Source organism: Scyliorhinus torazame, chromosome 13, assembly GCF_047496885.1.
Source record: "Scyliorhinus torazame isolate Kashiwa2021f chromosome 13, sScyTor2.1, whole genome shotgun sequence".
In the NCBI taxonomy this organism is placed as follows: Eukaryota; Metazoa; Chordata; class Chondrichthyes; order Carcharhiniformes; family Scyliorhinidae; genus Scyliorhinus; species Scyliorhinus torazame.
In genome coordinates this window covers 141,967,755-142,544,470 of record NC_092719.1, presented here as the reverse complement: position 1 = coordinate 142,544,470, position 576,716 = coordinate 141,967,755, and the positions used below count along the sequence as shown (strand labels likewise).

Genomic DNA, 576,716 nt, shown 5'->3' with positions numbered 1-576,716 from the left:
TGCATGTTCTCCCTGTGTCTGTGTGGGTTTCCTCCGGGTGCTCCGGTTTCCTCCCACAAGTCCCGAAAGACGTGCTGTTAGATAATTTGGACATTCTGAATTCTCCCTCTGTGTACCTGAATAGGTGCCGGAATGTGGCGACTAGGGGCTTTTCACAGTAATGTCATTGAAGTGTTAATGTAAGCCTACTTGTGACAATAAGGACTATTAAAAAGAAAATCAGAGCAACAACGTGTGACCATTCCAGGCAACAATTGCTCAAAGGATATTATTTCTTCTGCACCGTGGTAGAACACATGCCAGTGCAGCTACACAACTTTGGTGAAGCTTTAGACAGTTTGGAGGGTTTTTAACCTAATGAGCCATAAGCCACAAGACTGAGCTCACTTGGGATCAGTAGGGACAGCTGTGGAACCTCTGTGATGGAGGGCACGTGTCTCTCTGGACACTTCTCTGTTGGACATAGATGCACAATGGCTGCTTACGATAGCAGAGAGGAGAGAGGAATCCAGCTCAAGAATTTAGGGATCGATGTCTTCCATGGATAGACTGGAGAGTAGGGATAATTGAAACTACATTAATTGGCAGAAGTGACTACGTATCCAAGTTTGTCGATGACATGAACATAAGCGGCAGTGTAAGAAGTTCAGATAGAACATAGAACATAGAACATTACAGCGCAGTACAGGCCCTTCGGCCCTCGATGTTGCGCCGGCCTGTGAAACCACTCTAAAGCCCATCTACACTATTCCCTTATTGTCCATATGTCTATCCAATGACCATTTGAATGTCCTTAGTGGTGGCGAGTCCACGACTGTTGCAGGCAGGGCATTCCACGCCCTTACTATTCTCTGAGTAAAGAACCTACCTCTGACATCTGTCTTATATCTATCTCCCCTCAATTTAAAGGTATGTCCCCTCGTGCTAGACATCACTGGACCACTGGGAGCTCTTCCGGGGCAGGTGTGACCTATATAAGAAGGACGGGTTGCGTCTAAACAGGAGAGGCATAAATATCCTGGCCGCGAGGTTTGCTAGTGTCACACGGGAGGGTTTAAACTAGTAGGGCAGGGGGGTGGGCACGGGAGCAATAGGTCAGAAGGTGAGAGCATTGAGGGAGAACTAGGGAATAGGGACAGTGGGGCTCTGAGGCAGAGCAGACAGGGAGAAGTTGCTGAACACAGCGGGTCTGGTGGCCTGAAGTTCATATGTTTTAATGCAAGAAGTATTACGGGTAAGGCAGATGAACTTAGAGCTTGGATTAGAACGTGGAACTATGATGTTGTTGCCATTACAGAGACCTGGTTGAGGGAAGGGCAGGATTGGCAGCTAAACGTTCCAGGATTTAGATGTTTCAGGCGGGATAGAGGGGGATGTAAAAGGGGAGGCAGAGTTGCGCTACTGGTTCGGGAGAATATCACAGCTGTACTGCAGGAGGACACCTCAGAGGGCAGTGAGGCTATATGGGTAGAGATCAGGAATAAGAAGGGTGCAGTCACAATGTTGGGGGTTTACTACAGGCCTCCCAACAGCCAGCGGGTGATAGAGGAGCAGATAGGTCGACAGATTTTGTAAAAGAGTAAAAACAACAGGGTTGTGGTGATGGGAGACTTCAACTTCCCCAATATTGACTGGGACTCACTTAGTGCCAGGGGCTTAGACGGGGCGGAGTTTGTAAGGAGCATCCAGGAGGGCTTCTTAAAACAATATGTAGACAGTCCAACTAGGGAAGGGGTGGTACTGGACCTGGTATTGGGGAATGAGCCCGGCCAGGTGGTAGATGTTTCAGTAGGGGAGCATTTCGGTAACAGTGACCACAATTCAGTAAGTTTTAAAGTACTGGTGGACAAGGATAAGAGTGGTCCTAGGATGAATGTGCTAAATTGGGGGAAGGCTAATTATAACAATATTAGGCGGGAACTGAAGAACATAGATTGGGGGCGGATGTTTGAGGGCAAATCAACATCTGACATGTGGGAGGCTTTCAAGTGTCAGTTGAAAGGAATTCAGGACCGGCATGTTCCTGTCAGGAAGAAGGATAAATACGGCAATTTTCGGGAACCTTGGATAACGAGAGATATTGTAGGCCTCGTCAAAAAGAAAAAGGAGGCATTTGTCAGGGCTAAAAGGCTGGGAACAGACGAAGCCTGCGTGGAATATAAGGAAAGTAGGAAGGAACTTAAGCAAGGAGTCAGGAGGGCTAGAAGGGGTCACGAAAAGTCATTGGCAAATAGGGTTAAGGAAAATCCCAAGGCTTTTTACACGTACATAAAAAGCAAGAGGGTAGCCAGGGAAAGGGTTGGCCCACTGAAGGATAGGCAAGGGAATCTATGTGTGGAGCCAGAGGAAATGGGCGAGGTACTAAATGAATACTTTGCATCAGTATTCACCAAAGATAAGGAATTGGTAGATGTTGAGTGTGGAGAAGGGTGTGTAGATAGCCTGGGTCACATTGAGATCCAAAAAGACGAGGTGTTGGGTGTCTTAAAAAATATTAAGGTAGATAAGTCCCCAGGGCCTGATGGGATCTACCCCAGAATACTGAAGGAGGCTAGAGAGGAAATTGCTGAGGCCTTGACAGAAATCTTTGGATCCTCAATGTCTTCAGGGGATGTCCCGGAGGACTGGAGAATAGCCAATGTTGTTCCTCTGTTTAAGAAGGGTAGCAAGGATAATCCAAGGAACTACAGGCCGGTGAGCCTTACTTCAGTGGTAGGGAAATTACTGGAGAGAATTCTTCGAGACAGGATCTACTCCCATTTGGAAGCAAATGGACGTATTAGTGAGAGGCAGCATGGTTTTGTAAAGGGGAGGTCGTGTCTCACTAACTTGATAGAGTTTTTCGAGAAGGTCACTAAGATGATTGATGCAGGTAGGGCAGTGGATGTTGTCTATATGGACTTCAGTAAGGCCTTTGACAAGGTCCCTCATGGTAGACTAGTACAAAAGGTGAAGTCACACGGGATCAGGGGTGAGCTGGCAAGGTGGATACAGAACTGGCTAGGTCATAGAAGGCAGAGAGTAGCAATGGAAGGATGCTTTTCTAATTGGAGGGCTGTGACCAGTGGTGTTCCACAGGGATCAGTGCTGGGACCTTTGCTCTTTGTAGTATATATAAATGATTTGGAGGAAAATGTAACTGGTCTGATTAGTAAGTTTGCAGACGACACAAAGGTTGGTGGAATTGCGGATAGCGATGAGGACTGTCAGAGGATACAGCAGGATTTAGATTGTTTGGAGACTTGGGTGGAGAGATGGCAGATGGAGTTTAATCCGGACAAATGTGAGGTAATGCATTTTGGAAGGTCTAATGCAGGTAGGGAATATACAGTGAATGGTAGAACCCTCAAGAGTATTGAAAGTCAAAGAGATCTAGGAGTACAGATCCACAGGTCATTGAAAGGGGCAACACAGGTGGAGAAGGTACTCAAGAAGGCATACGGCATGCTTGTCTTCATTGGCCGGGGCATTGAGTATAAGAATTGGCAAGTCATGTTGCAGCTGTATAGAACCTTAGTTAGGCCACACTTGGAGTATAGTGTTCAATTCTGGTCGCCACACTACCAGAAGGATGTGGAGGCTTTAGAGCGGGTGCAGAAGAGATTTACCAGAATGTTGCCTGGTATGGAGGGCATTAGCTATGAGGAGCGGTTGAATAAACACGGTTTGTTCTCACTGGAACGAAGGAGGTTGAGGGGAGACCTGATAGAGGTCTACAAAATTATGAGGGGCATAGACAGAGTGGATAGTCAGAGGCTTTTCCCCAGGGTAGAGGGGTCAATTACTAGGGGGCATAGGTTTAAGGTGAGAGGGGCAAGGTTTAGAGTAGATGTACGAGGCAAGTTTTTTACGCAGAGGGTAGTGGGTGCCTGGAACTCGCTACCGGAGGAGGTGGTGGAAGCAGGGACGATAGTGACATTTAAGGGGCATCTTGACAAATACATGAATAGGATGGGAATAGAGGGATACAGACCCAGGAAGTGTAGAAGATTGTAGTTTAGTCGAGCAGCATGGTCGGCACTGGTTTGGAGGGCCGAAGGGCCTATTCCTGTGTTGTACATTTCTTTGTTCTTTGTTTTTTATCACCATCCGAGGAAAAAGGGTCTCACTGTGCACCCTATCCAATCCTCTGATCATCTTGTATGCCTCAATTAAGTCATCTCTTAACCTTCTTCTCTCTAACGAAAACAGCCTCAAGTCCCTCAGCCTTTCCTCATAAGATCTCCCCTCCATACCATGCAACATTCTGGTAAATCTCCTCTGCACCCTTTCCAATGCTTCCACATCCTTCCTATAATGCGGCGACCAGAATTGCACTCAATACTCCAAATGCGGCCACACCAGAATGTTGTATAGCTGCAACATGACCTCATAGCTCCTAAACTCAATCCCTCTACCAATAAAAGCTAACACACCGTACGCCTTCTAAACAACCCTCTCAACCTGGGTGGCAATTTTCAGGGATCTATGTACATGGACACCGAGATCTCTCTGCTCATCCACACTGCCAAGAATCTTACCATTAGCCCAGTACTCTGTCTTCCTGTTATTCCTTCCAAAATGAATCACCTCACACTTTTCTGCATTAAACTCCATTTGCCACCTCTCAGCCCAGCCCTGCAGCTTATCTATGTCCCTTTGTAACTTGGAACATCCTTCCGCACTGTCCACAACTCCACCGACTTTAGTGTCATCTGCAAATTTACTCATCCATCCTTCTACGCCCTCCTCCAGGTCATTTATAAAAATGACAAACAGCAGTGGCCCCAAAACAGATCCTTGTGGTACACCACTAGTAACTGGACTCCAGTCTGAACATTTCCCCTCAACCACCACCCTTTGTCTTCTTCCAGCTAGCCAATATCTGATCCAAACTGCTAAATCACCCTGAATCCCATGCCTCCGTATTTTCTGCAGTAGCCTACCATGGGGAACCTTATCAAACGCTTTACTGAAATCCATATACACCACATCAACTGCTTCACCCTCATCCACTTGTTTGGTCACCTTCTCAAAGAACTCTATAAGGTTTGAGAGGCATGACCGACCCTTCACAAAACCGTGTTGACTATCTCTAATCAAATTATTCCTTTCCAGATGATTATACATCCTATCTCTTATAAACCTTTCCAAGATTTGTCCCACAACAGAAGTAAGGCTCACTAGTCTATAGTTATCGGGGTTATCTCTACTCCCCTTCTTGAACAAGGGGACAACATTTGCTATCCTCCAGTCTTCTGGCATTATTCCTGTAGGTAAAGATGACTTAAAGATCAAAGCCAAAGGCTCAGCAATCTCCTCCCTAGCTTCCCAGAGAATCCTAGGATAAAACCCATCCGGCCCAGGTGACTTATCTATTTTCACACTTTCCAGAATTGCTAACACCTCCTCCTTATGAACCTCAAGTCCTTCTAGTCTAGTAGCCTGAATCTCAGTATTCTCCTCAACAACATTGTCTTTTCCTGTGTGAATACTGACAAAAAATATTCATTTAGCACCTCTCCTATCTCTTTGGACTCCAAGCACAACTTCCCACTACTGTCCTTGACTGGCTCTACTCTTACCCTAGTCATTCTTTTATTCCTGACATATCTATAGAAAGCTTTAGGGTTATCCTTGATCCTACCTGCCAAAGACTTCTCATGTCCCCTCCTGGCTCTTCTTAGCTCTCTCTTTAGGTCCTTCCTAGCTAACTTGTAACTCTCGAGCACCCTAACTGAACCTTCATGTCTCATCTTTACATAAGTCTCCTTCTTCCTCTTGACAAGTGTTTTGACTGCTTTAGTAAATCACGGTTCCCTTGCTCGACCACTTCCTCCCTGCCTGACAGGTACATACTGATCAAGGACACGCAGTAGCTGTTCCTTGAGCAAGCTCCACATTTCCATTGTGCCCATCCCCTGCTGTTTTCCTCTCCATCCGATGCATCCTAAGTTTTGCCTCATTGCATCATAATTGCCTTTCCCCCAGATATAACTCTTGCCCTGCGGTATATACCTATCCCTTTCCATCACTAAAGTAAACGTAATCGAATTGTGGTCACTATCACCAAAGTGCTCACCAACCTCCAAATCTAACACCTGTCCTGGTTCATTACCCAGTACCAAATTCAATATGGCCTCGCCTCTCGTTGGTCTATCTACGTACTGTGTCAGGAAACCCTCCTGCACACATTGGACAAAAACGGACCAATATAATGTACTCGAACTATAGCGTCTCCAGTCAATATTTGGAAAGTTAAAGTCCCCCATAACAACTACCCTGTTGCTTTCGCTCCTATCCAGAATCATCTTTGCAATTCTCTCCTCTACATCTCTGGAACTTTTCGGAGGCCTCTAGAAAACCCCTAACAGGGTGACCTCTCCTTTCCTGTTTCTAACATAAAATTACGAAGAGAAGTCAATAGATTAAATGAATGGACAAAGCCACCGCAAATGGATTTCAGTGCAGGCAAATGTGAGGTTATGAACTCCGGCCCTTCAAACAGAGAGAACAGGATACTTTATAAATGGTGAAAATCTAGAAACAGTGGAGGTTTTAAAAAGTTCTTTCATGGGATGTGAGCTTCACTCGCAAAGTCAGCATTTGTTGCCCCTTCCGAATTGCCTTTGAACAAAATGGCTGCTTTGGCCATTTCAAAGGGCAGTTGAGAATGTTTCTGTGGGTTTGGAGTCACATGTAAGAGAGCAGATTTCCTTCCCTAAAGAGACAATAGTGAACCAGATGTGTATTTTACAACAATCAATGCTTGTTGTCATGATCAGCATCACTAAAATTGTTTCATTATATTCCAAATTGATTCGTTGAATTCAAATTTCACTAGCTACTGTGGTGGGATTTGAACCTGCCCCCAGAGCATTAAATTGGCCTCTGAATTACTAGCCCAATGACATTATCACAATACCACCATCTCCTCTAAAGGGATTTGAGGCATCGGGGGTAGGTGGTGCGGTGTCCAGGTGCATAGATCATTAATATGTTGTGAACAGGTACAGAAAATTGTCAAACACTGGCTGAACTTTCTTAACTTCTCGGAACATTAGTGCTTAAGGAGTGCTTAAGGAGGCTATCACTGACCGCCTGATATGTTAATGTTCGCCTCCTTAAGCACTAATTTTCTGAGAAGTGAAGAAAGTTCAGCCACTGTTTGTACATACACCCTGTTAGTTGGCAGTGCCACCTCCTCCCACCCCCCCCACCCCCATTATTCCACCCTCTCTGTTGTCCACAACATGTCTTTGCTCATGCTGATCCTCTTCCATATGTCTGAGGTCCAATCTAACGCAGCCATGATGCTCTCTATTTTAATTCACTCTGTGCATGAAGATCTCCAAATTATACAAATAAGTCTCACAACAAAACGCTCATCAAACTGTTTCCCTGTGGGGACTGAACACGCAGATGTGAGCACTGTACTTTGATTATACTCAGTGTTTCTGGCAGTTAACTAGCCTCATGAAGTGCCTCTCAATTTCCCCTCCCTTAATACCATGCTTGGCCAATCCTGGAAACCTCATACTGTAGGCACAAGGTTCAGGTGACAGTGAATATCTCATGAAATCACACTGCCCGCCTCTCCAAGAGATGGTTTCTTGCTCATCCCCAAATCCACTTCAGTTTAACAAGACGTTTGTGGCGGGTTGTGTTAGATTTTGCAAATGTAATCCCTGCTCTCCTCTGACTCTCTCCCACTTGTTAAAATTCCTCCCACATGCTCTCTCCCCTTGGAAACCTTTCAAAAATGCAATTGAAATTTATTTAAAACTACTGGAGAGATTAATTCAGTAAGCATTTGTTTACCAATGGGCAGGATATTGTCCATCTCAGTCTTATGAAACATTTGATTCTCACCATAGCTGTTCATTACTGCAAAGCATTAAGAAGATGATGCCAAATGCAAAATCCATCTGTTTTACCTTCCGATAAAATGTTGCTGAGCTGTTGTTGAATGTACTGGATGTGACTGCTCACCAGGACTATGGAAAGCAAGCTCTCCCTTTGAGAAACAAAGGAGAATTAATTTCCTGTACATGCAGGAAATCCTTTTGCGTTTGAAGGCAATTGTATGGATGAATTTAAAAAATATACTCCGAACTCACAGCTGCAGAACTGTGGTTAAATGCTTCTTATTCTAGGTAAAGTTTTGTGGCTTTCTACCTTCCTGTCTCTCCTTGTTATCTGAGTCCAATGTTAATTGTGCAGCATGGTAGCATAGTGGTTAGCACTGTGGCTTCACAGCGCCAGGGCCCTAGGTTCAATTCCCAGCTTGGGTCACTGTCTGTGTCTACATGGGTTTCCTCGAGGTGCTCCGGTTTCCTCCACTAAGTCCCGAAAGACGTGCTCTTAGGTAATTTGGACATTCTGAATTCTCTCTGTACACGAACAGGTACCGGAATGTGGCAACTAGGGGCTTTTCACAGGAACTTCATTGCAGTGTTAATGTAAGCCTATTTGTGACAATAAAGATTCTTATTATTTTAATTATGTGGCTTTAGATTCATAACGTGGCCGAGCAGGCTGATTAGCAACCTGCAAATCCTTCCCTCGGCAGGCAGTAAAAGTGGGAGAGCCAGAACTATATGGTAGCTACAGCACAATAGCCTCCCAATGTTAAACAATTCCACATGCAGACCACCACGGGCTCCAAGCAGGGGTGGATCTACTATGAAACTAATGAAGCTTAAGCTTCAGGGCCCCTAATCCCGGAGGGGCCCCAGTCGCGACTTTAGTCCACATTGCTTAAAAATTTTGGGTCTACTGTATGAGAAGGGGTTTTTAAAAAATAATAATATTAATAATATAGTGTAATTCAACACAAAATAATAGTTAAAATAAAAATTTAAAGGTTATTAAAGTATCATGTAGGCTAGCTGTAAATGAAAAAATGTTCAAATTAAGGATGTTTCATTCTAAATATATTTAATATAAAATAATTATAAATAATTTAAAACACTATTAACATTTATGACAGAAATACAAACAGTAGATGACGTTGAAAAGGCAATCAGAATGCTAACGTGAATTTTCAACGTGATAGCACTCGTGATAGCGATCTAGACAATAATTTTTTTCAATAAAGTGTTCATAAGGATACAATATTTGAATTACCCCTACTCAAAAATAAATGTCATATTTAGAAAAATAAGGTAAGTAATAAAGGTGAAATAGTGTTAGATTAGCCTAAGCCTATTGTTTTTATGAAGAGGTGAACAGAAGATAGGCTACGACCGCATAGCCTAGGCTAATACTATATTACAAGTATTAATGAAAAAGTAATAAAAGGGTGAATTTGTGTTAAATTACAGGTGTTTATTATGAAAAGTGTTCAAATAATGGTAAAATTGTGTTACATTACCTTAGCCTATGAGTTTTGGTGGCCTAGTCTTGCCTAACTTAGTCTAGCCCAGCGTAGGCTAGTTTGAACATAGCCTAGTTTAGCCTATTTAGCTTATTTATTCTAAATCTTAAAAAATGGCACTTTACTTTCTGAGAAGGGGTTTTTAAAAAAAACCTTTCTCAGAAAGTAGACCTAATTTTTTTCCCTTTCAAAGCATGGGACAATAGTCGCACGACTCAAATTGATTAATTTTTTGTTGTATATATTTCAACAGAGGGCGATTTTGTACCATTTTGCAGTACTGAAAAGAGTTGTAGCTGTTATAAAGTTTTTAAGTGAAAGAGGTTTGGCATTTAGAGTTCATGAGGAGAAGTGCGGCTCACCAAATAATGGAAACTTCATGGGGGCCATTGAACTTGTTGCAGAGTTGGACCCATTTTTACATGAACACCTCAAGAAATGTAAAAATGAAAAAGTAAATGCTACTTACCTTACCAAACCCGTGTATGAAGAATTGATAGAAATCATGGGAAAACATGTGCAAGATGAAATTGTGAATCAAATCAACAACCTAGACATCAAATACTATTCTATTTTTGTTGACTCTACGCCTGACCTGACACATGTTGACCAGCTGGTAATTGTGGTTCGATACTGCTATAATGGAAAACCCTGTGAGAGATTTTTAACATTTTTACCGATAGAAAACCATTCACCCACGACCTTGTTCAACAAAATACAACAAGTCCTGGGTGAACATAAGCTATTACTTGAAAATATCCGTGGTCAGTCCTACGATAATGCATCTAACATGAAGGGTTCGGAGAAAGGGCTGCAAGCCCCCTTTAAAAACATTAACAGGTACGCAGACTATGTACCATGTGCAGCCGATTCACTTAACCTTGTTGGAGAAAAGGCAGTGTCTACTGTACCTGAAGTTGGTGACTATTTTGGCAGTTTGCAGGAGCTGTATGTTTTCTTTTCTGGATCTCCACGAAAATGGGGGATTTTAAACACACAGGGCAATCTATATTTTTCTCTAAAGAGCTTAAGTGTAACTAGATGGTCTGCACACTATGAAGCAGTTCGGGCAATTAAAAATGGATACATGGGTATTTTACAAACACTCAAACATATTTTGGAAGACTCAGAAGTGAAGCCTGAATATAAACGCGATACAAGGAATTTATACCACAAGTTGGTAAAGCTGGAATATGCTATTTTAGCAGTCGTTTGGGAAGAAGTGCTGGAGCGTTTCAACAAAACAAGTAAGAAACTCCAAACCCCGGGTTTTGATGTATTTGAAGGTTATCTTCTGCTGTCATCTTTACTTTTGTTTGTTAAAGAACTCAGAGAAAATTCAGCCGATAGGATTGCACAATATGAATCAGAAGCAAAAGGTTTGTGTGAAGCTATCACCTCAAGTTATTCTGATGCTTCCAAAAGCATTGTTACAAGAAATTTTCAGATGGAACAAGTGGTATTGCTTCTTTGAGTGGAGCTGACAAATTTAGGATAGAAGTTCTATACCAACTCTATAACTGCTTGATAATCCAGTTACGCAAGAGGATTGACCCAATTGAGCAGATTGCGAAAATGTTCAAGTTCCTCTCAGAATTGGTGAACAATTCTGAAATTGATGAGTGCAGTATTAAACTTATAATATCGTATTACAAAGATGATAGTGACCACAAATTAGTAAACGAGTGTTATCAGTTCAAAGAATATTTGCACCTTAGGAAATCCCAGAACACAGAAGAAAACATGCCATCTAAAATGCATTGCGCAGAAGTTCTTCAGCTTATTTGTGAGCAACACCTCATTGAAGTGTTCCCCAATATTACTACTGCGCTTAAGCTGTACTTGACAATGCCTATCATGAGCTGTGAAGCAGAAAGGAATTTTTCAAAGTTATCCTTTATAAAGAATAAATTTTGGTCTACCAAGACTGAAGAGCGCTTAAATTCTTTACGCATATTGTCTCTAGAAAATGACATTGCAAGGAAGCTCTCATATGACAAAAAATGTACGTGAATATGTTGCTAGAAAAAACAGAAAAATGAGTATTTTGTAAAATGTGCTTCATGTAGTATGTATTTTCATAGGTGTCTAAAATAAAAGATGATATTGACTGTGGTCTTTTCTATGTCTTATTTCATCATTCTATGATGCATCATGCATGTATATAACATTTCCCTAATTTTCATCCCCCATAACTCGAAAACTAGAAGGCATAGAAAGTTTTTATTCACACCAGTGCCTTTGACATGTGAGATAATCCAGTACAGCAATTTTAATCAAAATCTGAGATGTAGTGGTTAAATTTTTTAAAAATTGTGGTGATCTGTCGTGGAACAACCCCATTGAAGAAGATAACAGTGGTTACCCAGAACTCGTTGCTGGTTGCGAAGGGGCCCCCATAACAGTTCAAGCTTCAGGGCCCCAAAAATGTAGGTCCGCCACTGGCTCCGGGGCAATTGACCTTGCTTCAAGGGGCTGCTAGAGATTGAGAAGCATGAGACTGAGAATCAATCTTTGAGGGCGACACAGGTGCTGGTACATCAGGGCTGGGATTCTCCGAACCCGCGGCGGGTCAGAGAATCGCTGGGGGCGTGGGAAATTCCCGCCACGACGCTCCGACGGCAGGACGCCGATTCTCCGCTAACCGAAGAAGCGGCGCCAATGGCGCCCGCGCATTCACTGCGGCACCAATCGAGGGCCGATGAAATAGGCCCCGTGGCGATTCTGCATGGGCGACCAGATGAACTCCCGCCGCCGTGGTTTACATCTGGTCACCCAGCGGGAGCTTGGACCTGCGGACGTGGTGGCGGTCCTGGTGGGGGGCGGGGGGAATCTGACTCTGGGAGGGCCTTAGCGGTGGTCAGGCCATCGCGATCTGGGGGGGACCTACCTTACTCGGCGCGGGCCCACTGTGTGGCTCCGCCATGTCGGCAGCACTCGTGCCGAAATGGGCCGCCGCACGCATGCGCGGACCTGCTTGCGACCGCCGTGCACATGCGCGGCCACGCGGTCTTGACAGCAGGCCCCGCCAGCAGCCAGAGCTGCGGGACGCACACCAGGCCCTGCTAGCCCCCTGGAAAATGGAGGATCACCGCGGACATTTGAAGAAAAAGTCCGGAGTGATTCTCGCCCGTTTTCCGGCGGGCGTGGGGAATTAGTCCCCAATAGCGAGAATCCCGGCCCAGATCCTTGCGTGAAAGACCATAAGACATAGGAGCAGAAGAAGGCCATTCGGACCAATGAATCTGCTCCGTCACTCAATGAGAGTGAAACAAGCCCAGCCTACTCAACCTCTCCTCATAAGAAAACCCTTTCACACTCAGGATTAACCTGGTGAACCTTCTCTGAACAGCCTCCGATGCCAGAATATCTTTCCTTAGATAAGGGGACTAAAACTGTTCACAGTATTCCAGGTGTTGTCTAACTGCTGCCTTGTATTTTTTCAGCAAGGTTTCCCGATTTTTATACTCCATTCCGTTTGAAATGAACGGCAACATTTGTTTTGCCTTCCCTATAACCTGCTGAAATTGCATGCTAGCTTTTCGTGATTTATGCACGAGAACACTCAATTCCCTCTCTGCTGCAGCTTTCTGAAGTCTTTTTTAATTTAAATAATATTCAGCTGCTTTATTCTTCCTACCAAAGTGCATAACTTCATATTTACCTACATTGTATTCCATTGCCCACTTACATCCCTCTGTAGATTCTTTGTGACATCCTCACCACTTGCCTTCCCACCCGCAAACTTGGCAATATATATTCACTTCCCTTGTCCAAGTCCATGAATATATATTGTAAATAATTGTGGCCCCAGCACGGATCTCTGTGACACTCCATTAGTTACAGGTTACCATCCAGAAAATGCTCCTCTTATGCCAACTCTCTATTTTCAATTAGCGAACCAATCCCCTATCCATGCTACTTGAGAATCCCACCCTTGGCTTGCTGGGGAAAGCCATATTGTTTCTGGGGCTTAGGATCGGGACCTGTAATGTTAACCACTCCTGGAATTTTGCCGCAGTCGTGCTTGTGCTGGGCAAACGATGCTTTATGTCTTTTCAAGACTTCTCTAACCGTTTTGCCTGTGGTAATGGTTTATGGATCAAACCAATACTCTCCTACTGAGCTAATCCTGTGTGCGTAGTCACCTACTGTGAGCATGGCGAGGGCTCGTGCTGCTCTGGCCATTTTCCACACACATTTATTTACGGGGTCGAAAGAAAGGTTGTGTGCACTCATAAAATCTATGCCCACGATGGGTTCTGCTGTCTGTGTTAAATCTACCAAAACGACTGAGTGTTGTTTCAATGTTGCTGATCTGGACATCCACAGGAACTGTAATGTGTCCCTGCTGGAGGTGACCTGTAAAGCCACAAAGCATAATGGTGTCTGTAGTGGGCCATATCCCTCGCTGGCATATCGTGGAGGAGTTTAACGTGGTTCGGGACCCTCCTGTGCCCCAAAGGAACTCTATTGGGTGTCCCCGGACTGTGCCTGCAACTACCGGTCTTCCGGACTTATCCCAAACAGCATCGCAGACCCAAGTTGGGTCGCCCGAACACCGTCAATCGGTGCCATTTATGGCCAAATTATCTGCTCGGGCCTAACGCTGTGGATGGGTCTGGCATTGTTTCTAGGGGGGCATTTGTGGGCTGATTCCGTTCCTGTTTCGGGGCGCATTGCATTCTCGGGCATAGTGTCCCTCGTGCCCACAATTGTAGCATCCCTGCGCTTTAGGGTGCTGCATGTTACCTCTACCTTCATTTACCCATGCATCTTGGTGTGCCCTCACTGGAGTCATGTTGGTGTCTACTCTTTCTTGGTCTGTGTTTCTCTGTAGGGACTGTTCCCAAGCTCTGGATAAGCACTTCAATACCCACACTTCATTGTGTGCCGGGTCTGAGTGGTCGTAGTTGGCACAAGCCTTTTGTCCTGCCTCTGTGGCATGGGAGACTAGAGTGCGGGTCCATTTGGCCGTATTGTCTACCGATAACTGGGCGCGGGCTAAATCACCGAATACTGTGGTAAAGTGGATCCAGGGGCATCCAGCAAATGCTGTTGGATGCTCTCCCTTTTTCTGTCTGCACCGGTTGAGTCCTTCTACCGGATCTCCTCTATTGTAGCCAATGGCATCTAAAATGGCTGTTTTCATATCTTGGAGGCTACCTCCTCCTACATTTTGTGATGTTGTGGAGATGCCGGCGTTGGACTGGGGTGAGCTTGGTAAGAAGTCTTACAACACCAGGTTAAAGTCCAACAGGTTTGTTTCGATGTCACTAGCTTTCGGAGCGCTGCTCCTTCCTCAGGTGAATGAAGAGGTATGTCCTCTGTAGCAAAATGCTACATTTTGTGGGTCGGGAAGAGCTGAACTAACCGACGGTTCAAGGCTCATCACTATGAGCTTTACTTCTTCCTGCTCGTCCAGACCGTACATGAGGGTCTGTTGCCGAATTCGTTCGAAAAAGTGGTGTGGGTCTGATGTGGGGTGAAAAGTCTCAATTCTATCGCGGGCATCTCTTAACTGGGTGATGGTTAGTGGGGTGGTGTACACAAAATCGGGTTGGTCTTCTGTTGTTACTCTACGCTGCATGGTGATGGGATTCATTGGGTTGGGTGCTGCCTGTGCAGTCGGAGGTGCGGGTGCTTTTCTTTTCGGGGCCTTGGGGGCTCTACTCGGGGCCATCTTCCTGATCTAACTGTGGGCCAGAGGTATCTCTGAACCCATTCTGAATGGATAGCAGGGATTGCAATCTTGCAATTTGCTGCCTGCACTTGGCATGATCCACCGAACTCTGCCTCTGTTCCATGGAACTGTGGAGTGCTCGGAGGGCTGCCTTCAAATCATCGCATTGTTACCTCAATTGTTCTACTTGGTTCTCTGTTTCCTCACTTACCAACACCGCGTTGCGTGTCCTGGTAGGCCTTATCGTATTGAATCTGAAAGCTGCTGAGGTGCGCGAGACAAGATTGATGTGTCCTCTTGACATGATCCATCTCCTTGTCCTTCGCCGCTAGCTGCTCCCGGAGTTTATCTCTCACATTCGCTAACATTTCTCTCTCTACTCCTTTCTTTCTCCTCAAGCTGTCTACGGAGCGTCTTCACGACCTCCTCTGTGGCTTGCAATTGTACCAAGCAGGACACGATTGCCATCGGCTTACGAACTTTACTCAAATTCTTTTTGTGGATCTCGGTCAGGCTGTCCCACCAAGTTTGTCCTATGCTGCCAGGACCTGTTTCCTCATTCGCACAAAATTCCGACCATCCTTTCCCCTTTAGGCATTTCCTAATCTCTTCTTCCATATGGGACACTGTTCTGCTCTGTTGGTAGCTGCGATCTCGGGCTCTTGTGGATGCATAAGGCGTTCCATTGCCTTCATTGCCATCTCTGTCTTTACCGGGAATTTAGGACAGGGGCGAATAAACCGGTGGTGCAAACATGGGTACGGCTCAAGCTATTTTCTGGTTTACGCAACTCCCGAAAGATTCACGCAACAAAATCTATCGAGGTTACCTTATATCCCTTGTCAGTACGCATGCAAATTACACACTTCCGAATTTTGGAGGTTTGATCGATACTGGTTTTACTTGTGGTTTCTTTTACTTTGCAAATTTGGATTTCCAATTCAAACGTATTGTGGGTTCTCTCGGAGTGATACGGTCACTTCTGGGTCGAATCCCATCAGATGTCGCCAATAACTTGCCTTTTTTACCTACTGTAAATATGGCAGTCAGTGAGGTTGCCCTCCTTTCTTTGGATATCTATATTATATTGCTCAGAGATGCCAGGTATCAAATGATACTACCACAAGGTTCAACCGGCTATCGATCAAAGAGCCAAACACCAGTTAGTTAGTTCAAGGTCAAGGGTACTTTATTTACACGCTCAATTAATCATGCAGCATAAACACTACTAGTTAATCTACACCTATCAACTATGACAACCTGTACTTAACTTCAGGCACCCGGCTTAGGTCAGAGGAACAGTGGCCGTTGTTCGCTTCTCGGTCTATCGGTAGAAGTAACTGCTGCTCAGCTGGGCTCATCCATCTGGTAGCGAGCGTTGAACTTGAACTTGTTTCTGGTGGTGCTGCAATTGGAGGTAGACATTGCCGGAGCGCCAGGTCCAAGAGAGGCTGAACACATAGTGATCTCTCTTTTTATCCTTCGGGGTTTTCGTGCTTTTTTGGGCGGTCCTTCAGATTGGACCCCACTAATTGGGTATTTCTTGATCACTGTGTTTGATTCGAACCAATAAAGGGGCGGGTGCCTTGATGGCTGGGCGTGTCCTAAGCGGTCATTGACTCTGTTGTTTACGCTTCCCGAGTACTGGAAGTGGCGCCGAAATGTCTGGGGTTGTATCGATCGCTCAAGTATCAGTCCTTTCTCTGGCGGAGATGGGCCATCAAATGCTAATCGGTTGGGGGTTTCGATACCGTCTGGATTCCTCACTCGCAAATATACATTCAGGCTCTGAGCCTGCCTGAATCTCGCATTGTCCATTTTCCCCCAATGAACAAAGAACAAAGAACAAAATTACAGCACAGGAACAGACCCTTCGGCCCTCCCAGCCTGCGCCGATCCAGATCCTTTATCTAAACCTGTCTTCTATTTTCCAAGGACCTACTCCCCCCTGTTACCCACCCGTTTATATATCTGTCTAGATGCATCTTAAATGATGCTATCATGCACGCCTCTACCACCTCCGTTGGCAAAGCGTTCCAGGCACCCACCACCCTCTGCGTAAAAAACTTTCCACGCACATCTCCCTAAAACTTTCCCCTCTCACCTTGAAATCGTGACCCCTTGTAATTGACACCCCCACTCTTGTAAAAAGCTTGTTGCTATCCACCCTGTCCATACCTCTCATAATTTTGTAGACCTCAATCAGGTCCCCCTCAACCTCTGTCTTTCCAACGAAAACAATCCTAATCTACTCAACCTTTCTTCATAGCTAGCACCCTCCATACCAGGCAACATCCTGGTGAACCTCCTCTGCACCCTCTCTAAAGCATCCACATCCTTCTGGTAATGTGGCGGCCAGAACTGCACGCAGTATTCCAAATGTGGCCTAACCAAAGCCCTATACAACTGTAATATGACCTGCCGACTCTTGTACTCAATACCCCGTCCGATGAAGGCAAGGATGCTGTATGCCTTCTTGACCACTCTATCGACCTGCGTTGCCACCTTCAGGGTACAATGGACCTGAACTCCCAGATCTCTCTGTACATCAATTTTCCCCAGGACTCTTCCATTGACCGTATAGTCCGCTCTTGAATTAGATCTTCGAAAATGCATCACCTCGCATTTGCCTGGATTGAACTCCATCTGCCATTTCTCTGCCCAACCCTCCAATCTATCTATATTTTGCTGTATTCTCTGACAGTCCTCCTCGCTATCTGCAACTCCACCAATCTTAGTATGATCTGCAAACTTGCTAACCAGACCACCTATACCTTCGTCCAGATCATTTATGTACATCACAAACAACAGTGGTCCGTGCATGGATCCCTGTGGAACACCACTAGTCACCTTTCTCCATTTTGAGACACTACCTTCCATCACTACTCTCTGTCTCCTGTTGCCCAGCCAGTTCTTTATCCAGCTAGCTAGTACACCCTGAACCCCATACGACTTCACTTTTTCCAGCAGCCTGCCATGGGAAACTTTATCAAACGCCTTACTGTAGTCCATGTATATGACATCTACAGCCCTTCCCTCAACAATTAACTTTGTCACTTCCTCAAAGAATTCTATTAGGTTTGTAAGACATGACCTTCCCTGCACAAAACCATGCTGCCTATCACTGATAAGTCTATTTTCTTCCAAATGTGAATAGATCCTATCCCTCAGTATCTTCTCCAACAGTTTGCCTACCACTGACGTCAAGATCACAGGTCTATAATTCCCTGGATTATCCCTGCTACCCTTCTTAAACAAAGGGACAACATTAGCAATTCTCCAGTCCTCTGGGACTTCACCCATGCTCAAGGATGCTGCAAAGGTATCTGGAAAGGCCCCAGCTATTTTGTCCCTCTATTGCGTCAGTAACCTGGGATAGATCCCATCCGGACCTGGGGACTTGTCCGCCTTAATGCCTTTTAGAATACCCAAAACCTCCCCCTTCCTTATGCCGACTTGACCTAGAGTATTTAAACATCCATCCCTAGCCTCAACATCCGTCATGTTGGGCAGCACGGTAGCATAGTGGATAGCACAATTGCTTCACAGCTCCAGGGTCCCAGGTTCGATTCCGGCTTGGGTGACTATCTGTGCGGAGTCTGCACATCCTCCCCGTGTGTGCGTGGGTTTCCTCCGGGTGCTCCGGTTTCCTCCCACAGTCCAAAGATGTGCAGGTTAGGTCCATTGGCCATGCTAAATTGCCCTTCGTGTCCAAAATTGCCCTTAGTGTTGGGTGAGGATGCTGGGTTATGGGGATAGGGTGGAGGTATTGACCTTGGGTAAGGTGCTCTTTCCAAGAGCCGGTGCAGACTCGATGGGCCGAATGGCCTCCTTCTGCACTGTAAATTCTATGATGTGCCTCTCCTTGGTGAATACCGATGCAAAGTACTCATTAAGAATCTCACCCATTTCCTCTGACTCCTCACATAAATTCCTTCTTTTGTCTTTGAGTGGGCCAATCCTTTCTCTCGTTACCCTCTTGCTCCTTATATATGAATAAAAGGCTTTGGGATTTTCCTTAACCCTGGTAGCCAAAGATATTTCATGACCCCTTTTAGCCCTCTTTGTTCCGCGTTTGAGATTTGTCCTACTTTCCCGATATTTCTCCAAAGTTTCATCAGTTTTAAGTCGCCTAGTTCTATGCTTTGCTACCTTCCCTGTTCCTGGTTGTAACTGGCCACCCCAGATGGCTACAGAAGCAGTGCTAACCATTGTGCCATTGTACTGCCCACAATGGCGCCCAACGTGGAACCCGAAACACAACCTTCTGGGCATCAAGGCATTACCATCCCCTCCCCTCCCCCGTCCGAGCATACCCCACTGTGGGGTCACTGAGGAGCCCCCACCTTTATGGCCAGCCATTTCAGTGCTCCCTCTCAGGACACTCCCCTCCCTTTCAGGACCCAACCTGCCATATCCCCTAACCTTCATGAACCCCTTTATATCCCCTTCACCCCCCCCCCACCCTTCATACAACTCCTTCCCCCCTACCTTTTATGGGCATGGCCCACCTCAGGCCCCACCCCTTGGCAGTGCCAACCTGGCACCCTGGAAGTACCAACCTGCCGCCCAGACATGCGCCTGACACCCTCGTAGTGCCATCCTGACAAGGTTAGCACTGCCAGGGTGTCTGGGTACAAGTGGCAGTGCCAAGGCACTGCCCGACCTGGTATCCGCCCACCCTGGGGTGGCCCCAATGTCTATCACGCCTGGTCTCTGCTTGTGGAGACCAGTACTAATTGACGCCCAAGTGAGACCTCAGGGAGGAGGGAGATGCGGCCTCGAACCGACCATGTACATTAAGAGGAGCCTAATAGCTCATTTAAACATTACCATCTGGATCACCAGTCGATTTCGGCGTGAGAACAGCTGGTGAGTCAGTTTCAGCGGGAGCATTGCGGAAGTGGTTGCTGGAAGGTAAGTCTGTCCTTTAAAAGCACTTGTCTTTGCAGGGGCAGGCCAGTCGATTTCGGCGGGAGTGGAGCTGGCTGGTTAGTCCATTTCAGCAGGAGCTGAGAATTTTTCTTTTTTTTAAATTAGTTTTTTAGGCGGGAACAGGAAGTCGACCTGCGGACGTCTGGGAAGACCCTCACCAATAAATTCTGGTGGAGAGGAAACCCGAGACACTACACGTGTAGTGACATCCACCTGCCCTCCTCCTCTAACCTAATAATAAAACCCATTGGTCTGAGGTAAGTACCATATTTTATTATATTATTATTAATTTTTATAAAAATTTAATTTAGTTGTTAGCCAGATCTTGGTAGAAAGTTAGAGGAATGGCAGGGAAGGGAGTGCAATGTTCCTCCTGCAGGATGTTTGAGGTGAGGGATGCAGTTAGTGTCCCTGCTGATTTTACCTGCAGGAAGTGCTGCCATCTCCAGCTCCTCCAAGACCGAGTTTGGGAACTGGAGCTGGAGTTGGAAGAACTTCGGATCATTCGGGAGGCAGAAGGGGTCATAGATAGCAGCTTCAGGGAATTAGTTACACCAAAGATTGGAGATAGGTGGGTAACTGTAAGAGGGACTGGGAAAAAGCAGTCAGTGCAGGGATCCCCTGCGGTCGTTCCCCTGAGAAACAAGTATACCGCTTTGGATACTTGTGGGGGGGACGACTTACCAGGGGTAAGCCATGGGGTACGGGCCTCTGGCACGGAGTCTGTCCCTGTTGCTCAGAAGGGAAGGGGGGAGAGGAGCAGAGCATTAGTAATTGGGGACTCTATAGTCAGGGGCACAGATAGGAGATTTTGTGGGAGCGTGAGAGACTCACGTTTGGTATGTTGCCTCCCAGGTGCAAGGGTACGTGATGTCTCGGATCGTGTTTTCCGGGTCCTTAGGGGGGAGGGGGAGCAGCCCCAAGTCGTGGTCCACATTGGCACTAACGACATAGGTAGGAAAGGGGACAAGGATGTCAGGCAGGCTTTCAGGGAGCTAGGATGGAAGCTCAGAACTAGAACAAACAGAGTTGTTATCTCTGGGTTGTTGCCCGTGCCACGTGATAGTGAGATGAGGAATAGGGAGAGAGAGCATTTAAACACGTGGCTACAGGGATGGTGCAGGCGGGAGGGATTCAGATTTCTGGATAACTGGGGCTCTTTCTGGGGAAGGTGGGACCTCTACAGACAGGATGGTCTACATCTGAACCTGAGGGGCACAAATATCCTGGGGGGGAGATTTGTTAGTGCTCTTTGGGGGGGTTTAAACTAATGCAGCAGGGGCATGGGAACCTGGATTGTAGTTTTAGGGTAAGGGAGAATGAGAGTATAGAGGTCAGGAGCACAGATTTGACGTCGCAGGAGGGGGCCAGTGTTCAGGTAGGTGGTTTGAAGTGTGTCTACTTCAATGCCAGGAGTATACGAAACAAGGTAGGGGAACTGGCAGCATGGGTTGGTACCTGGGACTTCGATGTTGTGGCCATTTCGGAGACATGGATAGAGCAGGGACAGGAATGGATGTTGCAGGTTCCGGGGTTTAGGTGTTTTAGTAAGCTCAGAGAAGGAGGCAAAAGAGGGGGAGGTGTGGCGCTGCTAGTCAAGAGCAGTATTACGGTGGCGGAGAGGATGCTAGATGGGGACTCTTCTTCCGAGGTAGTATGGGCTGAAGTTAGAAACAGGAAAGGAGAGGTCACCCTGTTGGGAGTTTTTTATAGGCCTCCTAATAGTTCTAGGGATGTAGAGGAAAGGATGGCGAAGATGATTCTGGATAAGAGCGAAAGTAACAGGGTAGTTATTATGGGAGACTTTAACTTTCCAAATATTGACTGGAAAAGATATAGTTTGAGTACAATAGATGGGTCGTTTTTTGTACAGTGTGTGCAGGAGGGTTTCCTGACACAGTTTGTTGACAGGCCAACAAGAGGCGAGGCCACGTTGGATTTGGTTTTGGGTAATGAACCAGGCCAGGTGTTGGATTTGGAGGTAGGAGAGCACTTTGGGGACAGTGACCACAATTCGGTGACGTTTACGTTAATGATGGAAAGGGATAAGTATACACCGCAGGGCAAGAGTTATAGCTGGGGGAAGGGCAATTATGATGCCATTAGACGTGACTTGGGGGGGATAAGGTGGAGAAGTAGGCTGCAAGTGTTGGGCACACTGGATAAGTGGGGCTTGTTCAAGGATCAGCTACTGCGTGTTCTTGATAAGTATGTACCAGTCAGACAGGGAGGAAGGCGTCGAGCGAGGGAACCGTGGTTTACCAAGGAAGTGGAATCTCTTGTTAAGAGGAAGAAGGAGGCCTATGTGAAGATGAAGTGTGAAGTTTCGGTTGGGGCGATGGATAGTTACAAGGTAGCGAGGAAGGATCTAAAGAGAGAGCTAAGACGAGCAAGGAGGGGACATGAGAAGTATTTGGCAGGAAGGATCAAGGAAAACCCAAAAGCTTTCTATAGGTATGTCAGGAATAAGCGAATGACTAGGGAAAGAGTAGGACCAGTCAAGGACAGGGATGGGAAATTGTGTGTGGAGTCTGAAGAGATAGGCGAGATACTAAATGAATATTTTTCGTCAGTATTCACTCAGGAAAAAGATAATGTTGTGGAGGAGAATGCTGAGCCCCAGGCTAATAGAATAGATGACATTGAGGTACGTAGGGAAGAGGTGTTGGCAATTCTGGACAGGCTGAAAATAGATAAGTCCCCGGGACCTGATGGGATTTATCATAGGATTCTCTGGGAGGCCAGGGAAGAGATTGCTGGACCTTTGGCTTTGATTTTTATGTCATCATTGGCTACAGGAATAGTGTTCAAAAAGGGGAGCAGAGACAACCCCGGCAACTATAGACCGGTGAGCCTCACGTCTGTAGTGGGTAAAGTCTTGGAGGGGATTATAAGAGACAAGATTTATAATCATCTAGATAGGAATAATATGATCAGGGATAGTCAGCATGGCTTTGTGAAGGGTAGGTCATGCCTCACAAACCTTATTGAGTTCTTTGAGAAGGTGACTGAACAGGTAGACGAGGGTAGAGCAGTTGATGTGGTGTATATGGATTTCAGCAAAGCGTTTGATAAGGTTCCCCACGGTAGGCTATTACAAAAAATACGGAGGCTGGGGATTGAGGGTGATTTAGAGATGTGGATCAGAAATTGGCTAGCTGAAAGAAGACAGAGGGTGGTGGTTGATGGGAAATGTTGAGAATGGAGTACAGTCACAAGTGGAGTACCACAAGGATCTGTTCTGGGGCCGTTGCTGTTTGTCATTTTTATCAATGACCTAGAGGAAGGCGCAGAAGGGTGGGTGAGTAAATTTGCAGACGATACTAAAGTCGGTGGTGTTGTCGATAGTGTGGAAGGATGTAGCAGGTTACAGAGGGATATAGATAAGCTGCAGAGCTGGGCTGAGAGGTGGCAAATGGAGTTTAATGTAGAGAAGTGTGAGGTGATTCACTTTTGTAGGAATAACAGGAATGCGGAATATTTGGCTAATGGTAAAGTTCTTGAAAGTGTGGCTGAGCAGAGGGATCTAGGTGTCCATGTACATAGATCCCTGAAAGTTGCCACCCAGGTTGATAGGGTTGTGAAGAAGGCCTATGGAGTGTTGGCCTTTATTGGTAGAGGGATTGAGTTCCGGAGTCGGGAGGTCATGTTGCAGCTGTACAGAACTCTGGTACGGCCGCATTTGGAGTATTGCGTACAGTTCTGGTCACCGCATTATAGGAAGGATGTGGAGGCTTTGGAGCGGGTGCAGAGGAGATTTACCAGGATGTTGCCTGGTTATGGAGGGAAAATCTTATGAGGAAAGGCTGATGGACTTGAGGTTGTTTTCGTTGGAGAGAAGAAGGTTAAGAGGAGACTTAATAGAGGCATACAAAATGATCAGGGGGTTGGATAGGGTGGACAGTGAGAGCCTTCTCCCGCGGATGGATATGGCTGGCACGAGGGGACATAACTTTAAACTGAGGGGTAATAGATATAGGACAGAGGTCAGAGGTAGGTTCTTTACACAAAGAGTAGTGAGGCCGTGGAATGCCCTACCTGCTACAGTAGTGAACTCGCCAACATTGAGGGCATTTAAAAGTTTATTGGATAAACATATGGATGATAATGGCATAGTGTAGGTTAGATGGCTTTGGTTTCGGTGCAACATCGTGGGCCGAAGGGCCTGTACTGCGCTGTATTGTTCTATGTTCTATGTTCTATCACGGCCAGCAATGGCGTGATACAGATCCTGCCGAGGGCTGCAGATCGGGTGATACGCACAGGGATCAGCACCCAGTACAAAGCCCATTTTGGGCCTCTCAAGCGATGTAGTGGGTGGAACGGGATGCGCACCAGGCGCAATGAGGTGGAAAAACCATGCCCATAGAGTCATAATGTCAGTCATTGCAACACTGACGGAGGCCAGTTGGCTCATCAAGTCCATGTTGGGTGGGCCTCTGTGGCGAATGCAGTCAGTTCCATATCCCGTTACATTCCCATAGCCCTCCATGTTTATTTTCCTCAAGTATTTATCCAAATTCCTGTTGAAATCGCTTCCACTTGCTTCATTGGTAGAGATCTCCAGGTCATTACTACTCACTATTGGACTTCTGGTGGTGGTGATGTGCTGAGCGGTCTCATGAAAAGTAGCTCACCCTTGGGAACTTCAATTTAAGCCCTTTTAACCCGTAAATCGGATCCAAGATAACAAAAAAAAAGACACGGTTAGGGTTTGGGCCAGTGTTCATCTCATGGGTGAAAGTATTGTACAGCGCTCCCATGGCGAGCATACGGAAAAACATCACCAGCTCTTGCTATTTCTGGCTGCACAGGGGCATGAAGCAGGGATGCCTATTATTCCTGCTGTTATTCGCTCTGGCAATCGTGCCACTGGCCATTGTTCTCAGATCAGCAAAGTGGTGGAGAGGCATTCGGAGGGGAGATAGGGAGCATAGACTCTCACTCTATGTGGATGACCTGCTCCTCTACGCCTCAAGCCCTTAGCCAGCATGGGAGGGATAACGGAACTCTGAAGGGAATTTGGCGCCTTCTCGGTTTGCCTTCTCAAGAGCAAAATCTTCCACGTGGGGGGTGGCAGGATCCAGGAATAGGAGAAGGATCCAGGAACAGGTGGAGGATCCAGGAGTAGGTGGAAGACCCAGGATTAGGCGCAGGATCCAGGAATATGTGAAGGATCCAGGCGTTGGTGAAGGATCCAGAACCAGATGGAGGATCCAGAACCAGATGGAGGATTAGGATTAGATGGAGGATCACGGAACAGATTAAGATCCGGGAGGAAGTGCAGGATCCAGGAACTGGTGGAGGATCCAGGAGTGGGTGGAGGATTCAGGAATAGGTGAGAGGTCCAGGAGTAGGTGGGAGATCCAGGAGTAGGTAGAGGATCCAGGGGTAGGTGGAGGATCCAGGAGTAGGTGGAGGATTCAGGAGTAGGTGGAGGATTCAGGAGTAGGTGGAGGCTTCAGGAGTAGGTGGAGGATCCAGGATTAGGTGGGGGATTCAGGAGTAAGTGGAGGATCCAGGAGTAGGAGAAGGATCCAGGAACAGGTGGAGGATCCAGGAGTAGGTGGAAGATCCAGGAACTGCTGGAAGATCCAGGAGTAGGTGTAAGATCCAGGAACTGCTGGAAGATCCAGGAGTAGGTGGAAGATCCAGGAGTAGGTGGAAGATTCCAGGATGCGTGGAGGATCGAGGAGTAGGTGGAAGATCTAAGAGTCGACCCTCTCTGTCCAAATCTTTCAGCCATGTGGTAGAAGGTCAATTACTTGGGAGGGTAGGTTTAAGGTGCAAGGGGAAAGGTTTCGAGGAGATGTACGAGGCACGTTTTTTTACACAGAGGGTAGTGGGTGCCTGGTACTCGCTGCCGGAGGAGGTAGTGGAAGCAGGGACGATAGTGACGTTTAAGGGGTATCTTGACAAATACATGAATAGGATGGGAATAGAGGGATACGGACCCTGGAAGTGTAGAAGGTTTTAGTTTAGACCTACTCCTGCAGCATGGTCGGCGCAGGCTTGGAGTGCCGAAGGGCCTGTTTCTGTGTTGTACTTTTCTATGTTCTTTGTTCTTTAAAGACAAGAAAAACGTTTTCTAGCCTCAGATGTTCAGATACGGCACTTTCCCAGGCAAAGTAGATGGCATAATATGCATATTAAAATGATTTTCTCTGAACTAGTTTCCAATTTACGAAAGCTGCATACAAAGCACTCAGATAACATTATGGTTCTTTTTAAGCTTCTGCCGTCGGCTCTTGCTGCAAAATATTGAGCATTCTAAACTTCAACTTAAAACTGGAGCTTCTGTATCAGCTGCATTTGCAAAGGTGTACCCATAAAGAAAGCTTCAAACAAAACCTAATCACAAGAACGTATATTTGTACACTGGACTGCACCTGTTACCTTTATAGGTAAACGTTCGCTTCCATCTGCCATTTAATGTGCCGTATGGGGTGTTCGCTCACAGTTTGCCTGTTAATTTATATTTACCTTATGTTAATTCTGAATGTTAGACTATATAAGGTAGATGTTGTAAATCATTTTTCTTTTCTGACTATGTAATAAAGTTTATTTTGTTTGCTTGGTGTCTTTATTCTCCTCGGGGAACTGGGATAAACATTGTCTACTTTGACAAAACTGATCCCTAACTCGACTGTAACACTCTGCAGTCCTTATGCTGATAGCGCACCCACAGCGGTACTTTGATCCCTTTGAGATTACTTAAAAAAACATCAAATACTACTGTAATTCAGCTCATCATTTGCATGTGTAGTCGCGGGTTTTAACCTGGACAAAGGGAGTTTGTTTGAAACACGAATTTCTTAAGATCTGTGATGTAATTATGTCGGTGTTTCCCTTTATTGTAATTTCATCCCTTCAGATGTATAAAGGAAGTAATACCAGAGCATTACCCCACAGAATTCAGATTAGAAACATGAATGTGATACCCTTCATTGGTTCAACAGGGGCAAAGTACACAGCATTCAAAACTAGGATTCTCCGTTTCTGAGGCGAAGCGTTGACGCCAGCGGAGGATGTGTGGCGTTTTACGACAAACAAATCGGCGCAACACCTGCACCGATTCAGCTACTTTAAATGGGCTAGCACTGGTGCTACGCGGAACGCAATCAATTCCACAAAAGACGGTGCCGGATTCGTTGGGTCCATGATTGGCACTCATGAGGCTCACATGCCGCAGCTGCACTTAAACGGTCCTTCTCACCACAAATACCGCCCAGCTGGAGGCAGAGCAGCGCCACGGTTCAGGACACTGAGCTGGAGACCCTCCTGGACGCGGCAGAGGAGAGGCGGATGACCCTATACCCCGGCCCTGGACGAAGGTGCCAGGCGCCGCCGTTCGCCGAGCCTGGGTGCAGGGAGAGGCAACTCCACAACCTTCTCAGGGTGACCAGGGTGAGCTCGCTTCTACATACACCTGGCACTAAGCCCCCCCCCCCCCGCCCTCCACATACACACCCATACCTGGCCCATCCCCACCCTCCCCCACATGCCAGCACTCATGTCATCTGCCATGGTCAGGTGCCTGGCCGCTGAGGCCACCATCTCCCCAACCCCTGGGGTGCAGGCGTCGGACCGTCTAAAGGTTTTGTTGTATGTGTTTCCAGCCTTTAAAAGCGAGCAGAGGACAACTAAAAAAGCAATAAGGGGGAGAAGATGAAGTATGAGAACAAGCTAGCTAGTAATAAAAAGGAAGATAGGAAGAGTTTTTTTCAATATATAAAAGTTAAGAGAGAGGCAAAAATAGACATTGGACCACTGGATAATATGGCTGGAGAAGTAATAATAGGAAACAAAGAAATGGCAGACGAACTGAATAATTACTTTGCATCAGTCTTCACGGTGGAAGACACCAGTGGGATGCCAGAGCTCCAGAAGAACCAGAGGGCAGAGGTGAGTGCAGTGACCATTACTAAGGAGAAGGTTCTGGGGAAACTGAAAGGTCTGAAGGTGGATAAGTCACCTGGACCGGATGGGCTACACCCCAGGGTCCTAATAGGTATAGCTGAGGAAATTGTGGAGGCATTGGCGATGATCTTTCAGGAATCACTGGAGGCAGGAAGGGTCCCAGAGGACTGGAAAGTGGCTAATGTAACACCACTGTTTAAGTAGGGAGGGAGGCAGAAGACGGGAAATTATAGGCCGGTTTGCCTGACTTCGGTCATTGGTAAGATTTTAGAGTCTGTTATTAAAGATGAGATAGCAAAGTACTTGGAAGTGCAAGGTAAAATAGGACTGAGTCAGCACGGCTTTGTCAAAGGGAGTCGTGTCTGACAAATCTGTTAGAGTTCTTTGAGGAAGTAACAAGGAACTTAGACAAAGGAGAACCAGTGGACGTGATTTATTTAGATTTCCAGGAGGCCTTTGACAAGGTGCCACATAGGAGACTGTTAAATAAGTTAAAAGCCCATGGTGTTAAGGGTAGGATCCTGGCATGGATAGAGGATTGGCTGACTGGCAGAAGGCAGAGAGTGGGGATAAAGGGGTCTTTTTCAGGCTGGCAGCCGGTGACAAGTGGTGTGCCTCAGAGGTCTGTTCTGGGACCACAACTTCTCACAATATACATTAATGATCTGGAAGAAGGAACTGAAGGCACTGCTGCTACATTTGCAGATGATAAAAAAATCTGTAGAGGTACAGGTCGTATTGAGGAAGCAAGGGGGCTGCAGAAGGATTTGAACAAGCTAGGAGAGTGGGCAATGAAGTGGCAAATTAAATACAATGTGGAAAAGTGTGAGGTTATGCACTTTGGAAGGAGGAATGTAGGCATAGACTATTTTCTAAATGGGGAAATGCTTAGGAAATCAGAAGTACAAAGGGACTTGGGAGTCCTTGTTCACGATTCTCTTAAGGTTAATGTCAGCAGTTAAGAAGGCAAATGCAGTGTCAGCATTCATGTCAAGAGAGCTAGAATACAAGATCAGTGATGTACATCTGAGGCTGTATAAGGCTCTGCTCAGACCCCATTTGGAGTATTGAGAGAAGTTTTGGGCCCCGTATCGAAGGAAGGATGTGTTGGCCTTGGAAAGGGTCCAGAGGAGGTTCACAAGAATGATCCCTGGAATGACGAACTTGTCGTATGAGGAACGGTTGAGGACTCTGGGCCTGTACTCATTAGAGTTTAGAAGGATGAGGGGGGATCTTATTGAAACTTACAGAATACTGAGTGGACGTGGAGAGGATGTTTCCACTTGTAGGAAAAACTAGAACCAGAGGACACAATCTCAGACTAAATGGACAATCCTTTAAAACAGAGATGAGGAGGAATTTCGTCAGACACTGGGTGGTGAATCTGTGGAACTCTTTGCCGCAGAAGGCTGTGGAGGCCAAATCACTGAGTGTCTTTAAGACAGAGATAGATAGGTTCTTGATTAATAAGGGTATCAGGGGTTCTGGGAAGAAGGCAGGAGAATGGAGATGAGAAAATGTCAGCCATGATTGAATGTTAGAGCAGACTCGTTGAGCCGAGTAGCCTAATTCAGCTCCTATGTCTTATGGTCTTATGGTTGAATTCCAATATCCAATGGCTGCAGGGGGTGAAAGGCTGACATGTTAGCTGGTGCAAAATCCCATGCCCAACCAGATCCACTGGGCTAAATGGTGGCCCCAGTTGGCACTGCTATCTCTGTCCCCGCATGCCTCCCATCTCCGCACCCCGGCCCTGTCGGTGCCTGGCACCATGGGGGCCTCTGGCGCTGGCACCAGGGGTACCATCAACTGGCACTGCCCTTGCCAGCAGTATGCTCCCCGCTCTATACCCAGCGCCACTGTTAGGACTACTGTGGGCATTGCCTTCGAGTGATGCCCTGCCAGCGGGAGGCGGCTGGGTGGAGGGGTTATGGCGGAAGGTGGGGGCAACCATAAGTCCCCTGTCACTCTGCAAAACCAAGGCCAAGGTGGTGGTTAATGGAGTGAGCAGCGAGTTGGCTCTTTGCAGGCCGCGGCAATGGGGATGGGACACCACAGCCATGTGGCCCATTCACCTGTCACCCAACAGCCCCCCAGCCCTGGCAGGGCCCACCCCACCCCAGCCAGCCCAGCTAGTGTCTGGCCCAGCAGCCGGCAGTCGCGCCTCTCCTTGTCCTATCTCCTCTCTCTCCCTCATTAGCCGCCACGCCGGTTTCATGATTTTTGAAAGCACAAGTGAACCACACCATCGGGAACTCGGCCAACCGGAGGCGGAGTATTGCGGAGGCCTCGGAGAATAGCGGGTCAGTCCCGCTAATGATCTGCAAACGGTGTTTACTGTATGAGCGTTCTGGACCACATTGATGCTGATGTTGAGGTGACGGAGAATTGTAAATTGGCGTCAAATCGGAGTCGGAACTGATTCTCCACCCAATCGCGTTTCCCAATTCCAGCGTCAGCCAGTGGAGAATCCTACCCCCATGTTCTGAGAAATAACTATTCTGTCCAATTCCTCATTCCAGCTCTTTGCCTCTAGCCCTGTAGGTAACAGCACCTCAAGCACAAACCTGGTGCTCTTTATTAATATGGGGATTTATTGATTAATAAGGGGATCAGGGGTTATGCGGAGAAGGCAGGAGAATGGGGATGAGGAACATATCAGCCATGATTGAATGGCGGAGCAGACTCGACGTACTGAATGGCCTAATTCTGTTCCTAGATCTTATGGTGTGTGGGCTCTGGGGAAAGATGGGGACTGGGTTGTACCGGTTTCATGGAGAGAGGGAAACTAGAAAATGCAAAGTTGATGGGGAAAAGAGGGAAACAGTGGTTTGGTATGTGTTCAAGGCAAGATGAGAGGGAATGGAAATATGGGGCGAAATTCTCCCGAAACGGCGCAATGTCTGCCGACTGGCGCCCAAAACGGCGCCAATCAGACGGGCATCGCGCCGCCCCAAAGGTGCGGAATGCTCCGCATTTTTGGGGGCCGAGCCCCAACATGAGGGGCTAGGCCGGCGCCGGAGGAATTTCCGCCCCGCCAGCTGGCGGAAACGGCCTTTGTTGCCCCGCCAGCTGGCGCGGAAATGACATCTCCGGGCGGCGCATGCGCGGGAGCGTCAGCGGCTGCTGACAGTTTCCCGCGCATGCGCAGTGGAGGGAGTCTCTTCCGCCTCCGCCATGTTGGAGACCGTGGCGGAGGCGGAAGGGAAAGAGTGCCCCCACGGCACAGGCCCGCCCGCGGATCGGTGGGCCCCAATCGCGGGCCAGGCCACCGTGGGGGCACCCCCCCAGGACCCCGGAGCCCGCCCACGCCGCCTTGTCCCGCCGTTCAAAAGGTGGTTTAATCCACGCCGACAGGACAGGCAATTTATCAGCGGGACTTCGGCTCATCCGGGCCGGAGAATCGAGCGGGGGGGCCCGCCAACCGGCGCGGCCCGATTCCCGCCCCCGCCAAATCTCCGGTGCCGGAGACTTCGGCAACCAGCGGGGGCGGGATTCACGCCAACCCCCGGCGATTCTCCAACCCGGCGGGGGGTCGGAGAATGACGCCCATGGGCTCCGACAAGAGGGAGAAGGAAATGGGGATGGGGGCTCAAGAGTCAGTGGACTGCTTAGAGTCAGTCGACTGGTCAGTATTTAAAAACTCTGCGACCAGCCTGAACGAGTGCACCACTACAGTAACTGGCTTCATTAAGTGTGAAGAAGACTGTGTGCCAAAGAAGTAAATCCGTTTGTTTCCCAACCGGAAACCCTGGATGAACAGGGATATCCACTGCTTGCTGAAGTCTAGGTCTGAGACGTTCAAATCAGGCGACCCTGACCTATACAAGAAAGCCAGATATGGGGCTGGTTTGGCATACTGGGCTGAATAGCTGGCTTGTAATGCAGAACAAGGCCAGCAGCGCAGGTTCAATTCCCGTACTGGCCTCCCCGAACAGGCGCCAGCATGTGGCAATTAGGGACTTTTCACAGTAACTTCATTGAAGCCTATTTGTGACAATAAGCGATTATTATTATCTAAGGAGATCCATCCATAATGTCAAAAGACAGTACCTGACCAAGCTCGAGTCCCAGGCTAGCCACACGGACCCCGCCGACTATGGCAAGGTCTGCAAAACATAATAAGGAACATGAAGGCATGTCAAATCACTGGCTCCAATGCACCCCTCCCTGATGAGCTCAACACATTCTATGCCCGCTTTGAGCAAGAGGTCAGCGAGACCAGGCCCTCCACCCCAGAAGCCTCGGAAGAACTTGCATCTGAGGTCACCATTGCAGATGACAGAGCAGCCTTCTCAAAGGTCAACCCACAAAATGCCATTGGCCCAGATGGGGTACCTAGACGAGCACTCGGGTCTTGCGCGGATCACCTGGCAGGGGTATTCGCAGACATCTTCAACCTCTCTTTACAACAATCTGAGGTCCCTATCTGCTTCAAGAAGGTGACCATCATCCCTGTACCAAAGAAAAGCCTAGCAGCGTGCCTTAATGACTATCATCCAGTGATTCTGACATCCATCATTATGAAGTGCTTCAAAAGGTTAGTCATGCCTGAATCAACTCCAGCCTCCTGGATAGCCTTGATCCACTACAGTTCGCCTACTGCTGCAACAGGTCCACAGTAGAAGCCATTTCCCTGGCCCTGCACTGAACCCTGGAACACCTAGATAACAAAGACACCTATGTCAGACTCCTATTTATTGACTACAGCTCAGCCTTCAACACCATTATTCCTACGAAACCCATCTCCAAACTCAGTGGCCTGGGCCTCGACTCCTCTCTCTGCGACTGGATCCTGAACTTCCTAACTCAACAATCAGTAAGGATAGGCAACAACGCCTCCTCCACAATCATCTTCAACACCGGTGCCCCACAAGGCTGTGTCCTCAGCCCCCTACTATACTCCGTACACACCTATGACTGTGTGGCCAAATTCACCTCCAACTTGATTTTTAAATTTGCTGATGCCACCACCGTCGTGGGTCGGATCTCAAACAATGACGAGACAGAGTACAGGAATGAAATAGAGAATCTGGTGAACTGGTGCGATGACAATAATCTCTCCCTCAATGTCAACAAAATGAAGGAGATTGTCATGGACTTCAGGAAGCGTAGTGGAGAACATGCCCCTGTCTACATCAATGGGAACGAAGTAGAAAGGGTCAAGAGCTTCAGGTTTTTAGGTTTCCAGATTACCAACAACCTGTCTTGGTCTCCCCATGCCAACACTCTCGTTAAGAAAGCCCACCAACGACTCTACTTTCTCAGAAAACTAAGGACATTTGGTCTGTCAGCTACGACTTTCACCAACTTTTCCAGATACACCATAGAAAGCATTCTTTCTGACTCTATCACAGGTTGGTATGGAACCTGCTCTGCCCAAAACTGTAGGAAACTACAAAAGGTCGTGAATGTAGCCCAATCCATCACGCAAACCAGCCTCCCATCTATCGACTCTGTCTACAATTCCCGCTGCCTCGGAAAGGCAGCCAACATAGTTAAGGACCACACGCACCCCGGACATACTCCCTTCCACCTTCTTCCATCAGGTAAAAGATACAAAGATTTGAGGTTACGTACCAACCGACTCAAGAACAGCTTCTTCCCTGCTGCCATCAGACTTTTGAATGGACCTACTTCATAATAATTTGATCTTTTCTCTACACCTATGACTGCTTCTGCAGTCTCTCCTTCCTCCCCTGTGTACGGTATGCGTTGTCTGTATAGCTTGCAAGAAACAATACTTTTCATTGTACGCTAATACATGTGACAATAATAAATCAAATCAAAAAAAAAGGAAGGAAGTCAGGAAATTGCAGAATGAGGTTGAGAATAAATTGGAATTGGAGTTAGATGGAGAGAGGGAGAGTAGGACTGGTGGGGAAGGGAAATGGGAATGAGCGGGATGCAAGAGAGAGTGGGACTGGGAAATAGGGTGGGTCACCGACTGTAATCAAACCTGTACAAAATCTGGAGATGTCAGGTGATCTGAGTGCTTGTGGCTGAGAGCACATCTAAAAACTGCTTCCATGGTTCTGTGAAGCAAATCCTGCTATGGTTTACGAAGCGGGGTAAGCAGGACTTCCCGTCTGATGTATTAAATTCACATGGACTTCATAATGTCATCATGAGACCAGTTCATGAGGTCTGTTTCAGGTGAGCAGGTGGTGGATGATGACTGTGAATGGGCCAGTAATGTGTCCCTCAATTCAGAGGGTGCATGCACAATCTAGCCCTGGAAGATACTGAAGAACATTCCCTTTTAAAACTGTGGTATCTTGAGTTTTTAAAAACTTGGATTGGTTTCTGTCACAACGTGTCGCTTTATTTTTATTTTTCACTCTTACGAATCTGTAGCCTACTTGTGTTCAAGCACCAAATTCAGGTTATTGAGATCAGTGGAAAATCGATTCTCATCTACTTTAATCCCCATGCACCGAACCAGTTTGAGTTTCTGCAGATTAAAAGATCAAAGGAGGCTGGAGGAAGTGGGAAACTTTGCTATTCTTTGATATCACAATGATTTCTAATAGACTCTATGGACTAAACCGGAACCCTGCAATTGTGGGTGCGTTTGTAAATGTGTGGCAGATTAAAAGTGCTGAAATTACTGGTGTGTCAGGAAAACTGGCAGGAACCCTCCAACCTCCACCGTTAACCTCAGCACGACCTGCAGTAAGCTGGAAACAGTACCACCCCCACCCTCCCACTCCCTCCACCAATCTGTGGGTCAGGCGTTTAAACATGTTTGGTGTTCCTTATCAGTTTCTTTAACCCGAGATTCTGAATCAACACTGTGTACCTGAGTTCCTCAGCCTTCCTGGAACTTGCCAGGGACATCAAAGTGAGATGACAGCAGGATCTGAGAGGCCTGAACATGTGACAGTCAAGAAATGCTTTAAGTACTAAGATCTCACATCTGCTTCTTTGCCCATGTGAAAGGCTTTTGCTCACTGGACTTGTTCAGCGAATGTGCTTTCCCTGCTTTGGATGGGATTTCCATTACTTTGGGAGTTTATGGCCTTTGAGCCACGTCATCCAGCTGCTAACCTGCAGTCAGTTTGGGAATTGCTAATGCCGCTTTACCTTAGATCTCAACTGAGGAACATAATGTACAGCAGCAGCTACATCAGCAAAAGCAGGAGTAGGACTAATAGGATAAGCAGCTGTATTCTCCTCAACCAACTCCACAGGTCAGAGAGAATGAGTCCAAGGCTCCAGCTCACAGGAGGTGATCGCCCTAGTACAGAGGCAAAGGATGAGCTTTCTGAACATGACGGAGCATCAGTGCCTCTACAGGCCCAGAGCTTCCCATCAGCTGGTCGCTGATATTTGCTAACTCTTGGACGTGGACCAGCTGGGCACACTGAGCCAACAGCTGTCAAAGTCACCACAGCCCTTCATTTCCCTGCCTTTTGCACTTTGCAAGATCAGCAGATGATATGTGCGTAATCTCACAACCTGATGCCCATAAGTGCATCTCACAGGATGTCCTGTTGGTCAGGGTTGACACTCTTGTAGACTTTGCAACTGATGAGGTCATTTAGATTGAACATGCGAAGATGCGTGTTTTACTGCTGTTGTTGGCCACTGATAGGCCCAGGGAGTCATTCGCTGCAAACACGTAGTATTCAAGGCCCCCATAACATCCAGCAGTCTTCATCGAGCATCAGGGCTTCCACTCCATCAATGTTCAGGTGGCAGAAAAAGAAAATCGCGCATGTCTGTACAAGATTCCTCAGGAGCTCCCATGATGCTTTCATCCTGTGCCAGTTAAGTTTCCCACGGTCAATGGATGGCTCGTTGGAGTCAGAGAGTGACCCTCTGAAGGCATGGCTGATATGAGGAGTCCATGGTGATAATGATTGTAAAAACGATACAATAGAATCGATCTGTCCACATAGAAATTGGTACTGTCAAAGGGCAAGCAGTCAGTATGCTGCAGATGTGCTTCTGGTGCCTGGATAGACATGAAGGCACCTTTCAGCATGCATCTGCCATGGTATCTAGAATGCTAATGGTCTGCTGCACTTTGCTCAACATTACACGGCAAAGAGGAAGAAGATGCTGAGCATTCTACCACTGCAAAGGAGGAGGAAGAGGAGCAGGCAGAGCAGCAACATAATGTGCAGGGGGCAACAGTAGCCGCACACACATTGCTGCCTGGAATTCTGTGGAGGGACTGATTCAGTCAGGGTGCACTTAAAATCTGGCAGTGCAGCCAGACTAAACCAGCTTCACTAATTCTGAACCCATTAGCCCAGTCTAAACCCCATCACAAAGCAGTCCTCCAGGCAAAAATGCACTCCTTTCACAGACACTCATTGCTTGTCTTTAACTCTTCTCCTACAAATCTTTACAAGACAAAAGACCACTTGGCAGACAGCTGGCAAAAATGGGCAAGCCGAGCCATAGAACATAGAATTCACAGTGCAGAAGGAGACCAATCGGCCCATCAAGTATGTACCGGCCCTTGAAAGAGCACCCCATTTAAGCCCCACACCTCCACCCTATCCCCGTAACTCAATAACCCCACCTCACCTTTTTAAACACTATGGGCAATTCATCATGGCCAATCCACCTAATCTGCACACCTTTGGACTGAGGGAGGAAACCGGAGCACCCGAGGAAACCCACACAGACACAGGTAGAACATGCAGACTCCGCACAGACGGTGACCCAAGCCAGGAATCGAACCTGGGATTCTGGCGCTGTGAAGAAACTGTGCTAACCACTGTGCTACCGTGCAATCAATTTCATGGTCCTATCTCACTGCTGCCCCATTCATACTGACAAATAGGGCAATAGATAGATGGAAACTGCCGTGTATTGTTTCGGGTCTGGCAGTTAATTTTTGGTTTTAATTTTAGTGCCATCTCTTTATCTTATACTTCAAACATATTTTACTTTTGTCTTCATACAAAGATTTGTTGAAGCTTTATTTTAGTTGAAAAATGTAATAATTTCAATCAGTGCATGAGCATTGTTCTTTTCGATCATTTTACACTTAACCTGTTAGAGTGGGGCAGGGGTTGCACGTCTAACTTGAGAAGCTGAAAATGAAGACATTTCTACTCCGAAGGCAATAAAACTTGTGCTGCATTGTAACCTACACATCTTTCTGAAAAGATCATTTTTACAAGCTATTTTAAATTCAGTAATCAACATGGATAATGATAATGCAGTAGACTCTGAGTTAAAACATACATTTCTGGGTCTGGATCAGCCACAGTAAATTGAATATTTAGGAGGAAACAGACCTTGACCTATCTCTCGACAGGGAGGTTATTTTAACTTCTATCGCTGCACAACTGATGATAATGAATCGGCAACCCTTTTCCATCTCACCAATTTTCATATCCATTGGTGAGCTGTTAAGCAGGCTACTGGATCAGCCTTTTCTCACCAGGTAATAGTTCGAATTGCTCCCAATGAATTTGTCTGGGCCAGGAAGGGAGCTGTGCATTTACTGGGGCATTTTGTCCAGGCTTTCAATCTTTGTGGCTGCGTGGGCCAAGTTGTGGGGAGGGTTGGTGTGTGAGGGGGTCATCGTTAATGTTTATGTACCCATTAATTCACAGATATCTCAAAATGCCGATAATAATAAATTTTGCAGTTCTATTTTGGTACTTATCCGCCCAATAACACTAACAGCATCTCCACCAAAACCTCCAGGCACATGAAAACCTAAGTACAGAATAAGATTGAATTGCCAGCTGAGATTCGAATGCTGGATTGCCAGAGCTCACGGGTCACATATTGGACAGTTTGCAAGAAAGGACTCAACAGGATACAGATGAGCATTGGCTAAATAGAGCTAATAAATAGTGAGATATTCTGATCTGCTGGAAAAATCTTAACAGTAAACCTGTGTTTCATATATAAATGCTATTCATTTTTCAAAGTAATTTGATAACAGATCTCTGGGTTGCTGAACTGGTTCATGATGACATGTGTTTAAAGGATGATCCAGTTTTTTTTCCTCTCCAGCCTCATGATCTCTGTTCTTTCTTTTCCCACTTATCCAATGGATAGTTTTATTACCGCCCAAGTAACTGATGGAAAGTTCTGTTGTGTGTCATACATCAAAATCTCCTTCTCAGATTTACACTTGAAGCTTTGGTGCAATTATTAAATCGCATTTATTAGTTGAAGATTTTTTATGGTCTATTAATTTAATTACCTTTTTTCTATCAGATTCAACAAATTCCTCTCTGAAGGCCCTCAAGGCATTGTGATAAATACACTCCCACTTGGCATGTGTCTTAGAATATTGCAATAGAATGTGATGTATTTCCAGATATTCTAACACATTATGACACTGTCTTACTGAAGTCATGCACTGCGATGGCTGGCTTGTCTTCAAATTCAATTCAATATCTTTTCACTGCATTCCATTTTAAAGTCAACCAAACTCCTTCGGAAGGTGATTGATATGTGAACTTAACTTGTCAAATGTTTGTTTTTAATTTTTTCAATTAGCGCGGCCAATCCACCTACCCTGCACATCTTTGGGGTGTGGCGGTGAGACCCACGCGGACACTGGGAAAATGTACAAACAACACATAGACAGTGACCCTGGGCTGGGATCAAACCCGTGTCCTTGGCGGCATAAGGCAGTGCTAACCATTGTGCCACCGTGCCACCCAACCTGTCAAATTTTAACGAGAAATCTGTTGCTTTCGTGGCGGTTTATAAGACGCAAAACTGCAAATGGAACAGCAAAATTGAAACTTTCTACATTTAATATAGATGAAAGAATTATCCTTCCAGTGACTTTAATTTAAAATGTATTCCTCTCCAGATTGTTTTTCAATTTATTAAAGAAAATCAGCCACTGGTATAGAAGTTCAGTGGGACCCATTTTGAAGTGCACAAGTGTGTGCCTGAAACAGGAGGCCTGAGACTGGCCTGTTGTGGTAGCGTGGCCCCTTTAAGGGGCGATTGTTCGCATGTCATGTGATCTGACCGGGGCCTATTGCTTAAAAGGGCGCGAACATCGGCCAACGGCAAGAAAGTGCTTGGTTCAGGGGGCTAGCGGGACCCTCAGTGTGAGCCCAGGAGTGAAAGATTAAAAACCTGTGCTGTAGTTGCTGTGCCTGTGTATAATTTTACCTTGTTGTTTGAATGAATCGCTTTGTGATTTAAGCAACCTCTCGCTATACCGTAGAATCCTTACAGTGCAGAAGGAGGCCACTCGGCCCATCGAATCTGCACCGACCCTCTGAAAGAGCACCCTATCTAGACGCACTCCACTGCCCTATCCCACCTATCCTGTCTTTGGACACTAAGGGGCAATTTAGGATGGCCAATCCACCTAACATGTACATCTTTTGACTGTGGAAGGAAACCGGAGCACCCAGAGCAAACTCACGTAGACACGGGGAGAAAGTGCAAACTGTACACAGTCACCCAAGGCCGCAATCAAACCCGGGTCCATGGCGCCAAGAGGGATCAGTACTGACCACTGTACCACCATGACTGTAAATGGGACTCAAGCGTCACTTTAATAATAGGGCACAATTTAAGCGGAAAAAAAATCTATGACTGGTTTTGGGCAAGTTAAGAGGGATTTTTCCCGGCATCTGCAGTGCCGAGAAACTCCTCACCATTCAAAGGCACTTTACCATTTAGTTTGGCCTCAGGATGTTTTACTCTGCCAAGGCTGCACTCAGTGTCATTTCCTGTTAGTGGACCCAGCAGGAAAGGCTCCTCGCAGTCAGGGGTGCCACTTTGTCTGGCTGCCCTGATCGTCCCCTCCCACCCCCCCACCCCCACCCCGCTGCCTTTCAGCCCCACTCCATTTTTGACACCCCCTCATCTCCACCCCCCCCCCCCCCAACCTCGGGGTGTCGCACCGGAAGTCCCCATACCTCCCGTCCAACTGGTAAGGCCCACTGGACCCGATCCCTGGTAGTGCCAACCTGGCACCCAGGCACTATGACACTGCCAACCTGGCAATGTGGCAGTGCCTCTGCCAGCATAGTGGTGCCACCTAGGCACCCTGGCAGTGCCAGGGTGGCACAGCCAGTGTGCCAGGCTGGCAGTGCCAAGGTGTCCAGGTGCCAGAGGGAGTGCCAGGGTACCATCCTGCCCTGTCCCTGACCACCCGGGGGATTCCAATGGCCTGGATGACCATCCCACAGGTGCCATTATAAGTGGTCCATGTTTGTGGAAACCAGTACTAAACGGCACCCTGGCGAGGTCTCTCAGGCAAGGCCATTAAATATGCTGATCTGGATCACGTCCAGTGAGGGTGAGATGCAGATCACGGCATCTCGCGGGACTCCGTTAAATCGCGAGAGGCTTATCAAACGTCGCAAATCTTGCGAGAGGCCTCTCTTGAGATTCAACAGCCTCGTCCTGACACCCCGTCGGACACGACGAGGCTGTTACATCGCACCAATAATCAAGACGAGCTGTCAGTGCCTCAAGAGGTAACTTTGGGCTGCTTCCTTTGCTAGTAGCAGGTTTAAGGTAAGGCCTGGAAAGGGGGAGAGGTGCAAGGAATAGCAGGAAACTTGGGGTGGTAGGGGAATCACAGATCGACAGTTGTCCTTGGGTACTGTGGAATTAGAAGGAACTCGTCTTTTTCCCGGCTTCATGCGAAAGTAAAAAAATGATATTGTACTCAGAGGTATATATCCATTAGGCTTCGACAATCCCACCAAAACCTGAGCAGAGTAGACACCTCTCCTCTCCACACAGACAAATATTGTGAATGGACCCTTAAATAGGTGTCAGACCTTCATTAGTACATGCAAGGGCATTAGTGTATGCAATGCCTTTTTAACGTGCATGATCAGGCTGGTTGAAAATCATCCGAAGCCAATATTTTAAAAATAAATAAATACAATTCTTTCAATACTGTGTCAGGCGTGTTTCATGTGTTATTGAGGTGCAAGGCATAACTCTCCAAATTTGGGTATTATTACCCTTGTCTGCACCCAGAATATAGGCACAACAATGATCAACTTTATTGCATTCTATTCCAAAATCTGAGATGAACTGACAAGAAACAGTACTGATTTCAAACAAATCCAATTGTTCATTAATTTGGAAAAGGTAAGTTTTACTTATTTGTTTGTTTATTTATTTGTTTATAAATTTGGAGTACCTAATTATTTTTTTCCAATTAAGGGGCAATTTAGCGTGGCCAATCCACCAAGCCTGCACATCTTTGGGATCTGGGGGTGAAACCCACGCAGACACGGGGAGAATGTGCAAACTCCACACGGACCGTGACCCAGGGCCGGGATCGAACCTGGGACCTCGGCGCCGTGAGGCAGCAGTGCTAACCACTGCGCCACTGTGCTGCCTGTAACTTTGCTATTTATTTCATAATTGTTTGATGTGGGACTATTCATTGGCTTAAAAAAAATAACTGTTGTGGTATGAAAGAAGTATTTTGAATTTCACCCTGGTTGCACAAAGAGAGAGAGATTATTCGAGTTTATCTTGGTGACAGTGCATTGCTATTGAATAGGTAGGAGATAAACTAATAAGTGAAAGGTGAATTGTCTTTCTCAGGAATAATGATTTACAAATAAAGGTGCCAGATGGCAGTGGGAGCACATGAGGTATCAGTGTGTCAAGAGAGACTAAAGAAGAGTTTGTACTTTTGATGGCTACAATCAATATTTGGCAGAGGTAAACAAGCTCTTGTGCAGCTGAATAATGAGGAAAATGCTTCCATCTGTTAGAACTAAGTTTACTTTCTGCTGATGCTGGATGACTTTAAGAAAATGATAGTGAGCCGATTTTAGCTCAGCAATTTTTACAATATGTGATTTTTCAAGATTTTATTTCTTTTTTTAGATGAAGAGGCCTTATTATTGCATTTAACTGTCTTGTAAACTCCCTAACCTACTTAATTGTCCATGTCATCATGTGATTGACATTGACCATCCTTGGAAATGCGTTGGAGGATACATCAATACAATAAAGGATATTTTTGTCCAATGAACTATGTCCCTTTTCAGGCTGGTTTCAATTCTCTAAATTCCCTACAATCATTCATTTGAATTTTGTGAAAATAGGAACAGTTTCTTTATTAAAGGAGTCATTTGGATAGAAAGCAGTGGTAACTCCTGCACATACTACAATAGAAACTTTTGTTTAAAAGGTATTTTATTACACATGTAACATCAACAAAGTACAAAATACACAGTCCATCAAACCATTATCCAGTTTGTACAATTTTCCCCTTTCATCCCCACCCCTCCCCCTCACAATGAACAACCCGTCAAATGGCTCCATGAAAACCTCCACTGCACCTCAAAGCCCTCCGCTGACCCCCCCCCCCCAACTCAAAATTAATCTTTTCCAACCGGAGAAAGTCGTACCAATCCCCCCAGCCAAGCCGTCACCCCCGGTGGCGTATCCAACCTCCAATTTAACAGGATCCTGCACCGAGTAATCAGAGAGGCGGGGGCCACAACATCGGCCCCCTTCCCCTCAAAAAGCTCCAGCACTGCCGAGACCCCAAAAACCGCCACCATAGGGCCTGGCTTGACCTCCACCCCCAGTATCTTGGATAGCGTTCCAAACACAGCCTCCCACTATCTCCAGCTTCTCGCAGACCCAGAATATATTCCCATGATTCGTTGGCCCCGCCCACACTTCTCGCACTCATCTTCCACCCCCGAACGAACCCACTCACCCTCGCCCGAGTCATGTGTACCCTGTGCACCACCTTGAACTGAATCAAGCACATCCTTGCGCAGGAGGAAGTTGGGTTCACCCGCCTCATCGCCTCACACCACAGCCTCCAACCTATTTCCCTCCCCAATTCTTCCTCCTATTTACTCTTGATCCTCACCACCTGCTGCCCTGCTCCCCCAACCACCCATATATATCTCCGATCCTGCCCTCCCCCAGGTCATCAGCAAGCAGTAGTTGCTCCAACAGTGTGTACTGCAGTAGCTTGGGGTATACTCTCACTCATTTCGCACGAAATACTGCACCTGCAAATACCTAAACTCACTGCCCCTCAGCAGCTACAAACTCCATCCTCTTGTTCAGTAAAATGGCCACCCCCCTTGACTTTGAATCAAACCCCGAGTAAAATACTTGACCCACCCATCCCTTCCTCAACGTAACCTGATCCTTCACCAAGAGAGACGTCTCCTGCAGAAAAAGTACGTCCTCTCTCAAACCCCTCAGGTGTGCAAAAACCCGGGACCACTTGACCAGCCTATTTAGTCCCCAGTCGTTCCACGTCACAACTCATACTGAAGGCTCATGCCTCCATTCCCCATTACCATCCTCCATCACCCCCACCAGCTCTGCCTCACTTATTCCTGGCCTGAACCGGGCACATCCACTCATCACCACCTTCAACTCCAATCCTGCCACGTCACATTCCCCCTGCCCCCCTCACCGTCCCTTCCCCTCTCCCCCCCAACCTGGCCACACTTCGCGATCTCCTCCCCCACCACACCTCTGTTTACCAGCATTGCTTGCTAGCGTGGCAGCTCCTGCCCAAAGGCCCCCCTTGCACACACTCCCGCCCCTACCCTACCAGCCCCTCCTTAACCTGCGCCATCGGCCTCTAACCCCCTGAATACCGACAAGACTATCAACCTCACCCAAAGGGCCCCGTCATAACCACCCCTTACATGAAAAAGAAAACACCCAAACTCACAGGTAACCTCCTCCCCCAAAAAAGGCAAAGGCAGGAGGAGGGAAGTGATCACCCCCCTTACAAACTTACACCCCTGATGCATGATCAATTACACTCAAGACAAAGTGATTTCATAACTGAAGGCTTTAATCGACTAGAACTTGTTCTTCCCCAGCAGCTTCGGTACAGAAAGTGAGGGCTGCTGGGACGGCACCGGTTCTTATACTCCGCCTGTCAGGGCGGAGCTACATATCAACAGCCAATGGTAAACTCCTAGGTTTAACCAATGGTCATCAGCCTCTTAGGTACGACAGTTCTGGTCGCCTCATTTTAGGAAGGATGTGGAAGCTCTGGAAAAGGTGCAAAGAAGATTTACCAGGATGTTGCCTGGAATGGAGAGTAGGTCTTACGAGGAAAGGTTGAGGGTGCTAGGCCTTTTCTCATTAGAGCGGAGAAGGATGAGGGGCGACTTGATAGAGGTTTATAAGATGATCAGGGGAATAGATAGAGTAGACAGTCAGAGACTTTTTCCCCAGGTGGAACACACCATTACAAGGGGACATAAATTTAAGGTGAAAGGTGGAAGATATAGGAGGGATATCAGAGGTAGGTTCTTTACCCAGAGAGTAGTGGGGGCATGGAATGCACTGCCTGTGGAAGTAGTTGAGTCGGAAACATTAGGGACCTTCAAGCAGCTATTGGATAGGTACATGGATGACGGTAAAATGATATAGTGTAGATTTATTTGTTCTTAAGGGCAGCACGGTAGCATTGTGGATAGCGCAATTGCTTCACAGCTCCATGGTCCCAGGTTCGATTCCGGCTTGGGTCATTGTCTGTGCGGAGTCTGCACGTCCTCCCCGTGTCTGCGTGGGTTTCCTCCGGGTGCTCCGGTTTCCTCCCACAGTCCAAAGATGTGCGGGTTAGGTGAATTGGCCAATGATAAATTGCCCTTAATGTCCAAATTGCCCTTGGTGTTGGGTGGAGGTGTTGAGTTTGGGTGTGGTGCTCTTTCCAAGAGCCGGTGCAGACTCAAAGGGCCGAATGGCCTCCTTCTGCACTGTAAATTCAATGATAATCTATGATTAATCTAGGACAAAGGTTCGGCACAACATCGTGGGCCGAAGCGCCTGTTCTGTGCTGTATTTTCTATGTTCTATGTACCGCAATACCTGATAATACCACATTCACACCCTGTTAAAAAAGAGTCCGGCGGGGGTGGTGGCCAGTGGTAACAGTCGCCTTTAACATGCTATGATCAGATATGGAGGTACCGTGATACCTCCTTACAGGGTTGTCGAGAATATTTACAAAGTGTTCGTTCACGCTTAAAGTCACAGCGAAGCAATCAGTCGATCGGGTGGCCTGGTCATCCATCTGGATCGTCTGGGCTTCGGTGGTGATTCTGGTGGGGTCCAGGTGGTTGCGACTCCGGGAGCGTGGTTTCGGCCTCCCTGGCAGCTTCGTCACCCCTAGGCGGTGCTGTTGGGGCAAACGGTTGATACCGGGGTGGGGGGGGGCGCCTGTAGGGGGCGTCGGTGGGTGGATGGGCCTAGGCAGGAGTGGCGGGTGTACTGATCCTCCAGTGAGGTGCTGTGGGGGGAGTGGGGGTGGGGATAATGGTTCGGGTGCGCGTGAGGCTCCGGCGGGCGCCAGGTCCCGTAGGGAGACCGTATCTTGCCGGCCATCAGGGAACGCCACGTAGGCGTACTGGGGGTTAGCGTGCAGTAGGTGGACCCTCTCGACCAACGGGTCCGACTTGTGCGCCCGCACGTGCTTCCGAAACAGGATGGGTCCGGGTGTCGCTAGCCAGGTTGGGAACGAGGTCCCGGAGGAGGACTTCCTGGGGAAAACAAGGAGACGTTCATGAGGTGTCTGATTGGTAGTTGTACAGAGCAGCGACCGGTTGGCATGGAGGGCCACCGGGAGGACTTCTTGCCAGCGGGAGACTGGGAGGTTCCTGGACCGTAGGGCCAGTAGAACAGTCTTCCAGACCGTTCCGTTCTCCCTCTCCACCTGTCCGTTTCCCTGGTTGTAACTGGTCATCCTGCTTGAGGCAATGCCCCTGCTGAGCAGGAATTGACGCAGTTCGTCGCTCATAAAGGAGGACCCCCTATCACTGTGTATGTACGCGGGGAAACCGAACAGTGTAAAGATACCCTGGAGGGCCTTGATGACGGTGGTTGCGGTCATGTCTGGGCAGGGGATGGCGAATGGAAACCGGGAGTACTCGTGAATCACGTTCAGGAAATACGTGTTGCGGTCGGTGGAGGGGAGGGGGACTTTGAAATCCATGCTGAGACGTTCAAAGGCATGGGAAGCCTTTATCAGGTGCGCCCTCTCTGGCCGGTAGAAGCACGGTTTGCACTCCGCGCAGATTTGACCGTCCCTGGTAACTGTCCTGACCTCCTCGATGGAGTAGGGCAGGTTGCGGGTCTTGATGAAGTGGAAGAAACGAGTGACCCCCGGGTGGCAGAGGTCCTCGTGGAGGGCTCGGAGGCGATCCACTTGTGCAGTGGCACAAGTGCCGTGGGGCAGGACATCAGGAGGCTCGTTTAGCTTCCCCGGACAGTACAAGATCTCGTAGTTGAAGATGGAGAGTTCTATCCTCCACCGCAAGATCTTGTCGTTTTTAATCTTGCTCCACTGTGCATTATCGAACATGAAAGCAACCGACCGTTGTTCCATGAGGAGAGGGAATCTCCTGCTGGCCAGGTAATGCCTCCAATGTCTCACAGCTTGTGCCTCTTTTTCGACCGAGGAATGGCGAATTTCGGAAGCATGGAGGGTACGGGAGAAGAAGGCCACAGGCCTGCCCGCTTGGTTGAGGGTGGCCGCCAGAGCTACGTCGGACGCATCGCTCTCGACCTGGAAGGGGAGGGACTCGTCGATGGCGCGCATCATGGCCTTTGCAATGTCTGCTTTGATGCGGCTGAAGGCCTGGCGGGCCTCCGTCGACAGGGGGAAGGTTGTGGACTGGATTAGGGGTTGGGCTCTGTCTGCGTAGTTGGGGACCCACTGTGCGTAATAATTGAAAAACCCTTGGGGCAGTGAGGGAGGGGGAACTCCATAAGGGGGCGCATGCGCTCAGGGTTGGGGCCTATAACTCCATTTCGCACTACGTAGCCTAGAATGGCTAGACGGTCAGGGCTAAATACGCATTCATCCTTATTGTACATTAAGTTAAGGATTTTCGCGGTCTGGAGAAATTTGCGGAGGTTGGTGTTGTAGTCCTGCTGGTCATGGCTGCAGATTACCAAAACCTGATGCTGTGACGGCTATCTTAGACCTCAAACCTAAAGATACTGAAGAGCCAGAGGAATTTCTGGAACGTTTTAATGAAATCTACCGTGGGCAGTCAGGTGACTTGCCATATCAAAATGATAAGAATTCCCCTCAATATTGTGCTATGTTAATGCATTGCCTACCACCTTCCGTGGCTACTGCCGTGAAATGTAATAACATGAATTGGACAGAGAACGACCCTTCTCAGATGGCCAGGGCAGTCAGATTTTACTGGAAGGAGGGTGTAGGCCAGGGAGGAGGCTCAGTTACAAAGATTAAGACTGAGTATGTAATGAAAAAGGATGATCTGAGACCCCAACCAGCGGCAGAAACGGTGGCTTACCAGCTGGAACCCCAATATTGTGACCTTGGGTGGGTGGATCAACATGGGGTAGGATATCAAACCCACCCAAATGGACCCTCAGCTCCTCTTTATGGCCCACCGTATGTACCAACAGCTTTACAATCGCCACCCCCTCTGAGGGGCCATTGGTCTACTGGGAAAAGAGGACGGGGCAGAAAAAGAGGGAACAATGCATGTTTTAATTGTGACCATGCAGATCACTGGCAACAGGAATGCCCCTTTAAAAGATGGGCAGCAGAAGGAGACAACCCGACCCAAAGGAGGGGGTACCCACCAAGGGGAGGACAGACGAGATACACTGACTTCTCCCAAGCAAACCCTTTCCCAACACAGGATTGACTAGCTAATTTAGTCATAAGGACTCTCCAATCGGACAGGGAACCTATTATTTCTCTGCAGATAGGAGATCAACACTGCCCATTTGTAATCGGCACTGAAGCAGCCATGTCTTTGGTGCAATCAGAACTTCGACTACCACTATCCGACCACACCCAGCATTTGTCAGGGTTCCAAGGACAGGTGTGTGAGTATCCTATTTCTGAACCTGTGACAGTCACTTCCGAGAATAAGTCTGCAGATCATCCGTTTGTAGTGACTACTGGATTGGACTGTAACTTGTTGGCCCGAGATTTACTGTGTATCTTCCAGCTACAGCTAGAGTGCGGAGACGAAGGAGTAACGGTTCAATCATGGAGGATGAGACAACAGTGCTATATTTCTATCACCCCCAGTGGTGGACGTTAGACATTGAACATTCACTGCATCACGTTACCCTGGCCTATGACAGAACCGGAAAAAACAGGGAATTGGAGGGCAAATACCGGCTGTTAATTGGGACCGAATGGCCAGTCAAGGTTACAGCCACAGTCATGGGAAAAGAATGTACAGCCGATTTTGTTACAATACCACCACATTTATGGCCACAGTCAGCTTCTGTAGGCCCTCATATTACACGTCAGGTCCACGACCAGTACCATGCCAAGGATCTGGGGCCTATGGTAAGGAGGGCAGTGGATCATTCAGATCCAACAGAGTACGCACTTCAAGTCACGCCAGACGGCACTTCCATAAAATATTTTGAGGTCCCTGAAACAATTAACACTCGACTTCAGCATCACCGGGGACGTGACGTTTTGGAATACGTCAATCCACAGGTCTGGGCGGAATACCCATCACAAGTGGGAAAGACAAATGCTACACCTATTAAGGTAACGATTAAGGACCATGTAAAGCTGCCTTCCATTCGGCAATACCCCCTGAAACCCCAAGCTGCCCCGTTGTTATAACCTGCCTACTTACCATTGGCTGGGGACTAATGACAATCCCACAATCCTGTGGGAGTATGAGCTTCCCCAATGAGGGGGGGCGGAGAAACCATTAGTAAACTCCTAGTATAAATAAAGCTGGCCAGTTCAGGAACGGGCAGGAAGGAGTGTGCAGCAAGGGAAGTTGCTGCTGCTGTTATATATATGTTATTGTAAATAAATGTTATTACTTTGTATCCTTAAAACTCGTGCTGGATTCTTCGTGGCCCTCACAAAACCCGTCTATAGTCAAATTAATCCGAGAGCTGTTGCAACAGGGTATTTTGGCCCCTTGCCAATCAGAATGTAACACCCCCATTGTTACTTGCTGTGCCTAAACCAGCCAGACCAGACCAGTACCGATTAGTACAGGATTTACGTTCAATCAATGCCATCGCACAGCCATTACATGCTCTCGTCCCTAATCTTGCTCACATACTGGCTCAAATTCCAGCTCAAGCCTGGGTCTTCGCCATAATTGACCTTCAGCATGCCTTCTTTGCCCTTCCACTGGCATCTGAAAGCCAATAACACTGGGCTAAATCGCTGGCTTTGAAAGCAGACTAAGGCAGGCCAGCAGCACGGTTCAATTCCCGTAATAGCCTCCCTGAACAGGTGTCGGAATGTGGCGACTAGGGGCTTTTCACAGTAACTTCATTTGAAGCCTACTTGTGACAATAAGCAATTTTCATTTCATTTCATTTCATATTTGTTTGCCTTCACTTACAATGGACAGCAGTATACCTGGACCCGACTGCCACAGGGGTTCGTCAACTCACCTACGCTCTTCTCCAGATGTCTGCAGACCCAACTCCAGGCCTTGACATTGGAGCATGGTTCCACTCTAGTGCAGTAGGTAGAGGACATATTGGTAGCGAGTCCTGACGAGCCCAGTAACAGGGATGATGTGATCCAGTTATTAAACCACCTATCCTCGTTGGGTTATGTTGTTTCACAATCAAAGGTCCTGGTGGCTCAGAGAAAAGTTAAGTTCTTAGGAGTTTTACTTACAGCCACAGAAAGAAGTCTCAAACCCAGTAGGATTGAACCAATATGCCAATTCCCCGCCCCTACCATACCCAAGGAGGTCCGTCATTGGCTGGGTATGGTGAATTATTGTCGGCAGTGGATACCAAACATCGCTGTCTATACAAAGCTGCTGACGCCTTACACTAGTGAAGGGGGGAATTTTACTCTCACCACCGAGGCAATCAAAGCCGTCCGTTGCCTGAAGCAGGCCTTGTTACAAGCACCGGCCCTCGGTAGGCCCTTGTACGACCGACCGTTCCAGATATACTGTACTGTTCTGGAAGGATGTTCAACAGCGGTACTCACCCAGCAACATGGGGACAAGCACCAGCCCGTAACATATTACTCTTCCAAACTCGACCCAGTGGCGTTGGGCCACCCTGTTTGCACCCAGATCTTGGCAGCAATATACAATAGTTTGCAGGCTGCTGCCAATATCACTCTCCAACAGGATATTACGGTGTATAGCTCCCACTCGGTAATCGCACTACTGGGGCAACTGCAGACTCAGCATCTTACTGCAGCTCGTCAGAATAGGTATGAAATATACCTTTTGAACAATCCACGTCTGACATTTAAACACTGTACCACTATCAATCCAGCCTGTTTTTTTAGCGGTCCCCCTGTCCATGAGGACGCACCTGGTCACGACTGTTTAGCCTTGATTCAGGAAACTACCACAATAAGGGACGATCTGAGTGATATTCCGTAAGAACAACCTGACATGATTATGTATGTTGATGGCAGTGCATTAGTAAGCCCCACTGGCCCCACTAAATGAATATTTTTCGTCAGTATTCACTCAGGAAAAAGATAATGTTGTGGAGGAGAATGCTGAGCTCCAGGTAAATAGATTAGATGGCATTGAGGTAAGTAGGGAAGAGGTGTTGGCAATTCTGGACAGGCTGAAAATAGATAAGTCCCCGGGGCCTGATGGGATTTATCCTAGGATTCTCTGGGAGGCCAGGGAAGAGATTGCTGGACCATTGGCTTTGATTTTTATGTCATCATTGGATACAGGAATAGTGCCAGAGGACTGGAGGATAGCAAATGTGGTCCCTTTGTTCAAAAAGGGGAGCAGAGACAACCCCGGCAACTATAGACCGGTGAGCCTCACGTCTGTAGTGGGTAAAGTCTTGGAGGGCATTATAAGAGACAAGATTTATAATCATCTAGATAGGAATAATATGATCAGGGATAGTCAGCATGGCTTTGTGAAGGGTAGGTCATGCCTCACAAACCTTATCGAGTTCTTTGAAAAGGTGACTGAACAGGTAGACGAGGGTAGAGCAGTTGATGTGGTGTATATGGATTTCAGCAAAGCGTTTGATAAGGTTCCCCACGGTAGGCTATTGCAGAAAATACGGAGGCTGGGGATTGAGGGTGATTTAGAGATGTGGATCAGAAATTGGCTAGCTGAAAGAAGACAGAGGGTGGTGGTTGATGGGAAATGTTCAGAATGGAGTTCTGTCACAAGTGGAGTACCACAAGGATCTGTTCTGGGGCCGTTGCTGTTTGTCATTTTTATCAATGACCTAGAGGAAGGCGCAGAAGGGTGGGTGAGTAAATTTGCAGACGATACTAAAGTCGGTGGTGTTGTCGATAGTGAGGAAGGAAGTAGCAGGTTACAGAGGGATATAGATAAGCTGCAGTGCTGGGCTGAGAGGTGGCAAATGGAGTTTAATGTAGAGAAGTGTGAGGTGATTCACTTTGGAAGGAAAAACAGGAATGTGGAATATGTGGCTAATGGAAAAGTTCTTGAAAGTGTGGATGAGCAGAGGGATCTAGGTGTCCATGTACATAGATCCCTGAAAGTTGCCACCCAGGTTGATAGGGTGGTGAAGAAGGCCTATGGAGTGTTGGCCTTTATTGGTAGAGGGATTGAGTTCCGGAGTCAGGAGGTCATGTTGCAGCTGTACAGAACTCTGGTACGGCCGCATTTGGAGTATTGCGTACAGTTCTGGTCACCGCATTATAGGAAGGACGTGGAGGCTTTGGAACGGGTGCAGAGGAGATTTACCAGGATGTTGCCTGGAATGGAGGGAAAATCTTATGAGGAAAGGCTGATGGACTTGAGGTTGTTTTCGTTAGAGAGAAGAAGGTTAAGAGGAGACTTGATAGAGGCATACAAAATGATCAGAGGGTTAGATAGGGTGGACAGTGAGAGCCTTCTCCCGCGGATGGAAATGGCTAGCACGAGGGGACATAGCCTTAAACTGAGGGGTAATAGATATAGGACAGAGGTCAGGGGTAGGTTCTTTACGCAAAGAGTAGTGAGGCCGTGGAATGCCCTACCTGCTACAGTAGTGAACTCGCCAACATTAAGGGCATTTAAAAGTTTATTGGATAAACATATGGATGATAATGGTATAGTGTAGGTTAGATGGCTTTTGTTTCGGTGCAACATCGTGGGCCGAAGGGCCTGTACTGCGCTGTATTGTTCTATGTTCTATGTTCTATGTTCTATGGCCGGAGACTGTCCGGTTACGCAATCGTAGATCAGGATGGTCTGATCCTGGAAGCGGTCGCTTTTCAGACCCCTTATTCAGCCCAACAAGCTGAACTTTTTGCCCTTACCCGTTCATGTATACTTGGGGTAGATCGTCAGGTAAATATTTACACTGACTCCCAATACGCCTTCGGGGTAGTTCATGACTTCGGACAGCTCTGGAAGAATAGGGGATTCCATACCTCAGCCGGCACGGAAATATCCCACCGGGGTTTAGTTAATGACCTACTACAGGCCCTCCTTATGCCCGCGCAGATTTCCGTCATTAAATGCGCTGCCCATACAAACGGTAAGACCCCAGTTGACGTTGGTAATGAACAAGCAGATTGTGCAGCGCGGACAGCCGCGCAAATTCAGCAAGTGATGGTGCGTAAAATGTTAAGTCAGACTAAACGACCTGCTATAAATAGGTCTGCTTCTGACAAGCCAATGCCAACCATCCAAGACATCATAAGGTTACAGGAGGACGCTCCTGAGAGTGATAAACAAATGTGGAAACGGTTAGGTTGTACATATGATTCTGTTTCCTCTTTCTGGACCACGCCAGCACATCAGACTTGTATGTCTGATGTACTGGCTTTATGGGTCATCGAATGTGTACACTTTGCAACTCATTGTGGGGCTCGGGGGACTAGTGATTTGTTGCTGGACACTTGGTGGCACCCTAAAATGCAGGGGTTGGCCAAGAGTATCAGTAATCGGTGTTTGATCTGTCAGCAATATAACACCGGCAAAGGTATCCCTTGTGGTATGGGGCAAACCCCATTGCCCAATGGTCCCTTTGAGACGCTCCAAATCGATTATATTGAGTTGGAAAGGTGTCAATGTTATAAATATGTTTTGGTCATTGTGGATGTGTTCAGCAGATGGGTCGAGGCGTATCCGACTACCGATAATAAAGCTGCTACTGTGGTTAAAGTTCTGATGCGGGAAATCATTCCTCGGTACGGTATACCAGCTCAGTTAAGTTCTGATAACGGGCCTCATTTTATTGGACAGATTAACAAGGAGTTCTGCTCCCAGTTGGGCATACGGCAGCAGTTACAGACCGCAGGCGGCTGGGTTGGTTGAGAGACACAATCAGACCCTCAAAACTAAATTGGCTAAATTAAGAGCAGACACGGGACTGACATTGCTTAAGTTGCTCCCCGTTGCCCTCTTCCAGCTGCGGATTACACCTGCGGGACCGGCCTGGCTCTCTCCTGCCGAGATCATTTATGGTAGGCCCCTCAGAACTCCCTGGAGCCTGCATGTTCCCAGACTGGTTCAGTTTCACCATATGACTGAAGAAATGACCACCTATGTTCTAGCCCTCACTAAGGTCCTCAAAGAGCTCCATGGCCAGGTCCGCGTGGCTCACCAGCCACCGCCCCCATTACCTAGCTCACTTTCAGTGCAGCCCGGTAGTTATGTCATGGTCAAAAATTGGACTCGGAAAGGGTCGGAGCCGCGATGGGAGGGGCCCTTCCAAGTTCTCCTTACCCACGGCAGTTAAAGTGGAGGGGCGGAGTGCTTGGGTCCACCTCCACCACTGTAAATTGGGTCCACCTCTACCACTGTAAAAAGGCCCACCTTCCCCAGCGCTGTTTTACAGGTGTGAAGCATGATGGGGTGGCTACTCACCGCCTGTGTGATCTTCGGCCTCACCTCGCTTGGAGTGACATCGGCGACAGACATGGAAAAGCAAAATATTATCTACATCTGTAACCCCAACCAAACTACAAGGACATTTTGTTTATGCAGAGGTGATGTTCTTCGCTGTCCCCATATACGAGGGCATGATATCGACTCATGGAAGGTCATCGGGTTAACGGACAATGCAGGACTCATGAAGCAATTGCCCCGGTCCCGGCGATGGGAAGGGAACATTACATGGACATTGCCTTGTTTTTGGAGTACATGTAAATTTTATTTTGGATGTGTTAAGATTGCTGCCATAAAGGTAAAATCAGACCGTCAGGAGAGGGTAGGAAGAGGTTGTGAGAGAGAGAGGACGGGGCGTGTAAGTAGGGGAGTACAACTAGAACGCAGGTTATCAGGAGATACTCTTAATTCATTTAGGGCCCAGACTGAGGAAAACCCGGGTAGTATGAATCTCTTCTACCAGATCTACCACCGCTTGTATGGCCAGGGACGGGTTGTCTGCTACCCGAACCCCGCAGCGGGTGTCTAGGTTATTTTCTGTTTCACCGCTTTGGGGCACTCCCCAAACGATGGTTCATTGTCAGCGTTCCGAGCCACCGCCCGAGCAAGTCACTCTTCCTTACGATCCGGTTTCAGCACCACCGGCTATTTGCCTTCCCCTTCCTCGGGATAATCCCCACTCACAGTATGATCGGCTGCAACGGTGGAGGGCGTACATACCTAGCCACTTCACTCCCAATAGGGACTCCTGGTCGTACGAGAATTGTTTCAGCAGTGACGGGTATGGCTGTTTGCTGGTAGAGGTGGAAACGAATATAACATGTCTGTTCTCCACCTGTACGGACAGGAGGTGTCATATCACTCAGGCATCCGGCCACTGTGTCTGTTACAACACCACCTGCGTTCCATTGAACGCCGGCCTCCAGCTCCTTTGTGGCTGGGCGAATGTCTCTCATATCACTAGGGCTTTCCGCGTTACTGGGAGGCCCGAATGGGCGTTCCAAAGCTGGATATGCTGATTGTGATGCAAGCCTGTACACGGAGCAAGGATACTACTTTTTTTTTAATGGCACAGCGACCAATGTTTTGTCACCCCCATTTCCCCGCCAAATTGCTATCGGGACTCAAGTCCCTACCACAGTCCCCTGCCCCTCGGCGTGGATGCTGCATAATCAGGTAGCACGCCGGGCAGTCTCAACTGAATTCTGCGAGAACTGGAAAAAACCTCAGGTTCTCGCACCCAACCGGGGCCACTCAGCCGGATGGGGAATTCTGAGCGTCTTGACACTGGGAGATGTGGGGGGTTCCTTGGCGGTCAGCGATAGGAATTATTTTATTTGTGGCCTTACCATCCTGGGAAACGAAACCTTGGGAGCCCTCGGGGCAATAACCAAGGAATTGTCTCAGCTGCGGTTGTTTGCAATGCAGAACCGGTATGCTCTTGACTATCTTTTGGCCCGTGAGGGTGGGGTATGCGCCATAGTGCAGGGCAAGTGTATCATGGGAGTTCAAGACCTAACCGCTAACATCACTAAATTTATGGATCGCACACGGGATCATCTGGACGGAATGCAGGATCCTGGCTCTTGGGGTAACTGGGGATTTGGAGGTTGGAAGGACTGGTTGATAAATATGGCCATGTATTTAGCAGTGGCACTCGGCTGCATCTTTGTGGGCCTGGCCATCCTTAAATGCGTGATGGGTAGGATGCGGGGTGCACTAGAACAGATAGGCGCCCCTAGATAATGTACCACTGTCTGCCCAGTGGATCCTGCATGTGTGCCGGCATTTCCTTCTCAGGGGGCCCAAGTTTTTTGGAGGGGTGGTGGTGAATGGTTAGGGCTCACTCACTGGGGATGCTGTCATACAAGGAGGGCTCACTCTGCTGCCCTCATGCCCCCACCCCAACCCCCACGAACTCACCTCCCTCTGCAGGAGATGCAGGCATGGGTCCCATCACACCACCCTCACTCGAGGAGCTCTCTGGTCCCCGTGCTACTCCATGGGCAGAGATGAGACTGGACTGACCTCTGGAAGCTCCACCATCACCTACTGCTGCCAGTCCTGGACACCTGCCCTCATCTGGACTATGGTGTTGATGCCTTCAGCCATGTCGCACTGAGACTGGAACATGTTGCTCAGCAAGTGAGACATGTCAGTCACTGCCTCTGTCATGTCCCTCACTGCCTTGGTCATGTCCCTCTGTGCCTGTGACATGTCCCTCTGTGACTGGCTAAGGTTAGTCAGCGCCCGACCATTGCCCCAGATCCCCTCAACCATGGCCCTTTGTGAATGAGCCAAGCTCTGGAGCACTGCAGCAATATCCATGTGCATCTGGGACATCTTTGCCTGTGACTGAGCTCTCCAGTACTGCGTCTGAGCCATGGCCAGTACAGTGTGCCCCAAGCCTTGGACATCCTAACACATAGCCCTGACGTCTTGTTTCAGGCCTTTCACGGTGGACACCACCCTTTCAGTGTTGGCCTGGATGCCACGCATTGTCGGCACCATCTCCTGCACCTGATGGTGGCTGGACTCCCATAATTGGATTTGCAAGTGCTGGAACTTCCCCCTGTAGATTCTGGCTCTGCTTCTGCATCTGCAGCAGTAATGGAATCACCTTTTCCTGAAGCTCAGCTGTTTCCCCGAATCGGGCAGCCCTCCGACCGTTCACTCCCTCAGGAGCCCCTGCCGCCACCTGATGTGATACAGCATGTGTGTGGTAGTTCACCAGAGGGTAACCCAGGAGCTAATATTACCCACCGAGGGGATAGTCTCTGTGATGGTGGATAGTGCAGGTGAAAACAGTGGCGAGACGTCATTGGCTTCCTGGGGTGCTCCAGGGTGTGCTGAGGATCTGGCTGGGGGGCAGCCACCCCGGACGGACGGCCTCATCCGATGATGATCCAGCAAGCCAAAAGATGGGATGAGATCCTGGGAAGGACTTGTCTGTGGGAGAGGGGTGTCTTGCTGCAGGGACATCTGCATTGCATTGGACTCTCACTTGCTTGCCACCTGCCAACATCCATCACGGTCACTGCCCTCTCATTGGCCTCCCCTGTGAATTGCAGGGCTCTCTCCTCTAAGGGGCTGTGGACCTGAATATCTGGGATTCCCCTCCTGTGTTTTGTTACTCCTGTCGATTATGGGCCACCTTATCCTTTGGGACACAGAAAGGCTGCTGGAAGGTGAGTTTTATGGGGGTTCTGTAGCTGGTTGCATGTGAATGCAAGGCTCCTTTCCAAAGAGGACAATGCATGTGTTGGGGTTTGGTGGAGGGTGGATTGTAAAGGAGATACAACAGTTGGTGTGTTTCTGTCCTCTAGGCAATTCGAGGCTGAAGAGAGGAGTGAGGGACGGGAGTGACGCCAAGGACACAAAGGTGGTGACTCACCCAAGCTGCCCTAAGGAGATCATTGATCTCCTTTATGCATTGTGTGCCGGCCTTCTTGGTGAGGCTGCCAGCACTGACGGCCACTACCACCTCATGCCAGTCGCTGCTGAGGATGGTGGGCTTCAGTCTCCGTCCCACCCTGGCAAAAAAGGGTGTCCCTCATCTCCTCAGTGATATCCAGCATTCTGTCGACCTCTAACTCCCTGAGCCTTGGAGCAGGTCCTCGTGCAGCCATCTTCTCGGCTGCAATGGCAGTCTGTGGTGAGTGGAGCATTTAAAAGCTGCTCAAGCTTGTTAGACTTTTAATGCAAATCCTACCTCTAGCGATTCAGACGCCAGCTGGTGCGGGAATTACTCCAGCTGTACGTGGGTAACGTGCATGACATGAATTACTCCTGGCCTGTGCTCCTAGGGAGCACGAAGTTCCCACGACTCAACTCCAACGACAGCACTTCATCTCTCAAACAGAGAATCTAGCCCAGAAATTCAACTCAGGCAGGTGCAGAAACAGGCGGTATTGGATTGGCCGCCTGTTTACCCTCCGTTGCAGTGAGTGGAATGAAACATCAATTTGCTGAGTGCATGAGCAGATGATTCAATACCTCCTGTTATGCTGCACTGCCTGAGGCAAATATCTGCTCCTTAGCTTGTCTTTGTTTGGCTACCCAATCCTCAATTCCAGCACAGTGCATTGACATGTAGAATTATTGTTTAAATCACATTGTACTTCTGGTTTATGTTTCCTTTGATTCGATAACCTACCTCTGAATCATGATTTATTTTCATATGTTCCAAATTCTCAGTAGATTAATATAACCGTGGTTTGTGCCAGCCCATGACTATAACACCATGTGAACTGATTTGATGTTGAATTTATATATCTCTATTTATGACTCTATCACCATCAATAGAAAATGACTAACAGCGTTGCCGAAATGTTAGGAATTTAATACTCTCGTGCAATGTAGCCAGATGGTGCCACATCTGTACAGTATTTGTGGCATGGGGATGCTGGTCTTGCCACATTCATACTTCGTTTTTTGCCTTCATGAGCAATTTGGATATTTTCATAACAAAAAACTGTTGCACCCAAAAATCCCACATTAGGTTTCGGTGCAATAGAAAGCGCAAAAAAATAACTGCAATATGAGTAAATGTATTTATTAACAAAAGCAAAATTAACCGTTGCATTAACTTCAAGAAGGCTCATTACATTTTACTCATACTTGAACATAGGGGGAAATGTTCATGTTAGTTATCTGTGTATCAGACCAAAAAAGAAGGATCTGGACTCCTGAGACTATTCCTTATCATACAACATACATATGTAATCCTGCTAGATGTTAGGGTAGCAACTTCGTTTAAAATTGTCAAATGACTAAGAAATCATTTATTTTCCTTGCCTTTTCTCCCCAAGACCACCACCTTCATGTCACATTCTTGTGTAATGGATATCTGAGGGATTGGATGCAAGTTAATTTTTTTTAACAATTACAAGTAGGCTTACATTAACACTGCAATGAAGTTACTGTGAAAAGCCCCTAGTCGTCACATTCCGGCACCTGTTCAGGTAAACAAAGGGAGAATTCAGAATTCTCAGCTGATACAGGAATTGAACCCACGCTGCTGGCCTTGTTCTGCATCACAAACCAGCTGTATAGCCCACTGAGCTAAATCAGCCCACAATTATACCTGCAAATGTTTGAGGGGCTGATTTCTCCTGAAACCATACAAGAAGACACATTGAACAATTTCAAAGCTATTTCTGAATTGATTTTGTCTAATTTGTTTTGCTTGCTTTTTTGCTGTCACGAAGGGTTTTGCCTTTTTTTTTGCGTTTATTACTTGTTTTTCCAGTTCCAGTAATAACGCCAATAGATTTCCCAGTTGGAATACCCAGATATCTGGACTTTTTGGAAGAGGAATAGAGGGATTCCATTCAGGCCAGGCTGTATCAGCACTGTCCTGCTGATAGGTTCACATCAACCTCTGTGGACAGAGAAGCACATAGCTCACTTTGGCAGAGCATCATTGCGCACAGAAGCTGCAAATAGCAGGCTTGATAATACATAAAGGCCCAACTAACTGCTGGATGGCTCTTCAGAGGCACCACAATCACAATATGTCGGGTCTTCAGTGTTGTCGCATGAAAGAAGACATGACACAGTGATCATTAACAGGCAAAACCAGATTGGCTGCACCCACCGCGATTCCACCAACCATATTTGCAGGCTCTGTCACATCTGTCTGGCAATGACCGCTGGGAGCTGTCTTCACAGTTTCCACGTCAGCAAAGAACCAGATTCAGATTGGAACCATCTGCTGTCAGGGAACATTCTGCTAAAATGCACAAGCAGTAACACTCTCTAATCTGGTTCCATCTCCTCCTAAGGACTAACTGCAGATCTATATGAATGATGCCATGAAGTGTCAACCTAGCTACTTCCTCCTCCCAATCACAAGGCAGCATCTCTACTTCAGCAGTCATCAGATGTACTGTTGGACTATTCTATCACTTTCTGCAGTATGGGTTTCTTCCATTTCAGTATGCCTGTTGATTCTTGACCCCTCTCCATTCAGCTTTGGGAAATGACTTCAAATGCCTTTGAAGCTTTTCAAAAATCCAACCTCGATGCTTGTTTCTGAGATGATTTCCTCAGAGCTGCTCAGGTCTGTGATGTCCAGAGGACATGAGGATGGTCCATGCTGGGCGACTGATTGACCTGCAAGGAATTAGAGATGGCATTCGTGCATCACGGAGGGTGACTGCTGGGAGAAAGTTCACTCACTTGAGACTTGAGCTATGATTATGTGTCTTGAAGGTTCTCACATTGTCTGCTGTCCACACTTCACTCTCTGTGCAGGTGCGGTCCTGCTCCTCACTGGCCAACTCAAGGGCTCTTTCCTCAAAGGGCATGAGGCATCTGAATTCGGACATTGTGGTGATATGCATCACTGTAAATACACAAGGGGTTAATGTAAATACACTGGGACTAAATAAACACTAGAGGGAGCACCAGAGACATCATGACACACAGACATTCAACCAATAGGTCAGTAAGATAGGACACGACCAATGGGCAGTCAAGACACACCCAGAGGTGACACTACCACTAGGGGGCTACCAATATAAAAGGACAGGGCACACATGCTCTTTCTCTTTCCATAGGCAACACTCAGAGATACAGGGGCAGATCAGGAAGCATCACACCCACCGCATGGATGAGAGCAGACTGGTTAGTTAGACTGAATTACTATAGCAAGATTAGCAGGAGAGTCGAACTCAAGTAGGAGAATTGTTAACTGTTCAATAAATGTATTAAACCTATGTCCAAGTCTGAACCTTCCTTTGTCAGAGTATACATCAAGGAAGCAGCTTATGCTATGTGAAGAAGCATAACACAACATGGTACCAGTTAGTGACCTGTTGAATCCCTATAGTTCAACTCAACATATCCGTGATTACCAGCAACAGCACCCAGGCAAGATGTTTGAGATTCCGGTTCCACAGCAGCTCAGGTACAACGGCAATCTCAATGCAAACTGGCGTGCGTTCAGGCAGAGATTCGAAATCTACCTGGTAGCGTCTGACCTAGATGGCGTGGCGGATGCAGAAAAAATAAAGCTGTTGCTCACCATTGCGGGTGAAAAAGCAGCAGAAATCTTCGAGACCGTCAAGTACTCCAAAGGGTAAGACAAGAGAGACTTCCAGGCAGTCCTGGACAAGTTTCAAGACTACTGCGAGAAACACACAAGACAGAACGGTAAAAGAGGCGCCAATACTTACCACGAGGCGAAGGTAGGTCTGCAAATGCAGAAAACGGCAGTTTTATTTGGCACCCATCTTGGGAAAGGAGCCACACATGCGCAGTTTCCCCAAAGAAGCGAACCGGCAAAACAGTGTTTTGTTGCGAAAAGAGCGCAACGTAAAGGAGAAGCGATCCGCGCATGCGCGATCCGTTCCTATGCTCTACGTCATCAGCATCATGACGTCAGAGGCCCCGGGCCACGCCCACTAAAAGGGGAAATGTCCTAAAACAGTAAAAAAAAAAATTTACGTCGAAAAACACAATTCTTTCACCTGGAACGACAGCACAATGCCTGAAATTCGACCAGTCGCTGAAAGTAACCTCCACAGAACACAGCAACAAGCAGTTAGCACCACCCTAAGAGATGATTTAGTCCTTGATGACTACGACTCAGACATTTATTACTTCTTTGGACATCGCGAGCACAGTGAAAGCTCCGACAGAAAAAGTGATGATATGGTCCTTGAAGACTACGACTCAGACGAAGATTTCATCTTTGGAGATGGAGACCCCAGTACCAAATCCGAACCGCAACGAGATGTGTTGTACAGTGCAGAATCCGACACAGGTATGGACGATTTCTTCGGATTTGAGGATCTTCAGCCCAGCATATATGACATCCCCACTCGTGATGCAGGATTATGCTGCGCCCTGATGCCAGGAGACAGAGAGCGGTACATGCCCACAGAGAGCGGCCTGCTGCTGCACAGAGAGTGGTCCACGCACCACAAAGGGTCCCAGCCTGCACACACAAAGCGATGACAGTCTCCACAGCGGGACCAATGCACGATTATAGAATTTACAGTGCAGAAGGAAGCCATTCGGCCCATCGAGTCTGCACCGGCCCTTACAAAGAGCACCCTATTCAAGCCTACATATCTACCCTATCCCCGTAACCCAGTAACCCCCACTTACACTTTTTGGACACTAAGGGCAATTTAGCATGGCCAATCCACCAAACCTGCACATCTTTGGACTGTGGGAGGAAACCGGAGCACCCGGAGGAAACTCACGCACACACGGGGAGAAGGTGCAGACTCCGCACAGACAGTGACCCATCAGAGAATCGAACCTGGGGCCCTGGAGCTGTGAAGCAACTGTGCTAACCACTATGCTACCGTGCTGCCATTCCACACAGGTAACGCTGCAAGACTCTACAGAGAGAGTGACACAAGCCTCCACAGCGAGCTCGTGGACAGACTCCACGATGGAAGCAGCGCAAGACTCCAGAGCGCAGTCCTTGCATGAACAAGATCATGGTGGTCTAGCAACCTCATCTGAGCAACCAGCAGCAGATGATGCAAGTCTGCCATGCTCAAGTGAACAGCAAGAAGACTATGACAGTCCACCCAGATTATTTGAGCCACCAGAAGAAGACTCTGACAGGCTACCCAGCTCAAGTAACCGACAAGAAGACAGTGAGGCTCTACCCACTGTTTGTGCGACAAGTGACGACGGCATCCCACTTCCCATACCAGATGTGCAACGTGACAGACCTCAGCTAGTGTGTCCAGAGGTGCTCGACAATCACAGTGAGACTACTGGTTACTCCAGTGACACCACGTTACTTCAAACCTCATCCACTCGAGCCTCTCCACAAGCAAATGCATTCCTGAATGTTTTGACTCCGGACAGGGAGCATCACGAAACATCAGCTGACTCAAGTGAACCTGAAATGACTCCGGACGGGGAGCATCAAGGAACCTCAGCTGACACAGGTGAACCAGAAAGGGTTCCAGACGGGGAGAATCGACATGCCAAAGCTGATTCAAGTAAGCCGGACATGACTCCAGGCGGGGTGCGCTGCGGACTCAGTGACGGCACGCTCAAGGAAATAGCAGATGCCACAAAGGACGCTGACACGAGTAATTGTGTGAAGGACTCGTATTATCCACAGAGAGTGGTCCTTGAGCGCAACAAACACAACAACAAAACCTACAAATCCAACAATGAAGACAACAACAAGAAGCGTACCAAAGGCAACAACGTCGACAACAAAAACAACAACAATGGAACTACGACTGGTACGACATGGTACAACTCTGCAAATGCGGGACACTGTTACTGCTCAGCTCGGTACAATGACATACCATAGCAGGACAACACAGATTACATACATTGCAACCACAAGCATCAAAAGAAAAAAAGAGCCCACACCAGACAACAAAGTGATTTGACCACTTCTTGGTTCCTTAAGCACAGGGACACTGACGGTGTTCACAAGGACATGCCGCCATCAACATCACCACCTCACCAACAAAACAAGAAAGCCACTCGACCATATTAATTAATGAACTTTGGACTCATACATATTATTTGGACTTATTATATGATAATCACTGTCATCATGATTTGTACATGTCATCACTGATCTATCTATTTTGTTCAATTTTCTTTAACCATGTACAGAAAATATGTAACACGAGAAAAGGGGGATGTGGTGACATGCAGCACTTTAAAACACAAGGGGTTAATGTAGATACACTAGGACACTGTAAATACACAAGGGGTTAATGTAAATACACTGGGACTAAATAAACACTAGAGGGAGCACCAGAGACATCATGACACACAGACATTCAACCAATAGGTCAGTAAGATAGGACACGACCAATGGGCAGTCAAGACACACCCAGAGGTGCCACTGCCACTAGGGGGCTTCCCATATAAAAGGACAGGGCACACATGCTCTTTCCCTTTCCACAGGCGACACTCAGAGACACAGGGGCAGATCAAGAAGCATCACACCCACCGCATGGATCAGAGCAGATTGGTTAGTTAGACTGAGCTACTATAGCAAGATTAGCAGGAGAGTCGAACTCAAGTAGGAGAATTGTTAACTGTTCAATAAATGTATTAAACCTATCTCCAAGTCTGAACCTTCCTTTGTCAGAGTATACATCAAGGAAGCAGCTTATGCTACGTGAAGAAGCATAACACAACAGGCATGACTCCGGCTGGCTCTTCCCATTCATGCCAATTATGCTCCAGTTTATCCTGCAATGAGATAGATGGGGAGAGTGTGGGCAGGAGTCCTGCCAGTCCAGATGGTGATGAAGTCAGGCATTCATGGGACTTCAGTGGGAGCGGGAATGTTAGGAGCAGACTAGATACTGGCAGGGGACCATGTGGAGTGGGTTGGAAAGAGGACCGCATGAAAGGTGTTGGGAACCCGTGGGGTGGCTGGGTGTGAGGTCACCATGGACATGTGAAGGGGTGCAGTGGGAGACCCGAAGTGTCAGACTTACTCTGGCCACACAAAGAAAATCATCCACCTTCTTGCATCACTTTTGCCCCGTCCTCTTCTGCAGCAAGCTGGCACTCACTAAGGCTGCCATTGCCTCTCTGGTGGGGGTGGTGACCTTAGTGGAAGGACATCAGCAGGAATGTAAGTATAGGAGGTCCTGCCTCTGCTGTACACCATCCAAGAGTTTGATCAGGGCTCCCTCTGAGAATCTTGGCGCTGGCTCCCTGACAACCATCCCCTTGACTGGACATTGAACAAATGCTGGGCAGTGCTGGGGAGGAGTTTTTGTGGATCTCCCCAGTGATTACAGAGACTAAGTTGCCATGGTGCGAGTGAATCAGCGGCAGGCCGGCAAGAGCATGGCGTGATTCACATGGTTAAAAAAAAATTGTTTACCAGGTTCAATATTCCGGGCAATTTCCTGGCGGCAGCAGGATTTGCACCGGTTGTCTGACCGAAACCAACCAAAATATGGTAAGATATTGCCTATAACCTCGCTATTTAAAACGGCCTTATGCCAGTAGCTGAAAATCAGTATAGCTTCCCAAGTTTCAAAACATCTTGGATTTTATTTGCACTCGTTTATTGTTTGAAATTTAATAATGGAATAATGATCATTTACATCAAAATGATGGCTGCAAAGGGATGTAAATGGGTTTTTCGCTCGACTTTTGACGGCGTTGGAGATGTGGAGTGGGAACTGCTTCAAGGAATTTCCTGGCTGATGGTCCATTTTTATGTTCATCATCCATTTATGGAGGTGAAGAGATTTTGGTTTTCGTTTGGAAGCAAGTCAGTCATAAATTGTGGAAGGTGCAGACCAAATGTATAATGTGTGGAGTTATAATGATGGCTTGTTGCTTCTGCAAGTTTATAATATCTACTTTAAAGTGCTTTATGTAATTTCCCTGATGGTTAATTATTTTTCAGATCTGTGCCTGTGCCAAACCGTTAGGATTTACTACTTTTGCAGCATTGTTACAAGTCTTTTGATCTGCAAAATGCTAAACGATGAAATTCATGTGTTTAAGCTGATATTATTGTATAACACACATGGGACTCATTTGTGTCTACCACTGGAGGAGTCTGTACAAAGTAAAATATAAGTGGCCCAATAACATGCTTCCTTTATATTATGTCTCTGTGATTTAATAGATTTATTTTTATTCAACGTATCCATCGTCACCAGCTGTAGATAAATGATTGAAGAGATGAAAACTGAGGAAAGTCCTGATAGTTGTGGCAAATATTCCTTTTCTATCTCTAGCTGCACAAAACAAAATGCCTCATTACGTAAAGTCCAGTAGAAATGTGAAATACTTGTATTGCAGAAAGCAAAAAAAATAAAGTTTTCTTTGGATCTTGCACCTTATATCTTATGTGTCTTACAGTGCTTCACATACAAGGAATTAGTCCTTGAGGAGAAAATGTTGCTATGAATGTTATCACGAGTTACAGAAAAGGCAATGAGGTGAAGGACAGGCAAATCTGTTTTGATAGTGTTGACTCAAGCAAAAATGAAGAGTAATTATTCCCTATGAATCGATATGATACATGGCCAATCGCTTAAAAAGACCTCCTTCTAAAGAACTCAGTGACCAAAGTTGTGTCAGTACTTTTTAAAATTCATTCACAGGATGTGGGCTTCGCTGGCTCAGCCAGCATTCATGGCCCATCCCTAATTGCCCTTGAGAAGGTGGTTGTTGTGTTCTTTGTTTTTGTTTTTTCAGGATAGTGAAGGTTATAGTGTTGACAAAGAACAACAAGCAGTGTTTAACAAACAAAGCTAATTTATTATACTACACTAAATTAGATTCAAACATATTACTACGGAATTAGTTAAGTAAAGATTACACTACACATCTACAATACTAAACGATGCTATCAGTTAAGCGATCTAACACCGACTCTGTCTCTATTTCTCTTGCTCTCTCCTGATCTCTCCCAGAAGTCAAGGAGGCATGTGATATTTATATGGATGCTCTATAGCACCATCTAGTGACTAAAGTAGTAACATTACATTAACCCTTTATGTACTCTACAATATCCACATACTGTGACAGTGGTGAACCACTTTCTTGAACTGCTGTAGTCCATGTGGTGTAGTTACACCCACAGTGCTGACATGGAGGAATTTCCAGGATTTACGATAGCCAAATCAAGTATGGATCCAGTCTCAAGTTCATTTACATTTTCTTATATTATACGTTTTACAAAGATTGTCCTGTCTTTCTTTCCGTAGCTCTCTCTGTATCAAAGTAAAGGATTTATGTTTGAATTGTGTTCATTTCTTACTAATTTATTAATTTCCCCCTCAATTTTAAAAAATTTTACTCACAACTTTAGCTGTTATTTTTCTGATTTATTTTGTTTCGCTGTTTCTCATTTTTACTCATTCATCTCCATGCCCATGGTGCAGAATCTGTAGCCCTGAAAAACTGGACTTGCCCTTGACAGGGAACAAGCAGAACCCAATAGATAATGGCAATGATCCTGTTGTAAAATAAAAACAGAAAATTCTAGAAATAATAATTAATAATAATCTTTATTGTCACAAGTAGGCTTACATTCACACAGCAATGAAGTTACTATGAAAAGCCTCTAGTCACCGCATTCTGGCGCCTGTTTGGGTACACAGAGGGAGAATTCAGAATGTCCAAATTACCTAACAGCACGACTTTCGGAACTTGTGGGAGGAAACCGGAACACCTGGAGGAAACCCACCCAGACACAGGGAGAACGTGCAGACGCCACACAGACAGTGACCCAAGCCGGGAAATGAACCTGGGAGCCTGGAGCTGTGAAGCAACAGTGCTACCCACTGTGCTACCGTGTTGCTGATACTCAGCAGGTCAGGCAGCATCCAAGCGGCTAAATGTTCCAGGTTCCGTAGGCTTAGACGTGCAAGTTGAATAATGTGAGAGAGCTACATTGGGACGGCATATCCCTGCTCACAGAGAACTTCCCAGGTACGGGCTGGGAATCAGATCAGCTTCCCCCTACTGGTTAAATACCAGTGAGGCAGGCTGTAAAATTGCTGCTAATTGGATCCGTAACCATGCACACCTGGCTTCCGGTGGCAGCTATGAAGGAGTAAGTCGCACATTTGGTGGCTCCCGCTCGGGTGGGACTTTTGGACCTTTTCCCCTGATTTTCTACCAGACGTGAATTGAAAAATTGATGACAGAGGCAATTGTGTACCGAATTTCAACATTGGTGCATGGAGAGGAGGACTAGAAGTGCTCGTAAAGGCAGGAATAGAAAGACAGAGAAGGCTTGGGCTGAAGCTGCAGCGGGAGTTAGCATGGCGGAGGACCGGACCTCTGGCTTGTCGACCCAGCGGTCAACGGAGCAGCTGATGCAAGTTATTCAGGAAGGCTTCACTAAGCAGAAACGAGACTGCTTGGACCCGATAAAAGAGTCAATTGAGCGGCTGGAGCTTTGATTGTATGCCCAAGATCGGGCGATCCAGAAGGTAGGGAAGGCGCTGGCTGAGCAGGAGGGACATCAAACTGCGGTGGAGTTGGAGGTGGGGATGCTGAGAGACCAGCAGAAGCAACGCCTGGAGAAGGTGGAGGACCTAGAGAATAGGTCCCGCCGGCAGAACTTGAGAATCGTTCGGCTCCCAGAGGGGTCCGAAGGAGTGGTTGCTGGGGCATACATGGCGGACATGTTTGGAAGCTGCTGGGGGATGGGGCATTCTCCCGACACTTGGAGGTGGACAGAGCTCACAGAGCACTCATGAGGAAGCCGCGAGTGGGAGACCCGCCCAAGGGCAATGGTGGTGAGATTCACCAGGTACTTGGATAAGGAGCGCATTCTACAGTGGGCCAAGCAGACACGGAGCTGTAAATGGGACAACAATATCCTGCGGGTCTACCAAGACCTGAGTGCGGAGGTGGCCAGGAGAAGAGTGGGCTTTAACCAAATCAGGTCGACTCTTTTTAAGAAAAGGGTGAAGTTCGGACTGTTGTATCTGGCCCGTCTCTGGGTCACGTACGAGGAACAGCACTTTTATTTTGAGTCGCCTGAGGACACGCTGTACTTCGCGAAAAGGAAAGGACTGGTGGTGGACTGAGAACTTTTGAACTTTGCTGCAATGTTCATGTTTTTTTTTAAAGTTTCTAATTTTTCATTTTGTGGAAGCTGTCGTTAAGGCCTTCTGTATTGATTTGGGACCAGTGGCAGAGCTGAGTGAGTTAAGGTTTACGCACTGTTGGGGGATGGAGGTGTGCTTGTTTAGATTTTGGATCTCTTACTTGATCTTTGTTAGCGTTTTTTTTCTTCTTGTTTTTTCTGTCGGGCAATTGTGTTGGGATTGTTTGTCATTGGAATATGTCTGTATGAGCGGGGGGAGGGTGGGGAGGGAACAATAGGTGGGAGACTTTTCGGCGCCAGGGGTGGGGGCCACCAAGCTAGCTGGGCGGGCTAGCTCACGGAAGCGCAGTGGGGTGTGTGCATATGTTAGCTTTATCAAAGGGGTTGAGTTATATTGTGTTGTTACTAGGGCGGGGGATGGGATGGGGGGGAAAATGTTCTGCTGACGAGGGAGGGACTTGTGCTAAGGGACAGAGAGGAGGTTGGGGGCGGAGGCTGCCTGGGGGCGGGCCGGTGGAGGCACGGAGCACGGGCTGGAGGCTGGCCCAAAATAGGGGATGGCTGATCAGCGAAGGGGGGTGCAGTGAGCACCCCCCCCAACTAGGCTGATCACATGGAATGTGCGAGGGCTAAATGGGCCGGTCAAGAGGGCATAAGTGTTCGCACATCTGAGGGGACTGAAGGCAGACGTGGTAATGTTGCAGGAGATGCACCTTAGGGTAGCTGACCAGATTAGATTGAGGATTGGTTGGGTCAGTCAGGTCTTTCATTCAGGACTAGATTCAAAGACTAGAGGTGTCGCGATCCGGATAAATAAGCGGTGGTGTTTGAGGCGGGTAGAATAGTCTCGGATGTGGGAGGTCGGTACATTATGGTCAGTGGGAAACTGAAGGGGGTGCAGGTGGTATTAGTAAATGTGTATGCACCAAATTGGGATGATGTGGAGTTTATAAAGAGGATGCTGGGTAGATACCGGACCTGGACTCGCACAGGTTGGTCATGGGAGGGGACTTTAACACAGTTATTGACCCTGGCTTAGATGGGTCAAGCACAAAAACGGGCAGGGTGCCAGCAATGGCAAGGGAACTAAAACGGTTCATGGAACAGATGGGGGGGTGGGGGGGGAACCCATGGAGATTTGGGCAGTCTAGGGTGAAGGAGTTCTCCTTCTACTCACACGTGCATAACGTGTACTCCCGGATCGATTTCTTTATTTTGAGCAGGGCCTTACTGACAGGGGTGGTGGACACAGGGTACTCGGCGATCACAAGCTCAGACCATGCTCCGTACTGGGTTGCCCTGCAGGTTAGTAAAGACAGTAACCAGCGCCCGCATTGGAGGTACGATGTGGGACTTTTGGCTGACGAAGGGGTGTGCGAGCGGCTGAGGAAATGTATTCAGACCTAGCTGCAGGTCAATGACACGGGGGAAATGTCAGCAGTGGTGGTCTGGGAAGCACTGAAGGCGGTGGTTAGAGGGGAGCTGATCCCGATACAGGCCCACAGGGAGAAGGTAGACAGGGCAGAGACAGACTGACTGGTAAAGGAGATACTCCAGATCGATAGGAGGTATGCGGAGACGCCAGAGGCAGGGCTTTTAAGGGAACGGCGGAGGCTACAGGCGGAGTTCGGCTTGTTAACCACAGGGAGGGCGGTGGAGCAGCTGAGAAAGGCCCAGGGGGGCGATCTATGAGTATGGAGAGAAGGCCAGCAGAATGCTTGCACAGCATCTTAGAAAGAGGGAGGCAGCCAGAGAGATAGGGAAAGTGAATGACGGAGCTGGGAACCTGGTTGGAGATTCAACAGGGGTGAATAAGGCGTTTGGGGATTTTTACAGGAGGCTGTATGGGTCGGAACCCCCACCTGGGCCGGTGGGAATGAGGCACTTCTTAGGGGGACCGAATTTCCCAAATGTGGATGGGGAGCTGGTAGAAGGGCTGGGGGCCCCGATCGGGTTGGAAGAGATAGTGCAGGGTCTGAAGGCCATGCAGTCGGGTAAAGCCCTGGGGCCAGACGGGTACCCAGTGGAGTTCTATAAAAAGTTCTATGGGATATTGGGACCGTTGTTGATGAGGATGTTCAATGAGGCAAGGGAGAGAGGGGTGTTGCTCCCGACGATGTCACAGGCCACGATTTCGCTGATCCTGAAGCGGGACAAGAACCCGGAGCTGTGTGGGTCCTACAGGCCGATATCCTTGTCGAATGTGGACGACAAACTGCTGGCTAAAATTTTGTCCTCCAGGATTGAGGATTGTGTTCCGGACGTTATTGGGTTTGTTAAGGGTAGGCAGTTGGTGGCCAATATAAGGCTATTAAATGTGATCATGATGCCCCCGGAAGGTAGGGAGGTGGAGGTAGTGGTCGCAATGGACGCAGAGAAGGCTTTTGATCGGGTAGAATGGGAATACCTGTGGGATGTACTGGGATGGTTCGGATTTGGGCAGGGCTTTATTGACTGGGGCACGTTGCTGTATCAGGCTCCTGTGGCAAGCGTACAGACAAATAGGACAACATCAGACTACTTTAGACTGCACCAGGGGACGAGACAGGGTTGCCCCCTTTCCCCACTGTTGTTCGCACTAGCTATAGAGCCGCTGGCAATTGCTCTGAGAGCCTCAAGGGGCTGGAAGGGGCTGGTCCAGGGTGGAGTGGAACACAGAGTCTCGCTTTATGCAGACAATCTGCTTCTGTATGTATCGGACCCAATAGAGTGGATTGAAGAAATCATGAGGATTCTGGGGGAATTTGGCCGGTTTCCGGAGTATAAGCTAAATACGGGGAAAAGTGAGATGTTTGCGATCCAGGCGAGGGGACAGGAGAGGCGATTGGGGGAGCTGCTGTTTAGATTAGTAGGGGGAAGCTTCAGGTATCTAGGCATCCAAGTGGCGCGGGAATGGGACCATAAATTAAATCTGGCCCCACGAGTAGACCAAATGAAGGACGATTTTCGGAGATGGGACGCACTTACATTGTCACTAGCTGGGAGGGTGCAGACGGTGAAGATGACAGTCCTCCCGAGATTCCTGTTTGTATTTCAGTATCTCCCCATTTTTATTCCGCGGTCCTTTTTTAAACGGGTCAACAAAGTGATCACTGCCTTTGTTTGGGCGGGCAAGACCCCGCGGGTAAGGAAGGTAATGCTTGAGCGGAGTCGTGGAGAGGGCGGGCTGGCGCTGCCAAATTTTAGTAACTATTACCGGGCGGCTAATATAGCCATGATCAGGAAGTGGGTGGTGGGGGACGGGTCGGCATGGGAGCATATGGAGGCGGCTTCATGCAAGGGCACCAGTCTGGGGGCGTTGATAACGGCACCTCTGCGGTTCCCGCTGGCACGGTACTCCACCAGCCCTGTGGTGGTGGCGGCCCTGAGAGTCTGGGGGCAATGGAGGAGACATGTGGGAGCAGAGGGAGCATCGGTCTTGTCATGATATACATCAGCATATCATGGTGCAATCACACACACACTGACACACTGATGGACATACAGTAGGACCAACCAGCATACACAACATCGCAGCCAATCACCAGTGAGAGCACACGCACTATAAAGACAGGGGACACCAGAGTTCCCGCTCATTCTAGCAGCAGCCAGCTCAGAGCACAGAGCTCACAGCCTGCCTCTCAGACATTCACCATGTGCTGAGTGCCTCACCTAGATAGTGATAGGACAGGGTCCACAGATAAGCTGGTAATGCATGTACCCAAGCTTACAGTATGTTATTACAGTTGAGTTGTTAATAAAATAGAGTTACACCATCTCCAGCCGTGTTGACCTGTTTGTAGACAAGAACACTCAACACGACATGGTTCCAGGAGTGGACGCATCCTGGCCCCTGTGAGACCTACCTGCAACTTATCAGCAATCCGCCATCCTGCAGCATGGAGAACATCAACCCGCCGCCACCGCTACGCATCGCTGGCAATCTCGGGGTGAATTGGAAGCTTTTTAAACAGCGCTTCCAGCTCTTCCTAGAGGCCACAGACAGGGAGAATGCATTGGACACCAGGAAGATTTCCCTTCTTCTCTCCACGGCAGGGCAACATGCCATCCACATCTTTAACCCCCTTACATTCACGGACGGCGAGGACAAAACCAAATACAAGACGGTGCTCCTAAAATTTGATGAACACTTTAGCGTTGAAGTGAACGAAAGCTTCGAAAGGTACCTGTTCCAGCAGTGCCTGCAGGGTAAGGATGAGCCTTTCCAGTCTTATTTAACGCACCTCCGCATCCTCGCGCAGTCCTGCGACTATGGGCCCACCTCTGACTCCATGATACGCGACCAGATAGTTTTCGAGGTCATGTCGGACACCCTGCGCCAGCAGCTCCTTAAAATCAAGCAACTCACCCTAGTGACGGCCATCGAGACCTGCGTCCTCCATGAGAACGCCACCAGCCGGTACTCACACATCCAGGCGGCTGAAACGGCGCGGCAGGGGCTCCACGAGGCGGAGCGGGTCCAGACGATCGTGTACCTCCCGGCCCGCGGCCCGGAGGAGGGCGGCCATTTTGCACGCTTTCCGAGGCCTCCCATGCTTGTACGCGCCAAAAGAGGGGACGTTGACGCGGAGGAACGCGATGCGCAGGCGCGCACTACGGAAGACCGCACCGCGCATGCGCGATGGCGCAACGAACGCACTGACATCATGACGTGCGGCAACTGTGGCTCCGCCCATTTAAAGCGGCAATGTCCAGCCAAAGCGCGACAATGCCTACGCTGTGGCAGGCTTGGCTACTATGCTGCCTGCTGTCGAGCACCTCAGCCTCCCAACTCGCAACAGTTTAACCAGCCTCGCTGAAATGTTCGGGCAATTCTATCCACGTTCACCGAGTCTGATCCTGACATCATACAGACCAGTGGCACCGAGGACAGGGAGCCTTTCCGCGTTGCTGTCATCAACAAGAACAAGCTGTCCCCGAGTCGAACGCACCAGCCGCTGTCAGTGCACAGCATTGATCCGGACGACGAGTGGTGTGCCACCCTGAATGTCAACCGATCCCAGATCACATTCCGCCTGGACACGGGTGCTTCCGCAAATCTCCTCGCATGGTCAGCACTTCAAACCCTGAGGGTCAAGCCAGCAATTCTTCCATCCATCTGTCAACTGGTCGACTATAATGGCAACGTCATCCCCGCCACGGGGTTGTGCCAACTCGAAGTGATGCACAACTCGTGTAAAGCCATCCTACCCTTCGAGATCGTGGGCTCTTCAAAGGACTCTCTGCTAGGCGCACAGGCGTGCAAACCCCTCCACCTCATTCAGCCAGTACACTCTCTCTCTCCAGAAGGCACGTCTGACTTCCAAGATGCGGAATTCAGGGCGCAACTAAACTCAATCCTCTCTCACATCCAGGATGTTTTCGAGGGCATGGGTACGCTGCCCTACACATACAAAATCCTGCTCAAACAGGATGCCACCCCAGTAGTTCATGCACTTCGCAGAGTCCCAGCACCCCTCAAGGACCGCCTCAAGCATCAGCTGCAGGACCTTCAGGACAAAGGAGTGCTTTCCTGGGTGATGGAGCCAACTGCATGGGTCAGCTCCATCGTGTGCTTCAAGAAGCCTTCCGGTGAGCTCCAGATCTGTATTGACCCGAAAGACTTAAATCTCAATATAATGAGGGAACATTACCCTATACCCAAACGTGAGGAGATCACGTGCGAGATGGCTCGGGCAAAAATATTCACCAGGCTTGGTGCCTCAAACGGCTTCTGGCAGATTCAATTGGATCAGTCCAGCAGGAAGCTGTGTACCTTCAACACTCCATTTGGCAGATACTGCTACAATAGGATGCCATTTGGAATCATATCAGCCTCTGAAGTTTTCCATCGCATCATGGAACAGATGATGGAGGGCATCGAAGGCGTGCGCATCTATGTGGACGATATCATTATTTGGTCTACCACACCGCAGGAGCATATCAGTCGCCTTTCAACGGATATGGGACCAGGGCCTGGGCCTTAACAGAGCCAAATGTTCTTTTGGCCAAACCGAGCTCAAGTTCTTGGGGGACCACACCTCCCGGTTGGGTGTGCGACCGGATGCCGACAAGGTGGCAGCCATCACGGCTATGCAGAAGCCGACAGACAAGAAGGCGGTGCTACGCTTCCTAGGAATGGTCAACTTCCTGGGAAAATTCATCCCTAACCTCGCTTCACACATCACAGCTCTCTGGCACTTTGTCAGGAAGACAACCGAATTCCAGTGGCTTCCCACTGAAAGGGAGGAGCTCAAGGTCAAGCTTACCACCGCCCCGGTACTGGCGTTCTTCGATCCTGCAAGGGAGACGAAGATCTCGACTGACGCCAGCCAATCCGGCATTGGGGCGATCCTCCTGCAACGAGATGACGCCTCATCATTGGCCCCTGTCGCCTATGCGTCACGTGTCATGACCCCCACAGAGCAGCACTATGCGCAAATTGAGAAGGAGTGCCTAGGCCTGTTGACTGGCGTTGACAAGCTCCACGACTATGTGTATGGCCTTCCCCAGTTCACTGTGGAGACCAACCATCGCCCGCTGGTCGGCATCATCCAAAAGGACCTTAATGACATGACCCCTCGCCTCCAGCGCATTCTGCTCAAACTCCGGAGGTACGACTTCCAACTTGTATACACCCCGGTAAGGACCTGATCATAGCAGACGCTCTGTCCAAGGCAGTCGACACTCCGTCCGACCCAGAGGGGTTCGTTGGCCAAGTCGACGCACATGTAGCCTTCACTTCTGTCAATCTGCCAGCCACTGACGAACGCCTTGCCCACATTCGCCGTGAGACTGCGGCTGACCTCCTTCTGCAACGTGTGATGCGCCACATGACGGACGGGTGGCTCAAGGGACAATGCCCACAGTTTTACAACGTTCGGGACGACTTGGCAGTCGTGGATGGTGTCATCCTGAAGCTGGACCGCATTGTGATCCCACACAGCAAGCACCGGCTTGTCTTAGAACAGCCGCACGAAGGCCATCTCGGCATTGAGAAGTGCCGACGGAGGGCCCGAGAGGCTGTATACTGGCCGGGAATAAATGAGGACATTGCCCCACCTGTCAGCGGTTTCAGCCGGCATAATCCCGTGAGACCCTTCAGCCCCATGAGTTGGTCACGTCCCCCTGGTCGAAATTGGGCGTGGACCTGTTCCATGCGCTCGGCAGGGACGACATCATCATCATCGACTACTTTTCCAGCTATCCTGAGGTCATACGCCTGCACGGCACCACGTTATCGGCTGTTATCCGGGCCTGGAAGGAGACCTTTGCTCACCGTGATGTCAGACAATGGCCCCTGCTTCGCGAGTCAGGAATGGTCTTCCTTCGCTAGTGCATACAACTTTGCACAGGTGATGTCCAGTTCCCTGCACCCTCAGTCAAATGGCAAAGCAGAGAAGTGCGTCCACATTGTAAAAAGGCTCCTCTGAAAGGCTGCTGATGCAGGATCTGACTTCTGCCTCGCCTTGCTGGCCTATCGCTCGGCCCCACTGTCCACGGGCCTATCGCCGGCCCAATTGCTTATGGGTCGCACCCTCAGGACCACTGTGCCGTCCATTCACGTCCCTGACCTCGACCATGCTCCGGTACTTCTGCGGATGCAACAAGAGCGTGAGCAACACAAGGCGGCTCTTGATGCTCGGGCGACTGATCTTCCTGCCCTGGTGCCTGGAGATCATGTCTGCATACATCTTCCGGAGGATGGCTGGTCAGCAACCGCTGAGGTTCTTAGACAGGTGGCTTCCTGCTCGTTTCTGGTTAATTTGCCTGATGGCTCCATTCGTAGCCGCAATCGGCATGCCTTTCGTCTGGTTCCACGCTTGCTATGAAGTTCTGCACCGGTGCCACGCCCTCCTGTTGTCCCTGACATGGACTTTGTTGAGCTTCCGGATACCCTGCCTCCTCCTCACTCGACCGTGGCCCGGCCCATTCCTCAGCAGATGGATCCTGACCCACCCTTGAGACGGTCAACCCGAATTCGTCGCCCACCCCAAAGACTTGATTTATAAACCTTGCACTATTGGACTCACTGACTTAATCTGCCGTACTGTTTAAGAGTTTTTCATCGTTTGTTAATAGCATTTGTTTCGTTCTTGGTGTAACATAGTTTTCCTCTGCACCTGGCTCCTTCCCGTGTATACAGCATAGCCACATGTACATATTGATGTAAATAATGCACACACATGATCAGACACACTCACTATACTTTATTTATTCTCATGTAGGCACATATTCTTTGCGAAAAGGGAGGCTGTCATGATATACATCAGCATATCATGGTGCAATCACACACACACTGACACACTAATGGACATACAGTAGGACCAGCCAGCATACACAACATCGCAGCCAATCACCAGTGAGAGCACACGCACTATAAAGACAGGGGACACCAGAGTTCCCGCTCACCCTAGCAGCAGCCAGCTCAGAGCACAGAGCTCACAGCCTGCAACACAGACATTCACCATGTGCTGAGTGCCTCACCTAGATAGTGATAGGACAGCGTCCACAGATAAGCTGGTAATACACGTACCCAAACTTACAGTATGTTATTACAGTTGAGTTGTTAATAAAATAGAGTTATACCATCTCCAGCCGTGTTGACCTGTTTGTAGACCAGAACACCCAACACAACAGGTCTGGTCCCCAATCTGTAATAATCACCGGTTTGCTCCGGGAAGTATGGATGGGGGCTTCCAGATATGGCGGAGAGCAGGGGTTGAGAGGATGGGGGATATGTTTATAGACGGGAGCTTTCCGAGTATGAGGGCTCTGGAGGAGAGGTTTGGGTTGACGAGGGGAAACAAATTCAGGTACCTGCAGGGGTGGGACTTCCTACGTAGACAGGTGTCAACCTTCCCGCTCCTACCACCAAGGGGGATTCAGGACAGGGTAGTTTTCAGAGGGTGGGTGGGAGAGGGGAGCATTTCTGACATTTACAAGGAACTTATGGGGTCAGAGGAGACGCAGACCGAGGAGCTGAAGCGCAAGTGGGAGGAGGAGCTGGGAGAACATGTGCCAGGCTCAGCCTGATAAAATTCAAGGTCGTTCATCGGGCTCACATGACAGTGGCCCGGATGACCAGATTCTTTGGGGTGGAAAACAGGTGTGCCAAGTGTGCGGGAGGACCAGCGAACCATGTCCACATGTTCTGGACATGTCTGACGCTTAGGGGTTTTTGGCAGGGGTTTGCAGATGTCATGTCCACGGTGTTAAAAACAAGGGTGGTACCGAGTCCAGAAGTGGCGATTTTTGGAGTGTCGGAAGATCCGGGAATCCAGGAGGAGAAAGAGGCAGACGTTCTGGCCTTTGCTTCCCTGGTAGCCCGGAGACGGATATTAATAGCTTGGAGGGACTCAATGCACCCGAAGTCGGAGACCTGGCTATCGGACATAACTAGCTTTCTCTGTTTGGAGAAAATCAAGTTCGCCATGAGAGTGTCAATGTTAGGGTTCGCCCGGAGGTGGCAACCGTTCGTCGACTTCTTTGCAGAAAGTTAACCGTCAGCAGAAGGCGGGGGGGGGGGGAGTTAGTTTAGCTTAGGGTAGGGGGTTAATTAAGGTGAGACCTGTAAGGGAGGGAGACGACTTTTGCACTAAGTTTATAGATTCATGTACATTGTTTATTGTGTTGTTGTAATACCAAAAATACCTCAATAAAATGTTTATTAAAAAAAAAACCTGCACACCTGCACAGAGTAGGCAGCCGATTCTATTCCAAGCCCACCCATGGGAAAGCTCCAAGGCGTGAATCCCTATAGAGGGGATGTGCAGGCCCCTTAGAATGCGAGTGTCCCCAAAGAGCAGGCGGCAGTGTCTCCCTCCACTGGCTGCGCATTCAACGGTTGGTGGAGTTCAACAACTCCTGTGAACAGTCGGAGGAAGTGTCCTGGTCTCAGCTTTGTAGAAACAGTCCACAACCTGCAGGCTGGTCCTGGGCTGGTGAACTAGCTTTCAAAAGTTTCTTGATTAGCTTGCATGAAAAGGAGCAGAGGGGGTGGATCATGGCCAAAGACAGATGACCTAGGCAACACATCCCCTTCCAGTGGCAGGCACGTTCCAGATTTCTGGCTGTATGATGCAATCGGTCTGCCCTATGCAGATTAAACACCCTGCACGCTCAAACAGGCTCAGTACTTGAGGTTACCGGTGGGTGCAATCCAATATAATTACTCCGAGTGTACTGTGTATTGTTGGGGCCTTTGTTTTTTTTTAACCTTTTCTTCCTTTATAGATTAGCATGGCAATGACAAATGAAAATAGTTTAGGTTTTATACCTTTAGTGAAAGAAAAATACATTGCTAAAATAAAATGATTATTTACAATGTATTCTTCATCTGTCTGTGACACCATCTGAATCATGAATAGGTCCTCAGCTTGATGTTCAATACAAGTACTGCATTGGCTGAGGGGGTCCTTCATCTCATTGCTCCTGATTTGCAAGTAGAGCAGTCCTCTTCACCTTCCTCAGACTTGACTCAATTTTTGTTGGCTTGCATGGATGGGCTTCAGTATCTCCTGACAGATAATGACCTTAGTTCCTTTGTATAAGATGCCATTTTGTGTGACCACTTCATCCCTGAATGCTCAGTACTCTCTTTCAGGTTTTGATGGTTTCAGGCGATCCTTACATCACAACTTCCTGTAACACTTGAAGAGTTGCATCTTGTTGTTTGATTTGCTTGATCTAAGGAAGGTTTGTCAAATTCAGTGTCTCTGCTGGGTAGATGACTTCTAATCATGTTGTGCTGCTGCTTCTCGTTCAATCAGGAAGATTTCACGCTCTGTGCAAGCATAATCAACTTCCTTCAAAGGGAGTGTAGCTTTTGACAGCATGTCAGCAATGTATATCTGCTTTCCCTGTTGTCCTTCACTTCCAAATGTTATCTCTGCAAATGAAGTAATATTCTTTGCAGCACCGTGGAGCAGCCAGAAGTGATTTGAGAAAGATGTTTTGAAGTGGCTTGTGGTCAGACACAAATTTCACTTTGGGCATGAATAAACAGAAATTAAACAGACTCCCGTGTCGAGCACATTTAGCCAATTGTTTTACAGCGCTGGCAGCACTGAGCATGACCTGCTATTAAATAGGCCACTAATTCATTTCTAGGCCTTGGTGAGGAACGCCCCGTCGAGGCCGCACTTAGTCCCATTTCCTGCACTGGCGGGCAGAGCACGCTCCATTTTCAAATGGCGCCTCGATCTCTAGACCCCTCAGTTTGGCCTCCGGACCCCCCAATGCCCCAACTCACCAATAAGGGGGTCATCACGCACTCCCTCTCACACCCCAACTCATAAGGGCAGGGAACCCTGTAGCCCAATCCCCAACACGGGCATGATGCCACATGGTCACCTTGGCACTGCCATACTAATATCCTGGCAGTGCTCCTGCCAGCCTGGCAATGCCCCCTAGGCACTCTGACACGGCCAGGGCAGCACCGAGGTGGCACTGCCAGGGTCCCACACTGGCACTTCCATGCTTCCTGGGTGGCATCAGGGGTGTCAGGGTACCACTTTGCCCAGAGCCCGACCACTCAGGGCCCCCTGATCGCCTGGGAGACCGCTCCAAGTGCCGGTACACCTGGTCCACGTTTGTGTAAACCAGTGCTAATCGACGCTCACTCGGGGTCTCGGCTACAAGGCAATTATGTCCCGGACACTGGATAGTTCCGCCGCAGGCATATTCAAGTGAGACTAACTGCTCACCTGGATATGCAAATCTGGGTCCGACCTCAATGGGCAGGATTCAGATTGCAATGACTCGTGAGATCTTAAGCGGCCAGTAAAACTCGGGAGAGACCTCTTGCAAGATTTGCCGGCCTCGTCAAGTCCAGAGTAGGACATTGCAAGGCCGATAGATCACACCCTATGTCTTTCTCAACCAGCTACTGATTAAAATATTCACAAGCAAAGACAACAGCTAGGCCCTCTTTCTCAGTCTGAGCGTAACATTGTTCAGTTTGCGTAATGCTGTGGATGTAACACAGCTGGTGGACCTTGCCGCATAATGGTTGCTCTGAGTCCGGTTTTGCTGGTATCACGCTACAGGGCAATTTAGTTGTGACAGCGTAGCACTTCAGCACTGTTATTTTGGTATGATGCAAAATCCCATGCAGTGAGTTTGCGTGGAGTTTCACATCCTGACAACAAATCGGGCATGAACTTATAGGTAGTTCACAAACTCAATATATCATTGGGTTTATCCAACCAGTTCCCTTCCCTAAAGGACATTAATAAGTGATAATCTAATTGGCTAATTACTGTTACCAACTTTTTAGAGAACTGAATTGAACTACTAATATTGACGTGGTGAGAACTGGGCTTATTCTTTCTGTGTGCTTGGGATAGGCTTCGAGATTACAAGTCTATTATCATCATCTTGCTGTATTCTATTAACTATCTGCCATTTTGCATTAACAGCCTTTTACTTGTTGAATTCAGGTCCTGGGGCGTCATTCTCCGACCCCCCGCCGGGTCGGAGAATGGCCGTTGGCCGCCGTGAATCCCGCCCCCGCCGAAGTCTCCGAAGGGAGAAAAGTCGGCGGGGCGTTAATGGCGCCGCTGCCGCGGAGAATGTCACGGGTCTGCGCAAGGCAGCCGATTTTCGGCCTGCCGATATTCTCCCTTCCGGATGGGCCGAAGTCCCGTCGACGTGATGACCGTTCACGTCGACGTCAATCAAACCTCCTTTTCATCGGCGTGACCCGGTGCTCCAGGCTCACGCCGACCAGCGAGGAGGTGAGTGACGGCCTGGGGGGTTGGCTCTGGGCAGGAAATGGCGTGGCCGCAGACTGATTGCCTGAGGAGAGGTGTGTCTCGGCTTGTGTGTGTGTGCGGCGGGGGGGGGGGGGGGTGGTTAGAGTAGGCTGGGCTCCGGGGGAGTGCCGGGAGGGGGTCCGTGCCGGGGTGGAGGTTGGGGGTTGGGGAGGGGGTCCGTGCCGGGGTGGAGGTTGGGGGTTGGGGAGGGGGTCCGTGCCGGGGTGGAGGTTGGGGGGGGGTCCGTGCCGGGGTGGAGGTTGGGGAGGGGGTCCGTGCCGGGGTGGAGGTTGGGGAGGGTGTCCGTGCCGGGGTGGAGGTTGGGGGTTGTGGAGGGGGTCCGTGCCGGGGTGGAGGTTGGGGGGGGGGTCCGTGCCGGGGTGGAGGTTGGGGGTTGGGGAGGGGTTCCGTGCCGGGGTGGAGGTTGGGGGGGGGTCCGTGCCGGGGTGGAGGTTGGGGAGGGGGTCCGTGCCGGGGTGGAGGTTGGGGAGGGGGTCCGTGCCGGGGTGGAGGTTGGGGGTTGTGGAGGGGGTCCGTGCCGGGGTGGAGGTTGGGGGGGGGGGTCCGTGCCGGGGTGGAGGTTGGGGAGGGGGTCCGTGCCGGGGTGGAGGTTGGGGAGGGGGTCCGTGCCGGGGTGGAGGTTGGGGGTTGGGGAGGGGTTCCGTGCCGGGGTGGAGGTTGGGGGGGGGTCCGTGCTGGGGTGGAGGTTGGGGGGGGGGGGTCCGTGCCGGGGTGGAGGTTGGGGAGGGGGTCCGTGCCGGGGTGGAGGTTGGGGAGGGGGTCCGTGCCGGGGTGGAGGTTGGGGGTTGTGGAGGGGGTCCGTGCCGGGGTGGAGGTTGGGGGGGGGGTCCGTGCCGGGGTGGAGGTTGGGGAGGGGGTCCGTGCCGGGGTGGAGGTTGGGGGTTGTGGAGGGGGTCCGTGCCGGGGTGGAGGTTGGGGGGGGGGGTCCGTGCCGGGGTGGAGGTTGGGGAGAGGGTCCGTGCCGGGGTGGAGGTTGGGGAGGGGGTCCGTGCCGGGGTGGAGGTTGGGGGTTGGGGAGGGGTTCCGTGCCGGGGTGGAGGTTGGGGGGGGGTCCGTGCTGGGGTGGAGGTTGGGGGTTGGGGAGGGGTTCCGTGCCGGGGTGGAGGTTGGGGAGGGGGTCCGTGCCGGGGTGGAGGTTGGGGAGGGGGTCCGTGCCGGGGTGGAGGTTGGGGGTTGTGGAGGGGGTCCGTGCCGGGGTGGAGGTTGGGGAGGGGGTCCGTGCCGGGGTGGAGGTTGGGGAGGGGGTCCGTGCCGGGGTGGAGGTTGGGGGTTGGGGAGGGGTTCCGTGCCGGGGTGGAGGTTGGGGGGGGGTCCGTGCTGGGGTGGAGGTTGGGGGTTGGGGAGGGGGTCCGTGCCGGGGTGGAGGTTGGGGGGGGGGGTCCGTGCCGGGGTGGAGGTTGGGGAGGGGGTCCGTGCCGGGGTGGGTGATGGGAGGGCAAATGAGTTGGTCCACCTGGCCAGGTGCCAGCCTCCAACAGTTGGACCCATGCGGTCCATGCCACCTGGCTGGGGGGAGGAGGGGATATGGGCAATGATGACATGTCGTCGTTCCCCTCCCCCCCACCAGGTCGTCATGTTTTCAGATCATCCAGCGATGTTGGCCGCCGTGGTGGCAGCCGCTCATGTCTATGTTGCCCTGGATGAGGAGGAGGAGGAGGAGGAGGAGGAGCGTGCCAGAGAGGCGGCGCAGGCTGCCGCAGAGGGGCAGGCGGCAGCCGCCCAGGCTGGAGGGACACCTGACCGACAGGACGAGGAGGGGGAGGAGGACGTCGCGGCCCCACGGCAACGGAGGCACCCGAGGGCGCCCCGTGTGTACCGGCCCCGGCAGTCATACCAGGACCTCACGGACCGGGAATGCAGGAGGAGACTCCGGATGAGCCGGGAAACCGTGGCACACATCTGCCACCTGCTGGCACACCTGTCACCGCGTGGCACTGGCGGGGGACACCCTCTCCCCGTGTCCGTCAAGGTTACGGTGGCCCTGAACTTTTATGCAACGGGGTCATTCCAGACACCGAGTGGGGACCTGTCCGGCATATCGCAGACATCGGTGCATCGGTGCATCCGGGCAGTGACAGATGCCCTTTATGCCATGGCGCACCGCTACATCCGCTTCCCCGTGGACCGGGCCAGCCAAGATGCCCGGGCCGTGGGCTTCTCTGCCATTGCCGGGTTCCCCATGGTCCAGGGCGCGATCGATGGGATGCACGTCGCCGTGCGGCCACCTGCAGATAACAGGGCCGTGTTCACTAATAGGAAGGGGACCTATTCGATGAACGTACAGGTGGTCTGCGACCACCGCATGATGATCCTGCACGTCTGCGCCCGTTACCCAGGCAGTGTACACGACTCATTCGTGTTGTCGCGGTCATCCATCCCCGGCATGTACGAGGGACGCCATCCCCGGCTGAGGGGCTGGTTGCTGGGCGACAGGGGCTACCCATTGCGATCGTGGCTGATGACGCCTATACGGAGGCCACGCAATGAGGCGGAGAACCGCTACAATGATGCCCATGTAGCGACAAGGGGAGTGATCGAGAGGTGCTTTGGCGTGCTGAAGATGCGTTTCAGGTGCCTGGACCTCTCTGGGGGCGCCCTCCAGTATCGGTCAGATAGGGTCGGCCGCATCATTGTGGTGTGCTGCGTCCTGCACAACATAGCCCAGCAGAGGGGCGATGTGCCGCAGGCAGAGGAGGGCGGAGTGGAGGAGCAGCAGGAAGAGGCCCAGTCCTCCCCAGATGAGGGGGATGGGGGCAATGGTCAGGGCAGACGGGGTAGACACAGACGGGTGGCTGTCCACCGTTACCGGCTGGCCCAGCGGGCACGGGACAGACTGATAGACGCCCGCTTCACTGACTAGATGGGCGTGGGAATCGGGTAGTATGGCCACAGACCGCACACCATGACAACAGCCGACCACCCACACCCCCCACCCATCCATCCACCCAGCACCATCACCCCCCTCCCCAACCCCACACACCCCACCCGCATGCACACCACCCCCCCACTCCCAATTGCCGATCCACCGGCGGCACAACGGGCCGGGCTCACCCAGTTGCGGGTGGACGCGTGTCTATCGCAGGCCATGGAGAATGATGACAACCCGCCTCCGATGAGCTCCTGGCTCTACATCGTTGGACTATGTCTGACCCATGGCCACAGTACCACCATCCACCCGGACCATCCCTGCATGCGGCTGTGACACTGCAGCGCACGGTCCCGTCCTCTGCCCGGGGGATGTTGATGGCGGCCCAGGGGGAAGGGGGCAGACTCACCTGGGGCTGAGGTAAGACCACCCCTCACACACACACTTGCGCTCAACGTACATGACACCCCCGCACACTTTGGACAGAGAACAAAGGCAGCTTCGGTAGGTGTAACATTGACTTTAATAACCAAAGGAGTTCATGCACGTGCCCTAGCGCCTAAAACTCATCTGTGCCCTGCACCCGTGCCAACTTACTCAGTGTCTAATTGTTTGGCCTTACGGGCCCTTTGACTACGTCTACGTGGTTCCCCAGACGGTACAGCAGAACTGGAGGTGGACTCCTGTGATTCCTGCCCTCTGACACTGGATCCCTTTGGCGGCCGTTTCCTGGGGCGTCCTGGCCTAGATGGGCCAGGCTGCGGCCCGGGCGACTGGGATGGCGAGCTGCCAGCCTGTCCTGCCCGTTGCCCACCCGATGCACCTGGGACGGAAGGGGGGGAGTCCGAGGTGTCGCGGTGTACCGGGACCTCCCCTACAGAGGGAGCCGGGACGGACCACACCACCTCCTCCTCCCTCGGGGTGCCCGATGGCCCCCAGGCCTCTACATGGGTGGGGGATGCGAACGGACTGGCCATCCGACGCGCCCCCGACATCTGGCGCTGCCAGTCCTGGAGGCCTGTGCTGGTATCGACAGGGGTCTGCAGGTTTGCAGCCATGGAGCCCAGGGGGTTGTCGAACCCTGTCTGCGACAGTGCGACGCCAGCTCGCACATGGCCACTGGCGCCGATGCCCTCAGCGATAGCCTGCTGAGACTGGGCCATGGCCTGCAGAGACTGGGCCATGGCCTGCAGAGACTGGGCTATGGCCTGCTGAGACTGGGCCATGGCCTGCTGAGACTGGGCTATGGCGTTGAGCGCCTCTGCCATCTGGCGCTGGCACTGGCTCATGGCCTCCTGTGAGAGGGCAGCCATTTCCTGGGCCACAGACGCCGCCTGCACGGAAGGCCCCAGGCCTCGCAAACCGTTCCCCATGTCTGACACCGTCGCACCCATTGCCTCCACCGCGGACGCCACCCGTGCGGTGTCAGCCTGGGTGGCACGCATGACCGGGACCACTCCCAGCTCCTGGACGCGGGTGGACTCCTCCACCTGCGACCGCAGCCGCCGCAAGCCACCCGTCACCCTATTCGCTCGTCTCCGTGTCGGTGGTTGCATCGGATCTCTGTGTGGGTGTGGTAACTGCAGGAACCCGGGATCCATCTGGGCGGCAGATGTTCGCTTGGCCTGGGCTGCCCTCCGACCGCCCGGTCCCTCTGCTGCTCCTACCTCCACCTGCTGTACCGGGACGGCTGTGTTGTGCGCACCAGTGAGTGTACCAGACGCCTCATCACTAAAGTGCCCAACCGTGGTGAGTGTTTCTGCGATGGTGGAGGGTGTTGGTGACAGCAGTGGCGTTGTGTCGTGCTCTTCGTCCCACTCTGAGTCCATGGCACTTTGGGGTGGGGGTTCGTCTCCACCCATCCACTCTGAGTCACTGTCCGGTATTTCGTCTTCCCGGGTAGGGGTGTCCTGGGTAGTGCTGTCCCGGGTAGTGCTGTCCCGGGTAGTGCTGTCCCGGGTAGGGGTGTCCTGGGTAGTGGTGTCCCGGGTAGGGGTGTCCTGGATAGTGGTGTCCTGGGTAGTGGTGTCCTGGCTCGGATGTGACGGGGGCCTGTGGCTGCCCCCCTCATCGCTGGGTGGTCGCTCCCGCACGTGACGGGGGTGTCGTCTCCCTGTTGCTCCAGGTCTCTCCGTCTCCCGTGGTCTCCGAGGGGCATCCTGCGGGCGTCGCATGCTGGAGGGTTCGGGTCTCTCCGTCTCCCGTGGTCTCCGAGGGGCTTCCTGCGGGCGTCGCATGCTGGAGGGTGCGGGTCTCTCCGTCTCCTGTGGTCTCCGAGGGGCATCCTGCGGGCGTCGCATGCTGGAGGGTCCGGGTCTCTCCGTCTCCCGTGGTCTCCGAGGGGCATCCTGCGTGCGTCGCATGCTGGAGGGTGCGGGTCTCTCCGTCTCCCGTGGTCTCGGAGGGGCATCCTGCAGGCGTCGCATGCTGGAGGGTGCGGGTCTCTCCGTCTCCCGTGGTCTCCGAGGGGCATCCTGCGGGCGGTCTGCATCTGCGGGGATGGGTGCCTGGACGTTTGGTCCTGCGATACACAATGAAGCATGCATGGTTAGACATCAGGCAGTGATCAGGTGATACGGGAGAGGGGGATATAGGGGAGGGGGGATATGGGGACGGGCTGTTGGTGGCTCACTTGCTCGTGGGGCCCCGACCTCTGCATCAGCAACCTCCCGGTCCTCAGGTCCGCCAGCCAGTTCCAGGGCCCTTTCCTCGTGTACGGTCAGTGGCCTCTCATCAGCGGGCCCTCCTCCAGTCCTCACATGCTCCCTATTGTTGTGTGCGCGCTTCTCCTGGGGGGGGGGGGGTGGTGGCAGGGGTAAAAGGCAACAGTGTTACGCAGGTATATGAATGCACGCCATCGGTTGCGCGTGCATTGCAGAGGTTAAGGTTAGGGCTGGATTCACTTGGGGATATGGGGGATATGGGGGAGGGGGGATATGGGGGAGGGGGGATATGGGGGATATGGGGGATGGGGGATATGGGGGAGGGGGGATATGGGGGATATGGGGGAGGGGGGATATGGGGGATATGGGGGAGGGGGGAATATGGGGGATATGGGGGAGGGGGAATATGGGGGATATGGGGGAGGGGGGATATGGGGGAGGGGGGATATGGGGGATATGGGGGAGGGGGGAATATGGGGGATATGGGGGAGGGGGGAATATGGGGGATATGGGGGAGGGGGGATATGGGGGATATGGGGGAGGGGGGATATGGGGGAGGGGGGATATGGGGGATATGGGGGAGGGGGGATATGGGGGAGGGGGGATATGGGAGAGGGGGGGATATGGGGGAGGGGGGATATGGGGGATATGGGGGATATGGGGGAGGGGGGATATGGGGGAGGGGGGGATATGGGGAGGGGGGATATGGGGGATATGGGGGAGGGTGGATATGGGGGAGGGGGGATATGGGGGAGGGGGGATATGGGGGAGGGGGGATATGGGGGATATGGGGGAGGGGGGAATATGGGGGATATGGGGGATATGGGGGAGGGGGGATATGGGGGAGGGGGGGATATGGGGGAGGGGGGATATGGGGGATATGGGGAGGGGGGATATGGGGGAGGGGGGATATGGGGGATATGGGGGAGGGGGGATATGGGGGAGGGGGGGATATGGGGGAGGGGGATATGGGGGATATGGGGGATATGGGGGAGGGGGGAATATGGGGGATATGGGGGAGGGGGGATATGGGGGATATGGGGAGGGGGGATATGGGGGAGGGGGGATATGGGGGATATGGGGAGGGGGGATATGGGGGAGGGGGATATGGGGGAGGGGGGATATGGGGGAGGGGGGATATGGGGGATATGGGGGAGGGGGGGATATGGGGGAGGGGGGATATGGGGGAGGGGGGATATGGGGGATATGGGGGAGGGGGGATATGGGGGAGGGGGGATATGGGGGAGGGGGGATATGGGGGAGGGGGGATATGGGGGATATGGGGATATGGGGGAGGGGGGATATGGGGGAGGGGGGATATGGGGGATATGGGGGATATGGGGGACGCTCACCCTGCCTGCTCTGACGAGGTCGTTCACCTTCTTGTGGCACTGGGTGCCTGTCCGTGGTGTTAGGGCCACAGCGGTGACGGCCTCTGCCACCTCCCTCCACAGACGCCGGCTGTGGCGTGGGGCAACTCTGCGGCCGTGCCCGGGATACAGGGCGTCCCTCCTCTGCTCCACCGCATCCAGGAGCGCCTCCACATCGCGTGACTCGAACCTCGGGGCTGAGCGACGGCCAGCCATCAAGTCGGGTGTTGCGGTCGGCTGTTCCGGTCGGGTGGGGGGGAGCTGCGCGGCCTTATGAGCCGTCACGCCGTGCAGCGCGTATGACGCTGCACGGCGTGAACCACTGCGCAAGCGCGGATCCCGTTACGTCGCTGCTAGCCCATTTCGGGCCGCAGACTATCGGCCCATTTTTATGACGTGACGCAAGTGGGATTTGCGCCGTTTTTTGCGCCGATCGGCGGAGTTTCCGCCGATAACGGAGAATTTCGCCCCTGATTACCATCTCTGTCATCTGGAATTACTCGTGGGCTGTTCACTGGAAGATAAATGTCTGAAATAGTCAATGCTGTTTGTAATGCCCAGCATCGTCAACAACCCACTTCAAAATGAACCTTAGAGTTTAAAGGTTGAGAATATGAAAATTGGGTCTCTAGGAATTTGCTTGTATTAGCATTTCTTATCAAAGTAATGCACTGATTTGCTCACCTGAGCTGGCATGCCAAGCATCCATACCATATTGAATCTGCCATAAATGAGTTGTGCTGGTTTTGTAGCCAATCTGCCGGACACTGGCTTCTGAAAGCAAATCTTCTGTGGAGAGCTTGAGCCTGGAATGTGCCTGCTGGTGGTCAAGGAAAGTACTGCAAGAACAGAATGAAGGCTTCACTTAGCAGGTTTGACATTGACCCCGAGTCCTGGGAGAAGATTGCTGCACCTGGCACAATCAAATGGGCAGCACGGTAGCATTGTGGATAGCACAATTGCTTCACAGCTCCAGGGTCCCAGGTTCGATTCCGGCTTGGGTCACTGTCTGTGCGTAGTCTGCATGTCCTCCCCGTGTCTGCGTGGGTTTCCTCCGGGTGCTCCGGTTTCCTCCCACAGTCCAAAGATGTGCAGGTTAGGTGGATTGGCCATGATAAAATTGCCCTTAGTATCCAAAATTGCCCTCAGTGTTGGGTGGGGTTACTGGGTTATGGGGATAGGGTGGAGGTGTGGACCTTGGGTAGGGTGCTCTTTCCAAGAGCTGGTGCAGATTCGATGGGCCGAATGGCCTCCTTCTGCACTGTAAATTCTATGAAATAAAAAAAGGTACGCCCTCCTGCGTGAGCAAGCACATGTCGGAGACTGAGAGAAAACACAAGGGGAGGAAATTCCAAGCCAGCAGCTCAACCGAAACTCAGAGGTCTGCAGCAGAACCTTCCGGCCTCAGGTGAGCCTTAACCATGTACCAACTGGAACTCTACCAAATGCTTAGGGTGATGGACATGGTCATTTTTGTAAGGGCCACGAAGAATCCAGCACGAGTTTTAAGGATACAAAGTAATAACATTTATTTACCATAACATACGGTGCAGACTCGATGGGCCGAATGGCCTCCTACTGCACTGTAAATTCTATGATTCTATGATATATACATAACAGTAGCAGTAACTTCCCTTGCTACATACTCCTTCCTCCTGGTTCCTGAACTGGCCAGCTTATTTATACTAGGAGTTTCTCCGCCCCCCTCATTGGGGAAGTTCATATTCTCATAGGACTGTGGGATAGTCATTAGTCCCCAGCCAATGGTAAGTAGGCAGGTTATAACATCCCTACCCCCCCAAAGTCCAAGGAATCCACCGAAGACCCTGGCGAAGGAAGGCGTCGGACTCGTTTGGCCGCAGGCCGGACGCCATTTGCACGCGGCGCTGGATCAGGCGGCGTGTAACGAGACGGAGACCGGCGCTTCCGTGATGAACGGCGCGGTTGTACATCCACGGCCCGTGGACCCCAGGATTCCCCCTCTGATGCATCCTGTGTCTCCATCTCGGAGTCAGAGTCTGCTGCCTCCGTCATGTCAGCGTCTCTATCTCCATTCGGTCCCGTAACGACCTGCGCAGGCTTCGAGTGAGGCACCAGTGGAAGATTGTGAGGACTACCTTCCCTTGTCTCTGGTCTCTGCGGCTGTTGAAATGAGCTCCGGGGGCGGGGAATCTTTTGAGGGGATGATCTTCTGGACCGGACGTGGTCTACATGTTTTCGCTGGAGACGACCCTGGGCTTGCACTTGGTAAGATATAGGGCCCGTTTGGCGAAAGATTACACCAGGAACCCATTGGGCACCACCAGCAAAATTCCGAACGAATACTGGGTCACCGGGCGCAAACTGCCGAATCGGACGATGCCGAGAAAATCCCTGTCCCTGCCGTTCTTGTGTGCGGCGTACTTTTGCGCCAATGTCCGGGAAAACCATACTAAGGCGGGTGCGAAGTCTCCGGCCCATTAGGAGTTCTGCGGGAGCTACCCCAGTCACTGCATGGGGGGTGGTCCTGTACGTAAACAAAAAGCGAGCCAGTCTCGTGTCCGTTGATCCAGAAGACTGCTTCTTTAGGCCTCTTTTGAATGTCTGCACTGCGTGCTCTGCCAACCCATTTGAAGCCGGGTGGTAAGGGGCAGTGCGGATATGGCGGATGCCGTTCATCTTTGTGAACCTAGTAAACTCCTCACTCGTGAATGGAGTGCCATTATCCGTGACCAGCACCTCGGGGAGGCCATGCGTACTAAACGATAAACGCATCTTTTCAATTGTTGCGCAGGACGTTGTCCCCTGCATCTTATGCACCTCTAGCCATTTGGACTGGGCGTCAATTAGTAGAAGGAACATGGATCCTTGAAAAGGGCCTGCGAAATCTGCATGCAAGCGTGCCCAAGGCCGCCCTGGCCATTCCCAGTGATGTAGGGGCGCGGCCGGCGGCAGCTTCTGATGCTCCTGGCAAATGGAGCAGTTTTGGGCCACCTTCTCAATGTCGGTGTCGAGGCCTGGCCACCAGACATAACTCCGGGCCAACATTTTCATTTTGGTCATGCCTGGATGCCCATTGTGCAAGTCTAGTAGTATCAGCTCCTGGCCTTTTTCCGGGACAATCACACGCATCCCCCACAAGAGGATGCCGTCTTCCACGCTGAATTCTGACAGCTTGGAGGAAAATGCCCGCAACTCGCCTGGGAGCTGTCTATGCTGCCCACCATACAGGACTATGTGCCGAACCTTTGACAGGACTGGCTCCGTCTGGGTCCACTCACGGATCTGTGATGCCGTGACAGGCAAGGTGTCCATAAAATGTAGGGTTGCAACCACCTCACCGGTCGTGGGGGTCAGCATGGGGCCGGTCGATAAAGGCAATCGGCTCAGTGCGTCGGCATTTGCTATCTGCGTACCTGGTTTGTGCTCCAGAGAATACTCGTATGCAGCAAGCAACAAAGCCCAGCGCTGGATCCGTGCAGAAGCAATGGGCGGTATTGGCTTATCCTCTCTGAAAAGTCCCAGCAGGGGCTTATGATCAGTCACGATAGTGAAATGGCGGCCGTACACGTACTGGTGGAAGCGTTTCACCGCAAAAACCACTGCCAGGCCCTCCTTCTCGATCTGCGCGTACTTTTTCTCTGCTGCAGTCAATGTGCGGGAGGCGAAAGCTATCGGTCGCTCGGCCCCGTTCTCCATCTTGTGGGACAGGACGGCCCCAATACCATACGGGGATGCATCACATGTGACGAGCAAAGGCTTTCCAGGATCATAGTGGGTTAGTAACCCAGACAACGACAATTGTTGCTTTACCCGCCGGAAAGCGGTTTCTTGCGGCTGACCCCAAACCCAGGTGTGATTTTTCTTTAGCAGAAGGTGCAAAGGGGCCAGCGGAGTTGCCAGATTGGGGAGGAACTTCCCGTAATAGTTTACGAGACCGAGAAAAGAACGAAGATGCGAAGTGTCAGTCGGGGTGGGGGCATGTTGAATTGCACGCACCTTCTCTGCGATGGGGTGCAGACCCTCGCGGTCCACCCGATAACCTAGGTAGACTACTTCCTTTGCCTGAAATACGCACTTTGTGCGACGTAAACGGACTCCAGCCTCCGAAAGGCGTCTAAGGACAGCCTCCAGATTTTCCAAATTTTCTTGCTCCGACGTCCCTGTAATCAAAACGTCATCTAGGTAGACAGCCACACGTGGTAAACTTCTCAAAATGCCCTCCATAACACGTTGAAAAATTGCGCAGGCAGAGGATACTCCAAAGGTCAACCGTGTATATTCATACAGGCCCCGGTGTGTATTAATCGTTACATATGGTCGGGAGGCAGGGTCCAGCTCCAACTGCAGGTAGGCGTGACTCATATCTAATTTTGTGAACGAGAGTCCACCTGCAAGTTTCGCATAGAGATCCTCCGTGGGAAGACGGGGCAGTTGGATTGAACCCCGCCTGCACCTGCATCATCTGGCTCTGCCAGCCCTGGTGGCTCCCCACTGTCAACAACGAGGAGTCAATGCTCGCTGATTGGGCCACGCTCTGCAGTGACTCGCAATGCCCACCTGCGACTGGGACAAGCTCCGCAGCATCTCGGCCATTCCCATCTGAGACTGGGACATGTCCCGCAGAACGTCATCGAGGTCAGCCTGGTACTGGGTCATGTCTCCCATCGAGTCGGGCAGTTTGCCGAGGCCCTCAGCCATGGTCATCACCGGCTGCACCATGCCTTGGACACCTTTACTAATGCTACTGACGTATGCACCAGGCTCTCCACTGCGATCGCCACTGTTGTCCTTGGTGCCATGCATTGCCTGCGACATCACCTGTGGCAGTAGCCTCTGGGAACTGCTGGAGATTTTCTGACATCTCCCTCTGGATGTCCCGGCCGCTCCCTAACATCTCCATGAGCTCCGGGTAGACCTGTTCCAGAGGCTCAGCATCTGGCTGGGACCCAGCTGGGTCCTAGGATCCAGCAGTCCTCTGGCTGCTGTCTCGCCTGGGCATCAGCGAATGTGTGGTGCTCAACAGATTGTGCCCCAGAAGCTTGACCACTAACGTTATGCACGGAGGTCCATGTCTCTGCGCTAGTGGAGGGTGGGGATGACAGCTGTGACGCATCGACTGTAAACAGCGTCTTCCCCGCTGCTACCAGACTCCTAAACGACCCTCTTATGGACTGACCTCATTAACACTACACCCCTGTATGCTTCACTCGATGCCGGTGTTATGTAGTAACATTGTGTACCTTGTGTTGCCCTATTATGTATTTTCTTTTATTTCTTTTTCCTTTCATGTACTTAATGGTCTGTTGAGCTGCTCGCAGAAAAATACTTTTCACTGTACTTCGGTACACGTGACAACAAACAAATACATCCATCCATCCATCACGGGAGGTGTCATAATATACATCTATGCAGACAGGCAGTGATTGACACACAGGATGACCAGTAAGCACACAACACAGTGCATCCAATCACCAGACTGGACATTTGATCTAAAAGCAGGTGGGGGGGGGGGGTCAACTCAGGCCAATTTAAAAGAGCAATTTGTAACTCACTCCCAGTGAGTTCTCCCAGTGAGCCAGAGAAGACACAGCCAGAGTGAGACAGCAAAGAGTGAGTTTGGGAATTTGAATCTTGGTGGGAATTCGAAGCTGGGTGGGGAGGAAGTGTTTTTTTATCCCTGGTAAGTGACTGGTAAGCAGTGTTTCTGTTTTCTTTTTCTTTTCATTGGTATATTTATTTATTTTTTCTTTGTTGTTTTTTTTGGGGGGGAAATTGTAATTGTTGAAGTTAACCGAAGGTTTCAGACATGGCAGGAGATCTCAGACCCGTGTCATGGTCCTCGTGTGTGATGTGGGAGTTCAGGGACACACCCACTGTCCCTGGCTCCTTCACGTGCAAGAGGTGTGTCCAGTTGCAGCTCCTGTTAGACCACTTGACGGCTCTGGAACTGCGGATGGACTCACTTTGGAGCGTCCGCCATGCTGAGGACGTCGTGGATAGCACGTTTAGCGAGTTGGTCACACCGCAGGTGAAAGGTACTGAGGGAGATAGAAAATAGGTGACCAAAAGACAGAGTAAGAGTAGAAGGCAGTGCAGGTGTCCCCTGCGGTCATCTCCCTGCAGAACAGATATACCGCTTTGGCTACTGTTGAGGGAGATGGCTCACCAGGGGAAGGCAACAGCAGCCAGGTTCATGGCACGTGGCTGGCTCTGCTGCACAGTTGGGCAGGAAGAAGGATGGCAGGGCTATAGTGATAGGGGACTCAATCGTAAGGGGAATAGACAGGCGGTTCTGCGGACGCAATCGAGACTCCAGGATGGCATGTTGCCTCCTTGGTGCTAGGGTCAATGATGTCTCCGAGCAGCTGCAGGACATTCTGGGGGGGGGAGGGTGAACAGCCAGCTGTCGTGGTGCACATAGGCACCAACGATATAGGTAAAAAACAGGAAGAGGTCCTACAAGCTGAATTCAGGGAGTTCGGAGTTAAACTAAAAAGTAGGACCTCAAAGGTAGTAATCTCAGGATTGCTACAAGCTAGTCAGAGTTGGAATGTCAGGATAGATAGGATGAATGCGTGGCTCGAGAGATGGTGCAAGAGGGAGGGATTCAAATTCCTGGGGATTTGGAACCGGTTCTGGGGGAGGTGGGACCAGTACAAACCGGACGGTCTGCACCTGGGCAGGACTGGAACCGATGTCCTGGGGGGTGGGGGGGGGGGGGGGGTTTGCTAGAGCTGTTGGGGAGAGTTTAAACTAATGTGGCAGGGGGATAGGAACCGATGCAGGAAGTTGGAAGGTAGTAAAACAGGGACAGAAACAAAAGGCAGTAAGGGGGAAAGTGTAAGGCAGAGAAGCCAGAGTAAAAAATCAAAAAGGGCGACAGTACAAGGTACAGTGACTGAGGGGAGCTCAGGGAATAGGACCAGGAATACTAAAAGGATAAAACGGGAAGTAAAAACATTAATGGTAAGCGACCCGGCAGGTTGTTACATGAAGATATGGGTTCAACGACAAGGAAAATTAGGAGAAAAGTTAAGAGGAAATATAACTTAGGAGAGGTTACTGATCGAGATGTTATGATTCAGAACAGAGGTAAAAAAAAGCCAACGTAAGTGTACTTTACCTGAATGCTCGTAGTATTCGGAATAAGGTAAATGTGTTGATGGCGCAAATCATTGTGAATGACTATGATTTAGTGGCCATTATTGAAAGATGGTTAAAGGATGGTCACGTCTGGGAGTTAAATATCTGAGGGTATCAAACTATTCGGAAGGACAGAGTGGATGGTAAGGGAGGTGGTGTAGCTCTGGTTTTAAGGATGACATCCGGGCAATAGTAAGGGATGACATCGGTGCTATAGAGGATAAGGTTGAATCCATTTGGGTGGAAATCAGGAAAGTAAGGTGAAAAAGTCATTGATTGGAGTAGTCTATAGGCCACCAAATAATAACATTATGGTGGGGCAGGCAATAAACAAAGAAATAACTGATGCATGTAGAAATGGTACAGCAGTTATCATGGGGGATTTTAATCTACATGTCGATTGGTTTAACCCGGTCGGTCAAGGCAGCCTTGAGGAGGAGTTTATAGAATGTATCCGCGATAGTTTCTGAGAACAGTATGTAATGGAACCTACGAGGGAACAAGCGGTCCTAGATCTGGTCCTGTGTAATGAGACTGGATTGATTCAGGATCTCATAGTTAGGGATCCTCTTGGAAGGAGCGATCACAACATGGCGGAATTGAAAATACAGATGGAGAGTGAGAAGGTAAAATCAAACACTAGTGTTTTGTGCTTAAATAAAGGAGATTACAATGGGATAAAAGAAGAACTAGTTAAGGTAGACTGGGAGCAAAGATTTATGGTGAAACAGTTGAGGAACAGTGGAGAACCTTCCAAGCGATTTTTCACAGTGCTCAGCAAAGGTTTATACCAACAAAAAGGAAGGACGGTAGAAAGAGGGAAAATCGACTGTGGCTATCTAAGGAAATAAGTGAGAGTATCAAATTGAAGGAAAAAGCATACAAAGTAGCAAAGATTAGTGGGAGACTAGAGGACTGGGAAATCTTTAGGGGGCAACAGAAAGCTACTAAAAAAGCTATAAAGAAGAGTAAGATAGATTATGAGAGTAAACTTGCTCAGAATATGAAAACAGATCGTAAAAGTTTCTACAAATATATAAAACAAAAAGGTGTGGCTAAGGTAAATATTGGTCCTTTAGAGGATGAGAAGGGAGATTTAATAATGGGGGATGAGGAAATGGCTGAGGAACTGAACAGGTTTTTTGGGTCGGTCTTCACAGTGGAAGACACAAATAACATGCCAGTGACTGATGGAAATGAGGCTATGGTAGGTGAGGACCTTGAGAGGATTATTATCACCAAGGAGGTAGTGATGGGCACGCTCATGGGGCTAAAGGTAGACAAGTCTCCTGGACCTGATGGAATGCATCCCAGAGTGCTAAAAGAGATGGCTAAGGAAATTGCAAATGCACGAGTGATAATTTACCAAAATTCACGAGACTCTGGAGTGGTCCCGGCAGATTGGAAATGAGCAAAAGTGACACCACTGTTTAAAAAAGGAGGTAGGCAGAAAGCGGGTAATTATAGGCCAGTGAGCTTAACTTCGGTAGTAGGGAAGATGCTGGAATCTATCATCAAGGAAGAAATAGCGAGGCATCTGGATGGAAATTGTCCCATTGGGCAGATGCAGCATGGGTTCATAAAGGGCAGGTCATGCCTAACTGATTTAGTGGAATCTTTTGAGGACATTACCAGTGCGGTAGATAACGGGGAGCCAATGGATGTGGTATATCTGGATTTCCAGAAAGCCTTTGACAAGGTGCCACACAAAAGGTTGCTGCATAAGATAAAGATGCATGGCATTAAGGGGAAAGTAGTAGCATGGATAGAGGCTTGGTTAATTAATAGAAAGCAAAGAGTGGGGATTAATGGGTGTTTCTCTGGTTGGCAATCAGTAGCTAGTGGTGTCCCTCAGGTATCAGTGTTGGGTCCACAATTGTTCACAATTTACATAGATGATTTGGAGTTGGGGACCAAGGGCAATGTGTCCAAGTTTGCAGATGACACTAAGATAAGTGGTAAAGCAAAAAGTGCAGAGGATACTGGAAGTCTGCAGAGGGTTTTGGATATGCTAAGTGAATGGGCTAGGGTCTGGCAGATGGGATACAGTGTTGACAAATGTATGGTTATCCATTTTTGTAGGAATAACAGCAAAAGGGATTATTATTTAAATGATAAAATATTAAAACATGCTGCTGTGCAGAGAGACCTGGGTGTGCTAGTGCATGAGTTGCAAAAAGTTGGTTCACAGGTGCAACAGGTAATTAAGAAGGCAAATTGAATTTTGTCCTTCATTGCTAGAGGGATGGAGTTTAAGACTAGGGAGGTTATGCTGCAATTGTATAAGGTGTTAGTGAGGCCACACCTGGAATATTGTGTTCAGTTTTGGTCTCCTTACTTGAGAAAGGACGTACTGGCACTGGAGGGTGTGCAGAGGAGATTCACAAGGTTAATCCCAGAGCTGAAGGGGTTGGATTATGAGGAGAGGTTGAGTAAACTGGGACTGTACTCATTGGAATTTAGAAGGATGAGGGGGGATCTGATAGAAACATATAAAATTATGAAGGGAATAGATAGGATAGATGCGGGCAGGTTGTTTCCACTGGCAGGTGAAAGCAGAACGATGGAGCATAGCGTCAAAATAAGGGGAAGTAGATTTAGGACTGAGTTTAGGAGGAACTTCTTGACCCAAAGGGTTGTGAATCTATGGAATTCCTTGCCCAGTGAAGCAGTAGAGACTCCTTCATTAAATGTTTTTAAGATAAAGAAAAATAGTCTTTGAAGAATAAAGGGATTAAGGGTTATGGTGTTCAGGCCGGAAAGTGTAGCTGAGTCCACAAAAGAGCCATTGAATGGTGGAGCAGGTTCGAGGGGCCAGATGGCCTACTCCTGCTCCTAGTTTTTATGTTCTTATGTTCTTATGACACGACCACTATAAAGCCAGAGGGCACCAGTTTTCCAGCCTCTGAGACAGTCAGAGCTCGTGAGCTAGCCTGTGGCTACACCATGTGGTAGCTAGGTTAGTCTGGTCAGGCTAGTGTCAGGTCTCCAGTCAAGTCAGCATAGTGTCAACCCACAGTTGAACATGTATAACAGTTTGGATGTTGAATAAAATCGTGTTGCATTTTATCAAGTGTTGGAGGTCTGTCTCTCACTACACTGCATCAAGTGCAGTTCACCTTGACCCAGCCTACCCAACACATCAGGAGTCAGGAGAGGGGGCCACCCTAGATGGACCGGTGCTGTCGGCTGGAGGACCTGCCGGGTATGAACATGTGGTCAGTAGGAGGGATGGGACAGTCTGTATGGTAATAACAAATCATGTGTGACAGTCCATCCGGGTAGGGCCCGATGGATCCTCACCTCTGTGCCGTACGCTGATCCACATTGGTGACTGTTCTGTCCTCGGCCACCCCATAACCTTCAGGGCCCGTTCCTTAAAGGTGTTGAGGATCTAATGTCCCGCATCCCTCTGCCAGTCTGGGCCCTCTCCCGATGATTGTGGGAGATGTTCTCCTGCGGAGTCACAGAGAGGGCATCGTTAGCCGCACGTGCGGTTCACATTGGTGGAGGGGGGGGTGATGTGAAGGAGGGTTGGGGTGAAGGGAGGAGGTGGAGGGTGGGGTGGGGTGCAAATAGAAGATTGGGGAGCTGGTTGTGTTGGGTGCAGTAGATTTCGGCAGGAGGTGGGGGGGTGGTATCAACTCATCAATGCTGCCCGATGTAGGTCGTTGACCTTCTAGTGGCACTCGAGGCCAGTCCTCCTGATCACGCTTCCCGAGATGACGGCCACTAGCACTTCATCCCAGGTGGCAGTAGTTGCCCTGTGGCTTACCGTCCGGGAAACAGGACATCTCTCCTGGCCCTGACCGCATCTAGGAGCCTCCCCAGTCCATGTCTCCAAACCTTGGGGCTGGTCATCTCAGGGCCATAGCTGCGAGCTGATTGGGGTTGACTGTGCAAGTGCTATTTAAGTGCTGCTCGACCTTGTTAGCGAGGGGGCTGGTGAGTGCAGTCCCGGAGAATTGGCTGGCGAACCTTCATTCACGGCGTGAAGCCGTAGTACATTGCAAATGTGCTCGGTTCCTTAGTGCATTGCAAATGTGCTCGATTAACGTGGACGGCATGTTAGTGATGCAGAACGGTGCCAACAGCGCGGGTTCAGTTCCTGTTCCGGCAGAGGTTACCATGAAGACCCACCTTCTCAACCTTGCCCCTCGCCTGAGATGTGGTGACCCTCAGGTTAAATCACCACCAGTCAGCTCTCTATTTCAATGGGATTTGGCAACATTTACTGCAGGAATAAATCAGGAAATTTGGGACTGCAGAGATAATGGCCCAAATTTACAGGTATTTAAATCAGTTGTAAAGACAATCAATGGGCAAATGAGAGGAAGGCCAAGTCACATTTGGAACAATTCTATGTTGGGGTGTGTTTGGGGCCGAGTGGAGGAGGGGAACTGCAGTAAACAGCTCTTCAACCTTAGTCTGTTGGGCAAAGTAGGTTCCAGAAATACTGAAAATGACATGAAATTTTCCATCCCTATCATATTAAGGTTCTTGCTTTTAACATTAATACATGAAAAGTTAAACATCATTTTTTGCATGTTATCTTTTATTCTTTTTCACCTATTGACATTTTTTCCTTTGATCAAAACAAAATTGATATATTTCTTCAAGATGCCTCTCCAACTCTGAATCTTTATAAGCCCCAAGCCTATGTATAATTTGAATGCTCGCTTCATATCTGATGAGATTTCTCCACTCAATCATTTGCACATGATAGATGAAAAACCTTGTTTTATGTTGTATGGTGTTTTCCATCATTGGAGTGGCCAACTGCGGGGCTACAATCTTTGAAGCTGACAGTGTTTTCATGTTTATTCTTTCTTCTCACATCCTATCTCGCCCTTGTCCCACAGTTGCCTTCGATTTTCAAGCTTCATTTGGTGTAAACATACAGGACACCCCCCCCCCCCCACCCCCCACCCCCACCCCCACCCCCTCACCCCCTCACCACAATTCTACCCTTCTCCTTTCAGATGCCCAACAACTACAAACTGGTCAAGAATATCTGATGCAGAAGAATCACGGTTACTCCACTTTATACACAAACTCAGCAGTTCAGATATTGTTATTGTGTATTCTTGAGAGAGTAACCTTGAATTGGGATCAATTCCGGACCACAGACATAGGCAGCCTGATGTGGGGCAGCTTACAGAAAATGATTGATGGATATCTGAGCAAGTGGTTGTGAGTGTGAAATGGAGTAACAGTGAGCCAGATATTCCAATATCCTTATCATCGGAGACTGACGTATGACTCAAGATGCATGTTGGGTCCCAGCAGAAGTCCCGATGCATTGATTTCCTGGGAATAGCCTGGAGAGATTCAACTTCTGATGAGCAATTCCACTGCTCGCTGGGACCCTCCAAAACGTTTCTTGATTCTGAGTTAGCATTGGAAACATCGGAGACTTCTAATTTACTTACCTGGATAGTTAGGCAGAAAAATCTTGGTCTAAGTCCTGGGTAACTGTACAACCGACACCCCGATTCCCCCCTTGATCCCAACCTACCATTCATGTCCATCCAAATACCCTCCTGACCACTCTCCTCAAGTGTCTGACTCTCCAACCTGGCTGGACCTGATCACCTAACTATCCATCTGATCCCTTGACTCCACCCTGATTCAACCTGTCTAGCCCCTGATCGGGCAACCCCACCCAACTAAACTATCTCTGTCCATGCTGCACACTTCCCACTCCAACCCATTTCACCAACCCGTCACCCTACTCAATTCCTATGCTATCCATCAGCCTCCCTGCTATCCTACCCACTTACTCAATTACCTCACCCACCTGGCAGTGCTAAACTGGCAGTGCCTACCTGTTATGGGGGCAGTCCCAGGGCAGGGCCCTAGTGGGAATCCCGTAGGCATGTGATGCATATAAGTGTTGTGGGTAATGAGGGGGAGTGGGAAGCGGACATTGAGGGGGGAGGCTCTACTGGCGATGACTATAGAGGCTGGGTGGGGAGCCCTGCTGCCAGCTATGACTGTCGGGGGGGGGGGGGGGGGGGGGAAGAGCCCTGAGACCACCAAGATATGGCCTGGGTGCCGTTTGGCTGCAGTGCCTGCGACCTGTTCTGTTTGAAACAGTTTCCCAGCTCTAAGATTCCCCGCCTCGCCAGAGTGACGCCGTTAACTACGCCCGCTCACTTTTTTTTGAAGAGGATCAAAATTCCATGAGACAGAGTCTGCGGAATTTACTCTGTTTTTCTCCCAGGACTGACACATTGCCATTTATTTATTTAATTTTATGAACATATATTGAATTATCAAATATAAACAGTAATACAAGCATAGACATAGATATACACACAATATAAATTTCATAAACGACAAAAAAAAACAAATCAAAAGTAGGAAGGCAATTAATGAGTACAATGAAACAAGGAACCCCTATTACTAAACTAACCCCTATTAACTCAACTACCCCCTTATCCTCTAACATGTCCATACCCTTAAAGAAGTAAGTGAATGGCAGCCATCTCTGGTAAAATCTCCCAACCGAGCCTCTGATACTTGACCTTTTCCAGATGCAAGACCAATATCAGATCGTCCACCCATGCGGGTGCCTTGGGTCCTGAGGGCGATCTCCAGTTGAGTAACATTTGCCTCCTGGCTATTAAGGATGCAAAGGGAAGAACATCCATCTTCACTCGCGAGTAGAAAGACGGGGAGTCCGTAAACCCTAAATATTGCAACAAGCAGGCAAGTTTCCAGGGTTATCTGCAAAATCTCTGGTATTGTGTCGAAAAAGGAAACCCAGTGTCCAGCAAGCTTAGGACAAGACCAAAATGCATGTGTGTTGTTAGCCGTTGTAAGTGAGCAACGGTCACACTTGTTCGCCACGTCTCAAAGGAATCCACTCATGGGCATTTGTCCAATGTGTTCTGTGTAGCACTTTGAACTGAATCAAACTCAGTCTGGCACAGGATGAGGTGGAGTTCACATTGTAGAGAACTTCCCTCCAATCTTCTCAGTAAGCACAGAGCCTAGCTCCTCCACTCATTTCTCATATGCTCTATTCAAAGGGATAGGATCCTAAGATAGGATGAGGTTATACAGAATTGAAATTGACCCTCTCTCCTGCTGTGCCAATGCCTTTTCCAGCAGCGAAGAAGGGAGAGCCAGGGAGAAGGAGGGAAAGAACTTACCTGGGAAAACCCAAATTTGAAAGAAACAAAAAAGGTTGGGACCAATCACATTGTATCTGTGAGTTTTTCAGGGCTGGCAAAACCTCCATCTAGAAATAAATCCCAAAGTGCACCAGACCTCCCATTCTCCAGCACCTGATCAATGGGTCCAAGCTCGAAGGCACAAAGTGGTGGCAAGTGAGGACAGAGAAAGAAGATTGAAGTGCTGCCGAAACTGCACCCAAATCCTGAGGGAGGAAATCACCACAGGGCTCGAAGGAAGACCTTCAGGGAAAAGGGCAGTGGTCCAGTACTTATGCCGATAGGAAGGAGGCTGCAGTGCAAGACCATGCCTCCAATCTACTCCAGTTCGATTCGGGTCACTGAGCCATTGTAGGATTTTCTGTATGTTGGCAGCCCAGTAATAAAACAAGAGATTCGGGAGGGCTAAGCATCTTGATCCATTGTCTCTCTGAAGCAGGGCGCTGTGGACTCTGGGACGCTTATCTGCGCAGACAAATGCCAATGTTAATTTTTTGACTGCGTTGGGTAAAAAAATGGGGATACATTGAAATAAGAATAAAAACATTGGTAGCACATTCACCTTGACAGTTTGGATCCTGCCCGCCAGAATCAGAGGGAGATTATTCCACCTACGTAACCACATTTTAATCTTACCGATGAGGCTTGAAAAGTTCAGTTTGTGGAGTAAGGCCCAGTTATGGGCTACGCAGGTCCCCAGATATCGGAAATTAGAGGGTGAGAGGCGAAGCGGCAGCGAACCAAGCTGAGCCCCTCTGGTCGACGGGTTCACTGGAAAACATTCACTTTTACTCACATTTAATGAAAACCTGAAAATGTGGCAAATCTCGTATCTTCATGATGTTTTCTATTGAGGAGGTTAATAATATATAAGAGTAGGTCATCTGCTTATAGCAAGACCCAGTGCTCCCTCCCCCTCCCAGTGTATTCCCCCCACTCTCCGATGACCTTAACGCTATCGTCAGAGGTTCAATGTCCATCGCAAAGAGCAATGGAGAAAGGGTGCAACCCTGACTCGCGCCCCTGCCTAGCGGAAAATATTCAGAGTAGATTTGTGCGAATATTGGCTTTCGGTGCATTAACCCAGGAGGGGAATTTGGGGCCAAATCCGAATCTATCCAAAAGCGGCACGGTGGCACAGTAGTTATGCATGTTGCCTCAAAACACCAGAGTTCTGGGTTCAATTCTGGCCTTGGGTGCCTGTGTGGAGTTTGCACAGTCTCCCCATGTCTGTGTGGGTTTCCTCCGGGTGCTCCGGTTTCCTCCCTCAGTCAAAAGATATGCAGGTTAGGTGGATTGGTCATGCTAAATCACCCCTAGGTGGGGTTACGTGGTAGGGTGGTGGATTGGGCCTTGGTAGAGTGTTCTTTCAGAGGGTCGGTGCAGACTCAATGGGCCCAATAGCCTCCTTCTGCACTGTAGGGATTCCATGATTCTATTCTATGATCTCAAACAGGTAGTTACACTCCACCCTGTCAAATTCTTTTTCCGCATCCAAAGATATTATAACTTCAAGTTCTTGAGCAGATGAGGGGGAAAGAAAAATGTTCAAGAGATGTTGGCTGCAAACTGTTTACCTTTGATAAAATCTGTCTGATCCTCCCATATTATAGTTGGGAGACAGGGTTCCATCTGGGTTGCCAGAACACTTTAGCCAGTAGCTTAACATCAGTGTTAGGAGTGAAAAGGTCTTCCGGTGGCAGCTATGAGGGAGTAGGTCGCACATTTGGTGGCTCCCGTTTCGGTCAGACTTTTGGACCTTTTCTCCTGACTTTTTTGCGCTTTTGAGCACGGAACTGGAAAGCAATAGTACTCAGGCACTGGGCCCATACAGAATTGTATGGACCCAAGAAGCTGGAGGGATTGTAAATAGCAAATGAAATGGTCGATTAAGGGCACAGTGGAGGCTGTGAGAGAGACCAGCATGGCTGGTGTTCAGAGCAAGGCGCCGACAGCCCAGCCCACAATGGAGCAGCTGCTGCAGACTATGCAGGAGGGCTTTTTGGCTTTGAAGCGTGACAACTTGGAGCCACTTCAGAAGTCGATTGATCGGATGGGAAAAAGGCTGGATGATCAGGCTGAGAAGCTCCAGCAGTTGGAGAAGTCAGTGGAGGAGCCGGCTGACTTTCAAACGGTGGCGGATGTGGAAACTCAGAGGCTGAGGGACCAGCAAAAAGTGCTTCTGGAAAGGCTGGAGGACCTGGACAACAGATCTCGCCCGCAGAACGTGAGAATCGTGGGCCTCCCGGAGGGGGCAGAGGGGCTAGATGCGCCGCATATGTAGAGGGTATGTTTCAGAAGTTGTTGGGGAACAAGGTGTTCGCGCGCCCACCGGTGGTGGACAGGGCACACAGAGTGCAGGTGAGGCAGCTGCGACAAGGGAGTCCCCCACGAGCGATGGTGGTACGCTTTCACAGGTACCTGGACAAGGAACGGATGTTGCAATGGGCAAAGAGCACACAAATCTGTATTTGGGACAATACCACCCTCCGTGTGTACCAGGATTTGAGCGCTGTGGTGGCCAGGAGGAGGGGAGGCTATAGGCAGGTGAAGGAGATACTGTATAAAAACAAGATGAAATTCGGGCTGCTTTTTCCGGCGCGACTCTGGGTTACGTATAAGGGTCAGCACCACTATTTTGAGGAACCCAAAGAGGCGATGGACTTCGTTAAGAAGCAAGGGCTGGCCCTGAGCTGAGGACGTTTGGACTCATTTTAGAGCTTTTAAGTATATGTGGTGTCTCTCCCGTTTTGGGATGTATCTTTTTTTTTGTTGTGGTTGTTTTTTGCGTGCTCTTTGCGTGGTTTACCTGAATATTTCCTGTTTGGGCTCTTTGCTTAGTTGGAGTTTGGCTGGGGGGGGGGGGTAATTAATAAAGAAAACAGTTAAAAGGGTTGGGTTAAAATGGATGCTTCAGGGGAACTTTGTGCAATTGTTTTTCTGTGTCTGTATGGGAAGGACTGAAGAGTGTCTGTTATTTCTATCTCTTTTTTTCTTGTTTAATTTGAATGGTGCTATTGTGGGGGTTGTTTATGACTTGTATGGAGTGTTTGCTTAAGTAGGGCTGATCTGGGGAAGTGGTGTGGACGGGTTGGGGGTCGAGGTGACTGGGAACAATCGGTGAGAGACGGGCTGGAGCCGAGGCTGGGAGCCCAGGCTAGCTGAGTGCAGCTAGTCAACGGGAGCCGAGGTGGGGGGTGTCCATATAGTTAGATTAGGGCAGGGGTTAGGTGACAGGATGGTGTTGCTGGGGGGGGGGAGGGGGGGGCGCGGGGGGAGTTGTTCTGCTGACAGGGAGGGGAACTGGGCATGGTAACAGTGAGGAGGTCATGGGTAGAGCCGGCCAGGGGGCGGGCCAGAGGAAGCGCGACACATGGCTGGGGGGCTGGCCAAGGAAAGGGGATGGCTGATCGGCAAAGGGGGAGGGCGAAGTGCCCCCCAACCAGGCTGATCACCTGGAATGTTAGAGGGTCAAGCGGGCCAGTGAAGAGGGCGCATGTGTTTGCGCATCTGCAGGTTCTGAAGGCAGACATAGTCTTGTTGCAGGAGACGCACCTGAAAGTGGCAGACCAGGTTAGGTTAAGGAAGGGCTGGGTCAGTCAGGTCTTTCATTCGAGGCTTGATTTTAAGACGAGGGGGGTTGCGATTCTGATTAATAAAAGGGTACAATTTGAGGCGGAGGGCACAGTCGTGGATGGGGATGTTCGTTATGGTGTGGGGTAAGCTCAAAGGGGTGAGTAGTAGTCCTGGTCAGTGTTTATGCCCCTAATTGGGATGATGTAGATTTTATGAGGAGGATGCTAGGGAAGATCCCCGACTTGGACTCGCATAAGTTGATCATGGGCGGGGACTTTAATACGGTCCTGAACCCGAACCTGGACTGGCCATGCTCAAGAACGGGCAGGTTGCCAGCGATGGCAAAGGAACTGAGAGGGTTCATGGAGCAATTCCGTGGAGATTTAGCCAGCCGACGCGAGGGAGTTCTCGTACTACTCCCACGTCCACAAGGTGTATTCCCGAATTGACTACTTTGTTGTGAGTAGGGACCTGCTAGACGGAATGGTGGGGGCAGAATATTCGGCAATTGCCATATCGGATAGACCTGGGTAGACCTGCAGTTTTGTAAGGGCAGCTTTCAGCGCCCACCATGGAGGCTGGAAGTTGGGACGACTCGCAGACGAGGCGGTGTGCAAGAGGCTGAGGAAATGCATGCAGAATTACCCGCAGGTGAACGATACTGGAGAAGTCTCGGCAGCGGTGCTCTGGGAGGCACAGAAGGCAGTGGTGAGAGGGGAGCTGATTTCAATCCGGGCATACAGGGACAGGACAGACAGGGCAGGGACGGACTGACTGATTAAGGAAATACTACGGACGGACAGGAGTTACACGAAATCCCCGAGGCCAGAGTTACTCAGGAAACGACAGGGGCTGCAGGCCGAATTTGGGGTGCTGACTACAGGCAAGGCTGTAGAGCAGCTTAGAAAGGTAAAAGGCGCGATTTATGAGCATGGGGAGAAGGCCAGTAGAATGCTTGCGCAGCAACTGAGGAAGAGGGAAGCGGCTAGGGAAATAGGGAGGGTAGTGGGTGGGGAAGGTAATCCAGTGGGTGATCCAGCAGGGCTGAACAAGTTCTTTAGGGACTTTTATAGGAAACTGTACACTTCAGAACCACCTGGGGGACCGGGGGGGGGGGGGGGGGGGGGGGGATGAGGCAATTCTTGGCAGACTGACCTTCTCAAGAGTGGGGAGGGGGTGGGTGGACGGACTGGGGGCCCTGGTCAGGATCGAAGGGGTGTTGGAAGGTCTGAAGGTCATGCAGTCGGGTAAAGCCCCGGGCCGGATGGGACAAAACATTTGCCGGGATAGTGGGGCCAGTGCTGGTCAGGGGCTTTAACGAGGCAAGAGACAGAGGGAGTTTACCCCCGACGATGTCGCAGGCCACCATCTCGCTCATTCTGAAACGGGATAAGGACCCGGAGGCCTGTGGGTCATACAGGCCGATCTCTTTGATTAACGTTACTGTTAAGTTACTGGCCAAGATTTTGGCGAGTAGAATTGAGGACTGTGTACTGGATGTAATTGTGGAGGACCAAGCCGGGTTTGAAAAACGGGAGGCAGCTGGTGGCCCGAAGAGTAGGGAGGTAGAGATAGTGGTAGCCATGGATGCTGAAAAGGCTTTTGACTGGGTTGAGTGGGATTATCTGTGGGAGGTACTAGGACAGGGGGAGGGGGGGGTTCATCGACTGGGTTAGGCTATTGCATCAGGCCCCAGAGGCGAGTGTAAGGATGAACTGGATGACATCGGACTACTTTAGACTGCACCATGGGACAAGACAGGGCTGCCCTCTCTCCCCACTGCTCTTTGTGCTGGCCATAGAGCCGCTGGCAATTGTACTGAGAGCGTCTAGGGGCTGGAAAGGGCTGGTCCGGGGGGGAGTGGAACATAGAGTCTCGCTATACGCAGATGATCTGCTGTTATATGTATCGGACCCAATGGTGGGGATGGACGGTATTATGGCAACCCTGAGGGAATTTGGCCGGTTCTCCGGATACAAACTGAACATGGCTAAGAGCAAGTTGTTTGTAATTCAGGCGAGGGGGCAGGAGAGTAGGCTCAAGGGGTTGCCATTCAGGCTAGTGGGGGAGAGTTTCTGATATTTGGGGATTCAGGTGGCACGCGACTGGGGCAGGTTGCACAAGCTCAACCTGGCCCGATTGGTGGAACGAGTGAGGGAGGAGGTCTGGAGGTGGGATGCGCTCCCGCTGTCATTGGCGGGGAGGGTGCAGACTGTTAAGATGACGATTCTCCCGCGGTTATTGTTTGTTTTTCAGTGTCTCTCCATCTTTATCCCGCGGTCCTTCTTTAAGAGGCTGAATAAAATTATTCTGGGATTTGTATGGGCAGGGAAGTCCCCGTGGGTGAAGAGGGTGATGCTTGAAAGGAACAGAGGAGAAGGGGGGCTGGCGTTGCCGAACTTCAGCAACTATTACTGGGCAGCCAACATAGCGATGATAAGGAAATGGATGGTGGGTGCGGGGTCGGTTTGGGAGTGGATGAGGCTGCTTCGTGCAGGGGCACTAGCTTAGCAGCCCTGGTCACGGCGCCTCTGCAGCTTTCGCTGGCACGGTACTCCACCAGCCCGACAGTGGTGGCAGCTCTCCGGATCTGGGGCCAGTGGTGGAGGCATGTAGGGGAGGTAGAGCATCAGTGTGGACCCCAATCTGCGGCAACCACCGATTTGCCCCAGGGAACATGGACGGGGGGGTATCGACTGTGGAAGAGGGCGGGGATTGTGAGGATGGGGGATCTGTTCCTGGAAATGAGCTTTCCGAGCATGAGGTCGCTGGAGGAGAAGTTTGGGCTGATGCGAGGGAACGACTTTAGATACTTGCAGGTGAGGGATTTTGTATGCAGACTGGTGCCATCCTTCCCAAGTCGCACGCCGAAGGGGAGGCAGGACAGGGTAGTTTCTAGGGGAGAGGTGGGAGAGGGTAGAGTTTCAGACATCTACAAGGAGCTAATGAGAGCTGAGGATTCGCAGACCGAGGACCTGAAGCTTAAGTGGGAGGAGGAGCTTGCGGGGGGGGGGGGGGGGGGGGGGGGAGCTGGAGGACGGTATTTGGGCAGAAGCCCTGAGCAGAGTAAACATGACCGCAACATGCGCCAGGCTCAGCCGAATCCAGTTTAAGGTCGTGCACCGGGCCCACATGACGGTGGCCCGGATGAGTAAATTCTTTGGGCTGGAGGACAAGTGTGTTAGATGCGCTGGAGGGCCGGCTAACCATGTACACATGTTCTGGTCGTGCCCTAAACTCGGGGGGGTATTGGCAGGGATTCGCAGATGTCATGTCCCGGGTGTTGAAAACTGGGGTGGTAATGAGCCCGGAGGTGGCAATCTTTGGGGTTCCGGAGGACCCGGGAGTCCAGGATGAGAGGGAGGCCGATGTTCTGGCCTTTGCTTCCCTGGTAGCCCGGCGACGAATACTATTAGCATGGAGGGACTCAAAGCCTCCAAGTGCTGAGGTATGGCTATCGGACATGGCGTGCTTTCTTGGCCTAGAGAAAGTCAAGTTCGCCTTGAGAGGTTCGCTACTAGGGTTCGCCCGAAGGTGGCAGCCATTTATTTTACTTCTTCGCAGAGGAGTAAGCATCAGCGGGGGGGGGGGGGGCCGGGGCGGGGGGGGGGGCGGGGCGGGGGGGTGGGGCGGGGGGGGCGGGGCGGGGGGGGCTGTGCTAGAGTAGAGTAGAGGAGGGTAGGGGGATATTGAGGCAGGTAGCTCATATAGCTCATGGTAAAACGTACTGAATCCGCATTTACCTGGAGAGGGGCTGACACTAGGTTACCTTCTTTGCTCAGAATCTGAGGAATTTCTCGGGAGGCACCCTGCTGCTTGAGTTTATGTGCAAGAACACAATCCCGTCTTTTCCCAATGTTCACAGAAGGTGCCCTAGAACATCATTGTCATGATATTCAAACACACACATCATGATAGACAGACCAACAGACAAATTAGCACACATAACACGACAGCCAATCACAGACAAGGACAGAGACAGTATAAGACAAGAAACACGACACCTGGTGGCCAGTCCATCTAGAGACCAGGACAAGGACAGGACCTGATTAACAACACACTCAGGGAGTCAGCACGTGCAGAGTATCAAGACAAATCTGTAAATAGCAAGTTGGAATAAAACAGCGTTGTACCAATTGCAACCGTGTTGGTTCATCTGTACCTCAGAGCACCCAACACCACATGGTACCAAGTGAGTGGATCGATACCTGCCGGCAAATCTGCCATCCTGAGCCATGGACATCAACAACAAACCGCAGCAGTTGCAAGTCGCTGGGAACCTGGGCACCAACTGGAAGCTCTTCAAGCAGCGATTTGAACTGTACATGCGAGCCAACGAAAAACAGGGTGCCTCGGACGAAACAAAGATTGCCAGGCTCCTCACTACCACAGGTCAGCACGCCATCAATGTATACAACTCCTTGGTGTTCGCGGAAGGCGAGAACCAATCCAAATATGACACGGTCCTCCTCAAGCTCGACCAGCACTTCAACGTTGAGGTAAATGAAAGCTTTGAGAGGTAGCACGGTAGCATGGTGGTTAGCACAATTGCTTCACAGCTCCAGGGTTCCAGGTTCGATTCCGGCTTGGGTCACTGTCTGTGCGGAGTCTGCACATCCTCCCCGTGTGTGCGTGGGTTTCCTCCGGGTGCTCCGGTTTCCACCCACAGTCCAAAGATGTGCGGGTTAGGTAGATTGGCCATGATAAATTGCCCTTAGTGTCCAAAACTGCCCTTAGTGTTGGGTGGGGTTATTGGGTTATGGGGATTGGGTGGCGGTGTTGACCTTGGGTAGGGTGCTCTTTCCAAGAGCCGGTGCAGACTCGATGGGCCGAATGGCCTCCTTGTGCACTGTAAATTCTATGAAATAAGTCTATGAAATATCTTTCAGCAACGCCTGCAAGGTAAGGATGAGCTCTTTCAACCCTTTCTGACGCACCTCCGCATACTCGCACAGTCCTGCGGTTACGGCAACACCTCAGAGTCCATATTCCGGGACCAGATCGTTTTTGGCGTTGCCTCCAGTGGCCTACGCCAGCAGCTTCTTAAAATTAAAGGCCTGACCTGAACATCTGCGGTGGAAGCCTGTGTCCTCCATGAAAATGCGACCAGCCGCTTTGCCCAATTTCAGGCGACCGAATCGGCACGGAGGGGGTCCCTAGCGATCGAATCGGCAACCAGGCCGCCCACGAGGCCGAACGCATCCAGGCAATCGAGTACCTCCCGGCCCGTGGCCCGGATGAGGGCGGCCGTTTTGCTCGCTTTTTGAGGTCTCCCGCGCTTGTGCGCGCCAAAACCAACGGCAACATCAAGGGACGCACTGCGCAGGCGCGCCCGATGCAAGACCGAACTGCGCATGCGCAGTGGCGTAATGAACGCCGTGACGTCATGACGTGTGGCAACTGTGGAGCTGCACATTTAAAAGGGCAATGTCCTGCAAAAAAACGACAATGCCTACGCTGTGGCAAGATGGGCCACTACGCTGCCTACTGTCGAGCGGTTCAACCGATGGATCCTACACATCTCCGACAACCTTGCAGACACGTCAGGACGACCAGCCCACACATCAGGACATCCAACCCAATGACACAGATGACCAAGATGCCTTCCGGGTTGCGGTCATTGATGTGAACCGCGTCAACACCATCAATCCGGCCGATGAATGGAGTGCCACCCTGACGGTCAACCGATCGCCGATCACTTTCCGCCTGGACACTGGCGCCTCCGCCAACCTCATAGTGTATTCAGCATTCCATGCCATGAAGGTCAAACCACCTCTCCAGCCATCCCGGTGCAACATGGTCGACTACAACGGGAACGTTATCCCGGCCATGGGATCCTGCCAGCTCCAGGTGACACACAAAACGCACACGGCCACACTCTCGTTTGAAATAGTTGGCTCATCGAAGGATTCCTTGCTGGGCGCACAGGCATGTAAGGCTCTTCACCTTGTACAGCGAATTCAGTCTCTCTCTCCAGACGACACATCTGACTTCCCGGATGCTGAGTTCAACGCAAATCTACAATCGCTCCTCGCTCACAACCAGGAGGCATTTGAAGGCATGGGAACACTGCCATACACATACAAAATTTGCCTCAAACCGGACGCCATCCCGGTCGTTCACGCACCTCGCAGGGTTCCTGCGCCACTTAAAGACCGCCTCAAGCTGCAGCTGCAGGATCTCCAGGACCAAGGGGTCCTATCCAGGGTCACGGAGCCCACGCCATGGGTCAGCTCCATGGTGTGTGTCAAGAAGCCCTCTGGCGAGCTCCGCATCTTTATAGACCCTAAAGACCTAAATAATAACATTATGCGGGAACATTATCCCATACCTAAACGGGAGGAAATAGAACATAGAACAATACAGCGCAGTACAGGCCCTTCGCCCACGATGTTGCACCGAAACATAAAGCCATCTAACCTACACTATAGAAATCACCAGTGAAATGGCCCAAGCCAAGATATTCACCAAACTGGATGCTTCTAAAGGATTTTGGCAGATCCAACAGGACCCATCCAGCCGAAAGCTATGCACCTTTAACACCCCTTTCGGCAGATTCTGCTATAACCGGATGCCATTTGGCATCATCTCGGCAACCGAGGTCTTCCACAGAATCATGGAGCAGATGATGGAAGGCATCAAAGGGGTGCGCGTATATGTGGACGATGTCATCATCTGGTCCACTACACCGCAGGAGCACATACATCGTCTCCAACGCGTTTTTGCCCGCATACGGGAAAATGGCCTGCGCCTCAACCGAGCCAACTGTGCTTTTGGTCAGACCGAATTGAAGTTCCTGGGGGACCACATCTCCCGGTCAGGAGTCCGTCCGGATGCAGAAAAGGTGAGCACCATCACAGCCATGCCGCGGCCGGCCGACAAGAAGGCTGTATGTACTACGATTCCTGGGCATGGTCAACTTCCTCAGGAAATTCATTCCCAACCTTGCCTCCCACACAACGGCTCTGCGTCATCTCGTAAAAAATTCCACAGACTTCCATTGGCAACATACACACCAGCTGGAATGGGAGAAGCTCAAACACAAACTTGCCACGGCACCAGTGTTGGCGTTCTTCGACACGTCTCGTCCCACCAAAATCTCAACTGATGCCAGCCAATCGGCAGTGGAGCACTGTTCCTGCAGAGGGATGACACGTCGTCATGGGCCCCGGTTGCCTATGCATCACGGGCTATGACCCCCACAGAGCAGCGCTACGCGCAAATCGAAAAAGAATGCCTGGGCTTGCTAACTGGTTTGGACAAGTTCCACGATTATGTATATGGTCTTCCACGATTCACGGTCGAAACTGACCACCGCCCCCTGGTCAACATAATAAACAAGGACCTGAACGACATGACCCCTCGCCTCCTGCGCATCCTACTTAAACTCAGGGGGTATGATTTCCAACTGATCTACACTCCAGGGAAAGACCTCATCGTGGCGGATGCCCTATCCCGAGCAGTGAGTACACCGCCAGATGCGAAGGGGTTCGTACGTCAAGTCGAGGCACAAGTGGCCTTGACAGCGGCAAATCTGCCGGCTAACGACTCCAGTCTGGCCCGCATACGCAGAGAGACAGCGGCCGACCCCCTTTTACAGCGAGTGATGCGCCACATGACAGAAGGTTGGCTCAAAGGGCAGTGCCCGCAGTTCTATAATGTACGGGACGACCTAGCCACCATTGATGGGATCCTTCTGAAGCTAGACAGGATCGTCATTCCGCACAGTATGCGCCAGCTGGTTCTCCATCAAATACACGAAGGCCACTTGGGGGTCGAGAAGTGCAGACGGAGGGCCCAAGAGGCGGTATACTGGCCGGGCATCAGTGACGATATTGCCAACATGGTGCTCAACTGCACAACCTGCCAAAGTTTTCAGCTGGCGCAACCTCCTGAGGAACTTCTGCCCCATGAGCTGGTGACGTCCCCCTGGGCGAAGGTGGGTGTCGACCTATTTCATGCGCTTGGCATGGACTATGTTGTCATCATGGACTACTTCTCCAATTACCCAGAAGTCATACGCCTACACGATCTGACGTCGTCTGCGGTCATCAGGGCCTGCAAAGACACCTTTGCTCGCCACGGCATTCCGATGACTGTCATGTCGGACAATGGGCCCTGTTTTGCCAGCCATGAATGGTCGTCCTTTGCTGCCTCATATGGCTTCACACACGTGACGTCCAGCCCTCTGCATCCCCAGTCCAATGGAAAGGCGGAGAAGGGCGTTCACATTGCCAAGCGGCTCCTCTGCAAGGCTGCTGCTGCCGGATCGGACTTTCCCCTCGCCCTGCTGGCCTATCGCTCGGCCCCGCTAGCCATGGGTCTCTCACCAGCACAGCTGCTGATAGGTCGCACCCTCAGAACAACTGTGCCTTCCATCCTGGCACCAACAACAGACCATGCTACGGTACTGCAAAAGGTGCAACTGCAGCGTGATCGCCAGAAGAGTTCGTACGACACAAGGGCAACTGATCTTCCCCCCCTGGCCCCTGGAGACAAAGTCCGCATTCATCTACCTGATGGTGGCTGGTCAGCACCTGCCGAAGTTCTCCAACGTGTGGCTCCCCGCTCATTCCTAGTATGCATGCCGGATGAATCCGTGCGTAGGCGCAATCGACGAGCCCTTCGCCTCCTTCCACGCTCGCAACGGAACAGTACACAGACGCCGGGTCCTCCACTGGTTCCTGATAGTGACTTCGTGGAGCTGCCACAGACCATGCTCCTTCCATCGCCACCCGTGGCCAGGCTCACACCTCAGCCGGTGGTTCTCGACCCACCCTTGAGGCGGTCAACCCGAATTCGTCGCCCACCTACTAGACTGGACTTATGAGACTGTTCACACGTCAAAGTTTAGCAACTATTGTATTGTAACATGTTACTGTTTTATCATTCCAGATCTCGTTTGACCGGACCACACTTCAAAGTTTTTTTCTTGTTTTGTTATGGTACAACCTCGTTAGCATGACACACCCGACAACGCCCCATGTATATAGTTACGACACATGTACATGCTGTAAATATCACACACACACACTTTTAGCTGCACTCAGGACACATTCATATTTATAACCACTTAGGCACATAATCTTGTAAAAAAGGGGAGATGTCATGATATTCAAACACACACATCATGATAGACAGACCAACAGACAAATTAGCACACATAACACGACAGCCAATCACAGACAAGGACAGAGACAGTATAAGACAAGAAACACGACACCTGGTGGCCAGTCCATCTAGAGACCAGGACAAGGACAGGACCTGATTAACAACACACTCAGGGAGTCACCACCTGCAGAGTATCAAGACAAATCTGTAAATAGCAGGTTGGAATAAAACAGCGTTGTACCAATTGCAACCGTGTTGGTTCATCTGTACCTCAGAGCACCCAACACCACAATCATAACTGATGCACTGCTTTATTCGTGGAGATCAAGTCTAATTGAAGTAGCAAGTTTTTTCTATGCATTAGTAATTCCGGCTTCGGGGCAAATGAATATTGGCTCCTGAGGGGACGGCTGTGGGGTGCGCCGGTGGGAGGGAGGGGGTGTGTGGAGCTCCGGTGGGTGCCAGGTCCCGCAGGGAGACCGTGTCCTGTCGGCCGTTGGGGTACGTCACGTAGGCGTATTGAGGGTTCGCGTGGAGGAGATGAACCATCTCGTCCAACGGGTCCGATTTGTGCGTCCGCACATGTTTTCGGAGCAGGATGGGTCCCGGGGCTGCCAGCCAGGTCGGAAGTGACGTTCCGGAGGAGGACTTCCTAGGGAAGACCAGCAGGCGTTCATGAGGTGCTTGATTCGTTCTTGTACAGAGTAGCGACCGGATGGAGTGGATGGTGTCCGGGATGACTTCCTGCCAGCGGGAAACTGGGAGACCTCTGGACCGTAGGGCCAGCAGGACAGTCTTCCAGACCGTTCTGTTCTCCCTCTCTACCTGACCGTTCCCACGGGGGTTGTAACTGGTCGTCCTGCTCGAGGCAATGCCTTTGCTGAGCAGGAATTGACGCAGTTCATCGCTCATGAAGGAGAACTCTCTATCGCTATGTATGTAGGCGGGGCAACCGAACAGTGTAAAGATGGTGCAGAGGTCTTTAATGACCGTGGCCGCGGTCATGTCGGGGCAAGGGATGGCGAAAGGGAACCGGGAGTACTCGTCAATCACGTTCAGGACGTACGTGTTGTGGTCGGTGGATGGGAGGGGGCCTTTGAAGTCCAGACTGAGGCGTTCAAAGGGACGGGAAGCCTTTATCAGCTGCGCTTTATCTGGCCTGTAGAAGTGTGGCTTGCACTCTGCGCAGATTTGGCAGTTCCTGGTGGCTGTCCTGACCGCTTCGATGGAGTAGGGCAGGTTGCGGGTCTTTACAAAGTGATAGAACCGAGTGACCCCCGGGTGGCAGAGGTCCTCGTGGGTGGTTCGGAGATGGTCCACTTGTACAGTGGCACATGTGCCGCGGGATAGGGCATCGGAAGGCTCGTTCAGCTTTCCGGGACGATACAAGATCTCATAGTTATAGGTGGAGAGTTCGATCCTCCACTGCAAGATCTTGTCGTTCTTGATCTTGCCCCACTGTGCATTATCGACCATGAACGCCACCGACCGTTGGTCAGTGAGGAGAGTGAATCTCCTACCGCCCAGATAATGCCTCCAATGTCGCTCCGTTTCCCCTATGGCCTGGGCCTCCTTTTCCACTGAGGAGTGGCGGATTTCTGAAGCGTGGAGGGTGCGTGAAAAAAAGGCCACGGGTCTGCCCGCTTGGTTGAGGGTGGCCGCCAGAGCTACGCGGACGTGTCGCTCTCGACTTGGAAGGAGAGGGATTCGTCGAACGCATGCATCGTGGCCTTTGCAATATCCGCTTTGATGTGGCTGAAGGCCTGGCGGGCCTCTGTCGACAGGGGAAAGACCGTGGACTGGATTAGCGGACGGGCATTGTCCGCATAGTGGGGGACCCACTGGTCGTAATGAGAGAAAAAAGCCTAGGCAGCGTTTCAGGGCCTTGGAACAGTGAGGGAGGGGGAACTCCATCAGGGGGCGCATGCATTCAGGGTCGGGGCCTATAACTCCATTTCGCACTACGTAGCCAAGGATGGCTAGACGGTCGGTGCTAAACACGCATTTTCCCCTGTTGTACGTGAGATTCAGGGCGTTTGCGGTCTGGAGGAATTTTCGGAGGTTGGAGTCGTGGTCCTGCTGATTGTGGCCACAGATGGTGACGTTATCGAGGTACGGGAACGTAGCCCGCAAACAGGACTGGTCAACCATTCGGTCCATCTCCCGTTGAAAGACCGAGACTCCGTTAGTGACGCCGAATGGAACCCTTAAGAAATGATAAGAGCCGCCCATCTGCTTCAAAGGCAGTGTATTTGCAGTCGCTCAGGTGGATGGGGAGCTGGTGATATGCGGACTTAAGGTCCACCGTGGAAAAGACCTTGTACTGTGCAATACGATTAACCATGTCGGATATGCGGGGGAGAGGGTACGCATCCAGCTGTGTGTACCTATTGATGGTTTGACTATAGTCTATGCCCATTCTCTGCATCTCCCTGGTCTTTACAACTACCACCTGAGCTCTCCAGGGACTATTGCTGGCCTGGATTATGCCTTCCCGCAGCAGCCGCTGGACTTCCGACCGGATAAATGTTCGTTCCTGGGCGCTGTACGTCTGCTCCTAGTGGCGACGGGTTTGCAATCCAGGGTGAGGTTCGCAAACAGGGAAGGCAGGTCGACCTTGAGGGTCGCGAGGCCACAGATAGTGAGTGGGGGTATAGGGCCGCAGAATTGAAACGTTAAACTCTGGAGGTTGCACTGAAAATCCAACCCCAGGAGTGTGGCAGCGCAGAGGTGGGGGAGGACGTAAAGCAGGTAGTTCTTCAACTCCCTCCCCTGCACCGTGAGGTTCGCGATGCAGAACCCTTTGATCTCTACAGAATGGGATCCTGCTGCCAGGAAAATCTTTTGATTACTCGGGTGGATCGGAAGAGAACAGCATCTTACCGTTTTGGGGTGTATAAAGCTCTCCGTGCTCCCAGAGTCGATCAGGCAGGGCGTCTCGTACCCCTTGATGAGTACCGTCGTTCTTGCCGTTTGGAGCGTTTGAGGCTGCGACTGTCCAGGGTCACTGAAGCCAGTCGCTGTTGCTGCATCGGGGCATTTTCTTCAGGCCCCATGAAGTCGTCCATTCCGGGGTCCTTGGCCGTCAGCCAAGATGGCGGCATCCACGGGTCGCACACGGTCGGGGATGGACAAGATGGCGCCGCCCATTGATCGCACGTGGCCGGGGGTGCACAAAATGGCGGCGCCCATCCTTCCTGCATGGAGTCCGGGACCCGAGATGGCGGTGCCCCTCCTTCCCGCATGGAGTCCGGGACCCAAGATGGCGGCGCCCGTTGGTCGCATATGGATTGTTGGGGGGGAGGGGGCCCGGGGGTCGGTCGTGACGGGGGTCCACGGGGCACCGCGCGGTCGGGGGCGTATGGAGTCCAGGACCCAGAGGTTTGGGGTCCTGGTTCTCCTCGGTATATTGCAGTGACCCCCCCGGGCCTGGCACACTGCTACAAAGAGCCCTTTTTTGCCGCACCCTTTGCAGAGTGCTGAGCGGGCCGGGCAGCGCAGCCGGGGGTGTTTTGTTTGCACGCAAAAGTAGCAGCGGGGCCCCCCCGGGTGGGCTGGCGCTCCGGCAGCACAGGCCTGCGGGGGGGGGGGGGGGGGGGGTCGGTCGTGGTGGGGATCCACGGTGCCCAAGTGGCAGCCGCGCAGTCGGGGCATAAGCACGGGAGTTCTGTGATGCCACATTGAGCCAGGCATCAAGGGCCCATGCCTCCTTGAGGCCTAGTGTGTCTCTCTCCAGCAATCGCTGGCGAATTTGGGACGAGATACCTGCTACGAAGGCATCCCAAACTAGTAGTTCCGTATGTTCATTAGCCGAAACCGATGGGCAGTTGCAGTTTCTCCCCAGTATCAACAGCGCACTGTAGAATTCGTCCAGCGGTTCCCCGGGGATCTGCCGTCTCGTTGCGAGTGGTGGCGTGCGTAGACTGGGTTGACGGGACGAACATAGATTTCCATCAGCATGGCGAGCGCCGACTGGAAATCCTCCGCGTCCTCTATGAGAGTGTAGATTTCCGGGCTCACCCTGGAATGCAGGACTTGCATTTTCTGGTCTTCTGTTGTCACGCAGGTGGCCGTTCGGAGGTATCCTTTGAAACACGCTAACCAGTGTTTAAAAGTGACCGCTGAGTTTGCCGTGTGGGGGCTGATTCGCAGACACTCCGGAGTGATTTGGAGCTCCGTGTCCTTTAAGTCTGCGTAATAAATTGGAGCACGATCAATCACTCATGAGACGAGAAGAGATGGAGTCAATCGATGGCTTTATTACGCAGACTTTTTCCCCAGCAGCACAGTTACAGAATGCGGCTGCTGGGAGAACCCGGGCTCTTATACTTCGCCTTACTGGGTGGAGCCAGTAGGCGGCTGATCCAATCGGGACCCAGCATCCATCCACCAATAACCTCTCGGCATCACAGGGTACCGTAATACTCCTAATACATGCCACCACAGAGGTGCAGGCTGGTTTTAAATATTATGGAGGCAAGCTTGAACACATGCTAGCCACTCATGATTTTGCACCCCCTGCTCAGGCATACAGCACTCAATTGCGCACTTAGCGCTGTCTGCACGCTGCAATCATATAAATGAGCAGGCAACGCAAAGTTTGCAGCCTGCTTGCATCAGAAGGAATGGGCACGTGTTCCTTGTTCATTGAAATCCCTGTACCCATTTTCAGACCTCATTCAAGTTCACAGCTCAGATGAGTACTCTAGCTATACATTTATAGGAAAGGCTGTATACTAGAGGATCAAAAGCCACATAATCCTGTTCTTGTGGACATACTAAATGGCAGCCATCATGATTCGAAAGTATATTAATTTGTGAGAGTTGATTCTATTTTAAAACATTTTTGTTGTGATTGCTGTTTCATCAACCAATACTGCTGGCATTTTTCCATTAACCAGCAGCAGAGATTCTTTGTTGTATCTTTTTGTTGTGAAGATTTTCCTGAGTCTTCTAAGTACAACGCTGACCGCAAATTGATTCTGATTTAAAATGGGGTCTTTCTCTAAATGGAGTTCAGCGTAATCCTTGGAAAATTCAGAAACAATAAATAATTACTTCATAGCCAGTAATAACTGTTCATAAATACAATTGGTATTTTTGCTGTTAAAATAATCTTGTGCTATACTTTTAATTATTCTCCAAGGAAGACACACAGGGGGTTAGCAACAGCATCTTCACGGGTCATGAATTGGTAAAAGTATCAGTGTTACTTCAGATGTTTGAAGTCAGAATGTACCTCAGCAATATATGCCAACTGTATGTTTGCATATCACTTTCACAGTATATGTTAATACATCTCATTACTTCTCCCAGAGTACTGCAATACATTTTTCTTCCCTTAAGGGACATGTGTCATTGCCACAAGAAATTAGGATTTATTTGCGAGAGAGGAATAAGAGAGTGGTTTTGCTTATTCCTGAGCCTGCCTGGAATAATTGTCAAAATTAATGACTCGCCAGCTGTGGCAAATGTGGAGAATTTGTTTGGATAATTCAGTATAGGACCTGAAATCAATACTGTGCTCACAACTGCAGGAGGGAGATTAATGATTATTTGATAAAGCTTCTTACATCTGGCTCAATTACTCTGTCAACATATGAAGAGATCAAGAATGACATTTTCTTCTGCATTATTTGTATTAACATGTGTTAATCAATCTGGTAGCACAAGATTACAGCTTTCATCTTCCTCATCTAACCTAGAGGCATTGGTGCAGACTCCAACTCCGCAATAAACTAATTTATAACTCTGTATTATTAGGTGTGTGGTAATTCCTATTTGTTAACCCAATTTGAATCATCAAGTGAAGGCTTTAATCCTGTGGTTTTTTTTGGAAATGTAGTAGCTTGCGGAAATGATTACAAATGTAAAACAAACTGAAAACCTTTGTACAGTAAAAGTGAATGCCATGAAATTCTGATTGATGGCCAGCATTTTTATATCTGTTTGACATGCATTTTGTAGAAGATGCTGCAAATGTCGAGATAACATATTGTTATCTAAAAATGCATTTGATTACATTTTATCACTGTATGTTTGATAACCTCTCAAATGGGATTGCATCATTGATGTTTTGTTCGGTGGAAGCATCTGACTTTAAATCACTAGTGTTCTTATAGGCAGTGCTTAGCTGTGTAACATAGTTTACTTATTTGAAAATCATCTATGATGCGTTAGGCAGGTAGGTTCGATGTGGACTGCACTCGATGCGGGGAAGCTAGAAACAGACGTCTAACACTGGAGAAGATCCAACACTGTTTTATTCAATGATAGAACTGATATACATATTCAGCTGTGGGTCGACACTATACTGAACTGATTGGAGACCTTGTAGTAGCCTGACCAGACTTACTAGCTACCGCATGGTGTTTGTGCTTGCTAGCTCGTGGACTCTGACTGTCTCAGTGGCTGGGTCCCGAGAGAGCAGGAAGCCTAGTGCCTTCTGGCTTTATAGTGGTAATGTCCTGTCTGGTGATTGGCTGCACTGTGTTGTGTGGTTACTGGTCATCCTGTGTGTCAATCACTGCCTGTCTGCATCTCATTATATACATGAGTGGGAATTATGACAATCTATAGTTCCCAATCATTCAGAGAAAGTTCTGCATGCAGAATGCAGATATTTGATAGTTTTCAAGCCTTCCTCAATATTTCTACCCCAAGGACGGGGGGAAGACATTGAAATATCTGTTCACTTTGGCAGGACCAGAAGACCCAGCCGGCGTGACGGGCTGGGAAAATCTGAGCATTCTGCAGTTGGACTAGTTGATTTTTAGCTATATAAGTGCTGTGAGTGGTCATATAAATTTCTGTAAGGCTCCATATACCAAAAAAACACCAAGGACAGCTTCTCTCCACTCTGCATGTACACTTTCAGTTTCCTGCAGCTTCCATCTACACTAAAGCTAGAGGAAAGATTCAAATATTCTTATCGTGAAAAATCACAAAGATTGGGGCAGCACGGTGGCAGAGTGGTTAGCATTGCTGCCTCACAGCGCCAGGGACCCGGGTTCAATTCCAACCTCGTGTGACTGTCTGTGTGGAGTTTGTACATTCTTCCCGTGTCTGCGTGGGTTTCCTCCCACAGTCCAAAGCTGTGCAGGTTAGGTAGACTGGCTATGCTAAATTGGCCCTTGGTGGAATTGCAGGAATAGGGCAAGTAATAAAATTGGGCTGTTTAATGACTGTTTTAGGTGTTATATGTGGCCAACTAAAACTTGAAAATGTGGTCTGCGATACAGAAAATGCATTAGCCACCATCTTGGTAAAGAAGTTGGCAATTACATGACAAGTGATTGCTGACAGCATGCTGACAGGGAGATCATGGCATCAATCATTGTGCAATGATGATTTGAAACAATTATTGATATTTTCTGTCTCCACACTCTAGCCCATGCCTATCTTTTGTTAAAATGATTTTATGAGATGTTTGTTATTTTTTAAAAAAATATATTTTATTCAAGATTTTTTGGCCAAACATAACAGTTCGTAGTGTTTCTTTTAAACAACAATAAAGCAATATAAATAACTGTGGCCAGTTTTAAACAAGTAAATAAATAATATATGAACAGAAACATAAACCAAACTAAATGGCAACTGCCTGGTCAAAAATAAATACTCTCCAAAGATACAATCCAACAGTCCAATATACATTACCTAAAACAAGTGCCTATACATATACAATAACATCCCTGAGAGTCCGTCCGATTCCTGCCCCCCCCCCCCTCCCCCCTGGGTTTCTGCTGTTGTCTTCTTCTTTTCCATTCCCTCTATCTTTCTGTGAGGTAGTCGACGAACGGTTGCCACCGCCTGGTGAACCCTTGAGCCGAACCCCTTAGTACAAACTTAATCCGTTCTAACTTTATAAACCCTGCCATGTCGTTTATCCAGGTCTCCACACCCGGGGGTTTGGCTTCCTTCCACATTAACAATATCCTGCGCCGGGCTACTAGGGACGCAAAGGCCAAAACATCAGCCTCTCTCGCCTCCTGCACTCCCGGCTCTTCTGCAACCCCAAATATAGCCAACCCCCAGCTTGGTTCGACCTGGACCCCCACCACCTTCGAAAGCACCTTTGCCACCCCCACCCAAAACCCCTGTAGTGCCGGGCATGACCAGAACATGTGGGTGTGATTCGCTGGGCTTCTCGAACATCTCGCACACCTATCCTCTACCCAAAAAAATTTACTGAGCCGTGCTCCAGTCATATGCGCCCTGTGTAAACCCTTAAATTGTATCAGGCTTAGCCTGGCACACGAGGACGATAAGTTTACCCTACGTAGGGCATCAGCCCACAGCCCCTCCTCAATCTCCTCCCCCAGCTCTTCTTCCCATTTCCCTTTCAGCTCATCTACCATGATCTCCCCCTCGTCCCTCATTTCCCTATATATGTCTGACACCTTACCATCCCCCACCCATGTCTCTGAGATCACTCTATCCTGCACCTCCTGCGTCGGGAGCTGCGGGAATTCCCTCACCTGTTGCCTCGCAAAAGCCCTCAGTTGCATATACCGAAATGCATTCCCTTGGGGCAACCCATATTTTTCCGTCAGCGCTCCCAGACTCGCAAACGTCCCATCTACGAACAGATCTCTCAATTGTGCTACCCCTGCTCTTTGCCATGCTCCAAATTCCCCATCCATTCTCCCCGGAACAAACCTATGGTTATTTCTTATCGGGGTCCGCACCGAGGCTCCCGTCTTTCCCCCATGCCGTCTCCACTGCCCCCAAATTTTCAATGTAGCCACCACCACCGGGCTTGTGGTGTATTTCTTCGGTGAGCATGGCAACGGCGCCGTCACCATAGCTTGTAGGCTAGTCCCACTGCAGGACGCCCTCTCCAATCTCTTCCACGCCGCTCCCTCCTCTTCTCCGATCCACTTACACACCATTGAAATATTGGCGGCCCAATAGTACTCACTTAGGCTCGGTAGTGCCAGCCCCCCCCTGTCCCTACTACGCTGCAAAAATCCCCTCCTCACTCTCGGGGTCTTCCCGGCCCACACAAAACTCATAATAATCTTCTCGATTCTTTTGAAAAAAGCCTTCGTGACCACCACCGGGAGGCACTGAAACACAAAAAGGGATCTCGGGAGGACCACCATTTTAACCGCCTGCACCCTCCCTGCCAGTGACAGGGACACCATGTCGTCTCTTAAAGTCTTCCTCCATCTGTTCCACCAACCGCGTTAAATTAAGCCTATGTAACGTACCCCAATTCTTGGCTATCTGGATCCCCAAGTACCGAAAGTCCCTTGTTACCTTCCTCAACGGTAAATCCTCTATTTCTCTGCTCTGCTCCCCTGGATGCACCACAAACAACTCACTTTTCCCCATGTTCAATTTATACCCTGAAAAATCCCCAAACTCCCCAAGTATCCGTATTATCTCTGGCATCCCCTCCGCCGGGTCCGCCACATATAGCAACAAATCATCCGCATACAGAGATACCCGGTGTTCTTCTCCTCCCCTGAGTACTCCCCTCCACTTCCTGGAACCCCTCAATGCTATGGCCAGGGGCTCAATCGCCAGTGCAAACAATAACGGGGACAGAGGACATCCCTGCCTCGTCCCTCTATGGAGCCGAAAATAATCAGACCCCCGTCCATTCGTGACCACGCTCGCCATCGGGGCCCTATACAGCAACTGTACCCATCTGATATACCCATCTCCAAAGCCAAATCTCCTCAGCACCTCCCACAAATAATCCCACTCCACTCTTTCAAATGCTTTCTCGGCATCCATCGCCACCACTATCTCCGCTTCCCCCTCTGGTCCTCATGAACCACCCCCGGGACACAATCCTCTATCCTCGTTGCCATTACCTTGGCCAGAATCTTAGCGTCCACATTCAGGAGGGAAATAGGCCTATAGGACCCGCATTGCAGCGGGTCTTTTTCCTTCTTTAGGAGGAGCGATATCGTTGCCTCTGACATAGTCGGGGGCAGCTGCCCCCTTTCCCTCGCATCATTAAAGGTTCTCATCAGTAGCGGGGCCAGCAAGTCCATATATTTCCTATAGAATTCAACTGGGAATCCATCTGGTCCCGGGGCCTTCCCCGCCTGCATGCTCCCAATCCCTTTCACTACTTCCTCCGTCTCAATCTGTGCTCCCAGTCCCGCCCTCTCCTGCTCCTCCACCTTAGGAAATTCTAGCTGATCCAGAAAGCACATCATTCTCTCCTTCCCATCCGGGGGCTGAGCTTCATATAATCTTTCATAAAATGCCTTGAACACTCCATTCACTCTCTCCGCTCCATCTCTCCCTCCTCATCTCTCACCCCCCCTATCTCCCTCGCTGCTCCCCTTTTCCTCAGTTGGTGGGCCAGCAACCTGCTCGCCTTCACCCCATATTCGTACTGTACACCCTGTGCCTTCCTCCATTGTGCCTCTGCATTACCCGTAGTCAACAAGTCAAATTCTACATGTAGACTTTGCCTTTCCCTGTACAGTCCCTCCTCCGGTGCCTCCGCATATTGTCTGTCCATCCTCAGAAGTTCTTTCAACAACCGCTCCCTTTCCCTACCCTCCTGCTTTCCTTTATGTGCCCTAATAGATATCAGCTCCCCTCTAACCACTGCCTTCAGCGCCTCCCAGACCACTCCCACCTGAACCTCCCCATTATCATTGAGTTCCAAGTACCTTTCAATACACCCCCTCACCCTTAAACACACACCCTCATCTGCCAATAATCCCATGTCCATTCTCCAGGGTGGACGCTGTTCTGTTTCCTCCCCTATCTCCAGTTCCACTCAATGTGGAGCGTGATCCGAAATAGCTATAGCCGTGTACTCCATCCCCGTCACCTTCGGGATCAGTGCCCTTCCCAAAACAAAAAAGTCTATCCGTGAATAAACTTTGTGGACATAGGAGAAAAACAAAAACTCCTTACTCCTAGGTCTACTAAATCTCCAGTGGTCTATTCCTCCCATCTGCTCCATAAAGTCCTTAAGCACCCTAGCTGCAGCCGGCCTCCTTCCGGTCCTGGACCTCGATCTGTCCAGCCCTGGGTCCAGCACCGTATTAAAATCTCCACCCATTACCAACTTCCCCACCTCTAGGTCTGGGATACGTCCTAACATACGCCTCATAAAGTTGGCATCATCCCAGTTCGGGGCATATACGTTCACTAAGACCACCGCCTCCCCTTGCAATTTGCCACTCACCATCACGTATCTGCCCCCACTATCCGCCACTATGGTCTTTGCCTCAAACATTACCCGCTTCCCCACTAGTATAGCCACCCCCCTGTTTTTTGCGTCTAGCCCCGAATGAAACACCTGCCCCACCCATCCTTTGCGCAGTCTGACCTGGTCTATCATTTTCAGATGCGTCTCCTGCAGCATAACCACATCTGCCTTAAGTTTCTTTAGGTGTGCGAGTACCCGTGCCCTCTTTATCGGCCCGTTCAGCCCTCTCACATTCCACGTGATCAGCCGGGTTGGGGGGCTCTTTACCCCCCCCCCTTGTCGACTAGCCATCTCCTTTTTCAATCCAGCTCCTCACCCGGTTCCCATGTAGCCGTATCTCCCCCCAACGGCGCCCTCCCGCCCCGACCACCCCACCCCATACCAGCTCCCCCTTCTACCCAGCAACAGCAACCCAGTTAACCCCCCCCCCCACCAGATCCCTCACTAGCGTAATTGCATCCCCCATGTTGCTCCCAGAAGTCAGCAAACTCTGACCGACCTCGGCTTCCCCCGTGACCTCGGCTCCCACTGTGCGAGGCCCCCTCCTTCCCGCTTCCCTGTTCCCGCCATGATTACCATAGCGCAGGAACAAAGCCCGCGCTTCCCATTTGGCCCCGCCCCCAATGGCCGGCGCCCCCAGCTCCTCATCCTCCCTCCTCCTCTCCCCCACGACATGGGGAAGAGAGAAAAGTTACAGGGTCGCAGGATTAACAACTTGGGAAATCATCTCTTCCCCCTTTTCCCCCTCTTCACCCCACATATTCGCCCCACCACTTTGTCCCAAACATTCTTTTTCTAGCCTGCTTATTCCAGTTTCTCCTCGACAATAAATGTCCACGCCTCTTCTGCCGTTTCAAAGTAGTGGTGTTTCCCTTGATGTGTGACCCACAGTCTTGCCGGCTGCAGCATTCCAAATTTAACCTTCCTTTTATGCAGCACCGCCTTGGCCCCTTTAAAGCTTGCCCTCCTTCTCGCCACCTCCGCACTCCAATCTTGATATACGCGGATCACCGCGTTCTCCCACCTACTGCTCCGAGTTTTCTTTGCCCATCTGAGGACCATCTTTCTGTCCTTATATCGGAGAAATCTCACCACTATGGCTCGAGGAATTTCTCCAGCCCTCGGTCTTCACGCCATAACTCGATAGGCTCCCTCCACCTCCAACGGGCCCGTCGGGGCCTCCGATCCCATTAACGAGTGCAGCATCGTGCTCACATATGCCCCGACGTCCGCCCCTTCTGCACCTTCGGGAAGACCAAGAATCCTTAAATTCTTCCTCCTCGCATTATTCTCCAGCACCTCCAGCCTTTCCACACACCTTTTGTGTTGTGCCTCGTGCATCTCTGTCTTCACCACCAGGCCCTGTATGTCGTCCTCATTCTCAGCAGCCTTTGCCTTCACGACCCGAAGCTCCTGCTCCTGGGTCTTTTGCTCCTCCTTTAGCCCTTCAATCGCCTGTAATATCGGGGCCAACAGCTCCTTCTTCATCTCCTTTTTAAGTTCTTCCACGCAACGCCGCAGGAACTCTTGTTGGTCAGGGCCCCATATTAAACTGCCTCCTTCCGACGCCATCTTGCTTTGTCCCTGCCTTCCTGGCCGCTGCTCTAGAGGATCCACCGCAAAACGGCCACTTTCCTCTCCTTTTTCCATCCGTGTCCAGGGGGGATTCCCTTCTGGTTTACCGCACAGTGTTTTTAGCCGTTAAAATTGCCGTTGGGGCTCCTATCAAGAGCCCAAAAGTCCTTTCCACCGGGAGCTGCCGAAACGTGCGACTTAGCTGGTCATCGCCGCACCCGGAAGTCCCTGTTATTTTAATCAGCGTGCATGGAACACACTATGAAGAGCATGGTCACACAGTAACAGATATAAGACGATCTATAATCTTACTATAATGTTAACAATAATAATTAATCTATTGGGCAGCACGGTAGCACAAGTGAATAGCACTGTGGCTTCACAGCACCAGGGTCCCAGGTTCGATTCCCCGCTGGGTCACTGTCTGTGTGGAGTCTGTACGTTCTCCCCGTGTCTGCGTGGGTTTCCTCCGGGTGCTCCGGTTTCCTCCCACAGTCCAAAGACATGCAGGTTAGGTGGATTGGCCATGATAAATTGTCCTTAGTATCCAAAAAGGTTAGGAGGGGTTATTGGGTTATGGGGATAGGGTGGAAGTGAGGGCTTAAGTGGGTCGGTGCAGACTCGATGGGCCGAATGGCCTCCTTCTGCACTGTATGTTCTCTGTTCTATGACCATATTTACAAGTTTCCATCGGGGGGTGGGGGTTGCGTACAGGGTGAGGTCGGTGTGTCTATACCTTTGTTCTGCCCTGGAATCTTTTGATCCTACTTTTGGGTTCTTCCTTTGCAGCTGTGTTTTCGAACTTCTGCTGTCTGCCTTGTTGGTTTCCGCCATCTCTCCTCTCCCTTTCCCCCTCCCCCTTCCACCCCTTTCCTCTTTCCATTGTGCTTTGTGCCCATCTGTAGATCCTCCCCCACCCGCCCCTCCCCCCTCCGGTCTATTGGCTGTTGGCTACAAAAAGGTTCTGGAACAAGTTGGTGAAAGGCCTCCACATCTTGTGGAATCCCTCTTCCAGCCCCCGGATGGCAAATTTGATTTTCTCCAGGTTAGACAGCCAGTCTGCAGCTTTGGTTGGTGCTGCTGACCGCCAGCGAGCAGGATCCTTTGGCGAGCAATTAGGGAGGCAAAGGCTAGGGTGCCGGCCCCCCTTCTCAAGTAGAGTTCTGGCTGTTCGGAGAACCCAAAGACTGCTGCTTTTGTGCTTGGCTCCACCCTCACCCCAACAACATTGAACATTGCCTCGAAGAAGGCTGTCCAAAACCTGACAAGTTTGGGGCGGGTCCAGAACATGTGGGTGTGGTTGGTCGGGCCTCCCTGGCACCGTTCACATTTGTCCTCCACCTCAGGGAAGAACCTGCACATTTGGGTTCTGGTTAGGTGCACTCTGTGCACCACCTTTAGCTGCAGTCGGCTTAGTTTTATGCATGTGGAGGTGGAGTTGACCCCGTTCAGTGCTTCGCTCCAGAGTGCCCACACTACCTCTATCTCTAATTCTTCTTTCCATTTTTCCCTTCTCTTGACCAGCAGGGAGCGTGCCTCCTCCAACAGTCGCCCATACAAGTCCCTGCATTCCCCCTCCCCAAGTTGCTCGCGTTCAACAGCTCCTCTACCGTTGGTACGTCATTGTTTCCCTATGGATGAAGTTTTTGATTGGTATGTGCCGTAGCTCGTTCCCATTGGGCAATTGAAACCTCTTTGTCAGTTCTTTGGGCATAGCTAGTCTGTCGTCCATGAAAAAGTCACTAACTGTCAATGTCCCCATCCTGTCTCCACCATTTAAAAGTGGCTTCCATTGTGGCTGACACGAACCTATGATTGCTGCAGATGGGGGCCATGATGGACATTTTAGTCAGGCCGCAGTGCCTTAGTTTGTTCCATGCCCAGACGTGGCTATTACCACTGGGCTTGTTGAGTGGTTGGCTGGTAGGGATGGGAGGGCTGTTGTGGCAAGGGCTGAGAGGGACATCCCTATGCAGGAGCTCTCCTCCAGCCTTACCCATTCCGCTTCCAGCTCCCTTACTCATCCCCTAACCCTCTGCTGTGGCTGCCTAGTGGTAGTATTGTAGGTTTGGAAGGGCCAGGCCTCCCATGCCCAGCCCCCGCCCCCCAAAAAAAGTGCCATGATCATTTTGTCTACTGTGTTAAAAAAAGGCCTTGGAGATGTAGAATTTCATGGATCTGAACAGGAAGAGGAACCTTGGCAGCACAGTTGTGTTGATCGTCTGCACCCTCTGTTCCAGGGAGAGTGGGAGTGGGTCCCACCACTGCAGCTCCTTCTTTACTTCCTTCACCAGACAGGTCAGGTTCCGTTTGTGTATCCGTGTCCAGTTGTGGGGAATTTGGATCCCCAGGCAGCTGAATTTGCTTTGGGCTTGTTTGAACAGCAGTCCCTCCAGCTCTGCCCCTCCCCCTTGTGGGTCCACCGGGAAGATTTCACTTTTGCTCAGAGTGAGCTTGGAGCCCGAGAAGGCTCCAAACACTTTGAGGAGCCTCATCATCCTCTCCATGCTGCTTTGGGGTCCAAGACGTAAAGGAGCAGGTCATCTGCATAGGAAGAGGCTCTGTGCCTATGGTGGTATGCCTGTAAGCAATATCATAGTTGGATGGTGTTCGACCTCCAACCAGCAGGTGGCCGTGCAGGACCGTGTGTTCTCAGGACCGTGGTCATGAAACCAGGGACTCCCATATAAGTGGATACACATCGGCCATCACCAGATGGTTGTAGGAGATGGTGGTAAGACAAACAGGTGAACAGTCGTGCTATGTGTAGTTCCAGAGGACTATATAGAAACTCTATAACGTGCTCTGTAACTGATCACTATATTACCACTTGTGATTCAATAAAGATCCTGGTTTGGACAAATCTAGGTATTTGGTGGATTCCTTTTCTAGGTATAGAAGATCAAACACAACAGTGCCCTCTGTTCCCTCTCTGGAACCCCTTCCAATCTTTCGCCGTTCTGAGAGTGATCACCAGTGGTTCAATTGCCAGGGTGAATAGAAGTGGAGACAGCGGGCACCCCGGCCTTGTGCCCCTGTGCAGCTCGAAATATTTAGAGCTGGTGGTGTTAGTCTGCACATTCACCAAGGGAGAGCTTTGCAGAAGTTTCACCCAAACGGTGAACCCTGCTCCAAGCCCAAACCGCTCTAGCATCTCTATGAGGTACTCCACTCGACTTGGTAAAAGGCATTTTCTTCGCCGAAGGAGATGGTCAGTTCTGGTGTTCTCTCCCCGAATGGGATCATTATCACATTCAGCAGGTGCCTGATGTTCGATGTTAGCTGCCTACCCTTAACAAAGCCTGTCTGGTCCACTGCGACCACCTCTGGTACACACTTCTCCAGTTGCCTAGCCAGGAACTTGGCCAGTATTTTCATCTCTACATTGAGCAACGGGATGGGTCTGCATGATCCACATTTGATCGGCTCTTTGTCTTTCTTGGGTATCAGCAAGATTGAGGCTTGTGCTAGTGTTGGAGGCAGAGTGCCCCTTGCCAGCGAGTCTGTGAACATAGATTTCATAGAATTTACAGTGCAGAAGGAGGTCATTTGGCCCATCGAGTCTGCACCGGCTCTTGGAAACGGCACCCTATTTAAGCCCACCCTTTCCCCGTAACCCAGCAACCCTACTTAACCTAAGGGCAATTTTTGCATGGCCAATCCACCGAACCTGCAGAAAGACTTCGCACAGTGACCCAAACTGAGAATCAAACCTGGGACCCTGGAGCTGTGAAGCAACTGTGCTAACCACTGTGCTACCGTGCCGCAAGTTTGGGATCAGTACTGTCCCCCTCCCTCCTGCGAGATCAATCATACTTACCTTGTGGATAAGCCCCTGCTCAGCAGGGTTTCCCTTTGTTAGGGGCCATCCAAGATCACTGTACACACCATGAGGCCATGCCCCTGTGCTCCGGCGTTTCCCTTTGCCCAGAGGCCACCCAACATGGCCGCCAACTATGTGTACGCCATGTGGGCAAGCCCCTGCACTCTGGGGTTTCCCTTTGTTTGGGAACCCTCCAATGTTGCCACCGCTAGTGCGGTGCCACTTTGTTTCTTGTTGCATGTGCGGCTGTTGTAGCCAACCTAGAGCCCTTCCTTCCTTGTCCCTTTCTTCCCCTATCGTTCTGCTTCTCCCCCTTTCTCCTGCCCCCCTACTGTGTCCCCCACCCCCTGTTCCCCCCTCTCCATTTACCCCCTTAACTATCCCCCCATTGGTGGTGTACAACCCCCCCACGCATCGTCATGCGCTCTCTTCCCAGCGGGAGATGTGCTGCGGAAACCCGCCACTCACACCTCCTTCCGCTAGCTTTCCCGCTAGTGTGGTGGTCCCTCTCCAGGGTTGGTCTAAGCCTATCCTTCGCCCACTACTTTTCATCCCCCTCTTCCTCCTCCTCCCCCTCTCTTGTGCTCTGCTGGCCACACCCCCTTCTTTCTGTGTTTTTAGCTCTCGGGTTCAGAGCACGGTGCTGCAGTCCCACCCAAATTGACTTTTAGCGTTTCAGTCTTTCTGGGTGACCGTTTCACTGTAGTCCCTGTGGCTGCCTTCCCAGCTCGTTCTCTTGGACGAATTTGTCCGCATCCGCAGGGGCCATAAAGTAGTGTTCCCTGCCCTGGAAAGTGGCTCATAATTCGGCTGGGTACAGCATCCCGAACTTCACCCTGCTTTTGTACAGGGCAGCTTTTTCTCTGTTAAACTCCGCCCGACGCTTGGCCAGGTCTGCCCCAGTGTCCTGGTATATCCAAATTTGATGTCCCTCCCAGTTGCAGGCCTTTGCCTGCCTGGCCCAGTGTAAGAATCTTTCCCGGTGTTGTTACCAGGGCATTTTGGCGATTAATACCCTCAGCTGTTCCCCAACTGTAGGTTTTGCCCGGAGTGACGTGCGGGCTGTCTATCTCTGGCAAGTTGGGGCAGCTATCCCTTCCCATCAGGTTTCCCAGCATCTGGGCCATGTGGTCTGTGGGGTTCCTGCCTTCGGCACCCTCTGGCAGGCCCACTATCCTCAGATTTTGGCGCCACGACCGGTTCTCCTGGTCTTCTATCTTCCCATTTAGGTTCACCTGTGTTGCCACCAACCTCACTATCTCCATCTCCAGGGCAACAATAATATAATAATAATTGCTTGTCACAAGTAGGCTTCAATGAAGTTACTGTGAAAAGCCCCTCGTTGCCACATTCTGCCTCCTGTTCGGGTACACGGAGGGAGAATTCAGAATGTCCAAAATATCTAACAGCACGTCTTTTGGGGCTTGTGGGACGAAACCGGAGCACCCGGAGGAAACCCATGCAGACACGGGAAAAGCATGCATACTCCCCACTGACAGTGACCCAAGCCGGGAATCAAATCTGGGACCCTGGCGCTATGAAGCAACAGTACTACCCACTGTGCTGACCTTGACAGGGTTATTGCTGAAAATGGCTTCTCCCGGCAGGAGAATCAAGAACTAGGCAGCAGTTCAGAGGTTGGCCATTTAGGACTGAGATGAGGAGAAATCTTTTACATGGGCACAAAGGAAGCCATGGCCATTTGACCCAAAGAATAATGGGTCAAATGTGGAATTCATTACCCCAGTGGTCTGTTGAAGGATAGATTTTTGGGCATGATAGGAATCAAGGGGTATGTAGGATACAGGATGGGAAGGTAGTGTTGGCACAGAAGATAAGCCATGGTCTTGTCGAATGGATGAACTCCTTCCTTGTTCATCTATATTTGAGCTTCCAGCTTAATCCAATTATGTCATGTACTGTGATAAAAATATAATTTAAGCGTGAAGACTATTAAGTGCTTTTAACTTCCGGTTTGCGGAGTCTGAATACTTCAGTGAGATTAGATGCTTGCTGACATCTGCGTGGGTTTCCTCCGGGTGCTCCGGTTTCCTCCCGCAGTCCAAAGATGTGCAGGTTCGGTGGATTGGCCATGATAAATTGCCCTTAGTGACCAAAAATGTTAGCAGGAGTTATTGGGTTACCGGGATAGAGTGGAAATGAGGGCTTAAGTGGGTCGGTGCAGACTCGATGGGCCGAATGGCCTCCTTCTGCACTGTATGTTCTATGTACCTTTGTACCTATCTCAGCTGCAGCACACATCCCTCTGATGTGGTGTCAGATTTTGAACTGCATTTGGAAAAGGGGAAATTCCCTTCACAGAGCTCCTTGTGGCCACTTGCTTCACCACTGGCATCAAATTGGATTTCTATATCATTTATTTTAATGCTGTTAGTGGGATCATACTGTGCACAAACTGACTTTCCAGGTGTTGGCAGTGATTGCACTTCAAAGGTATTAGCTGTGAAGACCTTTTCGGCATTGTGAAAGCATGACAGGTCCTACTTTTTAAAAAATATATATTTTATTCAAGTTTTTCAATCACAATTTTTTCACCTTACACATCAAACAAAAGAAAAATTAAAAGTACAAGTAACATGATAACTACAATCTAACATTGAGTAACTAACTAACATGGTAAACTAACCAATTAACATAAAATGAAACTACCCCCCATTCCCCTCCCCCTCCCAGAACCCAAACAACCCTGGGTTGCTGCTGCTGGTCATCTGTCTTCCCTCTAACGTTCCGCTAGGTAGTCGAGGAACGGTTGCCACCGTCTGGTGAACCCTTGAGCCGATCCTCTCAGCGCAAACTTGATCTGTTCCAGTTTTATGAACCCCGCCAGATCGTTTATCCAGGCCTCCAGTCCGGGGGGTTTCGCTTCCTTCCACATGAGTAAAATCCTACGCGGGGCTACTAGGGACGCAAAGGCCACGACATCGGCCTCTTTCGCCTCCTGCACTCCCGGCTCATCTGCAACTCCAAATAAAGCTAACCCCCAGCCTGGTTTGACCCGGACCTTCGCCACCTTCGAGATCACTCCCGTCACTCCCCTCCAATACCCCTCCAGTGCCGGGCACAACCAAAACATATGTGTGTGGTTTGCCGGGCTTCCGCTGTACCTCCCATACTTGTCCTCCACTCCGAAGAACCTGCTCAACCTTGCTCCCGTTATGTGTGCTCTATGCAGCACCTTAAATTGGATCAGGCTAAGCCTGGCACACGAGGAAGAGGAATTTACCCTGCTTAGGGCATCAGCCCACAAACCCTCCTCAATCTCCTCCCCGAGCTCTTCTTCCCATTTTCCTTTCAGTTCGCTCACCAGCTCCTCCCCCTCTTCTCTCATCTCCCGGTATATCTCTGACACCTTGCCCTCTCCGACCCACACCCCCGGAAGCATTCTATCCTAGATCCCCTGTGTCGGGAGCAACGGAAATTCCCTCACCTGTTGTCTTGTGAACGCCCTCACCTGCATATACCTAAAGAAATTTCCCCGGGGCAGCTTGTACTTTTCCTCCAGCGCTCCCAAGCTCGCAAACGTCCCGTCGAAAATAAATCTCCCACTCTCCTAATTCCCAACTGGTGCCAGCTCTGGAATCCTCCATCCAGCCTCCCTGGGGCAAACCTGTGGTTGTTCCTAATTGGCGACCCCACCAGGGCTCCCAGCCCACCTCTCTGTCGCCTCCATTGCCCCCAGATACTTAATGTTGCCGCCACCACTGGGTTCGTGGTAAACATTTTTGGTGAGAGCGGTAGTGGCGCCGTCACCAGTGATTCTAGACTCGTCCCTTTACAGGACTTCATCTCTAGTCTTTTCCACGCCGCTCCCGCTCCCTCTATCATCCATTTACGAATCATCGCCACATTGGCGGCCCAGTAGTAGTCGCCCAAATTCGGCAGCGCCAGTCCCCCTCTGTCTCTACTACGTTGTAAGAACCCCCTCCTTACTCTCGGAACCTTCCCTGCCCACACGAAGCTCGTGATGCTCCTGTCTATTTTTTTTAAAAAGGCCTTAGTAATCAGTATAGGGAGACATTGGAACACAAATAGGAACCTCGGGAGGACCATCATCTTAATTGCCTGCACTCTGCCCGCCAGTGACAGCGGCTGCATGTCCCACATCTTGAAGTCCTCTTCCATTTGTTCCACCAGTCGTGTCAGATTAAGTCTGTGTAAGGTTCCCCAGCTCCTGGCTATCTGAATCCCCAGATATCGAAAGTTTCTTTCCACTCTCCTTAACGGTAGACCATCTATCCCTCTACTCTGGTCCCCAGGATGTATCACAAAAAGTTCACTCTTTCCCATGTTATGCCTATATCCCGAGAAATCTCCAAACTCCCTCAATATCTGCATGACCTCTGTCATCCCCCCCACTGGGTCCGCTACATATAGCAGTAGGTCATCCGCGTAGAGTGACACTCGGTGTTCCTCTCCCCCTCTAATCACCCCTCTCCATTTTCTGGAGTCTCTCAGCGCCATGGCCAGTGGTTCAATTGCCAACGCGAACAGTAATGGAGATAGCGGGCATCCCTGTCTTGTTCCCCTGTATAGTCGAAAATACTCCGATCTTTGCCGACCCGTGACCACACTTGCCGTTGGGGCCCCATAGAGGAGCTTGACCCAGCTAACAAACCCATCCCCGAACCCGAACCTCCTCAGCACCTCCCATAGATACTCCCACTCCACCCTATCAAATGCCTTCTCTGCATCCATTGCCGCCACTATCTCTGCCTCCCCCTCTACTGGAGGCATCATTATCACCCCTAATACCCATCGCACGTTGACATTTAGTTGTCTCCCCTTTACGAATCCTGTCTGGTCTTCGTGCACCACCCCCGGGACACAATCCTCTATCCTCGTTGCCAGCACCTTTGCTAGCAATTTGGCGTCCACATTTAGCAGTGAGATAGGCCTATGGGACCCGCACTGTAGCGGATCTTTATCCCGCTTCAAAATTAGCAATATCGTCGCCTCCGACATTGTCGGGGGCAGAGTCCCCCCTTCTCTGGCCTCGTTAAAAGTCCTTACTAACAGCGGGGCCAGCAGGTCCACATATTTTCTATAAAATTCCACCGGGAACCCATCTGGTCCCGGGGCCTTCCCTGCCTGCATGTTCCCCAGCCCCTTGGTAACCTCGTCCACCCCAATACGTGCCCCCAGACCTTCCACCTCCTGCTCCTCCACCCTCGGGAACCTTAATTGGTCCAAAAAGTGCTGCATCTCCTCTTTTCCCTCCGGGGGTTGGGACCTATAAAGTCTTTCGTAAAAGGTCTTAAACACCTCGTTTATCTTCCCTGCTCTCCGCACCGTATCTCCCTTTTCATCTCTAATTCCCCCTATCTCCCTCGCCGCTGTCCTCCTTTGCAGCTGATGGGCCAACAGGCGACTAGCCTTTTCCCCATATTCGTATCTCATCCCCTGTGCCTTCCTCCACTGCGCCTCCGCCCTCCTAGTGGTCAGAAGGTCGAACTCCGTCTGGAGTCGTCGTCTCTCCCTGTATAGTCCTTCCTCCGGGGCCTCCGCGCATTCTTTATCTACCCTTAAAATATCCCCCAGTAATCTTTCCCTTTCCTTGGCCTCTATTTTCCCTTTGTGGGCCCTGATGGAGATCAGCTCTCCTCTGACCACCGCTTTTAGTGCTTCCCATACTACTCCCACACGGACCTCCCCGTCGTCATTAGCCTCCAGGTATCTCTCGATACATCCCCGCACCCTTCCACAGACTCCCTCATCTGCCAGCAATCCCACATCTAATCGCCAGAGTGCACGCTGCTCCCTCTCCTCTCCTAGTTCCAGGTCCACCCAATGTGGGGCATGATCTGAGACAGCTATAGCTGAATACTCAGTTTCTTCCACCCTCGAGATCAGCGACATTTCCAAAACAAAGAAATCTATCCGGGAATACACCTTGTGAACATGGGAGAAGAAGGAGAACTCCTTGGCCTTCGGCCTAACAAATCTCCATGGATCCACTCCCCCCATTTGGTCCATGAACCCCTTAAGCACCTTGGCCGCTGCCGGCCTTCTTCTGGTCCTAGATCTAGATCTATCTAACCCTGGGTCCAACACAGTGTTGAAGTCTCCCCCCATTATCAGGTTTCCTACCTCCAGGTCCGGGATACGTCCCAGCATCCGCTTCATGAATCCCGCATCATCCCAATTCGGGGCATATACGTTAACCAACACGACCTCCGTTCCCTCCAGTCTGCCACTCACCATCACATATCTGCCTCCGCTATCTGCTACAATGTTCCTAGCTTCGAATGATACCCGTTTCCCCACCAGTATGGCCACCCCTCTATTCTTTGCATCCAGCCCTGAGTGGAACACCTGTCCCACCCATCCTTTCCTTAACCTAACTTGGTCCGCCACCTTCAGGTGCGTCTCCTGAAGCATAGCTACGTCTACCCTCAGTCCTTTCAAGTGCGCGAACACTCGGGCCGTTTTAATCGGTCCATTTAGGCCTCTCACGTTCCACGTGATCAGCCGCACTGGGGGGCTTCCTGCCCCCTTCCCATGTCGGCTAGCCATCACCCTCTCTAGGCCAGTCCCATGTTCCGGTTCCGCGCTCCCACCCGTTCCCCAGGTGGCGCATTCCATCCCCGACCACCCTTTCTTTAACCAGTACCTCTTTGATTTCTGCAGCAGCAACCCAGTTATCCTCCCCCCCTCCCCCCCGCTAGATCCCCATCTAGCGTGATTGCTCCCCCCATATTACTTCCGAAAGTCAGCTGACTTCAACTGACCCCAGCTTCTCCCGCTCACTCCTTGACTCCCCCGTGTGGGGAACTCCCATCTACCTTGCGCCTATCTTCCCGCCATCACCTTTCTGCCGCGGGAACAAGGACAGTAAGCCCCGTATTCTCTATAGTTGTCCCGCCCCTTGTGGCGCAGCTCCCTCTACCGCCCCACTCCCATTCCCCATCCCCCGCCTATTTCTCTTCTTTCCCCCCACCGGCGCCCACATTTCTTAGTGTCCCCCCCTTCCCAATTTACATCCCTATATACATCAACAGTGTAATTTCCCCTCTAACATCAGTCCCTCAGTTCCGATCCAGTTTCTCATTTTTAATAAAGGTCCATGTTTCTTCCGCCGTTTCGAAGTAGTGATGTCTCTCCTGGTACGTGACCCATAGTCGCGCCGGCTGCAGCATCCCGAACTTCACCTTCTTCTTGTGTAGCACCTCCTTGGCTCGATTAAAACTCGCCCTCCTTCTCGCCACCTCCGCACTCCAATCCTAGTACACCCGTACCACCGCATTCTCCCATCTACTACTTTGTACCTTTTTGGCCCATCTCAGAACCATTTCTCTGTCATTGAAGCGATGAAATCGCACGATTGTCGCCCTAGGTGGTTCTCCCGCCTTTGATCTCCTCGCAGGGACCCGATGAGCCCCTTCCACTTCCAAGGGGCCCGAGGGGGCCTCAGCTCCCATCAGCGAGCTTAGCCCCGCAGTCCGCTCCTTCCACTCCCTCGGGGAGACCCAGGATCTGAAGGTTCTTTCTCCGTGCTCTATTTTCTAGGGCTTCAAGCCTTTCAATGCACTTTTTGTGGAGCGCCTCGTGCGTCTGCGTTTTGACCGCCAGGCCCAGGATCTCGTCTTCGTTGTCCGTCACCTTCTGCTCCACCACGCGGAGCTCCGTCTCCTGGGTCTTTTGTGCCTCCTTAAGCCCCTCAATTGCCTGTAGCATCGGGGTCAGCACCTCCTTCTGAAGTAGCTCCACACACCGTCTTAAAAATTCGTCTTGGTCAGGCCCCCATGTCGCCTGGGCTTTCTCCGCCGCCATCTTGCTCCTTTTTTCCTCCTGTCCCTATCCTCGAGGATTCTTCGCGATGTAGCCGCCGCCGCCGATATTTTCCTCTTTCGTTGGGGGGGACTCCCTGTTATCTCACCCCACACCGGGTTTCGTCTTGAAAAAATTCCCCGCTGGAGCTCTGAAAAAGAGCCCGAAGGTCTGTTTGAGCTGGAGCCGCCGAAACGTGCGGCTTAGCTGGGCATCGCCGCAACCGGAAGCCTCATGACAGGTCCTACTTGAACCCAAATTCTTCCTATTTTGCTTTCCAGCTATCTTGTGTCTGCTGAGTGTCAGTAAATCTTGTCGTGTTATGTACTCTGAGATAACACAGGCTGCAACTGGATGCAGCTTTAACCAAAAGATACTCCAGACCTTGAAGTTAGTTCAATCTGATTTATTAAACCAGTAGCACAGTTAGCACAGCTCTCTATGAGTTCGACTCTCTGCTAACCTAAGTGTGGTTACTCTGTCTGACTGAACCAGACTAGCTCTTAGCCACGTGCTGGAGGTGTGATACTGTGTGATACATTCTGTAGATGTTCATCAGTGGAAAGAGGCAGAATGTGAGTGCCTCGTGCCTTTTAAAGTGAGATACCACCCCTGAGTGTCCTGTCTGCTCATTGGTCATGTCCTGTTCTCTGTGTTCATTAGCTGCTTGTCTGTATATCATTATCTGCATGTCTGCATATCATGACAATTCTGAATTCTGTTCTATTCTCAGGTTCACATGGTCGGTGGCAACTCTTTAAATAGTCCCACAAGTCTCTTGCAGGACTTTCTGGATTTAAAAGAGCTCTTGACCATATTTGAAAATAACCGGCTGTCATAACCCCACACATCAGTCTGTAGTTGTTGGAAAACAGTTTGGATTTTCCTCTGAGATTTGAAGCCAATTTAGTCAAAATTGCAAGATTTGTGTCCAGTTAAACTTGTGGTAAGATTCTGACTAACTAGATTTTTAAAATAAAAAATCCAGATAGAATTAAATTAAGCTCTGCAATCTAAAACCAAAAGGAAATGTGTTCTTTTTAGAACAGTGTAATTGTTCTCACAATTACCTCTCGGAATTAAGATCTTATTTAGTGGTGGCAAGTCACGAGAGCAAAGGGAAGGCAGAGTATTGCAGAATGAGTCTTATTTAGTTTATTTAAGCGTGACATTGGTGAGACTTCAGACAGACCCTTTTTCCGCTCCTTGGTCACAGATTAATGTGTGAGCCGATATGAGAGTTGGGACAGGGGAAATGTTTTCAAAATATAGTTGCCTCCAATATTGCTTTCCTTTTATGTCTGCTGATTTAATGTAATTTATGCAAATAGCTATTTTGCACGGGAACAGAATTTCTTCCCCCCCCCTTCCTGACTTGGGATATCATCAGAGGAACCTGCTGCGTGTCAGCATCAGTTTGTGGGAAATAAACTAGATAAAACAGAGAATATTTAAATATTATTAAAATAATCTTCAGCATTTCAGCTGCCTAAAATTCAGTACTAAAACAGAAATCAGCAGTGCTCTTAAACTGTTCAATCCAATCTAAGACCTGTCATTTTCCACATAAATTCTTTATTTACGGAGCTGTAAAGCTCCATAGCAGGGTTTTATGTTATCAGCAATACCATTCGCTTATCAGCAGCAGCAATCAAAGTGCAGCATTGAGAGTAGCTTTTCTTATTTCTTTGTACTTTAATTAGATCACTACAAGAGTTAACTCTTGAGAAGGAAATCAAGGGATTTTTCCAGACTTTGAGGTTTTATTTGTTCAGTCCTGAAGCAGTGCAAACTGAGAAATGATTGCATCTGGAACACGAACATGCCCATTGGACCCAATGGCCACCTCTTTTGCTGAAATGCTTTGGAAAAACTTTATATCATTTGTACGGTAATTTTAATTCTTTTAATGAGTATTAAAGTACTTGGATCAAGTTCCTCTTGTTAATGTTGAAATTGTACTGCAATAGAATACATTAAATTGGCAATTAAGACACGCAGTCACCAATTGGGGATGGAGAATCATAGAATTTACAGTGCAGAAGAAAGTTATTCGGCCCATTGAGTCTGCACCTGCCCTTGGAAATCGCACCCTACCCTGCTCACACCTCCACCCTATCCCTGTAACCCAGTAACACCACCTAATCTTTTGGACACAGGGGCAATTTAGCATGGCCAATCCACCTAACCTGCACATCTTTCGACAGTGGGAGGAAACCGGAGCACCGGAAGAAACCCACACAGACACGGGGAGAAAGTGCAAACTCCACACAGACAGTCACCCGAGGCCGGAATTGAACCTGGAACCCTGGAGTTGTGAGCCAGCAGTGCTAACCACTGTGTCACACACATAAGAGAACCATTGCAAGAGTATATAAACCGCTCTGTGTCTGCGGGAACTGGGAGAGTCTGTGACTCTGCTTTGTTGCCTTGGAAATAAACTCGTGTTATGGTACAGACGAACTTCAACTCATTATTCCTCAACATACAATTATTATAATTAACATGGTAGGAGAGAGAGCATGAACATTATTGTTTTGGTGATTGGTTGCTGAATAATAAGTATTTGTCTCTATGCTTTTGGAGAAGAAAAAGCATACTGCTGTTGACAAGCTCAGATACAGAATGGCAGTCGGACATTACAAAATCTCAGGCTTTGACTATCTACTGATATGTTTCAGTAGATGAGTCCGTTTTTGTCCAATGTGTGCAGGAGGGTTTCCTGACACAGTATGTAGTAGGCCAACGAGAGGCGAGGCCATACTGGATTTGGTACTGGGTAATGAACCAAGTCAGGTGTTAGATTTGAGATAGGTGAGCACTTTGGTGACAGTGACCACAATTCGATTACATTTACTTTAGTGATGGAAAGGGATAGGTATATACCGCAGGGCAAGAGTTATATCTGGGGGAAAGGCAATTATGATGCAATGAGGCAAAACTTAGGATGCATCGGATGGAGAGGAAAACTGCAGGGGATGGGCACAATGGAAATGTGGAGCTTGCTCAAGGAACAGCTACTGCGTGTCCTTGATCAGTATGTACCTGTCAGGCAGGGAGGAAGTGGTCGAGCAAGGGAACCGTGGTTTACTAAAGCAGTCGAAACACTTGTCAAGAGGAAGGAGGCTGCTTATGTAAAGATGAGACATGAAGGTTCAGTTAGGGCGCTCGAGAGTTACAAGTTAGCTAGGAAGGACCTAAAGAGAGAGCTAAGAAGAGCCAGGAGGGGACATGAGAAGTCTTTGGCAGGTAGGATCAAGGATAACCCGAAAGCTTTCTATAGATATGTCAGGAGTAAAAGAATGACTAGGGTAAGAGTAGGGCCAGTCAAGGAAAGTAGTGGGAAGTTGTGCTTGGAGTCCGAAGAGATAGGAGAGGTGCTAAATGAATATTTTTCGTCAGTATTCACACAGGAAAAAGACAATGTTGTCGAGGAGAATACTGAGATTCAGGCTACTGGACTAGAAGGGCTTGAGGTTCATAAGGAGGAGGTGTTAGCAATTCTGGAAAGTGTGAAAATAGATAAGTCCCCTGGGCCGGATGGAATTTATCCTAGGATTCTCTGGGAAGCTAGGGAGGAGATTGCTGAGCCTTTGGCTTTGATCTTTCAGTCATCTTTGTCTACAGGAGTAGTGCCAGAAGTCTGGAGGATAGCAAATGTTGTCCCCTTGTTCAAGAAGGGGAGTAGAGACAACCAAGGTAATGATAGACCAGTGAGCCTTACTTCTGTTATGGGCAAAATCTTGGAAAGGTTTATAAGAAATAGGATGTATAATCATCTGGAAAGGAATAATTTGATTAGAGATAGTCAACACGGTTTTGGGAAGGGTAGGTCGTGCCTCACAAACCTTATTGAGTTCTTTGAGAAGGTGACCAAACAGGTGGATGAGGGTAAAGCAGTTGATGTGGTGTATATGGATTTCAGTAAAGCATTTGATAAGGTTCCCCACGGTAGGCTTCTACAGAAAATATGGAGGCATGGGATTCAGGGCGATTTAGCAGTTTGGATCAGAAATTGGCTAGCTGGAAGAAGGCAAAGGGTGGTGGTTGATGGGAAATGCTCTGACTGGAGTCCAGTTACTAGTGGTGTACCACAAGGATCTGTTTTGGTGCCACTGCTGTTTGTCATTTTTATAAATGACCTGGAGGAGGGCGTAGAAGGATGGGTGAGTAAATTTGCAGATGACACTAAAGTTGGTGGAGTTGTGGACAGTGCGGAAGGATGTTACAAGTTACAGAGGGACATAGATAAGCTGCAGCGCTGGGCTGAGAGGTGGCAAATGGAGTTTCATGCAGAAAACTGTGAGGTGATTCATTTTGGAAGGAATAACAGGAAGACAGAGTACTGGGCTAATGGTAAGATTCTTGGCAGAGTGGATGAGCAGAGAGATCTCGGTGTCCATGTACATAGTTCCCTGAAAGTTGCCACCCAGGTTGAGAGGCTTGTAAAGAAGGCGTACGGTGTGTTAGCTTTTATTGGTAGAGGGATTGAGTTTCGGAGCCATGAGGTCATGTTGCAGCTGTACAAAACTCTGGTGTGACCGCATTTGGAGTATTGTGTGCAATTCTGGTCGCCACATTATAGAAAGGACGTGGAAGCATTGGAAAGGGTGCAGAGGAGATTTATAAGAACGTTGCCTGGTACGGAGGGAAGATCTTATGAGGAAAGGCTGAGGGACTTGAGGCTGTTTTTGTTAGAGAGAAGGTTAAGAGGTGACTTAATTGAGGCATACAAGATGATCAGCGGATTGGATAGGGTGGACAGTGAGAGCCTTTTTCCTCGGATGGTGATGTCTAGCATGAGGGGACATAGCTTTAAATTGAGGGGAGATAGATACAAGACAGATGTCAGAGGTAGGTTCTTTACTCAGAGAGTAATAAGGGTGTGGAATGCCCTGCCTGCAACAGTAGTGGACTTGCCAACACTAAGGGCATTCAAATGGTCATTGGATAGACATATGGATGATAAGGGAATAGTGTAGATTGGCTTTAGAGTGGTTTCACAGGTCGGCGCAATATCGAGGGCCGAAGGGCCTGTACTGCGCTGTAACGTTCTATGTTCTATGTTTCAGAGGTGAAACCATATCAGCAATTGATAAATGAAGTCGAGATATACTGCGTTACCCAAAAGAAGCAAGGTGTGGCTTAGACTTTGTTATTACCAGAAAAAAAGTAGATTACGAGTGTGGTGATAGGCAGACTATCATCTGTGTATAATATTAGTAGATCATCATCATCATGTCATGGGAGTGTCCCTTTAAGAAATGTTTTTGTCTTTTCATATGGCTTCAGTGATATCATTGTGTGGGTGGAACTGGCTTGTGGCTCTGTGGGTTTTACTTTCACTTTGAGTTTTGGACTGGTTTGAACTGCACAGGTTGAAAGAAGTGCCTCTCTATCTTCATTTTAAAAGCTGTTTCCAGCCTACTTGGTAACTTAAAAGAGATAACTGCTTTCTGGAAGGAATTCAAACCTGCTTTTGGAAAAGGGGAACAAAGTATCAATAACAATTCTTATACCAGTAAGAATCCCGTTTGCTGGGCCACACCTTTGAAAAGGGGTTTCTGGTTTTATCATAGAATTTACAGTGCAGAAGGAGTCCATTTGGCCCATTGAGTCTGCACCGGCTCTTGGAAAGAGCGCCCTACCCCAGGTCAACACCTCCACCCTATCCATAACCCAGTAACCCCACCCAACACTAAGGGCAATTTTGGACACTAAGGGCAATTTATCATGGTCAATCCACCTAACCTGCACATCTTTGGACTGTGGGAGGAAACCGGAGCACCCGGAGGAAACCCACGCACACACGGGGAGGATGTGAAGACTCCACACAGACAGTGACCCAAGCCGGAATCGAACCTGGGACCCTGGAGCTGTGAAGCAATTGTGCTATCCACAATGCTACCATGCTGCCCCTTGGATTGCCCCTTTTACTTGGATTTTGTTATTGAATTGGAACAGTTAAGGGGGAATTTATTTAGCGTTATACATAGATTACTGTAGCTGTGTCGGGTCTTTATGTTTGTAGTTGATAAAATTCTTACTGTGTATGTTTATAAAAATGTTAACTAAATTCGTAGAATAAAGCTTGTTTTTTGATTAAAAGCGCCTAAGAACTCTGTTGAATAACACCTGAGAGGCTGGTTCTTGTGCTTATCGTAACCAAAGTCAATAAACAGTTGTAGGTCAGGTGAACTCCATGATATACATTGGAGTTTTCAGAACCCTGGCCCATAGCAATCATCTGTATGTGTATTGTAAGTTATATGTTTTACTGTTGCAGTTCTAGCATCCGACCAGCAGGTGGTGCGAGTATGCTGGCTTGTGGCCCGGACGCACCATGTGTTCCTGGGCAAGGTGTTAGTAAGGAGTTGATAGCAGTCGCATATGAGAGTATCTCTGTAGTATCTTAGTGTAAGTTAGTGTTAGTCCATTACTTCTAACTGTATTAATCTTAGACATTACAGTAATCCTTTAGAGCAATGTTAGTAATAAATAATTTTGTTGCAAAACAAAGTCTAATGTTCTTTGTTAACACTACCACATCAAGATTCAACATCGGTATAATCAAAGAACATTACAAGAAGTAAAGTAATTTCAAAATTGGATACCAAAAGGAGATTAAAATGTTTGGATAAGTTTGACAAAAATAATAATTTGCTGGAAGCATATGACACATAGTCAACCATTGATATATTTAAGAAAACAGGTGATCAGTCCATGGAGGAATATATAAAGACTTTGAAAAGTGCTATGTGAGACTGAAAAGGTTTATCCTTGAAATCCCAGTGCCTGTATTGACATTTAAAGTTACTCGATTGTGCATGCATTTCTCATATCTATATGCTTTTAGTATTGATGAGGGGTGGGTGGGTGCGGGGGAGAGGGGTGTCATTTCCATGTGAAAGATTCTCTCTTGGACCAAATAGCCACTGGCCAATGTTTTGGGAAAACAGTCATTTTCAGTTGCTTTCCTTCAAAATACAGGCAACTCTGTCGTAAAGCAAAGGATGGTGACCGAATTTCGAGATAAACAAATATTAAATGCAGATTCCAGTATGAAGACAGGGTTGCTGATAGGCATTCTGCCGATGGGTGCACTTTTTGCCAATTTGAGAGTTGTGACACAAAGTGTGTCTGGGACGGCAACTTGAATACACGCTTTAAGTTGTTAATTAAGCACAGGGAATCATTGTAAGAGTATATAAACCAGTTCATTCCGGAGTGACTGAGAGGAAATAGGAAAGTCTGTGGCTTAACTTTGCTGTCTGAGAAATGAAACCTGGTGTGAGGTACAGATTTAGATTCAATCTTTCTCATACAATCATTGGAGTTGACACATCTCTGTTGTTATTTTAAGAGATATGGGGTTGACTTCTGCCTTAAATAGCACTTGCAGAAATTTGGTGCCTTATGTGCTCACACTAATTGATTCCGCCAGAAAATACTATTTCTAATTTCTAGATTAGCAATGTAAGATTATTTCTTGATTGACTCAAGCCTTTAGGGTGAAATTTACCAAAAGCATTGTGCTCTCACTTGAGCGCAACGTGGCCGTTAGATCGATGGAGAGGCCAAAATCAAGAATGCTGCCGGGCGCTGATCAGTTTGCGATCTAACCAGCCCGCTCCCATTGGCGAAATCAGAATCCCGCCACGGCAAGGCGAGAAACCAATAATCACCAATTAAAGCCAATCTCCATACCATTAACGGGAATAATCGCCTACCTAACCGCCTTTGTTGGAATATTTTACTTATCGATTTTTGATTGTTTATTGAATCATGTCTGGAACTTTGTTAATGCCCGATGTGTTCCTGTGGCCTGGTCCTCGGACTGGGTGGTGTCGGGAGACCAGATGTCAGTACTGCAGAAGTGGGGTGACAGCCCAGTTCGACAAAGCAACTCAGAGGTTTTGTCGGGATGCCTTTGTGGACTATTGGTGACTTTGTGTTTATGGCTATCTGCTGCTCCCGGTTTAGGAGCCATGCAGATTGCAGATGACTTTTTTGGTTCCTTTTACTATTGTTCTTGGTTTCGGTTTAACTGGTAGGGAATTGAGAATTGTGTGCTTAATGTTGTGTTATTATTGTTTATTGCCTAGCGGCTCTGTGCTCGCCAGTTGTTGCCCCTCCTCCTGTGGCCTAGGGTTTGGCGAACCTACCCGTGCTAGTGAAGGGGACTAGTTTCTCTCTCTCTCTACTCCATGCCACCGTTGGATGCCTTTCCATTGCTGTGGGGCTGCTGCCGTGGCGGGGGGGGGGGGGGGGTGATGGAAGTGGTGGGGGAGCATGAGCTGGTTCGGATGCTGGTGGATATATTTGGATTTTGTTCATGGTGTACAGTTGGTATTTTCATTGTACTGTTGCGTGTTCTGTGGTTTCTGTGTTTGCTATGGATTTTGCCTTGATGTTTATACGATGGACCTGTTCTTGGGCTGAACTGTGCCCCCTCTTGTGAGCAAAGCGGCGTTTTCTCTCTCTCTTCCACCCTGCCCCGTGTCAGTATGTTCTTTACTGGTGGACTGTGCTGCTTGTTTTTTCACACACACAATCTTACAGCCATGTACATGCAAATATTTGCTCATGTACTCCTTCACACATGCACATTCTTGCCAACATGCATGCACTGCTTTCTACAGACCTGCTTTGCTATATTTGCATTGGGTGCTCTTCCATTGATATGGGGCTGCTGCTGGGGTATGATGGGGATGGGGGTAGTCTTGTGCTGGCTTAGATACTGGTGGTTTTGTTTCTTGTTGATTGGTTATTTTCTATGATGTATAGTGGGTAATTTCAGTGTATCGCTGTGTGTTCTGCTTTGTTTTTTGTATTGTGAATCTGTCATTAAACTAAAATATGCCTAAGTGGCCTCCTGTGGGTACATGTGTCATGTTACAGATGAGAGTTACTGCCTCACACCCGGACCAGACTGTCCGGCCTGGGCACCTTGCCTGATTACGGAGGTTGCAACACCAAAGAAGCAGTAGGGTGTGGGCTCCTGTGCCCAGGGGCACCCACTGTGGTTGGGGTGTGTGTGTGCAGGGTGTGTTGGGCGGCATCTTGAGCGATGGCAGGGGATGTGAGGGGGAGTGAGCCATGGGCGACCGGAAGGTATTGGGCTGGAAGCCATCGCTGATTGAATGTCACTCAGCTTTGTCAATCCCTTACAGATATTGAATGAAATGGATGCTATCTTGGACCCTGTGGAAGTTGCTCTCATGGTGCTGCTGGCAGGCCAGGTGGCCAGACTCCAGAGAAGGCGGTGACAGCAGCACTGACAGAGGCTCGAGGTGGCGGCCATGTGCAGGGTCCTGCCCCACACCCTGAGGGCTTGGCCGCATAACAGACCAGGGAGGGACCCAGAGGGAAAGGCCGGTGATGGCCCAACATATTGCTGGTCATTTGAACAGATGACGGATGTGCCGCAGGAGGCTCCACCCCAACAAGGGGATGATGAGGAACCTGTGCCATGTCCTTGCAGACTTGGCACCACATGGAGGAGGAGGTTACCCGCACTCGATGGTTGTCAAGGTCACCGCTGCCCTGAACCTTTACGCTTCGGGATCATTTCAGGCTCGAGCAGAGACTTGCGCAGCATTTCACAAGCTATAGTGCACAAATTTTGACCTGGACAAAGCCCAACAGGATGCCCGGGCAGCACGATTCTCTGCCATTGCTGGGATGCCCCAGATCCAGGGGATAATAGATGGCACGCATGTCGCCTTGCGCGCACCTTGGGTGTCAGGGAATTAAACAGTAGGGGATTCCCCTCCCTGAACCTCCAACTTGTGTGCGTCCACCACATGCAGATCATGCATGCGTGTGCACGCTCCTCAGGGAGTGCGTATGGCAGCTACCTCCTGGAGCGGTTGGCGTTCCCTGGCATCTTTGAGGTACACACCAGGGTGACCAGCTTAGGGCTGGCTAATGACACCAGTGCAGAGGCTGGTGACGCTCCACAACCTGGCACAGCAGTGGGGTGACATGCTGGAGGTGGATGAGGAGGAACATGCGGCCACCAAGGAGGATGAGGAGGCCCTGGACCACTTGGAGCTGGAAGACAAGCCCAGGGAGGACCCGCAGGACCAGCCGGAGAATGAAGGACAGACGCAGCTGTGAAGGCCCCGCATTCCCAGAAGACCCGGAAGGGTCTTCTCCTCACCTGCTTCACATAGGACATGGCTAGGTATGTCATCCCAACCCCCCAACCCCCACCATCCGGCCACACCCATGCCCCACCCCCCACCCGGCCTGCCTCCTCTTCCTCCCACCACACACACTCTCCCCCCCCCCCCCCCCCCCCACACACACCTCGCTGTGATAACCCGCTGTGAGCTGAGCACTGGTGCTCCTCACTATTCTATAGACAGACTCCTGTCTGTCTACTAAGTGTGCCATGCTGTGTCACCATGTTCTGGATGCTGACTCCGAGATGAGCGGTTGTCGGGTGCGCGGGGGGGGGGGGGGGGGGGGGGGTAGGTACATGGGTCTGCTGGTGGCTGCCTTCGCCACCCGGTAGGGAGGCTCCAGGGTGGCCCCCAGTGCCCGCTCCCCCTGGTTGGTGCCTGTCGGGCCGTGGGGCACCTCGGGATTGAGGGGCAGCTGCTCTGGATGCCCCTGCATCATGTTGCTCTGCCACCCCCAATGTCTGCACTACGGTGTCGACGCCCTCAGTAATGCCCTCCTCTGATCGGGCCATGCTCTGCAGTGCCTCGCCAATGTCCAGCTGCATCTGGGGCACAGTCCTCAGCGACTGGGAAATGCTCTGGACCGCCTGGCAAGGTGCACCTGAGACTGGTACATGACCCCCAATGTCTGGGACATGTCACCCAACAAGTGGGACATGCTCTGCAGTACCTCGGCAATGACCACCTGAGACTGGGACATGCTCCGCAGCACCTCTGAAAGGTCCACCTGCATCGGGGCAGCATATGGGGATCGCTACCGAGGCACTAAGCCATGACCGTCACTGACTGGGCACCGCCTTGGACAACACCACTCATGGTGCTCTTGTCATGGGACGTGGCATGGTGCTGGGTGGGGGCAGTGCCAAGCTCATATTTGACGGGGTGGGAGGGGAGCAAGGGTGGCGGAGGGACAGGCGGAACCGATGCCGGGGCCTGATGCCAACTCACCCATGTGGCCCGGTGGAGGTCCACTGTGTGGCAATCCCCTTGCTCATGCTCTCCGCGCTGATGGCCGCTGCCACTTACTCCCAGGCGGCACTGGCTGCTCTATGGCTGACCCGCCAAGCCCCTCGGGGGAATAGGGTGGCCCAGCTTGATCCACCGCACCCAAGTCTGATCTTGTCGGCATCTCTGAATATTGGAGCTGGTTTCCTTGGTGGCATGGCTGTATCCTGTGTGGAGCTTACTCTACAGGATCGGTTTAAATGCTGCTCCCCCTCGTTGGTGGCAGACTGGTGAGCGCTGTCCCGGCGAATCAGCCTGCGTGACAGTCATTTGCTTTTTTTTCTGTTTTTTAAAATAGATTGAGTGTACCCAATTCATTCTTTCCAATTAAGGGGCAGTTTAGTGTGGCCAATCCATCTAGCCTGCACATCTTTGGGTTGTGGGGGCGAAACCCACGCAAACATGGTGAATATGTGCAAACTCCACACGGACTGGGGCCCAGAGCCGGGATCGAACCTAGGACCTCGGCGGCGTGAGGCAGCAGTGCTAACCACCGTGCTGCCCATGACAGTAATTTGTGGTGTGAAGCCCGTGGAGCCTCGTTAAGTGGAGCAATTAACATTAGATACAGGTGCCGGCCTCACCAAGTTGGCTATCGGGAAACTCCTGCCGATTACCGCTCGCCACCGTACTTTGGTTCGATCACGCCCTTAGTTTTGAACAGGATGAAGAATATGCAAGGTCAATTGTACAACTGTCGGTGCATTGGGTCCCCATACTATGGGGCACTGTTGGCCTTCTCAGTGTCTGATGCACAGTTAATGAATTAGAGTAGAATCCATTTTCAGAGAACAATAGATGATACCTCCAGTTAAAAGCAAAATAGTAATTTCTCTGTGCACTCAATAATCAAATTAAATGATATGCACCACTGTTACCCTGAGCCTAGAATAGAACGTCTGACTGAAGCAGTATTTCACAGTAGCCACTGATCATTAGGAGCATGAACAAAGATAACTCCAGGTTATCATTCTTGCCTATCCTCGCTATCCACAGCTCAAATTTATCATTCTTCCCTATCCTCTCTATCCACAGCTCCAGAAACAAGTGTGAAAAGTTCATGGACTTCTTTGTTGCTAAGATTAAGCCAGTCTATTGATTCTTTATTGCTTCCCACCTTCCCCAAATTGAACCAAAGCTGCCTCAAGGTACTCAATTACTTTAGATTGAATCTCTCATTTTCTAGTTTATTTCCTATCTTGCTGATGTCTCCGGGCTCATCTTGTTCATGAGATCTGACTTTTGCTCCCTCGGCCCCACCCAACTAAATTATTGACCATTCAAATTGCCATTATAGCCTCCTTGTTAATGGTACCCTCTCCTCTCGGCATTTTTTCTTCTTTTTCATAACCACCTTCATCACCGTGTCCTCAAAAACGTTGTTAGAATTGCGTAATGCTTAATTAGTGCGTTGGAACCATAGTGTAAATATGGGGTGGAATTTTATGGTCCCCCATCAACAGGTTTGAAATTACGGGGGGCGGGGGGGTGCTTGTACAATGCAGCAAGTGGCCTTCCCACTGTCTGCCTGCCCACCGTCGACCTGTCTCCTGTTTTATGGGGTGAGGGGTGCAGTGGCTACATCGGGCAGGCTGTCTGCCCATGGGCCTGCTATGGCCCTTAAGTGCCTCATCCTGCCCCATTGCTATTTTACCAAGGGGAGGGTTATGCCAAGCATGTTGGGTAAGGGGAGAGAGTTCTCCAGTCTATTGGATGCATCCACAAGATCACCCCTCTTAGACCCCAAACCTCCTGCCTTTCAAACCCACTCGCACTCCCCCCCCCCCCCCCCCCCCCCCCCCACTGGTGACAGACAATACCAAGGACTTACTTTCAGTCCGACTTCCATTAACTGCTCCTCTTTGGGTACTAGCTGTCGTCTCAGTAGTGGCCACCATTTGAACTTGGCATTACTAGGACGACAGAGCTGCTGGCCATCCGGTGGGCTTGCAGCTCTCGAAGGCAAGACTTTCTCCCAGGTGGAGATGGAAGTCACGCCCTCCTCAATTAAAACCCCGCTGAGAATTAAACAGCTGCGAGACAGCTGGTGTCTGCGGGGATGCGTTCCCTGAAAACCCTCTGGGTGGTGTGATGGGAAACCCCAACATCTGAAAAATCCTGCCCATGAAATCTTTACTGCAAGCTTTTCCTTAACATTAAAAATAATTCAAATATGTAAATGTGGTATTGACCTTCTCCAGAATACTCAAGCTTCACAGGCGTTGGGATGTTTCAAGGACAATCGGTGAAGCAGTATCTTAAGATTTCCTCTGAGCTCATAATGATTACTTTTTTTCCACACAAGTGAGAATTACATTTTGTCCTCAAAGGCAGATTAGCTATGGTGCATGATTTACAATTTTAGTTCATTAAACATTGCATGTAGATGTATTATTTTGAGTGAGATACAATTTACAGTATCATTTTTGGCACAAAACTAAATGTCCTATTAAAAAGCATTCTGAAATTCGAGGTAAAAGCTGTGTGAATTATTTTGGTAGCATTTATGTTGTAACTTTAATATTGCTTCACAGGAACTCTATATAAAGTTGCCATAGTCCCAGATGACCATAGGCTGCTTTCCCCTTTGAGGCAGTGAGCTGACTGGTGGTGATTTAACCTGAGGGTCAGTCACCACACTTCCAAGTGAGGGGCAAGGTTGAGAAGGTGTGGTCTTCATGAATAACCTCAGCAGGTATGAGAATTGAATCCGAACTGTTGGCTTTGCTCTGCTGTCCTGCCAACTGAGCTAAACTGGCCCCTGTTAATAGTTGCAGTATAACTCCACTCTAAAGCAATTTGGTGGTGGGGGGGGGGCATGTGATCATGTGGCACAGGTTTGCGACATACATCAATTTCCTGGGATACAGTATTTCAAACCTCTACCTGCATGGTCCACATAGGTTTCCCCTTTGATATTATTGCTGAATGTCAAGTGGAGTTCACAGGTCGTGGCCTTCAGCAATGTCAGCCCTTGGGGAATTGACGTATTTGGCATAGTGCCACTAGAAGTGAAGCCAAGTGAAGACATTTCTCACACTATTTATTCCTGTAAGCACGCACACATTCAATTCTCTCCTAGTCAGGAGAATTGCAACAAAGAAAGCCATTTAGAAAAGTAAAGTTACATTTAAGATTCATATTTAAAGCAGTGTATGCACACAAATTTTAAAAGAACACCAAGATTAAGGTGCTTTGAATGAGCTAGACATTCCCAAGGACTGTAAACAATAATTATTATTTTTGGAAATCTTTAGTAGAGGGTGTTCAGCAGGGATGGTCTGACAGACTTCACATCGGGCTATTCAGACACAGTGATAACAGCAGAGTCAGTTAGGTTTTAAACTGGGAGCTTTGAAGGCCATTGGCCAGTTTCAGGAGAGTGCAGGCATCTAGATCAGAGCTATTTTGTTTAATAAGCATAGTTGCCTACTGGCGTGGGAATGTCTGGTGTCTTCATTATTTTGGTATTATTACATAAAGACTATTGCACTAATTGAATTAAGTGAACTTAATCAAAATTGCTGCCGTGTAATAAAGGAATTTAACAATTCATAGCTAACCTTCTCTGACTAAGTGTTTCTTCACGTCATCTTCAAATAGATTGAGGCAGTAGGATTTGAGAAACATGAATATCTTTGCATTCTTGGATTTTGTTACCAGATATTGGACATTGTGAGTCTACTGCAGAATATAGGGGCATGGAACCAGTTACAGGAGTGTTGAATGCCACTGAACTTAAGAAGATAGCCATGACAGACTCAGTTTCGTATCAATTAATGGCTGCTATCTATGGGGTTACACTGCTGACAAAAGCAATTCAAAATGTTTAACATTTTTTTTATTTTTAAAATTTTTTTTTGGTTTTATGAATTGTTTTATTGTATAAAACACACTTGCGTAACCTAATTGTTGACAAACTGCTGTATGTTCTAGTTATATTGTCATACAGCTACAAGTCCAAACCATAGGACATACAAATAGGTCTTTCAGATTATAGTGAACACTCAAGTCCTCTCCTAAAACTCTTCCTATTTTATTTTAACTACTCTTTTAAAAAAAAATATGCCAAGTATCCCCAGGTTTCTTCTGTCCAAATTACAGTACGACAGTAGGGAGGAAGTGGGTAGGGCTCAAATCTGGGCTTTATGCAGTTTTCTGCTGTCCCTTCTTCCCAGAGACTTATGGATGTGAGGGATCACACCACCACCAGCAATGGTTGCCTTGATCAGCGAATCCAGCTCCTCATCACCTCGGTTAGCTAACTGCAAGTGATGTGGCGTGATGCGTTTTACTTTCAGATCCTTTGATGCATTTCCTGCCAACTCCAGCACCTCAGCAGTGAGATACTCCAGGATGGCTGCACTGAACACTGCAGCTGTAGCACCCACCCGTCCATGGCTAGTGGTACGAGTCTTCAAATGCCTGTGAATATGACCTACAGGAAACTGTAGCCCTGCTCTTTGAGAGCGGGAAACTGCTTTCGCCTTGACTTTTCCCCCGAGTCTTTCCCACCAGCCATGTTCCTCTGTCTCTCCCTCTCTGCGCCTGGGACAATAACCGACCACGCCTGGGACAATAACCGACCAATGTTTAACATTTTAAAGTGAACATAATCAGTGACCTAAAAAAATAAAATCAAAAGAAGCTGAATTTGAATGTCATTGAAGCCTACTTGTGACAATCAGTGATTATTATCATTCAAATGCTGAATGACAGAGACCTTGTATGTTATAAAAAAATGAATTAATATTTGTGATAACTGGAAAGCCTTGGAGCCAGAAAAAAAGCTAAAAGAACGTTACAAGATCCAGACAGAGCTTCAGCAATGCAAGCAAGAAGAAGAGCCAATGCAAATGGAAAGACAGGCGAGATCAATGCAGGAACCAGAAAGAGTGGCCACGACATGAATTCAAAGGTAGTGAGAAGAATAAAGAATTTAGTCACGTTTTGAGCTGTAAAGATTGCGTCAGCAAGGAGTCCAGTTAGTGGGCTCTTTGAATTTGGTGCTACCACTTTATTAAATCAAATTGTATCTCAAAAGGGGTGGATGGATGATATATAGTTTTCTCCTGATATTTCAATTGTTAGCATGTGTGACCAAAAAAAATGAATCAGCTGACAAATGGCATCGCACAAAGCAGAAGAAACACATTCTGCATTTTCTCATGTTAATCCTGCTGATCAATGAACACACAGAGTGCATAGGCCAGTTTAATGGTTCTGGTATTAGGCTAACAACAGAGGTTAGAGTTAAAATCTCAGCATGGCACATTGTGAAATGTAATTCTAAAATAAAATCTGATGATATGTGAACCTGGAGCCAAGGTGAAAAGGACCAAGCTGGGCTGTCAGACCAACAAAATAGATCACTAACATTCAGGAGTGACTGGTCACTGCTAGTCTGTCTGGTTTATATGTGACTCCATTCCAACTTTGCTATGAACTCTTGTTGTCCTTCACACAGTAGTGGATAAGCAGTAATTCAATAATGAGCCACTCTTAGATTTATGACTGAGAGCCTGATATGCGCAGGCAAATTATTAAAGATCTGAGAAAGTTCAATTCAAGAAAGATTGTCCATAATAGTCAACTTTTAGAGAAACAGTATATCAATGGATTTTTTCTGCTTTTAATATGGGTTCACTGGTAATCTTCTGAAAAGTTGGATATAAAATAAGACAGGACTTTGTTAATTGCAGTATATTTGATTGGGCTGCATATTCCCATACCGGCCTCCCCGAACAGGCGAAGGAATGTGGAGACTAGGGGCTTTTCACAGTAACTTCATTGAAGCCTACTTGTGACAATAAGTGATTATTATCAATCAAATGCTGATGACAGAGACCTTGTAAGTTATGAAAAAATGAATCAATATTTGTGATAACTGGAAAGCCTTCTGGACTTTTGTTTGCAGAATACAGCTTCTTTTCAAGGTCACTTTCTTGTGACATAGATTTATATTTGTTGTCATCCTAGGGTCAGATGTCATTCAGCAGCAGCCCGTGAGGGATTTACAATACTGACAAAACCCAGAACCAGATTTGCCAAGGAAAGTATCATATTTGCTAAAACTAAAAAAGATCATGGTTAAAAATCTCATAAATACAATATAATTGTGCAATTCATATGTGAGTGACTTGTGCAGTCCAGCAGCCAGTGGCTAATCTTCTAATTTCCATCCTGAAGCTGTTATGTAATGAAATTGCAGCACAATATCTGTTTCAGACCATTTGTCCCTAGAATGAAAGATCAAAAGTTTCGGGAGCATAGAAGGCTGCATTATACATAGATAATGTCTCGTGTTGCCTCAGTTATCAAAGGTACGAAGCTGGGATCTATCACTACCTCTGCTGTAATACACAGGAAGAATTGACCGTTAGCCTCTATTATGACTAATACCACTAATTGGACATATGGGCTTATTCCAAGTCGCTTTCAGAAAGAGTCAGTGACATTGTAAAGTGTTTTGTCTTTCCTGATGAGTTTTTGGCTTCTGCTAAGCGTCTCTCCAGAGTATAGCAGACTTTGCAAACTAGCAGATTGGGCAGGAAGCCAGTTTGTGTTGAACAGATGGTTGTTGAACCATGTTGCTTTGTAATCTCCTTCGTAGGATCTTAGTTATGCAGGTTCACATTAACATTGCATGATAGCTTAACGGGCAATTGAAGCTTTCAATACTACTGGACCAACATTATTACCAATGGAATAAATTGTCGTTAAATACCTTTTAAGGTACACTTTTTTGGCATTAGTGTAGTTTAATGCTTTCACACAGCTTTATAAATATTCTCATTAATCTTGTCAGTTGTCGATCACTGAGAATTATGAATGGGTTGAGTGATTACAAGGCCATAATCTTATTGAGGGCTTCAGATGATGCAAGATACAAGCATAAACGCAAGCAATATATATTCTCACATGAATCCAGATATTAGATTATTTCCACAGTAATAATGGAAATTATTACTGTGGAATAATTTCCATAGTAATAATTTATAGTAATAATATTATTAGTTACTAATACATTGCTATTCTATTTTGAGTATAGGGGCCATGTTACTTTGAACAAAATGCAAGGTGCTTCGGTGAGTGCAAAAATCAACATTGCTCCCAGACCATTCCATTCAGTTGATTTACTGTGCATTATACTTATAATTTACTCACTTGTGTCATTATATTTATTTTATTTCAAATGGATGACTGGGAACTAACATTGATATTTGATGATGTTATGGTATTCATACATTGGCAAAGTGTTCATTTACAAACTGCTCACCTGTAATTCAATTCAATCAGAATGTGCCAGTACAAATACATCCGACACATTCATTTTCTCAATATTTCATTATGGGAATTATTTGAATAAATTGTTGAGGGTTCATTTTAAAATGAGATTAAATTCAATTTTTACATGCAAGGTCCAGACAGAAGGAAATCACTCTCATATTCAACCAAATTAAACTTCTATCTTTGGAACTGGAATGAGAACATGAGTGACTTATGTAACACACTTCAATTTATTTTAATTGCTCAACTGTTATGAGGTTGCTTCCTACAGCATCTAAACGGTACCATAAAATACTTCTGTAAAAATTAATCTTGTGTTGTCTGAAGTGCTATTTCAGATAAGGGTGTTGTGATGTTTCTGGACCATTATTTGTCATTTTCAGCAACAGTGGTTCACCTTTGCTGATTATTTAAAGGGGAATTGTAACTCAGCTGCTGAACTATTTTTGCTAAACTACTAACCCACTTATCACATTCAGATACATTAAGCTTTACATGGTTCACTTGGTCTATCATTATCAAAACAGAATGGGGCCAGTTTAAGCCTCAGTTTTGTGTGGCAATGGGGCAACAAGACTTCATGGGTGGAATCTTTGCAGAATGTCAGGCTCAGACTGAAAACTGGTGTGTAACTCTCAAGTGATCCAGACCAGTCTTCTCTCCAGCTATTGAGGCTCTTTCAAGAAAAAGATGAGTGGGCATAGTTTACACCATCAATATGGCAGGGTGGGGCCTGATAGAGCTGGCAACCGGCTCGAAGGAGATAAGGGCCCCATATTTAAAGGGTGCCCCGATCATCAATGCAACCCAACAGCCCCCAGCTCCGCATCACTGAGGTATCGGGGGCTCGCCTCCTCCACCCACTTCCCCTCCCGATAATCCTCTCCCCTCCCCCATCAACAATCAGCAGCAGCACTCTCCCCCCTCCACCCCACCACAGTGGAAGTATCACCGGCACCACCCTCACTCCACTCCTCAGTATCCGATTTGCTCCTCAACACACAAATGAACACCCTCATGGGTCTCCCACTGGCCCCTCTGCTCTGCAACCTAGCATAGATTGGCACTGCCGGTTCACTCTGCCAACCTGTCAGTGCCAACATGGCAGTACCAGCATGTGCCAGGGCAACCAAGGGCAGTACCTGAGCGTCCCGCTCCCCCCCCCCCCACCACCTATACTTTTTCTACGCCCCGAGGCATCCCCTTGACTGATTATTGTTTGACCAAACATATTGTAAATTTTGGCCGATGTGACGTCATGTTGGCCAAGTATGAATATTTAATGAGGGGGCTCATGTGGCAGGAGGCTTGTTAATAATATTTAAGTACATTAAAATGAGGTTCACACCCTTTGCGTCAGTGAACCTCAAGGCGTCCCCGTCGAGGGGGTGGGGAAATCAGGATACGCGATCTCTCCCGATTTTCCGCCCCCTTTGGTGAACCCGTGCATGGCCAGTGTGGGCTCAAACCCACCCCCAATTTTCTATTGTTGGTGATGTTTGGGCTGTTGCTACCTTAGTGAAGTCTTAGAATGAATGGAACAAGAGTCAAACGAAAACATGCTGCTGCACCAGGGACCCATAACATTAATCTGCAATTTACAGATACTAATGGATGACGAATTCCACCCATTGGTACTTGCCTTGAGCAGCCTAGTCTCTGGGCAGCACGGTAGCACAAGTGGATAGCACTGTGGCTTCACAGCGCCAGGATCCCAGGTTTGATTCCCCGCTGGGTCACTGTCTGTGCGGAGTCTGCACATTCTCCCCGTGTCTGCGTGAGTTTCCTCTGGGTGCTCGGGATTCCTCCCACAATCCAAAGATGTGCAGGTTAGGTGGATTGGCCATGATAAATTGCCCTTAGTGACCAAAAAGGTTAGGAGGGGTTATTGGGTTACAGGGATATGGTGGAAGTGAGGGCTTAAGTGGGTCGGTGCAGACTTGATGGGCTGAATGGCCTCCTTCTGTACTGTATGTTCTATAGTCAGCATACCTCTACTAGATGCTCTTAAACAGATGGTAAACTATAAAAAAATTGGAAAAGAAACTTTAATAAGAATTAAAAGTTACCTCTTCAGTTAACAGACATTGGGCGGGTTCCTTGCTGGATTATTCAAGCAGTTACATGGGAATTAGGCCTAACCATAAAAACTGGAAAAAGAGAACAAGCATGAAAATTCCATCCTACTCAATGAGAATATAACGCTATAAAATGAACAGACTACATTTTAATGTAATAAAACCAGCAAAACATTTCATATGATCATTTATTATTATGACCGTGGCCTCTGTGGAAAATTAAAGCATTACTTAGCCATTAGCGGTGGAACAATAATCATATCCCGACATTTTTTTTGAATAGTAACATAATTTACAGATTTCAAATGGATAATAAAGTTGATGTTCTTTACTGCCAATAAAGCTGTCAGTAATTTAAAATGTACAGATTATAGCGAATGCTTAACATTTTACAGTTACTATGATCTATTGAAGTGTGGAGGCAAATAAATCAAGTTATGTAGATTCTCTTCAAATCCACGTGATTAAACCTTGAGCGTGAATGGAGAGTGAATCTGGTACACTGATTATGCATATAGAACTAATGGAATATCATGTATAATTTGTATTACTAGTTACCAAGTCAGCCAAGATTATAATACAACGTGTTATGGACAGGAGGGGTTTAATTTAAACAGACCTTATTTCTCCTCTCACTACCACCGGCAAACAGAAAGGTGTTTTGGATTTCCCCCTTTATAACTATTTTCCCTAACCCTTCAGCTTGGTGTGATCTGATTCTCTATCAACAAACTCACAGCAAACTAAAGGTGAGATAAAATAAGTGTGTTGGCGTATTTTACACACACACATACAAAACATGGCAAAGAGGTTTTACAACGTCTGCTCCTTTTGCGCTACTACAATAAAAAAGGGAGAAGGGAAAGAAAGGGATAAAGGGTAAAAATAAGATTTATGGTTTCACGAGTCCAGAATCAACAGTCCAATAGTGTGTTCCTTCAGAGGATAACGGGCTGACTGTTGCAGGGTGACCATCTTTCCAGAAGCGAGAACTTCCACGATGGGACAAAACACGTAGAGATGAATTAGTCTTATAGGTACAAATACCGAAGTTTCAATGTTTCAGTCGTACACAGTGTAGATGGAGGCCAGGCCATTTACATGGACAGAGCTCTTTTTGCTGCTACCTGCTCAATGATAAAATCGGAGGCTGTTTACCTGGACCACAAGATATGGGAGCCGAGATTAGGCCAATCACCCCATTGAGTCTGCTCCGCCATTGAATCATGGCTGATATGTTTCTCATTGCCAATCTCCTGCCTTCTCCCCATAACCTCTAATCCTCTTATTAATCAATAACCTATCTATCTCTGAGTGACTCATATGGCAACCGCTCCTCATATGACAAGTCCTAATTCTGGACATCATTCTTGTGCCCTGCTTCTCCTTTGAGGTCAAACAGTGACTGACGATAAAATTCAAATCCTGTGTAATTAAATGAGTTCCAACAATTCAAGTGTTACTCATGTGACAGGGTGGTTTGGGGATGAGCAATTTGGCTAATGAGACCTCTTGTGTTGAACCCTATCGTGTCTTGGAGCAGGTAACGTTGGGGCCAGCAGATTAAGGGTTTTAGCTGGTTGGGGCAGACACCTCACCTGCTAATCCATTGTGTCAGTTTAGCTGGAACTGGAATGTTTATCCGATGCAAGGAATGTTACATTCCAGGGTCTTTGAAGTGCTAGCTTTCATTCGCTTTCAAACTGCTCAGAAACTGCCAGAAGTCAACATGTGATTAGCTGGAGCCATTTTATCAATACAGAAATTGTCCTTTTTGAAAAACAGAAGAAAAAAAAGAATTTCATGGAGCAGGCTTGCTGGCAGAGATATATTTAGGGATATATAATTTTTTGTTCATGTATTTTGACTGGGACAAATGTATAATTGTGTTCTTTTAATGAACTGTTTCTGTAGGAATCATTACTGCTATCTTGGCTTTGTGTTCTATCATCTTCTCTGGCACTGCATCAAATCCCATCAACCCATCACCAATGTGCACAGGCACTTTGTCGAGTGCTTGGGCCGCTTAAATTTGCAAGGGTGCCCACATGTGGTAACTCATGGGTGTCAACTTGTGCACAGCTTGCAGACGATGTTATATAACTTATGGGAAGATTGCCCATGTGTTCATTGATATACACTGGCTCTCAGTTAAACAATGGCTCAGTTAAAAAATTCTCATTCTGCTTTCAAATCCTATCGGTGCAACAGATTAGACAAGACGACAAACACTAGAAAATTGGGGTGATTTTCAGTTTTCATTAATCAATCTTGAAATGAATTATTTTGTTGTTTTGCAGCATCAATACATCGATTCTGTGTACATTATAAAACAATTAGTCTGGTGGGTGTAAAGGCAAGGTAAATCACCATAGTCCCAGATGATCATAGGCTGCTTTCCTCTTTGAGGTGGGAGGGCTGATTGGTGATGATTTAATCTGAGGTCACCATGCCTCAGATGAGGCGCAAGGTTAAGAAGGTGGGGTCTTCATGAATGCGGTTTCTTGTAAATAACACTCATGTAGCCTGCAAACTATTGACATTAAGTGCAACTGGGCAAGCTTAGGAAACATGTAATCTGGTATTCCCAAAACTCAATTTAAGGAAAGGGCCCATCAGTAGGCGAAGGACCCTTAATTTAATAAGGCTCCTCCTTTCAGCCAGCTGCCTGTCCTGACTGGTGAACTGGGTGAGATTGTGTCACGATCTCTGCCTGAACTCCATTCCCCGAGAGTAGATTTCGTACCAAAGACATGGTCAAGGTGAAGCGGAATTACTCGCTGAATAACTCAGAAGCTAATGATGTGTAGTCATTAACACCACCGAAACAAGCAGCAAGTTCAGTTATTTCTCACGTACAGAAATTGTCAGCGATTCAGCATTTCTCAGGAATTTATGCTGCATTGGTTGAAGGAATAGAAATAAATGGGAATTTTTTTTTCCGATGTTCATTCTTGGGATGTGGGCATCACTGCCAAAGTGATCACTTATTGCCCATCCTTAAATGCCCATCAAATGGTGATGATTAGTCTTTCCATTGCTTTAGTGGAGATATTGGGGCACGTTTTGATCTGGGAGGTTAATGAACAGCCTCAGTTGTGCAGTGCTTCCACAGGGCATCTAGCAATTTTATCTCCTCAGCCACACAATCAGATTGAAGAATTGTTGGAATAGTTCAGTCTGAACCAGAAAATGTCAGAATATCTAATTCAATGCCAGATCATGTTCAGAAAGTCGAGGTGTGATAAAATGGGATTGAGAAAATGTTTTTTAAAAAAAAATTGTGACAATAATTACAAACCAAATTAATGTCACTCCACACTTGTAAACATTAATTTTCAGTGCCAGAGAGATAATTTGGCAGTAACAAAGGCTTATTGCACTGTTAAAAATTTACTCTCACTGGAACGAAGATAGAAGCCCAAACATTTTCTTTGGTGAATTTAGTGTGTAAGTATATCAGACAAGGACAGTAACCACATGCTGTTGTGTATTTCAATGCTGTATCGCTTGGTGAGATGTTGGAAATGTGCAGTGCTTGGAGGAGCTGGGCAGCTCAGACACCAACTACCTAATTTTCACATTTAACTACATGTGTGGTCACCTCACTGTTAATATTTTTGCAGCAAAATCTGACCTATTAGATGTTGCAGAGATATTTGCGTGTTCTTATCTTGCAAAGATTACGGGCGTGATCTACCAACTGTATTGAGCCCAAAAGGCGACGCGAGATCTTCTGAGATTTACCCGGTGCGCCACGCCTTGCGAGATGTAACACGATCTAGTGAGACGTCGCAATCTGAATCCCACCCATTGTGAGCGGGATCATTATTTTGCAAATATGAGTGTTAGCGTGAGACAGCTAGTCGCAATCTAATATGCTCTCCCCTGATCTACCCAAGACGTTGGGGTCTAACCCCTTCGCCTCGGAGACCTCAGGTGAGCGCCATTCAGTGCAGGACCCCACAAATGGGGGCCAGATGGAATGGCACTTGGGGGGGGGAGGGCTCCCAAGGGCCTTGGAGGCCCCAGGTGGTTGCCCTCTGGGCAGGGTGGCACCTTGACACTGCCAGTGCCACCTGGGTGGCACTGGCAGGCTGGTAGTGCCAAGCTGGCATTTTTCTCATGCCAGGTATGGGCCCAGGGGTGCCCTGCACATGTGGGATGGGGTGTGTGAGCCCCCTCCCGCTCCCGAGGGCCCCCTTATAGGCGAGTTGGGACTTTTGGTGGTGGTGGGGGGGTTACATTGGGGGGACCGGCAAGCGGAGCTCCTCAGTGCAGAAAACGGGACGAAGTACGTCCTCGACGGGGGTCCCCCATTGAGGCCCCAGTTTGCAACAGAGTCCCGATAGATAGAGTGGTGTTTCTCGGCACTGCGAGTGCCGGGGAATGCTCGGCTAAACACACTCATCACGGGACTCTGTTCCAATTTGGTTAGATTGCACACAACATGAACAAATTCATAACCTAAAGGAAAATACTTTTTGCCTTCATTTACGAAAACTTGATGAGTTTATAATAAGCAGAAGGAATAGGATTGTGGGATTCTGCTAGATGCTGCAGAAAAAGAATACCATTTTGAATTGTTTGCAGTTTAAAGGAAACAATAATGCCATTTGACACACTAAACAAACCAGTCAGACTAAACTGGCAAACAATTGTGGATATCAAGGCTGTGGAAATATGCTTCAGTGGTGGGACTAGGCTCAAGTAAATCGGTGACGATAATAGCTCAGGTTGCACTTAGTATAGCTCCTCTCATGAATTTAACTACCTTTTTAACACTATGAGGTAATGTTCCATAACGTGGTATTAAATGGGTGCATTCAAGTGTTGGAACCAAGTGCTAGGAGCCTTCTAAATGAGCTTGTGTTATAACTCCGCCTTCGAGGGTGCAGCGAGGTTAACAAAGGCCAGAATTCTCTGGCTGTTTGTTGGTGGTGGGAGTTTCTGGTCCCGCCGGGCAGTGCCTCCTCCGCACGCCTGTTTCACAACGGCGTGGGGTGGCTTCAGTGGGAATTCCCATTGACAGCAGCGGGAGCAGAGTACCCCGCCCAACATAGCTACCAATGAGAATGACATTTAAACCTAGATTTGATTTGCTAGATTTGTTATTGGAGTGAGATTAGCAAAGGAAAAATTCAGACATCCATTTCTCTGTCAAACTATCTGAGATATATTTCCTGTGACGCAAAGGTAATAGAGCAAAATTTCAGATCTAACTGGTGTCAAAGGCTGGTGTTGAAATTGATGGTGTTGTCCATTTTATTTGAAGTAATGCAACATGCAACTGAAGCTCAAATATAAAACAATAATTTATTTTTATCTTTTACAAGACATCAAAAGTGTGTAACTAACTAAATATTAATTAAACTGCATCAGTTTAATACATTTATGTCTACAAAGCGTACAATTAACTACAATGGGTTTTCACAGTTCCACAATCTGTTTCATATAAACAAACGGTATTTATGTACATGCAATGAAAACAGTTCAAATTTACTGCAGTAAGAAACAGAAGGTGATGGAAGTACTCAGTAGGTCCGGCAGCATATACGGAGAGAGGAGCAAGAGACCATCAAGAAGATTCATATTTGACTCAACATTAACCCCATTTTTCTCCAGAAATGCTGCCAGTTCTGAGGAGTGCTTCCAGCTGTTTTTATTTCAGATTTCCAGCATCTGCAGTATTTTGCTTCTAATTGGCTGCAGCTTGTTTTGCCAGCAGAACTGCTTTCATGTGAGCACATCCCAGCAGTTTTGATAAGATCTTCCAGCTGAAAACTGATTAAAGTTTAAGCAAGTTACACGAAGAACAGCAAGAAATTATAAAATACAAGATCCTTTTCCATACAAATAGATAACATGACAGCAGATTTCTGTATGATCTAGGCAAACAGCATTTTATATCTAAAACACCTGATAAGAGCCTCCAATTCATATAAAATATTAACAATGAGAAAGTCTATTGGCATATGTGAATTTCCAAAGGTAATAACTTGCAGATTCTAAGCAAGGTGAAAAACAAGGTATCAGGTGGTTGCTTAAAGTATATTACTTATTATTTCTGCCTTTACAAAGGTATATTCAGATCAAGTTGTATCTTGTCACCCACTGACGTATATGTAGCACTTCCATTCACATATGGACTACTGACGCATCTTATATATTTACACAATATGCCACTTTTAACGAGGCAAGATCTTTTCTACCTCAATTGGTAGTATTTAATTTACATGGTGAAAAAGCTTATTTATACAGTAGTTACTGACAACAGGGAATTATATACCCTTGTTCCATCAGGTGATTTAGTCCCATGGGTTAACAGTTCCTGTATTGTCATCCAGTTATCAAATATTTTCTTGCTTCTTTTCTTCATCATTTTTTTGTGGCTCAGTTCAATTATGTTCACCTCCTTTTTCTCATCAGTACTCTGCTGTTCTTTTAAACACTCCAAGCGGCTCTGCATCATGAATTCACGCCGCCTTCTCTGCTCTTTTGCACGTACCAAATGCTGCTTACGTTCTTCCTTGCTCCAATAACGGCCCATTTTCATCTCACTTATTGCATCATCGTCAGTCGTCATACCGCAACGCTCTTCTTTAATCTTCAACGCACGCTCCTTAAGAAGTCTATCTCTGACAGGACGCTTGGTTATGTATCTGGTTCCATCGCTTCGGATTTTTACCTTCCATTCCATTTTGGGTTCTATCTGATTGGAGGATTCATGGGAAGAAGGCTCTTTGCACAGACTTACAAGACTCATTTGGCTCTGTGCATATTCCACAGCAGATTTTTGTTGTATCAACTGCATGTAGCTTTGGTAGTGCTGGGCATGTGCTGGGATGTGGGCATGTTTATATGGGGAATGGTGGAATGTGGTTGGGCAGGGGGTGTGCTGCGACCCCGAGTCCTGGGCGAAGGCATGGCCTTTGTTGCTCTCTGCAATTTTTCTCTCCTCCTTTCCATCAGACTGGTGGCCGTGATCAGATTCCTTAGTAGCCGAGTTGGATTTCACAGGGATGCACCCTTGACTCCATGGAAGGGACTGTAGTGGCTTTTGGGGTGAGTTGTTCGGAACGGAATTGCTGGGTGCCCCCTCAATGCTTTGACTGTTGATATTTTCAGCTGTCCTGCTCAAGGAATTGTCAGGAGACAATTCTAACGTCAGCGGTGTACTTCTGCAGCTCTCACCAGTGTTGTAGGCACTGGAGCTATCCTTATCGGATTTTTCAGGCAGTTCCGTGATGTCAGACAGTGCGTGTCTGTGGCTGTCAATGCTGGTGTTGTAGTTGTGGAAACCGCTGTTGTGTAACATCCATGATTCCCTGTATTGCTCTTTCAGCTGCTGCATCTTATGGGCGCGCACAATATTCAGGCACTCGAGCTCAATGTTGCGCAGTTCTTCGTTCAACATTTCAAGTTCGCGGTCAACAATTTCCCGGTCATTTTTACTCATATCCGTGGTGTTGCTTTGATAGTAAAGGCTGTACTGATTGTTACTCTGCACCTGGCATTTCAGCTCCAGCAGCTCGCGGAACCTCTCACACTCGTCAGTTGGAATGCCAAGAAAATCTGCATCGGTGCAGTCTCCAGAGATGAACGATTTGTCACTGAATGGCACGTCGCAACTGCCAAGAGTGTCATGGCTGCACATGAGTTTCACGTGGCTACTCAAGGTATTCAAGGTGGTTTGCTCGTCTCCGAGGTTCTCTTGTTCGGAGCTTTCATCGTTTCGAGTGCTCTCGTCAGTGCGCCCAACCCCACTGTCTTTCTCATGCTGGTTTGACAATATAGTGGCCGTGTCAGTTGTTCCTTCTTCCTCTTCTTGCTTTTTCTGGAACACAAAGGAATGGAAGAGAACAAAAATATATAAAAACTTCCACAGAACCCGAAAAGTAGATCATTTGAAGTTTGCCATATCTCTAGAAATCTAAAAGCTAGGAAGCTGTTGTGCAGGGAAATTAAATTAAAAAAACACTATTTTCATGTTTGCACTTTCAGCATTCTGTATTAAGCTACTGTTCATGGGTATGATGCACCGACTTACACAATATTACAAATAATTTAAATCTGAAACAAAGGCAGAAGATGATGGAAACATATTGGGCGGGATTCTCCCCTACCCGGTGGGGTGGGGGGTCTCGGATCCGAGGAGTGGCGTGAACCACTCTGGCGTCGGACCGCCCCAAAGGTGCGGGGAAGGGGCTTGGCGCCACGCCAACCGGCGCCGAAGGGCCTCCGCCAGCCAGCGCGAGTTGGCGCATGTGCGGGAGCACCAGCATGTGCTGGCGTCATCCCAGAGCATGCGCAGGGGGGTTCATCTCCATGCCGGCTATCGCGGAGGACCACAGCGGCCGACGCGGAACAATAGAATGCCCCCACGGCACAGGCCCACCACCGTGGGGGCACCTTCCGGGGCCAGATACCCTCGCGCCCCCCCATGGATCCCGGAGGCCGCCCGCGCCGCCAGGTCCCGCCGGTAAGGACCTACTCTAATTTACGCCGGCGGGACCGTCAAAAACGGCCGGTCACTCGGCCCATCGCGGGCCGGAGAATCGCCGGGAGGGCCACTGCCAGCGGCCACCGACCGCCCCGCCAAATCCCCGGCGCCGGAGAATTCCGCCCAATATTTCAGAATCCAAATGATGACTTGACCTTGGAATATTAACCTGTCAGAAGCTGACAACACATTTTCAATGTCTGACAGAACAAAAATGTAGACTGTGATTTTGCCACCCCGTTGTTGATCTCGTTGCTCTGGGTGCATCGCGGGAGAGGCCCAGGTCGGGCTTCACACAGGGCTCCATTAATCTCATTTAAATATGTGCGGCCTCATTCTCCCAGTGCCCGGGAGTCACCGGCTGCACTGGCGAGGCCTCAAACGGGAGCTGATTAACACTAGTCTCCACAAGCAGAGGCCAGATGAGATGACCACTCCGGGGGTCTTGGAGGCCATTGGAGCCCTCCGGATGGTCAGGGCAGTACCCTGGCACTCCCCATTGCACCAGGACAGTGCCAACCTGGCACCGCTGAGGTGCCACTGCCAGGGTGCCAAGCTGGCAGTTCTAGGATGCCAGGGGCCTGAGGGTGAGGGCCATGCTCATGAATTGGGGGGTAATCGGGGGGGATGTGAATGGGGTATAAATGGGCTTCATAAAGTCATAAAGGTTGGGAGTGTGAAGTGGGGAGGTCCTGAGAGGAGGATAGTCTGAAAGGGGGGGGGGCCCTCAACAAGGTGTGCTTACTTGGTAATGTCCATGTCTGGGGGGTGGCATTATCCATGGGCTGGGGGTGTGGGGGACCCTCAAGTTCACTTAGAGATTGGGGCACTCTTTCAAAATTGCGCATCGATCTCGGATGAGCTGGTTGCGCTGACGAGTTCAGTTCGCCACTGCTGAGAACATTTTGAAGTGTGGGCTGGACCAGGGATAAACTCCCCAAGGCCTACAAAAATGACTATGTGTCTATGTGTGGGTGAAGCTAAGTCTGGATCTCACCCAAAGGGCCAATGGGATATACCCTGCCAAACCCGCCCCAAATGACACTTCATCCCGCTATACCCATTAAACATTGTGGCCCAGGTTTTAGAAGTGGGTTTGGATGGGGAAGGGAGTGGGGGGAAACATGAGGCATGAGAGAGGCACAGTTGGATGGGGTAGAGAGGGCGGTGGCGATTTGGAGATCAGCCCATCTTCAACGGCTGGGCCTCATTTCCATTAATATTCTTCGATTCAGATTTTGACCCAGACAGATCCAGTCAGTCCCTGATCTAAGGGCGACACAGGAGGCTAAAGCAAAGGACTTGCAGAAATGACCCTCAGCATCAAGGCAAGTAGTTGGCTCCAGTTGAGGACAGATGGTGGCATAGTCCTAATGTCACTTATAATCCAGAGGCCCAGGATATTGCCATTGGTTCAAATCCCACTATGGCAGCTGGTGGAATTTAAATTCAATTAATAAACCTAGTGTCAGTAATGGTGACCATGAAACCATCATTGATTGTTGTTGTAAAAACACATCTGGTTCACTAATGGGAAGGAAATCTGCCATCCTTATGGTCCGGTTTACATGTGACTTCAGACCTACAGCAATGTGGTTGACTCTGAAATAGCCTAGCCAGCCACTCAATTCAAGGGCACTTGGGTATAGTCATATCGTCAACAAATGTTGGCATTGCCAGCGACAACCAAATCCCATGAACGAATAAGAAAGAAAAGTGATCAGGGAAAGGCGGTGGAGCCATGGGAAATTAATACTCAGAAAGTTGTCTTGTGGGAAGCAGGTACGTCTGAACCACAAGGATGTCCAAAATAGAATTTAAAAGCATTCCTGCCTGGGCCTTTTCTGGCCCATGACCTAGCTTTTGGCATGTTTTAACCCAACAAGGAAGTTGTCACTGTTTCCCTTCTCAAACTTCCAACTAAGGTAGCTGATTGGATCCCAAGAGAGTTATTGAATCATAGAATTTACAGTGCAGAAGGAGCCCACGCAGACACGGGAAGAACGTGCAAACTCCACACAGTCACCCAAGGCCAGAATTGAACTCGGGTGTATGGAGCTGTGAGGCAGCAGTGCAAACGGCCGTGCCACCATGCCGCCCTTATTGGGCTCTGATCTACATATTTAAACAAGACGCTCCAAGCTTGGGACAGGTATCTTGGTCATTGTTCAAAAGAGCACATTAACATCAAGATATATTGCGGAGGCCTAGAATGAGCGGCTGAGTAAAATGGGCTTGTACTCTCTGGAATAGGAGGAGAGGTGACCTCACACATGTACAGAATTCTTGAGGGACTTGACCTGGTGGACACATATAGGTTGTTTCCTCTGACTGGGGGGTTCAAGGATATGGAGCACAGTCTCAGGATGAGGAGTTCATCATTTAGGACTGAGATGAGGATACATTTCTTCATTCTGAGGGTTGTGAAACTTGAAATCGTTTGCCCGAGAAGAATGTGGATGATCTATCATTGAATCTTTTCAAGGCTGAGATGAATGGATATTTAGTATTTTAGGGATATAAACAGCAGGTGAGAAAGTTCACTTGAATACTTGATTGTATTGAATGGCAGAACAAGCTGGAGGGGCCATATGGTCTATGCCTGTTTCTATTTCATATGTTCTTACGTTCTTAGGCAGCAGGGTTAGAAGGGATAAATCTTAACTCTCCTCCCACCTAAGTGTTGAAATGGTTGCCTGTTAATCTCAATTTGACAGGAGGTATTTCATATTAGTACATGCTTTATGGATCGCATCATTTATGGAGTAAGGAAGTAAGTTGATATTAGAGAAAGAGCTGTGCAGTCTTAGCTACTGTCACTGAAGATGTATTTGGCGTAATAGAGAAATAACAGTCTGCAATTTCATCAGTTACTCCTCTTGTCCATTGGTGCCTGCAAAGTTATCCCTTTCCCAGAACAGGAAAATTGCTCTCCTCCAGAAAGCCAATTGTTGAAGGATAGAATTGGAGCCAATCTTTGCAGACTTTTTTATTTATTACCATAATTACACATTACAAACGTACACCTCCTAACACAGCAACCAAAGTTTTAATTTGTGTCTACCAATGGGGCTAAAGTAAAATTCCAGTTAATGCCCACCACTGCATACAATTATTTTATTTTGTATATATTTAGAGTACCCAATTATTTTTTCCCAATTAAGGGGCAATTTCGCAAGACTAAGCCACCTGCTCTGCACACCTTTGGGTTGTGGGGGTTAGACCCCGCAGCTCCAAAGTCCAAAGATGTGCAGGTTAGGTGGATTTGCCATGCTAAAATGCCCCATAAGTGTCCAAAAGGTTAGGTGGGGTTACGGGGATAGGGTGGAGACGTGGGCTTCGGTAGGGTGCTCTTTCTAAGGGTTAGTGCAGACCCGATGGGCTGAATGGCCTCCTTCTGTACTGTAAATTCTATGCTTCTATGAGACCCATGCAGACATAGGGAGAATGTGCAAACACCGCACGGACAGTGACCCAAGGCAGGGGTTGAACCCGGATACATGGCTCCGTGAGGTAGCAGTGCTAACCACTGCACCACCATCCCGTCCTACCTACATACAATTAAACACAATTATCAGACATTTAACAATGAATACACAATCAACACAGATAATCTATTCATGCTACTGCCAATTGTCCAGATGATGTTCAGGAACACCTACCGGTGGACATTTAAAAATATTTATTCCCAGCATGAGTGTCGCTGGAAAGGCCAGCATTTGCTGCCTGTGCCTAACTGACTTTTTTTCAACTTCCCTTGTTTCTACTTGGCATCACCCCCAGGCAACCCCACCCAGTTCAGGAATTCATAGTGTGGGAAATAATACATACAACCATCTATGTGCCTTATCATGCACATTGAACGATAAAACAAGGAAAGAAGGAACTTAACAGGAAAATAGAGGTGCTTCTCAGCAGTTTTTAAAAATCATGTGCCATCAATTAATCAAGCTGCATTAGCTATTATTATTTTGGAAATAAAATATTTCTGCCATGAATTTTGTAACAGCAGTGTGCAGGGATTTTAACAAAGTACAATATATCTTTTTCGTAACTTGGAAAAATCACATTAGCCCATTTTGTTTCCTGAAGCGTGGTGCGTATATGAATGTTTGAAACAGGACCAGATGTAGGCCCATTGAGCCTGCTCCACCATTCAATAAGATCTTGGCTGATTGGATTGTAAACTCAACCCCACATTTGTACCAACCCCCGATACCTTTTTTTATCCCAATTGACTAACCCGAGAGGAAATTAGCTTTGTTTAGAGTCATGCTCCAATGCATACAATTGTTTGCAAACTAATGCAGCTTGGGAAAATTGGTTGGTACAGTAGGATTAAGGATATTTCTTATGGGTTACATGGTAAGGACTTCACAGCAGAAGTAGGCCAGCAGATTGTTACATCACAATTTATGTTTTCCGGCTGCATTATATTGAGAAAAGCTCTCAGGTAAACGGACCAACAATTAAAAAAAAGATAATTTTGCCAGGATTGTTGCAAACATAGAGAAACAGCAAATGCACAATGTCATAAGTGCAACTCAGTAACTAACTTGAATGTTTAAGATCGCCATGAGAACCCCGAGGGTAAAGAGGGTGTTTCTGGAGCGTAGTAGGGACAGGGGAGGGCTGGCGCTGCCGAATTTGTGCGGCTATTATTGGGCTGCCAAAGTGGCGATGATCCGTAAGTGGGTAATGGAGGGAGAGGGGGCGGCGTGGATGAGGTTAGAGATGGCATCCTGTGTGGGCACGAGCCTGAGGGCGCTGGCGACGGCACCGCTGCTGCTCCCGCCGACAAGGTACACCACAAGTCCAGTGGTGGCGGCGACGTTGAAGATCTGGGGGCAGTGGAGACAACACAGGGATGAGGTGGGAGCCTCGGTTTGATCCCCGATTCGGGAGAACTATCGGTTCGTCCCGGGAAGGATGGATGGGGGGTTTCGGAGCTGGCATCGGGCAGGGATTAGAAGAATGGGGGACCTGTTTATAGATGGGACGTTTGCGAGCCTAGGGGCGCTGGAGGAGAAGTTTTGGTTACCCCCGGGAAATGCTTTCAGGTACATGCAAGTGAGGGCATTTGTAAGGCGGCAGGTGAGGGAATTCCCGCTACTCCCGGCACAGGGGATTCAGGACAGGGTGATTTTGGGTGTATGGGTTGGGGAAGTCAAGGTCTCGGCGATCTACCAGGAGCTGAAAGAAGAGGAGGAGGCCTCGGTAGAGGAGTTAAAGGGCATTTGGGAGGAGGAGCTTGGGGAGGAGATAGATGAGGGTCTGTGGGCTGATGCCCTGAGTAGGGTTAATTCTTCCTCCCCTTGCGCCAGGCTCAGCCTAATACAATTCAAGGTTGCTCACAGAGCGCAAATGACAGGGGCGAGATTGAGTAGGTTCGTTGGGGTGGAGGACAGATGTGAGAGGTGCTCGGGAAGCCCGGCGAATCACGTCCACATGTTCTGGTCGTGCCTGGCACTGGATGGGTTCTGGAGGGGTTTCGCGAGGACTATGTCCAAGGTGGTGAAAGTCCAGGTCAAGCCGAGTTGGGGGTTGGCACTATTTGAGGTAACGGACGAGCCGGGAGTGCAGGAGGTGAAAGAGGCCGGTATCCTGGCCTTTGCATCCCTGGTAGCCCGGCGGAGGATCTTGCTATAATGGAAGGAAGCGAAGCCCCCCAGTGTGGAAGCCTGAATAAATGACATGGCAGGGTTCATTAAGCTGGAGAGGATAAAGTTTGCCTTACGAGGGTCTGTGCAGGGGTTCTTCAGGCGGTGGCAACCGTTCCTAGACTATCTCGCGGAGCGTTAGGAGGAGGTCAGCAGCAGCAGCAAACCAAGGGGAGGGGGGGTCTCTTTCGGGGGGGGGCATTCGGGTGGGGGGGGGGCTTCCCTATGGGTACCTTTGAATGTCATATGGGGGGGTTACTGTATATGGGGAAACCCAATGCATAAGTTTAGTATAATTTTTGACTGTTGTGTTTGTGTTTCTTTCTTTTTGTTATTGGGGGGGTTTTGCAAAAAATTCTGTTGGAAAATTTGAATAAACATATTTAAAAAAAAAAGATCGCCATGAGAATATACCTTTGTGCTTGGAGATAAGGATAAAAGTTTAAGACTGTTTATTCGGGGTGGTGGTATGCATTAGGGGTATTACGGTACCCTGTGATGCTGAGAGGCTATTGGTAGATAGATGCCAGGTCCCGATTGGATGAGCCGCCTACTGGCTCCACCCAGTCAGGCGGAGTATAAGAGCCCGGGTTCTCCCAGCAGCCGCATTCTATAACTGTGCTGCTGGGGAACAAGTCTGCATAATAAAGCCATCGATTGACTCCTTCTCATCGCGTCTCGTGAGTGATTGATTGTGCTACAATTTATCACGCAAACTTTAAAGAACATGGAGCTCCAAATCACTCCGGAGTGTCTGCGAATTAGCCCCCATGCGACAACTCAGCGGCCACTTTTAAACACTGGTCAGCGTGTTTTGAAGGATACCTCCGAACGGCCACCTGCGTACCTACAGAAGACCAGAAAATGCAGGCCCTCATTCTAGGGTGAGCCCGGAAATCTACACTCTCATAGAGGACGATTTCCAGGTGGCGCTCGCTATGCTGAGGGGAATCTACGTTCGGCCCATCAACCAGGTCTACGCATGCCACCAGCTCGCGACGAGATGGCAAATCCCCGGGGAATCGCTGGATGAATTCTACAGTGCGCTGTTAATACTGGGGAGAAATTGCAACTGCCCACCGGTTTCGGCTAATGAACATACGGAGCTACTGATTCAGGATGCTTTCGTGGCAGGTATGCTTTCGTCCCAAATTCGCCAGCGATTGCTGGAAAGAGACTCACTAGGCCTCAAGGAGGCACAGGCCTTCGCTGCCTCACAGGATGTGGCATCGTAGAACACCCGTGCCTACGCCACCGACCGCGCGGCAGCCTCTTGGGCACCGTGGACCCCCGCCGTGACCAAACTCCCGGATCCATGTGCGACCAACGGGCGCCGCCATCTTGTGCTCCTCCAGCCACGTGCGATCAATGGGAGGTGCCATCTTGTCCACCCCCGACCGTGTGCGACCTGTGGATGCCGCCATCTTGGCTGACGGCTAAGGACCCCGGGATGGACGGCCCCACGGGGCCTGAGGAAAACGCCCCGCTGCAGCAACAGCGACTGTCTTTGGTGACCCTGGACCAGACGCGGCCCCGAAAGCTCCAAACGGCAACAACGACGGTACTCATAAATGGGTACGAGACGCCCTGCCTGATCGACTCCGGGAGCACGGAGAGTTTTATACATCCCGATATGGTAAGACACTGTTCCCTTCCGATCCACCCGAATAATCAAAAGATTTTCCTGGCAGCAGGATCCCATTCTGTAGAAATCAAAGGGTTCTGCATCGCGAGCCTCACGGTGCAGGGGAGGGAGTTCAAGAACTACCGGCTTTACGTCCTCCCCCACCTCTGCGCTGCCACACTCCTGGGGTTGGATTTTCAGTGCAACCTCCAGAGTTTAACGTTTCAATTCGGCGGCCCTATACCCCCACTCACTATCTGCGGCCTCGCGACCCTCAAGGCCGACCCGCCTTCCCTGTTTGCGAACCTCACCCTGGATTGCAAACCCGTCGCCACTAGGAGCAGACGGTACAGCGCCCAGGACCGAACCTTTATCCGGTCAGAAGTCCAGTGGCTGCTGAGGGATGACATAATCCAGGCCAGCAATAGTCCCTGGAGAGCTCAGGTGGTAGTTGTAAAGACCGGGGAGTAGCAGAGGATGGTCATAGACTATAGTCAAACCATCAATCGGTACACGCAGCTGGATGCATACCCTCTCCCCCGCATATCCGACATGGTCAATCAGATTGCACATTACAAGGTCTTTTCCATGGTGGGCCTTAAGTCCGCCTATCACCAGCTCCCCATCCGCCCGAGCGACCGCAAATACACTGCTTTTGAAGCAGATGGGCGGCTCTACCACTTTTTAAGGGTTCCATTCAGCGTGACTAATGGAGTCTCGGTCTTCCAACGGGAGATGGACCGAATGGTTGACCGGTACGGTTTGCGGGCCACGTTTCCGTACCTCGATAACGTCACCATCTGCGGCCACGATCAGCAGGACCACGACGCCAACCTCCGCAAATTCCTCCAGACAGCAAACGCCCTGAATCTCACATACAACAGGGAGAAATGTGTGTTTAGCACCGACCGTCTAGCCATCTTCGGCTACGTAGTGCGAAATGGAGTTATCAGCCCAGACCCTGAACGCATGCGCCCCCTCATGGAGTTCCCCCTCCCTCACTGCTCCAAAGCCCTGAAACGCTGCCTGGGCTTTTTCTCTTTTTATGCCCAGTGGGTCCCCAACTACGCGGACAAGGTCCATACGCTAATTCAGTCCACCGTCTTTCCCCTGTCGACAGAGGCCCGCCAGGCCTTCAACCGCATCAAAGCGGATATCGCAAATGCCATGATGCACGTGATCGACGAGTCCCTCCCCTTCCAAGTCGAGAGCGACGCGTCCGACATAGCTATGGTGGCCACCCTCAACCAAGCGGGCAGACCCATGGCCTTTTTCTTACGCAGCCTCCATGCTTCAGAAATCCGCCACTCCTCAGTGGAAAAGGAGGCCCAGGCCATAGTGGAAGCTGTGCGACATTGGAGGCATTACCTGGCCGGCAGGAGATTCACACTCCTCACTGACCAACGGTCGGTTGCCTTCATGTTCGATAATGCACAGCGGGGCAAGATCAAGAACGACGGAGGATCGAACTATGAGATCTTGTATCGTCCCGGAAAGCTGAACGAGCCTTCCGATGCCCTGTCCCGTCGCACAAGTGGACCGCCTCCAAGCCCTCCATGAGGACCTCTTCCATACGGGGGTTACTCGGTTCTATCACTTCGTGAAGACCCGCAACTTGCCCTACTCCATCGAGGAGGTCAGAACAGCCACCAGGAACTGCCAAATCTGCGCAGAGTGCAAACTGCACTTCTACAGGCCAGATAAAGCGCACCTGATGAAGGCTTCCCGTCCCTTTGAGCGCCTCAGTCTGGACTTCAAAGGCCCCCTCCCCTCCACCGACCGCAACACGTACTTCCTGAACGTGGTTGACGAGTACTCCCGTTTCCCAATCGCCATCCCCGCCCCGACATAACCACGGCCACGGTCATTAAAGCCCTCCGCACCATCTTTACACTGTTCGGTTTCCCCGCCTACATACATAGCGATAGGGGGTCCTCCTTCACGAGCGACGAACTGCGTCAATTCCTGCTCAGCAAGGACATTGCCTCGAGCTGGACGACCAGTTACAACCCCTGGGGTAACGGACAGGTAGAGAGGGAGAACGGAACGGTCTGGAAGACCGTCCTGCTGGCCCTATGGTCCAGAAATCTCCCAGTCTCCCGCTGGCAGGAAGTCCTCCCGGACGCCCTCCACTCCATCTGCTCGCTGCTTTGTACCACAACAAATCAAACACTTCACGAACGCCTCCTTGTCTTCCCTAGGATGTCCTCCTCCGGAACATCACTCCCGACCTGGCTGGCCGCCCCGGGACCCATCCTGCTCCGAAAACATGTGCGGTGCACAAATCGGACCCGTTGGTCGAGAGGGTTCATCTCCTCCACGCGAACCCTCAATACGCCGACGTGGCGTACCCCAACGGCCAACAGGACACGGTCTCTCTGCGGGACCTGGCGACCGCCGGAACTCCACACCCCCCTCCCAACATCAATCACCCCCTCCCTCCCACCGGCGCACCACACAGCCGCCCCCTTCCCGGGTGGATCGGTCGTTCCCCCGGCCCCGCCTAGGGGTAGTGAAGCAGGAAGAGACATCGCTACGCTCCCAGAGATGACGGTGCCCGAGCCAGCGCCTGCATCACCACCAGGGCTGAGACGATCGGGGTGGACGACCAGGGCACCCATTCGACTCATCGAATCTTTATAACAAAGCAAGAAATGCCTCTGTAAATAATTCAGTTGCCCAGCAAAAGTGGCATTGTAAATAGTGCTAGTAGTTTGATATCGGAGCATAGCCGCTGTGTTAGTGGCATCCCAGGTACCGACCCTGTAAACCCCGACCACGGACTCCGCCAGGTTCTTTTTTAACAAGGCGTGAATGTGGTTGTATGCATTAGGGGTATAACGGTACCCTGTGATGCCGAGAGGCTATTGGTGGATAGATGCTGGGTCCCGATTGGATCAGCCGCCTACTGGTTCCACCCAGTAAGGCGGAGTACAAGAGCCTGGGTTCTCCCAGCAGCCGCATTCTGTAACTGTGCTGCTGGGGAACAAGTCCGCGTAATAAAGCCATTGATTGACTCCTTCTCATCTCGTCTCGTGAGTGATTGATTGTGCTACATTAGGTACTAGAGGGAACAAAATTTTGTACTGCATATATTTTAAAATGTTCACCTGTTGCCCATTTTATCATGTTTTTTCAAAAATAAAGCCTGTTCACTAGCTATTTATATCATTGCCGAAATAGCTTAAATTATTGAGCAGAAACATAGGGGGTGGGATTCTCTTGTCACGGCAGCCCTGTTTTCCGGTGCGACACACGCCTGCTGGCAGCGGGATCCTCCGTTCTGGCAGCCAGCCAATGGGGTTTCCCATTGTGGCCATCCCACGTCATCGGGAACCTGCTGGCGTGGGTGCGCTTCAGGCGAAGTGAAGGATCCTGCCGACCGAGAATCCTGCAGAGGATATCTACACTTTGAATACATGAAGTTGGGATCATAGCAATTTAAAAGTGGAAGGTTATCTGCCCAATGTGCATAGGCATTAGTCCCAAAACTACATTTTTTAAGTCCTTTTTTTGGAATGCTGGATTTCTAAAGCAGAGGTTGGATTTCTTGATGATGTTAATTCGGGGCCTGATGCTTGTTTAAGAATCCCTTGGTGAAATTTGGGAATGAAGAGTAGGGTCTGCTCCGCTCAACATTTCAAGGTTACTTTCAAAAAGCGATTCTTGTGTGACACCAGGACGAGCAAGAATGCTGCCCTGACTGCACAGGCACTGGGAACATTCCTCTGGCCCATTCAAACCCACCTTCCAGGACTAACTGAGGGCTGTTGACAGTGAGGTAGACAGCGCGATATTCATAGAACTCTTACACTGCAGAAGGAAGCCATTCGGCCCATCAAGTCTGCACCCATCCTCAGAAAAAGCACTCTACCTAGGCCCACTCCTCTATCCTATCCCGTTGGATACTAATGGGCAATTTAGCATGGTCAATCCACCTAACCTGCACATCTATGGACTCTGTGAGGAAATTGGAGCACCTGGAGAAGACCCACACAGACATGGGGAGAATGTGCAAACTCCACAAACAAAGTCACCCAAGGCCAGAATCAAACCTTTATGATCAGTATGGATCCTGGCACTGTGAGGCAGCAATGCTAACCACTGTGCCAATATTGAAGTCTTTCTTTCTGGCAAGCTGCTTGTGGAGGATAGCCAGCGAGCAGTGTTGAATCTGTCTCGTTTCTTTGCCATGTAGTAGCTTTAAAAACTGTTACTCAAGTTATAGTATTGTTACCTGTTGAAGAATGTTGGCTGTAAATTGCATAGCCTGATGATGCTGTTCTTCGAGCATGTCCATATGCAAATCATCCAGGAAATCGTTTCGATCATCATCCATCCAGCCTTCGTCCAACTGCATTGCGGCAAAAGCAAGATAAACTTATAACATATCTGCATTCCAACAGCAACTAGTAGTAAAATGTGAAACAACTTGCATTTGGAACCATGGTGTCGGGAACTCTGCCAGTTTTCATCGGAGAATCGCTGCGGGGGCCTCTATCAATGGCCCACTACCTGCGCCGTGTAGACTGCGTGTGCGCGATTCATGGCAATTCTCCGGGGACCGAAGAATTGTGGGAGCGGCATTGTGTCGGATTTTGGCGTCAATGCCCATTCTCCGCCCCACGCCTATCGCGATTTCGGAGCGGAGGCACGGAGAATCCCGCCCATGGCATCACACTCACATGCGATACTAATGATTCAGACATTTAGACAACACATGAAATAAGTTTCAGATGGCCATTAATTCCATCCAAATCTCGGTTTAGATGAGACAAAATTTTGATACTGTATTAAAAACCTGACATTGGAATTGTCTTATTCGGTAAAAATTACATTTGTAAATTAATTCAGAAAATTAATACGGAATATATTAGTATATTTTATCAAATGAGTCAAACATACCAAAGTAAGTTGAATTTTCTCTCGACCTAGAAGTGAACAATTACTTAATATATTTTTAAAGAAAATTGCAAGTTTAATGCGGAATTTTCTGCCACTTTTCTGATCTGCAGCCCAGCAGTATCAACTCTTCTTCCACTGTGCTCCTCAGATTTGCATTTTTTTTCGAGCATGTGGGTTATGATTTGTTATCCAAGTTGTTTCCAGTGGAGGCAGACAACTTGCAAATTTTGGCCTGCCACCTCATTTAAATGAGCGGTGTGCTGCCGAGGCGTTGGTTGGACAACAGGACCTAAGAGTGTGCGAGGCTGACATGTATTTCAAATAGCCTCCAGTTCTTACAGAAAGTATGGCGCTCTTAAAGTGAAGCTGCACTGGATAACTGAAGGTTGTAAATAACTCACACCAATACAATCAAAGTGAGGAAACATTATAGCCAGGACAGGCTATTCCAAGATTCAGCAGGCTCCAAGGCTCGCAGATGCCTTGCTGGAGGTACCAGTGTTGGAAGGGAAAGGCGATGTTTCCATGTGGGGAGAGGTTAGGGGGAAGTGGAAACAGATGGCAAGGAAGGTAACTACCTGCAGTCTGGCCACAAGGACCTGGCAGCAGTTCCAGAATAAGTTCAATAAATTCACACGTGACCAAAGTCAGTGAATACATCATTACATCACCTCTTATACCCTGTAAACTACCAGCCGATCACACTGCTTAATGCACAAGACCCTCATCATTCTTGGGACATGTGCCTAACATTCAGATACACCACCTCACTCGCACACACTGATGCTAACCTGCCACCCACCTCTTGTTGCCGCCACATACCTCCTGATATTCAGCTGTGATAGGCTCATTATTCTGAGAACTATCACCCAATCACTGACAGTTGATCAGAGACCACCTCCTGTTCAGCTTGAGTTGTCTTTAGCACTGGTCCTGGATCAGATAATAAATACGAGGAGAGCTCGCTGAAAACCTGTTATGGGTCTTCCATGGAGCACTTTCCTCAATCTTCTTCTTTGCCGAGCTTCCCCTTTTTGCATCCTCTACTGCATTTCTTGATCATGTTGCAGATCAAGAAGCACTGCAACCACAGCCCCCTTTCCTGGGTCAGGGATACTTCCTGACTGGAAGTATTAGTCCTCTAAAACCAATTTCCAAAACACACAGCCTCAATAGATGTCAGTCTACAGCACCTCATGTAGAACTCTTCAAGTAGTCCTGGTCCAAGGCCCATCTTGCAGATGAATGATTGATCTTTGGCGAATGGCAAGTTAATTTGTTGGCGCATCAGCGTGACCCAGAGTTAGTAGTGCGGCATCACGTCAACCGGTAGTGGTACAAGACATCATGACAGAACTAGCTCAGTTGCTTTTGGCAGAATTAGGGACTCCGATATGAGTGCCTTTCCCAACACAGTATGGCACACAAGCCACGCCAGAAGTGGCTGACAGCACTGAGCCCACCCCCACGAGGGTGCCCATCTTGCGCAATCTCCAGTGGATCTGATATTTGTACACACGGTGTCTCAGCCAGATAAATAAATGGGATAGATTACCGTGCTTTGCAACTGATCGACACACAGTAGAAGCAAACACACTTAAAAATCTTGGGGTTCAACAAGTCAGCTTGCAAATCACTATCTGGAATTACATTGAGCCAGTTTTCTTTAGAACTCTCAAACTTTAGGACGATAACAAAATGTTATTTATTCCAAACAGAGATTGCTCTATTTTACAGCCTATTGACTGTCGTACAAACTGCTATGCAGATCTTGAACATCGAAGAAAAAACTGTTGTTACGATCTTGTAATTTAATGATACACTGGTGACCTATTTCAAATCTGTTCTTCCTGTTTTCCCATCCTCCAGAAGAACATTACAAAAGCAAAAACTTGCAAATGAAAACTACTAAAATTTCAACATTATATTACAGATGAATGTTTCAGCAAAAAAGCTTAGAACTTAGGGCTAGATTCTCCGATTGTGAGGCTATGTTCTCACACCGGCGTGGGAATGGTGGCGTTTTACACCTGTACATTTCGCGCAAAACGGCTACCGATCCTACGTTTGGCTGGGGGCTAGCATCCGAGCAGTGTAGAGCACCTGGCTCTAGCTGCCAATACGGCCCGGAGAATTGCTGGGTCCGTGGCCACGCATATATGCACAGCAGCAGCCTGAGTGATCGCGCTGTGCAACATGGTGCAGGTCGCATGCGGACCTGGCCTGCAAAATAGTGCCATCTTGGCCGGATCGGGAGCCCTGGACCACCCCCCAACAGTGCCCCCTGCCCCTGACAAAGTTCCCCCCTGCCCGTGGATCGGCCCTTCCCCGACTGTGGCGCCGCTGGACGGAGTCCACAGCCGCCATGCCGAGTTCCCGACGGGTGAGACCATGAGAAACCCACGTCATTGGGAACGTGACCGGTCCAGGGCGGAGCATCGGGGGGGGGCCTCAGGCAATGTCGATACGGCACGCTGCTTTGGAGAGGGCAGAGCATCGCAAACGTGGCGCCGCACCCAATTTGTCGGTAACGGGTATTATCTGGCTGATCGCCGAACGCGATTTTGGGGTCGGCAATGCCGACCGAAGAATCCTGCCCTTAATATTTAGACTTTCCCTCGATATTACACCAGTACCATTGCGTGGTGCAATACAACAATTGGTTGCAGCTATGACAGATTTGCTCTTGGTATCGGGGGATGGGGTGTGTGCGATTTTCAGCCCATGATCGCCATCAGAGAGAACGGCAATACGGGCGGAAAATCCGGAGAGAATCGCATATCCCAATTTACCCATCCCTCGTTGCCGATATCATGAGGTTCACGCCCACAAAGAGCAGGAATCTCAATTAAATGGATTCCAGTATTATTAATTGGCCTCCCCATGATCACGCCTTCACTAGATATTCATACTTCGTCGTCATGACGTTACATCAACAAGGTTTACAACAGCTTTTAAATATGGTTTTCAGCGGAGGTGATACCTTCAGGGGTGCAAACGAAATATAGCCCCTGGGGGGAGGGGCACATGCCCGGGAAGTAGCCTGACGCTGCCTGCGGCACTGGTCGGAAGTGCCAGCCTGGCAGCGCTGGGGGCAGGTTTTCATGGTAACCTCAAGGGTGCGTGTGTGCTATTTACGTGTGGTTGTGGGGTGGGGGGGAAAAGAGAGGTAGGCGAGTGGGCAGTGAGAGGGGAACATGCAGGCACGGTGCTGGGAGCGGGTCCTGGGGGGAAAGAGGGGAAGCCTGTAATACGTCCGCGGTGGTGGTGGGGAAGTGTAAAACGTAACTTCTGATTGAGGATCGTTGAAAGACAGTGCCCCAATCTCTGTGGAGTCGGGTCGTGCTCCATCAGGCCCCACCTGCGTGATGGAGTAAACCACGGCCACTCTTTTTTTTCTCTTTTGAGACATTCCAGATCTGGAGTGAAAACTGGTCTGAGGAACTGGGAAGCTACACGTCAGTTTTCAGTCTGAGCCTGACACTCCAAAAAAATATGGCAAGGTTCCGGCCAGAAACTCGGAAGATTGATTCTGCCAGATGCCATTATAAGTTATTGCAATCTGACTTTTATGGCTTATGCTCTGGGTAACTGTAGCGCACAATGACTTATGAGAGAGACGAGAAGTGATGAAGTCGATTCAGGCTTTATTAAGCGAGACTTGTCCCCAGCAGTTCAGCAACAGAATGAAGCAGCGGGGAGAAGCTCGGGTTCTTATACTCCACCTTCAGGGTGGAGCCAGGAGTCAGCAGCCAACCAGGACCCGGGATCTGTCAGCCAATAGCATCACGGCTTCACAGTCCCACATGACCCCTAATACATACCACCACAATAACATAGCAATTACTGAACAAGGACCTCTGGATTTTACGTTTACGAAAATAACACAATAGAAACTAGCTGTATTTTGTAATGGGATTGCATGGAATTATAGCTCACTGCTTTCACAAGTGTCACTATTCTTTCAGTCTTTGTTGATTGGTCATTATTTTTGTGCTTTTGCCAGAAGTGGAGCTTGGCTGTAAAACTGAGGAACTGGAGCATTTATTTTTGTTCCTTTTTGTTCACAATGGTGTTGTGATTTTGAAGAATGAGGCACTGCCATAACTTGCTTGAGCTACAGCCAAGTGTATTTTTGGAGTACCTTTTCTCAACACCATTTAAGTGTCCTTTCTCAACCTCGACTTATGGGCAGCACGGTAGCACAAGTGGATAGCACTGTGGCTTCACAGCGCCAGGGTCCCAGGTTCGATTCCCCGCTGGGTCATTGTCTGTGTGGAGTCTGCACGTTCTCCCCGTGTGTGCGTGGGTTTCCTCCGGGTACTCCGCTTTCCTCCCACAGTCCAAAGATGTGCAGGTTAGGTGGATTGGCCATGCTAAATTGTCCTTTGTGACCAAAAAAGGTGAGGAGGGGTTATTGGGTTACGGGGATAGGGTGGAAGTGAGGGCTTAAGTGGGTCGATGGGCAGAATGGCCTGATTCTGCACTGTATGTTCTATGTTGTCTAGAATAGCCGTTTTTAACGTTGTACAATTAATTACCTATTTACTAAGGTTGACTTTCAAAATTCAGAAAAAATATGGCTGTTATAATCTATTCATTTACATGTACCGAAATAGTAAATGGGAGCAAAGGTAAAAGACACAGAAATTCTTTGCACATTTGACTTAATTGAAAGCCAACTCAACGATGTGTGGCTAGTTGGATTGGCTAAGCTAAATTGTCCCCTCATGTCCAAAGGTTAGGTGGGGTTACGGGGTTGCAGGGCATCGAACCTAGATAGAGTGCTCTTTCAGAGGGTCGGTGCAGGTTCAATGCGCCAAATGGCCTCCTTGAGCATTGTAGGGATTCTATGATAATCCATTGAGACACTACCCACCTACCGAAACAACAAACAGGAAGAAAGATGTACTCCAGAAATTCTGCAGAAAATACATAAATTAGGCAGTTGAGCAAAAGAGCCTTATTACAGAAAATATGTAGATACTGACGAAGGTCATAAGGTTAAAGGAAAAGTAAAGGATAATTAGGGAGAAAACCCTCTAAGTTATCAGTGTCATGGTTAAGAACCGGAAGTCCACACTTCGACAATCAGACTGTCCAGTCCAACCACACACAATCAACAAAGACTGTGCGCAATTTTCCTGTTATGGTTTCTGCTTTATGCAACATGCCAATTACCTGTGAATTTTCATTTCGAGACAATAAATTCATGATCCCTATTTTGGGGACAAAATTAACATTCCTAACTGTTAATTGAACAGCCTCAGTTGTTTTTAGACATCCTGTACAATAGTGGGTGAGACTTTGCAATCTGTAGCGAACCGACTTGCCCACAGATTATTAACAGGCTTTTTCCTGGGATGCATCTTTCAGCTTACTTTTGAAAAAGTGCAGCAACCCCGTATTTGTGATCTTTGTGATCAGGGCAAGCAATTGTGTAACTCTTTGACCAATCAGGTTGAATAATCATGAACGAGCAGAGTAGAGTCTGAACTAGGAAGTAAGTGTCACGTAGAATATTTAATTCAACGTGAAATCAGGTACGAAATGTAGAATAAAGGAAAAATGCTACATATAGAGAGAAACAAATATAAAGGGAATGTTAAAGAAAGAATACATTAAAAAAAATCTCCAGCAACAATTAAAAGCTGAAGGAATTAGGCTATGGGTGCGATCCTCCCCGAAGATTTCTAAGTTCATTTGTGGTGGATTTTCAGGGACATTCCTGCCGGTGAGTTCCCCACCGCCATTCAATGACGCTTAGTCACTTTATTGGGCCCGAGGGAGTTTATCATTGGTTTAGCCCACACTTAGAATTTTTTTCCATACTGGGGAGGAACTCCGATATCAGGCCACCATTTTGAAAGGGTGCCCCAATCTCTCAGTGAGCTTGTGGGTCACCCACATCCCTCACCCATGGGCAATGTCACCCCCCACACACATGGACACTACCCCAGACCCCAAAGTGAGGGCACCCTGCTGTGGGGTCCCTGAGGGTGTCCCCTTACAGCAGTCTCTCCCTTCTAGGACCCCCACCCATCACCGCCCAACCTCCCAGAGTCTCCTACTTACTTGCCCTGCACTCCCCCACCCTTCAAACCTCCCCACTACCCTTGCTTTGTGGGCATTCTAGAGAGAATACATTTTTAATACACGATAAGTCTTGGCTACTGCCAAGTGCCCTCTCTGTTACTTTAATAAATATAGGGTGTCCCCTGACCCTTGGCAGTGCCACCTTGGCACTCAGGCCCCCCTGACATCTGAGCAGTGCTCTTGATGGCTTGGCAGTGCCATCCAGACAACCTGGCAGTGCCACGGTGGCAGAGACAAGATGCCCATGTTCCAGGGGGAGGGTCATGGAGCCATCCTGAACTTACCATGGGCAGCACGGTAGCACAAATGGTTAGCAATGTGGCTTCACAGAGCCGGGTCCCAGGTTCGACTCCCCACTGGGTCACTGTCTGTGCGGAGTCTGCACGTTCTCCCAGTGTCTGCGTGGGTTTCCTCCGGGTGCTCCAGTTTCCTCCCACAGTCCAAAGACGTGCAGGTTAGGTGGTTTGGCCATGATAAATTGCCCTTAGTGACCAAAAAGGTAAGGAGGGATTATTGGGTTACGGGGATAGGGTGGAAGTGAGGGCTTAAGTGGGTCGGTGCAGACTCGATGGGCCGAATGGCTTCCTTCTGCACTGTATATTCTATGTTCTATGTCTATGTTCTCACCCAAGGGTCTCCGATGGCCCGGGTGGACCATCCCCCCAGATGCCGTTCCGCCTGGTCCACGTTTGTGTGGACCCGCATTGATCGGTGCCGGGCTGCAGCCTCCCTGGGGAGGCCGTTGGATCCCAGGCAGATAAATAGTACGTAGCTTTACAACCTACTTGCGCGAGCGTCATTTGGTTCCCCTCCCATTTGGGGTGGAGTCCTAATTTGCAGAACTCCAGTGAATCTCGCGAGGCACGGAGCCTGTCGGGAGGCTCTTTGCAGGCCTCTCCTGGGATTCTTCGGCCGCGCTGTGATCTCGCTTTAGCGCAACGCAGCGGGAGAATTGTGTCCTATATTTATTAAAGTAACAGAGGGGGCACTTGGCAGTAGCCAAGACTTATCATGTATTAAAAATGTATTCTCTCTAGAATGGACAACCCCACCATTTTTTGGCAACTTTAGTTCACATTTATCAGGTGAGTTCAGCAATTTCAGCTCATTCCATGGGCGAGATTCTCCGACCCCCCGCCGGGTTGGAGAATCACCGGGGGCTGGCGTGAATCATGCCCCTGCCGGTTGCCGAATTCTCTGGCACCGGATATTCGGCAGGGGCGGGAATCGCGCCGTGCCGGTTGGCGGGCCCCCCCCGGCGATTCTCCGGCCCGGATGGGTCTAAGTCCCGCTGCTAGAATGCCTGTTCCGCCGGCGTGGATTAAACCACCTCTCTTACCGGCGGGACAAGGCGGCACGGGCGGGCTCCGGGGTCCTGGGGGGGGCGCGGGGCGATCTGGTACCGGGGGGTGCCCCCACGGTGGCCTGGCCCGCGATCGGGGCCCACCGATCCGCGGGCGAGCCTGTGCCGTGGGGGCACTCTTTTCCTTCCGCCTTTGCCACGGTCTCCACCATGGCGGAGCCGGAAGAGACTCCCTCCACTGCGCATGCGCGGGGATGCCATGAGCAGCCGCTGACGCTCCTGCGCATGCGCCGCCCGGCAATGTCATTTCCGCGCCAGCTAGCGGGGCACCAAAGGCCTTTTCCGCCAGCTGGCGAGGCGGAAATCAGCCCGGCGCAGGCCTAGCCCCTCAAGCTAAGGGCTCGGCTGGTCAAGATGCGGAGGATTCCGCACCTTTGGGGTGGCGAGATGCCGGACTGATTTGCGTCGTTTTTGGCGCCGGTCGGCGGACATCGCCCCATATATTTCAATGGTGAATCTCTCAGTGCAGTACAATTATTGTTCAGTTTCTGAAGAAGCAGGGCAACTCAGACAGGAACTTCTTTTAAAAAAATTTATTTACGGGATGTGGGCATCGCTGTATTTATTTCCAACCCCTCGTCGCCCTTCAGAAAGTGATAGGGAGTTGCCTTCTTGAACCGCTGCAGTCCCTGAGATGTTGGATTTATACATGTGACTGCACATTTGCAGTTGTTGGAAGTTGATGGTAGCTTCATCTTAACATTACTTAAAAACAAACACCATCATCCCATTATCTCTAAAATTCATGGACTTCCACAAGACTCAGTCCTCTTTAGGACCAGAAATGGCACAAGCAAGCCTTTCCTCGAAAGACCTGGCATGGGGACCAGTTCAGACCAGTCATGTTGTAACTGAATCCACAGTAATCACAATAATTACAAGTGCAGTTGAAGAGGGGGATTTAACATTAGATGAAGCAAATTAACTTCTTCCAAGCCCACACAATCGAGCTGATGGTGCATAGATATATAAACAATTATCCACGGAATAAACATGGGAGATGGACAGCTCAACAAACCTGTGCAACTGTGATCAAGCACTATTTTTCTGGTGCCTGGAAGCATTTCTAAGCAGGGAATTTTCTGTTTTTAAATAGACTGATAAGTTTAAAAAGTGATCAACATTTTCTTCTCTCAGGCAATTCGTTAGAAATCTTACATGTTGAACTTTACCTTTTTCGGAACATGTTCCCTTTAGGACGATGTTTACTATAATTATTTGAGTTGGATTCAATTTCAGAACCAAGAGCAATGTAGCAGGATCAGTTTTACAATGATAATAACTGTAAGTAATATTTCTAAAGTACATCCCTGTTAATTGACCTTCTAATTTTGATTTTTCTTTTCCTTATAGTCCACCTGTTGGTATTGAAATTAGACTGCAGTTACATTATTGTGTTTCTATGTGAAGTAGTTTTGATCGTGCAGCGACATATTAGTAGCAGTCTGACTTCGGAGTGAGGTTTCAGTCAATCTTCTGAATGCACTGAAACATGAGGAACGGGGCAGGTTCCAGTAAATAGTGTCAACACTGCTGGCACTTTCATTCTGCAGTTAGTATAACTTCAGCTCAATGTGATGCTCTATTATAAAAGCACCCAGGTGACCCATGGCACATTGATGAAAAGCAAGAAGAGATACAAAAGGGTCCAGAGGAATACTTTTTTCACAAACAGGGTGGTGTGTGTCTGGAACGAGCTGCCGGGGGCAGTAGTAGAGGCGGGTACAATTTTGTCTTTTAAAAAGCATTTAGGCATTTAGATGGGAAAGATGGGTATAAAGGGAAATGAGCCAAATGTGGGCAATTGGGACTAGCTTAGTGGCAAAAACTGTCCGGCATGGACAAGTTGGGCTGAAGGGCCTGTTTTCATGCTGTAAACCTGTATGACTCTCTGTAATATGCAGCTGCATGCGGCTGTGGAGAGGCAACTGCTGCTGAACTGGGGCAAGCTGCACCTTCTCCTCAGAGGTGCAACCAACATCAACATTTGTAGACCCCCATTGTAGGCTGAGTGGTCACATGAGAATGCAGCTACAAAAGATCTCATGTGGCAGAAGCTACCACTGGGAGTGCGGACAGGGTACATGTGTTGAAGTAGCTGCTGAGCTAGTGGTGAATAAACTACTCTTTGTTGATAGTCCTTGCTGTTCGCGATTTGGCAAATCAATACATTTACACCCATGGCACAGGAAAGCCACACAGGCAATAAGGTGAGATGACCCTCATGAGGTGTGCAAAGCAAATGCAATAATCGTGTAAAGTTGTTGTCCCAATAAAATCAGTGAGTTCTAACTGACAGAAATGCTCCCCTAAGCCTTTCATTGTGGCTGACCTCAGACGTACAGGTTTCACTCTTTCTATGGCTCGTATCATTTCAGCTTAACTTTACACTGACTTGTAGTATGCCCTCACCTTCTCTAACCTGGCAAGCTGCAATGTAGCCTGTAAACTTTGCGCTGGAGACAGAGAGGGACTCCATGCTCAAAAAAACCTCTTAATTGCCTTTTAAACTGTCACAATTAGCCTCTAGACCCACAGGGATTCTCCAGTGGACTAACAAACTGTCCCGGAGAGCTCCAAGTAGACGGGATCACATTAGGTTCTCAACCCAATGATCATTCCTGGAACTTGTCCACTCTGAACCCATCTCAAAAAACCTGGGAAAACACAGCCCAATCATTGGAGTGGCCTGAAGGATGTGTCAAAAATGTGATAAAATGCTGTGCACAAATCTGAATGAAGTAAAAGGATAGCAAGCCCATAAGATTGAAATGATGACTTCTTCATATTAATGAAAGTGATTGTATTCAAATCACACACACATTCAAACCCATCACTGAGACTTTCCTCAGGGCGTCTCCTGCTCTGCTGCTGTACCTTCAGCAAGGTTCTGGTTACCGAGCATAAGAAACCCTCGGATAATTCCTAGCGTGCCTGTGTTTATTATTCTTGCTTTCGAGGGGCAACACCAATACAGGATAATTGCACCTTCACCAATTTTTACACAACACGTTGATTATTTTTAATTCAGAAATAATGAAATCCCTTTACTATACTAATAAAAAATACATTTCTTTTGACTGTGTTCCTTGAAAGCAACTGATATACCAATGTATATACACACACATTTATATGTATAATGTTTCCTCCTTAATTCCAGAGTTGTCAAATGTTCATTCATTAAAAAACTGAACATATTGTGGTTTTATGCTTGTGCTGGTGCAAGTAAGTGAGTATGTGCAAGTACCCAAGATAAGCTGGGGTTCACGGAAGGACTTTGTAAATTAACAATGAATGGCCCGTTCGACAAAGACAAATTCCCTTACCTGCATCTCAGGCCGTGCCAAAAGCAGAGAAATATTTTTGCTTTCCTCACTGGTCAGCAGGGCCACGGCTTCCCCTCGGTTTTGGATCTCAATGCCATTTATCTACAGAAGATAAAGAATCACTATTCAATTGGCTTAAATGTAACGGAACTGGCTGATCGAAACAGTGAAAGGTAGTGATTAGCCATCAAACTGTGGGCTTCCTTGACAAATATCATTAATTAGTTTATTCCAAATGGGGGAATTACATAATGACATGATTCAATAAACAGGAACCCAAACTCTTGTCCTTTCAGGTTTAAAACAAACATTCATTTGTTCAGGAGCTCCAGCCTCAGAAATTCAGCAGTAAATTCTTAGCAGCATTTAATGTACACAAGAATTAACAACAAAAATGACAAGTGATCTGATATCTGACCAACTCGAGTCTGACTCCAACTAGTGACCTAAATGCAGCAGTCAACCCCTGACAATTTTCAATTTGATTTTCTCTCTCAGAAAGAAAAGCATCGGCAATCAACATTGTAAAGCTTGTCGCAATTGTGTCAAAAAGCAGAGGCCCCAATAATTTGGTTGTCATATTTGTCGAAGTGGCCTAACTGCATTTCTACAACTTTAACACAACGTAGCATGTACCAGGTCAACATTCGGACCATATTCATTGCATCGCAACCCCACTTGACCTGGAGTCACAACACAAGTGAATTAACCGATAATGCTGAGAAAAATACCCAAAGTCTTTGGTTCTTGGCTGCCCAATAATTACAGTCACCAGGTTTGTAAATGGGAACACAATGAATCTTTATTAATAACAAGAACTATAATGAAATATGCATCAAATACAACTGATTAGTTATTATCTAATTCCTAATTCTCCACCTTAACTTGCCTCCCACCCACTGTACACACGCACACACACAAGGCAGACAAATACAGAGGACAGGAGTCAAAAATCATAACTAGAAGGGAAAAAGAGTCTTTGTTTCAGATGATAGGTTCTAGTGCCTTATTCCTCTTCAAACTTTTCTTTCAGTTCGAGGTTTTTATTGCAGATTCATTCAGGTCTCTGTAGTTTCAGAAATACAGCAAACCTTTCTGGAGAAAGAGAGAGAAGGTTCTTTTCTCTGTTTGCATCCTGTAATTGTTTTCCTGTAGATTTATTCATTCAGGAATACAGCAACACAACTTTCTAGAGGAAACACAGAGGAGCGAGGGCAGGACCTTGTTCCGGTGTTGCTAGGAGTCAAACTGAGCTCCTTGGAACTCTGAAAATAATTCCATTGGGATAGGATCCAATCACCACCTGTTACCGGGCAGAATACGGCCTTTTGGTCAGTTCATTGGCCACCCACCAATCCATCAAACAGAGTCCCACCCCATTTCTCTTTCTCTGGTGCCAAAAGGTCTGAACATAAGAACATAAGAACTAGGAGCAGGAGTAGGCCATCTGGCCCCTTGAGCGTGCTCCGCCATTCAATGAGACCATGGCTGATCTTTTGTGGACTCAGCTCCACTTTCCGGCCCGAACGCCATAACCCTTAATCCCTTTATTCTTCAAAAAACTATCTAACTTTATCTTAAAAACATTTCATGAAGGAGCCTCTACTGCTTCACTGGGCAAGGAATTCCATAGATTCACAACCCTTTGGGTGAAGAAGTTCCTCCTAAACTCAGTCCTAAATCTACTTCCCCTTATTTTGAGGCTATGCCCCCTAGTTCTGCTTTTACCCGCCAGTGGAAACAACCTGCCCGCATCTATCCTATCTATTCCCTTCATAATCTTATATGTTTCTATAAGATCCCCCTCATCCTTCTAAATTCCAACGAGTACAGTCCCAGTCTACTCAACCACTCCTCGTAATCCAACCCCTTCAGCTCTGGGATTAACCTAGTGAATCTCCTCTGCACACCCTCCAGTGCCAGAGATCCTTTCTCAAGTAAGAAGACCAAAACTGAACACAATACTCCAGGTGTGGCCTCACTAACACCTTATACAATTGCAGCAGAACCTCCCTAGTCTTAAACTCCATTCCTCTAGCAATGAAGGACAAAATTCCATTTGCCTTCTTAATCACCTGTTGCACCTGTAAACCAACTTTTTGCGACTCATGCACTAGCACACCTAGGTCTCTCTGCACAGCAGCATGTTTTAATATTTTATTTAAATAATAATCCCTTTTGCTGTTATTTCTACCAAAATGGATAACCTCACATTTGTCAACATTGTATTCCATCTGCCAGACCCTAGCCCATTCACTTAGCCTATCCAAATCCCTCTGCAGACTTCCAGTATCCTCTGCACTTTTTGCTTTACCACTTATCTTAGTGTCGTCTGCAAACTTGGACACATTGCCCTTAGTCCCCAACTCCAAATCATTAGATTTGGAAATCATTAGAAACTCCTGTTCAAACAAGCAGACCAGCAGAATGTTCTCTCCTGTAACTTCTGAATTCCTAATTCTCTCTGCTGCTTGACTTAATCATCTAAGGCTCAAAATGATAATGGCACAATAAAAGAATGGGGAAATAAGGGAATAAACAGGAAGGACCCTTAAAATACGTCGCTACTAAACCGCACAAGTTGCGAGAAATTTCTGCAAAATGTATAAATAAAGATACAAATATACACTCACACCTATGTTAATAGAGCAAGCAATTCTTTACCTGAATTATTCGATCCCCTTCCCTTATGCGGCCATCCTTTGCTGCAATACTGTTGGGATCAATCTGAAAATAAACAGTTTTTTTATTTAAAGTTCAGTTCAATCATTTCTTTTCTGCTCTCCTTTCCAACGTTACTTTGCATCACTGTTTCCGTCTTTGAGGGCAGGACTATTGTCCGCAATTCTGCTAAACTGCCCTGCCATGGACAATTTATAGGTTCAGCAGTGATTAAGATTTTCTCATTCTCAGCCAGGTAAGATTGGTAAATCAACACAGAAATAATTACGTTGCAAATCCACATCTTACAACCTTCTGATGCGTCCTGAAATAAAATCTGTTTTTGGTTTTAATAAAAATGAAGTGTTGTTAAAAACTCAGCAGGTCTAGCAGCATGTGTGGAGAGGGAAACATTATGTGAGTCCAATAGGACTATTCTTCGGAGCGTTCCTGCACTTTCTGTTTTTATTTCAGGCCTCCAGCACCACAATACTTTGCTTCTGTTTTTGTTAACCTTGTATGCCAGAAGTCAAATACAGACAAGGAAGTTCACTTCCTGCATTTTCATCTATCTACCCAGAAACAACCTTTTAACTCCCCTGCACAATTTCTAAATGTTTATTATTTAATTCCAAGAGTATTGCTTCTACTACCATACCAGGAGGTCTACTCCATGTGGGCTATTTTACTTCTTTCCCTCCAGTCGCATCCTAACTGATGGACAGTTAAAACTGCCCAGGTCATTTGCCTGCTGGAAAGCTACAGAAATCCACTATTCCCAATTTTAACCCGTTACGGCAAGAGGCGGGCACCTTTCTTACATTAACAGGACCCGACTGCACCTTTAATTGGCAGCCTGAACAAGAGTGCTTCTGGAGCTTTCAATCCAAGTAAAAACACCAGGAAGTGGAGCTGGAGCCAGAGGAGACCCAGGCAGGTAAGTGTCCTGCACAGCCACCTTAAGTTACAGCCATCATTGTGTTTTCTAACCAAGTGCCATGGTGCACTATGATACCTTTTAGTGAGGAAGTGGAGGGGGAAATTATATTTCAGGGTTCTGTTGAATACACTCATGTGCTGGTCTAAAGCATTGATGTCAAATTAGATTGAAGAAATTGTGTCTCAGTTCCACGGTGCACTTCTTCAAAGCGGTCCAGGGGCTTCAGCAGATAGGATCTGTTCTTTTGAATACTTGATATCAGTTATATATTAGTTTGCTCGTTATGTTTTGTCTTTGGAGGTACTGTTAATTCCAGACTCCTTTTGCTTCCCCACAAATTGAATTTTAACATGTTCCTTTATTTGCCTCTCCTTTCCTCTTGCAAATTTTGAACACTTCTCATTTCCTTTTTAAGTCATTTCTCATTGATTGGTTTATTTATTTAAGGTCGCCTTCGTGTGTTTACTTTCGTGCCTAATAATTTTTTTTTTAATACATCAGTATTTAAAAACATTTTTTTACAAGCAAGTTAAACTTGGTATTTTTCTCACATTTTTCCCATCAAAATCTGCACAAAATCAGGTTTAAAAAGTCAGAAACACAATAATCAATATCTCAGCCATTATCAACTGGGCACTATCAAGGGGAAGGCATTTTTAAAATATCGTTCATTGCCTTCTGGAGAGTGACTGGTGACAAAAATAACTTGGGGTTTCTACAATTAATTTCATACTCAATTTTATTTATTCTCTGAATTAAATGCCAAACTTCAAAATGTTGCACTTCATTAGGTTTTATTGCACTGCCTGTGATCTATGTGCATGGTACTTTTAGAAAATGCACACTTTATTTGCACCCTGTTGTACTAATGGAAACCAGCAGCACCTATAACCTAAGTGACAGCAACACTGAACTCCTCTAGTTATACTTAAAAACCTGCATTGCTGAGTTTGACTATTCTTTTGAGAGACTCGCTTTAAATCCCCTTTCCTAAAGCGTGAAATGTTGGCGCACTTTTTTTTTGTTATCTGTTGCCAAGGAGTCAACATTTAATTAGACAATTGGATTGTTTTATTTGGTAACAACCGTTGTGGACATGCTGAAAAATAACAAAGCTGTAGTCATGACAGTTATGGCAATTTAACATTCTACACTGAATAATTCGGACCTCGTCATTCCTATTGTACACGTTACTGCAGCCAAAAGTAAATTTCTTTTTTAAAAGTAATACAACACGTGCTTCTTACCTCGCTTACATATATTCCCATGTCATCTTCATCATCTGTTCTGTAGCATACTGTGAGACCAAGCTTATCCTGGCTGCGCAATCTGTACAGGTCTACTTCCTAATCAAAGACAAATTGATAGAGAATTCAGCAGGTTTGACTTCTCACTCAAATTCAAATCTGATGTTCAGATTTGATCACAATGCTTCGATTTTATTTGCCTTTGGTTAAGTTTCTCCCACTAGAGTGACATTGCAAGCACTCAACAGGAACACGATGCACCATGCAACAAAGACCTTGATAGAGTTTCAATCACTTCTTTCTAGCGTGACAGATTCATATAGAACAACCATCTTCCATTGAATTAATACCAAGCTAACCTGTATGCCCATGTTTTGAATGGTATTCTGGAGCAGAGCTGTCATAAGTCCATGGAAGAAAATGTATATATTTTTTAATCAATTATAGTTGCTGACCATGGCTGGACTAGAAATCTAATATTTTATGCATGTAAATGCATTAATTTTTCTTCTGTAGCTTTTCTTTTAAAAGATAAGTCTGCAATAAATGTTGCAGCAACCTCACACTTTAAAAAAAATGACCATGGTTAGAGTATGAAATAATTCGAAATGGAATATATTTCATTTCGTTAACCGATTCATCATACAATACACCTCGAGCTCCTAAATAAAATGGAACTTGACTACAGGCAATTTATTTGAATTTTACCTTTTTTCATATATGTGCATGCATATATGTGTATTTTATATGGATATAAAAATTCAATTGGTGTAAAGTCGGACTTCAGCAGAACACAAGCCAGGTGGGGTGTAAAAAGAGCTGATTTTTAAAAAAACTATCCTTCATTTTGGACTGCTGCTCAAGATGAAATGCATTCTCTCGAAGAATCTTTCTTCACATCAACATTCTATTTTGGATTTAAAATATTTAACCTTTATGAAATGTGAAACTATTTGATTATTTTACATCCAAAAAACCAAACATTTAAAAGCTTAAAGTTCAACATAAAATTCCTGCCCATTATTGGCGATCACAATTGGGATGCCTTTTCAGCACTGCTGTACGTCAGTTCAATTCTGGGTCACCTTTGCACACAAGTCTCTGAATCAACATAGACGGGCTGTCATTCATCACCAATCTTTTCCTGCAGTGCCTGTTTTCCTCCAGAGAGGGATTAAAAGAACAATGGCCGGGAATTCCGGTTGCGGCTATGCCTGGGTAGGTCGCACGTTCGACAGCTCCTGCTGTGAACGGACTTTTGGGCCTCTTGAGGAGCCCCAGTGGCACTTGAACAATGATTCCCGGTGTGGGAAGGCAGCAGTAAGGTTCCCCCAGCACTGTATGTAATGGACCAGGAGTGCAGCGGTCAAAAAAGTGATCTTGGAGAAGAGAGGAGAACGGGCGCGAAAAAGTAAGATGGCGGCGGGGGGAGACCAGGCAGCGTGGGCGCAATGGTCGCGGGAGCAGCAGGAGTTCCTGAAAAGCTGCTTTGCGGAGCTGAAAGCAGAGATGCTGGCCCCAACGAAAGCGTCGATTTAGAGGCTGGTGGAGACCCAGAAGGCTCAAGGGGCGGCGATTAGAAAGGTGCAGCAGAAAGCTTCTGAAAACGAGGACGAGATCCTGGGCCTGGCGGTGAAAGTGGAGGCACACGAGGCGCTGCATAAAAAGTGGCAGGAAAAGTTTGAGGACCTGGAGAACAGGTCGAGGAGGAAGAATCTCCGGATTCTGGATCTCCCTGAAGGTGTGGAGAGGTCGGACATCGGGACATATGTAGCCGTGATGCTGAACACGCTAATGGGCATGGGAGCCTTCCCGAGGCCCCTTGGATTGGGCTCACAGAGTCCTGGCAAGGAGGCCTAAGGCAAATGAGCCGCCAAGGGCCGTAGTGGTGAGGTTTCACCGCTTCAAGGACAGAGAGTGCGTCCTGAGATGGGCGAAGAAAGAACGGAGCAGTAGGTGGGAGAATACAGAGATCCGCATCTACCAAGACTGGAGTGCAGAGCTGGCCAAGAAGAGTGCAAGATTCAACCGGGCCAAGGCGTTTCTCCACCGAAAGGGGGTGAAGTTCGGGCTGTTGCAGCCAGCGTGATTGTGGGTCACTTTTCAGGACCGCCACCATTATTTCGATATGCGTGGACCTTTATTCAGAATGAAAAATTGGACTCGAACTAATGGTTTGCTGTGGGTTTTGGGAAAGCTGGGGAATGGGAAGGGGGATTGGATGTGATGTGTGTGTTTTAATGGGCAGGGGTATTATTTTGGAGGGGCCGCTCCTCGCGTTCGAAGGTGGGAGGGGGGCAGGAGGCCTTGGGTCATTGGGAATTGGGGAGAGATTGCAGGAGGAAGGAGCTGCGCCACAGGGGGCGGGGCCAGCCCAGGTAGAAAATCGCTGCCTTTTTTCCCACGCTAAAGAAGGGGGGACGTGGCCCGACGGGAGGGGCGGTGCCGGAGGGGTGTCCGTATCGAATTGAAGGGGGAGGGAGGGACTTTGACAGGGAATCTAAACGGGAGATCGTTGGCAGAGGTGGGAGGGTCTGGGGTCAGCAGGAGTCAGCTGACTTATGGGAGTGCAATGGGGTGAGCAAGGGGGCTAGACAGTTTTCTAGCCGGGGGGGCAGGGTTGCTGCTGCATTGACCAAAGAGGAGCTGGAGGTAAGAGGGAGAGACGGGGCAGGGGTCCTCCACCTGGGGGACTGGAGAGTGTGGGAGGCGTGGGCACCTGGCTGGCCTAAGAAAGGAGATGGCTAGTCCGCCGATCCGGCTGATCACATGGAACGTGAGGGGCCTGAACGTGCCTGTCAAGAGGGCCCGGGTGTTCACGCACTTAAAGGGACTGAAGGCAGACGTTGCTATGTTGCAGGAGACCCACTTGAAGGTGGTGGATCAGATCAGGCTGAGAAAGGGATGGGTGGGGCAGGTCTTTCATTCGGGGCTGGATGCGAAGAATAGAGGGGTTGCAATCCTGGTGAGTAAGCGGGTGTCATTCGAGGCGCTGAACATTGTGGCTGATAATGGGGGTCGATATGTGACAGTGAGTGGTAGGCTGCAGGGAACCCGGGTGGTGCTGGTGAATGTCTATGTCCCAAATTGGGACGATGCAGGGTTCATGAAGTGCATGCTGAGTTATCAGTTTTGTTGTTGGTGTAACACCTTGTCTTTCTTTTCTCTGCACCAGGCACCTTCCCGTGTATATAGACTAGCCTCATGTACATAGTTATGTAAATACTGCACACACATGGTCAGATACACTCATTACACGCTATTTATTCTCACATAGGCACATGTTCTATGAAAAAAAAAAGGGGGATGTCATAACATACATCAGTACATTATGGTGCAATCACATACACACACTGATGGACATGCAGTAGGACCAACCAGCATACATAACACTGCAGCCAATCACCAGTGAGAGCACAAGCACTATAAAGACAGGGGACAGGAGAGTTCCCGCTCATTCTAGCAGCAGCCAGCTCAGAGCACAGAGATCAAAGCCTGCATCATAGACATTCACCATGTGCTGAGTGCCTCACCATAGCTAGTGATGGGAAAGGGTCCACAGTTAAGCTGGTGTTGCTTATACCCACATTTACAGTATGTTAGCATAGTTGAACAGTTAATAAAATAGCGTTACACCACTTCCAGCATGGTTGGCTTGTTTGTGAACCAGAACACCCAACACGACAGGGGAGATATTAAGGGTGGATAGGAGGTATGCGGATTCCCCTGAAGAGGGGCTGCTGAAGGAGCCTCCAAACGGAATTTGATTTGTTGACCACGGGAGGCTACGCAAGAGGGAGGCGGCGAGGGAAATTGGAGGAATCAGGGACGGAGGGGGGAACACGGTGCGGAGTTCGGCTAAAATAAATGAGATATTCAGGGATTTTTATGGGAACCTGTACAAATCAGAACCCCCGGAAGCGGGGGGGGGGGGGGGGGGATGCAGCGGTTCCTGGACCATTTGAGGTTCCAGAGAGTGGAGGAGGGGCAAGTGGAAGGCTTGGGGGTCCCGGTTGGGATAGGGGAGCTGGTTACGGGGTTGGGGAGCATGCAGGCGGGCAAGGCCCTGGGGCCTGATGGGTTCCCGGTGGAATTCTACAGGAAGTTTGTAGATCTGCTGTGTCCGCTGCTGATGAGAACCTTCAACGAGGCGAGGGAGGTAGGGATTCTCCCCCCGACAATGTCTCAGGCACTGATCTCGCTGATACTCAAGCGGGCCAAGGATCCGCTGCAGTGTAGCTCGTATAGGCCGATCTCGCTCCTTAATGTAGATGCCAAGTTGCTGGCAAAGGTCCTAGCCGCAAGGATTGAGGATTGTGTTCCGGGAGTGATACACGAGGACCAGACGGGGTTCATGAAGGGAAGGCAGCTAAATGCAAATGTGCGGAGGCTGCTGAATGTGATTATGATGCCCTCGGAGGGTGGGGAGGCAGAAGTGGTGGCGGCAATGGACGCGGAGAAGGCCTTTGATCGGGTGGAGTGGGAGTACCTATGGGAAGTGCTTGGCAGGTTTGGATTCGGGGAGGGGTTCATAGGGTGGGTCAAATTGTTATACCAGGCCCAGGTGGCGAGAGGATTTATGAACCGGCGGAGATCAGAATATTTTAGGTTGTACCGTGGGTGTCCCCTGTCCCCTCTGTTGATTGTTTTGGCAAGTGAGCCGTTGGCCATGGCTTTGAGGGAATCTAGAAACTGGAGGGGGTTGGTCCGGGGAGGGGAGGAACATCGGGTCTCGTTGTATGCCAATGACCTGCTTTTGTACATCGCAGATCCAGTGGAGGGGATGGTAGAGGTCATGCGGATCCTTCGGGAGTTTGGGGACTTCTCAGGCTACAAGTTTAACGTGGGGAAGAGTGAGCTCTTTGTGGTGCATGCGAGGGGCCAGGAAAGGGGACTGGAGGAGCTGCCGCTTAAGAGGGCGGAGAGGAGTTTCCGATATTTAGGTATCCAGGTGGCCAGGAGCTGGGGGGCCCTGCATAAGCTTAATTTGGTGCGTTTGTTAGACCAGATGGAGGAAGACTTGAGGAGATGGGATGTGTTGCCACTCTCCCTGGCAGGCAGGGTGCAGTCCGTTAAGATGACAGTCCTCCCCAGGTTCCTGTTTGTGTTCCAGTGCCTGCCCATCCTCATCCCCGAGGCCTTTTTTAAGCGAGTAAGCAGGAGCATTATGGGGTTAGTATGGGCAAGTAAGACCCCGAGGGTCAAGAGGCTGTTTCTGGAGCATAGTCGGGACAGGGGTGGGCTGGTGATACCGAACCTGTATAGTTATACTGGGCAGCCAGTGTGGCAATGATTTGGAAATGGGTAATGGAGGGAGAGGGGATGGCTTGGAAAAGGTTAGAGGCGGCGTCATGCGTGGGCACTAGCTTGGGAGCGTTTGTGACGGCACCTTTGCCGCTACCGTCGACACGGTACACCATGAGCTGGTGGTGGCGGCGACACTGAGGATCTGGGGGCAGTGGAGATGGCACAGGGGTGAGTTGGGGGACTCAATCTGGTCCCCAATACGGAATAATCATAGGTTTACACTGGGCAGGATAGATGGCGGATTCCTAAGCTGGCATTGGGCAGGAATTAAAAGGATGGGGGACCTACTTATCGACGGGGCTTTTGCTAGCCTGGGGGCGCTGGAGGAGAAATTTGGGTTACCCCGCGGAAATGTTTTTAGGTACTTGCAGGTGAGGGCGTTTGTGAAAAGGCAGGTAAGGAAATTTCCGCTGCTTCCCGCACGGAGGATACAGGACAGGGTGATTTCGGGTGTGTGGATCGGAGAGGGTAAGTTCTCGGTGATTTACCAGGAGCTACAGGAGGCGGAGGAAGCCTCGGTGGAGGAGCTGAAGGGCAAGTGGGAGGAGGAGGTGGGCGAGGAACTGGATGAGGGCTTCTGGGCGGAGGCCCTGGGCAAGGTTAACTCCTCCTCGTCTTGTGCCAGACTTTGCCTGATCCAGTTCAAAGTGGTTCACAGGGCACATATGACAGGGGCGAGGATGTGCAAGTTTTTTGGGGTGGAGGACAGATGCGTGAAATGCTCGGGGAGCCCAGCAAATCATGCCCATATGTTCTGGCCGTGCCCAGTGCTAGAGGGGTTCTGGAAGGACTTTGCAAAGGCCATGTCCAAAGTCTTAGACACTCGGGTAAAGCCGAGCTGGGGGATAGCAATATTCGGGGTATCAGATGAGCCGGGAGTACAGGAGCCGAAAGAGGTTGGAGTTCTGGCCTTTGTGTCCTTGGCAGCCCAGAGGAGGATCCTACTACTCTGAAGGGATGCGAAACCCCCAAGTGTGGAGGCTTGGATTAATGACATGGCAGGGTTCATCAAGTTGGAGAGGATAACGTTTTCCTTGTGAGGGTCTGTGCAGGGGTTCTCCAGGCGGTGGCAACCGTTCCTAGACTTTCTCATGGAACGTTAGGCGGAGGTCAACAGCAGCAGCAACCCAGGGGGGAGAAGGGTCGGGGGGGGGGGGGTGTTTTGGCTTGTTTTTATTATTGTAAGGGGCGTTTGCACCATTTTTGTTCTTAGTTTGTTAGATAGTTTAATGTTTAGGGATTTAAGTTGTTGGAGGGGATGGCGTAAGGCCTCCCTTTTTATTTTTCTTATGTATATTTTCTTTCCTTTTTGGAGTGTTTTGTAAAGATCTATTGGAAAACTTGAAGAAACAGATTTAAAAAAAAAAGAACAATGGCCAGTATTCTCTGCTCCTGCCAGCAGCGCACCCTGCCAGCGGGTTTCCAGGCGGCATGAGGTGTTTTCAATAGGAAATCCCATTGACAAGCAACGGGAGTAGAGAATCCCACTGCCAGCGAACAGCGTGTCACCGAGAAACATGCGGCTAGGGGAGCGGAGAGTGCAGCCCAATATTTCCTGTATAAACACTGTGAGAGGATATTGATCAAGAGAAGATATTGGACTTCTCTTGAAATTACAAATTGGGCTAGAATGCATCACAGAAACTGCAATCCACAACAAAAATTAAATATCGGAATTGGATTGTAATGCAAGGAGTTGTAGCTAATGCATGACACATCAAAGTCTGTACCATATAGCACCAGAGATCTGGTGTAACTGCATTTGACAAGAAGGTGTGTGTCTCACTATAACTGCATATTCCGATTGCAGATGACTGAGAGGTATGTATATCACTAAGTGTTGGAGAGCCATTAAGACAATTGAAAAATACATTATTTATTGACAGCTTTGCATGACAGCTGCCAAGCAGAGACAGGCAGACCAGCAATCTTTGTCCTAGATTTGCCAACATGTGTAATTTGCTAGATAAGGTGTCACTGACATATCTGCTGATTTTTATACATGCTCAATCAATTTGATAAGTGTTCTTTTTCATAAATTATTTGAAAAGTGGCAAAACAGTATCTTGAGAAACAAAATCCAGTTGATTAGCTTTGATATCAACTGCAGAAAGGAATGACAGCTATAAGCCTATTAAATGTGATGGAAGTTATTCCATTTCAGGTAATAAAATGGTAAATATTACCCACTGCTTGGGGCTCTTGAATTTCAATTTGGTCATTAATCAATGTTAGGCAGGGTCATAGTGCCATCCAACTCCCTTCAACCTATTGAGGGTTGTTTACAAGAACACCCTTGTAATCTCCTACCAACTATAAGCTGCATTTTAGGATTTTACCAACCAATATGGTGTACAGTAACTGGAAAGGCAACAAACAAAAGGCATATTTTGGAACTCTGACGTGGAATTAATTTGTAGAAGTTTAAAAAAAATTACAATCGTTATGCTTCAGGCAAATATCTAATACGCTTTTAAACAGAGTTTAATTTTGTAGCATGTTCCTCAGAGAATGCATTTCAGGTAGAACTAACTAAAGTTTGGTGGTGTTTCCCAATTCACTTCTTTGGTGTTCTGTATGTTCCAGGACTTATATGTAGTCCCTTAGGAGTTGCTCAAAACACATGCAACTCGTCTGTTTTATGAACTTTCGATTCTCTGTACACTAATTTATTGTGCACAATAATTTTATGTACCTGCACCTCTAATATATATTTCGAAGATAATATGAAACTTGATCTACTATAGAAAATATTAAAATGTTAATGTGTTGAAGACTTATATCAGGATAACTTTTGACACAAAGTGAATATTTTCTGTTATTTTGCTATCCAGAAGATACCAATACTTACAAAGGTACGTCAGAGAGATTTGACTAAAAGTCGTCCTTGACAACAAAATTCATATCATATGTTAATGCATCCCTCAGCTCCTTAAAAATGCATTTTTAAAAATTGAAATACCGTTTGCCTATCCAGCTTGTTTGCACTAAACTGTTGATTTGAGAGGTTTCAACAATAGCTACCACAATTAAATTCCAAGCACGTCCATTGGAGAGAAACCCCATAAGGCTGACTCGATATTTTTCTTGCACGGTTCGACATTTCCATTACAGTAAATGGAACAAGTGTCTCTGTGGTCTGTTCAAAAGCATTTATCAACGGACAACAAAAAGTAACTGAGAAAGGTACTGGAGCTCTGCTTTGTTAGTACTTTGACCTCTCCATTGATCTTAGTCTTCCAAGATTTGAACAAGCTTCTTTAGTGGCTCAAGACATATTATCAGGTCATTAAGAGTTTCCCAATGCTCAGCTGCCTTTGTCATTGCACCGCTCACCTTTTGCCACCAAACAGTATATCAAAGTCACCATTATTAATGGCTTGGCTCACATCATCACAAAGGAATGAACAGTAAAAAGTTCACCATTTATGTTTGATATTTTTCCTTTTCATATAACACATTACTGTTGCAATGTAATTATTAACTATTACAATTTCTGTGTTGATTTCAGCTGGTGCTTTGATGTGTTGATGATTTATAATAAAAAAGCAGCAACTTTGAAAATTAATTACTTGAAAATAGAAATATTCCAACTTGTTATACAGTTAATGACAGTTGGAGATTTTGCAATTTATGATGTTTCAAAATATATCAAATGTAACAGGAGCCAAAGCTTAATCTTCTGGAGAGCACATTACTATCAAAAGCCTGATAGAAGAGAGTGAAGAATTATTAACACATCAATTGTGGAATATGTTAGCATCAGTCCTCGAAAGAAGTGGCGTACTTCACCATTATATCGACTTGCATCTACTCGTGATCTAATCTCCATAGCTGATATTATAATTAAAGATTCTATTGATTAAACATTACAGACCAAAAAATAACGATGTATGCCCTGTTTTCCTTAAAGGCAGTTTTGACAAAGTGGATTGAAATATTTCTATTTTGTCCTTTGCAAAATAAATGATAGATTCTGCTGCCACCTGCACAATTAACATAATTATTAAGTACAAATCGTCAATTATGTACATGAGGAAAAATGGTGTGAATCAACCAAGTGCAGGACTAAGTGTGAAAGGTCAAGAATGCCATCTAAATATTTTACAGTAAAATTAAGAAACATCAGATGTAACAGTGTTGCCGACCTCCATAAAATGAGCTCACCTCATATTCTAATTCTTCTCTGTCCATTTCAGTTTGCAATCCTAAGAAGTCATTTGAATCATAATAATCCTGTCCTGATGGGTGCCTACCATGAAAAAAAAGTAATGGTATTAAGGTGATTCACATTTTTAATTCAATTATAATTTGATATCAAAACAAAATTAATGGAGATGATGCAAACAACACTATAGTGGATTTTATTACACAAAAGAACCACGTTCATTTTTTTTGAGAATGCTTCGAGTAACTAAGAAAAGGCATTGAAATAGTCACAGTTGGAGTCTGTACTTCCAGGCTTAAATGGCCTAGAAGTGGTTGCATTTTTGTTGTTGGTATAGGGAATGTTGTATCAGAACACATGCTTATATAGAAAACATATCACTGGCTTCTATAAAACGTATTGCATGGCACAGCACGCATCCCCTTGCTTTTTGTACAGCACAAAGAACATCTTGCAAATCAATAATTATTTAACACACAAAGGATCTGCAGGATTCCTTATTGTCAGTGTTGCCCAATAGCTACACTTCCCAAACAAAAAAACAGAATTGTCATTTACGGTGTAACAACAATCTCCATTAATTCTAGCAGAAAGTGTCAAAGCCAAGGAATCCTTGGTCATTATGTAATATTGTTGGTATTGTTTGACTATTAAAGACTCTATAATGAGCCTACAGAAATATAAAACACAAGCTTTATTGGAACTCATCCCACTGCTCTGGTGACATCTTCTACAAGAGAGAAAATCAAGTGATGTTATATTACTTCCTGTGGTGATGTACAGAGCACGATTAGTATATTAAACAGTTAGAATTAACCTACTGTCCTCTAATTCCCATTTCTATAATGCAAAGATCAAACAAACCACACAGGTGTGTTGCAGTCCATAATCTTATTTTCTTCTCTTAGGTCCTCTTCCTTTTATAAGTACGACCACTGTGGGATCTCCGCCGCTGTAGGGGACCCGGGGGAGGGGGCGGAGTTCTGCAGACAGCCTCAGACTCTTCCGGACCAAAGGGGAGCTGGTAGATGACTCAGGTTCACCTGTCAGGCTGCCATCTGGATTGGTGGATAAATACGGCATTTCTGGACAGTTCGATTGGATAGATGACAGCTTCCACAGGGCAAGAGACTGTTTCTGTACAGCAACAAGTGCACATCTGTACCATCTCACCGTAAAGTGCTCAGTTTGGATGCCGTGACCATGGTGTCTGTTGAACCACTTGTCCATAGTGAGTTTGGTCTCGGATCCAAATTGGCTCTTCTGGTTAGGTTTGGCAGGTTCAATGCTGGAACAATATTTGTCCTCTTCCCCTCTCACTTTGACCAAGTCATCAGCTTGTACCTCTGGCATGAGATAGAGTGTGCGTGCGCACCCATGTGATTGTGCGAGAGAGAGAGAGTTGAGTTCTCAGTCTCTTTCCACAAGGAGGTCACATAGAGACCATTTTGGAGTGACATTGAACAAAAGCTCAGAAATGAAGATTGAATGGCATTGTTCTTCTTCAGCAATACTTTCATTCTCCGCACTCCTCTTTCAGCTTCACCATTGGCTTGAGCGTATCTTGGTTAGCTGGTAAGATGGACAAATCTATACAATGCTGTGAATGTATCCGCTGGCGAACTGTGGTACATTGCCTAAGATTGCAAGGTCTGGGATTCCATGTTACAGATATCTTCTTCAGCAATGTAATTACCGCTTCTGAGATCTGACCCTGCAGTTGCTCTACTTGTAGCCATCTGGATTAGTACTCTACTACAATCAAGAACATCTTATCTCTGTGCTCAAAGAGGTCCATCCCAAGATATTCCCATGGTCATGAAGAAAGGCACATGATATTAATGACTCTCTTGTCTCCTGATGAAGAGTAGCATAAGTAACATCATCATCTTCATATCATCTCTTCCATCAACTTTGGGAGACTGGGCCACCAAAAAGAATATTTAGTTCTGACTTGGCATTTTGTGATGCTCAAAAGTCCTTGATGCAATTGTATGTCGAGTCTCAGGACTCTTGGCATGACTATTCGCTTGTCATAAATGAGTAAATCATTAATTACATTGAGGTGTCCTCTGTTCATAGCACTGGCTGAGAATGGGATTGAGTGATGGATGCTGGCCATCCTTTGACACAGTACTCTCTGACCCAAGTACATTCTTCATCAGAATTCTGTGCATCTCTGATTTCACCTCGTCACTGAGTTGTGGTTATTGCCAATAAAAAGGTTTCCAAAGTTACATCACTTAGTTCAGACCTTACCACTGAATACGGAACAAAGCATCTGCTGCTTTCTCAAAACACACCATGTCTTTGTATCAAACTTCACCAACCTATGTCTGAATTGTATTCACGGAGGCATCTTTTCAACTCCTTATAATTGCTAAGGGCTTGTGATCTGTGTCTATCTTGAAGTTGAGACTTCGGATCATAATCTTCAAATGTCTCGTAAACCCATGTTGCAGATAGTGTTTCTTTCTCGATCTCCACATATCTTCTGTTCAGTCTGTCAGTAAACTGGTCTATGCTTTCCATCCATTATATCTGAAAGAACACAGCTCCCAGTCCTGTAGAAGATACACCTGCAGCCATAATAGTGGGTAGCTGAGTCACAGTGAAATGAAATATCAGGTGAAAACAGCACCTCTTTGATAGCAAAACAATTTCAAAAGTTCTCAAACTACCTCTGACGTGTTTCCTCCCGGCACCACGTACTGACCTGTCTGAACAGCTTACATAGTGATTCATTGACCACAGCAACAGTGGGCAGCAACTTCTGAAATTGGTTTTGCTATAGCCATGCATGAATCTCTGGCGCTCAGACATGATGTGAGGAGGTGGAAATTTCTTGATTGCTCTAGTCGTCTGTGGATCCATTGGATGTATTGGCAATACACCCAAAGAACAGTGACAACCAGCTGCAAAGAAATCGATGAGTGTAAATCCCAATTCCTCCAGACATTACAACACAACTCCCAATCTAGTGTCATGAATCTTCATTCCAGGATGCAGAGCTATGTGGTATGAGGTCTTCAGCTTTCCAAAGCTTGCGAATAGCTCCTGAAATTCAGCGTTGAAATTTTTAGGCTGATCTTTTTGACTTGTCAGTTCCTTCCTCCACTCTTCAAATTAGATGCGAGTGGGTACAGGCTTTCCTGCTCAAGAGCGAGTAACTCTGATTCGGAAGTGCTTTTTTTCCCTCTTAATATTGGTGGGTTGTGCTCAGTTCTATGTCCTCTAGTTCAATCCTTCCCATCCATATAGTTTTTGAATGATGGCTGAAGAGAACTTGCCCGCCCAATCACATTTCAGCATCGGAAAAGACTGAAACAGCTGCACCTGTGTCTAACTTAAAGTGTGTCTTATTTCCCTCCATTAGGGTATCAGCACTCCAGTAGCTGCTGCTTGGTTCCTGGATATCATCTGCTTCATGGATTTTGCCATTTCTGAAGGCTTCTTGCAATGGCACACAAACTGGAAGTGGCCCATTTTTTTGCATAAATGGTATTTGTTTTTTTTTGGTAGGGCAATTTCACCACTGTTTTTTCCCCTGCCAGACCAATTACGGTTAGCTGGGGCTGTTGATGTACATTCTTGCTGTCTCAACCTGCTTTTTTATTAATGGCAGCTTTCCCTTTTTTAATATTTGACATACTCTATGGAGTCAGCTGCTTTTGAGATGGGGCTCTTTCTGTCACCTCAAATCACAGATCTCTCTTGATAAGTGGTCAGACAAGGCATCACCAGATACCCCCCCAATGATTCTGCCTCTTATCAGTTTATCTTTCAAGCTTCCATATGCACAGTTCCCTGTAAGTCTACACAGATAATTTATGACTACATCACCACTTTCCCCTTGATGTTGGGTACATTTGTTAAATTTAGCCAGCTCAAAAATGGAATTCTTTCCAAGAATGAATTATGTATCCAGTGCTTTGATACCCTGCGTGGTGAGAATATCATCGGCAGCGTCACTCATTGCATATAATAACATACATGCCTGGTCACTGCTTGCTTTCGTAGCGAGGCCCTATGCAGTGCATATCTGGCAAATCTCCGATAACATTACGGCCTTGCTGCTGCTTGGTTGAGGTCTGTGATTTTCACAAAGGTTTCAGGCAGAGGTAGAGACTTTTCATTCATTATTTAGCTCCCCCCCCCCCATATAATATTCTTGGTATTGCTAAACATGTATAGAATATATATGTTTGCAGAGGTATATAAAACTCAAGCTTTATAGGAACACTACTCTGGCTCCATCTTACACAAGGCTGTACAAGAGAGCACTTGCTGTGACTATGTACACTGTATAAGATTAGCATATTAAACAATTAGAATTAACCCATTACCCTGCACTGTATAGTCTCAGTGGAACAACTCGAAATGCTCCAACCAGAATTGTTGACATTTTTGTATGCTCTTGGGATGTGGGTGTTTTGACAGGGTTTAATTGTTGCCTATTTCTTAGTTGCCTTCAACAGGTCTTCTCCTTGACCTGTTGCAGTACACATGCTGCTGTTTCTCCCATGATGGTGTTACGACAGGGATTGCAAGGTACTAACCCAGCATATTGACTCCTCTGAATAATCATTGTGACTGCATTCAAAATCTATGTCTGGTGCTTTTCTACTGATTTTCTTTCTTTCCTCAGTGTCACACTGAAGGTATATCCTTCAGAGATACTGCAGTATTAATGCATATTAATAGTCACATTTTCTGTTCTTTGGAGCAAAAGGTACAAACTTACTCCACATATATGAAAATGGCTTTGAGGTTTATTTTTATACAAACGTTTGCATTGAACACATGCCTCACTCAAAAATAATTGCTCTTTTGTGTCGCTGGCTTGGTCAGTATTTATTGCCCATCCATAATTGCCCTTGGGAAGGTGGTGGTGAGCTGCCCTCTTGAATTGCTGCAGTCCATGTGGTGCATGTACACCAAGAGTGCTGTTAGGAAGGGCTTTTGAGGATTTTGATCGAGTGACAGTGAAGGAATGGTGATATATTTCCACATCTGGATGGTGTGTGGCTTGTAGGGGAATTTCAGGTGGTGGTGTTCCCATGTATTTTCTGCCCTTGTCATTTTAGGTGGTAGAGACTTTGGAAAGTGTTGTCAAAGAAACCTTGATGAGTTGCTGCAGTGCATCTTGTAAATGGTACACATAATGTCACTGTGTGTTGGTGTTGTGAGCGGGTGAATGTGGAGGTGGAGGATGGGGTGTCAATCAAGCGGGCTGCTTTGTCCTGGATAACATTGAGTTTCTTGAGCACTGTTGGAGCTCCACTCATCCAGGCAAGTGGAGAGTATTCCATCATACTCCTAACTTGTGCCTTGTAGATGGGCAGGCTTTGAGGAGTCAGGAGATGAGTTGCTTACCACAAAATTCCTAGCCTCCGACTTGCTGTTGTAGCCATAGTATTTATATGGTGTGTTCAGTGTCTGATAAAGGGTGACTCCCTCAATGGGGATTCAACAATGGTAATGTCATTCAATATCAAGGATTGATGGTTAGTTGCTCTCTTGTACGAACTGGTCATTACCTGACACTTGTATGGAGTGAACATTACTTGCCACGTTCTTGATATTGTCCAGGTCTTGCTACATTTGGATATGGATTGCTACAGTATCTCAGGATTCACAAGTGATGTTCTTGCAATCAGCATGTCTCTTCTGCTGTTCGCAATGGGCAAGGTACAGACAGTACTCAACCATAGAACATAGAACATTACAGTGCAGTACAGGCCCTTCGGCCCTCGATGTTGCGCCGACCTGTGAAACCACTCTAAAGCCCATCTACACTATTCCCTTATTGTCCATATGTCTATCCAATGACCATTTGAATGTCCTTAGTGTTGGCGAGTCCACTACTGTTGCAGGCAGGGCATTTCACGCCCTTACTACTCTCTGAGTAAAGAACCTACCAATGGCTCCAAACTCAAAGCACAATGTCTAACATTAGAGGTGATTCCTCAATTGGACATTTGCTAAATAAACCTCAGTGTGCTAAGAATTACGCTGACAACCAATTTAAGATGGCCCGTCGGGCTTACATTGTGGTGCATTTGCGTGTACTGGAAGCTACATATATTAATACACAGGGCCCTATCCTTTGCAGACAGAATGAACATGTACACACATTGCACCTGTTTCAGCTAAACAAAATAAGTAATAGCAATTCGCTGGTTCATTCCTCAGGGCAATACCTTGATCGATCAGTCGAGCTGCCTTGTTAAAATTTTCAACCAATGCTTGGTAGTTAACTGTCAGTCATTAACTGATGCATTCTTTATGGTAATGCCTCTACCAATCAGAGTCCATTTGCCAACCAAGCAGCACTTTATTCTCATACAGTATAAAGTTGTTATTTTCCCTCACGGTGGTATTCTTACAATTGTCCCGATGAGTGCAATATGAAGCTCCGACAAAATGTCTTTTTTCAGCACTACTCAAGATCTGTACCACCAAAAAACTATAATGGGACTTTTTGTGTGGGCGAGCCAAACTCACATTAGGGTAATGCTGCTATCAACTGTGGTATTAATTTAGTTCTTGTAAACTGGCTGGCTCTGCAGCTTTTCCAACTCAGTGGCACAGTAATCTCTGCCGCAATTGTTCATATTTAACACACTGACAGAACTAAACAAAAGGTTGTTAGATGTGTCATAACGTGTGTGTCAAAAGTTTGATTTTGCTGTGTACAATTGTATGATAATGGCTTTTCCTTTGACAGCTCCCATTAGAAATGATTTACAAATTATATAAAAAACGTGATCAACTTGAATGTGGTTTCTTTATCTCGATCTTTTTTGTGTGTTATTTCTGTGTGTTATTTTTATTCAAACTATGAATGTTAGCTACATTGTAGGATTTGTATCGGTAGAAATACTGATCCAACCAGAGAAGCTTAGAGTCCCTACAGTTGAGGAGGCCATTCAGCCCATCGGGTCTGCACCAACCCTCTGAAAGGGCATCCTACCTAGGCCCACTCCCTCGCCCTATCCCTGTAACCCCACCTAACCTACACAGCCTTGGACACTAAGGGGCAATATTAGCATGGCCAATCCACCTAACCTGCACATCTTTGGACTGTGGGAGGAAACCGGAGCACCCAGAGGAAATCCATGCAGACGGGGGGGAGTTACCCAAGGCTGGAATCAAACACGGGTCCCTAGCATTTTGAGGAAGCAGTGTTAACCACTGGGCCACCGTGCCGCCCCGTACCAATGTGAAGACTTTGAATAAACATACACAACTAACATGACAAGATCAGTGAGGAATTCTTGGTTAGTAAGTGGATCAACGCAAATTATATCTGTCCCCTCACTGTTGCACTAACTCAAAGAAGTAATTTGCTTTCTCCTCATTATGAGTGAAGTAAAATATGCAAAGAATATTTTTGTAACTGAGCTTTAAAGTGTATTACTCATCACCAAATCTTACTTCAAACTAAATGAGCAGATGACAAATATTAGTGAATGGTCATTTAACATAAATGACTTTGCGTCTTCCCACGAGAGAGTAAATTTTTAATCGAATCAATAGGTCTGTGAAATTTGTGAGAGGCAGGGCAATGGTTTACTTCCAAAATTCAACTCATTCTTTTGTAAATAAAATCAAATGATAACAAGGAAATGGCTAGATCGACTCACAATGTCTTTCGCTCTGCCTTGCACCCTCTGTTTCATGGGTGTTAGAAAACTTAGAATCATAATCACGTAGATCTAAGTGATTTACATTGGCATTGATTAGCTGATATCATAATTTAACAGCTATTTCTTTTTGTTGAATGTTAAAGTAACATTAAATAAACAAACCGTTCTCGACTGCAAAAGAGGGAAGATGCAAAGGTCCGCAGCATTAAACAGTTTGATGAGAAATTATTAAAGAAATTACGCACTTGAAATAAATGCCATTCAGGTAATTGGAAGTATTTCTAAATTTGCAGGTAAGAAATGGATAGATTAAAAAAAAAAATCCCCTCTCCCTGCTGGTTCCAGTAATAAAACCTTTAGTGACTTCATCCAATCTTTTTTCACATTATGGGTCTCTAGTTACATGAAAAGAAATTGAAAATGCTGTATGTATTTAACAACACATAAAAATGTTCCATCTCGAGAACGCAATATATTTTTTGCACCAAAATGATCAATGACACTTAGGAATTTTGCAATTTTATCACCAAACTGTTCAGAAATGACCAGCACAAACACACGTATCTTTGAACAGTTATATTAATTCCACTGAAAGCTAAAAGATCAATTTTCATCACTTTTCAAGATATGTTCAGGAGGGTAACCAAAACAAATGATATAATGCTGTAATATAAACCTGTAAAACAGTTATTATGATTAATGCTTTTCTATCAAATTTTCAATGCTTGTAAGAATGGATTCTGGATTCCAAAAAAAATGAATGGATAACGGATGAGCAAATAAGTATCCATTGCACAAACATATTCAAGGATCATTATACAGTGTATAGCTACATGAGATGTAAGTGCATTTCACGGTGTAAAGACCTATGAGATAGTTAGGCCAATTATATAATCACTATTATTGAAATATTGAAAAGATAGGCTATGAAATAAATAGAAATGTACAATTAGATTTCTCTGAAGCTGGCTCAAAATTAATGAAGTATTGACATTCTATTTAATCCTCTGAGTAGTTCATAGTCGGGTTGAAGATGAAAGAAACCACATATCTCGCAATCAGTAAATATTTGTTCACACATGGTAAATCACTCATCCCACCTAAGGATTTTCTTAACAGGTGATTTCTTGCCTACAAAGTTAATTCTGATCGTCAAAACAACATGAGAGAAAACAAACTGACCATTAACAAGAAACAACCGACTTAAGCAGCTTTGTCACCGTACTTTTATAACACTTTATTTGGAATAACTTGGGATATAGTGCAATACAGTAAATGATTTCACATTATGGTGGTCGCTCAGGTAATTAAATGAGTTATCAGATAGCAAGAGTGGAAATATTAACCTATTCTACTCTCTTAAATTTAATACTCCCTTTTTTGTCTGTGAAATACTGGTTGTAATGATGGCAAAACTGGGTGATTAGTACTCGGTAAGCAGGTTCTGGTGTCTGCACTTGCAAAATTTAACATGCAAGTCCAGAAGTTGCTGTCCTCAATTCTTTGTTCCGTCATAGCATGTGTTGATTAAGTTCTCGTAGATGGAAATCTTAGAAATCATTCATTTGATGTAAACTTTCAGTTTTTACACTGTTAGTCTCATGGTAAAAAATTGCACCTTGTTGACTAAGGTGAAACTGGGTTTTAATGGGCATCCCAATGCAGCTGGCCAGCTCCAGACCAACACAATATTACGTAAATCAGAGGCATACTTAACTGGGCTAAAGATAAGGGTGGGAGGTGAGCTCGAGGTGACATAGTTCCACATCATTGTTAGGAAGTCTGCAGCAGCATGCCTGCTCATCCTGGCTCTACAAAGGAAACTTCATTTACCTGCAAAGTTCCTTCTTCCTTCTCATGTGTTGCTGATGTGTTTCAGCTTGGTGGGAATCACTGTAAAGCCCCCTATTAAACTGCCACTGCGTCAGTCTAATTTCATAGGGCTATGGTTAGCATTTATTCATGAGGCATCTGCCCAAGTCTGCCAGGCACCTCATCTGCTGTCAAACCAACGGTGTTAAAATTGGAGATCAGTGGAAATGGAGCTACTCCATTTGACCTGCATTCCTGCTCTTTCTGGTCCAATAAGGAGAAGTACAATGGAGGGTGCATATGTATGTATTTCCCAGAACCATTCCATTACATCTGGCCTCCTGTTTCCTGACCAATCACGGAGGACTAGCAGAAAGATGCATTCATTCCCCCGAAGTAAATATTTCTTATTTAAGGAACAATGACATGGGCTAGAAGGGCCGGTCAGAGTTTGGATTTTGAAGCTGAAACGATCACTGAACACTCTCCAGCTCTTTCATTCTTACCAGGAGCTTCTGCTGTGGGATCACAGGAGATGCAAAATGATGGGATCAACAGGACAACCTCTCCAACCCAGGAGGGATGGAGGTGATCAAGGAGGTCAACAGCAGATTTGTCCTTTCACCCAGGACACAGTGCACCAACAGGATCCATGGGTGAAATTCTTGGCCTTGTGAAGCCGCAAAGGCGAACCGTGCTCTGGCGGAGAATTGGTCGTCCGGACAAAACCGAGGACCGTGCCCGACGCCGATTCAGGCGACATGCTCTGGTCCCTCGCTGGTGGCATGCATTTAAATGTGATTAGCATGTTTGACCCACTGTGCTCTGGGCCTCCGTGATGCTCTGCTCCTCTCAGGCGGAAGTCATGCTGATGCAGTTCACTGCAAGGATTTACAAGCGGGGATTGGGCACCATGGCTGCTGAGGGGTAGAGAGAGAAGGTAAGCAAAGTTTGGAAAACTGTTAAAAATTGTAGCACTTGCTGGGGGGGTGGCTGCCGGGAGTAGCGGAGAGTGACTTGGTCACAAGCTCCGTGGACTTGCGGTGTCCCCCTCAGGATCGGGGTGGCCTGGTTCAGGCTGCCATTGTTGTGGTATTTGTTTCAAACACACCCATTTGATACAAGTTACAGGCCCCTGGCTGCTCGCTCTGCTGACTGCTCACTGTGTCCTGTAAATGTTCACAGAGCCTCTGGTCATTTGGGAGCCCACCCAGGCCGCCCTTCTGGAAACCCTCATACTCCAGCTGATCCATCAACAGAATCGGCGTGGTCAAGCTCAATCAGTGGCACACCTGGTGCTGCCACTCCTCAGTGCACGCATCAGAAGCACAGCCCCACTTCTGGGGAAGCAGGGGAATAGCAGAGCTCACCCCAAACAAATGATACATGCACTGTGGCGTTTGGCATCCTCCCTGGCACACTGCCCCTCTCAGGGCAGAGGCCTTACCAGTGACACTGTCAGCTAGTCCATTCCACAGGACCACTAGCTGTCTGCAAGCCCTGCCTGCCAACGGGGGAGGGGGGGCGTCATGTGGAGCTAACGTCCACCTCAGGGTCACCATGGAGTCTGTTGGATTTGGATGGGCAGGAGAGTGCTCATCTTGCTAACATGTCTTCTCTTTCCCCCTGCAATGAATGAATTTTGGAGTGCAGCCAGGAATGCTCGCGATCTACCTGGCTCCCGCTACCGCTGCGCACAAACGGAGGCTGGAGGCACAGGACCTACTCGGGGAGAATCCTGCACAAGAGGAGCCTGCCCCAGAAAAGCAGAGGCCAGCCGGTGAGGCTCCAATGTTGGCTGTCCAACATGCTGTGGAGGAGGTGTGAAGTAGGCGTGATAGCAGGGCACATATATATTGTCAGTGCCTGTCCTTCAAGGAGATGCTGGACTGCTTGTGCCACCAAAGACTTTGGCTAACGAAGGAGACCGTGCACTACCTGTGTCAGATGTTGGCGCATCTGGCAGCACGGGGGTATGGAAGAGGACACCCGCTCCCGGAAACCATCAAGGTGGCGGTCGCCCTGAACGTTTATGCATCTGTGTCTTTCCAAGGACTGTCCGGGACCTGTCTGGGCTCTCTCAGACATCCGTACGCAGGTTCATACGTGCTGTGACGGATGCTCTATGCACCCGAGCGGCAGGATGTGCCACCATTGCTGGCTTGCCCCACTTTCTGGGGCTGATCCACACATGTCCTCCCATGAGCTCCAGCTGATCAGGGGGTGCCCTTCATCAGTAGAGTGGTGTATCGGCGTCCTCAAGATGTGGTTCCGATGCCTCCGGTAGGGCGCTCCAATCTAGCCCAAGGAGAGCTAACATTGTGCTGGCCTATGTCCTGCACAACATCGTGCAGCAGAGGGGGGCGGGGGACATGCTGGAGAAGGAGGAAGAATGCCAGGCCTCACCTGACGAGGAGGATGGCCAGGAAGAAGCAGGCATGGAGCCCGGGCAACACGGTAGGCCACCCAATGTGTGTTCCAGGCCATCGCACACAGGACAACCTTGTCACCTTCAGATTTGCCAACCAAGAGGCCTGGCCACCAACAGCTCCGCCACCCTATCCCACCTCTCCATACTCTTTCTCCACCCCCACACCCCCTCCCCACAAAGGGTACTCCCTTCCCCATAGCTGTACACAACCTCCCCTGTCCCTGCTCCCTTAACTCCATCCACCATCCAACCTCCCCCACCCCCCTCTACAGTCCAACCAGCATCACTGCAGGGTGTTGGCCCTGGGCAGGCAATATCAGCGGGTCTTGTCCACGGGATGGAGGATGAAGACGACTCGCTGTGAGATGAGCTCTGGTGCTCCTCATCGTTTGCAAACGTCTGACTCCTGCCTTCAGGATCATCTTCCCCTGTCTGTCCGGGTGATCCCTGCATGTGTGCTGGCCATTCCATTCCATATCACTGACCCATATATTCTTTGTGGTGGTGGAGGGGGGGGGTTATGAAAATGGTGAGCGGTGATGTGATACTCACCGGATTAGCTGTCCTACAAAGTGGCCTCACACTTCTGGCGCTGATCCCTGCGGCCTCGGAGGGTGACCCCAGGTGGAACGTTCAATTGCCCTTGCGCCCTGCCCCGTGCCATCCTCCAACACCCACAGCTCATAACGCCAACCTCCCCTACCCCCCACCGGGCACTCCCTCTACACCCAGCCCAGCCCAGCCCATCCCTCACACCCTTTAGACAGAGGATCGAGGCAGGTCGGAATGTTGGTAAAACGTGTTTAACAGTGACTACATACATTAGTGTGCCCTGATCCGCCTCTAACCTTTGTGTTTCACCCGTGTAAACTTAACTGATGTTAAACTTCCTTATTTTACTTAAGAGTGACCCCAGACAGCACATCAGACATTGAGGCAGCCTGCCGCATATCTCGCTCTCTGACCTGAGATGCCTTTGGCAGCCGTCCTTTGGAGGGCCTGGACTTGTATTGCTGCGGCTGACTTTCAGGTGTCACAGGTGGTGAGGTGTCATCCTGTTCTGCCCGCTGCCCATCAGATGCGGCAGTATCAGGTGGGGGGATTCAGAAACGTTGAGGCATTCTGGCATTCCCCCAAGAGGGAGGCACCGGCCTGGGCCCCATGACTTTCTCCTCCCTGGGGTGCTCCCCAGGCTACTTCATGGGATGAGGGGAGGCCGGAGTGAGCTCCGGAGGCTCCACCGTCACCTGGAGCTCCCAGTCTTGGAGGCCTGCTTTTCTCTCAACCAGGGTCTTGATGCCCTCAACCATGGAGCACAGAAACTGGGCCACATCCCTCAGCAAGTGAGTCATGTTCTTCTGCGCCTTGGTTATGTCCCTCTGTGACTGGACCAGGTCAGTCAGAAGCCAGCCAATGCTCTCAAAGCTCTCAGCCATGACCCTATGTGACTGGGCCAAGCTTTGGAGAACTGCAGAAATGTCCACGTGGGCCCGATACATGCAAGGAGTGGTCTGGGGGATTTCCCCACTTGCTGTGGGGGACATCATTTTGCATTTGGGAAAATAGGCTTATTCTTCACCTTCCCGGATAATGCCATCACCCACTGCTTGGCCAGGGTTAGTTCGCCATTAATATCATCAACTTGTGTGTTTTAAGACACATTATCCAGTATCCAGTGGTTAACAAAACCCTGAAAAATTGAAACTAATCTTTCAAAGCAATACACACCAAAAGCTGTAAAATAAACTGAGAAGATTAGAACATAAATAAAATCCAATGTTATAGAATGCCTTCAGGGATCTCCAAAATAATTGATACTTTTCCAACTAACCCATGCTGGTGGCAGTTTTTGATTTAAATGAGTTAGAGATAGCAATTAAAATAGCAATGCCTCCAGTCCAGCAAACGGTCTTAATTTGTGCTCTTTTATATATAATTATACATAAATTAAAAGGGCACTTTCTTCACAATTTAACTTAATTTTACACATCAGAGGAAAATCGAAAAAAGATACTTTGGTCCTTATTTATAGGTGATTATAATAATAAGTATACACTTACTCTTCAGGCAAAAGATAATCTTCTAGTACCACAACAGGTGGAGTAGGTGGCCTGATTTTAGCAAGTGCCATGATGTGTTCAAAGGTGATGTCTGTCTGCGTGCCCATATCTACCAGTTGACACTCATGAGATGGGTTCAGAACTTTTGTGCGTGGAGTTCTTCGCAGCACTTGTACCACAATGGGTTCTTTGGCCATCCTAAATGCTTCCACGGCCTGCTCATGGGTGGCTCTGGATAGGTCCTTACCATTAACCTGTCAAATAAAATTTGAAAATCATGAGGATACACAAAATTCCTTTCTGGGCCACGAACACACAAACAAATACTGTTACGAATCGGGGCACTCATGTTGTATAGTCCATTTATATGCAACGTGTAAAGATATAATTTATTAGTGGCAAAAATCTTTCATATACTTGGGGCACACTATAATGTGACATGTTACTACCAAAAACAAATTTCATCAATATTTTTGATTTTACACATTACAGTTAAGTGCCATACCAAGAAATCAAACACTATAATCAATAATTTTACGGAGAACATTCAATACAAGCAATAAATCATGGCAAAATGCGCTTTAAACTTAGAAGCTAATGTAAAGTAATAACAGTGGACCTACAAATTAACAATGGGTTATTTCACACAGAAATTGAAATTTGTTCGAAATAAAACAATGTAACCAAACAACTGAGTTAATATGCTTTGCTTTATTTCATTTCTCAAAGACATGTTGAAGAAGCTTCAGTGTGACCATAGAATAAAACAGTACAGGACAGCAAAGCCTTTTGTCTCATTGTGCTTATGTTGTCTTAAGAAAAGCTATCTAATTACGCCCAAATCCCACTCTTTCCCATTGTGCTGTAATTTTTTACCCTTGAAGCGTTTATCGAATTCTCTTTTGAACGTTACAACTGAACCCGATTCCACAATCCTTTCAGGCAGTGACTTCCAGATCACAACAACTCGCTGAGTAAAATAAGTATCCTCATGGCACTTTTAGCTTGTTTGCCAAGCACCTTAAATTGGTCGTCTCAGTTTACGGACCCCTTAGCCACCGGAAACAGTTTCTCCTTGTGAGTTTCTCCTCTATCAAAACCATTTTTAACAGCTCTTCCAATTAACCTCTTAACCTGCACAACTCTAGCTTCTCTAATCTATTCACTTAGCTGAAGTTTCTCCTCCTGATACCTGGTGAGTGTGGGATGGCTTCAATGGGAAATCCCATTGACAAGCGGTGGGAAGAGAGAATCCCACCGTCAGCAAATGGCGCGTCTCCGAAAAACACATGGCTGGGGGACTGGAGTATCCCGCCCACTATTTCATCCATTGCCCAGCAAATTTTTGTTTTTCTCATTTCGCAATCCGAACTGTTGTCAAGTTCATCGCTGTTGTATTTTAAAGTCTAAACACACCAAGTATTTACTGACAGCAACTGAAGTTGTGTTCATTTACAGGTGACAATACCACTGTCAGAGCTGATTAATTAATCAGTCTTGAGATGTTACACGAGGACAACATCAGAGGATCGAACTCAGGATTAATTGAACAGCCTTAGATTTCTGGATCTACTCCATTATGACACTCCTTAAAACCAGCTCTTTGACGAAGCTTTTGGTCATTTGGCCTATTGCCTCCCTTTGTGACTCAGTGTTGGACTTTGTTAGATAACATTTGTAGTGTTTTGGGATGTTATATTGTTATTATATAACATGGACTGGAATAATAGTGAACCATTATTAAAATGTATCCTTTACGGTGAGGATGAACATATCTTAGTATTTTTATTTCCTATACATTTCACTATAATTTCCATTGCGAATTACCATTATTGACATCACATATTGAAGGCTGTGAGTGAAATATCCCATGTGAAGAAGTTAGAGGGCAGAATGTTTGAGAAAGATAGATCCACGAAGCTAGATTATATTGGGAAGAGATGATACAAGTTGTCAAGAAGGTGGACTGAACAAAATTGGGAGATGCAGAAGCAATCCGGATAGAATTGGTAATGATAAGGTGAACGAATAGCAATTGGGAACTGCTATCAGCTCAAGCTGAGCAGGTAGATAGCCAGCTGTTCAGGCAAGTAAGACAGGCTGCAAGACATCATAATGGGATAATCACAGGGGATTTCAATATCCCCAAGGTAAAGTGGCCTGATAAGCGGCAAACAGAGAAGCAATTTCCTAGAGGTAACCAGCGACTACTTCTGAATACAACGTTGCAGCAGAATACTCGAGCTCGGGATCTCCTGGAACCTTTTGTTTTAATTACCACGCGGGAGGGGCAATGCGTCATTTATTTTCGATGACTGACTTATGCTGAAAAAAAATCACTAGCATAGATTTTGTTGATTGTTCGCACCACTTTGGAGATACATTGACTGAAACCCTTTGCAGTTCATTTACATAGCCACGCTCAGACAAATTTCCTGCAATTCACACCAATTTGTGCTATAAAAACATTGCAAGTAGCAAATTCTTTCAAGGTACCTTGAAGAGAGGAGTGTCCTCTTTCCTATGGAAAAGTGGGATGCATTAGATGAGCCTCCAGTTTACACTTCTAAGATCTCAATTAACATAAGAACCGGACATGAGAACTGGAGGGCAATGAATGTTACCTGATATTGAAAATAACATGATCCTGGAAATTTGAGGCAAGTTAGTCTAATATAAGTAGTGGATAAAATGCTTGGCAGTATTATACTATCTGCTATTGATGCTCAGCTGAACAGCAAAGGCACCATAGATCATTACCTTCCAATAAAAAAACAGTCACAGGTGTGGCCAGAGGGATGCCTATCTATTTGATTAGAAATTAACTTCCATATACACACACACAAACTGCAGGCAAATAAATGTACTTTACATATGTATATTTACTGAGCAGAGATATATTGTCATTTCATAAACAAGGATCTAAAGCACTCACAACAAACCAAAATAACTTGTTCACTCTGTTTTACATCTGCTGCAATTCTGGGCTCATAATTTAAGTGGTGGATGCAGTGTATCCAGTGGTTACAAATTACCTATATTTTCGAAGGCACACGATGAAGTGCCACAGAATGGAATGAATACAGCTAGCCAGCTGGACTGAAAACTGGAAAGAAGAGATGATATATGAAAAAAAGGGTCCAGATTGTCTGAGAGCAATATTCACTTCATAAATCAATTTGGAGGAGAATATTTCTTGTGGCCTATAATTCTCTGTTACCGTGTTTTGTTCTTCTGTGAAGAAAGGGGAGATAATTTTTTTAAAAATCTGGACAATTGAATGTAATGGTTAAGGAAAGGGAACATATGCATATGTATTAAGTCCACCAATGTTCTTTCGACAATTGAAGGAAAATATAGGATTCACTTACTGCCATCTAAGCTAAATGTGTGTTCCCTTGCTTGTGTTAATATTGAACAGTACTCTGGATTTAGTTATTTAGCACCAAAGAATTCCACTCAGCCCATCGAGTCTGCACCAACCCTTTGAAAGAGCACCCTATTGAGGCCCACTGCCTCGCCCTATCCCCGCAACCACACCTAACCTGCACATCTTTGGACTTTATTTCTTTCATTTCTTGGCAAATGTCTTTAAAAATTATCAACATTTGAATATGATCGTCTCTTCGCTGTCCCCTTTGCAATGGAAACAGTTCAGTCATTCATGAGAATTTCTGATAGTACAGAATGAGAATTTCTGATAGATTGTGCATTTGTACTATTTAACAACTTTGGTTGATCATGTTTGTACTCCCTTCAAGGTGAGGATGCATCACCTCGTAGAGCAATGTGGCTCTTCTCAAGGTAGAGATCTATCCTCAGTAGTTCCTGGGATCAAATATTCCAGAGGACCCAAATGCTCTGATGCAGTTACTTTGGGAAGGGCGATTAAAGGTTGTGGTTGGGAAGGGGATAAAAGGTTGTTAGTCTCTGCAGAGAACAGCAACACAAGGTTGAATAGAGATGGATGCATAAATAAATGTGCCATAATTTTGCTGCACTATTATCACATCTGGGGCATATTTATGCAGAACCTTCCCATACAAGAATAAATGGGCAGTATAGTGTCCCCAGTAGAGAACATCAGACAAAAATGTAGTCGGAATCGGCCAAAAGATTGTTTCATTCTTCCTAGCTCTCTTAATTCTCATGTTTATTCCTCCCTCCTGGTGAACAGGTGGAATATTATAAACACAAATTTAAAATAATAATTTGTTTCATAATTACTGAATAACCTAATGATTTTCTTTGAGAACTGATGCACCAATTTACGTTGATTGACAAAGGGACCCACCACAGTGGAGTGAGGAAAAAGCATTTTTTTAATGCAGCAAGTGATTCAGGTCCGGAATGCACTGACCGCGAGTTTGGTGAAGGTGGATTCAATCGTGGCTATCCAAATGGAATTGCATAATCTCCTGAAGAGAAAAACATTGGGAGGGGGACAGGGAAAAGGCAGAGAAGAGGGCCGCCCTATAAAGAGAACTGGAGCAGACATGAGGGGCTGAATGGCCTCCATGTTACGATTCCATCATTCCATTCCGATTCAATCCCTTTCTGTGGAACAACTCCCCGAACCCCTACCAATGCACATCCTTTTGATGATAACGGAATGAGAAATGACATTGTTCACATTATAGATGCAAGTGGTATAGTTGCATGAAAGCATCACTACTTTTGTAAAGACACAAACAGATGTTCTTCTGTGAGGTAAAACTAAAACTGTAAGCTTGATAATGCAAAAAAAATGTACACAGGTGGAATATGTGGTGGATTATTGATGCTAATAACATTGTTTGCATTAACACATGATTTACAGTTATTAGGCACAATAAAATAGCTTTGTTTTCGGATGTCAAGAGCACCTCAGTCAAATTTGGTAGAATGTTTGTTGTTGAATATTACACTCAAATTATGCATTCATCACCTGAACTGATAGCCGAAGTGTGTTTTTGCGAACACAGTGAACAGATGTCTTGACTAATTGTAGCGGGATATTTCAGAAGGTAGTGAGTATTGAAGGGACCAATTATGCCACTCTTCACAGGCGGAGTCGTCGGAATTCCAAATGGAATTACTGGGAGGGGCAAATCTCTGCCCATTCAAATATATATCAATATTTTTCCCCAAAACCCAACCTTCCTGCATTAAAATGTCAAAGCATGCTCACACAAGAACAACTCACTACATTTAAATTCATATTTCAAAAGTAGCAAATCAAGTAGGAAGTTAGGTTTGAGAAACAATAAAGATGCCCTAATCAAATCACTTATGAACATAAGCCTACAGGGCAAAATATATCAACTGTAAAATTTTACATTTGTAATTCAGAAGTTGCCATCTCTAAACAAGGTTTTCCATTCTTATTTTACGGACAGTGTGCAGCAAGGTTTAATCACCTTAATTCAGTTTTTAATTAAAATTTCCAGTTACTCTGATGTATTTTAACCTACACTACCTATTATCTGAAACCAGTATATAATAATTATTTCTTTTAACTTCATAATCTGATGCTAATCTGAACATGTAATATAATGATCACCTTTTCTGGAAATGTCTGATTATAGCCACCAAGTCCTCAAATGAACAAACTTAAATAAATTATGTTGCCTAAAGCATTGGTAATTAATTATATCAATAATATTAGTAGACACCACAAATTAACTTGAGATTGTGACAGAGAACGGCTTTGAATTTCCAATGTTCCCCAATAATAATACTGTTGTTCCCCCAAAAGTCCAAAGTTCTTGCACCTGATGAGATCAAGCAGATAACCTGTTACCCCTCTTAGATTCTTTGTAGCGGCTGTAAGAGACTGGCACAGGAGCAATTCCTCTGATTCTCAATTTTTATTACAAAAAGAGAAAGGACCTATTGCTCGCTTTGCACCTGAGCCATAATACGGGAGAATGGGACTCATAGTGATCAGCTAACATTCTGGGGCACTAGTGCAGCGAGGTTCCAAGGAGCCACTTAAACAACTTGAAAACATTTTATTTAATTTGGCTTCAGAAACATTGTGATATATTGGAATCATAGAATGGTTACAGGGCAGAAGGCGGCCATTTGGCCAGTCATGTCTATGTTGGCTTGAAGGAGCAATTCCATGTGTCACCTAGTATTTTCTTCCCATGATCCTGCACATGCTTCTTTTTCAGATAACAATCCAATTCCCTTTTGAATGCCTCGGTTGACCCCGTCTCCGCTTCATTCTCAGGCAGCATATTCCAGATCCTAACCACTCGCTGTATGAAAAGGTTTTTCTTCATTTCTCCATTGCTTCTTTTGCAAATTACCTTAAATCTATGCTGTCTAGTTCTTGATCCTTCAATCAATGGAAACAGTTTCTTCCTATCGACTCTGTCCAGAACCCTCTACCAAATCCCCTCTAAACCTTAAACTTCAAGTTCCTCATCCACAGAACCACTCTCAATCTTTTCTTCATCCTCCCTCACCCGAGTCAGATGGATACTGGAGAAGATTAAAAAACAAAAATAAAGAGTGTTCCTAGTACTGATCCTTGGGGACCACCACTAACTCCCACATTCCATTTTGAAAAATAACCATAGGTCACAACCAGCTGTTTTTCTGTCCTTAAGTCAACTTTTTATCATGTCACTCCACGAACCTCAGTTTTATTAACCAATTTTTTATCTGGTACTCAAATGCTTCCTTAAAATCCATACAGGCAACATCCACTCCATTCCAGTCATCAACCTTCTCTATTATGAAGATAGGGTGGAGGTGTTGACCTTGGGGAGGGTGCTCTGTCCAAGAGCTGGTGCAGACTCGATGGGCCGAATGGCCTCCTTCTGCACTGTAAATTCTATGAAATTCTATGAAATTACTTCATCAAAAAATGTAATAAGGCGAGTTAAACATGATCTGTATTTTACAAATCTCTGCTAATTTTTCTTAATTCAGTCAGTCCTCTCTAACCGTCTGATCATTTTATTTGATCGTTGTTTATGAAACCCTCTCCCATTACCAATGTCAAGCTGTGGTTACTGGGAATGTCCTGAATCCTTGTTGGTTTCTGAATTAATGAAATGATGTAAAATATTGATTCAAAATACTGGACTGAATTCTCCGCCATGTGGCTCCGACGGAGAGAATGCTGATCTGGAGAATAGTGATCAATGGAAAAATAGCGATTTGCCCTGGTCACCGATTCCGTCGCCATGCTCCGGTCCCTCGCTGGCGGCATTCGCATGGATTGAAATATCATTAGCAGGTTGGACACTTCATGCTCCACCTCTCCGCAATGCTCTGCCCTCTTAGGCGAAAGTCTCGCAGGCACGAATTGATGCAAGTATTTACAAGCATCGTAAATGCGAATCGGACGTTACTCGATCCCAGCAGGAACACTTCCCAAGCGGAGAATACCGGCCGATCTTTCTACAGTTGTTGAAGACCATCCATTGGAGTTTAGCAACTAACTATTTTAAGTTTAACACTTAGCTATTCAATAAAGGACATCAAAAGTCCTAATCATAATGCAGCGGCATGAAGTTGAATTAGCATATCACTTGCCACACGACCTTGAATTCCTGTCCCACCCCATATTTACCTCAGTGCAGCTCGGGCCCCATAATTCTGGCCTATACGGAGTCAGCCAAGTGCAGCTTTCTGACCGATTCAGCATGAAATACATGAACGGTGTGAAGTTGCTGTGCTTGTAACATGTACCAATCAAACTTACCAGAAAAAGTTGGTTTAATTATTAAAGATTAATTTTAATTTGTCTTTTTATCTTTACTCTCTTAATACCATTTTTCTTTCTCTCTCTTAATTTAAATTTCTGTGCCTGATTTGATATCGAATTAAACATTCTAGGTGACATGGTTGAGATCTCTGTCTACCATGGTGGAGGGAAATCCTCGGCTGAGGGTAAAGAAAGATCTACCTGATATGGAAGGCGGCATCGTCAGAGGGAATGAGGCGGAGATGGAGAAACTGGGAGAATGGAATTGTTAAGTAATGCATTAATAGACATTGCAATTAGTTGTCTCATTTATGTTAAGTATCCAATGATTGACACTGATATGTAAAGGGGCTTCAGGTGGCCCTTGTGTCAGGTGGTGTGTTGTTAGAGTTTTGTGCAGAGGCTGTGGAAGTGAAATAAATGGTGTTGGGTGAAAAGGAACAGGACTTTTGACTCTTCATACAACGGTAACTAAAATGTCTAACAATGATAGCAGAGAATGGTTGCTGTGCAAATGTGAAGGTTTGAAAGATACAACTTTTCCTGATCAAACCAAGGAGTGAGTGAGAAGGAAAAAAAGATACATGGCTGAACCCAGGATAAAGATGGCTGGATATGACTATCCCCCCTTATTTTCTGAAAGGGAATCGTACGACCAATGGAGAAGTGCAGTAGTTACGTGGACTAAAGTAACTGTCTTGGGAAAGAGAAAACAAGGTATGGCATTGGCTCTTTCTCTACCTTATAAGTGTTTTCTGAGCTGGAATTGGAAGAGGTAGACTCAGAAGGAGGTCTGGAGACTCCATTACAATATATGGATAAGATTCACAAGAACGATGACTTGTTAAGTGCGTATGAAGCATGTTCGGAATTTGGTAAGTTCCGGAAAATAGAGGAATTCTCCATGGAAGACTATATAATGGAATTTGGCAGACTATATAAAAAGATGCAGAAACACAACCTGGAATTTCCACAGTCTGTGTTGGCCTGTGCTAGAGTGAGCAACATGGATAGGCTCCTGGTTTTGACAGGAGTTCAGTTTACGGATGAGGATACCTTATTCGATCAGATGACAAAAGCTTTAAAGAAGTTTCTGGGGAAACATTCGATTCTGATGGCTCTGATGACTCAAATAGGTCAGCCTGCTATAAAGCAGAATATGGAAGATACACTACTAACAGGATGGCGAAATTGTATGGCTACGAACAGGGCCCAAGACTATAGAAGCAGATTGAGACAAGGAAATTATGAAGACAGAAACCCAGTTAGAACTTACAGTAGGAAGATGAACCCCAAAAATGCACGGGGCATGATAAATCGATGTTTTTGATATGACTCTCAATACCATTATGTCTTCAACTGTCCAAAGCGTTATGATAGAGTGTTTGAAGTGACACATGATACGGGAGAGTCAGAAGAGGAAAATGATAGTGTTCAGAGAGAAGACATTGTCCTATTAACAAACACTTATACGCCGGTAATGAGGGTGTTGGTTGCAGAATCCTTCAATTGTGCTGTATTGGACAGTGGCTGCACATCTACTGTGTGTGGAATTGACTGGTTAAAATGTTACCTGGACTCCTTGAATGCTGAAAGTCATAACAAGGTTAAGGAATTTGAAAGTTCCACAAGTTTCAGGTTTGGGGATGATAATACTCTGAAGTTGCTGAAAAGAGTGGTGATCCCTTGCAATATTGCCGGAGTGAATCATTTCATAAGGACGGATGTTGTATCAAGTGAGATACCTTTGCTTCTGAGCAGACCATCAATGAGGAAAGCACACATGAAACTGGATATGGAACAGGATAAGGCAACAGTTTTTGGAAAGACGGTGGACTTACAATTTACACAGTCGGGACACTATTGTACTCCATTACTGACAAATAATGTTTCAAGTAGAGTGGTTAAGGATGTGTTAATGGCAGTTGAAAATGGGACTTTAGCTGATAGAAAGCTTGTTGTATTAAAACTGCATAGGCAATTTGCACATCCGTCTCCTCGGAGGCTGAAAAATGTATTAAAGGATGCAGAGGTAAGGGATGAAGACTATACTAAACTGATAGAACAGGTTAGTGATCGCTGTGAAGTTTGTAGGAAGTACAGAAGGACACCAGCACGACTTATAGTAACCCTACCTATGGCCAGGGATTTTAACGACATTGTGGCTGTGGACCTTAAGATCTGGGATAAGTCAATTTTTCCAAAAGGACAACTGCCAAAAGTTGGTACAAAGGTGACATACTTGCCTGAAGGGTCTAGTCAATGGAAGGATGCAACTGTTATTAGAACAGGGAAGGCCACTGGAAAGTATAACGATTGGTTGAATGTACAGCATTCAGGGGAGGGAGTTAAGACAATGGATTGGGAACACGAAGTTCAAAAATGGAGGTCACAGAAATGCAGTGCCAGTTCAGATAATACATCGGTTAGTGAACAGGTCCGCAGGAAAAGGTCGAGAATTTTGAAAGGACATCCCACAGCAGATAGGAAAGATCAAGCAGTAGCAGTATAGAACAAGTTACCAGACGGGAGAGGGGACGTGGTTTATCAAGGTCTCGGAACATGAGTAAGACTACGAATACTAATAGGAGTAGAAGCCCACATACACGTGAGATTTTGGTGGCTTCCAATAAATTATATGAAAAGTTATCAAAGATGCTAAAACAGCAAGAACTGCATAGTTGGAGTGAATTTGGGGTATACACGGAAGTACCGGATAGGGGACAAAGAGCTCTGTACCACAGATGGATTTGCACGGAAAAGGTTCTTCCAGATGGAACTTATAAGGCAAAGGCCAGGCTTGTGGCAAGGGGATTTGAAGAAAGCTTAGAAGATCAGGATTTAAGGGTAGATTCACCAACAGCAGGATAGGTTATTTTAAAGATCTTCTTTTAGCCACAAAGGCATGGGAATGCAAATCTATAGATATGAAAGCTGCCTTCTTGCAGGGGCATCAGCTCCAGAGAGACATTTTTCTCCGTCCTCCTAAAGAAGCAGCTAACACAGAAGGGGTATTCTGGAAGTTGAACAAATGTGTATGTGGTTTAAATGTTGCATCTAGAGTCTGGTATTTTTCGGGAAGGTCAGTTTTGTTAAAGTTAGGCTGTTACCAGTTGAAAGTAGACCCGGTAATGTTTTACTGACACTATAAAGGGAACCTTTCTGGCATCTTTATGACGCATGTCAAATAATTTTTGTGGGGTGGGACTAGTGATTTTGAAGCTTTTGTAATCTCGGATTTGAGGAAAGAATTCAGGGTCGGAAGTCAGGCTTCCGGTGCATTTAAATGTATTGGACTGGAAATCGGACAGACTAAGTTAGGGGCAACTTTACATCAGCAATCTTATTTGGAAAGCATCAGCCCAATAGCAATTAGTCGTGGCCGGGTTTTCACAAAAAGATGCAAGGTTTCAAAGATGGATAAAGAGCAATTGCAAAGTTTAATTGGGCAACTGAATCGGTTAGGTAGACAGGCTAGACCGGACGTGAGTTTTGATGTCTGAGAGTTGAGTACAAAAATGAATGATCCCAAAGTGGAAGACATAATAAGAGCAAATAAAGCGTTTGGCCAAACTAAAAATGCAGGAGTGTGTTTTGAGGTTCCCGGTTTTAGCTGACCTTTGGCACTTGAAATTCATAGTTTATAGTGATGCATCCTATGCAAATCAAGCACAGGAGGTTTTATAATTTTCCTCTTGGGGAACAATGGTAAATGTTGTCCTCTTCTGTGGGAAATAAAGAAAATAAGGAAAGTGGTCGAAAGCACTTTGGCTGCTGAGGTGTTAAGCCTTGTAGAGGCGGTGGATATGGCCTTTTATATAGCTCAGATATTGACAGAAATGTAACTTTTGGATATTGTTAATGAAGGGCGCTTGCTTCTGTGATTTTTTTTTTCTTCAAAAAGAAAATTTGAAAAAAAAAAAGGGGGGGGAAATTGCCTGTGTGTTTCTTTAAATTTTTGTTTTCACCTAATTATTTTTTTCTCCAGGGAAGGGGAGACTGTTAAGTAATGCATTAAGAGACATTGCAATTAGTTGTCTCATTTATGTTAAGTATCCAATGATTGACACTGATATGTAAAGGGGCTTCAGGTGGCCCTTGCGTCAGGTGGTGTGTTGTTAAAGAGGTTTGTGCAGAGCCTGGGGAAGTGAAATAAATGGTGTTTGGTGAAAAGGAACAGGACATTTGACTCTTCATACAACGGTAACTAAAATGTATAACAGGAATAGCCTCCTGCCAGGAAGCAGGATTAAGAGGGAATGTAGTCAAGGTAGGAACTTTGGAACAGGGGTAAACTATTTAGCTCTTCAAGCCTGTTGCATCATTCAATGAGATCATGGCTGGAATCATGAGTCCCTTGGGGGGAGAGGAATAACTACTGATGTAATTCTGGCATAATCATCCGATGTCAGTCATCTAAATCACATTTGCGGATGGTTCCCAGTGCAGGGGCACTGTCAAAAGGAAATTAGCATTTCTGGGGAATTGTCATGCAAACAGTATCGGAAGGAGCGACCACCGCACAGTCCTTCTGGAGATGAAGTCCCATTTTTACCATGAGGATACATTCCATCGTGTTATCTGGCACTACCGCTGTGCTAATAGAGATAGACTTCGAACAGATCTAGCAACTCAAGGCTGGGCATCCATGAGGCACTGTGGGCCATCAGCAGCATTTAACCAGAATCTGTAGCCTCATGGCCCGGCATATCCGCACTCTACCATTACCAACAAGTCAGTGGACTAACCCTGGTTCAATGAAGAGTGCAGGGGGGGGCATGCTAGGAGCATCACTAGACTATTGAAAAATGAGTTGTCAACCTGGTGAAACTACAACAGGACTACTTGCGAGCCATAAGCAGCAAGAAATAGACAGATAAACAATTTTACAACCAATGGCAGATCTAAGCTCTGCGGTCCAGCCACATACAGTCATGAATGGTGGTGGACAATTAAACAACTCACTGGAGGAAGAGGCTCCACAAATATCCCCATCCTCAATGATGGAGGAGCCCAGCAGGTCAGTGCACAAAGAAAAGGATGAAGCATTCGTAACAATCTTCCGTTAGGAGTCTTGAATGGATGATCTATCTCGGTCTCCTCCAGAGGTCCCCAGCACACAAATGCCAGTCTTTAGCCAATACGATTCACTCCACATGATATCAAGAAACGGCTGAAGGCATTGGATACTGCCAAGGCTATGGGCCCTGACAATATTCCAGCAATCGTACTGAAGGCTTCTGCCCCAGAAGCTGCTGCGCCCCTAGCCAACCTGGTCCAATACAGCTGCAACACTGGCATCTAACGGCAATGTGGAAAATTGATCAAATTGTGTCCTGTACACAAAATATAGGACAAGTTCAATCTGAACAATTACCGCCCCATCAGTTTACTTTCCATCATCAGTAAAGTGACAGAAGGGGGTATAAAGGGTACTCTAAGCGGCACATGCTAAATGATAATCTATTCACTGATGCTCAGTTTGGGTTCTGCCGGGGTCACTCAACTCCTGACCTCATTACAGCCTTTGTTCAAACATGGAATAAAGAGCTGAATTCCTGAGATTAGGTGAGAGTGACTGCCCTTGACATCAAGGCAACATTTAACAGAGCATGGCATCAAGGAGCCCAACTAAACTGGGATCAATGAGAATCAGCAGGAAAACTCTCTGCTGGTTGGAGTCATACCTGGCACAAAGGAAGATGGTAGTGGCAGTCTGAGGTCAATCATCTCAGCTCCAGGACATCACTACAGAGTTCCTCAGGGTAGTGCCTTCAGCCTAACCATCTGCAGTTGCTTCGTCAGTGACCATCCCTCCATTATGTTTCAAAATGGGGATGTTCGCTGATGATTGCACAATGTTCAGCACCATTTGCGATGTCTCATATACTGAAGCAGTGTCCAAATGCAGCAAGCCTTGGACAATATCCAGGCTTGCACTGACAAGTGGAAAGTAACATCCACGCCACACAAGTGCCAGGCAATAGCTACCTGCAACAAGAGAGAATCTAACCATTGCTATTTGAAATTGAATGGCAATACCATCGCTGAATACCTACTATCAAAATCTCAGGGTTACCATTGATCAGAAACTGAACTGGACTAGCCATATAAATACAGCAGCTACAAGAGCAGGTCAGAGGCAAAGAGTTCCTGTGGGAAGTAACTCATCTCCTGACTCCCCAAAACCTGTCCCAAATCTACAAGGCACAAGTCAAGAGTATGGTGGAATACTCTTCACTTGCCTGGATGAGTGCAGCTCCAACATTTCAGAAGCTTGACACCATCCAAGACAAAGCAGTCCGCTTGATTGGCCCATTTCCACAAACATACACTTCCTCCACCACCGCGCACCATCTACAAAATACATTGCAGGAGCTTACTAAGGCTCTTAGGCAGCATCTTCCAAACCCACGACCGCTACCATCTAGAAGGACAAGGGCAGCAGATACATGGGAACCGCAACGCATAGCAGTTCACCTCCAAGTCACTCACATCCTGACTAGGAAAGATATCATCGATCCTTCACTGTCCAAAATCCTAGAACACCCTCACCAACAGCACTGTGGGTATACCTACATCACATGGACTGCAGTGGTTCAAGAAGGCAGCTCACCACTACCTTCTCAAGAGCAATATTGGGCAACATGGTGGCACAGCAGTTAGCACTGCTATCTCACAGCACCAGGGACCCAGGTTCAATTCCCACCTTGGGTAATTGTGTGGAGTTTACACATTCTCCACGTGTCAGCATGGTTTACCTCCGGGTGCTCCAGTTTCCTCCCACAGCCCAATGATGTGTAGCTTGGGTGAATTGGCCATGACAAAATTGCCCCTTGTGTCCAAAGATCTGTAGGTTAGGTTAAGGGGTTACCGGGATGGGGTGGGGAAGTGGGCTTGGGTGGAGTGCTCTTTCAGAGGGTTGTTGCGGACTCGATGTGCCGAATCGCATCTTTCTGCACTGTATGGATTCTATTATTTCTATGAATTTGGGATGGGCAATAAATGCTAGCCCAGGCTGCATACCCATAATACAATTTTTAAAAAAAATCCTTGCTTAGCAAGTTCCGAGAGAGGCTCTCCAGTTCATCATTGGGGTACCCTCCCATCTTGCAAATCTGATGCTGGGGACTCGGACGTTTCGGCGCTATTTCATTTTAAATCTTTCTTTTATACCATTAGTGCAGGTTATTGTGTGCACTTATGTTTGTTCATATGCACTTTGTATATTGTAAATTGATAGTGGACTGTTGGGAAATGACCTACATATAATCAGTGTAGAAACGTAGCCGTGAAACCCAAGTGTATACACAGTAATGCATTTTTCAATGTTGGTTAACTTTTGAATTAGGCATCTGTCAACATTGATGACTGTGAATAATGTTTCCTGTTCTTAAACATTTCTTGAAACCTATTTTGAAGATTTTATGCATTAGGATATAGTTCCTGCATGTTTCTCAAATTTCACTTTGTGATACCATACGAGAAACATACTTTGCTGCTGAACAAATATATTTTATGTTACATAGCATAGTCTGTGTTTAGTGGATTAAATATCGCCTCTTGTAAGCAGGATCATTCTGATAAACAATAAACCAGTATTGTATGGCTGTTTCATACAAATGCATAACTATCAGTTTACTATCATTTTACATGCTGTGTATCATCCACACAGCAAATAAATCAATTGGTTTTATTTGGTGTAATTGCTCAGTCCTATTGGGAAATATGCCACAAATGCTTCACTGTTTGTTCCCTTACTCAATGAAAGTAGCAATTGTAGTCACCCCACAGTCCCCAAGGGAGCAGTTAGTGCACTACATATCAGCCGCGAAAGATGGATTGCCTTGTGTAGTGAAATTTTTCTATGATTCACCAGCTTGGTTTCTGCATCTCTAGATAGCTTTTACCATTGCTCAAGCTTTCCTTTGCAGCACAAGTACGGCAACCGAAACAAAGTATAGCTGCTCCCAATAAGGTCATCCACCCATACAAGAGCCGAGTGAGCCATGGTCAAGTTGGAGTCGCACTATTGTGACGAAAACAGCAGGACACAGTGAAGAAGACTTCCGCACAAATTGTACATTCCATTTATTTTCCTTCGATGTCAAGGAAAACTTAAAAACATGGCCAATTTTCCAATCAATAGATTGTGATTACTGAAGTATTTGGTCAATTTATGGAGTCATAATGTGGAAGACATGTGCAAAATGCTGATTGAGCACCCTCATTCAGTCGGAAAACATATATTTTCTGGTGCTGCTGATTTGTCTTATTAATTGAAGTAATGATTATCATACATTTTGTGTTAAACGTGTTACCTACTGGACTGCATGGAACTTATTACAGCACCTTTGACAACCACTGTTCATACACATTTCCGGAATGCTCACCACAGGGGCAGCTGAGCCAAACAAGGCATGAGCATATGGAGCATGCATATTTAGAGAACAAAATGCCACAGATAACCTTCAAGTCTTCCTCAAGAAAATAAAGGTTAGGAGCCACTGATTGCTGGATGTGTGGCGACAACCCTGTCAAAAATGTTACATCCACGGAGAGAGAGATGGCACTGGCACTGATAGCCTCATCTCTAATGCCATAAAACACGGCTGCAAGAAGTTCAACGACCTAATCAGAACAGGCAAGATAATATTCTGTCCACTTCCCTTGTTCTGTTGGGGGAGGGGGAAGACCCCTCTTGGTACAAACTGATTTGGGTTCATCGGTCGTTGAGGCCTGAACCAAAGGCGAATGAGCCGCCAAAAGTGGTAATTGTGTGTTTTCACAGGTACCATGTGAAGGAGAAAGTCCTGAATTGGGCGAAACAGAAGCGGGAGGTGCAGTGGGCTGGATCTGGTACACGTGTATACCAGGACTTAATTTTTAAAAACATAATCTTTATTGTCACAGGTAGGCTTACATTAACACTACAATGAAGTTACTGTGAAAAGCCCCTCGTCACCACATTCCGGCACCTGTTCAGTAACACTGAGGGAGACTTCAGAATGTCCAAGTCGCCTAACAGCACTTCTTTCGGGACTTCTGGGAGGAAACCGGAACACCCAGAGGAAACCCATGCAGACATGGGGAGAACGTGCAGACTCTGCACAGACTGTGACCCAAGCCGGGAATCAAACCTGGGACGCTGGCGCTGTGAAGGAACAATGCTAACCACTGCGCTACCATGCTGCCCTTACAGTGGAGTTGGTGAGAGGGCGGGTGGCCTTCGGTCGAGTGAAGGCGGCACTGCATAACAGCGGGGTGCGGTTCAGTGTACTGTACTCAGCTATGCTGAGGGTGACGTCCAACTCCAAAGACTTCATTTTGAGACGGTGGAAGCGGCGAAGGCATTTACGAAGGCAGGAGGACTGTGGCAGAAATGAGAAATAGGACCAAGGATTGGTCTTGGACTGAGGTTGGGGGGGGGTGGGGGTGGGGGGAGGTGGTGGATGATTGAAGATAGTTCTATTTTCAAATTTTATGATTTTTTATTCCATGTTGTTTTATGTGTTTAATGGGGTGAAGTTGCCTGACTGGGTGAGGTGGGAGTTGGGAATACCCAGAGGCAAGTCCTGTTGGTATGGAGGTCAGGTTCTCCGCCCTGTGCCTCAGCATGGCGGGGGGACCTACTTCATTTATGTCCCATGAGAAGGTGAAATTTGAGCTGAGTGGATGAAGGAGGGGTTCTAGAATTCATGGGGACTATTTATTGTGCACTTTCGGGAACTGGTTGCCATTGAACATTGGGGGGGGGGGGGTTGGGTTTATGATTGCTGTATTGTTGCACTGCTCACAGTTTGTTAACTTTTACCTGCAATGCACAAATGGATGTACTGGATTGTATATTGAGGGGAGGTATTGCTTCTGGGGGATTGTTATTGTGGCTGTTCTTTTTTTATTTGTTTTTCTTTTGTTGTGTATTTGATGAAAATCTTGAAAAAGATGTTTTTAAAATCTCTTCTGCCTTTTATTGGATCATAATCGATTTTTCGCCTGAACTCCTTTTATCTTTTTTATTGACCTTAATGATCTTATATTTAAAAAAATGTTCTATTGGAATATTATTCTAGTAGTAGAGGTCCTTTGTTCAAGGGGTTGAGGAAGAGTTCCAGATGGAATTCCTTTTTCATTAAATGACTGTGATTGGATCATTCTACATGGCAAGTACAAACCAAAGTTTATTTTACCAGTTCACAAAACATAAGCCTTTCTCTGAAGCCCTGGTATGAATCTGCATTGGGCCAGTGTATCTTTCACTTCCAGTATAAAATGCAGTCTGGATGCGGTCTGACCATAATTCTGTACTAAAGAAATATCACTCCCTCATTTTTGTATTGCAATTCCCTTGAGAGGAAGGCCAACAGGCCACCAACCTTTGTGATTATCTTTTGTACCTGTGCACTAGCTTTTGGCAGTGTGTGTAACCAACTCTCGAATCCCGAGGTTTCTCCACAGCTTCCAGTGTCTCACAGTTAACACTGTGTGCAGAGTAGGAATACAGACACAAAATTGTTAAATGTAATTTGATTCAGTCTTGGAACAGAAATCCACATTTTGTATAATTTACTGTACCAGAGCATCAATAATCTTTATAGTAAGATGTTATTACTGTAGTACTGCGAGTGGAGAAAAATTAATATTTTTTCAGAGGATATCCCAATTTGGTGAGCAGTTAAAATTAAAACGATCAATAATTTATATATAAATTATGGGTTCTACTGGGTCTCTAGATAGGAGACGTAAACTTATTTGGTGTCTTTATGACCCTCATAATATTGAGCAAGATTCCCTCTTTAAGCATCTGTTGGGAAGAATGAATCACTGCGCTTTGAAAATATTTTACTCTGATATATTAATGACACTACATTGCATATTTCAAAACTACTTTGACCAACATGTGACCTTTTCTTCAGGGAATAGCCTTTCCAACAATTGGTTCCTTGCATACCCAAATAATTAATTGAAGAATTCATCAAAAGATGTGTATTTAGTTTTTCAGACATATCATTCATTTTTTGAATCATAAGCCTTTTAAACACTGGACGGAAAAAAATCAAAACATCACTGTACCACAAATGGAACGAGATAAAACAATGACAAGTGATTCTGTCTGAAAGTGAACATTGAAGTGTTTGAATTTAGTTATTCAGTGCTCTTGTATTTTGTTTCATGTTTCAACGTAGCCATCTAAAAAAAATAAAGAACCTAAAATGCTTCTCAAATATAATGATGAATATAGGCGACTCATCAGTCAAAGCACCTCATCAAGTAAACATTTTGATTGGCAGGCTGCACAAAGAGATTACACCTGTGAGTAAACATTGTTTTATTAAACTGCTGACATTTGGCTTTGATGGAGCTTTGTGCCTGTGCATTCTCCTGCTTAAAAGAATAATAATGAGATCTGGAATAAGCCAACAATAGTTCATTTATGCACACATGAAATTTCACAATTTTAGGTGATGTATCGAGGGACTCTTTTCACATGGTGTCTATTATTCTGCTCACTTCTAACATACCCCATTTAATTAAAGATCTCACTTGCACCATAGTGGTGGAACAATATTTCCTCACGTAATCCTCTTGTTATTTCCAAAGCGACAGCCAGTTACACTCAGCTGGAGGCAATGCTACATGTGGAGTTCCTTAACTAACTATGTACATAGGGCTAGCACATCAGATACCAATATTTTTCCAACACTCCATTCTGTTTTTCTATAAAGTAGGTTTCAGTTTCGCACTGAAAAGGGCAAATATTTGTACACTTAAATCTGGATAATCGTTTCCATATTTAACTTGCATCTCTGCTCATTCAGCATCAAAGCCTTTGTCTTCCTGAGTGAAATGTTATAGATTCATCAGAATTGTACAACTATAGCTTTAATTACAATTTATAGGGCGATTACAAACATTTTCAATTGTTAGTCAGCAAGACAACATTTCATAATTAGGTAAGTAATTATCCATAGTCCACAAAGGACCATAGGCATCTCTCTCCCATTAGAGAGACACAATTGGTTATATATAGCTTGAGGGGCACCACTCCACAAGAGAGGGGCAAGGCAAGGAGGTAAGCCTCCATGAATTCCCGCAGCCAAGTTTGGAACAATTTAAAAGGAAAAACTTGTTTTTATACAAATTCTGTTTTAACTCAAAGTAAACCAAATTAGGTTGAGGTAATTGACTATTAATTCTCATGCTTTTAAGCAGAGTAACCAATAAATTATAGTACAATAAATCTGTAAACAGCGTAGTGCTGCTGGAAAACACATAGGACCCTGGTTTCATTTAATGAAGAGGCGATATATTTGAAGATAACAATAGCGGAGGGTACCAATGCTTGTTTTAATGTAGTTAAATGGACAGCAACTTCCAGCATGCGTACATGCACAGTTAAACTCAAGCATCTGGAAGTTGGTGCCAGGAATACCCCACTCCTTCACACAATGTGCTGTAACATTCTTTACAGATAAGCATGCTACTGAAATCAATGTAATGGCTGAAATTTGGTACTTGTTCCTCACCAAGGGCATCAGAAAATGCAAAGCTGGTCAGGTGCAAGTGAACTTGCAATGGGCTGGTAATTAATAATTAATGCTAAACAATCTCTCTCGCCCAGAAATTTGATTCATGAGTGCAGAATCCCATTTCATCAGAGGTTAATTGATGTTGGTGATATACAATTAGATATATTTTTACTTTTATTGTTTGTCGCTTTTACCTCTCTCTTTCTTAATCACATCTGTTGTTTCTAATCTTTATTTTGCTTTCTTCAAATAGTCCAAATCTAAGTTTAGTTTAGACGACACACACCTGAGTATTTTCAATCTAATTGGTTGAAGCCCATTGTTATTTGACTTGCTCTCTCACATCACAAATGTTCTGTAGAGGGCACCATTCTGAATCAGACAACAAGCTCTACACTTTCCACAGAGTCAGGAAGACTCAAGGGACGTGTAAAAATAGTGGGCAGGACTCACTGCATAAGCGTTGTCCCCATTTTTGATAGATCCTATTTTCACTGGCAGGGGAATGGAAGATGGGTTGTGAATCACACAAGAGGGAAACTTGGACTCAGCAGGACAATTTAAACTCCGTGCCGAGTTCAAACAGACCATGAAAGGGGCAACATAGAGGGTGCGATTGAATGGCCACCCGGGGGTCTCCAATCGCTTGGGAGACCTCTCACCTCCTTAAGTCCTATTACACCTGATCCACATTCGTGGAAGCTAGTGCTAAATGGTGGGCGGGGTCTCCGAAATGAGGCCGTTCGATCCGTGCCTTAAACAACTCCAGCGTAGACATTAGATAACTCCAGCATGACTATGCAAATCTGGATCCAGAAGGTGCAAATCTGGGCCCAGATTGCTATGCCTTACGAGAAGCATCTTGTAAGATGTAACGGCCTTGTCATGTCACCGAGTCAGGTGCAACGAGGCCGGTAGATCGTACGCGGAGTTTCTAACTGTGCCAGTGTTTGAGGTACTGTCTCACCTCTGAAACACATACTTGAAAGGATATTTCTTTAGTCTTCATCCCCCCCCCCCCCCTCCCATGCCTGTTTTTAACTTGGAGTGGAAGCCAGGTTATGCTTGACACAACTTTGTTTTCAATTGAGACAATTTGCACATTTATAAATGTGTAAGGGACTTATTCCCCTGCAGCTCCTCATGCAGGGCAGATAAGGTCTGTAGAACTGTTAAGATATCAAGTTATTTAAATAGCGTGCGTTTCAAAAATTGAAAACAAAACAACCTGCCTCGATCGGAGTCGAAAAAAATTGTGCTAGCAATTTCAATTGCTGTTTGGTGACAAGATCCTAGGTGTTAAAATTACAGCATTATTACTGCTTGTTTGCTTTCCACAACTTATCAATATTACAGTGGGAGGCTGTAGGGTCTCAGTTTGACTGACAGTTCAAAGAGGGGTGGTTTAGCTCAGTTGACCGGGTAGTTAGTTTGTGATGCCGAAGAAGGCCAACAGCCCAGGTTCAATTCCCGTACTGGCTAAGGTTATTCATGAAGGTCCCGCTTTCTCAACATTGCTCCTCGCCTGAGGTGTGGTGATCTTCAGGTTTAATCACCACCAATTGGCTCTCACCCTCAAAGGGGAAAGTAGCCTATGGTCATTTGGGACTGTGGCAACTTTACTTACTAGCTGCAGAAATGTTGTGAAAAACGAAGGGCAAAATAATAAGGCAAGACAGATGGGATTTTTAAAAGTGCATTTATTTGCCCCCATGAAGCAGATACATAGAAGGCAATGGAAAGGGGATGTGGGCAGAATCTGATATAAGGAAATGATCAGAGATGGCTCCATCTGTGATTGATATGATGGCACCAGCAAGACCTTGTGAGACGGCAAGGTCAAGGAGATGGCTGTGAATATGATTTGGGGAGTTTACGTTGACGTCAAGACTTCAGGATGACAAGAGGTCAATGAACTGTGAGAGTGCGCATGATGAGTTGAGATTGAGATTTAAATCACTGAGGATGAGGAGTCATTCAATAAAGAGGCCGAGGGAAGAAAGCAGTGGAGTTATCTTGGTGAGAAAATTCCCATCACACCTGGAAAGCAGGTAGAAAATGAATGGGATGGTAGAGTATCCGAGAGAATGCATGGTGATCGATGAGGTGAGTCTTGGATGGGGAGAGAGAAAAGGAAAGACCAGGAGGGAATAGGGTGATGGGATCAGGTCCAGATCAGCAGCTAAAAATGTGCATCTGAATTAACTGGAGAGGCGGTGGCATTGTCACTGGACTAGTAAACCAGAGACCCAGCGTAATGTTATGGTTCAGGTTCAAATCCCGCCAGTGCAGATGTTGAAATTTGAATTCAATTTTTAAAAAGTTTGGAATTAAGAGCCTAATGATAACTATTGTCGTATAAATCCATCTGGTTCACTAATGTCCTTTAGGGAAGGAAATCTGCCATCCTTACCTGGTCTGGCCTACATGTGACTCCAGATCCACAGTAATGTGGTTGACTCGGAACTGTCCCCTCAAGAGCAATTAGGGATGGGCAATAAATGCTGGCACAGACTGCAATACCCACGTCCCATGAACGAATAAAAAAAAATGCTCAAGTTACATCGTCCTAGTTACATTAAATTAGAATACAGAAAAACCTGATCGTAAATGGGAAATGTAGATAGGGAGGAGGTAATAGAAAAGAATGTGATTAAAGAAGTGAACTGGTATTAAAAAAAGCCCTGTAAGAATTTGAAAACATTAACATGGAAAGTGCTTTTTATTAAATGGAAGATGACAAACCTTTTGATCTTTCTAATATTTGAAAATAAACTTCTTATCCTATCAATAAAATTGACTCTGACTTCCGGGTGCGACGATGACCAGCTGAGTCGCACGTTTCGGCAGCTCCCAGTAAAACGGACTTTTGGGCTCTTGATAGGAGCCCCAACGGCAATTTTGACGGCTAAAAACACTGTGCGGTAAACCAGAAGGGAATCCCCCCTGGATACGGATGAAAAAAGGAGGAGAAAGTGGCCGGATTGCAATGGATCCTTTAGAACAGCGGCAAGGAAGGCAAGCAAAAACCAAGATGGTGTCGGAAGGTGGCAGTTTAACATGGGGCCCTGAACAACAAGAGTTCTTGAAATGCTGTGTGGAAGAGCTCAAAAAGGAAATGAAGAAAGAGCTGTTGGCCCCGATACTACAGGCGATCGAAGGGCTAAAGGAGGAACAAAAGACCCAGGAGCGGGAGCTTCGGGTCGTGAAGGCAAAGGCAGCCGAGAATGAGGACGGCATACAGGGCCTGGTGGTGAAGACGGAGATGCATGAGGCACATCAGAAACGATGTGTGGAAAGGTTGGAGGCACTGGAGAACAATGCAAGGAGGAACAACCTGAGGATTCTTGGTCTTCCTGAAGGTGTGGAGGGAGCGGACGTCGGGGCATATGTGAGCACGATGCTGCACTCGTTAATGGGAGCGGAGGCCCCGGCGGGTCCGTTGGAGGTGGAGGGAGCATACCGAGTGATGGCGCGAGGACCGAGAGCAGGAGAAATTCCCAGAGCCATAGTGGTGAGATTCCTCCGTTTTAAGGATAAAGAAATGGTCCTTAGATGGGCAAAGAAAACTCGGAGCAGTAAATGGGAGAACGCGGTGATCCGCGTTTATCAAGACTGGAGTGCGGAGATGGCGAGAAGGAGGGCGAGCTTTAATCTGGCCAAGGCGGTGCTTCATAAAAAGAAGATAAAATTTGGAATGCTGCAACCGGCAAGACTGTGGGTCACATATCGAGGAAGGCACCACTACTTTGAGACGGCGGATGAAGCGTGGACTTTTATTGTGGAAGAAAAACTGGAATGAGCAGGTTATTAAAAAGAAAGTTTGAACAAAGTGGTGGGGCGAATGTGGGGGGGCGAAGAGGGGGGTTAAAAAGGGGGGAAAGAGGAGTTTTATGTACTAATCCTGCGATGTGGTAACTTTTCTCTCTTCCACAGGTGGTGATGGGGGGAGGAGGGGAGGTGGAGGAGATGGGGCGTTGGCCATTGGGGGCGGGGCCAAGGGAGAAGCGCGGGCTTGGTTCCCGCGCTATGATAATCATGGCGGGAATAGAGAAGCAGGAAGGAGGGGGCGTCGCACGGTGCGAGCTGAGGTCACGGGGGGAAGCCGAGGTCGGCCAGAGTTTGCTGACTTCTGGGAGCAACATGGGAGGAGTAATTACGCTAGTGGGGGATCTAGCGGGGGGGGGGGGGTGGGAGGGGGGAATTACTGGGTTGCTGCTGCTGGGGAGAGGGGGGAGCTGGTATGGGAGGGGATGGGCGGGGGGGCACCGCCTGGGGGAGATACAGCTGCGTGGGAACCGGGTGAGGAGCTGGAAAAAGGGGATGGCTAATCGACAAGGGGGGGGGGGGGGGGTAGGAAGCCCCCCAATCCAGCTGATCACGTGGAACGTGAGAGGGCTGAACGGGCCGATAAAGAGGGCACGGGTACTCGTACACCTTAAGAAACTTAAGGCAGATGTGGTTATGTTACAGGAAACGCACCTGAAACTGATAGACCAGGTTAGGCTACGCAAAGGATGGGTGGGGCAGGTGTTCCATTCGGGGCTAGATGCGAAAAACAGGGGGGTGGCTATATTAGTGGGGAAGCGGGTAATGTTCGAGGCAAAGACTATAGTGGCGGATAACGGGGGCAGATACGTGATGGTGAGTGGCAAACTACAGGGGGAGACGGTGGTTTTGGTAAACGTATATGCCCGAACTGGGATGATGCCAATTTTATGAGGCGGATGCTAGGACGCATTCCGGACCTAGAGATGGGAAAGCTGATAATGGGGGGAGATTTTAATACGGTGTTGGACCCAGGGCTGGATAGGTCGAAGTCCAGGACTGGAAGGAGGCCTGCAGCAGCCAAGGTACTTAAAGATTTTATGGAGCAGATGGGAGGTGTAGACCCGTGGAGATTTAGCAGACCTAGGAGTAAGGAGTTTTCGTTTTTCTCCTATGTCCATAAAGTCTACTCGCGAATAGACTTTTTTGTGCTGGGAAGGGCGTTGATCCCGAAGGTGAGGGGAACGGAGTATACGGCTATAGCCATTTCGGATCACGCTCCACACTGGGTAGACTTGGAGATAGGGGAGGAAACAGGAGGGCGCCCACCCTGGAGAATGGACATGGGACTAATGGCAGATGAGGGGGTGTGTCTAAGGGTGAGGGGGTGCATTGAAAAGTACTTGGAACTCAATGATAATGGGGAGGTCCAGGTGGGAGTGGTCTGGGAGGCGCTGAAGGCGGTGGTTAGAGGGGAGCTGATATCAATAAGGGTACATAAAGGGAAGCAGGAGAGTAAGGAACAGGAGCAGTTGCTGCAAGAACTTTTGAGGGTGGACAGACAATATGCGGAAGCACCGGAGGAGGGACTGTACAGGGAAAGGCAAAGGCTACATGTAGAATTTGACTTGCTGACTACGGGCACTGCAGAGGCATAATGGAGGAAGGCACAGGGTGTACAGTACGAATATGGGGAGAAGGCGAGCAGGTTGCTGGCACACCAATTGAGGAAAAGGGGAGCAGCGAGGGAAATAGGGGGAGTGAGGGATGAGGAAGGAGAGATGGAGCGGGGAGCGGAGAGAGTGAATGGAGTGTTCAAGACATTTTATAAAAAATTAAATGAAGCTCAACCCCCGGATGGGAGGGAGAGAATGATGGGCTTTTTGGATCGGCTGGAATTTCCCAAGGTGGAAGAGCAGGAAAGGGTGGGACTGGAAGCACAGATCGAGGTAGAAGAAGTGGTGAAAGGAATTAGGAGCATGCAGGCGGGAAAGGCCGCGGGACCGGATGGATTCCCAGTCGAATTCTATAGAAAATATGTGGACTTGCTCGCCCCGGTATTGACGAGGACCTTTAATGAGGCAAAGGAAAGGGGACAACTGCCCCCAACTATGTCTGAAGCAACGATATCGCTTCTCTTAAAGAAGGAAAAGGACCCGCTACAATGCGGGTCCTATAGACCTATTTCCCTCCTAAATGTAGATGCCAAGATCCTGGCCAAGGTAATGGCAATGAGAATAGAGGAATGTGTCCCGGGGGTGGTCCACGAGGACCAAACTGGGTTTGTGAAGGGGAGACAGCTGAACACGAATATACGGAGGCTGTCAGGGGTAATGATGATGCCCCCACCAGAGGGGGAAACGGAGATAGTAGTGGCGATGGATGCCGAGAAAGCATTTGATAGAGTGGAGTGGGATTATTTGTGGGAGGTGTTGAGGAGATTTGGTTTTGGAGAGGGGTATGTTAGATGGGTGCAGCTGTTGTATAGGGCCCCGGTGGCGAGCGTGGTCACGAATGGATGGGGATCTGCATATTTTCGGCTCCATAGAGGGACAAGGCAGGGATGCCCTCTGTCCCCATTATTGTTTGCACTGGCGATTGAGGCCCTGGCGATAGCGTTGAGGGGTTCCAAGAAGTGGAGGGGAGTACTTAGAGGAGGAGAAGAACACCGGGTATCTTTGTATGCGGACGATTTGTTACTATATGTGGCAGACCCGGCGGAGGGGATGCCAGAAATAATGCGGATACTTGGGGAGTTTGGGGATTTTTCAGGGTATAAATTGAACATGGGGAAAAGTGAGTTGTTTGTGGTGCATCCAGGGGAGCAGAGTAGAGAAATAGAGGACCTACCGTTGAGGAAGGTAACAAGGGACTTTCGTTACCTGGGGATCCAGATAGCCAAGAATTGGGGCACATTGCATAGGTTAAATTTAACGCGGTTGGTGGAACAAATGGAGGAGGATTTCAAGAGATGGGATATGGTATCCCTGTCACTGGCAGGGAGGATGCAGGCGGTTAAGACGGTGGTCCTCCCGAGATTCCTCTTTGTGTTTCAGTGCCTCCCGGTGGTGATCACGAAGGCTTTTTTTAAAAGGATCGAAAAGAGCATCATGGGTTTTGTGTGGGCCGGGAAGACCCCGAGAGTGAGGAAGGGATTCTTACAGCGTAGCAGGGATAGGGGGGGGCTGGCACTACCGAGCCTAAGTGAGTATTATTGGGCCGCTAATATTTCAATGGTGAGTAAGTGGATGGGAGAGGAGGAGGGAGCGGCGTGGAAGAGATGAGAGAGGGCGTCCTGTAGGGGGACTAGCCTACAGGCTATGGTGACAGCCCCATTGCAGTTCTCACCGAGGAACTACACCACAAGCCCGGTGGTGGTGGCTACACTGAAGATTTGGGGACAGTGGAGATGGCATAGGGGAAAGACTGGAGCCTTGGGGGGGTCCCCGATAAGAAACAACCATAGGTTTGCCCCGGGGGGAATGGATGGGGGATATGGAATGTGGCAAAGAGCAGGAATAACGCAACTGAAAGATCTGTTTGTGGATGGGAGGTTCGCGAGTCTGGGAGCGCTGACCGAGAAATATGGGTTGCCCCAAGGGAATGCATTCAGGTATATGCAACTGAGGGCTTTTGCGAGGCAACAGGTGAGGGAATTCCCGCAGATCCCGACACAAGAGGTGCAGGACAGAGTGATCTCAAAGACATGGGTGGGGGATGGTAAGGTGTCAGATATATATAGGGAAATGAGGGACGAAGGGGAGACTATGGTAGATGAACTAAAAGGGAAATGGGAAGAAGAGCTGGGGGAGGAGATCGAGGAGGGGCTGTGGGCAGATGCCCTAAGCAGGGTAAACTCGTCGTCCTCGTGTGCCTGGCTAAGCCTGATTCAGTTTAAGGTATTACACAGGGCGCATATGACTGGAGCACGGCTCAGTAAATTTTTTGGGGTGGAGGATAGGTGTGCGAGGTGCTCGAGAAGCCCAGCGAATCATACCCATATGTTTTGGTCATGCCCGGCACTACAGGGGTTTTGGATGGGGGTGACAAAGGTGCTTTCAAAAGTAGTAGGGGTCCGGGTCGAACCAAGCTGGGGGTTGGCTATATTTGGGGTTGCACAAGAGCCGGGAGTGCAGGAGGCGAGAGAGGCCGATGTTTTGGCCTTTGCGTCCCTAGTAGCCCGGCGTAGGATATTGCTAATGTGGAAAGAAGCCAAGCCCCCGGGGGTGGAGACCTGGATAAATTACATGGCAGGGTTTATAAAGCTAGAGCGGATTAAGTTCGTCCTAAGGGGGTCGGCTCAAGGGTTCACCAGGCGGTGGCAACCGTTCGTCGAATACCTCGCAGAAAGATAGATGGAATGGGAAAAAAGAAGGCAGCAGCAGCAGCCCAGGATCGGGGGGGGGGGGGGGGGGGGGGGGGGAGGGGAGGAGGAACCAGAAGGACTCTCAGGGTTGTTAATATATACTGTATAATATGTATAGGTCGTTGCTACAGATAATTATATATTGGACTGTTAAATTATATTTTTGGAGAGTGTTACTTGTGATAAGGCAGTTGCCAATTAGGGTTAGTTTTCATTTTTGTTAATTATTATTTATTCATTTTCTGTTTATAAAATAGGTCATTGTTATTTGTGTTGTTATAATATTGTGTAAAGGATGCACAATGTACTGTGTTGGTTGACCAAAAATTTTCAATAAAATATTTAAAAAAAATAAAAAATAAAATTGACTCTGATAATAATGATAGAATTTACATTTTTTTTAACGAAGATTTGCACTCTTTTAGTAAGGAATCAGGCACCAGTTTCTTGGTTGTCGACCAATTGTTTAATGTCACAATTCTTTTCATTATTGTCGCGTTACAAAATATTACAGGTTATTATTGACTATTGAGACAAATGACACCACTCTGATTTGGTATTTTAACAAAGTTTCCAAATTGTGTAAACAAAACAGGTGCATGCCACTATTAAAATGATAGCTGTGCATCAGGGTTCATCCACTAATATCGTCAATAGCTTTGATTGTCTATCGGCTATTGCATCATGTAAAATGAAAATTATCCTTCACAAGGGAAACAAATTGCTTTGAGTCACCAGGAAGAGTACTCAACATTGAAAGTGAGTGATGAATATGACAATACATAAAATAGATACGCTTCTCAAATGTCAAAGCATTAACCACAAACCTTGAAAAATCAATGTAAGCAAACTATTGAAAAGCCTGAAGTCACTTTAGCAACATTAAATCTTGGGTGTAAAATATTTGGTTAGAAAATGAACGCACTTGTCACAATGAGTATTGGCGGGGTGACTCAACTAGAGCCAGAGGCCAAGGCTGAGAATGACAGGGCTGGGTGGCAACTGGACCAGCGAGGGTGAGAGAGCAGATGCCAGGCCAGATAGCAGGCACCAGCCAGCCAGCCAGGAGCACAATTGGTCACTGAGGCTCGAGTCCTGGCCACCCAAGTGAGAGCAAAGAGGTGAGCAGACATGAGGTGTGAAGGCCAGATAAGCACCGGCATCATGGTTCTCAGGAAGCAGTGCGGCGATTCGACCAGAATCCAGGGCTGGGGGGGGCAGCCAGATGGGAAAGGGGATGAGCACAGGCCACGCCAGATTGCCAGCAGGGGCGTAGTAAAGAGGGAGAGCGTGGGCCCACAAACGTGCAAGTCCATATCTGGTCATGCTGTAGATTGTGACATTTATTGTGCCAGAGAGAGTTAAAATCCAGAGCAGCAAAATCAGAATTCAGAAAAAATTGACTCATTATATTTGAAATACTGAAGAGAAATATATTTTTGGAGGTTTTCTTGATTCAGCTAAAAGTTCTGTACCCCCTACATTGTTTGATTTTAATTTTCAAGTGTTTAGCATGGAAATAACCAGGTAAGTATAAGTGCAATGATTACCGTGGGCAGCACAGTAGCACAAGTGGCTAGCACTGTGGCTTCACAGCGCCAGGGTCCCAGGTTTGATTCCCCACTGGGTCACTGTCTGTGCGGAGTCTGCACGTTCTCTCCGTGTCTGCGTGGGTTTCCTCCGGGTGCTCCGGTTTCCTCCCACAGTCCAAAAACGTGCAGGCTAGGTGGATTGGCCATGCTAAATTGCCCTTAGTGTCCAAAAAGGTTAGGAGGGGTTATTGGGTTACGGGAATAGGGTGGAAGTCAATGGCTGAAGTGGGTAGGTGCAGACCCAATGGGCCGAATGGCCTCCTTCTGCACTGTATGTTCTATGTTCTATGTACAGCGGCTGTGTGAGACAGTAAATTTGATGCTAAACGTTTTTGTTGCATTTGCAGCTTTATCAACAAGATTTTTCTAAATGTATGTATGAGCATGAAATTCATTTTTGAGACAGCCTTCTTCTTTCAAGTCCCCCGAGAAAATGTTGGTTCCAGTTGGCTATATCCAATTCTTGATTATTTTTAGTCACATATGATCTGATTAAAACTTTAGTTACTTTCTAAAAAACCTGTGTTTAAAACTAAAAAAATCTCAAAATTGTTTAAAGACTTCACAGATGATGAAAATGCACAAAGCGTATCTCCCAACTCCACTGCCAACTATTCCAGTGAAAAACTCTCAAGATATGGGTTACTTCTGAGTACTAAACCAGCTAATCCCCCTTTTATTTAAGCTGTCTGAATCACTTACTTGAAAAGCAATAGGACTTTCTTCATATTTAGTAGAAAGCTGCCAATGTACATACATTTCTTTCTTCTTGTGCCTCAACTATTCGTATACACAAGTTATCCAGTTGGAATTAATTTCTTTAGACTGAAGAACAGAATCCTTTCTAGCTCATGAATGTGCTATTATCAGAGATTGATAGGTAATATCAAGGAAACAAGTAATCAGACATAAAAGCACATTTTGAAGTTTTGAAGCATAGTTTTGTAATGGCATTCAACGTGTAGGAATGCAGTTCCATTTCCACAGGAAAAAACGACTGAAAAAGATCTATCAAATGCTACTCATCGTATAATAAACATGTTTTGGTGCCTAAGCATCAATCCTCAACGATTTAATGTTCGTAGTTTGGAAATAATATTTGAGTGTGTTTGAATAAAAGTTACCTTTGAAATATCTATGCAATAAAACAGTAATCTGAATCAAATTATTCTCTCCACATTATTTAGGAATCCTGCTTGAGATCACAAAAGTTTAGTTGTAATAATTTCTTATTAATTAGGATCAAATATAAAAAGTTGGGACAAAATCCAAAAGGAAACATTTGGAATGAGAACAATTACCCCGTGTCTCTGAAAACTAGAAAGATAAAGGCTATTCTGGACTACGTTAGAAGAATCTAAGTACTGATCAGAAGTCACTCTTGATGGAAAGCGTGTTCATACCACCATAGAAGTCCTTTTTAATTTTAATTCATTATGGTTCACTTTTGCATTTAAAAAATGTATGCCAATTTGTCAGTCACACTTAATCTAATTTTGACAAAGATTGGGATTGAGAATATTAACTGATCCCTTGACTCCCTTTAAATAAAAAATGCAATTAATTGTATTTGAACAGTCATAATAACTGTCCATAAGTAATTTTGTCCAGAACGCGAACATTGGACAGAATTTAAATTGATACCACTTCAAAAGAAAACTACACAATGAACAGCAATTACATTTTCTGTACATCAGATGAAAAATCCTCTTTGCCATTACAATTCTCATTTATTCTCTCAACTTTGTCAGTTCTATATTAAGAGGCATGATATTCTTTGAAAGAATAACATCCTGAGAAAGATCAAATGATACTACCCTACAGCTACAGCATTCTCTTTGTCTGTGCACAACTAATTGTTCCTTTACAGTTTTAAATATGTTTCAGCACCAATGACACTCTGGGCACAATCTAACCCATTTGCAACAGAGACCCGTAATGACTGCGTTTAACCAGGTGTTTCCCAGCACTCGCCGAGAAACACCACGCTATCTATTGGGACTGTGTGGCAATCCGGAGCCTAAGCAGGGAACTCCCCCTGAGGCCGCACTGAGTCTTATTTCCTGCATTGAGGTGCTCCACTCGCTGGAACTCATCAGTGTAGGAGATCGCTGTCGTGTTGGGTGTTCCGATGCACAAATGATCCAACACGGCTGTGGATGGTACAACTCTGTTTTGTCTTAACTACGGTAACAACTAACTGCTGGCTTGGGTATGTGCTTCACCAGTTAACCTGTGGACCCAGCCCTATCACTATCTTAGTGATGCACTCAGCACATGGCTGTGCTCGGAGCTATCTCCTGGTAGAATGAACGGGAACTGTGATGTTCCCTGTTTTATAGTGCGTGTGCTCTCACTGGTGATTGGCTGCGATGTTGTGTGTGTGCTGGTTGGTCCAACTGCCTGTCCATCAGTGTGTGTGAGATTACACCATGATATGCTGATGTGGATATCATGACATCCCCCCTTTTCACAAAGGATATGTGCCTGCATGATAATAAACAGAAATGTGTACTGAGTGCATGAGTATGTGTGTGCAATATTTACAACATGTACATGAGGCTAAACTATATACAAAGGAAGGTGTCAGAACAATGACGTTGTACCAATAACAGAAAAAATGCAATCAACAAACGACGAGAGAAAACTTCTGGAACAATGAACGACAAGAAAAGAAACTCGTTAACAGTACTGTAAAACAATTCAGTGAGTCCAATGTGCTAACAGGCTCATAAGTCAAGTCTCTCAGGTGGGCGACAAATTTGGGTTGACCGCCTCAAGGGTGGGTCATTATCCACCAGCAGGTCGAGTTCTCATGGAGTGCGCAGGTCTCGATGGCAGTCGCTAGGGTGAGGCGCTTTATTTTAAGGAGCTGCTGGCGTAGGGTGTCCGAGATGACCCCAAAAACGATCTGATCCCGTATCATGGAGTCGGAGGTGGCCTCATAGCCGCAGGACTGCGCGGGGATACGGAGGTGTGTCAAGTAAGATTGGAAAGGCTCATCCTTACCCTGCAGGCGCTGCTGGAAGAGGTACCTCTCGAAGCTCTCATTGACTTCCACGCTGAAGTGTTCCTCGAACTTCAGAAGCACCGTCTCATATTTTGTTTTGTCATCGCCTTCCGCGAATGCCAGGGAGTTATAGATGTGGATGGCATGTTGCCCTGCCGAGGAGAGGAGGAGGGCGATCTTCCTGGTGTCCGATGCATTCTCCCTATCTGTGGCTTCGAGGAAGAGCTGGAAGCGCTGTTTAAACAGCTTCCAGTTTGCGCCAAGATTACCAGCGATTCGGAGCGGCTGCGGCGGGCTGATGTTTTCCATGGAGCAGGATGGCGAATTTCTGAAAGGTTGCAGGTAGGTCTCACAGTCGCTGGTTAGCTTCCACTACTGGTACCATGTCGTGTTGGGTGTTCCGATGCACAAATGATCCAACACGGCTGTGGATGGTACAACTCTGTTTTATTGACTTAACTACGGTAACAACTAACTGCTGGCTTGGGTACGTGCTTCACCAGCTAACCTGTGGACCCAGCCCTATCACTATCTTAGTGAGGCACTCAGCACATGGTCTATGTCTGAGTGGCGCGCTGTGAGGTCTGAGCTATCTCCTGGTAGAACGAGCGGGAACTGTGGTGTTCCCGGTTTTATTGTGCGTGTGCTCTCACTGGTGATTGGCTGCAATGTTGTGTGCGGGCTGGTTGGTCCAACTGCCGGTGCATCAGTGTGTGTGTGATTGCACCATGATATGCTGATCTGGATATCATGACAATCGCGACACCATTTTTAAAAGGCGTTCTGATCTCTCGAGGAACCCCCCCCAGACTCAACCCCTGAACCCGCCCAAAAGCCGCAACTGATCGAAAAGACCTCTCCTCATGTGGGCAGGGCACCACGGGCCCGATCCTCAGCATGGGAAAAATGCCAGTCTGGCACCTTGGTAGTGTCCCTGCCAGTCTGCCACTTCCAAGGTGCCCAGACAACACCAGCAGTGCCAGAGTGTCACCCTGCCCAAAAGGAAAACACCTTGTGACCCTCCGATCCCCTGGGAGATCCCCTAAGTGCACTTCCATCTGGTCCCTGTTTGTGGAGACTAGCATTGAATGGCACTCGCCCAAGGTCTCCGAGGCGAAGGGGTTAACCTAGAGATTAGGTTCCACGGCTCGGTAGATCAGGCGAGCACATATTAGAGTGGATTGAGCTGTCTTGCTCCAATATGCAGAGTTATCAGCTATTGATCCAGCCCATAATGGGCAGAATTCCGATCGCGATGTCTCCCGAAATCTAACTGAAGAGGGATCTCCCAGCATCTACCGGCCGCTTCGCCATTCGGGCGCCCCCAGTGATTCATAAAAGAATGAATGCAGAACTTGACATAATTTATGAAAGAGAGTTCATTAGGGACTTGGGATGTCATATCAGAAACCAGAATAGATAAATGTATAAGTTTGCAAAAATAAAACATTGAAAAGGGTGTGATGAGTGGGCAGTGAAATGGGGCTCAGTTGATAACAGAACACCTTTGGGTTGTCGAGGTGAGACCCATGCAGACACGGGGAGAACGTGCAAACTCCACACATAGTGACCTGGAGTCGGGATTGAACCCGGGTCCTCAGAGCCGTGGGCAGCAGTGCTAACGACTGCGCCACTGTGCCGCCCGGCAAATCCAAAACTGACACTCTGTAGCCTTGGCTCTGACTCAGGCGAAAGGAGACAATGCATGCCCTTAGTTCTCTATTCTAAACTGAGTTGCACTGCACATATTATATCCTATTCATCACAAGGCTGCATACTTCCACTTTTGCACATGCTTCACCCCCGTTGTTGATTAAATTTCTATTTGCTCATTAGTTCCCTTTAATTTCTCTAATGCACTCTTCACTGGCCTCCTGAACATCATCCAAAACGCTGGAACCGTTGCCTATTTCTTCGCTCGCTCTTTATAGTCAATCATCACTGCCCTTGACAACTCCATTGATCTCCTTTTACCTAACTGAATTTAAAACCCCAAGTCTCCACTGATAAATCACAACACTATCAATATTTCAGTAAACATTTTGATTTTATTTTATTTATCATCTCATGTACCGAAGTACAGTGAAAAGTATTTTTCTGTGACCGAGGGAACGTACACAGTACGTAGATAGTAGACAAAAGAATAATCAACAGAGAACAGTGACAAATGGTACATCGACAAACAGTGATTGGTTACAGTGCAGAAAAAAGGGCCAAAGAAAGCAAATACATGAGCAAGAGCAGCACAGGGTGTCGTGAATAGTGTTCTGACAGGGAATTGATCAGTCCGAGGGGGGGTTGTTGAGGAGTCTTGAAGCTGTGCGGGTCTTCAGACTTCTGTACCTACTGCCTGATGGAAGGGTCTGGCAGAAGACAATGCCTGGGTGGGAGAGGTCTCTGATAATGCAGTCTGCCTTCCTGAGGCAGCGGGAGGTGAATACAGAATCAATGTGGGGGTGGCAAGCTTGTGTGATACGTTGGGCTCAGTTCACCACACTCTGCAGTTTCTTGCGATCTTGGATTGAACAGTTGCCATACCTGGCTGTGATGCAGCCGGATAGGATGCTCTGTATCGCGCATCTGTAGAAGTTTGTGAGAATCGATGCAGACTTACATCTACCTTTGGTCTTCCAACTTCATCTGTCTGTTTGTCTCCACAACACACCATTGCTACTGAAACCATGTTCCACTGTTCTAGGACTCTTCACTCTTCAGGTTTTGTTAGTATAGGTCATTGATCGCATTCCTGCCTGGGTCTTCGGGCGCGATTCTCCCAAAAGGAAACAAAGTCCCCCTGTGAACTCATTTAGCCGCATGTTTCCCGGCACTCACAGTGCAGAGAAATACATGGCTAAGAGGCCTGAACAGGGTACGCATGATCAAGGCCGTACATAGCCCCGTTTTGTACAGTAGGGAGCTTGCCAGAACTCCCATTGCAGAGAGAGATCGGCATGCCATTTTTAAATGGCATCCAATCTCCTGAGGCCCCCGATACAATCCCTGACCTTCCCCCCCCACCCCCCCCCAGCCTGAACGCAGTATGGTTCTCCCCCCCTGCACCCCCGAACACCCACGCCGGGCAACCCCCACCCAATCACACATACACAAAAGGTGTCAGCCTGGCATCCTGGCAGTGCCAACCTGGCACCCTGGCAGTGTCCATGCCAGCTGGCAATGCCACAAAGACACCTTGGCACTGTCAGGCTGGCATTCAGATGGCACTGGCAGGGTACCCACGTGGCACCACCCTGCCCAAAGGGCATGCAGCTGGTTGTCTCTGAAGCCCTGGGAGACGCCCACGAGTGCTGTTCCGTCTGTGGTCTCCATTTGTGGGCACCAGTTTTTTTGGGGTTTTTTTTCAAAAAAATATACTTTATTCATAAGATTTATCATAAGCACTACAGGACATTTCAAATTGTCTTGACTGTACATTTCCGGCAGAGTTACACATTGCCTTGATTTTCTTCCATTCAATTTTGATAATGTTATACACATATCACTCTTTACACTACAATTCCTTCTTAAATATTTACATTGTCATGTTTGTTTTATACATTGGAGTGTTGGTGGCCCAGACCGAGGGGGGTTTAACTGTTACCTGCCTCTCGGTGTACATTTGCTGGAAAGACCTTACACAGTGGTCTTTCCCCATTGCGCCTTGGCGGCAGTTGCCCCAAGCTTGAGTGCGTCCCTCAGCACGTAGTCCTGGACCTTGGAATGTGCCAGTCTGCAACACTCGGTCGAGGACAATTCTTTGCACTGGAAGATCAGCAAGTTTCGGGCAGACCAAAGAGCGTCTTTCACCGAGTTGATGACCTTCCAGCAGCAGTTGATGTTTGTCTCGGTGTGTGTCCCTGGAAACAGTCCGTAGAGCACAGAGTCCTGTGTCACAGATCTGTTCAGGATAAACCTTGACAAATACCACTGCATCTCTCTCCAGACCTTCTTTGCAAAGGCACATTCCACAAGGAGGTGTGTGACCGTCTCATTTCCCCCACAGCCACTCCAAGGGCAGCGTGCATTGGCGCAGAGCCTTAGGGTGTGCATGAAGAATCTGACAGGGAGGGCCCTTCTCACCACCAGCCAAGCTAGTTCTTGGTGCTTGTTTGAAAGTTCTGGTGATGAGGCGTTCTGCCAGATGACTCTGGCAGTCTGCTCAGGGAACCATCCAACGTCCTCCACGGTCTCCTTTTCCCTGAGGGCCTCGAGGACATTACGTGCTGACCACTGCTTCATTGCCTTGTGGTCAAAGGTGTTTTTCTTCAAAAACTTTTCCACGAAGGACAGGTGGTACGGTACGGTCCAACTACTTGGAGCGTTCCGCGGCAATGAGGCCAGGCCCATCCTTCGTAACACCGGGGACAGGTAGAACCTCAGTATGTAGTGACACTTGGTGTTTGCATACTGGGGGTCCACGCACAGCTTGATGCAGCTGGACACAAAGAAGGCCAACAGGATGAGGGAGGCGTTGGGTACGTTCCTCCCTCCCTTCTCCAGAGGTTTGTACATGGTGTCCCTTCGGACACGGTCCATCTTGGATCTCCAGATGAATTTGAAGATGGCCCGGGTGACTGCTGTGGCGTAGGGTTGGGTTATGGGCCAGACCTTCGCCACGTGCAGTAGCACTGAGAGTACCTCACACCTGATGACCAGGGTTTTGCCTGCAATGGAGAGGGAGCGTTGCTCCCACCAGCCCAGTTTCTGCCTTGCCTTTGCTATGCGCTCCTCCCAGGTTTGTGGGCACCAGTACTGAACGGCATTCGCCTGACGTCTTTGAGGCAAAGGGGATGAATCCCAAAGCCTCAGGGTACCTCTGGAATCTGCACATTAGAGTGAGGCTTACTGTCTAGCTCTAATATGCAGATTTGCTAAAAAATGAACCCGCCCATTGTGGTTGGGATTCACATCGCAATGCCTTGTGAGATTGCGCAGAATCTATCCGCGAGGCGGGTAGATCCCAGGAGTGGGGATCTCCCAGCTTTCAACGGCCTCGCGGCGAGCTGCTTTTCCGGCACAACGTGGCCGTTGAATTGCGCCCTTAAGATCTATTTCAGGATTTCATTATATCATTTAGGCTGATGCTTCAGCACACTTCATTGTTTTGAGTACTTCATTGTTAGAGATGCTGCTTTTCAGATGGGATTTTAAACCAAGGCTGTTTGCTCCTGCTCGAGTGCACACTGTAGACTCTTGAAGTAGTTTTACCACTATTGTTGTCAATATTTATAACTAACAGATGGTTCTATATCATCATTCATCCCACTTGCTGTTTTTGGACCCAACAGTGTAAATTAGCTGGCACATTCACCGACATAACAACACAGCAAAAGTGACTAATTGTGTGAAATTTAATGCAATTCACCAAATTGAGGTTCATGGGCGGAGGCATAGAATCATCAGGGAGAAAATGTGTTGGTATTCCATTGACATAAACTGATGGCGGAATTAAACGGCTGTCAGGGAGGCAGTGAGGCAGCAAACCTACATGAATGCAGTGGGAAGCCAATTAAGATCGTTAAGAAGGCAGCTAATAGATGTTTGCATGCTGCTGAATGGAAATAAACACATCTTTTCAGATTAAGTGAATGGCAAGGAGGGAACTCCAGTAATGCTGCCCTAATGCCATCAGATCCTTGACCGGTGAAAGTAGACAGTGTTGAAGAGACGCATATCTCCAAGACAGAAGTTCAACCAGCTTGCAGTTGCTTTCAACCGGAGCAGATCGGAAAGTTAAAAGCTGAGGGATATAGATTGGAGAAGAGAGGTCTGATTACATGGGCGAAAATGAGATCCAATATCATTGATGCATCAGCAGTGTAGGTTCAGTGCATCTGAAGGCATTAGGGCAGCATTACTGGAGAGACAGGAGCAGCAACAGGGTTGTCCCCACCATCTATTTCTGTGCACCACTACCCCTAATTACCCTACCCTAGGGGCAGCACGGTAGCCTTGTGGATAGCACAATTGCTTCACAGCTCCAGGGTCCCAGGTTCGATTCCGGCTTGGGTCACTGTCTGTGCGGAGTCTGCACGTTCTCCCCGTGTGTGCGTGGGTTTCCTCCGGGTGCTCCGGTTTCCTCCCACAGTCCAAAGATGTGCAGGTTAGGTGGATTGGCCATGATAAATTGCCCTTAGTGTCCAAAATTGCCCTTAGTGTTGGGTGGGGTTACTAGGTTATGGGGATAGGGTGGAGGTGTTGACTTTGGGTAGGGTGCTCTTTCCAAGAGCCGGTGCAGACTCGATGGGCCGAATGGCCTCCTTCTGCACTGTAAATTCTATGATTAGCTAGCTACCACATGATCGTGGTGAATTGGCTCCTTCTAACTTGCCTGAGGAAATGTGCTGACTTCCGAGTTCCCTGGTGGGACCCTCGTTACCTGGATTAAATTCCACCCATTTGTTTCCAAGTGCCTAGGTATATCCTAAGGTTATCGCCATCAGGTGCTACATTAATAGAAATCCTTTTTCTTTCTTTCTTTCTTCATCTTCGAAATCCTCCTCAACCTCGCTCACTTTAACTATCATCATGTTCTCTAATGGACTGCATGCGTAGACAGGTATCGATGGCTATCTTGTGCGGCCATTTTGCATTGGCGGGAGTCACAGTGGCTCTCTAACTCTTCCGTGAGGTGCCCTGGATTATTTACTACGTGAAAAGTACTAATCAAGTAGTAGTGGTTGCTGCCTCTTCAGAACCAGAAAATAATGCCAACTTGTTGCTTGTGAAGTGTTTTCACCTTTAGTAAAAGTCAACACTGAACAAAAAAGATCTGAGCAAAGTATAGAAAAAGATTAATGGGGTGCTAAATGGATTATTCAGGGAAAATTGTAACAGCTTGTATTAACAAGAGTGTGTGAGCACTTAACTACTTTGTGTTCACGATTCTTTATGGAAACTATGAAAATATCGATCTAAACAAATTGTACTATGTGCTGACCAAAACTAGCTTCACTACAAATGAATAGGTGATAGTTCAGCTTCTAAAAATACAAACGTCTAACAACCAGCGCAGTAAACATTTAAAAAGCTACGTGAGATCATCCATACTGAGGCTAAACTACAACAGCAAAGTTCAAGAGTCTTTAATTATTACGGCCTTTAAAGGACAATTAAATTAATGTCCAGAAGAAAAAAAAACTATTCTCAGTTTGCAGCTTCTAATTATACTTCAAAAAATATTCAGCCTATTTCTACCACGGGAACCAACGTCTCCGGACCATATCATCTTTTGATGAGCCATTACATAATTGTTTCATGTTTGAATCCTCATCTGAAATTGAACAGTTCAAGAACAAAATTATCCTTGAATAGAATATTTACTCTAAATGTAATTGAACTTCCTGGTTTCTTGAGTCCATCAGATAAGCAATTCCTAGCTAGCATTTTAAAATATATTTTGTATGAAACATATTTTTCATGGCAATGAAATGGATTCACTGTATAGCATTCTCCTGATGCCAATCTGTTTAATTAAACCGACTTATTCATAAAGCTGTTTTAATTACAAAAAGATTTAATGTACCTTATATATAATCCAAATTATAAGCATTGAAGGACATATGCAAATGACATCAAAAGGTCGTGCAGAAGTAGTAAGTTAAATCAGGTTTTCCAAACTATTTAATGCATAATTAAGGCTCTTGCATGGCTGAGTTGATTGGCACTTAAGTTTATAGGTTGTCTCAATGAGAACATGTATGAAGAAATATAGCTCTGTGAATCTTCCTGGGGTCACCAAATAGAGCACTACTGAGCATTTATAAGTGAACTGCCAGTGAAGTCAGGATAAGGATGATAAAATTAGTATTCATCTGTACTACATCTACATTGAGGCATTTCTAGCCAATCTTCTGATGTTATGGTGGGAGATCAGAAGAGGACCTGTGAAAATTTGATCCTGTTTAATTTGTGGGGTCTTTTAAAATCAGATTTAGTAGATAATTGCAATGAAGATAAAATGAGATCTGATATTTCTAAAATTTTTGCACCACTAAGTTGTGTAATACATTTCAAAATGTACTTCTGAACATAACCACAAAATACAAACATCAAATATCTGAATGTCTGAACATAATGCAGCTTCAGCACATCCGTTAATTTCAAAATTGAGATGTCTCTCTGATTTTGCGTGCCAGATTCTTCTACGCACGTGTTGTTCCACACTGGAACATTTCTACAAGTTTTGTCCAACATCTTTTCAGGGAGTTCAACTGGAATGTGTATCATGGAACACTTGTGGAGGATAAATTCCCGGAGTTTGCATGAGATTGGTTTCTGCAGCAATATGCTGAGGAACCAATTGGGGATCGGGCTATTTTACATTTAACATTATTTAATGAGAAAGGGCTGATTAATAACCTTGCTGTAAAGGAACCACTAAGAAATAGTGACCATAATGCAAAAGAATGTTACATTAATTTTGAAAGTGTTATAGTTCATTCTGAAACATGCGTCTTAAATCTGAACAAAGGAAGTTATGAAGGTATGAGGGGCAAGCTAGCTATGGTGCATTAGGAAAACACATCAAAAGATTTGACAGTGGACGAGCAATGGCTAGTATTTAAAGTAGTACATGGTCTACAAAAGCATTCATTCCTCTAAGACACAAATACCCAACAGGAAAGATGAATCAACCATGGCTAACAAAAGGCGTAAAGATTGCATTTGCTCAATTAAGTGGCTGATCAGGTTGCCAGAAAAAGTGATAAACCTGAGGAGTGGGAGCAATTTAGAATCCACCAAAGGATGGCCAAGAAACTGATAAAGGGACAAAGGTAAAAGAGAATATGAATTCAAGCGAGCAAGTAACATAAAAGCGGGCTGCTAAAGCTTCCTTGGGTGTATGAAAACGAGACAGATGGGTCTATTGCAGGCAGAGGCAGGAGAATTTATAATGGGAAGTAAGGAAATGATGGAGAAACAAAATAATTACTTTCTGTCTTTCTTTACGGAGGAAGATACCAGAAAATGTCCCAGAAATACTAAGAAAGGAAGGGACTTGTGAAAATGAAGAAGTGAAATAAATTAGTGTTAATAAAGAGATTGTACTTAAAACATTTAATTGGAATGAGGATTAGTAAATTCTGTGGAGCAGATGAGCTACATATCAGAGTATTCAAAGAGATAGCTTTATAGCGCTTACATTGCAGTTATCTTTCAAAATTCTATTAGAGTCTGGAAAGTTTCCTGAAGACTGGAAAATAGAAAATGTAACCTCACTATTTTGAAAAGCGGGAGAGAGGAAACAGAACAGCAGAGACCTGTTAGTCTAATATCTATAATAGTTTTCAATTAGCAGAGCTGCACTTTCAAAGTTCAGCAAATTAATTTCAACAGAGTGAGTGTGTGATATCATGTCTGGAAAAGAAAAACGAGGACACATATTACTTGTAAAATAAACAGGTCAATCAGCAAGGGAATCCGTGGTACAGATCCACAAATCACTAAAAATAGCAACTCAGGTTAATAAGGCCACTAAGAAAAAGCAAAGCAAGCACGGGTGGATCTTTCTAGAGGGGTGGAATTGAAAAGTTGAGAGGTTCTGAGAAACTTATATCGAAACATGATTAGACCACACACACAGATCTTGTCACCATATTATAAAAAAGGGTATTGGGGCACTGAAGTGTGCAGAGAAGATTTTACAAAGATGGTATCAGAACTGCAAGGTTCCCATTGGGACAGGATGAACGAGCTGGGTCTCTTGTCTCTTGAGAAGGAGGGGTAACCTAAGAGAGATTGTTAAAATTATGAAAGGCTTTGATGGAATCGGCAGACTGAGAGTGCTTCCGCATGTAGTGAAGATCAAAAGTAAAGGTCTTCAATATAACATAGTCACCAATAAATCAAATGGGAATTCAGTAGAAACCTTTTTATCCAGAGAGTGGTACTCCTTACCACAGTGAGTGGTTGAATGGAATAGTATAGATGCATTTAAGGGGAGGCTAGCTAAGCATCTGGTGCAGAAAGGAATTTAAGGTTATGCTCTCAGATTTAGATGGAGAGGAATGAGAGGAGGATCCAGTGGAACGTGGGTGTCAGCATAGACTGGCTGGGCTGAATAGCTTCTTTGTGTTGTACATTCTATATAATGTCCTGTTTCTATTGATCAGTCTTATAAATGTGCTCTCGTCCCTTCCTATGATAGTTCCCCAAATTTTAACCCATCTCTTCTCTTTAGAGATTCCAATTTTTGGTAACCAGCTTTATTCTGAGTGGCTAATGCCCCTGTCCCTTTTATTTACTGTTCCACCGAGAAGTGTTCTCCATTCGGTGCTGGGCATAAGTAAAGTCAAATTAATCTATGTTCTATGTTCTAATCTTGCAGCAGCTTGCAACAAACATCAAAAGCTGCGTCTGCATTGTCACCAGGACTAGGTACATTGGAGAAAGAAATGCATCTTTGCAATCGGCTGCAGTTTTTAAAACGTAAGAAGAATGAAAATACTTGCACCGGGACAAGGTCAGCACCCATGCTCCTCGCCAACAGACTGGGGCTCCTCAGAAAGCCAGACACCCAAAGAGTCTCGCACCACTCTGCCCTTAGACATAAAGGACTCTGTCCGTGCTTAAGGCACAACCATGTAATCTTGGGTGTTGCCTGTGAGGGATGAGTGAAAGATGATGCTGGAGGATTGTGAGAGGCTCACAAAACTCACCTGATGTTTCCTCCATTAAAATTAACAGGGGGCTCTGGCAGGCTCCGTTATTAATGAGCAATCCTCTGTTCAAGATGCTCCTCTGCATTCTATCCGGGCAACACTGAATATGCGAGCCGTAAAGGTGAAAATCTAACCTCATCAGTGCAAAAAGCAAAATACTATGGATGATGGAAATCTGAAATAAAATGCTGGAAATGCTCAGCAGGTCAGGCAGTAGTTGTAGAGAGAAACAGAGTTAACATTTCAATCGATGACACTTCTTTCAATTTCTTCAGTTCTGACAGAGCAGTTTTTAAGCTTGTGGCAGGAAGAATAAAGGAGAAGGACGGAGGGTGGGAGAGATATGACAAAATCTGGTTTTGTTCAGCAGTGGTTAGCGCTGCTGCCTCACAGTCCCAGCGACCTGGGTCGATTCAAGTCTTGGGTGACTGTGCGGAGTTCGCACATTCTCCCGTATATGCATGGGTTTTCTCTGGGTGCTCTGGTTTCCTCTCACAGTCCGAAGATGTGCAGGTTAGGTTGCTGGGTGGGTGAGGGAGTGGGCCTAGATAGTGTGCTCTTGCGGATGGTTGATGGAGACTCGATGGGGCGAATGATCTTCTTCTGCACTGTGGCAATTCTATGATTCATCATGGGATCAGGGCACAAATTTACAATGAACTTATGCAATGAATCGCTTCTGGTGCAAAGCTTCTTTTTAAGCTTAGCATGGCCAAATTTCACCCAGTTCACAGTCTTTCAGAGATTACCATACCAATAAACTCCTTCATCAATGTCATGTGTGAAGGGGGGGTCCAGCGGTGAGACCTTTTAAAACTGAATACCTAGAATGCCACTAGAGTAGTTTTACATAAGTTAGTTTATTAAGGATTGAGATTAATTATAGGAAGTGTACGGAGTAATCATTATTAACCATTAAACATGTATTTTTAGGACATAGCAGTAATAAGTAATCAAACTCTGGCTACAAGCAGTGGCCACAATGCATGGTGGGATTTAGGCTAGCTAACTTGACCATGTTTTTGAGACACAGGAGATGTGTGATCAGCATATTACTAGTAAACACAAGTTTTTATCAGTGGCGTTCGATATCCTCTGGAAGCAAAAAGAAAGTCACTTTTGATATCCTGGCTTTCTGAAACTTTTGTGAGGGCCATGAAGAATCCAGCACGAGTTTTAAGAATACAAAGAAATAACATTTATTTACAATAACATATATATACAACAGCAGCAGCAACTTCGCTTGCTGCTCACTCCTTCCTGGCTGATTCCAAACTGGCCAGCTTTATTTATACAGGGAGTCTGCTAATGATTTCTCCGCCCCCCTCATTGGGGAAGCTCATACTCCCACAGGATTGTGGGATTGTCATTAGTCCCCAGCCAATGGTAAGCAGGCAGGTTATAACAGAAACAATCCATGGAGTGAAGAGTTTGCCAGTTCTGCCATCCTGGCCCGCATGAACAATGGGTGAGCAGGGTGCTGAGATGGTGAGAAAAACAACTTAGCATGCTAAGATTGACGTCAAGCCTTTTCGTAAACACAGCTAACAGGATGATGTTCAATCATGGGCTGATCGCAATTTTATTGGATAAAGTTTAAACATGACAGCTTCAGGGATTGGATCGAGTCCAACTGGGGTGGGCTATTGATTTTTGGAAATTGTATAATTGATGTATTTTTATCAATGTTTGGTAGACAGATTTTGGCATTACCCAGATCTCACGCAACCAAGCTTGGATTAATAAATAAGCCATTTTATCCAGATTGCTGATGTGTCTGTTGCTCTCTGTACTGAGTTGAGCCACAGGGAAGAAAGAATCCCACGTGGAAGCTGACTCAATACACAGGTCTTGCAACCGTTGCTACAATGTGATTGTTGGTATGGCTAATGGCAATTTTCTGGGACTAGCTCTGTGTGACGCATTATTGGTGCAGTTCACAGGGAGCGTGACTTGGGTGTTTATGGTACACGAGGTCCTGAATTTCGAGTTGCCTATGGGAGTTACTTCAGGTGTGGGCATGGCCCGAAAATCGTGCTCTCGGTCAGCATTACTGACCTACATTTCAGTGATGCATTTAAATTTTCAAAGGAAGGGTGGGAGGGAGGAGCCTGCAACTTGAACACCTCCAACTAATTGCTTGTTGAGATCAATGACACATTCTTTCAGAGTACGGGAACAAGGATGAATAGTTTTCAAATGGCAAACACTGGGAACACGGACGGTCTGGGGGAATTTGAGAATAGCTCTCAGGAACACAGCAGGGTGCCATTTAATCCGTATGACTGCAGTCTGTAAATGTTATATGAAATTGGAGATTTAAACTCAAGTTGCTCACACAGCAGCACAGGGTTGTTATTTCTGGGACTGAAAGGCTTTGATTTTGCGTTCCTCTCAAGAGTTCAAGATGTTTGAATTCTTCAGAGGAAAACAAGGATGCTGGTCTTCATGGCCACCTCTAGTTAAGCCTGCTTGATGTGACATGCTGTAACTTTATTTCCAAATAAAGGGAAGCTCGCTTGTTTGACACAGCCTCGATCAGAGACTCGAGGGAGGCATCAGAAAAACACGGGGTTGCCTTGGCCAAATCACTGCTGGTCCTCTGTTCTTCCTGCTCATCGAAACTCAGGCCCAGCTGCTGTTTACCTTTCAAGCTATCCCTCCATATCTAGCTCCCACCTTCTGGTCACTCTCAGTGCCCCTAATTGGGTACTTAACACGACCACCTGCCTCCCCCTCTCAGGCCAAATAGTGGCATGTATGTCACTGATTCAGTGCAGCGCCTGAACCAAGAAATGTTCCGGGCATCGGGTTTCTGACTCCAGAATGAAAATTCGGCTGTACGAATCAGCAGCAAGAACCAAAAAGTATTTGAATCTGCATGGATAAGATTTTCTTAGTGCGGTGCAATCTGACAAGTGGAACAATTGTTTCCACAAGAATGCTCTATGGACAGATTCCCCACCCCACCCCAGACTCGGTGGGCCGAATGGCCTCCTTCTGCACTGTAAATTCTATGATTCTATGATTCTTTAATGCTCTATGGACAGGTTCTACTGTGGAAACAATTTTCAATCAGCCTCCAAATGCACTGTAATAGACATACAAAAACAGATTTTAAAATGCAAAGTAAACATGGATCTACTAGATACAGGTGAAAGTATAATGGGGAATAAGGAAATGGCAAAGGCGTTAAACAAATATTTTGCGTCTGCATGCATAGTGAAAAGCACAAAATAAATATCACAATTAGTGGAGAGCCACGAATGGGAGTGAGAAATTCAAGCACAGCAAGTGTCAAAGTCAAAAAAGGTATGGCGACATTAATGGGACTAAAAGCGAACAACCCCCTTGGATCGGATGGTGCTTTCCCTGAGACTATAAAGGACATGGCAGCAGAGATGGTGGATACACCGGTTGCAGTGTTCCAAAATTTCCCAGATTCTGGAATAGTCCCAGCACGTTGGGATGCAGCAAATGCAGCCTTTATATTCAAAAGAGCCCCCAGTGACTTTGGCAGGGAGGGAAAGGGATGAGGGCAGGAATGCCTGAAATGGGATGGACCTGTCAATCACGATAAAGTGGGGTGGGGGGAATCCTAGGTTAAGAATAAAGGAAGACACAGAGGGGCTTATTTAGAAAGGCGCATCAGAACAGATTGGGATGGAGATGGACAAACTGGGAGAATGGAATTCTCCTTACTGGAAGCAGGATGTGAGAAAGTAGTTGAGATAGCTTTGAGAGTCATTAGGCTTATTGTCAATATTTGCTAATCGCAAAAGGGAGACAGAGAAGTTGAGAAATGGGAGGGAAGAATCAAATAAGACCTTGTGAAGGAAGGGGGGGGGGCGGTGAAATTTGGAAGGAAATTTGATGAAAATTTCCAGTTCAGGGCGAGAACAGGCAACAGTGTCAATACTGTCATCAATGTACTGGAAAAAATAGGTGAGGAATGGGGCCTGAATGGGACTGCCAACAAATGGTCTACAACAAGTGGTAGACATAGCTAGGATACCTGCAGGTGTCCATAGTAACATCTTTTATTGGGGGGAGGGGGGGTGGGAAGTTGAGTTGGGAGGGAAAAAAGTTGAGTTAAAGGAGAAGTCATTCAAAATGAGAAGTCATTCAGCCAGGTGGAGGGTGGTGGTGAGAGACGGAGTTTGGTTGGGCTGCCAAACAAGAAGAGAACCCTTCAGTTTTTCACAATTGCAGGATTTTGCCTTTGATTAAATCATTTGATTGTATAGTTTCGTCATTCTTGCTGGTAGTCAGTGATAGCTTTTTAAAATAACTGGGGGATTTGATTGCTCATTGTTCTGCTGTTACTCATTCCTTACTGATGTGTTTTTACTATTTGTGATTCAGCTACATTAAATCAATCAGATACTTCATTGCTATTTTAACAGCAAGGTTGTTATTTATTTTAATCACTTTTTTGAAACTCCACAGTGACACTTACGTTTTTGATGCTTGGGGAATGGTGAGTCATGATACATCTGAAGCCACACAAGATGTGTAAAATCTTTGATCGGCATATAGTGACATAAGAAATTGAATCATATAGCCAGAAATGTTCCCTTAATATTACTCAAGAAATTTGTATGGATTGAATTCTTAATAAACCGTGTGAGGAAATGTCTACGGCCCAGATCATCCAATCTCCGGATGGCCAGAGACTGGGTATACCCTGTAAAACCTGCTGAGTAGAGTGGGAGACTTTGGACAGTTCTGATTTACTTATCTGGATAGTTACCCAAGAAACTTTAGACAGAAAAAAAAACTTGCCTAACTCCTGGGTAACTCTACAACTGACCCCCAATAACTTTCACTAAACTCTCGCACCTCCACCCCCTTCCCCTGAGCTGACAAGCCCCCATCACCTGACTTCCCAATCCCCAACTCAACCAGACTAGCCCCACCACTGGCCCCAGCACCCCGGACCGATGTGATCTGATCCCAGCACCCGACTCCCATTAATTCCCTCAAAATGCAACCACAGAACATGACTTACTTCCTGACCTGATGTGACCCGGCCCCATCATTCAACTACACCCCCCCCCCCACCTCGCTGACCCCTAACTCACTGCCCACTCGACCTTACCAGCCCCCACCATCCGACTTTCACAAACCGACTACACCCAACCCATCTGCTCACTGAGCCACCTCCACCCTACCCACAGCGATGAATGTAGGAATTTAAGATATATATTGTATTATATGTAGCTGGTGCAGTAATGGTTCAAAGCCTCGGTTAGGGCATGTGTCGGATTGCTGCAATAAAGTCTTTAAAAATCCTGGTTTGAAAAGCAGCTACACTTTGCGGCTGCAGAGATGCAATTAAAATAATGTAAAATATCATAATTTATTTCAGCCATGGATTTTGTTTGCCGAAATAGGGCTAATGGAATTTTGTTTATAGAAAGAAGGTTCCCTGGGAGTAGATAATTAGAGACAATGTGTTTAGTCTTAGTAAGATGGCCATCACCCAGTTAGTGGGATAGAGATCATATGGTTAATGGGAGGAGGCAGGGGCTGAAACAGTTTGGTACGGAGTGTACTTTAGATTGGGATGTGAACAGGCTATCAGCTTCTGGAAAAACATTTTAGTTAAAAAGATTTGAATGTGAACAGAATAGTTTTTGTGCCAAATGCTGGGAAGTTAAACAATAGCTTGACACAGGCAGGAATCTGCAAGCTGGTTCCTGAAGGATCTCTCGCTTTCTCTAAGCATTTTATCAAAGACATCCAAGTATTCCTGGGTCTGCTAACTGTATTTAAAAGTGGGATTTGACCTGAGATGGGGTTTGCTTGATTGGAGCCGAAAGTATAGCGCTTAGGAGATAAAGTGTTTCATTTTATTGTTCAGCATTGTTTAACTGGCAATCGGAGGCTATTTTCTTGTATGATGTTAAAGTGAGTTTAATAGTGTGTTAGTAATAGAGTTTGTTTTAATGTACCATATCCCTATTTGTTTGTGGAAGCGCTCCTGGAGCTCCTGGCAGCATGGTGGCACAGTGGTTAGCACTGCTGCCTTACAGCTCCAGGGACCCGGGTTCAATTCCACCATCGGGTCACTGTCTGTGTGATGTTTGCACATCCTCCCTGTGTCCACGTGGTTTTCTCCAGGTGCTCCGGCTTCCTCCCACAGTCCAAAGATGTGCAGGTTAGGTGGACTGGCCATGATTAATTGCCCCTTAAGTGTCCAAAAGGTTAGGTCGGGTTACTGGGTTAGGGGGATAAAGTGGAGGTGTGGGCTTGAGTAAGGTGCTCTTTCTGGTGCAGACTTGATGGGCCGAATGCTCGCCTTCTGTACTGAAGGGATTCTATGAAAATATCCTTGTCTCACAGACTTACAAATTAAATAAAATGTTGTATATTTCTGTCCGGTATTCACAACTGTTGGGGTATGGTCTGGGATCGTAATACTACCTGCAAGTCTGCTACTCTACCTATCCTACCAAGAAGTCACCCCAACCCCTTTACCTACTTACCAACTCTCTGGTGCTTTGCACAAAAACCTTACACACATTTTTGCTTGCAGAATACTGCAACTAACACCATCAAAAGGGGCTGTTATTTCTGAGTGGATTCTCTCTGCTGCTCCCTCTGAGATTCCTGCAATGAGTCAGCTCTATAGGATCTTCCAACAGAAAAGGGTTCTGAAAAATTGGAGGCAGGCAAGTGCGTGGTTTTTTTTGGTCTGGTCAGGGTTGGTGATAAGTGTTCTGACCCTGAATGGAAGATCTTACCCCACATTTCCAGGATGAGGTTGGGCCTGAAGGTTAACTGGGCTGGTATTACCTGCTTTTTTCCGTAGAATGCAATTTTATTTTATTGCAGTTCCTTTCCTACTCAGGCCTCAGTTGAAGTGTAGATGAAATTCAATCCAACCAAATACTTCAATTTAATATTTTGTGACACGAACAATTTGAAAGGAAATTTTTAAGTGAAAAAACTGATTGTGAAATTTGCCAATCTTCCTGAGATGTTTGCATGGGAATCTGCCAGTATATTTAGGAATACTAGAAGCTTAGTGCACCATGCAGCAGTGATGACACTACTGAAAAATTTCAGTGAGGAAATCTAATATTAAATCAATCTAGAACCTTTTACTTTAGTTCTTGGCATATTATTAATAATTGCATAATTGCTCATTTCAGTTTGATGACCGCTAAAAGAGGGAACGTAAATATAAAAAATTGCACAAAAATATTTTTGGAATAAATGCGCTCAAAATAAATCTCAAAAGCCCATTTTCCTTGAACTATTAAAAACCAGGTGGGATCAATACTTAGAGATCAAGGTGACCCAGAAATGAAGGGTGAACTGCAGATTTATTAAACAGTTGGAGAATGGTTCCAAATTGAGATTTGCTGAATGACTGCCTGGATGACTTTTCAGTCTGAAGCACCAGCATCACAGCTAAAATTCTTGGAGACACTTTCATCAATTATTCATAATATGTTCAATGTATTATTTGCACTTCCATGCGGCGCTCTGATATCACTAAACGGATTGCTTTGTCAGCAGCATTATTACACAATTTCAATAGTATCTCCCAATTCCTGGATAATAACCAGGATAATTCCTATTGACACAGGACTTTTGACTGGAACTTTGACAAGCATGTATTAACAAATGATTACACTATAACAAAATAGCTTTGATCTGATTCTGACAAAGGACTATATGTAACAACCAATGAGACAACATTTCAAAAGAACATTATTACTCTCTGTCGGGCCATTAGAGTTCTGTAATTGTTTCAGCAAACTGCCCAAGTGTGGAAATTATTAACACTGACACCTGCATTTGTATTATGTATGAAAAAGAATCATGGTAAAAAATTGTGGACAAAATACACCTCAGCCATACAATGTAGTCTTGGCTATCTGGTATTCTCTGGGCTATGAGCTTTTTCACTTAAACATTTCCAATCAACCTGTTCATGTCACAAAATATTAAATTGAATATGTCAACTCCAGAATTAGAACATTTTATGGTCAGATGTCTATCAGGTTTTTAGGTAATTTTTTCATTTCCCTTCAAGGTAAAGTAGAAACTTGTTAAATGTTGCATCTGACTCAAAAGTCTCAACTTATCATTTTTTGTTAAACATTGAATAAAAATAAAAATGGATTACAGGTTGTTGAATTCAGGATGAAGGGTCAGGGATTTATAAGAAAATCTTCTGTTGCCTCCAGTTCCTATCAAACAAACTTGTATGAATTGAGGGGGTGATGTGACACATTCCTGATCATCGCTAACATGGAGGAAATCAAAATATCAAGTCTCAATAAAGATCTTAAGAAAGAAGATATTTAAAATGTACAATTATTCAACAAAGTCCAAAGAACAAATATTTGTCCTTACCCTACAAACATAATTTTTTCCCCTAAATTAGTTATTTTCATTTTCTTTGCTATAGCTTGTGGAGATAGCTTGGCAATTGCATCTAGAATCTTGTAAACTAGAGCAATTTTAAACCAATGTATGTGAATTGGAAAGCAATGGAATGGAAAAAAGGACACTTAAAAAGATAATAAAGCTGACAAATGCTGCAGTCACTTAAAGTATATTGCATGATCATGCTTCATAAACTTCTTCATAGAGCAAAAAAAACTCCAAGAATAAACTTCCAGATCCCAATTGCACTGCTAATGTGATAAACATCCATCAGAGTTGTAATCAATGTGGTTATTACTGGAGCTAACCTCTTGTCAATTTATCTTCTCTCTCGAAATTGGTGACTTATGCTAGTCGACAGGTCTAGAGCCCTAGCAGTCCACTATCATTCACTGAAGTAGCTATTCATTCTGGGTATACGAAGCCAGTGAGTGCCTCAGGACTATTCCATCATGGTGGCATCATGACTGAACCCAATCCTATTCTCATTCAATATCCCCCCGCATGTCCCTTTTCTATTCTGGGCATTGGATATTAACGAAGATCAAGAACTTTGACTATTGTTTCGCTACCTAACCCCATGAACAGTACTGCTGCTGACTCACAGTTCAGGGTCAAACCTGGGACTTTCCTGGGCTGCAAGGCTCAGAATTAGACATTGTGGCACGTTTGCTAAAAGGTAATTTTCCAAGTGTACATTCGCAGAAGGAAAAAAATGTCAGGAGTCTGCCTGCTTGCTGAAGCACTGCGAGAAGTACACAGTCAGAAAATTGGTGCTGCAGTGAATGGAGATTGGAGTAAGACAGGTTTCAAAACTGAAGTATTATTTCACAGTTAAAAACCTATTCATTTGCAAAACTATGCAGAGCAATTCAATTTGATGTTTTTTTTTTAATCAGCAGGGAAGGATGTAGAATATGGAATGAGTGAGCCTGAAACCTGAATGAACAATTGATGGATTAAGATGCCCAAAGATCTCTAGGACAAGAAAAAAATTAATTTATAAATTGAATGTAAAAATTTCAAAATATCAGTGAGTAATGAGTAACACGCGGAAAAAGAGGAAATCAAATCCATCAATCTTTCTGCCATTCATAATCTAGAAATTACCCCACCAAACTGACCAACCAAATAGATCAAATTATTCTTCGCACTATTTTCTTACAATGTTTCCGTTCTCAAATACTACTGGGGCCGGGTCGGAGAATCCCCGCAACCGGCGTGAATCGCGCCACGCCGCCCCAACACGATTCTCCGCAGAGCGGAGAATCACTGCCATTGGCGCCGGTGTGGTTGGCGCGGCGCCGGTGGCCCGCCGATTCTCGGCCCGGGATGGGCCGAGCGGCCGTTGTAAAAAATTCGAGTTCCGCCAGCGCTGTTCACACCTGCTCTCAGCCGGCAGGCCCTCAGCATAGAAGGGTCTGGGGGTGGCCTGTGGGATGGGGGGGGGGAAAGGGGGAGAGGAGGGTTCCGACCCCGATGGGGGCCTCCGATGTGGCCTGGTAGACGATCAGGGCCCACCGATCGGCGGGCCGGCCTCTCTGGCTGGGGCCTCCTTTCTTCCTCGCCGGTCCCTGTAGCCCTGCACCATGTTGCGTAGGGGCCTGCGCCGAGAAGGGAGCCATTGCACATGCGCGCGTTGGTGCCGGTGTCACTGCGCATGTGCAGACCCTGCGGTGCCCAGTTCACTCCAGGATCAGCAGCTGGAGCGGTGTGGATCGCTCTAGTGACGTGCTGGCCCCCTGTAGCCTGTAGGGGCCAGAATTGCTGATCCTGAGGCTGTGTTGACACCGTCGAGAAATGCGACGGCGTTTCCGACGGCATCAACACTTAGCCTCAGGATCACAGAATCCCGCCCTACAACTATAAGACATAAAAATTGCACAATTCTGAAAATAAATCATTATCCCTAATATTAGTTATCTAATGCTTGCAAGATATTTCTGCTCGACAGGGAATTACTTTCTGACTGGGCTTAGTGTTGAAAATTTCACTTTGGACTTGAAGGTCAAAATATTTGAGAGAAATTATGTCCGACACACTCATGACAGAAGTTGTAGTTTTCAGCTTCCATCTGTGGAACTACAGGAGCTGCTAAAATAGGCGAAATCCCTAAAATAGGCAGAAATAAGCATGAGGCATGAGATGTGGGAAAAAGGTGTTTCTATTTTTAACATTTTAATTCATTCAAAATGTCAAGCTGACAATGTTACCATGGCACCTATCACTTCCTCCCTTTGACAGCAATTGCTTCATAGAATCATAGAATCGTACAGCACAGAAGGGGGCCATTTAGCCTGTAGCGCCTATGTCGATTCTTTGAAAGAGCTGTCCAATTTAATCCCATTCCCATGCTTCCCCCACCCACCCCCCGCCATAACCCTGCAAATTACCTCTCTTCAAATACACATCCAATTGTCTTTTTAAAGTTCCATTGGAATCTGATTCCACCATACTTTCAGCTTGTGAGTTCCAGATCACAATTCCTCTCAGTGTGAAACCATTCCTTCGCATTTCCATTCGAGATCATTTGCCAATATTTTAAATCGACGGCCTCTGACTGCTGACCCACTTGACAGGGGACACGGATTTTGCCCACTTTGCTAAATCAGAACCCTGCACAACTTGGATTCCCCTTAACTGCCCATTTTCTCAGGAGAATGCTCCCAGTTTCTCCAATCTCTCTACTCAAGTCCTTCAACCCCGAGATCACCTTGTACACTCTTCAAGACCTTGAAATGCTTCATGAAATAGCGTAACTTCCATGCCTTTGTACTCAATGCCGTTTTACAAAGCTAAGCAGCACAAAGCTGGACAGCACGGTAGCACAGTTGCTTCACAGCTCCAGGATCCCAGATTCGATTCCCGGCTTGGGTCACTGTCTGCGTGGAGTCTGCACGTACTCCCCATGTCTGTGTGGGTTTCCGGTTTCCTCCCACAGTCCAAAGATGTGCAGGTTAGGTGGATTGGCCATGACTAATTGCCCTTAGTGTCCAAAAAAGCTAGGTGGAGTTACTGGGTTATGGGGATAGGGTGGAAGCGTGGGCTTAAGTAGGGTGCTCTTTCCAAGAACACATGCAGACTCGATGTGCCGAATGGCCTCCTTCTGCACTGTAAATTCTATGATTCTATGACACACTGTCTTATTTGTCTTCTCAACTTGGCCTGCCACCTTTGAAGACTAGTGAAAATTCAGGTCCCTCAGTTCATGTTGACTGAATGGCCTAGAAGTTTACCCATCTCCTCTTTTTGTTCCCCCTATATCCAAGGAGGAATAAATGATTGCGGTTAGAGCACCTTCTACTCTCAGTAACCTAGAATACATACCATCGGGACCTCGTGACTTGTTAACATTCAGTTATTCCAACCTTTTCAGTTCCTCCTTTTTATCCCCGTTTTTATCCTATCCAATATGTCTACTTTCCCCATTTCTACTGCAACATTTGGCAGGATTTTTCAGGAGGCTTTTAAGTCTCAGAGCGAGGATCATGGGCAGCATTTTGTTGGCTGCAGCGTTGATGTACCCATCACTGAGGTGGCATCAGCGTTAAAGTGTCCCGAAGAAGTGAATTTGGTTGCGAGAAGTCCAGGCAGGTTGCAGTGATCGGGGGGGATGTGGGGGGGGGGGGGGGGGGGGGGGGGTTGCTGTGTTTTGTGCAATGGCAGCATAGTTGCTGTGGGGGTGGGAGAGAAACTATCACCATTTGGGGCTGGCCTCTTGTGTGCCATTGACCATCAAAGAGGGCACACCTTTGGGAACTCACTGGAAGCTTGCCAGGATTTCCCCATTCAGTGGTGGTGCTCCTCGTAGGGGCAGTAAGTGGCCTTTAATGGAGCACTTAAGTGGATCAATAGGCTGCCAGTGGCACCTGTACTACTGCTGGCACTATGTCACTGCAGCGGTAGATGGCACACTTCCATCCGCCCCTCCAAACCTACCGCCAATAGGTTGGCAAAATCAAACCCAGTGACTACTTTATTTTCTTTCCCGCTTAACATCACACCAAACTTTTCGTATAAAATGTCAATCTCTAATCTTCATTGTTTTCTACTTATGCCATCTCCTGTGGTGGGGCCCGACTGTCAGCTTCAGCTTGGGTGGCACAGTAGTTAGCTCTGCTGCCTCACAGCACCAGAGACCCAGATTCGATTCCAACCTTGGGTGACTGTCTGTGTGCAGTTTGCACATTCTCCCCATGTCTGTGTGGGGTTCCTCCGGGTGCTCCATTTTCATCCCACAAGTCCAAAGATGTGCAGGTTAGGTGGATTGGTCATGCTAAATTGCCCCTCAGTGAAAAGTTAGGTGGGGTTACTGGGTTAGGAGGGTAGGGTGAGGGAGTGGGCCTAGGTAGGATGTTCTTCCAGAGAGTCGATGCAGACTCGATGGGCTGAACTCCTTCTGCACTGTAGTGATTCTATGAATCTATGATCTGTGCTGACTTCGAGGATATTCGCTTCCATGTAATCATGGCCTTTCTCAGAATCCTAGTCTTGTCGAAGACTTGTTCATGTTTTCGATTCACTCCATGATATCAAGAAATGGTTGAAGGCACTGGACACTCCAAAGGCTATGAGCCCGCAAAATATTCTGGCAATAGTACTGAATACTCATGCTCCAGAAGTTGCTACGCGCATAGCCAAGTTGTTGTAGTGCAGCTGCAACACTGACATACACCCGGCAATGTGGAATTTACCACTTACGTCCATTACACAAAAAGCAGGACAAATCCAACCCCTCCAGTTCCCGCCCCATATTTCTACACTCGATGGTGGAAGGGGTCAATTGTGCTATCAAGCAGCACATAACTCAGCATTAAACAGATCACTAATGCTCAGTTTAGCTTCTGCAGGGCCCCCCAGCTCCTGACCTCATTATGGCCTTGGTTCAAACGTGGACAAAAGATTGTCAGATGCCAGAGGTGAAGTGAGATTGAGTGCTCTTGACATCAACACAGCATTTGATCAAGTGTGGCATCAAGGATCCCTAACAAAACTGGAATCAATGGGAAGCACAAAGGAAGAAGGTTGTGGTTCTCGAAGGTCAATCATCTCAGCTCCAGGACACCACTGAAGAGTTCCACAAGGTAGTGCCCTCAGCCCAATCTTCTTCAGCTGCTTCTTCAATGACCTCCCTTCATCATAAGGTCAAAAGTGGGGATGTTCACTGATGATTGCACATTGCACAGCATCATTCACGACTTCTCATAATACTGAAGCAGTTCATCTCCAAATGCAATAAGACCTGGACAATAGCCAGGCTTGGGCTGACAAGTGACAAGTTACATTTGGGCCACACAATGACCATCTCCTACAAGAGAGAATGAAACTATGACTCCTTGACATTCAAGGGCACTCCCACTGCTGAATTGCTCACAATCAACACCCTTGGGGTTACCATTGACTAGAAACTGAACTGCACTATCCATATAAATACTGTGCCTATAAGAGCAGGTCGGAGGCTAGGACTCCTGTGCCGAGTAACTCACCTCCTGACTCCCCACAGACTGTCCACCATCTACAAGGCACAAATCAGGAATGTGAGAGAATACTCTCCACTTGCCTGGATGAGTGCATCTCTAACAAAGCTCAACACCATCCAGGCCAAAACACTTGACTCATTGGCACCCATCCACAAACATTCATTCCTTCCACCACTGAACCAGCAGCATGTACCAGCTACAAGATGCACTGCAGTAACTCACTAAACCATGCTTAGACATCACCTTCCAAACCCACAACTATCTAGAAGGACAAGGGCAGCAGGCAAATGGGAACATCACCAACTGCAAGTTCCCCTCCAAGGCACTCACCACCCTGACTTAGAAACATATCACTATTCCTTCACTGTCACGGGGTCCAAATCCTGGAAGTCCCTTCCTAACAGCACTGTGGGTGTATACACACCACATGGACTGCAGCAGTTCAAGCAGGCAGCTCACCCTCACCTTCTCAAGGGAAATTATGGTTAGGCAATAAATGCTGGCCTAAGCCTGTGATGCCCACATCGCATGAATTAATAAAATAAGTGACTATCTATACCCCTTTGCCACAGAGACCTAGCACCTGTCCAGTTGCTGGTTATTCAAGGCACAACTAGAAACCAAACTAACAGAAAATGCTGAATTAACTCAACAGGTCCAGCAGCATCTGGGGAGCAAGAAACAGAGTTGGCTTTTTGAGTCTGTATAATTCTTTTCCAGAAGAGTCTAAACAACTATAACTAAAAGTTATCTTGCAGTTACTTCATCAACAACCATAAATCTTGCAGTAATAAGGACTGTTTCCAATTATGTAAATGACAGTGAAAAAAAATTAGAGAGGAGAAAAATAAACTAGTTTCATCTTAAGAAAATATTGTACATCCATCATGAGAGCCATTGCTAAAATGTTTCAGAGAAGAAACTACAAATGTAGTCACACTTTAATAAGTCTTAGGAGCTGAAATTGAGCTTTGGTTTATTTTTCGTAAAACTAAGGTTATCCAATGAATCTACCGATAAATCATGAAATTATCTGATGGCACAGTAGTTCAGATTTGTTCACCATCAGTAAAGGTTACTACATCACAACAGTGAGTGAATCACACCATGGGAGACTGACTCATCAAGGGTAATTTTAACTTTATGCAACAGTGTAAAATAGATAATATCGATTCAGCCATCCATTATACCACCCCTCTCAGTTTTCATTTGCATCGAATTTCAAGTTTGAAAATAACCTCACTGACTTTGAAGTTCAAATAAAGAGTATAGAAGTGTGTTTGGAAACTCTGCATTAAGCTGATGAATTGTAAGAAATGTGGAAAACCTGAAGTACTAATTCCTACAGAGACTCTTCTGCTTGCTCACTATTTGGTACAAAGAGCAGCATAAACTCTGGTACAATGGCATAAATGCCATCTATGCTGTTTTCCTCCCAGTTTCCAAAATTCTTCATCGGAAATTATGGTGAGTGAGTGGGAGAGGCCTCCAGAAAGGTATTGCATGGTTCCGTAATGGGAGAGAAAATCTTACTTTCCTTAAGATATTCCCAATCTGTAACTATCAACAGTGTCAGAATAGCTTGCAATCACCGACTCTCCATATAGATGAGCCCTCAAACTCAATATTTACTTTCTCTTACACGTGAAAAAAAAAACCTAGAAAATATCTGAGTGAGTCTTAGAAAGGGGCTTAAAGCACTGTAACATGGAACGTTTGGGAGTGGTAAATCATCAATTGGATTTATAAAGATTAATGCTGAAACTAATTGCAATAATTGCCATAACGAAGGTGATTTCCAGTGTGTAAAACCGGACGTATATGTATACTACTAGTAAAGTGAGCTATATGGTCAGCCAAACCATCACAAGTGTGTATTGGAACTTCATCACCCATTGTGTGAGAATGACCGACACTCCAGGCAAAGGACAGGAACAGCTGGTGTTATGACAGGAGATTGGTGGAGTCCCAAAGAAGTTTCAGAGTGGTAGTTTTCTCCCGTTCACGGCTAATTTCATTTTTTTTGGCATTGTCTAATATCGGAGTGGCTGTGATTGACAGGCTCCAATATTCTCTCCCCTGTGACCTCGACCACCTGCTTTAGTACATTGGACAGATGTGTAGATGTACCAGTGCCATTTACAAGTGACTGAAATGTGATCTGGTTTATGAAAAAAAGATTGATTACAAGTGGAATTAAGAAAAAAACTATCAACGGTTAAATTATCATTAAAAAAGAAATGTAATGCCCATCTCAGGCACAATGTCAGTCATTCTTACTTTAAAGAGTTTAAATTCAGATAAACAGTGTAACTGGGACTATGAGGCCTTGATACTTGTATCCCCATTTAACCTTTTCATAATGTTCTGAAAATCATTATTCTGCATTACATCCTCGGGAAATGTGACCTTTTAAGTTGAGCTGACACAGAGTACAATAGCAACACTGTATGCTTAATGTTATGAAACACAGAACCATATCCTGTTCTTTTGAAGATATTAGAGCGTTCCGTCAGAAACATCTTCCAGCTTGTTTTTTTAAGCAATTGATGCAATCAATTAACTCTTTCAAGGGCTAAGTGTGCAGCAAACTGAAGACCTCCTTCTCAATATTCCAAAAAAACATTATGAAGCAAAACCAAACAACTTTTAATGCATCTTCTTCTGCCTCCTGATCCTTGAGTACTGTTAATGTTCCCAACGATGTAAGCAAAATAGAGAAAAAAATAATTCAAATAATTCTATTACAGAATCTTTCAACTGCTGGTTATTTTACTTCAAATATGCCATTTGAACTTTTTCCATGGAGAGCTACATTGGACTACAAGAAAATAGAGAGATGTGGAGGAAATTACTTTTTAGCAAATAAATGAATTTCATCCCCTGGGCGTTGCTAATCTCTCTTCATAGCGACTAAAAATAATAAAATTAAACTCAGCAAATAAAAACACCATAGTTTTAGCCTGAACGGGAAGTTGGAATGCATTTAGAATCCTGAAATGAAGTTAATAATCCAGATTAAGCATTTTATTTCTTATATGTGTCACTGGATCACATAAATTATTCATGATCAACTCAGGTGGAAAATTTCAATTGCCAGTTTCTCGCAAATGTCCAATTAAGAAGGGGACTTCAGAGCTACAGACAGGCGCCACCATCATTAAAGGGCAGTTTCTGAAGATTACGGGTCTCCTGCCTGTCAAACAGGGTCTTTTCTGTAGCTAAAGTAAATCAATGGCTGTAAAGCTGAAACTGAATACCCGATGCAGAAAGAAAGCCCTTTGGACTATGACCTTGTTTAAACAAATACCTGCTTACTTTCAGGTAATTGTGCCGTGTTCAAAGAGGCAGTGGTGGTAATGGGAGGAGTTAAAACATTTCACTTAATTGACTGCGCTCAATGTATTAGGTCACAAAAAGGTACTGAATAGAGGCAACCAGTAAAATTCCCTCGATTTATCGCAAGAATTGGAACCTACAAATGCCAAGTGGAGTTGACAAAGCCAGCTCCAAAAAACAGAGGGTCGACAACAACGATCGGAAAAATCTGTTACAATAACCATCTGCAAAGTTAAGAATCTAATGAAGCAGAACAGCACCTGGCCATGTGTCCACCAATTAGGGACAGGTGGTAATACATAAGCCAGACGACATAGTTAACCTGCTTGCTGATGTGTGCAATTAAAGATACATTCACAATTTCACACATGAAATATCTTGTGTGCCTATCAGGCATAAAAACTAGAATCCTAATAATCCGTTTTACATTTGAACGTATTTACGTTACGTTAAAATTGTGATTGGCAATACTGTATACGACTGACATTACCACATCTTGTGTATAAACTCCTGTATACATCCACAAGAGCTTTTTGTACTAACAAATTATTGATTGACAAAATAAGCAATTATTGTACATTACATTCTGTTGTTTTACTGAGCTGGGTTAATGAACCTCCTCAAAAATCAATGAGCAGGAGAATTTAATGCATAATTCGGCATAAAAACACAAAATAATGGGATAAAGCAATCACTGGAGATTCCAAGTACAAAAGGTTATTTGAAAATGTTCAACTTAACAATACATAGGGAAAGCACCGAGCAATTATTTCTCTAAATCAATTGTAGCACTAAATATAAACGTTTCGACAAGATGACCAACAGCCTTAACAACGTGTCAGGTTAAAAGAAAAATGATTATAATCCGAGTTTTGAGTCTGTTTACATATAAGGAGGTCGCTCTATGCAGCAGAAGCCTTCACTCCAAATAGCTGAAACTGTGGGATCAACCAGGGCTGAAGGTTAACACTTAGTTCAACATTATAGATTTAAGTTATTTCAAGCTATAAGACTCAAAGACGATTCTGGAAGGCACAACTACAAATGAAAGTAGTCAAGAATTACTAAAGATCTTATTATTGATCAATGACAACTGACCAAAATGATCTGACCATGATAGTACTTCTGACAAACACCAAAATGTTTTATTTTCCTGGGAAACAAGCCGCTCAATAAATTAGAATCAGGTCCAGTGAGTCTAGCCTCATATGTCTTTAGAATAGGCTACACAAAAAGATCAAATATAGAGATCAACAGGCTTTATCCCTTTCTAATCTACAAATATTGTAGTGCTTCCCTTCATATCATAGAATTTACAGTGCAGAAGGAGGCCATTCGGCCCGTCGAGTCTGCACTGGCTCTTGGAAAGAGCACCCTACCCAAGGTCAACACCCCACCCTATCCCCATAACCCAGTAACCCCACCCAACACTAAGGGCAATTTTGGACACTAAGGGCAATTTATCATGGCCAATCCACCTAACCTGCACATCTTTGGACTGTGGGAGGAAACCGGAGCACCCGGAGGAAACCCACGCACACACGGGGAGGATGTGCAGACTCATTAAGGCATTTGGGCCAGTTGCCTATAATTTATTTTTAGGGCGATGTGAAGTTAATGGTGCAGAACTATGCTTTTTCCGTCTTGTGTAGATCATTTGTTATACTTTTAAAAGTATTTTTATTAAGGTTTTGCAGAATTATTCATAAAACAGTCGTAACAATAATAACAAAACAAACAAGAACGAACATTAACATAGTGCAAAAAGAGAATATACAATAACAATTAAATAGACATTACCCCACGCGACTCAGTCTTCCCGCACCATCCCAATGAAGCACTCACCCCCCCCCCTACGGATTGCTGCTGCTGACATTTTAATTTTCCCCGAGAAAGTCGACGAACGGCTGCCACCTCCGAGAGAACCCTAACGTAGACCCTCTTAAGGCATACTTTATTTTCTCGAGGCTGAGAAACCCAGCCATGTCGTTAACCCAAGTCTCTACACTCGGGGGGCTTCGAGTCCCTCTACATTAATAAAATCCGTCTCTGGGCTACTGGGGAGGCAAAGGCCAAGACGTCGGCCTCTTTCGCCCCCTGAACTCCCGGGTCTTCTGACACTCCAAAGATCGTTATCTCTGGACTCGGCACCACCCTTGTGTTAAGCACCTTGGACATTGCCCTCGCGAACCCTTGCCAGAACTCTCTAAGCTCCGGGCATGCCCAAAACATGTGGACATGGGGCGAAATTCTCCTACCCGCCCGGCCACATTTCTGCCCCGACCGGCCGGCGGGAGTCTCCGTAACACCGGCCGGTCAATGGGGTTTCCCATTGTGGGGCAGCCCCACGCCGTCGGGAAACCCCCGGGCGCCGGCAAAACGGAGACTTCCGCCGGCGGAGAATGACGCCCATGGTTTGCAGAGCTGCCTTGCACCTCATACAATTGTCTTCTACCCCCAAAAACATGCTCATTCTCACTGCCGTCATGTGCGCCCGGTGGACCACCTTAAATTGAATTAGACTGAGCCTGGCACACGGTGAGGAGGAATTAACCCTGCCCAGGTCCTCTGCCCACAGACCCGCTTCCAACTCCTCACCTAGCTCCTCCTCCCACTTGCCCTTGAGCTCCTCCACCGGGGTTTCCTCCGCCTCCTGTAGTTCCTGGTAGTTATCCGGCACTGTCCCCTCCCCCACCCAGGTGCCGGAGACCACCCTGTCCTGTATCCTCAGCGGCGGCAGCGTTGGAAAGGCCACTACCTGTTTTTTCAGGAAAGCTCGTACTTGCAGCATTTGTTATACTTTTAATCATACAATAAAACTCCACTTAAATAGTACAGCTATTTAAATCTATATAAAACATAATATGTATAATTTCTATTCCATTACTGCTATTGAAGAAAACCTGCTGGTATTTGAAACTATCACAGTGATTCAAACCAACAAAAGAACCATCACAAATCATGAAAATATCCAGTCTACAGTCTGACTGTCATTGCAAACCAATATCTGTGCAATGCATGGTGCCAAAGTATTACCCATAATCTCTCTACTACAAATTATTTGTGAAGAGTGAAATATGGCAAGAATAAGCTGACAGCAAAACATAAAGGCAATATGGGTGGCACGGTAGCAGTGGTTAGCACTGTTGCTTCTCATCGCCGGGGACCCAGGTTCGATCCCCGACATGGGTCACTGTCTGTGCGGAGTCTGCACGTTCTCCCTGTGACTGTGCGGGTTTCCTCCGGGTTCTCTGGTTTCCTCCCACAAGTCCCGAAAGACGTGCTTGTTGGGGGAATTGGACATTCTGAGCTCTCCCTCAGTGTACCCCAACAGGCAACTAGGGTATTTTCACAGTAACTTCATTGCAGCGTTAATGCAAGCCTACTTGGGACACTAATAAAGATTATTAATAAAGTTCATTTTCAAACAGATCTGTTTTGTGATTTCACTCTTCACGCATGTTCATGTGTGATCCCACAAATGCTTGCACCCACCCAATAGGCCAAACTGCCCACTCTATCTTTATTGGGGCTAGACAATGGCCATGTGTACCATATCCTGACTCTGTACATATATTCCAGGAAGGACCAATGGATAGCAGAGGGGGAGGGCACACTCTTAATGCTCGCACCGAAAATCAGTTCACTCATATAGGCTGGGGATCAAAAAAGGAGCCTTTGAGGTTTTATGGGTCAGTGCTATTAGGTCATCAGGACAGCTTTTAAAAAACTGTGATTTAGTTGTTCAAAATAAATATGCAAGATACTGAAGTATTGATTCAAACGAGTTACCTTCACTGAAAGTAACTAAGGCTCCTGCATAGAAACTGTATCTCAAACCTTACTGAGTAATACTATTTTAGCTAACCTTTCTGTTTGCAACATTTTTCAGTACTAACAATCCAAACAATTAAGAATTAATGAGTTGCGACTAAACGTTATATGCTGGATAATGTAAAATCAATCGCATTTCACTTTGGAAAATGGTGTTCAAGTTCACAGAGTAACATTTTATCCAACATTGTTATTCAGAATATTCAGGACATCAGTTGATGTGATTAGTGGATTATTATAAACATGCTTTTGATTAAGTGTAGTTCAGCATGTTTTACTTTTGAGGGCTTCACATTCCAAATTGTGAATAAAAACTGGCCTCACAATCTTCTATTGAAAGGTAATTTTTCTTTTGTTACAGGACAAGGTGGTGGTGTTGTGGTATTGTCACTGCACTGTGATGTAGAGGCCCAGAGTAATTCTCTAGGGAGAAATGCTTTGACAAAGGGTCACCTGGACTCAAAACGTTAGCTCTTTTCCGTCCCTACAGATGCTGCCAGACATGCTGAGATTTTCCAGCATTTTCTCTTGGGATAATTCTCTAGGGGTCTGGGTTCGAATCTCACCACGGCAGATGGTAAAATTTGAATTCATTAAAAATCTGGAATTAAACGTCCAATGATGGTCATGAAACCATTGTCGATTGTTGTAAAAACCCATCTGGTTTCCTTGAGGGAAGGAAATCTGCCATCCTTACCTGCTCTGGCCTCCATGTGACTCCAGATCCACAGCAATGTGGTTTACTCTTAAATGCCCTCTGAAATTGCCTAACAAACCAATCAGTTCAAGGGCAATTAGGGATGGGCCAGCAACGTCCACATCCCAAGAACAAATTTTTAAAAATCAATATTTTGAACATGCGTGGGAAATGCAGTTGACAAAGTAACCTACAAGTGCCTTACCCATACTGAAAGAGGCATATTTTTCCAGTTAAATAGATTATCACACTTATAACCGAGGTTCCTGAAAGTAGGACGATACCCCCAAGTTATTGAAAATGAATACATTTTGTATGTAGTCTGTGTTACCATTTTCAAAGAATTTCCACTTGCGAAATGTAATTATCAATCAACCAAATTTGAAATACATTCCACTCACTGATAAAACTATTATTTGTGTTACGTGATTGAGAAAGTTTATTTTGACAAAGTAACTGGCAACAATTCTGGACATCTTTTTAACATGAAGTTTGGCAAGTTGACAGACCTGCATAAACTTGATTAAAGCTATATGTGTATCTGAGAAAGAGACAGGATTGATTAATAGGACGACTGCTTCATTTGGAAACTTAGGTAATAGCAAATCAACTATTTGGCTTTGCCAAATATAATTTGTTGCACACTTATTCAAAATGTTTCTTTTGCTCCTCAGCCCTGTACTAGTACAGCTATTCGCTTTCGTCAGGAGTACAGCTGTTTCTGTTCTACCTCAATTACACACCTCAATCCCAAACACGGACCACTTGACTATACCAGTGTCATCTTTACTCATAGATTTCATAGAATTTACAGTGCAGAAGGAGGCCATTCGGCCCATCGAGTCTGCACCGGCTCTTTGAAAGAGTACCCTACCCAAGCCCACATCTCCACCCTATCCCCATAACCCAGTAACACTACCCAACACTACGGGCAATTTTGAACACTCAGGGCAATTTAGCATGGCCAATCCACCTAACCTGCACATCTTTGGACTGTGGGAGGAAACCAGAGCACCTGGAGGAAACCCACGCACACACGGGGAGAACGTGCAGACTCCGCACAGACAGTGACCCAAGCCGGGAATCGAACCTGGGACCCTGGAGCTGTGAAGCAATTGTGCTAACCACCATGCTACCGTGCTGCCCAACTGGTACTACTCAAACTGGTACCACTGGTTTTGTGCAGTGGCTCTATATCCGTTAGGAATGATGTGGAGACGGACCAGACTCATAGGTTGTAGAATCCTTACAACCATCAATCTCTGCTGTAGCTGAAGTCAGGCCTCAGATATTTAACCAGGTCCCCAAAAGAGTGTTTAAAACAATGATCGCTAATAGTCCTGTTCCTGAAACCTACTGCACAAATTCTGAATACACATTGCCAAATATTTCCAAAATTATATTCCCTTTTTGAATAATTTTTTAATGAAAGTATGTGGCGGAGATTCAATGGCATCATCAAAAGAACTGAAAACAATGTTACCTGAAAAGTGAGGTCATCACCTTGAAAATACTGTGTTTATTTTTCCAATTGTGGCCATCTGGAGTGACATTCCTGTTGGCAGTAGCTCAATTTTCTATCTTTCCATAATGTGAAATGGTACCAATGGCAGCTATTTAATTTTCCACATTGCCTGACAAGCAGAATCAGCAGGGAGCTCATAGGAAATGCGAGGTTAGTTGTTCTAATGAGCATCTTGCTGATTCTCCTCAATAGGTTTCCACTGCTAATTTCACAGTGGCATTAATGTAACCATAGACCTTTCTTTGAGTAGCATAAGTAGTCTCCAGAATGATGGGATCCTCAACAAGAATGACATAATGCAGGTTTATATGCATAATGCATCTAATAAAATAATTATGAAGTAGAAGATATGTATCTGTTTGGTCTGATAGCTCCTCAAACACATTGTATTCATGTTGTATTCATTTAAAAAAATAAATTTAGAGCACCCAATTCATTTATTTCAATTAAGGGGCAATTTAGCATGGCCAATCCACCTACCCTGCATATCTTTGGGTTGTGGGAGCGAAACCCACACAAACAAGGGGAGAATGTGCAAACTCCACATGGACAGTGACCCAGGGCCGGGATTGAACCTGGGACCTCAGTGGCGTGAGGCAGCAGTGCTGACCTACTGCGCCATCGTACTGCCTCATGTTGTATTCATGGCTAACAGTTCAACAATAAGTATTTAAATGACAGCTACAGCAATTTCATATTGCTGCATCGAATATGTGATACGAGAGATGAAAGTAATGTAACAATAGTTTTCCGACTAGCATTCTTATTGTTGCAACCACAATTGCTACAGGTAGGAATGAACAAAACAACATGCATTTCAGAATATTACATTTCCAACCTTGCTAACTCACATTTGAGCTTCACTTTAAAGGTTATTTATGCAACTGCTTTACGCAGTAGCACTGTCTGTATAGAATAAAATACTCTGGAAAATAAAGGGAATAGTCAATATTCATGAATATTTGTTCATATGTATTTCTCATCAATGCCAGCCAATAATTTTGATGAACATTTGTTCAAGGGTGATAAAAAGAGATTCATATTTAAGAATGAACCACTACTAGTACTTGGAAAGTCAGTGCATACAGAACAGAATGAGCAGGCTACAAAGGCAATTCATCTGGTTGAGAATGCAGGTCTTGAAATTGAGCAGCAGTTTTGTCACAGAAATACCCCTCGACATCCAGAGCAAGAGAGCTGCAGATATAACTGATTACTAATAGAACACAGAAGAGGAGACTGGATAAAAGGTGAAAGTTGCCAGAACCCAGAAAGAAAGGAAATGGGAAAAGTATATAGGAATAAGGATTTCAAACAAATATGCAAGAAATGACAGGGGAACTGGATGGATAGTCAAGCTACAGAAGCACAGCAAGCAGCAGGCAAGGAAGACATTCTCTCGCCCTAACAGTGTTGAGACTATACAAGATAACAAAGATTCTATCAGGCAGACAAGGACAAAGGTCACTTGCCATAAAAGACATCAGCAGATTTGACTCTGAATACAGAAGAATTACATGATTTAATGGTGGTGGGATACTTTCAGAAAGTTCTGAATGGTCTGACTCAAAGTGAAGATTTTAGATATAACAATGAAAGAATCCAAGCTAAAATTAGGGTCATTAGAACTTGCGTGTCAAGGAAATAATAATCATGCAGCAGTTTGGGAAGATAGCGGCAACTGACAAAAAAAGCAGCAGAAATAATCAAGTTGGTAGAGATATAACTGCAAAAGGAACAATTGACCAAGCACACATGATTACAACAAAGAAATCTCATAGACTGAAGAAAAGGTCTTAGAACAAAGCTACCAAAATAAGGAGATATCATGCTGCATGGTGGAGGACTATATTAGTCTCATGAAATATATTTAATATTGGATTAACTAAAGTGCAGATACCAGAATGTATGAAGAACAGGATTAATTTAGGAATGAAAGATTAAATCATGATTTAACATTTTGTCCTCGACAGTATGGAAGAAAAGCCTTGGACAAATGAGCTATCAACTTCATCATTAAATTAATTGATCCTGAAAAAACCTTTGAATGCCTAGATAGACTTACACAATTGTAAAATTGTACCACCATCGTGGGTTTTCTTTGGTTCTCTGCATCGCACTGGAGTTCTAGGATGGAATGGCAATATTATGATGCAAAGGGAACAATTTGAAATACAAATTGGGGTCCAGTGAGAATGTGCCAGCCTTGTGCACAGGAGCAGAATGCACCCAGGTGAAAGGGACAGTAAAACCTGACATTATCTGGATGACAAAGTATTAGTGACAGACATCAATAAAACCCTCACACATTGGACCAGCAGGTCAGGGTTGCAACGCAATTAGTGCTGTAAACAATCTGAATAAATAGCATCAGCTCTAATACTAAATTTGCCTTCCAAAATAAATTTCACACTTTATCAGGCAACGGCAAAGTCTCATGCACCTTACAATTTGTCACTGGAGGGCAGCACGGTGGCGCAGTGGGTTAGCCCTGCTGCCTCACGGCGCCGAGGTCACAGGTTCGATCCCGGCTCTGGGTCACTGTCCATCTGGAGTTTGCACATTCTCCCAGTGTTTGCGTGGGCTTCGCCCCCACAACCCAAAGATGTGCAGGGTAGGTGGATTGGCCACACTAAATTGCCCCTTAATTGGAAAAACTGAATTGGGTACTCTAAATTAAAAAAAAAACAAATTTGTCACTGGAACCCCAAGAATGATAAAAGATTCACAAAAAGCTTTTTCTTGCTTCAAAAAGTCACTTGGGCTTAATGGAGTATGGTCCAAGGATGAACAAAGGAACTGCTGGTTAGTCAACTTTTGAAGTAAAAGTTCTTCAATTGATTTAATCTTGGGCTCAGGAATACTCTAGCGACGAAATACACAAAGGAATCTCCAGGAAACTCTTGTCAGTTGGGAAGAGGTGCAGCAGCTGACCAAAAACAGGATGGAGTGAAAGAAACTGCCGCCATCTCTTGTGCTTTCTATACCAGCATATGTCGCAACTTCAGATTCTTGAACTAAGCACAGTTTACTTTGCTTCTGTCTATTGTGCATCGTTGGAACAATAAGATTATTTGCCGTTATATTATATGCCCTCAGTTGCTGTAGTTGCTGTTTGATTGGTAGAAGATTGTCTAAGGCTGATGAGATGCTCATACAGTTCAGTCTCACATTGTCGTATTTTTAACATTGTTGCACAATAAAAAGCATGTCCAGCTTTAATTAAAATGTGAATTTAGTACCAACAAAATGTGTTATTTTACCAGCGATGTTTATTTTAAATATGCTTGGTCACTAAGTAAACTGGAAGCCACTAAATAATCGCTGATTTTCAACTGACTGGGACATTCAGAAGGGAACATATGTACGTTACCATTATTAATTCATCAGCATGCAATATTTTAAAATCGGTGGATAGCTTTTACACAATGTGAAGCGTAGACTTTAAATCCAAGTGCCACTCAGCTGCCAGCCTGAGCTGCAGTGCCCCCAACTGCTATTAGATAGACATTGCAATAGGTAAGGGACATGATAAACTTAGAGTCTGAATTGATGTACAAGCATCTCAAGTGTGATAAATCCACACCATTTTTCTCTTCAGTTTAGAACCAGGAACCGTTAAGGTGGTTAAGGCAAAAACTCAAAAGCTAAATAGCACTGTGCAATACTTAAGAGAGAAATAATCTAGGTTTTACTATTCACCTGAAATTGACACTCCTATCCCCAATACGTTCACAACTATTATAGGACATGTTGCTGGAATACTTAATGAATCTGCATATGCCAAACTTCAGACTGCAACAAAACATATATATACACACACACACACACACACACATATATACACACACATACAAATACATACACACACACACACTTGTACTCTACCTCTAAATAATCCCCCACACTGACTATATCAACAGCTCTACACATATATAAAATTTCAATTAATTAGTACCCAATTCTATGGTTTTTAGATCAGGAAATGCTAGTCATGCACAGAGATAGAAACAAAAATGAAAGGCAGTCACTACCTAATAATGAAGGCTTATAAAAGTAAAGTTAGAACTGACTGAACATCTTGCTTGTATCACTAACTGTTCATGCATTTACCAGGGTTTGCAGGCAGTGAATAGACTTTCTAGTTTAATCTTCTAACCTGCGACCAAAAACCTGATTATTCATCATTACCTGGCAAACTTCGTACAGCAGTTTGTACTGCTCTTCTTTTTTCTGCAGGGAGCACAGGTTGCAGCCCATGTTGGAGAAGTGTGGATAAAAAGCCTTCCTTGTCCAGATCTTGTTCTTAAAACGGCTCAGTTAACTGTCATTCATGTGGATGTCACTTGAAGTAACCTAGGTGAATCACTTCAGCTGAGACAAATCACACTGGTAGCAGAGACAACCCGGGTCACAGAAAGCAACTGGCTCTTCCCCTCTCTCATTCACACATACACTCAGTTACTGACTCTCAAACACGCTTCCTGCTCTGCTTTCGTCAAGCTGCTGTATCGTGCTTCAGCGCACACTATATAGACTACTGCTCATGCATATTAATCAGACCTCATTGATTATTCATGACAAGCCATGATACAGGAGGTCATAATTGTTGACTATGACAGATGAAATTTCCCTAATTAAGAATCAACTGCTCTATTATGGCAAAACATCCCGACAAATATTAACACCTTTTATTTCCAAAGACCACTTTCAGCTGCTGTTGGAAAAAAATGGCAGTTTCCTCACTCGAGCTCTTTGTTGGTGTCATTCTGCTTTAACTGTGCAAAATTAAATAAACAATTTATTTTCTAAAAGCTGAACTGTAGTCAGAAGGTTAACACAAGGCTGACTTGCATTCTACAGTGTTAAAAATGATTTATTTCAATTTACATTACAATTTACATATTATTACGCAATTTCATTTCACCACAACTAATTTATTTTTATCATTGCAATTCCCACCTAGAAGTTAATTTCTGTTAACTTAGTATGGTAGGATCCCTCAATTGAGGGATTTTGTTGCAGATTCATCACATTCATCCACTGGACAAATGAATGCTATGAAGTACTATTACATCTCGACATGCACCAAAATATAGCGTGACGGAGCAGAATTCTGCTACTTAACCCAGCAGTCCCATTTAACCCCTTTGTTCAAAGCTCAATGGATTTCGCTATGATGTATACATGGTAATACTAGCAAAGGGATTTAATATAACCAAACTATTAGTTAGTCCAATTTATTCTTTTTTTTATATTTTAAGTGCAGCACATCACATGATCCAGCCTCATCAGCTTCTTGCATATATGTAGTTAGAGATGAGCAGTGGACTTTATAAATCTTGCCACTTTTAGGGTAAATCATGCCAGGGTGGTATGGCTGGATACATGCTGCTATAATATAGTATGCAAAGGTGGTGAGGATTGTCCCGAACCCTCACCAAGAAAACTAGAATGATGTTTTTTTTTTGGAAAGGAAGAAAGCATTCCTGTCACTTTTCAATTGGAATGCAAACAGGAATGGAGTGTGAAAAATGATTTCCTGGCATAATTGATGCCGCAATCTTTTTCAGGTGTGCCATCATCACACGAGTCACCCAAATGATTCAATATTGTTGTCTCCCGCCTGCTTTTTCCCTCTTTTTCTGGGGAGGGATTAACCCACGTCAGTTCCACAGGTGCTCGCTCCTGACTGCCATTCTTCATTAATAAGCCGAGCCGGCGAGTGTCTGTAGGCAATTGCGTTTTGTGAAGCAACACAAGAACAACCTGTCCTCGCTTCAAATTTTTGAACCCAAGCTTTCCTGCAGGGACATTAGTCATCAGGACAGGGATGCAATATGACTTTCCACTCTTTAGCCTGAGGATGATGAGGCTAATGCTAGTATTTCAATTACAATGCTGGTGGAGCTCAGTAAACAGGTAATTAATTCATGTTTCAATTAAGTTGCACCCCAAACACTATAGTTCATGTGTTGTCCCATCACCCAAATGCAGCATACATAATCTGAATATTAGAATTATAATGAATGGTGACAAACTTGATATAACCACTTACGTCAGATCAAACAAAGAGTCAGTGCCTATATCAATTATTTGCATTAATATGTAGTGTGCTTAATGCAAATAGAATGCTCATGTATAAGGTGTGGAACATATACGGGCATCATGGTGGCACAGCGTTAGCACTGCTGCCTCACAGTGTCAGGGACCCGGGTTCGATTCCAGTGTTGGGTGATTGTGTGGAGTTTGCACGTTTGTCCAATGTTTGTGTGGGTTTCCTCTGAGTGCTCAAGTTTCCTCCCACATACGGGAAGGTTAGGTGAATTGGCCATGCTAAATTGTCCCTTGGTGTCCAAAGATGGGCAGGTTAGGTGGATTGGCAATGATCAATGAACAGGGTTATGGGGATAGGGCAGGGCAGTAGGCCTAGGTAGAGTGGTTTTTCGGAGGGTCGGTGCAGACTCCATGGGCTGAATGGTCTCCTTCTGCACTGTTGGATTCTACACAAATCCAAACAAGTTAGGGTCAGTAACCATAAGCCTGGAGGATTGGGGGGGGGGGGGGGGGGGGTGTTCAGGAGTTTCAAAGTTGTTTCAAGAGAATGTTCAGAATGAAACCAAGATGGCTGAAGGCACAGCTGCCAATTATGAGTGAAGGGTGTGGGTACAGAGGTGGCAAAGGACAGTCAGAAGACAAGAGAGTTTGGGCTGGGGGGGTGGTGGTTGTGGGCATGGGACAGAGCAGATGAAATGCTTCCAAGCATTTCACTTTGAGGAAGCGATTGACCGCAACACCACACAATTCTCATCATGACTCTTACCTAGAGTACTTAAATCTGATTAATAATAATAATCTTTAGTATTGTCACAAGTAGGCTTACATTAACACTGCAATGAAGTTACTGTGAAAAGGCCCTAGTCATCACACTCCTGCGCTTGTTCAGGCACACTGAGGGAGAATTCAGAATGTCCAAATGACCTAACAGCACGTCTTTCTGTTTTCCGCCGCACCTGGAGAAAGCCCACGCAGACACGAGGAGAGGAGAACCACAGATTTGTAAACATAACTAAAAAAAAATCCTGATCATGTATTCAGGAAAACAATACTTTTTCTACAATTGAAGTTATTACTCAACTTTTAGCAATACAACTGATTTCTGAGAAGAAAAAAAATTCTTTGTAGCACTGTTTAAAATACATTCCTTCCCTGTGAGGATAGTAAACATGCCTTGCTCGACTAGTTTGATTTTTGTAAAAATTCAATTACTACTATTATTTGTGCTTCATAATGTACAATGTTTGTGTGTCAAAGTGGAAGTGTGTGAGCCGATGAACAGTATCATAGTTGCTGCTCTGTTGTCATGTCTGCATGATAAATCCGATAACAGATTATTGCTCTGCAGAAAGGGAGGCGGGTGTCGATGGTGCTCATTAGTACTCACTCAGGGGACCTAATAATCTGATTTCTTCCCTTTAATTTTACGTAATTGCCTGGATTTAAGCCAAACCAGAAGGATACAGAGAAAAGAATGCAGTTTCCCCATCAGCATTCCTTGGCGATTGTTGAACAAGGATATTTTCTTAGCAAATGCCACACAAAGGAAACGTGGGAAGTCTGCATGGGATTAGAGCGTCACAATATACTCATAATCCTTGAATTACAGGGAGTGACTGAAGTTTCTAGTTTCCAACCTGTAAATCCACGTCACTGCCATCAATAAATGCAACCAACAGAAATACTAATTAACAACCACAGCTAATGAGTACACCACTTACATAGAATTTGCAGCCTTTTACGTCACATAACAAAAACACCATCCATGGAAAAGACCCACTCTAATTTCCTTTCCGCCAGCCAAGAAATCTGGTCAACCATTTAATACAATTAACAACAACGCTTTCAGAAATATTTCTATTGAACTCACTGGAATTTGCATGTAATTTTCACATCAGATGCCAAAGCTTCTTCGTCAGTGACAACAAAAAATACGTATGAACTAACTATTGACCATCATTTGACGTAATGTAGCAAAAGGCCATGTAACTTCCGAAATATTTCTCAGATTAGTTCAAAAGTGCACATTTTCAGTTTCATTAACCATTAAACTATTCAAGGGCTTTTAATAGCAAGCAGGTTTTTATCATGCATTTAGAACTTTAAAATACTGAAGCAAAAGAAGATTAACATTTTTGGAAGTACGTCATTAAAATTCATTAACGACAGTGATAGGTTATAGACTCTATGGAAGCTTGCTTATTGTTAGCATAATTGAAATAACAATCATTAAAATTTCAAATTTTATTAAAGAAATATAGAATAATTGACTAACAAGAGGCTTGTAACATCTCCAAAGTATTATTCATGTCTTGTCATTATCAAATAAGTGTGGCCATTGGATCAATTATTTTTTGTATCAATGAAATGAGCATTGCAGGTCATTTTTAACTTTATTACCCCAGGCAGTAACCTGAGGGAGCAGAATGTCTACTTCCATTGTCGTACCCATTGGTTTCAATGGAATGATATTTGAGCAGACAAAATCACTGTCTATCAGGTTACCACCCAGGCAGTGAAAGTTGACAATGATTTTCATTGTAACGTAATGGGCCTTAAAAGTAATGCTGAATCAACAGTCTATTTTTTAAAAAGCAGATGGTATGACCCAGTAGTAGAACTTTCTAGCCTAGAAATAAAAATACTGCAGAATGCCAAGCTGGGCATATGTAAAGGGCTAGTTTTCACCACGTTCTGCAATTTATCCTGTCTCAAATCTCAGGAATTGAGATATTTCAATGCTCAAGAGTAGTGGCTAATGCCTGTAGCTGTAAAACAGAAACACCTATCTGAATAAAGAGGCAGAGTTTAGAAAGGCCTCTGAAAGGAGGCGTAGGAGATTTAAGTCAGTCCAAAAGAAAGAAAAGAAAAAAGCAAGATCCTTCGTTTTTTTTGGATCATGGTTTATTGTTTTGGTCAGCTCAGAACAGAACCTATGCCATCTCTCCCAAGGTAAAGGATCTATAGAACCAATAGGAGAACTTGAGCGCAGTTACTAGGGTAGCCCAGAAATGCCTCAGAAATGTAATTAGAGCCGGTTGCCGACATAATTGGAGCAGACTTGAGATTATCCCCAGCCTCTCACCAACCCCACCATCTCAGAGTAGTGCAGAAGTTTTAAGGGTGCAAGGGTTCCTCAGGCGGTGGCAACCGTTCCTAGACTTCCTGGCAGAGCGTTAGAAGATGGTCAGCAGCAGCAGCAACCCGGGGGGGGGGGGGGGTTTACCCCAGGCAATTCGTTTTCCTTGACTGGGCGTGTATATTTGCTTTTGTGTTGATGATGGCTGTTAATTTATTATTTATGTATAGGGGGGGGGGGTTGTTCTTTTCTTTCTGTATTTTGTTGTTGATATCTTGTGAAAATTTGAATTAAAATTATTTTTTAAAAAAAGAAGTTTTAAGGGTGGCGATCGAACAACTCATTGCCCGAAGTTGCAAACTTCCCCTCCATTTGGCACCGTGCCTGTCCACCTGTCATCCCACAATTCTATACTTCATATTTTATTCTGTAGAGCAAAGTCGAGCAAAAGAAAGTAGACACAAGTAAACAAACGAGCAAGGATGATAGTCATCTGTTCTGTATTCACTCCTTTTGCTTTTCTCTCCAGATGTTGAGCCTCTTTAAAGTGAAAAAAAGAGTGGGCGTGGTTTTCACCATCACTCTGGCAGGGTGGGGACTGATAGATCCTGCACCCAGCCCCACAGAGATTGGGTTCCATCTTCAAAGGTTGCCCCAATCAAAACTGGAACTAAACGACCACCTCTCTCTGGATTTGGATTGGATTTGTTTATTGTCAGGTGTACCAAGGAACAGTTAAAAGTATTTTTCTGCGAGCAGCTCAATAGATCATTAAGTACATGAAAAGAAAAGGAAATAAAAGAAAATACATAACAGGGCAACACAAGGTACAAAATGTAACTACATAACACCAACCACAATGAATCATCGGGTGCAAGTGTCACCGGTGCTCCCCGCCCACTTCAGTGCCAGCTTCTCCTCACCCAACTGTGCTAGGGCAGTACTGGCATGGCACTCTCCCCCAGGGAGCTAACCCTACATTCATACCCATGGAGAGACCCTCTCGACTGAATCTTGTTTTGCCAAACCTGTTGTAAACTTCATGGATGTGACATCACATTGGCTAGATATGAATATTCAGTAAAGGGGGAATCATGTGGTGGTGGCTATATATATATTAAAATTTATTCAAATGTATTACAATAAGGTTCATGCCCTTTGTGGACCCTCGTTACATCACCGGCAAGGGGCAGGGAAAATCGGAAAACGAGATTCTCTCTGGATTTTGCGCCGATGTCGCTGTTCTCTCTGATGGCGAATACAAGCTGAAAATCGGCCCAAACGTCTGAAAGCCACAACATTAGTTTCTATATGTACTCCAACAACACCCAGCTCAACCTCACCACCACTTTACCTGATTGCTTGCTCCACTGTTGAAAAATTGTCAGATTGTTTATCTGATATATAGTATTGGATGAGCATAAATATCCTTCAGTTAAATATTAGAAAGGCTGACACCGTGATTTCAGACCCTGCTCCAAACTCCATGCCCTCGCCAGCTACTCCATCCCTCCCTCAGGCAACTGATTGTGATTAATCCAGTCTGTTCACAATCTTGGTGTCACACTTGATCATGTGAATTCTATTTCCACCTCTGTAACATTTCTCAACTTTGCCCATCTTGGCTCATCTGTTGCCAAAACCTTGATTCGTCCCTTTACAACCTCCAGACTTGACAATTCTAAAGCACTCTTGGACGGTCTTCCACATTTTACCCTCTATAAACTTGAGGCCATCTAAAACTCTGTTGCCCATGTCTTAACTCATAGCAAGTCCCATTCCCCTATCACATCTATGTTCGCTGATACTACATTAAACCACAGTCAAGCAGCATTTTTATTGTAAAATCCTCACCTGTTTTCAAATCCTTTTTGTGTCTCTCCCCTTTCTATCCATGTAATCTCCTTCAGCTCTACAATCCTTCGAGATGTGAGCACTTCTCTAATTCTGGTCTCTTGAGCATCCCTGGTTTAACTGTTCCACCACTGCTAGCTGTGCCTTCAGCTGCTTAGGCCAGCTCTGGGATTTCCATCCTTCACCTCTCTGTTCATCTACCTCACTTTCTTGCTTTTAAGGCACTTCTTAAAATCTACCTCCTTGACCAAGCTTTCGGTCACCTGGTCTAATATCTCCTTCTGTGCCATGATATCATATTTAAAATGCTCCTGTGAAATGCATTGGGATGTTGTATTATGCGAAAGGTTCTTCATAAATATTTGTTGTTATTTGCCTCATGGGTGTTCATGGGACCATGCTGCATGCAAACTGGCCACTGTCTATCCCAACTTTATGATGGTACTTCCACGTCAAAATTCCATTTCAGCTGCAAAACACTTCGGGGCATCCGGGAGTTATGAAAGGTAATGCAGTAATACTAGTTCTTTCTTTGTTGCTTCTTCAGGTGTTCCATTCAGATGAGGAAACAGTCGTGCTGACCGTCTATCAGCCAACTGGATTCCAATGCAGAAGTCCACCTTGAGGCACTGCTGTATCCCAAAGTGGCCTGTTTTCAGATGAGTCCTCAAACTAAACTCCCATCCTCCTGTTCAAGTACAAGAGGTTCCATGATCATTTTCAAACAGGAGCACTCAATTCTCATGGTATCCGGGAAACATTCTCCTTTCAACTAAAAGCAGGGAAAGTCGTCATCTGATTATTCACCCATTTGCCTTTCTCGAAGGTTACTATATACCAACATTTGCCAACCTAAAATTACTGACTATACTTCAACATTAATCAATTATTTTGAAGTTTAAGTCGTGATTAGATGCTACATAAAAGCAAGCTTTTTAATTTTTTTTCTTTGAAACCCTCAGCACTCATAGCAGGAATATGAGCAGTTGTGAGAGACACTCCTATTGCTACATCTGTAGTCTACTTAAATGCAATTGCCAATACAGTTGTCAGTGGTCTGCCCTGCTGTCGACAGAACAACTGTTTTTCCATCTGTTCCACTGCTGTGGGTATAGTGTCAAGTGCTTGCTCAACATGGTGCATGTGTTGTAGCAATCTCTGTTGACAAGCAGGCCTCCTAAGGTGTATATCATCAGATGACAAAAGAGGGGCATTCAACACATGTGGCTTTCTGCCCTGCATCCCCTGCCCTCTCAACCACCTACCCTGCTGTTGCTTCATTACCTGTTACCTTGTACTTAATTGCTGCTTCCACTAAATGGCTACAAAGCTCTATATATCTGGACTTCTCATGGATTTAAGTAAAAGTGACACTATTCGGTGCTGTGGCAAATGCACTCGTTTCACTGCTCTAGTAAGACCTCGGTCTTCTTTATGCTCTGCAAAGACAGCAGATGGAAGATAATTAGAAAATAAGTACCCATCTCCATGTTCAGCAATGCGTTTTTATGATGTGAAGCAATATGCAGCATATATGGAAACATTGATGGTGCAAATAATGGTTGCACAGAAGTAGTCCATAGAGTGTTCTGATCTCAATGATACGAACTCCTTGAATACTCCTCTCTCTGAATTTCTACATATGCTGTTCATGCATTATCAAATATCGGTTGGTTGATCTGTCACTATCGAATACAAGCTGCTCATTTTAACTTTACTCCCATTCTGTAATGGCCAGTGAGAACCACCAACATGTCTCATTTCCCTGCTATTATATTACCTACATGGTTATGTGAATATTTAGCTTTTTCATTTTTAGCTGTAAAAAAAAAGCTGAAAAATAATCACACATATTGGGCTGGATTTAATGCATATTGCCGAGGGCAGGAACCATGGGAACTGGGCCCACTTAATCAACATTACATTGTAAACATTTATTTTCCACAGCTAAAAACATCAGCTTTAGTGTATCATAGCCAGACTGAGACATAGTGACACAGTTGTATTTTTTTGGGCCCTTTCTCAATTTATAAAATATATTTCACTACTCTTATGATGTTCAATTGTTCACCTATCCCAAGTTGACCTGGTTGACAGCCAAGCTTTGAGAGTCGATAGTGAGTGCTCAGGCCACCACCCTGAATCAGAAGGCCATTTAGAGAATCTCATAATCATGAACGATAATTAGACATGAAGTGCCAGAAATCAGGAGACAGGACTAATCCCCTGTCTCTAGGCTTCCAAGGGGGTGAGATTTTCCAGGGTCCAGGGAGAAGTGGGCTGGAGATGGGTCTGTTGCTCAGGCAGAAATAGAGGTGAGCAGAGTCCAGAGCAGGAAGATTAAAAGACCCACCTCTGTTTAAAAAAATCCCCGGCTCAGTTCTTCTGATGAAATCAGTTGCTGATCCAAGTACAGTTGAACCCCTGATCACTTTAGAACCAGCCATTACCCAATCCCCTCCCCACAGTCCCACCCCTCTCACCTCCTTCAACTCATCACCCATTGGATAGGACACAACTATCCAATACGTACCCAGCCTGACGCTTCAAATCAAGCGTATAAACAATCAAGTATTGATAAAGCGGCTAGGTAGTTGGATTGTACAAGAGCCCAAAGCTTTGTCAAATAGACAAATACATTTTAGAGCTGCGACCTCAACAGATGTATAGACTGAATACACTAAAGCAATGGGAAAAGCTTAAACAATTAGGCACGGTTATCATACTCAGGCCAAACTTCAGTACTGTAAGTTATACTCCGCCATTTAATACATTTTGAGTTAACATGGGACTGAGTACAGCACTGCCGACATGATAAAGGCAAGTAACATAGAGCCAAGGCCAGTCTCGAGATAGATAGCAACATGCAAGGATCGAGTATGGGGTCCTCTCAATACCTTTACTATCCACTGTGAATATGTACTTAGTTCAGTATCATCCATAAAGACTTCTTTGTAACTTCAACAAGATTGCTTCATGGTGTCCAAACCGTACACATCACGGGTAATGACAACAGAGCAGATCACATTTTATCAAGAACTTTCCACATTTACAATGTTAATCTCTTACTTGACAGTTTGCCAGTTGGCAGAAATAACAACCTGGCAAATGCATTACTTGAAGGGAAATTACATCTCCCAATCACACCACTGCGATGACTCACCTTAGTAAAATTAGATACAACGCATGATACAGCATTTACTGATGAACTGTACTGAGGCATTTTACTTAGCTTGGGGATATTTTGCTATAGCTGTGCAGGGCATTGATGAGAACACACCTGGAGTACTGTGTACAATTTTGGTCTCTCAACTGATTCATGGGATGAAGGTTGGGTCAGTATCCATGAGAGTTTAGAAGAATGAGAGGTGATCTTACTAAAACATACAGAATCCTCAGGGGTCTCGATGGGGTGGGTGCAGGGAGCATGTTTCTTCTTGTAGAAGACACTAGAATTAGGGACACGGTTTGAAATTAAGGGGTCTCCCATTTAAGAGATTAGGAGAATTTTTTCTCTCAGGGGTTGTGAGTCTGTGGAATTCACTTTCCCAGAGAGCATTGGAGGCAGGTACACAGATTCTTGACTAACATGGGAGTCAAAGAGCATTGAGGTCGGCAGGAAAGTATACTGGAGGACACAATCAGATCAGCCATGATCGTACCAAATAACAGAGCAGGTTTGAGGGGCCAAATAGCCTATTTCTGCCCTTCAGGTACGTACGTACCTTGTAAACACTTCCCGCCTCCAAGTGGCTTGTGTGCAACCCAACAAGTTGCCTTGCAGGAAGGTTACAAAAGAATGACTGGATACTGGCTCTCAGTGAGCTCATAACGCCGCCAAATGCTTCCTTCTCTTCTTCTGATGCTCATGTATCTGCGACTTGGCCCTTCTGTGGTTTTTCAGCCAGGACTTCCGATTCTGGGCTCAAGATGTGTTCACTTCACTGCTAGATGCCACAAATTAATCTGAACTTAGGCTATCAATCTAGTGTTAGAGGTGCTAGAGAAGTGTCTGAATACAGATGTGCCCTGTTGGTCAAACATCAATAATTGCATAAAAGAAACTGTAGAAAATGGTTTGCAACTACGAGCTTAATTTTCATTCCTTGTTTCCAACAAAAGGAAAGGGGAATCAGTCTTTCATCCTTGAAACAGGCTCAGGACAAAATAGACTGCAGGAGCAAATTCAGAAATTCTATGGCCCTGTGAGGGAAGTTACACTTGCATGGAGTATTGTTCAGGAACAGGACTATAATTGAAGTGTTAAATTTACCCACGCTTCGGTCATGGCACGTTACTTACAGACTTGTTTGTCAAACTTGCCCTTTCTCAAACAAACAGATCTAAATAAACCTATTTCTAAATATTTTAGTACTGTAATCTCTACTGCTGAAGATAGTTGCACTAGGTCAGTTGGTATTGTTTGCTGATACTTTAAGCCTCCTCACATAAGAAATACAGTCTCAAATACTAATCACAGATAAATGTCATGTCCATAGAACATTACAACAAAGAAGTGATTATAACAAACAGCAATGATTTGATTTGAAAATGCTTCTGCTGTTATTTCATATTTTAAATTTTCTTTACAATGACAGTCATTATATACAACGATATATAAAATTATCTAATGACTTTGAGAAATGCATACTCCTTCAGCCGTTGTTTACATTCATCAACGGTTGCCCCAGTAACAAAAATGACAACAATGCAAACATATTAGTGATTGCTTTTAGCAATAAGTTTTATATTTCATCCGCTCAAATATCCTGAACAATGCAATTAACTAAAACCCGAGGAATGGCATATCAATAGTACTCACTATGAAGCCATTTGAATCCTGGTCACACAAATGAGCCTAGCACAACATACAACAGGTAATTCAGGAAGGCAGGTGCATCACACCATTGCTTTTGTAAATCTTTTGCGAGTTCTTCAATTCATCCTTTGCAAGTTAGCAACATACCTGAATGTAATTTTGAGAATGTTAAGATGTTGATTCTCTATTGTAAGGGTATTTGTTACTTATCTGTTTGATTTCAGAAAGCTTTGTACAAAATATCTCTTCTGCTTTGGAAGACATCTCGGGCGAAATTCTCCCCCAACGGCGCGATGTCCGCCGACTGGCGCCAAAGACGGCGCCAATCAGACGGGCATCACGCCGGCCCAAAGGTGCGGAATGCTCCGCATCTTTGGCGGCCTAGCCCAAACATTGAGGGGCTAGGCCGACGCCGGAGGGATTTCCGTCCCGCCAACTGGCGGAAATGGCATTTGTTGTCCCGCCAGCTGGCGCGGAAATGCGGCGCATGCGCGGGAGCGTCAGCGGCCGCTGTCAGTTTCCCGGCGCATGCGCGGGAGCGTCAGCGGCCGGTGTCAGTTTCCCGCCCATGCGCAGTGGGGAGAGTCGCTTCCGCCTCCGCCATGGTGGAGGCCGTGGCGGAGGCGGAAGGGAAAGAGTGCCCCCACAGCACAGGCCCTCCCGTGGATCGGTGGGCCCCAATCGCGGGCCAGGCCACCGTGGGGGCACCCCCGGGGTCAGATCGCCCCGCGCCCCCCCCCCCCCCAAGGACCCCAGAGCCCGCCCACGCCGCCTGGTCCCGCCGGTAAATACCAGGTTTAATTTACGCCGGCGGGACAGGCAATTTCTGGGCGGGACTTCGGCCCATCCGGGCCGGAGAATCCAGCGGGGGGTCCCGCCAACCGGCGCGGCCCGATTCCCGCCCCCGCCCAATCTCCGGTACTGGAGACTTTGGCGGGCCGGGGGCGGGATTCACGGCGGCCAACGGCCATTCTCCGACCCAGCGGGGGGTCGGAGAATGACGCCCCTGACTACAATTTTGTAGAATTGAGCCATTAGGTATAACAATCATTAATTTGTATGAAAAACTATCGGAAAGAATAATGCCAATTACATTTGTTTAACACAAAACTCTGTACACTTAGCCAACTGCTTAATTTAATTTAGGGTTAACCCATACCCTGTTGGTCTCACCCATTTTAATTTTAAACTGTTACCCATTCTGTTGTATCTCAGAAATAAACTGGGCTCTATGTGATTCAAAGGGTTTTTGTCCGTCTCATTCTTACTCATCATAAATGTTATAGTAGCACAGCGCTAATGCTACTGGACTAGTCATTCAGAGGCCTGGATGAAAATTCTCTGGAGACACAATTTAAATTTCCCCAGCTGTCGTGGTGGAATTTGAAGTTCAATTAATAAATCTGGGGAAAAAAGTAATTGGGATGGATTACTCGAGGCACTGCGGATTTGTCACGCACCCCTCAGCTAAAACTTTGTGGGCTGGTGAGCCCAGAGGGGAACACTGACAGCCATTCGGGGCTGGATTAGCACAGGGCTAAATAGCTGTTTTTTAAAGCAGACCAAGGCAGGCCAGCAGCACGGTTCAATTCCCGTACCAGCCTCCCCGAATAGGCGCCGGAATGTGGCGACTAAGGATTTTTCACAGTAACTTCATTTGAAGCCTACTTGTGACAATAAGCAATTTTCATTTAATTTAATTTAATTTAATTTAATGGAATAGGTGGAGGCAGGACTTCCGCCCTCCTGAAACAGCAGCCCAAGTGTGCGGCGCCAGATCAGTTAGGTATGGTTGGGATTTAGCCCAGGTGCCAAACTGGCAGGCCTGGTGAGGGCGTGAGAAAGTTTGAGACACTATGGGTAGAGGGAAGTTTCCTCTAATGGTGCCCTCTAACCTGCCATCAGCCCGTGCAGGGAAACCTGTCAGGCTGGTCACTTGGTGAAGGTCTCTTTTACTGTTGGTTGTATCCCAGCGGCAGCGGGTTGAGGGTCTCAATTGACCCACTGGCTAGTGGCTGTCTGATGTCACCCTTGCTGCAGGTCCCTAAGGGTGATGTCTCGACTTAACCATCTTCAGCTGATTTATCAAATGTCTTGCCTTCTATCATAAGGTCAGAAATGGGGATTGTTTGCTGTTGACTGCACAATGTTCAGTACCATTCACAATTCCTAAGATATTGAAGTACACAGAACTGGTTTAGCTACACAGAACTGGTTTAGCTCAGTTGGCTAGACAGCTGGTTTGTAATGCAGAACAAGGCCAGCAGCGTGGATTCAATTCCCGTACCAGCTGAGAATTCTGAATTCTCCCTCTGTATACCCAGCAGGCACCAGAATATGGCGACTGGGGGCTTTTCAGAGTAACTTCATTGCAGTGTTAATGTAAGTCTACTTGTGACAATAAAAAGATTATATATTATATTACAGTCCGGACCCGTGTGCAGCAAGACCTGGACAATATTCAGGTTTATGCTGATAAATCACAAGTCACACTTGCACCACTCAAATGCCAGACAATGACTATCTCCAATAGGAGAGATCTAACCATTTATCTTTGGTATTCAACGGCATTACCATTACTGGATCACCACCATCAACATCTTGGAAGATGCCACTGGCCAGAAACTGAACTGGACCAGCCATATAAATGCCGTAACTGCAAGGGCAGGCAAGTGACCAAGAATTCTGTGTTGAGGAACTCACCTTCTCACTCCCTAAAACCTGTACACCATCTACAAGGCACAAGTCAAGAGTGTGATGGAATACACTCCATTCTTATGAATAAGTGCAGCTCCAGCAACATTCAAGAACTTTGTAGCCATCAAGGAAAAGCAACATGTTCCATCAGTACCCCATCTACCACCTTAAACATTCAGTCCCTCTACCAGCAGCGCTTTATGCACCATCTATAAGCTGCATTGCAGCAACACGTCAGAGATCCTTTGACAGCGCTTTCCAAACCCGTGACCTCCACCACCTAGGTGGTCAAGGATGCAGTAACACATGCGAACACTAGCACCTGCAAGTTCCCCTCCAAGCCACACACCATCCTGACTTGGAACTATATCCCTGTTTCTGCATTGTCACTGGGTCAAAATCCCAGAACTCTCTACCTAACAGCATTGTGGGTATACCTACACCACATGGTCTGCAGCCGTTCAAGATGGAGGGTCATCACCACCAGCTTCTCAAGGTTAATTAGGGGTGGGTTATTAGGGGAGGGCAATAAATGCTGGTCTAGCCAGAGACTCTCACATCACATGGACAAATAATTTAATAGTTTAATTTTGCAACATCTCAAAGTTGTTGACAATTCTACGTATTAGATTATGAGATACTATCATATTTGCAGTTCAGGAAAAAAACTCATCTCATGATTTAAACTTTTAGGGATTAAAAACACCTCAAGCAAACATCTTTGTCTTCTATATATTAACTATGAAATAGATGAGTCGAGATTAGAATATATTCACAAACAAATTTATACACAATCAAACCAGACCCTTAGTTGTTGTAGAGGGTTTTTCATTTGCCACATACTGCAGTGGCATAAAGGCATTTATGCAGTTATGATTTCAAAACTCATCACCTCATTTATATTGCATTACTGTGTCAGAAACTTATATTTATTAAATATGAATTGGACTGTACTACGGATATTAATTGGTCAAAAGGTGACACTCTGACTTTTTAGAATTTAGTTAATCCAAAACTCAATTAAATACTTCTAGCCAGAAGACCAAGTAGACAGAACTACAAATTATTTTATAAACACAAGCACCTGTATATCATTGAGTCAGTACAATGGGGATGGGAGGGGGTCATAGGGATGGGATTGCCTGCTGGGAAGAAAGAGGGGTGGAAGAAAGGGATTAAGGTTGCTTTCACCATGGGCCCCACCCTCGTCCTAATGCACGGTCCCTCAAACAGGCACCTAGTGTTTTTGAATGGGGAACCCTTCTCCTGGCTGGCCACAATTAAATCTGTAGGTCTCCCCATGTGTCAAGTCCCCTCCCTACTGTTGGTGGAGCACCATTGCTGGCTGGACAAGGCTCTTAAGTAGGCAATAAACGCTCACATAACGGTCTCAATTAGCATTCAGGTAAGGCGGCCATCCATGCGCCTTTCTGCCTGGATTTAAATTGGGTGAGCACCCACCCCTCACGCAGCTTCCCGTCCAAATCAAATTCATGACCCCCCCCCCCCCCCCCCCCAATTCCTTCGCACCTCCACCCCACCTCCAGACTTTCCTCCTGGGAAGGCAGTAAATTCTGCACATTGTGAGGTACTGAACTCTGCTCTCCCTTCTCTTCCTTCCTGCCATCACAATATCTTCCAGTTTGAGATCCTACGGCGAGCCAGTTAAACTTATCTATCAACCTGCGACAGCCAAGCTCAGCTGTAGATGGAATATAAACTGCTAGAATCAAAGAGCCTAATTTTGCTACTTATCAATTGAATGCTGAAAGAAATGATAAAAACTCATGAAAAATCAATAGAGAATTACTGTACATGTCATTATGTGACTGAACTCTTCATTGTTTGCAGACCGGTATTCCATTTTATAATTGTTTAAAAAGAATAACAGATATAACACACCAATACAGAAATTTCATTCCATAACAGATCAATTGTAAAACATCTTCAACATGACTTTCTTCACTGAAATAATTTAAGCATTGTTCCAGTTGGATGGCTTTTGATTCATATGCTGAATTATTGAACGAAGCTGCTGGAAAACAGGTTTCAAAATTTGGCTGCATAAAGATTTTGCCAACTAGATCAGGTTGCTGTGGCTGAATTTCACTTTTAGCAGCGAGCAAACAACATTCACATTCATCATTGGCAAAAGATTTTGGAGGGAGCAGAGGAGAAACGTTTTCCCCCTCGGAGTTCCTGGGATCGGGATCACTTTACCTGAAGTGCAGGTGGAAGCCGATTTTCTAAATTTAAGAGGGAGGTAGAGTCATAGAGGCACTTCGGTCCATTATTAGGAGAGAAGTTAAGAGGAAAAATAACTTACGAGAGGTTATTGATCAAGGTGTTAAGATTCAAAACAGAGGTATAAAAGCCAACGTAAGTGTACTTTACATGAATGCTCGTAGTATTCGGAATAAGGTAAATGAGTTGATGGCACAAATCATCGTGAATGACTATGATTTAGTGGCCATTATTGAAACATGATTAAAGGATGGTCACGACTGGGAGTTAAATATCCAAGGGTATAAAACTGTACGGAAGGACAGAGTGGATGGTAAGGGAGGTGGTGTAGCTCTGTTATTTAAGGATGACATCCGGGCAATAGTAAGGGATGACATCGGTGCTATGGAGGATAAGGTTGAAAAGATTTGGCTGGAAATCAGGAATAGTAAGGCAAAAAAGTCAGTGATAGGAGTAGTCTAAAGGCCACCCAATAGTAACATTAAGAAATAACGGATGCATGTAAAAATGGTACAGCAGTTATCATGGGGGATTTTAATCTACATGTTGATTGGTTTAACCAGGTCGGTCAAGGCAGCCTTGAGGAGGAGTTTATAGAATGTATCCGCGATAGTTTCCTCGAACAGTCTGTAATGGAACCTATAAGGGAACAAACGGTCCTAGATCTGGTCCTGTGTAATGAGGCAGGATTGATAATGATCTCATAGTTCGGGATCCTCTTGGAAGGAGAGACCACAATATGGTGGAATTTAAAATACAGATGGGTGAGAAGGTAAAATCAAACACTAGTATTTTGTGCTTTAACAAAGGAGATTACAATGGGATGAGAGAAGAGCTAGCTAAGGTAGACGGGGAGCAAAGACTTATGGTGAAACAGTTTCTACCAACAAAAAGGAAAGACGGCAGAAAGAGGGAAAATCGACCGTGGCTATCTAAGGAAATAAGGGAGAGTATCAAATTGAAGGAAAAGGCATTCAAAGTGGCAAAGATTAGTGGGAGACTAGAGGACTGGGAAATCTTTAGGGGGCAACAGAAAGCTACTAAAAAATCTATAAAGAGTAAGATCGATGATGAGAGTAAACTTGCTCAGAATATAAAGGTAGACAAGTCTCCTGGCCCTGATGGAATGCGTCCCAGAGTACGAAAAGAGATGGCTAGGGAAATTGCAAATGCACTCGTGATAACTTACCAAAATTCACTCGACTCTAGGGTGGTCCTGGCAGATTGGAAATTAGCAAACGTGACACCACTATTTAAAAAAAGAGGTAGGCAGAAAGCGGGTAATTATAGGCCAGTTAGCTTAACTTCAATAGTCGGGAAGATGCTGGAATCTATCATCAAGGAAGAAATAGCGAGGCATTTGGATGAAAATTGTCCCATTGGGCAGACGCAGCATGGGTTCATAAAGGGCAGGTCGTGCCTTACTAATTTAGTGGAATATTTGAGGACATTACCAGTGCGGTAGATAATGGGGAGCCAATGGATGTGGTATATCTGGATTTCCAGAAAGCTTTTGACAAGGTGCCACACAAAAGGTTGTTGCATAAGATAAAGATGCATGGCATCAAGGGTAAAGTAGCAGCATGGATAGAGGATTGGTTAATTAATAGAAAGCAAAGAGTGGGGATTAATGGGTGTTTCTCTGCTTGGCAATCAGTAACTAGTGGTGTCCCTCAGGGATCAGTGTTGGCCCCCCCAATTGTTCACAATTTACATAGATGATTTGGAGTTGGGGACCAAGTGCAATGTGTCCAAGTTTGCAGACGACACTAAGATGAGTGGTAAAGCAAAAAGTGAAGAGAATACCGGAAGTCTGCAGAGGGATTTGGATAGGTTAAGTGAATGGGCTAGGATCTGGCAGATGGAATACAATGTTGACAAATGTGAGATTATCCATTTTGGTGGGAATAACAGCAAAAGGGATTATTATTTAAATGATAAAATATTAAAACATGCTTCTGTGCAGAGACCTGGGTGTGCTAGTGCATGAGTCGCAAAAAGTTGGTTTACAGGTGCAACAGGTGATTAAGAAGGCAAATGGAGTTTTGGCCTTCATTGCTAGAGGGATGGAGTTTAAGACTAGGGAGGTTATGCTGCAATTGTATAAGGTGTTAGTGAGGCCACACCTGGAGTATTGTGTTCAGTTTTGATCTCCTTACCTGAGAAAGGACGTACTGGCGTTGGAGGGTGTGCAGAGGAGATTCACGAGGTTAATCCCAGAGTTGAGGGGGTTGGATTACGAGGTGAGGTTGAGTAGACTGGGACTGTACTCGTTGGAATTTAGAAGTATGCGGGGGGGGGGGGGGGGGGTGGGGACGGGACCTTATAGCAACATATAAAATTATGAAGGGAATAGATAGGATAGATGCGGGCAGGTTGTTTTCACTGACGGGTGAAAGCAGAACTAGGAGGCATAGCCTCAAAATAAGGGGAAGTAGATTTATGACTGAGCTTAGGAGGAACTTCTTCACCCAAAGGATTGTGAATCTATGGAATTCCTTGCCCCAGTGAAGCAGTTTGAAGCTCCTTCATTAAATGTTTTTAAGATAGATAATTTTTTGAAGAACAAAGGGATTAAAGGTTATGGTGTTCGGGCCGGAAAGTGGAGCTGAGTCCACTAAAGATCAGCCATGATCTCATTGAATGGCGGAGCAGGCTTGAGGGGCCAGATGGCCTACTCCTGCTCCTAGTTATTATGTGTCTGCACCCCAGCATTTACATGGTTACAGACAAAATGCAGGGCTCAGGAAAAACTGGTAACCGTAGAATGGTCTTGAATTGGTCTGTATTGGCTTGCATTCTCCAAAATGGAACTCCAGTGGAACTTGCATCAGTAGAACTGTTTTTCGTTATTTTTGAATTGGCTTGAACAGATTTTTCCCCTTGAGATGAAGCACAACTGTCCTTCAAGGAGCAAGCACAGGCACAATAGACGCAATCCCCTTTAGTGCTGCACATTTCTACGATTGTATGATTACAAATATAATCACTGTTCCATACTTAAGTTTACACACTGTTACTCTGCTGTAATTTCAAATCAAGTGAAGTGGGAACTACACAGAAAAAGCAGCAACTTTAAAATCGCACAGACAAAATGTACGTCAAAAGGCAATTTATTTTAAATGAATTTTTGCTTGGGGCGGGGGATATTTACTTTCATGCTGGTTGGTGATGCAGAGCAAGACCAGCAGTGTGGGTTCAATTCCTGTACTAGCTGAGGTTATTCATGAAGGCCCTGCCTCCTGAACCTTGCCCCTCGCCCGAGGTGTGGTGATCGTCAGGTTAAACCACCACCAGTCAGCTCTCAAAAGAGACAGAACCCTATGGTCGTCTGGGACTGTGGCGTCTTCACCTTTATATGTTGAAGTAACCAAGAGAATATGGACGAGAAACCTGTATTTCAAACTGTCAAATTATTGCTGCTATGCAAGACTTCCAACTGCATTCAGAATTAAACCTTTCATATTTGAAACAATTAAATCTTCTACTCCAAATAAAAGTTTATTTTCCGAAATGTTCTTGAAGTACATCAACAGCGATTGGACGTATCCAGTTTGTGAGTATGAAGGGAATTAAAATCCGAGCTATTTTCTACTTTTATTTAAGCAAAACAAATCAATTTTGCAAATAGCATTTAAATGATAAACTTGTGGCACAATACATGTTTTCTGGAATAAAACTGCTGAGAAGCCAATTTCCTTTGCTTTATTTATTATCATTACTTTTAAATAAATACAGACAAGTCTAAAGAATGAATGCACACCTGGTAGTTCTTCCCTGTGGGAACACAATCATTTTTGGAATTTAGCAGCTATGGGCTTTGATGCTTCCAGTATTAACTTTTCTATCTCTTGCTAACAGCCTAATGAAATTCATTTCTATAGTAGAGGTGGCTGGGTTTTGTAATTCTGCCATAAAGTTAATCAAATGTAGCTCTACAAAGATTACAAACCAGCCTTATGACCATAGCCCTGGGACAGGCTAAATTGGAAGTGATTTAGAATAGACAAGACACGGATATATCTTTGTCACAGTAGATAGATTGAAACAAAAACTGTAATTGGAGAGGAAAAACAAGTTCAAATCAGCTGCGGTTCTCTTTTTAAAAAATTCTGAGTCAACTGAGGCGGAACTTCAAAACTTAAAACATTCTGCAACTTTCCTTTTTGAATCATGTTCCCATTGCACGACCTATGATCAAAAACACTTACATTTTAAATCAGCAGCTGGGAAATCAAGGTAGACAGAATGCAAAGGGAACAGATCCCTTCCACACTGCATCACAGGGTCTATCTACATGGTTAGCACATTAGAGATAAAGTGCAGACCTCAGTGACGGAGCACACTGCGCACGTGCACATACTTGAGGCAGTTCAAGAGCAGATCACATGACTTATGCTCTTAATTGGGAATCAGCAAGCAACCAGAGAATAAATGAGGGAAGAATCAAATTACAAATATATGTTTAACTGTGTCTGAACCCTTGCAGATTGAAGTGTGAAAATGTTCTCAAGCTTATGTTGGTGATTTATTTTGTAGACCAGTTTTGCTAATTCCCATTCACCTTTCGACCGTTTACTTCAGCTTATCTACTGGCATTTGTGAGTAGTCTACTGCTATATATTAACTGTAACTTCTCATCTGCCTAAAGCCTTATCGCACTGTGTACTTTAATATGCGCTCAGCATACAGTGATACACTGCCTAATTGTTTTTAATATCCTTCACTAACCTACTGGTGAGTGTACAAAGCTTTTAATTTGTAAGTTCATGTTTCCTGTCACTTCATGCTGGATGGAGACGAAAGTTTCCTGTGCATTATACTTGACACGTGTTGCTAACTTTTGGTTGGCTCTTAAATGTTGCCCGTTGGGTCTTCACAGAATTTGCTGTTTCTATAACCTTTGCTCTAGAGTCGCCAGGTATCTTTATGATACCGCCACGAGGTTCAAGTTCAAGTACTGATCAATAACTCAACACACCAATTAGTAAGATTCAAATCAAAACACATTTATTATACACAGTAAATCACTACTCATGCATAAACTCTACTTTCTAGACTATTCTCTATCACTAAATGGCCTATACTTAGCTTTGGAATTGGCCCACCAGGTCAGGGGAACAAATGGCCTTTCGTTCGATCTGAGTCTGCAGGATTCAAAAGCTGGTATGGACTGGTAGCTAGGAGCGCCTATCTCGTAGCGTGCGTTGACTGGAGACTTACTTGGTTGATGCGGCAGCTTGGGCAGTTCACTCTCAAGGGTTGATTCGCTGCTGAGTGACCCTGCCAAGAAGACCGATTTGAACTTGGGGGCTTTACTTTATAGTCCCCAGGGGCTTCGCGCCGTTCGGGGCGGACCCCGTATCTGGTTCCAAGTGATTGGATTACGTTCCGATCACTTGGATCGATTTCTCCAATACTGGAGTCGTTCCCTGATCGCTGGGCGGTCCCAGAGTGTCCGTTAGCCTTCCTTTGTCTTGGCTCCTGCTGGCGCCGAGGAGTCTGGCTTGGCCTTATTCAACCTTAAATGTTTCCATTGTACCCGGGGATCGCTCATTAGTATGCAGATGGCTGTGAGTTTCAGCGCTGTCTGGGCTTTTACAAGTTCTAATAGACAGGATTTCTGCACTTGCTAGTTTTTGCCTGTGTTGGCTGAATTTCACTGTAGTCTTTGCGGACCTCCATTTTAAGTCGGGAAGTGGCCAACCCAGGTGGCTACACACAGTTATTATATTTAAACTGTTGGGCTCAGCAGTGCTGCCTCCAAAGTTTTTTTTTCTATAAATTTAGAGTACCCAACTATTTTTTTTCCAATTAAGGGGTAATTTAGCATGTGGAACTCCCAGAATCTGGCACATCATAATTGGAGGTTCTTTTGTTTTTCTGCCTTTGTAGATAATTCAGGCAGTGCCCTATTGGGCCCCCACTTCACCAACACTCCGACTCCCTCCCTCCCCACCACCCTCCTTTTCCCTCCCTCCCCACCACCCTCCTTTTCCCTCCCTCCCCACCACCCCCCTTTTCCCTCTCTCCCCACCACCCCCCTTCCTTTCCCTTCTGTTGGTACAGAGGCAAGGGTATCTGGTCTCTCCAGTGCAAAGTTTAGTGCGTGTACTGTTTGTTTTTTGTAGAAACCTGTTGTGAACTGTTTTAATAATCAGGGTATCCCCCCCCCCCCCCTCCCTGTACATTGGTACTGAGGGGAGGGTACCCTGTTTCTCCAACACAAAATGAGTGTTTGTACCGTTTGGCCTTGTATATATTTTTTACTGTTTTAATAAAAAGATATGGCCAATCCACCTAACCTGCACATCTTTGGGTTGTGGGGGTGAAACCCACGCAGACATGGGGAGAATGTGCAAACGCCCCACGGATAGTGACCTGGGCCTGGGATTTGAACCCGGGTCCTCAGCGCCGCAGTCCCAGTGCTAACCACTGTGCCACATGCTGCCCTTTGCTGCCTCCAAAGTTGAGTAGTCTACCAACACAAACTGTTGGGCTCACACATAGATAACTGCCTCACTGCAAAGTAGCAGTGAGTATTCGTATGAGAGGAACCATAAATCACCACAATCAGCATGATAAGGGAGAAGATTAAGGGGAGTTTTGAAATCCTGACGCCTTGTTCACAAAGGCCATGACTTCCCCTTTACAGTTTTTATACTAACTACTATTGCTTGTCCAAGGTGAGTGATATGCTGCACAGGCCTGTGCCAATCTTGATCTTGTTCTAAGAATGCAGACCTCAGGTGACTTATTTTATCACTGCTCAACTCCCCACTTGAAAATCAGGCTTATCAGGAAATATGTTAAAACAGCTTCAAAAATAGGTTTTGAAAATAAATCTCAGGAATCTGCTCATAGTCAATGGTGATTTCTAGTCTCTTTAATCATCTGCAGAGTGTGAGAAGACAATGCATAACAATTTATGTCTATTTATGATGTGGGTTTATGTTGGAGAATTTGGTCATGTATAGTCCTTGTGAACACATTTTGTTTTCCGTGAAAAAATTGAAAGTCTTGAATTTATGTAGCATCTTTCCACAGGCCTCAAACACGTTCGAGCACTCGATTTCTGCAATACAATGACTCATCCAAAACACCTCTCCACATCAGGCTAATCACTTTGTGATAGAATCGGTCAGCTTGCATCCACTTACAGCACATGAAGAGCTTGAGAATGGAGGCGTGCTGAGCATGCTCATTTAGCCTCAAACTGATGGATGTTAGATTGTCAGAGCAATTTTGAAATAAAGCTCTAATAGATAAAGGACATGCTCTTGCCAGGACTGCTATTTTTCAGTCTTAGTGACTTTGAGCAAAATGGAGAGAATCCAGCAATTTTCAATTGCCTGGCAACGGAGCTACGAATATTAGTTTCCAAACTGTTAGAAGTGGCTAAGGCAGAGCTGCACAAAATGTCACAGGAAAGCATTGACCACTATTAAGAGACAGTGTAAGTCACTTACTCCACAGCTTATATTTTGCACCGTTTAAGCCTCTATACAATAAATACAAATATTGAAAGTACGCAAATCTCAAATGAAAATCTGAGCTATTGCATTTTGACATATTGTAAAGCAAACTTCTGAACAGTAGATCGTGGTATGGTTTCTTCTGTCTTGGTCTCTTATGTGTTACCTGCATTCATGATCCTGCTTTCATGTTGTAATTATCATTCATTATTTCAAATGCCAAGAAAAAGAGCTTCATCCTGTGAACTGTCTGTTTGATATCTTTTTTCATCAATATGTCATTGGATTAGCATGTGTATGAAAGACACTTGGAGGATTACCAGCACATTCAAACTCAATTAGCTTGTCACAAATATTGGATAGAATGCAGAATAGAAAACAACAAAAGTGAAATTTCACTGAGCAACTCTAGGAAACATTACTGGAAATGTCTTAGCAATCAGCTTCCTGAATTATGTGCAAAATCTAACAGCTATGTCCGACTTGCGACGCGGTCTCGTGAGATTTACGCGGCTCACTACACTTCGCAAGATCTAATGGGGTCGAGCGAGACGTTGCGATCTGGATCCCACCCACAATGAGCGGGGCCTAAATCTGAATATTTAAGTGTGCAGTTAGGCACACTTGAATATGTACTCGCTGGATCTAACCAGCGCCTGGGATTGAATCCTGTTGCTGAGGAGACCCCAGCCGGGCGCTGTGAGCACTAGTCTCTACCACTGTTCCAGGGACACACACCGAGACAAACATCAACTGCTGCTGGAAGGTTATCAACTCGGTGAAAGATGCTCTTCGGTCTGCCCGAAACTTGCTGATCTTCCAGTGCAAAGAGCTGTCCTCGACCGAGTGTTGCAGACTGGCACATTCCAAGGTCCAGGACTACGTGCTGAGGGATGCACTCAAGCTTGGGGCAGCTGCCGCCAAGGCGCAATGGGGAAAGACCACTGTGTAAGGTCTTACCAGCAAATGTACACCGAGGGGCGGGTAACAGTGTAAACCCCCCTTTGTCTGGGTCATTAACACGCCAATGTATAAAAGAAACATGACAATGTAAATGTTTAAGAAGGAATCGTAATGTAAATAGCGATATGTGTGTGATGTTATCAAAATTGAATGGAAGAAAGTCAAGGGAATGTGTAACTCTGATAGAAATGTACAGTCAAGACAATTCAATGTTCTGTAATGGTTGGCATAGACTTTATGAATAAAGTATATTTTTTGGGGAAAAAAAATGAGTCTCTACCAACAGGGACCAGGCGGTTCGGCACTTGTGGGGAGGGGGGGGGTGGAATCTCCCCAGGTGGTTGGCGTCTGGGCACCTTGGCACCCTGGAACTGCTGATGTCACCTGGGCACCTTGGCACTGCCAGCCTGGCATCTTGGCAGTGCCACCTGGGCACCGCCACCCGGGTGCACTGCCAGGCTGGAAGGGCACTGCCAGGGTGCCAAGCTGGCAGTGCCATGGTGCCAAGGTGGCATTTTCCCCGCATCAGGGACACCCAGCCCCCCCCCCCTAACAGGTAGGTTGGTGTGCTCGGGTGGTCAAGGGGTCGCATTAAATCGAGCCCTGCGTTAAAACCAACGGCGGGAATTTTCTGCTCCCGTACTGTGCGGGCGAAATTTGTGATGGGAGCGGAAAACCTCGTGAGTGGCCCAAATTATATTTTATGTCAGTGGGATGTCTTGCCATAATTGTTCCTGTCCACTAGCCCCCCCCCCCGCCCTCACCAAAATCACCAGTGATGTAACGGAAATTCTGACATTCAACGTCGGGAATGCCATGATAATTAATTTTAATGTAATTATCAGGCCTCTTTGTCCGATTATGGATAATGTGGGCAAATGTGAAATTGTCCATTTGCGGGGAGAATGAGAGCGAATCTTATTATCTAAATGGTGAGCGATTGCAAAGCTCTGGATGTCCTAGTACATGAATCACAAAAGGCTGGTATACAGGGATAGCAAGTAGTTAGGAAAGCTAAAATAATATTATCGTTCAGTGTGAGGGGAATAGATTACAAAAGTACGAAAGGTTCTGCTTCAGTTGTACAGGGCACTGGTGAGACCATATCTGGAGACTGGTGTACAGTATTGATCTCCATTTTTGAGGAAAGATGTAAATGCATTAGCAGTTCAGAGAAGAGTCACTAGACTAATACCAGGAATGGTCAGGTTGTCATCTGAGGAAAGGTTGGAGAGGTTAGGTCTCTATCCACAAGTTTAGAAGAGTAAGAGGCAACTTGATTGAAACCTTCAAGGTGCTGAGGGGTAATGACAGGGTGGACGTGCAGAGGATGTTTCCTCTTGTCAGAGAATCTAGAACTAGGGGTCAGCGTTTAAAAATAAGGGGCCGTTCATTTAAGACCGTGATGAGAAGAAATGTTCTCTCTCAGGTTGAGTGTGTCTTGAGCTCTGTTCCTCAAAAGGCAGTGGAAGCATGGTCTTTAAACATCTTTAATACAGAGCTAGGCAGCAAAGGGGTGAAAGGTTATCAGCAGGTAGGAATGTGCGGTTGAGCTTACAATCAAATCAGCTGTGATCTTATTGAACAGCAGAGCAGGCTCGAGGGGGTGAATGACCGTCTCCTACTCCTAACTCATATGTTCGTAGATTCATCCCTCCTCACCCCCCCACCCCCGTTCCACCCCATTAGAAAACCCATTCACGTCAGCGTGAGGACAGGCCAGCATGAATTACGACTGGTCGCCCACGGCGTCCACCTGGTGGGCAGATCCGCGGGAAGAGCTCAGGTAACTGCATTGCTCAGGGAGAGGGTCATAACTGGGCAGTACCAGGGGGTGGGAGGTTTCCATTTTCACCTTTGTGTACTGGGACAGCCATTAAAAATGGCACCCCAATATTTAAAAAACTATGTTGCTGGTGGCACGGTCTCTGCCAGCATGATATAGTGGGACCTACCCGCTGCCCTTTTTTTTCCCCAATGTCCCGAACAATACCGGAGAGACAATGGCGCGTTTCCTGTCCGCTGCCACACTGCAAACACAAAGGTAAACTTCCACCCATCATTTTTATTTACTCAGGTTCCGGATTGCTGCTAGTCAGACGTCCTTCAAGGTATTAGATGACTAAACTAAATAGGGGCTGGTTTAGCACAGTGGGCTAAATTGCTGGCTTGTAAAGCAGACCAAGGCCAGCAGGGCGGCTTCAATTCCTGTACCGGCCTCCCCAAACAGGCGCCGGAATGTGTTGACAAGGGGCTTTTCACAGTAACTTCATTTGAAGCCTACTTGTGACAATAAGCGATTTTCATTTTCATTGCCAGTATTGAAGCCAGCAGCACGATGCTTCATCTACCACATATGTCCACAATTGATCCTAGTTCTAGGCTTGGATCCTTCACTTGCTATGCAAGCAGTAGCGGTTAGCAGCAACAGGAAAACCAGCTGGAAAACAGCATTTACAATTTTAAAAAGAAATGGGGCGTCATTCTCCGACCCCCCAGCGGGTCGGAGAATGGCCGTTGGCCGCCGTGAATCCCGCCCCCGCCGGTTGCCGAAGTCTCCGGTACCGGAGATTGGGCGGGGGCAGGAATCAGGCCGCGCCGGTTGGCGGGCCCCCCCCGCTCAATTCTCCGGCCCGGATGGGCCAAAGTCCCGCCAAGAAATTGCCTGTCCCGCCGGCGTAAATTAAAGTAGGTATTTACCAGCGGGACAAGGCGGCGTGGGCGGGCTCCAGGGTCCTGGTGGGGGCGCAGGGCGATCTGACCCTGGGGGGTGCCCCCACGGTGGCCTGGCCCGCGATCGGGGCCCACCGATCCGCGGGCGGGCCTGTGCCGTGGGGGCACTCTTTCCCTTCCGCCTCCGCAACGGCCTCCACCATGGCGGAGGCGGAAGAGACTCCCTCCACTGCGCATGCGTGGGAAACTGTCAGTGGCCGCTGACGCTCCCGCGCATGCGCCGCCCGGGGATGTCATTTCCGCGCCAGCTGGCGGGGCAACAAATGCCGTTTCCGCCAGCTGGCGGGGCGGAAATCACTCCGGCGCCGACCTAGCCCCTCAATGTCGGGGCTCAGCCCCCAAAGATGCGGAGCATTCCGCACCTTTGGGGCGGCGTGATGCCCGTCTGATTGGCGCCGATTTGGGCGCCAGTCGGCGGACTTCGCGCCTTTGGGGGAGAATTTCGCCCATGATTGAACACAAATCCCATCAAAAGTAAAAATGTTATTATTTTGGGGGTTTAACATGAGAATGATAGATTTTCCATTGCACCTATTTCTTTACAATACAAAGTGTTCTACCTCAGTGAATAGAAATCGTTAGGATCAGTAATGTTTTCATGTCTTGCACTTGTCCAATATATAAATATTGATGCCATAATTTTTAGCATATTTCTGTAATATGGGGGGTGCAGGTAAAATTTTCTGCAATGTTAGAATTGAGTTGTCCTCCTGACATTGTTGCCGTTGGCTTTCAAACTGCATATTGACTATGAGCACTATCATATAGCAGAAATAATATATATACATTATGAGAGAATCCCTGTCATTTAAAAAAAAAATTCATCATACCCACACTTTTTGGGTAGGCATATTGTATACTTACTTGCTTGCTGTGAACTGGGTTAAGGATGTACAAGATGGGAGACTGATCATAATAGTCAAGTCTATTGGTAACAAAGGCATGGATGAGGATTTCAGTAGGTGAGCTGAAGAAGAGATGAACTGGGGCAATGCCATGCAGGTGGATGTAGGTGGTCCTGGTGATCGATGGTCAGAAGCTTATCTCATCGAACCGGACAGAAGTGATCTGCTTCAGCCTCAAGTAACCAGGCAGAGGAATGGAGCCATCGGTTAACGAGTAGAGGATATTTAGTTTGCGTTTTCATGAAGGAGTGAATGCCAGAAAAATAGTGTGACAAATCAGAGACGGCGAGGAGTTGAGAGAAGTGGTGGAGGTGGGGCTGGGTGTCATTAATGCACACGTGGAACCTGATTTTTGGATTAAGCCACCAAGGGCCTTTATTCAGATGAGGAATAGTGGGGTCAGGGGTGCGCAGGGAGTAATGGAGAGATCCTTGGGGAACTCCAGGGGCAGAGGCGCAGGAGTGGGGAGGGAAGTCATTGGAGGAGAGTCTCTGACTACAACTGGAGAGATAAGAATGGAATTAGAAGATTAGAGAGCAGAAGCACTGGAAGAAGATAGAATGGTCAAATCTATAGGACAGGTCAAAGAAGATGAAGAAGATGCTAAGTGTAGCATGGCCATACTAACATGGGATGTCATTTGTGACTTTGATAAAGGATATTTTATCACTGTGGCAGGGGTATGCATCTAATTGCAGGGCTTCAAATACAGAATTGCAGGGAAGATGGGTGCAGATATGGGAGGGGACTAAATGTTCAAGGACCTTGGAGAGGAAAATGAGGTAAGATGGGACTTATGGGTATTGCAGTTTTCACTCTGCTCCTGTGGATCTACAATACCAAGTATAATAATGATAATCTTTATCAGTGTCACAAGTAGGCTTACATTAACACAGTAATGAAGTTACTGTGAAAATTTCCCAATGCACCTGTTCGGGTAAACTGAGGGAGAATTCAGAATGTCCAATTCACCTAACCTGCATGTCTTTGGACTGTGGGAGGAAACCGGAGCACCCGGAGGAAACCCACACAGACACGGGGAGAACATGCAGACTCTGCACAGACAGTGGCCTAACCCGGAAATCGAACCTGGGACCCTAGCCCTGGGGAGCAACAGTGCTAACCACTGTGCCACTGTACCGCATATAACAACCAGGTAGAAAATAGCATTTAAATAAAGTATACACATTGCTCAAGAGATGATAATAATAATTTCATTATTAAGACATTTATAGTTCTTATTTGTAGGCCTAAAATGTTATATTGACTTAAAGTATTAGTTGTTTGTGATTTCATGGATTTATTCTTTTGCCCTGATGTTGCATATTTATAGGTGCCAAAAGTTTCATTCAGTTACTAATATGTGAAACTCAATGTAATGATCTACTCCAGCTATCAAAGCAGGAACTTGAAATCAAAGTTGTAGCAAGGCAAGGGACACTCTGGGACCCATCTTCTCCTAATTAACTAACTAAATTTTTCAGCTGTCACAATCCACATGGATCCACATGGATCCAAGTGAAAACTACATGGTGTGGTCTCTTATGAATATTTATTTTTCAGCATATGATGATCTGTGCTTATAGGCCCCTTGGTGCGGGTAAAACATTTTGTTGTTTCTGCAGGGTTTGGCCTGGGTCCCCAGCAGGATTATTATTCATAGGGAAATTAAGTTGGACCCACCTCTGTTTTTAATACACTGTTGTAAAAAAAAGTCTTCAGAGACAGCTATTGATTTTGCATTAATTACTCACAAGGACTTATTGAAAAAAAGATTACATGCAACTTTTTCGTCATGATCCTTCCATTGCGCTCCCAAGTATCAACAAAAGACCTGATTAAATGATCTACATACAGTAACCAGGATGCAGCAATGGTTTATAAACTCATTTAATGTCACCACATTATCATTTTGTTATCTTGCAGTGTGCGGGGGTGACAAGTGCTTCAAATTGTTGTTGTATAGACACAGATTTCACAAGTTGGCTAATTCCAATGTCATTTTTAATATCGTCAGGATTAGAGCTGCAAAAGGCCGATAAATCCCCAGGGGCTGATAATCTACATCCCACAGTACTTAAGGAAGTGGCCCTAGAAATAGTGGATGCATTGGTGGTCATCTTCCAAGATTCTATAGACACTATAACAGGTCCTACAGATTAGCTAATGTAATCCCACTATTTAAAAAGGGGGGTAGGGAGAAAAAAGGGAATTATAGACCAGTCAGCCTGTCATCGGTTGTGGAGGAAAAAGCTAGATTTAATTATAAAAGATTTAATGGCAGAGCACTTGGAAAATAGAGGCAGGATCGGACAGAGACTGCATGGATTTACGAAAGGGAAATCATGCTCAACAAATCTACTGGAATTTTTCAAGGATGTAATTAATATAGTTGATGGGGGGTGGACAGTAGATGTGTTTATTTGGACTTTATGGGCAGCACGGTGGCACAGTGGTTAGCACTGCTGCCTCACAGCTCCAGGGTCCCTGGATCAATTCCAGCCTTGGGTAACTGTCTGTGTGGAATTTCCACTTTTTTCCCCACATCTGCGTGGGTTTCCTCCCACAGGTCTTAGTGTCCAAAAGGTTAAGTGGGTTTACTGGGCTACATGGTGGAGGCATGGGCTTAATTAGGGTGCTCTTTCCATGGGCCGGTGCAGACTCGATGGGCCGAATGGCCTCCTTCTGCACTGCAAAGTCCCACATAAAAGAACAGCGTGTAAAATTAAAACACATGGGATTGCGGGTAGTGTACTGAGATGGATAGAAAACTGGTTGGCAGACAGGAAACAAAGCAGACAAATAAATGTTTTTTTCCCCAAATAGCAGGCTAGTGAGCTACCACAGGGATCTGTGCTGGGACATATAGATATATATGAATGTATATTCATGATTTAGATGAGGGAATGAAATGTAATGGGCTGGATTCTCCGTATCGGAGTCTAGGCGCTGACGCCAACAGAGGATCTGTGGAGTTTCATGTCAGAAAAATTGGCACCACACCCACACCGATTTCGCTACCGGTGAGGGGCTAGCAGAGTACACGGAGCTGGAATCGCGGGGTCCGTGATGGACACTCGCAGGGCTGACAAGCTGCAGCGCGCATAGACTATACATCTCCCACAAACATAATGATCACGGCCGAAAGGTGGCACTGGCTGCGCTGGACCTTCCATACAGCTGATGGGTCACTGGGGGGTGCCCCAGGGGGGGTCACCTATACGACCCAGAGCATCAGGTTTATGGTGTCAGCGGAATGCGCAGCGGCATGGCTACCCTGCCGGTTGCGGTAATGGTGTTGCGTAACTGTCCACCCCGACCCCACTGCCCACCTCTTGGCCACCCCCACTACTCCCCCCCAGCTCTGGCAGAAGCCCCCCCCCCCCGGCCAGCGGCATGCCTGTTTGCGAAGTATGGCGATGCGGGACACTGTCCGTATGCCGTCTCTCTCTCTCTCAGCAGCCACCACGATTGCTGAGAGCACATGTGGACGTCGCCGTCGGGCCCATCAGAGGCGGAGCATCGTGGGAGGGCCACTAATGAGATGCAAACGGAGTTGCAGCTATGCACGCCGTGCGTCACAATGATGCCATTTTTGAGGAGGCAGAGTATCGCGATTCGGCGTCAAACCGGCGCCTGCCGCAGTTTCGCCGTCGGGACCAATTCTCCGCCGATCGCAGCCCCCTATTTTGGCGTCGGCCAACGGAGAATCCCGCCCAATATCTCCAAATTTGCAGATGACACAAAGCTGGGTGGGAGGGTGAGTGGTGAGGAGGATGCAGAAATGCTTCAATGTGATTTGGACAAGCTGAGAGTGGGCAAATGCATAGCAGATGCAGTAAAATGTGGATAAAAGTGAGGTTTATCCACTTTGGTAACAAAACCCCAGAAAAGGCAGATTATCACCTGAGTCGCTATATTTTGAGAGAGGGGACTGTGCAATGAAACCTGGGTACTCTTGTATACCAGTCACCGAAATAACCATACAAGTGCAGCAGGCAGCAGTAAGGAAGCAAATGGTATGTTGGCCTTCATAGCGAGATGATTCGAGTACAGGAGCAGGGATGCCTTGCCACAATTGTACAAGGCCTTGGTGAGACCACACCTGGAATATTGTGTGCCCTTTGGTCTCCTTATCTTGCCATAGAGGGAGTGCAGTGAAGGTTTACCAGACTGCCTGGGATGGCGCGACTGATGTACGAAAAGAGATCGAGTCATAGATCATAGAATTTACAGTGCAGAAGGAGGCCATTCGGCCCATCGAGTCTGCACCGACTCTTTGAAAGAGCACCCTACCCAAGTCCACACCTCCACCCTATCCCCATAACCCAGTAACCCCACCCAACACTAAGGGCAATTTTGGACACTAAGGGCAATTTAGCATGGCCAATCCACCTAACCTGCACATCTTTGGACTGTGGGAGGAAACCGGAGCATCCGGAGGAAACCCACGCACACACGGGGAGAACGTGCAGACTCCGCACAGACAGTGACCCAAGCCGAGAATCGAACCTGGGACCCTGGAGCTGTGAAGCAATTGTGCTAACCACCATGCTACCGTGCTGCCCCGACGGAGTTGGTTCGGATTACATTCGTTGGAGTTCAGAAGAATGAGAGGAGGGGGGGAAATCTCATAGAAACCTATACAATTCTTTAAAAAAAAAAATTTAGAGTACGCAATTCCTTTTTTCCAATTAAGGGGTAATTTAGCATGGCCAATTTGCCTAGCCTGCACATCTTTGGGTTGTGGGGGCTGAACACACGCAAACACGGGGAGAATGTGCAAACTCCACACTGACAGTCACCCAGAGCCGGGATCGAACCTGGGACCTCAGCGCCGTGAGGCAGCAGTGCTATCCACTGCGCCACCGTGCTGCCGTGAAACCTATACAATTCTAGCAGGATTAGACAGGATTGATGCAGGAAGAATGTTCCCGATGGCAGGGGACTTCAGAACTAGGGGATCACAGTCTAAGGGCAGGGGGGTATACCATTTTGGACTGAGATGAGGAGAAATTTCTTCATCCAGAGAGTGGTGAGCCTGTGGAATTCACGACCACAGTTGAGGCCAAAACATTGCATGTTTTCAAGAATATAATAATAATCTTGGTCACAAGTAGGCTTACATTAACACTGCAATGAAGTTACTGTGGAAAAACCCCGAGTCGTCACTTTCCGTCGCTTGTTCGGGTACACGGAGGGAGAATTCAGAATGTCCAAATTGCCTAACAGCAGGTCTTTTGGAACTTGTGGGAGGAAATGCTGCAATTGTATAAGGTGTTAGTGAGGCCACACCTGGAGTATTGTGTTCAGTTTTGGTCGCCTTACTTGAGAAAGGACGTACTGGCACTGGAGGGTGTGTAGAGGAGATTCACTAGGTTAATCCCAGAGCTGAAGGGGTTGGATTACGAGGAGAAGTTGAGTAGACTGGGACTGTACTCGTTGGAATTTAGAAGGATGAGGGGGGATCTTATAGAAACATATAAGATTATGATGGGAATAGATAGGATAGATGCGGGCAGGTTGTTTCCACTGGCGGGTGAAAGCAGAACTAGGGGGCATAGCCTCAAAATAAGGGGAAATAGATTTAGGACTGAGTTTAGGAGGAACTTCTTCACCCAAAGGGTTGTGAATCTATGGAATTACTTGCCCAGTGAAGCAGTAGAGGCTCCTTCATGAAATGTTTTTAAGATAAAGATAGATAGTTTTTTGAAGAATCAAGGGATTAAGGGTTATGGTGTTCGGGCCGGAAAGTGGAGCTGAGTCCACAAAAGATCAGCCATGATCTCATTGAATGGTGGAGCAGGCTCGAGGGGCCAGATGGCCTACTCCTGCTCCTAGTTATTATGTTCTTCTGAAACTGGAGCAGCTGGAGGAAACCCACATTCTCCGTGTCTGCGTGAGTTTCCTCCGGGTGCCAGGCGGAGGTAGATGTAGCATTTGGAGATCAAGGGATCAAAAGATATAGTGGGGGTTGGGGGGGGGGGGGGGGGGAGACGAGATTGGACTATTGACCTGGATGATCAGCCAAGATCATAATGAATGGTGGAGCGGGCTTGAAGGGCCGAATGGCCTCCTCCTCCTATTTCCAATGCTTCTATTTTTGTTAATCGATATTGAGTTAAATGAAAATTAAGCATCTCCCATTGCGACATCCTTGGAACACAAAGTCATCTCTTAATGTGTTCATTTTCAGATAATAGATGTCAGTTTCCAACCAAAAATCCAAAGGGTGTAAATGTATTTTCATGTTCTTCATGTTCCAATTTTCAATGCTTTTTAGAACAGCATATGAAGAATGACTCGCAGTGATTCTACAATTACCTTCCAGTATTATCTGATTATTGGCCTTGGCAATGAGATGATTAACTATTTGTGATTAGAACTGTGATTGAAATTGTATTAATTAATCATTTCAAAATGTAACAATAGATTTAATTTCCGAGGACAGTGTTTTCTCTCATTATATTTTCACTTTTCACACAGGTATTACAACAGAAATAAAATTGGTGTTATGATGTATGGACTGATGATAATTGCAATAGAAATATTAAAATATTGACATCTCCATGGATATTTGAGCTTACACTGTGTTATTAGTATTAGACTGGACATCTATTAATGTTTAAAAAATTGCTCGTGTGTGTATTGTCCACAGGGAGCAGATGTTCTGCATCAAATGACACAACTGAGACAGAGGTCTGTCAGTTTGATGTTTGGAGCATTAACAAACTGACATTGATCAGACAGGGGTAGAAAAATGGAAATAAATATTCATTTATTTTAGATATCTATCCATATAGAACAGAAAGAGAATTTAAAAAAAAATTTTTAGAGTGCCCAATTATTTTTTTCCCAATTAAGGGCAAATTTAGTATGGCCAATCCACCTAACCTGCACATCTTTGGGTTGTGGGGGCGAAACCCATGCAGACACAGGGAGAAAGTGCAATCTCCACACAGACAGTGACCCAGGGTTGGAATTGAACCCGGGTTCCTCAGCGCCGTAATCAGCAGTGCTAACCACTGTGTCACCTAAGAGAGAGAAAATGTTAGGTTTAAAGTCATGTTTTTCTTCGATTACCAAAGTCTACAAGGAGTCAATGTAAAGAAGAGGAAAATGTCTTACGTGGTGACTTTTTGTTTTTACATGAGTGGACGTTATAAATAATCTAACCAAATAATCTTTTTTAAAAAAATATTTTTATTCTCCTCCTTTTTCACATTTTCATCCAAATTTAAACCCACCAACAATCAACAATAATAAATACAATGTCAAATCCCTGGTCAACAATCCCCTCCTCCCACCAATCCCCAAACAGCCCCCAACATTTTAAATACAAACATCAAAGAAAAGCATCCACCCATACATAGTCATCAACAACATAAACAGTCCTGAACCCCTCCCCGTCCCAACCCCCCCCCCCCTATATGTTCGATGTCATCCAATTCTTGAAAGTTCATAATGAACAAAGCCCATTAATTGTAGAAGCCTTCCATCCTTCCCCTCAACTCAAACGTCACCTTCTTGAGTGTTAAAAACTTCAGGCGATCAGCGAGGCAAAGGCTAAAACATCTTCCTCCGCACACGCTTCCAACCACGGCCGGTCCGATACCCTGAATATGGCCACCCTGAATATGGCTACCAAAGGACCCTGCGCAAGTCTCACATGTACCACCTTTGAAATTACCCTGAAAACCTCCCTCCAATACCCTTCCAGCTTTGGACAGGACCAAAACATATGAATGTGGTTTGCAGGGCCCTCTCCCGCAACGTTCACTAACATCTTCTACCCCCTCAAAGAGTCGGCACATCCTCGCTTTCGTGAGTTGCGCCCTATACACCGCCTTCAGTTGTATCAGCCCCAACCTCATGTATGAAGCTGAGGCATTCACCCTCCGGAGCACCTCACACCACAACCCCTCTTCCATGCCCTCTCCCAACTCCTCCTCCCACTTTGTCTTAATCCCCTCCAGCGGGATTCTCCCAGAATCGCCCCATAAATCGCCGACACCACCCCCTTCTCCATTCCCCCTGCCGTCAACACCTCCTCCAACAGTGTGGAGGCCGGCACCACCGGGAATCTCTGTATCTCCTTCTGAGCGAAATCCCAGACCTGTATATACCTAAGCATTTCCCCTTGCGCCAACCCATATTCCGCCTCCAGCTCCTTCAGTCCCGCAAACCGGTCCCCCAGAAACAAATCCTTTAGTGCCCTGACTCCCTTCTCCTCCCATCTCCGAAAACTCCCATCCCACTTCCCTGGCTCAAATCTGTGATTCCCCCGAATCGGCATTTCCCTCGACCCCACCCCCAACCTAAAGTGCTGGCGCAACTGCATCCAGATTTTCAATGTCGCTACTACTACCGGACTCCAAGTATTCCCCGGGGCCATCGGGAGCGGCGCTGTTGCCAAAGCCCTCAGCCCCGGCCCACTGCACGGACTCTCCTCCATTCTGACCCACTGGGAGTACCAACGAAATAATCTAACTACTTTATTCTGTTATATTAAATATTTAATTTGTAATAAATTTTGGAAATGCATTATATTAACCAAATAATACAGGTGAAATGATGTTTGAAAAGAAAATTTGTTAAATTGTATTTTATATTAATTAAACCTAGAATACATACATATCAGGTAAGCTTTCACAACAGAGATCCTGGGCTGGATTCTCCGCCAGCGGGATTCTCGGTTTTGCCGGCAGCCCGGCGGTTTCCCGACAGCTTGGGGCTGCCCCACAATGGGAAACCCCATTGACCAGCCGGCGTAACGGAACATCCCGCCGGTAGGGTGAGGCAGAAATGTGGCGCGGCGGGGCGGAGAATCCAGCCCCTAATCTAACCTTGAATAAGTTGTGGTAAGAACTTAGACAACTTTAAAATGCTGGGTATTTTAATTCATAGGTCACATAGCGATCAGTTTGGCTTCCCCACTCAGAACCCAGTGAAAATGAACATTTGATTTTTAAAAAAATATTTTTTATTCTCCTCTTTTTTCACATTTTCTCCCAAATTTACACCCAACAATAAACAATATTCAGTAACGAATGTAATGTCAATCCCCATATCAATAACAACGATCCCATCCTCCCACCAAACCCCAGACATTAGCCCGCATGTTCACATAAATAAATGACAAAAAGAATCAGGAATCACCCATAGTCATCATTAACACACACAGTCCCTCTCCCCCCAACCCCCCCCCCCCCCCCGCAATGTTCGATCTTATCCAATTCTCGAACGTGCATAATGAATAACGCCCATGAATTGTAGAACCACTCCATCCTTCCCCTCAGTTCAGTGTTGACCTTTTCAAGCGTCAAGAATTCCAACAGGTCCCCCCGCCATCCAGGGCATGGGGTGGAGAGGTTGATCTCCACCCTAACAGGATCCGCCTTTGGGCGATCAACGAGGCAACGGCTACAACATCTGCCTCCATGCCCGTTTCCATCCCCGGCTGATCCGACTCCCCGAATCGGGTCCAGTTTCACGCGCACCACTTTAGAGATTACCATATACACCTTCTTCCAGTAATCCTCCAGCTTTGGACAGGACCAAAACATATGAACGCGGTGTGCACCCCCCCCGCAACATTCACACACATCTTCTACCCCCTCAAAGAGCCGGCTCCACCTCGCCCTTGTAAGGTGTGGTCTATACACCACCTTCAGCTGTATCAGCCCCAACCTCGCACACAAGGTGGAGGTGTTCACCCTCCAGAGCACCTCACACCAATGAACATTTGATTTAAAAGGACCCTGATTGGCTTGGCATCATGAGAATCCTCACCCCCAACCCCTACCTGCTCCAGGGAGGTATCTCATCCACCTCGGAACAACATGAGGAGAAGAGTCAGTCATGAGCAAGTTCAGTAACAATTGTCTCTAAACCATACATGTGGCCTCTGTCTGCTGGATTGGGTTGAAACTGATTCTAGATTTCCTCTCCCTGAAGCAATTTTCCCTCAAAGCTGCAATAGTTACTGCTGGGCCTTTTCTCCATCTGTAACAGGCAAACTTTCATTGCAAAAAATGCAACCTCTATATGCTTCTTTGTGGAGTTATTACAATAGTATGCAGCATTAGTTGTAGGGAAGCCACCAACACCCTATCCTCGTGGAGCGACATTACTCCTTGAATTTCTCTGTGAATTAACTTCCTTAGGAAGTCAATAGATCCTCACTCCTGATTTTACTTAGCAAAAATACGACAACGTGGGGGCCTGCAGAATTGCAATCGGATAGGTTTTATCTGTATCAGAATAGAAAATAATATTTCAATACATTGAGAGAGAGACAATCATTCTATTGCTTAATTTAGTTACATTAAGTTATTGGTAATTAACTTAATGTAACTAAAACAAACATACCACCTTAATTATTCTGCAGCAGTGTTTGGATTAGAAACTCAATCTAATTCCCACTAGAGTAATAGCTTGTTGCTATCATCCTTTACAGCTCCTGTGCGGACATCTCTGTTGTTGCCTACAGCAGTCAGTTTCCCATTAGGCCCCTTACAACTAACTAAAATAGGTCATCTCCTTTGATATTTACAAAACAAGCCCATCACCTCTCCCTGAAGCAATTTTCCAGCAAGGCTGCAATAGTTACTGTTGGGCTTGTATCTATAATGGGCAGATTTCCATTGCAAAAAGTACTATTTCTATATGCTTCTTTGTGAAGTTATTACAATGTTATTCTGGCAATATATGTCTTACTACATATCCATGAAAATACGCATATTTGAAAAAAAGTAAACTTGTGTCTATGGGTAATAATAGTGGGGGCATGATTGCATGCGCATGTAGCCTTTTGTATTTAGTCACTTGCGAGGCAGTGGATCAGTATGCCCTTGGTTCAGCAAAGCAAGCTGTTCAATCTTGTCACTATAGCTGTAAGTATCTTCTCATTACAACTGTAAAATGTCCATTTGACATCACCCTGGAACTGCGAACTGTAGTAAAAAAGACGGCAAAAGTTTTGTGAATTGGTTGCAGCATCTGGAAAGTCCAGTAACACCAGTGTGATATCGTCAGCTGCATACTGAGACCAGTTTGTCACACTTCTTCACTCCAGTCATTGGCTTCCATGTCTCAGCCTACTCTTGTAGGTGATCCCGAGCTTCTGGTGTTCCTGAGTGAGTGCTTAACTTGCCCATTATATCTAAGTAAATAAGAAGTGTGTCTAGGGAGTGAAGAGAGAACACAACAGTTGCTGTTGTTTTCCTGAACTTCCACATGACCCTGCGCATCAGTAGTAGACAGCAGAGTTAGCAGCACAGCAAATTAGGTCTGAGACATCCACTGCTGTAAAAATATATTTCTGATAATTTAATACTTATAGGTGCAATTTATACAGTGAGAGATAGTTTGCAACTGCTGTGCTAAGCTACAATATAAAAATACTCTTAAGTCCTCAATTAACGTTGCCCCCCTGTTCAACACTTAAATGATGCCTGCAATTTTGTTGAGCATTGAGAGACGTGTTTTAATGTTATTTCCTATGTGGCCCAATTGGCGCCATTTGGAGCAGCCTCCAGCCATTCCTGAACCTCAAAGGTTACAGCCTCTCCCCTCCCCTACACTCTCTTGCCAAACTGCCCACTCCCTGAATCACTCCCTCGTCGCGTCCCTCTCCTGGACTTGCATTCCCGGTGAAGATCCATATTTGGTCCGATGCCGGAACACCGATATTGTGGAAGTGTGAGTTCCAATGGTGCAGAAGTGTTGAGTTGAATTGGGGCTGCTACAATCCATGTTGTTTTTCTTAAATATGAGCTTGCGCTCACTGCTTCTCAGAGCTCCAGCTTCAGGTTGGATCTGGATCTCCAACGGAACACAGGTCCAGGAGAGGGCAGCAGTGGGAAGGTGAGTCAGAGAGCACGAGGCTGGGTCGGGGGAGGGGTTGGGAGAAGCCACAATATGGAGGGTTGGGGAAGAAGAGGGTCTGCAGCGACCAGGAGGATCAGGGGGTGAGTGTTCAGGAAGCAGGATCGGTGGCAAGCAGGAGGTAAAAGGTTACCTTTTAAAAAAATATTTTAAACTTATTTTATTGTAAATTTACCAATGTAGGAATTTAATAAAGTAAAATATTTCAACTTCGAGGGTATAAGTTTTAATTTTTGTTTATTCCTGATGAAGAAGGACCTACAGAATCTCACTATAGTTTTAACATTGGCCCCTATAGGAATCAATGTTTCACTCAGTTGTGATTTTCAGGAATGCAACTGCAACTTATAAGTGAGCACTTACTGGACTCGAATATTGAACAGTTCTTTTTCTTTTTCCACCATCTATTGAAACTGTTTGCCTGACTCCTTGTCCACAAAAGATGCAGACAGTGTCCTTACTTTGAAAGACGGCTGACAAATATTTTCATAAAGATGACTAGTATCCAGTAGATGTAAATAACAATCTGTTAATATTCAAAATAACTTGCAAACTAATGCCTTAAAGAAGTCCCGCAAAATGTTTGAATTTAATTTGAGGCATTGTAAGAGAGACTCCAGGCAAACTCTCCCAAAAAATGCAATTTATATGCCAAAGTTATGGCTATAAATGTGAATAAAGCTAATTTTCAAACTGATGACGGGTCATTGCCCCAAAATGTTGGGCAGAACCTTGTGAACTTAATCCCTGCTTGATTGATGAGACCATTTTCAGGTCAGGATCCATTCATTTATTGGCAAACCATGTGGTGTTCTTTCCCAGAGCAATGTATTTATTATCCCGTCTCCAGGTTCCACGTGCAGTTGGAGAGAACGGGTGTGTTGATGTACCCAAAGCAGCAATGAAAGATCCTGACCTAAACTGAGCCCGGAAGGCCTCAGAATGGCAGTGGTGAGGCAATTGCTCCCTTGCACTGGATTGTGTAATAGAATACGATAGAACTTTATTGTCCATGCAAAAGTGGAAATGTGTCTTTGGTTTCACATCCAGTATGACATATAATCATGCAGTCAGTTAGTTAGCTAAAAACAGTAAACAGTCGATGCAAGGACCTGTTGAATCTGAAAGGTGTGTATGGAATTTGATGCAGCAAAAAGCTCACCAGCTTTGAAAGCCTCAGCTGGAAGGGCTGCAGGATTTATTGCTTTTCATCTCCGATTGCTTACTGCGGCTCTCCCAACGATGGTGGTTCACCCATGGATTGAACACAGGGTACAGGGAGATAGCCTGGGGAGTATCATTTACCACTGTGAATTCATGATTAAGGATTTGATGGAAATGTTCTTTGCAGCATTGACAGATGGCATTGTCATTCTTTAGAAGAGACACACCATCCTGTAAGTGAATAGGATTTTGTCTGTTTCACGTTGCTGTATAGTTGACCATGGCAGCTTCAAAAACCGTTGTTGCATGTCATAACGCGCAGCATGGTAGCACAGCGGTTAGCACTGTTGCTTCACAGCTCCAGGGTCCCAGGTTTGATTCCCAGCTTGGGTCACTGTCTGTGCGGAGTCTGCACGTTCTCCCTGTGTCTGTGTGGGTTTCTTCCAGGTGCTCCGGTTTCCTCCCACAGTCCAAAGATGTGCAGGTTAGGTGGATTGGCCATGCTAAATTGCCTGTAATGTCCAAAAAGGTTAGATGGGGTTACTGCTGGAGGTGTGGGCTTGGGTAGGATGATCTTTCCAAGGGCAGGTGCAGACTCGATGGCCCGAATGGCCTCCTTCTGCACTGTAAATTCTATGATGACGGTCAACATGCTGTTGGATCCCTTGGTCTTTCTCTTCCTGCAATTTGTCCTTTATCTTCCGGATTTGTCCTTGGGCATCAGCATTCAGCTGTTCAAATTCTACCTTCTTGACTTGTGACCTTAGCTTGTTCTGCCAGACAATGAAGGCTGCTGATTTGTATTCCAGGAAGGTAACATATTTCAGCATCATGTTATTGAACTAGTCTTTTTCAAAAAAAATGTAAATTATAAATTTGGAGCTAATCCATTGCGCCACGGTGCTGCCCTGTTATTCAACTGGTCTTGGCGATAAACCCAAAGGCATGGGCATAGGAGTCTCGTACAGCTGATTTTATTTGCTTCTATTGTTCTTAGTGGAAGTGGATGAATTGGATATGCGAAGATTTTGTAGATTTATTTGAGAGCTGCATTTGGAATTCTTCCCTTTGGATGGGCTGATTTAAGATTAAGACATTGATCTTCTTCCTCCTGAACTTTTAGTTCTTGCAACGTCTTGGTGCTAGGTGATGTTCACCATCCATCACCAGGTTCATGATCTACCCAACAGTCATCTATCACCTGCATTGATCGAGCGCTACAGATATCACATAGATGTTTGACTCAAACAATGAAATAATCTAATAGGTGTCAATGTTTTGATCTTGGGTGCCTCCATGTGGTTTTACATTTGTCCTTCTGGTGGAAGAGTGTTCTTTATAATAAGGCCATGCTCACACTTTGTTGGCAGGAGGGCACCATATGCATTGGCTTTACCCATGACCTGTGTGCTCTGACAATCCCTTGAGTGATGACGTCTGGAGCTCCTTGCTCCTGGTCAGGTTACCCCTGGCAACAAGGTTGGTGGGGGCTGCCAGACAAAGTTCAGACTAATAAGTCCTGAACTGCAAAACAGGCGAAGGAAGACAGTGCATTCACCAGCTGAAGGTGGTTGTTGCAGTGGCAAGGTAGCCCTAGTCATTGGGGAGGCAGTTGCGTTGTGGTATTGTCATTGCTCTCGTAATCCAGGGACCCAGGGTAATGCTCTGGGGACTGGGTTCAAATCCCGACATGACAGATGATGGACTTTGAATTTGATTTTAAAAAATCTGGAATTAAGAATCTATTGATGACCATGACCATTGCCGATTGTCATAAAAATCCATCTGGTTCACTAATGTCCTTTAGGGAAGGAAATCTGCCATCAAGTCGACATGTGACTCCAGATCTACAGTAATGTGGTTGATTCTTAAGTGCCTTTAGGGATGGACAATAAATGTTGACCCAGCCAACAACGCCCACCCCCCATGAACGCATTTTTAAAAAATTGTGGCTTGACATGTCACCAAAATCGGACCACAAACCATTCACGATTGTGTGGACAGTGTCCCAAAGTCCCCATATTTAAAAATAAGTCATATACAGACTTTTACCATGGCCCATTTGCCAAGTCCTGTTGCTATGGAGAATAGGCATTGGAGACAGGGCTGCAAATAAGTGACAGATGTATAAAGGTTACTGGATATACAAATTGGGATAGAGGTGACTTTGGGCAGCAGTATCTATGACTGAGCAGTCCTCTTTAGGAAAAGCTCTGCTCACCCCAAATGAGGAGAGGGCTAAACGCACTGCTCCAAAAATAGCCAGCCCAACATTCTCCTGGCTGGGGAAACCACCCTCTGCAGGGATCACCATCCTCACGGTCAAAGAAAGGAAACTCTAAATTTTGCAACTTGAAATGTTAGGACTCTCATGGAAAAATCTCAAAAATAACCATCTGGAAAGAAGGACTGCAATCGGATCACGTGAGCTATCACGATTCCAAATTGACATTGTTGCCCTCAGTGGCTCCCATCTTCCTGGGGAGGGGCAGCTGCACAAACAAGCAGGGGGATACACCCTCTACTGGAAAGAAAAAGCTGACACACCCCTCATATCCAGAGTTGGCTATACTACCCAGAATAGGATCTTGAATGCACTTCCAGAACTCCCCAATTCCATAAATGAAAGGCTCATGACACTTCACAAACAACTGAGCCATAATCAATATGCCACCGTCATCAATGCTTATGTGCTGAACCTGGGCTCCAATGAGGCTGCTATGTTAAAATTCCATTCTGATCTCACTGCCATCCCAAAATAAAAGATCCTTCTGGGGGATTTTTATGCCAGGGTTGACCGTCATTCCAATGTCTGGGAAGTAACGATTGAGAAAAATGGCATTAGAGATCAGGATGGTGCAAGTGATGCAGGCCATTATTGACGGAAATTATATGGCAAACGACCCGGTGACAGCGCGGCACAGTCGTTAGCGCGGTTGCTTCACAGCACCAGGGTCCCAGGTTCGATTCTCGGTTTGGGTCACTGTCTGTGCGGAGTCTGCACGTTCTCCCAGTGTGTGCGTGGGTTTCCTCCAGGGTATCCTGCCACAAGTCCCAAAAGACGTGCTGTTAGGTGAATTGGACATTTTGAATTCACCCTCTGTGCACCCGAACAGACGCCGGAATGTGGCGACTAGGGGATTTTCACAGTAACTTCAATGCAGTGTTATTGTAAGCCTACTTGCCACAGTTAAGATTATTTTTAAAAAACGATATTAGGTTAAACTGTCACTCATGTTGAACGAACGTCACCAATACGTAAAATGTGTCAGGGTCATTGCTGGTGCAAATGGAAGAGGTGAAGGAGGGCAACGAGGATTGAGGGTATATCATCACATGACTCTGGTGTACCCCTCCACCAATGCAAATAAACACATCTCATTAGATGAAGCATTGATCTTATGAGTAATTTTGTTCACAACATTAATGATGGATGTGTTAAAACTTTTCGATGCCAGCTTGTATTGTAATGAACTCTGATTCCAAAGCCTAATGACCTCTTGAATCTGCTTAAACTGATTTCAATGCAACTTCCTTCTGTTTCCTTAAATAATTAGCATTATCTTGCACTGGCAATAATGTTAACAGTCTGTGAATACTCCATGTTAATTTACATAGGATATGAAGCATTAGAGATGGAAAATTGATAGTTCTTGTTTGCTGTAGCATGACCCACAGAGCTCATTTTCATTTTATTTTGTAATGGGGTTTAAGAGAGGTGCCACAGCATGTATAATTGGCAAATAACTTAATGAGCTTTAACAGAATGTTACCATTCCTTGCAGTCTGTTACACTTGTCGATTATGTGTTCTACTGCATTATTTATCAGACAGCTGTCAAACGTGACCTGGCACTTTTTCTTGTCTAAACACTATACCACTAACAACTGCTTTAGAACCATGTAAATAAGTTTTCTTCAATTGAATTTACACTGTTTACTTCTCAAACTAATAAAGAATATCAATGAAAATTGTTATCTGGAATTACGGTTAATAAAACATGATACACAGCTTTTTTTGCCAGTAAGATCAAGAAGGTCCCATCTGGCATTGTATCTTAACTTGCAAATCTTATACACCAAACAGAATGACAAAATGTAGTTTTAGATTTCTGATAGTCCAACGGATATGCACTTGGGTGGCGGCAAGCAACATTTCCTCAAAGCTGCATCGCTACACAGCAATGGGGAATGTGCCACAGGGAAAGCCTGGCCTCACACAAGCAAGGTTCCCTTTAAGATGCATCAACGTGAGGTTGTGCAGCGATCTTCAAGAGGCAGTACAGCGCAACAAATGGGTCACTCAGGGCAAAGGGCAATTTGCTGGCAATAATTTTTATCATTCTACATGGACTACCAAGAAAAGCTGTTATGAATATTCATTCAAAATAGCAAAATACTGCAAAATGTGTGTTTTACATCCCAGCTCCAAATTTTAAAATGCCATAACTTATGCTTCCATTACCTACCAGCCATTAACAGAACGAGGTAACACAAAGTTTAACAGAACATGAATTCAAAAGTTAAGCCACCGTGATTTACTTATCAATTGCTGTATTTTGCTCCTGTTTGTCGCTCGCATTCTGTTCTGTGAATTCTGTACTTTTCAAAACACCCAAATTGAATGTCCCCAGGTCATGTATAGCATGATTAGATTCAACTAAACTTTACATCTACTCTACCCTAAAACCACGTCCAATCTCAGGAAGCATCTTTATCTCTCTTGACATCATATTGTTTTCATTCCTCAGATCAGCCTATGGTTGATTAAAATTAGAGTAGTTTTGTATTTACATAATATCTTTATTATAAAACAACATCCTGTGGATCTTTACAAATAGACAAGGTGGGGAGGGGTTATTGGAATGTTTTGGAATTGGTTTTGCTTTGAAGAGGCTGACAGAAGAATTCCAAGAAGTGTGAGTGAAGGACCTGCCTCCAATATTGTGGGGTGGGGGGTGGAGGGGGAGGGGGTGATGCATACAGGGCTGGAGTCAGAAAAAGGTACTGCAATGTTTGCTAGTAGGTGCAGAACTAAAGACAACTGCAGAGTGAGAGAAGAGAATGGCCATGGGAGGAATTTATTGATGATGATATGAGTTTGCATGGAATTAAGAGGAGTTTCATACTTTGAACTGCTAATCCCTTTGGAAGTGGAATGAAACAACCCAAATTCTTTCCATATAGGACGCTTATGGAGGCGAGAGGAGTGACTTTCATCCTATTCTATACCACGAGAATAACATTTGAGAAAGTCTACCTAGTTATCAAAGTTCCAAAATTACCTTGTTGATTACTATTTCCCAGTATTATAATAGAGATTTCCAGTTAAGTACTGTCAATTTCAAGCTGACCACTTCAAAATCACTCAAGTGTGAAGGAGGCGATTGGAAAGCACTTAATTCTGTTTGAAGTGGTTCCGGAGCTGCCAATCAAAGCTTGATGTTTATAAACATTGCAGTTAGAGCATTTCGGAGTTGCTCAACCTTGAAAGGAGATGAATGGAACAATGCTGATAGCTGGGATGTGTGGAAGCTGTCATCACTGCCCAGTAAAATCAATATCAACCACAAATGAATGAATGACTTCCAGAAGATCTGAGGGGGTTTAAACACAGCTGACCTGTTTGCTCTTTCCAGGAATTGCCATGCTGTGGAGATGCCGGCGTTGGACTTGGGTGAGCACAGTAAGAAGTCTTACAACACCCGATTCATCTGAGGAAGGAGCAGTGCTCCGAAAGCTAGTGATTTGAAACAAACCTGTTGGACTTTAACCTAGTGTTGTAAGACTTCCTACAGGAATTGACAGGTGGTGCTTCCTGTGTCTGAGCCAGGAGGTGTATTGCCCAGGTTGAGTGTTATTGCAGTAATTATTTTCACTATCGCGGTCTGGACTTCTGTCCCTAGCTTCCAGACAGGGGTCTCTCTTCTGGGGGGGGCTTCCTGACAGGTGTCTCTCTCTTCTGGGGGGCTTCCTGGGTGGGAGGGTGGCCAGCCGCGAGACCTCGCGATCTTGCAATCAGACCACTAGTTCAAAATGGCGGCCCAAATCCCTCACAATTATTGCCATGCATAAATTTGCATGCCAAAGGATTTGGCAATCGCTTCCTGATTTGCGCTCAGATCAGGTGGAATTGAGCTCCAGCGGGAGAACAGATTTCGCCCCAAGTCTTTTACACTGGCTTCAGAAGCATTTCATGAGAGATATTCTTCATGTGTTCAAGATCTGTGTAACTGAGTGCTTCATTACAGAAGAAAAGACCAGTAAGCTGCAAAAATAAACAGGTAAAGCAAAACAGAAGTTCACGGAGTACAAAATGTATTCACTAGAAAGTGACAATAGGAGTTTCGGTGCAGTTGATCAGACGAATCATTCAGAATGACACATAGTTTTGTTTTTTTAAAGATAGCAAACTGTACTCACTCAAGTATCAAATATCAACATTTTCTGATAATGCTCCAGACATTTGGCACTCCCCCCATAAAATGAATCTCACATTTTCAGTGCTTCCTGTGTCTGAGCCGGCAGGTGTATTGCCGGAATATTATATTCAGAGCTAATTGAATCCACCATTGTTGTCCAGTTGCTTTTCCAGTAGTAAAATTATTAATTTTAATTGTTGCATCTCAGATTTTGACTTTTCCCACAAATTGCCAAAACAAGACCTTCATCATCAAGGAGCAGTCGTTTTATTAACCGCTCACAATTGTTTCTTTGAGTCAGAGGACTGGATCAGGCAGCATTGAATTTGGATGGATGGCCCAATATGATTTTCTATCTATATTTCAGCACCTGACATGAGGTAGAGAGCCATAAATCCAAGTTTGCCAGTGACACAAAGATAGATGGCATTATGAGCAGTGTGAGATGGAAGCATAAAATTACAAATTCATGAGAATTGAGTGAGTTCAATTGCAACAAATGGATTGCAACGCAGGGAATGTAATGTCATTCATTTTGGACCTAAAATAGGAGAGAACGGGGTACTTTCTGAATGCTGAAAAGCTAGAATCAGTCGTGGCTCAAAGAGACTTGGAAGTCCATGCACACAGATTATTAAAAAACCTAGAACAGGTACAGAAAACAATCAGAAAGATGAACAGAATGATGGCCTTTATATCTTTGAATCTAGAGATAGATTATAAAAAGATAGAAATTCTGTTACAGCTCATCTAAGTCTCATGCCGGTTCAATTTGTGTCCTCGTGCCCGTACTCAATATGAGACTGGTCCCATCTGGACCAACACGACGCCTGGTGACCACGTGGCTCCTTCTCCAAAATTCCAGATGTACACGAGCCTCCCAACGCGAGTACGGGTACGAGGACACAAATTGAACCGGCATGCACCACCTCCAAGAATGCATCAAAGAGACTCTGGATCCGGTGGTCCCAGAAGCACCGACCATAGAGAAACTAGGCTTGGATGTAGAGGACATCAACATGCCGAACGAAGCTCCACTAGACACTGATTCCGAGGTTGACATGGACATATTGCCACCGCCTGAGCCAGAGTGTCTACGACCCCAACCGCCGCAGTGTCTACAACTCCGCTGAGACGTTCCACGCTAAGGCAACGCTCCCCAGTCCAGTACACGCTGCCGACTGCTACTCGTTCGGTCCTTGACGGCCGTTCCCGGGCTAGGATGCCTGAAGAGCCAGTGGTCCCGGTCGCAGACATGGACGTATCTCTGGACTTGGGGTGGAGGGATGTTATAACCCTCAAGGAGGTCACAAGATAAGGGCAATTAGGTTCCAGGTTCCTCTGAATATGAGGGGGCGGGGTTTCCCCCTTAACTGAGAGCTTAGATCTCTAGTATCAAAATCCCGGCCTGGGATCAGGTTGGGGAGGAGGCCCTTCGGGGAGTGGAGAGTGTAATATTGTGAATAAATAAAATCTTTGTTTTCTACCCTGTCTGATCCATGTGTGCTGCTTTAGCGGATTCTACACTGAGGAACCTCTAAGTGAAAATGTGCCTGTTATTAATCAAACACTGACAAGCTAATACCATTGTTATCTTTCTTCTCTTCTATGTTGTTATTTCTCGTTATCACATGCAGCCACTGATACAATGTTGAAATCTATTAGCACACAAGATTCAGCAAAATAATATATCTTTTAAGTTTACAGGTAATAAAGCCAAACAGTGCAAATAAAATGTCAAAAGACAAGCGAGAAACAAACCACATAAGCAGACTCCAAATGACTTTATTTCATGTACGGAGCCAAATCTCCAGCAACTTACTGAGTTGCATTGTGGAATGGCTTATTCTAAGCTCTGTCTAATTGTAATTTAATCAATAGCAAGAATATATTATTCCAAGAGGACACAGATGCACAGAATGTTTGAAGTGTTTGTTTCACAAGTTTTCCAAGTGCCACTGATTACACTATCAGCAGCAAAGAGAAAGTGAGAATGCTGCAGTGTTTTCCAGAGTAACAACTTCTGCAAAAGGAAAAATCAAAGAAGCACCTTTAAAGAATGGGTTTGAAACATGTCCTTTCAACACAAATGACCATTTTGAAAATTTTATGCAGTATTTTTGATTCAAAAATTCATTGGCACATATTTTTTGGCAGTCTCTCATTGCACTTAAACATATCGAGCTTGCGTAATTAATGACACAAGGCAGTGTGCGCCCTCTACAGGGGATCTGTGACCCATGCAAGCAGGGCAAGCAACAACGTATCTCCTTAACCAATGAGATTGAAGAATCCTTCCTGAGACATAAGGAGGCCAAGATCCCAATGCCGGGTCAAATGCAGGTCCTGACCCTTCACTGCACTGGAAAGAGCAATGGCCAATTAGGAACCAGAGGGCATGCTCACCATCCAATTAAGGATGGCAGATGGACTCACAAAGCTTGAAGGTGAATATGACCCTCCAGCATGGAAGGAGCTGCTGTCTGCCACTGAAGAAAGAGTGAGAAAGGGCATCTCCAGCTTGACACACTCTCTCAGTACTTTTTACAAGTTTCCAAATTTAAAAAAATGGCCACAACTGGGCCACCATTGTCGATGAGAAATCCCTCCAGATAGTTGTTTGGGGCTGCAGCTCTGACCAGTTACGCTGGTCTACCAATGGGACTCAGCTTAAGGAAGCTACTGTAATGCCTGTGCCACGAAGGACCCACAAACTGGAAGATCCCAGTCAACCTTTGATCCAGGGCCTTACTGGACCTTTTCATTAGTTTAATAGACTACTTGCGTGTTGGTTCCGAGCATGCAATCATCCCACCTTGAATCTGCCCTCCAAAGAAATGGCATGTTGTTCAGTAGGGCAAAATTAAGCACCCACCCATCTCTTTCTTGTCCCCACATAAAGGTAGAGATCCTGCCTGCGGCGTTTAGACTGGGAAAGGTTAGTTTGATATTTAGTTTGCCACTTCAATATTTAGTTCAAAAATAGAAAATGAACGAGTAATAGGGTTGAGAGATAAGACAAAGTTATTTTTAATCCATCTAAATAATTAAAATCTGATGGAATGAGACACCCCATTTCCAAAATTAATTATCCCTGCAAGGGAGGTTACTTGCCATGATAAATTATGATTTATTATGTTGTTAACAATTTAAATAGCTAATTCCTAAACATTTTTTTTGTATTCATTGGGTAAGTTCACAATTCATACAGTATTTCAATGGCAAGTATCAACGAGGTATGCACATTTCTGGAGAGGTGTTTTTCTAGCCAGGTGGGATTGGCGATGGGTGGTGTCTCTCTCAAGCACCGCAACGTATCTTTGTATGTTATAAATTTTAACCAACACCGACATGAAAATAATCTGTACTTATATAGTGCCTTTAATAAAACATTCAAAAAATGTCACAGAACCATTGTCAAGCAATATTTGACACTGAATTGCATGATGAGATTTTAGCGATGATGACTAAAAGCTTAACTCAAAGAAGTAGGTTTTAAAATAGTCTTTAAGCAAGAAAGAGAGGTGAAATTCCAAAGTTTTGGACCTTGGTAGCTGAAAGAATGGGCATCGATGGTTAAATAGTTAATATCATGGATGTTTAGCAGGCCAGAATTGTAGGAATGTAGCTATCAGATGGCCTGGAGGAAACTACGGAGATAAGGCAAGATTTAAAAACAAGAATGAGGGGGTCAACTTATACAGCAAATAAAAGCAAAAATACAATTTTTGGTGCTAAAGAAATAGGACTGATACCTCACGATCTAGGATATTTACAAAGTGGACTAAGCAGAGCCTTGTATCAAGTCACCTGTTGAATTACAAGATGCAGAGTGAGCAAACAACTTCCAAAAGATAACAATAGCAACAATTTCCATGCAACCCCATTTGGAGATTTCTGATTCTGCTTCATAAAGGGTTCTTGGTTTCATGCAAATGTTGATGAAATTAATTACCAATTGCACAGCGGACAAGTTCCCCCAGTTCTCTGAATCCAGTATGAGATAGCACAATACCACAAGGGGTATGTTTACATGGGAGCTACACAGATAATTCAAGAACCAAGAAAAGTCCAAATGCAACCACTTCCAAGCAGTCTGAGTCTCAATATGCTTACTGACCATTGATATGTTTCACGTAGCAATAAGGTGATCTCCTGTTATTTTAACAGGTCATAAATAACCTGCTTATTTGAAATAGATTCATGGCAGTTTCAAAACAGTAGATGGGGGAATTTTAGCGAAAGCACACTCCATCAATGCCAGCCCTCATCTTCTTCATGGCCGATAGATATTTAAATAAAGTTATATTTGTATTTAAAGTATATATCTGGTTTTCCTCTTTGCCACTCAAATTATATCAATCATTGATAACAGAAATGCTGTTAGCAGAATCCCAATAATGGTTATGGAAAGAAAAGAAAAGTCTGGTTTGAAGTCACTCAGTTGACTGAAAATATTAATTATTAGTCACATAGAATTACAGGCAGATCAAAATCTGTAAAATCAAAGCCGTAAAATCAAGGTTTCTCTGCATTTCCAGACTGTCTTTCAGCTAACAAATTTTGTATCTCAGTGAAAACACCAGGGGCGAAATTCTCCGGAAACGGCGCAAATCAGTCGGGCATCGCGCCGCCCCAAAGGTGCGGAATCCTCCGCACCTTTGGGGGCCGAGCCCCAACCTTAAGGGGCTAGGCCAGCGCTGGACGAATTTCCGTCCCACCAGCTGGCGGAAAAGGCCTTTGATGCCCCGCCAGCTGGCGCGGAAATTACATCTCCGGGCGGCGCATGCGCGGGAGCGTTAGCGGCCGCTGACGGCATTCCCGCGCATGCGCAGTGGAGGGAGTCTCTTCCGCCTCCGCCATGGTGGAGACCGTGGCGAAGGCGGAAGGAAAAGACTGCCCCCACGGCACAGGCCCGTGGGGACACACCCCAGGGCCAGATCGGCCCACGCACCCCCCAGGACCCCGCCCGCGCCGCCTTGTCCCGCCGGTAAGGTAGGTGGTTTAATCTACGCCGGCAGGACAGGCATTTTAGCGGCGTGACTTCGGCCCATCTGGGCCGGAGAATCGCGGGGGGGGGGGGGGGGGGGGGGAACCGGCGTGGCGCGATTCCCGCCCCCGCCGAATATCTGGTGGTGGAGAATTCCGCAACCGGCGGGGGCGGGATTCACGCCAGCCCCCGGCGATTCTCCGACCCGGCGGGGGGTCGGAGAATCTCGCCCCAAATAAGTAAATATTAAATAAAATTTATTTTACAATTAGTAAACTGTACATGATGTAACAATGGGTTGAACAACGGTTTGTGTCTACATTTTCTCTTTTTTTAATATATAGTTCAAAATGATATTTATTGTGAAGTGGGGCCATGAACCAAAACCAGCTGGTCTGAAACATTCTTAACTACATAAAGATATTTTGGGCTGAATCTTACCTGAATTTGTAAAAGTTGTACAGACCCATTTTCTCGCACAATCTTGAGCTTCTTAGGCAAAATAAAAAGTGGGCACTTTGGTGGGTCGGGGCCTCTGAGAGCCAGTAACCAGATACAAAGAGATGGGATCGACATCAGCACTGATACCTAACAGCCCCCATCCCCCTTCACGGCGTATCAGGGCTCTCCTCCCTCTCCTCCTCGCCGACAAAAGTCAACACCATTCCGCTTCCCCCCCCCCCACACATTTACTGCTGGCATTTAATTCCCGCCTCAACAATGCAGAAACTTTGTAGGCACTCTCCCTGCGCCACACATCAATGCGTGCCCCCCCCCCCCAAACAAAGGTAACGGGCCTGCCCCTGACATAAGTTTGCACTGGCACTGCTAGGTTGGCACAGTGATAAATTGACAATGCCAACCTCTGCCGGGGTATTGCCTGGGCATGTCCCTCTTTCCTTCCCTCCTCCCAGGGGCTATACTTACCTCTGCGCCCTTGGAGTGTTCCCCTTAGTTGCCTCACATATCTGGCCAAACCGGTTGTTATTTAGTGAGGGGCGGGAGATCATGTGGCATGGGATCCGCTAACGATATGTAAATGTAAAGAAATATATTAAGAGGAGGTGGGCGTGGATCTCGTGATGGGTCGGGGAAAATCGGGAAACGCCATCTCTTGGGCGAGAATCATGTTTCATAATTGCTGCAGAACTTTCCGCCCGCATCGCTGACGGCGATTGTGGGCTGAAAAATCGCACTAAAAATGGCATGATTGAATGTTGGCAAAAGTTGGTTTACTGCTTCCCCTCAATCAGTGACAGTCCATGTCATAAACACCCAACAATCAGGGAACTGGTAGTATAAAACCACGTAAGAAGGAATTGCATATTTTCATTGGATCTCCATGTTACAGACAAATGCCTGTGACATCGAACATAACAGATGCTAAAGCGTGCCACATGCGAGGAGTTTTCTTCATGAAAACTTCCTCACTGTAAGGCAGAACATTAATAGAGCTAATTGTGATTAGTTTATGATAAAAACTTCTATAACACATTACTGTCAAGTAAAGTTTATATGAAAGACATTTCTACTCATCTTACAGTACATGTTCTGCGAGGTGATTGAAGAACTTATTCAATCCTTCCCGTTTGAAGAAACATTAATTTTTTTTGTTAATAGCCTTTCAACTCTGAAATGCCACTCCGCTATGGTGTCAGAAACATAGGCAACATCTTCTTCATGACACTGACATTTCATAAACTAACATAAAAGCATTAACTGTACTGTGAACAATGTGTACTCTGTAAAAGCCAGATTTCAGTCTCATACTAAGTACTTAAGATCATTTTCTCATCATATGTTACCACCATCCTTTCAAATTGTAGTGCACTTCATGTCAACCAGCAGGTAAACCACTGTGCTGAAATCCCTCAAGAGAAGACCTTATTCAAGCAGCTGCCAGCTGAAAATGTGAGATTCAGTTTGGCAAGGGCACAACCCTGACACATTTGGCTTTAATTGCCTGATTGGTGTCTCTAAGGCACTCTTGGTTGACAATGCGATGAAAGTAATGCAGAGCAACAGAAAAAAAGATAGATAGCCAGAACATGAGGTGTCTATGGAGGGCTGGAAAAGCTCTCATCCATTTATTTACTTTTTATTCATTAGAACTGCAGATGAAAAGCAGCAGATGATGCTTCACCACACAGAAAAAATAAACTACAGCGCAGACACCAAGTCCATGTTTTTTAGCTCATCAACTGTCAAACAGGCAGATGCTTCCTCTAATCATTTATCAATTGACCAAAAGTACGACTGTCACTATCAGCACCATTTAGAAATTAAAGTGTCACAAAGAACCCAGAGAAACGTCTTTTAATTCCTGTCAATATTTTTGCTGAGCCTCTGAACACTACAGCATTGGGAGTGTTGCAGCTTGAACTATTTTCGAACACTTTAGACACTGATACTGCAATAGGTGGCCTCCATAAACTAGCTCATGCCTTTAATGAGCAAAGCTTCAATTTCTGGGTAGAGTGACTGGGATGTAGCATATCACAGCCTTAGTAACTATGTGGTTATATCCAAACAGTGCAGACCTCCATTCACAACACGCTCTTTATCTCCTGGATAGGCAGGAAACAACTGCAGCTAATGGACTACAAGGAGCAGATTTTTATTTTCCCCATCTGGCATTAAGCATCACCCAGGCAGAGAACAAATGCTGGAAATGCCCTTTACAGAGTTAGCCTGATTCTCAAAACCTTCTCAAATATTTTGAAGGTTTTTTAAAAGATATTTAAATGGTTAACCTTGCATTCACAAGGTTGAGAGGCCTTTTTTTGTTGAATAATCTGCCACCCCACCTAACCTGCATATCTTTGGCACTAAGGGGTAATTTTAGCATGGTCAATCCATCTAACATGCACATCTTTGGACTGTGGGAGGAAATTGGAGCACCCGAAGGAAAGCCACACAGAAACGGGGAGAATGTGCAAACTCCACACAAACCCAGGTTGGAATTGAACCCAGATCCCTGGCACTGAGAATCAGCAGTGCATAGCCACTGTGCCGCCAGTGAATGAATGTTTATGGATGGGGTGCCAATCAAGCCAGATGGTGTCAAGCTTCTTGTGTTGTTGGAGCTGCACTCATCCAGTCAAATGGTGCCTCGTATATTGTGGGCACGGCTTTGGGGACTCAGGAGGCGAGCTCCTCCCTGCAGGGTTCCTAGCCTTTGACCTGCTGTTGTAGCCATGGTGTTTATATGGCTGGTCCTGTTCATTTCCTGGTCAATGGTAAACCCCGGGATTTTAATAGTTAGTGACTCAGTGAGGGTAGTGCCATTCATTGTCAAGATGCAATGGTTAGATTCTCGCTTGTTGTAAATGGTTGTTGCCTGGCAGTTATGAGGAGTGAATGTTATTTGTCACTTGTCAGCCCAAGCCTTTATATTGTCGAGGTTTTGCTGCATTTGGACGTGGACTGCTTCAGTATCTAAGTTGTCGCGAATGATGCCGAACATTGTGTAATCATCAGTGAATATCCCCACTTCTGACCTTTGGATGGAAGGAAGGTGAAACAGCTGAAGATGGTTGGGCCTAGGAGCCCCGAGGAACTCCTGCATTGTGTCCTGGAATTGGGATGACAGACGTCCAATTTGAGACTTTTAAATGGTTTGATACAACTGATTGATTTGCTCAGCTATTTTAAGAGGGCATTCAAGAGTCAGCCACAGTGCTGTGTGTCTGGAGTCACACTTAGACCCGACCAGCTAAGGATGGCAGATCTCCTTCCATGAAGTGAAGGAAGAGGACATTAGTGAACCAGGTGAGATGTTACAACTTTTGACAATGGTTTCATGCTCATAATCAGACTTTTAATTCCTGATTTCTTTTTTATTGGACTCAAACTCCACCCCCTGTCATGGTTAGGTCTCTGGATTATTAGTCCAGCGACAATGGGGCAGCATGATGGCATAGTGCTTAGCACAGTAGCACAAGTGGATAGCACTGTGGCTTCACAGCGCCAGGGTCCCAGGTTCGATTCCCCGCTGGGTCACTGTCTGTGCGGAGTCTGCACGTTCTCCCCGTGTCTGGGTGGGTTTCCTCTGGGTGCTCCGGTTTCCTCCCACAGTCCAAAGACGTGCAGGTTCAGTGGATTGGCCATGATAAATTGCCCTTGGTGTCCAAAAAAGATTGGGAGGGGTTATTGGGTTACGGGGATAGGGTGGAAGTGAGGGCTTAAGTGGGTCGGTGCAGACTCGATGGGCTGAATGGCCTCCTTCTGCACTATGTTCTATGTTCACTGATGCCTCACAGCATTCTGACCTTGGGTGACGGTCTGTGTGGACTTTGTACCTTCTCCCCGTGTGTGCGTGGGTTTCCTCCGGGTGCTCCAGTTTCCTCTCACAGTCCAAAGATGTGCAGGTTACGTGGATTGGCCATGCTAAATTGCCCCCTAGTGTCCAAAAGGTTAGGGTGGGGGGCGTGGGCCTATTTGGGATGCTCTTTCAGAGGGTAGGTACAGACTCAATGGGCCGAATGGCCTCCTTCTGCACTGTAGTGATTTTATGATTCTTATGAACACCACAACATCATTGCCTCCCTTCACTTGCCAATACCATTCTATTCCTGCTTGATCTCCCTGCCTATTGTTGCGGTGTAGCTTAAAACAAGCTGGAGAAACATCACTGTCTCCTTACCTTAAGCATATTGCAGCTTTCTTCTCAATAACGGACATGGCTCAGTTTCTGGCACTCTCACCTCTAAATCACACAATTCCAGGATCAAGTCTCACTCCAGGACTTGAGCACAAAAATCAAACTTGACAGTCCTGTCGTGTTGGGTGTTCTGATGAACAAACGATTCAACACGGCTGGAGATGGTGTAACTCAATTTTATTAACTACTCAACTGTAACAACACACAGCTAATTTGGGTACTTGCATTACCAGCTAATCTGTGGACCCTGTCCTATCGCTATCTGGGTGAGGCACTCAGCACATGGTGAATATCTGGGTGAGGCACTCAGCGCATGGTGAATGTCTGAGTGACAGGCTCTGAGCTCGGTGCTCTGAGCTGGCTGCTGCTGGAATGAGCGGGAACTGTAGTGTCCCCTGTTTTTGTAGTGCATGTGCTCTCACTGGTGATTGGCTGCGATGTTGTGTGTGTGCTGGTTGGCCCTACTGCACATCCATCAGTGTGTGTGTGATTGCACCATGATATGCTGATCTAAATATCATGACATCCCCCCTTTTCGCAAAAAAATGTGTCTACATGAGAATAAATAAAGAAGTGTAGTAAGTTCATCGAATCATGTGTGTGCAATATTTTCAACAAAATGTACATACTATATACACAGGAAGGTGCCAGGTGCAGAAACTAACTATGTTACACCATGAACGAAACAAATGTTATTAACAAACAATGATCTTAACAAACAAAATCTTAAACAGTATGGCAAAAAGTCTTAAACAGTATGTCAGAACAAGTCAGTGAGTCCAATATGAAAAGGTTCATAAATTAAATTTCTCAGGTGGGCGACAAATTTGGGTTGACCGTCAGGGTGGCACACCACTCGTCGTCTGGATCAATGCTGTGCACTGACAGCGGCTGGTGCTTTCGACTCGGGGACAGCGTGTTCTTGTTGATGACAGCAATGCGGAAGGGCTCCCTGTCCTCAGTGTCACTGGTCTGTATGATGTCGGGATCGGACTCGGTGAACGTGGGTTGAATTGCCCGAACATTTCTGCGAGGTTGGTTAAACGGGTACGAGTTGGCAGACTGAGCTGCTCAACAGCAGGCAGCATAGTGGCCCAACCTGCCACAGCATAGGCAATGTCGCGCTTTGGCAGGACATTGCCACTTTAAATGGGCGGAGCCACAGTTGTCGCACGTCGTGACGTCAGTGCGTTCGTTGCGCCACCGCACATGCGCGGTGCGGTCTTGCGTAGTGCTGCGCATCGCATTCCCCTGCGTCAGCGTCCCCTCTTTTGGCGCGTACAAGCGCGGGAGGCATTGGAAAGCGCACGAAATGGCCGGCCTCCTCCAGGCCGCGGCCTGGGAGGTACTCGATTATCTGGACCCGTTCCGCCTCGTGGGGCCCGTGTCGCGCCGTTTCGGCCACCTGGATGTGTGAGTACCAGCTGGTGGCGTTCTCATGCAGTACGCAGGTCTCCATGGCAGTCGCCAGGGTGAGTTGCTTGACCCGAAGGAGCTGCTGGCGCAGGGTGTCCGACATGACCCCGAAAACTATCTGGTCGCGTATCATGGAGTCAGAGGTGGTCCCATAGCCGCAGGACTGCGCGAGGATGCGGAGGTGTGTTAAATAAACTGGAAAGGTTCGTCCTTACCCTGCAGGCGCTGCTGGAACAGGTACCTTTCGAAGCTTTCGTTTACTTCAACGCTGAAGTGTTCGTTGAACTTCAGGAGCACCGACTTGTATTTGGTTTTGTCCGCAAATGCAAGGGAGTTAAAGATGTGGATGGCGTGTTGCCACACCGTGGAGAGAAGAAGGGCAATCTTCCTGGTGTCCGATGCATTCTCCCTGACTGTGGCCTCGAGGAAGAGCTGGAAGCGCTGCTTGAACAGTTTCCAATTGACCCCGAGATTGCCAGCGATTCGGAGCGGCGGGTTGATGTTCTCCATGGTGCAGGACGGCGGATTGCTGATACGTTGCAGGTAGGTCTCACATGCGCTGGTTTGCGTCCACTTCTGGTATCACGTTGTGTTGGGTGTTCTGATGTACAAACGATCCAACACGGCTGGAGATGGTGTAACTCCATTTTATTAACTACTCAACTGTAACAGCACACTGCTAACTTGGGTATGTGCATTACCAGCTAATGTGTGGACCCTGTCCTATCGCTATCTGGGTGAGACACTCAGCACATGGTGAATGTCTGAGTGGCAGGCTTTGAGCTCGGTGCTCTGAGCTGGCTGCTGCTAGAATGAGCAGGAACTGTAGTGTCCCCTGTTTTTATAGTGCGTGTGCTCTCACTGGTGATTGGCTGCGATGTAGTGTGTGTGCTGGTTGGTCCTACTGCATGTCCATCAGTGTGTGTGTGATTGCACAATGATATGCTGATCTAAATATCATGACAAGTCCAACATAGTAATGAGGATGTGCTGCACTGTCAGCAATGCTCTCTTTTGGATCAGGCATTAAACCAAGGCCCCATCCACTTGGGTGGATACAAAAGGTCCCATGGCACTATTTCAATGAGCAGGGGAGCTCTTCCCCATGTCTTGACCAATATTTATCCCTCAATCAATATCACAAAAGAAAACATATCGAGTCAGAATCACATTGCTGTTTGTGAGAGCTTGCTGTGTGAACAACCGCTCCCTCATTTCCTACTCCAACAGTGACTAGACTTCATTGGTTGTAAAGCACTTTGAGATATTCAGTGGTCATGGAAAGCATTCTATGAATTCAAGCCAGTCTTTGCTTTTAACAGTGATTTTAATAAATTCTGCCAAAAACTCTCGCTGACCTGTGAAGCAGGAGAGCATTTGGTGACAAAAATATATTTGTATGGATGGGAACTCTCTGTGGGAGACTGCATGCTCAGCATCTGCCTTGCTTCCTCTTCTTGTCTGGCTGCTGGAACATGCAAATGTTTCTTGTTACAATTTCAGACCTGACATCTTCTAGCAGTAGCTCAATGATAAACATGATGAAATTTCATGAGAATCTTTCTTCTTGTAACTGTTTCTTGGCTTGTCATCTACTCTCAGTGTTCCACTGTTACTATATCCCTCTCTGTATGTCTTTCATATTATTTCACTGTCCTCTCGAACTTGGTATTAACATTAAAAAAAAAAAATTCTCCCTATTACCTAAGTCTCATTCTGCAAATTTGCCACTCTATACATTTCCCATCTACCTTTTTCCTTTGGGTCTTTCTATCTGTTACTGTGCGTCTGTGTCTTTCTTTCTGTAGGTCCTTCATTCTTTCATCTTGTTACCCACAAAGATCTGGCTTGGGCCATTACCCTTGGATTCGGAGAGAAATCATCTCATGTCCCCTACCGCTCACCCCCCACTCACACCCGCTTTACAGATTTTTGATTGATCCTCCACCTTACTTCCAGAAAATCCAACTGCCCTCCAAACACAGTCATTGAATTATTGGTCAGGAGACATTTCCAGCAGGAAGGTGTAATGATATTTATAATATACGGGGTGTAAAGGGTTAACAAGATGATATTCATGTACCTCAACACTAGATGGCATCACTGAGTAGTCTTATAAAAGGCCGTGTCTCTAAGCATTCTGGAAGAAGGTTAAGGAGAAGGGCAGTGAGAGGTTGAGATAGAGTGTTAGTTGTATTAGAAAGACATTCTAGATTACTGTAGCATAGATTTAATACTGTTGTTTTATTAGCTATTACTTGGGAAAGTGTGCGAACCATTTAAAGTAATGTAAATAAATTAGCTTTGATTTAAATACACAGCTTGATGTTCTTTGTCAATACTACGACTTTTAGCTATCTTGGAAAACTATACAAGGAACATCACAAAAGGGACCAGCAGATGCAGGATCTGGAGCAAATGGTCAAGGCCTAGATTTCCAAGAGGAAAATGAGGACGAAGGACATGGATGAGAGGGAGTAGCTGGCTGAGGTATGGAAAGAAATTCAGTCCTGCAATATGCTGACGGTCCCTTAAAGATCGAATTTTAAACATGTGTTGGTTCGAAAAAGACAAATCATTGTAGAAATGTGCTACTTATTAAGAATTCATAATGTGCTAAAGGGAGATATAATTAAATTAGAAATGAGGTATATCTGAGAGAGTTGCAGTGTCATAATTATATTCCCCAACTATCTGACTTCAAGCACAAGGATTATGCAGAGTTGATTAAATGTGTTGTGAGGGGATAGGAAGATACCTAATGGAATTTTAGTTATTGAAACACTTCATTCACATTAATGAAGAATTAATAAAATCATGATGGCTTCATGAAGCAACAGTGAAGGCATCTATAAAAAGCAACCAAGTTGATTTCCTGGCAATAATTTTACATTTAGAGTTTATTAAATGCGGTCAGAAATACTCAAATACTACTGCATCTGTTGGCCCAATTACTATATCAATACCAGATGGCATTGATTTGTTAACAAACATTTTTTTTATACCTTAAACAATCACAGAATCAGACCTGTTTTTTTTACAAAGCTGCATCAGTTTGTACTGCACCATTCTTATTTATCTTGCCTTCAATTTAAAGCTCCAGTATTGCCAGCTTTTCTTGATGCTAATTCTAATCCCGTCTGTTTGATTCCCTTCCTCTCACTCCAGACTGAAGGCCCAGGTTTCTTTCCCATTACCTGAATTTACATCCATTCCTTTCTCCCTGATATTCTTGTCTAGCTCCCTCCTAAATGCATTATACCATTAACCTCAACTAAGAGCCTGTGGAACTTACTACCACAGGTTTGACATCTTGATGATCACCCAGATGGATGATGGATGATGTCTAGTTTTGCTGGAGTGCAAACTCAATCTATGTCTACTCCACCAAAGCCTTTCATAGTTTACAGACCTCTATGTGGTCACCTCTTAGCCTCATCTCTTCAAGAGAAAGGAGATGCAACCTGCTCATCGCCAATCTTGTAATTCTGGTATCATGCTTCTAGTGCCTTTATATCTTTTTTGTATTTTAGCAACTAAAACAGTATTCCCAAGTGTGGTCTGGCCAAGGTCTGATACAAGTTTATCATAACTTTTCGACTTTTCAATCCTCCCTTTAGAAATAAACCCAAACGCTCTATTTGCTTTTGTTGTGATTTATAGACGTCAGTCACCACCTTTTGTACTCCCAGATCCATCTGCAATTTAGCTTATTTTCATAGACTGTCACCTCCTTATTTCTCTTAGCAAAATGTAACACCTCACATTTATGTTGACAACCACTTTCTAACTGGGGCAGCACGGTAGCATTGTGGATAGCACAATTGCTTCACAGCTCCAGGGTCCCAGGTTTGATTCCGGCTTGGGTCACTGTCTGTGCGGAGTCGGCACATCCTCCCCGTGTGTGCGTGGGTTTCCTCCGGGTGTTCCGGTTTCCTCCCACAGTCCAAAGATGTGCAGGTTAGGTGGATTGGCCATGATAAATTGCCCTTAGTGTCCAAAATTGCCCTTAGTGTTGGGTGGGGTTACTGGGTTACGGGGATAGGGTGGAGGTGTTGACCTTGGGTAGGGTGCTCTTTCCAAGAGCCGGTGCAGACTCGATGGGCCAAATGGCCTCCTTCTGTACTGTAAATTCTATGAAACTATATATGCCTGTTCTGTAAGTTTATTAATGTCTGTTTGCAGTGACAATCCCTCTAGTTTCTTCTATATTTTATGGGGAAAACACATGGCTGTCTTTTTGGAGACTCAAAAGACTGCATTTAGATATTGATGTAGAGATTCAGTTAAAAAAATTATTATTCATATCGGTCAGTCAACAAGCAGATGTAAAATGTATGAGGGTGCAGGTATCAGTTACACTAATACAACTTTGTCAGGATATTTATAATGACTAGACCCAACCATATATCAGCTTTGTTTCAGAAAATTTTAACATCTGAAATTGAAACTGATGTGTTACGTACTCTGGGATAACACAGGCTGCAACTCGATGCAGCTTTAACCAAAAGATACTCCAGACTTTGAAGTAAGTTCAATGTGATTTATTGAACAGTTAGCACAGTTCTCTATGAATTTGAATCTCCTGCTAATCTTGCTATCGTAACTCAGTCTAACTAACCAGTCTGCTCTAAGCCACGCGGTGGGTGTGATGCTTCTGATCTGCCCTTGTCCTACTCTCTAAGTGTCACCTGTGGAAAGAGAAAGAGCATGTGTGCCCTGTCCTTATATATGGGTTGCCCCCTTGTGCTAGTGTCACCTCTGGGTGCTTTGACTGACCATTGGTCGTGTCCTATTCTAAGTGTTCATTAGCTGTGTGTCTGCATGTCATGACGTATCTGGTGCTCCCTCTAGTTTTACTTAGTTGTATTGTATTTACATTAACCCCTTGTGTATTTACAGTGATGCATATCACCACATCCCCCCTTTTTTTGTGTTACATATTTTCTGTACAGTGTTAAAGAAAATTGAACAAAATAAGTAGATAAGTGATGACATGTACAACTCACGAGGACAGTGATGACTATACAATACCAAATAATATGTATGAGTCCAAAGCTCGCAAATTTATATGGTCGAGCGGCTTTCTTGTGCTGTTATGGAAGTGACGATGTTGATGTTGTCATTCCCTTGTGAACGCCGTCAGTGTTCCTGTACTTAAGGAACCAAGAAGTCATCAGGAGGTGTTCAAATGGTCAAATCACTTAGTTGTCTGATTTGGACTCTTTGTTTTGTCTTCGATGCTTGTGGTAGCGATTCTTGATGTCATCTTTCCTGTCCGACCAGGACTGGTGTCCGTATTCACGATATTGATGCCGTATGTCAGCTGCCTTGAAAGCTGGTTTGCTTGTTTGTCGTGGAGCAAACTTGAATTGGTGAGATTCGTTGTCACGCCATGGTATGGCTGTACTCTTGCCAGTGTTTTTTAAAAATAATTTTTATTAAAGGTTTTCATAAATAACCCCCCAAACCCCTCCCCCCCTGTACATAAATAATAAATTAACATTAACACCCCGACTTAACACAACAGGTGTATACACCCCCTCAGACCCTCCAGTGTAAATAACATAAACAAAAATAAAGTAAACCCCCGAGCGGCTGCTGCCATTGACCAATGTCTAGCGTTCTGCCAGGAAGTCGAAGAACGGTTGCCACCGCCTAAAGAACCCTTGTACCGACCCTCTCAAGGTGAATTTCACCCTCTCCAATTTAATGAACCCTGCCATATCGCTGATCCAGGATTCCACGCTTGGGGGCCTCGCATCTTTCCACTGAAGGAGAATCCTTCGCCGGGCTACCAGGGACGCAAAGGCCAGAATTCCGGCCTCTTTCGCCTCCTTCACTCCCGGCTCCTCTGCCACCCCAAATATTGCGAGCCCCCAGCCCGGTCTGACCCTGGATCCTACCACCCTCGACACCATCCTCGCTACGCACTTCCAAAATTCCTCCAGTGCTGGGCATGCCCTGAACATGTGGCTGTGATTTGCTGGGCTCCCTGAGCACCTAACACACCTGTCCTCACCCCCAAAGAACCGGCTCATCCTTGTCCCGGTCATGTGTGCCCTGTGCAGCACCTTAAACTGTATGAGGCTGAGCCTCGTGCACGAAGAGGAAGAGTTCACCCTCCCTAGGGCATCTGCCCACGTCCCCTCTTCGATCTCCTCTCCCAACTCCTCCTCCCACTTACCTTTCAACTCCACCACCGAGGCCTCCTCCTCCTCCTGCATCACCTGGTACGTTTACGAGATCTTCCCCACTCTTCCCCACTTGAACTGTTCTTCCTGGGGCAAACCGGTGGTTTTCCCATAATGGGGTCGACGCCGAGGCCCCAATTTCCCCCCTATGCCGCCTCCACTGCCCCCAAATTTTGAGGGCCGCCACCACCACCGGGCTCGTGGTATACCTCCTTGAAGGGAGCGGCAGCGGCGCCGTTGCCAGCGCCCCCAGACTCGTACCGACACAGGACGCCGTCTCCAGCCTCTTCCATTCAGCCCCCTCCCCCTCCATCACCCACTTGCGCACCATCGTCGCATTGGCGGCCCAGTAGTACCCACAGAGGTTGGGTAGCGCCAGCCCCCCCCGATCTCTACTCCGCTCCAGGAACACCCTTCTCACCCTCGGAGTCCCTCGCGCCCACACAAACCCCATTATACTCCTGTTAACCCACCTGAAATAAGCCTTCGGGATAAACACGGGGAGGCACTGGAACAGGAACAAAAACCTTGGGAGCACCGTCATTTTGATTGACTGCACCCTACCCGCCAAGAACAGCGGCAACGCGTCCCACTTCTTGAACTCCTCCTCCATTTGCTCCACCAGCCTTGTAAAGTTAAGCCTATGCAGGCCCCCCCCCCCAGCTCCTGGCCACCTGGACCCCCAGATTTCTGAAGCTCCTCTCCGCCCTTTTTTAGTGGGAGCTCGCCAATCCCCCTCTCCTGGTCCCCTAGCTGAACTACGAACAGCTCGCTCTTCCCCATATTGAGCTTGTACCCCGAATAGTCCCCGAATTCCCTAAGGATCCTCATTACCTCTGGCATTCCTCCCACCAGGTCCACCACATACAGCAGCAGGTCGTCCGCATAAAGCGACACGCTATGCTCCTCCCCACCCTGCACCAACCCCCTCCAGTTCCTCGACTCTCTCAGTGCCATAGCCAGGGGTTCAATCGCCAGTGCGAAGAGCAGGGGTGACAGGGGACACTCCTGCTTCGTCCCTCGGTTCAACCGAAAGTACTCGGACCTCCACCTATTTGTGGCCCCACTCGCCATCGGGACCTCATAAAACAGCCTGAACACCTGACAAACCCCTCCCCAAACCCGAACCTCTTCAGCACCTCCCACAGGTACCCCCAACTGTACCCTATCGAAGACTTTCTCAGTGTCCATCGCCACCAACATCTCCGCCTCCCCCTCCCCCTCCCTCGCCGGCATCATGATAACGTTCAAAAGCCTCCGCACATTCGCGTTCAAGTGTCTCCCCTTCACAAACCCCGCCTGGTCTTCATGGATGATCTGTGGCACACAATCCTCAATCCTCGTGGCTAAGACCTTTGGCAGCACCTTGGCATCTACATTTAGCAAGGAAATCGGTCCGTAAGACCCACATTGCAGGCGATCCTTGTCCCGCTTCAGGTTCAAGGAGATCAGTGCCCGGGACATCGTCGGGGGTAAAGCCCCCCCCTCCCTTGCCTCATCAAAGGTCCTAACTAACAGCGAGCCCAACAGGTCCATATCTTTTTTATAGAACTCGACCGCGAAACCGTCCGGCCCCGGTGCCTTCCCCGCCTGCATGCTTCCTATCCCTTTGATTAGCTCCTCCAGCCCAATCGGGGCCCCCAGTCCCGCCAGCAGTCCCTCTTCCACCTTTGGAAACCTCAATTGGTCCAGGAAATGGCCCATCCCTCCCTCCTCCCCTGGGGGCTCGGATCGGTACAATTCCTCGTAGAAGTCCCTGAAGACCCCATTGATGCCAACCCCACTCGCACCACGCTCCCTCTCCTGTCCTTAACTCCCCTTATCCCCCTAGCTGCGTCCCGCTTCCGAAGCTGATGCACCAGCATCCGGCTTGCCTTTTCCCCATACTCTTAGACCGTTCCCTGGGCCTTCCTCCATTGCACCTCCACCTTCCTGGTGGTCACCAGGTCGAATTCGGCCTGGTGGCTGGGCCTCTTCCTCAACAATCCTTCCTCAGGCTCTTCCGCATACCTCCTGTCTACCCTCACCATCTCCCCCACCAGCATCTCCCTCTCCCCCCCCCCCCCCCCGCTCCCTCCGCTCCTTGTGGGCCCTAATGGAGATCAGCTCTCCCCTCACCACCACCTTCAGTGCCTCTCATACCATCCCCACTCGGACCTCCCCGTTGTCGCTGGTCTCCAAGTACCTCTCTATACTTCCTCGGACCCGCTCACTCACCTCCTCGTCCGCCAACAGCCCCACCTCCAAGCGCCACAGCGGACGCTGGTCCCTCTCCTCCCCCATCTCCAAGTCCACCCAATGCGGGGCGTGGTCCGAAATGGCTGTTGCCGAATACTCGGTATCCTCTACTCTCACTATCAGCGCCCTAATCAGAATGAAAAAGTCGATTCGAGAATAAGCCTTATGGACATGTGAGAAGAATGAAAATTTCCTAGCCCCCAGCCTTGCAAATCTCCAAGGATCCACCCCTCCCATTTGGTCCATAAATCCCCTCAACACTCTAGCCGCCGACGGCTTCCTACCCGTCCTAGACCTGGAGCGATCCAGTGCCGGATCCAACACCGTGTTAAAGTCTCCCCCCATTATCAGGCCCCCCCCACTTCCAAGTCTGGGATCCGACCCAACATACGCCGCATAAAACCCGCATTGTCCCAGTTCGGAGCATACACATTGACCAGTACCACCCTCTCTCCCTGCAACTTACCACTTACCATTATGTACCTACCGCCATTATCTGCCACAATGCTCGAACGCCTCGAATGACACCTTCTTTCCCACCAAAATCGCCACCCCTCGATTTTTGGCATCTAGCCCCGAGTGAAACACCTGACCTACCCACCCTTTCCTCAGTCTTACCTGGTCTGCCACCTTCAGGTGTGTCTCCTGGAGCATAACCACATCCGCCTTGAGCCCCTTCAGGTGCGCGAACACGCGGGCCCGCTTGACCGGCCCATTCAGTCCCCTTACATTCCAGGTTATCAGCCGGATCAGGGGGCTACCCCCCCCTCCCCCGCCGACTAGCCATGACCCCTCCTCGGCCAGCCACGCGCCCGCACCCCACACCCGGCCCGTTCCCCACAGCGGCATACCCCCGTCTCGACCCCCCCCCCTCCCCACTAACTCCAGCTCCTCCTTGACCTTAGCAGCAACAACTCGATTCGCCCCCCCACCGCCCCCCCCGGCTGGGACCCATCCTAGCTGGTTTACTCCCCCCATTGCACTTCCGTAAGTCAGCTCTCTTGTCAGTGTTAGGAGCTGTGCTGTTCCATTGTCCTGCATCTGCAGAGTTGTACCATGTCGTACCAGTTGTTGTTCCATCGTTGTTGGTTTTGTTATGCTTGTTGTTGACGTTGGTGCCTTTGGTAAGCTTCTTGTTGTTGTCGGTGTTGTAGGTTTTGTTGTTGTGTTTGTTGCGTTCAATGACCACACTAAGTGGAGAATTCGAGTCCTTCACAAAGTTACTTGTGTCAGTGTCCTTTGTGGAATCTGCTGTTTCATTGAGCGTGCCGTCTCTGATTCCTCAGCGCTCCCCGTCTGGAGTCATGTCCGGTTCACTGGAATCATCTTCGGCTTGTCGATGCTCCCCGTCTGGAGCCCTTTCTGGTTCACCTGAATCACCTTTGGTTTCTTGATGCTCCCCGTCTGGAGTCATCTCAGGTTCTTGTGGAGAGGCTCGAGTAGATGAGGTTTGAATTAAGGTGGTGTCACTGGAGTCACTAGTAGCCTCACTTTGATTGTCGAGTGCCTCTGTACATACTAGCTGAGATCTGTCAGTCTCGCTGAGATGTCGCACATCTTGTATGGGAATTGTGAAGCCTTTGTCACTTGTCGCACATACAGTGGGTAGACCTTCAGTGTCTTCTTGTCGGTTAGATGAGCTGAGTAGACTGTCAGAATCTTCTTCTTGTGGCTCAAATAATCTGGGTAGACTGTCCTAGTCTTTTTGTTGTTCACGTGAGCATGGTAGACTGTCATAATCGTCTTGCTGTGCACTTGAGCGTGGTAGACTTGCATCGTCTGCTGCTGGTTGCTCAGATAAGGTTGCTAGACCTTCATGGTCTTGTTCATGCAAGGACTGCGCTCTGGAGTCCTGCGTTGCTTCCATCGTGGAGGCTGTGGAGGCTTGTACCGCTCTCTCTGTGGAGTCTGGCATCGTTCCCTGTGTGAAGTCATGCAGTGGTCTCGCTGTGGAGTCTGTCATCGCTTTCTGTGCGGAGTCGGGGACTCTTCGTGGTGCGTGGATCACTGGTTTAGCGTCAGGCCGCTCTCGGTGGGCTTGTACCTCTCTCTGCCTCTTGGCGTCAGGCCGCTCTCGGTGGGCTTGTACCGCTCTCTGCCTCTTGGCATCAGGCCGCTCTCTGTGGGCTTGTACCTCTCTCGGCCTCTTGGCGTCAGGCCGCTCCCTGTGGGCTTGTACCGCTCTCTGTCTCTTGGCGTCAGGTCGCTCTCTGTGGGCTTGTACCGCTCTCTGTCTCTTGGCGTCAGGCCGCTCTCTGTGGGCTTGTACCGCTCTCTGTCTCTTGGCGTCAGGCCGCTCTATGTGGGCTTGTACCGCTCTCTGTCTCTTGGCGTCAGGCCGCTCTCTGTGGGCTTGTACCTCTCTCTGCCTCTTGGCGTCAGGCCGCTCTCTGTGGGCTTGTACCGCTCTCTGTCTCTTGGCGTCAGGCCACTCTCTGTGGGCTTGTACCGCTCTCTGTCTCTTGGCGTCAGGCCGCAGCAGAAGCCTGTACTCATGGGTCGGGATGTCGTCTATGCTGGGCTGAGGATCCTCAAATCCGAAGAACTCATCCATGACTGTGTCGGATGCTTCAATGTACAACACATGTCGTTGCGGTTTGGATTTGGTACTGAGGTCGCTACATCCAATGATGAGATCATCGTCTGAGTCGTAGTCTTCAAGGACTAAATCATCTCTTAAGGCGGTACTAACTGTTTGTTGCAGGGCTCTGAGGCGGTTACTTTCAGCTACTGGTCGAAGTTCAGGCATTGTGCTGTCGTTCCAGGTGAAAGAGTTGTGTTTTGTGGATTTAGAACTGTTTTTCACCATTTTGGGACATTTCCCCTTTAAATGGGCGTGATCCGCGGCCTCTGATGTCATGATGCTTGTGACGGAGAGCGTAGGAATGGATTGCGCATGCGCAAATCGCTTTTCCTTTACTGTTCGTTCTTTGCGCAACTGCGAATGCGTGGCTTCAAATGCACGCGCAAAACACTGTTTTGCCGGTTCGCATCTTCTGGGGAACTGCGAATGTGCGGCTCCTTTTGCAAGATGGCTGCCAATTAAAATTGCTGTTTGCTTCTGCTGCAAGCCTACCTTTGCCTCGTAATGAATATAGGCGCCAGTTTTACCGATTTCTTTTGTGTTTACCTCGCAGTAGTTTTTAAACTTGTCCAGGACTGTTTGGAAGTCTCTCTTGTCCTGTCCTTTGGAGTACTTGAAGGAGTTGAAGATCTCCGTTGCACTTTCACCCACAATGGTGAGCGGAAGATCTATCTTCTCAGCATCGGCCACGCCATCTAAGTCGGATGCTACCATGTAGATCTCAAATCACTGCTTGAATGTACGCCAGTTGGCATTGAGATTGCCATAGTACCTGAGCTGCTGAGGAACCGGAATCTCGATCATCTTGCCTGGGTGCTGTTGCTGATAGTCACGGATTTTGCTGAGATGAACGATATAGATTCAACAGACACACCTGGTACTATGATATGTTATGTACTCTGGGATAACACAGGCTGCAACTCGATGCAGCTTTGACCAAAAGATACACCAGACTTTGAAGTAAGTTCAATGTGATTTATTGAACCATTAGCACAGTTCTCTATGAGTTTGACTCTCCTGCTAATCTTGCTATAGTAACTCAGTCTAACTAACCAGTCTGCTCTAAGCCACGCGGTGGGTGTGATGCTTCTGATCTGCCCCTGTCCTACTCTCTATGTGTCACCTGTGGAAAGAGAAAGAGCATGTGTGCCCTGTCCCTATATATGGGTTGCGCCCTTGTGGTAGTGTCACCTCTGGGTGTCTTGACTGCCCATTGGTCGTGTCCTATTCTAAGTGTTCATTCGCTGTATGTCTGCATGTCATGGCATCCCTGGTGCTCCCTCTAGTGTTTACTTAGTTGTAGTGTATTTATATTAACCCCTTGTGCATTTACGGTGATGCATATCAGCACACAAACATTTGGTATAATGTGCAGGAAATTATGAAAATAAGGTTCAAATGTGTAAGAACTGGGACATTTCGATGCTTATCAAAACACACTTATGTTTTCTGGGAAATTTAGTAAATACACAAGAAAATATTTTCCTGATCTATGCGGTCTGGTAGGAATCTGCAGGCGTGTATACGTCTTTTAACTAAACATCATATCAACCATAAAACCTCAATGACTGTGACTCCTACAATTTGAAAACATATTTTGTCTTTCTGATATTGGGCTTCAATCAAATGCTGCCAGGTACTGCTTTAATTTCTTTCATTGCCCAGGATATCCTGACATGCATGAGAAAGCTTGGATCAAGTTTCTCTCATCAGATCCCTTGTATCAAGTGAACATGTGGCAGTGATTGCGAATTAAATATTTTATATTACACATTCACAGATGTCACTACAATTGTCAGTGAATATATAAAATATTTCGGTGAACCCCAAATTATACCATGATTGATTTGTCTCTGAAAATCTAACGTCTTTACGAAGTGAACCAATTCCACAGGTCCACGAGTAAATTCAACAACTTGCATTTATATAACTGCAGTGAACAATTGTGCTTGAATTGTGTTTGATTAGAATCAAGTTGAATATAAAAAGAATGGGGAAATTTAAAAAAAAGAGGGGCAAAGCGAGAGAATAGCTTCAGAAAATGTTGAAAATACTTAGCAAGTCAGGCAGCGAGCGCATGGGGAGAGAAACAGAGTCGACATTTCAGGGCGATGACTTGATGAAGCGTTATTAAAAAATTGAAGCATGGGCCAAATTTTGCCCCCCCTCTCCAAGCTAAGTCGAGCTTGATTGCCTCCACAATCGTGCCAAAATAGACAATTTAGCATCAAGTCTCAGAGACTTTGCTCTGTAGTAAAGTTGCAGTACCGATAACTGACAGCCATGGAAAAAATCATTTTGCAAGGGACCAAATATAGTTAACTATTTCCGAGAGGAAGCTCCGAGTTTAAAAAGATCAACAGTTCGGTTATTTTATTTTCCTTTTTAGTAAATTAGAAATCTCAAGTATAAATTAACAAACTGCGGCACGGTGGCACTGTAAAGATTCTATGATTCTATGAAAATAATAATTGAAGTAAAAGTATTCATTATACTGCAAATTTGAGTAAGCTGAACGGGTTCTAAAGACAATCGAATTTACCAAGTATATCCAATTCTTAACTTACTTTGAGCACACACAATTTTTGGAAATCCTGCAATAGTGGAAATTTCTGTTCCTTAATACTGCTCTGTCATCTGGAAAATGGCAAATGTATGAAGAGCAGATGAGAGCCTCAATCACTCCATGGAAAGCAGTGAACTTGAGTTGGAATTACAGATTTGGGCAAGTTCACGGTGTCCATTATACCGATAGATCATTATGTTTGAACCAGTTATATTCTGTTCTTTGATCTCATCAAAGATCCTCTGTGTTAATGAAATATCGATCAAAAGTACTTCAAATATCGATCAAAAGTACTTCAATGCCAGCATGTTAACTGTCAGGAAGCATTTCTGCAAATCCTCTAAGTATGAAAATTTTCCACGCTCAACAGTTCAAACTTTGAATTTTTTATTTGGCATACAAACGTCAATAAGTGGAGTGCTTATATTTGAACATGTAGCAATTTACTGGTGTTAATTCAACTGTGCCTACCACTCACCTGCATTTCAAATTACACACACTTAAAATCAGGTCTTCCCAAAAGGGAACAAAGTTCCTGAGCGAGTGCGGAGGACCGAGAAACACATGGAGCTAGACTCTCCGATTTGAAGATTAATCGTTAATGCCGGCTTGGGAACAGTGGCGTTTTACGCCATAAAAATGGCACAAAAACTTCACTGATCCTCCATCCAGTGGGGGGCTAGCAGGCACACAGCGTAAAGCCCCCGGCTTTACCTGCGGATACAACCGGAGAATTGTCGGGTCCGTGGCCGCGCAAGCGCACGGCGGTGGCCTGCAGCGGCTGCGCCATGCCACATAGCACTGGGCCCGGCCTGCCAAATAATGCCCCCCTTTGGCCAGGCTCACCACCTCCGGACCACCCCCCACCAGTGCCCCCAGCCCCCGCCAAAGCCCCCCCTGCCCACGGAACGGCTCCGCCCGACTGTGGTGGCGCTGGGCTCAGTCCGCAGCTGCCATGCCGGGTTCACAAAAAGGATAAGTGTTCCAAGCCGTTGGGAACTGAGCCCATCGGGGGTGGAGCATCAGGGGAGGGCCTCAGGTGACATCCTGAGGCTGTCCCGATGGTGTATGCCGTACTCTGCGAGTACGCCATTCTTGAGGGGGCGGAGAATCGCGGATTTCAAACGGGGATTCTCAGACAATCGCCGAACGCGATCTCAGTGTCGGCTACTGGAGAATCCCGCCCGTGACTATTCAACGCAACTTGCTTTTAATAAGGGGCATAAACAGGGAATGCACAAGGCTGAGATCGCACATAGATCCATTTTTTACAACAGGGAGCTCTGCTCACGGGAACTCCCCAATGCAGCGAGTGATCGGGATGCCATATTTAAATGGCATCTCAATCTCCAAAGCCGCTAAAAAAAAATTCCCGCCCAGCCGCCAGCCCAAACGCAACATGGGAGGGTCCCCCGCATCCCCCAACATCAATGGCGGGCAACCCTGGCCCATTCGCATGTGTGCACAAATTTCACATGCAAAAATATGACCCCGTTAGTGCCAGCCTGGCACTCAGGTGGCACTGTTAGGGTGCCAAGCTGGCACAGCCAGGGTACCCAGATGGTGCCAGCAGTGCTTATTGTGGGCGTGATTCCCCTTGCAACGTCTCGTGAGATTGAATGGAATCTTGTGAGGTGTTGTGAGCCGCGTAGATCCCGGGAGAGGATTCTCCCGGCTTTCACCGACCATGCTGCGCCAAGGCGAGCTGTTTTTCCAGCACAGTGTGGCCAGAAGACAATGCCCCTCGTTTCATACAATATTTCAATGTTTCAGTTTTGGAGTGAAATTTCTGTAAAAATTACTCAGCAACAAAGATTACTCAACAAACAGATCAGTTTTTAATGACACAAACAGAAAAATTTAAATTCTTGTTAATAATATCTAATAATTGGAGGAACAGTCCAATTAATTTAAATAACACAATCAAACTCCATTGGGACAGCCTTAGCGCATCACCTGAAGGCCTTCCCCTGATGCTCCGCCCCCGAAGGGCCGAATTCCTGACCACGCGGATGACGTGTGGACTCGGCGGTCGGGAACCAGGCATGGCGGCTGCGGACTGTGTCCAGCTCCGCCACAGTCAGTATGAGGGGCTTCCGCGAGTGCTGGGGGGGGGGGGGGGGCTGGTTGGGGCTGGTTGGGGCTGGCCATGTGGACAGTATCTGGCAGGTCGGGTTCACGCATGGCCGTTGCCATGTTTTACGGCGCAACTGCTGCAGGTCATCGCCTTGCACATGCGCGACCACGGACCCGGGCCCGGCCATTCTCCATCCGTTTATATCGTGGCAGCCGGGAGTTGTATGCGGCGTGGCTGCTAGCCCCTCACCGGTCGCAGGATCGTGAGGGGGCGCCGCCGATTTATTTGACGTAAAACGCCAGATCCTCCACACTTCGGCTCAAAAACGGTGAATCCAGCCCATAGTCTCCCAAACGGAGAATCCCGGCCCTTATCTTAACATTTGCACAGCTATTTTGGTTACTGTGCTGGCAATGTTAGTTACTGCAGCTATCTAAAGAATACATGCTCGTCGACCTTAGACTATATTTTGCTTTTTCAGTGTTTCAATGAAGCAGCAAAAGGCTCCCTCGGGTTTTCTTTGAACATGAACTATGCCAGGCAGTGAGTTTCAGCACACCAGGATCACTGGAAAAAGCAGCAACAAACATTCAAAGCCATCACTGAATTACTGAGAAAACTGAAATGAAATGGATTTCTGTTTAAACTGAAATCTAGTTAATACATTTTAAATGTAATAGAGTTCACGGTTTGTGCTGGGCACAGTCGAAAACCCGGAGTGGAGAGGGGCACTTGGGCAGGGAGCCTAAAACCCTACAGTTGGTTCAGATTACTTTCTCTACCCACTGAAGTAAGCAAAATATCAGTTCAAGATCGTCACCTCGAAATCATATGCAATTTTGCTCCCACACAAAACTAAAACCAGCTTTTATCTGCGCAAGATGTGTAGTACAATTAACTTTACATCAGTTACTTTATTTTAGTTCTGCTGTAAATTAACAAGACTAACACCGGGGATGAGGGTTTAAATAGAACAACCTAAACTAATAGTGACTGCATTAATCACCTGGTGTCATCTGTCCATTTGCCCCCAAGCAAGCCCAGTGGTATCCACTGTATAAGCAACCAATGGTTAAGTAATTGAAAATTTTGCAGGTGCCGATGTTTAGTCAGTCATTAAACAGTAAAGAAATGGTCAAAAATCTTGGGCGGGATTCTCCGCTCCGCCAGGCGTGTTTTCCGGCGTGGTGCGCTCCCGCCGGCAGCGGGATTCTCCCTTCCCGCAGCTGGCCAATGGGGTTTCCCCATTGTGGCCGCCTTACGCCGTCAGGAAACCCGCAGGCGTGGGTGGGCTGCCAGTGGACCGGCGGATCCTGCCAACGGAGAATTTCGCTGCTTGATTTTTTTTCACTCAATTTGCTATTAATTTGATCATTCAATGTTTGTGTTTTCTGGATTTGATGACAACCTAAATTTTTTTTGGTTTGATTTCTAATGGAAAAGTATTTTATTAAAAAATCTTAGATTCATCTATTTTATTCTTTGTCGGGCGCTGATTAGGGCGACAATAAATATTTTCAATATGCAAGTTAGTTGAGGGAGTCTTGTGAATTGAACACAGCCTTGTTTAGCTAAACCTCTGTCCAAGGTCACAAGTTATTCTTCACAACATGCATACGATCTGTTCCAGCTCATTCTCACACTGAGAAACCACATATTACAAGAGCAATTTGTCATTAGCTAAGATGCCCCAGGCAGATACAGACATTTACAAAAGCATGAGGTATAGATGTACCAAGTGGACCATTGGGACGTTAACATTGACCAGTCAGTGCACACGTCCTTTATCTTGCAGCATCTAACTTGCTGTTTCTTTTAATTGACTCATACCTCAGTGGTCATTCAAAATCACTTTAGCCCAAACGTGCCCTTTGCATTTAAACCGACAATGGCCACTAATGACCTTCTCTCCATCTCCAGCGCACAAGTAAAACAATACAAACTGCATTTAGAAGATGAGAAATTCAATAATTCAATTACACTGCATCAAAGAAAGATTTATCATACTCTCAGCAATATAGCCTATCTCTTCTCTTAACATATTTAAGCACCAAGGCTTTTAGGTGACTACATAATTACATTAATAATGATTATAAAATAATCAGTAACACTTGGTATTATTGGGTATTGTTCAGCAATTCAAAACTTATTCTGTCATTTAAATGAATTCTCCACATTTATTGAAGACAAACTGAGAACGCCATGTAAAAATACATTTGAAACATTTTTTAAAACATTGTCATTTCTCCCTTATTGACCCTGAAGGGGTATTTTGTTCAAATTAATGTTTTCTAATCCTTAATGTCATTTGCAAATAAAGTTAAAATCTTATACCCTTTTGTAAATAAAAACAAGCGGAGTGTAAAATCTAGCATATGCGTGATTATGAATTTACTAATTGGGCATTAGTGACAAACAGAAAATAATGACATAACATTCCTAAAATTTGTGTTTGTTTGAAAAAGCAGACACATCCTTTTAACTTTTATTAAGATGTAATATAAAATGTTTTGACTCAACCCAAACCGGCACTAAATGAGAAAATTTGTTCAATGTTGACAGAACCATCTATTTGCATTATCGTTTTAAAACTGAACCTCACATAATGTACACCTTTCAACATTAAAACCTAGGCATTCAATTTTCTACCTCTCCAAACTTCATTTATTGCTAGCATACTCAGAAAATACTGTTATTATAGTGACATAATGCTCTTCACAAAAGCAGTCTTAAAAACTTGGACTGGGCCGAATTCTTGTCTTTGTATCAGTATAATTTATGCAAAGCCATAATCAAGAGGAACTTAATGCAACCTAGCATAGTTGATGTGGCTTCACAGTGTCAGGGACGCGGGTTCAATTTTCGGCTTGGGTCACTGTCTGTGCGGAGTCTGCACGTTCTCCTCGTGTCGAAGTGGGTTTCCTACGGGTGCTCCGGTTTCCTCCCATAAGTCCCGAAAGACGTGCTTATTAGGTGAATTGGACATTCCGAATTCTCCCTCAGTGTACCTGATCAGGCCCTGGAGTCGGGAATTTTCACAGTAACTTCATTGCAGTGTTAATTTAAAACTACTTGTGACAATAATAAAGATTCTTATTATTAGTAGTTTTGGGCAATCAAAACAGAATAACTCAGGAATTGAACGCCAAGACTGAGTTTCAGTTTCCCCCTCAACGTGTAAAGTATTTTTGTCCTTCTTAATGTCAACTGATATACATGCAACCTTCGACTTTATCCACGGTGATTTCAAGCTGTAAAATGCTAATTTTTCAGCTCCAATGGTCATTCCAAACACAGCAACGGGAAGGAAAGGACTGCAATTCAAAATTCACAAAACCTTCATTTAGCTCTATTCTTCATCTATCAAATATTAGTACGGGACTTTTTCTGGAAGAAGATTTCATAACATTCACTATCCTTGGTAAAAGATGCAAAACTATTCACCCGCATAAGATTTAATGCATGCGTACATGATATATAGGACAAAAGATTGCCATTAATATGATACACATCAGTCAAGTGGACAGTGCTAGAATAATTAGCCCTGGGGTAGGTCCGTAATGAACCAATCAGTTGTTTATAATGAGACGGTTGTATCATCTCTACAAAATGAGATCCAAGACGACAAGACACACAAGAAAAGCAATTTTGTAATTAAAGAATATAGCCTATTTCCACAGGATTGTATTTTGGTTAAATCCTTAATCACTGCTGTGAGTTCTTCTAAATTAGTATAATCATGCAGCTGCAGAAAATGTGATCAGATATTCTTTGATTCTCAACTCTTCAAACTGATGGTAATAAAATTCATCTTTATAAAAATAATTTGCCAATTACAAGCAGATACTGAAAAGTCCCAGATGGAGAAGAACGAATGCCGTCTTCTTCTTTGACTAACATTATCAGAACAATGTTAGATGGTAACACACAGTCAGAAAGCTGTGAGTTCAGGTTTCATTCCAGGACCTTGGCAAATAGTCTTGGCTGACACTCCCAAATAAAGGACTGAGGGAATGCCCCACTGTTGGAGGTGATACCTTTCGAATGAGACGTTGATGCAGGATTCCATGGCACTGTTTAAAGAACAGCAGGAGAGTTTTCTTGTGACTTGGCAAACATTTATCTTTCACCCAACACCACTGCAAACTGTTTAATTGGCCATTTATTTTATTGCTGTTTGCGTGATCTTGCAGTCTGTAAATTTGCTGCTAGGCTTCTGTACATTACAATTGCCACACTTCAAAAACTTAATTATTAACTGGGAGTTGCTTTGTGACATGCTAAGCTCATGAAACTTGCACACACCTCAGTGTCAGAAAGAATATTAACAGCACTAGTCCAGTCAGTCAGTAGTTTCAGGAAGGCAGTTTCCACATTATTAAGCAATTCTAGAAGCAACATCCACCTCCCCCAACTCCTTCCCATGTAAATGGATCTGTTAGATATCAAATCATACCAATACTAACATACCAACAGATGTGAAGTTCTAAAATGAATATTGATATTAGTTTTCTGGCTCCTGTATTAAACACTATAAGCAGTTATTAAGATTCACAGGACACGATGAGGATTCTTTAGTCTGCCATGAGATGTATGTCACTGGCAAGGCCAATATTTGCAATCCATCCCTAATTGCCCTCGAGGTGGTGGTGGTGAGGCATCTTGAACTCCTGCAGTCCATATACTGTAGGAAGACCCACAGTGCTATTACGAAGGGAGTCCAAGAATGTGGACCCAGTGACAGTGAAGGGAATTTGATATTGTCCCAAATCAGGAGGATGTGTGATTTGCACGGGAAATTGAAGGTGATGGCATTCTCATGCAAATACTGCCCTATCCTTCTAGGTGGTAGAGGTCAGGGAAATGGACAGTGCTTTTGAAGGAGGTTTGGCGAATTGCTACAGTGCATCTTCTTTAGGATGCTGCACAGTGCTGTCACTACAGAGGGTATAAATGATTAAGGGGCTGGAATGGACGTTCATCACGTGGACGGCTTTGTCCTGGACGACGTTGATCTTGTTGAGTTGTAGGAGCTGCACTCATCCAGGCAAGTGGAGGTTATTCAAAGATGTGCAGGTTAGGTGGATTGGCCATGCTAAATTGCCCTTAGTGTCTAAAATTGTCCTTAGTGTTGGGTGGGGTTACTGGGTTATGGGGATAGGATGGAGGTGTGGGCTTGGGTAGGGTGCTCTTTCAAAGAGCCGGTGCAGACTCGATGGGCCGAATGGCCTCCTTCTGCACTGTAAATTCTATGATTCTATGATTCCATCACATTCCAGACTTGTCTCTTTTTGGATGGATCAAAGAGAGATGGATAAATATTCCCTTGTTGGAAATGGTTACTGCCTGGCACTTAAGTAGCAAGTAATATTCAGGCTAAGTCTGAATGCTGCCCAGTTTTGTTGCATGCATGCAGAAACTACTTCAGAGTCTGAGGAGTCCTAAATCGTACAGAACACGGTGTAATCAGCATGCCAAATAACTTGGTACTTATTGACTCTGCTGGTATTAAGTCACTCAAAAAGCAATAGTGCACGTTACCAAGTCTGTGCTGAGAAGGCTTTCAGGAAGTAGCTAAGTCAGCAGGAACCACTTCACCAGTACTGATGAAACACTGATGGAGCTCTGAGGTTAATATTGTATCACAAGAACAGCATCCCGTTAAGATACACTTAAATCAGCACCAATTGTACTGACTGAATTTTAAAAAGTGTGCCGTTCAGTATGTCAAGAGCATTATATTCTGGGAGATTGAATTGAATTATCTATACTGCAGAAATTCTAGTCCTAGCCAGTATTGAGCTAGTTGGAGATAAGATTGAGAACAGATGCGGTGACACAATTTTAGATGCAAGGGGTTATTATTTCAAGTGCAACTCAAACAAAACTCTGTTCATTATTTATTGGTCAAGAGGTGCATTACACATAATTGTGCAACACAAGCAAATGGAAGCGCTATGTGGAATGTTTATGTGATAGGAAAGATATAAATTAGAGAACAGATGCTATATGGGAATACCATCAAGGAGCCCAGATAATTTCATGTCATAGGAATTAATATTTTGGAGTTTGCAATCAAAATGAAACTACAGCCTTGAAGATTTTCACATTTTATTTTTTTTCAACTAGAGTGAAACACTTATTCGTTCCTCTTACTCCTTTATCTAGGTCTCATCAATCCACATTCACTATAAAGCAGCTGACCTGTATCCATACATTTGCCAATTTTCCTCTTCAGACAAGAAGCAACATGCAACAGGGATCAATTCTCCTTCTTGATTGTTCCTCTCCCTGCCACAACAGTTATGAAGGGGAAAGGGAGTTGTCACATTATTGAGCCTATCCATTTTCCTTTCCAATGGGAAACCACTTAATGGCTTGGCTGTAATTAGATGTTCACAATGTGGAAAATCAAAGACCATGGGCGTCATTCTCCGACCCCCCGCCGGGTCGGAGAATGGCCGTTCGCCGCCGTGAATCCCGCCCCCGCCGAAGTCTCCGGTACTGGAGATTGGGCGGGGGCGGGAATCGGGCCGCGCCGGTTGGCGGGACCCCCCGCTCAATTCCCGCCCAGAAATTGCCTGTCCCGCCGGCGTAAATCAAAGCTGGTATTTACTGGCGGGACCAGGCGGCGTGGGCGGGCTCCGGGGTCCTGGGGGGGGCGCGGGGCGATCTGACCCGGGGGGTGCCCCCACGGTGGCCTGGCCCGTGATCGGGACCCACCGATCTGCGGGCGGGCCTGTGCCGTGGGGGAACTCTTTCCCTTCCGCCTCCGCCACGGCCTCCACCATGGCGGAGGCGGAAGAGACTCTCCCCACTGCGCATGCGCGGGAAACTGTCGGCGGTCGCTGACACGCCCGCGCATGCGCCGCATTTCCCCGCCAACTGGCGGGGCAACAAACGCCATTTCCGCCAGCTGGCGGGGCGGAAATCCCTCCGCCATCGGCCTGGCCCCTCAATGTTGGGGCTCAGCCCCCAAAGATGCGGAGCATTCCGCACCTTTGGGCCGGCGCGATGCCCGTCTGATTGGCGCCGTTTTTGGCGCCAGTCGGCGGACATCGCGCCGTTGGGAGAGAATTTCGCCCCATAGGCTGGATTCTCCGATTTTGCGGCTATGTCCGGAGGAAGCGCCTGGTCTTACGACCAAAGGTCTACGCTGCCCCCTTCCCCGATACTCCGCCCGGTGTGGGGCTAGCAGCCACGCCACGGAAAGCCCTTTACCTGCAGATACGGACGCAGAATGGCCGGGTCCGTGGCCACGCGTGCGCACTGCGGCGGCCTGTGGTGGCCGTATAAAATGACCCGACCTGCCAGATAATGCCCTCGCCACCCCAGGACCCCACGTCCTGAGGCCATCCCAACGGCGTGCAGCGTACTCCCGATAACGCCGTTTTTGAGGGGGCGGGGCATCTGAAAACCGGCGACGCCCTCGATTTGGGCGTAAAAACAGATTCTCCGACCGATCGCGATTTCGCCGTCGGGAAATGGAGAATCCCGCCCCTTAAGTTTAAACATACCACACTGATAGCTTCATCAGAGAAGCAATGCAGTACAGCCTCCGGTTTCATGACACTTGAAGCACAACAATAAATTATCAAAACGGTGCAGAATAAAAGGTTCCACTCCGAACAGAAGGACTTAAAATTATTTTAGTTCTTCAAAATTATCCTGCTGCATTTAAAAAATATACACTGAAGTATATTACTGAAGTGAAAACATTACTAAGAAGCTGGCACTGGTTCAGCAGGTATTTGAAGGTTCAGTTTGATTACTGATTGCTTAGGTGGCTAAAACGGGACTTCATTAATAGCAATTTTGTCCATTAATGTCGTCATCTTAATATAGGATCAGCCACTGCAGAAATATTTATTGTCTTATCGATGTTCATTCCACTTCATTATGAATATATTTATCCTCAGTTCTACATGCAGAATGCAAGAGTAAATTTCAAATCATACATGAAGAAAAATTTTGTTTTAGCTTCCTGAAAGGATAGTTTGTTTTTAAAGTAGATACACATGTAATAATCTTCTCAGACTGACCCAATAGTAATAGGGTAACAAGCAATATATAGATTGACAGGTTTTATCGAGATAAATACAGTGGCCACTTTTGTTGAGAAAAACACTTCACTTTGGCACACTGAAAGCATACTTTGAAAACATCCATATTTTATTGATCATTGTTTGCACATTATTGAAGTAAATGTCAAAGCACACCAACTAATTCTTCAACAGTATTGCCGTGAACAATAAACGTCCAGATGCAAGAAGAGTGTTTTACAGGAGCATCAGGAATTTCTTCATGGTATTGTGTCAACATCTGCCATAATTCCAGCAGAAAGGGGCAGATTTCCTGGATATATCACTTAAGTCGCATTCCCATCTTCCTTCTGTCTAAGTTACAAGTAGCAGACTCTGTAAAGAAATTCTGGATGCAAGGATTTTCCATTAGGCATGAGGATGGGAAAATAAACTAAAGATTCCCAATAAACTAGGAATTAATCTTCCAACAAAGTAGAGTTATTGAGCAGCAGAAGTATAGAAATACAGATAAATACCATAACAGTGAATCTGAGGATTGGACATGGGTCACATGCTCTCGACAGTTATACAGGTTGCTCATAATCACTACCTATAGTGCAACCCAATAAAATGGCAATTTAGTTGAGATCGTTTTGATGCTGTACTATAGACTTTACACTATAAATAGGCATAACTGCCAAGAGAAACAGCCCACGATTCAAAGATCATGCTGGATATCAAAGATCACCATTCATTTCTTTCCTCCACCACTTTCCACTTCTACTCTTTTCCCCTGCCTTTTCTACTGCACCAGTATCAAATGTGAGGAGTTCATAGTCTTCGATGTCACGATAAAATCATCCTTTCACTAAGCATGCAATACTCCGGGAAAATCTTTAAGTGCGGTAGCGAGTGGGAATTGCTTCGAGCTTCCCAGTGCTCGGCCCAGTGAGGCCAGCAACGCAATTCAACATCAATTGGTATAATTAGCGAGGCCTCATGGGCTTCTCACCGCAAATGAAGGCTCGCCAGCTGATTCACCAGGACCGCGCTCACCAGCCCACCTCTAACAAGATCAAGCAGCACTTGAGCTGCATTTGCTTGGCCAACCACAGCCAGATGGCAACATTGGCACGCAGGAGACCGGCCCCAAGATTCGGGGATGCTGACCTGGGGCGGCTCCTCGATGCACGGAAGGCGAGGAGGGATGTCCTGTTCCCCCGAGGGTCCCGGAGGGTGAGCCACAAGGCAGCCAGTGCTGCCTGGGATGAGGTGGCAGCAACTGTCAGCTTGAGGAGTATGACCAGGAGGACTGGCCTCCAGTGCAGGCAGAGGGTCAACGATCTACACCGGGCAGCACAAGTAAGTAGACAACATGTGCCCCCCACCCCCTTCAACAAGGGAGCATCCACCCTCCAACTCCCCATGTGACCCCCAGACCTTCCCCCCCCCCCTCTCCTCCTACACCCTCTCTCCCACCACTGTGAACCACGCATATGGCTAACGATGCCCTGCCGGTCTCCTCAAGAAAAGCTCTCCCATAATCTTCTGGTGAGGGCCCAGGCCAGCGGAAGAGAGCTCCGGGATGCAACCATGGTAGCAGCACAGCGGTCATCCCCATCAGCGCAGATATACACACACTTCGGTGAACATGCTAGTGGACAGGCTTCTGGGGCACAATCTGGTGAGCACCACACCGCTGATGTTGCAGATCAGATGGAGGCAGGAACCCCCAGGCGAGACAGCAGTCCGAGGTCTGCTGGATCCCAGGACCCAGCTGGGTCCTAGCCTGATGTTGAGTCTGTGGTACAGAGGTACCCTGAGCTGATGGACATGATAGGAACAACCTGGGCATTCAGAGGGAGATGTCAGCGTCATTCCAGCAGATCCATAGCCGTTTGGAGGAATCCCAGAGGCTAGGGGCACAGGAGATGGCGCCGGCACTGCGTGGCACAGGGGTCAACACTCCTAGGGTGGCGGCCACAGTGGAGAGCCTGGTGCATGACATCAGCACCATTCGTGAAGGTGTCCAAGGTGTTGCACAGTTGGTGACGGCCATGACCGAAGGTCTCGGCAGAATGTCCGATTCGCTGGGGGATGTCACCCTGTACCAGGCCGACCTTGATGAGGTTCTGCGGGACATATCCCGCTCTCAGATGGGCATGGCCGAGGCGCTGCGAAGCTGAGTGCCAACCCGGACCCACTGCATGGAATGGCAACGGTGGCCGCCAGCTCCCCCGAATTCCATCCCTCTGATGAAGTCGCGTCTCGCAGTCAGCGCACGTAACAGGGCGGCATGGCTGTGCATGTACCGCTGACAAGTGAGCTGGGGCCCCAGTGGCCGCCCGCCAGGGACATCGAAGGCCAAGGGACGAGGTAGGCAGCTGGCTGCCTCCACCGATGATGTGCATTCTGGGGAAACACCAAGATGTAGTAGTAGAGGTAGGAGGGCAAAGCATGTTGAGATTCAGTGAGGGCACCAGAGGAGGGGGTGGGGAAAGGTAGAGGGGGGGCGGGGGGGCACCATTACGAGTAGGATTTGTACAGCACATTAAACACCTTTTCACAAAACCATTATGATGTCTCTGTCAATTCCATATGTGGGCTGACCTCTAGACCCTTTGCCCATCTCTCCAGGCATCCCCCCCCAGCCCGTGGCGCTCGCCCTCCCTCTGGCCATGGACAGGTCCTCGGAGCTGTGTCCCATCCCTTTGGTGTTTGGCTGTTTCGTATGTTGCTTTGCCTCCCGCAGCATTAAAGCACAGTGTCCAGCCATCAAGGTGTGATTGGGATGCTAGTCAATGACTCCCACAATCTACATGGCCTGCAGCCCCCACCCCCCACCCCCCACCCACAGGAATACATTTGGCATTTGTGAAGTGCTCATAACCATGATTGCCAATTCCCTATTAGCAATTGTCTTCAGCCGTGCAGCCAGAGGCCTTAGCAGTCGGTGGGGGTTATGGGTGGCCGTTGGGGCAGACGGGCAGGGACAAGGGTTGTCCCTGGAATGGGCAAACAATCAGTGCGTTGGTATGGTGTAGCTGCGAGCAGTTGCCCCCTGGTTTCTCCTCCCTCAGTGCACCCACTCCCCCCTTCATGGCGGCCCACCCCTGCGGGGGGTCCCCCAGCCCCAGCCGAGGGTCCCCCACACCCCACCGAGCACTAGGGTGGCAATCCCAGTGCCTCCGGGCTCTTTGCCTGTGAGCAAAGATGGCTACCTACCTCCTGAGCTCCCCACAGAATCCCTTCCGCCTGGTTTGCGTTTTTCAAAAGGAGTACTAATCGGCACCAGTGTGACCACTTGCTGGGGAGGCCGCTGAATGACGGGAGTTCATTAGATATGGGGTGGCTCCTGTTAATTGTATGGAAATGGGGCTTATGTGGTGATAATTGGTTTATCGACAAGTGGATTCCCGTGGGTGGGCGGGCCATGTAGAATATGGAAGTCATTGTCTAGCATCCCAATCACACCTTGATGCCTGGACACTGTACTTGGACACTGCGGGAGGCAACACCACACACACAGCAACCAAACACCAAGCGGATGGGACACAGTTTCTTCACCACGCTATGGCGGGATCCCAATTGCGCCTATGGGAGCGGGCCGGTTGCATCGCAACTGGCGCCTCGTGCGGATCTCACTTGTGACCTTTCTTGCTATTCACCAGCCTCCTTACGCTTGAGCGAGAGCGCAACGAGACTGAAGAAACGCACCCTAAATGTCACTGAATAGCGGTGGGGAACTCGGCAGCAGAGCCAGCGGGAAACTCACTGAAAAACCCGCCATAAATGAACTGAGAAATTTTGGGGGAGAATCGCGCCCATAATTATTGCAGTCATGTTGTAAAATGCCCACCTAAATTCAACAATTATATATTAAACAAATTAAAAATGTAAAACTGGAGCAGGGCGGCCGCAGCAACAAGAGCTCCCGCCGGTGGCCGCGATTCGCAGCGATTTCGGGGAAATCCCCGAGTCCTCATGCACCCCCCGACTATCGTCAGCCTTTGGGGCCGCCACGAGCAGCCAGCGGGGCCGGTTTAAAAACCGGCGAAGAACCCTGCGCGGGTGTCGGGCGGCGGGGGGCTGAGGCGCCGGGCGCGGCGCGGCAGATCAGAGTAGCGGGGGCGGAGCTACGAGGAGGCCGAGGCGGCAGGCCCGAGGCTAGGGCACCATGTAGGGAGGGTGCTCCATGTCGGATGGCTCCCACCTGGGAAGAAGAAAGAAGGTTGAAGCCTGGTCCCAGGTGAATGCAGAGGAGAAAGAAAGAAGATTTAAGGAAGTTTGGTGAAAGGTTTTTTTTTTTCTCTCTCCCCCCTTTTTTTTTCAAAAAAAGAAGAATGTCAGATTGATGAAGGGCAGGAGGGTGAAGGGGAAGAGAGGAGAAAGGAAAGAAGATGAAAAACAATAAGCCGCTAAAGGATGCGAAGAGCAGCGTCGAAGAAAGGAGGAAACGCGGGATCGCCGCCGAAGGAGAAGACGAGCAAAAGTGTTGAGAGGATGGCGGAAGCCGAATTGCAAGGCGGGGCCGCACTACTTATGGTGGAGAAGATGACCGAGGTGATGGCAGTGGAGCTGGAAAAACATTTGGTGAGGCACATGGAGGCCTTGAGGAAAGAGATGGCGGTCATGTTTGAGGTCATGGGTGGAGGAGGCAATCGGCCTGATGAGGGTGGAGGTGGCAAAGGCATCGGCTGAGGTGAGAGAGCAGGGCGAGAAGATGAAGGAGGTGGAGGAGGCCGTGACACGACACAGCGACCAGGTCACCTCGATGGGTGTCGAGCTGCGGAGGGTTGTGGAGGTTAACAGAGGACTCCGAGCAAAGCTGGAAGACTTGGAAAACTACTCAAGGCGGCACAATTTGAGAATTGTGGGCTTGCCCGAAGGGACAGAGGGCCCAAGGCCAACGCAGTACTTCGCGAAGAAGTTGGCGGAGCTGATGGGGGAGGGTGAGAGCCCCACCTTGTACGAGCTAGACCGAGCTCATCGGTCATTAAGGCCAAAGCCCAAAGTGAACGAGCCGCCAAGGGCAGTAATTATCTGCTTCCACAAGTTTTGCATGAAGGAGAAAGTATTAAGCTGGGCAAAGCAGGAGCGCGAGGTGCTGTGGGATGGTACTGCGGTTCGGATCTACCAGGACTTGACGGTGGAGTTGGCAAAAAGATGAGCAGCATTTGGGCGAGTGAAGGCGGCTTTGTACAAGAAGGGGTGCGATTTGGTGTGGTGTACCCGGCGAAGTTGAGAGTAACATATAACGCCAAAGACTTTTATTTTGAGACAGAGGAGGCGGCTGAGGCGTTCTTGAGGGCAGAAGGCTTGGGACAGATGTGAAGTGCGGAACTGGAAGAGAGACTGTGGACTGTGTTTCAGCAGCTGGAAAATGTACAAATGTTACAACTTTCTTTTTACTGATTTGTATTGAAATTTACTTCTCTTTGCATTGTTACAGAGTTCAAGTTAATGGCGTTCTGTGTTGCGACGGTTAAATGTTATGTTAGTGAATTGTAGGGGTTGGATTGTTGGGTTTGTTTTGGTGTTTCTTTCTCTGGGACTGGGTGGAAGGGGGCAAGAGGTCTTGGCGGGGGGAGCCACCCGCGCTAGCTAACTAAAGTCAGTTAGTGAACGGGGGTGAGGTGAGAGGAGGACTGCGGACGTTGGAGCCTGGATAGTAGGCTTCAATGGGCCTACAAGGCGAGCAAGAGGGGGTGGAGGGATAGATGTTGGGGGATGTTTTTGTAGGGGGGGTTCTTGGGAGGGTGGGGGAGGGGTTCGATGTTAACAATGGACAGGGGCGGGTCAGGCTTATGGGGCAGGGCCCGGTGGTATGGTGATGGTGGATAAGAAAGGTGGGGGGAGGGGGGGGGGGGGGGGGTGAGACCCCCAGTAAGGATAGTCACGTGGAACGTGAGAGGGCTAGGAGGTCCGGTCAAGAGGTCAAGGGTGCTTGCACACCTTAAAAGTTTGAAAGCCGATGTAGCAATGCTGCAGGAGACTCACTTGAGGGTGAAGGACCAGATGAGACTTAAAAAGGGCTGGGTTAGCCAAGTGTTTCACTCCGGATTTGATGGAAGGGCTCGAGGGGTAGCGGTGCTGGTCAGCAAAAGGGTACGCTTCCAGATGGAGAAGGTGGTGGCAGATCAGGGGGGTAGATATGTGATTGTGACCGGGGAACTGGAGGGGAGATTAGTGGCGCTGTTAAGTGTATACGGTCCCAATTGGGACGATGTAGGATTCGCAAGGAAGGTGTTTGGGGCTATTCCCGACTTGGACTCGCATGAGCTGATTGTGGGAGGGGACTGTAACTTGGTGCAGGAGCCAAGGTTAGACAGATCACGGCCGCGCTCGCTGGCCCCATCAGGGGGGGCGAAGGCGCTGACTGGGCTAATGGTGGAAATGGGAGGGGTGGACCCTTGGAGGTTCCTGCATCCAAGGGAACGGGAGTATTCGTTTTTCTCAGCGCTCCATAAGGTATACTCGCGGATCGAGTTTCTTGTGGTGGGGAAGGCTTTGCTGGCTGGAGTCAAGGGGTCGGAATACTCTGCAATTGCAGTGTCAGATCACGCTCCACATTGTGTGGATATGGTGCTGGAGAAGGGGGCAGCGCAGAGACCGGGGTGGAAACTGGATGTGGGGCTTTTGGGGAACCAAGTATTCTGTGAGAAAATTGAAAACGTAATTAAGGAATATGTAGGTTTCAATTGTATGGGTGAGGTGTCGAAGGCAGTCGCCTGGGAGGCTCTCAAGGCGGTGGAGAGAGGTGAGGTAATTTTGTTTAAGGCCAGGGTGGATAAAGAAGAGAGGTTGGAGCGGCAGAGGGTAATAGATGAGATGTTGGAGGTAGATAGGAGGTATGCAGAGGATGGGGATCCTGCGAAGCTGGAAAAGAGGAAGGAACTACAGGCGAGCTTCGACCGACTGTCCACCAGGAAGGCGGTGCGCCAACTGAGACGAGCAAGGGGAGCAGTTTATGAACATGGAGATAAGGCAGGTCAGCTCCGGAGGGAGGCAACGACAAGGGAAATTCTTCAGGTGAAGGATAGGGCAGGGAAGTTGGTGGTGGCCCCAGTGCTGATTAACAAGGTTTTTGAGGAGTTTTATGAGAGGTTGTACAAATCAGAGCCACTCGGGGGAGACCGTGAGATGCAGGAATTTCTAGATGGGTTGGAGTACTAGGGGAGGGGGACAGGGCTACATTAGAAGGAGCAATAGTAGAGCAGGAGATAAAGGATGCGATTGGGAGGATGCAGTCGGGGAAGGTGGCAGGGCCGAATGGGTTTCCGGTGGAATATTATAAAAAATTTATGAATAGGTTGGCACCCCTGATGGTGGGGATGTTTGAGGAGGCGATAGGGAAGGGGGTGTTGCCGCAAACCTTAGGGCAGGCATCGATTTCCCTGTTACTAAAAAAAGATAAGGATCCGACGGAGTGTGGGTCGTATCGCCCCATATCACTTCTGATTGTGGACGTAAAAGTGTTGACGAAGGTACTGGCGGGTGGGCTGGAGGAGTGCCTCCCGAAGGTGAGAGGGGAGGATCAGACGGGGTTCGTGAAAGGGAGGCAGCTGTTTTCGAACATTAGGAGGGTTTTGAACGTTGTTATGGCACCGGCAGAAAGAAAGGAAACAAGTTAGTTGTGTCATTGGACGCCGAGAAGGCGTTTGATCGGGTAGAATGGGGGTACCTGATGGCAGTGCTGGAGCGGTTTGGGATTGGACCAAGGTTTGTGAACTGGGTAAAGCTATTATATAAGGAACCGAAGGCGAGTGTCCGCACAAATAATATCAGTTTGAGATACTTTTCTCTCCACCGTGGGACGAGACAGGGATGTCCTATGTATCCCCTGCTGTTTGCACTTGCGATTGAGCCGTTGGCCATCGCATTGAGAAGTTCGGGAGCATGGAAAGGAATAGTGCGGGGGAGTGGTATAGAGCATAGGGTGTCCTTATATGCCGACGACTTGCTGCTGTATGTGTCGGGAGCCGAGTGCGTCGATAGGAGGAATATTGGAGCTACTGCGGGTATTTGGGTATTTCTCGGGGTACACATTGAACCTGGACAAGAGTGAGTACTTTGTGGTGTCTCGGCCAGGGGTGGGGGCAGGGGTGGGGGGGCTGCCATTCCGTAGAGCGGGGACTCATTTTAGGTATCTGGGGGTGCAGGTTGCCCGGGAGTGGGGGGAGGCTTCGCAGGTACAACATCACTAGTTTGGTGGGGAGAGTGAAAGCCGATCTGGCAAGGTGGGACGGCCTTCCTTTGTCACTGGCGGGTCGGGTACAGGCGGTTAAAATGAATGTGTTGCCGCGATACCTGTTTATTTTTCACTGCCTACCGATTTTCCTACCAAAGTCTTTTTTCAGGGAGATTGAGGGAAGGATTACCTCATTCATATGGGGAGGGAAGGTGGCCAGAGTGAGAAAGGTGCTGCAACAGAGGGGAAGGCAGGCAGGGGGTTTGGGTCTCCCGAATCTGTTGTACTACTACTGGGCGACGAACGTGAAGAAAGTGCGGAGCTGGGTCAGAGGGGTTGATTCTCAGTGGGTCAAAATGGAGGAGAGTTTGTGCAGGGGGTCGGGGATGAAGGCACTTGCAACAGCGCCGCTCCAGATAGCTACGGGGAAATATTCAGGGTGTCCGGTAATAATTGCTTCATTAAAAATCTGGAGGCAGTTTCGCCAACACTTCGGGTTGGGTTTAGGGTCAAGGGAAATGCCGATTCGGGGGAACCACAGATTTGGGCCGGGGAGGTGGGATGGAAGTTTTCGGAAATGGGAAGAGAAGGGGATTAAGACACTAAAAGATTTGTTTCTTCGGGGTGGGTTTGCAGGATTGGGGGAGCTGGAGGCGAGGTATGGGCTGGAGCAGGGAGAAGTGTTTAAGTACATGCAGGTTCGGGATTTTGCCGGGAGGGAGATGCGGAGTTTCCCGGAGGAACCGGCCTCCACATTGCTGGAGGAGGTGTTGACGACAGGGGGACTGGAGAAGGGGGCAGTGTCAGCGGTGTACGGAGCTATTCTGGAAGAGGATAAGGCACCACTGGAAGGGATCAAAGCAAAGTGGGAGGAAGAGCTGGGAGAGGTTATAGAGGAGGGGGTCTGGTGTGAGGTGCTCCGGAGAGTGAATGCCTCCACCACATGTGCGAGGTTGGGGTTGATACAGCTGAAGGTGGTATATAGAGCACACCTCACGAGGGCGAGGATGAGCCGATTTTTTGAAGTAGAGGATGTGTGTGAGCGTTGCGGGTGGGTGGGCCTGCGAATCATGTTCATATGTTTTGGTCCTGTCCAAAGCTAGGGGAGTACTGGAAGGAGGTGTTTAGGGTAATGTCCAGGGTGGTGCGTGTGAAACTAGGCCCGGGTCCCCAGGAGGCCATATTCGGGGTGTCGGACCAGCCAGGGATGAAAACGGGAGCGGAGGCAGATACCATAGCCTTCGCCTCGTTGATCGCCCAAAGGCGGATCCTGCTGGGATGGAGAGCAGCCTCTCCACCCGGTGCCCTGGCGTGGCGGGGGGGCCTGTTGGAATACTTGACCCTTGAGAAGGTTAAGTGCGAACTGAGGGGAAACACGGAGGGGTTCTACAAGTCATGGGCACTATTTGTTGTGCACTTTCAAGAACTGGATAACATCGAACATTAGTTGGGGGGGGGGGGGGTTGGGGGGAGGGGGGCTGTGTAGATTAAGGGTGACTGCGGGTAATCCTTGATTTCTTTTTGTCATTTGTTTATGTAAACATGCGGGCTGGTGTTTGGGGGTTGGTGGGCAGATGGGATCGTTGTTATTGTGGGGGTTGACATGTCTTGCTGATTATTGTTTATTGTTGATGGGTGTAAATGTGGGAGAAAATGTGAAAAAGGAGAATAAACATTTTTTTAAAAAAAAATGTAAAACTCAAACGGAAGTCACCAACGATGAGAAATAAAGTAGTTATTTTATGTGACATGGAAGTCTACAGAGCTCGTATGACTCGACATCGATGAGTTTTGGTATTCATCAACGACCTGCTTCAGCAATCATTGGTGAAATATTCTTTAAAAACTGGCTGCAGTACATGAAAAATTTAAATTACAAAATCGAATTCAATGAAATAGCTATCCAGGACAATGTGCCTGTAAATCTGAGAGACAAAAAAAGTTTTTTTTGACTTGCTCACAAAAATGCCACTCTGCTGGTGACTTTCAAATGTAACAATACTGAGAAAAGAAAGATATGTAATGAATATTTGAAGGTACTCAAGCTGAAGCGTAACATGTGAGGAGACATCTGTGCTCCCTTCACAGTGAAGGAACAAGAGACCTGTCAAAGTGACTTGTGATCTCCAAGAGGAAAGTTAAACATGGATAGGTATGACTGGTGCATCACTACAGGGCACTATTAAGAGCCCCATCTGCAGCTGTCTTTGAATTTGCTATAATTGTGAGAAGCAGAAATGATTGCTGCTCATTACTACAGCCACATGGCTGGAAGGCTGCTATCACTGCAATGGAGGTACTGAGCGAACATCTCTTTAATGAGGTGTGCAATGGAAAACAGGTAGCTTCAATTCCTCAGAATATGGCCAGTTGTTGTTGCCATAGAAACAATAGATTTGTTATCGTCTGTTACTAAGGCATTTCATTTTGAACGTGTTTAGGGTTGTCTTAGAGCAAAACATTTTTGGTATCAGTATCCATTATTTGCGAAGGCTTCATTCAGTCTGTAAACATTGTGATACCAAAAAAAAACGTTATCCGATAATGAAAAATCTATCCGGACAATCTATCCGGACAAATGTTGGAAGATTTATTTCCAGTAGAAATAGATTTTTTTTTAAATTAAAAACATTTGCACAAATTGCTTAACTCATTCTTTACCGACAGAAAATCAGTTAACCAGTTGGAGTGATTCTTTTCAAAATTATTACAGAATGAGATGAGTCTTCTCTTTTTAAGTTTGCATGTCACTTGCAATGAACAATGATTATTTGATATATAGGTCTTATCAAGGAGTCGGTGTTCATAGCTTTTAATCAAAACATACGAGCAATAATGTGAAATCCATTGAAAATTCTGGAAAAGTAAGATTGCACCTCATTTTGGTTATCAAATCTGTTCCATCATATTATTCTTGGAACCAAGTCAAATCTACTGGGTAAAAGCAAACTACTGGGACCCGGTTATAGCTCAGTTGATGGGGACCATACCCCAAGACAGTATTAAAGGTGAGAAGACTGTGTTGATTCGATGATTTCCTTTCTTTTTTAAATAGGTGTTCGTGAAGTGCCTCCCTGGATTTGAAATGGATTTTCAGCCTTTTGGCAATTCTCTTTTGGGATTCAGTAGATATGATTGCGGCTGATTATTATATGGGTATTGGTACAAGTACAGATGGTCATGTCCTAAATTTGACCTGTATTTCTATTAGGATGGGAAGATTTCACTGACGAAGCCATCTCTTCGGCTGGTTCGAAATCTAACTGTATTGTCAAAAATGTATTGCTAAAATAACAATGAAAGTGTGACTGAAAATTCAGAAGTTGAAATGGAACATGGTTCAAATTTATATTTCAAAATAAAGTGTGTTCTGAAATTAAAAAGTTTATTTTCATTGCGATAATTCTTGGGTGGTGCTACCTTGTGTAAGTTTGTCATTCGTGGAAAAAATTATACTTCAACAATGTTGAACACATCTCAAAAGAGACAGGAAATGCATTCGGAAAAGGCAAACTGTAATGCAAACTTTTTGATTCAACAACCCGCTTATTGACAAGTGCCTTGCCAGAGCGGGATCCCAGTCCAGCACATCACTGCAAAAACTACACTTTGGGGTGAGTGTGGAGCTTAGGAATACCCTTGAGATGCCCCACATGGCCATCTGTAGAGCACAAGTGGTGTCTAATCAGTTTCCCAGGCCCACTAATAAATTTACCAGAAAGCTGCAACTTATACACAAGGCTTTGTGGCACTAAAGACAATGTCATTTGTCTGCCTGTATCCTCATATTAAAGGAGGCTATAATAAGTGAACAAAAAAACACTTTTAAAAATAGAACTCCACAAATTTCAAAGACATTTGCGACATTACATAGAATTTACAGTGCAGAAGGAGGCCATTCAGCCCATCGAGCTTGCACCGGCCCTTGGAAAGAGCACCCCCATTTTAAGCCCAGAACTCCGCCCCATACCCGGAACCCAGCAACCCCACCCAACCCCTTTGGACACTAAGAGCAATTTATCATGGCCAATCCACCTAACCTGCACATCTTTGGACTGTGGGAGGAAACCGGAGCACCCGGAGGAAACCCACGCAGACACAGGGAGAACGTGCAGACTCCGCACAGACAGTGACCCAAGCCGGGAATCGAACCTGGGACCCGCTGTGAAGCGACAATACTAATCACTGTGCTACCCCTCCCTCCCAAAACAAAACAAGCATAATTCAGAAACAAAAGGGGTTAATTTTATCTCTCCCACGTTGAACAGAAATCAGGCAGAGGGGATGTTAAAATGGAACTGGGGATTTACCCATTTCTTTCTTGCCCACATCTTGCAAAGTGCCATTTCAATTTACAGATGGCAAGGACATCCAGCTTATGTAAGCAGGGTGTCTAATATGCAGATCAGTCTCCAACGACTGGGCCTCGATCAGCTATTTTACCCCGACTGGGGAAACCGTGGTGGTTTCCTAACCTGCCAAAGCCAGGGCTAATAGAGGCTCAGAAAGCCAATTATAATATAGGTTTTGTTAGGGGCCAGGCATAGAAAAATTCTCCTCCAGGTTCCACAAGGAAACCTTGCCCTCCATCTCACTGGTGAAATTGTCCCCCCCTTTACCACCGCCCCCCCCCCCCCCCCCCCCCCCCACCCCCCACCCACAGCATCGACCTTGTGCCAGGAACTGCTCTAGTGGCGGGAATCATGGCAACAAGGTCCAGCCATTAAAAATCAGCCAAGTTTGGTCGCCGTCAGTCCCAGACCGCATACCACTCACTTTACTGTATTCCTGCCCAAGAGTTTAAATTGAATGCAATATTCTCGAGGCCAAGGCAACAATAATAGATTTGTAATTGGACTTGAAAGCTTCAAATGCAGTAGACTTTTGACAAAACCTGGGCTGGGATTCTCCGTCTCTTCACACCAACGGGATTCTCTGGTCGCCCTGCAACAAATGGAGTTTTGGCTGAGCGCCACGTTTTCCATTCTTGCTGGTAGCGCGGCTAACTCGGATCAGAGAATTCCGGACCTATTGCAACATGTACCATCTCCTTTCAATTCCAATGCATTCAGTTTTAAGAAATATGCACAATGATCACTGTCACATCTTTGCAAAAAATTTCTGATCGAGTAACTACAGACAGGTTTCCGGGAGAGAGATTTTAGGGGGTCTGTAAGAAAGCAAACATGGTGGGAAGGGCAGCTTAATTAGGTGGGGGCAGAAATTTGGCTTTCCAGATGGCAGATTCAAATTTAGAAATTAACTCAGTGGGATGTTTGTGATGGGTCGGCCCTCGCACCATCCTATGGCGGGTTTCTACTTGTCATACATTGCATGCCATGAATACTCACCTTGTGGGATTTGGGCATCGTTTGCTAGGCCAGCATTTATTGCGCATCCGCAACTGGTCCTTAGAAGGTAATAGTGAGTCGTCTTCTTGAACCGTGTTGTAAGAACACCTACAGTGCTGTTAGGAAGGAAGTTCCAGGATTTTTACCCAGCGACAGTGAACATGTAGCACCATCGATCACACACGAGGCGAGACGTAAAGAACTTCAATCGAGGCTTTATTGAGCAGACATGTTCAGACTAGTTCCCCAGCAGCTCAGTCACAGAATGCAGCTGCGGGGATTAAACCCAGGTTCTTATACCCCGCCTATCTGGGTGGAGCCCAGTAGGCGGCAGATCCAATCGGGATCCAGCATCTGTCCTCCAATGGCTCCTCGGTATTCATGGTGTACCGTATTACCCTTAATACATACCACCACAGAACAAAAACCTTTTTAAAGCTTTTTGTAATTGCTAATTTCCTTCATATATCAACGACGCAAGAGAATCTCACAGCACCCAGTTCTCGTTCATTTCAAGGTGGTGTGCAGCAGTTGACTTTGTACAGTTGTCTCTGTACAGTAAGGTCAGTTGCGTGGAGTGAGGGATGGGAACAGGAGAATGACCACTGTGGGAGGCTTTGGACCTGCAAGGACGAGTCAGTGTGAGGGGATGGGGGTGTGTAGTGGGGTGAAGTGGAAAGCGAGTGAAGTGGAAAGGGCCTGATGTCCTGAGTGTGGTGGGTTGGGTGGTGGGAACCAGGTCAATCAAGGTCAGAAAGTGAGGGGCCTAAAGGGCAACGTCAGTACTTCTTTTTAAAATAAATTTAGAGTACCCAATTCATTTTGTCCAATTTAGCGTGACTAATCCACCTACCCTGCACATCATTTGGGTTGTGGGGGCGAAACCCACGCAAACACGAGGAGAATGTGCAAACTCCACACGGACAGTGGTCCAGAGCTGGGATCGAACCTGGGACCTCGGCGCCGTGAGGCAGCAGCACTAACCACTGCGCCACTGTGCTGCCCGGCAGCATCAGTACTGTCCACATGTGTGCCAATCTCAGGATGTTGGCTGGTGGAGTTCACAAAGCTTTGAGTCCACCTACAATGTGTCGATTATGCCTACTGAGTGTGATCTCGGACAATGACCTTTACAATGCATAGAAGGGAGGGCCGGCTGAGCTTGCAAGTTCAGCCATGTCCCACTGAGTGCCGAGTACAACACCAATATGGATGTTCAATAGAAAGCACAGAATCATTACTTCCCTAATAAAGGAAATATCTGTATTCCCCCTATAATCATCACTTTGTGTCAATCTCCATGAGGTATTCCAGTACATCTAGTTCTCTAACTCAGCTAGAATGACACCTAAATAAAGTGAAACCAATGTAATGTGAAATATTTACAAGTGAAAGTTAAATTTGAAAAGTACCCCTGTCACCTTTGTGCTCTCAATAGAATCTTACGGCAATGGCAATTGGATTGGGCAGGAAAGTGGTGGCTATGATGAAAAGCCTCCCTATTTGTCCAGGAGACTCTTGCCTGCCCATACCTGCCATATTGCCAGCTGACAGTGGGTTTCACCATTGGAAAGCTCCCTCTGCCATGTGACTGCAGCTGCCTCTTACTCAACTTTAAATTTTAATTAGAATTGTGGGGAAACTGGCAAAAAGCGAGAGAGAGAGCACAAGTGGTGCACACTTCTCATTCGCCATCAGGGACCGTGAGCCACAGTTAAAATTCTGCCTAAAGAGTCAAAATCTCATCAACAGCAGCCCTTTTGCAGCAAAATTAAAATCTTCTCATTTTTTAAACGATAGAACAAGTAAAGCTTCGGAAAGTTATTCGTTTTTTTAAAAAAAATTCAGATAATTTTCCAGTGCTGATAAATATTTTTTTTTTAAAATTTAGAATACCCAATTCATTTTTTCCAATTAAGGGGCAATTTTGCGTGGCCAATCCACCTACCCTGCACATCTTTGGGTTGTGGGGGCAAAACCCATGCAAACACGGGGAGAATGTGCAAACGCCACACGGACAGTGACCCAGAGCCGGGATCAAACCTGGGACCACGGTCCCGTGAGACTGCAGTGCTACCACTGCGCCACCGTGCTGCCCTGGTGATAAATATTCTGTGTATTTGGGAATGGCAATGTTCGCAGCTTAAAAACAATACATCGTGCTTGCAAAAGTTTCAAACATTCATGAATTTGCATAGTAATTTAATATATGTTTAATTTTCTCCAGGTTAACGAGACAGACAGAATATTCAAGGCCTAACACGGAATGCAGAGTTTACTTGATTAGTAATTAAATCAACTCAAGTATACCGCCTTCTTGATTTATGGATTATAATTGACAAAATGTGTGAATGCCGAATGCAGAGGCCACTCCAGCTGCTTACTTCTTCTGAATGCCAATAAACACAGTAGCAACAAGAGCAAGTCAGAGCCTGGGTATTCTGCAAAAAGTGACTCGTCTCTCAACTAATCAAAGCCTTTCCACCTTCTCCTAGGCCAAGTCAGGGGTGTGATGGAATACTCTCCACTGATGAAACTCGACAACATTCAAGAAAATGAAGCCCATTTGATTGGCACCCCATCCACGACCTTCGACATTGACTCCCTCCACCACCGATGCACAGAGTCAGCCGTGTGTGCCATCTACAGGATGCAAGGCAGCTGCTCGGCAATGCTTGTTAAACAACATCTCCCCAAAACCTGTGATCTCTGTGGTTTGGAAGAACAAGAGCAGCAGACGCATGGAACAGCACCACCTGCATTTAGTCCTCTGAGCCATACTGACTTTGAAATATATCACAGTCCCTTCTTCATCGTTGGTCAAAATCCTGGAACTACCTTTCTAACAGCACGAGAGTGATTCTATTGTCGACACACTTCAGTGGTTCATCACTACCTTATCAAAGTTATTATTAGGTGGATTGGCCATGCTAAATTGCCCTAGTGTCCAAAGATGTGCAGGTTAGGTGGGTTTGCCATGATCAATGTGCGAGGTTACGGCGAAAGGGCAGGGGAGTGGGCCTGGATAGAGTGCTCTTTCGGAGGGTTGGTGGTGGTGACTCGATGGGCCAAATGGCCTCCTTCTGCAGTGCAGATATTCTATGGATTCTGTGGAAAGACAATTAGAGATGGCCAAGAAATGCTGACCCTGCCAACGATGTCCAAATCCCATGAACAAATTGTGAAAAATACATGTGGGCGTGGAAAGATTTGGATGCACGGAGACTGACAATGCGGATGTTTTTTTTCTCCGTTGTATATAATTGTAATTAAACTTCAGGCCAAGATTTTTGAGGCCCATCGGGGATATAACTGGAGGCAAAGTGTCCATTTTGAAAACAGAATTGGCCCTACTCCAATGGGGAGTGGATTTTTTAGTGGTTTAACACAGTCTAGTGGCCTTTTAAACACTTTACCGCCACAACTACCATACCACAAAGGTCACATCTGTGGTCAAAGATGGCCCTGCGGTAGGATTCTACACCACAAAGTTCCCCTTGCAGCTGTGTCATTTTATATTTTTTAAAAGCGATCAGAGAACACCTCAAGATGTAGGCTTCCTTTCGTTCTTATAGAAACATTTGCAGCTTGTACCTCAGATGGTGATGATGCTGCCAGTGTAACCTCGCATGAGGCCATCCAATTGGCCCTCCATAATTGTGAGCCTACCCACCATCCTTAATTGGACAGTGAGCATGACTCCTGGTTACCAATTGGCCTGGTACTGAAAAAGAAAACCACATTGGGGCCTACAGTGAAACCTGTGTCGTGGGGTCATAACCCAGAAGTCCCCAGACCTCGGCTTCTTGATTCCAGCAGGAAAGTCCAATCCCCGATATCTGGTGGCTATGAACATATATCCATCCCAGCACATTATTCACATAAATTTAGGAAACCTATATGAGGTCTTTTGCATGGAAATGGAACTATATAACTCTGTGGTAACAGACTTTGATGGTTGGGCAAATAGTTGAGGGAATCATGTGCAATTATATTTCAGCGTAAAACGGGCATAAAATTGGTTTTGAGCAGATATTCTCAGGGTAGTGAAGCAGCACAACGACGTTCTTATTACACCAAATCTTTCCAGCATTTCACCTCCACTTGCCGTGAGAGGAATACTATCAAGCAGAAGACGCACCTCTGGTTCCCTCTGCTGGTTCACTTACAATCCAACAGCATAGCAGGAAGAAAATCAGTGCTGACCTTTTTTGTTCCCTTGTCAGGTTCAAGTGCTCCTTTAGTCATCCAGTAAGTTTAGTCAACTCCTGTTCCAACAACCTTTTCCTATTATTCAAAACTTTCTGAAATTCAGTGTCGCGATGCAATGCAAGGGCTTGAATACATAACAATATAGTGTATTTCTAAGTCAAAGTTACACAATGTGAATTACATGGTCACATTTATTGTCGAGCAAGAATAATTCACATAAATTTGCATTGTTTAATTTGAATTACTGGATAATTAATGTTTTTGTTCAGTGCAGAGAAACTTTGAAATTATTAGCAGATGACTAACAAGAAAACCTGTGGCAATTAAATTGCTGGAGCTCATATTGCTCGAGAAGTGTCAGGAATGTAAGGTGGAATCCAGTTGCACTACGACGCTGCATCATTTTCCGTAGTGTCATATGAGAGTACTTTTAAGAAATGGGTGTTTATCAGTGATGTCAGAGTGTGAGTGGAGCTGGGCTGTCTGTCAGCTTTTCACTTTCGTTTTAGGCTGTTTGCTGCAGGGTGTGTTTTAGTTTAGTTTTCAGTGTTGGAGCTGAAGCCAGACAGAGCAGGTGTACTGTTGATCTCTCTGCCATGAAAAGACTATCTCTTGATCATTTGGTGAATTCAGAATTATAAATGTTCACAGTAGTGAAGTTAAGCCTGATGTCTTTCTGTTTTGAAGGGTTTTTTTCTGTTTTGAAGGTTTTTTAAGTCTTACGGATGTTTATAGGACAGCTTAATCATTACTTAGTGTTGTATTCTTTGAATTGATGGTTGCTAAGATGTTAACTGTATGTTTTAAAAAGGTGAACTTGAGTTCATAGAATAAACATTGTTTTGCTTTTAAAAAATACTTGTTGATTTCTGCTCTTCCACACCTGTAGAGTGGGCCGTCTGCTCCCCATACCACAATCTATTAAACGTTGTGGGTCAGGTGACCTCCATGATACACTTTGGGGTTCTCGAAACCCTGGCCCATAACAGTAGTCCTTTAAAATCCAGTGATGGTGATTAGACTTTCCACCCTTCCTATCTGAAGGGAGCGTATCTTGGGGAGTCCCTAGATCTTCCCCATGATATTTCACCCAAAGGATACTACAGAAGCCCACAAGAGAAATGTGATCCAAAATAAACCGATTACCTGCTTTTTAAGTGGCGCATCGCTCACTTCGAATCCTTTTATCTTTCTTCCCTTCGGACCCAGGAAGGGTTGAGTCCCTTAGTTGAACAGATTTGGGCACTCCATCATATAATGGGTTGAACAGGGCAGGTGCAGCTGAAGCACCCTTTGCATGTCCAATGTACCTGGCCTGGTCATGTAAATCAACCTGGGATTTCAGACAGGCCGCGGGATTCTCCGTAGGCGGGATCCTCGGCTTCGCCTGCAGCGCATCCATGCCCACGAGTTTCCTGATGGTGTGGGATGGCCACAATGGGAAACCCCATTGGCCGGCTGCCGGAATGGAGGATGCCGCTGCTGGCGGGGGTGCACCACGCCAGAAAACAGGGCTGGTGGGACGGAGAGTCCCGCCAGGGATTTTGAAATGGGGATTTAGCTCCACTTCTTTTGAGCTGTGGGCATTAACCCCAGGAACTTTGAAAAGTGAATTTCTAACACCAAGTTTTAATATATTAATTACATAGTTAAAAGTCTGATAGCAATCACTTAGTTTAATGGCAACTACATTGTTAAGGAAATTGCATTGTTCAAAAGGTGATGGGTATTGGTACACCTATAAATGGGAACAAGTGCGGCATCCCTTTAAGGGGCTGCTCTTATGATTTGTCCCTCAAGTTTATTTAACTTAGTTTAATTAGTTGCGCTCAAAAAAGTATAAGTGGGGCCAGCTGGAACACTGAGGGGAGGAGGAACTGGGGGAGCCTGTGACTTGCTTTGCTGTCTTGAAAGAAACCTCACCTGTTTTAAGGTATAGGCTAACTTTGGACTTGTTCTTCCTTAACAGATCATTATTGGAATTAACAGGAAGGACAGAAGTGAAAAGGGATTGGCTGGCAGGGGGGAGGAAAGCGATGGTAAACGGTTAGCACAGGCAGTTCCAGTGCTGGGTGAATGGCCACCAATAGTGGAGTTGGGGATAAATGTGGGGGAGAATATAATCATCAAGATCACTAAGGTGCAACAAGATTAGGCTGTGGAGGGATTTGAATTCAAGAACATGAATTTTGCCATTTTTTTCACTATTTTTGAAATGTAACCACGTTTGTTATGTAGGAAAATGTGGCATTCCATTCACACATTCCTGTTACTCAAACTGCAAAAAGACAAGTTGTTTACAAGAGTATTGGTACTGGGGCATATGTTGGGCATGACATAGCCCTGCAACCTCTGGTATGGAATATTTTTTGCCCATCTTGATGTAGGCAGGACCTTTAATCAAGGTTGTACTCAGCATGAGTGGGAAATACTGGTTGGAAATATGAAAGTGATAATTTCAGCTATCTTGTAGAATAGACAGAAAGTAAGGTTCATTGATAAGCAAAAACAGCAATGTCTTTTGAAAATTACCAATTAAAACCCAAACAATGAAGGATACAGAAAACACAATTTTGATTCCTAATGAATTTGGAATACCAAATGCTTCGTATGCTATATATAATCTTTATCTATAATCAATAATTTTATTTATTTTTTTTAAATTTAGAGTGCCCAATTCTTTTTTTCCCAATTAAGGGGCAATTAGGCATGGCCAAACCACCTACCCTGCACATCATTTTGGGTTATGGGGGTGAGACACATGCAGACACGGGGAGAATGTGCAAACTGCCCACGGACAGTGACCTGGGGTCGTTATCGAACCCGGGTCCTCGGCACCGTGAAGAAACAGTGCTAAGCACTGCACCACCCATTATAATCAATAATTTGTACACAACTAAAACAGGAAATATAACACCAGAACATCTGGAGCAGATTTCAGATTGTAGAACACACAAAAGAATAAATGTAAATGTACAAAAGCAATGTAAATGTAAATGTACTCCTTTTTCATTATGAAATGCTCCTCAAAAATGAAAATGATGAGATTCCGAAGTGGGTGTGTAGAATCTAAATAATGTAAAGATATAAAATAAGGACATTTAGACAATGATTTCTTTCTCTCATTTCTGACAGAGATTTTCTCCTGTTTAATTTTCTTTGTGTAATCTATACTATGATCTGTATGAAGTAATTTAGTTCCCTTTTTGCTGGCAGCTGCTGTCGACACACAAAGTAATGGCCTGCACGCCAATCATCACTGATGTGTAAAGTCTATACTGATGGATTAATGATCATGGTATAATCTCTGTAGGATTATTATAGAAGAATCAACAGTTGAAATTGGAAAATAATAAAATAGCCAGCATCTGGTATTGAAAATGTCTATGCCATCTTTCTCCTTGCACATTTAATTGTTGCTAAAAAGATGCACTTACAGGGGTTATTTTAAAGTGGTACTCAACTGCTCATCCCCTTGCAATTGTATTCAAAATAGCACTTCTCATCTAATTTGTGATCACAAAAATTAACAAAAATATTTTTCCCCTCATTAATGTCTCATTAAGCAGCAGCCATGATAAACTGGTTCATGTTATGCACCAAGGTGGAGGAATTAAGTAAAAACCTGCCATATTTTACATCAAAGGAGCTTTCTATCTCTCAGCATGGATATTTAAAACTTGGTTGGTTTCTGATTCAAGAACACAAAGTGCTGGTGACCATTAGTATATCTGGTACAGGAAGAAATCAGCTCAGACCATCCCAGGCACTAGGTAGAACATAACCCAGTCAGCTACTGAGGAACAATGCATCAAGATGTGGTCCATGAAAACATCCAGGGTGTTAACCATTCACACTTCACTATTCAACAATAGGGAAAGACCACAGATGCCCTCACCGAGATACAGGACTTCACTGGCCATATGCACACAGCCACTGTATGCCAACTAACACCCCTTTTTGTAGCTGATAGCAGTGTGAGAATTCACTCAATAGTCAAATAGGTTACTTCCATATTAAAATAGTTTGGCTATTATTATTCCTTATTTGATATAATTGACGTACTCATGGTTTTACAGTTTTTGTGTATGTTTGGACAACTGCCACTTACACACAATAAAAGCATGACAGATGACTAATAGTAAAATATTAATTAATTGTTTGAACACTGTGCATATGGCGGTGTACTCAAATGTACCTTTATGTTGTGGTTACACACACACACACACCCATAGTTCATATGTTTAGAGAGTAACAGTGCAGGTATGGTGCAGCAAACTATAAGGGTTACAGAAACCTACTACCAATATTTTCAAATAACTGCAATTACATGTATCAGACCCTGTGGCCTCATTTCCTAGACATACGATATGAGCTCACTGCTTTCAGAGACGTCACCTGTGCAGGATTACTGAAGGCACTAAAGAGAGGCTGTTATGAATGACAACTGCGAGGCAACACGGTGGCACGGTGGCATTGCTGCCTCACGGCACCGAGGTCTCAGGTTTGATCCCGGCTCTGGGTCACTGTCCGTGTGGAGTTTGCACATTCTCCCCGTGTTTGCATGGGTTTTTCCCCCACAACCCAAAGATGTGCAGGGTAGGTGGACTGGCCACGCTGAATTGCCCCTTAATTGGAAAATAAAAATGAATTGGGTACTCTAAATTTATAAAAACAAATGAATGACAACTGCAGCCTTACCTCACAAGCATTGATGGAACCTATTTCTTCACTGGAGTACAGTCACAAGTGGAGTACCACAAGGATCTGTTCTGGGGCCGTTGCTGTTTGTCATTTTTATCAATGACCTAGAGGAAGGCGCAGAAGGGTGGGTGAGTAAATTTGCAGACGGTACTAAAGTCGGTGGTGTTGTCGATAGTGTGGAAGGATGTAGCAGGTTACAGAGGGATATAGATAAGCTGCAGAGCTGGGCTGAGAGGTGGCAAATGGAGTTTAATGTAGAGAAGTGTGAGGTGATTCACTTTGGAAGGAATAACAGGAATGCGGAATATTTGGCTAATGGTAAAGTTCTTGAAAGTGTGGATGAGCAGAGGGATCTAGGTGTCCATGTACATAGATCCCTGAAAGTTGCCACCCAGGTTGATAGGGTTGTGAAGAAGGCCTATGGAGTGTTGGCCTTTATTGGTAGAGGGATTGAGTTCCGGAGTCGGGAGGTCATGTTGCAGCTGTACAGAACTCTGGTACGGCCGCATTTGGAGTATTGCGTACAGTTCTGGTCACCGTATTACAGGAAGGACGTGGAGGCTTTGGAGCAGGTGCAGAGGAGATTTACCAGGATGTTGCCTGGTATGGAGGGAAAATCTTATGAGGAAAGGCTGATGGACTTGAGGTTGTTTTCGTTGGAGAGAAGAAGGTTAAGAGGAGACTTAATAGAGGCATACAAAATGATCAGGGGGTTGGATAGGTGGACAGTGAGAGCCTTCTCCCGCGGATGGAAATGGCTGGCACAAGGGGACATAACTATAAACTGAGGGGTAATAGATATAGGACAGAGATCAGAGGTAGGTTCTTTACGCAAAGAGTAGTGAGGCCGTGGAATGCCCTACCTGCTACAGTAGTGAACTCGCCAACATTGAGGGCATTTAAAAGTTTATTGGATAAACATATGGATGATAATGGCATAGTGTAGGTTAGATGGCTTTTGTTTCGGTGCAACATCATGGGCCGAAGGGCCTGTACTGCGCTGTATTGTTCTATGTTCTATGTTCTAATTCCCACTATTTTTTCCAAGTTCAGTGAATCTCTCCTTCATGTTTGTATGTAACAATTTCCTCAGTAAGTTAAAGATGCACGTGGCCATTTCGGAGTTTGCTCTTAAACCATCCATCGCAGGCAGAAGTGAGAACATTCTCAAGAGATTCTCTCACTACTGTGTCCTGGATCTATTAGCTTCCTGTTCACTGTCAAACTATATTAGACAACCAGTTGTCCAGAAAAGCCATACCAACTTCCACTGCCAAATGCATAAAGTCAAGGGATCTCTCAGTTCTCAGCATGCAATGTAATGTGCCCCCATTAGCAGATAACTTCAGATGGGAGGCAGCTCACTGGTTCTCTCCACTGTACTTGCTAGCTGCACATCTTCATTTTGCTTTCCTGTGTTTCACCCTCACTCAGATTATTACAAAATCCCAGCATCTGCACTCCTGCTTACTGCGTCTGTGGAGATGTGTTGGTTTCCTGGTGATTTGCATCTTGAGCAGCCAAATAATTCTTAATATTTTTCTGCGAATACACAACTTTATACATACAACAATTTAGGAGTTTTCTTCATCTCCTTATTTATTCTACACAGTTACTTCAGTTTTATTGTTCTTTGACACTAGTGCCACCTTTCTTAAATGCTCAACTTGGTTCAAATCACTTCTCCCTGTTCCAGGACCTCATTATAATTGACACGGAGATCACATTGCAGTACTTGTCATCATATTTCATTGTAAAATACGAGAAACATTTTCAAAACTTTAAATATATGCTGTACATTGTTTAATCTCTTCAAATAGGGCTGTTCAAAGGGGCTGTTTAGCACAGGGCTAAATTGCTGGCTTTGAAAGCAGACCAAGGCAGGCCAGCAGCACGGTTCAATTCCTGAAACCGCCTCCCCGAACAGGCGCCGGAATGTGGCGACTAGGGGCTTTTCACAGTAACTTCATTTGAAGCCTACTTGTGACAATAAGCGATTTTCATTTCATTTTCATTTCAAATAGACTGCTCGCATTTATAAATGGTGGGCGGGATTCTCTATTCCCCGATGCTGAATTCGTAATCAGTGGTCGGGCGAAGAATCCCTTTTTACGATGGAATCGGGGGCGGCGCCAGTTTTCAGATATTCCGCCCCCTCCAAAAGGGTGTCATCGAGGAGCGCGCCGCACGCCGTTGAGACGGCCTCAGGACGTCACCTGAAGGCCCACCCCAGATGGGCCGGGTTTCTGTCCATGCAATTGTCTCACGGTCTCAGTGGTCTCAGTGGTCGGGAATCCGGCGTGGTGGCTGCAGACTGTGCCCAGCGCTGCCACAGTCGGGCAGGAGCCATGCTGCTGGCCAGTGGGCTTTGGCGAGGGCCGGGGGTACTGGTGGGAGGTTGCCGGCGGATGGCGAGGGGGTGTCCAGTGGGACACTAATCTGGCATGTCGGGTCCGTCCATGGCCGGCGCCATGTTGTACGGCGCTACTGTTGCAGGTGGTCGCCGTGCGCATGCGCAGCTTTGGACCCGGCAATTCTCCGGCCGTTTTGTTGTGGAGGCCGGGCGTTTTACGTGGTGCAGCTGCTATCGCCTCACCAGTCAGAGGATTAGTGCTGGGGCGCCGCCAAATTTTTGGATGTACAACGCCACAGATTCTCCAGACATAGCCTGGAAATCGGAGAATCCAGCCCCATATATTTTTCGGCCAAGGGAAGATTTGGGGGAACTTGCTGTACACCGCAACAAATTCTGTTGTCCGTACAGAAATTAAAAATCAAAAAAATAGCCTGTCTTCAATATCCATCCATATTCACCATTCATCCATACACCATACATGTCTTCAATATCCATACATCTTCGCCATTCATCCATACACCATACTTGTCTTCAAATCCATACATCACAGCACCAGCTAAAATTACTGATCCTCTTTCTCTGGTTCTCGGTCCCACAGCAAGTTGGAGGCTTAATTTCTCATCCTGCACCATGTTTGGGGATTGGTCAACAGAGCTGTTGAATCAAACCAGCATCCAGACAATTCCTTTTGAAACTGTTTCACGTAAAACTGAACAGAAAAAGAGACATTCAATCCCGCTAAGGCGTGGATGTTTTCGATGAGCATTTGAGGCATGATGATGATTGTTGCTCCTGTCCAGTATAGGTAACAGTTTCAGTGGCTGCTCACTGATTCTCAGATGAGCATAATAACCCCACTTTATCCCGCGGGGTATCGTGCTTGCAAGGTGGGTTTGAAACTTCTATGACTTCAATTCAATTTTAAAAGCAAAACCTCTAACAATGATCCTGTTTCAAATTCTTTCAATTAATAAATGACCAAAGATTTCTAAATGGCAACGGCAAAATTACCCACATTGGAAGTCAGTTTTTTCTCCTACTTGGAAGTTAAAACATGTTGACAGTGGTGTGGCATTAGATTGTCAATCAGCTCCAGTACATCAGCTCTTCATCAGGCCCATCACAAACTAAAATACACAACATTTAAAGCTGGTTCTGAGAACTGGGTGAAGGGGAGAATTAGAACAATAGTCCTAATTTTCACAACTGTATAATCAAGCAAATGAAAGATCATGGGAGAAACTTGTCTCATGGCAAAGAGAGAAGAATAAACAAGCTCCAATTTCAAAAGTGCACAATTTTATATTGATTTTGATGCTTCTAAACTGATTCAGTTTAAATAAATTGGATTGTACCTTATCGTGCACTGACACTATCAAGTTCAGCTTTATCAAAATCAAAACCATACAAATATATTGTACATAATTACCCCTCGGAGGCTTGTTAAAAATATATATATTTTATCATTGGACGTGGCCACTACTAAGGTGGTCAGCAATTATTCCTAGTTGTCCTGACAAGGTGGTGGTGCAGGTAAATGGCATGCCCAGGCACTTCAGAGGGCACAAGTATCAACCCATGTTGGTGTGGGATTTGAGATAAGACAAGCCAGGCCAGGTAAATACATAAGTTTTACCTCCCGCAAAGGACACTGGTGCAGCAGTTAAGTTGTGATGTCCGACTACTTCATGGTCACTTTTACTGATGTTGGCTTTTTGTGCAGATGCAATGCAAGGCTACCATCAAACTAAAATATTCATTGGAATTTGCCTCAAAATTTAATAACATGATTTAAATATTCAATATCCGTCTGAATGACACAAAGTTGATTAATTATCCTGCATGTTAAAATGGATTTTGTGGCTGAAAACAATATACCAGTAAACATAAAATAATTGAGGTGTGTGTGACATTATGGCATTAGTCACTCAAGAGATTCAAAAATTAAGCCAAATATTGTGCTCGTACCATCATACAAATCTAGTTCACACGTTTGCAATAACGTTCAATATTCGCTTCAAATTCTGAATAAAAAACAAATAAATTACAGGCAGCTCAATACCAACTTGAGATCATTTTTTAAAATTTTGCAGATGAGTGGGTAACAGTGTCAAATGACCCCACACAACTTCTCCCATACATTTAAGGTTTCCACAGCATCACGTCTGGCCCGTAAAAGCTTTAATCATCACAAACGTTGTTTCTTATTCATCTTTTCTGATATTTTCAATTTCTCGCTTTGATGGTTATGTGCACTGTCTGGCTGATCAACGTCAATGAGAATGAATCCTCTTAACAGGCTATAATGTGGGCAGTGCAATCTCCCAATATCTCTCGTGCCAGCTAATTCCAGAAGGACTGAAATAAGGACGTGGATCGAATACAGTGAAATAGATCTGGAAGAATGAAAATAAAGGCACTGGTGTTGCAGTAATACTAGGACATGATTAAAAGAGCTCAAGGTATAAAAAATTCTCTGCCCACAACAGATAAGAAGAGGTGGGAGGACTGGAAGATAATGTGTGCTTTATGTAAAATCAGAGGTAATGCTACTGCATTTCTTCAGATCACAACACAAAGTCCAATATTTCTGGTTAGTAGCTACTTAAGTCCTTCCTGCCTTTGAGATATTTTGAAATGTTTTGTCCATTTGGGGGGAAAAATACAATTTTCTTGGAAAGCAGAAAAGCTACAGCAGATAATAATTTAAAAATCCTACTTGAACAAAGTACGAGGAACCCACCGAATGCTTCTGTTCCTTCTACAGGCACCCACATGAGAAAGGTGTCCCCTCTGGACTGCACACTTAACTCCAAATATTAATCACAATGAGAAATTAAAACTCTGCTGTCATTGCCATGAGTACAACACTGAAATCGTCATTCTGCTAACAATATGACTCTCGTCTGTTTATTATGTGCATATGCATATGTGGCTTCCATATATTTAGTACACAAAATCCTATTATAATGGGCAGCTAAAAAAACAATATTTAAAATACATCCTGACTTGGTTAAAATAAAACACATCTAGAAGGTTGTTCTGAATGAACTGCCATGATGACAGAAGAAAGGTTGCAACTGAATAAATATTGAAAAGGTTATTAGAGCTTTCAGATTAAATCTTGAGTTTTAAAAAATATGATAACATTTGAAACTATTGTGCTACATTATAAAATTCAGCATCAAAATGTAACAAAAATAAAATACAGCATTTTCATTTCCCAGTGACATTGTAAGCCATTTGAAGACGAGTCTTGGCTATTGTCTGTGGTACATTATTGCCACCTGCTGGTTTTAAGTTAGAAGTGAAAATCCACACCATCAAATGCTAATTCTCCATTTAACTGCATATTGTGACCGCGATTTAATGTCCTCAGCACACCCGACTTGGTGATGCGACGAGGTCGTTGAATCTCGTGAGAGGTCACTTACAAGATAATGCGTTGTGAGATTTAAGGAACTCTCACGAGACGTTGCGATCTGGATCTTGCCCTCGCTGGGACAAATTATTTCCATATTTAAATATTTCTGACGGAATTCTCCCAGGCCGGGAACGAACGCATCGCCTGGGAGACCTTGTCATGGCGCCGTTTAGTACTGGACCTGACTTAACAGCACCTGGGGGGGTTCCAGGCCGTTAGAGACCCCTGGACGGTTGGGCTATGGGCAAGGTGGTACCCTTACACTCCTGCTGACACCCGGGCACCTTGGCACTGCCAGATTGGCACCTTGGCACTGCCAGATTGGCACCTTGGCACTGTTACCCAAGCATTGACACAGTTCCTGGGTGGCTCTGCTAGGCTGGCAGTGACAAGGTGCCTGGGTGCCAGGTTGCCCATGCCTGGATCGGGCCTGGGGGTGCCTTGCCCTGAAGAGGTGGGCTGGGGGGTTACTCGAGGACCCTGTAAGAGGCCCTGGTGGGGTGGATGAGTGAGGGCGAAAGATCATTTTTCAAAGCCACCCTGATCCACGAATACTCTTCCTGAACTGGCCTGCTGAGCTCGTCACTGCAGGAAATCCTCACCAAGGCCACAAGAACTGGCAAAAATGGTGAAGATCTTACATACAAAACCTGCTTACGTTTGTTCATCTTTCCTGTTTAAATAACTATTGTGTTCAAAAATGCATGGCATTGTTGTTCCCATGGAATTATAGGCCATGAACGTCATGGGCTGGGACGCCATGAACGCCATGGGCTGGGAGAGGGCATCAATCCCGTCTTTACCTGTGAAGCCTGGAATATCAAACAGGATTAAGTTTTGTTGAGGTTTTAGCCATTTGCGGGCCCACGACCACCATCCTGCCAAGTCAAATTCCTCTAATGGTCTTCGAGGAACTCACACCAGTTGGAACCTGACAGGAGTCAATAGTAAACCTTTTGAAGGCCACCAAGCTTTGCTATCTATCTGTTTTCTCCACCATTAGAATGGTTGAAGAATGTACTGCAACACCTCAACTAGGATTCTTCAGCAATAGTTCCCACACTGGAGTCCTACACCACTGATGACAAAGATAGCAGTCGCATTAGAATACCATCAACTTCAATCTTCCCTCGAAGTCACACACCATAGAAACTTGGATATAAATCACTGTTCTGTCATTGCCACTGGTTTAAAATCCTGAAATACTCCTAACAACATAATGGAAGCATTGTCACCACACTCGAGCGGTTTATAAAGGGCAGCCCACCAATACTCTCAAGGCCAACGAGGGATTGTCAATATTTGCCTACGATAGCCACCGAGAAGGTATTAAAAATATACGGGAAATGACTCCAGAGGCAGCAGCTTAGTAATTTCCAATGAACTTGAAGCGTTTCAAACTTATTTTCACACAGCTCATTTGGATCCCTCAGTCCCCAGGCAGAACAGCAAGAGATGGCTTCACCTTAAACAGCACTATCAGAACACCCAAATAAAGTAGCCTGTCAAACTTACACAAATGATCCTTAGGCAGCAAGTGGTGGTTGTGTTCTTCTGCACTTCAACGGTGGAGTAGGACCCAGGAATTTACTGCTCACCAATTGCAGCAGCATCAATTTGTTATATTCCAAGAGATCTGGGAAATTATGGCTTGGATTGTGCGGTCAACAGTGAAGGAACGACACTTACTGTTCACCTTACCGGCAGTAGCCCAAAGAGATTTTTGCTGACTTTTGAGCAGAGACTGCCTCTAATAGAACATGTGCTTTTTCAACATGGAGCCATCTACTAGATATTCTTGCTGGTCTAGGTAAGGCTTGCTGTCTAGGTAAGGTAATCAACAATCAGATTGAAGAAGCCTTCGTGAGACACAGAGGGGTGGTGGTGCAAAATCAGATCAGTTACGCATTGTCTACAATGTCTGGTCTTCTGCACAACAAACAGATGGCTGATCTGGAATCAGGCATTTTGTACCACCACACAAGACAAAATCCTACCTTAAAGTCTAAAGCTCTGTATAAATTGGATTTCAATCATAGCCCGTCAGAAAGTGAAGGAAAGAATAGGAAAGATTGATGGGGTTGGGAGAGATAAAAGAGACAGGGAAGGAATAAACTATAAAATGGCCAACAGTAATTAATTAAGCAGGAACAACCTTACATGTCAATGTGAACACCAACACATCAGAAATTGAAAGCTGATATAGCCCACTTGAATTACAGGAGTTTGGGTTAAGTTTCGATAAAGACTGGGATTCTCCCTTCAAAGACTTTGAAGCACTTTGGAATGTCTTGGGGCTGATGGGCAGTCGATGAATACTAGTTGTTTTTATACTGTAAAGCGATGAAGTTCTCAAAGATAATGAACTACAAGTCCCATCACTATTCCCCTTTCAGACTCAAAATGGCACTTCAAACCTTCTAGACTTAGGTCTGGATTTTATGATTCCCACATGGCAAGCCTGGTGGTGGGTGGTGGGAAAGGCATTTAATCAGGTCAATGGTGGGGGGTGGGAACCCCTTCTTATTCATTACTAATTGAGGCCTTCAGGAACAATTAATGCCCTATTAAGAATCTCTTCCCACTGTCATGGTATTAAGCATAGTGGGGGCCGGCCTATTGCCATGCAGGGAGCACGACATGCAAACATATGTACATTGCTGAGACAGTCTCAGATGGATGGGTGGAGGGGAGATGGCAGCTGGTCCCTCGTTGAAAGGCACTAATGTCCTGATCAAGTGACATGGCCTCAGGAAGGGGGCCCACTGAGAGTCACGCCCCTTCAATTGCTGCTGGCCCATTTACCACCCCTCTAACCCATTGTATGAAATCCTTTTACCATCATTTATCTTTACGTGAGTCACTGTGATCTTGGGACTCCAGTGGGGGTCATTCCACTGAGCAAAAGAGGTGCCAACCTTTTGTTGGCAATGAGCTCTCGGTGAGCAGCACTTCACAACCCAGGATCCTAATCCCCTGGGATGCATGACTGGTTCAATTCTGCAGACCTTCCAGTGAAAAGATGACGCACGTCTCTCCCCAGCTCTCCAGCTGGTGGTCAAGGCCCCTGTAGCCTCCATAAAGTTCCCCCATGATCTCTGTAGCTAGGAGATTTGAGAAATTCAGCACTCTTTTTCTATCAGAGGCTCAAATTCTTTTCCACAGACAGATTTTGCCAGTCTGGAAATGAGGCTCTCCAATTAAAATAGACATGAACAGGTGACAATTCACAGGCTTCATTTAAAAGGTTTGAAGTGCCATTTTGAGTCTGAAAGGGGAATAGTGATGGGACTTGTCGTTCATTATCTTTGAGAACGTCATCGCTTTACAATTTAAAAACAACTAGTATTCATCTACTGCCTTTCAGCCCCAAGACATCCCAAAGTGCTTCAAAGACAATTCTCTACTTTGGAAGCATAAAGTCATTGTTGTAGTTAAGACGCAGCAGCCAATATGTATAGAAGGTTTATAGAATCCCTACAATGCAGAAGGAGGCTATTTGGCCCATCAAGTTTGCACCGACCCTCCGAAAGAGCACCCTACCGAGGCACACTCCCCTGTCCTAGCCCCTTAACTCCACCTAACCTTTGTAAACTAATGGGCAATTTAGCGTGGCCAATCCATCTAACCTGCATATCTTTGGACTGTGGGAGGAAACCAGAGCACCCAGAGGAAACCCATGCTGACGCGGAGAGAATGTGCAAACTCCACACAGACATCCAAGGCTGGAATTGAAGCCAGGTTCCTGGTGCTGTGAGGGAATAGTGCTGAGCACTGTTTTACAAACAGTAATGTGAAAATGAATGGATAATCTGCTTTAGTGACATTGGTTGAAGGATGAATATTTTTCCAGGACATGGATAGAAATGGAGGCAGTTATCATAAAGGTGCAAGGATTCCAATCGACTCCTATTACTCTTCTAATATAATAGTGCTGAAGCTGTTGCCTTTGGACCATATGCAGCCTCCGACCCCCAGAAGAATTCTATTAATTATCATTTCTGTCAAAATTTACTTGCTATCAATTTCATGTTACCATCCGCTTCCATGGATCAAGTTACAATTGAATAAATACACTAAAATAAAAGTTTCAGAGCTCAGTGCATTGCTTTTCTGGGCACACTGAAAAACTTTAGTCCCCAAACCTTGGTCAAAATTTAAATCCATCCGTTAACTTTTGGGTTCTGAGTGAAAGTATGAAGACCTGAACCTCAATTTATTGAGCGGTCTTGTGCCTCGCTGACCTGGTAAATCTAATTTGAGTTGAACACTTTTTTAGAAAACATATCTAAATTGGCACCAAAGATTGTGGGCTTAAATAGGCTTTCCATTGGTCGACGGTATGCTTTCTCTGTGTCCTTTTATTTTCAGCAATGCATTCCAGGTTGTCACATAGGATTTTCAGCGGCATAATTTATTAACTGAAGCCATTTTCTAACTTCAAGTATGAATCTGACAACACATTATCCTGTGTAAAGCAATTGTTACTTAGTGCAGTTTACCAGTCAAATTGTGAGGGGTAGGCAGAAGTGAGGAAGGAAATAATACCTGGATTCATTAACATAAACAATGTCCAAGACAAAGTACAACTTGGGAACATTTTGTTCTAAATCTGACTTGACCTCAAGAAGAACTAACGGCAAGAGATAATCAGTGAAAGATGCGTTTGAAGGGTCCTTCAATGGTTTTAATGTATAAATAATACTTAATGGGTACATATAATTGACGGCATCTTGAACCACAGCTTTTCTAAATACAGGTCAGCTTTACATTTTTAAATCTTCCTGGAGCATGTAATGAGTCAAAAGATAAATATGCCAACTGACAGGCAGCACACAGACCAGTCAAAATTTGAAGCTCCATGTCAACATGTGGTTCCATTTTCTCGTAAAGTGGGCTAATTATCTGAAAATAGCAGTAAGTACCAACATAGTCCCTTGTGTGTTATGCTGTCTAAATTAACCAATTCAGGGCTACAATTGAAGAGCACAACATCTTTTGTTTTATTCAAAAAGTGGCACATAGTCTATCATTTGAATTTTGTTTCAATTAATTACCATGGGTGAAGTTAAAAGGTTAATTTTGAAATGATATTCAGCCATTAAATGGGCTGAACCGTCAAATCTCTTTTGCGCAAGGGAGATTGAGGGTGATTCAATAGAGGCTCACACGATGATGACAGGTTTAGGTTCGGCAAAAGTAAAGCTTTCCCTATTAGCTGCCGGTTCAAGAACTTAGGGCCACAGACTTAAACCTTTGGGGAAGAGATGAATGGGGGATGTAAGGAATCTTTTACTTTTTTTACACAGCGACTTGGAACTCACTGCCTATGAGGGTGGTCAAAGCAGAGACAATCAACGATCTCCAAAGGAAACTGGATGGGCATTTGAGGGGAATAAAGTTGCAGGTCTCTGGAGATACAATGGGGGAACAAGACTATTTGGATTGCTCGACAGAGAGCCTGGATAGGCTCGATGGGCAAAGTGGCCTCCTTCTGTGCTGTAATATAATTATCAGAAAAAATGTCTCTATTAAGAATTCAGCCATTTCAAGTAAACACAATTAAAATTTAAACCATTAAAAATAGGGTTATTTATACCAGATGTTTTCCTTTTACTATAATCACACGAAGCCCGACCAGACAAAATGCTGCAGCTTGAATGAATAAGAAACGAGTTCCACAAAATGTATAACCTAAAAATCTATCATTATAAGTAAGCCATAAATAAATTACACCTAATCCAAAGAAAATTGCCAAACATGTGAAATATTCTTTGATTTCTGAATGAGGATGGCTTTGAAGTGTAGTGTCTCACAAAGAACATCAAGCTATGTTTTGAACAAAGCTAATTTATTTACAATAAAACTGAATAGATTTGATTTGCTTGCTAAGATATAAAAGGTAACAGATTGACTAAAACTACGATTCTAACTACAAAGCTCCCGATAATACAACTATTCCCTATCTCGCCTAACAACCTACTCCCCAATAAACACATGATCCACGTGTGCGCACTTGATTGCCGTCCAGTGGTTGGATGCAGTCACTGTAAATTGTTAACCGTTCATTATTATTACAATACACATATTGTCACATTATGAACAAAGAACAAAGAAAAGTACAGCACAGGAACAGGCCCTTTGGCCCTCCAAGCCTGTGCCGACCATGCTGCCCACCTAACCTAAAACCTTCCACACTTCCTGGGTGCGTATCCCACTATTCACATCCTATTCACGTATTCGTCAAGATGTCCCTTAAACATCACTATCGTACCTTCTTCCACCACGTCCTCCGGCAGCGAGTTCCAAGCACCCACTACTCTCTGTGTATGGCGGATTTGAATAAATGTTTATGTTTTTATACTTACTGGAAATGCCCCATATTCAAGCCCCTTTCTCTTTTCTTATTTCTCCATGCTGTTCCCTGCAGTCAGAAACACAAGACAAACTACAACACATTTGGCGGGGGGGGGGGATTTTCCATTCTCGTCTGTGGTGGGACCTGTTGCGAAGGAGAATGGAGAATTTGGCATTCCAGCCAAAACTCTTACCACTCAGCAGCACTAGAAAATCCTTGTCGCCAACAAGGTTGAAAGATTTTGGACTCTCGATGATGCCTATTAAATGCCACTCCATGACGGACAGTATGCTTTGCATGGTACAATGAAAAATATATGAAGATGTCAAATTCATGTAATTATTTGCCCATACAAACTCAAGTAAACTGGTGTGCCATTTTTGGACTTTTGTGCTTCACGTGCTCAGGTTCAGAATCTCCAGCTGCTCCCTTCAGCACAGGTTCAGCCGCATATCTCACTAAGTGATAGAGACAGCCAGGATTCACATGGAATGCATCATGCGCTTTCATGTGACTCTCTTTGAAAAGTGGACTTTAAATATACCTGAATAGATGGAGACTCGAGCTCTGAGCCAACAATCTGTTTTATTTACACAAGTCAAACGAGTGAGCAGCTTTAAGCAATAAAATTATAGATTTTCCTAGTCTCCTCGAACCACATAACCATCTAAACATATACTTTAAACAGAAGTTTACATGCCACAGCTTCAGTCTGGGCTAGCATCCTTGCTAGGCAGGTTAAATATAAAATATGCAGCCATTTTGCCGCTGTTTGAAAAATCAATATGGTAGACTACATTCTCAGGTACTTTACCCAGAAAAATATGATGCCAATCCCTTTCATGTTCTACAGAAACTAAAAGGCAACAGATTACCACAGCTCTCATAATTGCATTAGATGAATAGATGCCCCTCAATATTGGATGCAAGCAAATATTTAACAATAGCATAGAATTAGGTTAATGATTGTGATGGCTCGAGTCAATTCAATCAGTATACACTTTAAACATCTCATTGGGTTTGCTTCATTTTGTGACTTTTCCACTCTGCACCTCCTCCCCCTCCTTTCACAGCCATCGTACCAGGACTTTGAGCTGATAGCTTTCCTGCTGATAAGTAATCTGCATTCGTGTGGGGCTTTATCTGTAACAGATTTACTCCAGCTTTAAAGAATCAAAAACAGAAGTGTAGTATAGATACAAAGAACATTTTTGTCACACGTAAATTACACCCTATTAATTCAATCTCCAAGGAAAAACACAGCAAATATACTTTTTGAACTTCAAACAATCTTGCAAAGCTCCAGACTTCACGTCCATCCTGAAATTTCCACATTTTATCTCTCACTAGTCATGATAAATCAATGCATCCTTCCTGATCAGAACGGACATGTCCTATGGCATTTCATATTCCCAGTCTATACTGAAATCCTGTTTTGAGCCATGTATTTATTTTTCTCTTACTTTAAGGAGTTCAGAACCCACCAATTGCTTGAACGGAATTTATTTCACATATCCATGATGCTTTGGGTAAAGAAAATCTGAGCTCCAGCTTTGCTCGAGTCTTTTAGTTCTGAACTGTGTGCTCTAATTTCACGACCATGTTAAACCCCTCCTCGCCTCTCCATTAGCTATGCCTCTCAGAATTTTAATGAGTTGGATCAGAATGGTTTCAGCTCTATAAATCTTTGCTTATAACTTCAGAGTCATAAGCCCAGGGATGCATTAATTTCTTTCTAGAGATTGGGTATACACTGAAATAAATGGGTTTAGACTGCAAAGAAAAGTCCAAGACCTCTTTAAGTTGCAGGGATAGGAATACAATGCAAGAACTGGCAGCGAGTTCTAGTTTTCACTGGCAATCTGTACAATGTTACAATAACCTGTTTCATCCTCAGTTAAATTCCCTCAAGTTTCATCCCAACAGTTAGGATAAAGCCGCATCTCCATCATTTGAAATAAATTATGCAATTGAAACATGGACTAGCCATGCTTTTTTTGTAATCTTAAGTACAAAAGTGTTGAGTTCAGGGGAGAAAGCTTCAGCCTTTTAAACCAGAAGCATAAGCTGCACATTCAATGTAGTTCCACTATAATTGCGTGAAGCTTAATTGTAAACATTCTTCAACAAACAGCATGTGTAATGCAGAGAAAGATTCTCTGTCACATGTTGAACGAACTTGGTTGCAGAGTTTTAGTTAAACTGAGACTACCACAAATCAGTTTAAACAAGAGATGTGTTTTGGTTGCCACATCTTTAAACAAATGCGTGAGTCTGCTATTTGCTTGTCAGATTCTCGAATAGTCACAAAGCTGGTGAGACCTTTCGTGATTACAAATAGCAAGACCAGCTGCAACAGCAAATGTTAGATTGGCAGTTTCTTGAGTCGCTAGATTTTAAGCCTCATTGGACCTGATTTTTTTTTAACAATAATGTATATTGCCAGCACGCAGCTTATAAACTATAAAGCATAGTAGGTAGAAACAATGCAAAAAGTACTTTTGCAAAGTTATTTCCAAGTTCTTCTGCTGGGCAATTTTCTGAAGTCAACTATGCAACCAAGCTGACAGCTATGAGATTTGAAGGAAAAATGGGAATTTATTTATTTTCTGCACACTAAAAAATTTACCTTAAATTGCTCTCTCCACAAGAGTCAAACAAAGTTATTTACATTAGGTTAGTTTGTATAGGTAGAAACACTTTTCCAACAGACTGTACCACAGTGGTTGGATATAGCTTCCCTCAGAGTTATACAGGGTAAATTGTTCGGAGATTCACTGGAATTAACGATGGAAGGTCTTAATAACACCTTTAGGTGATCAGCTAGGGCTATGTTTAACTTTTTTTTTGAAGAATGGATGCAATATTAAATCACATATGCATAATGGCAGATGTAATCAATAAGCACACACCCAAGGTTGAACCATTCATATTCTCAAGCAACTAATGAATTATTTAACAGGTATAACTGGCAATGTTTTCTTCAACCAGCTGTGAAATATTATCATGAGGCAGAGAGACCACTGTGTGAAATGTTAAAAAAATAATGCCCAATTCATTGATCATTTGATGAGTCAAGTCACCATTCTAAGTTGGTAGTAGATCACAGGACAGGGTATGGCACTACACAGCAGAGCTTCAGGCTGGGGTCAATTGTTAAGAGGTCCCAGGGGATGTCGGGAAGAAACATCACAACTTGTAAAATCAAACCAAGAAGCTGAGGTACACCTATAAGTCTTCCACATAGATGCATGGAAGGAAGACAACTGACATAGTAAGTGTTCTTATGTAACAAGAAATTAGTATGGCTTAAAATTGAAACTAATGCAAATTACATTACACATGCCACAAAGATTTTAAAAAACATGAACTGCTGGAAGGATTTTACATTGTTCATGATACAATAGCCTTGAAGTCAATGGGACTCCTTGTAACTTCACCACATCAGCAGAACTCTCCCCCAAACACACACAGTTTTTAAACATTACTGTAATGTCCTCACAAATTCTGCCAATCTTTAATGGAGAAACCACAAGAGGATTTCCAAATGATAGGTCAAGTGCATACAGTGAAACTACAATGCCCAAGTGACTAAATCTGTCCAGGGACTGATATTATCTATCTGCTCTCTTCACAGAGCATGCAGTATCACAAGCACTGCTTCAGAGTCATCACAGCACCAAGTGCCACCACAGGTACCTGCATCAAGTAGCAGCCCAGATACAAGAATTTCATCGCAGCCAAACTGGAAGTCTGTGTACGTTTGCAAGATTCAGCTCGAATGATACTGGCCTGATTTATATTCATGCACCTCTGATGAAATAAAATAGTTTAATTCTTTTGATATATCCTGCAGTCTCTCATTGTTTTATTATTCACAACAATTGAGCAAGTGATTCTTGGCAAACCTGGAACAGAGAAAACAATTTGGCCTAAGGAAAGCACTGGATAAACACACAGATCACTAAAATAATAGGTGTACCCAACACTACGAACAATAGCTCATGTGGCATTGCTGGTTGGTGTATTTCATTATTCTTATGGCACCATGCCTCGTTGCTTTCATTTAAATGAATCCGTGGCAACGTTATTGCTATATGCTTTTCTGACCTCCACTGAATGAAAAGAAAATCGCTTATTGTCACAAGTAGGCTTCAAATGAAGTTATTATGAAAAGCCCCTAGTCGCCACATTCCAGCACCTGTTCGGGGAGGCTGTTCCGGGAATTGAACCGTGCTGCTGGCCTGCCTTGGTCTGCTTTCAAAGCCAGCGATTTAGCCCTGTGCTAAACAGCCCCTGTGGGATCATTTTGAACTCACTGATCATTTAAGGCATTGTATTATCTGCTTAACAAGGACCCTGGTTCATCCACATACTTTGTGATGCTTATTATGTCCTGGGGTTATGCAAAGGTTCCCACAGCCATTGCTGCACACAATATTGCTTAATTCCAAGGGACCAGGCAGTCAGGGCCAAGTTTGTGCTCTGAATCAGGTGTACAGAATCTGGAAATTAGCAACTCCCACACCCAACCTGGGAGAGGAGTCCCCCAGTGGTCAGATTTCTGCTTTGGAGGTGGGGGACATGTAGGGGGCAGGGGCGAACTGGAGTTGGGCCCGCCAACCCTAGAAGTAGCGGTGTTTCAGAGGTGGTCCCAGCGTGGGTTACGTGACTCAGCCAGGGTTTAAAAGGTGGGCCAGTAAGGAATTCCTGCTGTGAGGCAGCAAGTGGATGAAAGCACTGCTATCGCTTAAAGGAGACATCAATCAGCAGTCAGGTTAGTACTAACTAATAGTTGTCCAACTGGCTGCTGACACTAGGAGAGATGGCCCATCACAGGGTTCTCAGAGTCACAACTGCTGACTATTGAACGAAACAGCACACTCTACCTAGTTGATGCTGGAAAGGTTTCCCCAAGACACAGCTCAGGAAATGGCACTATCAACTGCTCATTATATTCTGTATTGACTCAAGCTACTATAATCCCTCCAAGATTGGTTGACAGACACCACATTTGCCACAATCCTTTGCTCTTCCAGCTACCCTCTTTCTATACAGATACATCTATGCAATTGAGCTTTGACCAGGTCTATCACAGCTGTACACAGTCATGGCACAACAGTGTCACCCAATGGGAACAGGCCAATGGGGAGTTAGTAGTCAAGAGTGAAACACCCCACCCTGCTTCAGCAACAGGAAGACATCCGAAACAAAGACAAAGACAGTGCGCAGTCCCACTCAGAGTGAGGACTATTTACTCCTATCAATAATTTTTGTGAAATGAAAGAAAAAGAGTGCTTATTGGGCAGATTACATGACCACCAGTTAAGTGTTGCATTGAACTAAAGAGCAGTCACTTTTAGAAAACAGACAATGCTACATTATGTACTAAAACTAGCATAAGGCAGCTTTCAGCAATGATGATCTGAGCACAAGATCATTGCTGGCCCAGAGGGAAACCCAAGTCGTAAAAAGTTAAAGATAATGCTATTTAAGCATTAAAACACAAACCTGGGGCGGGATTGTCGGACCCCCCCGCCTGGTCGGAGAATCGCCTGGGGCTGGCGTGAATCCCGCCCCCGCCGGTTGCCGAATTCTCCGGCACCGGATATTCGGCGGGGGCGGGAACCCCCCACCGATCCGCGGGTGGGCCTGTGCCGTGGGGGCACTCTTTTCCTTCCGCCTTCGCCACGGTCTCCACCATGGCCGAGGTGGAAGAGACCCCCTCCACTGCGCATGTGCGGGGATGCCGTGAGCGGCCGCTGACGCTCCCGCGCATGCGCCGCCCGGCGTAGTCAGTTTCGCGCCAGCTGGCGGGGCACCAAAGGCCTTTCCCGCCAGCTGGCGGGGCGGAAATCAGTCCGGCGCGGGGCTAGTCCCTCAAGGTGAGGGCTCGGCCCCTCAAGATGCGGAGACCTCCGCACCTTTGGGGCGGCGCGATGCTGGACCCCAACATGGGGTCGGTGTTCATGGGCCAGCCGCGCCAGAAGGTAGGCCCGGGGGGAGGGGGGGGGGGGGGGAGAGGCCGGTTCGCTGACCGGTGGATCCAGATCGTGGGCCAGACCCCATCGGAGGGCACCCCCCCCCCCCCAGTGAAGGAGCACACCACCACCCCCTCCACCCCCCACAGGCCGACCGTTCCCGCAGAGTTCCCGCCGGCAACGACCAGGAGAGAACGGCACCTGCGGGACTCTGTCGTATCGGCGCAGCCGCTCGGCCCATCCGGCCCGGAGAATCGGCGGCCCCGCCCCTTCCAGCGGTCCACACCTCGGAGAATCGTACGCCAGCGTCGGGGTGTCGTGGCACGGTTGCGCCGATTCTCCGACCTAGCGCGGGGCTCGGAGAATCGCCCCCTAGAACTTTGGATTCAATGAGGACTAGGGGCCGGGATTCTCCCAGCCCCACGCCAGGCCGGGCAATCCACGCAACCGCGCCACACTGCCGCGGAGAATTGGCGCCGGCTGTGGGCCGCTCTAGGCGGCCGGGCCACCGATTCTCTGGCCCCGATGGTCCGAGCGGCCGCTCTGAAAAGGCAGAGTCCCGCTGGCGCTGTCCACACCTGGTCGCAGCCGGCGGGAACTCTGCGCACAGGGTCGGGGGGTGGCCTGTGGGGGGGGGGGGGGGGGGGGCTCTGACCCCGGGGGGAGGGGGCCTCCGGTGGTGCCTGGCCTGCGATCGGGGCCCACTGATCGGCGGGCCAGGCTCTTGCTCCCTGGGTCTGTTTTCTTATGCACCAGCCCCTGAGCTCCCGCGCCATTTTGCGTCGGGACCGTCACGTTGAGGGAGGCCAGTGCGCATGCGCGGGTTGGCGCGGCACACAGTTTGCCCCGGATGGGAGGCTGGAGCGGCCGCTCCAGTGCCGTGCTTGCCCCCTGTAGGCGCCAGAAATCGGTACTCCCAGCGGCTACGCCGTTTCCGATGGCATGGACACTCTGAAGCCGAATGGGAGAATCCCACCCAAGGGGCGCGATTCTCCACTCCCACGCCGGTTGGGAGAATCGCCTGGGCCGCCAAAATTTCCGGGGACGCCGGTCCGACGCGCTCCCGCGATTCTCCCAAGCGGCGAGAACGGGCCGGTCGTGTTTCGCGGGCCGCAGGCCGGAGAATCGCTGGAGACACCGAAAATGGCGATTCTCTGGCACCCCCGCAATTCTGAGGCCCGGATGGGCCGAGCGGCCAGGCCAAAACGGCGGGTTCCCCCAGCGCCGTCCACACCTGGTCACTACAGTCGTGGGCGGTGCGTGAACGCTGGGGGGGCGGCCTGTGGGAGGGGCGAGGGGGGATCCTGCACCGGGCTTCACCTTGAATGTGGGGTGGCGCGATCGGTGCTCACCGATCGTCGGGCCGTCCTCTCTGAAGGAGGACCTCCTTCCTTCCGCGGCCCCGCAAGATCCGTCCCCCATCTTCTTGTGGGGCGGATTTGGACAGGACGGCAACCACGCATGCGCGGGTTGGCGCCGGCCAACCTGCGCATGCGCGGATGACGTCCGTTATGCGGTGCCGGCCGCGTCATCTATTCGGCGCCACTTTTACGCGGGCGACAAAGTCTGGCGCGGGTCGATGACGCGGCCCCGATACTGGCCCATTGTCAGGGCCTGAATCGGTCGGGAATGGGGCCGTTCCGCGCCGTCGTGAACCTCGACGGCGTTCACCGACGGCGCGGCCACTTCGGCATGGGGGTGGAGAATCCCGCCCAGGGTCTTCAAAACTGGAGATGAAAAAGCGTTTTAAAACCAAGCCGTAATCTTTAAAAGCAAAGCACAGATTAGTAGGTGCTAGTTGCATGTTAAGTAGAACAGGATATTAATAATCCAATAATAGAAGGTAAATTGAAAATCAAGAGAAACACATTGATATGCTAACAGGCAATAAACTTTCTTTCCCCCAATACAAATGCTTTGCTATATTAGGCAGTCATCTGTTACATGCACCACCTGCGCAAATAAACACTTCAAGTCAGACTGAGCGTATATCTTCCTGTTCTTAATTGGCATTTCCATGGCAATTTACCAGATTTGGAGTTATACTTCCTTCCTATGTTGGATTACCAGAATGGAAAAGCCAATCGTTATATTCATCCCCCCCTATCCATCAAAAATGCAATAATGTGCCAGCACTAATTAGTCTTTTGTTTTTAAAGAAAGGTTTTCACTTTTATGCTTCGAAAAACTGCTTGACTTTTCATAAGTATTGGTCTTTCTATTTAATATGAGCAATAAGTAATGTTATCCTTTTAATTATTCCAGAAAAACAGAAAATACTAGACATTCTCCACAGATGCGGTCAGACCAGCTGAGATTGTCCAGTATTTTCTGTTTTTGTTGCGCAGATATTGTAGAGATCTACAGTTATAATTGCATTAATCCAGTGCTTTTCAAACTTTTTTTTCCGGAGACCCATTTTTACCGACCAACCAACCGTCGTGAGACACGCCAGCCGACCGTCGCGACCCACCTTTAATGCGACAGGTGATCTTGCTTGGTCCTCACGATCTCACTTGCTTTGTCATTCAATGTTAGAATTCTGTATGGATTATTCATGCTCACACCACCAATGCTTTGTCCTGAGGTGGATTCTCCTGAGCCACTCTCTCCAACAGATTTAATTGTGAGGTCCTATCTATCCTGGCCTGTTTATGTCTGGCCCTCCCTTCGTACAAAACGATCCATTTTAAATTTTACAATCCTGCTGCTTGTTTGCTGCTGACAAAATGGAGGAATCGCAATCTCGCCCAGAGCATGTGACATCAGTGTCCGGGGTGCGAGACCTGTTCTCTGCCGTCGCTTCAGGCAGGAAGACGGCATTGAATTTTTAATAAATCTTCTCCTGGGTCAGCGCGCTGACGTCAGGAGGGGGCAACGTTTCTTGCTGGACTCTAGGTATGCGCACTGATCAGCGGGCCGCATGCGCAGCGCAACCGCATTCTGAAAGCCGGTCGCAGCAGGTATTTTAAAAGCCGACTGCTGCGGCCGTTGCGCATTAATTCCCGTGATCAGGAACGCCACGATGGATGGCTCCTCGACCCTCCTGACTTTGAAAATGACTGCATTAATCAACTCAATTTACTTCCCAGCTTATGAATTTTGTTTTCAAGTATCTTCGTACGCATACTTTTTTTTCCCTTTGAAGAATAGTGGGCAAGTGGTGGAAGAATTCCAGAGTTGATTTTCAACCTGTTGAGCCACATTACACATGCTCCTTCTGTGGTCAACAAGTCCCGACGTTTAACTTGAATCTGGAGCTTCTGGTCCGAGGTGGGGGGGGGTTGTTATGGTGTTGCTGCTGCATTGGTCATGGGCATTGCTACCAGAGGTTACCTCCATGGGCCAAGAAGCGCCCATTAAGTAGGACACCGAACACCTCGAAATGCAAGCAAATTGCCTGGGGGAGATGAGGACAGAGTTGTCTTTACGTGACTCAATTGTCATGTTGCTAAAGGTTCCCACTGCTAGCAATAGGCCTCAACGGCAAGAAGACTGCCCTCCTGTTGCCTTCATCTGTCCAATAGTCAGCCTTTCTGCCTCCCGGCCTGAATTCAATGGTTTGCAAAAATCCAACCCTTACTCTCAGAGCCTCAAGGCACTTGAGCATGCTTGCCTTACTAGGATGAATTTACTGCTTAGCCATCCAGATCAATATATTTAACACCAGTCCAGGCTGAGCTATCTTTTATTTTTGAGGAGCGCAAGTAATCCGTTCAATTTGGATATACCTATAGAGTGATGTGACATGTACACATCTATATTTCAGAATGGCCCACCTTTGTACCGAAATATGACTGCTGAGGCACAAAAGCTTCTCGTAAAAACAGAAAGCATGAATGTTTAAACATTGGAATTTGGGAAAACGTGAGAGAAAATATCCTTGATGGTCCTGAAGTTTCGAAGATAGTAATCCAAGCCAAATCTAGATACCGATACCATTTTGAAACTAAAAGGAAACTCAATGTTTGGCTGGTTATCAGATACACAGTTTACAAATTTTGAGGTCGACTGTCCCAAGAGGAAGAAAAATCGATTTATAACAATTTCCAAGTTATTTGAAAACAAATCATTCCCTTAACACAGATCACATGCAAATAAAGGCTCAGATTGTTTCCTGTTCATATCAAAAGTGAGATGGAACAGATGCCACTTCCTTTCTTGCAGGTGCTCCTGATTATGGTAGTTTAGGCTGTGATTCTGGTACCAATTTATGCAACACTATTGTGAAAATACTCAGGATAATGTTCAAAGTTAGAAATGTCACTGATTTCTATTTCATTCTAGTTAAAAAAAACATATGGCCTGATTTCCGTTACTGAGGCAGGTACCATGAGAACCGTTGTGACTTGGCAGACCTGCTTGGTGTAAAGGGACTCATTAGAACCAACATTCACTCTGGGGCGACATCCAGTTGGACCATCAACCTCAGAAGCAGGTCCTAAATGGTCTAAGGGACAGGCAATTGCCACGGCTAGCTGTTAAAAGGTACAGCTTGGTTTTCTAAGATCTAGTCCACATTGATTTTAAAGCTATTAGGCACTCTAGCCCTCACTGCCTACCCCATGAGCCTTATCCACACACACTCCATGTGCCACTTCCAATCTGACTCATGCCCCCCCCCCCCCACCCCCACCCCCACCCACCGCCATTCCACCTCCATAACCAATCGCCAATCATCCATAAAGGACAGACCTCAGGAGCTATGTACAAATGAAAAATAAACATCTAACAGTCTCACACAGTTCTCACACATGATGATGAAACCAACTCCCGTTCAAGAAACCCATTCAAAGCTTTTAAATCTCAAGTGGTTAATCTTTTATAAAACAGACAAACTTTTAATCAGACCTTATATCAAGGACAGCTAATCCTCTAATGGCCTTTTTAAGCTGCTAATCTGTACTAGGAACCCCAATGGAATAATTGTGCCTTTGAAACTCAGCCTGGCATTCATAATGACATACGTGTAGCCCTAGGGGAGGTCAACAAAGACCTATATTGAAACTTTAAATACAAAACAATAATATTTTTCCTAACCAAAATCAGGTGATGCATCAATCAGAACAGTCCAGCAGAGGTTATTTTAAAAACCTTTAACTGACATCTTAAAACCTTTTTCATGTTTAAAGGGGCGGGGTGGGGGATTTTTAAAAAAGTTCAGACGATGACCGCTATACAGGCCTTCTGTGTCTTCAAGCATGTTTACATCTACTTCAACAATTTCATGCTGTGGATTAAGGCCCTTATAACAACAAAAGTGAGGTCTGTTTGAACTCAGCAGTAAGTTTAAATGGCTCAGCAGTGTTTGGGCTTCCCTCCTGAGTAAATCATGCCCTTCCCCCACCAGCAAAACATCATGTAGTAAATGGAGGCAGGCCATCCGCATCCACCATTATTGAAAGATCTGAAGAGTCTTCCTTACTTCATGAAAATCCAGCCCCTATTTAGATGACCGTGAGATACAAATTTAAAAGCTATCATTAGGTGGTTTCCTCTTTCCTAGCAATTTCCTGCTGAACTAGTGCTTAATTTTAAATACTATGGGTGGGATTTTCTGACCGTTTAAGCTGGTGGAATCTTATGGTCCTGCTGATCGGGCACCGCCGCCGCAGCTTGTGTGTTCAACAGAAAACCCTATTTACAATGGTGGACCAGTAGAGCCTACTGCCAGCCACTGATGAGCTGCCCTCTGCCGCTGCAGAATGGGCCATTGGAGGGGGAGGAAAATCCCTCCCAGTAACTGTGTTACATCTTGTATTGCAATACAATGTAATAAATCAAAGGCAAACGTCTCAGTAACCTTAACAAGATTAAATGTGTACATTGTTGAAAGTAATGAATTTGTAAAAACACACAATAACCTCAGGTGCATTTTTAGTTTTGGAAATGTACAAAATACTTAATTAGAATTCTATCCTAATTATATTGAAATACTCTAACATTTAAAATAAGTAACGCCACATTAATTTTTATTCGAACTATCCTGCAGGTGAAATGCAAGAACAGGTGCTCGCATCAAGTTACCTCACAATAATATCAGCAATACAACAACTTGCACTTAATAGCACTTTAAGGACATCAAATTCCTTAAGGCGCTTTGCAGGAGAATAATCAGACAAAACCCGATGCTGAGTTGCAAAATGAGATTTCAAAACAGGTGACTAAAAGCTTGGTCAAAGGATTTTAAGAAACGTTTTGAAGGAGGAAATTATGGTGAGATTTAGGGTGGGAATTCCAGGGCTTAGGGCCATGGTGCCTGAAGCCAATGATGGAGCACTGAAAATCGTAGATAGGCTTGAATTAGAGGTGTGCAAAGAACTCAGAGGTCTGAAGGAGGTAGACAGATTGGAAGAGCTGGAGTGGTGGAGGGATTTGAAAACAACAATCTCAGCATTTATGGATGCGGAGCTATTTGACGCCAGTGAACACAGGTGTGATGGGCGAAAGGGGCATGGTGGAAGTTTGGTGATGGAAAACAGGGTATAAACTGTATGATTTCTCTTGGCAGCCCCATCTTCAACTCTGCTAAATGTTTACACAGATTCCTTGGTGCCTTTTTTGATGACATGAAATGCTTTTCTTCTATAAACACATCATATGCTCAGTCTGCAATTCCCAGCTTTTAGACAGGAAACACCTGGGGCACCGGAGATGTAAATGGAGTGCTACCAATGGTTACAGCAGAACCTATCATTTTTACAGCTAATAAATATTTGACTAGTTGCAGTCAATCATTAATAGTCTAGTGCTTAAAACATGACAAAAATGAAAGCTTGGATTCTATGGTAAACATAGAGTGAAAGAATATTTATTGTACACAAGAATTCTGAACACAATCTAATTTATACAACATAAACATGAAAACGTAGTACAGTGAAAGTGATAAGAAACCTAATTATCAAAATCAGAAAAGCCTTCCACAGAATATTAATTATCTATTACAATTCTTGGGACACTAATCAAATGCTTCATAAGGAGAAAATAGGCACTCTTCGACACCAATTGGATATGATTCGGCAGAATTTTTCGATGTTATATCATAGAATTTACATGTAGAAGGAGGCTATTCGCCCCATCGAGTCGACACTGGCCCTTGAAAGAGTATCCTACCTAAGCCCACACCTCCGCCTTATCCCCGTAAGCCAGTAATCCCACCAAACGTTTGGACACCACAGGGCAATTCAGCATGAGCAATCCACCTAACCCACACATCTTTGGACTGTGGGAGGAAACCGGAACACCCGGAGGAATCCCACGGAGACACGGGGAGAAGGTGCAGACTCCACACAGACAGTGACCCAAGCCAGGAAATCGAACCCGGGTCCCTGGCGCTGTGAAGCAACAGTGCTAACCACTGGGCTACTGTGCCGCCTGCTTCTAATAATATTGAGAATCAGAAGCTGTTCAACAAGCTCAAGTCTTATGGCGAACATCAAAATGTCCTTTTAACTGTAAAAAAAAGGCTAGTGCCAAATATAATTTCTTAAATTCAGTAACTTTAGTGTAAATTGTCTTGTCGTGAATCACAAAAAGACAACTGTTATTTTTCAAATAGACAGCGGACATATAATTTTTTGCATATACTACAAAGCAGTCAATCACTTGCGTTGCAACATACTATCCCCAAAACACTTCTTATGATGGTTAGTCATTGCCCAATCAGTTACGTTGGTTAATACTAAATATTTATAACTTCGAGTGAGCTGAGGCTTGCTGCATTTGATCTCAGATTTATGAAGGAAAAGTTAAGTTTACAGATGCTTCTGAGATGTGAAGACTAAAAGTGAAAGCTGCAAATGTAAAATTACTCTGCATTAAAAGGTTCAAGGATGCCACTCCAGTGCAGTGCTGAGGGACAGCTGCATTGTCAGAGCTGCCGTCAGTTGGATGAGATATTAAGCTGAGGATCCACCAGCCTGCTGGAAAGAAAAGATCTGTGGCGGGATTCTCAATCCAGCTACACCGGAATCGCAAAACGTGATTGGGTGCAGAATCATGTGTGAGCCAAAAATTGTGGCTGACGCGGGTGTTCGACATAATGCCATGCTCTGTTGCCTAGACAGCGACGTAAATGCATTCTACATTAAATGCTGTTGGCATATCATTAATGGGCCTGGCCCAGTGTTCTCCGGGACTTCCGCGATGTTCTGCCTCTGCCAGGAGGAATTATTGATGACAAGGCTCACTTGTGGTTTTCAAAATCGGGACATAGGCGCCTTGGCTACTGAGGGAACGGGGGAGAGGGAGGAGGTAAGACATGTTCCCAGAGACACGACCGTGGGCTGCCGGTCGTGCGCGGGCAATGCTGGCCAGAAGAGGGGGGGGCTGGGGATGGGCTGGGGGGGGGGAAAGAAGTGCACTGTGCCAATAAGGAAATGAGCCATGGGATCCGGATGACCTCACCCAAGGACCGGGGTGTCGAAGCACAGACCGCCATTGCGCTGCCTGCAAGACAGCCAACTTGCTGCGCACTCCACTGACCACCCACCGTGGTGCGTGGTAGCGTAGAGTGACACCTACTGTACCCCCATATGAGTACCCCCACCCCACCACCCATGCATGTCACTTCCCCTTCAGCCCACCTCCACCTCACATGCCACACCCCCTCCATCCCACCAAACCCCCATTGCCGGATGCCCCAGGTCCAGGGAATGATCAACTGTCCCCCTACGAGCCGGTCCTCACAAACCGATAAGAGGTTCCAGTTGATGAAAGTGCAGCTGGTGTGTGACCAGGAGCTGCACATCATGCACGTCTGCGCCCGATAACCGGGCAGTGTGCACAACGCCTTCATCCTGGCACATCCGACGGTTCCTGACATCTTCGAGGTCCTTCCCCGGGTGAGGTGTTGGCTCTTGGGCGCAGGCGTTATCTGCGGCATTCGTGGCTGATGACGCCGATCCAGAGGCCATAGATCATAGATATCATAGAATCATAGAATTTACAGTGCAGTAGGAGGCCATTCGGCCCATCGAGTCTGCACCGGCTCTTGGAAAGAGCACCCTACCCAAGGTCAACACCTCCACCCTATCCCCATAACCCAGTAACCCCACACAACACTAAGGGCAACTTTGGACACTAAGGGAATTTATCATTGCCAATCCACCTAACCTGCACATCTTTGGACTTTGGGAGGAAACCGGAGCACCCGGAGGAAACCCACGCAGACACAGGGAGAAAGTGCAAACTCCACAGAGACAGTGACCCAAGCCGGAATCGAACCTGGGACCCTGGAGCTGTGAAGCAATTGTGCTATCCACAATGCTACCGTGCTGCCCCAAATGTGGGGGCCGCTACAACGACGCCCATAAAGCGACCAGGGGCATGATCGAGCGAAGCATCTGCATCCTGAAGCCTAGACCACTGTGGAAGAACCCTCCAGTATAGCGTTGGAGGGTCGCCCACATCATGATGGCCTGCTGCCTCCTCCACAACATCCGCAGCAGAGGGGCAACATGCTAGAGGAGGGGGATGAACGCCACGCCTCGTCCGACAAGGAGAATGCGGAGGAGGGCCAGGATGGGCAGAGCATGGGGCCTGGGCAGGCAGGTTCACCGACTAGGGGGCCTGGCCGATGGAATAAATATCACCCACTCACCCCCTCCCCCTCCAAGATTCTTACCTGCCACACAATGGGGTGCGGGCCCTGTGTTGGCAATAACAGCGGGTGTGGGCCATGCAGTTCTGGTCCATCAGATTGAGGATGCACCTCTCCTGCGGGACTCACCAGCATGGGCCATCATCTCCTCCTTCCTCGGGCTGCCCGTTGGCCCCCAGAATACGCCTTGGAACAGGGTGCAACCGCAGCGAACTCCTGGTGGCTCTCCCGCCACCTGGTACTGCCAGTCCTGACCAAGGACTCCATGCTCGAAGCCATGGAGCACACGGGTTGGGCCACCACCCTCTTGGACTGTGCCACATTACTCAGTGAATCTGCCACCTCCCTCTAGAACTGCCTCAGGTCAGCCAGCGCCCAGGCAATGTCATAGACACCCGCAGCTATAACCTATTGTGACTGGGCCAAGCTCTGGACTGCCGCTGCAATATCCATGTGACCCTGGTACATTTCTGCCTTTGACAGGACAGACCTGTCCTGTGCCCGCACAGATTGCCCCAGGTCTTGGACATCCTGACCCAAGGCCTCCACCGCGGACGCCAGCCATGCGGTGTCGGCCTGCGTGATCTTATTAAAACATAAGGTACTGAGGGGCTTGACAACGTAGATGCTGCGAGGATATTTCCTTTTGTGGGAGAATCTAGAGCTAGGAGGCACAGTTTAAAAATGGTCTCCTACTTAAGATGAAGATGAGGAGAAACGCCTTCTTCCAGAGGGTCATTTTCATCTTTGGAATTCTCTTTCACAGAGAGCAGCGGAGGCTGGATCAATGGATATATTCATGGTTGAGTTTGACAGTTTTTTGATCAACAAGGATGTCTCAGCTTATCGGTGACAGGCAAAAGATTGGAGCCTATGCCTCAATCAGATTAGCTATGATCTTATTGAATGGCCAAATGGCCTGCCATCTATGAATCTCCAAGAATCATAGCAGCCCCTCAGCCAGTTGAACTCCATGGAGTGATAATTAACTGGAGGCAGGACTTCCCGTCCCTCAACATCTGTTTTCTGTGACCTTGCGGAGTTCGGGTTCCACAGTTACACGATTGCGGCCCCTTTTTAACTTTATGAAGTGGTTGCTCTTGATATTTTGGCTGAACTTCTGATCTTTGGCCACCTTATGCAGAGGAGAGGGGACACAGAGGAGGGTCTCCTTGCTAGCCTGCACCTGGTGCTGACCAAGGTGGCCATCAACATGTCCAAGCATACCACCGGACACGAGCCCTCTTGATCAGATAGTCTGCCTCTTTTCCATTGTTATGTTCACATGTGGGTGTCCCTTGGGAGGGAGCACACAGTGTCCAGTGGTCCACTTGAGGCCTTCTGCAACCAATGGGGGCTAGAGTGCTTCATCAGCCTCAAAACAATTTTTTACTTAACTATATATGTTTACTTTCAGATTTTACTTTTCTTATTGTACCTAGAAGGGCTTTTCCCCGAGTAAATTAGTTTACTTTATTTGATTTACTGTTATTTTAAAAGAATGACTGCCTCCATCAACCAGGTGGAAGTCCCGCTTCAGAGTTGCTGTCTGTGGTCCCAGCAGTGTTCCCAGCAGAAGTGGTCAGGACTGAGACTTCAAGCAGTCCCCTTCCCCCCAAATTCCAGAGCCAGGTAGAGGGGAAATCTCATGGTAGGAAGGCAGGAGAGGCATGCGGTGAGAAGAGGGGTGTCGTGGTGGAAAGGCCAGGAAGGGAGAATACCCCTGTGAGGGGTAGACCTTGTTGGCGGTTGAGAAGACACTGATGTGAAAGGAAGAAGCCCTTGAGGGAGGCATTGGCATCTTTCCACCCAAGGCCCAAGCAGGTGACCTGCCAGCCACTCCCCATCCCCCGCCTTTGAACTCTCCCCACCACCCTCAAAGTTGAGGCTGGGTGTGAAGCAGCCCTAAAGTAGCTGATAATTGGCTACACTTGGAATGAGCATGGGCTGCCCTAGGCCTTGCCTGTCCCACATAAAATTGCAGGCAGGTCGTAGAGGGGTACTAGTGCAGCCGGGAGAGTTTTACGACTGTCCCACCCTGCTTAAAAACAAGTTCAAATTCTGCCCAATTTATTTAAAGCACATTAAAAAACTATTCTGAAAACCTGCTCACAATTGTACCAATGATAGAGAGCACAGGTAATTTTTCCTTGCAGGTACTGGCTAATAAAAATGGATGGAAGAGGACCTTAGATAGGCCACACTTGGAGTATAGTGTTCAATTCTGGTCGCCACACTACCAGAAGGATGTGGAGGCTTTAGAGAGGGTGCAGAAGAGATTTACCAGAATGTTGCCTGGTATGGAGGGCATAAGCTATGAGGAGCGATTGAATAAACTCGGGTTGTTCTCACTGGAACGAAGGAGGTTGAGGGGCGACCTGATAGAGGTATACAAAATTATGAGGGGCATAGACAGAGTGGATAGTCAGAGGCTTTTCCCCAGGGTAGAGGGGTCAATTACTAGGGGGCATAGGTTTAAGGTGAGAGGGGCAAAGTTTAGAGTAGATGTACGAGGCAAGTTTTTTATGCAGAGGGTAGTGGGTGCCTGGAACTCACTACCGGAGGAGGTAGTGGAAGCAGGGACGATAGGGACATTTAAGGGGCATCTTGACAAATATATGAATAGGATGGGAATAGAAGGATACGGACCCAGGAAGTGTAGAAGATTGTAGTTTAGTCAGGCAGTATGGTCGGCACGGGCTTGGAGGGCCGAAGGGCCTGTTCCTGTGCTGTACATTTCTTTGTTCTTTGTTCTTTGATAATTTTTAACAGAAATGCCATGGAGATTTATTTTCTTTTGAGCTTGCAAGTATATTTTCAGCTTTGAAATGCAAAATCCATTTTTCATCCACCAATCATTTTGGAACATTTCTAATGATAATAAAAGCCACACTAGACAAGCAGACAGGGCCGAAGAACATTGCTTCATTCATGTGTCTAAATAAACAAAATCCGAATCTTGGTATCTGAGCTCTGCCGTCAAAACACTAAATCAATCCGAGATGCGGCCAATTGCCAGAGGAAAGGAACAGTAACATTCCACTGCTGTCTGGGCATGATAATTCCCCGTTTGCTGATCAAGCACATCACCTGGCAGTTTCACAAACTCAAAAAGAAACGGAAGAAAATATTATTTTCCACTAATCGACAGGGTCAGTGCTAAGAGATTTGCAATTGCAGTGCAGCACAGGCCAAAATGGAGCCATTAATTGGATATTGGAGTATTTAAATACTTATGGAATGAAATTGGTCAAATGGCTTGTGTCAGGAATAGGTGCCCCCCCCCCCCCCCCCCCGCCCCCACCCCCCACGTCACCTGCAATGTCCATCTGTGTTTCATGAAGTTGCTGCATTCGTACATTAATTGCCCATTCTACTCAGGTCAGTATCTTCACCATCCTCCTTCTATCCTCAATCCTCTTCAATTACTGTAATCTCATTGGTGTGAAGAGATGAGATTGTTGGTCCTGTCGTCCACCAAGGTCTGTGTGGTGTTTGACCCCTTCATGGGGCAATCTGCGGAGAGGGTCATGTGTACAATCAGCCACCAGGGTGGGGGATCACCCTCGCAAGCCCAGGTTTCGGTACAAGTTAGATCCCGGAAGTTGACTTGCAGCCATGATGTGGGCGACCCTTCCAGCGCTATACTGGAGGGCCCAGGCACCTGAACTGCATCTTCAGGATGCCAAAGCACCGCTCGATCATGCCCCTGGTCACTGCGAGGGTGTCGTAGCGGGTCTCCGCATCAGTCTGTAGACTTTGGATAGCCACGACATCAGCGGATACCCCTGTTGCCCAAGAGACTGCCCCCCAGCTGGGGGTGCACCTCGAGGAGGCCAGGAACCATCGAGTGTGCTAGCATGAAAACGTCATGCACACTGTCCAGGTATCGGGCGTAGACGTGCATGATGCGCAGCTGCACGTTCATCGAGTGGAACCCCTTTTGGTTAGTCCACCTGTCATGCGCAGGTGCTCGTGGGGCGAGGTGCATCCCATCCATCACCCCCTGGACCTGGGACATCTCGGCGATGGTGGCAAACCCCACTGCCCAGGCATCCCGGTGGGCTCAGTCCACATGGAAATGGATGTATTTTGCCCACCGAGCATATAGGGCTCTGTGATGGTGTGGATGCACCTGTGTACTGAGCTCTGAGATCTCGGACAGGTCCCCACTTGGCACCTGGAAGGGACCTTGTGACATAAAGGCTCAAGGTGACGGTCACCTTGATGGGCATCGGGAGCGGGTGTCCTTCCCCATTCCCCCATGATTCCTGGTGCACCATGATCCGACAGATATCTCGCACTGTCTCCCTGCTCAGCCGGAGCTTGCCATGGCATGCCTGGTCCTGTAGGTCCTCAAATGACAGGCCCTGCCAGTAAAGGCGAGGCCTCATGTGGCATCTCCTTTGCACCTTCTCCTCGGTCTGTTGGGTGGCTGGCTCTACATCCTCAATGTCCGCCTCCTGTTCCTCTGGGGCAGGCTAGGCTGCTGCATGGTCCTCCTCCTCATGCAGCTCCAGCTCGTAGAGCCACTGTGCATCCCCAAGGGTTGCAGCAAGTAGGAGGAAGTCCACTATTGCTGGTTGAATTCCAGTATCCATTGTCTGCAAGGGTTGAAAGGTTGACATGTTAGCAAGGTGCGTACCCCAGTGCTCAACCAGGTCCACCAGGCTACACGATGGCCCTGGATGGCACTGCGGACACTGCCCCCGCATGTCCCCTCCCTTCCACATCCCCATTCTGCTGGCCCTATCAGTGCGTGGCACCATGGGGGCCTCTGGCCCTGGCACCCATCCCTGCTGCCATGTGTATCTTTGATTGGCACTGACCTTGCGAGCGGTATGCTCCACGGCCACCGTCTGGCATCCCCCTGTCGGGGCTCCTCTGCAGATCCCCTTGGGCGGGCCGCGTAATGCCCCGCCAGCAGGTGGCAGCCGGTTTGGGGTCGGGTGATATGGCGGATTGTGGGGGCTGGGGTGGAGGGTGGGGGTTGGTGTTCGGGGGTGGTGGGGTGGAGCACCCATTCGGCTGGTGGCACTCTGCAGAACCAGGGGCCACAGTGGGTTGTCAATAAGGTGCGCGGCAAGGTGACTGCCTTGCAGGCCATTGCAATGGCAGTCCCTGCCTGGACACCACAGCAGACCATTGGCAGTCACCCCTGCCCCATGGCCCGCCCCCCTGGCCTAGGCATGGCCCCCCCACCCCACCCCAGCCCAGCCAGTGTCAGGACCGGCAGCCCAAGGTTGTGCCTTTGCATGTCCTACCTCCTCTCTCTCCCTCATCTGCCATGGTGACGGTTTCCTGATGTTTGAAAGCACAAGTGAACCTCGCCATCAGGAATTCCCCCCGGTGGAAGCGGAGCATTGCCGAGGCTCTGAAGAATACCAAGTCAGCCCGCTAATGATATATCGCCGTTTACTTTACATACGGAGTAGAGCGAATTGTCACCGCTATTGAGGGACCAGAGAATTGCGATTTGGCGTGAACCCAGCGTTCGCTACCATTTCAGCGTCAAAAACGATTCTCCACCCAATCACCTTTCCCGTTTTCGGCGTCGGCCGATTGAGAATCCCGCCTTTCGTCTTCAATGGGCTCTTTCTAGGAAAGAGACTTCCAGGGTCAAGGCCAAAAGCAGGCGGTGGAGGCATGTGTGGGTACATAATTCCAGCTTTTCTGCCTCGACCAATTGAAGTAGTTTTCCTGAGGTGATATCCTAACAATGTCTGGCCCAGTGAATGCCAGCGTCTGAGAATACAAATTCGGAGACTTTGCTTCTTTTATTTGTGTGGACAGATTCAAGAAGATTTGACAAAATAGGTCTTTTTCCAATTCTGAATAACAATGCCGTCTGCACAGAAATACAACTTATAAATGCTGCGGATTTTTCTGCAATGTCAGTTTCCCTGAATATTTGCAATTTGAAGATAAATCTGTAGCAAGCAACAGCTGTTAGATTTGTGCTCCTGTTCAGTCAATGGTTGAAAACAAACCCAAATCTGCCGCACGGTGGCACAGTGGTTAGCTCTGCTGCCTGACAGTTCCGGGGAGACGGGTTCAATTCCAGCCTTGCCTAGGTGGAGTTTTCACGTTCTTCCTGTCTCTGTGTGGGCTTCCACTGCATGGATTTCCTCCAGTTTCCTCCCACAGGCAAAGGGTGTGCAGGTTAGGTGGATTGGCCATGCTAAATTTCCCCTTTGATCCAGGGATGTGCAGACTCGATGGGCCGAATGGCCTCATTCTGTACTGTAGGGATTCTATGATTCAATTACCATTTTAAAATAAAAAACAAGTAATCCACTGGAGCAGTTATGCCCAGACTGCCACAAGGACCTTCCATTTGCAACGAATGACTTAGCAATAAAAGCATGCACACCAACCATCACTATTCACATGCAAGTTGACATCACCCGACTCTATCTCATCACCACCTCTGAAACCACTGTATCTGAATTGGCAGATTGCTTTGTTTGTCATCCAGTGCTGGACAAGCAGATGCATGTATCAAGTAATTCTTGGGAAGACCAAAGCCATTGGCCCAGAGTTTGTGGTTACCAGATGACCGTGAATAAAACATTGTTTTAGCAGCTTCTAAAGTGCCTACATCCTGAAGAATCCACACGAGGAGCAAAGCAGAAAATAAACAATCGCATTTCAAATTGCTGTAGAGAAAGAAAAATAAAGATTGGGACATACACCAAGGATAGGGAGAAACGTTAATGGAAATTACTTTTTGCATTTTTCCAAAATCTGCAATATTTCACTTTTATTCTGATAGAATGAGACACGACACTTCTAAAATTAATTTTCAGGGCCAGAAGCAGTTCTTCATCAGCAATTATGACTTACTATGCTCAGTTAATTCTGATTGAACAAAGTATGAATTGTTCAGTCTTTAATGTAATGATAGTGGGATGTTATATTCACTAAACCGTGAAGTAATTTTTATACAGATTTCTTCAGCAAAGGCTACAAAGCCTATCTAACCCTTTTTCCTCCTTTAAGGCTCTCCTTAATATCTATGGGTGGGATTCTCCCGCTTCCCAGCCACATGTTTCCCGGCAGCGGGAGACAACATGCTGTTCGCTGGCGGTGGGATTCCCTGCTCCAGCCATCGAGAAATCTGCGGGCAGGGTTACCCTGCCGGTCAGAGAATCCCACTGCCAGCGAAAGGCCGGAGACTTCTGACTGCTGTCTTTAATATATGCTTATGTGGCTCGGTGTCAAACATTTTGTTAACACTCGTCACTACATTAACAGCGCTATTTAAAGACAGGGGGCGGGATTCTTCAACCCCGCGGCTGAGTGTCTACGCCGTCATAAACGCTGTTGCGTTTTACGACGGCGTGAACGGGCCACTCCCACGTCTATGTTTGGCTCCTACAGGGGGTCAGCACGGCGCTGGAGCGGTTCGTGCCGCTCCAGCTGTAGATCCCGGCGCGAACTGTGCGCCGTGGGATCCGCGCATGCTCAGTTGCACCGGCGCCAACAAGGACATACGCAGTGGTGCCAGCGCCAACACACGCATGCGCAGTGGCCTCCTTCAACGCGCCGGCCCGGACGCAACATAGCGCAGGGCTACAGGGCCGGCACTTTGGAAAGGAAGCCCCCAGCCACAAAGGCCGGCCCGCCGATCAGTGGGTCCCGATCACGGGCCAGGCCATTTCAGAGGTCCCCTCCGGGGTCGGTCCCCCTAGGGTCGGACCCCCCCTCCCTCCTCAGGCCGCCACCCGACCCTTACACGCCGAGGTCCCACTGGCCCAGAGCAGGTTGGAACGGCGCCGATGGGACTTGGCTCTTTTCCTACGGCCGCTCGGCCCATCCGGGCCGGAGAATCGGCGGGCCGGCTGCGTAGAGTGGCCCACGACCAGTGCCATGTCAACCACGCCGGCCCAAATTCTCCGCACTGCGGAGAATCGCGTGCCGGCGTCGGGGCCCGTTCGCAAGGCTGGGAGAATCCCACCCAGGTTATTTTCGTTAATGCTCAGAATTATTCGGGGCCTTCACCAGTGCTTGCCAACAACATTTCTCCTCACTGCTAGTCTTCTCAAATCCTGTTACTACTGCATGGCATTCTGGCTGCTACTTACTTCAAGTCTTTTCCCAAGAACAAGAATTTCCGTTGACAATATGCAGCAGCTGAAATGCCTGGCATTAGCGACAGTACTTGGGTTATTCATGAAGGCCTCAAAGAGGAAAGCAGCCTATGGTGACTTTGCCTTACCTTACTCAGGTACAAATGATTTTGAAGGAAGAGGGCAATTAGAGACAGAGCACTGTTCGGAGGGGAGGATTGGGAAGGGTAGGAGCAGCGTGAGATGATACAGGAAACAGAGTGCTAGCATTTTCTGAGTGGCAATGCAGAGCCACCACAAACAGAAGTTAAAGGTGTGAGGTGGGATGGGAAAGAGTATTAGCTTCAGTCAGGGAGGATTCTGAGGGCTGTTGCTGTTGGAGATTGATGTCAACTTGAAAGGAAGCGAAAGCACAACAGTGCATTCAGAGAGAATGTAAAATGGGCAGGGCGTAAAACTGGCTGTTAATCTGTCATTTTACTGACATTAAATTTCACTCCGTGATTGATAAATTCGGCCAAAGCTCGATTTCCCTCCAATGCACCACATTCGAATGACAAGCTCTGTTCAATTGCACATGTACAAATTTAATTCAAATTTAGATTCCAGGATGTCCTCATGCAGACAGCCTCTGTCAATCGCTGCAAATCAGCCAAATTAATGCGGACAAGACAAGGACTGGGATTGCTTATGAAATCTGCAGAAAGCGATGCTCTGAAAGTTCAGCAATCGTACAGATTAATCATATATTTGATTCAATTCTACAGTCTGAGCACCCAGTTAAACAAAAATGGCAAGTGAAAGTACAGGCTAAACTATCGTGCATATTGAGATCTGCCAGAGCAGAGACATGCACATTCCAGAGTTTCAGAACAAATATTCAGAATAAATTAAAAACAGACTCACATACAAAAGGTAGTGTTCATGATCAGGCATTGTATCCAATTATAGAGAATGGTTAAAAAAAAACAATCTTTTTTTAAGCACTTCTGTGTCTGTGCAGCTTTAATAAATCCCATAGGATATCAAAGTTTCAAACACTAATGCATTGTATAAGATTTCAAAGACTGAACAGGCTCTGGCACTGTAAAACAGTCACAAAGGCCTGGTAGAAAATGTTTTTAAGGAGTTTATTTTTGTAGCTCATAAACAATAAAATGAATTATGGTCAGAATTCTCTAGCCATTCCCGACGGCTGAGTTTCCTGGTCCCACCGGCAGTGCACCTCGGCTGTCGGTGTGGGGTAGCTTTAATGGGAATTCCCATTGACAGCGGTGGAAGCAGAGAATCCGGCTGCCAGCGAACGGCGTGCCCCCTCCCACTGTTGTGAAACACGTGGCTGGGAGGTGGGAAAGTCCCGCCCTGTATCTCTGCTTCCTTTATCTAGGATCACATTTTTTTAATACTCAAATTGAATCTGTTTGAAGTTATGATTCATCTAATATCATCTGTGAAGAGTTTTTTTTTTAAATGGACATCACAATAATCAGTGGCCCACTTTCCTTCAAATTGGTGGTCAACATTTAGAATCTAATTAAGCTTCATTGAATCCCTGCAATGCAGAAAGAGGCCATTCGACCCACTGAGTCTGCACCGACTCTCCAAAGGAGGACCCGACATCGGCCCAACACCCCTGCCCTATCCCCGTAACCCCCCCTGACCTTTTGTCCACTAAAGGGCAATTTAGCATAGCCAATCCACCTAACCTGCACATCTTTGGACTGTGGGAGGAAACCGGAGCACCTGGAGGAAAGCCAAGCAGCCACAAGGAGAATGTACAAACTCCACACAGTCACTCAAGGCCAAAATTGAACCAGAGTCCCTGGCACTGTGAGGCAGCAGTGCTAACTACTGTGCCACCATGGTGTCTGTTAAATCATAACTTATAAAATATATATCTGAATTATCCAATATCCAGAATAGTCTATTATTGTACTGACATTTACAGTGCCATTTGAAGGGTGGCAGCGAAAAGATGAGGAGCTAGAGAGAGAAAAAAGGAGAAGACAAGAAAGGAAGGAAAAGCCAATTTTCATGCAGCAAGGTCTGACAAACATGGAGATAAATGATTGGGTTATCTGTTTTTTTGATGATATCTGAGGGATAAATATTGGTAAAAACAATGGGAGAACTCTCTATTCCTCTCTGAATAGTGCCGAAACCCAAGAATGTAGGTGTGCTCTTTCATCTACAAAATGGCACCTATGACAGTGCAGCACTCCCTCAGCACTGCACTGAAGAGCCAGCCAAGATTTATATGCTTGGGTTTCTGGATTGGAGTTCAGAGTACTACCACTGAAACCAAGACTGACAATAAAATACTGTCAAAGAATAACGCACACTCCATGGTGTCATCAAAATTAAAAGCATAGCCGCATAGTTACATTCATCTGACTTCAGCATATGAAACTGCATCAGCACATCACATATAATAAACCTTTGCTACCAACGGCAAATTTTTACTTGGTTGGATGGAGAACATATCAAACAAAGATAAAGGGCATGATTTAACAGCTGCATTCCGCCTGGCGTGAATCCAAGCGAGCTGGTTAGATCGCCAGAGAGTCCAAAATCTGGAACTACGATAGGCGGCAATCGGTTTCCAATCTAACCAGCCTGCTCCCGTGGGCAAGGTCCAGATCCTGCCATGGCGTGGTGAGAAAATAATCAGCAGTTAAGACTAATCAGCCTCCCATTAACAGGAAGGACCCCCGATCTAATGACCTATCACCTAACCGGCTCCTCACGTGGGCACCGATATAGAACTGGTCCAAACAAACATGGACCAGGAGTCACGGCACCTGAGGGAGTTTGGCTCAACTAAAGCCGATTATTTCACGAAAAACAATACCCGGTTTGTATAAAACTAAGAATAGTAGACATACTCCTGTAGCACTGGTCGCAAGTTCAACTACAGATTATTATTTAACATTGGACAATTCTTAGAGCTTCAATCAAAATAATTATATGTACCAGAAACCTGAAGCTGATTCACAAAGGTCAGTTACAAGTTATTTTAATCCTGACAAAATTGTTTTTTTGAAGTCGATAACAACCTCAGCTCTTTGATATATTTAATTTATATCCCTGATCATGGAAGGAGTAATTCTGAAACACCCTGAGTGTGGGTTTGAATAAAGCTTCATGCAGGAATCCATCTCGCATGATGAGATCACTTTACTTCCATTCAATCTTCTCATCAGTTTACCTTTTGTCCATTTCAACTATTTCTCTTACCCAAAGCGCAACAAAATAAACTGTTTCAATCTGACATTCCGTTTTATATCTTAACAAACCTGCAGAAAAGCTAACGGTCTTTCAAGGTATCACAAGGTTAAAATCTGCGCTGAAAGTATTTGATATGCTAGTTACATTGTTTCAAAGCCAACTCCAAATGGTTGAACAGGATTACACCAAAAATTAGGCCAATCTTCAGTGAAACTCCAATTCACATGGATTAATACCTTGTGCAGAAATTCTCTATTGCTTCAACTTGCATAAATGAGCAGGTTCTACTGATCAAAATCGAGCAGGCTAATAAAGAATCAATATTGTGCTCTTTCACACATGAAGTTGCCGTGAAAAACTCTGAACCTTTATCAGTCTGATTCGTGCAACAGCATTTTCAGCATTGTTTTCTCTCTATACTTTGGAATATGGGGCAAAGAATACTTACAAAGTCTCATCGACCAAAGGAAAGATTATGTTCTCACCTGCAAAAAAGTAGAGAAGTCAAGAAGATTACAAAGTTGTTTCTGTTCATGATAAGACCTCACTTGATAATCTCAAACATAAAACTGTTATTTAATCACACAGGATTATTCTAGCCAAAGTGAGACTGAAACCATTTGAAAGGAGAAATGCTTACATCGATACTTGTCTATCCCATCCACTCTAAAACAAAACTTTCTGACTTTTGGACTTTACAACTGTGAAGGAAGAGGACGTTTTTTTTTCTGGGATGTGAGCATCACTGGCTCGATCAGCATGGCCCATCCATAGGTACCCTTGAGGAGTGGTGGTGAGCCTCCTTCTTGAAGCACTGCAGGCCCTGTGGCGTAAGTCCACCGATTGTGCTATTAGGGAGGGAGTTCCAGGATTTTAACCCAGCAACAGTAAAGGAATGGCGATATATTTCCAAATCAGCACGCTGAGTGAATTGAAGGGCATCTTCCAGATGGTAGTGTTCCCATGTGTCGACTGCCCTTGTCCTTCTTCTAGATGGTCATGGATTTGAAAGGTTCTGCCTAAAGAGACTTGATGAATTCCTGTAGTGTATCTTGCAGATGGTACACACTGTTGCGATTGTGTGTTGGTGGTGGAGGGAGTGAATGTTTGTTGAATGTGATGCCAGTCAAATGGGTTGCTTTGTCATGGATGGTATCAAGCACATGTGAGTGTTGTTGGCGCTGCACTTATCCAGGCAAGTGCAGTGTATTCCATCACATTCCTGACTTGTACTTTGTCGGCGGTGGACAGGCTTTGAGGAGTCAGGAGGTGAGTTACTTGCCACAGCATTCCTAGCCTCTGACCTGTCCTTGTAACCACAGTATTAATATGACTCATTCAGTTCAGTTTCTGGTCAATGGTAACCCCAGCATGTTGATAATGGGGGGTTTCACAGTAGTAATGACATTTAATATCATGGGGTGATGGTTAGATTCTCCCTTGTTGGAAATGATCATTGCCTGGCACTTATGCGATGCAAACGTTGCTTGCCACTTGTCAACCCAAGCCTGGATATTGTCCAGCTCACACTGACAAAGACTTCACACTGTACATTTTTATAATATATATATATCCTGATTGCTAGCACCAAAATTTAAAAAACTGAACAAAGATCTTTAAAATGGCAAATTCTCTCTCGGCCTGTGATCCCTGAACAAAAGAAGCCACAATACCGTTTCAGAAATCATACATCTTGCTATCTCTGTACAGCTACTGATGACCATCTGTGGACTGCACAGCAAACTTCAAAGGGAGCTACATGAAAGCCATTTGTATTCGATAACCCAGTCTGGCCAGTAGAGACGAATGGCCTCTCAAACATTTCTTTTAAATAATAATGGCTGTGGTTGTCAGCCAGGAAGTCAGAACCAATTTCCAGACACTTCATAAACATCCTTTGCTAAAGACATCATAAAAAGTCATATGACCTGACTTGCTGAACAAGTAATATTATCTTGCTGGGCTGAATTGTTTAGTCTGTTATTTACCATCTGACTAGCAGGTCACACTGAAGGAGCTCTTGCTTAGGTTGAACACCTAGCCCCATCTATCCTGGAAGCTCTGTAAAATCACCTACAATAGACTGGTCCATCTCTGTATACCTATCTCATTGTGTAAAGTCAATACCACTGGAAAGTGAATTATCCAGCATTGGTTTTTAGCCCGCCAACCTTTGTGAAGGGATACCTCTTAGGACCTTGATTCTGGACTCTGGAACCTGCATGAACCAATATTTATTTTCTCTGTGGTCTCTCAAATTCTTCTTTTTTCTATCCCTCTCTTTACTCTCTGAAGGTAATGCTGTGACCCTATTCTTGTGTTTTGAGTGTGTGCAAATTAACTAAGTTAATTCTATTTTGCGTTTGCCACAGGGTTATAAATAGAAAATTTGATAAATCAAAAACCGAGGGGGTTAGTGAAATACGCCACCACTTGTCAAGAGGCAAGCAAATAAAAAACACCTTTCTGTTTACGGAGAGGTGATGAGAGGAATAATTAGTCCTGTTTAAATGAATCCCCCTCCTGTTGTAACACAATAAAACTAGCTACAAGCAATTCTTTCTAACATTTGCTGTTTAGGATCAAAAATGATTTTTTTTAAAAGCTTGTTATTTAGAAGTTCAGGTTTGGAAGGCACCAAACAAGTATTTGACAACAAGCCCATATTTGAAGGTACAAGGAAAATTCTTCAAGGAAACAATAAATCACCAAATTTGTTATTTCTTCAAAATTAGGTGTGCACCCACACCACTAACAAACAGGTCTCATCTCACTGAATGATTCTGAAACATGCCCCCCCCCCCCCAATTTGAAACAGCTCTTTGTATACGGAAACTGTGCTGAGGCTGTTCGTAAGAAGTTGTAAGCAACTGATGTGCTGATGTCCGAAGGCAGAACTGGCAACATTGTAAAGCTGATTTTAACACTTGATAGAAGCGGATGGCAATCTATAAATTTGTCTCTTATGAAACTGACTAATCCCAACGCTCTCTCTTCTCCCTGGGTAAAGTATAGTTCATTCAAAATTACTGCCTGTATCGGATTCTGTACCAATTCCTGTGCTGCCTGTATCAGATTCTGTACCAATTCCTGCTCGGCAATTACCTGTGCCCTCACAGATCTATACCATCTCTCTCCAGCTCCTTTTTTAAAAGAATTTACATGTATATAGCACCTTTCACAACCACCTAGCATCCCAAAGCACTGTAGATAATTTAAATCTCTTCATGGTCTTGTCCCTCTCTATCTGTAACTTCCAGCAGTCTCACAACAAGCCCCACATTAACCCAACACCACCAAATTCTGCATTCCTGTCACTCCGGTTGTTTTTGCATGACCACCAACCTGCCATCTACCCCCACCTCCTCCATTATTCACTGCTAAGCAACTGTCTTTGCCTCAAACCTTGGAATTCCTTGCCCAGATCAATCTGCCTTTTACTTCCCAAAGCAATGTACAGCCAATGATGAACTTCTGAAATGTAGTCAATGTTGTAAAATAGGGAAGAGGCCACAATTAAATGCTTATTCTTGTTTGAAAGCAGGAGCAAGAGTATATATCAAAGGAGGAGCTAGCAGTAAAAACTGTGAAGTTCTTAGGGCATAAAAGAGTCGGAGATGCCGGAATTAAAATTTCACAAATATAATGTTTCTTTTTTAAAATTAAAACTGCTTCTGCGACTTCCGGTTGCGGCTATGCTGAGCTATGTCGCATGTTTGGCAGCTCCCGCCAGAAACTGACTTTTGGGCTCTTTTAAGGGGCCCAGCGGCATTTGTTCGACGGTTCCCAGTGTGGGAAGGTGACAGTACGATTTTCCCGGCACTGTATGGATTGGACCAGGAGTGGAGCAGTGAAAAAAGTAATTCTGGTGCAGCAAAATGTGCGAGGGAGGAAAGCCAAGATGGCGGCGGGTGGAGACCAGGCAGCATGGGCGCAGTGGGTGCAAGAGCAGCAGGAGTTTCTCAGGCGCTGCTTCACAGAATTGAAAGCAGAGCTTCTGGAGCCAATGAAGGCTTCGATCGACAAGCTGGTCGAGACCCAGAAGGCCCAAGGGGCGGCGATCTGGGAGGTGCGGCAGAAGGCCTCGGAGAATGAGGACGAGATATTGGGCCTGGCGGTGAAGGTGGAGGCGCACGAGGCGCTGCATAAGAAATGGCAGGAGAAGTTTGAGGACATGGAGAATCAGTCGAGAAGGAAGAATCTGTGGATTCTGGGTCTCCCGGAGGGAGTGGAGGGGTCGGATGCTGGAGCATATATGGTCACGATGCTGAACACGTTGATGGGCATGGGTGCCTTCCCGAGGCCCCTGGAGCTGGATGGGGCCCACCGAGTCCTGGCGATGAGGCCCAAGTCTAACGAGCCACCGCGGGCGGTATTGGTGCGGTTCCACCGCTTGGTGGACAGGGAGTGTGTCCTAAGATGGGCAAAAAAGGAGTGGAGCAGCAGGTGGGAGAATGCAGAGGTCCGTATATACCAGGAATGGAGAGTTGAGGTGGCCAAGAAGAGGGCCGGGTACAATCGGGCTAAGGCGGTTCTGCATCGGAAGGGGGTGTAATTCAGGATGCTGCAGTCGGCGCGACTGTGGGTCACGTTTAAGGACCGGCACTATTACTTTGAGACGCCGGAGGAGGCGTGGACCTTTATTCAGGCCAAAAAGTTGGACACGGACTGAGGGTCGGTTGTGAGGGGAGGTCGCGGGGGGCGACTGTGGTTACTGTGCTTTGGGGGATGTTGGGGGATGTTCTGTTCTGTATTGTTTCCTTGGGTGCTGGGTGGGTTAGGGTGAATTGGTTCGAAGGGGGGATTTTGTTAAGAGTGTGAGCGTCGGTGGTTGGAAGGACGGAGCCCCATTGGGGGGAGGGGAGATGGGAGGCCCGAGATGGGGAGCTGGGATTAGGCCGCAAAAGGGAGATGCGCCAGAGAGGGCGGGGCCGGTCTGATGGAAAGCACGGGCTTTTTCCCACGCTAGGGAAGGAAGGGGGCAGGACCGGGGTGGGGGGGGGGGGGGGCGGTGTTGGAGAGGAGCGCCCGCTGATGGACAGGGAGGGGGGAGGGAAGACTACCACACTGGGGGGTCAATGGAGTGGCGGGAGTGGCCAGGGTCAGCAGGAGTCAGCTGACTTACGGGAGTGCTATGGGGGGAGCAACGCAGCTAGGGGGGGACTGGGTTGCTGCTGCATTGGCCAAAGGTGAGCTGGAGCTCGGAGAGAGAGTCGGGGCGGGGGTCTGCCGCTGGGGGGAATGAAGAGTGCGGGAGGCGCGGGCACGTAGCTGGCCTAGAAAAGGGGATGGCTAATCGGCGGGGGGAGGCTTGACAGGCCGGGGACCATGGAATTTTCTTTTTTCTCCCACGTCCATAAAACCTACTCCAGATAGACTTCTTCATTATGAGCAGGGCACTAATTCTGAGGGTGGAGGGCACGGAGTATTCGGCCATAGCCATCTCAGACCATGTCCCGCATTGGGTGGAGCTGGAGCTAGGGGAGGAGAGGGACCTGTGGCGCCTGGATGTGGCTTGCTGGCGGATGAGGAGGTGAGCGGACAGATCCGGGGGTGGATTGAAAGCTATCTAGAGGCTAACGATAATGGGGAGGTGCAGGTGGGAGTGTTCTGGGAGGCGCTGATTAGGGGAGAGCTAATCTCCACTAGGGCCCACAGGAAGAAGGGGAGGAGAGAGAGGGCGAGATTGGTGGGGGAGATTTTAAGGGTGGATAGGAGGTTTGCAGAGGTCCCCGAGGAAGGACTACTCAAGGAGCGACAAAGCCTCCAGGCCGAGTTTGACCTGTTGACCACCAAGAAGGCAGAGGTGCAGTGGAGGAAACGCAAGGGGCGGTGTATGAGTACGGGGAGAAGGCTAGCCGGATGTTGGCACACCAGCTTCGGAAGCGGGAGGCAGCGAGGGAGATTGGGGGAGTTAGGGATAAAGGGGGGAACACGGTGCGGAGTGCGGTGGGAATAAATGGGGTATTTAGAGACTTTTATGAGGGGCTCTATAGGTCTGAGCCCCTGATGGAGGAGGGGGGGATGCTGGAGGAGCTGACTAAGGGGCTGGGGAGTATGCAGGCAGGGAAGGCACCAGGTCCAAATGGGTTCCCGGTGGAATTTTACCGGATGTACATGGACCTGCTGGGCTTTCTATTAGTGAGGACTTGCAATGAGGCTAGGGAGGGGGGGCCCTACCCCTGACGATGTCCTGGGCGCTGATCTTGAAGCGGGACAAGGACCCATTAGTGTGGGTCGTATAGGCCAATCTCTCTCCTCAACGTGGACGCAAAGCTGTTAGTGAAGGTGTTGGCTACCAGAATTGAGGACTGTGTCCCGGGGGTGATTCACGAGGACCAGACGGGTTTTGTTAAGGGAAGGCTGCTGAATACCAATGTGCGGAGGCTCCTTAACGTAATCATGATGCCTACAGTGGAGGGGGAGGCGGAGATAGTGGCGGCAATGGACGCGGAGAAGGCCTTCGATAGGGTGGAGTGGGGGTACCTCTGGGAAGTGTTGAGGAGGTTTGGGTTCGGGGAGGGGTTCATTAGTTGGGTTAGGCTACTTTACGAAGCCCTGGTGGCGAATGTGACCATGAATCGGAGGAGGTCGGAATACTTTCGGCTGTACCGGGGGATGAGGCAGGGGTGCCCCCTATCCCCCTTGCTATTTGCATTAGCAATTGAGCCTTTGGCTATGGCTCTAAGGGGGTCCAGGAACTGGAGGGGCTGGTCCGGGGTGGGTGGGGGGGAGGAACACCGGGTTTTGTTGTATGCCGATGACCTGTTACTGTATGAGGCGGACCCAGTGGGGGGGGATGCCGGAGGTGATGCGGATCCTCAGGGAGTTTGGGGACTTTTCCGGGTATAAGCTCAACGTGGGGAAGAGTGAGCTCTTCGTGGTACACCCAGGGAAGGGGGACAGACGAGCTTCCGCTGAAGAGGGCAGAAAGGAGTTTTCGGTATCTGGGATCCAGGTGGCCAGGAGCTAGGGGGCCCTACACAAGCTCAACTTGACAAGGCTGGTGGAACAGATGGAGGAGGAGTTTAAAAGGTGGGATATGCTGCTACTCTCCCTGGCGGGTAGGGTACAGTCGGTGAAGATGACGGTGCTCCCGAGGTTCCTTTTTATATTCCAGTGCCTCCCCATCCTGATCCCGAAGGCCTTTTTTAAGCGGGTCAGTAGGAGCATCATGGGATTCGTGTGGGCGAAAAAGACCCTGCAGGTGAGAAGGGTGTTTCTGGAGCGGAGTAGGGACAGAGGAGGGTTAGCGTTATCTAAACTGTATGGGTATTACTGGGCTGCCAATGTGGCGATGATACGCAAGTGGGTAATGGAGGGGGAGGGGGCGGCGTGGAAGAGGCTGGAGATGGCGTCCTGTGTGGGTACGAGTCTGGGAGAGCTAGTGACAGCACCGCTGCCGCTCCCGCCGACTAGGTATACCACGAGGCCGGTGGTGGCAGCGACTTTGAAAATTTGGAGGCAGTGGAGACGCCACAGGGGTGGGGTAGAGGCTTCAGTTTGGTCCCCGATCCGGGAGAACCATCGGTTCATCCCGGGGAGAATGGATGGATGGTTCCTGAGCTGGCACGGGGCAGGAATTAGAAGGATGGGGGACCTGTTTTTAGATGGGACGTTTGCGAACCTTGGGGCGCTGGAGGAAAAATTTGGGCTTCACCCCGGAAATGGCTTCAGGTACATGCAGGTAAGGGCTTTTGTAAGACGGCAGGTGAGGGTGTTCCTGCTGCTTCCAGCACTCAGGATCCAGGATAGGGTGCTCTCGGGGGGGTGGGTTGGAGAGGGCAGGGTCTCGACAATCTACCAGGAGATGCAGGAGGAGGAGGAGACCTCGGTGGAGGAGCTAAAGGGTAAATGGGAGGAGGGGCTTAGGGAGGAGATAGACAAGGGTACGTGGGCGGACGCCCTGGGTAGGGTTAATTCTTCCTCCTCTTGTGCCAGGCTTAGCCTGATACAATTTAAGGTTCTTCACAGACAGGGGCGTGGCTGAGCAGGTTCTTTGGGGTGGAAGACAGGTGTGGGAGGTGCTCGGGGAGCCCAGCAAATCACACCCATATGTTCTGGGCGTGCCCGGCACTGGATGGGTTCTGGAGGGGTATTGCGATGACGATGTCTAAGGTGATGAACACCCAGGTTAAGCCGAGCTGGGGGTTAGCACTATTTGGGGTATCGGACGAGTCGGGAGTGCAGGAGGCGAAAGAGGCCGGTATTCTGGCCTTTGCGACCCTGGTAGCCCGGCGAAGGATTCTGCTACAGTGGAAGGATGAGAGGCCCCCGAGCGTGGAAGCCTGGATCAGCGACATGGCAGGGTTCATTAAATTGAAGAGGGTAAAATCTGCCTTGAGAGGGTCTGTGCAAGGGTTCCTCAGGCGGTGGCAACCGTTCCTAGACTTTCTAGCTGGGCGTTAGGAGGTGGTCAGCGGCAGCAGCAAACCAGAGGGGGCGGGGGGGGGGTACTTTGTGTTTTCTACTGTGTTTATTATTGCTTAATTTGTATATTGGGGGAATTCGTGATGTAGTTGTAAGATGTTTATTTATGTGTTCTTTGTTTTTCTTTTTTCTGTAAGGTGGGGTTTGTTGAAAATATGTAAAAATCTGAATAAAAATATTTCTTTAAAAAAAAACTGCTTCTGCATGCTCTGTCACGTCCAACATTTTTTATAATAATAATCTTTATTGTGACAAGTAGGCTTACATTAACACTACACTGAAGTTACTGTGAAAAACCCGTGGTTGCCACATTCCGGCGCCTGTTCGGGTACACAGAGGGAGAATTCAGAATGCCCAAATCACCTAACAGCACGTCTTTCGGGACTTGTGGGAGGAAACCGGAGCACCCGGAAGAAACCCACGCAGACAGGGGGAGAATGTGCAGACTCCACATAGACAATGGTCCAAGCCGGGTATCGAACCTGGGACCCTGGAGCTGTGAAGCAACGGTGCTAACCACTGTGCTACTGTGCCACCCATCATATTTACACTCTCATAGAAGCCCTACAGAGCAGAAGGAGGCCATTCGTTCCATCGAGTCTGCACCGACCCTCCGAACGAGCATCTTACCTAGGTCCACCCTATCCCTATGACCCCCTAATATGCACATCTTTCGACTGTGGGAGGCAACCGGACTACCTGGAGGAAACCCACATAGACACAGGGAGGTTGAAATGAAAATTCAGGGAGAACGTGCAACCTCCACACAGTTACGCAAAGCTGGAATCGAATCCGGGTCCCTGACGCTGAGGCAGCAATGCTAACCACTGTGCCAACGTGTTTTTCTCCAAAATTGCATCTTACCACGCTACTCTGCATATATCACCTGACTTTCAATTCCATTGATTTATTACAGTCTCTTTCATCTTGCCAAACCTTCGATCGTTGTATTTAATAGTTACCAAAAATCATCAGAAGATATTTTGAGAAGTGTACCCAGCACTTTTTTCTTAAAATATATTTTATTTATAAAAACGTACATTATTGACCAAAGTCAAAAGGTGCAAACCTAATCAGTTTCCCTCTATATTGTATGATGTTAACTGTAATTATAAATATGGTGAGTATTTATAAGATTCATCACATGTTGCCAAGAAAACAAAGAAACTAATATTTTTCTGTTGGTCATATCAATATCGGGTGGGATTTAACGGCTGTTCACTCCGGCGGGAAATTCCGATCCCACGTTGGCGCATGGATTTCCCAGTGACGAAGGGTGCAGTCGGCGAGTCTGGTAGACCGAATAACACATGGCGGGGGGGTCGGTAAACCCCGCCCATCATATCTCTTATGTACTCGAAGACAAGCCTTGGGGGTCTGTGAGTCTGGTAATTGGAGAAAGAGTCTGGGTGGCTGAGAATCTAAGCTGACAATCAGAAGTGGTTTTAAGAGGAACTTCAAACAGATTTTTATATTATACAGTAACAGACGTAGATTTGAATGGGTTGTTTTGGTTCAAAGGAGAACAGATACAGGTTGTTTTAAAAAAGTGCAAGTAACTAAAGATAGTGCAAGTTTACTTTTATTTTATATTCTGAGATCTAGAGTAATGAAATACATTTAATCAATTCGGGGAAGAAAGTATTTCTAAAAGCTGGGGTGAGACAATGGAGGGATCAAAGGAAAAGAAGACATTTAAGGAAATAATGAAACCCATGCGAGGGGTAGCTGGTCAGATCTCCCGGACAATTCTATGCAGCTGGAAGACCCACAGGTTTCAGGCATACCAAACAATGTCTTTCACAGAGTTAATGATCTTGCTGCAGCAATGATGTTCATCTCATCATGCATCCCTGAGAAGAGCTCGTACAGTATAGACTTCTGTGTCATGGAGCTGCTCAACAGAAAGTATGATCTTCTTTCTATTTTTTAAAAGATACATTTTGAGTACCCAATTATTTTTTTCCCCAATTAAGGGACAATTCACCGTGGCCAATCGACCTACCCTGCACATCTTTTTGGGTTGTGGGGGTGAGGCGCACGCAGACATGGGAAGAATGTGCAAACTAACTCCACACAGGCAGTGACCCGGGGCCAGGATTGAACCTGGGTCCTCGGCGCCATCAGGCAGCAGTGCTAACCACTGAGTCACCTTGCCACCCATACTTATTCTCTTTCCAGATCTTCTTGCAAAAGTAATTCCCAGAAGGAGATGGACAATGGACTTCACCACTGTAAATGCAGCATGTGGTGGCAGTGAGATATCAGGGGCGCCATTCTCCGACCCCCCGCCGGGTCGGAGAATGGCCGTTGGCCGCCGTGAATCCCGCCCCCGCCCCCGCCGAAGTCTCCGAGGGGAGAAAAGTCGGCGGGGCGTTAATGGCGCCGCTGCCGCGGAGAATGTCACGGGTCTGCGCAAGGCAGCCGATTTTCGGCCTGCCGATATTCTCCCTTCCGGATGGGCCGAAGTCCCGTCGACGTGATGACCGTTCACGTCGACGTCAATCAAACCTCCTTTTCATCGGCGTGACCCGGTGCTCCAGGCTCACGCCGACCAGCGAGGAGGTGAGTGACGGCCTGGGGGGTTGGCTCTGGGCAGGAAATGGCGTGGCCGCAGACTGATTGCCTGAGGAGAGGTGTGTCTCGGCTTGTGTGTGTGTGCGGCGGGGGGGGGGGGGGGGGTGGTTAGAGTAGGCTGGGCTCCGGGGGAGTGCCGGGAGGCGGTCCGTGCCGGGGTGGAGGTTGGGGGTTGGGGAGGGGGTCCGTGCCGGGGTGGAGGTTGGGGGGGGCGTCCGTGCCGGAGTGGAGGTTGGGGAGGGGGTCCGTGCTGGGGTGGAGGTTGGGGGTTGGGGAGGGGGTCCGTGCCGGGGTGGAGGTTGGGGGTTGGGGAGGGGGTCCGTGCCGGGGTGGAGGTTGGGGAGGGGGTCCGTGCCGGGGTGGAGGTTGGGGTGGGGGGGTCCGTGCCGGGGTGGAGGTTGGGGGTTGTGGAGGGGGTCCGTGCTGGGGTGGAGGTTGGGGGGGGGGGTCCGTGCTGGGGTGGAGGTTGGGGGTTGGGGAGGGGGTCCGTGCCGGGGTGGAGGTTGGGGGGGGGGGGTCCGTGCCGGGGTGGAGGTTGGGGGGGGGGGGGTCCGTGCTGGGGTGGAGGTTGGGGGTTGGGGAGGGGGTCCGTGCCGGGGTGGAGGTTGGGGGTTGTGGAGGGGGTCCGTGCCGGGGTGGAGGTTGGGGGGGGGGTCCGTGCTGGGGTGGAGGTTGGGGCGGGGGGGGGGGTCCGTGCCGGGGTGGGTGATGGGAGGGCAAATGAGTTGGTCCACCTGGCCAGGTGCCAGCCTCCAACAGTTGGACCCATGCGGTCCATGCCACCTGGCTGGGGGGAGGAGGGGATATGGGCAATGATGACATGTCGTCGTTCCCCTCCCCCCCACCAGGTCGTCATGTTTTCAGATCATCCAGCGATGTTGGCCGCCGTGGTGGCAGCCGCTCATGTCTATGTTGCCCTGGATGAGGAGGAGGAGGAGGAGGAGGAGGAGCGTGCCAGAGAGGCGGCGCAGGCTGCCGCAGAGGGGCAGGCGGCAGCCGCCCAGGCTGGAGGGACACCTGACCGACAGGACGAGGAGGGGGAGGAGGACGTCGCGGCCCCACGGCAACGGAGGCACCCGAGGGCGCCCCGTGTGTACCGGCCCCGGCAGTCATACCAGGACCTCACGGACCGGGAATGCAGGAGGAGACTCCGGATGAGCCGGGAAACCGTGGCACACATCTGCCACCTGCTGGCACACCTGTCACCGTGTGGCACTGGCGGGGGACACCCTCTCCCCGTGTCCATCAAGGTTACGGTGGCCCTGAACTTTTATGCAACGGGGTCATTCCAGGCACCGAGTGGGGACCTGTCCGGCATATCACAGACATCGGTGCATCCGGGCAGTGACAGATGCCCTTCATGCCATGGCGCACCGCTACATCCGCTTCCCCGTGGACCGGGCCAGCCAAGATGCCCGGGCCGTGGGCTTCTCTGCCATTGCCGGGTTCCCCATGGTCCAGGGCGCGATCGATGGGATGCACGTCGCCGTGCGGCCACCTGCAGATAACAGGGCCGTGTTCACTAATAGGAAGGGGACCTATTCGATGAACGTACAGGTGGTCTGCGACCACCGCATGATGATCCTGCACGTCTGCGCCCCTTACCCAGGCAGTGTACACGACTCATTCGTGTTGTCGCGGTCATCCATCCCCGGCATGTACGAGGGACGCCATCCCCGGCTGAGGGGCTGGTTGCTGGGCGACAGGGGCTACCCATTGCGATCGTGGCTGATGACGCCTATACGGAGGCCACGCAATGAGGCGGAGAACCGCTACAATGATGCCCATGTAGCGACAAGGGGAGTGATCGAGAGGTGCTTTGGCGTGCTGAAGATGCGTTTCAGGTGCCTGGACCTCTCTGGGGGCGCCCTCCAGTATCGGTCAGATAGGGTCGGCCGCATCATTGTGGTGTGCTGCGTCCTGCACAACATAGCCCAGCAGAGGGGCGATGTGCCGCAGGCAGAGGAGGGCGGAGTGGAGGAGCAGCAGGAAGAGGCCCAGTCCTCCCCAGATGAGGGGGATGGGGGCAATGGTCAGGGCAGACGGGGTAGACACAGACGGGTGGCTGTCCACCGTTACCGGCTGGCCCAGCGGGCACGGGACAGACTGATAGACGCCCGCTTCACTGACTAGATGGGCGTGGGAATCGGGTAGTATGGCCACAGACCGCACACCATGACAACAGCCGACCACCCACACCCCCCACCCATCCATCCACCCAGCACCATCACCCCCCTCCCCAACCCCACACACCCCACCCGCATGCACACCACCCCCCCACTCCCAATTGCCGATCCACCGGCGGCACAACGGGCCGGGCTCACCCAGTTGCGGGTGGACGCGTGTCTATCGCAGGCCATGGAGAATGATGACAACCCGCCTCCGATGAGCTCCTGGCTCTACATCGTTGGACTATGTCTGACCCATGGCCACAGTACCACCATCCACCCGGACCATCCCTGCATGCGGCTGTGACACTGCAGCGCACGGTCCCGTCCTCTACCCGGGGGATGTTGATGGCGGCCCAGGGGGAAGGGGGCAGACTCACCTGGGGCTGAGGTAAGACCACCCCTCACACACACACTTGCGCTCAACGTACATGACACCCCCGCACACTTTGGACAGAGCACAAAGGCAGCTTCGGTAGGTGTAACATTGACTTTAATAACCAAAGGAGTTCATGCATGTGCCCTAGCGCCTAAAACTCATCTGTGCCCTGCACCCGTGCCAACTTACTCAGTGTCTAATTGTTTGGCCTTACGGGCCCTTTGACTACGTCTACGTGGTTCCCCAGACGGTACAGCAGAACTGGAGGTGGACTCCTGTGATTCCTGCCCTCTGACACTGGATCCCTTTGGCGGCCGTTTCCTGGGGCGTCCTGGCCTAGATGGGCCAGGCTGCGGCCCGGGCGACTGGGATGGCGAGCTGCCAGCCTGTCCTGCCCGTTGCCCACCCGATGCACCTGGGACGGAAGGGGGGGAGTCCGAGGTGTCGCGGTGTACCGGGACCTCCCCTACAGAGGGAGCCGGGACGGACCACACCACCTCCTCCTCCCTCGGGGTGCCCGATGGCCCCCAGGCCTCTACATGGGTGGGGGATGCGAACGGACTGGCCATCCGACGCGCCCCCGACATCTGGCGCTGCCAGTCCTGGAGGCCCGTGCTGGTATCGACAGGGGTCTGCAGGTTTGCAGCCATGGAGCCCAGGGGGTTGTCGAACCCTGTCTGCGACAGTGCGACGCCAGCTCGCACATGGCCACTGGCGCCGATGCCCTCAGCGATGGCCTGCTGAGACTGGGCCATGGCCTGCAGAGACTGGGCCATGGCCTGCAGAGACTGGGCTATGGCCTGCTGAGACTGGGCCATGGCCTGCTGAGACTGGGCTATGGCGTTGAGCGCCTCTGCCATCTGGCGCTGGCACTGGCTCATGGCCTCCTGTGAGAGGGCAGCTATTTCCTGGGCCACAGACGCCGCCTGCACGGAAGGCCCCAGGCCTCGCAAACCGTTCCCCATGTCTGACACCGTCGCACCCATTGCCTCCACCGCGGACGCCACCCGTGCGGTGTCAGCCTGGGTGGCACGCATGACCGGGACCACTCCCAGCTCCTGGACGCGGGTGGACTCCTCCACCTGCGACCGCAGCCGCCGCAAGCCACCCGTCACCCTATTCGCTCGTCTCCGTGTCGGTGGTTGCATCGGATCTATGTGTGGGTGTGGTAACTGCAGGAACCCGGGATCCATCTGGGCGGCAGATGTTCGCTTGGCCTGGGCTGCCCTCCGACCGCCCGGTCCCTCTGCTGCTCCTACCTCCACCTGCTGTACCGGGACGGCTGTGTTGTGCGCACCAGTGAGTGTACCAGACGCCTCATCACTAAAGTGCCCAACCGTGGTGAGTGTTTCTGCGATGGTGGAGGGTGTTGGTGACAGCAGTGGCGTTGTGTCGTGCTCTTCGTCCCACTCTGAGTCCATGGCACTTTGGGGTGGGGGTTCGTCTCCACCCATCCACTCTGAGTCACTGTCCGGTATTTCGTCTTCCCGGGTAGGGGTGTCCTGGGTAGTGCTGTCCCGGGTAGTGCTGTCCCGGGTAGGGGTGTCCTGGGTAGTGGTGTCCCGGGTAGGGGTGTCCTGGATAGTGGTGTCCTGGGTAGTGGTGTCCTGGCTCGGATGTGACGGGGGCCTGTGGCTGCCCCCCTCATCGCTGGGTGGTCGCTCCCGCACCTGACGGGGGTGTCGTCTCCCTGTTGCTCCAGGTCTCTCCGTCTCCCGTGGTCTCCGAGGGGCATCCTGCGGGCGTCGCATGCTGGAGGGTTCGGGTCTCTCCGTCTCCCGTGGTCTCCGAGGGGCATCCTGCGGGCGTCGCATGCTGGAGGGTGCGGGTCTCTCCGTCTCCCGTGGTCTCCGAGGGGCATCCTGCGGGCGTCGCATGCTGGAGGGTGCGGGTCTCTCCGTCTCCCGTGGTCTCGGAGGGGCATCCTGCGGGCGTCGCATGCTGGAGGGTGCGGGTCTCTCCGTCTCCCGTGGTCTCGGAGGGGCATCCTGCGGGCGGTCTGCATCTGCGGGGATGGGTGCCTGGACGTTTGGTCCTGCGATACACAATGAAGCATGCATGGTTAGACATCAGGCAGCGATCAGGTGATACGGGAGAGGGGGATATAGGGGAGGGGGGATATGGGGACGGGCTGTTGGTGGCTCACTTGCTCGTGGGGCCCCGACCTCTGCATCAGCAACCTCCCGGTCGTCAGGTCCGCCAGCCAGTTCCAGGGCCCTTTCCTCGTGTACGGTCAGTGGCCTCTCATCAGCGGGCCCTCCTCCAGTCCTCACATGCTCCCTATTGTTGTGTGCGCGCTTCTCCTGGGGGGGGGGGGTGGTGGCAGGGGTAAAAGGCAACAGTGTTAGGCAGGTATATGAATGCACGCCATCGGTTGCGCGTGCATTGCAGAGGTTAAGGTTAGGGCTGGATTCACTTGGGGATATGGGGGAGGGGGGGATATGGGGGAGGGGGGGATATGGGGGAGGGGGGGATTTGGGGGAGAGGGGATATGGGGGATATGGGGAGGGGGGATATGGGGGATATGGGGGAGGGGCGATATGGGGGATATGGGGGAGGGGGGATATGGGGGAGGGGGGAATATGGGGGATATGTGGGAGGGGGGATATGGGGGAGGGGGGATATGGGGAATATGGGGGAGGGGGGATATGGGGGATATGGGGGAGGGGGGATATGGGGGAGGGGGGGATATGGGGAATATGGGGGAGGGGGGGATATGGGGGAGGGGGGATATGGGGGAGGGGGGAATATGGGGGATATGGGGGAGGGGGATATGGGGGAGGGGGGATATGGGGGAGGGGGGATATGGGGGATATGGGGGAGGGGGGATATGGGGGATATGGGGGAGGGGGGAATATGGGGGATATGTGGGAGGGGGATATGGGGGAGGGGGGGATATGGGGAATATGGGGAGGGGGGATATGGGGGATATGGGGGAGGGGGGATATGGGGGAGGGGGGATATGGGGAATATGGGGGAGGGGGGATATGGGGGAGGGGGGGATATGGGGGAGGGGGGATATGGGGGAGGGGGGATATGGGGGAGGGGGGATATGGGGGAGGGGGGATATTGGGGATATGGGGGAGGGGGGAATATGGGGGATATGGTGGAGGGGGGATATGGGGTAGGGGGGGATATGGGGGAGGGGGGATATGGGGGATATGGGGGAGGGGGGGATATGGGGGAGGGGGGATATGGGGGATATGGGGGAGGGGGGATATGGGGGAGGGGGGATATGGGGGAGGGGGGATATGGGGGATATGGGGGAGGGGGTATATGGGGGAGGGGGGGATATGGGGGAGGGGGGGATTTGGGGGAGAGGGGATATGGGGGATATGGGGGAGGGGGGATATGGGGGATATGGGGGAGGGGGGATATGGGGGAGGGGGGATATGGGGGATATGGGGGAGGGGGGATATGGGGGAGGGGGGATATGGGGGAGGGGGGATATGGGGGAGGGGGGATATGGGGGAGGGGGGATATGGGGGATATGGGGGAGGGGGGAATATGGGGGATATGGGGGAGGGGGGATATGGGGAGGGGGGATATGGGGGAGGGGGATATGGGGGATATGGGGGAGGGGGGATATGGGGGAGGGGGGATATGGGGGAGGGGGGGATTTGGGGGAGAGGGGATATGGGGGATATGGGGGACGCTCACCCTGCCTGCTCTGACGAGGTCGTTCACCTTCTTGTGGCACTGGGTGCCTGTCCGTGGTGTCAGGGCCACAGCGGTGACGGCCTCTGCCACCTCCCTCCACAGACGCCGGCTGTGGCGTGGGGCAACTCTGCGGCCGTGCCCGGGATACAGGGCGTCCCTCCTCTGCTCCACCGCATCCAGGAGCGCCTCCACATCACAACAGCCATCAAGTCGGGTGTTGCGGTCGGCTGTTCCGGTCGGGTGGGGGGGAGCTGCGCGGCCTTATGAGCCGTCACGCCGTGCAGCGCGTATGACGCTGCACGGCGTGAACCACTGCGCAAGCGCGGATCCCGTTACGTCGCTGCTAGCCCATTTCGGGCCGCAGACTATCGGCCCATTTTTATGACGTGACGCAAGTGGGATTTGCGCCGTTTTTTGCGCCGATCGGCGGAGTTTCCGCCGATAACGGAGAATTTCGCCTCAGGTGTGCACGAGGATCTGATGGGCAGTTCCCTTCTCACTACCAGCCAAGATAATCTTGGTGCTTGTTTGAGAGTTTGAGAATGGGCAGCACGGTAGCATAGGTGGACAGCACGGTAGCATAGTGGGCAGCACGGTAGCATAGTGGTTAGCACAATTGCTTCACAGCTCCAGGATCCCAGGTTCGATTCCGGCTTGGGTCACTGTCTGTGCGGAGTCTGCACGTTCTCCCCGTGTCTGCGTGGGTTTCCTTCGATGCTCCGGTTTCCTCCCACAGTCCAAAGATGTGCAGGTTAGGTGCATTGGCCATGCTAAATTGCCCTTAGTGTCCAAAATTGCCCTTAGTGTTGGGTGGGGTTACCGTGTTATGGGGATAGGGTGGAGGTGTGGGCTTGGGTAGGGTGCTCTTTCAAAGAGCCGGTGCAGACTCGATGGGCCGAATGGCTTCCTTCTGCACTGTAAATTCTATATGATTCTATGAGAGTTCTAGCGATGAGGCATTCTATCAAACAACTTTGACAGTTTGCGCAAGGAGCCTCTGACAGGATTCACCATTTCCTTTTCTCACAACACCCTTAGAACACTATGTACAGACCACTGTCTGAGGGATTTATCATTAATGGTGTTTTTTCTGCACAACATTTCTACGAGGAATAGGTCATCACCAGGTTGGGAGTTATCCTCTCCCACTTTCAAGGTTATTATTACCTTGGTTGCTTAGGTGAATTGCAGCAGGTTCACTGGTATGCCTGCAGCCGAGGGAGAAACACATTTGTATTTTGGAAAGGAGAAACCAGGGGCGGGATTCTCCGACCCCGTGCCGGGTCGGACAATCACCGGGGGGCGACGTGAATCCCACCCTGTCGCTCCGACATTGGTTGCCGAATTCTCCGGCGTTGGTTTTCGGGCAGGGCCATGGTGGCCTTTCGGCGCTGATTGGCGCGGCGCCAGTCCCTCCGCCGCCGGCCTAGCCCCCAGAAGAGCGGAGGATTCCGCAACTTCAGGGTGGCCCGACGTCAGAGTGGTTTCCGCCGATTGCGGGAGAATCCCGCCCATGTCTTTCTTGATTTTGTAAACGAGCTCAGGCTTTTGGCTATTTTGAGAGTGAGCTTCTAATAACAGACAATGGTAACTGAAAAACAATTAATTTTACATCAAGGCTTTGCTTTTTTAACTGACAATAGGAAGTCAGAAGGCTCACAAAATTGATTTCAATGTGCCTTTCCATTGTGACTCTAAAGTACTTCACAGATCACATGCAGGGTTGACTAATTGCTATTATCACAGTGCACATTGCCTGTCTGTGCATCAGACATCAGCAGCCCCTGCAACAGGGATCACTCACATCTGATCTTTAGCTACTTTTAATGGATCCTCTCGGAAGCTAAATGGAACTCCTGCCTCAATTATAATGCCAGATAAATGCCATGCTGTAATGTCATAAGTGGCAGAGAGGTGCACCTCAGATAAGTAACCTGGACCTAGTGGCATCCTGTCACATTGCTGATATTTTTTAGTCAAGCACAATAGTTCCACCTTTGACATGCAACACTGGTAGAAAGGGATGAAAGGAACAGTGGGAATGCATGAGAAGAGTGGAATGACTAAGTAAACTGATGAAAATATCTAACAAACATATACAAAAAAGATAAATTAAAGGGAACACATTGAAAAAATGGAGTAAATGCACAAGGATGATTATGTGAGAGAACAAAAATATATAAGGGGCTGGATTCTCTGTTGACGGGATCCTGCGTTTTGCCGGCAGCGCACTCGCGCCTGCGGATTTCCCGACGGCATGGGGGTGCCCACAATGGGAAATCCATTGGCCAGCTGCCAGGACGGAGGATCCCGCTGCCAGCGGGAGCACACCGCACCAGAAAACGAGTGAGGCAGGGGGGAGAATGCTGCCCAAGGAATATAGAAAACGCAGAAATGGAGAATAAAGAGAGCAAAAAAAAAATTAAGGGACAAAATAAGATCATTGCTGTTTAGTTTGCTGCACACTATCTTCAGTCCATTGAAAATGTACAGCTGAATTCATAAACTACATTTCCAATCCATTAAACGTGTGGCAGAAATGTCAACTGAAAATGTTATGCTGGGTTTGAAGATTCTTCATTTTAAAAAAAAAAATTGCGGTCTAAATGATTGTAATATTAGAACCTTGCCAAACAGTTCTTTAATTGCCTGATGTTAATATCACTGCATCAGTTGGCCAGCAAGATTCAATGGCCTCATTCTCATGCAGAACACCAATATCCATCTCAAGTAAAACTAAAATAATCCATTTAATACCACAAAACATTTTTAGTTTTATATTCCACATGAAGTCTGGAGCACAGCACAAAAGGAGCAGACCATCTTTATACATGTATTTCAGATTCACTATCAATAGAATTTGAAGCATCAGCACCAAATTAATTGAGGTGAAATACATCATTTTGGTGCACTAAATACCCACTGGGGAATAGGGATGTTGGTTTTTTCAACCTCTTTGACTAAGCCAGACACCGTAACTAAACTCATCAAATGAAATTTCACGCATTTGTATCTGTGTGTTCTTATTCATTTCAGTCTGAAATTACATGATGGGACATCATAATCACAGAAAATAGACCATAGGAGGAGGAGGACACCATTCAGCCTTTTGAGCTTGCTCTGCCATTCATGATCATCATAGCTGATCAACTAACTCAATAGCCAAATCCCACCTTCTCCCCCATATTCTTTGATCCCCTTCACCGAAGTGCTATACCCAACTGCTTCATGAAAACATACATTGTTTTGGCCTCAACAGCTTTCTGTTGTAACGAATTCCACAGGCTCTCCACACTCGGGGAGCATTCTCAGACTGTGACCCCTGCTTCTCGACACCCCCACCATCGGGAACACCCTACCTGAATCTAACGTGAGAGAATATAGAACATACAGTGCAGAAGGAGGCCATTCGGCCCATCTAGTCTGCACCGACCCACTTAAGCCCTCACTTCCACCCTATCCCCGTAACCCAATAACCCTTCCTAACCTTTTTGATCGCTAAGGGCAATTTATCATGGCCAATCCACATAACCTGCACGTCTTTGGACTGTGGGAGGAAACCGGAGCACTTGGAGGAAACCCACGCAGACACGGGAAGAATGTGCAGACTCTGCACACACAGTGACCCAGCGGGCAATCAAACCTGGGACCCTGGCGCTGTGAAGCCACAGTGCCAACTACTTGTGCTACCGTGCTGCCCAAGTCTTGTCCAGTTCTGTTGGAATTTTATAGGTTTCTATGAGATGCCTCCACAATCTTCTGAACTCCCGCGAATACAATCCTAAGCGACTCAATCCCTCCTCCTACATCCATCCTGCCATTCCAGGAATCAGTCTGGTAAATATTCCTGCCATTTGGAAAAAGACCCATTAATTCCAGAGTAATAAAGAATTACTCAGAGTAATAAGGAATTCCTTAAATAAGGAATGGGCAGCACAGTAGCATGGTGGTTAGCACAATTGCTTCACAGCTCCAGGGTCCCAGGTTAGATTCCCGGCTTGGGTCACTATCTGTGCGGAGTCTGCACGTTCTCCCCGTGTGTGCAGGATTTCCTCCGGGTGCTCCGGTTTCCCCCCACAGTCCAAAGACGTGCAGGTTAGGTGGATTGGCCATGATAAATTGCCCTTAGTGACCAAAATTGCCCTTAGTGTTGGGTGGGGTTGCTGGGTTATGGGGATAGGGTGGAGGTGTGGGCTTGGGTAGGGTGCTCTTTCCAAAGCTGGTGCAGACTCGATGGGCCGAATGGCCTCCTTCTGCACTGTAAATTCTATACTCTATATTCTAATTCCTACTCTTTGTTTTCTGTCTGCCAACCTGTTTTCTATCCATCCCAGTAATGGTGACCGTATAACGATCATAGTTTGCTATAAAATCCCATCTTGTTCACTAATGCCCTTTAATAATAATAATCTTTATTAGTGTCACAAGTAGGCTTACATTAACACTGCAATGAAGTTCTGTGAAAATCCCCTTGTACACTCCGGCGCCTGTTCGGGTACACTGAGGGAGAATTCAGAATGTCCAATTCTCCTAACAAGCATGCCTTTCAGGACTTGTGCGTGGAAATCAGAGCACTGGAGGAAACCCACGCAGACACGGGGATAACGTGCACACTCCGCACAGACAGTGACCCAAGCCGGGAATAGAACCCGGGTCCCTGACGTTGTGAAGCAACAGTGCAAACCACTGTGCTACAAAGACGTGCTTGTTAGGTGAATTTGACATTCTGAATTCTCCCTCAGTATACCCAAACACGTGCCGCAGTGTGGCGACTAGGGGATTTTCACAGTAACTTCATTGCAGTGTTAATGTAAGGAAGGAAATCTGCCATTTTTACCCAATCTGTCCCAAATGTGACTCCAGATCATAGCAATGTGGTTGATCTTTAACCGCCCTCTGAAATGGCCTAAAAGGCCAACCAGTTAAAGGGCAAGTCAGGGTGGGCAACTAATGCTGGTTTTGCCAGTAATGCCAACGTCCCAAAGAATATATTTTTTTAAATGCTGTGTTTGTCTGAAGTTTCCATTTTTTCAGTTCATTTTTAACATTCTGTTACGCTGGCTGGAATAAACATTAAGAGGGAAATATACAAGCTTCAATACAATTGTGTCTATTTTCTCCTCGCACAATGAAGGAGAATTCTTTCTGACCAAAACAACAATATCTTGCAATTATATAGTATGTTTAATGTATTAAAACATCACAGGATCATTAATAAAATTTGACATCGAGTCAAACAAGGAGCTATTAAGACAGGCTTGGTCCAAGAAGTAGGTTTGAAAGCGTGTCTTAAAGGAGGAAGAGATAGAGAGAGACAGAGAGATGGAAGGAGAAAATTTCTACGGGAAGATTTAGGAAGCTGAAAGCATGGCTGCAAATCGTTGAACGATGAAAATCAGGGTAGCACAAGAGGCCGGAATTGGAGGAGTGTAGAGATTTGAGAGGGTTGAAGGGCTCGAGGAGGTTACAGAATATAAAGGGCAGAGCCCATGATGGGAGACCACAAAATGACATTTTAATTTTTAAACTGTCAAAAAGCTGGTGCTCTTTTCCAAATGAAGAATTTTAGAGTATAATTACATTTGCATAATACAATTCTGAAGTCATTAATATTCATGAGTTTATTGGTGTTGAAGCACTCTGTAATCAGACACTACTAATTTCTTTTATTAAAAAAAGGAAGAGAGCATAATTGGATCGCAGAACCAAGTATTGACTCCCTCTGGTGAATTCACCATCTCAAAAACGTATCATCATTGTCAGAAGCTGTGGCATCGTCCGACTGGTGCGAACGGGGAAGAGAAAATAGCCATACACTACCTAGTTACTGGATAATGGGGCATACCTCCATTTCTCCTCAGGAAGCGTTGATGTGTGGGTCAAAGAAAAATAACTATTTTATTTTTTAAGAATTTGTATAATTAACTGCCCTTTAGGTTCAGCTGAGACAGACCGGGGGGTTGGGGGGATATGTTAATTCTATCCCCAGACCAATCACTTTGTCAAGTGAGCTGATTTCAAATAGCATGACATTAAATATAACAGTTGGTCGTTGAATTCTAGATATGGAAATGGGAAATCTGCCAGGGTTCCCTCTGCAACAGAAGTCACCATCGTCGTCAAAGTGCCCCTTTTATATTGCTGAAAAAAAAAGAGACACGCTGTCAAAGATTCTTGTCCTGTGCTCATCAAGACAGACACAAGACAAAGGGCATCGACAGCATGTCTCCTTTCCCAAGCGACAATTTGCAGGTGGCTATTGGTAATCATTATCCAGGCCAACACCAGGGAAGGAAGGACACTTGAACAAGGTATGGATTCTTGGCTACTGTGGAATCGTACCCCTGCAACAGTTTCATACGAACATACAAAATAGGAGATGTAGGTCATTGAGCTCCTCAAGCTTGCTCCGCCATTCGATAAGATCATGGCTGATCTGTTTGTCTTTCAAGTTCTACATTTCCATCTACCCCAATAACCTTTGATTACCTCGCCTAACTAGAAACCACCTACCTCCACCTTAAAAATATTCAATGACCCCACCTGCGACAGAGTTCCAAAGTCAAACAACGCTCTGAGAAAAAAATTCACTTCATCTCTGTCCCAAAAGCACAACCCTTAATTTTAAGTCACTGCCACCGAGTTCTGGACTCGCTCACAAGAGGAAATGTCCTTTCCACATTCAACTGGTCAAAATTCAAGAGAGGGAAGAAGGAATGAAAAAAGCAAAGAACTTTTAGTCTTGCAACATAAATACCAGGGACTGGATTCTCCACCGTCCACCTCCGGGAGCGGAGTTCCCGATAAGGCGGAGAATCCAGTGTCAGGCTAAAAACAGGAACGGCACTCCAGTCCCCCGCTGGTGGTGCATCGAGGTTCACATGCTGTGCTAGTGGGAGGATGCAAATTGGTCAATTTGACCCGTTTGTATCCTATTAATAGGCTAGGAGTCATATTCTTCAAACCTGTGTGAATCTCCGGTCCTCTGGGCCAAGATTCATGTTGGTGAGAATTTGTGCAGGTACTTATGAGCACGGCATGATGAAGTGGGCCAAGGGGGAAAAGTCTTTAAGGGAGTTGCCCCCAAAGTTCATTTGTGGGTCACCTCCCCAGCACAACAGAGACCCACCCCACAACAGAAATCCCTCCCAGAACAGAGATGCCCCACCAGAACCCCCCCCCCCACCCCCATTACAGAGACCCCCAACAGAAACCCTCCCATTTCAGAGACCTCCACCAGAGACCCATTCATTACAGAGACACCACTAAAAACCCAATTGGAGACCCCCAACCAGAGACCCCTACAAGAGACAACCCCCCCCAAAGGGAAATCCCATCTGGAAGCCAACCCATAAGAGAGATCCTCCACAGAAATCCTCCCGTTTCAGAGAACCTCCACCAGAAATTCTCACTTCTCTTCTTTTTGTTCTACAGTAACCACATAGCTGTATTTGATGTGGTCCGTGGGCTGTCAATCATAGCTAGCTGTTTCTGAACATTGCGGTTAGTTTCACAGCTGACTACTTGAAATCCACTTAAGCATAAAGGGAGATAGATGCATTAAACAATCCAGACAGCTGGGTGTGTGTGGAAGCTGTCAATCAAAGCCTGGCCAATTCAGTTTCGCATAGATATGAAACAAAGACTTGCAGATCAAAGATCTGGAGGGGGTTTAAACCAACTGACTGATTTTCTTTTTCCATGAATTTACAGGTGCTACTTCCTCTCTTGCGCTAGGTGTATTGCCCGGCTGATTTTTAAAACAGTGATTTTCTTCCCCCACTGTCAGTCTGGACTGCTCTCTAGGTTCCAGGCAGTGATCTCTCTTATGGGGGGCTTCCAGGCAGCGGTCTCCCTTATGGGGGGCTTCCAGGCAGGGGTCCCTCTTATTGGGGGTGTTCTAGGCAGGCTCTGTCTTATGGGGGGCTTCCAAGCAGGAATCTCTCTTATAGGGGGTGTCTGGTAAGCAGATTTCTGATGAGGGTCAGGTCATCCTCACACTATTGGGGGTGGGTGGGGGGGGGGGGGGTAGTGTAGAGAAGAGCAGTGACCCAGAAATTCCCATGGGGGAGGGGAAAAAAAGAGCATTGCTGGGGGGGGGGGGGGGGCAGTGGGTGTAGCCGCCAGACCTTGTTACCGGGCTGCCCACTCAATATGGTACCACGATAGCAGGATTCACAACGGAATCACACATTTGCATGGCAAGGGTTTGCAAATCGCTCCTGGATTTGCACACCCAGCGCGAGAACAAATCAGTAGTGATTAATCTCCGGCGGCAGAACAGTCTCCTCAAAAGGAGAATCCTGCCCCAGGTTTGGTGAAGTAGTAACTTTGCAAGGTTTATTTTGAAAGGAGGAACTGAAAATAAGAAATAATTCTGCATGTTCTTCAAAGCATTCACTTTTACAATTTATCAAGAAGAAAAAATATCAATTAAGTTAGCTTTATTATGATAAAATGCGGTTTTAAAAGATGTTATTGAAAATATGGAAAGATGTGTCATTTGAAACATGGAAGTCTGGCAATATCTGGTGTGAGAGAAACATGAGAGGATACAGGGAAAGATCCCACAAAGGGTTAACAGCAGCTGCCAGGGAAGGATTGTAAAATGCAGATATCCTTGGTCAAGCAGGCTGAGCAAACAAGACAAACAGGATTTTGAATGAAGCCAAAAACAATGGCTCACACCTTCATTGAAAGTAACTATCTTAGTCAGCATCTGGAAAAGCATGGGTGAGGTTCAGTTGAAGTTGGTGAGAATTCTAGGTGTGAAAATTTGCTAATACCAGGTAAATGAAAGAAACCTGGAGACTATCAGTCTACGAGAAATATAATTCAAAGCCAAAATCAAAGTCAAAATTATGAGTGGAGGACACAATTGGTAAATAAAAACTATAGAAATGACAGGAATTAAAATTCACACTTCTATTGAGACCAAAGCATTTTGAACATCACAAAGGACACAATGTAATCAGATCTACGAGATGAAGTCATGTCAAAATGAATACTTAGTTGGATTAGAAGTTTAGATCAAAGATACTTTTTACAATCAAAGTGAAAAATGTTACTTTACAATAAAGTCATAAAAACTTAATAACTGTTAGAAAAATATATAAACCCGAAGAAAGAGGATAGCTACCAGAATGAGAAACAGAACCAGAGGGAGAGAGGGGAGAAGCAGTTCAGAGTCAGATTACAGTCAACTCGGCCACGGGAAAGAGACAGTGCAGAGCAGCCGAGCTAAAATAGCTAATACATCTCAGGAAGACTAGAATTTAAAGAGTAGGCAGATTCAGCTCAGAGTCAGCTCAGGGATAGCCAGCAGAGTCAGCTCTCACAGCTCGGTACATGGGAAAGATAGGGCACAGAAACCGAGCTCATCAGCGAATACATCTAAAGAAGACCAGATTTTAAAAAGAAGATTGATTGTCAAGGTGGGCTTGAAGGTCCCTTCAACCAACCAGAAGGATCCAGAAGCAAGATCTTTTTCCTTTCTGTAAAGACAGTAATTACAGATTTTAAAAGAAAAAATATGATAAAAAAATAACTTAATTTAACCTGAAATAGTGGTTATTCCAAGGTTTACTTTACTTACTTAGCAATGCGGGACCCAGGATCGATGCTACTAAGTGGTAAGTAGATGAAATCTAATGTGAAGGTATGGGTTATACCGGGGGATAACTTGAAAACATAGTTTGACCTGAATAGCACCCACTGAAGCTTGCATCGGAGTCGGGGAGTGAGAATCACTGTTCACCACTTAGAATGTCGGCCCTTTTTGGTATAGGGGAAATTCGTTCCTCAAATTGCTGTTAGCCAACCACTAATATTTATAATTAAATTTAATTTACCACATTTTTAATCCACCCAGGGGTTTGGCAGCACACTGTTAGTTTTAATTACATCTGGGAATGTTTAAACATTATTAAAATATACTTTTATTATCTGCTAGATCTCATGTTTTTGCCAAAATTAGTCATTGCACCAGATGCCATGGTGCGGGTTGGGAGTTTTGCTTTTAATGATATTATTACATGCGAAGGGAGAATCCACACATTTTACCTAAACTAAAACCAAAATCTTTGAATCAAGAGTAATTCATCACTTCGACAGCAACATCATAAAATCCCTCAGAATACTTTTATCAGCTATACTTTAGCTGATTTCCACTTCTCTTGGAGATTCGGAAGAATTCCACAGCCAAGATAAACTGAGACTAGAGCAGTCTGGAATCTTGTATAATGAACTGGTAGATCAGGAAACATTTTTCTTATAAAAGACATCCACAACAATGTGAAGGTAGAGCAAAACCACTGGAGTTGAGACTAGACAAAGTGAATAGTTACTTCTTGTTAAAAAAAGTTCACATGTAAACATCTCGGTCTTTCAATGTCACGCAAAGATTATGCAAATTTGCACCGAAGGGGTGCGACACTGTCGGAGATGTAGGCCGGGATTCTCTGAGCCCGCGCCGGCTCGGATAATCGGAGTTGACGGCGAGACTGCCCGCGATGCCGAGACGCGATTCTCAGGCGACCAGAGAATCGCCGCCAGCCGCGCGCCGTCGTCGCGGCGCCGGTTGGGGGCCGATGAAAGACGTCCCTGCGTCAATTCTCCGTGGTTGACTGGCTGAGTTCTCGCCGGCGTGGTTCTAACATGGTTCCAACCAGCGGAAGCTTGGACCCGCGGCCGCGGTGGCCATCCTGGTGGGGGGCGGGAGGATCAGACTCTGGGGAGGCTTCCACGACGGTCAGGCCCATGATCTGGGGCCACCGATTAGCGGGCATGCACGATCCGGGGAGGCTACCTTCTTCCGCGCCAGCCCGCTGTTGCGCGGGCCCGGTTCGGAAGCGGCCGCCGCGCGCATACGCGGAGCCGCAGCCGGCAGTGCAGGGCCGCATATCAGCGCCAGTGCTGCGTGCAGCACTCTGGTTCCGTGCTAGCCCCCTGTGGGCCACGGAATCATTGGGCCAGGAGGCCCATTTACGCCGGTGTGAAATACTCTGTGTTTACGCCGGTGTCAACACTTAGCCACCATATTGCAGAATCCCGTCCGTAGTCTTTCAGATGAGTTGTTAAACGAAGACCCCATGTGCTTGCTCAAGTGGGTATGAAAGATCCCATGTCACTATTTCTGAGGATAACAGGGAATTCTCATTGTGGTGTTGTGGCCAATACTTATCCCGCAAACAACATCGCGAAAAACAGATTATCTGGTTATTATCGCATTGCTGTATGTGTGAGCTTGCTGTGAGCGAATTGACTGCTGTGTTTCCTACATTACAGCAATAACTACACTTGCACCTGCATTTTAGGATGGCGAATTCTCCCCAGTCTCTGAGGAGAGGGCGCCCCAAATCTGAAGGGCCTTCAGATTGAGCCCCCACACCCTGTTTGAGATCGGAATTATTCAACATACTGATCCATCTGCCGCCCACCAGCCTAAAAATTGAGGCTGCTGGAAAACATCTTTAAGTGGCCACTTAAGGGCCTTAATAGGGGCATGGACAGGCTTATGGTCCGAAGCCCTGTCCGGCTGACCATGTAATTATGTCTGGGCCGGGGTGGATTCACTGGGGGAATCCTGTCCGTAAAATGTTACAGTCACTCTTTGCCCTGAAACCCGCCAGGGTGTTGAGGCGTGGGGTGGGGGCGGAGCCAGTGTAATAGTCTGGCCTGAAAGTATATAATCAGCTGTAAAATGCTCAGAATGTCCAACGGTCATGCTGGGTGGCACAGTGGTTGGCACTGCTGTCTTACAGCACCAGGGACACGGATTCAATTCTGGCCTTGGGTGACTATCTGTGTGGAGTTCGCACTTTCCTCTGGGTTTCCTCTGGGCACTCTGATTTCTCCCCACAGACCAGGTTAGGTAGATTGGCCATGCTAAATTGCCTCATAGTGTCCAAAAATGTGCAGGTTAGGTGGGGTCATGGGGTTACGGGGATAAGGTGGGGCAGTGGGCCTCAGTAGTGTGCTCTTTCGGAGGGTCGGTGCAGACTCGATAGGCCAAGTGGCCTCCTTCTGCACTGTTGTAATTCTGTGGTTCTGTGTAAATGCAATGTCTCGTAACATCATTCTGTGCTACAATCTGCCTCAGATATGAAGCCAGGTAAAGCTCAACTCAGCCAGAGATTGTAATGCGTTAACGCAATTGAACATGGTTACTTCTTTATTTATACACCAGGTCCAGTTTAGCTCAGTGGACTAAATGGCTGGTTTGTAATGTAGAGCGAGGCCAGCATGGGTTCAATTCCCATACCGGCTAAGGTTATTCGCGAAGACCCGCCTTCTCAACCTTGCCCCTTACCTGACGTGTGGTGATCCAATAGTTAAATTACCACCAGGCAGCTCTTCCCTTCAAACGGGAAAGCAGCCTATGGTCATTTGGGAGTATGGTGAGTTATACAACACTGAATTTCTGAGGGTTCATGCTGCCATTGAATAACTGGCAAATGTTTTTCTTTACCAAAATATCTTTCTGGCCTCTTAAGCTTCCTCAAATCTAATTGCTCCGCTGTCAATGACTGTGCCTCAGCTGCCAAATTGGAGTGAGCTAGCGCTGACAATCGCGGTCACAGCCTCCCGGGCGAGGTAGGTCACTTTGCTAGATGGCGTCTGGCTGATCGTGGGAACTGGGTTTCCCGCCTCTGCCCGATCCATCGAGAAGTTTGCTGAGGGCTCCCTTTGTGGTGCAGTCTTTCTGGCAGCCAGCCTCCCCCCCCACCCTGCCCCATTGGATTTAAAACAAATGATGGGCAGGCGTTTGTGCCCCCACTGATTACAAAGGTTATGTTTTCCTGGGATGGGCGTATCACAGGCAAACCATCACAAACACGGCATGATTCACGAGGAGAAAAAAAATTGTTTAAAAGGCAGAATAGACTGAATTTTCCTGCCGGAGGCGGGATTCTCCCTGGTTTTCTCACCGAAGTGGACACTTAACATGGTAAGATTCTGCCCTATATGTATAAAATTAAAAAAATCAAATGATCTCCCAAGCTGCTTGAGGCAGCACTTTGGAAACCCACACTCCATTTCATCAGAGTACAATGATTTGGGTGTAGTTCCCAGCTTTTGTGGAATGGGAAGTCATCGAGCATCCAAAGTAACTGAGATAGAGCTATGGAAGCATTCAATCTCAGAGCTGGAGCACTTCCTTTGCCTCTCAGGGGCCTGGTTGAAGGGCTCACCAATCCACAAAAGCCATTTTCTTCCTACTTGCTACTGCTGCTTCATATTTACCGATGTTTCCGATGATTTATGTTGCAAATGAAATTGGTGCGTTGAAGGCTATCCAAAGTTCATGACTCGCATGTGTTCAGGGTTTCTTGGTGCACTTTCTATCTATTAATATGCAAGTTGATTAGTACTGTCAATAATTGTCCATTTGGACAAGTTTTACTGTACCTGCTACAAGCTGAGTCAACAAGTGCATAGAAATTATGTGGATCAGGGTGGCAAAGTAAAAGACTTGCATTTATATTGTGCCTTTCATCACGTAAGGAGCTTCCAAAGTACCAATGAAATACTTTGGTGTGTGATCAATGTAGTAATGTAAGAAACGTGCCAACCAATTTGCTCCCACAAACACCGGTTTCAGGTGTTGATCAAGGAATGAACATTGGCCAGAACACCAAGGCCAGAACACCCTGCTGGTGCCATGGGATATTTTGCATCCATCTGAGAAGGCAGAGAGTTTCAGTTTAAAAGTCTCACCTGAAAGACAGGGACAAGATTCTCCGACCCCCCGCCGGGTCGGAGAATCCCCGGGGGGCGGGATTGCGGCTGCCGTACTCTCCAGTGCCGGTTTTCAGACAGGGGCGGGAATCACGCCACACCGGACGGGGGCCGTTCGCAGCGGCCCCCTCGGCAAATCTCTGGGCCCCAATGGGCCGAGCTGCCGCAGTTTCTGGCCAGTTCTGCCGCCGTGGTTTAGACATGGTCCCACACGGCAGGACCTGGCTGGTAGGCCGGCTGGTGCGGTCCTCGGGGGGGATCCACCCCCTGGGGGGCCCCACGGGGGCCTGGCCCGCGATCGGGGCCCAGTGATCTGTGGGCGGGCCTGTGCCATGGGGGCACTCCTTCCTTCCGTGCTGGCCACTGTAGGGCTCCGCCGTGGCCGGCGCGGAGAAAGACACCCCTCTGCGCATGCACTAGAATATGCCGGCCGGACTGAGCATGCGCGGAACCATGCCGGCGGTTCTGCTCATGTGCTAACTCGCGCCAGCCCTTCGGTGCCGGTTGGCACTGCGCCAACCCCTCCGCCACCGGCCTAGCCCCCAGAAGTGCAGAGGATTCCCCAACTTCCGGTCAGCCTGACGCCGGAGTGGTTCGCGCCGCTTTTTACGCCAGCATTGGACCACCGCGGGGATTCGGGAGAATCCCGCCCAGCATCTCTGGCAGTGCACCATCCTCTCACTTACAGGTGATGTGCTCAAGTCTCTGGTGTGGTGCTTGAACCTTCCACCTTCTAACTCAGAGACAAGAATGCCAACAGGGAGCTAAGGCTGACATCGCATGTGTGTGCCAAGAAAGAGTAAGCTATCTCAGCAAGGGGCCCAACCACATTGTACATCACTATGTTCACAACAGTGGTGGCTGAATGAAGGCAGAGGCTTCTGGCCAGGAGAGCAAAAGAATGTTCAGAAGTGGCCAAGCACAGGTGCCATCAGCAAGGTACAGTGGGGGTAGAAATAAACTTGCTACTGAAAGGAGTTAGTGGGTTTACACATAGATTTACAGCCTGTTAAAGCTGACGTAAATTAAAATAAGTCACGAGTTGAAAGTGTGAGATGATCACTAAACCACAGATACGATCAAAGGCCTCATCACGTCCAACTCGGTGACGCGGCACGGCAGTTAAATCTCATGGGAGGCCTCTCACAAGATTTACGATGCTCGGGGTGCCTCGCAAGATCTAATGAGACATCGCGACCTGGATTTCACTCTCACTGGGAGGTATCCAGATTTCCAGATTTAAGTGAGCAGTTAGCTTCATTTAAATATGTCGAATTGAACGCCTGCGCCTGGAAAACCTCGCCGTGGCGACGTTTAGCACTGGTTTCCACAAATGTGGATCAAGCATAATGTAGAGGGGTCCATCTCTGCTACTCCACTACTGGGCCGATATCTGGGGTTTGAGTATCTGTGTGTGTCTCTCTCCAGCTGGCACTGAAACTTCAGAGGCCAGGGGATGCCGCACTGGGACACCTCCACGAGAGAGAGCACTGAATCAAGCCTGCCGTTTATCCCTAACCGGAAGCCTGAGGCTTATATCACACAGATATCCAGACACCCACCAATGCCCAGGTGATTCTCTCTCTTGCCGGTGGTACAACACCCACCCGGTTCCTACTTCGCTGGAGTAGCTTTCCCAAGAGAGAGATTAGGACACTGCTGTTTATTACCTAACCAGCAGCCTGTCCTGAGTGAACGGGTTCGAATCGTTCAAGATGACCCTAGATTCTCCACCCCGGAATTAAGGTGAGGAATATCTTAACAATGACTTGGTCAGAGATCGCTGGTGAGAGATTGAAGAATTTAAACGACCCCAATTATCAGCAAATCGAGGTTTATTGCAAAACCCAGGTCAAAATCATCAAGCAGAAGAAATTATAATAAAATCTTAAGCTCTAACACAAACTAAGTCTATTCAGGAAGTACTATAACGGACACAACGTAAAATCTTATTGTTACACAATTTTAGCAATGGCACAAAACACAAATCAAGCCCCCTGCCCCAAAGCCTCAACCACTATCAAAGTCAAGGGAGTTTCGCAAGCTGCTGCAGGGTACTTACAGTCCAAGGCTGCCGGAGGTCAAGTCAAAGGTGGAGAGGTCAAGCCAAGAGACCCTTACTCGAAACACAGCCCCTTTTATATTGAATTACCTGGCTTTTTCCTGTGTTCGGCCAGCCCCTTTTGCATTGAATTGGTAAGGTTTAAAGTTCCCGCTGGTCCCGCCCCCTTTGAGCCAGTCAGACCTGTCGACTTCCGGGGTTTCCTCGCATTTGCGTTGTATCGGTCCAAGTTTAAAGTTCCTGCTGGTCCCGCCCCCTCTGAGCCGGTCAGACCTGTTGACTTCCGGGTTCTCCTCGCAGGTCCGCTCCTTCCAGCCAGGCAGACCTGTCCCGATTTGAATTTGGCGCCGACTCCGCCCCCTCCACCCAGTGAGTTCCTGCCGGCGGCTCCTGTCAAGATTGGAGTACCTCCCCCAGGTCTGCCTCCAGCTTGGTTTTTTCTACCGTTTATCTTCAAGGGCTTTTCCAGCGCAATATGCTGAGCCCAGACAGTCGGCTTTTTTAGATAACAAGGTTAAGCTCTCTTGTGAAGTTTTTCAAAGTCTTCCATCTGCTCCGGAGATCTCTGCTATTCTCACCTCGTATGTTGATGGGGTGTTGATTGGATTCTGCTCTGGTGGAGGCAAAGTCATTTACATCTGCATGGGGCTATGACCATCCCATTGTCCTGCTTGCAGGCAGGCCCCTTTGTCTGTGTTTTAATCTTATCTAGTTGTCTGGCTCCTTCTTCCTTGTAGCTCCTGGGGGGGGGGGGGGGGGGGGGGGTTGTAAATACCCATGCCCCTACTCAGCTCAGCGGACCAAGCCTGCTGGGGGTTCCTTTGGCTGAAAAGTGTCCAGTTTACAGTCTCTGGGTTTTATTCTTGGGCAGTCCAAAAAGGGCCGAATTGCCCGAAAACCTTACATAACGGCATTTGGTGAGGGTTCTCCCAGGCAACCGGAGGCCCCTAGGTGGTCGGGCCATTGGCAGGGTGGTACCCCGGCACCCCAAATGCAACCCACGATGCCCAGGTGGCACTGCCATGCCAGCAGGGGCACCAGAGTGCCAGATGGCAGTGCCTGGGAGACAGGTTGCCCATGCCTGGGATCAGGCCCACAGGTACCTTGCCCTTATGAGGTAGGGTGAGGGGGGCTCGAAGACCCCATAATCAGTATATTGAGGTGGGGTGGGGGGTCGAGAGATCGGGCATTTAAAAATGGTGCATCGATCTCCAGGTGGATTGGCTAAATTGCCCCTTAATTGGAAAATTAAAAGAAAGATTAAATTTTTTTTTAAATAGTAATTTCCAGATTTGCGAAATGGTCAATTTGAAACAAACTGAACAGGAGCGTGGGTGGCAACTGATTAATAAAGTGTTTGTGCCACTTTTGTACAACACAGTATTTAGAGTATGTTCATCATGTCCACAGTAAGGCAAAATCTTGCAGGTATGCAAAGGTTGCTGTTGCCAATTCTGACATCTTTTCGAGAGCACCACTGAGTCAGATTTGCAAGGAATGTATTACATCATTAGAAATGCCAATATTTTGGGATGGTGTTAGGTTCTTTAATGTTTTAGTTCAGAAATATGCAATATACTGGAGAATATGGAGAGTGATAAATGTACCCTCTGTTGTATGATAATGAAAACATTCTGATGGAAATTGTTTTGAATACTCAAAAAAGAAGTATTTTTGGTGCCTAATGATGACAAAGAACAATACAGCACCGGAACAGGCAATTCGGCCCTCCAAGCCTGTACCAGTCATGATACCATGATGGTCAGGAAAACATGCAAATTATCAAAGAAAAGTGTCAGAAATACAAGAAAAGTAGTTTGCAGGTGAGGCAGCTGGTTGTGTAAGATTAGTAAACCCCCATTGGTGTCTCAAACCTGTTGACACACAATACAAGGCAAGCACTAAGACTGCTAATTTGTACAATAATTGTTGCTGAAGATGTTCCAACTTGATTCTTCGGTGAAAAGTTCTATTCAATATGTTTGTGGAAGTACATATGTCATCTGTGTGCAGAAACTGGGAATCATTTTACAAAAAAACCCATTAAAATTGAGAATAAAACCATTTGTTAAATTTAATTTGAAAATCCAGTTAAAAGCCAGTTGGGCTCAAATATTAATTAGATTGGAAATTCCTATGCCACCTTTATAAAAAAATGCATTGTAAAAATGACTACAACCTGCAGTCTCTGTTACATCTGCGGACAATACAGTGTGGGTAATGTTAATTCCCAAAGCATTATCTCTTCATGACTTTTCATATTGAAGGTATTTTCTAAGGTGTAATGGCCTGGAATTTCCTGTAAATTTGCACCACAAAATGTTTAAGAACATTTTTTACAGATTAAAAGTTCAAGGAAATTGGGGTATAGGTGACTTGCAACCATTTTTATGCAACACCTGAATTTCCTTAATCTTTTTTGTTAGTTCTGCAAAGCGTTCATTGATGTCCGCTGTCCCTCATTAACATAGGGCACGATTTAATGGCACAGTCCCGTTTTGGGTGCGTTTAATGGGGTGTTTCTCAGTGCCTGCAGCACTGAGAACGACTCCCCGATTAAATGGGCCTCTTTTACTTTGGGCCTTGGTGAGGAACGCCCCACCGAGGCTGCACATCCATTTGTTTCCTGCACTGAGTGGCCCAGTTCAGCTTGGCAGTGCAGGAAGAGATTGATGCATCATTTTTAAATGCCCAATCTCTCGACCCCCACCCCACCTCAATATACTGATTATGGGGTCTTCGAGCCCCCCCAATCCACCTGGATTGGCCATGCTAAATTGCCCTTCGTGTTCAAAATTGCCCATAGTGTTGGGTGGTGTTACTGGGTTATGGGGATAGGGTGGAGATATGGGCTTGGGTAGGGTGCTCTTTCAAAGAGCCGGTGCAGACTCGATGGGCCGAATGGCCTCCTTCTACACTGTAAATTCTCTGAAATCTATGGAATCTACACTGCACATCTTTGGGTAGTGGGGGGTGAGACCCACACAGACACAGGGAGAATGTGCAAACTCCACATGGTCAGTGACCAGGGGCCGTGTTCGAAATCGGGTCCTTGGCGCCGTGAGGCAGCAGCGCTAACCATGCGGCATCAAAACTGGAAATTATCAAAGCATGGAAAGATGGGAGGGAACTTTTGTTTTGAAAGAAATGAATATGTGAACACCAACTTAAACATTTGTAAAATAAAAGCAAATGACTGTGGATGCGGGAATCTGAAATCTTGAAGCTTTCGGCTTTGTTTTGGGACAGGTTTCATGATCTTGGCTTGAGAAGGGGAGGAGTTTTAAGAAATTAACCTCAAGTCATTTTTTATTTTCTTCCCAATGTGCCAACTGCAGACGAAGTGGCAAGTGACCCACTCCCTGGATTCTCTCCTAATCACCCTCAGCAAACTAAGAGCTGCGATTTTCTCTTGCTCTCTGGGGGAATCTGCACAGCGTTCCTTCACTGCAATGTGTTTTCTTTCAAGAACTCGGTCATGTGGACTGAATTCAATCAATTGTCATCAAAAAAATATGAGGGATAAGAACTGTGGATTTCCAGCTTTATAAGAAGATGCACTATTGGTTAATACAATTAGTGTGTTTCTCAAGCAACTGAAATGCTTGTTGCTCCCAATATTTATAAGTGACATGAATGCAAAAACTAGCACTTAGGTAAAGTGGAGAAGAGATTGAATTGTGAACCTTTAGCATAGATAAACAATCAATACAAAGGACTCTGACTGCATTTTTTCTTTGGACGCGAGCATCACTGGTGGGGCCAGTATTTGTTGCCCAACCCAAATTACTCTTGAGGAGATGCCAAGCAAGTCTCTCAGACAGGGCACTGAATCATTTTAAATGAAGACAAAGTAGTCAAACACTCCAACAATCCATGTTGTGTTAAACCTTTACATCTTCCTTAAAAAAATCTGAACATAGCAAATAAGCCAAGCGGATGTATTGCTTTAAAAATGTGTTCATGTGATGTGAGCTCTCCTGGCAAAGCCAGCATTGGTTGCCCATCCCTAATTGCCCTGGAGGAGGTGGTGAAAGCCATCTTCTTGAACTGCTGCAGTCGCACTCAAATGTCTTTTAGGAAGGGAGTTTCAGGATTTTGAACCGACTGTGAAGAGATGAACAGATGAATTAGGAGCAGGAGTAAGCCACTCGGCCCCTGGAGCCTGCTCTGCCATTTAGCAAGATAATGGTTGATCCAATGTTAACTTCAACTTCACATTCCTGCCTATGCCCGATAACCTTTCACCCCTCCCCTTGCTCATCAAGAATCTATCTACTCTGCCTCGACCACAAAAAGTTAAAATTGAGGACGAGAATTCCAAGGCTCACAGCCTCAGTGAAAAGGTTTTTCCTCATCTGCCCTAAACGGAAACCCCTTATTTTTAAACAGTGGCCCCTAGTTCCGGATCCTCCCACAAGAGGAACCATCCTTTTGACATCCACCCTATCAAGTCCCCTCAGGATCTTGTATGTTTCAATCAAGTCACCTCCTACTCTTCTACTCTCGAGTGGATACAAACCAAGCCTATCCAGCCTTTCCCTGTAGACAACTCACCCATTCCAGGTACTAATCCAGTAAATCTTCTCTGAACTGCTTCCAATGCATTTACATCTTTTCTTAAAAACGGTGATCAGTATGGTGCACAATACTCCAGATGTGGTCTCACCAATCCTGGTATAAACTGAGGCACAACCTTCTTACTCTTGTACTCAAGTCGCCTTGCAATAAATGATAACATCCTATTAGCTTTCCTAATTACTTGGTTGTACCTGCGTTCTCCCTTTTGGTGGCTGGCCACAGAGAAGTCCAAAACGAGAGGCATAAAGAAAACTGTTTTATTACAAAGTAAACTATATACACAATACACTTCAGGTCCCAGCTGGGACTACTCATGTTTTGCTCCCATCTGGGCCGACTTTTATGCTGGAGTCCATTTACTCCACTGATGGGCCTCCACCTCTCAGCGGGGAAGCTCGTATTGTCAGAGGCTTGCGGGGAGGCTAATTAGTCCATCCCTGTAGGTCTTGTGCGGGTTATAACACTCATCTTTTACGATTCATGCACTTGGACACTCAGATCCCCTCCCACCTCCGAGCTCTGCAATGTCTCACCCTTTAGATAATAAGCTTTTCTATTCTTGCTGAAAAATGGACAAGCTCACATTTTCCCACATTATATTCCAATTGCCAGACCATAGTCCACTCACTTAGGCTATCTATATCCTTTTGCCGCCTCATGACCTCTCTCAACTTACCTCCCTAGCTATCAATAGCAAACTGAGCAACCACATCATCGGCCCCTTCATCCAAATTACTTGTATGAATTGTAAAGAGTTGAGGCCCCAGCACTGATCCCTGTGGCACACCACTCGTCACATCCTGCCAACCAGAAAATTACCCATTTATGGTTACTGTTCCCTGTTAGCTAGCCAACCTTCTATCCATGCCAATATGTTACACCCTACACCATGAGCTTATATTTTCCGCAATAACATTTGATGGGGCACCTTGTCAAATGCCTTCTGAAATTCTAAATACAGCAAATCCACTGGTTTCCCTATATCAATAGCACCTGTTACTTCTTCAAAGAACTCCAATAAATTAGATATGATTTCCCTTGCACATGTTGACTCTACCTGATTACCTTGAGTGCCCTGTTAAAACATCTAAACAATAGCTTCTGGCATTTTCCCTGTGACAGATGTTCAGCTAACTGGTTTATAGTTTCCTGCTTTCTATCTCTCTCCCTTAATGAATAAAGGATTAACATTCATTATTTTCCAATCTAATGAAACCTTCCCTGAAACTAGTTAATTTTGGAAAATGAAACCCAATGCAGGTTGACAAGTACCACGTCCCTTGTGATTGTAATTTTCTTCAGTTCCTCCCTCCCTCCCAATTCATAATTGACAGCTATTTCTGGGATTTTACCTATATCTTCTCTAGTGAAGACTGATGCAAAATGTCTGTTCAACCCATCTGCCATCTCTTTATTTTCCAGTACTAATTCCCCAGACTCACTCTCTATAGCACCAACACTCACATTGTTAAGATTCCTTTTTAAATACCAATAGAAACTCTTACTATCTATCTTTATATTTCAAGCTAGCTTTCTCTAGTATTCTAATTTTCCCTCCTTATTAATCTTTTTAGGCTTTTTTTTGCTGTTTTTTCTATTCTGTCTAATATCCTGACCTGTCACCCATCTTTGTGCAATTATATTCCTTTTTCTTTAAGTGTGATGCTATCTTTAAACTTTTAGTTCAGCACCAATGGTGAGTTTTCACCCTTGAATTGTTGGAATGTATCTATTCTGTGTATTCTGAAATATCCCCTTAAATGTTCACTACTGCATCTCTATTGACCTATCCTTTAACCTAAATTGCCAGGTTTTTTTCGCCAGCTCTGCTTCATGCCCCCATAATTGCCCTTATTTAAGTTTAAAATACTAGCCTTCGACCCACTCTTCCCTTCGTCCAACGGAACATAAAATTCAATCATATATGATCACTGCTACCAAGGGCACATTCACTTCAAGGTCGTTAATCAATCCTATCTCATTGCACAATACCTGGCCTATTGAAGCCTGATCCCTGGTTGGCTCCAGAATATGCTGATCTAAGAAATTATCCCCAAACATTCTCTGAATTTGTCATCAAGTTACCTCTGCCCATGTGATTATTCCAGTCTATATGTTGATTAAAATCACCCAGGATAATCATCTTACCTTTTTGACAAGCTCTCACTATTTCTTCTTTGATACCCCATCCTACTGTGTGATTACTGTTAAGGGGTCTGTAAACCACTCCCACAAATGACATCTTGCCTTTATCATTCCCCTCCTCTATCCAAATCGGTTTTATATCCTGGTTTCCTGAACTTAAGTCATCTCTTTCTGTTGTGCTCAAGTTGTCTTTATTTGACCAAACCACCCCTCCACCTTTTCCTAACTTTCTATCCTTCCAGAAAGTCACATCCTCTTCAACAATTCCATCCCAATTTATACAGTCCTGCAGCCATGTGTCGGTAATGGCTATTGTCATAATATACACCAGTATATCATGGCGCACACTGATGGACACACAGCAAGACCAATCAACACACACAACACCGCAACCAATCACCAGTTAGAGCACACTCACTATAAAGACAGGGGGCATCAGAGTTCCCGCTCATTCAGGATGCAGTCTCCTAGAAGGACAGAGGGAGCTTACAGCTTACAGCACAGATCTTCACCATGTGCTGAGTGCATAGACTGGTTGGGACAGGCATAGGTCTTTAGTTTAATCTAACATCGTGTTAACCCACAGTGAAAGTATGTTCAAAAGTTTCTAACTTAATAAAATAGTGTTGCACTATTTTAAGTGTTGGTGGCCTGTATGTGTTCCACGGATCCAGAGCACCCAACACATCAGCTACAGATCATAATTCTTAATCTCTATCTGCACTATCAGTTCCTCTGTTTTGTTTCAAATGCTATGTGCACTCACATACAGAACCTTACGTTTTGTCTTATCATTTTTGTAACCCGTAGCCTTCTATGTTGATTTAGCCTTAAGAGCTGTACTTCCTGTCCTTTCCTGTCATGGTCTGGGGATACATTTCTAAGTCAAGATGGTGTGTACTCGGAGGGGAATTACAGGGTCTGGCGTTCCCATGCATCTATTGCCTTTGTTCTTATGTTCTTAGGTGGTAGAGGTCATTGGTTTGGAAGGTGCTGTTGAAGGAGCCTCGATGAGTTGCGGCTGTGATGCTTGTAGACACTGCTGCTACTCATCGAGAGTGGTGGAGAGAATGAACATTTAAGGGGGTGGATGGGTGTCAATGGAGCAGATTGTTTTGTCGTGGATGGTATTGAGCTTCTTGAGTGTTGTTGAGCTGCACTCGTCCAGGCACGTGGAGAGTATTCCATCACATTCCTGACTTGTAGATGGTGGACTGGCTTTATGGAGAATATACTCCAATAATTATCTTCAAAAAAACTGGATCACTACTATCAGTGTAATGAGTAGGCGAGTCATGTGCCAGGCTTAGCCTGATACAATTCAAAGTGGTTCACAGTGCGCATATGACTGTGGCCTTATGAGCAGATTCTTTGAAGGGGTGGAGGATAGGTGTGGGCGGTGTGCGAGAGGGCCCGCAAATCATGTCCAAATGTTTTGGGCACGTTCGAAGCTTAGGGGATTCTGGCAAGGATTTGCCGATGACATGTCAAAAGTATTGAAGGTACGGGTGGTTCCGAATCCAGGGGTGGCGATATTTGGTGTGTCGGAAGAACTGGGAGTCCAGGGGGCGAGAGAAGCTGATGTGTTGGCCTTTGCCCCCCTGGTAGCCCAGAGATGGATCTTATTGGCGTGGAGGGATTTGGAACCCCCAAAATCATGTCAATGACATGGCCGGTTTTCTCAGGCTTGAGAAGATTAAGTTCGTCCTGAGAGGATCGATGCTAGGGTTCGCCCGGAGGTGGCAGCCGTTTTTTGACTTCTTTGGGGAACATTACACTGACAGCAGATATCAAGGGGGGGTGGGTAAAGGGAAAGAGGGAGGCAGGGGGTTTGGTTGAGGTGGGAAATAGGTAGTGGGAAAGGGGGACTGGGGAACTGCGGTTTTGTTGTTGGTTGGGTGGGCGTTTTTTTTCTCGTAAAAATTATATATGCCTTAATAAAGTATTTTCAAAAAAAAACTTTTCAGTCCCCAAGCCCAATGTTGATCTTAATCACGTCTGAGGAGAATCATTGAATGGGCAATGGAAAAGTATCAACAGAATGATGTGTTGCATCATTTTGCGCTCATGGATCTTCCAGCAGATAGCATTACAGAATCACTGGTAAAGGAACATGAGCAGATCAGCACTCAGAGAGGGATCAGACATCCTCAGAGAGGGAGAAAATCCATTCAAGTTTCACCTTAAAGTCACAAAACAAAAATATTATGCCTCCTGGAATCAAAGTTGTTGAATTGCATAGTTTCAAATCCACAAATGCAACTTCTTTGACAGAATAATATCAGCTTCAAAATATCAAAGCATACATTTTAAATCCCAAAGGACCCACAGCTGGCAGCACCTGTTTAAAATGACATCGAGAAGAATATCAGCCTCAAATTGTGTTCATACTTAAACACTAGAGTATTACACAAAAGAGAAAATGCTGGAAAATCTCAGCAGGTGTGGCAGCATCTGTAAGGAGAGAAAAGAGCTAACGTTTCGAGTCCGATGACTCTTTGTCAAAGCGTATTACAGTAGAGTATTATAGTGCTACTTAAACTATTTATGACAGTACGAAGTCTTACAACACCAGGTTAAAGTCCAACAGGTTTGTTTCGATGTCACTAGCTTTCAGAGCGCTGCTCCTTCCTCAGGTGAATGAAGAGGTCTGTTCCAGAAACAAATATATAGACAAATTCAAAGATGCCAAACAATGCTTGGAATGCGAGCATTAGCAGGTGATTAAATCTTTACAGATCCAGAGATGGGGTAACCCCAGGTTAAAGAGGTGTGAATTGTACCAAGCCAGGACAGTTGGTAGGATTTCGCAGGCCAGATGGTGGGGGATGAATGTAATGCGACATGAATCCCAGGTCCCTGGAATCTCCACATCATATTTGACAGGACAGGGATCTAGACTGTTTCATGTGTATATTGTGTTGACCTGTACACAGGGAGTGATGTGTCGTTAGCATGGGAGTCCTTCCTGACATGGCCACACACTCGCCATATCAGAGCTGCTAAATAATTTGAAGTAAACCACTTTAAGTTGTTAGTACTTGGTCAACATTACCACACAACCCAGCAACTTTACCAGGGGGAGAAAATACCTCATCTAGTGTCTGCTCTATATACACAAAGTGTGTACTGCAGTAATTAAACAGCAGGCTACAGAGTATGATAGTGAAGGGTTAACACTGCTCCCTTACATTGAGTCACTTTGTACAAATATGCCAAACCTCGAGTTTAGCTGTTCTCAAGCTTTGAAAAATAACTCAAGCTATTTCAACCATTGTCATAAGATTTTGTGATCATAAACTAGTTTCTATCAAGCATTCAAATCAAAATAAAATGAAAATAAAAATATCAATGGGCTAAATTTTGTTGAGATGAAATAATTGAAACCATACTGGTTCTTAAACCATATCACTGTTTCACACTGTCAATAGGGCATGTCTATTCCATTGAGTATCTGGAAATTATATCACTTAAATTCCATTTTATAAAGCTTGAAAAGCAAGAGTGGCTTCCTTTCAAAACAATTATTTTTAAGTAATATAAATTACATTAGCTGAACACACAACAAAATCCCCCTTCCATACAATAATCTTGCGTTCTTTGGTATAAAGTGTTGATAATCTCACAACTCTCCTCCCACCCCTATACGGTAAAATATGCACAACAGACAGAACTAGTAACGTTTTACATATATTTGCAGCAGATATTCACACCATTCTGCTCCGTAAACGTAAACTAACATCAGGGACTAATTACAGTTACATTCCTAACTAAAAGAAATTGGCCTGGTTTGAAAATACAAATGCCAGTAAGATGCTGGGGTATTTGTATTTTACAGTCTTAATTATGTGCAAAAATGTGACAAAAATAATAAATCAAGCATTTGTATGCATTGTGGACTGAAAATACTTTGCCACTCTGTTAATTTAAGTTGCACATATGGTTTAAGACAACACTGCTTTCTAACACTATATGAATCTAAAGTCTGTTTTTCAGCCAAACTGCACTAAGAGGCAAAGGTCAATCCAAGACATTGATGTTTGACATTGATGCTTCGTTACCAAAGCACACATGATCTGTGCCATTAAGATGGTCAAACAGCCTCGTTAGAATTGTCTGGCACTGTGATGACCCATAAAGTTAGCAAATTATAGTACAAATTAAGAAATAAGATTTAATGATAACGTTGTTTAAGCGGTTAGCCACTTAAAGCTTCAGAATGAGGCAACAGCTGACCTTCATTACAACACCATCCCCCCCCCATAAAACCTAAAGGCTTAAAATCCAGATGAAGCAAGATAACAGAATTCCCCAGCAATGTTAATCTGAACATGTATTATATATATACATTAACACACATAGGCCCACCTACACGTGCAAGATGTAAGTTAGCACACGTATACTGACGTCACCCAGTCTACATCATCACCACCTCACTCCAATTAAATTGTCCACCATTTCTAATTTGAGCAGAAATTTTCTCCAATGGAACACTGGGAAATCCAGAACCAAAGTCTTTGGTTCAGGCACAAAATCTGCTCCTTACCTAACGACTCCATCCTTCTGCCTGGCGACAGTGTGTGGCTGAGCTAGACACTTTGTAACTCTGGTGCCGCATTTTAGCACAAGATGAGCCTCCAACCACATATCCTATCGTATAAATGACCTAATTCTACTTTTGTAACATCTCCCCATTCCAGCCCTGCCTCAGTTCATCTACTGCTGAAAAACAAAACTTCTTCCATTCATTTGTTACCCAAGAATCCACTATTACAGCACATTCCTGGCTAGCTTCCCACATTCTATCCTCCATAAATTTAGATAGGTCGTTTAAAAACTCTTGTTGCCGTATTATAACTCGTACCAAATCTGGTATACCCATCATCCTTTTACTTGCTGGCCTATAATGGCTCGCAATTAAACAGTTCCTCCATTTTAAAATTCTTATCCTAGCTTTCAAATCCCTGCATGACTTAACCACTCCCTGCCTTTGTAATCTCCTCCAACTTAATCTTCCAAGAAATTGACACTCATCCAATTCTGGCTTCTTGAGCATCCTTATTTCAACTCAAACCCTCAGAAATTCATCACCATTCCCCGCTTACTCCATGATGACATGCATCTGTAATCTTCACCAACAGAAACAGTACAAACTCCATCGAGGCTGGATCATTGTACCAACCATCTTCTCCACTTTCCTTGCTGCAATACAGAACTTCACCTCCAGCAAGTTTCCCACCAGTGTGGAGATAATCTACAGCAGTGGTTTCCAAACAGTCAATCGTGATCAACGGGTCGATCCAGGGGTTTCGAATAACGGACTGTTGTTGCCTGCCGAACCACGCCAAATTGCTTGAGACTCTAGATTCTTGTAATGACGAGCTAATCTGCTCATTGCACGCCGAACCGTGTAAAATTGCACAAGACTTGGGATTTCTCATAATGATGAGTGAATCAGTTAATTGCTTGCCAAAACATGCTAAATTGCACGAGACTCGGGGGTTTCTCAAAATGACAAGTGAATCTGTTCATTGCCTGCCAAACAATGCCAAAAATCCATGGGTATTGGGCAATGAGATTCTCGCAGGCACCAAAGCTTGGAATACACTGGTTAAAGACAAAATAATGAGCGGGGGGGCAAAGGGCCTCCAAGAGGGCAAAAACCTACCATTTCCACCAGGAATGGGAAAACTAACATTTATTTTTACGAATGTCAAAGGCAAGACGATTTGTCTCATTTGTCAACAGAGTAGCTTTGAGTAGAAGAGGTTGTGTGGAAAGGCATCACAAGATAATGAGTAGAAAGATTCAAGAAAATCTCCCTCTGAACAGTGCAATTCACACTAAGGAAGTTGGGGAGTTAAAGGGAATTTGGAAAGTTCAACAGTCACTCTTTTCAAATCCTCAGGCTAAAGACAAGGCTAGCAAAGAGGCATATTTTTGCATCAGCCGAACCCATTCACCAAAGGGGAAGTTATCAAGTAGGCTATGACGGTTGCTGCCGACTCTTTGTTCAAAGACGTGAAAAACAAAGATGGAATTGTGACAGCCATCCAGAGCATGCCGGGTGGAATTGTAGTCTGAAGATGTGACTCAGCAAATACACCAAGACTTATTAGGCTGTGAATGTTTCTCACTGCAGTTTGAAGAATCAGTAGACATGGCGGATACGGCCCAGCTGATTGAATGCCATGGGAACAAAACCAAAGACTCAACAACAAAGGAGGACATTCTCATTCGTTTGTCACCCAGAGAGGACAAGAGACAAGGATATCCACAACAAATTCAAAAAGGTATGCGACTGAGATAAACATTCCGATCAAGAAATCATTTTCAATCACAATCGATGGTGCACCGTCAATACTGGATATCAATGCAGGCGGTGTTGCACTTTGCAGAATGATCCTGATTTCCCTCCTTTGTCAATTACCAATGTATTATCTACCGACAAGTGTTAGCAAGCAAGATTATTGACTTTTCTCATGTAATGACAATTGTTGTCAAGATTATCAACTCAATTCGTGCTCGAGCTCTGCAACATCGCTTGTTAATATCAATATTCAATGAGGTTGACGCAACCTACTATGAACTTATCCTTCATGTAGTAGTCAAGGAAAAGCCCCCCAGGGATTTGTAGGTCTGCTCCCTGTCACCTGTGTTATGTACTCTGGGATAACACAGGCTGCAACTCGATGCAGCTTTGACCAAAAGATACTCCAGACTTTGAAGTAAGTTCAATGTGATGTATTGAACCATTAGCACAGTTCTCTATGAGTTTGACTCTCCTGCTAATCTTGCTATAGTAACTCAGTCTAACTAACCAGTCTGCTCTAAGCCACGCGGTGGGTGTGATGCTTCTGATCTGCCCCTGTCCTACTCTCTATGTGTCGCCTGTGGAAAGAGAAGGAGCATATGTGCCCTGTCCTTATATATGGGTTGTGTAATGCCCCCTTGTGGTAGTGTCACCTCTGGGTGTCTTGACTGCTCATTGGTGGTGTCTTGACTGCTCATTGGTTGCGTCCTATTCTAAGTGTTCATTAGCTGTATGTCTGCATGTCATGACATCTCTGGTAATCCCTCTAGTGTTTACTTAGTTGTAGTGTATTTACATTAACCCCTTGTGTATATACAGTGATGCATATCACCACATCACCTTTCTAAAATCAAGAATTGAGGTCTACAGCAAGCTGTCAGATGATGCTTGGTTGTCAGATTTGGCGTTTGTTGCGGACACAAGTGCAAAATTGATCAGCTGAATGGAGAACTGCAAGGGAGGGATAGAGCCTCGTCTCACAATACCAGTGAATGTGTTCAAGTTGAAACTGGGCCTGTGATCCTCACAGTAAATGAGCAAAATCACTGAGCACTTCCCAAATCTGGAGAAAGTCCAACAACAGGTCAAATAGAAAGGGTTCCAGCCAAACAAATTCTGTGACCACCTGAACAAATTGGAAAAGGAATTCAACAGATAATTTCAGGAGATAGACAAGGTGGAACCAATCACTATGCTTGTCTCAAATCCTTTTCTTCAAGTCGACATTGGAGAGCTGACAGCACAATTTCAGCAGGTGTTGGAGCAAAGAAGTGGACTTGATATGGAAATCATCACCATGCAAAATGACAGCTAAATCAAGGGACAAAGACTTTTGGGGACTTGTCGACAGAGAGAAGTACCCTCTTCTGACATCCTGCACAGTCAAGGTGAAGGTCTACTTTGGTTCCACATACTTTATAATAATATAATCTTTATTGTCACAAGTAGGCTTACATTAACATTGAACATTGCAATTAAATAACTGTGAAAAGCCCCTAGTCGTCTCATTCCGGTGCTGTTCGAGTACACAGAGGGAGAATTCAGAATGTCCAAATTATCTAACAGCATGTCTTTCGGGACTTGTTGGAGAAAATCGGAGCACCCCGCGGAAACCCACAAAGACACGGGGAGAATGTGCAGACTCCTCACAGGCAGTGACCCAAGCCAGGAATCGAACCTGGGACCCTGGTGCTGTGAAGCTTCAGTGCTAACCACTGTGCTACCATATGTCTGTGAGATGGCTTTTTCCTCAGATGAAAATCACAAATCCAACTATCATACTCATCTCACAAATGCCCATCTGACGGACTGTATGAGATTGGCCGTCTCAAACTCCAACTTAGACTTTACAGCACTCACAGATAGAACATAGAACATGACAGCGCAGTACAGGCCCTTCAGCCCTCGATGTTGCGCCGACCTATGAAACCACTCTACAGCCCATCTACACTATTCCCTTATCGTCCATATGGCTATCCAATGACCATTTGAATGCCCTTAGTGTTGGCGAGTCCACTACTGTTGCAGGCAGGGCATTCCACGCCCTTACTACTCTCTGAGTGAAGAAGCTACCTCTGACCTCTGTCTTATATCTATCTCCCCTCAATTTAAAGCTATGTCCCCTTGTGCTAGACATCACCATCCGAGGAAAAAGGCTCTCACTGTCCACCCTATCCAATCCTCTGATCATCTAGTATGCCTCAATTAAGTCACCTCTTAACCTTCTTCTCTCTAACAAAAACAGCCTCAATTCCCTCAGCCTTTCCTCGTAAGATCTTCCCTCCGTACCATGAAACATTCTGGTAAATCTCCTCTGTACCCTTTCCAATGCTTCCACATCCTTCCTATATTGCGCCGGCCAGAATTGCACGCAATACTCCAAATGCGGCCGCACCAGAGTTTTGTACAGCTGCAACATGACCTCATGGCTCCGAAACTCAATCCCTCTACCAATAAAAGCTAACACACCGTACGCCTTCTTAACAACCCTCTCAACCTGGGTGGCAACTTTCAGGGATCTATGTACATGGACACCGAGATCTCTCTGCTCATCCACACTGCCAAGAATCTCACCATTAGCCCAGTACTCTGTCTTCCTGTTATTCCTTCCAAAATGAATCACCTCACACTTTTCTGCATTAAACTCCATTTGCCACCTCTCAGCCCAGCGCTGCAGCTTATCTATGTCCCTCTGTAACTTGTAACATCCTTCCGCACTGTCCACAACTCCACCGACTTTAGCGTCATCTGTAAATTTACTCACCCATCCTTCTACGCCCTCCCCCAGGTTATTTATAAAAATGACAAACAGCAGTGGACCCAAAACAGATCCTTGTGGTACACCACTGGTAACTGGACTCCAGTCTGAACATTTCCCATCAACCACCACCCTTTGTCTTCTTCCAGCTAGCCAATTTCTGATCCAAACTGCTAAATTACCCTGAATCCCATGCCTCCGTATTTTCTGCAGTAGCCTACCGTGGGGAACCTGATCAAATGCTTTACTGAAATCCATATACACCACATCAACTGCTTTATCCTCATCCACCTGTTTGGTCACCTTCTCAAAGAACTCAATAAGGTTTGTGAGGCACAAACTGCCCTTCACAAAACCGTGTTGACTATCTCTAATCAAATTATTCCTTTCCAGATGATTATACATCCTATCTCTTATAAACCTTTCCAAGATTTTGCCCACAACAGAAGTAAGGCTCACTGGTCTATAGTTGTCTCTACTCCCCTTCTTGAACAACGGGACAACATTTGCTATCCTCCAGTCTTCTGGCACCATTCCTGTAGACAAAGATGACTTAAAGATCAAAGTCAGACTCAGAAATCTCCTCCCTAGCTTCCCAGAGAATCCAAGGATAAATCCCATCCGGCCCAGGGGACTTATCTATTTTCACACTTTCCAGAATTGCTAACACTTATGCACCTCAAGCCCTTCGAGTCTAGTAGCCTGAATCTCAGTATTCTCCTTGACAACATTGTCTTTTTCCTGTGTGAATACTGACGAAAAATATTCATTTAGCACCTCTCCTATCTCGTCGGACTCCACGCACAACTTCCCACAACTGTCCATGACTGGCCCTACTCTTACCCTAGTCATTCTTTTATTCCTGACATATCTGTAGAAAGCTTTAGGGTTATCCTTGATCCTACCTGCCAAAGACTTCTCATGCCCCCTCCTGGCTCTTCTTACCTCTCTTTAGGTCCTTCCAAGCTAACTTGTAACTCTCGAGTGCCCTAACTGAACCTTCATGTCTCATCTTTACATGAGCCTCCTTCTTCCTCTTGACAAGTGTTTCGACTGCTTTAGTAAACCACGGTTCCCTTGCTCGACCACTTCCTCCCTGCCTGACAGGTACATACTTAGCAAGGACACGCAGTAGCTGTTCCTTGAACAAGCTCCACATTTCCATTGTGCCCATCCCCTGCAGTTTTCCTCTCCATCCGATGCATCCTAAGCCTTGCCTCATCGCATCATAATTGCATTTCCCCCCGATATAACTCTTGCCCTGCGGTATATACCTATCCCTTTCCATCACTAAAGTAAACGTAATTGTGGACACTATCACCAAAGTGCTCACCTACCTCCAAATCTAACACCCGTCCTGGTTCATTACCCAGTACCAAATCCAATATGGCCTCGCCTCACGTTGGCCTATCTACATACTGTGTCAGGAAACCCTCTTGCACACATTGGACAAAAACGGACCCATCTAAAGTACTCGAATTATAGCATTTCCAGTCAATATTTGGAAAGTTTAAGTCCCCCATAACAACTACCCTATTGCTTTCGCTCCTATCCAGAATCATCTTTGCAATCCTTTCCTCTACATCTCTGGAACTTTTCGGAGGCCTATAGAAAACCCCTAACAGGGTGACCTCTCCTTTCCTGTTTCTAACCTCAGCCCATACTACCTCAGTAGATGAGTCCTCATCAAACGTCCTTTCTGCCACCATAATACTGTCCTTGACTAACAATGCCACCCCTCTCCCTCTTTTACCACTTTCCCTGAGCTGACTGAAATATCTAAACCCCGGCACCAGCAATAACCATTCCTGTCCCTGCTCTATCCATGTCTCCGAAATGGCCACAACATCGAAATCCCAGGTACCAACCCATGCCGCAAGTTCACCCACCTTATTTCGGATGCTCCTGGCATTGAAGAAGACACACTTTAAACAGCCTTCCTGCCTTCCGGTACACTCCTGCAACTTTGAAACCTTACTCATGACCTCACTACTCTCAACCTCCTGTATACTGGAGCTACAATTCAGGTTCCCAAGCCCCTGCTGAACTAGTTTAAACCCTCCCGAAGAGCATTAGCAAATTTCTCCCCCAGGATATTGGTACCCCTCTGGTCCAGGTGTAGACCATCCCGTTTGTAGAGGTCCCACCGACCCCAGAATGAGCCCCAATTATCCAGAAATCTGAAACCCTCCCTCCTGCAACATCCCTGTAGCCACGTGGTCAACTCCTCTCTCTCCCCATTCCTCGTCTCGCTAGCACATGGCACGGGTAACAACCCAGAAATAATAACTCTGTTTGTCTCAGATCTAAATTTCCACCCTAGCTCCCTGAAGTCCTGCCTTACATCCCTATCCCTTCGTCTACCTATGTTGTTGGTACCTATGTGGACCATGACTTGGGTCTGCTCCCCCTCCCCCTTAAGGATCCTGAAAACACGATCCGAGACATCACGCACCCTGGCACCTGGGAGGCAACACACCAACTCTCTCATCTCTCTCGTTCCCACAGAATCTCCTATCCATCCCCCTAACTATGGAGTCTCCAATGACTAATGCTCTATTCCTCTCCCCCCCTTCCCTTCTGAACAACAGGGACAGACTCTGTGCCAGAGACCTGTATCCCATGGCTTACCCCTGGTAAGTCGTCCCGCCCAACACTATCCAAAGCGGTATACGTGTTACTAAGGGGAACGACCACAGGGGATCCCTGTACTGACTGCTTCCTCCCAGCCCCTCTCACCGTCACCCATCTATCTTTATTTTTCGGAGTAACTACATCCCTGAAGCTTCTATCGATGACCACCTCTGCCTCCTGAATGATCCAAAGTTTATCCAGCTCCAGTTCCCTAACACGTTTTCTGAGGAGCTGGGTGCATTTCCCACAGATGAAATCAGCAGGGACACTGACGGCGTCCCTCACCTCAAACATTCTGCAGGAGGAACATTGCACTACCTTCCCTGCCATCCCCTCTGGATAAAAAAACGAAAAAGAAAGAAAGAGCTTACCTGTTATTCACTCCCCTTCTCAGCAAGCACTCACTCAGCAATCTCTGCGCCCAGCACGATAACACTGGAAGGAAAATAAAAGTCACCAGCCAATCCGTTACCTGCAGGCTGTGACGTCACGGTTCAACTTCTTTCTACTTCTACCTGCCCTCGAGACTTCCTCCTGATCTTAACAACCGTTGTTTTTTTTTGATGTGGAGATGCTGGCGTTGGACTGGGGTGAGCACAGTAAGAAGTCTTACAACACCAGGTTAAAGTGCAACAGGTTTGTTTCAAACACTAGCTTTCGGAGCGCTGCTGAGAAAGGAGCAGTGCTCCGAAAGCTAGTGTTTGAAACAAACCTGTTGGGACTTTAACCTTGTGTTGTTAGACTACTTACTGGGTTTTTTTGGTTAGAGGAGGGGGTAGGGAGGGAAACACAAGAAGTGATTCATGTTTAACTATCACTTGACAACAGCTCCTCCACAAACCAGCTTCAGGTTAGGGTGACCACAATGGACGTATGCAAATTTCCCCCGCAACAGGCAATCAGCAGCTCTGCTCTACTGCCCTCTGCTGGATGCTTGTCTTCACTTGAACAGCTAGGGTCTCTTGCACAGGTACACCTTCAAGTTAGGGTGACCACAATGGACGTATGCAAATTTCCCCCACAACAACCAATCAGCATCTCTGCTCTACTGTCCTCTGCTGGATGCATGTCTTCACTTGAACAGCTAGGGTCCCTTGCACAGGTACACCTTCAAGTTAGGGTGATCACAACAGTCATATGCAAATTTCCCCCACAACAGCCAATCAGCATCTCTGCTCTACTGTCCTCTGCTGGATGCATGTCTTCACTTGAACAGCTAGGGTCTCTTGCACAGGTATACCTTCAAGTGAGGGTGACCACAACGGATGTATGCAAATTTCCCACGCAACAGCCAATCAGCAGCTCCATGCTACTGCCCTCTGCTGGATGCATGTCTTCACTTGAACAGCTAGGGTCTCTTGCACAGGTACACCTTCAAGTTAGGGTGGCCACAACGGACGTATGCAAATTTCCCCCACAACAGCCAATCAGCAGCTCCACTCTACTGCCCTCTGCTGGATGCATGTCTTCACTTGAACAGCTAGGGTCTCTTGCACAGGTACACCTTCAAGTTAGGGTGGCCACAACGGACGTATGCAAATTTCCCCCACAACAGCCAATCAGCAGCTCCACTCTACTGCCCTCTGCTGGATGCTTGTCTTCACTTGAACAGCTAGGGTCTCTTGCACAGGTACACCTTCAAGTTAGGGTGACCACAACGGACGCATGCAAATTGCCCCTGCAATAGCCAATCAGCAGCTCCACTCTACTGCCCTCTGCTGGATGCTCGTCTTCACTTGACCAGGTAGGGTCTCTTGCACAGGTACACCTTCAAGTTACGGTGACCACAACGGACGTATGCAAATTTCCCCCGCAGCAGCCAATCAGCAGCTCTGCTCTACTGCCCTCTGCTGGACCGTGTCCAAGCACAGGTATCACACTAACAATAGGTGAGTGTTATGAGTAGCGTACATTTTTGAGGGTTTTAGTACAGTCAAATTTTTAGGAGTAGATCTTGTGCTGCATTTAGATTCTAAAAATGATCTTGGGCTCAAAAGGTTTGGAGACCACTGATCTACAGAATAGACAGGAATACACTGTCTCAATTCAAAACTAACACTTCAACCTCAGTCAGAGGGCTTCGGTATGCAACTGAAGCATGCATGCTCGCTCACTCAGAAACTGAGCCCCAGGCCATTGCCGACTCCTTTCTGAAGCATATGAGAAAATGGGCCTCTCACTGAACACTCAGAAAACAAAGGTTCTCCTCCACTCAATTCCCACAGTACCAAGCGTCCCCTGTCAATTGAGATCAATGTTAGGATCCTGGAAAATGGGGATTATTTTCCATATCTTGGGAGCCTCTTCTCAACAAGGACACTCATAAATAATCAAATTGTCTCTCCTGTGTCAGCTCAGCCACCGTACACACTGAGGAAGAGAGTATTTGAAGTCTAGGACCTCATGCCTGAGACTATGATCATGGTTTACCTTCACAACAGTGATCCCAGTACTTTTAAGATGCTTTTGCAGACTTGGATAACCTACAGCAGGTACCTCAAAGTACCAATAGCAGAGCCTTCACAAGATTCCCCAGATTCGGTGGCTAGAAATGCAATCCAAGAGTAGCATCTTCTCTCAGCCCAACTTGTCCAGCACCAAGGTGCTAACCACTCAAAACCAGGTCCACTGGGCAGGACACGTCACTCACATACCAGACACCAGACCCCCGAAGCAATTGCTCTACTCGGAGGCTGATTGCAGCAGAAAACGCTCAGGAGGACAACGGAACTACTTCAGGAATGTCCTCAAACATGTGCCAACTCAAAACGGAGAAAGCTAATTTGGGAAGCACCAAACTCAGAGTGACTTCATCTGGAAAGGGCAAAGGCAAAATTGAGTCATCGGAGAAGGCGCACAAACTGTCAAACAGCCTATCTACTGGCCCTCCAAACACCACCTGTCCCACATGGGGTGGAGTCTGCAGATCAAGCAGTGGTCTTTTCCAGCCTTTTCAGAGATCAGAAAAACCCATGTAGAAGCAACTCATCTTTGATCCCGAGGGACTGCCTAAGGAAATGATTTCAATTGTCCTATCATTGTAACAGAGCAATACCTTTAGCTGCCAGGGCCCTAAGCTCTGGAATTCCCTTCCTAAATTTCTCCACTTCTCTGTGCTCCTTTAAGACACTCCTTAAAACCTCTCTCGGGCCAAGCTTTTGGTCATCTATCCTAATATTTACTGAAAGGTTTCAGTGCTATACTTTATTGCCCTTATGAAGAGTCTGGAAAGTTGTATTATTGTAGGTGCTTTAGAACTAAGTTGTTGTTCCAAATATGGGTTTTTATATGATTAAAAAGATATTGCTCAGCTTTACTGAGCCCGACCTGTCTTGAGTAAAACTTCTTTATATTTCTTTATAATAAGTAATAAAATGTTATTGTCACAAGTATGAAGTTACTGTGTAAAGCCTCTACTCGCCACATTCCAGCGCCTATTCGGGTAAGCTGGTACGGGAATTGAACCCGCGCTGCTGGCCTTGTTCTGCATTACAAACCAACTGTCTAGCCCACTGAGCTAAACCAGTCATATTTGAACATACTTATTTGAACGTACTATCTCCACATCATGCTTATTTTGAAGAGAAGTAATATGATTTTGGCTCTGGAAAATTACATCTCTAATTATTAGCATGTTAACACTCAAAGTGCCACATCAATTCAAATTGCTTCACTCCATGAAGATTCCAGCAAAGGAGTTGATAAGCAGGATGGCTCCCAGTAATAGTAACTTCATTGCAGAGTTACCGGTCTGGAAGTCATAAGATTTTTTTCAGATGACAGTGTTTACAGATTGGAGACGCAAGTCTGGCCTCCTATAGCTACTGTACCAGACAGTTATTTCTGACTAACAACCTTTTTGTTTAAAGTCACCAAAAGAACTTGATCCACGTCCATGGGATTTCTATAAAGTTCATGTTTAAAACCACATTGCAGTACACTGGCCTGCCTTAAATATTAATTAATGCAAGTGAAAACTGCAGCAAATTAACACACGGTTATTAAGTTCAATATGTTGACTGCCCTGGTTCATTCTGTCATACATTATCATACAGTTAACTTCAGCCAGGCACAGCCTGATCATATTGTTTATCAAAGCAGCCAGCCAGGCAGACAGGGGGAAAATGGTGTTTTAAGTCCACCAGCTTAATTCGTAAATCTTCAACACATACATTTTCAAGATTAGCTTTTCATCAAAACCACAAAGCCTGGTGGTAGAACTGGAGAGCTGTGCAGGGAAAGTTGCTAACTTAGCTGAACCATTTCAGTGCAGCTACAGCACTGGTATCCAACAATAATGCTCAGGTGTCTCTTAACCACAAGAATCTAACCCCACCATTTACTGTCCTATCAACCTGCCCACCCCCCAACCATCGTAGTTATGGATATGATCACCAATAGGATGAACATCAACACCTGCACACCAATAACATGCCCACAAATTTAGGTTCTGCTGGAAACAAATGCCAGATACGAGAATAACTTCCCTTGAAATTTAGGCAGCACTTAACTGAGAATAACACCAAACTGAAGTCAAAATAAAAGAGAAAACCCTCCAATGTCTGGTGTCCCGACTGCTGCATCAGTTATGGTTATCGGGGATCAGTACTCCAAGCCCAAAGCATCACTGCCAGAATTCATCAGGAAGCAATGGCTGAGTGAAACACACAGTTCTATATAGAAAATGGGCCAGGCCTTCTGTGAAGTGGCAATCACAGTGGGATTGTCACTCTGTTCCTTTTTAGTTAACTTAGTTAGGAGCTGCACATTTCTTGCCTGACCTTTCTACTCCGGCCTTTTGAGAAATGTGAAGCTTACCTGGGTCCTGGGACTCTTCAGTGCAGGATAGCAGTATCTGGGGAGTAAAGCTACAGCCACTTTTTATGACACTAGTTGCAGATAAGTTTACCTGCCATAAAGCAGGTAAGCTTAAAGTTCCCAGCTACTTTGAGAGCCAGGGAGATGCCCAGTCAAAGGGGACGGTGCAGAAATCATTCAGTGGGGACGGTGCGGAAATCAGTCAGTAGCAAAGTTACCAAGAAGTCGGACTAACATTTTCTGGATAGCTATTCTGCCAAGGACGTTTTCAACAAATAGATTTTCCCTGTTCACCATAACAATATACCAACAACCTCATTTTTATGGTAAAGTGCATGACATTACATCTGCAATCTTTTGCTGATTTCACAAACTTGTTTATGGCACAGATTTTCAGCCTCAACGTGGAACCGTGAGTCAGGCCGTTTCCCAACATCACAATCCCAACTCCTGCCCACATTATTTTCATGGTGGTGAGGCAGGGAGAGGTCTGGTTGGAATGCTGCCTCTGGACCCAGGTCCAAGGTGAGCAGCTTCAAAGACACATCTCCATTCCCTGGGATATTAGGCCAGTTCTGTACGAGTGTTAGGTGCACTCATCCCCACCCCACCACCCTCATGCCACCTATGTACCATGCCCCTCCAAACCTGCCTCGTGCCCATTCACCCAGCATCTATAATGGACAGAACTCATGAGCCCATAGTAATATTTAAAAGACTGAGTGGCTCATGAGACACTCAAAATAAACAACAATTCATAATCTTCTTCAAAAAAATTAATCCTCTTAGTTCATAAAACTGTCAAAAATACAACAATTCAAACTCCAATTGAAAAAAACAACCTCTTAAGTCCTCATAAAACTGTCAAAAACAGCCATTAAAAACTGTTGTGTATTCATAGTGTTTAAAGTGTTTCCTCATAAGCAACCCTGTAGCTGAACAGCGACACTTAAAGAGAACACTGTCATCGGCCATCTGTGCGAACAAACAGTCTAACATCAGAGCTTGTAGTTCTAACATCTTCCAAATAAAGCTCGATGGTTTGCTTGAACCATCAATGCCATCAATCCACCACATAAAAACTGCCGAGGTTGGTGAACGACATTTGTAGGCGCCTGGCAAAATATATTCGAACAGCATTTGTAATCACCCGAACAAATAATAAATAATTTAAATCATTGCTGCATGAAAGCTGGCAACAGGGGAGCCAAACAATGGTTGCAGCCACCAGAGGAACCAAGAAATCCGAAGGAAACAACCTTGGAGAGCATCGCTATGTGCTCCGCCCAAAATGAACTTGGTAGCAGTGAGTCGCAAATATCCTGCAACCACAGATTGAGCTGGGGTGCTGCAAAACACAAAGGAAAATAGCTGAGCTAGAAGCCAGGTGGTGCTAAAGATTCGTGGCACATTGTGCACATGCAGGAAACGGCAGGTGTGGCACCGTGGGGCCGTTTGATGAGAACACAGAGCAATGGAGCTCATATACAGAATGATATGGGTGGTGGGGTGGGGGATGGGTTATTTTCATACAAAAGATTCCCATTTGGCATCACTTCTGCACCAGCTGTGTTCCAAAGCGCTATGGACCAAATCTTAAGCGGATTAGATGGAGTCTAGTGTTACCTGGATGACACCTCGGTTACAGAGAAGAATGATGAAGAACATCTCCACAACCTAGATGCAACACTCCAAAGGTTAGAAGTTTATGCATCAAAAGTACAAAACGACAAATTTTCTTCCAATCTTCAATTGACTATCTGGGTCATGCCTTCGATGCCAAGGGACTGCATAAGTTGCCTTTGAAAGTCAAAGCCATTACCGAGACACCTGCATCTCAAAATGTCAACCAACTTCGTTCTTCATTAGGCTTACTAAACACTACGGAAGATTTGTGCCTAATCTGGCGACCATTTCAAAAATGGAAATGGGGTTTCAACGTGAAAGAGCATTCGTGCAAGCCAAAGGGGCGCTACTCAAGTCAGAAGTCCTGACACATTTTCATCAAAATTTACACATGGAATTGGCATGTGACACATCACCTCTGCAGTTTGGGCGGTGGTTTCCCCACATGATGCCCACAGGTGACTGGAAGCCGATAGCCTTTGTGGCGAGGGCCTGGAATAGCCTTCGTGTCGAGGACCTGGAATAAAGCTGAAAGCAATTATGCGCAGATAGAGAAAAAAAACCTTTAAATCATTTTTGGAATAAAACTGTTCTGCTAATTCCTGTATGGGAGGAAATTCCCTTTACTGATGGACCATCGTGCCCTAACAATGATTTTTGAACCCCATACTGGGATTTTGTCACTGGCAGCGAGCAGAATGCAGAGTTGGGCATTGCTCTTGTCAGCACACACATGCACGATCAAGTATCGTCAGTCAAACCTTCATGGGAACACAGATGGATTCTTCAGACTACCCTCACCAAACAGTTTGTCGATAAGCTGTTAGTGTGGAAATGTTTTTGACCTTCAAGCAAGTAGATAGCACTCCTGTATCAACCGGACAAAGGAAAAATACCAGAAGTGATTCAGTACTGTGAGAGGTATGGACATGGTGTTTGAGGCAAAGCTTCAGGAGCAAACCCCAAATTAAAGCCACATTTCACCCGAAGACCTGAGTTATCCATACAGGTAGGTTGTCTCATCTGGGGAATGAGGGTCATCATTCAACCATTATTAAGAAAACCAATTACACAAAGGCCATTGTGGGCATTACAAGGATGAAGTAGATAACCAGGAGCTATTTTTTGGTGTCCGGAACTAATGCCGAAATCAAGGAGAAGGCAGGAATGTGTTCATCTCCTGCAGAATCTGCCACCATTAGCCCCGTTGCACCCGTAGGAATGGCCAGAAGAGGCCTGGCAACAGGTTCATGTTGATTACACCGGACTGATTGAAGAGCGCATTTTCATTCTCGTCGATGCTCTCTCAAAAATGTCCTGAAGTTTCCATCATGAAGTCAATGTCATCAGGGAAAACAATTGAGGGATTGGGCGAAATCTTCAGCAGATTTGGTTACCCTGTACAACTGGTGAGCGATATTGGACCACACTTCATATCTCAAGAGTTCAATAAACTACTTCAAGGAGAACAGAATTGAACACATCCTGTCCGCTCCTCATCACCCTGCCACAAATAGGCTGGCAGAAGGTTTTGTATAGATGAAATGTTCTTTCAAAGTAACCAAAGAAGAACAAGGTTCATTGTCTCAATGTTTGAGTCAATTCCTGCTAACGTTCAGAAATACTGCGCACTCAACAACTCAGAGAGTTTCGCATGCATTGCTAATGGTTAAATGTCCACTGCGCATAGCACTCGATTTGCCAAGACCACCCAAGACAAAATAAATTGTCGAAAAAAAGCAGCAGGATCAGGTCATAAGGCGGGAGAACAAAGTGAAACATCATGTTTTTCTCCAGGGTCAAGAAGTTTTGTAAAGAAATTATACCAAAAGTGAAAAATGGATTCCTGCTGCCACCCAAGTACAGAAAGGATCAACTCCTACACAGTACAAACCCGTGACGATATAATATGGAAAAGGCATGCAGTTCAACTTTTGCCAACAAAAACAAATCTGCCAGAGGCAGAGGAGACAGAGTCCAAATCCAGCTGGGCCAATCGACAATCTGAACCTTCCCGAGATCCTGACACTGACCGAACCATTTGGAGAAAGCAGCACTTCAATTGCGAATCAAATATCAAGTCAACCTCAGATCACTATGTCGTCGCCGGTTAAGATGACCACTAACGGTGCTCACCCCAAGCCAAAGTCACCGGAGGTTGCGGAAAGTACTGAAAAACAGACGCCTGAGGATTGCCGACAGTCACACACAGAACGACAACCTCGGGAATGTCTGATGTTTCAACTGTTGTCGATTCATTTTTCATGTTATACTGTTTATTGTGTCAGGTACCTTTGACTTAAAGAGAGAGGAAATGTTGTGTATTCATAATGTTTTCTCACAAGCAGCCTTGGAGCTGAACTTTAAGAGAACTATTTTGTAACGTCAAGACTGTTTGCGCTGGCAACATACTGTAAAATCGCAGCCTGTAGCATTAACATCTCCACATAAAGCTCTATGTTTTGATTGAACCTCCAAGGCCCACAGGCATGCATATCTTAAATCCACCACATAAAAATGCCTTCAGAAACATAATCCTATTAATTGTTCATAAAACTGTCAATCAAAACAAATCTCACAGTCCACTTGACTGCTGTATCAATAACCTCGGCTGAGCTGAATCCAATTGTGGAATTTGAAGCTGAATCAAGCAATCATAATGGGATTCCATTGCGGTCAACAAAGTCACCCGGGCCAATGTATTAAAATCTCTGAAGTGGTGACTTCAAAGGCTCAGAGGTTGGCAGGGCTTTCAACCAAAGAATTCAGCCATGTTTTGCACATAACATGGCTCAACATGTGTCAGGATTGTGAATCAACGATTAAGCTGACACATTCAAATCAGAATCTCAAAACTGTTGAATGCAGAAGAGCACATTATACACTGGAGAAAGTAATCTAATGGCTTTGAACACTTTCACAATGCTGGCCAATTTAATGGTCACTAACAAAGCTCAATAATTGATCACTGCATTGAACACATTCACTTTTCATACAGCATTATATGGTGATACTGATGTTATAACATGAGGGAAATATTCCAGAATGGAACTCTGGCTGAAAAGATTGTACGGTTTACTTTATTTTGATAAAAACATGGAGGAGCAGAGTCACAAGACTGCTAATTAGCTTCAAGAAGAAGTTAAAAAAAAATTAAACATGAAACATTGGATTATGATACAATACTCCTTTGCTCCCATTTAGCTTCACAACTATACAGAGATTTTAAGGTTAATATGGATTACAAAGCATATCTTAAGCTATAATAGTCACGGTAACACAAAAGTCCCTTTAAGCACACAGATTATCTGGGGTCAACCGCTCTGAACTCAAGTATGTGTCTGTAGATTTCACCTCAGAATTCTCCCAAATGATTGTTACAAGAGAGCTTTCAAATTCCACCCGCAAAACTTGCTTTAAAATCTTCTTTCACAACACTGCTTTCCATTACCACAGTGGTTAGCACAGTTGCTTCTCAGCTCCAGGGTCCTAGGTTTGATTCCTGGCTTGGGTCACTGTCTGTGTGGAGTCTGCACGTTCTCCCCGTGTCTGCATGAGTTTCCTCCGGGTGCTCTGGCTTCTTCCCACAGTCCAAAGATGTGCAGGTTAGGTGGATTGGCTATGCTAAATTGCCCTTAAGTGTCCAAAAAAGGTTAGGTGGGGTTATGGGGATAGGGTGGAGGTGTGGGGATAAGGTGCAGGTATGGGTTTAGGTAGGATGCTCTTTCCAAGGGCCGGTGCAGACTCAATGGGCTGAATGGCCTCCTTCTACACTGTAAATTCTATAACAATTTGTGGTCTGCATTCTGAAATCCAGTCCAGGTTTTCCAAATGACTTTTAAACAAAGCTCCTGTTCCACTTTTAAGAGGGAATCCAGTATCTGGGATTTCCCATCGTCCCCTTTAGGATTTATTTGTCTTGATCCATGGTCCATGATGCCTCGGCGATGCTGGGAACCACATTTGAGAACATAGAACAGTACAGCACAGAACAGGCCCTTCAACCCTTGATGTTGTGCCGAGCTTTGTCCGAAACCAAGATCAAGCTATCCCACTCCCTGTCCTTCTGGTGTGCTCCATGTGCCTATCCAATAACCGCTGGAAAGCTTGAAAGTTCCTAAAGTGTCCGACTCCACTATCACAGCAGGCAGTCCATTCCACACCCTAACCACTCTGAGTAAAGAACCTACCTCGGACATCCCTCCTATATATCCCACCCCGAACCTTATAGTTATGCCCCCTTGTAACAGCTACATCCACCTGAGGAAATAGTCTCTGAACGTCCACTCTATCTATCCCCCTCATCACCTTCTAAACCTCTATTAAGCCACCTCTCATCTTCCTTCGCTCCAATAAGAAAAGCCCTAGCTCCCTCAACCTTTCCTCATAAGACCTACCCTCCAATCCAGGCAGCATCCTGGTAAATCTCCTTTGCACCCTTTCCAATGCTTCCACATCATTCCTGTAATGAGGTGAGCAGAACTGCATACAATACTCCAAATTTGGTCTCACCAGGGTCCTGTACAGTTGCAACATAACCGCACGGCTCTTAAACTCAAGTCCCCTGTTAATAAACGCTAACACACTATAGGCCTTCTTCACGGCTCTATCCACTTGAGTGGCAACCTTCAGAGATTTTTGGACATGAACCCTAAGATCTCTCTGTTCCTCCACATTCCTCAGAACCCTGCCGTTGACCCTGTAATCCACATTCAAATATGTCCTACCAAAATGAATCACCTTGCACTTATCAGGGTTAAACTCCATCTGCCATTTTTCAGCCCAGCTCTGCATCCTATCAATGTCTCTTTGCAGCCTACAACAACCCTCCACCTCATCCACTACTCCACCAATCGGTGTCATCAGCAAATTTACTGACCCACCCTTCAGCCCCCTCCTCCAAGTCATTTATAAAAATCACAAATAGGACCCAGCACTGATCTCTGTGGTACACCGCTGGTAACTGGTCTCCAGTCTGAAAATTTTCCATCCACCGCCACCCTCTGTCTTCTATGTGATAGCCAGTTACTTATCCAATTCCACCAAGGTGGGTGCAATTCCATGGGCATAGCAGAGGGATTAAAATGCTTACCCCCCTCAAAAGGCGAGATTGCTTCACGTGGACTCACAATCCATACACTTAATCCGCACCCTTAAAAATTCTACATGATGGGAATGGGGTAGGATATCCCAGAATCGGGTCCGGTCTGCCATTTTTAAATCACGCTCACCTCCATTCCAAACATAGACAGAGGCCTAAAAATCTAGCCCAATGCCTTCCTGAAGTATTTTACAGTTCCCTTTGCTATGGGCTATCTTCTGAGGATAGCTAAGCAGTTTAACTCCTGAATACAAGAGATACTGAGTGATTTGGAGACCATAGATTTACAGATGCCCTTTACATAATTCGAGAAAGTTTTGAGTCATAGTAGCATTTCGTTGGTCATTTCCTGATCGCAGTTGTGCTGTCACATGACAAAGTATTTGCCTCCCCTTAAAGAGAAGCGAGGAAAGGGGAAGGTAAATTCACTCAACTGGCCAGCTCATTGGTGATACTGGTACAAGCCGGTTAGCAGGTTGCAATCCTACCCTCCTACTTAGCAAATGCTACATTGTACAAGGAAAACAAAAGAGCAAGAACATCAAGATGCCTACGTGTTGCCTTATTTTTCAATCCATCTTTATGATTCTGGCAATTACATTTTTTTTTTTTAAAAGGTCACTCCATGCTATGTCCTTCACAAAGAAGCTGAAAAAATATCTTTCCCACATGATATTAAAGGGCTGCCCTTTCAACTGGCAGGTATGATTGATTCACTGCACATTACAATTCTCAGACTGTTAACAGAACTCAAATATTTCGGACACTCACTTTTAGCACCTCATTATTTTACTTTTATGCCCTTAAATCTACATTTTCCAGGCAGTAAATGTAATTCCCAGGACATTTCAGGGACGTTAATCACTCTCAATGTGTGTCTTTGAGGAAATGCCCCAGAAAGCCAAGTTTAACAACATATGAAACGGTTCACAAGCAAAATGTAGCGAAGATATACCACCATCTTCCAATAATGCTGAGACAACTTCAGAAAAAGAAAATGCTTAAAATAAGTTTATTGCATCCTCCAAAAGTATTGCTCTCTTTCTGCTATTGAAATCAGTTTAAAGTACAGAATGCATGACTCAAACCAAGAGTACTTTCTTCAATACTTGTGCGACCGTACTTTGGCAGCACGGTAGCACAAGTGGATAGCACTGTGGCTTCACAGCGCCAGGGTCCCAGGTTCGATTCCCCGCTGGGTCACTGTCTGTGCGGAATCTGTATGTTCTCCCCGTGTCTGCGTGGGTTTCCTCCGGGTGCTCCGGTTTCCTCCCACAGTCCAAAGACATGCAGGTTAGGTAGATTAGCCATGAGAAATTGCCCTTAGTGACCAAAAAGGTTATGAGGGTTATTGAGTTACAGGGATAGGGTGGAAATGAGGGTTTAAGTGGGTCGGTGCAGACCCGATGGGCCGAATGGCCTCCTTCTGCACTGTATGTTCTATTATCAGATAGGTTTTCCTGGTAATGACCGAACCTGGTAATGACCGAATCACAATCCTGGGGCTGGATTCTCCGAAATCGCGATCAGCGCGGGGGCGGAGAATGGGCATGAACGCCGAAATCAGGTCCGACGCCGCTCCAGGGGGCCGCTCTGGTCCCCGGAGAATCGCTCGGGGGTCTCTCACACACAAACTACGTGGCGCAGGTAGAGGGCCATTGACAGAGGCCCTCCCGCGATTCTTCGAGGAAAACTGGCCGAGTTCCTGATGGCGTGGTTCTAACCACCTATCGGCCATCGGAAATGGCCGGTGGCGGCTGCGGACCCGGTCCATGGCCTGGGGGGGGGGGGGGGGGGGGGGGGGGAGGCCTCATGGATGGCCAGGGGGGCGATCGGACGTCACGGACCCGCGAGCGTGGGCGAGCTCAGGGGGGGGGGGGGGGCTGAAAGGTTCTGATAGCGTTTTTGCTGATATTAAAAATGAACCCAATCATTTAGGTATTTATTCATTCATGAAGAATAGCTACATAGGTGAGTTGTTTACATGCTGCTGGCACTCATGAAAACATCCCCACACAGCAGCTCCTTCAGAAAAGGATCAGTAATTTGGTGGATCACCTTTGCTTCAAGTGAAAAGACCTTTACTGACTTAGCTGTCACTGGTCTGAGACATGTCTGTAGAGTCCGATGACAGCTCAAGAATCGTTCTAATTCTTATTGGACAAGAGATGGTGGCCAAAAGGTAGTGAATATCACCCTTATCTGAGGAACTTCATAGAATCATACAACACAAAGAGGAGGCCATTTTGCCCATTGTGTTTGTGCTCTTTCTTGGAAAGAGCAATCTAATTAATCCCACTTAGCTGCCTCTTGTCCATAACCCGACATGGAGCACCATGGTTGATGGCATCAAGACCTGGTTGAGAGGAGAGATGGTTTCCAGGACCAACAGAGCCAAGTGACAGTGGAGCCTCCAGAGCTCATTCCGGTCTCACTTCCGTCCCATGGAACACCCCGGGGGAGTGAAGTGATGGGGCCCATTCCGGTGCCCCCCCAAGAGAGGTACTGGAACATCGCTGCGCTTCTGAAAAATCCCCCCGACACAGGGCAGTGGGCAGAGCAGGGTGGCACCTCGTCACCTGTGACACCCGAAGGTCTGCCAGGCCCATCCAGGTCCAGGCCCTCCAACGGCTGGCCGCCAAATGCATCTCAGGTCAGAGAGCGAGATTTGCAGCAGGCCACCTCCACGTCAACTAAGGGATAAGTATTGGCCAGAGTTTACGTTGAATTTGTGTTACAATAAAATGCCTGCTTTTAGTAATTAAGCACAGCTGTTCTTAATTGGGGAGCTGTTAGGGAATCTTGTAAGAGTACATAAACAAGTTCACTCAATGTCTGGGAGGAACTGGGAGAATCTGTGACTTTACCTTGCTGTCTGAGAATACACCAGGTTTAAGGTGCAGGTTAGCTTCCGACTCATTCTTCCTCAACAAGTATTGGAATTAACAGCCAAGACACCAGGGATTACTCCCGTTCTCTTTGGAAAAATTGCCCATGAGATCTCTCATTCACCATGAGACTATGCCACTTTATGTTTGAAAAGAACTGACTGGAAACTTTCCAATTTGAACCAAGACACCGCTAACTGCTTAAAATTCAAGGCCACATTCCCCCCATATCTGACAGAGCCGTATATCCTAAATCCTGCCCCGATGACAGAGTGTGCCCCTCACAGGTTCCAGAACCCAGAGGACACCACATGTGTCAGTGCAGGAGAGTGAGCAGCCGGTTTCTAGCATTAATGAAGTCAGAGAAGTACCACCATGTAGATATAATGCAAAACGTACACGGAAGAGTTCATGATTGCACAAAGGGAATCAAATGGATGCTCATTACATTGATGCTCTTTATTTAAATGAATGAGTATGTGAACTACTCATTTACTTCGCCTCTATAGTGTTGAACTCCCGCACCAACTGTGATCAGTTTAATTCTGGTGAATGGCATGAGCTGCTTTAAAGAGAGGGGTAAGACTGTGAATGTGATGGATGGCTGGGTGTTTAGGGAGGAGATTTGGCGTTGCAGGGTGGCGCCAGGGTGGTGGAGGGAATTGCACAGTAGTCATGATGGGAAGCATTCCATGACGCAAGCACATTTCTCAAGTAAGCAGTGCCTGGATGAGGGTGTCGCAGGCTTTTCGGGCAGACACCCAATTATGCTACAGGATGCTCCTCTTTCTCCAAGGATACCAGGCACTCTGCACATCCTCTGGCACCAGCTGTCGTACTCTCTGCAGTGTCATTTTGTGCAACAAATCAGGTCAATACAATTCTGGAGATTTCCGCAGCGGCATATTGATGGGAGGACTCCCTGTCAAGGCAGCAGAATTTCACTTTGAACAAGCTAATAATTACGCATTTCTGTCATGTGTCCACCCATTCCAATACCCATCTATGGTGCGATCTAACCAAAATAAACACAGAGTCCTTTCTGGGCGGATTTAGAGGGATCGTTTCACTACATTTTGGGGGGGGGCCTCAATGGGGAGCACCCCGTCGGATCCACACTCAGTCGCATTTCCTCCATTGGAGAGCTCCGCTTGTCAAAGCAGGAAGAGATCGGGGTGCCATTTTTAAATGCTTTCCCGATCTCTCGACCTCCTGCCGCAGCTCTCGGACTCCCCACAATGCCCAAATCCTCGAGCCCCTTGCACCCCACTTCATACGGGAAGGGCACCCCAGGCTCGATCCCTGGTGTGGGCAAAATGCCACCTGGCACCACCAGCCTGGCACCTGCTAGCCTTGCAGAGCCACCTGGGACTACCAGGTTGCCTCCCAGGTGGTACTGCCAGGTAGCTGCCTGGATGGCACTGCCTGGTTGCTGCCCAGGTGGCACCTTTCCCAGATACCAACCACCCGGTGGCTTCCAATCACCTGGGAGAACACACACACACACTATTGTGGGCTCCAGTGCTAAAAGTCACAAGGCTGGGGTCTCTCAGCGAGGCTGGTAAATCCTGAGAACCAGTTTGATCCGCAATCGGCAGAGTTACGTGAGCTTTCAAGCTCACTGAACTCTGCAAGTCTGGGTCCCGCCCATTGTGGGTGAGATCCAGATCATGACGTCGCACGATATCTCGTTAGATCTCGAGGGGCATAATGATTGAAGAGGCCTCTCCTGGGATCTACCGGATGCATTGCGTCACAGTTCCAACGGGACGCGGCTGGTATCTCCTTGAAGTCCGTTCCTATCCTCCTTACAGTTCTCAATACAAAGTGTTTGCATCATTTGCAAATTTAGAAATTGTGCCCTGCACACTAAAGCCTAGAATGACAATATAGATCAAGACAAGCAGTATTCCTAAATCAGAACCCTAGGAAACCCGATTGTATACATGTTTTCTAGTCTCAAAAACAACCATTCACCCCCATTGTCAGTTTTATATTATTGCTGCCACTGATGCTTTTATTCTCAGGGCTTCAACTTTGCTGTCATGCGCGTTACGTGGCACTTTATCAAACACTTTTTGGAAGCCCACATACACATCAACCACATCATGCTCATCAACTCTCACTGTTCCCTCATCAAATAACTTAATCAAGTAATTTAAACACAATCTGCCTGCAATAACTCTGTGCTGGCTTTCCTTAATTTATGTAGAAATTACTGTACCTTTTGTCCAAAATTATCATTTCTAAAAGTTAACAGTTTAAACTGACTGGTCTATAATGGTTGGATTTATCTTGACGTCCTTTTTGGAACAATTCTCCAAGCCATGGGAATCGGATGGGGAAGTTGACAGGTCAACCGTTTATTGGGAACAGGATTGGAGGAGCAGAAAATACGTCTCATGGAAAAGATGAGCGTCAGCCAGACGTGAGGGAAGAAAAGAAAGAAAGAGAAAAATGAGTTCAGGACTAGGGGCGGAGGGAACGTTAGAGAAAATTTGGCTTGGAGCCAATTAAAAGGGAGGAAAATGGCAGAGCCAGCTCAATGGATGATCTCTAGCTTTGGGACTAAAAAATCATTAAACTCCCCAAATTTAATGTCAGAGACAAGGGTGGAGGAGACAGTGGAGAATTGTTCAAAAAGACATTTGCAGTGCAGTAAGAGGTTGAGAGTTACCTTTGCGCTCCAGAATGATCTGTGAATAGTGGGCAGTTTTAACAGATGAAAAGAGGAGGGTTTTCCAGGGGAAGGGGAGCAAAAATTATTATATTGAGGGCAGCAACGTGGCGCAGTGGATTAGCCCTGCTGCCTCACGGCGTCGAGCTCCCAGGTTCGATCCCGGCTCTGGGTCACTATCTGTGTGGAGTTTGCACGTTCTCCCCGTGTTTGCGTGGGTTTCACCCCCACAACCCAAATATGTGCAGGGTAGGTGGATTGGCCACGCTAAATTGCCCCTTAATTGGAAAAAAATAATTGGGTACTCTAAATTTATTTATTTTTTAAAATTATTTTATTGAGGTCTAGGACATGAAAATATGAATGTGAGGGTGCAGTTGAGCAAATCAGTAGCTTCAGAAATGTGTTGATGAATAGCGGGCCGAAGGCTAGATCATTGGGATTTTGAAAATGCAGTTGTAAGTGAACTGGGGTGAAGAATCAGTCACAGAAGGACTTAGGTTTGGAATGTGGAAGGGGGACGCGGATGAACAATAGTAACACCAGGAAGTAATCAGAGACGGCCTTCTCCATGATTGATAGGAGTGGCGAGATCATACGGCTTGGCACGGTCAAGGAGATGCCCGTGCATAGGTATTGGGACGTTTACAATGAATGAGAGATTTCGGAACGGAACATACAAGTGGGTTTGTTTTTATATATGGTCACGGTTTTTGCCTCTCCAACCCTTTCCAACAATTGATTCAGATGTTCATCAACTGAATGAAAATAAATTTCTCAACTCACCTCTAATCTTTCTGCCAATAGCTTTAAATTTATGCCCACTGTGACAGCACAGGCCACAACCTCTTTTCTTAAATCCATTTTGTTGGGAATGCTAGCAGGCAGCATGAAAATCAAGGAAAATAGAATATCATTGCACAATGGTCCAGAATGCAATTTAAAGTAATCACCATCGGAACTGAAAGCTCTGCATATAAAAATAATATTTTTCAGAAGTTCAATGATAGGTGTTCAAAGTGAAAATGAATCATAGAATCATAGAATTTACAGTGCAGAAGGAGGCCATTCGGCCCATCGAGTCTGCACTGGCCCTTGGAAAGAGCACCCTACCCAAGCTCACACCTCTACCTATTGCCATAACCCAGTAACCCCACATGGCCAATCCACCTAACCTGCACATCTTTGATCAGTGGGAGGAAACTGGAGCACTCGGAGGAACCCCACGCAGACACGGGGAGAGCGTGAAAACTCCGCACAGTCAGTGACCCAAGCCGGGAATCAAACCTTGAACTCTGGAGCGGTGAATCATATGTGCTAACCACTGTGCTACCGTGCCACCCACTGGGAATAACCCAGTGTTTTTGTTCTTAACATCCAGGAGCTGAAATTGTCTTTCTGCCAATGACTTATATTTATGGTTATTGGCCTCTCTGCTAAATTCTTTCCTACACACTATATCTAGGCAACTTAATTTTGTATACCTCAATAATCTCCTCACAACCTCTTCTGTTCCAGCAAACTAACTCCAGCCAATCCAAACTTTCTTCATAGCTAAAAATCTCCATTCTTTGCAATATCTTTGTAAATCATATTTTAAAAATCCCCTCTCTACCTTTTCTCTTGCAATTACTTTTACCCTGTAATGCCGTGATCAGAACGGTATGAAGTACTCTCAGCCTAACTTGCATTGTATTGTACACAGTTGTAGTATAACCTCCAGGTTCTTATATTGTATGCATCTTGTAAAACTAAGGGGCTCATTCCAGAAAATATATGCATTTTTAAAATCAATTTTACAAAAAATATCTTGAACTGGTTAAGAGGGATGTATTCATCGGATGGACTTAAATAAAATAAGAATCTTTATTTTTGTCACAAGCAGACTTACATTAACACTGCATTACTGTGAAAATTCCCACACTCCGACGCCTGTTGAGGTACACAGAGGGCGAATTCAGAATGTCCAATTCACCTGACAGCATGTCTTTTGGGACTTGCGGGAGGAAACCGGAGCAGACACGGGGAGAACGTGCAGACTCCGCACAGTGGACCAAGCGGGAATGGAACCAAGGACCCTGGCGCTGTGAAGCAAAAGTGCTAACCACTGTGCTACCGTGCCTGTGTTAAATACATTTGACAGTAAATCACATAATGCACATACATTTGACAGCAAATCACATAATGCACAGTCATCAGAACAAGCAGAAATTCAGTAAGGTTCACTACGACTGTCTGCTACATTGTTAATGATACGTTTAACTTAGAAAGATGTACAACAGTTCAGACATTGTGGAATTACTCCATACAACCACACTGAACTCTGCTAGTTGCACCCAGGTGCAACAATGGAGTGTCTAACTAATCCAGTATGTTACTGCAGACACTGTAATTAGGAGCAGAAATAGAAAATTAACACAGAAGCTTAAGGGCCTGGACCAGCCAGTGTCAGTTGAAGCCGCAGTGTGCCAAGCAACAACCCCAACTGATCCCAGTGCTTAAGATTCTAAACTTAATTCAAACATTTGGGGCGGGATTCTCTCAGCCCCGCAGAACGGAGAATAGGCACCACTGGCGCCGGCGTGGTTGGCGCGGCGCCGGTCGCTCTACGCAGCCAGCCCTCCGATTCTCAAGCCAGGATGGCCCGAGCGGCCGTCGTGGAAATTCTGAGTCCCGCCGCCGCCGTCCACACCTGCTCTCAGCCGGCGGGAACACAGCGTGGAAGGGTCGGGAGGCGGCCTGTGGAGCGGGGGGGGGGGGGGGGGGGGGGGGGGGCTCCGATGCGGCCTGGCCCACGATTGGAGCCCACCGATCGGCAGGCCAGCCTCTCTGGCTCTGGGGGACTCATTTCCTACGCACTGGCCCCTATAGCCCTGCATCATGTTGCATTGGGGCCGGCACATTGAAGGAAGCCACTGCGCATGCGCGGATCCAGCGCCGCCCAGCTCACGCCGGGATTGGCAACCGGAGTGGCGTGAACCGCTCCAGCGCCGTGCTGACCCCCTGTAGGGGCCAGAATTAGTCCTGGGAGCAGTCCGTTCACACCGTCGTAAAACGCGACGGCGTTTATGACGGCGTGGACACACTGCCGCAGGGTGAGAGAATCCCGCCCATGACTTTTGAGCAGAGCGGTCTGCTAACACAGCTTACATTCCAGTTTCTCCAGTAATACTGCCGCAATATGTAACATTACTTAATTACATGAGCTGTGTCAAAAATAGTTAGCTTTGGTCACGTTCTGCACCAGCACCATGAAAACTGCAACTCGGCATTTGGTCACATTAATGCTGTGTTCACCCATATATTTTAGTTTCCCAAAACTCCATTCGCCTCTATAAAGAAATGATCAGTCAATTCTGAACCTCTTCCTGTTACTTCTGTTTCGATCTCTGGCCTAGGTTTTATTTCCGAGCAAATGCTTCCACCCACGGCTACCTACTTGATTTCTCCCCATAACCTGTAAATCATGTATTCAACATCTGCAACAAATTCATTCTGAATAAAATTGAAGGCACAGTTTCAGAGATGTAAAGTGCAAATTTAAAACTAAGCAACCCCTCCAGCAGTCCTACTGTCTGGACATCTTACATAATGCACGTTATAACAGAAATTGAAGTATAGCCAATCATCCTAGATATTTTCAGACATGCACATTAGTGAAATCTCACCAGATTTGATGATGAAATATAATTTGATGCAGTTACACAAGACTTATGTTATAATTAGTCAGACTGTAATAACAGACTGGAATTTTTTTATAGATGACTAATTTAATGGCTCAGTTGAGAGAAAGCTGACAAATCAAAATTGTGATAAGATCACTCCTGTGCTAAACAAAGTATCATCAGGTTGATCCATTTTATTTTCGGTTTCAATCTTTTTTGTTGAGGAATCATTATGTGGTATTAATTGCTCTGCTAAGGCAGAAGAGTGCAGAATTCCCTGGCTAGTGCTCAGATAAGAGCAGTGAATCACAAGTGTGTGACTCCTGTCTTGGCCCAGAAGTGCCAAGATCACCTTTCCCAGACCAGTGACACGCCTGGCAGAGGTCCATTCTCTCCGTTGGGCCGCTGGGATTTGGACTCTGGAGGATTGGGTCCTTCCAATTGCTGAAAAAGCTTCCAATCTGACCAGAACATCAGAGGAGAGTTTTCATTCTTAAAAAACTGACCTATGTTTAAGTCATTGGTCTGGCATTTCAAACCCCAAAGGCGGTATTGGGAGAGTGTGTGGAGTGGTACAGGGATGGTGAAGGCCACAGCCCTTTTGTCTTAAATCCACTTTGTTGGGAATCCAAGCAGGCAACATGAAAATCAGGGAAAATAGAACTTTCCCCCTACCGTTACACATTTTTCAAGAATGCAATTTAAAGTCATCACCATTGGAACTGAAAATTCTGCATAGAAAATATTAGTATGGGGGCAGCATGGTGGCGCAGTGGTTAGCACAGCTGCCTCATGGCACCAAGGTCCCAGGTTCGATCCTGGCTCTGGGTCACTGTCCGTGTGGAGTTTGCACATTCTCCCCGTGTTTGCATGGGTTTCGCCCCCACAACCCAAAGATGTGCAGGTAGGTGGATTGGCCATGCTAAATTGCCCCTTAATTGGAAAAAATGAATTGGGTACTCTAAATTTATTTTTTAAAAATATTAGTAGTCTTCAGAAGTTGACAGGCGTTCAGAGCAAAAATGAATAACCAAATTTTTCTGTTCGTAACATCCAGGAACTGAAACTGTCTTTCAATAAAAGTCCATCAATTATTAGTGAGCAAAGAAAGCTTGTATGCCTTTCAAGTGCTGTGCCAGTTCATGGAAAAAATAACTCGCTCATATTCTGTTTATAATTTATTCTTACAAAATGTTTGCAAATGCCATTTGATAAATATTAAAGTTTAAATCATAATTGAAAGACAATGCACTAATCTATCAACAAAACCTTTTGGAATTCATTTTCATTGTAAAGAGATATGTGGTGATGTGCATCAATGTAAATGCATGTCGGCTAGCTAGACACTAGAGAGAGCACCAGAAACACCACACACACACACTCAACCAATAGATCAGTTAGATAAGACATGTCTAATGGACATTCACGATACTCACAGAGGTGACACCACCACAAGAGGGCATTACACAAACCCATATATAAAGGACACCACACACATGATCTGCCTCTTTCCAGTGGAGACAGTCAGTGAGTAGAGACACAGGGTTGATTCAATATTACACCCACCACCTGGATTGCAGCAACTGGTTAGTCAGTCTGGGTAGCTATAGTAGGATTAGCAGTAGTGTCGAACCCGAGTAATAGAAGTGTAAACAGTTTAATAAACGTGTTAAAGTTATCTCCACGTCTGAACCTTCCTTTGTCAAGTGCACCACAAGGAAGCCGCTTATGTTACACCTACCACATAACAAATCAAGATGTATAAACACATCCTCGCTAACCAAATTTTTGTTCATCTCAAGGTGCTACGCAATTGACACACACATAATGAAGCATAATGGGTTGAGGAAGGAACACCATTTTACTCTGTACATTCCGTAAGCTGGAGCTTTAACTCGGCTGCCCAGATCCTAACTCACAACAAATCCCAACCATTTAATATCCCATATTCTAGCTGGTCAACGCCCTCTCCCAAATGCATCGATTTTTAAATTCACACCCTCTTGTTTAAATCCTTCCAAATCCCCAACCCACCAAGCACTTTGCATTCTTCCAACTCTAGCCTGTTGTACATCCTCCAATTTCTTCTCCCCATCATTGACGGCCATGCCTACAGCCACCAAAGTGCTAAATTCTGGACTTCGGTCCAAATCCTTTCAGTTTCTTCTATGGGCTTAAAACCTACAGGAAATGTCTCTTTTTTGGGAGGCTTAGTGTCAATTCATTGTCTGATTATCCATGGAGTGTTATTTCCATGGAGCGTTATTTTTTGTATCAATCAATCGGATTTGTGTAATTATTTTGTTTTACGGATCAGAAATCAGCCTACATCCACACCACAGTAAGATCAATGTCAGATCCAGTATCAGTCCTCTTCATACCAAATGTCTCCACCTAGCTCCAAGTTCATCCAATTCTTGTGTGCCAAATAAATCACCATTACAGACACGTACTGTTCAAAAGATTTAGTCTCCAAGGTACTCAAAAATCGTCTTTGGAATGTGGATTTGTGGTAGACTAATTTAACTAAAAAAAATCCCCACAATATTCTTAATTGAATGGATTACATGTACTATTTAGAATATCTTGCCTTAATGAAAAACATACTAAGCTGTGAGGCAATGTGGCTTTAAAAGCAGTTGAATCAAAGCCAACTACAAATTACAGTACTGATACAAAAACCTATTGTTCATTTACTTTGCATTTTAAAATGTTTTGTTAAAACGTGATGTGAATCTGCCCGACACGTTGACAACTCCTGCTAGGTATCAAATGTTTATAAAGATTTTGCTGAGATTTTTGCTAAATGAAAATTATGGCAATCTTCATAGTTTCTTAAAGAAAATGTAGGAAAATGTACATTTCGTGTTTCTTTTTATTTAAAAAGACCCAATAAATATTTACCAATTAGGGTGTGACCTGGTTTCCCCTTTAAATACCAGAGCTTTATCCAACAGTCTTTTTAGAAAGTTTAACCAATGATTAAATGCAAAAAACATTCTCACTGAATTCTAATGACCAGGTTTGATTATTGGCCTAAATATGCAAACCAGCCAAGACCTTTCCCAAGACCTTCACTGCAGATTTAATTTCCAAGAAGTCCTTTGCACATTGCCCAGATGGCAGCTTAAACAAATTCTACAATGCTTTATCGCTTCAATGAGAGCTTAGCTTAATCAAGCAAACATAGGCGGGTTATGACTTCCTGTTGCCAGTGCAGTGTTGAGTATTTTATTGTGAAACAGACCCGAAATTATGACTTCCAGTCTGAACAAATTCAGACCACTTAAAGTTCAATTTTCCATGTCTAAAGAATCAAATTTCTGGAACTATTAATCTCAAATAGTTCAGAGGATGAATCTGACTATTTCAATGAGAATGAGGTGGTATGCCTGCTATTTTGCTACAGGGAAAAGATATAACCATCAGTTATTGTAAGCGGTATGGTAGCACAGTGGTTAGCACTGTGGCTTCACAGCACCAGGGACCCGGGTTTGATTCCCATCTTGGGTCACTGTCTGTGCGGGTCACTGTCTGTGCGGAGTTTGCACCTTCTGCCCGTGTCTGCGTGGGTTTCCTCCGGGTGCTCCGGTTTCCTCCCACAAGTCCCGAAAGACGTGCTTGTTAGGTGAATTGGACATTCTGAATTCTCCCTCAGTGTACCTGAACAGGCACCGGAGTGGGGCGACTCAGGGATTTTCACAGTAACTTCATTGCAGTGTTAATGTAAGCCTACTTGTGACACTAATAAACATTATACTAGTTTTCAAACAAAACTCCTTTTACTTTAGCTCAGTATGATGTGTACAATACTGCAGCGCTTCAAATACATTAACCCAAGTTTAAACATGTGAAAGCCCGAGTTTCAGAACATATTTGGAAGCATGTTTTCTGTCTCACATTTGTTGGAAATGCAACAATATTGGGATAGGCATGGCCTAATAAGTAAGATGTCTCCATTCCTCATTTCTTCACCAATTTAATAGTCAGGTAAAATATCTTGCAGTGTGAATTAGGACGATAACAGACCAATCCAAAGAACAAAACCTTCTCTCAGTAACGCAGCTACTGCAACAAAACCTTGCACTAAAAACTCATATCAAATCATAAGAAAGATGGATTAATATGATTACAATGCTGAAATTGGCAAAAGTAGTTTGATGAATGGCTAAGAAGAAATATTCATAATTGACTTGCATGCTTAGAGACAATGACAGGTGTCTCTGAGTTTACAATTAAAAGACTCCAAGAGCCCCAAAGTCCCAGAAAGGTGTTACAGGTGTTGTGTTGCTACCAGTTGTGCTGTATAATTGTCCTTTTACTTAAAAGTTGAAAGGGAATTTAAGTCAAGAATAGCTCATTAGCATTGCTACCTGAATGCCAGTTTAATGTGCTTCACGTCGACATGGGAAGAGGGAAGAGAAAGTCCTTTTTGGAGTCAGGTTACAGACTTCCATAACATCAATGAATATCACAGACAGACAGAGGTGTTCCACATGGTCAGCAGAGGAAAGGCTGCTTGGCTTTGCAAGTCACCACATCTGGATATGGGAGGGTGATCGTCTTTAGTTAAGGTGATGCATCCTGCAGCCTTCTAAGATTCTGGTAGATTTGTTCTGGCCTGGCCAGGGGGAAGCGTAATCATCGGAACATGCTTTTGCGCTGGTGGTGGGTTTAAGAAACTCTCTGAAAACTGAGAAAAGTGCCTGGAGATGGTCACTTGAAGCTACTGCTTGGTGAAAGAGGGTATTGAGAACCCTTTTGGAGGCTGGAACAATGGTGGACCAGTTAGTAAAGGGACTGTAATGCAGTGGAGGGTGCGATGGGCCGCAAGTACATAAGGGACACATCACTTTCTGTAGTTGAACGTATAAGTAGCTTATAAAAAGAAAATAGTATTCAATCATCTTTCTAATGTTTTGTTATAGTGAAAGTTTTAAGACAGTAAATATTGTAATTCTTTCAGTGGGGTGGGGGGAGGAATAAGAACATTAGTAACCTGGGTATAATATGGGGGCTGGTTAGCTCAGTTGTCACGAGTGCTAGTTTGTGATGTGGAGTGATGCCAACAGTGTAGGTTCAATTCCGTACTGTTGAGGTTATCCATCTCAACCTTGCCCCTCATCTGAGGTGTCGTGACCCTCAGGTTAAATCCCCACCAGTCAGCTCTGTTTCAAAAAACTGTCCTCTGGTACTATGGCAACTTCCATAATATGTATTATTTTGAAACAGAAAAACATTTTTCTAGAAAGGCAAGTTTGAAGCAGCAAAAGAAATACTCAAAATATTCCAATAAGGTGGCCACTTTTTCATGTGTGTATGATTTGGTAATTAACCTCCACTACATTAAATTAAAGGAACTATATGTTATAGTAGAGTTATATTATTCAATATTGTTTGAAGAGTTTTCCTGAAATCAACTGTGTACTGTTTCACACTGTTGTTTTTGCAATTAAGTCAAAGGGGATTAGTAATAACAGAGGATGGGAAGCATTGTTTGTGCTCTATATATTCCACAAAATGAACTTTAATTAGGGGAATGAGAAAAATAAATAGCCTTTCAAGTCTTCTTTTGTCACTCGTAAGCAAATGGAACACGCCAGTCTTAGCAGATACTGGGCATAAAATTGACTCTTTTCCTTTGTTAAAAAAAGAAATGTCAGGGATCTGACAATCAGACATTTTGCAAATAGTAGGCATATTGAATCAGTACTCATGTGGACATATTCTTGAGTTTGAAATAAATTGGAGAATATCATAGCGAACAAAAATAGTATCAAGATAAATTTAAAATTAACTGCTTATGTGCAATTAGCAATGATATGATGCTTTAGAAATACCGCTTAAAATTTTGTTCTGTAACCTTCCAGAATTGCACCTGTTAACGGAATTCTTCAGGGTCGATAAAGGTCTGGCTCACAAATGCTGCTAACCACGGTTAGTGATATAATCTGCCCGGATCCTATTGGCTGGGGAAAATTGGTTACCCCAAGATATCGTTCGGGGAATATGAGCTCCCGCAATGAGGTGGGGGTGGGGCAATCGTTAGCTTTGCAGCTGTAGGAATAGAGTTGGCCAGTGTGGTACTGGCTGGAGAGGGAACCAGTAGTGAACTACTGGTACTGTGTAAATTTTGTCTGACTCTACAAACTCGTGCTGGAATCTTTGTGGCCCTCACAAAAGTTACTAAATTGATAATACCATCAGCTGCTTTTATTCATCTCTGATAGAAACAAAGTCTTACCCTAAATAAGAGAACTTCAAATCTTATTTGTTCTTGGAACTCAGGTGAAGATGTTGTTGGCTAAGTAAATGAGATTTCCTATATTGTGGAACGGACATGAGGATAGAAACTGTTGCTGCAATGTTATCTTACAGGTGCCTAACTCAAACATATCAGATTCCTGTCCAATATATTTTAACAGGTGCTAAACCCACATACAATAAAATATAGCCACTGTGGCAGATTCTACTAAATGATTTTTCTGACAGACCGACTTTGATGAAGGCAATTGAAACCTGCAAGAATTTGGCATTCAGACAAAATAATAATATTTATTATCACAAGTAGGCTTACATTAACACTGCAATTAAGTTACTGTGAAACTCCCTAGTCACCACACCCCCGGCACTGTTTGGTACACGGAGGGAGAATTCACAATGTCCAATTCACCTAACAAGCACGTCTTTCGGGACTTGTGGGAGGAAACCGTAGCACCCGGAGAAAACCCATGCAGACACGGGGAGAACATGCAGACTCCGCACAGACAGTGACCCAAGCCGGAAATCAAACCTGGGACCCTGGCACTGTGAAGGAAAGTGCTAACCACTGTGCTACCTTGCTGCCCAAAATTGATTAAGTCTGTAACAGGGCTCTTACTAGTAGAGTGTTTCCATGATTAACTCTCAACTGAGAGTCATTTTGAGTATTATATTCATCAACAACAATATGTGTTGAGTTAACAGCAAACAAATGTTCAGTGGCATTTGCCTGAGGAAATAGTTAAAATGATAGCCTTTGCTCCATCTTCCTGCAACTTCTGCTTCTCTTCTTCGGAGAAGCCAACTTGGAGATCAGGACAGTGGCTGCTAATTTCAGCAAATTAATTAGAGTTTAAAGGAAAAATATATTAGTTAATGACAAGAACATTCAGAACTGTTGGCAAAGCCAACAGGACGAGCTGAAAATATCTCCCCTGAGCAACCAAATGATGAGATAGACTTGCAAACAAAATTCAGCTGTGAAGGGGTTAACTACATCTGGATTCAACAAAAAAATTGTTTCCACCTTTGTGAGATGAGCATTGGTTTCAACTGAATGAATAAACGGTTACATTATTTCCTACCCACAGCGATTTGACTTGATACCACAAATAAGTTTGAACCCAAAAGGCTGCGCAATTACAAGCATTTAGGATCCATCAGAGACCCTGGTCAATCATCAGATCTGGCATGAGGTAGAGCCCAAACCATTGCCATACACAGCTTTCCAATTGGTTTGAGGCCTAATACCTTCTCGCCAAGCTTATGAGCTGCCACAGAACGCAATACATTCCTTCTTCAACTGCGTTCTTCCACATGCTTGAGATTGGAGAACATGGGAGAATAGTTGACTTAACTATTTATATAGAGAGGAAAGAAAGAACTAAAAGCATGAAATATTATCTAAAACAGAGAGGGTAAGGTCAAGCGAGTAAGAAAACAGTCTCTGGCCAGCTTTTAAAAAGTGTTCCTAGATTACTCTTTTTACAATTGGACGTAAATTCTCATTGGGAATAACAAACAACCATACCAAGGATTTTTTTCATCCAATACCCCTCTGTCCTGTCAAACAAAATCCTAATACTGAAAGTTGAATGGAATTAATGCTCACAAGATCGTCTATAATCCACTACAAATGTCCATCAACATCAATTGACACCTTCCGATTTAAGGAAACATCAATCATGGAAGCAGGAAAATATAAGCAGCAGGAGGCCATTCGTCCTTTCGAGCCTGCTCTGCTATTTATTATGATCATAGCTGAGCATCACGTTAAATACGCTGATCCCACCTTCCTCCCCACACCCATTGATCCCTTTAGATCCCTTGATGTGGGGCAGCACGGTAGCACAAGTGGCTAGCAATGTGGCTTCACAGCACCAGGGTCCTAGGTTTGATTCCCCGCTGGGTCACTGTCTGTGCGGAGTCTGCATGTTCTCCCCGTGTATGCGTGGGTTTCCTCCGGGTGCTCCGGTTTCCTCCCACAGTCTAAAGACGTGCAGGTTAGTTGGATTGGCCATGCTAAAATTGGCCTTAGTGTCCAAAAAGGTTAGGAGGGGTTATTCAGTTATGGGGATAGGGTGGAAGTGAGGGCTTAAGTGGGTTGGTGCAGACTCGATGGGCCGAATGGCCTCCTTCTGCACAGTATGTTCTATGTTTACCCCCAAATGCTATAGTTCCTTCTTGAAATTACAAAGTTTTGGCCTCATATACTTTCTGTGGTAGCGAATTCCACAGATTCACCACTCTCTGGGTAAGGAAGTTTCTTCTCACCTCAGTCGTAAAAGGTTTACTCCTTATCCTCAAACTATGACCCCTAGTTCTGGACTCCCCCACCATCGGGAACATTCTTTCTGAATCTACCCTGTCTAATCCTGTTAGAATTTTGTAAGTTTTTATGAGAGCCTCCCTCACTCTTCTAAACTCTAATGAATATAATCCTAACCGATTTAGTCTCTCCTCATATGACTGTAGATTTGTCAAGCATGAGTTTCCTTTTGTAAATTCATACGGACTTTGTCTGATTATACAACAACATTCCAAATGCTGTGCTATGAAATCCTTGATAATGAACTCTAGCAACATCCCTACTACCGATGTTAGACTGACTGGTCTATATAGTTCCGTTTTCTCTCTACCTCCTTTTTTGAATAGCGGGGTGACATTCACTACCCTCCAATTTGTAGGGACCATTCAGGAGTCCAAAGTATTTTGGAAAATGACCACCGATGGATCTACTATTTCTAGGACCACCTCCTTAAGTACTCTGGGATGAAGATTATCAGGCTCTGGAGATTTGTCCGCCTTCAATCCCATTAATTTCCCCAAAACCATTTCTTTACTAATACTAATTTCCTTCAGCTCCTTGTGCTTCCCTGAACTTCTGGTACATTATTCATGGCTTCCTTTGTGAAGACAGAAGCAAAGTACGAATAAATTCCTCAGCCATTTCCTTGAAGGAAGATGCTATTTAGCCAATGGCTTGAAAACTGACACAAAAAAAAGAAAAAATAATAAGAAATACCATGTTATAACTTTTCAAAAACTCCAGAAATATATTTCTGCTAGTAACGACCGTGTTTACTCATGAAGCACCTTGACCTCTAAGAGGTGGAGTAGTCAAACGATTGGAATAACAACACCTCATCTTTCAGTGAGGCACGTTAAAACCATCTGGACTCAACCTGTCCATCAAGAGGCTTGTAAAAGATAACGGACTGTGAAATTGAAGTAAACTTATGCAGTTCAAAGCTTTTAGGCTTTTCAGCGAGCCCAGAGGCTTGAAAAGATAATGGGGAATGAAACTGAATGTTAAAAAAAGCACTTCAAAAGGTTTCCAACATATCAAGGGAAAGACTTTTATCTTCATCTGACAGATTATTGATATTGACATGCTGGGAAAGACATCAAAGTTTTGAAGATGACAGAGAGAAGACTTTTACCTTTTTCTGACAGATCATTGATATTGAAATGGTGGGAGAGACAGCAGTGGTTTGATGGCTACAGAAGGAAGACATTTACCTTCATGTGACAGATCATTCCAATGACATGTTGGAGGTGAGCTTAAAGGTTTTCAAGGCTACTTGCCACACGAGCCCCATCCCAGGAAAGATCCTCGACCTGAGACCCTCCAGTCCAGTCCAGCCCCCCCTCCCCCTCCCCCTCCCCCTCCCCTCGGTACCCTGGAGGCAAGTGTAGATTTGGTACCCACCCCTTTGCTCCCCAGTGCCTGGTCCCCGCTTTTTGGGACCAGTACTGAATCATGCCCGCGGGATTGCCAGCTGGGGGCATGCGGTAGCATTCCGGGAGGCTGCATCATTCAATCTCACTAATGAGACTGAAATGGATGCTAATGAAGTCGGATTGGGTTCTCACCATTCCTGGGCGAGAACCTGGTGTTACTGGGGAAGTAGGCCGGGAGACTCCCGCCGGGTTTGACTCCAAGCGAGAATCCAGTTTCCAGCCTCATGCCCAATTCAATGGGCCAGCGGGAATCACTGCTATGGCTAACAGCCCTAGAATCTTTCCTCCATGGGCTCTGCAAAGACACTACCCTAGTTTGTTTCCATCCCTAGCCATCCGAACACAGTTCCTGTAATGACTTCTAATCTCACTCCTTCACATTCACTACAAGGCTTTATCCATACGTGGCTCTTTTACTTGCCTGCATCTCGATGATCTCAGTCATAAGCATGTATCTTGTTCTACTACTTTGTATTGCCATTGTCAACTGCTAGACCACGGTGACGTTGGATTGTTTAGCTGCATTGATTCCAGAATAAGCTAAAATCTCCAACTCGACTTTGACAAAACCAAAACTATTCAATTGGCTTTCGCCAAAAGTTCCACACCTTGGCTTCTGACACAGTCCCCTCCCTGGCTGCTTTTATAAGCTGAACCTAGTGAACCTAGGTGGTTTGGTTTTATGTAGATTATCAGCATGATGATGACAAATCAAATTAAGCTTGTATTACATGGCATGCTCAAAATTGACTTGATCATTGGTTTAAATCACTATTAAACGGGTGGCAAGGCGCAGTGGTTAGCACTGCTGTTTCACGGCGCTGAGGACCCGGGTTCGTTCCCAGCCCTGGGTCACGGTCCGTGTGGAGTTTGCACATTCTTGCTGTGTCTGCGTGGGTCTCACCCCCACAATCCAACAAGATGTGCAGGATAGGTGCATTGGCCTCGCTAAATTGCCCCTTAATTGGAAAAAAATTGGGTACTTGAAATTGTTTTTAAAAATCACTATTAAAAATGGTCATCTGGAGAATTGATTCTCAACAACTATTTGGCCTTTTCCTCTGACATGCGCACACTGTAAAGCAATACCAATTTAAAGCTACGTATTTGGAAACCCTAGCTTGAAGTGGTTGTTTGAACCTCTAAATGAGATCAGTGCCCTTCAATCAGACTCAGATGACTTTTCGGAGTCTTCACTGTAAACATGGGCAATTGCAGTAATTGTTTGCTGCATTTTCTTGATGCTTAAATATAATGGCCTTCTGCGGATAACTGACTTAATGTAGTAATTTTCAAGTGAGCGTTAAGTATGCTTTTAAAGATAATGCAGACCAAAATCTTATTGATGAAGCGGCAGTAGTGGTATATGTAGCTTTAATTGTATACAGTGGTATATGTAACTTTAATTGCTTCTTCATTTTGAACCAAGTCCCCACATTTGCCTGAAGGTATGAGAAGGCACAGAGCTGGTATAAACACCCTAATGAATCTTTATTCTTTTTCAATAAATAAACTGTAGCGACTGCCAAGAAGTTAATTTATTGCTGTAGCAAAATGACTGAGCCGAACAGGGCTCACTGAGTACATCAATATTTTGAACTATTTTTAAAATGCTTCATTTATCAGCAGTGGTGCAAGCCAGATGCATTTTTGTCCTTCAGCTTTTCCCCGTTTTTGTCATGCATTAATTAATGGTCGCTATTGCTGACGGCTATGGCCTCACAGACAGTGGTAGCTGTCTGGTGCTTTGCTAAAATCACCATTCTTCCTGCGTAGCCAGGCGAATGAGTGTCAGGTATTTGGAGGCCATCACAGTTGCACCCTTTTGTCCATACCTGAAAGCCACTTGTGTGTCACTGGATGGTGAAAAGCAGCATGAATCTATCTGCCAATTCATACTCCCTCTCCACTTCCATCCCCACAACGGGAGGGGGGTTCAGCCTTCAATTTGACATCCCATTGTAAATATACGGAAATTGGATAGCTCAGCGCAGATATGTAATTGAATGCTTGCAAGACGAATATCGACAAACCGGGTGATGGATGATGAATTGTTTCAGCTTCTTCGCAAGACTGTGACATTAGCTGTCACTTAATATTCTCCATTCTCCAGCTGTTCGAAATTAAGCTAAAGTTGTTTAGTTTCAAATCACAATTTCAGCTCTCGTCTCAAAGTTATAGGTCTAACGTATATGTCGTGAAACCTGGCATTAAATAGCATACAACCGGTTTTGAAATACTTCTCAATAGTAATGTGTTATTTTGTTTTGCCGCAAAGAGGAAAGGTATGGAGGTACCCACATTCTGGATTGTTGTAAAACACGATGAGAGGTTTATTAAGGTTGTTGCTCAATAGAATCAAGATGGTGATCTGCTCAAAGTCCATGCAAACACTCTGCTGACCTCACAACACATCATGTGACGCAGCACCAGCAGGAATGTTTCCTCAGACACATAACATTACGAGATTCTGACAGTTAGTGGGTCATTTTAGGAAGAGTGTAATTCTTTTGGAGCCATGTAATGAAGTTTATGTTCCAATTTAAATGCAGCTTCAGCTGTCAAGCATGTCTGCGAAGGCACAAGAACACATGCAGCAGATATTGGAATTTTTTTTTAAACTTGGGAGTTTTGAATTCCGGTTAGACCATATAAACCTGACTTAAAGTTTCAGACAAGATTTTAAATTTGAAGTGAATTGCTTGATAACTCTTCCTTGTTCACTTTTTCTCCTATCCTGTGCAGTTGAATTGAAGATATATGTATGGAAAAACTACAATGACAAATATTCATATGCTATCCAGTTTCAAGTGTGTGTGTGCGCGTGTGTGTGTGTGTCTGTCTGTGTATGTAATTAAATCTTTAATTTGAAATCTATAAATAAATAAAATATAAATACAAAACAGGTAAGAAAATTACATTCAAAACATTTGAAGTTAACTTCTGTCAACCAACATGCTAATAAACTGCTAAGTGACAGCATAAATAGGCTGCTTGCGTCCTGGGGGAAACATCTTAATTGGCTCCTGTTACGACACCTCAGGCAAGTGCACAGTCCGTTCCAGCCCCACAGACCGCAGAGTCCCATCATCAGTGAATTAACCAATAATTTGTGTATTTTGCGGAGATCTTTAATCCTTGACTGCTCCAATGAGTTACAGACACCTGGGCCGGGATTCTCCGAGCCCGCGGTCGACGCGGCGCCGGTCGGGGCCGTTGAAAGAGGCCCCCGTGGCGATTCTACAGCAGCGCTGTGTGTAGCCCGTGGAGGCCGCCATCTTCACCGCCACTTGCCACGTGCGACCCCTGGGGGCCGCCATCTTTGAATCACCCCGCCGCCTCCCGAAACCCCTGCTCACCCGATCATAAGCTGGCCTCCGCTACCCTCGATTAGCCCGCCCACCTTCCGCAGCTCGCCTCCATCACCCTCGGCCAGTCTTGACAGCATCACCTCACCAACTCCATGATGGCCGTCCAGATCAACGGCCACGAGACGACCTGCCTTTTCAACTCTGGGAGCACAGAGAGTTTCGTTCATCCAGATACGGTATGGCGCTGCTCCTTCCCAATCTTACCCACGACCCAGAAAATCTCCCTGGCTTCCGAATTGCATACCGTGGAAGTCCGTGGGTACTGTGTTGCAACCCTTACAGTACGGGGCGTTGAGTACAAAAACTTCAAACTCTACGTCCTCCCACAACTCTGTGCTGCCGTACTACTGGGGCTCGATTTCCAGTGCCATCTCAAAAGTGTTACCTTGGAGTTCAATGGACCCCTGCCTCCCCTCACCGTCTGTAGCCTCTCGACCCTTAAGGTCACCCCACGCACGCTCTTCGCTAACCTCACCCTGGATTGTAAGCCCATCACCACTAGGAGCAGACGATACAGTGCTCGGGACAAGGCCTGTATCAGGTCAGAGGTCCAGCGACTCCTGCGGGAAGGGATCATAGAGGCCAGTACTAGCCCCTGGAATGCCCAAGTGGTGGTTGTCAAGACTAGGGAGATTACAGTCAGATTATCAACCGGTACACGCAGCTCTATGCGTACCCCCTCCCCCGCATATCTGACATAGTCAATCAGATTACGCAAAACCGAGTCTTCTCCACCATTGATCTGAAGTCCGCGTACCACGATTGATCTGAAGTCCGCGTACCACCAGCTCCCTATCCGCCTGGAGGACCGCCAATGCACTGCCTTCGAGGCAGATGGCTGCCTCTATCACTTCCTCAGGGTCACCTTCGGCGTCACCAATGGGGTCTCGGTCTTCCAACAGGAGATGGGCCGAATGGTTGACCAGTACGAGCTGCGGGCCACATTCCCGTATCTGGATAATGTCACCATCTGTGGCCATGACCAGCAGGGCCATGATGCGAACCTCCAAAAATTCCTCCACACCGCCAAACTCCTTGACCTCACGTACAAGAAGGAGAAATGTGTTTTCCGCACAACCTGCCTAGCCATCCTTGGCTACATTGTGGAAAACGGAGTCCTCGGGCCCGACCCCGACCGCATGCGCCCCCTTCTGGAACTTTCCCTTCCCCACTGCCTCAAGGCCCTGAAGTGATGCCTGGGGTTCTTTTCCTACTATGCCCAGTGGGTCCCCAATTATGTGGACAAGGCCCGCCCACTCATTAAATCCACCCTTTTTCCCCTGACGGCTGAGGCCCGGCTGGCCTTCAACCGCATCAAAGCAGATATTGCCAATGCCGCAATGCATGCAGTGGACGTGTCCATCCCGTTCCAGGCGGAGAGCGATGCGTCCGACTTTGCTCTGGCCGCTACCCTCAACCAAGCGGGCAGGCCCGTGGGTTTATTCCCCCGTACCCTCCAGAGCTCCGAAATTCGACACTCCTCCGTCGAAAAGGAAGCCCAAGCCATTGTGGAAGCTGTGCGACATTGGAGGCATTACCTGGCCGGCAGGCGATTCACTCTCCTCACTGACCAACGGTCGGTGGGCCTTCATGTTCAATAACACACAACGGGGCAAGATCAAGAATGACAAGATCCTAAGGTGGTGGATCGAACTCTCCACCTATAATTATGATATCTTGTATCGACCTCGGAAGCTCAATTGTGCCCCCAGATGTCCTATCCCGCGGTACATGTGCCAGCGCACAAGTAGACCGACTTCGGGCCCTCCACAATGACCTCTGTTACCCGGGGGTCACCCGGTTTTTCCACTTTATCAGGGCCCGCCACCTGCCTTACTCCATCGAGGAGGTCAAGACCATGACCAGAGACTGCCAGGTCTGCGCGGAGTGCAAACCACACTTCTATCGGCCAGACAGAGCACACCTGGTAAAGGCCTCTCGCCCCTTTGAGTGCCTCAGCGTCGATTTCAAAGGACCCCTCCCCTCCACTGACCGTAACGTGTACTTCCTCAACATCACTGATGAGTATTCATGTTTCCCTTTCGCCATCCCATGCCCTGACATGACCTCTGCCACGGTCATCAAGGCCCTGCACGGCCTCTTCACCTTATTCGGTTTCCCCAACTCCATCCATAGTGATCAGGTTTCCTCCTTCATGAGTGATGAGCTGCGTCAGTACCTGCTTACCAAGGGCATCACCTCAAGCAGGACTACCAGCTATAACCCCCGGTGGAACGGACAGGTGGAGAGGGAGAACACGACGGTCTGGAAGGCCGTCCTTCTTGCTCTACGGTCTAGAAGTCTCCCGGTCTCCCACTGGCAGGAGGTCCTTCCCAATGCGTTCCACTCCATCCGGTCGCTCCGGTGTACCGCCACCAATGTGACCCCTCATGAGAGAATGTTGGTCTTGCCCAGGAAGTCCACCTCAGGGGTCTCACTTCCGTTCTGGCTGACTGTCCCAGGGCCCATCCTCCTCCGGAAGCATGCGAGGAGTCATAAGTCGGATCCCCTGGTCGAAACGGTCCGTCTCCTCCATGCTAACCCCCAATATGCTTACGTGGCACACCATGACGGGCGGGAGGACACAGTCTCCCTTCGGGATTTGGCACCCGCACCCATCACCACTACCCCCGACCCTACACCTTCTCCCTCCATTGCTACCCATGGTGCACCAGGGCCATGGCATACTCCACTAGTCCCAGAGCATGGCACGCCAGAGCCTCAGGGTCCGTCGCCAGGCACTCATCTACTTGGTGACGCAGAAGACGATACGCTCCTGGACACGCAGGCCTCAACACTTCGTCCGACACCAGTATCCACACCACAGCCAGGACTGCGGTGGTCACAGCGGACAGTCAAAGCCCCCGACAGACTCAATATATAATTCAACCCGTCCACTTCACCCCCGCCGTACTCCTTTTTTTAAACAGGGGCTGAATGTGGTAAACCACTGCATTGTATTATACCTGCAGTATGCAACATGCCTGGGCTTGCCCCTGCTGGCTCCGCCTGTGACTCCTCCCCTCGGGCTCGGTTATAATGGTGGCCAACCTTCGGCTCTGCCTTCAGTCTGGAGTCGGCTGCCAGCAGGTATCTTTAAGCTAATCAAAGCCACAGTTTCACTCTCAACTCTTCCTCTGTCGTTATTGATGGCACATCAGGCACCTTTCCGATCTTTATAAAACTGGCCAGGCGCTGCGGCCAGTGTAATGTTGTGTAACCCACCCCTTGAAGGTTTTTGCATTATGTTCCTAACAATACAGTGGCTTACATTCAATGTTGTATTTTTCACACAAACGGCTAAAGCTTCTCACACTACATTGGTCAGAGGAGCTGTAGGCCATCATAATTATCCTCGGGCATGGCCAGGAAACATGGCAGGGTTCCTGCTCCAAATTGCTCATGACTGGATGATACATCAATTATTGAAACTCAGCTGGGAAGGACCCGACTGTTGAATTTGACTCCTTCAAGGAGAGAGTACGCATGGATTCAGACCTGACAGGTCTGTTGATGGCAAATGAGTTAAATCAAAAGAGAGAAAAAAACACCCCAGCTCAAGTGTCAAACCATACGCCCATCACTTCACATGCAAGTGAATATGCTCGAACTCTGGCCAGGAATGGAAAATAAATTGAAACAGCAAACACATTTCATAAGCGCAGGCTTCACATCAGGGAATGTGAACCAAACTGAGCTGTAGCCACTAAAATTACATGGCTACAAAGACTGATTTACTTACTGTAAGCCACACCCTCCATATCAGTGGTCTCCAACCTTCTTCCACAAGATCACTTTTAGAATTAGTAGCACAAAATCTAAAAATTTGACTTTATTAAAACCGCCAAAATTGCACGCCACGCATGACACTCACTTATTCTTAGTGTGACACCTGTGCTTGGACACTGAGTGCTGTAAAATCTGAGCCGGAGTTTGAGATGGACAATCTCGTACAGTCCATCAGACGGGCATCTGTGAGACGAGTGCGATGCTTGGACTTGATGATTTTCATCTGGGAAAAAGTCATCTCACAGCCGTATTTGCAACTAAAGGATGTCAGAAGAGGGTACTTGTCTCTGTCTATATGTCCCCAAAAGTCTTTGTCCCTTGGGTGATGATTTCCATGCAAAGTCCGCTGCTTTGTTCAAACATCTGCTAAAATTCTCAGTTCTCCAATGTCCACTTGAAGAAAAGGATTTGAGATAAACAAGAGCTAGCGATTGGTTCCATCTTGCCTAATTCCTGAAATTGTCTGTTGAATTCTGTTGTGTTATGTAATTTGGAATAGCACAAGCTGCCACTTGATGCAGTTTTGAGTAAAAGATGCTTCAGACTTTGAATTGAGTTCAATGTGTTTTATTGAACTATTAGCACAGTTCTCAATGAGTTTGACTCTCTGCTAATCTAAATGTAGTAACTCAGTCTAACTGAACCAGCCTTGCTCTAAGCCACGTGCTGGGGTGTGATGCTGAGGACACACCCTGTCTCACTCTGTAGATGTTGGTCTGTGGAAAGAGGCAGGGTGTGAGTGCCTCATCCCTTTTATAGTGAGATACCATCCCCGAGTGTCCTGACTGCTCATTGGCCGTGTCCTATTCTATGTGTTCATTAGCTGCATGTTTGCATATCATGACATATTCCTTTTCCAATTTGTTCAGGTGGTCACAGATTGTTTGGATAGAACCCTTTTTGTTTGACCTGTTGTTGGATTTTCTCCAGATTTGGGAAAGTGCCCAGTAATTTTGCTCTTTTACTGATAGGATCACAGGCCCAGTTTCAACTTGAACACATTCACTGCCCTGACCATGTGACAAGTCTCTGTCCCTCCCTTGCAGATCTCGATTCAGCTCATTCAATGTTGCACTTATGTCTGTAAGAAATGGCAAGTCCAGCAAACAAGCATTATCTGACAGCTTGCTGTGCCTCATTTCTTGATTTGAAAAAGGTGACAATTTCAGAAAGCACATCTATAAACCTCTGGAGGTCTTTTCCAAGACTTAATCACCTCACACTTGCATGAACTATCAGTTTACCATAGGTTGCATCAAGCTCATCGAACATGGATTTGAACAAGCGGTGTTGCAGAGCTCTGGCTCGAATTTAGTTGATGATCTTGACAACTGTCATTCCATGATAAAATCTTGCTCGCTGGCTATTGTTAGTGGACATCACACTGGTGTTAGCAGTTGTGATTGAAACCAGTTTCTTGATTGAAATGTTTTTCTCAATCACACACCTTTTGAATTTGTTGTAGACATCCTCGCCTCTTGTCCTCTCTTTGAGTGGCAAGAGTGAGAAAGTCCTCGTTGTTGAGTCTTTGAATCCCATCCAAACAGGCCGTATCCATCATGACAACTGATTCATCAAACGACAATGAGATTATAATCACAGCCTGATGAGATACGTTTTCGGACAATAATTCCACTCTTCTGGCGACTGTTATAGCGTCAAACGGCATACTCTTGATGGCCGTCATAATTTCATCATTGCTTTTCAAGTCTTCGAACAAAGTGTCAGCAGCAGCCATCATAGCCTCCTTGATAACTTCCCCTGAATGGTTTCTTATGTTTCACCAGCAGATGGCTAATTTGAAAAGATGCCTCTTTGCTCACCTTGCCTTTATCCACAGTTTTGAAAAGAGAGTAACTGTTGAGCTTCGAAATATTCCTTGAATTCCCCAACTTTCAGCATTCGAATGGCACTGTTTAAAGGGAAGTTTTCTTGAAATTTTGCATGCAAGTCTTGTGATGCCGATCCAAATGACCATTTCCTCAAGCCTACACTCTCGACAAATAAGAGTCCCACAGATTGAGACAACTGCTATACACACACACACACACACAAAATATGAGCAATAAAATGGAAAGGAAACTTCACTAGATCAACTGAGTAGCTTGAGGCACCACCCTTTATAAAGCATACTGACATAATTTAGTGCACTTATTCCTTTTGCCCATGACCACCTTCTGTTTTAAGCATTAATCAAGTTACTACAGTTCTGTATAAATAATTCAAATCGTTCAAATTGGTTAATGGCAATATATGAAAACACAATGAGTGACAATTTCTCACACAGATAAATGTACAATAACTGAGCAAATATCGTGGGACCTTGCTACTTAATAGTGAAAAGAAATAAAATCAATCTGGACACACTCGCATTCCAGAATGTTTAAAGCAATATTGGAAGCTAAATGTTTTTGGGAAATGCAGAGGGAGATGTATTATTACATTCACAAATTATGAATTATGAACTAGTTCCTTCAGGAAAAAAACTTCGAATTTTAAATCTGGAATCAGTGACAGGCAAGTCCGGTGCAAAACACCCACGGTTGCTCCATTTACAAGGTCAGCAGGAATTAAATTACAGCCCACTGTGATGAACTGAAGCCGTCTTCGCCAGAGCAAGACTACAACTGTAATTCACAGCAGAAAACATGAATGAGTAAATTTCCACAAGCACAAAGTCAAGATTACCAAGCACAGTGGCATGTGTTACATAATGATTTTGAGCAGTGCCTTTTCACCACTCGGCTCGGGAGAGAAATCCTGCTGCTTTGCCTGGCATGTCCTTCTGCTGTCTGTGAGAGACCCAAACAAAATTCAGTTCTTCAGCCTCAACCCATAACCAGTGATCACAAGACCGCAGCACACCAGAATAACCTATAGTGCTAGACCACAGCTGCATTTGGAATGACCACAATAATGACTATCAGAAAATGCGAGTGTTGCAAAGGATATTCGTCTTTGGCTCAGGCTAAATCGGATAGAAAGTCGCGCTGTAACCTGCAAACCCCTTAACCCAACATACTAAATAAATGCAGTCCCGCCATCCTGCCCACTAGTAAGCATCATACCGATGTGTACGCTATGCTGAACCTTCTCCAAGCTATTTGACCTTACAAATTCAATCAACAGGAGAGGATAACTGTTCCACATACCTCTAGAATCCTGTCTTGGATCTGTAATCCTCCTTCTTTGTCTGCTGGCCCATTTTCCACTATTTTTGACACAAAGATCCCCCCACATGCTGTGCCACCTTGATTCTCCTGTGCAAAAAGCAAAAAAGTTAATTTAATGTTTGAAATGCACAACAGAAAATGTGAAGACATCAGCAAGATGCTCAATGGGATCCAATGAGATATGCAACAAACTGAAGGTATTTCTGTGCTGATAGTTGGTGATAGCTGAACTGCAGAAGTGGTGACAAAACTGACAGTCACCTTGCTGCTGAAGACCAGCAAAAAAGAAAAAGATAGCCTTGCATTTATAGTGTTTTTCATGAACGCAGGATGTCTCAAAGGCACTTTACAGCCAATGAAGTACTTTTGAAGTGTAGTCACTGTTGCAATGTAGAAAACAGCAAGCTGCCATAAACACCACTGTGATAATAACCAGATAATCTGTTCTTTCATGTTAATTGAGGGATAAATATTGGCTCGGGCAACAGGGATAACTCCTCTGTTCTTTGAAATAATACCATGGGATATTTTACATCCACCCAAGCCAGGGCAATCGGGCATCAGTTTGAATTCTCAGGGGAAAGACTGCATCGCTGACAGAGCTGCACTCACGTGTCAACCTTGACTCTCGGGCTCAAAATCCAGAAGTGGTACTTCAACCCAAAATCTTGTGATTCCAGAGCCCAGAGTGCTACCGAGTGAGCCACGGTTGATAAAGACACATTTTAAATGCACAGTGGTTAACACAGTTGCTTCACAGTGCCAGGAACCCGGTTCACTTCCCGGCTTGGGTCGCCGTCTGCGTGGGTTTCTACCGGATGCTCCGGTTTCCTCCCACAAGTTCCGAAATATGTGTTGTTAAGTAATTTGGACATTCTGAATTCTCCCTCAGTGTGCCTGAACAAGCGCAGGAGTGTGATGACTAGGGCCTTTTCACAGTAACTTCATTGCAGTGTTAATATAAGCCTACTTGTGACACTAATAAAGATTATATTATTATTTAATGCCTCTATATGAAGTGAACAGGAGCTATTTCAATTTGTATCATGAATGCAGTCATTACGGGCTTGTGTGCACAATAGGAACTCTGCTGTGGAAACCACTTGTTGTTGCTAAACAAACATGTTAATGTTTTTTAAATTAATTTACGGGATGTGGCGTTCCTGGTGCGGTCAGCATTTATTGCCCGTCCCTATTACACTTGAAGAGGTGGTGAGCTGCCTTCTTGAAATGCTGCAGTCCTTGTCAAGTGGGTTCACCCACAGAGCTATTAGGAGGGGACTTCCAGGATTTTGACCCAGCGACAGTGTATAAAAACATCAAAGAGATCAGGGATGCGATTCTCCAGCCTCCCAGCCGCATGCTTCTCGGCAGCGGGAGGTGTCACTCCGAATGGGGATGGCGGGATTCCCTGCTCCCGCTGTTGTCAATGGAATTTCTTATTGAAGCCACCCCCCCCACGCAGCCAGCAGGGTTGCGCTGCCAGAGAGACCAGAGAACCCCACCGTCAGTGAATGGCTGGAGAATTCCGGTCCAGATGCTGTACGTTTTGTTACAGACATCAAGCAAAACCAACGGTAAACATTCCAATAGGGAAGCAAGTTTTAAAAATGGCACTAAATTGTCCTGGTTATAATAGGGTTGTAGCAATAAACATACCACACAAGCTCTGCCACCGATAATATTAAATCCCAGGGAACCAGAATCCCGCTGCATAGTGATGGTCAGTGTCTCTCCGCCCTAGAAAGATAAGATGGCAGAGCCATGATTAACTGTTTTAATGACCACCTGATAATTGCCACCGAGGGGAAGAAATTGAAAATCTTGTTTGTTTTAAACAAGAGTTATAAACCAGCTTAACAAGAAAAAAAAAACACTGCACACAAATTAAATTTCTCTGGCCCCACAGGTATACCCTCCACTCTCGACCCACCCACGCCCCGGTACCCCCCAACCTTCCTCTCTCCCACTAACCACCCCCACCTAGCTCTCATCCCACAACTCCCTCTGTTGCTCCCCCATGGTCCTCTACCTCGCTCACACTGCCAGCCCACCCCAATCTCTCTCCCCTGCTCCCTCCCCCACCAGTCTCCACCCATGACCTGATCGCTCTCCTGGTCCCCCACTCACCTCCCCATGACCCCTTTGCACCACCTTATCACCGCATTCCAAGACCAGTGGTCCACCCTCGCTCTTTCCCCCAACCCTTCCCTTTCTCCCCCTCACTCTTCCACCATGTCTCTCCCTCTCTCACCCACCCACTTGCTCTCCTCTACCCTCCCTCCCCCACCAGATCACTGCCCACTCTGCCCCTCCCTGCCTCTTTACTCCCACCCTCTCACCAACCATTCCCACTCCCTCTCTAACCCCTGGCCCTCCCCGTAGCCCCTTCCCTCTGTTCCCCCATTCCCCTCTCACTCTGCCCCCCCATTTCCCCCTCTCTGCTCTCCCCATTCCCCTCTCACTCTCTGCCCCCCCCCCGATTTCCCCCTCTCTGCTCTCCCCATTCCCCTCTCACTCTCTGCCCCCCCCCCCTCCCCGATTTCCCACTCACACTCTGCTCTCCCGGTCCCTCCTCCCACTCTGCCCACCCTGTTCCTCCCTACTATCCCCCATTCTCATTTGTCCCTCCCTCCCACCTCGCCCCATATTCATCCTTCCCTCTCTCCCCATATCCCATCCCTCCACCCATTCCCCTCCCTTCCTCCAACTCTTCACCAAAATCACCAACCACACCCCAACACCCCCACTGATTTTCCCTCCCTCTCGCCCCCTCACTCCTCCAATACTGCCCGTCCCCAATTGCCTCCTTTGTGCCCCTATTCCCGCTCACCCATTTCCTTCTCCTTTTTTCACCTCTTCCACCCCCTCTTCCCCTCTCCCTTTCAGAAGCCATCTTGCTGCCCCCTATCTCCTCCCCCCCATTTTTCACACCGCCCCGTCCTCGCATCCTCTGTTCACCCATCCCACTCCAATAGCACTGCCCTCTCTCCCCTTCGTCAGACCCTCCGTCTCCCACCTTAAGCGCTGCCCTGTCACCTACACACCAACTTTCTGCCCCTCAATCTCCCCCTCCATTTGTTGCTTCACTCCTTCTCTGCCTGCTCTGTATCCCTTCCCATTCTGCCCTCTGTTTACACCCCACTCTCTCTCTGCCCCCCACACCCTCACTCTCTCCCGACCTCTCTCTCCCTGCCCCCCAGCTCTCTCACCCTCCGCCACCACATTCTCTCTCCCCCTTCTCTGCCCACCCCCCCACCCCCCCCACGCTTTCTCTCTCTCTCCCCCTCTCTGCCCCCCATGGCTCTCCCTCTCTCCAGCCCCACCCCAAAGTTCTCTCTCTACCTTTGTGCCTCCATGCTCTCTCTGCGCTTCCATGCTCTCTCTCCACCCCCACGTTCTCCCTGTTCCCCCACGCTCTGTCTGTCTCCACCCCTCCCACACTCTCTCTCCCTCTCTCCGCCCCCTCACACTCTCTCTCCCTCTCTCCGCCCCTCACACTCTCGCATCCTCTGTTCACCCATCCCACTCCCCCAACAGCACTGCCCTCTCTCCCCTTCGTCAGACCCTCCGTCTCCCACCTTAAGCTCTCTCTCTCACTCTCTCCGCCACCCACACTCTCACTCTGCCCTATGCTCTCTCTCTCCACTTCGCACCAACTCTCCCTCACTTCCTCTCTCCACCCTTAAGCTCTCTCGCTCTTTGCTCCCCCAGACTCTCACTTGTTTTCTCTCTGCCCCCTCCTTCACTCTACCCCCCCACGCTCACTCCCTCTCTCCACGAGCAAGCTCTCTCCCACCTCCATGCACCTTCTCAGCCCCCACGATATCTCTCTCCACCCCCCACATACTCCCTCTCTCACTCTCTCTCCGCCATCCTCCCACACTCACTCTCTCTCTGCCATCCCCCAACACTCACCCTCACTCTGCCATCCCCCCACACTCACTCTCTCTACCATCCCCCCACACTCACACTCTCTCCGCCCCTCACACACTCTCTCCCTCTCTCTGCCCCTCACACTCTCTCTCCCTCTCTCCGCCCCTCACACTCTCTCTCCCTCTCTTCCCCCCTCACACTCTCTCACCCTCTCTCCGCCCCTCACACTCTCTCTCCCTCTCTCCGCCCCCGACACGTGCTCTCCCTCTCTCCGCCCCTCACACTCTCTCTCCCTCTCTCCGCCCATCACACTCTCTCTCCCTCTCACACTCTCTCCCTCTCTACGCCCCTCACACTCTCGCTCCCTCTCTCCGCCCCTCACACTCTCTCCCTCTCTCCACCCCCACACTTTCTCTCTCCCTCCCTCTCTTCACCCCGCAAGCTCTCTATTCCTCTCTTCACCGCCCCACACTCACTCTCTCCGCCACCCACACTCTCACTCTGCCCTATGCTCCCTCTCTCCACTTCCCACCAACTCTCCCTCACTTCCTCTCTCCACCCTTAAGCTCTCTCGATCTTCGCTCCCCCAGACTCTCACTTGTTTTCTCTCAGCCCCCTCCTTCACTCTGCCCTCCCACGCTCACTCCGTCTCTCCACCAGCAAGCTCTCTCCCACCTCCATGCACCTTCTCAGCCCCCACGATATCTCTCTCCACCCCCCACATACTCCCTCTCTCACTCTCTCTCCGCCATCCCTCCACACTCACTCTCACCGCCATCCCCCCACACTCACTCTCTCTCCGCCATCCCCCCACACTCACTCTATCCGCCATCCCCCCACACTCACTCTCTCTCCGCCATCCCCCCACACTCACTCTCTCTGCCATCCTCCACACTCACTCTCTCTCTGCCATCGCCCCACACTCACACTCTCTCCGCCATCCCTCCACACACACTCTCTCCGCCATCCCTCCACACTCACTCTCTCCGCCATCCCCCCCACACTCACTGCCTCTCCGCCATTGCCCCACACTCACTCTATCTCCGCCATCCATCCCCACTCATTCACTCTCTCCGCCATCGCCCCACACTTACTCCATCTCCGCCAGCCCCCACACTCACTCGCTCTCCTCCATCCCCGCACACTCACTCTCTCTCCGCCATCCCCCCACACTCTCTCTCTCCGCCATCCCCCCACATTCACTCTCTCTCTGCCAACCCTCCGCGCTTACTCTCTCTCCGCCATCCCCCCACACTCACTCTCTCTCCGCCATCCCCCCACACTCATTCTCTCTCCGCCATCCACCCACACTCACTCTCTCTCCGCCATCCCCCCACACTCTCTCTCTGCCATCCCTCCACACTCACTCTCTCCGCCATCCCCCCCACAGTCACTCTCTCTCCGCCATTGCTCCACACTCACTCTCTCTCCTCCATCCCCCCACACTCACTCTCTCTCCGCCATCCCCCCACACTCACTCTCTCCGCCATCCCCCCACACTCACTCTCTCTCCGCCATCCCCCCACACTCACTCTCTCTCCTCCATCCCCCCACACTCACTCTCTCTCCGCCATCCCCCCACACTCTCTCTCTCCGCCATCCCCCCACACTCACTCTCTCTCCTCCATCGCCCCCACTCTCTCTCTCTCCGCCATCCCTCCACACTCACTCTCTCACCTCCATCCCCCCCACTCACTCTCTCTCCGCCAGCCCCCACGCTCACTCTCTCTCCGCCAGCCCCCACGCTCACTCTCTCTCCGCCATCTCCCCACGCTCACTCTCTCTCCGCCATTCCCCCACACTCACCCTCTCTCCGCCATCTCCCCACGCTCACTCTCTCTCTGCCATTCCCCCACACTCACCCTCTCTCCGCCATCGCTCCACACTCACTCTCTCTCCGCCATCCACCATACTCACACTCTCTCTGCCATCCCCGCACTCTCACTCTCTCTCCACCATGCCCACACTCACTCTCTCACCGCCATCGCCCCACACTCTCTCTCTCCGCCATCCCCCCACATTCACTCTCTCTCTGCCAACCCTCCGCGCTTACTCTCTCTCCGCCATCCCCCCACACTCACTCTCTCTCCGCCATCCCCCCACACTCACTCTCTCTCCGCCATCCCCCCACACTCACTCTCTCTCCGCCATCCCTCCACACTCTATCTCTGCCATCCCCCCACTCTCTCCGCCATCCCCCCACACTCACTCTCTCTCCTCCATCGCGCCACACTCACTCTCTCTCCGCCATCCCCCCACACTCACTCCCTCTCCTCCATCCGCCCACACTCACTCTCTCTCCGCCATCCCAACACACTCACTCTCTCTCCGCCATTGCCTCACTCTCTCTCCGCCATTGCCCCACTCTCTCTCCGCCATCCCCCCACGCTCACTCTCTCTCCGCCAACCCTCCGCGTTCACTCTCTCTCCGCCATCCCCCCACGCTCACTCTCTCTCCGCCATCCCCCCGCGCTCACTCTCGCTCTGCCATCCCCCCACACTCTCACTCCGCCATCCCCCCACACTCACTCTCTTTCCTCCATCCCCCCACTCTCTCTCTCTCTCCGCCATCCCACCACACTCACTCTCTCTCCGCCATCCCCCCCACTCTCTCTCTCCGCCATCACTCCACGCTCACTCTCTCTCCGCCATTCCCCCACACTCACCCTCTCTCCGCCATCGCCCCACACTCATTCTCTCTCTGCCATCCCCGCACACTCACTCTCTCTCTGCCATCCCCCCACACTCACTCTCTCTCTGCCATCCCCCCACACTCACTCTCTCGCCTCCATCCCCCCACACTCACTCTCTCGCCACCATGCCCACACTCTCTCTCTCCACCATCGCCCCACACTCTCTTTCTCTCCTCCATCCCCCCCACTCACTCTCTCTCCGTCATCCCCCACGCTCACTCTCTCTCCGCCATTCCCCCACACTCACCCTCTCTCCGCCATCGCCCCACACTCACTCTCTCACTGCCATCCCCCCACACTCTCTCCGCCATCCACCCACACTCACTCTCTCTCCTCCATCCCCCCACACTCACTCTTTCTCCGCCATCCCCCCACACTCACTCCCTCTCCTCCATCCGCCCACACTCACTCTCTCTCCACCATCCCCCACACGGACTCTCTCTCCGCCATTGCCCCACACTCTCTCTCTCCGCCATCCCCCCACGCTCACTCTCTCTCTCTGCCAACCCTCCGCGTTCACTCTCTCTCCGCCATCCCCCCACGCTCACTCTCTCTCCGCCATCCCCCCGCGCTCACTCTCGCTCCCCATCCCCCCACACTCTCACTCAGCCATCCCCCCACACTCACTCTCTTTCCTCCATCCCCCCCACTCTCTCTCTCTCTCCGCCATCCCTCCACACTTACTCTCTCTCCGCCATCCCCCCCACCCTCTCTCTCTCCGCCATCCCTCCACACTCACTCTCTCTCCTCCATCACCCGCACTCACTCTCTCTCCGCCATCTCCCACGCTCACTCTCTCTCCGCCATCTCCCCACGCTCACTCTCTCTCCGCCATCTCGCCACGCTCACTCTCTCTCCGTCATTCCCCCACACTCACCCTCTCTCTGCCATCGCCCCACACTCATTCTCTCTCTGCCATCCCCCCACACTCACTGTCTCTCTGCCATCCCCCCACACTCACTCTCTCTCCTCCATCCTCCCACACTCACACTCTCTCCACCATGCCTACACTCACTCTCTCTCCACCATCGCCCCACACTCTCTCTGTCCTCCATCCCCCCCACTCACTCTCTCTCCGCCATCCCCCACGCTCACTCTCTCTCCGCCATCTCGCCACGCTCCCTCTCTCTCCGCCATTCCCCCACACTCACCCTCTCTCCGCCATCGCCCCACACTCACTCTCTCTCTGCCATCCCCCCACACTCACTCTCTCTCTGCCATCCCACCACACTCTCTCTCTCTGCCATCCCCCCACACTCACTCTCTCTCCTCCATCGCCCCACACTCACTCTCTCTCCGCCATCCCCCACACTCACTCCCTCTCCTCCATCCCCCCACACTCACTCTCTCCGCCATTGCCCCACGCTCATTCTCTCTCCGCCAACCCTCCGCGTTCACTCTCTCTCCGCCATCCCCCCACGCTCACTCTCTCTCCGCCATCCCCCCACGCTCACTCTCTCCCTGCCATCCCCCCGCGCTCACTCTCGCTCCGCCATCCCCCCACACTCTCTCTCCGGCATCCCCCCACACTCACTCTCTTTCCTCCATCCCCCCCACTCTCTCTCTCATACCGCCATCCCTACACACTCACTCTCTCTCCGCCATCCCTCCACACTCACTCTCTCTCCACCATGCCCACACTCACTCTCTCTCCGCCATCGCCCCACACTCATTCTCTCTCTGCCATCCCCCCACACTCACTCTCTCTCTGCCATCCCCCCACACTCACTCTCTCTCCTCCATCCTCCCACACTCACACTCTCTCCACCATGCCCACACTCACTCTCTCTCCGCCACCCCCACGCTCACTCTCTCTCCGCCATCTCGCCACGCTCACTCTCTCTCCGCCATTCCCCCACACTCACCCTCTCACCGCCATCGCCCCACACTCAATCTCTCGCTGCCATCCCCCCACACTCACTCTCTCTCTGCCATCCCCCCACACTCACTCTCTCTCCTCCATCCCCCCACACTCACTCTCTCTCCACCATGCCCACACTCACTCTCTCTCTCCACCATGCCCACACTCAATCTCTCTCCACCATCGCCCCACACTCTCTCTCTCATCCATCCCCCCCACTCACTCTCTCTCCGCCATCCCCCACGCTCACTCTCTCTCGGCTATCTCGCCACGCTCACTCTCTCTCCGCCATTCCCCCACACTCACCCTCTCTCCGCCATCGCCCCACACTCTCTCTCTCCGCCATCCCCCCACATTCACTCTCTCTCCGCCAACCCTCCGCGCTCACTCTCTCACTGCCACCCCCCCACACTCACTCTCTCTCCGCCATCCCCCCACACTCACTCTCTCTCCTCCATTGCCCCACACTCACTCTCTCTCCGGCATCCCCCCACACTTACTCTCTCTCCTCCATCCCCCCACACTCACTCTCTCTCCGCCATCCCCCCACACTCACTCTCTCTCCGCCATCGCCCCACTCTCTATCCGCAATCCCCCCACGCTCACTCTCTCTCCGCCAACCCTCCGCGCTCACTCTCTCTCTGCCATCCCCCCACACTCACTCTCTCTCCGCCATCCCACCACACTCACTCTCTCTGCCATCCCCCCACACTCACTCTCTCTCCGCCATCCCCCCACACTCACTCTCGCTCCGCCATCCCCCCACGCTCACTCTCTCCCTGCCATCCCCCACACTCACCCTCTCTCCGCCATCGCCCCACACTCTCTCTCCGCCATCCCCCCACGCTCACTCTCTCTCCCTGCCATCCCCCCGCGCTCACTCTCGCTCCGCCATCCCCCCACACTCTCTCCGCCATCCCCCCACACTCACTCTCTTTCCTCCAACCCCCCCACTCTCTCTCTCATACCGCCATCCCTCCACACTCACTCTCTCTCCGCCATCCCTCCACACTCACTCTCTCTCCGCCATCCCTCCACACTCACTCTCTCTCCACCATGCCCACACTCACTCTCTCTTTGCCATCACCCCACACTCATTCTCTCTCTGCCATCCCCACACACTCACTCTCTCTCTGCCATCCCCCCACACTCACACTCTCTCTCCTCCATCCTCCCACACTCACACTCTCTCCACCATGCCCACACTCACTCTCTCTCCACCATCGCCCCACACTCTCTCTGTCCTCCATCCCCCCCACTCACTCTCTCTCCGCCACCCCCACGCTCACTCTCTCTCCGCCATCTCGCCACGCTCACTCTCTCTCCGCCATTCCCCCACACTCACCCTCTCACCGCCATCGCCCCACACTCAATCTCTCGCTGCCATCCCCCCACACTCACTCTCTCTCTGCCATCCCCCCACACTCACTCTCTCTCCTCCATCCCCCCACACTCACTCTCTCTCCACCATGCCCACACTCACTCTCTCTCTCCACCATGCCCACACTCAATCTCTCTCCACCATCGCCCCACACTCTCTCTCTCCTCCATCCCCCCCACTCACTCTCTCTCCGCCATCCCCCACGCTCACTCTCTCTCGGCTATCTCGCCACGCTCACTCTCTCTCCGCCATCGCCCCACACTCTCTCTCTCCGCCATCCCCCCACATTCACTCTCTCTCCGCCAACCCTCCACGCTCACTCTCTCACTGCCATCCCCCCACACTCACTCTCTCGCCGCCATCCCCCCACACTCACTCTCTCTCCTCCATTGCCCCACACTCACTCTCTCTCCGGCATCCCCCCACACTCACTCTCTCTCCTCCATCCCCCCACACTCACTCTCTCTCCGCCATCGCCCCACACTCTCTATCCGCCATCCCCCCACGCTCACTCTCTCTCCGCCAACCCTCCGCGCTCACTCTCTCTCTGCCATCCCCCCACACTCACTCTCTCTCCGCCATCCCCCCACACTCACTCTCTCTCCTCCAATGACCCACACTCACTCTCTCTCCGGCATCCCCCCACACTCACTCTCTCTCCTCCATCCCCCCACACTCACTCTCTCTCTGCCAACCCCCACACTCACTCTCTCTCCGCCAACCCTCCGCGTTCACTCTCTCTCCGCCATCCCCCCACACTCACTCTCTCTCCGCCATCCCCCCACACTCACTCTCTCTCCTCCATCCCCCCCACTCTCTCTCTCATACCGCCATCCCTCCACACTCACTCTCTCTCCGCCATCCCTCCACACTCACTCTCTCCTCCATCCCCCCCACTCACTCTCTCTCCGCCAGCCCCCACACTCACTCTCTCTCCACCATCTCCCCACGCTCACTCTCTCTCCGCCATTCCCCCACACTCACCCTCTCTCCGCCATCTCCCCACGCTCACTCTCTCTCCGCCATCCCCCACACTCACTCTCTCTCCTCCATCCCCCCACACTCACTTTCTCTCCGCCATCCCCATACTCACTCTCTCTCCTCCATCCCCCCACACTCACTCTCTCGCCACCATGCCCACACTCACTCTCTCTCCGCCATCGCCCCACACTCTCTCTCTCCGCCATCCCCCCACATTCACTCTCTCTCCGCCAACCCTCCGCGCTCATTCTCTCTCCGGCATCCCCCCACACTCACTCTCTCTCCGCCATTCCCCACACTTACTCTCTCTCTGCCATCCCCCCACACTCTCTCTCTCCGCCATCCCCCCACACTCACTCTCTCTCCGCCATTCCCCCACACTCACTCTCTCTCCGCCATCCCCCCACACTCTCTCTCTCCGCCATCCCCCCACACTCACTCTCTCTCTCTCTCCTCCATCGCCCCACACTCACTCTGTCTCCGGCATCCCCCCACACTCACTCTCTCTCCTCCATCCCCCCACACTCACACTCTCTCTCCGCCATCCCCCCACACTCTCTCTCTCCGCCATCCTCCCACACTCACTCTCTCTCCTCCATCCCCCCACACTCACTCTCTCTCCGGCATCCCCCCACACTCACTCTCTCTCCGCCATCCCCCCACACTCTCTCTCTCCGCCATCCTCCCACACTCACTCTCTCTCCTCCATCCCCCCACACTCACTCTCTCTCCGCCATCGCCCCACGCTCACTCTCTCTCCGCCATCCCTCCACACTCACTCTCTCCGCCAACCCCCCACACTCACTCTCTCCTCCATCGCCCCACACTCACTCTCTTTCCTTCATTCCCCCCACTCTCTCTCTCTCCGCCATCGCCCCACACTCACTCTCTCTCCACCATGCCCACACTCACTCTCTCTCCGTCATCGCCCCACACTCATTCTCTCTCTGCCATCCCCCCACACTCACTCTCTCTCTGCCATCCCCCCACACTCACTCTCTCTCCTCCATCCTCCCACACTCACACTCTCTCCACCATGCCCACACTCACTCTCTCTCCACCATCGCCCCACACTCACTCTCTCTCCGCCACCCCCACGCTCACTCTCTCTCCGCCATCTCGCCACGCTCACTCTCTCTCCGCCATTCCCCCACACTCACCCTCTCACCGCCATCGCCCCACACTCTCTCTCTCCTCCATCCCCCCCACTCACTCTCTCTCCGCCATCCCCCACGCACACTCTCTCTCCTCCATCCCCCCACACTCACTCTCTCTCCACCATGCCCACACTCACTCTCTCTCCACCATGCCCACACTCACTCTCTCACCACCATGCACACACTCAATCTCTCTCCACCATCGCCCCACACTCTCTCTCTCCTCCATCCCCCCCACTCACTCTCTCTCCGCCATCCCCCCCACTCTCTCTCTCTCTGCCATCCCCCCACACTCACTCTCTCTCCTCCATCCCCCCACACTCACTCTCTCTCCACCATGCCCACACTCACTCTCTCCACCATGCCCACACTCACTCTCTCACCACCATGCCCACACTCAATCTCTCTCCACCATCGCCCCACACTCTCACTCTCCTCCATCCCCCCCACTCACTCTCTCTCCGCCATCCCCCCCACTCTCTCTCTCTCTGCCATCTCCCCACGCTCACTCTCTCTCCGCCATTCCCCCACAATCACCCTCTCTCCGCCATCGCCCCACACTCACTCTCTCTCTGCCATCCCCCCACACTCACTCTCTCTCTGCCATCCCCCCACACTCACTCTCTCGCCTCCATCCCCCCACACTCACTCTCTCTCCACCATGCCCACACTCACTCTCTCTCCAACATCGCCCCAAACTCTCTTTCTCTCCTCCATCCCCCCCACTCACTCTCTCTCCGCCATCCCCCCACACTCACTCTCTCTCCGCCATCCCCCCACGCTCACTCTCTCTCTGCCATCCCCCCACACTCACTCTCTCGCCTCCATCCCCCCACACTCACTCTCTCTCCACCATGCCCACACTCTCTCTCTCCACCATCGCCCCACACTCTCTTTCTCTCCTCCAACCCCCCCACTCACTCTCTCTCCGCCATCACCCACGCTCACTCTCTCTCCGCCATCTCGCCACGCTGACTCTCTCTCCGCCATTCCCCCACACTCACCCTCTCTCCGCCATCGCCCCACACTCACTCTCTCACTGCTATCCCCCCACACTCTCTCCGCCATCCCCCCACACTCACTCTCTCTCCTCCATCCCCCCACACTCACTCTCTCTCCGCCATCCCCCCACACTCACTCCCTCTCCTCCATCCGCCCACACTCACTCTCTCTCCACCATCCCCCACACGGACTCTCTCTCCGCCATTGCCCCACACTCTCTCTCTCCGCCATCCCCCCACGCTCACTCTCTCTCTGCCAACCCTCCGCGTTCACTCTCTCTCCGCCATCACCCCACGCTCACTCTCTCTCCGCCATCGCCCCGCGCTCACTCTCGCTCCCCATCCCCCCACACTCTCACTCCGCCATCCCCCCACACTCACTCTCTTTCCTCCATCCCCCCCACTCTCTCTCTCTCTCCGCCATCCCTCCACACTTACTCTCCCTCCGCCATCCCCCCCACCCTCTCTCTCTCCGCCATCCCTCCACACTCACTCTCTCTCCTCCATCACCCGCACTCACTCTCTCTCCACCATGCCCACACTCTCACTCTCTCTCCGCCATCCCCCCGCGCTCACTCTCTCTCCGCCATCCCCCCGCGCTCACTCTCGCTCCCCATCCCCCCACACTCTCACTCCGCCATCCCCCCACACTCACTCTCTTTCCTCCATCCCCCCCACTCTCTCTCTCTCTCCGCCATCCCTCCACACTTACTCTCCCTCCGCCATCCCCCCCACCCTCTCTCTCTCCGCCATCCCTCCACACTCACTCTCTCTCCTCCATCACCCGCACTCACTCTCTCTCCGCCATCTCCCACGCTCACTCTCGCTCCGCCATCTCCCCACGCTCATTCTCTCTCCGTCATTCCCCCACACTCACCCTCTCTCCGCCATCGCCCCACACTCATTCTCTCTCTGCCATCCCCCCACACCCACTGTCTCTCTGCCATCCCCCCACACTCACTCTCTCTCCTCCATCCTCCCACACTCACACTCTCTCCACCATGCCTACACTCACTCTCTCTCCACCATCGCCCCACACTCTCTCTGTCCTCCATCCCCCCCACTCACTCTCTCTCCGCCATCCCCCACGCTCACTCTCTCTCCGCCATCTCGCCACGCTCCCTCTCTCTCCGCCATTCCCCCACACTCACCCTCTCTCCGCCATCGCCCCACACTCACTCTCTCTCTGCCATCCCCCCACACTCACTCTCTCTCTGCCATCCCACCACACTCACTCTCTCTCCACCATGCCCACACTCACTCTCTCTCCACCATGCCCACACTCACTCTCTCTCCACCATCGCCCCACACTCTCTCTCTCCTCCATCCCCCCCACTCACTCTCTCTCCGCCATCCCCCACGCTCACTCTCTCTCCGCCATCCCCCCACACTCACTCTCTCTCCTCCATCCCCCCACACTCTCTCTCTCTGCCATCCCCCCACACTCACTCTCTCTCCGCCATCCCCCACACTCACTCCCTCTCCTCCACTCCCTCTCCTCCATCCCCCCACACTCACTCTCTCCGCCATTGCCCCACACTCTCTCTCTCCGTCATCCCCCCACGCTCATTCTCTCTCCGCCAACCCTCCGCGTTCACTCTCTCTCCGCCATCCCCCCACGCTCACTCTCTCTCCGCCATCCCCCCACGCTCACTCTCTCCCTGCCATCCCCCCACACTCTCTCTCCGGCATCCCCCACACTCACTCTCTTTCCTCCATCCCCCCCACTCTCTCTCTCATACCGCCATCCCTCCACACTCACTCTCTCTCCGCCATCCCTCCACACTCACTCTCTCTCCACCATGCCCACACTCACTCTCTCTCCGCCATCGCCCCACACTCATTCTCTCTCTGCCATCCCCACACACTCACTCTCTCTCTGCCATCCCCCCACACTCACTCTCTCTCCTCCATCCTCCCACACTCACACTCTCTCCACCATGCCCACATTCACTCTCTCTCCACCATCGCCCCACACTCTCTCTGTCCTCCATCCCCCCCACTCACTCTCTCTCCGCCACCCCCACGCTCACTCTCTCTCCGCCATCTCGCCACGCTCACTCTCTCTCCGCCATTCCCCCACACTCACCCTCTCACCGCCATCGCCCCACACTCACCCTCTCACCGCCATCCCCCCACACTCAATCTCTCGCTGCCATCCCCCCACACTCACTCTCTCTCTGCCATCCCCCCACACTCACTCTCTCTCCTCCATCCCCCCACACTCACTCTCTCTCCACCATGCCCACACTCACTCTCTCTCTCCACCATGCCCACACTCAATCTCTCTCCACCATCGCCCCACACTCTCTCTCTCCTCCATCCCCCCCACTCACTCTCTCTCCGCCATCCCCCACGCTCACTCTCTCTCGGCTATCTCGCCACGCTCACTCTCTCTCCGCCATTCCCCCACACTCACCCTCTCTCCGCCATCGCCCCACACTCTCTCTCTCCGCCATCCCCCCACATTCACTCTCTCTCCGCCAACCCTCCACGCTCACTCTCTCACTGCCATCCCCCCACACTCACTCTCTCTCCGCCATCCCCCCACACTCACTCTCTCTCCGCCATCCCCCCACACTCACTCTCTCTCCTCCATCCCCCCACACTCACTCTCTCTCTGCCAACCCCCCACACTCACTCTCTCTCCGACATCGCCCCACACTCTCTATCCGCCATCCCCCCACGCTCACTCTCTCTCCGCCAACCCTCCGCGCTCACTCTCTCTCTGCCATCCCCCCACACTCACTCTCTCTCCGCCATCCCCCCACAATCACTCTCTCTCCTCCAATGACCCACACTCACTCTCTCTCCGGCATCCCCCCACACTCACTCTCTCTCCGCCATCCCCCCACACTCACTCTCTCTCTGCCAACCCCCACACTCACTCTCTCTCCGCCATCGCCCCACACTCTCTCTCCGCCATCCCCCCACGCTCACTCTCTCTCCGCCAACCCTCCGCGTTCACTCTCTCTCCGCCATCCCCCCACACTCACTCTCTCTCCGCCATCCCCCCACACTCACTCTCTCTCCTCCATCCCCCCCACTCTCTCTCTCATACCGCCATCCCTCCACACTCACTCTCTCTCCGCCATCCCTCCACACTCACTCTCTCCTCCATCCCCCCCACTCACTCTCTCTCCGCCAGCCCCCACGCTCACTCTCTCTCCACCATCTCCCCACGCTCACTCTCTCTCCGCCATTCCCCCACACTCACCCTCTCTCCGCCATCTCCCCACGCTCACTCTCTCTCCACCATCCCCCACACTCACTCTCTCTCCTCCATCCCCCCACACTCACTTTCTCTCCGCCATCCCCATACTCACTCTCTCTCCTCCATCCCCCCACACTCACTCTCTCGCCACCATGCCCACACTCACTCTCTCTCCGCCATCGCCTCACACTCTCTCTCTCCGCCATCCCCCCACATCCACTCTCTCTCCGCCAACCCTCCGCGCTCATTCTCTCTCCGGCATCCCCCCACACTCACTCTCTCTCCGCCATTCACCACACTCACTCTCTCTCTGCCATCCCCCCACACTCTCTCTCTCCGCCATCACCCCACACTCACTCACTCTCCGCCATTACCCCACACTCACTCTCTCTCCGCCATCCCCCCACACTCTCTCTCTCCGCCATCCCCCCACACTCACTCTCTCTCTCTCCTCCATCGCCCCACACTCACTCTCTCTCCGGCATCCCCCCACACTCACTCTCTCTCCTCCATCCCCCCACACTCACTCTCTCTCCGCCATCCCCCCACACTCTCTCTCTCTCCGCCATCGCCCCACGCTCACTCTCTCTCCGCCATCCCTCCACACTCACTCTCTCCGCCATCCCCCCACACTCACTCTCTCCTCCATCGCCCCACACTCACTCTCTTTCCTCCATTCCCCCCACTCTCTCTCTCTCCGCCATCGCCCCACACTCACTCTCTCTCCACCATGCCCACACTCAATCTCTCTCCACCATCGCCCCACACTCTCTCTCTCCTCCATCCCCCCCACTCACTCTCTCTCCGCCATCCCCCCCACTCTCTCTCTCTCCGCCATCACTCCACGCTCACTCTCTCTCCGCCATTCCCCCACACTCACCCTCTCTCCGCCATCGCCCCACACTCATTCTCTCTCTGCCATCCCCCCACACTCACTCTCTCTCTGCCATCCCCCCACACTCACTCTCTCTCTGCCATCCCCCCACACTCACTCTCTCGCCTCCATCCCCCCACACTCACTCTCTCTCCACCATGCCCACACTCTCTCTCTCCACCATCGCCCCACACTCTCTTTCTCTCCTCCATCCCCCCCACTCACTCTCTCTCCGCCATCCCCCACGCTCACTCGTCTCCGCCATCTCGCCACGCTCACTCTCTCTCCGCCATTCCCCCACACTCACCCTCTCTCCGCCATCGCCCCACACTCACTCTCTCACTGCTATCCCCCACACTCTCTCCGCCATCCCCCCACACTCACTCTCTCTCCTCCATCCCCCCACACTCACTCTCTCTCCGCCATCCCCCCACACTCACTCCCTCTCCTCCATCCGCCCACACTCACTCTCTCTCCACCATCCCCCACACTGACTCTCATTCCGCCATTGCCCCACACTCTCTCTCTCCGCCATCGCCCGACGCTCACTCTCTCTCCGCCAACCCTCCGCGTTCACTCTCTCTCTCTGCCAACCCTCCACGCTCACTCTCTCTCCGCCATCCCCCCGCGCTCACTCTCGCTCCCCATCCCCCCACACTCTCACTCCGCCATCCCCCCACATCACTCTCTTTCCTCCAACCCCCCCACTCTCTCTCTCTCTCTCCGCCATCCCTCCACACTCACTCTCTCTCCTCCATCACCCGCACTCACTCTCTCTCCGCCATCTCCCACGCTCACACTCGCTCCGCCATCTCCCCACGCTCATTCTCTCTCCGTCATTCCCCCACACTCACCCTCTCTCCGCCATCGCCCCACACTCATTCTCTCTCTGCCATCCCCCCACACTCACTGTCTCTCTGCCATCCCCCCACACTCTCTCTCTCCTCCATCCTCCCACACTCACACTCTCTCCACCATGCCTACACTCACTCTCTCTCCACCATCGCCCCACACTCTCTCTGTCCTCCATCCCCCCCACTCACTCTCTCTCCGCCATCCCCCACGCTCACTCTCTCTCCGCCATCTCGCCACGCTCCCTCTCTCTCCGCCATTCCCCCACACTCACCCTCTCTCCGCCATCGCCCCACACTCACTCTCTCTCTGCCATCCCCCCACACTCACTCTCTCTCTGCCATCCCACCACACTCACTCTCTCTCCTCCATCCCCCCACACTCACTCTCTCTCCACCATGCCCACACTCACTCTCTCTCCACCATGCCCACACTCACTCTCTCTCCACCATCGCCCCACACTCTCTCTCTCCTCCATCCCCCCCACTCACTCTCTCTCCGCCATCCCCCACTCTCTCTCTCTCTCCGCCATCCCTCCACACTTACTCTCCCTCCGCCATCCCCCCCACCCTCTCTCTCTCTCCGCCATCCCTCCACACTCACTCTCTCTCCTCCATCACCCGCACTCACTCTCTCTCCGCCATCTCCCACGCTCACTCTCTCTCCGCCATCTCCCCACGCTCACTCTCTCTCCGCCATCTCGCCACGCTCACTCTCTCTCCGTCATTCCCCCACACTCACCCTCTCTCCGCCATCGCCCCACACTCATTCTCTCTCTGCCATCCCCCCACACTCACTGTCTCTCTGCCATCCCCCCACACTCACTCTCTCTCCTCCATCCTCCCACACTCACACTCTCTCCACCATGCCTACACTCACTCTCTCTCCACCATCGCCCCACACTCTCTCTGTCCTCCATCCCCCCCACTCACTCTCTCTCCGCCATCCCCCACGCTCACTCTCTCTCCGCCATCTCGCCACGCTCCCTCTCTCTCCGCCATTCCCCCACACTCTCTCTCTCTGCCATCCCCCCCACTCACTCTCTCTCCGCCATCCCCCACGCTCACTCTCTCTCCGCCATCTCCCCACGCTCACTCTCTCTCCTCCATCCCCCACACTCACCCTCTCTCCGCCATCGCCCCACACTCACTCTCTCTCTGCCATCCCCCCACACTCACTCTCTCTCTGCCATCCCACCACACTCTCTCTCTCTGCCATCCCCCCACACTCACTCTCTCTCCTCCATCGCCCCACACTCACTCTCTCTCCGCCATCCCCCACACTCATTCCCTCTCCTCCATCCCCCCACACTCACTCTCTCCGCCATTGCCCCACACTCTCTCTCTCCGTCATCCCCCCACGCTCATTCTCTCTCCGCCAACCCTCCGCGTTCACTCTCTCTCCGCCATCCCCCCACGCTCACTCTCTCTCCGCCATCCCCCCACGCTCACTCTCTCCCTGCCATCCCCCCGCACTCACTCTCGCTCCGCCATCCCCCCACACTCTCTCTCCGGCATCCCCCCACACTCACTCTCTTTCCTCCATCCCCCCCACTCTCTCTCTCATACCGCCATCCCTACACACTCACTCTCTCTCCGCCATCCCTCCACACTCACTCTCTCTCCACCATGCCCACACTCACTCTCTCTCCGCCATCGCCCCACACTCACTCTCTCTCTGCCATCCCCCCACACTCACTCTCTCTCCTCCATCCTCCCACACTCACACTCTCTCCACCATGCCCACACTCACTCTCTCTCCGCCATCCCCACACTCTCTCTGTCCTCCATCCCCCCCACTCACTCTCTCTCCGCCACCCCCACACTCACTCTCTCTCCGCCATCCCCCCACACTCACTCTCTCTCCACCATGCCTACACTCACTCTCTCTCCACCATCGCCCCACACTCTCTCTGTCCTCCATCCCCCCCACTCACTCTCTCTCCGCCACCCCCACGCTCACTCTCTCTCCGCCATCTCGCCACGCTCACTCTCTCTCCGCCATTCCCCCACACTCACCCTCTCACCGCCATCGCCCCACACTCAATCTCTCGCTGCCATCCCCCCACACTCACTCTCTCTCCTCCATCCCCCCACACTCACTCTCTCTCCACCATGCCCACACTCACTCTCTCTCTCCACCATGCCCACACTCAATCTCTCTCCACCATCGCCCCACACTCTCTCTCTCATCCATCCCCCCCACTCACTCTCTCTCCGCCATCCCCCACGCTCACTCTCTCTCGGCTATCTCGCCACGCTCACTCTCTCTCCGCCATTCCCCCACACTCACCCTCTCTCCGCCATCGCCCCACACTCTCTCTCTCCGCCATCCCCCCACATTCACTCTCTCTCCGCCAACCCTCCGCGCTCACTCTCTCACTGCCACCCCCCCACACTCACTCTCTCTCCGCCATCCCCCCACACTCACTCTCTCTCCTCCATTGCACCACACTCACTCTCTCTCCGGCATCCCCCCACACTCACTCTCTCTCCTCCATCCCCCCACACTCACTCTCTCTCCGCCATCGCCCCACTCTCTATCCGCCATCCCCCCACGCTCACTCTCTCTCCGCCAACCCTCCGCGCTCACTCTCTCTCTGCCATCCCCCCACACTCACTCTCTCTCCGGCATCCCCCCACACTCACTCTCTCTCCTCCATCCCCCCACACTCACTCTCTCTCCGCCATCCCCCCACACTCACTCTCTCTCCTCCATCCCCCCACACTCACTCTCTCTCTGCCAACCCCCACACTCACTCTCTCTCCGCCATCGCCCCACACTCTCTCTCCGCCATCCCCCCACGCTCACTCTCTCTCTGCCATCCCCCCACACTCTCACTCCGCCATCCCCCCACACTCACTCTCTTTCCTCCAACCCCCCCACTCTCTCTCTCATACCGCCATCCCTCCACACTCACTCTCTCTCCGCCATCCCTCCACACTCACTCTCTCTCCACCATGCCCACACTCACTCTCTCTCCGCCATCGCCCCACACTCATTCTCTCTCTGCCATCCCCACACACTCACTCTCTCTCTGCCATCCCCCCACACTCACACTCTCTCTCCTCCATCCTCCCACACTCACACTCTCTCCACCATGCCCACACTCACTCTCTCTCCACCATCGCCCCACACTCTCTCTGTCCTCCATCCCCCCCACTCACTCTCTCTCCGCCACCCCCACGCTCACTCTCTCTCCGCCATCTCGCCACGCTCACTCTCTCTCCGCCATTCCCCCACACTCACCCTCTCACCGCCATCGCCCCACACTCAATCTCTCGCTGCCATCCCCCCACACTCACTCTCTCTCTGCCATCCCCCCACACTCACTCTCTCTCCTCCATCCCCCCACACTCACTCTCTCTCCACCATGCCCACACTCACTCTCTCTCTCCACCATGCCCACACTCAATCTCTCTCCACCATCGCCCCACACTCTCTCTCTCCTCCATCCCCCCCACTCACTCTCTCTCCGCCATCCCCCACGCTCACTCTCTCTCGGCTATCTCGCCACGCTCACTCTCTCTCCGCCATTCCCCCACACTCACCCTCTCTCCGCCATCGCCCCACACTCTCTCTCTCCGCCATCCCCCCACATTCACTCTCTCTCCGCCAACCCTCCACGCTCACTCTCTCACTGCCATCCCCCCACACTCACTCTCTCGCCGCCATCCCCCCACACTCACTCTCTCTCCTCCATTGCCCCACACTCACTCTCTCTCCGGCATCCCCCCACACTCACTCTCTCTCCTCCATCCCCCCACACTCACTCTCTCTCTGCCAACCCCCCACACTCACTCTCTCTCCGCCATCGCCCCACACTCTCTATCCGCCATCCCCCCACGCTCACTCTCTCTCCGCCAACCCTCCGCGCTCACTCTCTCTCTGCCATCCCCCCACACTCACTCTCTCTCCGCCATCCCCCCACAATCACTCTCTCTCCTCCAATGACCCACACTCACTCTCTCTCCGGCATCCCCCCACACTCACTCTCTCTCCTCCATCCCCCCACACTCACTCTCTCTCTGCCAACCCCCACACTCACTCTCTCTCCGCCATCGCCCCACACTCTCTCTCCGCCATCCCCCCACGCTCACTCTCTCTCCGCCAACCCTCCGCGTTCACTCTCTCTCCGCCATCCCCCCACACTCACTCTCTCTCCGCCATCCCCCCACACTCACTCTCTCTCCTCCATCCCCCCCACTCTCTCTCTCATACCGCCATCCCTCCACACTCACTCTCTCTCCGCCATCCCTCCACACTCACTCTCTCCTCCATCCCCCCCACTCACTCTCTCTCCGCCAGCCCCCACACTCACTCTCTCTCCACCATCTCCCCACGCTCACTCTCTCTCCGCCATTCCCCCACACTCACCCTCTCTCCGCCATCTCCCCACGCTCACTCTCTCTCCGCCATCCCCCACACTCACTCTCTCTCCTCCATCCCCCCACACTCACTTTCTCTCCGCCATCCCCATACTCACTCTCTCTCCTCCATCCGCCCACACTCACTCTCTCCACCATGCCCACACTCACTCTCTCTCCGCCATCCCCCCACACTCACTCTCTCGCCACCATGCCCACACTCACTCTCTCTCCGCCATCGCCCCACACTCTCTCTCTCCGCCATCCCCCCACATTCACTCTCTCTCCGCCAACCCTCCGCGCTCATTCTCTCTCCGGCATCCCCCCACACTCACTCTCTCTCCGCCATTCCCCACACTCACTCTCTCTCTGCCATCCCCCCACACTCTCTCTCTCCGCCATCCCCCCACACTCACTCTCTCTCCGCCATTCCCCCACACTCACTCTCTCTCCGCCATCCCCCCACACTCTCTCTCTCCGCCATCCCCCCACACTCACTCTCTCTCTCTCTCCTCCATCGCCCCACACTCACTCTGTCTCCGGCATCCCCCCACACTCACTCTCTCTCCTCCATCCCCCCACACTCACACTCTCTCTCCGCCATCCCCCCACACTCACTCTCTCTCCGCCATCCCCCCACACTCTCTCTCTCCGCCATCCTCCCACACTCACTCTCTCTCCTCCATCCCCCCACACTCACTCTCTCTCCGCCATCGCCCCACGCTCACTCTCTCTCCGCCATCCCTCCACACTCACTCTCTCCGCCAACCCCCCACACTCACTCTCTCCTCCATCGCCCCACACTCACTCTCTTTCCTTCATTCCCCCCACTCTCTCTCTCTCCGCCATCGCCCCACACTCACTCTCTCTCCACCATGCCCACACTCACTCTCTCTCCGTCATCGCCCCACACTCATTCTCTCTCTGCCATCCCCCCACACTCACTCTCTCTCCTCCATCCTCCCACACTCACACTCTCTCCACCATGCCCACACTCACTCTCTCTCCACCATCGCCCCACACTCACTCTCTCTCCGCCACCCCCACGCTCACTCTCTCTCCGCCATCTCGCCACGCTCACTCTCTCTCCGCCATTCCCCCACACTCACCCTCTCACCGCCATCGCCCCACACTCAATCTCTCTCTGCCATCCCCCCACACTCACTCTCTCTCTGCCATCCCCCCACACTCACTCTCTCTCCTCCATCCCCCCACACTCACTCTCTCTCCACCATGCCCACACTCTCTCTCTCCACCATCGCCCCACACTCACTCTCTCTCCACCATGCCCACACTCAATCTCTCTCCACCATCGCCCCACACTCTCTCTCTCCTCCATCCCCCCCACTCACTCTCTTTCCGCCATCCCCCCCACTCTCTCTCTCTCTGCCATCACTCCACGCTCACTCTCTCTCCGCCATTCCCCCATAATCACCCTCTCTCCGCCATCGCCCCACACTCATTCTCTCTCTGCCATCCCCCCACACTCACTCTCTCTCTGCCATCCCCCCACACTCACTCTCTCTCTGCCATCCCCCCACACTCACTCTCTCGCCTCCATCCCCCCACACTCACTCTCTCTCCACCATGCCCACACTCTCTCTCTCCACCATCGCCCCACACTCTCTTTCTCTCCTCCATCCCCCCACACTCACTCTCTCTCCGCCATGCCCACACTCACTCTCTCTCTGCCATCCCCCCACACTCACTCTCTCTCTGCCATCCCCCCACACTCACTCTCTCGCCTCCATCCCCCCACACTCACTCTCTCTCCACCATGCCCACACTCTCTCTCTCCACCATCGCCCCACACTCTCTTTCTCTCCTCCAACCCCCCCACTCACTCTCTCTCCGCCATCACCCACGCTCACTCTCTCTCCGCCATCTCGCCACGCTGACTCTCTCTCCGCCATTCCCCCACACTCACCCTCTCTCCGCCATCGCCCCACACTCACTCTCTCACTGCTATCCCCCCACACTCTCTCCGCCATCCCCCCACACTCACTCTCTCTCCTCCATCCCCCCACACTCACTCTCTCTCCGCCATCCCCCCACACTCACTCCCTCTCCTCCATCCGCCCACACTCACTCTCTCTCCACCATCCCCCACACGGACTCTCTCTCCGCCATTGCCCCACACTCTCTCTCTCCGCCATCCCCCCACGCTCACTCTCTCTCTGCCAACCCTCCGCGTTCACTCTCTCTCCGCCATCCCCCCACGCTCACTCTCTCTCCGCCATCGCCCCGCGCTCACTCTCGCTCCCCATCCCCCCACACTCTCACTCCGCCATCCCCCCACACTCACTCTCTTTCCTCCATCCCCCCCACTCTCTCTCTCTCTCCGCCATCCCTCCACACTTACTCTCCCTCCGCCATCCCCCCCACCCTCTCTCTCTCCGCCATCCCTCCACACTCACTCTCTCTCCTCCATCACCCGCACTCACTCTCTCTCCGCCATCTCCCACGCTCACTCTCGCTCCGCCATCTCCCCACGCTCATTCTCTCTCCGTCATTCCCCCACACTCACCCTCTCTCCGCCATCGCCCCACACTCATTCTCTCTCTGCCATCCCCCCACACCCACTGTCTCTCTGCCATCCCCCCACACTCACTCTCTCTCCTCCATCCTCCCACACTCACACTCTCTCCACCATGCCTACACTCACTCTCTCTCCACCATCGCCCCACACTCTCTCTGTCCTCCATCCCCCCCACTCACTCTCTCTCCGCCATCCCCCACGCTCACTCTCTCTCCGCCATCTCGCCACGCTCCCTCTCTCTCCGCCATTCCCCCACACTCACCCTCTCTCCGCCATCGCCCCACACTCACTCTCTCTCTGCCATCCCCCCACACTCACTCTCTCTCTGCCATCCCACCACACTCACTCTCTCTCCTCCATCCCCCCACACTCACTCTCTCTCCACCATGCCCACACTCACTCTCTCTCCACCATGCCCACACTCACTCTCTCTCCACCATCGCCCCACACTCTCTCTCTCCTCCATCCCCCCCACTCACTCTCTCTCCGCCATCCCCCACGCTCACTCTCTCTCCGCCATCCCCCCACACTCACTCTCTCTCCTCCATCCCCCCACACTCTCTCTCTCTGCCATCCCCCCACACTCACTCTCTCTCCTCCATCGCCCCACACTCACTCTCTCTCCGCCATCCCCCACACTCACTCCCTCTCCTCCACTCCCTCTCCTCCATCCCCCCACACTCACTCTCTCCGCCATTGCCCCACACTCTCTCTCTCCGTCATCCCCCCACGCTCATTCTCTCTCCGCCAACCCTCCGCGTTCACTCTCTCACCGCCATCCCCCCACGCTCACTCTCTCTCCGCCATCCCCCCACGCTCACTCTCTCCCTGCCATCCCCCCACACTCTCTCTCCGGCATCCCCCACACTCACTCTCTTTCCTCCATCCCCCCCACTCTCTCTCTCATACCGCCATCCCTCCACACTCACTCTCTCTCCGCCATCCCTCCACACTCACTCTCTCTCCACCATGCCCACACTCACTCTCTCTCCGCCATCGCCCCACACTCATTCTCTCTCTGCCATCCCCACACACTCACTCTCTCTCTGCCATCCCCCCACACTCACTCTCTCTCCTCCATCCTCCCACACTCACACTCTCTCCACCATGCCCACATTCACTCTCTCTCCACCATCGCCCCACACTCTCTCTGTCCTCCATCCCCCCCACTCACTCTCTCTCCGCCACCCCCACGCTCACTCTCTCTCCGCCATCTCGCAACGCTCACTCTCTCTCCGCCATTCCCCCACACTCACCCTCTCACCGCCATCGCCCCACACTCACTCTCTCTCTGCCATCCCCCCACACTCACTCTCTCTCTGCCATCCCCCCACACTCACTCTCTCGCCTCCATCCCCCCACACTCACTCTCTCTCCACGATGCCCACACTCTCTCTCTCCACCATCGCCCCACACTCTCTTTCTCTCCTCCATCCCCCCCACTCACTCTCTCTCCGCCATCCCCCACGCTCACTCTCTCTCCGCCATCTCGCCACGCTCACTCTCTCTCCGCCATTCCCCCACACTCACCCTCTCTCCGCCATCGCCCCACACTCACTCTCTCACTGCTATCCCCCCACACTCTCTCCGCCATCCCCCCACACTCACTCTCTCTCCTCCATCCCCCCACACTCACTCTCTCTCCACCATCCCCCACACTGACTCTCTCTCCGCCATTGCCCCACACTCTCTCTCTCCGCCATCGCCCGACGCTCACTCTCTCTCCGCCAACCCTCCGCGTTCACTCTCTCTCTCTGCCAACCCTCCACGCTCACTCTCTCTCCGCCATCCCCCCGCGCTCACTCTCGCTCCCCATCCCCCCACACTCGCACTCCGCCATCCCCCCACATCACTCTCTTTCCTCCAACCCCCCCACTCTCTCTCTCTCTCCGCCATCCCTCCACACTCACTCTCTCTCCTCCATCACCCGCACTCACTCTCTCTCCGCCATCTCCCACGCTCACTCTCGCTCCGCCATCTCCCCACGCTCATTCTCTCTCCGTCATTCCCCCACACTCACCCTCTCTCCGCCATCGCCCCACACTCATTCTCTCTCTGCCATCCCCCCACACTCACTGTCTCTCTGCCATCCCCCCACACTCACTCTCTCTCCTCCATCCTCCCACACTCACACTCTCTCCACCATGCCTACACTCACTCTCTCTCCACCATCGCCCCACACTCTCTCTGTCCTCCATCCCCCCACACTCACTCTCTCGCCTCCATCCCCCCACACTCACTCTCTCTCCACCATGCCCACACTCTCTCTCTCCACCATCGCCCCACACTCTCTTTCTCTCCTCCATCCCCCCACACTCACTCTCTCTCCGCCATGCCCACACTCACTCTCTCTCTGCCATCCCCCCACACTCACTCTCTCTCTGCCATCCCCCCACACTCACTCTCTCGCCTCCATCCCCCCACACTCACTCTCTCTCCACCATGCCCACACTCTCTCTCTCCACCATCGCCCCACACTCTCTTTCTCTCCTCCAACCCCCCCACTCACTCTCTCTCCGCCATCACCCACGCTCACTCTCTCTCCGCCATCTCGCCACGCTGACTCTCTCTCCGCCATTCCCCCACACTCACCTTCTCTCCGCCATCGCCCCACACTCACTCTCTCACTGCTATCCCCCCACACTCTCTCCGCCATCCCCCCACACTCACTCTCTCTCCTCCATCCCCCCACACTCACTCTCTCTCCGCCATCCCCCCACACTCACTCCCTCTCCTCCATCCGCCCACACTCACTCTCTCTCCACCATCCCCCACACGGACTCTCTCTCCGCCATTGCCCCACACTCTCTCTCTCCGCCATCCCCCCACGCTCACTCTCTCTCTGCCAACCCTCCGCGTTCACTCTCTCTCCGCCATCCCCCCACGCTCACTCTCTCTCCGCCATCGCCCCGCGCTCACTCTCGCTCCCCATCCCCCCACACTCTCACTCCGCCATCCCCCCACACTCACTCTCTTTCCTCCATCCCCCCCACTCTCTCTCTCTCTCCGCCATCCCTCCACACTTACTCTCCCTCCGCCATCCCCCCCACCCTCTCTCTCTCCGCCATCCCTCCACACTCACTCTCTCTCCTCCATCACCCGCACTCACTCTCTCTCCGCCATCTCCCACGCTCACTCTCGCTCCGCCATCTCCCCACGCTCATTCTCTCTCCGTCATTCCCCCACACTCACCCTCTCTCCGCCATCGCCCCACACTCATTCTCTCTCTGCCATCCCCCCACACTCACTGTCTCTCTGCCATCCCCCCACACTCACTCTCTCTCCTCCATCCTCCCACACTCACACTCTCTCCACCATGCCTACACTCACTCTCTCTCCACCATCGCCCCACACTCTCTCTGTCCTCCATCCCCCCCACTCACTCTCTCTCCGCCATCCCCCACGCTCACTCTCTCTCCGCCATCTCGCCACGCTCCCTCTCTCTCCGCCATTCCCCCACACTCACCCTCTCTCCGCCATCGCCCCACACTCACTCTCTCTCTGCCATCCCCCCACACTCACTCTCTCTCTGCCATCCCACCACACTCACTCTCTCTCCTCCATCCCCCCACACTCACTCTCTCTCCACCATGCCCACACTCACTCTCTCTCCACCATGCCCACACTCACTCTCTCTCCACCATCGCCCCACACTCTCTCTCTCCTCCATCCCCCCCACTCACTCTCTCTCCGCCATCCCCCACGCTCACTCTCTCTCCGCCATCCCCCCACACTCACTCTCTCTCCTCCATCCCCCCACACTCTCTCTCTCTGCCATCCCCCCACACTCACTCTCTCTCCTCCATCGCCCCACACTCACTCTCTCTCCGCCATCCCCCACACTCACTCCCTCTCCTCCACTCCCTCTCCTCCATCCCCCCACACTCACTCTCTCCGCCATTGCCCCACACTCTCTCTCTCCGTCATCCCCCCACGCTCATTCTCTCTCCGCCAACCCTCCGCGTTCCCTCTCTCACCGCCATCCCCCCACGCTCACTCTCTCTCCGCCATCCCCCCACGCTCACTCTCTCCCTGCCATCCCCCCACACTCTCTCTCCGGCATCCCCCACACTCACTCTCTTTCCTCCATCCCCCCCACTCTCTCTCTCATACCGCCATCCCTCCACACTCACTCTCTCTCCGCCATCCCTCCACACTCACTCTCTCTCCACCATGCCCACACTCACTCTCTCTCCGCCATCGCCCCACACTCATTCTCTCTCTGCCATCCCCACACACTCACTCTCTCTCTGCCATCCCCCCACACTCACTCTCTCTCCTCCATCCTCCCACACTCACACTCTCTCCACCATGCCCACATTCACTCTCTCTCCACCATCGCCCCACACTCTCTCTGTCCTCCATCCCCCCCACTCACTCTCTCTCCGCCACCCCCACGCTCACTCTCTCTCCGCCATCTCGCAACGCTCACTCTCTCTCCGCCATTCCCCCACACTCACCCTCTCACCGCCATCGCCCCACACTCACTCTCTCTCTGCCATGCCCCCACACTCACTCTCTCTCTGCCATCCCCCCACACTCACTCTCTCGCCTCCATCCCCCCACACTCACTCTCTCTCCACGATGCCCACACTCTCTCTCTCCACCATCGCCCCACACTCTCTTTCTCTCCTCCATCCCCCCCACTCACTCTCTCTCCGCCATCCCCCACGCTCACTCTCTCTCCGCCATCTCGCCACGCTCACTCTCTCTCCGCCATTCCCCCACACTCACCCTCTCTCCGCCATCGCCCCACACTCACTCTCTCACTGCTATCCCCCCACACTCTCTCCGCCATCCCCCCACACTCACTCTCTCTCCTCCATCCCCCCACACTCACTCTCTCTCCACCATCCCCCACACTGACTCTCTCTCCGCCATTGCCCCACACTCTCTCTCTCCGCCATCGCCCGACGCTCACTCTCTCTCCGCCAACCCTCCGCGTTCACTCTCTCTCTCTGCCAACCCTCCACGCTCACTCTCTCTCCGCCATCCCCCCGCGCTCACTCTCGCTCCCCATCCCCCCACACTCGCACTCCGCCATCCCCCCACATCACTCTCTTTCCTCCAACCCCCCCACTCTCTCTCTCTCTCCGCCATCCCTCCACACTCACTCTCTCTCCTCCATCACCCGCACTCACTCTCTCTCCGCCATCTCCCACGCTCACTCTCGCTCCGCCATCTCCCCACGCTCATTCTCTCTCCGTCATTCCCCCACACTCACCCTCTCTCCGCCATCGCCCCACACTCATTCTCTCTCTGCCATCCCCCCACACTCACTGTCTCTCTGCCATCCCCCCACACTCACTCTCTCTCCTCTATCCTCCCACACTCACACTCTCTCCACCATGCCTACACTCACTCTCTCTCCACCATCGCCCCACACTCTCTCTGTCCTCCATCCCCCCCACTCACTCTCTCTCCGCCATCCCCCACGCTCACTCTCTCTCCGCCATCTCGCCACGCTCCCTCTCTCTCCGCCATTCCCCCACACTCACCCTCTCTCCGCCATCGCCCCACACTCACTCTCTCTCTGCCATCCCCCCACACTCACCCTCTCTCCGCCATCGCCCCACACTCACTCTCTCTCCTCCATCCCCCCACACTCACTCTCTCTCCACCATGCCCACACTCACTCTCTCTCCACCATGTCCACACTCACTCTCTCTCCACCATCGCCCCACACTCTCTCTCTCCTCCATCCCCCCCACTCACTCTCTCTCCGCCATCCCCCACGCTCACTCTCTCTCCGCCATCCCCCCACACTCACTCTCTCTCCTCCATCCCCCCACACTCTCTCTCTCTGCCATCCCCCCACACTCACTCTCTCTCCTCCATCGCCCCACACTCACTCTCTCTCCGCCATCCCCCACACTCACTCCCTCTCCTCCATCCCCCCACACTCACTCTCTCCGCCATTGCCCCACACTCTCTCTCTCCGTCATCCCCCCACGCTCATTCTCTCTCCGCCAACCCTCCGCGTTCACTCTCTCTCCGCCATCCCCCCACGCTCACTCTCTCTCCGCCATCCCCCCACGCTCACTCTCTCCCTGCCATCCCCCCACACTCTCTCTCCGGCATCCCGCACACTCACTCTCTTTCCTCCATCCCCCCACTCTCTCTCTCATACCGCCATCCCTCCACACTCACTCTCTCTCCGCCATCCCTCCACACTCACTCTCTCTCCACCATGCCCACACTCACTCTCTCTCCGCCATCGCCCCACACTCATTCTCTCTCTGCCATCCCCCCACACTCACTCTCTCTCTGCCATCCCCCCACACTCACTCTCTCTCCTCCATCCTCCCACACTCACACTCTCTCCACCATGCCCACACTCACTCTCTCTCCACCATCGCCCCACACTCACTCTCTCTCCGCCACCCCCACGCTCACTCTCTCTCCGCCATCTCGCCACGCTCACTCTCTCTCCGCCATTCCCCCACACTCACCCTCTCACCGCCATCGCCCCACACTCCATCTCTCGCTGCCATCCCCCCACACTCACTCTCTCTCTGCCATCCCCCCACACTCACTCTCTCTCCTCCATCCCCCCACACTCACTCTCTCTCTGCCATCCCCCCACACTCACTCTCTCTCCTCCATCCCCCCACACTCACTCTCTCTCCACCATGCCCACACTCACTCTCTCTCTCCACCATGCCCACACTCAATCTCTCTCCACCATCGCCCCACACTTTCTCTCTCCTCCATCCCCCCCACTCACTCTCTCTCCGCCATCCCCCACGCTCACTCTCTCTCCGCCATCCCCCACGCTCACTCTCTCTCGGCTATCTCGCCACGCTCACTCTCTCTCCGCCATTCCCCCACACTCACCCTCTCTCCGCCATCGCCCCACACTCTCTCTCTCCGCCATCCCCCCACATTCACTCTCTCTCTGCCAACCCTCCGCGCTCACTCTCTCACTGCCATCCCTCCACACTCACTCTCTCTCCGCCATCCCCCCACACTCACTCTCTCTCCTCCATTGCCCCACACTCACTCTCTCTCCGGCATCCCCCCACACTCACTCTCTCTCCTCCATCCCCCCACACTCACTCTCTCTCCGCCATCGCCCCACACTCTCTATCCGCCATTCCCCCACGCTCACTCTCTCTCCGCCAACCCTCCGCGCTCACTCTCTCTCTGCCATCCCCCCACACTCACTCTCTCTCCGCCATCCCCCCACACTCTCTCTCGCTCCGCCATCCCCCCACACTCTCTCTCCGCCATTCCCCCACGCTCACTCTCTCTCCGCCAACCCTCCGCGCTCACTCTCTCTCTGCCATCCCCCCACACTCACTCTCTCTCCGCCATCCCCCCACACTCTCTCTCTCTCTGCCATCCCCCCACACTCACTCTCTCTCCTCCAATGACCCACACTCACTCTCGCTCTGGCATCCCCCCACACTCACTCTCTCTCCTCCATCCCCCCACACTCACTCTCTCTCCTCCATTGCCCCACACTCACTCTCTCTCCGCCATCCCCCCACACTCACTCTCTCTCTGCCAACCCCCACACTCACTCTCTCTCCGCCATCCCTCCACACTCACTCTCTCTCCACCATGCCCACACTCACTCTCTCTCCGCCATCGCCCCACACTCATTCTCTCTCTGCCATCCCCCCACACTCACTCTCTCTCTGCCAACCCCCACACTCACTCTCTCTCCGCCATCGCCCCACACTCTCTCTCCGCCATCCCCCCACGCTCACTCTCTCTCCGCCATCCCCCCACGCTCACTCTCTCCCTGCCATCCCCCCGCGCTCACTCTCGCTCCGCCATCCCCCCACACTCTCTCTCCGCCATCCCCCCACACTCTCTCTCTTTCCTCCATCCCCCCCCACTCTCTCTCTCGTACCGCCATCCCTCCACACTCACTCTCTCTCCGCCATCCCTCCACACTCACTCTCTCTCCACCATGCCCACACTCACTCTCTCCCCGCCATCCCCACACACTCACTCTCTCTCTGCCATCCCCCCACACTCACTCTCTCTCCTCCATCCTCCCACACTCACACTCTCTCCACCATGCCCACACTCACTCTCTCTCCACCATCGCCCCACACTCTCTCTGTCCTCCATCCCCCCCACTCACTCTCTCTCCGCCACCCCCACGCTCACTCTCTCTCCGCCATCTCGCCACGCTCACTCTCTCTCCACCATTCCCCCACACTCACCCTCTCACCGCCATCGCCCCACACTCTCTCTCTCTCTGCCATCCCCCCACACTCAATCTCTCGCTGCCATCCCCCCACACTCACTCTCTCTCTGCCATCCCCCCACACTCACTCTCTCTCCTCCATCCCCCCACACTCTCTCTCCGCCATTCCCCCACACTCACTCTCTCTCCGCCATCCCCCCACACTCTCTCTCTCCGCCATCCCCGCACACTCACTCTCTCTCCTCCATCCCCCCACACTCACTCTCTCTCCGCCATCGCCCCACGCTCACTCTCTCTCCGCCATCCCTCCACACTCACTCTCTCCGCCATCCCCCCACACTCACTCTCTCCTCCATCGCCCCACACTCACTCTCTTTCCTCCATTCCCCCCACTCTCTCTCTCTCCGCCATCGCCCCACACTCACTCTCTCTCCACCATGCCCACACTCACTCTCTCTCCGCCATCGCCCCACACTCATTCTCTCTCTGCCATCCCCCCACACTCACTCTCTCTCTGCCATCCCCCCACACTCACTCTCTCTCCTCCATCCTCCCACACTCACACTCTCTCCACCATGCCCACACTCACTCTCTCTCCACCATCGCCCCACACTCACTCTCTCTCCGCCATCGCCCCACGCTCACTCTCTCTCCGCCATCTCACCACGCTCACTCTCTCTCCACCATTCCCCCACACTCACCCTCTCACCGCCATCGCCCCACACTCAATCTCTCGCTGCCATCCCCCCACACTCACTCTCTCTCTGCCATCCCCCCACACTCACTCTCTCTCCTCCATCCCCCCACACTCACTCTCTCTCCTCCATCCCCCCACACTCACTCTCTCTCTGCCATCCCCCCACACTCACTCTCTCTCCTCCATCCCCCCACACTCACTCTCTCTCCACCATGCCCACACTCACTCTCTCTCTCCACCATGCCCACACTCAATCTCTCTCCACCATCGCCCCACACTTTCTCTCTCCTCCATCCCCCCCACTCACTCTCTCTCCGCCATCCCCCACGCTCACTCTCTCTCGGCTATCTCGCCACGCTCACTCTCTCTCCGCCATTCCCCCACACTCACCCTCTCTCCGCCATCGCCCCACACTCTCTCTCTCCGCCATCCCCCCACATTCACTCTCTCTCTGCCAACCCTCCGCGCTCACTCTCTCACTGCCATCCCTCCACACTCACTCTCTCTCCGCCATCCCCCCACACTCACTCTCTCTCCTCCATTGCCCCACACTCACTCTCTCTCCGGCATCCCCCCACACTCACTCTCTCTCCTCCATCCCCCCACACTCACTCTCTCTCCGCCATCGCCCCACACTCTCTATCCGCCATTCCCCCACGCTCACTCTCTCTCCGCCAACCCTCCGCGCTCACTCTCTCTCTGCCATCCCCCCACACTCACTCTCTCTCCGCCATCCCCCCACACTCTCTCTCGCTCCGCCAACCCCCCACACTCTCTCTCCGCCATTCCCCCACGCTCACTCTCTCTCCGCCAACCCTCCGCGCTCACTCTCTCTCTGCCATCCCCCCACACTCACTCTCTCTCCGCCATCCCCCCACACTCTCTCTCTCTCTGCCATCCCCCCACACTCACTCTCTCTCCTCCAATGACCCACACTCACTCTCGCTCTGGCATCCCCCCACACTCACTCTCTCTCCTCCATCCCCCCACACTCACTCTCTCTCCTCCATTGCCCCACACTCACTCTCTCTCCGCCATCCCCCCACACTCACTCTCTCTCTGCCAACCCCCACACTCACTCTCTCTCCGCCATCCCTCCACACTCACTCTCTCTCCACCATGCCCACACTCACTCTCTCTCCGCCATCGCCCCACACTCATTCTCTCTCTGCCATCCCCCCACACTCACTCTCTCTCTGCCAACCCCCACACTCACTCTCTCTCCGCCATCGCCCCACACTCTCTCTCCGCCATCCCCCCACGCTCACTCTCTCTCCGCCATCCCCCCACGCTCACTCTCTCCCTGCCATCCCCCCGCGCTCACTCTCGCTCCGCCATCCCCCCACACTCTCTCTCCGCCATCCCCCCACACTCTCTCTCTTTCCTCCATCCCCCCACACTCACTCTCTCTCCGCCATCGCCCCACGCTCACTCTCTCGTACCGCCATCCCTCCACACTCACTCTCTCTCCGCCATCCCTCCACACTCACTCTCTCTCCACCATGCCCACACTCACTCTCTCCCCGCCATCCCCACACACTCACTCTCTCTCTGCCATCCCCCCACACTCACTCTCTCTCCTCCATCCTCCCACACTCACACTCTCTCCACCATGCCCACACTCACTCTCTCTCCACCATCGCCCCACACTCTCTCTGTCCTCCATCCCCCCCACTCACTCTCTCTCCGCCACCCCCACGCTCACTCTCTCTCCGCCATCTCGCCACGCTCACTCTCTCTCCACCATTCCCCCACACTCACCCTCTCACCGCCATCGCCCCACACTCTCTCTCTCTCTGCCATCCCCCCACACTCAATCTCTCGCTGCCATCCCCCCACACTCACTCTCTCTCTGCCATCCCCCCACACTCACTCTCTCTCCTCCATCCCCCCACACTCTCTCTCCGCCATTCCCCCACACTCACTCTCTCTCCGCCATCCCCCCACACTCTCTCTCTCCGCCATCCCCCCACACTCACTCTCTCTCCTCCATCCCCCCACACTCACTCTCTCTCCGCCATCGCCCCACGCTCACTCTCTCTCCGCCATCCCTCCACACTCACTCTCTCCGCCATCCCCCCACACTCACTCTCTCCTCCATCGCCCCACACTCACTCTCTTTCCTCCATTCCCCCCACTCTCTCTCTCTCCGCCATCGCCCCACACTCACTCTCTCTCCACCATGCCCACACTCACTCTCTCTCCGCCATCGCCCCACACTCATTCTCTCTCTGCCATCCCCCCACACTCACTCTCTCTCTGCCATCCCCCCACACTCACTCTCTCTCCTCCATCCTCCCACACTCACACTCTCTCCACCATGCCCACACTCACTCTCTCTCCACCATCGCCCCACACTCACTCTCTCTCCGCCATCGCCCCACGCTCACTCTCTCTCCGCCATCTCACCACGCTCACTCTCTCTCCACCATTCCCCCACACTCACCCTCTCACCGCCATCGCCCCACACTCAATCTCTCGCTGCCATCCCCCCACACTCACTCTCTCTCTGCCATCCCCCCACACTCACTCTCTCTCCTCCATCCCCCCACACTCACTCTCTCTCCTCCATCCCCCCACACTCACTCTCTCTCCACCATGCCCACACTCACTCTCTCTCTCCACCATGCCCACACTCAATCTCTCTCCACCATCGCCCCACACTTTCTCTCTCCTCCATCCCCCCCACTCACTCTCTCTCCGCCATCCCCCACGCTCACTCTCTCTCGGCTATCTCGCCACGCTCACTCTCTCTCCGCCATTCCCCCACACTCACCCTCTCTCCGCCATCGCCCCACACTCTCTCTCTCCGCCATCCCCCCACATTCACTCTCTCTCCGCCAACCCTCCACGCTCACTCTCTCACTGCCATCCCCCCACACTCACTCTCTCTCCGCCATCCCCCCACACTCACTCTCTCTCCTCCATCCGCCCACACTCACTCTCTCTCCTCCATTGCCCCACACTCACTCTCTCTCCGGCATGCCCCCACACTCACTCTCTCTCCTCCATCCCCCCACACTCACTCTCTCTCTGCCAACCCCCCACACTCACTCTCTCTCCGCCATCGCCCCACACTCTCTATCCGCCATCCCCCCACGCTCACTCTCTCTCCGCCAACCCTCCGCGCTCACTCTCTCTCTGCCATCCCCCCACACTCACTCTCTCTCCGCCATCCGCCCACACTCACTCTCTCTCCTCCATTGCCCCACACTCACTCTCTCTCCGGCATCCCCCCACATTCACTCTCTCTCCTCCATCCCCCCACACTCACTCTCTCTCTGCCAACCCCCACACTCACTCTCTCTCCGCCATCGCCCCACACTCTCTCTCCGCCATCCCCCCACGCTCACTCTCTCTCCGCCAACCCTCCGCGTTCACTCTCTCTCCGCCATCCCCCCACACTCACTCTCTCTCCGCCATCCCCCCACACTCACTCTCTCTCCTCCATCCCCCCCACTCTCTCTCTCATACCGCCATCCCTCCACACTCACTCTCTCTCCGCCATCCCTCCACACTCACTCTCTCCTCCATCCCCCCCACTCACTCTCTCTCCGCCAGCCCCCACGCTCACTCTCTCTCCACCATCTCCCCACGCTCACTCTCTCTCCGCCATTCCCCCACACTCACCCTCTCTCCGCCATCTCCCCACGCTCACTCTCTCTCCCCTATCCCCCACACTCACTCTCTCTCCTCCATCCCCCCACACTCACCCTCTCTCCGCCATCTCCCCACGCTCACTCTCTCTCCCCTATCCCCCACACTCACTTTCTCTCCGCCATCCCCATACTCACTCTCTCTCCTCCATCCCCCCACACTCACTCTCTCGCCACCATGCCCACACTCACTCTCTCTCCGCCATCGCCGCACATTCACTCTCTCTCCGCCAACCCTCCGCGCTCATTCTCTCTCCGGCATCCCCCCACACTCACTCTCTCTCCGCCATTCCCCACACTCACTCTCTCTCTGCCATCCCCCCACACTCTCTCTCTCCGCCATCCCCCCACACTCACTCTCTCTCCGCCATTCCCCCACACTCACTCTCTCTCCGCCACCCCCCCACACTCTCTCTCTCCGCCATCCCCCCACACTCACTCTCTCTCTCTCCTCCATCGCCCCACACTCACTCTCTCTCCGGCATCCCCCCACACTCACTCTCTCTCCTCCATCCCCCCACACTCACACTCTCTCTCCGCCATCCCCCCACACTCACTCTCTCTCCGCCATCCCCCCACACTCTCTCTCTCCGCCATCCCCCCACACTCACTCTCTCTCCTCCATCCCCCCACACTCACTCTCTCTCCGCCATCGCCCCACGCTCACTCTCTCTCCGCCATCCCTCCACACTCACTCTCTCCGCCAACCCCCCACACTCACTCTCTCCTCCATCGCCCCACACTCACTCTCTTTCCTCCATTCCCCCCACTCTCTCTCTCTCCGCCATCACCCCACACTCACTCTCTCTCCACCATGCCCACACTCACTCTCTCTCCGCCATCGCCCCACACTCATTCTCTCTCTGCCATCCCCCCACACTCACTCTCTCTCTGCCATCCCCCCACACTCACTCTCTCTCCTCCATCCTCCCACACTCACACTCTCTCCACCATGCCCACACTCACTCTCTCTCCACCATCGCCCCACACTCACTCTCTCTCCGCCACCCCCACGCTCACTCTCTCTCCGCCATCTCGCCACGCTCACTCTCTCTCCGCCATTCCCCCACACTCACCCTCTCACCGCCATCGCCCCACGCTCACTCTCTCTCTGCCATCCCCCCACACTCACTCTCTCTCTGCCATCCCCCCACACTCACTCTCTCGCCTCCATCCCCCCACACTCACTCTCTCTCCGCCATCCCCCCACACTCACCCTCTCACCGCCATCGCCCCACACTCACTCTCTCTCCTCCATCCCCCCACACTCACACTCTCTCTCCGCCATCGCCCCACGCTCACTCTCTCTCTGCCATCCCCCCACACTCACTCTCTCTCTGCCATCCCCCCACACTCACTCTCTCGCCTCCATCCCCCCACACTCACTCTCTCTCCGCCATTCCCCCACACTCACCCTCTCACCGCCATCGCCCCACACTCACTCTCTCTCTGCCATCCCCCCACACTCACTCTCTCGCCTCCATCCCCCCACACTCACACTCGCTCCACCATCCCCCCACACTCACTCTCTCTCCACCATGCCCACACTCACTCTCTCTCCACCATGCCCACACTCAATCTCTCTCCACCATCGCCCCACACTCTCTCTCTCCTCCATCCCCCCCACTCACTCTCTCTCCGCCATCCCCCACGCTCACTCTCTCTCGGCTATCTCGCCACGCTCAATCTCTCTCCGCCATTCCCCCACACTCACTCTCTCTCCACCATGCCCACACTCACTCTCTCTCCACCATGCCCACACTCAATCTCTCTCCACCATCGCCCCACACTCTCTCTCTCCTCCATCCCCCCCACTCACTCTCTCTCCGCCATCCCCCACGCTCACTCTCTCTCGGCTATCTCGCCACGCTCACTCTCTCTCCGCCATTCCCCCACACTCACCCTCTCTCCGCCATCGCCCCACACTCTCTCTCTCCGCCATCCCCCCACATTCACTCTCTCTCCGCCAACCCTCCGCGCTCACTCTCTCACTGCCATCCCCCCACACTCACTCTCTCTCCGCCATCCCCCCACACTCACTCTCTCTCCTCCATTGCCCCACACTCACTCTCTCGCCGGCATCCCCCCACACTCACTCTCTCTCCTCCATCCCCCCACACTCACTCTCTCTCTGCCGACCCCCACACTCACTCTCTCTTCGCCATCGCCCCACACTCTCTCTCCGCCATCCCCCCACGCTCACTCTCTCTCCGCCAACCCTCCGCGCTCACTCTCTCTCTGCCATCCCCCCACACTCACTCTCTCTCCGCCATCCCCCCACACTCACTCTCTCTCCTCCATTGCCCCACACTCACTCTCTATCCACCATCTCCCCACGCTCACTCTCTCTCCGCCATTCCCCCACACTCACCCTCTCTCCGCCATCTCCCCACGCTCACTCTCTCTCCGCCATCCCCCACACTCACTCTCTCTCCGCCATCCCCCCACACTCACTTTCTCTCCGCCAGCCCCCACACTCACCCTCTCTCCGCCATCTCCCCACGCTCACTCTCTCTCCGCCATCCCCCACACTCACTCTCTCTCCGCCATCCCCCCACACTCACTTTCTCTCCGCCAGCCCCCACACTCACTCTCTCTCCACCATCTCCCCACGCTCACTCTCTCTCCGCCATTCCCCCACACTCACCCTCTCTCCGCCATCTCCCCACGCTCACTCTCTCTCCGCCATCCCCCACACTCACTCTCTCTCCGCCATCCCCCCACACTCATTTTCTCTCCGCCATCCCCACACTCACTCTCTCTCCTCCATCCCCCCACACTCACTCTTTCTCCACCATGCCCACACTCACTCTCTCTCCGCCATCGCCCCACACTCTCTCTCTCCGCCATCCCCCCACGTTCACTCTCTCTCCGCCAACCCTCCGCGCTCACTCTCTCTCCGCCCTCCCCCCACACTCACTCTCTCTCCGCTATTCCCCCACACTCACTCTCTCTCCGCCATCCCCCCACACTCTCTCTCCGCCATCCCCCCACACTCACTCTCTCTACGCCATTCCCCCACACTCACTCTCTCTCCGCCATCCCCCCACACTCTCTCTCTCCGCCATCCCCCCACATTCACTCTCTCCTCCATCGCCCCACACTCACTCTCTCTCCGGCATCCCCCACACTCACTCTCTCTCCTCCAAACCCCACACTCACACTCTCTCTCCGCCATCCCCCCACACTCACTCTCTCTCCGCCATCCCCCCACACTCACTCTCTCTCCGCCAACCCTCCGCGTTCACTCTCTCTCCGCCATCCCCCCACACTCACTCTCTCTCCGCCATCGCCCCACACTCACTCTCTCTCCTCCATCCCCCCACACTCACTCTCTCTCCGCCATCACCCCACGCTCACTCTCTCTCCGCCATCCCTCCACACTCACTCTCTCCGCCATCCCCCCACAATCACTCTCTCCTCCATCGCCCCACACTCACTCTCTTTCCTCCATTCCCCCCACTCTCTCTCTCTCTCCGCCATCGCCCCACACTCACTCTCTCTCCACCATGCCCACACTCACTCTCTCTCCGCCATCGCCCCACACTCTCTCTCTCCGCCATCCCCCCACATTCACTCTCTCTCCGCCAACCCTCCGCACTCACTCTCTCTCCGCCATCCCCCCACACTCACTCTCTCTCCGCCATCCCCCCACACTCACTCTCTCTCCGCCATCCCCCCACACTCACTCTCTCCGCCATCCCCCCCCACTCTCTCTCTGCCATCCCCCCACACACTCTCTCTCCGCCATGCCCCCACACTCACTCTCCCTCCTCCATCGCCCCACACTCACTCTCTCTCCGGCATCCCCCGACACTCACTCTCTCTCCTCCATCCCCCCACACTCACTCTCTCTCCGCCATCCCCCCACACTCACTCTCTCTCCGCCAACCCCCCACACTCTCTCTCTCCGCCATCCCCCCACACTCAGTCTCTCTCCGCCATCCCCCCACACTCACTCTCTCTCCGCCATCGCCCCACACTCTATCTCTCCGCCATCCCCCCACACTCACTCTCTCTCCGCCATCGCCCCACACTCTATCTCTCCGCCATCCCCCCACGCTCACTCTCTCTCCGCCAACCCTCCGCGTTCACTCTCTCTCCGCCATCCCCCCACACTCACTCTCTCTCCTCCATCCCCCACGCTCACTCTCTCTCCGCCATCCCCCCACACTCACTCTCTCTCCGCCATCCCCCCACGCTCACTCTCTCTCCGCCATCTCCCCACGCTCACTCTCTCTCCGCCATTCCCCCACACTCACCCTCTCTCCTCCATTGCCCCACACTCACTCTCTCTCTGGCATCCCCCCACACTCACTCTCTCTCCTCCATCCCCCCACACTCACTCTCTCTCTGCCAACCCCCCACACTCACTCTCTCTCCGCCATCGCCCCACACTCTCTATCCGCCATCCCCCCACGCTCATTCTCTCTCCGCCAACCCTCCGCGTTCACTCTCTCTCCGCCATCCCCCCACACTCACTCTCTCTCCGCCATCCCCCCACACTCACTCTCTCTCCTCCATCCCCCCCACTCTCTCTCTCATACCGCCATCCCTCCACACTCACTCTCTCTCCGCCATCCCTCCACACTCACTCTCTCCTCCATCCCCTCCACTCACTCTCTCTCCGCCAGCCCCCACGCTCACTCTCTCTCCACCATCTCCCCACGCTCACTCTCTCTCCGCCATTCCCCCACACTCACCCTCTCTCCGCCATCTCCCCACGCTCACTCTCTCTCCGCCATCCCCCACACTCACTCTCTCTCCTCCATCCCCCCACACTCACTCTCTCGCCACCATGCCCACACTCACTCTCTCTCCGCCATCGCCCCACACTCTCTCTCTCCGCCATACCCCCACATTCACTCTCTCTCCGCCAACCCTCCGCGCTCATTCTCTCTCCGGCATCCCCCCACACTCACTCTCTCTCCGCCATTCCCCACACTCACTCTCTCTCTGCCATCCCCCCACACTCTCTCTCTCCGCCATCCCCCCACACTCACTCTCTCTCCGCCATCCCCCCACACTCACTCTCTCTCCGCCATTCCCCCACACTCACTCTCTCTCCGCCATCCCCCCACACTCTCTCTCTCCGCCATCCCCCCACACTCACTCTCTCTCCTCCATCCCCCCACACTCACACTCTCTCTCCGCCATCCCCCCACACTCACTCTCTCTCCGCCATCCCCCCACACTCTCTCTCTCCGCCATCCCCCCACACTCACTCTCTCTCCTCCATCCCCCACACTCACTCTCTCGCCGCCATCACCCCACGCTCACTCTCTCTCCGCCATCCCCCCACACTCACTCTCTCTCCGCCATCCCCCCACGCTCACTCTCTCTCCGCCATCTCCCCACGCTCACTCTCTCTCCGCCATCCCCCCACACTCGCCCTCTCCGCCATCCCCCCACACTCACTCTCTTTCCTCCATCGCCCCACTCTCTCTCTCTCCTCCATCCCCCCACTCACTCTCTATCCGCCAGCTCCCACGCTCACTCTCTCTCCGCCATCCCCCCACACTCACTCTCTCTCTGCCATCCCCCCACACTCACTCTCTCTCCGCCATCCCCCCACACTCACTCTCTCTCCACCATGCCCACACTCACTCTCTCTCCGCCATCGCCGCACACACTCTCTCTCCGCCATCCCTCCACGCTCTCTCTCTCTCCGCTAACCCCCCACACTCACTCTCTCCGCCATCCCCCACACTCACTCTCTCTCCGCCATCCCCCCACACTCACTCTCTCTCTGCCATCCCCCCACACTCATTCTCTCTCCGCCATCCCCCCACACTCACTCTCTCTCCGCCATCCCCCACACTCACTCTCTCTCCGCCATTGCCCCACACTCTCCCTCTCCCTCCCCCTCCCTCTGCACCCCCCCACCTCTCCCTCTGCACCCCCCCACCTCTCCCTCTGCGCCCCCCCACCTCTCCCTCTGCGCCCCCCCCACCTCTCCCTCTGCACCCCCCCACCTCTCCCTCTGCGCCCCCCCGCCTCTCCCTCTGCACCCCCCCGCCTCTCCCTCTGCGCCCCCCCCACCTCTCCCTCTGCGCCCCCCCCACCTCTCCCTCTGCGCCCCCCCCACCTCTCCCTCTGCGCCACCCCCACCTCTCCCTCTGCGCCGCCCACCTCTCCCTCCACCCCCCCTCACCTCTCCCTCCGCCACCTCTCCCTCCGCCCCCCCACCTCTCCCTCCGCCCCCCCCACCTCTCCCTCCGCCCCCCCCACCTCTCCCTCCGCCCCCCCCACCTCTCCCTCCGCCCCCCCCACCTCTCCCTCCGCCCCCCCCACCTCTCCCTCCGCCCCCTCCCACCTCTACCTCCGCCCCCTCCCACCTCTACCTCCGCCCCCCCCTCCGCCCCCCCACCTCTACCTCCGCCCCCTCCCACCTCTACCTCCACCCCCCCCTGCCCCCCCACCTCTCCCTCTGCCCCCCCCACCTCTCCCTCTGCCCCCCCACCTCTCCCTCTGCCTCCCCCACCTCTCCCTCTGCCTCCCCCACCTCTCCCTCTGCCTCCCCCACCTCTCCCTCTGCCCCCCACCTCTCCCTCTGCCCCCTCTCCCTCTGCTCCCCCCGCACCTCTTCCTCTGCCCCCCACCTCTCCCTCTGCCCCCCCGCACCTCCCTCTGCCCCCCCGCACCTCTCCCTCTGCCCCCCCGCACCTCTCCCTCTGCCCCCCCCTCTCCCTCTGCCCCCCCCCTCTCCCTCTGCCCCCCCTCTCCCTCTGCCCCCCTCTCCCTCTGCTCCCCCCCCTCTCCCTCTGCTCCCCCCCCTCTCCCTCTGCTCCCCCCCTCTCCCTCTGCGCCCCCCCCCTCTCCCTCTGCTCCCCCCCCCCTCTCCCTCTGCTCCCCCCCCCTCCCTCTGCCTCTGCTCCCCCACCACCTCTCCCTCTCTTTCTCTGTCCTCCACCTACATCCCACCCCGCTTCCCTCACTCACTCCCCAGGACTCTTCACCTAAATGTGGAATGGGGGCCGGGGGGGGGGGGGGGGGGGGGTAGTCTGGTGAGGAAGAAGGAACATGTTTGGGAACTAAAGAAAGACTCACAGTGCACTGCGCGGGAATGCCTTTAGTCAGCGAGTGGATCCTGGCGCTGTACTGGGTGAATTTTTTCTGGTATTTCAGAGCTGTCATCTGCAGCTCACTCTGCAGGGCTGACAGCTGGGAGAGCAGCGCCTTCTCCCGCTTGCTGGACCTCAGTCCCTGCCTCTTGAGCTCTCTCTCCAGGCCGCCCAGCTGGCTCTGCAGCGCCTGGCCGTGCGCTCGGAGCGCCTGCAGGCAGCAGTGGGAGCCCAGCCTGTGCTCCCTGTACAGCAGCACCAAGCCGCAGCCCCTCTGGCACATCCCCACCGGCCGCTGCTCGCAGCTGCCCCTCATGTGCTCGTCCATGTCCCGCAGGCTCAGCGTCTCGCCGCAACCTTTATTCCTGCACTTGGCCGGCGAGAACTCGCACATCTCCGTGTGCTCGGCCAAGTGCTGCAGCTTCACCAGCCGCCGGCAGCCCCGCTCGTAGTGGTCGCAGCGGATCTCCAGCTTGAGGATGAGGTTCCTGAGCGGCAGGACGTGGTTCAGCTCCTTGGGGCCGAGTCTCCGGCACTGCCCCGGGCACTTGCCCCGCTGCACGATCCAGGGCAAGAGGCAGCCGGCGCAGAAAACGTGTCCGCAGGGGGTGGCCAGAGGGTCCTCCAGCACTTTATTACACAAGTTGCACTTGAAGTCGGGATCCACGTCCTCACTGAACCGCTCCAGGTCGAATCCCATGTTGTTCAATATATTGCTTTTAACCCCTTCCCCCTCCCTCCAAGCCCCGGCTGAATGAGTTGAAGGTTTTCCAGAGGTTGCAGCGTCTGAGCTGCCGCCTGCTCAACTCTTGACTGACCAGACTGACTGTGCAGATACTTCCTCAAAAAGAGTACAAGCACCGCCTACCGGCTTCATTCCACCAGCAGCAGCAGGACAAACCCTGGAGAACAGCCTCCCCCCTCAAAAAAAAATAATCCCCCCAAATCATAACCACAGGCCCCCCCAAAAAAAAAATACCACAACCCCACTAAATAATAACCACACACCTCCAAATAATAACAGCACATTCGCTAATAATAACACCCCAAATAATAACACCGTCCCAAATAATAACACACCCCAAAATAATAACATCCCCGACATAATAACACCCCCCAAATAAACCCCCCCAAATAATAACACACCCCAAAATAATAACAACATCCCCGACATAATAACACCCCCCAAATAATAACACCGTCCCAAATAATAACACACCCCAAAATAATAACAACATCCCCGACATAACACCCCCCCAAATAAAAACGCCCCCCAAATAATAACACACTCCCAAATAATAACATCCCCCCCAAATAATAACACCACCTCAAATAATAACACACCTAAATATTAACACTCCCCCCAAATAATAACACCCTCCCAAATAACACCCCCAAATAATAACACCCCCGGTATAATAACACTCCCCCCCAATAATAACACCTCTCCAAATAATAACACACCTAAATATTAACACTCCCCCCAAATAATAACACCCTCCCAAATAACACCCCAAAATAATAACACCCCCAAATAATAACACCTCCGAAATAATAACACTCCCCCCAAATAATAACACCTCCCCAAATAATAACAGCCCCAAATAATAACCACACATCCCAAATATTAACAGACACCCCAAATAATAACAACACCCCAAATAATAACACCCCAAAATAATAACACCCCAAATAATAACACCCCAAAATAATAACAATCCCAAATAATAACACCCCAAATAATAACAACCCCCCCCCCAAAGAATAACAACACCCCAAAGAATAACCCCCCAAATAATAACCACACACCCCAAATAATAACATTCTCCCAAATAATAACCACACACCCCAAATAATAACACCCCCCAAATAATAACCACACACCCCAAATAATAACATTCTCCCAAATAATAACCACACACCCCAAATAATAACATCTTCCCAAATAATAACACCCCCCCCCCCAAATAATATCCTCCCAAATAATAACACCCCGGCAAATAATAACCAACCCCCCCCCAAAAAAAAAATAGCCTCAAACCCCCGCCCCCGCAAAAAGAATTCTCGCTCCCAATTCTTACCTCGAGTTTATGATCAATAATAATCCTTCTCAAAATGCCTCAACTCCTCCGATTCAAGGGGTTCTCTGGATAGTTTGTTTATTTTTTGCGATGGAAATGTGTTTCAAAGTGTCGCCAACCCTGTTAGATTTGAGGACTGGAACTTGGTGTCAAAGATCCCCCCACCGTTCCATTGTGTAAATGTTTCTGGGTATCAGCTGTCAGGCTGGGGGTGTGAGCTGCTCCGCTCCGTGTTTCACAAAGTCACAGCTTTCCCGCCGCATGATCACCCTCCTCCGGTCAAACATGAAGGAGCTGCGGTGTTACCGGGGATGCAGGAAAATGCGAAGGATTTGCAAAGTTTGGAAGCAGCCGATTTCTGAGCGACCCGCAAACTCTCAATCCGGCAGCTCCTGAGCCCCGTGCACAGGACAATCGATGTGGGTCAGTCCCAGGTACCGGAATCTTCAAAAGCCACATCTGGGGCAACAATGAAGCAGGCGCGCGAACGCCTGTTATGCTGCAGTCGCGGAACCTCGCGCGAATTAAACTTCCCAACAACAATCCTCACAAAACACAGAGCTGAACAAACAAGAGAATTCAGGACCAAGGAAAGGGTGGTGGGCGAGGGGGTGGAAGGGAAGGCTGGAGGTGAGGGACGGGAGGGGAGGGGACTAGAAGTGTGGGGTGGGGATGGAGAGGAGGCGAGGGAGGGGAGAGGGATGCAAGGGGGTGGAGTGGAGGGACAGAGGGGAGGGGAGTGAGGGGATGGAGGCTAGTGGATGGAGTGGAGGGACAAAGGGTGGTGAGGTAGGGAGGGGAGAGGCTGAGGGGGGGTGAGTGGGTGGAGGGCGGCCCAGTGGTGGGGGTGAGGGGGGTTCAGGGGAGGGGAAGAGTGAGGGAGAGGGATAGGAGGGAGGGTAAGGGGAGAGGCCGATGGGGTGTAGGTGCAAAGGATGGGACGAGGGGGAATCTTATGGTTTGGAGTGAAGTTGAGTAGGAGTTTGGGTGAAGGGACATTGAGGGAGAGAGGTGAAGGATGGAGGGAGGTGATATGGTAGGGACAGGGGTGGGAGAGGGTGTGGAGGGAAGGGGAGTGGGAAAGAAGATGGGGGATGGAGGTGAGGAGAGGGAAGGGGAAAGAGGATGAGGGGAGGGAGGGTGAGAAGAGAGGGTGAAAAAGGATTAGGGAAGGAAGGGTGAGAGGGTTGGGGGAGTGTGAGCCAGGCGTAGGGAGGATGAGGTAGAATTGTGTGCGAAGGATGGGTGCGGTTGGGTGGGAGATGTTTAGGGGTTGGGGGTACAAGGAAGGAAGATGATGAGAGGAGAGCGAGGGGAGGTAGGCTGAGGGGGAGAGAGGGCTTGTCAGGGGAGTGAGGGGATTGGGGGGTGAAGGAAGTGAGGCTGATAGGTCGGAGAGATTGAGGATGAGGGGGTGGAGGGATGGTGAGCATGTGAATGGTGAGGAGCATAGGGAGGGAGGTTGAGGGGCAGAGAGGGGGTAAGGAAGGTGATGGTGAGGGGGAGGGCAGGAGGGGGTGAAGGGAGGTAAATGAGGAGGTGGTGGGGATGTGGAGAGAGGGAGAGGATGTGGAGAGAGGGAAGTGAGCGGTTGAAGGGAAGGTGAGTGGAGGATGGGGAAAGAGGGTGGAGTGGGAGGTTTAGGGGTGGAAGGAGGGGTGGGGTGCTGGGTGTATGAGGGAGGGGGAGGGACATGAGGGTATGAAGGGTGAAGGTGTGGAGGGAGAGGGTTGATGTGCAGGACAATGAGTGTGATGCAGGGGAGGGAGGGGGTCTAGGTAGGGAGGGAGTGGAGAGAGGGAGAGGGTATGGCAGTGGGGAAGTTGAGGGAGGGAGAAGGTTGAGGGAGCGAGCAGAAGGAGAGTGGAGGGAAGGAGAAGGGAGATTGTGGAGTGAGGGAGAGGGTGAAGGGTGGGAGACAGGGTGAAGGGAGGGAGAAGGGATGGAAGGAGGGAGAGTGCTGAGGGAAGGGAAGGGGAAGAATGGGTGGGTGGTGGGACGAAAAGGAGGGATGGACGGAGAGTCTGGTGAGAGGTTGGAGAGAGGGAGGGAGAGGGATGAGCCTGGGAGAGAATGTGCCGATTATTGGTGCATGGCACATACCTTAAACGCAGAACAATGGACTCCAAGAAGCACTGACTGAAGGATGATATGGCATAGGATCCTCATGTGGGTGCTTGCCAACCTCAATATCTCCACAGGAATGGTCTTTGTCCTCTCCCGGTCAGCTCTATAGTGCAATTTTGAAAGGGAGTGAAGATTTTGATGACGACACTCCACCCCATTCTGTCCTCTCTTTTATTGTGCGTGATGAACAAAGATGAGAAATGAATATAACTGAGGCTTTATTATACTAAGATGTGTCGCCTCCAACAGCAGCTGGCGAAATGGCTGCTGTATGGGGAGCACACATATTTATACTCCGCCTACTGGGCAGAGCCAGCAGGCAGGGATCTACCCTGTACCTGTAGTACAGGGCCTTACCACACATCTCCTAATATATACAACAGTGGTGATTACCGCATTCGCCCCCTGTTACAATTGAGTCCGGCAGGGGTGGCGGAGAACTATATACAGAACAAGTTTTAATATACAGAGGCAAAAAAAATGTTGGACTCCAGTACATGGTGCTTTAACAGTCCCGAACCAATTACAGGTTTAGCTGGTCCGGTGCCTTTATCTGACGTTGGGGGCGACGCAGTGGTGGCG

The 576,716-nt window shown here is 47.8% G+C and overlaps 1 protein-coding gene and 1 pseudogene across 3 annotated transcripts; both read right to left on the bottom strand.

Moving 5' to 3' along the window:
* Nucleotides 1-154,282: 154,282 nt before the first annotated feature.
* LOC140387730 (histone H2A.V-like) lies at nucleotides 154,283-155,009 on the bottom strand (annotated as a pseudogene).
* A 10,079-nt stretch (nucleotides 155,010-165,088) lies between these two features.
* On the bottom strand, nucleotides 165,089-574,437 carry pdzrn3b (PDZ domain containing RING finger 3b). Of its 3 annotated transcripts, none has more exons than XM_072472228.1 (10): nucleotides 574,008-574,437; nucleotides 529,209-529,289; nucleotides 527,529-527,636; nucleotides 219,547-219,800; nucleotides 205,591-205,675; nucleotides 196,117-196,215; nucleotides 193,933-193,995; nucleotides 191,269-191,370; nucleotides 179,816-179,932; nucleotides 165,089-167,628 (listed from the first exon to the last, which is right to left on the bottom strand). In XM_072472228.1, exons 2-10 carry the CDS (start codon nucleotides 529,263-529,265, stop codon nucleotides 166,045-166,047), a joined length of 2,469 nt encoding a protein of 822 aa, XP_072328329.1. In that variant the 5' UTR covers nucleotides 529,266-529,289; nucleotides 574,008-574,437; the 3' UTR covers nucleotides 165,089-166,044. The 3 variants fall into 3 exon arrangements, with proteins under 3 accessions (XP_072328329.1, XP_072328328.1, XP_072328331.1); XM_072472227.1 differs by lacking the exon at nucleotides 574,008-574,437 and adding an exon at nucleotides 571,913-572,727; XM_072472230.1 differs by lacking the exons at nucleotides 527,529-527,636; nucleotides 529,209-529,289; nucleotides 574,008-574,437 and adding an exon at nucleotides 290,651-290,938.
* Nucleotides 574,438-576,716: the final 2,279 nt, after the last annotated feature.

Bases quoted from the DNA above. Each gene is read 5' to 3' on its own strand.
- pdzrn3b (XM_072472227.1), bottom strand. From the start codon at position 572,626: ATGGGATTCGACCTGGAGCGGTTCAGTGAGGACGTGGATCCCGACTTC. The intron at 219,801-527,528 runs GTATGTGGAACA...TTTATTTGACAG, and splicing joins TCCAAGACAGGATTCTAGAG to GTTAATGGTAAGGACCTATC. The intron at 196,216-205,590 runs GTGAGCTCATTT...GTCTTTGATTAG, and splicing joins GAGAAGAATTAGAATATGAG to GAAGTAGACCTGTACAGATT.